General features: G+C 36.8%; 8 protein-coding genes across 14 annotated transcripts in view; 4 read left to right on the top strand and 4 right to left on the bottom strand.

Annotated features, from left to right (window-relative positions):
- Positions 1 to 21,720: 21,720 nt before the first annotated feature.
- Positions 21,721 to 423,572, bottom strand: LOC131432208 (neuropeptide SIFamide receptor-like). The gene is made up of 8 exons (XM_058598342.1): positions 422,564 to 423,572; positions 378,015 to 378,285; positions 257,817 to 257,916; positions 37,408 to 37,690; positions 37,012 to 37,346; positions 25,783 to 26,048; positions 25,109 to 25,435; positions 21,721 to 24,799 (listed from the first exon to the last, which is right to left on the bottom strand). Exons 1-8 carry the CDS (start codon positions 422,705 to 422,707, stop codon positions 24,555 to 24,557), a joined length of 1,971 nt encoding a protein of 656 aa, XP_058454325.1. The 5' UTR covers positions 422,708 to 423,572; the 3' UTR covers positions 21,721 to 24,554.
- Positions 77,367 to 78,387, bottom strand: LOC131432209 (larval/pupal cuticle protein H1C-like). Its single transcript, XM_058598343.1, has 3 exons — positions 78,244 to 78,387; positions 77,936 to 78,054; positions 77,367 to 77,856 (listed from the first exon to the last, which is right to left on the bottom strand). Exons 1-3 carry the CDS (start codon positions 78,253 to 78,255, stop codon positions 77,625 to 77,627), a joined length of 363 nt encoding a protein of 120 aa, XP_058454326.1. The 5' UTR covers positions 78,256 to 78,387; the 3' UTR covers positions 77,367 to 77,624.
- Positions 83,948 to 88,626, top strand: LOC131432211 (uncharacterized). 2 transcript variants are annotated; one of them, XM_058598345.1, is made up of 3 exons: positions 83,948 to 84,092; positions 88,178 to 88,272; positions 88,348 to 88,626. In XM_058598345.1, exons 1-3 carry the CDS (start codon positions 84,081 to 84,083, stop codon positions 88,502 to 88,504), a joined length of 264 nt encoding a protein of 87 aa, XP_058454328.1. In that variant the 5' UTR covers positions 83,948 to 84,080; the 3' UTR covers positions 88,505 to 88,626. The 2 variants fall into 2 exon arrangements, with proteins under 2 accessions (XP_058454328.1, XP_058454327.1); XM_058598344.1 differs by lacking the exon at positions 83,948 to 84,092 and adding an exon at positions 84,154 to 84,539.
- Positions 423,573 to 451,027: 27,455 nt separating the features above from the next.
- On the top strand, positions 451,028 to 470,681 carry LOC131428497 (probable fatty acid-binding protein). Its single transcript, XM_058592480.1, has 2 exons — positions 451,028 to 451,227; positions 469,714 to 470,681. The coding sequence occupies exons 1-2, from the start codon at positions 451,155 to 451,157 to the stop codon at positions 470,037 to 470,039; spliced, it is 399 nt and encodes a 132-aa protein (XP_058448463.1). The 5' UTR covers positions 451,028 to 451,154; the 3' UTR covers positions 470,040 to 470,681.
- A 9,067-nt stretch (positions 470,682 to 479,748) lies between these two features.
- LOC131428113 (putative tricarboxylate transport protein, mitochondrial) lies at positions 479,749 to 498,824 on the top strand. 2 transcript variants are annotated; one of them, XM_058591782.1, is made up of 4 exons: positions 479,749 to 480,035; positions 496,879 to 497,125; positions 497,188 to 497,314; positions 497,373 to 498,824. In XM_058591782.1, the coding sequence occupies exons 2-4, from the start codon at positions 496,918 to 496,920 to the stop codon at positions 497,998 to 498,000; spliced, it is 963 nt and encodes a 320-aa protein (XP_058447765.1). In that variant the 5' UTR covers positions 479,749 to 480,035; positions 496,879 to 496,917; the 3' UTR covers positions 498,001 to 498,824. The 2 variants fall into 2 exon arrangements, with proteins under 2 accessions (XP_058447765.1, XP_058447766.1); XM_058591783.1 differs by lacking the exon at positions 479,749 to 480,035 and adding an exon at positions 489,659 to 489,882.
- A 12,953-nt stretch (positions 498,825 to 511,777) lies between these two features.
- Positions 511,778 to 545,207, bottom strand: LOC131427286 (putative mediator of RNA polymerase II transcription subunit 26). 2 transcript variants are annotated; one of them, XM_058590332.1, is made up of 9 exons: positions 545,107 to 545,207; positions 537,277 to 537,651; positions 535,443 to 537,206; positions 526,267 to 528,558; positions 526,078 to 526,203; positions 525,888 to 526,009; positions 513,082 to 513,178; positions 512,853 to 513,025; positions 511,778 to 512,784 (listed from the first exon to the last, which is right to left on the bottom strand). In XM_058590332.1, exons 2-9 carry the CDS (start codon positions 537,532 to 537,534, stop codon positions 512,607 to 512,609), a joined length of 5,010 nt encoding a protein of 1,669 aa, XP_058446315.1. In that variant the 5' UTR covers positions 537,535 to 537,651; positions 545,107 to 545,207; the 3' UTR covers positions 511,778 to 512,606. The 2 variants fall into 2 exon arrangements, with proteins under 2 accessions (XP_058446315.1, XP_058446313.1); XM_058590330.1 differs by lacking the exon at positions 545,107 to 545,207 and adding an exon at positions 541,971 to 542,720.
- Positions 545,208 to 550,804: 5,597 nt separating this feature from the next.
- On the bottom strand, positions 550,805 to 564,240 carry LOC131428942 (tetraspanin-33-like). Its single transcript, XM_058593001.1, has 4 exons — positions 564,173 to 564,240; positions 564,020 to 564,054; positions 562,883 to 563,948; positions 550,805 to 551,834 (listed from the first exon to the last, which is right to left on the bottom strand). The coding sequence occupies exon 3, from the start codon at positions 563,771 to 563,773 to the stop codon at positions 562,937 to 562,939; it is 837 nt and encodes a 278-aa protein (XP_058448984.1). The 5' UTR covers positions 563,774 to 563,948; positions 564,020 to 564,054; positions 564,173 to 564,240; the 3' UTR covers positions 550,805 to 551,834; positions 562,883 to 562,936.
- Positions 564,241 to 569,905: 5,665 nt separating this feature from the next.
- Positions 569,906 to 576,716, top strand: part of LOC131430324 (mediator of RNA polymerase II transcription subunit 31) — a 7,992-nt gene continuing 1,181 nt past the window's right edge. The window contains exons 1-4 of one of the 4 annotated variants that reach the window (XM_058595204.1): positions 569,906 to 570,101; positions 570,640 to 570,769; positions 570,834 to 570,940; positions 571,210 to 571,299. In XM_058595204.1, the coding sequence (XP_058451187.1) occupies positions 570,910 to 570,940; positions 571,210 to 571,299 (121 nt within the window). In that variant the 5' untranslated portion in view covers positions 569,906 to 570,101; positions 570,640 to 570,769; positions 570,834 to 570,909. Of the gene's footprint in view, positions 570,102 to 570,639; positions 570,941 to 571,209; positions 571,300 to 576,716 lie in introns of all 4 variants that reach the window. The other 3 variants (XM_058595205.1, XM_058595203.1, XM_058595206.1) reach the window with 3 other exon arrangements.

The following is a 576,716-nucleotide window of genomic DNA, read 5'->3' on the forward strand; positions in this document are numbered from 1 at the left end:
GTAGCGTGTTCCCTTCGTCATAATGCAGTGAACTGGGTAGCAAATGAGTGAGCTGATGAGCTGCGGTTCTTTTGAAAAGAGCTGTGAACTGTCAGCTCACTTCAATGATTCGATTCACTGGAACAGCTCAGGAGCGAATTGCCCATCTCTAATTCAAAGTCTCCAACCCGGTTTTAGAAAACCGTTGCTCCAGCTTGAACATCTGTTTACTGTGATGGGAGCAAACATTGCTTGTTTTTATTGATTATGAAGTGACCAACTAGTTCCACTCGTATGCACATTAGACTGTGACAATGACAAACAATGAATTTTTGTCAAACTCACATAAACTACAAGGTGAGATGAAAAAACTGCAACCAACTTCAGACTGCTGTCATTTCTAAACCGCTCGTCCCACAGCTGTCAGATTTATTCTAGTGACAGCTCATTATATTATTTACAAGCGCACAAAAGCATTTTGGTGGGAATTTTTCAGAAAAAAAGTTATTTGTGATGGAATTCAAGTGTGATAGTGTGATTGCTTTGCATTTGGCTGGAAAACCACAAGTGGCTATCGTTAGAGCCCTCCAGCATTTAAAAGTGAATAAATCTTTTGTGTCTCGTACCATCGCTCGTTACCGTGATACTGGTAGCGTAGCCCGACGTCAAGGAAGTGGACGAAAAAAAACAGCAACATCGGCAGAAATGGTTCGAAAAGTGAAGAAGCGAATTGAACGAAATCCGCGTCGCAGTGGCCGAAAAATGGCTCGTGAGCTGAACATATCGCAATATGCCATTCGGCAAATATTGAAAAATGAGCTTGGACTAAAGCCATTGAAGTTCCAAAAAGTGCAAGATCTTACTGATGCGCAAAAAAAAGTTAGACTCGAAAAAGCTAAAGAGTTGCTTCGCTTGGCCGAAAGTGGTGAACTGCCGAATTTGGTTTTCTCCGATGAGAAACCATTCGTTATCCAGCAGTTTGTAAACAAACAAAATGATCGTGTTTACTTGCCAGAGAGGTCAGCTGAAAATTTGCAACTTCGGTTGGCCACCAGAACTCAAAAGCCGGCCATGGTGATGGTGTGGGCCGCCATAACAGCCGATGGTCGCTCGCCGCTCGTATTCATCGACCGTGGGGTCAAAATAAATGCGCAAATCTATCGCGAAAATATTTTGGAGGGAGTTCTGAAGCCCTGGGCACGCAAACATTTCGGCCGCAGACCTTGGACATTCCAACAGGACTCAGCACCATCGCACTCAGCACGCGCCACCCAAGAATGGTTAAGAAATGAGGTTCCTCGCTTCATTTCCACCGCACAATGGCCACCAAAATCTCCGGATGCCAATCCGTTGGACTATTGTGCCTGGGGTATTTTGGAAAGCAAGGTTGGCACTAAAAAATACCAAAGTGTCGATCATCTCAAGCAAGCGCTTCGCCGAGAATGGGACAAAATACCGCAGAGCCACTTTCGGGCAGCGTGTGATGGTTTCATTGGCCGTTTGAAGGCCATAGTTCGTGCCAAAGGTGGCCAATTCGAACAAATCTAAACCGATTCTCAAATTTGATGTTATTTCCGACATTTTTTGCTTTCATTCAATAAAATTAAAAAAAAAATGAAAAAATTATGGCGTTTTACTTTGTTGCAGTTTTTTCATCTCACCTTGTATGACATTCTAATGAGAAACAACGGCATCTGCTTACTTTTGGTTTATAATTTGCTAAACTTATTTCTTTTGCACGGTATTCCGAAAAAGTCAATATTTGTGACAACCCAATACTCATCTTTGCATTGCAATTAGGTAATGGAATAAAGAAGTCGATAAATAAACAAACTAGTTCAGTACAGTTCAATAGAAAACGAGTTTTCTGTGGTGATTCGGTTGTTGGTCATGAGTTAATAATATCGAACTGGTTGCATTGCATGGGAGAATAGATTGACAGATGCTGAACTTCCGTTAAAATAAAGTTGCTTATACACGAAAGACAGAGAGTCCATAGTCAGAACTATTTCAGAGTTTTGCAAATAAGAAATATCAATATTTGTTTCTAAATTTCCCGTTTTAGGCCACAGTCAACATTAATTATCATACAATTAATTATCAAAGACACAAACTACAAATTCAATCGAAGCTTTCAAAACTATCGAACTGATTTCACGTTTCGGCTCGCATGAATTTCGTTTGTGTTTAGGATGGTAACAGTTTTTATTGTATGTATCGGCAGCTACTTCGTTAATAAACTATGTATCCAAATGACGTGTGCTTGTTTGTGTTCGTGTGTCATATGTGTGGTATTTCAATACTGTGTTCAGTCATTATTCGACTGCGGCGATTTACGGGGGTTCATTAAAAAAATTTGCATACTCTGTCACAAGCGTTATGGTATTAAATGTTGTGAGTTTTGTTACATTTAAAAATATCGTTTTTTTTTGTTATTTTGCTGTATAATATACTATGTTTATCGATAATATAGTCACCAAGTATAAAATATGTTTACTTTCTTTTTGTCACTCCCTTCTCACAATGTCTGTGTAGTGTGTATAATATTTTTATTAGTTGAAGTTCAATTATTTTTTCCAGATTATGATTTTTTTTTCTTTTTTTCCAGTATTTTTTATGGATGATTTACTAACATGGTATTTATTTTTTTTCATTTTGTGGTTTCTTTTTTGTCAAGAATATATTTTTGGTAAAATATTTCTTTTTATTCTTATAATGGCCTATTCTTATCACAATTATGAGTTGCTCGTTTCTTTTGTTTCAATTTATTTATTAAAACTAGTTTTGTTTAGGTTACATTAAAATTAATTTCTTTCTTTTATCTATCGTGAAAGATACTTCCATGCTTGTTATTATCTGCTATAAAAATATATGTTCTTCTTTTGCCATGCCCTCTCTTTTGTGAGATTCTTTGTTCATTCTTTTATAAAGATATTGTTTTCTCTTTCTTGAAGGGATTTTTGTGCATAGTGTGCGTTACCTTATGTATTACTTTCGTTTTCGTTTGATTTGTTCAATAAAGATCTTTTGTTTTCGGTCACTGCTGTCGATTGGTCTAACAAACGTGGATGGGCAGGTAGACTTCCGTAAACCAGTGCCATTTTTTGATGTTGCGTGTATCTCTTCGAAATAATAGAGTATCTAACAGTGGTCCATAAGTTTGGGATAAATGAAACATCGAATCGGCATGAAATCCTATGTATGCATTTTGTGTATCAGTTTTTGTGCAACATTATTTGAACGTAGTAAGTCCACCGGAGTGTCTTTTTGTAGCTCTAACCTAAATCTTACCCAGCCAATGTGTAATAGTTTCAACATGGAGTTCGGTTATTGCCTGTTAGCATTTTTTTTTCTTCTGCGGTACCGTCACGGTTGCACCATTGGTAGTTTTCAATTGTGTTATTGGCGAGACAGCTTCTATTTGGATAATTTCCAATAATATTAAACAGTAACATCTGATTCTATCCTCGTTTACACAACATTTAATAACAACTTAAGCAACACACTACGGATGATGAGAGATATTCCTAGAAAATAAATGGATCAAAAACCTATTTTTGTAACATAGTTTGAAACCTATTTTTTCTTGATTCTGTTCTAGATCATAATAGTAAGAAATTCTACTGAAACACTTATTAATATATGACACTTAACGTTTGAAAGCCTAATGATTGCCGGAATAGATGTATGTTGAATACTGACTTTAACTGCTAAAAATACAAAACACTGATTGGGACAGAGCGTCAACAAAATGAGTAATCTTTCAATTAAATAGAATAAATATTAGGAACATTGTTGCGTCATCGAAGGTACCTGTTGTAATGATGCTTTACTCATATTATTCATTCCCTCCTGTGTATTACAGAGGGATTCATCAAAAGTGAAAGCTAGTGCAAATCGATCCAATCGTGTATGAGAAAATAAATTGAACTCCATTTTAATTATTTCGACCACTATTTCCGGTACCCTTGAAACCGAAAACTGCAGACAGGTATAGGGCAATTCTAATTGGAACTACAGATTCAATCCATTTTGAGACCAATTCAACAGGTTTTCTAATTCTAAATTCGATTTGAATGACGGTTGGAAATATTTGACGGGTTCAGTATAACAAAAAACAGTTCGCATGGACTTCAACTAACATGGCGTACATTTTTGAGAAATATTCTTGAGCCCAACATTATATGGGATCATAAGGGTAAAGCCAGAAAGAAAGCGACACGCGACGCGAAGCGAAGCGATGCGAAACTTGACAGATCGCACGAAGTCGCGCGGCAAAGCTCCGTCCATTCGAGTTTAGCAGAAAAATGACAGGTATGTCAGAGTGAGTGCGATGTGATCAGTCAGGAGTCGCTTCGCAACGCATCGAGTTCACTCTGTCATACATGTCATTTTTCTACTGAACTTGAAACTCTACCGCGCGACTCCGTGCGATCTGTCAAGCTTCGCACCGCGTCGCTTGTCGCTCCCACTCTGGCTTCACCCTAAGACTTTTCATTCCGAGCAAATTGAATAACAATATTTGCCACACACTTAGGCATTTGTTGATCACAACAAACTGATTCGAACGGTATATGACACTTATCGCTTAGTACGGGTTCTTCATGAGACCATCTAATTAAATCGTCTGGAATTCGCTTCGGAATCCAGTATGATTTCCAAATAGATTTCAAATCAAAGTAAACAACTCGGAAAGTTGTTTGTTTACACTCCTACAGAGTACAATTGGTGCAAGTATGATCAAAGTAGGCTTTCGGAAATGACGCCAAATGGAACTCGAAAGAAGAACAAAATATTATGCACAAAAACTTGGAAAATCCAGTGCTCAAAACCAACAAGAACCTAGAGATTACAACAATAGACCGAGTAAAACAGATATTTAATTAGCAAATCCTCGTTTCCTTCGAAATAGATGTTGAGAATCTCTAAATGGGATTGATATGCATGCAAACTTTCTTCTCGATGATATTTAAGAAAAAAGCTCGCCCATTGAATATAAATTCTCAAACGGAAGATTTTTGGGTAATGAATTTTCATAGCCGTGATGATGATGAATGATGAATTATGAATGAATAAACTGATTCTTTCTGAAAATGTTGCTTGCTTTGATGCTCTGTATTCGAATGTATTCGAAATTTATTCAGCAACGCCTTGATGGTGGAGCAATATTTTCCATGAAAACAGCAATTATTATTAACATAAATGCTGTGATTAATAATAGTTATGATGATAATGAAAACATTAATCAAAACCTGTTTTAACCTAACTAGTACACTTTGAATAACTGTTTTCGGAGCCGGAATCTGGCGACTATCGCAGGTGCAGTAAGTTTTTATGGCCATTAAATAGCCAGGCATACATGTTCAAAAAGATCTATTATTTAAATTTTGTGAATTCTAAGTTTGTGAAAATCGGTTCAGCCATCTCCGAGAAAAATTAGTGCAAAAAACGTTACATACACACTTACACAGTCATTTTGCGTACTGTACGATCTGAGTCAAATTGTATATGACACTCGGTTCAAAAGTCGGTTATCACAGTGATTGCATAACCTTTCTATATGAGAAAGGCAAAAACCAACTACAAAGCATGTTATGCTGCTGATTAAAAAATATTATTCAATTTAGGTTGAATATCATATGCAGAAGTAACAGGAGCGCAGGACGCTACGCCAATTCAAACGCGCTATTCGCTGTGCCTGCTGTGAGTTCGAGACATGCAAATGCCTGCGCATCTGTTACTTTTATAAATTAAATTCTAAAATAAATAAATGAATGATAAACGCTAAATAGCGTTTTATCAGGTTTAATCTAAATAGTGCATGAGTGCAAATCAAGCAGCTGGAATTAAAACAAAGTTCTTTGTCACTATAATCATTATTTGGTGTGGAATTGTTTTTGAAACTAATTTTTTATTGCGTATTGCTACGGTTTAGTGTAAAATGCAATTATGCGTAGTGTAAAATGTAATTATCAATGTGATTACGATCCAAACGGATTATTCTCATAAAACCTTCATCTAGCATTCATTTTGTAGTGAATTAAGAAAAAAAACGATTGCGAAATCGAACACGGTGTGCATCAAACGGGAACATGCGTTGAAACTAATGGCGTTTTTCATTGAAAACCACCAGTGGCGTGGATTGCTTTGGTTTTGCACTTTCGAGCAGAAGTGTAATTTTTGGATGGTGTTTCATTGCTATTTCTGCTCGAAATTACAAACCAGAGAAATCCACGCCACCAGTGTTTCTTCAATGAAAAACGCCATAAGTAAACCGTGCCGTACCGAAACCATTATTTTTCTCAACTCTTGTGATAAGGAGTGTTAACACTCCTAATACCAAGCCTAAAAAAAAAGTTGGAACGGTAACTTTGAGCTATCATAGCTCAGTTGTTACTTGACCAATTTCGATAAATTTTACAACCTCGAATTTTGTGAAGTTTGTAGATTATTTTAAGTATATCATTATTGACGATCGTTTAGAAAAAACTAATGAAAATCTGATTTTTCCCGTTCCAAGTTTTTTTTCAAGCTCAAAATGTGCCCTATCCGCATTCATGCGGCACCAGCATCGCGAATCGGATATTGAGAACCTCAACTTTACCGAGTCATAACTTTGTTGTTAGTCAACCGATCTTCAAAATTTGTTCACCATTGGAAAGGTACTACTTCCACAAATAAAATGCACTGAAAAAAAAACTAAAAATAGGGTTGTCTACCCAAAGTTATAATGAAAACTGTAGATAGATGACCTAAGAAAAGATGAGACTTTTTACAATGATCGTGAATATCTCGAAATTCAAAGCGATGACATATATATTTTTACACATCATTCGATTGTTAGTGATACCAGCTACAATTTTCGCTGAACTACCATTCCTGCACAATCAAAAGAAAACATTGAGAAATCGATGAATTTATAAATATATATGAATTTTTCATTCTTTTTTTCACATGTTTGTATATAACTCAAAAATTAAAGCGATGACATGTACATTTTCTTGATTCAAAATATTGGAATCATTACCAGAAACAATGTATTGTTGACCAAAATTATATATCCGTTCAAAGAAGCTTAAGAAATTTTGTACAAATACAGAGAATTTCTAGTATTGGGAAAATTTTTCCAAAAAAAATCAAATCAAAACTTTCAAATGTTATGACATATATTTTTTTATTATTTTAGTTGAAAATTTATTATAAACAAAATTTACCAAAAAAAAATTTAACTTGGATTTCACGGAAAATTTTAAAAATTTTAGTAAATAACCTAAAACTCTAAAAAAAGCTATATTTTTGTATTGGACAAACGATCTAAACAATTTTTATGCACAACCCAAACGCAATTGATAACTACTAAAATTCTGATTTTGTTGTAGGTTTGCCGTAGAATCTCAAAAAATAGGTAAAATATCGGAAATTTTAAAATTTCCGAGTTAATTTGTTATGCACAGTGGTCCGGATTCACAATTTAGGGGGACAAAAACATTTGTGGCTTAACCTTATTCTTTAGAGCTATGATGTCCTCAAAACAAATGATCAGTGATGATAAGCCATATGTCGATGTACATGGTATTAGGGTGGCTCTTATTATTAAGGTGATCCAAAACTTATTTCCCGGATGTTTTGAGATAGAGGACTGCATTCTTCGGCAAAATTGTAGATAAACTTATATCGAGCAGCTTTGCTGAGGACACCATAGTTGTATCTGAAGCGGTTTTTATGTTACAGCTATTTTTAAAGAGCAACTTGGGGTGTTCCTCAAAAAATCAGATTTTTCGCTCTAGCATTTATATTTTTCTCTTTTCGTATTTTAGGTATCTTTGAACATCTTTTAGAGTTTGTTAAAAAAAAAATTTTATGGCTGGCGCATTCAGGTAGCGTTTTCTGAACCAAAGTTATTAGCAAAACTAGTTCAAAAACAGGTTATTTTTAAACCGCTATATCTAACATTGAGGCAAACGAAAAAAAAATCCGTTTCTTGTATTTGACAGAAAATATTTTCGAGCATGTTTATAAAATAGGCGGAGGAGATATTTTTAAAAATTTTTTGGGTTTTTTCATTGAAAAATATTCGTATCATGTAAGTCATTTATTAGCTATATATGAAAATAAGGTATTTTTGTCTTCTAAAGTGTTAAATTAATTCAAGTGCATATTCGGGAAGAAATCGTTCTGCATTCTTCGGGGAATGCAGAATGGTGTCGCTTTTGTAAAATCTCTAAGGCCTCTCGGTGGTTGAAGGTTTTATCAACCGTGCATTTTGGCACCTGCAGATCGTTCAGCATCCTTTCGGGGATGCAGGACGATTTATTTCTTTATGTTTTGTGCTGTTTTCCCACCACAATCAATTCCCATTTCCCTTCCATGTTCCTTTTATCCTTCCCTTCACGAATCTCCAAATAACTAGGGGAACATGCCACTTGAGCCAATTAGCTCTGATAACATAGGTGCAGGGTTTCATTCAGTAAAATGCATTCAAACGAAGAGGTTGTTTTTCGAGACGAAGACAACTGTAAGCTGCAAATAGATTGGTTGGTTGGTGCTAATCGCAAAGGCTGCTGCAAAGCCAATATTCGGGGCGATTCCAGTTTCATAAGTGCCTGAAATAGTGGAACTCACTTCACTGAGAAAGATGGCCTAACCTATTTGAGAACTATTTTATTTTGTAGGTTACACTAGCTAGTGCATGATTTCATGTTTTTCAAAAATCAAACTGTTTGAAGAATACATTTTTTATATGAGAATAAGAGAGATACCTATGAGAAAGGCATCATTACACAAAAACATGAAAACAAGTTTTACTTAATTTCGTGTGATTTTTTGTGCTAAATTCGGAATTCTACTTTTTCTGAATTGTTTACTAAAAGAAAATTAAAATAATTTTCGAATTCTATACATTCCGAAATAATTCTAAGTTTGTGATATTTAAATTTCAATATTCTATCGATTATAATTGATGTCGTTTAGGAAGCGGAAAATTTAAGATATATGTTTTTGTTCTTAATTGCTTGGAAAACAAAAATCAAGCAATTTCTTTTTTAAAATTGTTGTTGGTTTCTTTGGCCATGGGTTAGTATATGGAATTCATATAAATTTACGTTCTATTTCTTTTTGTACAAAGCCATTGAAATAATTTAAAATTTTTGTGTTGTCACAAAATTTATTTTATTAATAAAAAACAAATTCTACGTCTCTTTGAAACAGATGAAATCAAAACGGATTCCAATATTTTCACTTTGATTTGCAGAAACGTTGGAAAGCAATATATATCAGAAATTGTGAAATTTCCGATCTTCTACCGATTTTTTGAGATTTTACGGATAACCTCAAACAAAAAAACCTAATTTTAGTGGTTATCAATTCCGTTTGGGTTGTGCATAAAAATTGGTTAGATCTTTTGTCCAATACAAAAACATAATTATTTTTAGAGTTTAGGTATATTTACCAAAATTTTTAAGATTTTCAGTGAAATCCAAGTTTCAGTTTTTTTGTAAATTTTGTTCATAATAAATTTCCAACTAAAATAATAAAAAAATATATGTCATAAAATTTCAAAGTTTTGATTTGTTTCTTTTTCGGCAAAATTTTCCCTATAATACAGGGTGATTTTTTAAGAGCTTGAGAACTTTTTTAAACAATAAAACGCATAAAATTTGCAAAATCTCATCGGTTCTTTATTTTAAACGTTAGATTGGTACATGACATTTACTTTTTGAAGATAATTTCATTTAAATGTTGACCGCGGCTGCGTCTTAGGTGGTCCATTCGGAAAGTCCAATTTTGGGCAACTTTTTCGAGCATTTCGGCCGGAATAGCCCGAATTTCTTCGGAAATGTTGTCTTCCAAAGCTGGAATAGTTACTGGCTTATTTCTGTAGACTTTAGACTTGACGTAGCCCCACAAAAAATAGTCTAAAGGCGTCAAATCGCATGATCTTGGTGGCCAACTTACCGGTCCATTTCTTGAGATGAATTGTTCTCCGAAGTTTTCCCTCAAAATGGCCATAGAATCGCGAGCTGTGTGGCATGTAGCGCCATCTTGTTGAAACCACATGTCAACCAAGTTCAGTTCTTCCATTTTTGGCAACAAAAAGTTTGTTAGCATCGAACGATAGCGATCGCCATTCACTGTAACGTTGCGTCCAACAGCATCTTTGAAAAAATACGGTCCAATGATTCCACCAGCGTACAAACCACACCAAACAGTGCATTTTTCGGGATGCATGGGCAGTTCTTGAACGGCTTCTGGTTGCTCTTCACTCCAAATGCGGCAATTTTGCTTATTTACGTAGCCATTCAACCAGAATTATGTAGACCATAAATCGGGCGTAAAGCGCGAAACACATTTCGAACCGAACACTGATTTTGGTAATAAAATTCAATGATTTGCAAGCGTTGCTCGTTAGTAAGTCTATTCATGATGAAATGTCAGAGCATACTGAGCAAATAATAATGCATGAAAATCATAACCTCAAAAAATCTGAGCAAATACTAATGCATGAAAATCCTAACCTCAAAAAAATCACCTGTTAGAAATTCTCTGTATTTGTACCAAATTTCTTTAGATTCTTTGAACGGATATATAATTTTGATCACCAATACATTGTTTCTGGCAATGATTCCAATATTTTGAATCAAGAAAATGTACATGTCATCGCTTTAATTTTTGAGTTATATACAAACATGTGAAAAAAAGAATGAAAAATTCATATATATTTATAAATTTATCGATTTCTCAATGTTTTCTTCTGATTGTGCAGGAATGGTAGTTGAGCGAAAATTGTAGCTGGTATCACTAGCAATCGAATGATGTGTAAAAATATATAGATTATCGCTTTGAATTTCGAGATATTTACGACCATTGTAAAAAGTCTCATCTTTTCTTAGGTCATCTATCTACAGTTCACCCTATTTTTAGTTTTTTCAGTGCATTTTATTTGTGGATGTAGTACCTTTCCAATGGTGAATAAATTTTGAAGATCGGTTGACTAACAACAAAGTTATGACTTAGTAAAGTTGAAGTATTCAATATTTTCTATGCGTCGTTTATGCCAAAGGAAAGAAAATAGGAAAGCAGATAGGGCATATTGGGCGCGGGAAAAATCCAATTTTCATTGGTTTTCCTTTACCAATCGTCTGCTACAAAGTTTTGGAATCAATCTACGAACTTCACAAAATTCGAGGGTGTAAAATTTATTGAGATTCGTTGAAAAACAGCTGAGCTATGACAGCTCAAAGTTACCGTTCCAACTTTTTTTGAGGCTTGGTAGTTGGAGTGTTAAATCTAGCACGAATCAAATCGGTGTCGAACTGAAGTGTAGTGGAAATTCAGCATCGAAATACATCAGAAACTTAGCTTTCTATTATTTCTTTAGCGATATTTCTGTAGGCGAAAACTCGTAATCAAATTTCACTGATACAAAAACTCACTTGTGGACTTCGAGGTTCATAGTTTTGTGTATGCATGTTTCATGAATGAAAATCTCGGAAGTGATTTTTCAGTCACTGAATTTTTTTAAGAAAATCTTTTGAACTAATTTTTTCACGAGTTATAATGAAATGAATTTTTTCTGATCATGATTTTCTTAACACTGAAATACAATATGAATGTTTTCTTCTGAGTTGGCATCATATTCATAGCTTAATAAGATATAAACACGAAGATCTGATACAATGTTGGGAGCATGCAGTTACGCTCTGTTTATCGAGTAGTGATCGCCAAATCTCTAGAGAATGCAAAAGTTCTTCCAAAATTCCACTAAGTTAAAACTGTCAAAACCTTCACCATACGGACAAAATTCCGATTCTAGAAATGCGTAAAAAGAGTCATGATTTGGGTAAAAGAGCGGATTTTCATGTTACGATTATCAGTGTTGGCATTATCACTTTCAAAAAATCAAAAATCAGCTATCATCAGCGATAATAATCGTTGGTGATTATCGTTTACTCCTGTTATATTCTTTAAATTCACACATGGTTATGAAAGACTATTATCACAATTATCAGCCATGCAAGGATTTCCATTAGCAGATGAAGATATTCAGATGTCGGTATACACGGGCAAAATTCCGATTCAAGAAATTAGCAAAACGAGTCATGATTTGGGGAAAGTAGTATATTTTCAAGTTATGATAATACACCATGATTAAAAGTTCTCGGATCATGATCCATTTGGACTGATTTCGTTGCAATTTAGCGTAACGCATTTGACGTTGTTGGGTATAACTTCAGGCGTGTTTCTGCTGCGATGGTAATCTTTGCAACATAAATTCAGGCGTTATGTTTAAAAATATGAAGATTTCAAATATGAATTAAATGGAATGGTGTGAAAGTGTGTGGCGTATTGTGTATACGATTTCAACTAATGTCTCAAATCATTCAGTAATAGCCGTTCAACCGAGAAGGTTGTGTATAGAAGCGTACAGTTTAATAACGCTGGTTGGTTTACACGCGTTAAATACGACAACGGTTGAACTACAGGTAGAAACCTGTTGGCAGCAGCCGTTAAAACGTATAGTCGTGCTGCATAAGAGAGCCCTAGTGCTGGGCCAAGCTGGTGAAGGAAACAACAAAGGGCGTTTCCCAAACTCTACCCAGGCCGCAATATACAGCCACAAGTGCTGAGCAGGAGAGTGCAAAGGCACATCGAAGAGGAAGAGTGCAAAGGCACATAGAAGCAGGAGAGTGCAAAGGCACACCGGTGCGAAGGCACTTCGGTGCAGAAGCATATCGGTGCGGAGCACTAGGAAGAAGGAGACAAGACAACTCGGTCTTTCCACTGCCATACAACACGCAGGTATACACCGGTGACCTGCGCTGGTTACAGCTGGCGAAGACGAAAGCAAATCGGAATTCGAGTGGTGCTGGATGTCAGGTAGCAGTAGCATCACATCATATTCTATCGCTACAGTGAGCTTCAGCATTGTATCAACGTCCAGATACATCCAACAAGAACATCTAGAGCAACGAGGATCTACACGGCAGTGCAACGGAGATAGACAACAATTTCAAGGTAGAAGTTTTTTCTTTTCCTTTTGATTGAGTACTGTGTAGTGTTGGTTTCAAATTTTATTTTAAAGTTTAGTTAAAAATTTTAATGTAATGGATGAATCCATGGACGTAAATCCTAGCATGAATCCGATACCCCCACGAACGAAAAAATATCAGGAGAGCTCTTCTGGGCCTTGGGTAGTCTTTTTTAGACGTATATCAAAGCCATTAAACATTTTTCAAATTAATAAAGGTTTGACATCACGATACTCTTCAATCAAAGAGATCATAAAAGTAAATAACGATAAAATTCGTGTTGTGGTAAATAATTTGAAACACGCGAATGATATTGTCTCTTCGGAACATTTCAATAAAGAGTATAAAGTTTACATACCCTCCAAAGATGTCGAAATTGACGGTGTTGTTACCGAAGCGAGTCTTTCGGTAGATGATTTACTCAAGCATGGTGTTGGTCGTTTCAAGAACTCTATGCTTGAGGGTGTGAAAATACTGGAGTGCAAACAACTGTACTCAGTAGTTCATGAAGAGGAAAAAAAAGTTTATCGCCCATCAGACTCGTTTCGAGTGACATTTGCCGGGTCTGCGTTGCCGTCCCATGTCTATGTCGATAAAATTCGCCTCCCTGTTCGGCTTTTTGTTCCAAATGTAATGAATTGTACGAACTGCAAAAAATTCGGCCACACAGCTACTTACTGTAGTAATAAACCAAAATGTATTAAGTGTGAAGGGCCTCATAAAGATAATGATTGCAACAAGGAAATTGAAAAATGTATTTATTGTGGGAATAGTCCTCATGATGATATTTCAGTATGCACTGCATTTAAAGTGCACAAAGACAAAATTAAGCTTTCTTTAAAAGCACGGTCTAAGCGCACATATGCAGAAATGCTTAAAACGGTCATTGATGTCCCCCCTTTGGAAACCGAAAACGGGTTTTCAAATCTAGAGGAACCAGAGGACTCTGACTCTGACGAAAATAGTGAAGGTAATTCGTTTATCACTACCCAAGGGTCAGTTAAGAGAAAGAAGTCTTCCTCCAAATTACCAAAAAAGACACCTAAAATTTCATCTTCAAAAAAAGATCCCCGTGTTAAACAAAAAAAGTCAAAACCAAAGACTGTGCCTCCTGGTTTGTCAAATTCACAAACCAATCCAGGATCTAGTACAGAAAAAGATAATAATCCAGTGGGCTCCATTTCACAGCCACCAACAGGATTACTGAAGTTTTCGGAAATTGTTGAATGGATTTTCTCAGCATTCAATATATCTGAACCCTTAAAGACTCTCATAATGGCATTCCTTCCAATAGCTAGAACCTTTTTGAAGCAGTTATCAGCTCAATGGCCAATTGTCTCAGGTTTTGTATCTTTTGATGGATAATTTATCACCCGTCGCAAATGATACAATCACTGTCCTGCAGTGGAATTGTCGAAGCATCATGCCAAAACTTGATTCATTTAAAATATTATTGCATAGTCAAAAATGTGATGTATTTGCTTTATGCGAAACATGGCTTACTTCAAACATAGCTTTAAATTTTAATGATTTTAACATTATACGTCTCGATAGAGACTCTCCGTATGGTGGAGTGCTTTTGGGAATTAAGAAATGCTATTCCTTTTATAGATTAAACATCCCTTCAACTTCTAGTATAGAAGTTGTTGCTTGCCAAATAAACATTAAAGGCAAAGATATTTGCATAGCTTCGGTTTATATTCCTCCAAAAGCACAAGTTGGACAGCAACAGCTTAATGAAATGGTTGAAGCCCTTCCTGCACCACGATTGATTTTGGGGGATTTAAATTCGCACGGTATTATGTGGGGTTCCGTTTACAATGATAGCAGATCATCTTTAATACAAAACATTTGTGACAATTTTAGCATGACGGTATTAAATATGGGTAGCATGACACGGATCCCAAGACCTCCGGCACGTCCAAGTGCATTAGATCTATCTCTTTGCTCAACATCAATTCGACTAGATTGCACCTGGAAAATACTGCCTGATTTACACGGTAGCGATCATTTACCAATCATCATCTCAATTAGCAGTAGCAATTGCATTGCTACTTCCGCTAGTATTCCATATGATTTGACAAAAAATATCGACTGGATTAAATACCAAAGTAGTATCTCTAGTATTTTGAATTCAATGGAAGAGCTCCCTCCACTTGAAGAATATGACTTCCTCATTTGTTCGATTCTGGAGGCAGCAGAACAATCCCAAACTAAACGCTTTCCTGGGCCAACGACTAACAGAAGGCCTCCCAACCCCTGGTGGGACAAAGAGTGCTCAGAGGCTAAACTCGCAAAACAAAATGCTTGCAAGACGTTTCTAAAACGGGGAGGAGGAACTCCTCAGAATTTTGAAAAACTTATGGTTTTAGAAACCAAGTACAAGAGCATACTTCGAGCCAAAAAATGTAGCTATTGGAGACATTTTGTCGAAGGTTTGTCAAGAGATACCTCAATGAGCACTCTTTGGAACACGGCCAGACGAATGAGGAATCGTACCGTGGGCAATGAGAGTGATGAATACTCGAACCGATGGATATTTGACTTTGCTAGGAAAGTTTGCCCAGATTCTGTTCCTACGCAGAGCATTATACGGGAATCTCCTCCAAATAATGGTTTTATTAATAACCCATTTTCAATGATGGAATTTTCTATAGCACTCTTGTCTTGTAACAATAACGCTCCAGGGTTGGACAGAATTAAATTCAACTTGGTGAAGAATCTGCCCAACCTCGCAAAAAGACGTTTGTTGGAATTGTTCAACAAGTTTCTTGAGCAAAATATTGTTCCACCTGACTGGAGACAAGTGAAAGTTATCGCCATTCAAAAACCGGGGAAACCAGCTTCCAATCACAACTCATATAGACCCATTGCGATGTTGTCCTGCATCAGAAAATTGTTCGAAAAAATTATTCTACGACGTCTCGACACTTGGGTCGAGACGAACGGTTTGTTGTCAGATACTCAGTTTGGCTTCCGTAGAAATAAAGGGACGAATGATTGCCTTGCATTACTTTCGTCTGACATCCAAATTGCCTTCGCTCAAAAGCAACAAATGGCATCTGTATTTTTAGACATTAAAGGAGCATTTGATTCAGTTTCCATTGATGTTCTTTCAGACAAGCTTCACCAAAATGGACTCCCAGCGGTTATAAATAATTATTTGCACAACCTTTTGTCAGAGAAACACATGCATTTTTCACATGGCGATTTGGCAACACTCAGAAATAGTTACATGGGTCTCCCGCAAGGCTCATGCCTCAGTCCGCTCCTCTATAATTTTTACGTAAATGACATTGACAGCTGTCTAGTAACCCCATGTACACTAAGACAATTGGCAGATGATGGCGTGGTTTCAGTTACTGGACCCAAAGCTATTGATCTGCATAAACCATTGCAAGATACCTTAGATAACTTGTCCGATTGGGCTGTTCATCTTGGTATCGAATTCTCTGCGGAGAAAACAGAGTTAGTCGTCTTTTCAAGAAAGCATGATCCCGCGCAGCTTCAGCTCCATATGATGGGAAGAATGATCCAACAGGTTTTAACTTTTAAATACCTCGGGGTGTGGTTCGATTCCAAATGCACGTGGGGAGGACACATTAGGTATCTGATAACGAAATGCCAACAAAGAGTAAATTTTCTTCGAACAATAACAGGATCTTGGTGGGGTGTTCATCCGGAAGATCTAATAAAATTGTATCAGACAACGATACTTTCAGTGATGGAATATGGATGCGTTTGCTTTCGTTCCGCTGCAAACTCTCATATTATCAAACTGGAGCGAATTCAGTATCGTTGTTTGCGAATTGCTTTAGGGTGCATGCATTCGACACATACAATGAGTCTTGAAGTTCTGGCGGGAGTTCTTCCATTAAAAAATCGATTTTGGGAGCTTTCATCACGCCTGCTAATAAGATGTGAGGTGCTGAATCCCATGGTAATTAATAATTTCGAACAACTAGTCGAGCTTCGATCTCAAACAAAATTCATGACAGTATATTTTAACCATATGTCACAGGAAATCAACCCTTCAAGATATATTCCTATCCGTGTCAGCCTCCTAAATGTCCCTGACTCAACTTTATTTTTCGATACATCCATGCAGCGCGAAGTGCGTGGAATCCCGGATCATCTACGTTCGACGGAAATCCCAAAAATATTTTCAAGTAAGTTCAGGCATATTGACTCTGAGAAAATGTTTTACACGGACGGATCGCGAATTGAAGAAGCGACAGGGTTTGGTATGTTCAACAATAATGTTTCGGCCTCATTTAGGCTTCAAGAACCTGCATCTGTTTATATAGCAGAGCTAGCAGCAGTTCAATATAGTTTGAGTGTAATCGTCACATTAATTCCAAACCATTATTTCCTCTTCACAGATAGTCTGAGTGCAATTGAAGCCATTCGCTCAAACATGACTGGCAAGACTGAACCGTTTTTCCTGGGCAAAATAAAACAGTGCCTGAACGACATATTGAACAATAATTATCTAATCACTATAGTCTGGGTCCCGGCTCATTGCTCCATTCCTGGCAATGAAAGAGCCGATATTTTAGCCAAACGTGGTGCTATTGAGGGTGAAATTTATGAGAGACCAATTGCTTTCAACGAATTCTATAGCTCGTCTCGCCAAAGAACACTTGCCAGCTGGCAAGCTTCTTGGGATAAAGATGATCTGGGTCGGTGGATGCACTCAATTATTCCGAAAATATCGACAAAGGCATGGTTCAGGGGACTGGATGTGAGTAGAGATTTCATTCGTGTGATGTCTAGACTCATGTCCAATCACTACACGTTAGATGCACATCTCCTTCGAATTGGGCTCTCCGAGACTAATCATTGTGCTTGTGGCGAAGGTTATCGAGATATTGATCATGTCGTTTGGACATGCGTGGAGTATCGTGATGTCAGATCTCAACTAATAAATTCTTTGCGTACCCAAGGTAGTCTATCCAATATCCCAGTTCGAGACATTCTTGCTTGTCGTGACCTTTCATACATGAAACTTATTTATCATTTCATAAAGAAAACTGGAGTTTCAATTTAATAAAGGCCCCTTTCAAGACTTAGTTCTGATCCCAGCTGCGTCCATGAGTTCAACCAATAGCTAAATTAGAATAAAAATAATGTAATGACTCGAAACTCGAAACAGTTTATGAAATTATTAACAAAATGTCTGAAAATAACAGCTTATTTTATAATTTATAGAAGTTAATCGTTTGGTTCAAATAATATTTCCGAGTAGATTTCATAATTAATGACGAGTTACCTAAGATGATATTTAAGTAATAAGAGAATATGTTTTAATAAATGCAAAACGTTGTGACTATGTTAGAATTAAATTAGGATAAAAATATTATGTAAAAGTGATGCTACGGCGAAGAAAAACTTATGTAAACTGCCTTAAGAAATAAACGTATTTATGAAAAAAAAAATGTCTCAAATAATGTACATTTGAATAGCAAAACAGTGAAAAGCACAACGAATTCTTTTTTAATCTGAAGCATCAACAATTTAAATATGTTTTTGAACAACCACGATACATGATATAACGTGTTTACTTGCGTTCATTGCTCCAGATTTGATTTTTTGTTTCAGAATTTGGGAAACATAAACGAACTGCATGAAAATTCACGTGTGAATCTAACTTCTTAAAAAGATACTCTATGTTGAATGCTTGCAAATACCGCGGATCGATTTTTCCTTTTTTGTTTTTAAAACATCGTTTGCAAAATCGTCTTATTTGAAATATTTAGGTGAATCAATACAACTTGTGTTCTTATATCTATGAAACAAATTAATCAAACTGGTTCAACAACAAAAATCTAATTTTCGTTAGATGGTGCTCCTAATTTACAGTCGAAATTATTTTTCGGTTTACGTTATCTCTCGGAATATAATTTTAACAACAACAGTCACATCGAATATGTAAGAATACATTCAGATATATTCATATCAAATGTAAAACTTATTATGTAAATTTTCGGTTCATTATCTTTATGTTGTCAATTGTCTGTCTGCCGGTGGGTAAACTAACACAATTATAAAATGAATATGCCTCAGGATCAAGTAAAAGTTCTCAGTAGTTCATGCTTTTCAATGTCTGCTTTTTGTCTTACCATAATTCTATTAAACAATCCATCATATCACTTGAGGCAGAGGGTTGAAAGTGATATCCGGATAGAAAATTGGAGTTACGAGCTTTAAAAGAAATACATTCCTCAAGTAACACACTTTCGGACCATGATTAATTTTCATGGGAGAAGACCTTTTGCTTATGGTTTCATGAGAAGTTAAAATGATTGGTTTCATGATTTTCTATTCATGATAGCAGTAACGAACTTCTTTCCGTGTAGTACATTACGCAATAGTAATATGCAATGCAAATACAGCGAAAAAATGAATAATAATGATTATAAAGACAAAAGCCGTTGTTTTAATTCCAGAATAAATTTACTTTTATGGTCAAATTAGATTAAACGCAATTAAAAGCTGTTTAGAGTTGATTTGATTCATAGAAGTAACTGGAGTGAAGGGTTTAGCGCAGCGCTTGAACCAGCCCTCTGATGAGAAGCTATGTTGGCTACGATAGCACTTGGTTGAACACGTGTTTGTGTTCGCTCCTGCGCTCCTGTTACTCATCTGGATGATATGCTATTAAATAGTGTTAAAATTTTTGAAACTGCTGCATGAAACTTGCTTTGAGATGTCACTATAATTGTTTTTAATCACTGCATGACATATAAAAAATTAGTTTGAAATTGATTTCCAATACATCACCCTCCAAATTAAATATCACCATTTTCAGTGCAAATCGCTGCAGGACTGATAATCGTGAGAATGATTTTGAATGATTATCGTTTCATTATCACGTGTGAGTTTATCGGATGTCGCTGTAGTGATATTGACATTTTGTCCATACTCTCTTCGAGTGATTATAATCAACGTTGATTTTGAGGATAATGATAATTAATCGATAAAATCGGGCATGATTTTTTTCAGCGGTGATATTTGATATTTTCGCAACACTGATGATAATACACCATGATTTAAAATTTCTGGATCACGAACCATTCGGATCAATTTTGCTGAAATTTAGACGTAACGTACCTTACACTGATGGGTATAACCTAAGGCGTTATGTTTTGAAATATGAAGATTTCAAATATGAATTAAATGATATACTGTGTGATGATCATATTTTTTAGGAAATTCCTTTTGAATTTTTTGACATTGACTAATGTCTCAAATGCTAACATAATGAGAAGCACCTCGCGAATTTCTTTTGAAGATTTTTTTCAATTTATTTAATTCGAATCATTTTAATTTTGAATTGAAATATTGTGGTTTTGAAGAACGACAATGCTTAAAATAACGTATTCTTCAAGCAGTTTTGCTTTAATTGGTCCAAGTTTGATTTGAGAATTCACTTAAACGAAAAGCGCGAAAAAACGCGCGAATAAATGTCAAACTTCATATCGAAATCTTGCACATTCTTTTGTTACAAACTGCGGAATGATTTTTCTTTTTTTCAAATCGCTCTTATTTAAAATATTTAGGTGGATCAATAGAGCCAAAATGTTGAAACAGGATCATTTTCCTAGCTTTCGTTGCATGGCGTTCCAAAATTCTAGTCGCATTTATTTTTCGATTTACAGAAAATTCAAATATCAGTGTTGGTGATTGCCGAAAATTTGACAGAAGCTGCTCAATATTTATCTAAATTGTATACATCGAAATCCGGTAGAAGATGCTACAAGAACTCGAGTCTCTCAATGCATGAACCACGAGAGAATTTTTCTGCATTTCTTCGCTCCACTTCATACTCTGAGTATTTCACGGCTCTTAAAAAAATTACAGTCTGATAATGAACGGTGCTGTGTGGAATTTACCAAGAGAGAATCGCAAGTTGACAATTATCGCAGAAAATCGAATCGATGATTCGACTTGATGATTCTCATACTAGGTTGCAATATTTCAAAACCCTTGTGTGGAGCATTCACAGACATTTTCATAGACACAACTTATACAAAGGTTATATGCACATAGTTAGAATAAGCAGCAATAGTAAAATGATTCTATCGCAATTATCCACTGTCCATACAGAATCGGATCGCGAAACGAGAAAAAGCGACCGTTTGTTGCTTCAGAGAGAATCTCCACAGCTGCGTGCTAACCTTTGATTCTAAGACAGGTCATCGCGAGAAATTCGCTCTCGCACTGGTGTCTATTTTTTGTTAAATGAATTATGCCGGTTTTTTGTTGCTGCGATGATATCCGTCTCTCTTTGATGGCACTGATTGAATCGTGTGAAGAGTTGCTAGTGAGCGTTCTTTGATACGATAAAAGCCATCCTTGGTAAATATATATTTTACATTCAGATATATTCATACAAAACGTAACGTTGATGTTGGTCAAATAAAAGGTGTTGCTGTATTTAGTCCGTTCATTGTCTTTTATGGCACAATTTGCAAATATTAGCTAAACATTTTAAGTAGTTTTTGTTTTTTCCTGTCTGCTCCTCATTAACCTATTAAGCATTCCATAACATCACTTGTGACAGAAGGTTCAAAGTGATATCCAGGAATAAAATTGGAATTACGAGTTTTTAATGAAATACATTTCTCAAGTAACGAATTTCCAGACCATGATTTGATAAAAAATCATGAATCATGAGAATTTAAATCATGAGAATTTAAAATGATTGGTTTCACCATAGAAAACAGACTCACATATGAACTGTGTGTAAAATTTGCCTAATCTGCATGGCGAACACTTGCAGATGTCACCACGACCGACACGAGGTGCCACCACGATATGGGTGCTGCTTTCACATGAGACAAAATTTTGAGTGCAACATTCACTTCACGCTAGATTTGTGTTTTGCTGTTGGTTAAAATGAAAGTTAAGGGCTGAGGCCAGTGTGTTTTAGGGTGATTCAGTCGGCTATTTTCACGCTTCAAATCTGATTTTCTCAGAAACGGCGAAGGATATAAAAAAACCCAACTGACAATCTCTTAGAAAATTAGTTTAGATTATTCTATGAAAATTTCAGAATGATTCATTGACTTTCTGAAGGAAGAATATCATAGCTGAAAACGCCATCTTTCAACGTGTTCATTGAATATCTCGCCCTCAAAAGCATGAATCAAAAATCTATCCCGATAATGTCTAGATAATTTAATTTAGATGCGATTTGTGCATAAAAACATAGGTGTTTTCGCGATAAAAATGAAGTGAATGTTATTTTTGTGAAGGTAAACCGATTTCTACGCAAGCGCCATTCCAGTTTCCTGGTAACGTAACGAAACATGAGAGGGAAATAAAATCGGCTCATCAAGGCTGCCAAACAAGCGGTAGCTTTATTGGATGCAGACACGTTTTATGCAAACTTGTAACCGAAAATATCAAAACTTTCTTGGCCACCCGGCCACATCGAGAGTCATTTTGCACATTTTCGAGAGAGCATGGAAAGAAATGTAATACGCACAGTGAGCCACGTGGTTTAACGCGACCTACTATTTTCGGTTAAAAGTTTGATTACATCACATAAAATCCAATACAGCTACCGCGTGTTTGGCAGCCTTTATAAGCCGATTTTATTTCTCTCTCATGTTTTGTTACGTTACCAGGAAACAAGAGTAGAAAAAATGGCGCGTCTATAGAAATCGACTTACCTTCACAAAAATAATAATCACTTCATTTTTATCGCGACAACATATATGTTTTTATGCACATCTAAATTAAATTATATAGACATTGTCAGGATAGATTTTTGATCCATGCTTTTGAAGGCGAGATATTCAATGAACAAGCTGAAAGACGGCGTTTTCAGCTATGCAATTCTTCCTTCAGAATAAAGACTTTTTCGACCGCTAATGTCAATGAATCATTCTGAAATTCTCACAGAATAATATAACTAATTTTCTAAGAGATTGTCAGTTGGGTTTTTGATATTCGTCACCATTTCTGAGAAAATCAGAAGTGAAGCGTGAAAATTGCCCTCTAAAAGGCCCTAAAACACACTGGCCTCAGCCCTTAAAGTTTGTTTTTGTTTTATTCCGATCGAATTCTCGTGTGATTTATGCAACACGGAAAAAAAGTTGTCTTTACCACTTATGGAAATCGTTTGATAAGTGTTAAAATTGTTGTGTTGTTGTAGTTGTATTTCAATAACAGGCAGGAGGATTTTGTTATCGTTCCGGAACGTAGTGGAATGTTTTGAAAGAAAATTTAACACGATCCTGTATATTTGTTATCTTTGGTTCATGATTTTTAAATCATGACAGCAGTAACGGATTTCTTTCCGTGCTTCATGCTTTGCCGTAGTAAACACATGCTGACTAGACTCTTCAATTGATTATTTTAAATTTATAAACAGTCTTTTTAATCTTGTGTAAATAATAAAATAATATTAAAGGTACTATAGTTTTTTTAATGTTGACGCCCTTCCCCTCGGTCTAACTTAGCTACATTTAAAGTAACAACAATAAACATAAAAAAAACGAATGAACACCAAAAAGTTCCGTAAAAAGAATTTCCGCCCGTTCAGTGGAAACCTCAGTAGTAAAGAACTGAATATTACGACTTTCATCGAAACTTGATCCTACGTTCCGTCATATCTTGTAAAGCTTATGTTACCTTAGCATTATAGAAAAGCTCATTCTCACTAGCTTTGGAAATTTGTTATCAACTTGCTAATACCGATGATCGGTTCATTTTCATTCATACTCTGTCCTAACGATGTATGTGTTTTGTTATTACTATACGGTTTGTGTTTTCTCTGCTCGATAGGTTATTTAGGTATATGTGCCGTGTCCTGTACGGATCTGCTGATGTTTGTTTGTTATCTTCAGAAATAGTTTCACACTCAAAACACAAATCAATTCGATATTGACTGACATATACTTATTCCTACACCGACCGGAGAGTAAACTCTTCCGTCTGTGCGATCGAATCGTGCTGCATGGGCGCTCACAAAAACGCTCCAAATTGCATTCGACGGTTGTTTCTTCTGCTCTTGCACCTGCTAGTGGGTAAAGTGGCATTTCTGCTTCGCTTGCTGAGATGTCTTGTATCCGTTTCTTGGGTGATGGTGAAAGTTTTTGTGTGTAGAAAGGGGATCAGTTGTTGGGAACTGAGATCCAATCGGCATGAGAATGATAGGGTTGGGTTGTCAAATGAACAAGTGCGCGCCGGTGCGGTGAGCGGTGGGAGTTTTTTTTATCAACTGTAGGATGGGATGATATATTTTTAGCAGGACAATATCCGCTTGAAAGCAACATTGCTCGCTTTCCGTATGATGAGGTTGGATGAGAATGCCTGAACCTGTCGGTAGCTACGAAGCGCAACGAAGCGTGGTTTTTTTTTGCGGGTTTCCACAGGAACATTGAGATGTATCCTTCGTCGTGTTTGGTTTTTGTTTTCACACACAACTAAAATGAGCGTTGTTTTTTAGGGTTCTTCTTCTACGGTAGCTAGGCAGCCGGATCCGGTGTCCTCTCAAAACGACCCAGGATGAAGGTCGGCCAAGCTTAGTAAAACCTATCCTTCGAAAAATCCAATATTTTTCCTTATCGGAGAAGCCGAACTGCACTGTGAGTCGGTTTTTTTCAGGATCGACGATATGTACGGGCCCTCGCCGTTGCCGTTGCTTCGGTGCATCGTTGTGACGGAGTCCTGCTTTGTCAGACTGCCACCACGCTTCTGGTCGGCGAACGAGATTACGGAATGCTGTTTGACCAGCTGGTGCCGTTTGTTTGGGGGTGCGGCCGCCGAACTCTCGTACACTACAATAAGCAAGAACAATAGAGGTTGCCGTTGGTTAATGGTCGGTACCAGCAGCGACGTGCGACGCTGTCTGTTGCACTGTGGGTGGTTTTGGTGGTGGTGGTGGTAGTTGTGGTAGTGGTTGAGGTGGTTGAGGTACAAATGATGATGGTGAACAGTTAGACAACAACTATGAGCTCCGAAAAGCGGCCACCTAGTGGTAGGATTTTCTAGTGCTATTATTGGTGGTGGTTGTGCGATAGGAAATGTCGTGCTTTTTCGTGCGGGAGACGTGCTTGGACACCAACTATAGGAAAGCTTCTTCTTACCTGACTTGTTGGGCTCATTGAATGAGAAAATAGAGTCTTGTTTTACGAGTTTGTGTCTTTTGTGTTCAATGATCGAAAGGACACTGTCCTGGCTAGACAGCGAGGATGAGTACTTTTTGTTGGCACTCGTATTTTCTATGTACGATATTTGCGTGTCCTGTTTGCACAGGATGCCTTTGCGCGGTTCAATGTACGAAATCTGACTGTCCTGGCGGGAGATCGAGTCCGAGGCCGAGTTCTGCTTGGAAAGTAAGTCCCGCGAACCGTTACTGTCCTGCTTCAAGAGCATCTGTCGGGAATTGTCGCTATCTTGTCGATACAGTATTGCTAGATGATGAGAGTGGTTTAGTTTTGATTCATGAATTAGGTGGTGGTGGTGGTGGAGGTTGTGGTGGTGTTGGCAGGATGATGGCGAACCAGACAGCGACAGACAGAGAAAGAGAAAAAAATAAAAAAAAAAAAACAAATAAGATAGACAGTTCATTACAACTCACTTTTGCGAGCGGTAGTAGGTTATACTCTAAAACACGTCACTAGCAAGTATATTTATACTGTGAAATAAAACCAATCTATGTAGAAAGCTCTCGAACGAACGAATGTGTGTACACGTGAGCCCTACTCTGGAAGTTAGTTAAATGCATAGTTTTAGAATCTCCTTGGGAGTTTCATAGTACCGGATCGGGAGGCGATGCTATCCTGTTTCAGCAGTGTTTGGCGCGAGATGCTACTGTCCTGCTTGAGCAGCATGTGCCGCGAAAGGTTGCTGTCCTGTTTCGAGATCGCGTTGTGCTTCCGTCCGCCCTTTTCTTCGTAGATGTACGAAACGGCATCCGTAGACTTGATCGACGGACTGTACGGTGGACGTTTGGTGCTGTTGTGGTAGTGCGACGATTTCCTGGTGCTGGTCGAGGACGAGGCGATGGCCACTGTTTCGTAGTATCTATGTTGGTCGAGAAAAAAATATTATTTATTTATAGGTTTCAGTGAGTACAATTCAAATAAAATGTAAGTTCAATGCCATGTATCAACAGGAAAACTTTGATAACAAACTTAAAGAAAATTTGTAATTTTTTTACGAATTTTTTAAAAAAAATGTTCATTAAATTTGAAGTGTGAAGGAGACCGGGGTAATTCGATTTCTTTCCAAGGTAGGCTAAAGATAGTAATGCAAATCCGACATATTTGAAAAAATCAGCTGTTTTTCAAAGTAGGACGAATCTTACAAAAGTAAACAAATCGAGTTTTTCTCACCTACCAATAAATGCTTCAAAATGCAACAATTTTGCCTAAAAATTCGGATTCTATAAAAATCTCAATCTTAGTAATACAAAGAACTATAAAGGGCGAAACTGTCATTCCATTTGTTTACGTAAGTTTCGCCCTTCGTGTTCCATGTCAATAAATAGGGCGATACTTCAATTGTTAGTAAGGAAGGGCGAAACTATTTATTTTCTTTATTTTAGATAGTTCACGAACCTTTTAATACTGGGAATAGTAAATGAGACGACAAAATTACCCGCAGTTTTATCTTAGTTGCGAAAACCAACCAATTTCACGAAAAATGCGCAAGGGCGTAACTTCATAATTCACACAGGAAGCATAAAAGTAAACAAATCTAAAAAAGGCGAAACTCTTTTTATGTTCATTTATTCAGTAGATATAGAAGGAAAGTGGTAAAATTTGCATGCCTTTTAAAAATAAACCTACAGTTCATCAACTAATCAAAAAGTGATCTGAGAATATACGTTAATTTCCAAATAGGATTTGAAACCATAGTCGAAACATTTATCGTTGTTTTTCTCCATTTGCTGTCAATGTTAGATTCGCCCTTCTTTGAAAAACAGCTGAAATAAGGAGTGTATCGAAAATAAGCTATCCACATACATTTCTGTTGTACGCATGTATTTGTGATGGTTTTTTATGCCCAGATCACAGCATGCTGTGCGTTTGGCTGTCAGCTTACGTTTGTTTACTTGTTTGAGCGGTTGAAATTCTGTGTTTTCAAAGTGTCGCGTATTGAAATGGAAGTGAAAATCAAGGTTCTGGGTGCATGGCTAAGTGGGAAGGGTAGTACTATGCGAAAATTGGCGAAGCGGTTTGGAATTCATCATGCCAGTGTTAAAACCATCCTTAAGGGCTGAGGCCAATGTGTATTAGGGCGTTTTAAAGGGCTATTTTCACGCTTCAAATCTGATTTTCACAGAAACGGTGACGAATATCAAAAAACCCAACTGACAATATCTTAGAAAATTAGTTTAGATTATTCTGTGAAAATTTCAGAATGTCTACCGCTAGTTTGGCAGCCTTTTTGAGCCGATTTTATTTCTCTCTAATGTTTAGTTACGTTACCAGGGAACTAAAATAGCGCCGCCATAGAAATCGACTTACCTTCACAAAAATAACTTTCACTTCATTTTTATTGCGACATATTTTTTTTGCACTAATCGCATCTAAGTTAAATTATCTAGACATTGTCAGGATAGATTTTTGATCCATGCTTTTGAAGGCGAGATAATCAATGAGCAAGTGGAAAGACTGCGTTTTCAGCTATGTAATTCTTCCTTCAGAAAAAAGACTTTCCCGACCGCTAAAGTCAATAGAATCATTATGAAATTTTCACAAAATAATCTTAACTAATTTTCTAAGAGGTTTTCAGTTGGGTTTTTGGATATTCGTCACCGTTTCTGAGAAAATCAGATTTGAAGCGTGAACTAGTCCTGTAAAACGCCCTAAAACACACTGGCCTCAGCCCTTAGTAAGTTTGGTGAACACTATTCTTTGAATGAGCTACCAGGAAGAGGCAGAAAACCCGGTTCTTCCAACCTGAAACTGGACCAGCAAGTGGTATCTCTAATCATGAAGAACAAATCAATGTCAATACGTGATTTGGCCAAAAAAGCAGGAACGATTGTCGGAATGATCCAGCGTAACAAGAGGCGAAATAACCTGAAAACCTACAAGAAGCAGAAAATCTCGAAACAAAGTGTAGAACAGAAGAGGCGAGCAGCAACAAGGGTCCGGAAATTGTATTTATTGCCTTTATATAAGAAGTATAGTGCACCTCGACTGTTTTGGCCGGATTTAGCGTCGACTCAATATGCCAAAACCACTCTCAATTGGCTTGCGGAAAAGGCTATAAATTTCGTTGAGAAAAATATCTATCCACCAAATTGCCCTCATCTTCGGCCCATCGAACGTTACTGGGCAATCGTGAAGAGAGTCTTCAAGAAGACTGGTAAGGCAGCTGGGAACTTTCAGGAGCTCAAAACAATTTGGGCTGAAGCGTCCAAAAAATGCGATGCGACACTTGTCCGGAACTTGATGAAGAGCGTTCGATCAAAAGTCCGAAAATTCGTGAAGGAATAACTTAAATTTCATTCGGTTTTCATAATGCTCAAGTTTAACCTCGTACAAGATCAACTTTTGGTTTGAATAAAATATCGTTTTTTATCATAATTAGAAAGGAAAATTTGTGTATAGATTATTTTCGATACACTCCTTATAACACATGCCTTAAATAAATTGAATGTCTCCAAAGGACCTGATTAGATTGCACCTATATTTATGAAGAATTTAGCATTGGACCTCACAACCCCTCTGATCTGTATTTTTAATAATTCGCTTTAATCTGGAATTTTCCCAAATATATGGTAAAACTCTTTCCTTAGGCTAGTGGCGTATCCTAGCGCGGGGGGTGGTAAATTCCCTTGGTACGCCACTGAAGGGCTGGGAAAATCACCGAAAATCCAAAATCATTTGTGATTGACGGACCTGCATCCTGCCCAGGATTTCGTTTCTGGAGGGGCCAACAAATAGGAAATAACGCATGTAACTGATGATTCTTTATGTGTCTAGTTCTGGGTGTGCCTTTTAGTATCTTTTGATTTTTTTTAAAGTGAGGGCAAGTAATTAGCAATTTAAGTATATGCTCATATATTTTGGAGTGGACAGTGAGAAATTGAAGCAAGATGTTCTTCGTGTCAAATGATCGATTTCTTACATTCCCTTTATCATATAGTCCCATTGTTCGGATTCGACTTCTGGTTTTGGAAATACTGAGTGAAAATATTAAAACCTTCAATTGCAAGGGTGTGCTCGTATAAGTGACGATGTAAAAAAAGCAAATACTTTCAAACTATTCAGTAAGCTCTTCTAATTTGCAAAATTTGTTGATTATTTGTCGAGCTCGTGTTGATGGTAGAGTCGATTTTAGCAATTTCATATCCAATTTAATTTTAACGAGTCAACTTCCGGGTCTGGATCAGCGATGCCAGACTAGCAGATTTCTAAAAAAAAACCTGAAGACATATTTAATTTTAGTTGCAGACCGTTTTGGAGACTTTTGAAAATCACGTTTATCGTAGATGTTCGTGAAAATGTACAAACTTTTGAAATTGCCGCAGTCGTTTTGTTTTGTTCGCTAAACCAATTCCGTGCCTCATTCTTTATAGAAAACTGTTCATGAATGTATTTTAAATTTTTATCTTGCATCTCTGGTTTGGATATACATATATTTTCACTATGAAACATTAGTTTCCTGTTTGTTGGTGTCTTCATAAAAGTTGTTTGAATCAAATGGCGTTTGAATCAAATTTTGTTCTAAGTTTTTTTTGTGAAACGTTCTATGGAAAAGTTGTTTCCAACAGAGTTGGTGAACTAATTATTGCGCACAATTTTGCTGAACCAAGCATTTTCATATGAGCTACCAGTAAAAAGTTATGATTGTTTTTTCATCAAAAACTACAAGGATCAGCCCCATGGGGTTGTTCGAGCCATTGATGTGAACAAGGCTACCAAAATTTCTAATGATCTACAATCAAAAAGTTCGATCAATCTCTTCGCCAAGCTTGTGTTCAAGTTTTTTATGCAAGCAGTTTTTTCAGTGTTAAGTTTCTCTACCATTCTGCGATTTCGGTTGAAGCGATAAACTATTTCTCATTATCAATCGAGTTCATCTAATATAAATTAGAAATTAATCTTAAGCATTCAAAATTTATCCAGGGGTAGTTGTCAATTTCTCATGGGGAAACGACATAACATGGAATTCCGAGCTTGCATGACACAAGATCAGAGCATACCAATTAAGGGCTGACGCAAGTGTGTTTTAGGGCGTTTTAAAGGGTTATTTTCACGCTTCAAATCTGATTTTCTCAGAAACGGTGACGAATATCAAAAAACCCAACAGACAATCTCTTAGAAAATTAGTTTAGATTATTCTGCGAAAATTTCAGAATGACTGTTTGACTATAGCGGTCGGAAAAGTCTTTTTTTCTGAAGGAAGAATTGCATAGCTGAAAACGACAACTTTCAACTTGTTCATTGCATATCTCGCCTTCAAAAGCATGGATCAAAAATCTATCCAGACAATGTCTAGATAATTTAGTTTAGATGCGATTAGTGCATAAAAACATATATGTTGTCGCGATAAAAATTAAGTGAATGTTATTTTTGTAATGGTAAGTCCATTTCTATGGCGGCACCATTTTTTTCTGCTCTTGTATCCTGGTAACGTAACGAAACATGAGAGAGAAATAAAATCGGCTCAGCAAGGCTGCCAAACAAGCGGTAGCTTTATTGGATTTTATGTTATGTAGTCAAACTTATAACCGAAAATATCAAAACTTTCTTGGCCACCTGGCCACATCGAGAGTCTTTTTACACATTTACGAGAGAGCATGGAGAGAAATGTAATACGCACAACGAGCCACACGGTTTTACGCTGACTGGCCTCAGCCCTTAAAGCTTCAAATCGTTTTCTGGCACGTTTTTGTCTTGCTGTCTAGCAACAACCTACCTCTAGCATGCTACGAGTAGGACTGAAACTTTAGCTTTAATTTCGCTTCTATTTATAGATTCGCGTGCTTCCAACAGCTTCGCTTTTGCATCGATTGACCAATCAGAGCGATGCTTTCTCTTTGATACATCGCTTACTCCTTCAAAACCGTCGTCTATGGCAGGGAAATCCGGTATACCAAAGATTTTTAGCAGCCAAATAGGACACTGCTCGCTACTAATCAAAATTTCAATCATATATAATAGAAAATACGTGGCTTGATACATTCAAATCGAAACGTAGAAATATTTCCTATCAAATGATGAAATAATATTAATAATTGATACAAAATAGACTGAGCTGTAAGTGTTTAAAACCTGACCACATTTCTACGTGTAGTTTTCCTAGAGTTTCTGATTTACACCACTATATAGAAAATAAAGATGTGTTCCACATCAAAACTAGTCAACCGTCAAATATCAAAATTCATTAGATGCCTGATCGATGAAAATGTATCCTATGCGGTTCCCGAAAGGTCATAATATAAATAAAAATTCAAGACAAAATTGGAAGGGTGTTGTTATTTTAACTCATTTAAATTAGTCTTAAAAATACCTTCAAAAAATCAAAAACATTGCATAACTCTTAAGCGCCTTAACGTATCAACATATTTCCTTTAGCAACATAAAAGTATCAAATTAGTCCTGCAAGTATTCCATATTTTGTCCATTCGAGAAATGAGACACACCAAAACTACAGCCAAAAATAGATTTTTTGCTGAATAATATTAACAAAGTTATTACCAAAATAACTGATTCAAGTACAGCGTTCAGAACTCCAAAATGAAGCTTACACTATGCTCTTGTGTACCTGCGCATTTTCTTGAAAACCCGATTTTTCCTATTCTCATTCGCTCTAATAATGCACACTTATACTTGCTGTCAACGGTGTAGTCCACGAAAATTATACTATGACAACCCTAAAGAACCGTCTTTAGAACCATTCCGTCCAATTTCAGTCTGTTGTTGGTTAATCATTCTGTTCTCTGGCGTATAATAATGGATCTAAGCTTCGTCAACAATAACCAACCGACACCAATTTGCATCAGCATATGCGAACATGCTTCCGAAGTGTGCTCGCGTTCCTCTTTTTATTTCTGAGTGTGCAAGTGCGACAGGATATCTGTTTTATTCGCGGAATCCTGCTAAAACTATGATATGCTTGCTCAGTATTAATCCTTATGGTACTTTCTGATCATCCAGCACCATTTCCTTTAATTTTGACATTGATTTTTTTAATCGAAATGGAAGGCATGCGCTGCGGGCTTCTCTCGAAACCACTATTTCACGGTGTAGTATGCAGGAGCACTAGCCACGTAATCTTTATTCAAATTGTGACTCCCAAAAATATTTTTTTAGAGCGAAAACCTTTTTCCCGTTCTCACATAGAAAGGGTATGTAATCACTGTAAAAACTGAATTTTGAGGCGAAATCCGGAGCTCTGAATTCCACATACAATTCGAATAAATTCATTATTATTATATCGTTTATTTACCCCCGGTTTTAACCTAATTATGGTCGTTCACTGGGCTATCGAGATTTCGCAATCTTAAATTTTATAACAAATTTAAATTTATTTTAAAGGTCTTGTGGCCAGATATATACCGATCCAGCATTTTATCTGGCCCCAACTACCGTTGACGGAATCACAGGATCATTACTGTTCAAACGTGAAAATTTGTGCACTAACTTTTCTCGGAGATGGCGGAACTTTTCCGGGTCTGAATTTACAAGGTGATAAGCACAAAACAAAATCGATTGCCAATAGAAGCGGGTTATTTCAAACTAGTTGGTAGAAACTTCTGATTAACTGATCTCGTTAGTTATTGGCTAAAAAACGATAACAGAGATACCGATTCCGGAAATAATGATTAAAAGTCCCAAAATGAAAATTATTTTACTTCGATTTTTTGAAGACTGTTCGACCGGTTTTCATAAACTTAGATTCAAGTGAAACAAATTTATCATCCCATAGATTACTAAGAAAATTTATATGAATCCGACTTCCGGTTTTGGAATTATAAAATTTTTTCGATGTGTAGTACTATTAGTAGATGGCCAAACTAAGTGGTTTTTGCTATACCGGTTCTCAGATTCCGGTTCCAGAAGTACCAGAACTAGTGGTCCAATGAATATATAAATAGTATGTAACAAACCATCCGATGAAAGTGTCCGTTATCGGGAGGGGCCAGGGCCCCCTGGACCCCCCTTTTGGGTACGTGTCTGGGTATTTAACTATTGAAAGCTGATGCCTTAAAAAAGTTGAACAAAAGTTTGATAATTTCAGTCAATTTATATGAGCTTGGGTGCACCAATCGCTAGAAATTGAGTAGAATCGATTTAGAAAAAATCATAGCCACTTTACTGGGAGTATGACAGAACACATGAATGAATTTCAATACCGTTCTGGTGAAGTAATATCTTCAATGGAAACGGCAAATAATATTAACATATATGTTGTCATTAAAAATAATTGTAATGATAAGAAAAACATGTTCAATCACAAAGCATGTTTTGCTGCAGAATAATTTACCCTATTTAGCTTGAATATCATACCCAGAAGAAACACTAGCACTGGATTTTTCTACACCAATTTAAATGCGCCATTCAAATGCTGCGACTGTTGTTCTAAGAAAATTGGAGTAACTTTCGGTTTGCAGCACACGGACACTTTTTCAGTACTTTCGGAACCAGGAACAATGATCCGGTATACCAAAAAATCAACGTATTTGGTTATCAACTACATTTGTGTAGAAGATCACTCGGTTGGGAGGAAACTCAGACGAGTGAAACCGCTGATGGTATTTCTTCTAAATCATATCCCGAAATAGCCAAAACTTCTAAACTATTTTCCGTTGTGGTTGGTGAAGCTGTCGTGTGATGTGGCATATCGTTGTCGCTGGGTGCTTGTTGCTGTGCATTTTAAACAGAGTTTATATGAATATAATCGATATAAGTCGCTAGTATTCATTGTAGTATTCACAGTGATTGCACACTGCTTGGGCGCAAAGCGTTTTTGGCTATGGAGAACCCAGACTAATTTATAAAACCCGTTTTAATCCACCTAGTGGTGTAATGTTGCCTTTCTTATATTACTTTTATTTTCAAAAACATCATTAGAAGATTCTGTGAAGAATTTTTTTTTCAATCTTGAAAAAATTAAGAAACTTTCTTTGGGTGTAAACTAACATTAATTTTTCTTTATTTTACATCGTTGCACTAAATGATTAAACAAACTTTGAACTATAGTCCTGGAACCAAAAGTCGGATACGGTTGAAATTAAACAGCAACCTATGAGATTATACGAACTTTTATTTGAGCCTGTTTGTTGAAATCGATCAAATCATCTCTGAGAAAATTGAGTGAGTCTCGCTTTAAACTTTTTGACTACTGTTTCCGGTACTTCTGGAACCGGAAACTTGAACCAGTATAGCCGAAGTCGGTTCGTTTAGTAAGTAACTAATAAAGCCTACAAATTGAATCAGTTTTAAGTCAAATCTAGAAGAATTTTACCCTTTTTAACATAGTCGCTCTAAATGACGGTGTAAAATTCAATAGCAGCATATGGGACTATGAGATTTTTTATTTTATGAGTGATATTATTTGACACATACTCACACATACACGCACAAATACATACATTGCTAAGTTTGATGAACTGTGTCGAATGATATAGAACACTTACCCCTCTGAGCCAATTTTCACTAGTCAATTTTTCAAAAGATTGCATAAACTTTCTATATGAGAAAGGCGATAAGTGTACTTTTATAGAAAAGCATCGTTATCATGATGTTGTAATAACACTAAAAAGTAGGTACAAAATGGATCAAAGATTTACAAATTTACATTTTTGTCACCTGAAAAACATAAATTTCAATATGGCAGCCCTGCACGTTATACAAGATTGAACAAAGCACGCTGCGAACGGAGCAAAGCTCCACGTATCGACGATTACCAGTTTTGCATCGTCATTTTGAATGACGATTTGAATGTTTTGACACTCATTGCCCTATAATTTCGGAACCGGAAGCCAGATCGGGATGAAATTGCACAGCATATTTAAAGACGATGAAAGCTTTAATTTAAATCACGATTCATGAAAATCGGCTTAACCGTTGCTGAAAAATTAAAGTGAGTTCCGTTTTCAGAGCTTTTCTTTACTATTATCGGTGCTTTTGGAAGCGGAAACCGAGGACTAGTAGTCCCAAAGTAGTTTTATATATTCGCTTGCTAACAAGATCTGTCAACTAGATGAATTTAGCAGTAAGTTTTATAAAATGTGCACCTCGTTTCGCTATCGCTTGTGAAAAAATACTCATGAAATTCAAAATTTTCACTAATTGCACTGTAATACCGGCGCCGGAAGTCGGATCTGAATCAACTTTTCGGGATCTTTTTTAAGAATTTAAAGACCTTTTTTGCTTCTTAATTTTTGAAAATCGGCTAAGAAATTTCCGAGAAAATTTAGTGAATCTAGGTTTGTAAAAATCGGTTTAGCCATCTCTGAGAAACGTGTGTGACTATTTTTTCACTTTTTTAGTGTCGGAAGTCGGATCCAAATGTAACTCAGGAACTTTGCATGGGACTTTAAGACCTTGCATTTGAATTTAAGTTTGTGAAAATCAGCCATCTCTGTGAAAATTGAGTGACATTATTTGTCACATACACACATACATTTTGTGATCTCGACGAACTGAGTCGAATGGTATATGACACTTGGCATTGTATAGTCTTTCTATATGAGAAAGGAAAAAGGCGTATTCTCATGAAATATCTATTTTCTAGTAGCTCTCTATGAACTTTTTCATTGTGCGTAGCTTGAAGAATAATATTTCATTGCTCAGACACATTTGCTCCTATAAAACATCGTTTTCAAAAATCGTCAAAAAGCGTTTTTCGGGAAACTTTTTTATATATCACTTCTCCAACTTCCTTAAATATTCATTAAATTCCTTGTGAAAAAAAATCTTATGGTGGAATGACTAAGAATTTTGTAAAATATTTTCATTTTTTTAAATTTGGAAGATTTGATTTCAGTATATATAACTTTTTTCTAAAGTTCAATTGATTGTACATATATTTTTTTGAAAGTTCAATAGTATTTCTGTATAGGTCATAGATCTTGAGTTATAATTGTTCAAAAATATTGCTGCCTTAAACACATACACCCTTTTCAAGAATTAGTGTTGGATGAAAAAATCTCTAGACCAGTGAAAAATACTTTATTTGCCTTACTGATCACATATGCAAAGTTTCATGTAAATCAAAGGGGGTCGTTCCAACAGCTAATCGATTCCGCTTGAAATTGCTCACTAATTTTAACACATGTCTTGTATAATTTTTGCTTCATACTATGTTATTACAAAATTCTCAATAGTATAAGATAAACACATCCTACAAACTCTGGTATCAATTAGAATCACAGAGGTTTTTAAAATGGGTACCACGTTTTCTCACTGCTAATAAATAAAAACAACGTAACGCTAGTTGACAAGAGTATTTGGTCACATTTAAGCGTTATAAAACGGGTTTTTGTGTTGATGCGTTACGGTTGGATGAAACATGGATCCATTATTATACGCCTGTGTTGAATCGACAGTCAGTCTATTGAGCAACAGCTGGTTAAAACGTTCGAAGACTTAAGCATCGATAGACAAGGTAGTGGACTCTTTATTTTAGAACACGAACTATTGGATCGTTTAAGAGACAAATCATGATAAATTGGGCAGAAACGAAGAAGAAAAAATAATAGATCTACTGGGCTTCTGTTTCCATGTCGTAAAAGGCGAAATCTGCTACAGTTTCATTTTTCCTTAAGTTGTCAGTGTTTTTTTTAAAGTTGCACATCTGGCTGTACTTGTGAAGTATATATACCAAGCAAGCATACTTTAGGTAGATCAATTGAAATCTGTGACGATGCTGCCAACATTTGTCCGAGTTCGAGTAGTAACAAAATCGAAGCGAATAGATATACTTTCGTCTTATCGTTTGAACTCATGAATTAAATATTGATCATCTTCACTAATGGTTTTAATAAATTAAATATACAACATTTCTCAGTTTTACATACCTCAATCGGCCGCAACATTTTCTCGATCGAATGATGGCGGCGAATCCCTTTCGATACTTTTTGTTGAAGAACGCATACAGGATCGGATTGATGCACGAGTTGGACGCACCTAGCCACTGTGCGATTGGAGTCGCAATCTGCAGTAGCTCCTCTTCGCTGCTCTCCAAAGCGCCGCCCAATTTGATCCGAGCAAAAATCACGTACAGTGGCAGCCAGGATAATACAAATAGAATAACAACTACAACAAGCATCTTAACAACTTTGATCTTAGACTTTTGCTGCATCCGATCCATCTGAGCATCCTTGGAGTCCCCGGGGATGGATCGTCTCCAGACCTGTGAATGGAGTAGAATTCAGTTTCAAGAAAAGTCCGGATTCATCAAACGGTTGACTTACTTTGATCCAGATCAGTATATAACAAATGGTAATCAATGTCATCGGCAGCAGATAGCATGCCACTAGGTTCGCTAGCAGAAAGTACAGGGCACCGTCGGTTCCCGGCGGCCAAACTTCGACGCACAGTTGAATTTCCGGTGCCTCCGGAAAGATGGGTACCAACTCGAAGAACAACGCCCACGGAATGGTCGAGGTGAGCGCGATTATCCAGATGCACACGATCATGAAACGAGCTCGTCGTTTTGTGATCTGCAGCTTCAGTGGCCACCAGATGGCGAGGAATCTGAAATTAGATAGTAAAAAAGGAATTTTTATGAATAAATTTCGTAGGCGAAAATGTTTGTTTTGAATTGTAATTTGAAGCATCAATTCTGAGATATAAAGTTTCATACTTTACCGACTGAGCAAGCCGGCCGACACTAAAAGTCTCAGAGAGTCGATCAATAGAAAGTTCCGGTTCCGTATTCCGGAGGATTGATAATTAATTGGAAGAAGTTGAAGTCAGCCACAGAAAACCAGGATACCGTTCATTACGTACCGTTAAGTAATTTGACCTTGGTGACGAAATGCCCCCAAAACACTGAGGATCTGGTAAGGGATTTGTCTTTATGAGCTCAAAAACGTAACTTTCATCACCAATAAAACGACTGACTCACAGTATGATTTTTTGCTGAAATGTGAACTACCCTAATGCTTAGCCAAATTTGTCAAACCGACATAACAGTTCGTCCGGAAAATTTATACTCATAAGTGGTGACACAAACATGTAACATTGAATGTATTTTAATTCTTGGTCTCCAAGTGTAGAAATAGCTGGCAAATCAAAGAAAATAAAAATCAAAGTTTTCGCCTTCTCGACCAAATTTAATCTGTATTGATTTCAAGTATCTTAGACCTCTATCACATAACAATAGATTCTTGATAAAGGATCAAAAGCGCTTCGAGACACTTGTGTTTCTTCGAAACATTTGTGCTGACTTCAGTCTATTGTCGGGTAATTATTTTGTTCTCTGGCGTATAATAATGGATTGAGCCAAACATGTACCCGGCAAAGTAATCCTTGGGAGCTTTTTTTATTGCTCGCCCAAGTCAGCTTTCCGGAGATGGAGTTCAGCGTTTTTTTGTCACTAAACTAAAGATGGGGGCGGTAAATTTCTTATTTTGCCCCGAGCGCTAAATTTCCTCGGTACGCCACTGGGTGTAATATACAGGATCAACAGCCCCATAATATTTCTCAAGCTTTGTTTTTGTTTCTGATTTCGGGAGGAGCCAGGGCCTCTCGGTCTCCATCTGGGCACGTGGTTGTTGGTAACATTTAAAATATTAAAAAAAACCATTTAAAATATTGAAAAGAAAAGAAAAAATTATTCCTTCATGGGTAGAATAGAACAATTGATTCACTTAAATAATATTTTCTGCTCATTTTTCTTTGAAATTAGATACAAGTTTTTGTTTCGATAAACTATGTCATCGTACTAATTTTGATCATTATATTCCATATCGTTGTAGGATCATTTCTAATTATTTTATAATCTTGACATTTCCAGTAGATTTTTCAAATAAGTGACTCTTCAATATGTTGAAATTTGGATGCCTAAACTTTTGTAACACTTTTTAGCACATATAACATACAAAAAGTAACGGATGTAATGCCTCGTAACGCTTGTACATTTTAAAAATGCAACACATGTAACGTTTTGTGAGATCTAAGGCTTAAAAGTAAGGTATGCAATGCTTCGTAACACCTAAAATTTATTTAAAGTTACGAATTTATTGCTTCGTAATGCAGAGCAAATTACAAAAAACGCCTATAACTTACAATAAGTAACGCTGCGTAACGCCTATAACTAACAAAAGGTAACGTAACGCTTCGTAACGCCATAACTCACAAGAAAATAACACATATAACACCTATAATTTACAACAAAGTAACGCCTAAAACTTCCTATAAAGTAATGCATGTAACGCTTCGTAACGGCATACCACACAAAAAAGTAACGCATTTAACGCTTTGTAACGCTTTTGCTTCACAAAAAGTAACGTATGTAACGATTCATAACGCCTACAACATACAAAAAAGTAACGAATGTAACACTTCGTAACGCCTATGGTTCACAAAAAAGTAATACATGTAGCGTTTCGTAAGGTCTATGATTCACAAAAAAGGAACGTATGTAACGCTTCGTAACGCCTATAACTCAGGAAAAAGTAATGCTTCGTAACTCCTCTAACTTACAAACAAGCATCGCACGTAACGCTTCGTAACGCATATAACTAACTAAAAAGTAACGCATGTAACGCATCGTAACATCTAAAGCTTTAAAAAAGTAACGCATGTAACACTTCGTAACACCATTAATTTACAAAAAAGTAACGCATATAACGCTTCGCAATGCCTATAACTTACTAAATAGTAACGCATGTAACACTTCACAACGACTGTAACTTACAAAAAGTAACGCATGTAACGCTTCGTAATGCCTATAACTCCGTAACGCCCATAACTTACAATAAAGAAACTTTGTAATGCTCCGTAACGCCTATAACTTGCCAAAAAGTAGCGCATGTAACGCTTCGTAACGCCTATAACATACTAAATAGTAACGCATGTAACGCTTCATAATGCCTATAACTTACAAAAAGTAACGCATGTAACGCTTCGTAACGCCTATAACTTACTAAATAGTAACACATGTAACGCTTCGTAACGCCTATGATAAACAAAAGAAAACCGCATGTAACGCTTCGTAACCTCTGTAACCTATAACTTCGTAACGCCCATAACTGACATTAAAGAAACGCTATGTAACGCTCCGTAACGCCTATAACTTACCAAAAAGTGGTGCATGTAGCGCCTCGTAACGCCTATAACTTACTAAAAAGTAACGCATGTAACGCCTATATTTTTCAAAAAATTAACGCATGTAACGCTTCGTAACGCCCATAACTTACAAAAAAGAAACCCTTTGTAACGCTCCGTAACGTCTATCATTTACTAAATAGTAACGCATGTAACGCTTCATAACGCCTATAACTTACAAAAAGTAACGCATGTAACGCTTCGTAATGGCTATAACTTCGTAACGCCTATAACTTACTAAAAAGTAACTCATTTAATGCCTATAATTTACAAAACAGTAACGCATGTAACGCTTCCTAACGCCCATAACTTATAGAAAAAAGACGCTTTGTAACGCTTCGTAGCGCTTATAACTTACTAAAAAGTAGCGCATGTAACGCTTCCTAAAGTCATAGCTTACAAAAAAGTAACGCATGTAATGCTTCGTAACACCATTGACTTACAAAAAAGTAACGCATGTAACGCTTCGTAGCGCCTATAACTTACTAAATAGTAACACATGTAATGCTTCGTAACGCCTATGATAAACAAAAAATAACGCATGTAACGCTTCGTAACCTCTGTAACCTGCAAAATAGCAACGTTTGTAACGCTTCATAACGCCTATAACTAACAAAAAAGTAACGCATGTAACGCTTCGTAGCGCCTATTACTCACAAAAAAGTAATACATGTAATGCTTAGTAACACTTATAACTTACAAAAGAGCGTCGTATATATCACTTCGTAACATCTATAACTATAAAGTAACGCATCGTAACTCGTTTACCGCAAGAATCTAACCCTTATAAAGGTTTTTAACATTCATAATTTCCACAAATATCTCATATGATTTGTAACCCCTAATTTATCGTGAGCAACGCTTTCTAGCTTCTTTAACTTAACGTAACGCTTCCATCTCACGTTAATTTCGAGAGAAACGCTTCACTCTGAATAAAGTTCATATTTGACATATACTGCCCATACTCGCATATCAGTCCCATATCGATTTTCGCCAATATTGAGTTAGCTTCAGGAATGCAATTTGCCCTCAATATACTCTCAGAAATTGCAATAAAAGTTTATGGTTTGTTCAGAAAAATGTGAAAAAAATATCAACTTATGTCTGTCCCATATGCAAAGTACCCGCATATCAGTCCCATTCAGTGCAAATATCAATAATTTCATTTGTAGTAATACTGGAATAGCAAAGGTGTAGTACTGATTTTTCATGTAATAATACCACGATTTAGCATTAGGTAGCACAATAAATCAAAAAATTCGAAAATAAAATTTTAATCGTCTTTTTCTCGACATGACGATTTTCCATATGGGACTGATATGCAAGTATGGGCAGTATACCGGTGATTTATTTTCATTTCCAATAATACGTATTCGAATCAGAATGAACACTTTAACAAACCACCGCTACCTGTCAAATTATGCACATTCAAGGAATTTTGTGAGGGTTAGGTCATGTTCGTGCAAAGTCTAATTAGGTTTTGAACGATGACGACACAAATGAACTGTCGGTGAATAGAATCATTTTTGACAGCTATCGGTGGTTTGTTTTTACTAGAATGACAAGGAACAAAATGAAATATTACAAGAATAACATGGAACAGCATGGGATGATACGGAAAGAACATGTAAACAAACCACTGATAGTTGTCAAACACGAACTTGTGATGGTCCATTCCTGGCGTCGTCTTGTGAAAAATAGTTTACATATCTTAAACGATTCTCAGATACGCATCCGAATATTGGAACAGTATAAAAATCAAATCAAAATGGAATTACATTTTTCCGGAAAAAGGCTCATTTATTTTTCTTTGAACTTCGCTTCCCGGCTTTCTTCTTCTCTGCATCCTTCTTATTCGTCGCGGCTTTCTTCTTTTTCTTCGACATTCCACAGCAGGTTGCCTGATGCGATTCCGCATCGTCGGGATTGGTCGGTTTCGGTGGTGGACAGTCACTTGCACAACCACCTCCGCAACCTCCAGCGGCTGCACCACCACATACCGAATGTTTGAAGTGGTCACAATGTTGCAATGGACATTTAGGGTCCCCCGGAGGACCCCTGAACAGCCGATCAGATGCGGCCATCCGCATCATCATATCGGCGGAACTGTCCGCTGACTTTTGCTTTCGACCACAGCATCCTTCCACCAGTTCCGTCAATCGCTCCTGGTCTGGATGGGCCAGCATTTCCCCGATGGCCTTATCGAAGTCTATCGAATGTTTGCCGCGTCGTAGGAGAGGTGAATTTATGGATTGTGCATTTTCCGTTGAAGGGAAAGTGTATGATGTGATAGTGCTGATGGAGTCAGAGGAACTTGGAGTTGATTTATTTCGTATTGTATCCTCGGTCAGCGGAGCTGGTATTGAGGAAGGGATTCTTTGATGCACAGAAGGTAAACGACTGAATGATTGAGCACTAATGCACTTATCACAAAGTCGAACATCAACAGCTGAAATTTTGGGCTCCGAACAGTTACAGTAAATGTTGACAGACTTCAGTTCTTCAAAAGAAGGATCGTACATCTGAACTGGATCGTCGATGTTCAGCTTTTGCTTTAGATCAGTAATAGTTTGAACGATCCGGTACTTGCTCGGGTACGGTGTGTTCTGATAATATTTTTTACAAATACGATTGATGTTGGTGTCAGAGAAATCCCTGGAGGTCACGATTTCTTGTGTCAATCGGTATAAAAATCGAGACATTTCTCGATCTTCTACAATACTAAGGCTAGAGTAAGGATGTGCTTATTTTACGGATGTTATTTCACAACTCACCGATCATAAAGGGTACCCGGTTTGCTTCCGGAGAAACTTGACGATTTATTCTCATCTAAAATTTGTTTGCTGCAATTTTCACATTGAGCCATGACTTATTTTGTTCGATATTAGTGTTTATAGAAATAACATGTCTAGTAGCATTTATCAATGATGTCTTTGATCAACAATTCGAACAGTCCATTCAAACCACAGATTACGGATCTATGTTAAGGAAAAAATTCATCTGACAAAACAAATCTTTTTTTTATCATCAAGATCATCACTCTCATTCTTGTCTACATCCGTATCGAACATTCGTACGTACGAAAACTGTCGATCGTATCTTTTCGAAAAAGTCATTCAAGTTTACACTCGAATCATATATTATTATTTTTTATGTCAAATATCTTAGAACTGCCTGAAACGTAGAGATAACACCAGATCTCGACGTTCGATATCGGAAATCTTAAAATTCAAAGTTCCAGAGAGTTGAAATTTTTCAAAAAAAAAATTCAAGATGACTCATGATCTCGACGTTCGGCGAGGAAGTGCAAGAAAGTCGAAATTAATCAATACACAAGCATAGGAAAATTCAACCGCTTAGTGAATCTGGAGGAGGAAATCGCTATCTGAATGCGCCAACCAATCAAAAATTGGGTTTAACAAACTCTAAAAGATGGTCAAAGATACCTAATACGAAAAGTAGAAAATAAAAATGCTAGAGCGAAAAATCTGATTTTTTAAGGAACACCCTAAGTTGCTCTTTAAAAAAAGCTGTAACACTGAAACCGTTGCAGATATCAGGTGTACAATTTTGCTTCCGCCGTTTCCGATAGGTGGCTGTACCGGCTGAGGCTGGTCAAAGTACATAGATGATAGTGCCTTTAAAGTGAGTGTGTACAGTGCCTAACGAATTGTCATCGCCGTTTCAGTGACAGTTGTTCTTTTTTTTTTTTTATTTAAAAGGTATTTTTATTCAGGCCTATTTGCGTACAAGCTTTACGTGGCCGAATTAGCCGATTTTTTAAATAATGCATTTTTTGAAGTGGATCTCGTAGTCACTCTTTTTCTAGGAGGAGAGGAGCTTCCATTTCCCTCCTGCGAGGGTTGAGGGGCACTTTGTTCGTGACTCGTCTCGTCATCCATTGCCGCATCGGTGGTTTTGTTGTTGATTTCCGTCTTCTTTTCGTTTTTCTTGTTGTTCGCAGTTTTGAGCTCGTTGCTAGTTGCTGTAGATGCGCCTTGTTGTACATTGGTTGCAGTTGCTGGTTGGTTTGATGGTGAAACAGGAGTACTGCGCTCACTAGAACGGTTGACCTTGTCTTTGGTTGAAGATGTCCTTTTCGCAGTTTCGGTGCAAGGTTTACCGTAGTGTGCAGGTTGTTCACAAAACTGGCATGTAACCAGCTGATTTTCATAGGTAATCAGCGTTTTACACGGATGTGTCCCACCTTGACCACAAATAATGTAAGATGGAATTGCCTTACGTAGATGCATACGTACCACTCGTACGCCATTCCGGATACCGGAGAAAAAAATCCGCCATACTTCCCTTTCGATGGAAAGGACTTCACCGTACTGCGACATATTCTCCCGAACGTACTGATCGGTGACCTTCGGGGGGAGGTCATGCACGCGTACTTCGATGGCATTGTCCACCATGTGCACAGGGATTATATATTTAATGTTATCACACTCAACACTGTGCACCTCGTTGTTAACCGAAGCGAATGCAATTGCATCGCTTTCACGTTTAAACATAATGTACACACAGTTAGACGCCTTGTTGAATTGAATCTCAGTTACATTATTAGCGTCTAGATGCATTCGTTCTTTAAGTAAGATTTCAATTTCATTTGCTGCTGGTCTAACTTTGCAACGCTTGAAATCTATACAAATTGAATTTGGTCTTGTAGGCCAAGATTCCGGCTTTGTTAAATCGTATTTGACCATTCCGTACACTCTATTGTTCACTGTACTGTATTGTCTTTGTTTCTGTTGTTTCGACCGTATATGATTTGCGACCGTAAATGATTTTCGACTGCGTCGTGTGAGATGCGAGCACGAACTGACAGTTGTTCTTGTTTTCGTATTATTCACGCTCGAAAATGTCTGTTTATGTGCCCAATTCTCGCCATTTGCGGGAAGTTTTATTTTTCTGTTACAATTCGAAAAAATGCACCTAAAGCGCATCGAATGCTCTCAGAAACTCACGGTGATGCTGCTCTGAGTAAAACAACGTGTCGGGAGTGGTTTCAACGTTTGAAAAATGGTGATTTCGATGTCGAAGACAAACGTGGTGGTGGAAGAGGAAAAACCTTCAAAGATGAACAACTAGAAGCATTGCTTGAAAATTCGTGCCAAATCCAAGAAGAGCTTGCCGAATCGTTGGGAGTGAGCCAGCAAGCCATTTCAAAACGTCTCAAGGCCCTGGGCATGATTAAGAAAGAAGGAAACTGAGTGCCGTACGAGTTGAAACCGAGGGACATCGAGCGCCGTCTATTTGTATGTGAGCAACTGCTTCAAAGACAAAATCGTAAGGGGTTTTTACATCGAATCGAAGCCGGTGATAAAAAGTGGGTTCGATACGATAATCCTAGACGCAGAAAATCGTGGGGAAAGCCCGGGCATGCTACATCGTCGAAGGCAAACCGAATATTCACGGCGCCAAGGTTATGAGTTGTATTTGGTGGAATCAGCTCGGTTTGATTTACTACGAGCTCTTCAAACCATCACAGGAGATCGCTACCGAACGCAACTGATGCGCAGTGGTGGTAAAGCATCGCTTCCGAACACGCAAAACGTGTTCGTTCCGAACCAAAAAGGGAACCACCATCGCGAGTATAAATTTTCCGATACCATCGTTCGAGCAAGCATCGCCGAACCAAGAAGCGATGCTGATGGTGAAAGAACCGATGCTTTAGTTTGTGAGCCTATCGTTACTAGTATGTTCATGAACATCCGATTCGAGTACTATAGGCTGTTGCTTCGGATGAACCGAACTTTGTCAGCTGCGGCTGGACGTTTCAGTGTTTGGGTAGCTTAGCAGAGCATGGTAACTTTGTACATTCCCAGCGAGCGTAGGCTGACTCAATATGATAAATTGAAAATGTTTTAACATTTGCAAATTGGATATTGAATAAATTGGTGAGTCAATAGCAATTAAAATGGAGTAATTTTGGGCATTTTCATCGAGCGTAGGGTGCCTGTATATGGAAAATTGATTTTTTTTACTAATCTCATTTCGATGCTCTATTGATTGGTGAATCAATAGCAGTTCGAATTGGTTAATTTTTTACATTTTCAGCGAGCGTAGGGTGGCGCAGTATGAAAATTTGAAAATATTTTGACTTTTACTAATATGATGTTTTATTAAATATTGAATCAAAAGCAATTAAAATTCAACAATTTTGGACATTTTCAGCGACCGTAGGGTGGTTCCATTTGAAAAATTGACAAAAATTAAATCTTAGACTAATGGTCTGTTGATTCTGGAAATAATAGCAATTCGAATTGGATAATTTTTTACATTTTTATCGAGCGTAGGGTGGCGCAATATGAAAATTTGAATACATTTTGACTTTTGCTGATTTCATTTTCCATTTAAAAGTGAATCAAGAGCATTTAAAATTTGATAATTTTGGACATTTTCGACGACCAAATGGGTGGTGCTATTTGGAAAATTCTAAAATTTGTAACTAATGTCGATTCAATGTTCTATTAATAGGTGAATCAATAGCAGTTCCAATAGGATTTCCAATTTCCAGCGATCGTAGTGTGGTCCTATTTGAAAAAATGTTAGTATTTGAATTTGCAGATTCGATGCTTTATTGATTGGTGAATGAACTAAATTCGAATAGGATAATTTTGGACATGTTCAGTGGGCGTAGAGTGACTTAAAATAAAAATATGGTAATATTTTACCTTTTTCTAATTCAATGTTTAATTGATAGCACTTGGAATATTAGAATTTCAAGTATTTTGTTCGGTGGTAACGCAGCTTTATATGAGAAATTACGATTTTTTTGCCAAATCGGATGTTGTATTGATTAATATATCAATAGTAGTGGTGGTGAACCATCGGATTTAAACATGAAAATCGTCGAAGTGCCTGTGATTTTGACTGTAATTTTTAACGCGCTATTGCTTTGCTCATTAACTGAAATAGAATTTAGTTTTGATGCTGTAGGTAGGCATTTCATCGAACTATAAATAATAAAACTACGCATCGAATAGAGCTCAACTGACCTTCACCGATGGTCTGCCAACTGAATGGTTTGGTACATATTGTTCCGCCGAACAGCAGCGAACTTTACCATAAACCGAATGAACAGCTTTTGCATATTTTCGCTAGGAAAATATTTCTAAACAAATATGTACAAAGCATTGGTGTTCGGGTCCCGCTTTACCACTGGCATGGAATTGTAAATAATTTAAAAATTACAATTTTCTATATTAAGCCACCCCGCGCTCGCTGAGAATATCCAAAATTAACAAACGTCGCTCGCTCGCTAAAAACGTCCAAAATCATCCAATTCTACCTGCTACCAATGCTTCCTGCTATATTAATCCTCCCTACGATCGCTGAAAATGTTCAACATCATCTTATTTGAACTACTACTGATTCATCAATGAATAGAGCATCGAATTAACATTAGTCAAAAACTTTATATTTATACAGGTAGAACCATCATATGGTCCCTGAATATGTCAAAAATGAACAATTTGTAATGGTTATTAATTCACTATTAAATGAAACATTTTATCAACAAAAGTCAAAATATTTACAAGTTGCGCCTTCACTCACCGGAAATGCCCTAAATTATTTAATTCGAACTGTTATTGATACAACAACCAACAAACCATCGAATTGGTATTATTCAAAAATTTTTCGAATAGAAAAACCCTACGGAGGCAGAGAATTTCCAAAGATTTTTGACTATTTAATAAATCATCGAATTAGTAAAAAAATCCAAATTTTTAAATTGCGCCACTTTACGCTCTCTGGAAATGTCTAAAATTATCCAAGGTGATCTGCTATTGATTCAACAATCAATAGAACATCAAGTTTAGATACGCTTGTTGAAAATACCTGAAATTACTCAATTTTCTTTGCTATTGACTCACCAGTTTATTAAACAACTAATTTGCAAGAGTAAAAAAAATCCTTTTAATATTGAGCTACTCTACGTTTGCTAAAAATTCCCAAATTTTAGTCAAAAAGTTTACAAATTTTTGAACCACCTAGCTGGAAATGTTCCAAATTATTCAATTCTTATTGTTATTGATTCTATAAATAAAAACCATAAAATTTGCAAAAGATCCAAAACTTACTATTTTCCACATCGAGCCACCCTACGCACACTGATAATGTCCAAAATAATACCATTTGAATTGCTATTGAGCCATTTATCGATCGAGCAAAACAATTTTTTTTTTGTGCTGATCATGTGTGTATTGATAATTTCAAAACCAGGATGCGAGAACTGATATCAACAAACCATCGTATCGAACGCAGTTTACTCGGCCCTCGCCGATGGTCCGCCAACCGAACGGTTCGGAACAGATTGCTTCGTCGAACACCGAGCACAGAACACCTTCGCATTAACCGAGGGAATAGTTTTCGAACCTATCGCATGCTTACGCTCGGTGAACATTTTTGAGTAAATTTGCAGAAGCATCGACGTTCGGTTCGCAATTTACCACCACTGCTGATGCGCCTTAGTCGCGCGATAAAAGAAAAGCGGACACAATATCAAGAGCGTCATGACAAAGTCATCCTCCAACACGACAATGCTGGGCCTCAAGTCGCAAAAGTGGTCAAAAAGTACCTGGAAACACTGAAATGGGAAGTCTTGCCCCACCCACCGTATTCCCCAAGTGTCTCCCCTTCTGACTTCCACCTATTCCGTTCGATGGCACACGGCCTGACAGATCAACATTTTCAATCCTTCGAAGAGTTGGAAAAATGGATTGCTTCATGGATAACGTCAAAAGAGGACTCCTTTTTCGAGCCGGGATCCGGAAATTACCGAAAAGATGAGAGAAAGTTGTCGCTAGCGATGAACAATACATTGAATAATACATCTGTAAGCACTTTTTGGCAATAAAGCTTTGAATTTTGAAAAAAAAACGGCGGAAGCAAAGTTGTACACCTGATACTACAATTGCTGAAGACACAAAGCTGCTCGATATAAGTTTATCTGCAATTTTGCTGAAGGATGCAGTCCTCTATCTCAACACATTCGAAAAATAAGTTTTGGATCACCTTAATAATAAGAGCCACCCTAATACCATGTACATCAAAATATGGCTTATCTTTCACTGATAAGTTGTTTTGAAGACTTCATAGCTCTAATTTATAAGGTTAAACCACAAATGTTTTTGTCCCCCTAAATTGTGGATCCGGACCACTGTACAATGCAATATAACTTGGAAATTTTAAAATTTCCGAGTTATATTGCATTGTAAATATTGTTCATCAATACATTGTTTCTGGTGATGATTCCGTTATTTTGGAGCAGAAAAATGTACATGTCAACGCTTAAATTTTTGAGTTCTATACAAACATGTGAAAAAAATTAAAAATTCATATAATTCATATATATTTGATTTTTTGAGGATTTATTTTGATAGTGCTGGAATGGTAGTTGGGCAAAAATTATAGCTGGTATCACTAGCAATCTATTTATTTATTTATTTTCGTCAAGCAAATGTAGACTACAGGGTCCGGCACTCGAAGTGTAACCAATTAAAAAGGCCATAAATTCAGTTTGGAAAATTACTTTTACCTAATTCAAAGTACAAAATGTGTAAAAATAATACAAAATTCAGAATCGATTCACTTTTGCTCGATATGACCACCTTTTGCCTTGACTTGATGACTTGAGAGAGCGAAGGTGTTGCTTCGTTTGGCCGAAAGCGGTCAATTTCCGAACATTGTATTTTCTGACGAGAAAATTTTTCCAATTGAGCAATTCGTAAACTCTCAAAACGATAGGGTTTACTTGACCGACCGTTCATACGAGAATTTGAGTCATCGATTGGCCACCAGGAGGCAGCACCCGCAACAGATAATGGTTTGGGCCGCTGTAACCGCAGATGGGCGCTCTCCAATCGTTTTCATCGAGCCTGGCGTCAAGGTAAATGCGACATATTATCGGGAAAGTATTCTGGAGGTTGCTTTGAAGCCGTGGGCAGACAAACATCTCGGTGGCACACCATGGACGTTTCAGCAGGACTCGGCACAGTCTCACAAAGCTCGAGTGAACCAAGAATGGCTGAAAAACAACGTTCCGAACTTCATCACGTCCACACAATGGCTCTCGAATTCACCAGATACGAATCCAATGGATTATTCTCTTTGGGCCATTTTGGAGAGCAAAGTTATTGTCCGCGAGTGGGCCAAAATACCTGCAAGTCACATTCGGCCAAACGAAGCAACTCCTTCGCTCTCTCAAGTCATCAAGTCAAGGCAAAAGGTGGTCATATCGAGCAAAAGTGAATTGATTCTGAATTTTGTATTATTTTTACATATTTTGTACTTTGAATTAAATAAAAGTAATTTTCCAAACTGAATTTATGGCCTTTTTAATTGGTTACACTTCGAGTGCCGGACCCTGTACATATAAATGGTTTACAATGTTTACTTAGATACTACGCATTATTTCTACGACTAAGCTGGAATTTCATTTCATTTTTGGACATACCAAGGTCAAGATGTTCGCAATATTGATTGTAGTGGCGCATTATACGATTGATTGGGCTATATTTTGCATAATTTGTTCTAGTGTTTCTTTCTAAAAATAATTTCCTGGTTCGTAATTGACGGCTAGGTGTATGAAAATTTAGTTGCGATAATAAAGAAGGTGATTGAATGCGTTGACAAATAATGTCGCTGATAAAATAAAACATTGCAAGGTCGCGGCGTTCTTTAAGTGTTTGAATATGATGAGCATGCAGCGTGCTTCATATGATGGTAGAGGAAATGCTGTCCAGTTTAATTTACGAAGTGCATATAAAAGAAATTGTTTTTGAATAGATTCGATGCGTTCTTCGTGAATAATATTGTATGGATCCCATACTAGGCTGCAATATCTCAAAATAGGTCTGACATAATAATGTATAATAATTTAATTGTGTATGGGTCCTGAAAGTTATGACTGAAGCGTTTAATAAAGCCCAGCATGCTAATTACTTTATTGATTATGGTATTGTAGTTTTCCAAAAAAGTGAGCTTGGAGTCTAAGATTACGCCTTAATCTCTTACAATTTTACATTTTTCTACAAGTTGATTTCCTAGATGTATGTTTGTAGATATAGTTTCATTTTTCCTACTGAAAGTTATTGAGTTACATTTTTTTACATTGAGTTGGAGTAGACTTTTGCAGCACCAAATGTGGAATAGATTGATTTCGTTCTGAAATATTACAGCGTCGTTGATATTTTTTATTTCCATGAAGAGTTTCATGTCGTCTGCATATATAAGCACTTTCAGATTTTTGAGTATGAAGGAAATGTCGTTTATATGTAAAATGAAAAGGAGAGGCCCTAAGTGAGAACCCTAAGGACGCCAGAAGTTACATTAATTGGTTCAGACAGAATGTTTTGGAAGCGGACTACCTGTACACGATTCGTTAAGTATGATTTGAGCCATTCCAGAAGAGTATGTTTTATGCCATATTTTAGTAGTTTGTGTAGAAGTAAAGGTATGTCAACACGGTCGAAGGCTTTGCTAAAGTCAGTGTAAAGAGTTTCTACGTAGTTGCCGGCATCCATTGCATTCAGAGTGAATGTCATAAATTCTAAGAGATTTGTTGTAGTTGAGCGGCATTTAAAAATGCCATGTTGTTTGTTTGTTATTACATTTTTAAATTTATGAAAAAGTTTTTCGTTTACAATTTTTTCAAATAATTTTGGAATGTATGAGATAATGGCTATTCCACGGTAGTTCCGAATGTTAGATTTTGCACCAGATTTAAATATTGGTACAAGAAAGGAAGATTTCCATGCTTTAGGAAAAGTACATTTATTGAGTGATAAGTTAAAAAGTAGTTGTACTGGTAGTGTTATCAAATAGCTTAAGTCGCAAAGAAATCGTTCCGATTCTGTTAACTTTATTTAGATGAATCCAGCCAAATCGCAGTTACAAATTCCTAATTGTATAAATGAAGTTTTAGATAGGATCCAGTTTTAGATATAGTTTTAAATAACTTACGTTTGGTGATTTCTTTAATAACGTAACTTAGCTAACATTAATGCTCAGAACAAGAACAGCGTGAACAGATCTAAAATGAGCGGCATTTGTGATTAACCTCAAATTAACACGAGTTTGTTTCTCACCTATTGCTAATAGATTTTGTGAACGGTGATTGCTAAATATACCTCGTCGTGTTCACACCTATTTCCTATTTCAATACAAATTCAATGTATAAAGTATTTAATTCAGACTATATAAATGACCTTACTGTAATAACTGAAGAATTTATAAATGTATAACCGAACTTCACTATCTTGATCGAAGAAATGAAATGATGGTGATGACGGATGAGCTTAATTTCCATTTGACGTTTCTGTTTGTGTCGAGCAAACACTGAAAAAATTATGGGGCTCGCTGATCGGCGTGGCGCGCTTAACAGGTAGTGTAAGTTCTTCAGCAATATTTTTTAAAAATATTGGTGGTATACTGTCATCGAATGATGTATAAAAATATATAGGTCATCGCTTTGAATTTCGATATATTTACGATCATTGTAAGACAGTCTCACATTTTCTGAGGTCATCTATAAACAGTTTTCATTATAACTTCGGTTAGAGAACCCTATTTTTCGGTTTTTTCAGTGCATTTTATTTCTGGAAGTAGTACCTTTCCAATGGTGAACAAATTTCCAAAATCGGTTTACTAACAACAAGGTTATGACTCGTTAATATATATAAAATATATAAAAAATAGGTATAGAATTCGCTCAAACTTTCGAAAATTTTTCCGAGACCCGGAGGGCCGAATGACATATACCAATCGATTCAGCTCGACGAACTGAGCAAATGTCTGTGTGTGTATGTGTGTGTGTCTGTATGTGTGTTGTCAACTAAGAGGTCGAGATCTCAGAGATGGCTGGACCGATTTTGATCAAACTAGTCGCAAATGAAAGGTCTCCCCGTCACCCAAAACGCTATTGAATGGTTTTGAGATCGGATGTTTACTTTTTGAGTTATTCGAAGTTTTATGTCAAAATTTTCAGTTTTTTGACAGTATCTGTCACAATTGACCTTGAAAACAGAATGTGTTTTCAGACTTAGATTCCGCACGATAATACCTATTCAACAAGCCATAGATTGTTAAAATCCGTCCATTTTTAACGGATATATCGAAATTTTTGTGTAAACGACTTTTCCCTCTATTCCAGCAGTAGAAGTTCTGAGCGCTGTATGACAAAGAAATGCTTGAGAGCAACGGAAAACACGATTTTTTATTCTATTACATACAATTGTTTCTAAGTACCAAAAAGACTGTGTACAGCATCCTTTTTCATGACAATTTGCCTCGGACCGATTTTAGCACGGCTCGTTTTTGGCAACATAATCGTTCGAATATGACATATATAAACCAGATGATGACAGATTTTTTTTAATTATATTGTTTTAAACTACTTACAGCAATAAATGCTAGAAGAACATAACATCAATATACCATTCGAATCAGTTCGTCGAGATCAGCAAATGCGTGTGTGACAAATAATTTCACTCAATTTTCTCTGAAAATTTCTTTTCTACAAATTCAGATTCATACGAAAATTCGTATGCTCCCAAACAAAGTTCCTGAATTATGTTTGGTTCCGACCTCTGGTTCCGGAACTACAGGATGATATATGAAACGAAATCGAAATTGTGTAACTCATTCTTCTCGTAGATGGCTGAACCGATATAAGATTCAAATGAAATCTAAGAATCATCTAAGATGCAAATGAAAAGTTTCAAGATTCTTCAAAACATCTTGCTCTTCAGTCAAATCCAACTTCCGGTTTCGGGGATACAGGGTGATTAGTATAAAAATGTCTATTCCACATAAATTAATCAGGTTTATCGGGTTAGCAGATTTGGATAGTCGATAAAAAAATTAACTTTTTTCAGTTTTAGTGGTATTCAGTTGTCGATTCAGAAGGCACTTAAAAATTTAATTCGTGCTATGATTTCTCAAAGATGTCTTCACTGATTTTCAAATATTTTGAAACAAATGTAAACTATACAGCTTCGGCCATACCGATTTTAGAATTCCGGTTCCAGTATAAAATCGTTACTCAAAGCTCAATCGTTTTCTCAAAAAAGCCAAATCGAATTTCAGAAACAAAAGTTCAAATGAAAATAAATCCAATTTTATCCAATTCTGACTTCCGATTCTGGAATTGTAGGATGATGAATTTTTAAAATTCAAAGCGATATAGAAGATGACAATCCCGAAAAGCTTTAAAGTTGGACTCAAAAATATTGCAACTTATTTGTCATATGGCCATACGAATCGGTTTGGGTTATGCTGGTTCCTGAATACCGGCTCTGGAAGTACCTTAAATTACCGTAAACTCTAGAGTGGAACTTACATATCATGGCATGTTTAATCGATTATCACACTTCTAGATTTAAATTCGATTGTATTTGCAGTTTCGACATTACAGAGTAATGAGTGATTACAATCTCAAATTGTCGCTTAAAACGACGGTCATTAAAATAATGTAATGAAAACTTAAACACCGAAGAATATTAATGCAAAAAACACATGCGGATTGATAAAAAAAGGTATCATCTCACTGCTAGGTGGATAAATCACGTTTTTAATATCCGATTCGCGATGCAGGTGTCGCACAAATGCTTATAGGGCATATTTTGAGCTTGAAAAAAAATTGGAACGGGAAACATAAGATTTTCATTAGTTTTTCCTAATCGATCGTCAATAATGATATACTTAAAATAATCTACAACTTTCACAAAATGCGAGGGGTGTAAAATCGATCGAAATTGGTCAAGTAACAACTGATCTATGATAGCTAAAAGTTTCCGTTCCAACTTTTTTAGGCTTGGTATCAGGAGTGTTAAAGAGTAGGCTCTCAGAATTACGCTTTTAAACGCTACTAACTAGCTGATTTGAAGATGGATTTATATTATTTCTCGATGCATATTAGATTAGGTTATATCGTTCGTCAAACAAATCAGAGTAGCTTAAATATCGCTTCGAATAACGTACAGCTTCAGTGATTCTAATTTATTTTTTGACGTTAATCTGTATTGAATCGAAATATACCCGGAAAATACAGTACAAGAAAATGATTAGTCATGTACTACTTATTTCCATTGGGTAAATGAAGTTTATCAAAAAGTAGATATTGGTGTTAATTAGATTGTAGATTTATGATAAGGAAAACCGGGTAGAAATATTTGTGTGTGTGTGTGGTCATCGAATATCGATTCTTATTTGAATTTAAGCTAAGATTCTCCTGAATCTGCAATGGTTGGATTGCTGTTTGTTACGGTCACCAGCGCTTTGGTTCAGCACCTGCTGGATATGTGACACCCAAACTCGAGGAACGTGAGGAACTCATATGAAATTTTCGACTCATAGCTCGGTACTGCTACTGTGGCGGAGAAAAACACCAAATGCATTGCCGTACGTTATTTTCCGTCTGTCCACCTGACTGACCTGATGAGAGATTCGACGGTCGTCGTGGCCGTAAAAGTTTGGTTTTGCTATTCCGAGCGCTCTGCTGACAAAATTCCTTTGTTCGATCATGCACAAACTGACATGAAGCCGACTGTGAAATTTATGATAGTCGAAACTATCTCGTTTCCCCGTGAGTGCACGGAATGTTTCTTTCGAGTGGTGATAGGAACGGTGAGGATAGAATCGTTGTCCCTGTCTGCGGGTTTATTCACAGTTCCGTCAGAAACGGTTCATCGGTTTTCACTTTAAAGACTACGATGCACCAATATATTTAATTTTCTACCTTTGAAAATACCTCCGGAAAATTGGTCAAAAACGAATTTCATTTCATTTATAGCAAAACTGTTACCCGATTGCGAGATTATCATATGACATCGCATCCAAAGGCTCATCTTTTACCATATGCAGTTATTTTTTTCTTTTTCAAGAACAGGATGCAGAGTTCGTTATTCTCTGAGATGCTCAGAGGTCACCCAGGGAAGCATACTGAAGTGGATATTCGTTCAAACGAAGCGAATGATGAAAGGTATGAACTTGTCACTTCAGTCCTATCTTGTATTTTTACAAATATGGTAAACTGTTAGAAATGCTACTTGTTAGAAATTTAGTCTATCATCATTTAATATGGGTTTTGCTTTGTATTCAAATAATCAATACAACTTGTGTCATTGAGTTGAGCAAAACTGTTTAGGATAACAACCGTTTCCTACCAAAAACTGTACCCTCAAAACTTTGGTCTAACGATGGGGCGGAAACCCTTACTGTCCGGTCGTCGTCACATGTTCAAACGTGCTACGAGTAATTTACGTATCATCCCGGGGTCGGAAGATTGCAAGTAACAAGTGCATAATCCATTCATAAAAATACGCCAAGCATGCACTTCACGCCGACAATAGGGGCATACTCTCTCGCATACGGTATCGGGATGATATGCGAAGCTTGCTGGAACACGAGATGAGATGACGATGACGAGTGGCGGAAAAAAAGTATGTTCAATGGTACTTCCTACGACCGTAGCTCCACCTAGCCCATCCAGTTTGTATTTCCGTTTTCAACAAAGTTGCGATAAAATAAAACTTTCTCACCCTTATGCCGCCAGTGACGGTTGCGTTAGTGTTAGTTAGTAAGGTAAACTTGAAAAAATGGAAACGAATAATGCATGTGTGCGTGTTCGCTTGCAAGTGCATTCTGACGAACCAATCAGAATATTCAGTTGTGTCATATTTCGATTGTTTGTATTATCCATCGATTTGCGTAGAAAAAAATCACGCTTGGAGTTCTGAGTTTTTGATTCCGGAGAACCACTGGAACAAAAATTCGTTATCTGGAACTTTACAGCTTGCACGAACGAATAATACATGGGCTGAACAGTCTCGGGCCTAACAAAGCGAACACGATTTTTTTGGTTCAAAATTAACTTGATTCACCAACGTAATCTCCATCAAGAGCAACGCAATCATTTCAGTGCCGCTCTAACATTTCAGTACCACTTTTATAGAACGATTTATCAGTTTCAACGATAAATTTTATGCTTCAAATTCGATCATTGATTTACTTTCAGCAGACTGTTTAACTTCCAGCTGTTTGATACCGATGATGATATTCATGCATTAGCAATAAAACGCTTTTTGACATGAATTTAATTTATAAAAGTAACAGGAGCAAAGGGTTTCAAACACACAGAACGCGCTACGATTGAATGGCGCGTTTGAATTGCCGTCGCAAAATTGCAATTCCCAGCGGTTGATGCACCCAAGCTCATATAAATTGACTAAAATTATCAGTGCATAACTTTAGTTCAACCGTTTGAAGCCATCATCTTCCAATACTCATTTTAGGTAAAATTAATAATTTCGCTAATTTACTCGCCCCCCGGGCACTTTTGCTGATTTAAAACGTTTTTCTTTATCAATCATTTCCGATCAAATCAGAAGTATTTTTTTAGAATTTAGATCTTTACTGATCTCGACTTGACATGATCATGATCATACAAAAATCAAAATCATTTAGAGATCAGATCAGTTCTGATTTCGTAATGATAATTTATTCCTTGGTTAAGATCACTTGAAATCAGCAGTGATCGGTAGTTTTTCCAGCCCTAATGATATTACATGTCAATATAAAATACTGTTTGTATTTTAGCAACGATATTTATTTCATGGATCTCAACATACCGAACTTATTTCAAATAGATTAGACGTGTATCAATAAGTATATTTTGATTATTTTCGCAAATCAATAACATTGTTCGAGTCGATTCAACTATTTGCAATGTCTGAAACAAATAAAACCGATTTATTTTTCAAATAACGGAATTTTGTTTCAATAATAACACCAGTTATTTCAACTAAAATATTTGTTGAAATTGAAAGGTATGTGTCCTCACTAATTGACAGCATTTTTTTTTCAAACAGTTAAATTAGTTGTTTCTGCTAATCGAAATGACAGTTTAGTCAAAACAACAATCGATTAGTTGTACCAAATTTTAGCCAATCGAATTCAGAAAATCAACTAATATTCTTGTTGAAATGGGATCGCGGGTGGTTCCGTGTAGTATTTCCTTTCTCAAGATAGTCGATAAAGACTGGCCCAGAAAATATGGACGCAACCAAAAACCGTTGCCATTTTGCAATGGTTCAGAATCTGTCAACTTTTATGGCTGCGTCCTGTTGTTTACACTCTTCTCTAACCACTTGTGCAGTTTGCAGTTGTTTATTCGTTTTTATTAGTTTGTTTCGAAATGCGTGGACTTTCAGCAGAACAACGTCGAAAAATTGTGTGCAAATGGTGCACAGAACGCGGACTGTCACTGAGAAAGATAGCAAAAATGGAAGGAGTAAATGGAAAAGCCGTGCGAAATGCAATCAGGAAGTTCGGTGAGGATAACACCTTTGAGGATAAACCGAAAACGGGTCGAGAAAAAGGTCCTGCTAACCCTCAGTTGGATAAACGTATACTGAAGGCGTTCGAGCAAAAGAAGGAGGTTTCAGTTCGGGATGTAGCAAAAAAGTGGGCACTTCGAAGTCAAATGTTCTTCGTGCTAAAGAACGTTTGAATCTTCGAACCTATAAGAAGCAGAAACAACCTAAACGTAGTCTGAATACAATACGATTCTTGCTAGAAATTTGAACTGCATAATCATTGACGACGAAACCTACGTGAAACTTGATTACAAATCCTTGCCGGGACCACAATATTATACGGTGCGAGAAGGGCAAGTGTTAAACCGAGACATCGATTGAAGTCGGAAAAATTTGGTGGGAAAGCTAAGATCTGGCAAGAAGTTTGTAGCTGCGGTAAGATTTCGAAATCCTTCATCACCACAAGGATCCTGTTGTCTTCTGGCCAGATCTTGCTTCTTGCCACTACTCGAAATCAACGGTAGAATGGTATACTAAGAAAAAGGTCACTTTCGTCCCAAAAGACATGAATCCAAACATGAATCAACCAAACTGCCCACAACTTCGACCAATTGAGGAATTTTGGACATTAACGAAGGCACATCTTAGGAAAAATATCTCGGCAGCCGAAACCATTCAACAGTTCGAAAAAGATTGAAAAAAAGTGTCAAAACTTGTCGCCAAGAAGTCTGTACGGAATTTAATGAGGAACGTTCGCCAGCTAGTCTACAATGGCTAAGTAGCAAATGTTGAGAATAATATTCTGTTGTTGTAGTCTAATATTATCAGTATATCGAATTAAATTTGAATATCTAACACTTGTGAATTATTTACAGCGAAATCAAAGTGCGTCCATACTTTCTGGGACAGTCTTTAAATATTACACTACGCACATCCCAAAATACCGAGGCCATAATCTTTCCAGCCAATTGTTGTGCTTTCGAGCACTTTGGACGATGTTCACCATTTGCTGTCCACTCGTTTTGATTCCGGAGTGAAGTGATAATCTATGTTTCATCCATTGTCACATATCGACGCAACATATCAACATGTTTTCTGGTGTTATCGCCTCATTTGGACGTCCACTGCGTTCTGCATCATCGGTGTCTCTGCGACCACGTTTGAAGTCAGCAAACCAACGTTTTATTGTTGTTTTTGATACAGAAACTCCATAACACTTTTCAAGCCATTGCATAGTGGGAAAACATCTATGAAAACCCGCAAAGAATTCTGTAACTCATGAACTAATTGAGATAGGTCAACAAACTAAAGCGTTTCTTATGTAAAAATGTCCAAGGAATTCAATGGAGTGGTTTACAATGGCTGCACGAATCGCATTCCTGCTTGTTTTACCCCAAATGTACAGCAGTTTTGGGGTTTCCTACAACATTCGCTCTGTAACTTGAAAATAAGTCGAGTGCGGTATTCTGGAATAGCCTACTTTCATATAAAAAAGTCTAAAGAATCGATTAGAAGAACCCACACTGGCCGCATGAAACGTTTTGGTGGCTATTTTACCCTGATTCCTCCATTTTATGAGATCCTTACTGTGAATCGTTCTTAAATCTTGGCAAAACTTCTTGCAAGTTTGCTAAATCTACACACCAAAAAAATCGGAATAACACAGGTGACTTAATTCCTAATACGATGTAATTCATAAAGACCTAATTCGTCAAATGACGGAAAATTTCATTTGTATTGACCTAATGTTAGATTAGCTTGAATTTTACTGGTTTCGACTGTAACTTGCGTTCTGCTAGCAGGTGCGACTGTATGAATTTAAATGCATCTTTTACCAACCAAACAGATGTATGCTTCTGTGGCTCAGTCGATTAACAGACGTACATGCGATCCACTGATTCTCGGTTCAAGTTGCGGCGGTTGCTATCAGTATTCTTTTTTTTATTTCAACGAATTTCATGTCATGGAGTTTTAGACATAATATTAAATGTTCTTCCGCGTGAATTTGCGTGAACTGCGACGCTCCATTTATGTGCATCTGATAAGATGTAAAATCACAGGGTTTTTTTTAAAGTGTGTAGCTTATCTTAGGTAAACAAGTCTGGAGAACGGAATGGAAGAACCTACATTGGCCGCACGAAACGTTTTGATGACTATTTTACCCCATTTCCTCCATTTTATGGTTTTAAATCATGGTATAACTTATTGAAAGTTTACTAAATCAAGCTTATCTTATTTAAAAAAGTCCGCAGAATCGAATGCCAGAACTTATACTGGTCGCACGAAATACTTTGGTGGCTATTTAAATCCAATTCCTTCAATATGTGAAATTTTCATCTAAATCACCCTTAAGTCTTAAGCGAACCACGTTGAAAGCATACGAAAACTTTCTTATATTATTTCTTTATATAATAATAATAATATTATTCTGGAGAATCGAATTCGTGCGGCCAGTGTAGGTTCTGCCATTCGATTCTACAGACTTGTTTACATAAGATAAGCTAGATTTACTAAACTTCCAATAAGTTTTACCGAGATTTAAGGACGATATACAATAAGATATCATGAAATAGAGGAATTGGGGTAAAATAGTCACCAGAACGTTTTGTGTGGCCAGTGTAGGTTCTTCCATTCTATTCTCCAGACATTTTTACATAATAGAAGATAGTTTTCGAAGGCTTTTAACGTGGGGTAATCTAGATGAATATTTCATATATTGGTGGAATTGGGGTGAAATAGCCACCAAAACGTTCCGTGCAGCCAGTGTACACTCTTCCATTCGATTCTCCAGGCATTTTTACATAAAATCAAGCTATTTCAGTAGACCGCACTCGATTTCTTTTCAAGTTACAGAACAAATACTACAGAAAGCCCAAAACTGCTTGGCATTTGGGGTAAAACGAGCAGGATGGTGATTCGTGCGGCCATCAAAAGCCATTCCATTGAATTTCTTGGATTTTTTACATAAGAAACACTCTTGTTTGTTGCCTTTTTCCATGGTGCCCGATTTCTTTGCAGATTTCCTGTTTTTTTCCACTGTGCGTTGCTTCGCTTGAACGGTATGTTTTCCCATCAAGAAGCAGTGTGAAATTAAAACACGAAATTGTTTTGGTCCATTGTTCCGAAAATAACAAAAATAGCGTCACTCTTAGCACAATAACTCACAAACCAATGAAACGAATATCTTGAAATTTTGAAAGTTTTTTTTGCCTATTTTTAATAAAAAAATTTATTCAGGCCTTTTTGCGTACAAGCTTTACGTGGCCAATTGGCTTGCATTTTGTTTTTTTTGCTATTGGATCGAGGGTCACTTTGTCCGTGGCTTATCTCATCACCCATTGCTTCGTCGTCGGTTTTGTGTGTGATTTCCGTTTTCTTTTCGTTTCCCTTGTTGATCGTAGTCTTGGACTCGTTGCTGTAGATGCGTCTTGTTGTACATTGGTTGCAGTTGCTAGTTTGTTGGAAGGTAAGTTGGTAACTGCAGCTGGTGTATTTTGTTTTATAGGGGATACTGATGGTTTCATTGAAGGGGATGCTTCATTGTTGTTGTTGGCTGTCACAGGTGTACTGGGGTTGCTTGGGGTTGGTGTGAAGGAAGCACCGTTGTCCTTTGGTGTAGTTGTCTCCTTGTCCTGTTTATCACATGGCCTACCATAGTGAACAGCTTTTTGGCAATATTGACATGTGGCCATCTGATTGTCATAGGTAACAAGTGATTTGCACGGGATTCTTGTATCCTGACCGAAAGTCACATAAGAAGGTATAGGGCCTCTTCAAGCGCATGCGTAACAAACGTACGCCATTTATAATACCGGGGTAAAAGTTCTTCCACTTTTCTTTTTCGATAGAGAGAATCTCTCCGTATTGGGAGATAGTTTCGCGAATGTAAGGATCGATGACGCTTGAGGAAAGATCACGCACTTCTATATCACTATCTTCCATATATACTGGAATGTTGTACTTAATGTTTTCGTGCTCCACGTAGTGCACATTGTTATTGACTTTTGCGAATTGAATTGCATCTAACTCTGGAAAAAAAACTGGATGTAAACAACATTATTTGTCTTATTGCATTGAAGTAAATGTACACGTTTAATGTCAAGATGCATTTGCTGCTTACTATACTGGTACTTGTCTTACAAACCAGTGTTCGAGCCCCGACCTGAAAGGATTCGTAGTGTCAGTTGAATCGGAGCACCAGCCAATGTATTGGTTCTGTACGCTCTGAATCGGTTGCGAAGTTTTGTTGAAACAGAAGGTCAAATTTCCCTACAGGAATTGAAATTGATCATATAATATAGTTTTAATTTATTTTTTTTGGTTCATTTTGAAATTATTGAGAAAAAAATCAATTTTTTTTTCAGTGTATATTTTTTTTCCGAATTACAACGAGATCCGTAAACTGTTTTAGCTGTAAATTCTTCATTTTTCAAAAGGCACGGATGGGATAGCCATCAATCTGTAGGTTTTAATAAACTTATGGTTTGCCATACTGAAGCCATGTGCAAAGTTTTATCCAAATCGGAGAAGATCGAGTCTGATGATCTGCTAAGCATTTCTGGAATTGTTTATCTGTAGAAACTATAACTATTGGAATCTGATGAACAGCTCAAACTATATAATTTGAGTATTAGTTCTACGGAAAGAATTCAAAAGTAATCGAGAAATTTACTCGAGGCTATGTGAGAACTTTCGTGTATTTGAATATATCGTGTCGATTTCCAATTTCAATTTTTCCTGTTTTGATTTTCCGCTTTGGTTGAACGTTATAAACATGTCCTCAGGGCTAGAGCGATGCATCATAAAATATAAAAAAGTTAAAAAAAGCTGAAGCAACATGAAGTATTCCGGCAGTTCACCTACCCAACGCAGTGTCGTGTTTCTCTCCAGAGGAATAAAAAACTGCTAAACTTGTTTCCCGTACCGAGTGGAAAGTGTAATTTGCGGTAAGGTTCTGTACCTGACTGCTACAACTACCGCCCCAGAACCGCATCAATTCGGAAGACCAAGTTGCAAGTTCGTTCAGCTGAAGTTGAGTAGAAAACTGTGCCAATTTGAAGGCGAGAAGGTATAAATTCACTTTTCTTGAACTTTAACCGACGGCCTGGAACAAAATAACCCGCCATGCCGTGCCAGGCCAGGACGGAGAGAAAGTCACATCGGAGGCAGTCGGTGTTTCCTGTATCCAGCAAAAGTGTTCAAAAGCGGCATATTTCTACCACACACGCTAACAACATAGGGTATCGGTACCTATGTTTGAGTCAGCGTTTTCCTCAATGCATGAGCATATTGTTTCTGAGAGCCGTGACCGAGATAATGGTCAATCGCGTAGTACCTCAACTAATGAGATGAATACAGATACAACTGCCCTACGCCCATACGTTTCCTATACACAAAAAGCTGAACCAAGAGGAAAAACGTTCACAGGAATGCGCCACAGTTTGCCTGCTATTTTGGGCAACCGCAGTAGAAAAATAAGTTTTCCGTTCAAGCATTTTCTGCTTCCCATATGCGTTACCGAAAACATGCCCGAGGTTCCAGTCATCAGCGATGGTCACGGAGCAGACGAACGAACACAGATGAAACAGTCCGGTGGAGATTCTGGTGCTGGTGTGACAATTCAACGGCTGATGTCGAGTCTCAACGTAATAGAACTACCCTACCAGGATCCAGCGCAGACTGTGACGGCGCGGCGGTGCCCGGATGAGGGTCCATGAGTGCGAGTAACAGGGTAATTCCGCTCGGGAATCACTGCTTTTATGTGGCCACATCACCCGTACAAATATGCCCGAAAGCTCGAAGGGATGTGGTCTAATGGCTTGTTATGAACTCGATTTTTAATAAACTGCAAGTGTTTGTCCCCCCTGTGGTAAGTCGCAGTCTGTGATGAGTTCCGTCTGAAATTGTTCGTGAAATTATGCGATGGGAGGGAAAATGTATGGTGATTCACTTTGCTCTGCTGAAAATCGATGGGATTGACAAAAGAACTTACGATGTTAGTCGCAACAGATTGAAGATGGCTGTTGGTTAGAATTCAGTTCTTCATTTTCACTACTATCCTCGGCAAGCATTATTTTTTTCGTGAAGTAACGATGGTTAGTACGAAAAGCGAGTACTTTCGAATCGAGGTGTCATAAAAAAGGCGGGTGGGTAATGCCACAGACATAACTGTAAGAGGTGAATACGAATAAAACCGACATACTTCTTTCACACTTCCGAATATCGATTGATTGTGAAAATTTTGCAACTTTCACTTCTTCGCTTCCAGAATTGTAACTGTGCATCTATACTAAAGTGTCATATCCTCCCACACAAATAACTCTGAGCAAATGAGAGTAAAAAATATAACAAACAATGGGCCGTATGAATAAAACGTAGCATGCTTGAATTTCGGTAGTTAATGCTACATGTGGATCACGTTCCTGTCAAAAGCAGAGACTTTACTACACAACAACGTTCGAACATGTAGTATTTACTACAATTTTTCGGTAGGTAGCTCCAGAGGTTGCTACTCGTGTGTTTGCTGATAAAGTGAAGTAGAAAAATTGAAACCAAACCAAACGTGCTTTACTCTGTGGACTATGTTTTTGAGAAGATACTACAAACAAGAGACTTCACTACATTTTATTCATACGACCCAATGTTATGCTTATGACAGACATGTGATATCGGAATCACTGTACACCGTGAAATCACATGTCTGTCACCCTAAATCACGGTGGGATCATGCGAGCATCATGATACAACGGTGATTTCCGTACTACGGTCATTTATCGTTGTACTGTACAAAATTACATCACTGTTTACTGCTACCAGCGCCATTGACGAGCGATGGTATTTCCTTCTTCAGAAATTACGAAAACCATATTTCCTTCTTCAGAGTATCAAATAATAAACAACCTTTGTTTTATTTTGAAAAAAAAAATCTCTGTAAAATGCTAACCAGTAGTATAAAACTTGTACACTTTATCAACGTTGTAGCTTATTTTGAAAAAGCAGTCAAACCAAGAAATGTTCATTAAATACAAATGAGGAAAACAATATATTCATATTTGTACATAAAATCAGCACTATTGAGTTATTGTTTTCTATTCAATAACATGTAAATTTATTGTTGAAATGAATTTAGAACATATTGATTCATATTTTGAATGCACATGTGGTAATAATAAACGATTAATATACACAACATAAATAAACCAATTGTGTAGTCACAACTTTAAACTCCTCAAAATCCTAATAAAGCCATTATGAGATTATATTCCAGCCTAGTAGACCTTTTTTCATAAGCGTTATGAAGTAAAACGAAGCATCAAACCTATGTCAAATCTATTTCGGAATGATTTCAAATTCAAGAAGTTTTTAAAATCAGCTTTATGATAAACGTAATCCTTTTTATGAAAATTTCGTAATGAATAAAATGTTTCGTTGAATGCATTTTTTTAATATGTGTGTGCCATGCCGTTTTTATTGGTTACATAATAAGAATATCTTAGATTTATTTACTATTTTGAGGCTCAATGTTAAAAATTTATGTGCTCTTATTTTTATTGTGAATATGCGGGTAGAAAAGGAATTATTACTGAACAGCAACAAACAAAATTCGGTGATTAATCACCTATTCGGTACAAATCAGCTTCGTTGCATAAAAAATAGTGCTAGTGTTCCGAAAATTAGTTCTGAAAGCCTTTTATATTTCCTCCATTTTCAATTTTTATTTGGTTTTACGGTAGAACATCAAAATTATGGACATCAAATTTTCCTTAATGTCTAGTTGTCTATATTTTTATCAAACTAGTTGACTTGAACAACAATACAGTTTAGTCATTCATCTTAGTGAACCCGACTTTTGTGATACGCACTGTAGGTGTGCTTTAGTTGCAAAACCAAGTTGCACAAGGGGTAATATATAACTAGGAGAGTAACTATGATGAACTTAACTTTTCGTTCAATATCTTTAAAAAGTGATGTCAGGTCTGTTCATTTTTTTCGCGAGATAAAAACCGGATATAAATTATCTCATTGTTTTTCTGTTTTCATTGCATATGTAATGCTGTATTTCTGAAACGTTTATGATAATATTCTCATGTCGGCAAGTTCTGCGTTAATTTTAAGCAGATAAATCTAGTACAACTTATATGCAAGTTTCGAATTGTGTTTCTAAAAATGAAGAAATCTGCACACACTGACCTAATATTTCTTTAGGAAAGCCAAGACTATGCAGACTCGGCAGCAAAATAGTTTTTACTGCGAGGTTTTCAATTCGGCTTACAATTTTATGCCTTGCGGAGAGTATAATTTCACTATTTTTTTCTTCACAAGAGATAAACAACCATTTCGGCATATATTGAGTCGGATACAATTATGACAGTCATTAGGAAAATTTTTGATAAGTTGAACAATTGTTTTAGTTACTTCGTTTTTACATGACAATGTGAAAATTTTTGCAGAGCTTCTATAACTGCTAGTGCAACGTGGGCAAGTTGGTGATTTGATGCAGAATTGTTTTAGATGTACCTTCAATTATTCTGTAGTGATTTTTTCGGTAGTATTGTAAAACTTAACAGTGATAAGTTGCACAAACGATTTTAATATATTTGAAAATCTTTCTGAACTTATCTAACATAAAAAACAATTCTAAAACAATTGTAGAACCTCTTGAAATTTCAATAAGTTACATTTGCTACTTGGGTAATAGACAGTATATTAAAAACGAAAATAAAAATGGTTTCAATGAGTGATTCATTTAATATAAAGCAACAACAACATTAACTTTAAGATATACCGTCATAATATAATATATTATTTATATTAAATATTACATATTTTTTATATATCTACATACCTAATTTTCATTTAAAAAATCAGAATGTATATCCATAAGGAATATTTTATTGTCATTCCAAATCATTAATTTTGCTTAAGTTGAAATAACTAATCGTAATATATAAAACTACTAAAACCGATTTGTTTTTCAATTCACATAACTGTTAAATCAAAACCAAGGTCGATTGTTGTAACTAAAATCTTTATTGAAATTGAAAGGTGTGTGTCTTGACTAACTGACAGCATCTTATTTTCACAAAAAAATTGTTATTTCAACCATCGTTTCTGTTGATCGAAAAACAAAAATGACAGTTTAGAAAAAACAACAATCGATTAGTTGTACCAAATTTTAACCAATCAAATTCAGAAAAAACAACTAATATTTTGGTTGTTTCACGATCGCTAGGGGTTCCGTGTAGTTAGAATAAGCGGCAGTAGTAAAATGATTTTATCGCAATTATCCACGCTCATACATAATCGGATCGTGAAACGAGAATAAGCGACTGTTGGTCACTTCAGAGAGAATCTCCACAGCAGCGAGCTAACCTTTAATTCTCAGGCAGGTCATCGCGAGAAATTCGCTCTCGCACTGGTGTCTATTTTTTGTTAAATGAATTATGCCGGTTTGATGGCACTGATCAAATCGTGTGAAAAGTTGCTAGTGAGCGTTCTTTGATACGATACAAGCCATCCAGTTGTTTTTCTTTGTAGATTTACATACCCACACGGAGAACCCGCAGATCACAAAATTACAATACTGCAATTGTTGTTTCACGCCCTGGTTGTTTCAACTAAAATGTTGTTGATTTAACTAACATATCTGTTGATTTTGACACAACCATTCAGGTAACCGAAATTGTTGTATTCAAATGCTGTCACTTGGCGGAGAACGAAGACAGCAAAAGGCAGAACAAAAAACCTCTTCATTTCATCAGAAGCGTTTCATATTGAAAATTTTCAATGCATGGAAAGACCGAAATCAACATTTTGGCGAAAAAATAAGTTGATTTTCTTATTTTAGTTAGTTATTTTTTGAGACAACTAAAAATATCTTACTTTTGCTAATTTAGATTTTTTATTTCCCTTAATAGTAATAAAATATTTGTTGAAATGGCTATTTTTACCTATTTTTATATATATAAAAAAAGGTATAGAATTCGCTCAAACTTTCGAAAATTTTTCCGAGGCCCGGAGGGCCGAATGACATATACCAATCGATTCAGCTCGACGAACTGAGCAAATGTCTGTGTGTGTGTGTGTCCGTATGTGTGTTGTCAACTAAGAGGTCGAGATCTCAGAGATGGCTGGACCGATTTTGATCAAACTAGTCGCAAATGAAAGGTCTCCCCGTCACCCAAAACGCTATTGAATGGTTTTGAGATCGGATGTTTACTTTTTGAGTTATACAAAGTTTTATGTCAAAATTTTCAGTTTTTTGATAGTATCTGTCACAATTGACCTTGAAAACAGAATATGTTTTCAGACTTAGATTCCGCACGGTAATACCTATTCAACAAGCCATAGATTGTTAAAATCCGTCCATTTTTAACGGAGATATCGAAATTTTTCTGTAAGCGACTTTTCCCCCTATTCCAGCAGTAGGAGTTTTGAGCGCTGTATGACAAAGAAATGCTTGGGAGCAACGGAAAACACGATTTTTTATACTGTTACATACAATTGTTTCTAAGAGCCAAAAGGATTGTGTACAGCATTCTTTTTCATGACATTTAGCCTCGGACCGATTTTGGCACGGCTCGTTTTTGGCAACATAATCGTTCGAATATGACATATATAAACCAGATGATGGCAGAATTTTTTTTAATTATTTTGTTTTAAACTACTTACAGCAATAAATGCTGGAACAACATAACATCCATATACCATTCGAATCAGTTCGTCGAGATCAGCAAATGCGTGTGTGACAAATAACTTCAATTAATTTTCTCGGAAAATTTCTTTTCTACAACTTCAGATTCATACGAAAAGTCGTATGCTCCCAAACAAAGTTCCTGCATTATGTTTGGTTCCGACCTCTGGTTTCGGAACTACAGGATGGTATGTGAAACGAAATCAAAATTGTGTAACTCATTTTTCTTGAAGATGGCTGAACCGATCTAAGATGCAAATGAAATCTAAGAATCATCTAAGATTCAAATGAAAAGTTTCAAAGTTCTATAAAACATCTTGCTTTTCAGTCAGATCCAACTTCCGGTTTCGGGGATTGTATAAAAATGTCTATTCCACATAATTTAATCAGGTTTATCGGGTTAGCAGATTTGGATAGTCGATAAAAAAAATTAACTTTTTTCAGTTTTAGTGGTATTCAGTTGTCGATCAGAAGGCACCTAAAAATTTAATTCGTGCTATGATCTCTCAAAGATGTCTTAACTGATTTTCAAATGTTTTGAAACAAATGTAAAGTGTACAGCTACTCAGGTGAATTTATCTGACTTCGGCCATACCGCTTTTAGAATTCCGGTTCCAGTATAAAATCGTTTCTCAAAGCTCAATCGTTTTCTCAAAAAAAAGCCTAATCAAATTTCAGAAACAAAAATTTTAATTAAAACAAACTTATATACAAAAATTAATTATTTTATCCAATTATGACTTCCGGTTCTCGAATTACATGATGATGAATTTTTAAAATTCAAACCGATATAGAAGATGACAATCCCGAAAAGCTTCAAAGTTGAACTCAAAACTGTTGTAATTTATTCGTCATATGGCCATACGAATCGGTTTGGATTATGCTGGTTCCTGAATACCGGCTCTGGAAGTACCTTAAATTACCGTAAACTCTAGAGTGGAACTTACATATCATGGCATGTTTAATCGATTATCACACTTCTAGATTCAAATTCGATCCGATTTGCAGTTTCGACATTACAGAGTAATGAGTGATTAAAATCTCAAATTGTCGCTTAAAACGAGGGTCATTAAAATAATGTCATGAAAACTTAAACACCGAAGAATATTCATGCAAAAAACACATGCGGATTGATAAAAATAGGTATCATCTCACTGCTAGGTGGATTAAACACGTTTTTTAGTTGAATTCACCAATTCAACGTGCTGTCATTTCTTAGCTAAGGCACACTTCATTTCCATTCAACTAATTTTTTAGTTGAATTAGAGAGATAAATCGTTGTTTTCAACCAACATAAATGGTTGAATTGGCTTCTGCAATTTGAAGCTATGTGGCGCACTGTCACCGAAAAAACGTTAACATCGTAATGACTACTAGCCACTAGATGGCACACTACTACCGAAAAATATTTCAGTCGCGGTAGTCTTTTCTATATTGGCGGGTATAAATACGATGTTGTATTGGAGAAAAAGGCATAAGCGAAACATAAACTTCTTTTTGAAAATTTTTCGTCTAAATCGCTGCTTTCTTCATTCGACTTCGCGAAATCGACTCTCTCACTGAAAACTTTGAGCACTCGGAAAACAAAAACCGAATATAAGTAATACACCGGACGGCGTAGCCCGGAAGGTTGGAAGATACAAAAAACATCGTTTGACATATACAATTAGAGTGCAACATTCGAAACTCTCTTCACTGTTCCGCGTAAAAACATTATTTCGCACAATCGCTTTAAATGCGCACACATTCTGAATAAATACACTTTTCACTAAGAGTTTACGTCATTTTTACAAATCGAATCAGAAATTTTTATATGGATATATCGTAACACAAGGGAAACACATCAAAACAATTTGCAAGCAGTTTCAACAAGACTGTCCTTTTTAATGGATTGTTTTGCTTTGACACTTCTCATGGGTTTTTGACTAATAAACTTGTTAATTAAACCAATTTCATTTTTGTGTTATTTGTGCTGTCCTTCAGTAATGATGGTGATAGATAAATAGAAACAAATTTTCTGATTTTAATAACAAATTAGTTGTCAATGAGAATTTCGTGTTGGATTGAAATATTGCTAGTTTTTGTCCAGGATATTCGCCAACTAAACAAATTCTCTAAAAATAAGAGTTTTTTCCAGCAAAGTAAATTCTCAATTCTAATTAATTTCATAGTTATTTTGGAAATTTTGTTGTTAAAATCAACTAATTCAAAAACAGTAATACGAATTAGGCGCAGAGCTAATTTCGGTCGTTCCGTGTGGTAAATGAACGTCATTTATGTTATTTACGTAGTGGTCGTTTTACGTAAGTGAAAGTATGCAGAAGAATAAAACAGTTAATTGTAAAACAAGTTTTCCATGTGTTAAATAGATATTCCTACAGTATAAATGTTTTAATTTTATCTGAGAGTAATGTGTTCTAGAACAGTTCAGGTCAATGTTATTAAAACCGCTTAACGCTTAAAAATTTGGTGCTAAAGTGAAGTGGTACTATTTGTATTTTCTTGAAACTGTAGCATTAGGTTTACCAGCGAGCCATTCTGCAAGTCAAGGAAAATTTCCTAATTCCCTGTGACCATTTTTCTGGTGAGTTCCCTTTTGATAATTGTAATCTTTTGGTTCATTTCCATATCCTTTGTGAGTTTAGTGATAAAGATATAAGCAGTTAATTAGGTAAAATTTCGTTGTTCAAGCAGAGAACGATTAGTTGCCCCCCGAAGAGGGTAACAGTAAAAAATATTTATTGCAGTTGGCGGCTTAAGTTCAAATAACTGAATGATTGGTTGAAACAACTGCGACATTTTTTTGCTTTCATGCATACAAGTAACTTTGCTGGGATTGTGTCTTTGCTCAATTGCACGAGTGACATCTCATTGAAACGTTTAATTGTTCGCTCAGGGTGTTTGGCATTGCTCAACTGAAACGTTTCATTACTTGTTGGGTGTCGTTACTAAGCTGCCAGCACGATAAATAAAAAATGACAGATTAGTTAAAACAACAGTCGATTAGTTGTACCAAATTTTAACCAATCAAAATCAGAAAAACAACTAATATTTTAGTTGTTTTGCGATCGCTGGCTTTTCCGTGCAGTGGAGGAATACTTCGTATTTTTATTAGTAAATACCAACACGATCTGTGGAAATTATTCGATGATTACAACTGTTGAGTATTTTTTGTCTTCATTTATTCACATACACCAGAACCTACAGTCTGTTTCATAAGAGCGTGGTCACGATTACTAGCGATCGGTAAAGTGGAATGGTGTGATTATTATTTTTTTTAACACAAAGTCCAGTAGTGTCCTTCATGCAATGCAAGAAGAAATCAGATGACTAATGATTAGAATTCGATCTCAGCATTTCTCCAAAATAAGTACCGCGTACTCGAATGGTCCCAAAATGACCCAAGCTGTCGCGGCGAAATACATGCAAAAGTCGAAACAGTTTGTGAGTAAGTGGGTGAATCGTTTTAAACGGTGAAAAATGTCGACAACTTTCCAAATCACGGCTCTGTCGATGTATTGTCGGAAAAAGACGAAAAAGATTAATTATGACCTGTTTTTGAAGTATCCGACATTAACTTTACGCGAAGGGGCTTCAAAATTAACCCAAAAAGCTTTAAATATATCGTACGGAACACTGACTACACAATTTGAAGCAGTTGTTCGTCGAGTTAACAAAATTTGGAGGTCGTTTTAAGAAGAACAAGCGCAAAATCTCGCTCAAAGTATACCTCGAAAGTGTCAAGCCAATATTAATGCTGAAAGGGGATTGGACTTGCTATTAATGTATTTGAATGTAAGGTTTTGATCTAATAAAACAATAGAGCAATGCCAGAAATGCTTAGCAGATCATCAGACTCGACCTTCTCCGATTTGGATGAAACTTTGCACATGGCTTCAGTATGGCAAACCATAAGTTTTAAACCGATGGAGAAGTCAATCCGACTCACGACTGATTTTTAAAATGGGGCGTATGTATTTTTGCATTTCCCAGAATTGTCTTTTTCAAATCGTTGTAACTCGGAAACCGTTAATTGTACAAAAATGGCGTTCAGGAAGAAGTTGTAGGCACCCTTATATACATTAAAGCGATAAAAAACAACATGTTTTGTCGGTTACGTCACTTATACCATTATATCTCCGGAACCAAAAGTCACAGCCATTTGATTTCCGAACTTGATGAATGGCCCGACAGTAGCTTTCAAACGATCCTAAGTTTGTTAAATCGGTTCAGCCATCTCTGAGAAAATTGAACGGTAAAAATATCTTCGAAAAGTTCACACACACAGACATTTTCCGATCTCGTCGAACTGAGTCGAATGGTATATAACACTATGGGTCTCCAAGGCTTCGTTCGAAAGTCGGTTTTTCCATCAATTCTAATACCTTTCTATAGAGAAAGGCAAAACCTTACGGAAAGCTACACTGAAAAAAAATTTATTTAAAAATTTCAAATCGATTTACAAAAAAAAACTTGTTTACTTTGATCAAATTTGGCCCCGAGATAGGTGATTATGTTGCCTACTGACCGTTCATTCATGGCAAGATGAGCAAGTGAGACAACATTTAGATTTTACAAAACTTTTTGTACTTTCTTTTGGGTCCCATAAAAATTATGAAAATTTTTAGCTCGATATCTTTTCGCGCCTGAGTTTTGAAGTTTGTATGGGATTTAGTATGAGGAAATTTACTTTTTACCAAAATAAAAAATCTGCTGGAGATCATCTTATAGACTCTAAAAATCAGCGCGTGTTTTTTGTATGTAGGAAATTTAACGAGTGATAAAATCATCTAAGACCGCAAAAACATCCGACATTTATTGAAAAAGTTATTAAAGGAAAACCGATACAAAGTCCGGACAATGGTTCATTCCTTAACCACTACTGCTAGTGGTCGATATATTTTATTATTTGATTTTAATCATCGGTAATATTTTACTGTTTGATATTTTCGCAACACCGATTAAAAGTGAGAATATCATTCTCAGAAAATCAAACGATTTTCATTGATGACTAGCTGAATTACCCGGCGTTGCTCGGAAATGTTTCGTGAAGGGAAGGCCGAAAAAATTCTCGAAGTTGTCCTGCTTAGTGAAATACTCTTGTAGTGAAACATAACTTAGACGGAAACCCGGTCGAACAATACTCCGTTCATGTTTAGATTGCGAATGATCAGTGCCCCATCTAAGATCTCAAAATAATCATAATTTTCATGGCATTCACGACAAATTGGGTCAGTTTTATATTTGAACCCTTTTGTTAGGAACATTTAAAACACCTTTCTCTCTATAAATACCTTCTTAGCAACCTCCGGGTTTCATATGTATCACAATTTTCGTCACAATCGATCTATAATACCTTTGGCTTCCATGGATATAATCACTCGCTACTCCCTCCTCTTTCTAAAAATTTTATGACATCATGAATTGTTCAAAATTTTCCATCTGATAATGATTATTTTATAACGAAAGGTTGTTTAACATCATAACTACATTCGTACTACAGAATAACATTTCATATAATTTATTTTACCAAGGCTTTACCCATTCTGGCCGTTCATCGGGGAGGAAAACCTATAGAATAACGATTCAGTTAATACAAATGTTGTTGTAAACTTATTTTCATCACCTTGAGTCGATAGTTTTCTCAACTTACATAATAAAATTCACAATTTACATAAATGATTCTATGATTTCGTCAATTCAGATCAATGTTGAGAATACTTATTCCCCCTCCATCTTGTGTATATTTTTGTGAACATTACTTAGTTGCTAGAAATATACTGTACTTGTAAAGAAATACCAATATTTCGTAAAACCCGATCAATTTTCCCTTACACTTTCCATGTTCGGGGCACTTACTCCACTCTCTCACCCTCAAAATAACCTTATAGTCCATTTTGATTCAACTTCCGTTCAGTAGTTCCGGAGTTGCGCCGTTACAAACATTATATCTCCTTTTTAGAGGGACGTACTACGTCCACCCCACACGAATACTCTAAGTTGCGCAAAAAGTATCGATTTTCGTCAAATTAAATAAATTTTTTCATGACCCCTGTTAAGGATAGTTGCTACGCTCTCTCCCCCAACTATCTCTGAAGAGCAAAAAGCAGTTATACCAAGTGTGATAGTAATCCATTCAGTAGTGTCGGAGCTATGCCGTTACATCCCCCTTTTTTATTGCACTTGCTACATTCACTCCCCATATCTTTTTTAATGCACTTGCTACATTCACTCCCCATATCTATCATATCTTTGGTATGGAGAATGTTTGCATGATCTTAAGAAATTATCGATTCTTGTCAAATTTTATGAATTTTTTTTCTTGGCCCCTCCTGTTAATGATACTTGCTGCGCTTCCTCCCCTATGAAAATACCTTTATTACTATTTCTGAAGAGCAAGAAATAACTGTACCAAATTTTATAGCAATTCGTGCAATAGTTCCGGAGTTATGCCGTTATAAACATTGCATTCCTTTTTTAGAGGCACTTACTACACCCTCTCCTAACAGAATATCCTTATAATCTTATCTAAGTTGTGAAAAAAGTGTCTTCAAAAAGTACCGATTCTCTTTAAATTAGATAATGTTTTTAATGACCACCTTTGTTAAGGACACTTGCTACGCTCCCTCTCCCCATGGAAATATTCTTATAACCATATCTGAAGAGCAAGATATACATGTACCAGGTTTAATAGCAATCCGTTAAGTAGTTTTGAAGTTATGCCATTACAAACATTACACTCCCCTTTTTAAAGGCACTTGCTGCATCCATCCCCCATTAAATTATATCTACGGTATGCAAAATGTTTCTAAGATCTTCAAAAAATATCGGTTTTCATCAAGTTATATGAATTTTGTCATGACCCCTCCTTGGTTATGACACTTGCTACGCTCCCTCCCCCATAGAAATACGCTTATGACCATCCCTGAATAGCAAGAAGTACATGTGCCAAGTTTGATAGTAATCCGTTCAGTAATTTCGGAGTTATGCCATTACAAACATTACACCCCCCTTTTTAAAAGCACTTGCTACATTCACCCCCCATATAATCATATCTAATATATGCAAAATGTTTCTATGGTTTTAAAAAAGTATCGATTCTCGTCAAATTAGACAAATTTTTTCATGAGCTCCTCCTGTTAAGAACACTTACTACGCTCCCTCCCCCAATAGAAATACGCTTATGACCATCTCAGACGAGCAAGAAGTATCTGTGCCAAGTTTGGTGGCAATCCGTTCAGTAGTTTCTGAATTATGCCGTTTTAAACATTACACCCCCCTATTTAAAGGCACTTGCTACATCCACCCCCCATATAGTCATATCTAAGGTATGCAAAATGGTTCTACGGTCTTCAAAACGTATCGATTCTTGTCAAGTTATATGAATTTTTCCTTGACCCCCCCTTGTTTATGACACTTGCTACGCTCCCTATCATATAAATATACTCCCTAAACCATCTCTGAAATACAAGAAGTACCTGTGCCAAGTTTGGTGGCAATCCGTTCAGTAGTTCCGAAGTTATCGCGTTACAAACATACAAACTTACATCCATTTTTATATATATAGATTATGAGAATGATAAACACCAACAATTATTATTGGTGATGATAGATGAATTTTGATTTTTTGGGAATGATAATACTAACACTGCTCAGGAATAGTTTAACCGATTTTACCAAATTTAGGCTCGAATTGATGGATTTAAGATCCCATAGGTTACCAGGAAATTCTAAAAGAATCTGACCTTCGGTTCCGGAATTATAGAGTGAAAAATTAAAAAATTTAAAATATGTAAAAAATCTGTAAAACTGGTCCAATGTATGGGTCTTGTTGGTTTATGACCATGCAAATTTACTGGACTATTCCTACGCCGGAAATAGAAGTCTAAATATCTGAGCTGAAACTTGCATCAGTTTCTCAATTTAACGGCAATTGTCTCGTTATCAGTAACTTTCCAGGAAAAAGTTGACCTGCAAACTAAGGATAACAGTGTGATAAATTAAGCCTCTACTTATCAGCTACCACAGAAAAATAAAGAATTTCGGTTTGTTCTAGACTTTACCAATAAAATATACCAAGTTTGTTTAACTTTTTGAACAAAGTTACATGTATTTTGATTTATTGCAATTGCTTCGATCTTATCTATCGCATTGTTTCACTAGACTCAATCTGTTCTTGAAATTGTGTGTTTGTGTGTAAAAAAACGGGCACAGTACTGGTTTCATTTATGTACAATTCTAATCGCAGTTTTGGATGAAGAGTATTCGATGCTAGTCTTTGTATGTTGCACGTCGCAAGCGCAGACTTTTTGATGGATGCCCCCGTTCGGAAGGGAGTTTAGTGGAGGAGGACCGGGCTGTGGACGACGCTCTTGACGACTGGGACTGGGTGCACGGAGTGGACCACTGGGGAGGAAACGATGGTCTTGGTCACAATTGGGGCATGGTGCACAACGGGGACAGCCTTGATGACCGGGGCGGCGTGGACAATTGGGGCATGGTGGACAGCAACGACTGGGGAGTGGTGGGCCACGACGGCCTTGACTACTGGGGCGTGGTGCACAACGTGCCTGTTATGGAGGAAAAAAACGGCGATGTAAGGAAGTTAGAAAACTGTTCCTGAACTTTCGTCGACTAATTGTAACTCACGATGAGGAATGGCTCACGGCAACGGGGGCAGCATGGACGGCATGAACCACTGGACTAGCAACCACAAGTCCTGGGGCTGGGGCAGCGACGGCGGCGGCGATCAGGCAGGAGAAAACGAACTGTAACGAAGATTCAAACTTTTATCAGTGACCGTTTCGAAACTCCGGCGTCTAGATTCTTCCATATTTTCAAAAGTCCATGCGTGACACGATAATCATCACTTCGAAACACACACACACACACACGCACATAGATACACTTTTGAAAACAAAAAATTTCTTTTGCTACTACTTTGAATTGATACGCACCAGCTTGAACATTTTGGCAGTTGAAGTTTTGTGAACCTAACAGGTTGACTTAGAAAAAGTTTGATAAATCGAACACTTGCGGTGTACAACAATTGACTGATGTTCTGTGCCTAGGCTGACTAGCTTTTATAGTGAAAATCGTCTAGACCGAGCCCGTGATCGTTAAGGAATTGCGCCAGTCTCTCGTTCTCTCACCTGGGCTCACAGCTTCTCAGACTACGGTGGAGGTCCTCGAAAGGTAGAAAAAAAAAAACACTACAAAACTTCAACCAAACCCGCATCCCCGCAATGTCGTGCACTTGTGACACATTAGTAGAAGAGAAACAGAAACGCGACGCCCCGCGCACTGAAAACGAGAGTGAACGAAACCGTGAATTTCGAGATCAGGTTTCCTGAGAGCGCACCTACGGGCCCGCGAGCTTGTTTTTGTTAGCATATTCTTGGACAGGTAATGAACGTGATCACCATGCTCGCGCGGGTCAACCGCCGCCGTCGTCGTCGATCATCTCTCTTTCGTCAACCAGTCCAGTTCAGAGCCGCCGTTGAGGTCAGATGTGGGGTGTTTCGACGATTGCGTCCTCGTCGGCTCTCATCCAGTAGTGGGTCGGTCGGTTGACGCGGGGGCAAAAACATATCTCGGACCTGTCTTCAGCGAAAAAAAAAGCAAATCTACTTATCTACGAGCTTCTTGTCTCGTGGTTCTGGTGGAATTATAATCACGTGTGTCAGAATGGACCGGAATCGACCGTCGAGAGACCCCGAGTGGCAGTGGCGGGGGAAATGTTTTCGTTCCGTCTCGGGGAACATGTACGATGCTGGGCTCTATAGAGGTCTGCAACATATCACAGTTGACGGTTTGGATTCTTGTTCAGCATGTGCAGCGCTGAGCAGCACACAACTTGACTGGATTGGTTTGAACCTATTTCATCTACGAATCTATGACCGCGTTCAGGGGAATATCTAATGTCGGTGTTTTTTCACTTCAGTTTCTTGACAGGTATAACCAGTGCTGTTAAATTGGGATTGTTAAGGTGTGAATAGCATTGTTTCTGTTGCAAATGTTTCCGTGTTCTGCCTTCGGAAGTGTTTCTGGTGGTTCCTGGTGAATGATCTTCGTGATGCTGAAGTGGATCTCCAATGGTTTCGAAGGCATGTGCTTCAAATTTAGCATGTTGCAAAACCGTCACGATTGGATTAACGATCATTAACGCGAATTATAATTTAGATAGCACAGAGTAATACGGAATCGAAAATAAAGAGATGATTGTTAGGATGGTTGATAATTTGAATGTTTTAAAGCTTTAAGTTTCTATTATTTGAAGAAAAACAAATACTTTAGAAATTTCTTTGCAATAATTAAAAATTGTGCTTTTCAATAAGATTAGCATCATCATCATTAAAACCAATAAAGTATGTGAAAGGCTCGGTTCATAATCTGTTATATTTTTACTGTTGCAGTGAAGAAAAGCTTGGCGATAGAGACGCGTCAAGCTTAAAACACACTGCAAACTGTGGTTTGAATCGATGAAAAAGAAAGCGTAATTCACTTGCAGCTTGACCACCGAAAATAATAATACCTCTAGGTCCCATATAAAATAATCGCTATGTTTTGGTTCACCGTTTGATCTAGCCTCTACCAGGGCCGGTGAAAAATGTTAAGCCCAGGTGGATAGTTTTTCGATTTTTTAACAATATTTTTTTTTATTCAATAATATAATATATTTTTAGGCACACTGCTTAAATATTTTGTTTCATTATTAATTTGCATGAAACGTGTAAATTAGAAGTTTGAAGTGTTTTCGATATTTTGTTTTAAAACGAAATTGCACATTTAAGGATTAAATACGCCACGGAACTACTTTGGGGTTATTCGAACTGTTGACATAGGACTCCGCAACTAGATTCAAAATCACTGCCATTATTTGTTTCGAGTATTAGGGCAGTGGCCTTGTCTTGTTCCGAATAAACTTATTTGTGTGTGCGAATTTTCGAAATTAATTCTTTGAGAATTTTAGTTACTCTGACCGTTAAGTTCGTTGGGGCTGATGATGGAAGGTGCTGAATTCGCGCATGTCATCCTGCCGATTTTCGATCAAAATATGTCTCGTGCGAAGCGAACGGCGCATAAAACAAATCCATAAACAGTCCAGTCGCTGATGTGCATAACACATTGCTCAAAAAGTCCCAAGACTGACACAAATGTAAAACTTACCTCATTTTTAGAAAGAACTAACTTTCAGATGTCAAATTTTCACCTTGATCTCACCGTGGCGTTACTTGTTCACTTATGAAAAAATGGAAATAACAAGTTCTGTATGCTGATAAAGCAACGGTTTGATAGGTGTTACCCGCACTCGGATCCATTGAAAATAAAGTTTTGTGTGTATTCTGATTTCAAACGGGACCAAATGATGCAGTCGTCAGAAAAAGTCAAGCAAGTTTTGATATTCGCGACGAATGATCGCAAAATTGAAGTTCGTAAAATTAAATATGCTGAAATGGCTAGGACATTAACTGGAAGCGTTTTTATGATCTTACGCGATAATCTGGGCATATAAAAGGTTTTTTCCAATCGAACAAAAGCAACAACGCTTTAACGATCCAGAGAGCTGTTTGGCACTGTTAAGTCGCAATAAAAATGATTTCTTTATTTTGTATGAAACAGTGAACGAAACTTGGATCCACCATTTTTTCCGGAGTCATATTAGCATTCATACGGAGAAAGTCGTCCGAAAATGTAACAGATAGCTGGAACAATCATGGCGTCAGTTTTCAGATACTCGAGGTATAATAAACATTGACTATATTGAACAAGAAAGCACCATCTAAAGTGATTATTACATTGAATTATTGATGCGTTTGTTATGCGATATCGAAAAAAACATTTTTAACCAAGACAATGCTCCGTGCCACAAGTCAATGAAAATAATGGCCAAATTGAACGGATTAGTCTTCGTTCTGTTTCCTCACACACCATATTCTCAATAACCTAGCCCCCAGCGACTACTTGTGCTACGAAGGCCTGACGGGTGGCCCGCATGCTGGTCATCGACTGGAGCGGTCTTCCGTGGGCGGTGATGGTGATGTTACGGAAGAGTAACGTACTCATTGAAGAGCAGAAATCTCATGAAAACCGGGGAAATCCTGATAAAATGTTTTGGGAAACAAAAAAAAATTAGACCTGGTTCGTTACACATTGAAGTTTGAATCACCAATTATCTAAAATATATAGATTTATCTACTCGAATCGTTGCGTAAAAATATATCCAAGCAGTATGTGTAATGATATCGAAAATCAGTTGAAAAATAGTTGAGATGTAAATGTTCAAACCACCGTTTGTACAGTTTTATTTCCTGTATTTTGAACTTGCACCTCGGTATAGCAAACAAGGACGTAGCCCTACTTCAAAACATTTTGAGTAATTTTATTTTTTTATCGGTACTTTCCAATACACGAGTGATTCACTGATCAGATGCTTAAGCTCGTCTCCTCTGGTTGGAAAAAAGTAAAAGTTAAGTTACTAAAAGATTTCTGCTTACTCAAATGATCCTTGTCACATCTTATCTTTCTGCTGTACCTTATGGTCAAAAAAGAACCGGAATTTTCATTTTAAAATTCCCGCGCTTGTCCAATCGGTAAACTTTTATTCTCTCAACGTTGGCAACACTTTCATAAACATTCTGTCAAATTTTGACGCATATCGTACGATTAGTTTTTGTTTGGCGTCTATACAAAGAAGTTGAAAAATTTTCGTGTGGCGATTTTTATAATGGATGAAAATTTAGAACAACGTGCGTGCATCAAATTTTGTGTTGCAAATGGATTTAAGTGTTCCAAAACGTTGAAAATGTTAGAAAAGTGTTATATACCATTTGACTCAGTTCGACGAGATCGGAAAATGTGTGTGCGTGCACTTTTCGAAGATATTTTTACCGCTCAATTTTCTCAGAGATGGTTGAACCGATTTAAACAAACTTAGGCTCGTTTGAAAGCTACTGTCGGGCTTTTGATCAAGTTCGAAGATCAAATGACTGCGACTTCTGGTTACAGAGATATGTTGGTATAAGTGACGTAACCGACAAAACACTTTACGATTTTTTTACAGTCGGTGTTGAACAGTCGTTCGCACCGCACACGTATAGCTCTTAGCTCCTGAAAAATTTTTCTGACTACCTAGAGTTTCATTGATTCAAGGCTTCAGTCTTTTTCAAGGCTACCTGAATCACTAACAGTCTTTTTAAAGACTAACAATTAGTCAGCCTTTCTCAAGGCTATACAAAGAGTGATATTAGAGTGACTAAGAAATTAATTAGGCTAGCTATTCAAAGAACTATAATTCGAACTAATCAGTCTACCACTAAAAAGTGGTAAAACAGACTACCACAAAAACAGTCTTTATCAAGACTTTTCCAAACTAGGAGTATAATCGAAGACTAATTTAGCCTAGTTAATTTAATTTAAAATTTCATTCATTTCAAAAATGCCTGCGTCCAACCGGAAAGGCAACAAGCCTAAGGCTAAAAATAATTCAATACGGAATTAATCACAATCCGTTATTCAACATTTTTCTAATAACTTATAGAATCTGAATGTAAAAATAAAAGACAACGGACGGATTTCCCTTCCGTTGATTCTATGCCGTCTAACAATATTTACGAGATCCTTCCTGAATCCGATTGTAGCGACATAGAAGAAAATTCTTCAAAAATTCCTAAAATGGACGCTTGTCGCTTGTTATTGATCATTTAATAAAAAGTTATGAGTTAGTGGATATTTGTACATTTCCACTCATTCGGTCAATCACGAAGTGCAACTACGGGCGATCTACTTCAGCTCAGCTCAGTTCAGAAATGAGTTCTCTATCACGCTATTTATGTAAATTATACATTTAGTCTCACTTCTAAGGGGATTAATGACAACTTTAATTATATCAAGAAAAGGGGACAATTCCAAACGAAATTTTTTCTGAAGGCATTTAGGCTCCAAAATCAACCTTCAGAAGCGCAAACAAAAAACGTGGTTTGGAGTAATTGGGACCACTTCTAAGTCGAAAATTCTGATTTCAAGGTCAATTGTGACAGATATTGTTAAAAAATTTTTGCGTGCCTGTGATCGAGTTAAGTCTAAAAATTTCACTCTTTAGATACCTTTAAAATTTACAATTCACTTCCACGTCACTAAACTTTCACTTAGTATAACACGTAACATATAATTGACATGCTGTTTGACAAATTTAAAAAATTAAGTTACGAAGTTCACTGTTTCTATTTGAACCGCTCGACGGAAAAGTATAGTAAAGAGATAATCTTATGTCAGGTCTCAGCTACTCGTGCAATGAAATCGAAAAAAAATAGTCCACTTATGTTTATCAATAACAATCAAAATAAATCGCTTGAATCGAAACAAAACAAGAACTGAAGGTTGCCGGGAACTCCGGCCTCCGATTCGATCGATTCAGTCCACCTGCCGAGACCCATACACATGTGCATTAATTCCATTTAGTATTTCTTGCTGATCATTCTGCCCATTATCGAGCGGGTCTTAGAACGATACCTATCAGTAGAAACGTGATGATGAGCTTCGCTTTGCAGAGCGATTATTGATTTTGGATCCTCGGCAATGTTGTAATTGGAACAATTACCCATACTACTGCTGCCATTGCATTGCAATCCAAATCGGGTAGCCAGGAGGGATTCCGCAGTTTGTTTCCATATAAATAATGGAAGAATAGTTCTAGGCAGAATCACAGTTCAATCAGCAGCAACCAGTTCCAGTCTCGTGATAGATCATTCTCAGTTACACGGTTCCACAGTTTCTCCAACCAAAAGCCTGCAAAATGTTCAAGCTGGTGTGTATTTAGTTTTATTTATTTTATTTCGTTCGCATTCTAAGTTCTATTCCTCAAAGCATAACGAATCGGTTGGGTAGGATTTGCGTGCAGCGGTAAAACAAAATATACCTACAGCGTCGTGGAACGTGTTTAATGTGTAGTGCCATAAAATGGAGCAATCAGTGTCCCATATATAAAATATATAAAATGAGTGGTGCAGTGCCACCGCACCTTACCGCACCATAAACAGTAATTAGTGCTTAAGGCAGCTCAACAACGAAACAACCGGGGCCCCGGTTCCTCCCCGCTTTCGTGTGGTGACCGACCATCTGTGGCCCCGGTAGAACGCGGAGGTTCCTAAACTTGCCCGGCTCCGGCCGATCTGGATACTGGTATTGTCAAGTGCAAATGAGAATTTTTTTTCTCATTCGTAAGTGTTTTTCAAGTACAACCGTTGGCAGTGAGGTTCGCTTTGTCCATTTATCTCTACTTCTATATATATTTGATATGGCATAGATGGAGTCGGGATTTAGGAGTTACTGTAATTGAGTGACAAAGTGCTGTTTTCGATGGCTTGCGACTGGGGTTAATCACTAACGGTAGCGCGGGTTTCATTTAATCGTAATTTGTATAAAATTCGTATCAAGTGGTGTCGGACTCGGAGGTTTTCTATATCATTCCGTCGGACGTTAATTATCACACCCGTGACACTTGCATTCCAGTTTCATGAAAATAATTATTAGGTTTTTTTTCTCTGTTCATGTGAGGGTTGATGCTTTAATAAAAGGAAGAGAAAGTGAAACAACGAAGGGCTTGCGTTTGCCCCTTGGACGTTGCTAGCAATTGTCTAGAATTGGCATACCGGAATCAATCGTCTCAATTTTTGTTATTTTTGAAACAAATTCTCGAAGAAGTAAACGAGTAGTGAAATATTAAATTTGTAATGAAAAAGTTCGACTTAAACAGTGATCTTCAATCTCTGGAAATGCTATGCCATTGAGCTACCCTGGGATGCGAGTATCAAGAGAGTCAGTTTCATTTCACAGAATTTGGTGCTGTAAAATGAATATCTTAGCGATCGTCAAAGCAAGTCGTTTTTTTTTTCATGATAAAAAGTTGTGTTAAATGACAACGGTAACATGTATCACACAGGAAATATTCAAATTATTCAGAATAAAATAAATACCCCCTATAATCACCACGTATATGGTGTGCATCAGTACAACATCAATTCAAATTGAACTGTCATTGTCAGAGGCAAAATTTACACAACTGATGTAACACGGAATAATTTGATCTGTTAAGTGACCATGGTAATTCAATTCGAACTGATAATGCACTGATGAGCCGAAGGCGAAAAGTGATGAACATGAAAACACGTGGGATTTGCACAATCAGATTATTTTGTAATCAGAACACTTCTCATTGCTAATATAAAGCAGATGTAGCGTTCTGTAAGTTGTGCATGCTTGCCATCTGTAAGTTGTGCTTGCTTGCCACAGATTTAAGTCATTCTAGTTGTTTGACGTATTAGATTTTCATGGTTTGCGTTATATATGAAAATATGGAACATGAGAAAATCAGAACTTTTTGTTGTGCAGTTTATGGTTTTACAAAAAAAAATTGGTAGCCAAAAGAAGAGAAAAAAGATAAACCAAATATTCAAGCGTCGCAAACAACATTGGAATTAAATCATAATAATGATGAGCGGTGTAATGATTTTTTTTCTTGGCATTACATTCTTTTTGTGGAACTTGGCCTTTCTGTTTCAACACAGACTTTGCAGCCGATTCTTAGTGTACAGAATCATTGCATGGCTAGTACTATGGATCCTACTGACACTAAGAACCCTTCCAGGTCGGGGCTCGAACATACGACAACTAGCTTGTAAGGCCAGCGTCCTATGCATTGAACCGCCAACCCGAGACTTTGACGAGCGGTGTAATGATGCTTAACTCATTAGCATTTTACGATAAAGGAGTTTTTGATCGGTATTTCCAGAACCGGATACCGGGACGAGTATAACCGAAGTCAATTTGAATGATCATAAACTAGACCAAAAATTTCAAACAGTTTTGTTCGTATTTTTGCATCGTCACCTTAAAAGATTTAAATTATTTTAGCTTGAGAAACTATTTTTTTGCAGTGGCCTACTTGCAACGTATGTGTGGTTGGTAAGGAACACAATTACCAAGTTTGGAATAAATTTCGAAAACAATTTTTTTTATATTTTAAAAATCTTCTTCTGGCATGCGACTCTATTGGGAATATTCTTATTTGAAATTTTGACAAATCGGCATTACAATATTTCGGCTATAGGCATTTTGAAAAAAAGTTTGACCCTTTTCAAGGTATAGTACAGATCAATTTCGGAAAAACAGCGTAGTGACTTTTTTAAATCGTTTATTTATACCCGACTTTAACCTGCTTGCGGTCGTTCGCCGGGTTCGTACAAAACGTGACTTTATGTAATAAAGTCTATTTGTTCAGAAAATTTTGTTCGAATCTTAGACTATGCTGCCAACTTCGAATACGATTTGGTGCGAAATTCGTCCACAGTATCTTTGCTGTCAATTGTCTCGATTCGAAATATCCCATTCAACTGTTATTTTAGTTTTTTAAAATTCATGTTATTTTTAGAAAATTTTTCGTAGATGTATTCAAACAAAAAAGTTTTACTCAAACTTGCGGCCTTTGGAAGAAACATTAATTTCGGGTTCGCGTTGGGTACGGCTAAAAGTTTTTTTTTTATTTTCGACCCGTAGGTCACCCTACCACCTCTACTTGATATCACACATTTGACAGCAGTTGGAGTCCGAGCTGGGCTGGGTTTTGGTTCATGCGAAAACGACATGGCCATTTTATTGATTCATACTAGCGGAAATCGTGTGACCAGTGTTCCAATCATTGCAGTTGGCCGATTTCTATAATAGGCAAAATAACTTCGTTATCGTTCCGGATCGAAGTGGAACGTTTACAAAGATTGCAGTGAACAGTTGGTTTGGAGACAGAAATGAGGTCTTTATTTTCAACGTATAATAAATTTAAAATTTACATTGTTTGAACAATTTGAACAATTTTGTTCGAGCTTATTAGTTTACATGCGGTTTGAACCGTTTTTAGGTCATTCGCAGGAAACTTGTATATTTGTTTTTGGTGATTTCACCAAAAAACCATAAAATTACTAGAATTTACACATTTTGTTTAGTATTTCTTTACAAATAAATTTATTAGCTGAGATCTGACATCACGATACTCTACGCATGTCCAAACGACATGATCAATATCGCGATAGCCTTCGCCACAAGCACAATAATTAGTCTCGGAAAGTCCAATTCGAAGGAGATGTGCATCTAACGTGTAGTGATTGGACATGAGTCTGGACATCACACGAATGAAATCTCTACTCACATCCAGTCCCCTGAACCATGCCTTTGTCGATATTTTAGAAATAATTGAGTGCATGCACCGTCCCAGATCATCTTTATCCCAAGAAGCTTGCCAGCTGGCACTTACTTGAAAATATTTTTGGGATTTCCAACGAGCGTAGGTGTTTCGGGATTCCACGCACTTCGGGTTGCATGGATGTGTCGAAAAATAAAGTTGAGTCAGGGACATTTAGGAGGCTGACCCGGATAGGAATATATCTTGAAGGCTTGATTTCCTTTGACATATGGTTAAAATATACTTTAATGAATCTTGTTTGAGATTGAAGCTCAACTAGCCTTTCGAAGTTATTAATAACCAGGGGATTCAGGACTTCACATCTTATTAGCAGTTGATTAGCAGATATTGAATTCGCTCTAATTTTATAATATGAGAGTTTGCAGCGGCACGGAAGCAAACGCATCCATATTCCAAAATCACAGATTCCAAACGTGGTTGATGCAACATAAGATAATAATACCAAAGTAGTTACCAACTAGAGTACTTCCTTACTTTTGTTATTAACTTGATTCCAAAACATTTCAGTGTACATTTCAAGCTTGTTCTAAATGTGGTATTGAGAGGCTCAATGGAGCATTGTGATACAGATAATGGGATCTCATATCATTTCTCTCTTTCCAAAGTGTTCACAAATTTCTTTTTCTTTCTACTTCCAGATCATTGTCGCCTGTCTGGTGATCGCCGCTGCCGTAGCTCTTCCAGCTCCAGCTCCCGGATATGTTGTAGCAGCACCCATTGCCGTTAGCCACGCGTAAGTCCCAACACAATCACGGCAGCATTTTTTGGTCAATTTCCAGTAACTATTGTCATTCGACTATTTTTACAGACACACCCACGTGGTACACGCGCCGATCGTGAAAACCGTGTACTCTCCTGTCGTGAAGTATCATGCCGTTCCGGTGATCAAGACGGTGCCAGTGATCAAAACTGTTCCGATCTACAAAAGTGTCATAGCTAGCCCAGTTTATCTACATCATCACTAAACGACGAGGTTTAGCCGTCATTGGCCGTAGGTTAATAGGTTTTATTTATTGTCACTGCCGAGGCTTAAGTGCTGAATAAAAAAATCAAACAGTTTTTGAATATAAAATTATTTAAAACTAAATATTTTACTGATTTTTGCCTTTCTCATATCAAAAGGTTAGGCAATCGCTGTGAAAACCGACTTTTGAACGGAAGCCTGGAGGGCCAAGCGTCATATACCATTCGACTCAGTTCGTCGAGATCACAAAATGTCTGTGTGTGTATGTATGTATGTATGTCTGTATGTATGCATGTGTGTATATGACTAATAATGTCACTAGAGATGGCTGAACCGATTTTCACAAATTCAGATTCAAATGAGAGGTCTTAAGGTCCCATACAGAATTCCTGAGTTCCTGAATTTTATCTGGATCCGACTTCCGGTTCATGAGTTATAGGGAGAGGTGCGTTAAATATTTGTGCACCGTCACCTAAACCGGCAAAACAAAATACGCAAAAAAAACTTAAAACTGGTCTCAAAACTACACATATCGATAGCTATTATCAGTAGGCAACTAAACAAACCGTTTCCGGCTATCCTGGTTCCCGGTCTCCGGTTCCGGAAGCACCAGAAATAGTGGTCATATATTCCAAAATGGACCTCACTCACTTTTCTCAGCGATGATTTGACTAATTTCCACAAATATGAAAGATTCAAATGAAAGGTCTCATGGTCCCATATCTAATTCCTGAATTTCATTTGGATCCGACTGTCGGTTCTAGAGTTAGCGGGTAAAGTGTGTTAAATATTGTACACCGTAGGTCTTATGGTCCTACCAAAAATTACTGCATATTTTCGGATGCAACAAAAATTTAAATAGTAAACCCAGTTCGTGTGTGTGTGTGTGTGTGTGTGTGTGTGTGTGTGTGTGTGTGTGTGTGTGTGTGTGTGTGTGTGTGTGTGTGTGTGTGTGTGTGTGTGTGTGTGTGTGTGTGTGTGTGTGTGTGTGTGTGTGTGTGTGTGTGTGTGTGTGTGTGTGTGCGTGTGTGTGTGTGTGATTCAAATGAGAGGTCCTACAGTCTTCTGAAAACTTCCTATTCCGGAACTAAAGCGTCCTAAGTAAAACATTAACAAATTTTATGGGTATTTTTTAACGAACGATGGTCAAAAACATGTACAAATCCCATAAAACTATCTGATAAATTCTTTTAGTTTGCAGAGATTGTTAGTTTGTGAGCATCAAAACTTAATTCGGTACTATTGGCCCCCTTTTTTCCTGTTCCGAAAGCACCGAAAGTGGTGAAGAAATACTTCAAAAACAGAATTCACTTCGATTTCTCTGCGATGCTATAACAGCCGGTAGTGCAGTAATACCACTGTACAGTGCTCAGTGGTCTGAAAGGGGAAATTAGCGTGACGAAAATATTTTCACTATTAATATTAGTTTTTTGTAGTTGGTGTTTTCACAAAAATTGTTTGTAATCAAATGGCGCTCCGTTTGATGGAAAAAGTTACTAGGGTGGTCTTTATTTAGATTGAAATCTGAAATCTAACTTTCTTAATTGAAATCAAAAACCGTTTTGTTGTACAGTAAAGATGTAGAAAATTTTATTTTGAGCAACTTCGTTGAAAAAGCACCTCTCTAGCTCTTCATTCGATCGAGTTACATTGATTATCCCGAGTAAAAGTAGGGTGGCTCCCAAAAAATCACTTTTTTGTTCTAACTTTTTTGTGAAACGTTCTATCGAAAAGTTGTCTTTAGAAGAGTTGTTGAACTAATCATTGTGCACAATTTGGTCCAACCAAGCTTTTTCATATGAGCTATCCGTAAAAAGTTATGATTGTTTTTTCATCAAAAACTAGTCAAGCTTCAAATATCAATATTCATTAGATGCCAGATCGATAAAAATGTATCCTATACGGTTCCTGAAAGGTTATAGTATAAGTAAAAAATTAAAAGAAATTTAGAAGGGTGTTATTTTTTTAACTTATTTAAATTCGTTTTAAAAATACTTTCAAAAAAAAACTCAAAAACATTGCATAGCTCTTAAACGCCTTAACGTATCAACATACTTTCTTCAATAGTAGTATCAAATTAGTTATACAAATATTCCATACATTGTCCGTTCGAGAAAAAAAAACTACAGCCGAAAATAGATTGCAGAACAATTTTAATTCATTTATTACCAACATAACTACTTCAATTGAGTTTGAGCAGCTGTGGATTAGATATACTGTGTAATATGGTTATTCAGAATTAGTTGGCCTTGATAAATTTTTGAATATAAATTTTCATGGTCTCGACAACCATTCCAAAAAGCTGGTGCAAGTTAGTAAAATTCAAATATTTTTATCCACATCGTGCCAAGACGCCTATGACACTGGCCCTTCTTTCTCGTCCACTTGTGTACCGAATAGCCTGTAAAAGCCGAAAAACGACGCACAATGAGTTTTAATTCGAATAAATACATTCTACTCATTTTAACAAACTAATGATTTTCTTGGGTTTTAGAAAGTGCTTTGTCTTACAAAAATCTAATTTAAATAAGTTAAAAAATAACACCCCTCCAATTTTCTCTTAAATTTTTACTTATATTATGTTCTTTCAGGATACATTTTCATCGATCTGGTATCTAATGAATATTGATATTTGAAGCTTGACTAGTTTTTGATGAAAAAACAATCATAACTTTTTACTGGTAGCTCATAATAAAAAGTATGGTTGGGCCAAATTGTGCGCAATAATTAGTTCAACAACTCTTCTAAAGACAACTTTCCGATAGAACGTTTCACAAAAAAAGTGATAACAAAAAAAGTAATTTTTTTGGGAGCCACCCTACTTTTACTCGGGAAAATTGATGTAACTCGATCAAATGAAGAGCTAGAGAGGTGGTTTTTTCAACAAAGTGGCTCGCAATAAAATTTTCTACAGCTTCATTGTACAACAAAATCATTTTTGAGTTGAGTTAAGAAAGTTATATTTCAGATTTGAATCTAAACGAGGACCACCCTAGTTACTTTTTTATCAAAAGGAGTGCACCGGACCTGGTGTAGTGATGTCAATAATATAATAATAATAGTAATGATAATAATAATAATAATAATAATAATAATAATAATAATAATAATAATAATAATAATTATAATAATAATAATAATTATAATAATAATAATAATAATAATAATAATAATAATAATAATAATATTAATAGTAATAATAATAATAATAATAATAATAATAATAATAATAATAATAATAATAATAATAATCCTACTACATGCTTTATGCTGCTGATTCATGCTGTTTAGATTGACTTCCATATGCAGAAGGAATAGAAATGCAGCCTCGTTTGTTAAATTTTGTTTAATTGGTTTAATAAAAATAGAGCATGAGATAGTAAGTCTAGGTTTAACTAAGTTCAAAACTGTTTTAACTTGGAGGTCATATTTGTTGCTGGCAAACGAACCAACTTCGGCTTCGGTTTCGGAAGAATTAGGAGTGATGATCAAAAATTGAAAACAGGATCTCACTCACTTTTCTTCAAGATTGCCAAATCGATTTTCACAAACTTATAGGTTCAAAGGAAAAGTTTCATACGAAATTCCTAAATTTGTTGTGGATACTATTTCCGGTTCCGGCACTACAGGGTAAACTGGATTTGTAGAGTTTCTAACTTAATCTAACAAGTCCGAACAAATTTTTCTTTTTCTATTTAATGAACAGTTGTTATAGCGAATTTCACAGTAATATATATGATGTTATGAATAATACGAGAAAGGTATCATTACACCACTAGGTGGATTAAAACAGGCTTTCCGAAACAAATTACGCGACTGTGCTTAGTGTGGCCATGAATCTTGAATAGAAATGTTTCAAACATCGTAATAGCTAATAACTTTTTTCGAACAGGAAATCCTATGAAATACAACCAATGCCGTCATAAACATTCCCATGTAGCTTTCTAATTATGTTCCTACACCGGTCGTGTCACAATATCTGAAATCTCATAGCACTGAACTACACATAGAAGGCAATCCGGACAGCATTCGTTATCATGGTGAAACAATCCTCTTACCATAAATGCAGTGCATAGTTCACTTTTGCATAACTGCTCATCGGAAGCGCAGCCGTTCGCATACGGACGGGCAAGGAAGTTCCGGATATGTTCGGAAAGGTGCATCGTCGGTTCGTGCGGAATAAGGAAGCCAATTACAAAACCAGCACAACCCCATCCATGGCAGCAGACGAGGAGAGCTCAACAATCGCTGTGAAAAGACGCCGTCATCGTTTCGTTTTCGTAGTGGAAATTCGATTCAGAAGATGCGGTTCAATTGAGATTGATGGCAGATCGCGGGAATCTCGAGTCGTCAATTGCTTACCGCGAGCTCGAGTTACTCAAGGTCCAGTTAGGCTTCAGATTCAAGATCATGTGTGTGTGAGTGTATGTGGATCCGCACCGAGTTCTTTTAAATACTATATGGTATATCATGTTCCACGCTGCTTGCTGATTAATTGTGTCATTATTTTAATGAGATGTAGCTTTGCTACGTCGTTGCACTTCCACTAGAACCAGTGTCAACAGTCAGAGGATGTCAGACCGGTAGGATGTTCAAATGGTCACAGCAAAACCGGAGCTTCTAGTTATTTTTTTCCCTCCTTCGCTCGAACGAAAACGTACCGTCAGTACCTCAAAAACCATCACAAGAAGAATTGAGCATCTCAAAATGAACCTTTTTAATTTATGGCGCCCTTTTCAAGAAGAGCACTCCTTTAGACACATTGACTGCGCGCATCCGAAGAACAGCTCTCTGGCTCTGGCTGCTGCTGCTGCTGCTGCGACTAGTACCAAGAGTATTATTTTGTTACAACTGCCATCCCGCCCGTTTCTCCAACCCTTCCAACCATTTTACAATTCACACGTGGGTAACTGGGCCTGGGATTACATGTCTGTCTGCTTACCTATATTTGCAGTGTGCTCATATAATTTTACTTTGATCTGTGACTCTGGCTGAGAGATGGAAACGAATGTGTCTCGAGCATGTAGCTTTGCATCAGGACAAGGCAAAAGGTACACGTTTGGTACGAGTACGAATAGCCTCGCAGCGTTTCCATGTTGCTGTTGTTATTATTGTTGTTGTTGTTGTTGTTGATGTGTTGCGTAATAATTTGATAGGGCACACATGCCTGACTCCACGCGTGGTGGCACTTCAATTGCACAGAGGGCAGATCAAGGAATGAAGGTTCAAGGTTACCGTGGTGGTGCTGGATCACATCAAGATGCACTTTAAACGCGTTGCTCCGCGGCCGAATGCTGGGATGGAGAAGTTGTAAAGTTTTGCGTAAGTGACACTGGGTCAAAAATGACCACTTTTTGTCTTTGGAAAAATATTATTTTCACTCGAAAGCTACAACCTTCAGTTACAAAACGCATTTGGTTTGAATTATGCATCGCGAAATCGAAACCCACAATCGACCCACAAAACAATCAGAGATGACCAAATATTGCTCGGGCCATTTACTGTTCGAATAGCCACATTTGCCCCGGTCTCCCCTTATGCATTGCATGATTCGATTGTTAAATTGAGATTGATCATCCGAATTGCTTAGCCAACTGAAAATTAGTATTGGAAATACATAGAATATTTAGGAATATCATAACCTTATATAAATGCTAAGAATTACGGTATAACACATGAGCTGAAGTCACCTTTTTCCAGTTAATACTGACCTTTAAAAGACAGCTGATAAAATTTAATGATATTCTATTCATTAGTTGATTTCATTGATTTATTAGGCTAAGAGTTACGCTACTTTTGTTATTTTCAGAACAATGGATCAAAAACAATTTCGTATTTTAATTTTACACTGCTTCTTGATGGGAAAAAGGCAGGTGGGTAATGTCACAGACATAACTGGAGGACGTGAATACGAATAAAACTGACATGTTTCTTTCTCACTTAGATAAAGATAATTATTCGTATTAGATTGTGTGAATTTTGCAATTTTCATTGCTTCGTTTCCAGAATTTTAACGATATACTACAGTATGACTAATTGATGGCAAGCATATTCTACCATACAATTTAATAACATGGAACAAATGCAGTTTTTTTTGTAGAGAACTAAAATTCAAGACCTAAACTCGAAATCTGGAGCATGTTCCGAATTCAGGTGAAAATTTTAGGTTTGCAATCTCGATCAAAAAATCAGGTCATAAATTTAGTTCTAGAATTATGGAACTGAAATCATTTTCAGAATTTTCCGAATTGCGTTCTATAATTGATTTCTAAATCTGAGTATCAAACCTTAATAAAGGAACTAAATTCAGTTCCAAAATCTAGCTCCAGAAGCTATTTTCCTAATTTAGTTCCAGCTTGTAGATTCTGAATTCTGGAAATGAATACTGAAACTGAATTTAGGAATTAAATTCTGAAACTGAATACAGAAATTAAATTTTAGTTTTAAAATCAGTTCTAAAATTCAGAGGTTTGGATGATATCCTAAAACAGATTTCTGAATTCGAGTCCCGAAATAAGAAACTAAATTCAGTTCCAAAATATAGTCAAGAAACCAGTTCCAAAATCCAGAGTTAGGATTCAGTTCCAGAGTCATAGTTTTAAATTCTGAATCTGTAATATGGAACTAAATTTTAAAATTGAAGTATGAAACTAAATTCAGAACTTAAAATTAGGTTCAGAATTCAGGTGGACCAGAATCCAGGTTCTGAGTTCAGTTCTACAATTTAACCAAACATTCAGTTCTCTGCTACTGCTGGTTAACTGCTAGCCACGATGTTCGAAGGCGAAAGAGAGCATGACCTGAGCGTTTATCCCATGTCATGCAGGAGATTTGTTGTTACTGATATTGGTGAAAGAACCTCACCACGATATCCAGTTGCGTCTAGCGCACTAGAAAAAATAAACGATTTTCGGTCAAGGTTTACCTATTATACTCATCTAGTAGAACATCGGAATTGATATGTGCCTGACTACCGCAAAACCGTCGTCCGAGTGCGAAAAAGGCAAACAATCGTGATGAGCTTTCCTCAATGTTTTCAAAGGTTTTTGAGTTATTTATGGTTGTTTTACATTGTTGAAAATTTAATCACAAATTCCTGATTATATTTCCGATAGCATGAAGAAAAAATTAGGTTCGTGGGTTGAGTATAACAAGAGAAATTCACGATCAAAAACTTATCACTATCCCAGAGGGTAAATTTAGAAAAAGCGCCTCATAGTAAAGTAAGTCGTATTCACGACAAAAATTAATGTTCAAGCAAAGCAATGGCCTGAAAAGTGATATGGAGACTCGGCTTCATCAGAACCAACAATAAAACGTTAGTTTGCTGACTTCAAACGTGGTCGTGGAGACACCGATGATGCAGAACGCAGTGGACGTTCAAATCAGGCGGTAGCACCAGAAAATATTAAGGATCAGTTATGATCAGTTTTTCACCAATGTTTGATGGAAAATTGCTCATGCTTCACGAATGTAGCTTGAATTGACCTAATAAAATAGTTAGCGACATTGCTTCAATGCATTTGTATTAGATCGCGCTACACAAAATGAACAAAACTAAATATTTTCTGTTAAGAAGTATTTTCCCGGAAAAAATAACAGCTTTACGACAACCTTTAATTTAAGGTTTTAGATTAGGATTTTCGCTATTCTTGAATTGCAATGCTAGGCAGAATGAACTGATTTGTTTATTTTTCAACCATATGGAAGATTTATTGATTAAAATCAGGAAAAAAAAGCGCAGAATTTGTTTTAAAGACTGTCCCAGAAAGCATGGATGCAACCAAAAACCGCTGGCATTTCGCAAAGGTTCAGAATCTGTCAATTTTTATGGCTGCGTCCTGTTGTCTACACTCTTCTCTAACCACTTGTGCAGTTGTTTATTCGTTTTCATTAGTTTGTTTCGAAATGCGTGGACTTTCAGCAGAACAACGTCGAAAAATTGTGTACAAATGGTGCACAGAACGCGGACTGTCACTGAGAAAGATAGCAAAAATGGAAGGAGTAAGTGAAAAAGCCGTGCGAAATGCAATCACCTTTGAGGATAAACCGAAAACGGGTCGAAAAAAAGGTCCTGCTAACCCTCAGCTGGATAAACGTATACTGAAGGCGTTCGAGTAAAAAAGGAGGTTTTAGTTCGGGATGTGGCCAAAATAGTGGGCACCTCGAAGACAAATGTTCTTCGTGCTAAAGAACGTTTGAATCTTCGAACCTATAACAAGCAGAAACAACCTAAACGTAGTCCGAAACAAGAAGCATCGATCAGGCCGAGGGTTCGAAAGCTGTACAATACGATTCTTGCTGGACATTTGAACTGCATAATCATGGACGACGAAACCTACGTGAAACTCGATTAGAAATCCTTGCCGGGACCACAATATTATACGGTGCGAGAAGGGCAAGTGATAAACCAGTCCGAGACATCGATTGAAGTCGAAAAATTTGGTAAGAAAGCTATGGTCTGGCAAACAGTTTGTAGCTGCGGTAAGATTTCGAAACCCTTCATCACCACTGCTTCAATGAACAGCGAAATATACACCAAGAAATGTTTACAAAAACGACTTCTATCCATAATTCGAAGCCACAAGGATTCTGTTGTCTTCTGGCAAGATCTTGCTTCTTGCTACTACTCGGAATCAACAGTAGAATGCACTATGGTCCGAAACGGGAAATTAGGGTGACAAAAATATTTTCACTATTAAATATTAGTTTTTTTTCAGTTGGTGTCTTCACAAAAGTTATTTGTAATCAAATGGCGCTCCTTTTGATGAAAAATGTTACTAGGGTGGTCCTCATTTAGATCGAAATCTGAAATCTAACTTTCTTAATTGAACTCAAAAATGATTTTGTTGTACAATAAAGTTGTAGGAAATATTATTTTGAGCAACTTTGCTGATAAAAGCACCTCTCTAGCTTTTCATTTGATCGAGTTACATCAATTTTCCCGAATAAAAGTAGGGTGGCTCCTGAAAACTCAAATTTTTTGTTCTAACTTTTTTGTGAAATGTTCTACGGAAAAGTTGTCTTCAGAAGAGTTGTACTAATCATTGCGCACAATTTTGCTCAACCAAGCTTTTCATACGAGCTACCAGTAAAAAGTTATGATTATTTTTTCATCAAAAACTAGTCAAGCTTCAAATATCGATATTCATTAGATGGCAGATCGATAAAAATGTATCCTATGCGGTTCCTGAAAGGTCATAATATAAGTAAAAATTTAAGAGAAAATTGGAAGGGTGTTATTTTTTTTTAACTTATTTAAATTAGTTTTAAAAATACTTTCAAAAAACTCAAAAACATTACATAGCTCTTAAACGCCTTAACGTATCAACATACTTCCTTCGACAAAATGATAGTATCAAATTAGTTCTACGAGTGTTCCATACATTGTCCATTCGAGAAATGAGACACTGAAGAACTACAGCTGAACATATGAAGAACTACAGCTAAACAATGGCAACACTACACATGAATTGAACTTTGAATCGCTCCCAGATCCACCGTATTCGCCAGATTTGGCTCCCATCAACTGGGCTGTTCGCAGATCTGAAAAAAAGGTTTGCCGTAAAGAAATTGTGCACGAATGAAGAGGTTATCGCTGAACCTGAGGCCTAAGATAAATCATTTTACAAAAGTGGTATTGAAATGTTAGAGTGGCGCTGGAATGATTGCGTTACTCTTGATGGAGATTACGTTGATGAATAAAGTTTATTTTGAACCAAAAAATCGTGGCCCGGGGACTCTTCAACCCATGTGTTATGCGTTATAACAAATATATTTGATACTAGCTGAATTACCCGGCATTGCTCGGAAATGTTTCGCGAAGGTAAGGTCACAAAAAAATTCTACAAATTGTCCTGCCCATTACTCTGGGCGTGGTGAAACACAACATAGACGGTAACCGGATTTAACAATACTCCGTACATGTTCAGATAGAGCACGGCCAGTGTCCCATCTCAGATCTCAGAATAGTCATAATTTTCACGGTATTCTAGACAATTCGCGACAGTTTTATGTTTGATCCCTTTTGTTAGGAGCATTTAAACACCCTCGCGAAACGACCGAAATTAGCTCTGTGCCTAATTCGTATTACTGTTTTTTGAATTAGTTGATTTTAACAACAAAATAACTATTAAATTAGTTAAAATTGACAATTTACTTTGCTGAAAAAAATTCTAATTTTTAGAGAATGTGTTTAGTTAGCGAATATCCTGGACACAAACCAGCAATATTTCAATCCAACACGAAATTGGCAGTGGGAACTAATTTTGTGATTAAATTTAGAAAATTTGACTCCTATCTATCTGTCACCGTCACTGCTGAAAGACAGCACAAAGAAAACAACAATGAAATTGGTTTTAACAACAAGTTGTTTAGCCAAAAACTCACTAGAAGTGTCAAAGCAAAAAAATCCATTAAAAATAAGATAGTCATGTTGAAACTGATTGCAAATTGTTTTGATGTTTTTCGCATGTATATCAATATTTAAATTGCGTGAACTCTTAGTGGAAAGTGGAAACTTTATTCAGAATTTGTGCGCATTTGATTCGATTGTGCGTAATCATGTTTTTACGTGGAACAGTGAAGCGAGTTTCGACTTCGTTGTACTCTAATTGTATATGTCAAACGAAGTTCATTGTATCTTCCAATCTAAAATGCAACTGGTGTAGTCTTAGTAGATGAAGGCTTTTTCGGAACAGAAAGAAAGGTAGGTTTATATTTGTTCAAAACATAATTTTGGTCCAAGAAAATAAGATCCTTCACAATTTGTGTAGAATACTTGTAGTAGGCGGTTGCTCTTCTCTGTGGCGTCTTGTTATTTCATGGTGTGTTTCACTCGGTCTATGCCGTCCGGAGTACTACTTGTATTCGGTTTTTGCTTTCCGAGTGCCCAAAGTTTCCAGTGAAAGAGTCGATTTCGCGGAGTCGAATGTAGGAAACAGTGATTTTGAAGAAAAAATGTATGAAAAAGAAGTTTTTGCTTCGTTTGTGTCTTTTTTCGTAAATACAAAACGGGAGGTCGCTATGAAATTCTTTTCGGTAGTAGCGCGTCATCTGGTGGCTAGTGTTAACGATAGTATTTCTAAAAGCCTCAAATTTTGTCTTCAAATGAATCTAACGTTGATTTTTTCAACCTTTTTTATCTGATTTCATTGAAATCACAAATCATATTTTTCAGATGATTTAGTCTACTTTTGTAGAACTGAAATAATTTCAATCGCTTTATTTCATTCTGTCTTGGACCTTAACAGTGAAGTTTGTAAAAGCGAAATATTTTATGAGGAAAAATTGATAAAAAGCATTGGAAGCTACTTCAAAATTTGTCACGCATATTGTCAACAAAAGTTACTATTGTATAACAATAAAACATAAATTCAAGTTCAGATAGAGTTTTTCCTGTTTTTAAATGTTTTTAAACGAAAAAAGGAGAGACTTCAATATTTTCGCCTTAAAATGTAGTAGACGGGCTACAAAAAATGGTGCCCAACCGTGCCTTATAGAATGATTGGGAATAATTTTTCACTTGTCGAGAGAGAAATGGTGATGTGCACATAGTTTGTTAGAAATTCTAAAATTCGATAAAATACTTCATACATGCATTCAATTAACAATTTCATTATATTTTACTATTTTTGTCGCTGGCTTATCATTCACCTGCGAACAGCTTAGTACCTCAGCAGTATCGTACGGCCTCTATTTAACGGCAGCCAGACACGACGATAACTGGTTAGAGGGGTAGGCCTCGATCGGGGCCAGTCAGATGACCTGACTACCGTCCGACACAAACACTCACCGGAGAACCAAGTTGCAACATTTCACGAGCGGTCTCTGGTCTGGTGGCGAACGACAAATCGGCGGCAGAAGGTGAAGATCACCGGACAGCTCAATAAACCGAAATGCTGAACCAGACATTGCACTTAAACTTGAAAGCTGTAGGTAGGAGCTACCCTGTCCGCGGTAGGGCTTCCACAAGGAACGAGAAAACTTTACCAAAAGGAGACGGAAAAAAAACAACCGCCCCGGGGCACGCTGGCGTTTAGTATCAAATTAATCAGATGCCACATTTCAATATAGGTATATACTGCTTGGCGCGAAGCGAGATTTTGTGAAGCCACGGGCAGATTGCGAGTGACCTTTCTGTTGCTCGGAATGCCATCTTCGCCGCCGGATCAACTGCCGGTCAGCGTTAAAAAGGAAATATGATCAATGTTTGCAACATTTCTTTTCAAGGTCGATGCGTTGCGTTGCACACAGCAGAGTCTCGTTATCTGATTTTGATTTTTCAAGTGTATCGAATGAAAGTCTTAGATTTCCTGAATATAAATCATGAGAGCGATTCAACATTTTAACATTTGTTTTCTGTTGGAAGGATGGCTAGCAAATCTGGCGAACTTATCTTACCCAGAATTCATTTTTGGTCAAAATACCTGCGAGCATTCATGACAAAAAATTGGTGCAATAAGAATAACAGTTCGGCTGAAAAGTTCGTATCGTTTCTATGAGAGGGCGCCACTAGAATTAAATCCATACCATTTTCAGTTAGTACCAACCTTCAAAAGATACGTGTATAAATTTGACAGCTGTCTGATTATTAGTTTGTGAGATATTGCATTTTGAGTGAAGCTACTTTTGTTATTGTGAAAAAAATGGAAAAAAAGGAATTTCGTGTGTGAAGTGGGAATTTCGGAGTGAAGTGATGGAGCCATGTATCGTCCATTGTTATATATCGAGGAAAAAAATCGGTTTTATTTCGATATAACAGCTCCAAACACTGCTCAGAATCATCAATTCGTTGTTGTTTTTGATCGATTGTGAGCTCACGCGGCACCCATTTTGCACAAAGCTTTCTCATATCCAAATATTCGTGAATAATATGTCCAACAAGTTCCTTTGATACCTCTAGGGTGTGAGCTATCTCGATCAACTTCACTTTACGGTCATTGAAAATCATTTTGTGGATTTTTTCACGTTTTCATCGGTAACAGCCTCTTTTGGATGTCCGCTGCGTTCATCGTCTTCGGTGCTCATGTGACCAGTACGAAATTTTGCAAACCACTTACGAATTGTTGCTTCGCCCGGTGCAGAGTCTGGATAACACTCATCAAGCCATTTTTTGGTATCGGTGGCACTTTTTTTCATCAAAAAGTAGTGTTTCATCAACACACGAAATTCCTTTTTTTCCATTTTTTCACAATAACAAAAGTAACTACACTCAGAATACAATATCTCACAAACTAATAATCAGACAGCTGTCAAATTTACGCACGTATCTTTTGAAGGTTGGTACTAAATGAAAATGGTATGGATTTAATTCTAGTGGCGCCCTCTCATAGAAACGATACGAACTTTTCAGCCGATCTGTTATGTGTAAGCTTTTTACTAAAAGACAAATCATGTTATTTCTTAATTTCAATGCAGAATAAAGACTAATAATCACTCATGTTTCCCTTTGCAACTTCTTCGACAACTCTCCTTGGTCAGTTTATTCGGAATTTTCATTTTTCAGATCTTTGTATCACTACTTCTATGTATTGGAGCAGTTTCAAAACCGCTGACGTTTATTCATTTTTTAAATGAAGGCTTAAGGAAGGGGGGGGGGGGGTTTCCTACAGGAATAAATCTGTGGAAGTTATGGGCCTTTATCTTCTCTTATCTCATACTGCGGAGAGGCAAGAACTCGGCGCACAGACCCAAAAGTTCTGATTCGATTGACTGAAAAGCTTGATAAAACATTTTTGGACATTTTTATTATAACAAAATACAAAGTAAGTGATTTTTCGAAAGTGGTAGATCCTGCCCGCCCCCTAGAAAAATTACCTGTTTCCTTCGGTATTATAAACAATAAACATTAAACGCGTTTTTTTCGAAAACACTTTCTAATTGTCCGTGTCCATCGTCAGGGCCGGTGGAACATGTTAAGCCCGGGTGGGTAATTTTTCGTACCGGGAGGAACGACCCACTATTTTCACGTATACCTTAATTCTAATGGAATATTTATTTATTTCTTAAAAAAGCAAGATAGATTCTTTTCAATATTTTGTTTCGATATAACTGCATGGGATGCATAAATTCGAAATTTGAAACGTTTTCGATTTTTTGTTTCAAAACAAAATTGCGCATTTAAGCGTTAAATACGACATAAAACTACTACGGGGTTGTTCGAATTGTTGACGTAGGACTACTCAACTAGTGTAAAAATTACTGCTAATATTTGTTTTGAATATTGAGGCAGCAGTCTTTTGTGTTCGGTATAAACTAATTTATGTGTGAATTTTCGCGATTAACTTTTTGAGAATTTTGGTTACCCTGATTGTTTAACAGTTCGGCTGAAAAGTTCGTATCGTTTAATAGAAACACACATTTTTTTGCCAAAATTCGTTTTTATTATTCAACATAATTGCCATCAGAAGCGATACAGCGATTATAGCGATCTTCCAACTTTTCGATACCATTTTTGTAGTACGATTTGTCCTTTGCCTCAAAATAGGCCTAAGTTTCAGCGATTACCTCTTCATTGCTTCTAAATTTTTTACCAGCGAGCATTCTCTTGAGGTCTGAGAACAGGAAAAAGTCACTGGGGCCAAATCTGGAGAATACGGTGGATGAGGGAGCAATTCGAAGCCAAATTCGTTCAATTTCAGCATGGTTTTCATCGACTTGTGACACGGTGCATTGTCTTGATGAAACAAAACTTTTTTCTTCTTCAAATGAGGCCGTTTTTTTGAAATTTCGTCTTTCAAACGCTCTAATAACGCTATATAATAGTCACTGTTGATGGTTTTTCCCTTTTCAAGGTAGTCGATGAAAATTATACCATGCGAATCCCAAAATACAGAGGCCATAACCTTACCGGCCGATTGTTGAGTCTTTCCACGCTTTGGGTTCGGTTCATCGCGTGCAGTCCACTCAGCTGACTGTCGATTGGACTCCGGAGTAAAGTGATGGAGCCATGTTTCGTCCAATGTTATATATCGACGGAAAAAATCGGTATTATTTCTATATAATAGCTCCAAACACTGCTCAGAATCATCAATTCGTTGTTGTTTTTGATCGATTGTGAGTTCACGCGGCACCCATTTTGCACAAAGCTTTCTCATATCCAAATATTCGTGAATAATATGTCCAACATGTTCCTTTGATATCTTTAGGGTGTCAGCTATCTCGATCAACTTCACGTTACGGTCATTGAAAATCATTTTGTGGATTTTTTTCACGTTTTCATCGGTAACAGCCTCTTTTGGACGTCCACTGCGTTCATCATCTTCGGTGCTCATATGACCAGTACGAAATTTTGCAAACCACTTACGAATAGTTGCTTCGCCCGGTGCAGAGTCTGGATAACACTCATCAAGCCATTTTTTGGTATCGGCGGCACTTTTTTTCATCAAAAAGTAGTGTTTCATCAACACACGAAATTCCTTTTTTTCCATTTTTTTCACAATAACAAAAGTAGCTTCACTCAAAATGAAATATCTCACAAACTAATAATCAGACAGCTGTCAAATTTATACACGTATCCTTCGAAGGTTGGTACTAACTGAAAATAGTATGGATTTAATTCTAGTGGCGCCCTCTCATAGAAACGATACGAACTTTTCAGCCGATCTGTTAGTTTGTTGGGGTTTATGATGGAAGGTGCTGAACTCGTTCATCCAGTAGTCGTCCTGCAATATCCTCAAATATGAGGAAACGGCCGAATTTCGAACAAAATGTGTCTCGTGCGAATCGAATGGTGCACAAAATAAATCCACAAACGGTCCAGCCACTGATGTGCATACCACTTTAGTCAAAAGGTCCCGGAACTGATACAAATCTTTGTATAAGCATAGTATCGAAAAGTTAGAAAAGTGCCACAACGGTTGTATTGCATTTGAAGGTGAGTATGCTGAGGAATGAAAAAGATTCTTACACAAGGAATGTTGTTTCCTTGTTAGTTCCTGGACTTTTTGAACGATGTGTGTTATTCTCTACGGCAGTATCGAACCGCACAGAGTGCAAATCGATTCGATACTAAATCTTGTTTTGTATGAGCCATTTACTTAAATGCGAACGCACTCATTCAAGAGTAAAAATCTTACAGAAAACGCGAATTTATGTATACGAAACTGTCGTATCTGTTGGAGGGAATCATGACAATGGTTTGAAAAACTAATTGACGATTCTATCATTAATTATCCATGTTCATCCGCCCATTTCTTAGATTCGGCATAAACTATCAGATCGTTTACTCGCGCGTGCTGAACCATTTTTTGAGCTTTGGGAACAGATAAAAGTTCGAGAAAGCTAAATTGGACGAATAAGAAAAGGTGCCCTCGTTGATTTTGGCCATGTCTACGATGCTTTTGTGGGTCGGCAAATTGTGTTGTAACAATGCAATTATATGCCTTTATATGTGGCCGTTTCGTAATGATTTCGGCATTCAATAGCTCCAGAAATGCTCATTAAGTCACCAAGTCACTAGTTTTTCCTATTTCTGCCCTGTAATAAGATTGAACTTTAAAAAGAGGGTGTGTTCTAATGTTTGACTCAGTGCATAATATTATTCTCGGTCGCAAATTTATGACACAAAACACAAGGTCCATGTGATATGCTATCGAATATCAATTAATGATGTAGATGTACAAAACCAGACCGCTGTTTGTACGGTTTTATTTGCTGTGTTTTGAATGTGCACCCCAGTATAGAAAATAAAAACGTAGTCCTACGTCAAAAGTTTTATTTTATTTTGGTGATGATAGTGCGAAAAGGTGCGATGTGAAGGTTCCTCTTAGCAAACAGAAATGTTTAAGTAACTTAACTTTTACTTTCTTTCAGAAGAGTGGAAAGTGCCAACTTCTGGTAACTTTACCGGTTCGGATAGTAAATGATAAAAGAACTTTATCGGTGCTTTTCGGCATACCTGAGACTCGACTGCTTTGTATTGATGATTTGTTTATGCTGGACTCCTATGGTAGAAGGTAAAAGTTAGTTACTAAAAGATTTCTGCTTGCTGAAGTCGCCCTTGTCACGTCTCACCTCTCTGTTGTATATTAACATTGTTTATCGATCAAAATTTCAGGTGGGTAATTACCCACCTTTGGAATTTTCGGGTGGGTAGTACTACCCACCGTACCCACTTCTTTCATTGACTGGATTGACGTGAATACGAAACTGTACCCTTATAAAACCCGATATTGACTCCGGCGGACGTATTCGTATTCACACCAATCCAATTAGGTCTCTGACATTACCCACCCGTCTTCATTTCAATGCATACTACCTGCAGCAGGATGATGCAATCGCTCTTGTTTGAAGCGAAACTGGCTCTGCGAACGTCCCTCAGCAGGAACAGTTCGCTTTCACATCTCATCCAAGTCAGTCGATAAAACAAAACCGCTTACGTTCGGGACGGAAGAAACCAAGTACAGTATTGTGTAGTGAACAATAGAGCGATATCGAAATGAGTGAACCAAACGAACAAAAGCTACCACTGACACGAAAGGATACAATTGTTGTTGACTTCAGGCAGTGCAAAATTATCTAAACACTCAGCTCAATCGGCCACGTAAAGCTTGTACGCAAATAGACCTGAATAAAAAAAACGTCCCTCAACCGAATTGCTTACAGTGCCGATTGATTCCATACTGAACCAGTTTTGATTAAGAGCTTCCTTTTTTCGGGATTTTGGATTTGCATATTTCAGTGAAAGAAACTATCAAAATGCTGTACGGGTTTAATTATTGACATTCAGAAAGGCCAAGCTGTGGGATTCTCTTCGACATTAAGGGCTGAGGACAGTACGTTAAAGACGTAGGGAAACGGTGATGAATATCAAAAAACTCACCTGACAATGTCAACAATTTAGTTGAGAATATTCTGTGAAATTTTCAGGATGATTAATCGAGGTTATCGCTCGTGTTGTATTCTTTTCTTACTGAAGAACTGATGAAAATTTTAACGCTTGGAATGACATACCTCTACCGCCCACTGTCTCCAGGCCTTAAACATTGTTCGGAGCATTTTCCTCGAACGCGAAGCGAATTTCGTTTGGAGTGAATTTCGCATCGCGAAAAGTGTACAGAGCTAATCGAATTATTCTTTATTTGCACTTAACTAATGATTTTGACAAATGGGCTGAGTTTGCAAAATATTTTCCATCGTTGTCCAACTTTTCGTTGTACTTTTCTCCAATGCAAACGGCCAGCAGCATGATGACGCAATCGATCTTCTTTGAAGGAGAACTGTTTCTGCGAACGTCCCGCAATTGATTCAATACTGAACTGAATTCTTAATTCTGGAACTGGAACTGAGCTCTGGACCTGAACCAACCGGAATGATGCCCTTTCTTTACTTCTTAATCAGTCAACTGCGCATATCTAGTGTTAACCTTTTATCCCAGGAACGAGAAAGGCGTCAACAGTTTTCTTCCTTGATACTCGTTGAATTATTTGACTATGACAACTGAAAATGTTATCATGAATTGATGACCATATTTCCGATTGCATGTAGCAAAAATTATGTTGATACATTAGATACAACAAGAGATATTCACGATCAAAAACTTATCACTCTTTCAGAGGGTAAATTTTGAAAAGGCACCTCATTGCAAAGTAAGTCGTACTAAGAATTATCCACAACGGATTCTGAATGAATCTTGAAAAAAAGTAAGGTAGATCCTTTTTGAGGGTTTTGACCACTATTTCCAATACTTCCGAAATCTAAATCCAAGGACCGGAATAGCCGAAATTGGTTCGTGTTGTCAGCAACAAACTTAGCCTACAAATTGGACCAATGTCGAACCTAGACTTTTATCTCTTTCACTTCGTCGCTTTAGGTGGCGATATAAAATTTTTAACGGTCAACCCAGTAAGTGCGATCCAGATGAAATTCAGGAATTGTATTATGGATTGTCAGACCATGTTTTTAAACCTAAGTTCATGAAAATCGTTAAACCATATCTGAGAAAATAGTCACAGTTTCGTTCAAATACTATTTTATTATAATTCTTAAACTTTGTATGGAATCATAATACCTCTAATTTGAATCTAAGTTTGTAAAAATCGATCACGCTACGTCTGAGGAAAGTGAGTAATCAGCTTAGGTGTTGGTTATCGTTTTCTTTATAACGTGTACGAAATTGAACAAAGCCTGCTGTGTGCATTGTTTCTGAAGGCGAGTTGTGTTTTCTTCTTCCGTGCCGGTGCGCACTAGTTTTGTATCGTCATTTTATATGGCGGTTTAAAAGCTTATACACTCATCGTCCTGTGATTGCGGAACCGGAAGTCAGCTCTGGATGAAATTTTACAGTAGCTTTTGAGGCAATTTGAGCTTCAAATTAAATCAAGATTTGTGAAAATCGACTCAAGCTTTGCTGAGGAATCGCAGTGAGTTCTACTTTTGGAGTTTTTCTTCACTATTTTCGGTGTTTGCGGAAAAGAAATTTTTCGCTTATCGTACTCTAGCTCCGAAACCGTTAGTCGAATTCGGATAAAATGTTCTAGAAAATGTTAAATAATTTTAAAACCGTTTGAATTTCAGTATCTGAAAATCGGATGAGTATATGGCATTCGGCTCTCCGGTCCTCGATTGAACAGTCTGTTTTCATAGTGATTGCATAACCTTATTTTTTTTTCATCCATTAGGCCCTACCCCCCTTCAGGGCTGAGGCCAGTAGGTCGCGTAAAACCATTTGGCTCGCTGTGCGTATTACATTTCTCTTCATACTCTCTCGCAAATGTGCAAAATGACTCTCGATGTGGCCGGGTTGCCAAGAAAATTTTGATATTTTTGGTTACAAGTTTGACTACATCACATAAAATCCAATAAAGCTACCGCTTGTTTGGCAGCCTTGCTGAGCCGATTTTATTTCTCTGTTGTTTCGTTACGTTACCAGGGAACTAAAATGGCGCCGCCATAGAAATCGACTTACGTTCACAAAAATAACTTTCACTTCATTTTTATCGCGACAACATATATGTTTTTATGCGCTAATGGCATCAAAATTAAATTGTCTAGATATTGTCAGGATAGATTTTTGATCCATGCTTTTGAAGGCGAGATATTCAATGAACAAGTTGAAAGACGACGTTTTCAGTTATGCAATTCTTCCTTCAGAAAAAAGACTTTCCCGACCGCTAAAGTCAATGAATCATTCTGTAATTTTCACAGAATTATCTAAACTAATTTTCTAAGAGATTGTCAGTTGTATTTTTAGTATTAGTCACCGTATCTGAGAAAATTTGACGCGTGAAAATAGCCCTCTAAAACGTCCTAAAACACACTGGCCTCAGCCCTTAATCGGAACCAGAAGTCGTATCAGGGTAAAATTCAGTAATCACTTATGGAACCATCAGAATGTTTATTTGATAAATCGAAGCGAGAGTTTATTTCCGATACTTTCAGAAGCAATCCAGTCAGAGCGAGTGCGATGTGGTAAAAGTGCATCTAATCTAAATGCTTCGCCTTCGCGTGCGAGCTAGTTGCATTTGTTCTAAGCAAACCTGTCAGAGTGAACGTGATGCGAAAACAGTACATCGCATTGAATCGCTTAGCTTCGCTCCGCATCAACCTTAGGTTGCTGTCAGAGTGAAAGCGTCAAGACATGCGTGCGAGTAAACTATATTTGATCAAAGCAAACCTGTCAAAGTGAAAGCGATGCGTTATCATGACATCGCATTGAATCGCTCCGCTTTCCGCGCTCACTCTGACATCAACCTAAGGTTGCTGTCAGAGTGAATGCGATTTGCGAAGCGAGGCGAAGCGTTTTGATGCGATGCACTGTTGTCGCATCGCGTTCACTGTGACATGTTTGCTTTGATTGAATGAAACAAACTCGCACGCGCGTCATGACGCTTCGCGCTACGACCTCACTCTGAAAGCACCCTGAAAGCAAGATTGCTGTCCGAGTGAAAGCGTTATGCGAAGCGTCAAGACGCGTGTGCGAATTCGCTACACTGAAAATCACCAATTTTTTAGGAGAAATCACTCATTGTCGAGCCCTTCTATAAGCTACCCAAAATTAGGTCGTAATCTACTCAAACTTTGACTTGATCGTAAAAATGGGTAGTGTACTTTGTTATGGCATAACACCTTGACTAAACTTACATTTACCTAAATTTTGAGTACCTAATCACATGTACAAGTTTTACCACAAAAATGCAGATAATTGTCGGTTTTCTATTTCAAAATGCACGAACGATAAATTTTCATTGAGTATTATTCACGTGCGAGATATTTTATGATTCACGTTTGTTTTAAAAAACAAATGGGAAAACTGTTTATTTTGAATTTATGTATGATGTGTTTTGTAAACATCAAGTCAAATCGAATCATAAAAGGAAGTAATTGTAATAAGTAATACAATCGATATTTGTGCTGCTTTTATTATTGCATTTATAGTATGATCAATGCAAGACTTTATATAATAGTTATATGATCGTTTTTGAAAAACAGAGTAGCTTTCGATTCTTTTTACAGTACAGAGTTTTTTTTGTCACTTCTCTCTAAGGGGCACGATCGTTCAAAACATTAGAAAACATTAAAGTCATCCCTTTTTTCATTGTTTAAAAACACAATATTTCAGTGGAAAATAATAGCTAAACTTTTATTTAGGTTTTATTGTTATGAAATAGTAACTTTTAATTACCATATAAGTACAAATTTTTGCTCATAAATCTTTTCACTGTTATGAACTTTACTGTTTTGGTTTAAGGCAGAATGATGATTTTTAATTAACCATGAGTCAACATACTTCATAGGGTGAAAGATTGGCCTATTGATCTTGAAATCGAATAGCGATGAAACTTTGTTTTAGTACAAGTCATTATTAAATTCATCTGCGAAAATCCTCTCTTGCATTCTCTCGTTGTTACTGCTATGTTATGGACAGTACGGATGAGAAGAGTTTAATTCAAATAAAAGGTCTTACAGTCCCATACGGAGTTCCTGAATTTCATCCGGATCCGACTTCCGGTTCCTGAATTATAAGATTATGAGTGTTTTAACCAGTCAAATAAGCGACTTAACGAATTTCTTCTTAAATTCTGGTTTTGTAAGTTGTTGGATGATGGGTGTTAAAAATCCCAACTACCATATGGTTGGTGATGCCAAAAGCAGGGACAACATCATCAATTTTGATATCAACATTTTTTCCGATTTGTTGGTCTGGATAATTGGTGACCAAACTCATTTACGAATTGATAAATATGATCAGCTTAAAAATGCTCAGATGAATCACTGTGATATCCCATAAAAAAGGCCTGCGTATAACTATTATCGTAGAATATTTGTGGCTATTATTTTCGTACGTTTAACAATTGATTTTCCAAGCCCATGAAAGTTTGTAAAATATTAGTATTTAAACGAAACTCAAGAAGTTTAATGTTTAATTTTTCTGAATTCACTATGCTTCACACAGTAATCAATTGAAACAAAAGCAAATTGTTACAAAAGTTGGAAATTCAGCTGAAGTAAATCGGAAACGTTGCAAAGAAATAAAAATAACGATAAACAACTCCTCGTTCTTCGAAAATTAACGATAGCAAATCACAAAAAGTTGGGGATCCATTGACATAAATTACGAATTAATTAATCGCTTGTTCACATTCCGTTTTCATCAATACTTCGACCACTACTCTGTCCGCAAACAGGTGGACCCACTCTTCGTCACTCCGCCACGAAAAGAGCAGGAATGATCGCATCACGGAATGATCCCTCAAGATGCGTTATTTGCGGATCGCGTATTTCAATCTTATGGGGCTGTCCTTGCACTGAGTGCAACGAGGAATGGAGCTTGTCTTGATTGGCAATACATCAGTAGGTTCGATGTGACATATTTGCGAAGATCGTTTTTCACCGCTATTACGCCTGCCGATCGCCGACGTTCAAACTAGAGCATTAATTTTGATATAAGGTCGCAGGATGGTTTATGGCTTGTTCTTTAGATTTATTGTTATTGTAATAAAGAATAGTGGTCAATCGAACCACTGTGCTTCGACCAAGGTCTTCGTGATCTGATCTGGGGTCAGAAAAACAACTTGATGTAATAAGCGTTCAGGAAGTTGTCACCAGCACTCACAGCAGCTGAATCTGATTATCTGTCTTCGCTCAAATCTATATTAGATTGAAATCAAGTCACGAACCTGGTGGGCAAAACCAGCCGGGTACTAAATATTTACCGTTCGATCAGCCTTGATGATTTATTGTTGGCCAGCAGTAAATTGATATACAACTGAACTGGACAAACTGCGGATCGATCGATCGATCGGAGATGATGCAATAATGGAATTCGTACAGTCACTCAAATTAAGTTATCTAACACTTCCGTAATGATCGTTTGCTAATGGGATCGATTTACGACAGTAACAGTTAACCAATCAACGGTCGGTTATAATTAGAAGGCGATTTAGCTGTATTCAATTCTTTCATCGATATACAAAGCTGGCTCAGACTACTCAGTTCTTTTGACTGAAACAATATAAATCTTAGCACTCAATTTATTAAGTAGTAAATAGAAAGAAAATGAGTGGAAATTTACTCAATTTTGAGCAACATTCGATCCATTCATACGAATAGCAGTTTGTCGAATTGGCACATTGACGTTGAAATAAAATGTAGAGGCGCAGCTGGATGATACTTCAAGTAAGAGCTGTCAAATCGGTAGTAAAATGTTTTCAACAATGTATGATAAGTACTGGCCAATTAATTTGAAAAATCATTGTAGAGTTAAAGGAAAAAAAATTGTTTTGAGGTGGTAATGTTGATCTTAATTCATCGTGCGAAAACAAAAGGATAAATACAATTTTTCAAATGCTCGGAATTAGCAAATACAGTCCTTGGCCATATTATTAGACCCATGCTGAAAAAATACTTTTTCTCTGAAATACGGTTGTTACGTCCTATGATGGAAAATTTATTAAAAAACCGCGGTGCACCTTGTCACCGTTTAAAATATTTATCAATGCATTTAGAAAAAAATTCTCTGTTCATGACTGATGTTCGGAACTTGTAGAAAAAAAATCTGTTTGTATCTGCAGTATACCTTTAACAGATCAAAGCTATAAACGTTCAAATTTATTGATATTAATAACTGTAGGGTAATTTAGTATTTTGAGACTTAAATTTGTTTGTTTCTTCTTTTTAATTTAAGGCCATCGTCCAAGTACCATGCGCGCGGGTGGTTTAAGGAAATTTTCAATGGAAATTTTGAAAAATTTGAGAAAACCAAAAACATACAGACCTTTGAAATACTTTTATCTATCTACAGGGTGAAAATGACTGGAAAATTCGGAGGATTTTCCGAGTCTTATCAAAATAGCTCTGAAAAATGAGTGTTTTTGTGATCTTTCACAATTATCTGGAAAAATAATGCGATGACATATTTTTTTTTCAAATAAACCTTACAATGGATACAAAGATTACATTCGGACACATTTTTGAAAACCTTTTCACGCTTTTCATAGAAAATCCACGAATTTCAAAAATTTCCACGAAATCGGTTATATTAAATTCGTCGAGTTTCCATGAAAAGCGTGAAAAGGTTTTTCAAAAATGTTTCCGAATGTGATCCTTGTTGCCAGCATAAGGTTTTATGAAAAAAAAATTCATTCCATCGAACTATTTTTTCAAATAATTGTGAAAAATGACAAAAAAAGCTGTAGATATGTAAAAATATTTCAAAGGTCTGTATGTTTTTGGTTTTGTAAAATTTTTCAAAATTTCCATCGAAAATTTCCTAAAACCACCCGCGCGCATGGTACTTGGACGATGGCCTTAACCTTCTTGTCACCTCTTCAGCGCAATTATTCAACTTGATTCGAATTAAACTACGAAAAAGTGTTTTCCATCTACAATGATATGTATTTTATAACCTTTCCTATTGAGGAATCCAATATAGAAAACATATTTAACAATAAACTTTAAACTCACAGTTTCCAAAGATATAAATTCCTTTGTCGTGCAAAGTCACGAGAAACCTCATGTACCAGTCGCTTCCAATCCACGTTATGGTCCAAGAAACTATCTTTAACTATCTCTTGAAACTAATATGTTCTCCTTCTATCTACGATTTATTTTTCATTATTTCTTCTATTTGACATTTGCTGTTAATTTACATCGTTTCACTTCTTACTTTGCCCTCCTCACTTTGTTTGTTGTCATGCCCTATCCGCACTATCATACCTCACTCATGAGGGACATCTCTGCATCTGTTTCAGTTTATAAGCACAATTCTTCAACTAAGCATGATCTGGTTCGTGTACACAATGTAATCTGGAAAAATAACGAAATGATAAAGAAAAAGATTGAGAAAACAATAAGCCGCGTAGTAGAGCCAAATACTAATAATAATACCCCTAAGTCCCATACAAACGAACCGCCAATGTTTGGTTTACAGCCTGAACAAGTAAGCCTAGCAAATTACTCCCTTTTATTGCGATAGTTTGAAAATGTGGAAGAAGATCGTTTCTGGCAACGCTTTATGTTAGTTGCTACGGTGCAAATCAAACTTGTTTGTTTATGTTTATCGTTGCTGTATTAAACTGCAACAATCAGTCTAAATATCACCGGCACTAGCACAAAAGATGAAAAATGAACACAAACACCCACCAATCTACAAATATCAACACAGCTAGTAGTATATTCATTGTGGCTTAACCATTCTAGATTATTGTTTAACTTACATTTCGCTTGTGATCTTGATTATCAGATAAAAACTGTTTGTTTATTCATTTTTCGCTATATAAACAGTAACTATAGTGAACTTGTTCTTACCCTTCAGTGTTGCTAGTTTTATAGAGAACTCGTTAAAGTACATTGTCACTCTGACAGTGTATCATGACAGTGTACCGCACGATGCAAAATGTGTCCTTGAAAATTTGTCGAAGTATTCCGTATTATAATTTGTATTTGGTAGAGCATCCGTGTTGGCTGCTACAGTTGGCCATCAGAGCTAATAAAAGTAATTTTCATTGACTCAGAATAGATGAAAATGACGAGAAATAAATATCACTCTCAGCTGCGGTTGCAAATTTTGAGAATGAAATCTATGTCCAGTCAACGATCAAAGCGGTGTGGTAGTTTTTAAATTGAGTTCTTTTCTTCGTTTAATCTTTCAGTTTTTTATATCGTTTATTTTACCCCGCATTTAACCTTCTCGGTCGTTCACAGGAAACCTTTCAATCAATTTCAGTTTTCTAAGAAAATCATATACTGAACAGTAACGATATTCAACCGAAGCTTAGAGGATCGATAATGATAGAAAACGATACACAATGATTTTTTCCCGTTGATTCTCGCAGTAGTTTTGCTTTCCAGTGAGATGCTAGAGTGTAATAAGTTTGATTTGTCACATTTTGGACTCTTTTTATAGCCAAGCTTTACAAATTTTCAATACATCGAAGAACGAATGAGAATTGAAATTCGACTAAACCTTTAATGCGGATGATATGTTGGGTTTGTCTTGTCGTCGAGAAACGAGTGACGTTGGCATTGAAACTCTCTTCTTATGAAGTGGTTCCTCTCTCTTTGTTTGTTTTGAATGCCATCACCCACGAATGAGACAGTAAAAATACGAAGATGAGGCAGTTGGATTGTATTCTCTCATTGTAAATACGTTCTCTGGTGGTCATTCAAAACTCTGAATTTAGTGAAATAACGTTCATTTTATTGATTTCTTTTCAATTGATGCTTTAATTTTCTGCAAATAATAATAGCCTTAGAATGAACTGATATGAACCATTAACAGCAAACACGGCTGCTGTACGATGAGACGTTTTGTCAATGGTTCAGAATTCGTGAAATCGTCCAGAATTTTTTTTTCATTTTTTTGTTCAAGTGTTGATGGTTTAAAAGTCCTGGTATTACATTCCTGTAGTGGATTTTGACCTTCTGTTTCAACAGACTTCGCAACCGATTCAGAGTGTACAGAACCATTGCATGGCTGGTGCTACGATTCTACTGACACTACGAATCCTTCCAGGTCGGGGCTCGAACATACGACAACTGGTTTGTAAGACCAGCGCCCTATGCATTGAACCGCCAACCCGAGACGAATTGATGATTTGGTACTATTTAATCATTGAAATGTCTTGTGCAAGTAAAACATTTTTTTTTCATTGTTGTAATTGAATGATTTGTTTTCTTAAATTTGGTCAGCATTCAACGGAGAAAACAGATTGGAAAAACGACATGCAAATACAACTATGTAATGAAAACCGGGAAAAGCTACCGCAGGGACGGGACTTGAACCCTTAGCTAGCTCCTATTCGGTGAAATCTTTTCGCCAACTAAACTACCTTGCATTTGAAACACATGAAGAAACAGCCTAATTGACTAAAAGAACCGAACATGCTTCGCGTAGTATGAATTTTATCTTCACTTTATAAAAGTCTTGTCATTCTTCAACAAATCAGCATATTTGAATGAAACTTTCACGGATCATAGAAAATCCATGAAAACCATAGCCTTAAATTACAATAAAAAACAATTTTGAAAATAATTGATTTTTGTTCAATGTTATACATCTTTGACAAATCGGGAAAAATATCATAAAACAATAAAAGCTTGTACTTAATTTATGTAAGGTTTGAACCAAATTTTTATCACATAAACATATTTGGTTACATTTGTACATAACTCTTGTTCGCGACGAAATATAGACACCCCTAAATACGTATATCTCTGGACGTGAAATATTGTACAGATTGATAAACGTATGCTTGTTCATTGCGCAAAAAAAATTGTTTGGATTTCAGAAAGAGCAAATGCGAAAAGCAATTGGTTGCGGCCGCAATGAAAATCTGGATCTGACAGTAAGAAAACTGATAAAAAAGCTTGTTCTCAACGTTCTCAAATCTTTCAAAATACTATTTATAACAGTCAGAAAGGCTAGTAGCGAAACAAAAACGGATCTTAGGAACCAACAAATGGACGCGAAGGTAAAGCAAATGTAGAAAAATAAAAATACCTCAAATTTTCGTGCTTACTTTTAACCACCGGTAAGGCATGAAATCGTTCAAGGTGAAAACTGAACCGAACCGCAAAGATAAACAGAATGTGACGGCTTAAACCCAGGCTCGCTAGTTGTATCGCAAATATTTGACGAATTTGTCCTGCGTGATAATGGACGTTTCCGGAAATGTCTTTTCATATTGTCATACAACGGAATGGCGTAGAGGAGCATTCAGCACGAAGAAAAAGTCAAGTTTCCCAAAAAATATTTGATTTGGCATGCAATACGCAGCCGTGGTCGAACGAGTCGAAGCTTCATCACTACCGGAACGATGAACAAGGAAGTATATCGTGAATGATGCTTAAAGAAGTGACAGATACCATTTCCACGCAGCCATGACGCTCCTGGCATTTTGCATAATGCGTTGCGACCCATCGAGCGGTATTGAGCTCTCGTGAAGTAAGAACTACAAACAACATGCTACAACTATAGAAAAAATTCGAAAATTTTGGACAAAAGCACGGTTGCAAAGATCCTAATGGCTGAAGTAAAGTTCTTAGTTTCTTCATGCAGTCTAGTGAAGTAACTGTAATTAGTTTTAAAATTACTAATAATGCACAATTAAATGAATTAAAAACGTGCGTCTTTGATGTAACTAACAGCAGATTTAGTCTTTTCCAAATTTAATACGTCCCGATTATTTCACGAACACGCCTTAGTTTAAAGTTTTAGCTTATTTATGAATGAGAAAACTGAAACCTTGATTATTCGATATCAATTGATTCTACTTCAGTCCTTTTCTCAAAATTTGTGCAAACTCTTAGAAAAAATGAAACCTACATTTGACGTAAATTCTAGCTAGACATAATTTCCTGGATGATGACCGAGAATTACATCTTTTAGCATTTAAACATAAATATTGTGTCTGTTTCGATGTCAACTTCAGCTAATCTAGTTGTGAAGTTAATTATATGAATCATTTTTACTTGCTTTTTAGATGTAAATTTAAGTGAATTGCGACGCTCCTTTTATGTGCACCTATAGAGACGTAAATTTACACGATTTTTTCTTAGGGTTCATCTCTATAGATGCACATAAAAGGAGAGTCGCGATTCACTTACATTCACAATTCAAAGCATGTAAAAATAAGTCATATCTTACACTTCACAGACCATATAGCTGGAGCTTACATCGATACAGACGCGAAATTTATTTTTAATAGATGTAATATTGAGTCATCCCCGCAGAAACTGCTACATGCTTACGTAATTTACGTTAAACGTAAATTTCGTTTCTTCTAAGAGTGTATAGAATATCAAACAAGAAATCTTGATATGTGGTTTTTAATTCATTCAAAATATACATTTTAGATTCGAAAAATCATACGAATTAAGCGTGGACAAATGAAACTATTTAATATTATACCAATAATTATTTTCGATGCATATTCGGCAAATCATTCCAGAAATACACACATTGTGAGAAGTCGCCATTACAAGTGATTAATTATCAATTCTATTCAGGATTTATCTTTTGCCATTAGGGATTCATTTGATTCTGCGATTTTTGTTGTAGGAAAAATATTAACATTTTCATAAGAGGGTGTAAAGTAGAATCAATTTTGATTGGCGTTCCTTGCTTGATTTTTATCTTCTTCCGTCCTATAAACAAAAACTCTTCCTAACTAATTTGTTCGAGTATAAAGAAGCATAAACTGCAAATTGAAACAATTTCGTAACAATTTATAAAAAAATTCCTATTTTGTATCGTCACTCTGAATAACGGTTTGAAATTCAGGAAACCGATAGTCGCATACGGATAAAATTTAATAGCAGTCTATGAGAACCATGAGGACTTTAATTTGAGGCTAAGTTGGTTTGAGACTAAGTTGGAGGCTAAGTTTGTTTGCATCGTCGCTCTGAATTTCAGTTCAAAATTTTAAACACCCTTTACCCTGTAATTCAGATAAGATTCTAATACAATTTATGGGACTATAAGATACCCTCTCGGAGAAGTCGAAATGAATTCCATTTTGAAGTATTCGACCATCGTTTACGTTACTTCCGGAACACGGGATTAAGATCCAGTATAGCTGAAGTCAAGGTTTTTGATCATCAACTAAAAAGAACTACCAAGCGGGCACATTTCATGTTTAGTTGAATGTATTTTGCTCGATTTTCAGAGTCACACGCTTTTGGAATTGACATTTTTATTTTTATTAGCATGTAATTCATGTATCGGAATCGTTCGAATATGACATATGTATTTCGAGTTCGAATCAATTTCTAAATTACATTGATTCAAACGGTTTACAGTAATAATTGCTAGAAGAATATAACATTTTACGATATGAATCAGTTCGTCGAGATCAACAAATGTGTGTGTGACAAATAATTTCTCTCAATTTTCTTGGAGAATAAGAAAAGTCCAGTGCTCTCATACAAGGTTCCTAGTTTTAATTTGGATCTAGCTTCTGGTTCCGGAACATAGCACAGTGATTCAAAGAAGCTCAATGTTACGCTTTTAATTGATAACTCATTAAAAAAGGTGGTTTTCGAGGTACAGTATATTCAGCAAAGTGGCTTAGAATTATAGGTGCCAGCTTTTGAAAATTTTATTTATGTAAAAAAAAAGTGAGATAAAAATAATATTTTAGATCATGGTCAGATAGAGAGATAATATTTTAGATCATGGTCAACATAGGGGCTAAGCAGGCCCGTACCCAGAATTTCGTTTCGGGAGGGGCCCACAAATAAGAAATATCGCATCTAACTAAAAATTCTTTATGTGTCTAGTTCTAGGTGTGCCTTTAGTATCTTTTAATTTTTCTTTGGAGAGTAAGTGCAAGTAATTAGCAATTTAAATTAATACTCACAAATTTTTGATTGAACAATGAGACTTTGAAGCAAGAGGCTCTATGTGTCAAATGGAAGAGCTCGATTTTTTACACATCCGTTTTCATATAGCCCCATAGTTCGGATTCGACTTCTCGTTTAGGAAAAACTGAGTGAAGAGTATTAAAACCTTCAACTTCAAGGGTGTGCTCTTATAAGTGCGACGCAAAAAAAGAACAAATATTTTGAAATTATTTAGCAGCTCTTCTAGTTTGCAAAATTTGTTGATTATTTGTCGAACAGAGGAACAAGCCGATTTTTACAAATTTATATGAAGTGCCTTATAATCTCACGGGAGCGGGTGATATCGCCGAATGCCATTTTGCCGAAAGTTGTTTCGCCGAAAGGGTCATATCTCCTGCATGTCATGTCTCCTATATAACTGATGTGGCGCAGCCACATAACCGAAGGCCGCCACATAACCGAAGTGCCGCCGAGCCGACGCCAGCAGAGTCGGCCGCCGAGCCGACGCCAGCAGAGTCGGCCACCGACCCGCCGTCGGAAGCGTCGGCCTCTTGCATACAAACCTGTAACTGCCTCGTTTGCCGGTCTACTCAAAACTAGGTTTCTTTGCTTTAGTTAGGTCCGAACGAGCGATAGCGAGGTCGGACAGTACATGAACCAAAACGATGTGGCGTAGCCGCATTAGTATTTTTTCATTTTCACTTAATAAACGGAAAATACCAGCTAATAGTCAACAAGTTTTATTGGGAACTACTTTCTGAGGTTCATGAATCAATCTTTATTCAAGAGTACAACAATCAATCACTATTCAAGAAGTACAATGGTAGGTTAAAAAACGGGCGTTAACGCTATCATCTTTTGTTTGGCTTTAATTTAAATCAATTCAAATTACGATTTCAAGACGATTTCAGGATTCGGCGAAATGACCCTTTCGGCGAAATGGCTTTCGGCGAAGTGACCCATTCGGCGAAATGTCATTCGGCGAAATAACCCTTTCGGCGAAATGACTTTCAGCGAAACGGCTTTCGGCAAAATGGCTTTCGGCGAAATGACCCTGATCCTAATCTCACATGATCCTATTTAATTTCATCTTCCAGGTCTGGATGCCAGGCCTGCAGATTTGTTTGTAAATCAGCAGATTTTTAAAATAAGCTGTAGACATGTTTTAGTTGCCAACTTTTCTGTAGATTTTTGATAATCACTTTTTCGTAGATGTTCGTAAAAATTTACAGACTTTTGAAATTGCCGCGGACTTTTATTTTTGTTCGCTAAACAAATTCCGTGCATCATTCTTTATAGAAAACTTAAAGTTTGCAGACATTTTTTCGAGTTTACAGACTTTTTCAACCCTTCGAGAATATATATGAAATTTTTACCTTACATCTTTGGTTTTGAAATACAGGGTGAAGCGTATTAAAAATTAGGAGTGACGATGCAACAACAGAAAAATCTTCTTAGTAGCGGTCGAAAGCTCCAAAACGAAATTCCCATAAATTTCTCAGAGACGACTAGGATGATTTGCACAAATGTAAGAATTGATTCAAATGAAACGTTTTATCTGGAATCCGGCTTCCGGTTTCGGAACAGGTTTCGGATGTAGCGGTCAGAACTCAAAAATGAAGCACACACTATGCTCTTGTGCATTGTCTTGAAAACCGATTTTGAATCGTTCCAATAATGCACACTTATACTTGCTGTAGATGGTGTTTTTCTTTTTTCGAGGTAGTCCATGAAAATTATACTGTGACAGACCCAAAGAACCGATTTCATAACCATTCCGTCCAATTTCAGTCTATTGTCGGTTAATTATTCTGTTCTTTGGCGTTTAATAATGGATCCAGCCTTCGGCAACAGTTACCAACCGACACCAATTTGCATCAGCATAAGCGAACACGCTTCTGCAGTGTGCTCGCGTTCCTCTTTTTAATCTTGAGTATGCAAGTGCGGCGTCCAGCGGTAGAACATCTTTTTAATTCGCGGATTCTTGCTGAAACTAGGATACGTTTGCTTAGTGCTAATCCTTATGGCACTTTCTGGTCATATAGTACCATTTCCTTAAATTTTGACAATGATTTTTGTAATCACAATGAAAGGCCTGTCACTACGGGTTTCTCTCGAAACCACTATTTCACGGTGTAGTCCTGCACTAGCTCCGTAATATTTATTCAACTTGTGCCTCCCAAAAAAAAATTGAATAACTTTTAAACAGACTTAAATTTAGTTGAAGGGTCTTGTGGCCAGCTATGACGTTCCAGAATTTTATCTAACTCCGACTTCCGGTTCCGAAATTACAAGATTATTAGCGTTCAAAAATGAGAATATGTGAAATAACTTTTCTGGGAGATGGCGAAACCAATGTTCACAAACTTATTATCAAATGAAAAGGCTTAAGATCCAGCAGAAAAATTCTGAATTTCATTTAGATCTGACTTCCGGGTCTGAAAATACAGGGTGATAAGCACAAAAAATTCGATTGCAAAACTAAGCAGACTATTTAAAACTATTCTAATTAGCAGATCTTGTTAGTTAATGGCTAAAAAACTCATTTCATTGTCTGATTCCGGAAATAGTGATTAAAAATCCCAAAGAGGAAATTACTTCCGACTACCGGTTTCGGAATTATACAACTTTTCCAATATGTAGATCTTATAAGTTGATGGCCAAACTAAGTGGTTTTTGCTATACCAGTTCTCAGATTCCGGTTCCAGAAGAACCGGAAGTAGTGGTCAAATGAATGTATAAATAGTATGTATCAAAACAACCGATGAAAGTGTCTGATTTCGGGAGGGGCCAGGGCCCCTTGAGCCCCCCTCTGGGTACGTGCCTGGGGCTAAGTAACTTCGACAAAATTGTGCAGAAAGTTATTCAAAACAAATTTGCAGAGGTACTATTCTCGTAACTTGAGTGTAATTCATGATATAATGTGTTTCCGAAAAAGGGTGTCCTAAAAACAGTTTTTGTAAGAGCATAAAGTTGGAGAATAATCACACCACTGTGCAACGGGGTGATATTTGCAACGAAATTTAAATAATGTCACTCGTTTTCCTCGTAGATGGCTGAACCCTTTTCCTTCATCTAAGATTCAAATAAAAGGTCGTCCATGAAAACTTTTTGTATTTTAATAAGACCCGACTTCCGGTTCAGAGGGTGATTTGTGGAAACATGACTATAAGAGAGATTCGTGTAAAAATGTCAATTTTAATAGTCGATGACCAAACAAACTTATTTCTGTTTGACCGGTATTCGGTTTTCGATCCCGGAAGGTCCCCAACCTTTCATTTGGAATGTACTATGATTTCTCAAAGATGGCTACATTGATTATCAAGAATTTCGAATCACATGAAATGGTTAACTTGGGTGAATTCAACCCTTTTTTCATTTGCACCGAAGTGCAACGTCTTTACTGTCGTGACGAACGTAAACGAGTTTCGACTTAAACTGGCCGATTCGGGTGATGGTCATTTAGGGGTCTGCCTAGCGGTTTATGTTGAACTGCTAGGTTACGTAACAGTTCAACATAAACTGTTATGTACTGACGAGTCGTAGACGAAACATAAAGTATATTTCGTCATGACGAACCGATTTAGGTTATGCTGGTTCCTGAATACCGGTTCCAAAAATATCGGGAATAATGACTAAAAACTCTGAAGTGGAACTCACTTCGACATCTGATGGAATGCTTAGTCGATTGTCACCTCGATCTGGAAGGATTCATAGTGTAAATAGGATCGTAGTACGAGCCAGCCAATGATTCTGTACGCTAAGAATCGGCTGCGAAGCCTGTTGAAGCAGAAAGGCCAAATTCCATAAAAGGACTGTATTGCCAGGACTTTGCTTTTAAATTAGTGCATCTTCCATCATCATATTTTTTTGCATATGAATTGTTTAATTTTGAATGTCATTATTCTTGTTAACAACTCAATTGAAAATTTCGCCGTAATTACTACAATCTGAACCCAATGGCCTTATCAGAATTTTGATTGAAATATAAATGGATGGCAGCTTAAACATTCATCTCTGTTCCTTGTAACGGTGAAGGAACACTCTTTTTGGTATGTATTCTTAGTGGTTAGTAGGATCTAAGCACTTGCCATGTGACTGCCCTAGAACAAGAAGAATCGACTGTGAAATCAGTCTGTTTCCGCGTATTGGAGTAGAGTGCCGCTGAACCTGACTAATTTCACATTACCATTAGTAATTGAAATGTGTCGGTTGGTTCACATGATTAAATGCTTTAACTACTGAAACAGCGAACTGTGAATAAAATGTAATTCGGCTCCGATGCCACCGGTGGACTTGTCTATCTCTTCGTGAGAGCCGAACGCCTTCAGCGAGCGTCAAGCGAAGAAAGAAGCAATCTTTCTTCATTGTTATCGTGATTGGAAAATATTGGAAAATTTATTTTCCACCAGCGGCTGATCGAGAAGCTACCGAAATGGACGCACCAGCAGACGTTGGGCTCTGTCAGGCGAAACGCTGCTGTGACAGAAACCGGTAGCACCATGTTTGATTGGTTAGAATATTGGAATTCTATGTGCTTTTATGCATTGTTCGCCACAACAAAAGCGACCGGACGTTTCCGCACGACAGATCATTGAAACTGCACCACGTCACCACGAAATGTCGGGTAACGGTTCGGGAAGTGCAGTTTGGTGCAAGGTGCGTGAAAAGTGATTTTCCGTCCAACTTGACTGAGTAAACAAAAGTTATGACATGGTTCGAAGCAGAAACATTCACGAAAGTATTGCAACTGGGAGAAAAAAAAGTGCGTCCATTGTTCTCACAAGATTTGATTTATTGTAGATGCATTACCTTAAAATTTCATATCGTTCGATGAAAAACGTTTCAATTTTAGTCAATCCGTTTGTTTAAAATCAGTTTTGAAACTACACGTTGCCAAAAAATACATTATGTGAAAAAAATTTCGTTCAACAGTGTAAAGGTAGTCGAAGTAATGACGATGAAATCAATGGATGTGTTTATTCTTCAATTATATTAAAGATGGATGCAGTTTACCATATTTTGATATCTTGCATTGCACTCCCGTTGTTGGGTTTCATGACAATAACGGCCGAAAGTTGTGATAAAAAAAAATAGAAACCGTGTCTGATTTTATGTTTTGACCATTTCTCCAAGTGAACTAATTTGGTTCAATACAATGCTACTTTGATGATTTAACACTCCTAATACCAAGCCTCAAAAAGTTACGCGAAGCACCAAGCCTAAAAAAATTGGAACGGTAACTTTGAGCTTTATAAACTTTTTAGGTTGATATTATAATTCGCATTTAGTTTCTTTAAGAAGGATGATTTTTTGTTGATATCCTTTTGGCAACACTGTTTTTGACAGATCACGTGTGAATCGTGTCTTGTGTCATTGTCAAACTTATTTAGTTTAGTCTATAATTTAACCATGAATCGTCGTTTGGTCTATAATTCAGTCATAAATGGGCGCTTTCAAAGTTGAAGGAAGATCGAAGAATTGTGGTCAGCGACGAAGCTCATTTCTGGTTGAATGGATACGTCAACAAGCAAAATTGCCGTACTGGAGTGAACACCAGCCAGAAGCATTGCAAGAGCTACCAAGGCAACTAAAAAAGTCACTGTTTGTTGTAGATTATGAATTTCTTCCAAAACCCGTAAAACTCCGGACAGCCGACTGTCAGGAGGTTCACTATCAGTTCATACATTTAAATTGTTGAGTTCTGTTTTTTTTCAATAGATAGCCGTAATACTGGTAAGATATTATTTATCATCATCATCAATCGTACAACAGATACGAAGTAATGTCGATATCTACTCCCTGACCAAAATAAAATACTGAGAAAATAAAATAAAGTAAGCACTAGCGGATGGGTTTGTTGCAAACCAATTTTAGATTTTCTACTTGAATCACACGATTGGCTTGTAAATTTTCACACATTACATATAAATCTTATAACATAAATCTTATAACATAAATCTTATATCACCGACAATGATATAGAGATGGCGCTTCGATCTGTTGACATAGTTTAATTTGGGGCGATAAATTCGCAGTATCCGTCGCTCGTTTTAGTTTCGCGAATCAGTATTATTCAATAAATAACAGTTTTCACTAATCAACACACTATTGCCACAGCTGCACTATCAGTGAAGCTACACTGTTTCGACCAATTACTTTACTATAAGTTGTATGACACACATTAAAATTTGACTTTTTTGATAGCAACACTTAGTACTCCCAGTGATGCCAACTCTCCTCCCTCGAAAATATCGCTACTAAGTTTTATCCCATATACACACAACCTCAAAACCAACTTGATAAGAGTGCAAAAATTGAGTATTGATTCTCGTGAAGTAGTAATAAGAATAGTAATAATTATAATAATATCATAAAGCAAAATCGAAGAAACTAATATTTTTATCGCAACATAAAACGCGACCAAAATGTTGCCATAATGGTTTGTATCTATTTCCTATTATCTATTAAGAATGCTAAAAAAAAGATATTCCTTTTAATAATTCTTTGTGTTTGTTGATTTTCTCCCCAGATTCAGGATACTGCGCCAAGGCAAACCAAAAAATTGGATTGTATTTACAACGATCCAACCAAGAATTTACATATCTAATGCATGGTTATAGCTTAAACTTTTGAACTTTTCAGCAGCGAAGAATCCAGCGTTCGTTGTTTATCCCCCTCCCCACCCCACATCTTTGTAAAGTGGCCGTGCCATGCGAAGCTCGTAAACTCCCGGATAGTGTAACGAATCATGAAACACGATTTCCACTTCGATTATCGGGAAATAAACAGACCCTGGTATCAGTTTCGTCATGGCGCTGATTGAATGAAGATTGCCCGATAGAATATATGCATTATTTGATTCGTTCGATGGGTACCGATCTGCATCCATGCGAACCAGCATGTGGATGTGGTTATGCAGGTTAGTTTGAACATATGTGGCATTGAAACCGGTTGGTTGTTCGCGGTGCAGCTTCGAACCAACTGTGCTTTGACTGAACAGCACTGACTGACAATGATGACGGTGATGACGGTGTGATGGGCGACGAAGTTCAAATGCACTGACCTCGGTTTAACTAGCCAGCCAACTATCGGCGGTCGGTTGATTGGGACTCTATTCTATGGATATTCAACAGAACACAATCGAACCTGTCCGACGAGATCCGTCAGCAGATGACTCACCTGAAAAGAGAAAGACAATGGACACCTGTTAGAAGATTTTAATTAGTTGTTAGGAAATATATACGTCCGCAATGTACAACACAATTGTAGGACACATTCGAACAGTTGTTTTGTGATTATGTTTAGGATCTTCATTGATCAAGTGTATCTTGTTCTCTTTGCCGTTCGCCTTCGTCTCATCGGTACGTAAAGACACACACATTTTTGTTTATGGATGATTTCCTACGAACTTTTAGGGAGTGATGTGTTGGTTATACTTTAACAACATTACTTCAATAAATTTTTTCTCCATATTTAAATACCTGCGCCTTATCCTTGACATCGATCATTCTATTTTGAGCAATGTCTGAGACAACTTGTTCCAATTATTTCAACCACTCTTTCGTCAAATTCAATGCATGAATCAACGTCTTGACGGTTTTGACCTTGATGGTGTGAAGATGGTCTCAATACAACTTACGCCGGCATTCTTCACACCATCAAGGCATCGAAGTGTGGAAGAAAGAAAAGCACAAAAACAGCCGAATTGGAGACATCAATCATGCCCACCACGTAATTGTACCCACAAACCAATAAACTAATAATTGTCAGATTCACTGCATACACCAAACTCTGTGGCGATAGTGCTATCCGATGAAAAGTTCTTCAACGAACTTAGTTTATTTTATATATGTTACCGTAAATAGACAACAGACTTCCCACCGTTGGAAATCAACGAGACTGACAATAACGATTAGACCAAATTTCCCTTGAAAAAGGCCATCAAAAACGGCCGAAACGTCGGGCAATTTTATAAACAAATCGTTTGCCTATATCCATTTGACTGAGAAAGCCGCATTTTTCCGATAAAACTCCAAAACAGTCGATATATACAAACTTGAGAACGCATTTACTTTTGTAAATAAGACCGTTTTTTCTGAAGGTAAAATACCTAACCTAAAAAGTAATAAATTTGTCATATCTATAAGCAACGTCTTGGCTAAGTAGAGCCTTTTCTTCTTTTGGACGGTTGGCGGAAATGGTCATCCGAAGTTTGAAGTCGTGGAACTCTAGTACTGGCCTTTGTTTGAAGCTACTATTTGATAAAGGCTAAAAGAAAATTATTACACCCAAAAAGGTCTGTAATTCGTGATTCAATAAGTTTAGGAATTCGTGATTCAATAAGTTTAGTGGTAGATTGATCGAAATTCCGGGCCATTCGGATGATTCCTTAGTATACCACTTCAAAACTCTCATTAGGTAATGACAGTTGGCCAAATCGAGATAAAATATTAGTTCCGTTTTCAGGCCACAGGGACAAATCGCTTGCAAAATCATGGCCCTCTTCGCGAATTTGTCAACAAACACGTACTTGAATCTTTCCGACACATCCAGGCCCGTACCCAGGATTTCGTTTCGGGAGGGGCCCAAAAATAAGAAATAATGCGTCGAAGTGATGGTTCTTGTGCCTTTAGTATTTTTGTTTTATTTTTTATTGAAGAGTGAGTGAAAGTATGTAGCATTTTAAGTAAATACGTACTCACATATTTCGGATTGGATAATGAGAGATTTAAGCAAAAATTTCTATGTGTGAAAAGGAAGGGATCGATTGTTACATTTCTTCTAGTCCTAGTCCCATAGTTCGGATTCGACTTCTAGTTCCGGGAAAGCTGAGTGATGAATATTAAAACCTTCAATTTCAATGGTGTGTTCTTATTAGGCAAGATGTAAGAAGGAACAAATATTTCGAAACTATTAAGTAAGCTCTTCTAGTTTTGCAAAATTTGTTGGTTATTTGTCGAACTGATGGTCAAGCCGATTTTAACAAATTTATATTCAAATGAAGTGCCTTATAATCCCGCGTGATCCTATTTAATTTCATCGAGTCAACTTCCGTGTCTGGATCAGAGATGCCTGTAGATTTGTTTGTAAATCAGCAGATTTATAAAATAAGCTGTGGACATGTTTCAGTTGCAGACTTTTTTTGTAGACTTTTGAAAATCACGTTTTTAGTAGACGTTTGTAAAATTTTACCAATTTTTTAAATTGCCGCGATCTTTTTTTTTGTTCGCTATACCAATTCCATGCTTCATTCTTTGAAGGAAATTTGGAGTTCGCGGACTTTTTTTCGAGTTTAAATTTTTGAATATATTTGAGATTTTCAGGGGAATATATGCATGAATATATTAGAAATTTTACTGGGTGATGAGAATAAAATTTAAATTCCTAATAGGGAGTGATGATGTAACAAACGAAAAATTTTCTTAGTAGCATTCAAAAACTCAAAAACGGAACTCACATAAATTTCTCAGAGCTCCAATAATTCTCTCTTATACTTATATTACCGAAATCGATAATGTCCTGTTCTCTGGCGTATAATAATGGAGTAAGTCAACAGTAACCAACCGACACCATCATCATCAGCATAGGCGAACATGCTTCTGAAGTGTGCTCGCGTTCATCTTTTTTATCATGAGTATGCAAGTGCAACATCCAGCGGCAGGACATCTTTTTCATTCGCAGAATCTTGCTAAGACTATAATATGTTTGCTTAGTACTAATCTTCATCGCACTTTCTGATCATCCAGTACCATTTCCTTTAATTTTGACATTGATTGTAATCACTGTGAAACGCGACTTTTGAGCCTCGAAAATAAATTCGATTGCAAAAAGAAGCGGGCTATTTAAAACTGGTTGGTAAAATCTTCTAATTAGCACATCTTGTTAGTTGATAACCAAAAAACTCATTTCTGTTCCTGATTCCGAAAAAAAAAGTTAAAAATCCCAAAATGGAAATTACTTTACTTCAATTTCGGGGGGGGCCCGGGCCCCTTCGGCCCCCCCTCTGGGTACGTGCCTGGACACATCCCTTCTCCGTACAGTCGCGATGTAAAACTTTTCGCCGGGATGGCAGGCGCATATACAGAAAAAAATTCTGGGGGTGTCTCAGAACATGTTCAACAATTTTCATACGTATGGAAATATATACATTATTATATTATTTATTTTGTAACTGACCTAAATATTGGAAGAGAAGAGTTTTCATAATATGAAAGTGTTTTCACTTTCGGAGGCAGTTAAAACCCCTAAAACACCTCCGTGTATACACGCCTCATGCCAGGTCATCGGTGCTGATCGGAATCATTTTGATGAACAAAAAAAAAAAAACGGTCTCGCTACTTCCAAACGCTCTGTCCAATATTCATTTTCTCTCAGTTTTCCTTAGCAAATTCAAGATGTCAGTCTGTGATCGGTTTCAGAAATCTATGAAAATCTGTGTCATTTTTTAAATCTGTGCAGAAAATTATACATTTAAATATGCATTTTTCAGAAAGAACAAAAATCTGTATTGAAAATCTGTATACCAAAATAATAACACAATGTAAGAAAATAATCATTCAAAAAAAGAATTTAAGAAACCAGAACTTTGCTTCGTCTGACTTTTATAATGTTGTAGTTGGAAATACATTTGAAGTGATTTTTGCATTGGAGAGTCATGGAAAAAGTAAACATGGAATAATCATCTTTAGCAGGAAGGCAGTGTTTGCCATTTGAAAAATTTTGCCAGCACCACAAGAGACGTGCTAGCGGCACTAATATGATTAACGTCAAACGTCGGTTTTAAGAAAAAATTTAAATATTTAATTTAGTAAATATAAAACATTTCCAGAATGAGGGATACGTTTTTTTTATTTGCCTTTTTAAGGACCTCTTCTGATTCCGGAAAAGTAATAAAGCTTTTTTGGTGCATATATTTTAGAGTATCGTAGTATTGTTTTTGCCTTTCTCATTTAGAAACGTTATGAAATTACTGGTCGGCTTTTTAACCGAGGCCCGGATGGCCGAATGTCATATACCATTCGACTCAGCTCTACGAACTGAGCAAATACATGTGTGTGTGTGTCTTTATGTATGTAACAAAAATGTAGACTCGATTTTCTCGGAGATGGCTTAACCGATTTTCACAGGCTGCTATTGATTTTTACCCGGTCTCTTCCGGTAGACTTCCGGTTCGGGAGTAACGGGGTAAAATGTGTGAAAACAATGATTAAAAAGCTCACTCGATTTTCTTCAACTAAGATTTAATTTAAAGGCCTTGTAGTCCCATAAATTGCTATTGAATTTCATCTGGATCCGACTTCCGGTTCGGAATTTACGGATTAAAATGTGCAAAATGAACTAAAAACGTGCAATCGATTTTCTCAGAGACCGCTCATTCTATTTTCACTAGCATAGGTTTAAATGAAAGGTCTTACAACCCCATCTAATTCTTTATCGTTTATCGAATTATCGTTCAACAAAATAAATTAAAATGTTTTGCATGATAAAAAGCATCGTTCGAACAACATTTTGTGATTTTTTCGTGGTAAAACGAAGTCGGTGACGAGGTATTTTTGAGAACATTTCTTGAAAAGAACGCAGACTAATCAGAAGTGAACAAATTAACGCAGCAAAGTTAGAGTAGAAGTTTTTCTAGACCCCAACGTTTCAGTTTGAATTATTTTCAATCTTTAAAATTTTTGGTGGTTGTTCAAAAAGAAAACTTCGATTTTTGACGAAAACATCCGCTATTTTGTAGCTGTTAAACCTCTCCAAAGTAACAAATAACGAAAAAGAAATCGTTGGGGTCTGGTTTTTTCTGTGTAAAAAGTGTGTGCAAAATTTTAAAACAATTGGTGCATTACTTTTTGAATGGGGATGAACACGGACTTTCAAAACCTGCTTTCAAGAAAAACACATTTTTTGTCTATAAAATCAATCGACAAAATTTATTACTCCAGGAAGCCCGTAAGGTCTGACATTTTCAAAAAATCATATTGTTACCTTTATAATTTATTATAATGAAACATTTCAAGAGTGTTTTTTCAAGTTTTGAAGTCAATCGAAGTAGAAATCTTTGGCCTTTGCGCCGAGATCTTGCTTCTTCTAAGAATGAAATATCCGAAGATAAAGGTCCATAACTTCCAGAGTTTTGTTCCAATAGGTATGAAAATTTCACAGAATACTCTTGTAATGTTTTACTATAAGAAAATATAAGAAAAATAAAAAATGATTTTTAAAAAGTTTTGGACCCTACCCGCCCTTAAACATATTGTCAATCTATACGGCGATTTGAAAACTTTGACACTCATCGCCCTGTAACTGCGGAATCGGAAGTCGGATCCAGCTTCAAATCTATATTGGTGAAAATCGGTTCAAGTTGTTTTTGACCATCATTTATGAAAAAATACTAATGAAATTAGTAATTTTCCACTTATCACGCTTTTAGTTCCGGAACCGGAAATCGGATCCGGGTAAAATGTTCTAGCAATTATCCGAAAACTTTAAGACCTTTCATATAAATCTTAGTTTGTGAAAATCGGTCGAGCCGTTTCAAAGAAAATTGAGTGAACACTTTTCCTCTAATTTTCACATATTACCGTGTAACTCCGGAACCAGAAGTCGGATTCAAATGAAATTCAATAGCAGGCTATGGGACCATGAGACTTTCATTTGAATTTTAGTTTGTGAAAATCGGTTAAGCCATCTCTGAAAAAAGTGAGTGCATATTTTTTCCATTTTTTTGTACATATCATCCTATATCTCCGGAACCGGAAGTCCTATCCAAACAAAATTCAAAATTTTTGTATTTGATTATAAGACCTTTCATTTGGATCTAATATTATGAAAACCGGTTCAGCCATTTCTAAGAAATTGGAGTGATTTCCGGTTTGGAGTACACGATCTCACTCGCTTTTCTTAGCGATGATTTGATCGATTTTCACGAACTTAGATTTAAATATAAGGTCATGTGGTCCTAGTTGAAATTCCTGAATTTTATCCGGATTCGACTTCTGGTTCCGGAATTATAGGGTGCAGTGTTTTTAAAATTTTCTACCATCACTTCAAAGTGGCGAAACAAAAAACGTTAAAAAAATTCTAAGTCAACATCAAAGCTGCTCCAATCGGTAGTCATTATCAGTAGACGGTCAAACAAAGTGATTCCGGTTATTCCTTCAAAAATCGAAGAAAATAATTTGGAAGAATACCACAGTATGATTGATATGAGAAAGGCATCATTACACCACTAGGTGGATTAAAACAGGTTTTTTTGAACTGTTTAATTCCCTACACTTCCGTTCCCGAGTTACAACGATTTGAAGAAAGTGCATACAAAAATAAATCTCCTAATTTCAAATTTTGGTGGATTCTGGTGATGTCTTACCCGTTACGGTTGTCTATTATAAATACACAACGCGAAAGTTTAAAAGTATGAAAGGGTGACGGTACTTCCGGTTATCCGGATGTGACGGTGAAGCCCCTCGTAACAGCATAACTCATAGAAACGTGGTTTTTGAGGTACGAAATCTTCAGCAAAGTTGCTCAGAATGATAGACGCCATCTTTTTGCAAATTTTATTTATGTGATTAATCCCCCTGAAAGTGAAATAAAAATATTATTTTGACTCAGGCCAACATAGGGGTGAAGTTTACTTCAAAAAAGTTGTTCAGAAAGTCATTTCAAACAAATTTGTTGAAGGCACTATTCCCGTAACTTGAGTGTAATTCATGACATAATGTATTTTCTGAAAAAGCTGGCCTAAAACCAGTTTTTGTAAGAAAACATATATACACTGAAGTCCTTTTTATGCGAGTTTACGTACCGCATAAAAAACCGCATAACTCTGAAAATTCGCATAAAATAACCGCATAAAAAAAGACCTCAGTGTATTTTCAATTTATATGAGTATTTCATGTTCTACAAAGTTTTTTATCATTAAAAATTACACAACTTTCTCAAACATACTATGCTGCTATCATTTCAGTTTGATGGAATAAAGCCATTTTTCAGTTTTTTTTGCAAAATTCCAACTTGTCTATCATCAAAACGCACAGAAAGGTGCAGATAAGACTACTTACATATTAAATTACTTCAAAAGAGCTTTCATACCGTGGTTGAATTACTCGTCTGCAAGCGAGATATGCCCTTTTCAAATATCCTTGTTCTTGACATTTGCAATGTTAAGGTTCTTTGTATGTCAGATTAGATTTCAGTATATATTCGTTACCATGGTAACTCTCACAATAAATGATTTGAGACGTTGAAATCTACAAATAGAAAAGTTTAGTAATCATTACAGACGGTTTTTGAAAGTAATTGTCAGATGTTTTTTGAAAGTGAGATAAGAAGCCACGACTTTGAAAAAAGGCAATCATCATGTCAAATAACGTTATGTCATTTTTTGGTAATTTTCTATGCAAAAGCTCTGCGGATAAATATATTCTATTCAATAATTGAAGTAGAGATCGATAAATGCTTGTTATATTGTACTGTTCATAATGATCAAGATGTTGATTTTATACAGATGTCGTGACAAAAATGTTACTAAAATATTCAATTTATAGACTTTAATGTGCAAAAAAAATCATATGTTGTGGCAAGTACCATGGTAACGAATATATACTGAAATCTGATCTGACATACAACGAACCTTAACATTGCAAATGTCAAGAACAAGGATATTTGTAAAGGACATATCTCGCCTGAAGACGATCGCAGACGAGCAACCACGGTATGAAAGCTCTTTTGAAGTAGTTTAATATGTAAGTAGTCTTATCTGCACCTTTCTGCGCGTTTTGATGATAGACATGTTGGAACTTTAAAAAAAACTGAAAAATGGCGTTATTCCAACAAACTGAAATGGTAGCAGCATAGTATGTTTGAGAAAGTTGTGTAGTTTTTAATGATGGAAAACTTTGTAGAACATGAAAAACTCATATAAATTGAAAATATATATGTTTTCTTACAAAAACTGATTTTAGGACAGTTTTTTCAGAAAATACATTATATCATAAATTACACTCAAGTTACGGGAATAGTGCCTTCAGCAAATTTGTTTAAAATGACTTTCTAAACAACTTTTCCGAAGTAATTTAACCCCTGTGTTGGCCCTGAGCCAAAATAATATTTTTATCTCACTTTTAGGGGGATTAATCACATAAATAAAATTTGCCAAAAGATGGCGTCTATCATTCTGAGCAACTTTGCTGAAGAATTGGTACCTCGAAACCACGTTTTTAATGAGTTATCAATTAAGAGCGTGAAATTGGGCTTTTGAACCACTGTGCACTAGCGGACTACTGTCAAACACGAAAATAGAAAAAGTTAGAAAAGTGAGCAAAGTGGATGTGATGTAATGTTCAAAGTTATGTTCGAAATTTTATTATTACTCTCATATAAATTTAGATTCGCGTTAAGAGTAGCTAAAACAGTTCTGGAAATTTGCCTAAACTTTATTAGTTATTTGAGATGTAAGTACCTTTATCAAAACTTAGTTGAGGTTAACCCACATGGTTCGCTCTTATAACCATACAGAATCGCGGAAATTGAACGACGTTATAAATCCCTGCATTGTATTTGAGTGGGTGTGCTCACCCAGGTTATCTACTGCTAATTGAACTTGATTTACCGAATAAATTTAACTGTTTTACAGTTGAAGCTTTCCAGCAATAAACGTATATATTGACACAAAATAAAACAGAATTTCAGTTCATTTGAAAGATGACTGGGTTGACAGTTTCATGCATAAGGCGCTTGTTTTACAAGCCAATTGTCGTATGTTCGAGTCCCGACCTGGAAAAATTATAAGAGTCAGTAGGACCGTAGCCCCAGTCATGCAATAGTTCTGTACATTATAAATCGGCTCAAAAGGAATGATCAGAATGTAACGATCAATGCTGTTTACTACACAATGTGAAACAACATGTTATTTCCAACCATGCTAGTTTCATGAAAAAAAGAACATTGTGCAAGCTCAATTGGTCCTCAAGTAGAATTGATGAAATGTATTAATTTGATTGTAGACAATGGCAAGAGGATAGTTTTTCGAATGCTTGTTTTGTAAGTTTCAATCTCTAAAATTTTGGCAAAAAAAAAACACAGTATGATTATAGAATTCGGGTTGTATGAAAAACCAAAATGTGCTGCAAAACTCATTCGGTTTCGAGTATTTGAAGGATTTTCCATGATTTAGGGCAGCGCTGATACACCAACTCAACATGAATGATGATGAAATATAAATGCAATGTGTCACCATCAATCAAAAGTGTTTTTTCCCTCTATCACTTGGAAGACGGTTTGCATGTATTCAAGTGTACTGGCACTCTGGCGACTTTCATCGTCTGCGCTGCATCCAGAGCAGACGGCAGAAAGAACTTCCGGAAAGTAGCATAATTGTTTCCTCACCCACAACGCCGTCAGTTAGTCGAAGTTGCAAGGGATGCAGCATGAAACGGAAACGAAAGATCTGCTGCTTCTTAGAAAACGGTCGAAGGACACGATTCAAGATGCTGCTAATGAAGTAATCCGAAATAATTAGACATCTAATTACAAAATGGAACGGAAAGTCAGAGCGCTTACGGTTTACGGTGGATTTATGGTATCTGGTGATGTTTTACAGATAGTAGTAATATTAGTGCAACTGTGTGAGTTTCCATACACATTGTAGATTTACCATACTGCAGAAAAATTGAACATTTGTAATTTTGTGTCATTTTGAAGCATTTCAAAATAGTTATTTCATCATATTCAAGAGGTAAATCTAAAGCTAAAAGGATTTGGATTTTGTTTCTCCATAACTCCATCTATGGATCTTTAACTTGACTTCAAGTTTAAATAACAGTTATAAGTGTTGTATAGTAGCGGAGACCGGAGCGAAAATCGCCACGGGATGGAAATGACCACTTGCAATAATTCGAACACTAATGTTCACATCCCATCAACTATGCCCTCTATACGTGGGCTCGACCATTAGCTACGATTAGCTTATGTTCATTTGACATGCCGTCCACTCATTTGAGTCTCAGTAGTCCCGATTTTTACCAACAGTAAAATTTTCTTATTCCTGAGGTTGTAGAATATATTCCCTGGAACAAATCATTGAAGCTAATTAAGATGCGCTGAATCGGATGGTACTAGTGGTTTTATGATAAAATAATTCTTGCTTGTGTTATGACCACGCAAAATCGAAACGAAGGAGTGGGGAGAACATCACTTTTTGTGAGGCGAAAATTATAACTAGACTCGGTCTGAGTAATCAATTTATTATTGTTTTTTTACAAAATCTAGCTGATTTTATGAAACTCAGCCTAATTTTCGAGTACTTACCAACAAAATAATCCAAAAATCTCTAAATCTCGGGCATATTCGGTATTCATAAATTTCCGATATTACCGTTTCTTCAACACATTTGGACAGATGCTGAGTTTACTAGGACGAATTACGCAATAATCAGCCTAACAAAGTTTTCATTGAGTTTTGAACAAAGCTTTCAATCGAACTTAGGTTGCTGTCAAAGTGAAAGCGTCACGCGAAGCGTCTGGACGCGCGTGTGAGCTAGTTACATTTGATCAAAGCAAACCTGTCAGAGTGAATGCGATGCGAAAACAGTACATCGCATTGAATCGCTTCGCTTCGGTCCGCGTTCCCCGCTCACTCTGACCTTAGTGTTCAAGTGGCAACATTTTCAAATGCTAGAATTGCTTCCCTGAGCCAGACAGTGAATAAGATTATGAGTGAAACTTATTACTTACTTTTATTTTTTATTTATTTTTTTTCTGAAAATTTTCCATATTCTTTTAATGAATCAGTAATTTTAAGATGAAATGATATTTTACATGTACGAAACAGTTTTGCGATAACGATAAGGCCAAACAACTTCTTTACACACAATATTTGGTCCTGTCTCGATTGTTTCCTGCGTCAAAATGTGACTGGCCATTTTCGACCCACCCATTTTGAGATTTTCGATTTCGAGATTGGTGTACTCCGAGCCAGATTACGCCCGTATAAGTGAGGATATGTATCTCAAATCAAATGCTGAAGGTTATAGCTTCCGAACAGTATATAACATTCCAAGTGAAAATACTATTTTCCACACCATTTTTTGCGCAAGATCAAAAGCGACCATTTTCGACCCGGTTTCTACTAAATAATTTTTTCAAAGATTTGTAATAGCGAATGGCTAAAATATTCCAACTTCACAAAGCTCGATTAATTTAGTACCGGAAAGTAAGAAATATAGCGGGTTTTTTTTAAAGAAATTGAGCATTTCCAATGAAGGATTCTTAGTGTATTTTCAGAAAAATAGTGAAATATCAATAACTTTTTAACTTGGTGTTATCATGAAATGATTTTCCCTTGAAATTGTTCTCCGGTTACACTGGAACCAAACAAGGGAACCTAACACGGTATCGTAGAGAGGAAGAATGTAGGTTTGTTTCGTCTAGTAGTTTTCCATCATGGAGCACTGGAGTTTCGCTCATCGCGCTTTTATTTATAACTCGCTTTTTGACAAATCGGTAGTATGTTCTAACAATTCATGAGCTTAAAAAAACAACCTTCGCCAAATAAAGTGAAGCTGTGAATGAAAAATTTCGTCGTGAATACGGCTTACTTTACTATGGGGTGCCTTTTGACAATTGACTTTTTGAGAGATTGATAAGTTCTCTTGTGTGAATATTTCTTGTTGCATCTAACGTATCAACAAAGTTTTTGCTACATGCCATCGGAAATATGATCGTAATTTTATGATAGAATTTTCAGTTGTATGACATAATTCCAAATTATTCAAAATTAAACTTTTCTGAAATGTTTGGTATCATCGAGTTTCAAAGAGGAAAACACATGACGCGTGTTTGCCTTTCTCGTATTTTGAAAGTTCATTGCTCAGTGATCTGTAGATGTATTTATATAATCTGACTACCAATAGATTCGAATTTTTCAACTTTAACGTAGATTGCAACAACATTGAAGTGTTTCAATAGTACATTGGTGTAAAAGATGAACATTCCACGTTTTTCAATCATTTTCTGAGTAACGGTTGTCCAAGCAACATCGAGGACCTCACGGTTTTAGAATGAAGCGAGTGCCGAACAGCAGTGCCGAATTGTGACAAAAAAGTCGCAGTCGCAGCGAGCACACACCGAAAGCCTGTCAATGAAAGTCGTCAGTCGTCATGGGAGCGCTGCTCAGTTAAGTTGTCCGGGATTTGAGTCGGGATTCATTGTGAGTTTCAAATGCACCTACTGACTCCGCCTGAAATGGATTCTTTCATCTTCTTTGGAATGCAATTGAAAAACACAATGAATTACGAGTCAAATTTCGGACGAGATCTTGTTAGTTGTGACAATTCAAGGCACTTTTCAACCCCACAGGTCATTATATAAAATTCATTTTTCTTGCATTTCCAACCAAAAGCATCAGATTCTTGAAAATGGAAGTTAGCGCCGTCACTAACACTTTCAATTACGACGGGCATCGCTTTCACGCATAATACTAGTATGGGTGTCGTTTTGAAATATGCCGTTCAAAACAGGGTTGCCACATACACAGATTAATCTGTATATACCTTCATAAAAGTTTCTTTTCAGAATCACCATTTATTCATTATTAAGAACTAGAAAAATTACTTATTAATCTTAACTTATCTGCACTTTAGTGTAGGTGCACCGTTTTAAATTCTAGTAGTGAAAAGGGGGAATAAGTACACAATTCACACAATTGTTCAACTAACTGGTATTTGGAAGTATGAAGGAAGCATGCCAATTTGATTCGTTTTCACGACATCCAGTTATGTCTCTGACACTACCGACCCGCCTTTTTCCGGACTGTCCGGACACCAGAGAATGTTAAACAAGTTCGATTCACACCTGTGTCAGAGACATAACTGGTGGACTGATTGATTATGTGAATTGTACAACTTTTACTGCTTCGCTTCTAGAATTTTAACGAAGCAATTATATTGAAGTATGACTGGAACTGAATTCGGAACATGGGACTAGATCCGAATTCAGTTGCAAAACTAAGGGTCGGAATCTAGATCAAGAATACAGTTCATTAATTTAGTTTTATAATTCTGGAACTGAACTCATTTTCACAATTCTGGATAAAAATTTAATTCTAGAACTGAATACTTTACTTGAATTCCGAACCTGACTTTAAGCAATGACTCCAGTTCCAAAATCTCGTTCCTGTTCACACTGTTGAAATTTTAATCACAAATTTCTGATCATAGCTTGTAGGAAAAATTTTGTAGTGCGGGGTAAATTTTAAAAAGGCGCCCTATAGTAAAGTAAGTCGTATTCACGACAAGAAAAATTACGAATCCAATTCGGGCTGTAAAAGGTAGGGTACTTGTTGACATATAAAACTGGATGAAACACAACCCATATCCATATTGCTGGTCAACGAAATAAATGGGTCAAATAATACGCATAAGTGATTGAAACATTATTGGGTGATTTTAGGAAGCGAGAAAACGAGTTTTTGCCTTCCTCATATAGAAAGGTTATGCAATCACGGTGAAAACCAACTTTTGAACCGAGGCCCGAGGGTCGAGTGTCATATACCATTCGACTCAGTTCGTCGAGTACGCAAAATGTCTGTGTGTGTATGTGTGTATGTAACGTTTTTTTTGCACTAACTTTTCTCGGAGATGACTGAACCGATTTTTACAAACTTAGATTTAAATGAATGGTCTTGTGGTCCCATACCAAATTCCTGAATATTATTTGGATCCGACTTCTTCTTCTTGTGTTCTAACTTTTCTCATAGATGGCGCCACCCATTTTTACAAACTTAGGTTCAAATGAAAGGTCCTGTGGTCCCATATGTAATTCCTGAATTTCATCCGAATCCGACCTCTGGAATTTTATACCATCACTGAAAAGGGCGAAAAACTGCAAAAAGTTTTCTAAATCGACCTCAAATCTTCTCCAATTAATAGTATTTATCAGTAGACAAACCGATTTCGGTTATTCTTTCAAGAATCAAAGAAAATTATTTTGAAGAATACCACAGTATTATATATGATAGTATGATCCATATGAGAAAGGCTTTATCACACCACTAGGTGGATTAAAACATGTTTTTCTACTTTTTTCTAAGCAATCCGAAAATATATCATATCTGTTTTCTGCATCATTTAAAAATGAGTAAATATCTACCCATTCTCCGTTGGTTCCCTCATATAAAACTGGGTAGTAATCCACCCAATTTTTGTCATATATTTTTCTTACCCGATATTGAAAAAAGGATATCTACCGATTTAATGACTTCTGCCTGTTTTGAGTCGAATAATCCATGGGTACTTTATTTTAACAAATGTTGACCTACACACTTAGAAAAAGTTACTCAAAAATGAGTAAGATCTCACTCATCTGCAGAAAAAGTGAAACAACTCTGATTGAGGGTAACTCCTAAGTTTCTCAAATTTGAGTTCTTTCACTGGAAATTATGTTTGTGTAATATCTACTCATTTACTGAGTAATACTTTGTTTGTACATAAAACAAAAATTAAGTAATAAGCACTCGAATTTGGAGCGAAATTTTATTTCAAATTGATTAACAATTGTCTAGCATTTACGCTAAATCCTTATCTCGTAATTCCCTCGCCGTTTCAGCATTAATTTCATCAAATATTTTTTGCATCGATAGTTGCAGTCATAGAAATTTCCACAAAACTACCAACAAAGTTAACAAAACATACGCAATTTGAGCTATAGAAAACGGGGAAAATCCTAAAATGGTTCAATGCGTAAAACTTAAATTTTGAGTAAAAATAACTCATAATAAATACGGGAACTACTCAAATTATGACGTTTCCATGTATCATTTGAAAATGAGTAACTAGTACTTAAAATCTGAGTAACTTGTTCTAAGCGTGTAGATTTTAGTACAACATGGCCTCACATGAGATTTATCAGGAACCATTTTTCGAGTCTTTCAAGCTTCTTCTTGACATTTATCTGGTTGAGGTCCTTTTCGACTAAATCTATCTGTGTCTTTACTATAGCGGAAGCTTGTAAAACTTGGCCACACCTTTACAAATTTTTTGTATACTGTGATGAACCCCTGACCCTGATGGTCAACCTCTATACATGCTATTGGATTATATTCATATTCAATTTCCGGAACAGGAATTGAAGCATGAAAAGATCTTCGATCGAATTTCTTGAGACTGATCCCTAAATTCTCCAAGCTTACAAATCCATCATGGAGAGCTATTTTTTCAGATAATAAATGAAATCTTAGCACAGCTAAAGCTAAATAAACACCGATAAATAGAATAATTCAGGTTTCATTGATGTTATCAATCAGTTTAAACCATGTTCACCGATCGCTATGCAGCTAGCAAGTTTCTTTGCTGATTTGATTCGTGGTTGCTCTATTCTGCATTCATGACTGGCATTAAGCGTAGGAAGAACCAATAAAAGCCACAATCGGAACTGCTGGAGACGAAGAGTGAAATTCATTCGGAAAATCTCACTTCAATGAAATCCGCACTCGGAATACACACGTAGCTTAATCACAGATAATCCTACTATGGGAAATTAAAAAGTGTTCTTCCCTTCTTCGCTCATTCGGAGGCATCAGCGTGCTGTGAATTCACAACTAGTGAGTTGGAACCGATTTTCCAATAGCATTCAGTGAGTTGCGTGTTATCATTTGACCTTGACTGGACACTCAGCTGTGGTGTCGGTCCGTCGTTCCATCATCGTAAATTCTGCCCGTTATATTATTAAATACTAAATCACTGCATTCCGATAGCCGCAATTATGAGGTAGGATAGGACCAAGACGCAGTCTATCCAAGATTTCCAGGCTATTAGATGTGTATAGCTCAGTATGTACATCCCTCATTGCAAGATGCGGCTTGGCCGGAACACAAGAAGAAAAAAAAGAATATCCGTCCTGTCGCTTGCACAGACACCCACGTGCCGACTAACGGCGGTGACGGTAAACAGTGTGATCTTGAAATTTTCTCGAATCACGACACGAACAATTTGCTCCGATATCTGCAGAATCCGGATATAACGTTTTTTTCCGTCTGACGGTTTGCGGGCTTTCACAGCCTGTTCGAGGAATACGGATAGTATTTATGGTTTTTAGAGTTGTGGTAAATTTCTTGTTTCATGCAATTACATTAAATTACAAACGAGCCGACAAATCACATGAATTGTTTTCCGTCTTGCTCATACTGGCCCTTATTACCGTTCTCACTTCCACTTTCACATTCACTTCACTTACATGTCACTTCACTTGATTTTCACTATTACTAGTATCACGCATAGTGAAGTGATCACTGTACTGGAAAAAAAACTATTTTTTTCGATAAAGTGTTGGTGGCATGATGATCATAATGACATCAAGTTCATCCAAGTAATTACTTTTGTCTCTGAAGCGGCTTCCGTACGGAGGACCTAAATTCACTTCACTCGATTTTTACCGTGAAGTGATACCGATAATAAGAGTCACAATCACTTCACTTGGTTTTCACCGTGTAGTGATACCTGTAATAAGGGCCACTTTATTAGGTTTAGAAACACCGCCCTTGTTTGGTTCTCAAGCTGAATTGATCGACCAATCTATCAGCATGGGAAAGATTTATTCATAACATAATTGAAACTGGTTAATGGGCCATTGGTCGCTTAGTTAAGAGAAATTGGCAGAATAATAATTTAGATAAATCAGCTTGTTTTAAGAATCACAAAGATTTAAGGTAATATTAAGATTTTTTTTTTTTTTTTATAAATACGTTTATTTCTTAAGGCAGTTTACATAAGTTTTTCTTCGCCGTAGCATCACTTTTACATAATATTCTTATCCTAATTTAATTCTAACATAGTCACAACGTTTTGAATTTATTAAAACATATTCTCTTATAGCTTAAATATCATCTTAGGTAACTCGTCATTAATTATGAAATCTACTCGGAAATATTATTTGAACCAAACGATTAACTTCTATAAATTATAAAATAAGCTGTTATTTTCAGACATTTTATTGATAATTTCATAAACTGTTTCGAGTTTGTTTGTATCATTACATAATTTTTATTCTAATTTAGCTATTGGTTGAACTCATGGACGCAGCTGGGATCAGAACTAAGTCTTAAAAGGGGCCTTTATTAAATTGAAACTCCAATTTTCTTTATGAAATGATAAATAAGTTTCATGTATGAAAGGTCACGACAAGCAAGAATGTCTCGAACTGGGATATTGGATAGTCTACCTTGGGTACGCAAAGAATTTATTAGTTGAGATCTGACATCACGATACTCCACGCATGTCCAAACGACATGATCAATATCCCGATAACCTTCTCCGCAAGCACAATGATTAGTCTCGGAGAGCCCAGTTCGAAGGAGATGTGCATCTAACGTGTAGTGATTGGACATGAGTCTGGACATCACACGAATGAAATCCCTACTCACATCCAGTCCCCTGAACCATGCCTTTGTCGATATTTTCGGAATAATTGAGTGCATCCACCGACCCAGATCATCTCTATCCCAAGATGCTTGCCAGCTGGCAAGTGTTCTTTGGCGAGACGAGCTATAGAATTCGTTGAAAGCAATCGGTCGCTCATAAATTTCACCCTCAATAGCACCACGTTTGGCTAAAATATCGGCTCTTTCATTGCCAGGAATGGAGCAATGAGCCGGGAGCCAGACTATAGTGATTAGATAATTATTGTTCAATATGTCGTTCAGGCACTGTTTTATTTTGCCCAGGAAAAACGGTTCATTTTTGCCAGCAGCGTTTGAGCGAATGGCTTCAATTGCACTCAGACTATCTGTGAAGAGGAAATAATGGTTTGGAGATAATGTGACGATTACACTCAAACTATAATGAACTGCTGCTAGCTCTGCTATATAAACAGATGCAGGTTCTTGAAGCCTAAATGAGGCCGAAACATTATTGTTGAACATACCAAACCCTGTCGCTTCTTCAATTCGCGATCCGTCCGTGTAAAACATTTTCTCAGAGTCAATATGCCTGAACTTACTTGAAAATATTTTTGGGATTTCCGTCGAGCGTAGATGATCCGGGATTCCACGCACTTCACGCTGCATGGATGTATCAAAAAATAAAGTTGAGTCAGGGGCACTTAGGATGCTGACACGGATAGGAATATATCTTGAAGGGTTGATTTCCTGTGACATATGGTTAAAATATACTGTCATAAATTTTGTTTGAGATCGAAGCTCGACTAGTCGTTCGAAATTATTAATTACCATGGGATTCAGCACCTCACATCTTATTAGCAGGCGTGATGAAAGCTCCCAAAATCGATCTTTTAATGGAAGAACTCCCGCCAGAACTTCAAGACTCATTGTATGTGTCGAGTGCATGCAGCCTAAGGCAATTCGCAAACAACGGTACTGAATTCGCTCAAGTTTGATAAAATGAGAGTTTGCAGCGGAACGAAAACAAACGCATCCATATTCCATCACTGAAAGTATCGTTGTTTGATACAATTTTATTAGATCTTGCGGATGAGAACCCCACCAAGATCCTGTTATTGTTCGAAGAAAATTTACTCTTTGTTGGCATTTCGTTATCAGATACCTAATGTGTCCTCCCCACGTGCATTTGGAATCGAACCACACCCCGAGGTATTTAAAAGTTAAAACCTGTTGGATCATTCTTCCCATCATATGGAGCTGAAGCTGCGCGGGGTCATGCTTTCTTGAAAAGACGACTAACTCTGTTTTCTCCGCAGAGAATTCGATACCAAGATGAACAGCCCAAACGGACAAGTTATCTAAGGTATCTTGCAATGGTTTATGCAGATCAATAGCTTTGGGCCCAGTAACTGAAACCACGCCATCATCTGCCAATTGTCTTAGTGTACATGGGGTTACTAGACAGCTGTCAATGTCATTCACGTAAAAATTATAGAGGAGCGGACTGAGGCATGAGCCTTGCGGGAGACCCATGTAGCTAATTCTGAATGTTGCCAAATCGCCATGTGAAAAATACATGCACTTCTCTGACAAAAGGTTGTGCAAATAATTATTTATAACCGCTGGAAGTCCATGTTGGTGGAGCTTGTCTGAAAGAACATCAATGGAAACTGAATCAAATGCTCCTTTAATGTCTAAAAATACAGATGCCATTTGTTGCTTTTGAGCGGAGGCAATTTGGATGTCAGACGAAAGTAATGCAAGGCAATCATTCGTCCCTTTATTTCTACGGAAGCCAAACTGAGTATCTGACAACAAACCGTTCGTCTCGACCCAAGTGTCGAGACGTCGCAGAATAATTTTTTCGAACAATTTTCTGATGCAGGACAACATCGCAATGGGTCTATATGAGTTGTGATTGGAAGCTGGTTTCCCCGGCTTTTGAATGGCGATAACTTTCACTTGTCTCCAGTCAGGTGGAACAATATTTCGCTCAAGAAACTTGTTGAACAATTCCAACAAACGTCTTTTTGCGAGGTCGGGCAGATTCTTCACCAAGTTGAATTTAATTCTGTCCAACCCAGGGGCGTTATTGTTACAAGACAAGAGTGCTATAGAAAATTCCATCATTGAAAATGGGTTATTAATAAAACCATTATTTGGAGGAGATTCACGTATAATGCTCTGCGTAGGAACAGAATCTGGGCAAACTTTCCTAGCAAAGTCAAATATCCATCGGTTCGAGTATTCATCACTCTCATTGCCCACGTTACGATTCCTCATTCGTCTGGCCGTATTCCAAAGAGTGCTCATTGAGGTTTCTCTTGACATACCTTCGACAAAATGTCTCCAATAGCTACATTTTTTGGCTCGAAGTATGCTCTTGTACTTGGTTTCTAAAACCATAAGTTTTTCAAAATTCTGAGGAGTTCCTCCTCCCCGTTTTAGAAACGTCTTGCAAGCATTTTGTTTTGCGAGTTTAGCCTCTGAGCACTCTTTGTCCCACCAGGGGTTGGGAGGCCTTCTGTTAGTCGTTGGCCCAGGAAAGCGTTTAGTTTGGGATTGTTCTGCGGCCTCCAGAATCGAACAAACGAGGAAGTCATATTCTTCAAGTGGAGGGAGCTCTTCCATTGAATTCAAAATACTAGAGATTCTACTTTGGTATTTAATCCAGTCGATATTTTTTGTCAAATCATATGGAATACTAGCTGAATTAGCAATACATTTGTTACAGCTAATTGAGATGATGATTGGTAAATGATCGCTACCGTGTAAATCAGGCAATATTTTCCAGGTGCAATCTAGTCGAATTGATGTTGAGCAAAGAGATAGATCTAATGCACTTGGGCGTGCAGGAGGTCTTGGGATCCGTGTCATGCTACCCATATTTAATACCGTCATGCTAAAATTGTCACAAATGTTTTGTATTAAAGATGATCTGCTATCATTGTAAACGGAACCCCACATCATTCCGTGCGAATTTAAATCCCCCAGAATCAATCGTGGAGCAGGAAGGGCTTCAACCATTTCATTAAGCTGTCGCTGTCCAACTTGTGCTTTTGGAGGAATATAAACCGAAGCTATGCAAATATCTTTGCCTTTAATGTTTATTTGGCAAGCAACAACTTCTATACTAGAAGTTGAAGGGATGTTTAATCTATAAAAGGAACAGCATTTCTTCATTCCCAAAAGCACTCCACCATAGGGAGAATCTCTATCGAGACGTATAATGTTAAAATCATTAAAATTTAAGGCTATGTTTGAAGTAAGCCATGTTTCGCATAAAGCAAATACATCACATTTTTGACTATGCAATAAAATTTTAAATGAATCAAGCGGCGGGTGATAAATTATCCATCAAAAGATACAAAACCTGAGACAATTGGCCATTGAGCTGATAACTGCTTCAAAAAATTTCTAGCTATTGGAAGGAATGCCATTATAAGTAATATTAAGATATTTCAAAATGTATTAAGGATCAAGAGTAAACCAAGTTAACTTGTGTTGGTAATTTGTGTATTACGTACATTTTATTTGGTACGTATGCCACAGATCTGTGTATTCAGTGGTATGCAGTGCAACGAGTTTCTTAGAGTGGATTGCATGATTGAGTTTCAAACAATCTTTTTTCACAATAATTTATTCTCAAATGAATGTTAGGCCTGACATCTTGGATGAAATATCAGTTTTGATCAATTTTTCACCAACGTTTGATGGAAAATTGCTTACATTTTATGAATGTAGATTTTTTTTTTATTCAATAACATGTATTAAGGCACACTGTGTTAAGCTATAAGATGCCGAGGGCATTTTTATACTACTTAAAATTAGAGAAAATTAGTATCTTCACTTTCATGATCATATTTTCCAACTAGTCATCGGTGGAGGCTGATCGGTTGGTGACGTTGGTGCCTGGTGACGATGGTATGCATCGATGGTGGTTACATTCTTCGTGTGGGTCCGCGGGAAACACCCCCGGGCAACAAGAACCCGGCGGGTGGCCCGCATGTTGATCGTCAACTCGGTCCTCCGGGGTGGTGAATTTTGCGGAAAAGAAGGAGTGATACAGAGAGAAATAAATGTTGTTGAAAAAAGGGGTTAGAAAGCGAAATTACTTAGGTCAGCGAAAAGATCTAATTAGTTCACGTCGAGATAGTGAAGAGACGAAAGAAGGGGGAGCAAAAAAAAATTAGTGTCAGCACAAGATCTTGTTAGTTCCGAAGAAGATGGTGAACAGATGTTGGATAAGGAGTTGCGAGCGGATGTTAGAATCGAAGTTGAATTGAAATATCATCGGAGGATAGCAGAATGTAGATTTTAATTCCCTTATAAAAAAGTCAGCAACACTGATTCAATGCATTTGTATTAGATTGCGCTACACAAAACAAGGGGCTGTCCATAAAAGACGTCACGCTTTTTTGACGATTTTTGACTCCCCATCCCCCCTTTGTCACAAATTGTCACAGAAGCAAAGACCCCTCACCGCCCCTATGTCACATGTCATGAATACAAAATAAATAAAATTCATCTCAATACATTCTCAATATGTATGACAAATCATACAAATATGAGGGAAAAATCGATTTATTACATGCTGTCATTAGATTAAAAAATATCCCTAAAACTACAAAATCATCGGAATTATTTTATTAATAACAATTACATAAATTAACAAAAGTATTTGGTTGGAATTGATAAAACATTTAAATCATCTGTTTTATTCCTCCTAGGGGTACACAGATATATTATTGATTTAGGTAAAGAATAATATGTCCTTAGTGTAGCACACAGGGCTGAGAAAATAAAGACCAAAACCTCATCAAAACGAGATCACTGCCGGAGAATCTTTTCATGATCAGTTTATCAGTGAATTTTAAATCACATCGATCAATATCGGTACTGATCTTCCGTCACACAATGGGTAGTGATTTTGAGCTAAAATGATTCTTGATTTATGTAAGTTCAATCATTGGATGATTCGATAAGCTTTGATGTTGGTGGAGGAAAATCACATATGATCAAGATAAGACATGACATGATCTACGTCTGAAATCGTTGATCTCCCGCTCTTTTTCAAATGGAGTACAATTGAAGGCGGGATCTGCCAAAGTCATTACATTATCTTAATATACTATCCTAGTTTTAAGTTATTTGTTAATTAAAATTAGAAAAAGCCCTTGGCATCTTAGAGCTTAAGCAGTGTGCCTTAATAAATTATATAATTGAAAAAAAATGGAGTACAATTGAATAAACTGCATCAGAATCAGATAAGAGAAATTATTATGATATACTATTATCAATGCTAGAAAATCAAATTACTGAAAAAATTGTCAATGCATAACTTAAGTTAAACCGTTTGAAGGCATCTTTTTCTTTTTTACTCATATTAGGCAAAATTTATTAATTTCGCTAATTTACTCGCTCCTCTGTGCACTTTTGCTAATCACAACAGAAATGATTTCCTGCATCATTCATTTCCGAATTTACAAGAAGAAGCTTTTACATCCACAAATACACATTTTCCTATATAATGTAAACGTTTATTGTGGAGATTTTTTCAGGAAATAGTGCAAAGCAGTAATATAATTAGGTATTTCAAAAATGCGCTCATTGAAAATATTGGACGTCACCTTCCAAAAACCTCCCCCCCTTCCACCTGTCACAAAAGGTCACGTTTTATGAAACACCTCCCCTCACCCTTGCGGCGTGACGTCTTTTATGGACGGGCCCTAAACAAAAGTAAATATTGTATGTTACAAAAGCAGTTTCCCGGAAAATTAAAGTTTTACGACAACATTCCATATCCATTGCCTTTCGCGTGTTCAATTAAAGGTTCCTATTTTGCGGGTTTACTTATAGAAGGTACGTAAATCTTTTTATCGCAATAATTTCTGCAAGAGAAAATCCATATAGGAATGTGTTTGTTGCTAATCAAATGTATTAGTGGAAGTAAGCTGAAACTGAAATATTTTTTTTCGAGCAGTTTAATGGAAAGCGGAAGAGTTTTAGACTAAGACTTTCGCTTTTCTTGAATTGCAATTTTAAGCAGAATGATTCGATTGGTTTATATTTCAACCATATGGAAGATTTATTGATTAAAATCAGGAAAATAAGCGCCGGAATTTGTTTTTACGCACACATTGTTAGCATTACTCATACGCTTGCAAAGAGTCTTGCTCCTTAATATATTTTCTTCGATAATTTGGGTATTTTATTGGAATAAGACTGAGAAACATAAAGGGTACAGCCACTCTAGATTTTACATAAAATATATATCATTTATGAGTACATTACGCTGTATTTTTTTCAGATTTATAAAAAAATGTGGACGGGTAAAATATCAGACTATAAAACAATAAATCTTTCGAAAAACCATGCGTCTCCACCAAATCCGATGGAGGCGTATGATATTTAGTTCTATATTTAGTTATTTCATATGTCCTTAGAAATAAATACCATGCGTTTCCAAAATATGAGTTCAAGGCTTGAGTATTGACACAATTACTAAGCTGAGCTGAGCTGAAGTAGATCACCCGTAGTTGCACTTCGTGATTGACCGAATAAGTGAAAATGTACAATGAACCACGAAAATGAGGCTTGGGAGAAGCATATCATTTTCACTGTACATACCCACTCACTCCTAACTTTTTATGAAATGATCAATAATTGCTACTGAGGGAAAGGAAGGAATGTTAGTCCGATACTCGTTGTTTCTAGAGACCGCGGGTACCACTGTATCTCCACGAGCATCAAGAGATAGGAGATTTGTTAGTAGGGAGGGAAAAAGATCCGGATATGTTTTGATAAACAATATGATCTCAACAAAACCTAATTTTCGATACTCAGGAGAAATATAATAAGTAAGAAAAATATAAAATATCTCCGAAGGAACGATCTCACCAGTATCCCTTTTCTCCTGCTCGCTCTGCTGTCAGCAACGCGAGAAGAAACACGACCACTGAAAAAATCAAATAAAAACACTCGCGAATGGGTTCGCTGCAGACCAACCCTAGACCTTCAGTCTAAATGACACGATCGACTTGTAAACTTTCACATATTCCATAAAAATCCGACAATACCGACAATAACATGCAGACGGCGCTTCGATCGGTTAACAGGTTAACATCGTTGTATTTTGGGGCGGCAAATTCACAGTATCCGCCGCTTGAGCATCTTTAATTTCGCGGATCAATATTATTCAATAAATAGCATAGTAGTACGAGACTACTAAACACACACTTGCTACACCTGCACTATCACTCAAAATAACTATTGAACCTAATTTTTCACTATACGTATCAAACAACACATTAAAATTTTACTTTTTTGAGAGCAGCACCAGGACACCGCATCGCACTCCCAGTGATGCCAACTCTCCTCTGTCGCTTGAGTATAGACGCAATTACTAAAGGTAAAATAATTTCATTCCTAAAATTTTTTAGACATACCCATACGTCTGTCTCGATTTTTTTTATTAATGATGTAGGGAAACAGTTCGTTTTAACGCATTAGTGAACATGTTGGTAGCGGACGTTTGTATTTCATAAGGAAGGACCAGTGAGAGAAACATGAATCAGAACTAATGAATTTGCAAATATTTAGGTTTTAATATGCGGTTTAAAGTTTTTATTTATGATTTGATAAGACATTTTGAATTTATTGTACATTTATTGTATTCAAATGAAATAAATTGAAGTCAATTTTAGTCTCACATTTTTGCTACTTTTAGTAAAAGTTGTAAAGAACATTAAAATTAAAGTTCTTTTGTAGAGAAAAGTATTCCGATTCACGGAAAGACCGAAATCAGCATTTTGGCGAAAAAATTAGTTGATTTTCTGATTTTAGTTAGTTATTTTTTGAGACAACTAAAAAATCTTACTTTTGCTAATTTAGACTTTTTAATTCTAATTCCCTTAATAATAATAAAATATTTGTTGAAATGGCTATTTTTTTAGTTGAATTCACCAATTAAACGTGCTGTTATTTCTTAGCTAAGGCTCACTTCATTTCCATTCAACTAATTTTTTAGTTGAATTAGAGAAATAAAACGTTGTTTTCAACCAACATGAATGGTTGAATTGGTTTCTGCAATTTGCAGCTATATGGCGCTCTGTCTCCAAAAAAACGTTAATACCGTAATGACTACTAGCCACTAGATGGCACACTACTACCGAGAAAAATTTCAGTCGCGGTAGTCTTTTCTATATTGGCAGGTATAAATATGATGTTGTATTGGAGAAAAAGACATAAGCGAAACATAAACTTCTTTTTGAACATTTTCCTTCTAAATCGCTGCTTTCTTCATTCGACTTCGCGAAATCGACACTCTCACTGAAAACATTGAGCACTCGGAAAACAGAAACCGAATACAAGTAGTACACCGGACGGCGTAGCCCGGAAGGTTGGAAGATACAAAAAACATCATTTGACATATCATTGAAGGAATCCAGGCAAAGTGTAATAAATATATTAAATGTTTATATCCTCTTATAAACAGAAATTCTACGCTCTGTCCAAAAAAAAATTGTTAATTTATAAACAAATTTTCAGACCAGCCATGCTTTATGCAATACCAATTTGGTCAAGTTGTTGTTCCACCAGGAAGAAAACGCTTCCAAGGATTCAGAATAAAATTCTGATGCAATCTTCAATTGAATCGATTCGCTCTCTGTATTAGTTAGTAAGTTAGTATATAAGTTCCTTTTCCCCATTACACAATACAAGTAGGTTTAGAATTTTCCCTACACAAAAATCTCAGAATTGCGGAAGCAAATGATGTCTTCATGGTAATAACCAAATCATATATATATATATATATATATATATATATATATATATATATATATATATATATATATATATATATATATATATATATATATATATATATATATATATATATATATATATATATATATATATAACAGGGCTGAAAAGTCACCACTTGTGGCTGAACACCCAATTTAATTCTTAATAATTTAATTTTAACTCATATTACAACAAATAGTTATTTAAAAAAAAATCATTTGACATATACAATTAGAGTGCAACATTCGAAACTCACTTCCCTGTTCCGCGTAAAAACATTATAAACGGCATTGTCGCTTCAAATACGCACAAATTCTGAATAAATACACTTTCCACTAAGAGTTTACGTCATTTTTACATATCGGTTTAGAAATTTATATGTGGATATATCCTAACACATGCGAAAAACATAAAAACAATTTGCAAACAGTTTCAACAGGGCAGTCCTTTGAAGTTTTTTAATGAATTGTTTTGCTTTGACACTTCTTATGAGTTTTTGGCTAATAAACTTGTTAATAAAACCAATTTCATTTTTGTTTTCTTTGTGCTGTCCTTCAGTAATGATGGTGATAGATAAATAGAAACATATTTTCTGATTTTAATAACAAAATTAGTTGTCAATGAGGATTGCGTTTTGGAATGAAATATTGCTGGTTTGTGTCCAGGATATTCGCCAACTAAACTCATTCTCTAAAAAGAAGAGTTTTTTCAGCAAAGTAAATTCTCAATTTTAACTAATTTTATAGTTATTTTGTTGTTGAAATCAACTAATTCAAAAACAGTAATACGAATTAGGCGCAGAGCTAATTTCGGTCGTTCCGTGCAGACATGCAAAATCAAGAAAAACTCGAAAACAAGTGAATTTCTCAAAAAACTTCTTGTATACAAATGTTGGTATACCAAGAAGAATTGACGGTCTTACGATCTTCTAAAGCAACGGTAGTGATAACGACAAAACAAGGCACTATTTTCTTTGAAGTGCTTCGAGCACGAACAGCTTTTGTTGGAACACCCCTACAGTCGACTGCTTTTTAGTTTCGGGCTCCTACGCGTAAATCCATGTTTTGTCACTTGTGTAGATGCTGTACACCGAATTTGAAGCACCACGATTGAATTTGAAAGTTTCAAAATGGTCTATTTTTGAGCTAATTTTGTCAAATACTTCAGTTCAAAGAATGCTATCTAGATGCATCATTCACGAAAAAAATATTTCAATTAGCTCTTAAAAATGTTCAAAGTAACAAGAGAGATCCCACAACAGCATTTTCAGAAAAAATGTTTGATATAAGTTGTCCTTGTGTTTGGCCAAGAAAGCAAACCTGTATCTCAACACTCAGGCTCATTCGACACTGATCATTTGCCCTAAAGACATCTCTAAAGTATAAGGCTAGATCATAAACAGTGTTGTCCCCCTAAACGGAGTATCCGGATCATTGTACAGTGGAATTTGTAGCTTTTCTTAAATCTAATTTTTGCTCTCTCTGTAGGTTCGCAGATTTACTCTTTTAGGGTTTGCTCTTTGGTAGATTCGTTTTACGAAATCACTTAAAATGAAAACCCCTTCACAAAAATTACCTCAGCATTGTATCGTTCGCAGTGCGAGTTTCGTTTCAAACAAGAGCGATTGCGTCATCAATCTGCTGATCGGTTACATTGGAGCAAAATGCCCCGAGAAGTTAACAACGATCGTGAAAAATTCCATAAATCAGCCCTTTTAACCCATTATGTCCTAGCGTATGACATATCATACGCAGAAATATCTATTTTTCAAAAAATGTTCACTGGAGAGCTGCACTACCTAAAAGCTTCACGATAACAAAAATAGATAAACTACACTACGCAACTTCTTTGGGTGTTAAATCTGCTGTTTGTTTTTCATAATTTAATTGTACTTTGATCCTTGACCTTTGACCTACTAACGACTAGAAATGGTAGTGCAAAAGTAAATTATATATTGCTTTGTATTTTTTTGGTCAAATTATGCGCTAATACTTATATTTTGTGACAAAACATTAGCAGAGGCTCTAATAAGATTATATCTAAAAGAAAAATCCCAAATAATATGTAAAATAATGTAAAATATGATGTTAACATTTGTGTGCATGATATATCATACGGTGGCATAATTTCGTTTACGAAAGGTTTTTAACAGTATTTTCGCGTTTCCTATAAACTTCAACACATAATATGATGGAACTGATGATATTAGTTCATTTGATTCAAATTTTAAAACCCCGGGTTATAATGAGTTAAGGGCTATAAATGTTCACTAAAGTAATATGAGAATCACTTATCTGTTGAAATATGTAAATTAGAAGTGAAGTATTAAGTTTAGTGATAGTTTACAGTCAGTGGCGTACCGAGGAAATTTGGCGCCCGGGGCAAAATAAGAGTTTTGCCGCCCCCATCGTTGGATTAGTGAGCAAAAAACAAAAATCCGGAAATCCGCAAAGATCTTCGACTCGTCCCAAAGATGACTTTGCCGCCTCTACGCTACTGTTTACAGTATCATAGACTTCAATTAGTAAATTTTCGCAAACTTTTCTCGTTTATTTTTAATTGAATATTTTGTGTTTCGGTTTGAATGCCTTTGTTGACTTCAGGGTCTGTAGTTCAGTTTCAGAACCCAAGACCAGATGCCCCGGTTCGAGATCCGGATCTAAAATTCAGTTCCTCATCCAGAATTTAAGGCCAGATTCGTGTTGCAGAGTTTTGGAAAGGAAACCAAAGTTTTGGAAAGGAAACCAAACATGGCTCTGAGCCTGAGTTTTAGAACCGAAATCTGAAATTGAGATCAGAATCTTGATTCTAGACCATTACTTTGGAACTAAATTTCGGAAAGGCATTCTGGACTAGAATCCGAATATTGAGACTGTATCTTGGTACTGGATCAGAGTTCACTCCCAAATTGCTATCTCGAGTTCAGTTTCAGTTCTGGAACTTAAGACCGAAATACAGGACCAGAATTTAGATCCAAATGCAGTTATATTTCCAGTGTTCGATTGTAAAACATTTGCCAGAATCCAGGTTCTGAATTCAGAATTTGATCACAAAACTCAATTCTTTTGCGCATTCTGGATTCTAGCACTGAATTTTAGAGATAAACACAGGATCCGAATTTGAAAACTGAATCCTGGACCGTAATTCCGAAGCTTAAATTTAGCTGTACACCTGAATCCATAAATCTGTACTAGAATTCAGGTTCAGAATTCAGTGTTGAACCAGAATCGTATACTCGGGTTCAGTTCCAGAGCACAGGTTCAGTGATCGGCTCAGCCAAGGGTTTCCAACAGCTTGGATTACTTACCAGTCTCGAAATGGATTACTTCAATTACTCACATTATTACCCTGATTATTTCTGGATTACTCGATTACTTTTAAAATCTCATTACTCTGGATTACTCGATATTACTCGGGATTACTTCTTGTCTATGGTAATATTTCTTCAGGATTACTGAATTACTTTCACTATACAATATTTCAAAAGAGGATTACGTCAATATTTAATTTTTCTAATGCGACCTAAACACGAAGTTTAACTTGTTCGCATTGTCCGATTGTTTCCATTTTGTTTGTACGAGTACGTACAATGTTTGTCTATGTATATGTGTAACGTTTGACTTTTCTCGGAGATGGTCGATTTTCACCAACTTAGATTCAATGTAAATGTCTACTGGTCCCATACAAAGTTCCTGAAGTGTTGTCCGGCTTTCGATTCCGGAGGCATCGGAAACAGTGGTCAAAATATTAAAACTGAACACACTTTCTCAGCCATAGCTTGAGTTACTTTTACATATTTAGGTTTAAATGTAAGTTCATATTTCTTTATTTCTTCCGAATAAGAGCTCCGGCAGCGGGATTACAAGGTGTCAAAATGAGTGTCAAAATGTTCAAAATAATGCCATTTTCGCTTGATGCCAAACCTAACCCAGTTTCCACTCTAACTAACTGTCAAACCGTTTGTTTGAAGCCAGTTTTGAACCTAGGTTCAACGCTGTTGAACTGAAAATCGAGTCAGTTTCGAACCTGGTTTTTATATAAGGTTTGCTTGAACCCTCGTTGCTAAGTGCGAAATCGACACAGTTTCATGAAAAGTGTTTTTGGGTCAGTTTCAGTTTTCTCAAGCGAAAACGACATAAAATATTAAATGCACCTGTACGAACATGTGCTCGTACTGATAAAGAAAACACAACACATGCACATAGAAGGCCGAGTTGGATTTCGTGCACGCGGTAAAGAAAACGAAAACCTAAGCTCGGATTTGAAACAACAACCGAGTTCATTGTCATCGAGCCCACATGTGCACGTGGTTCCAACGGTGTGGCAGAACCAGATGCACATAGGAATGTTTGCTACCGGTGTGTAATTTTGAATGAAAGAATGAAATGATTTCAATGGATTGAAATTTATTTGAAATGGCATGTATCGGAATTTCTTGCTTCGAGATGCAGAGGAATTGTGGATAAGCACATCTCCCGTAGTTTTTCACAAAATAACTTTTTTTCTAGAACATTTACAGCATCTCTGGTTATCAACACTGCACTGATCTCACTGTAAGCTTTCAAATGTCAAGTTAAAAAACTCACTTCATATTCTCAGAAACAACTGAATTTTCACAAACTTGCTTCGAGATGCAGAGGAATTGTGGATAAGCACATCTCCCGTAGTTTTTCACAAAATAACTTTTTTTCTAGAACATTTACAGCATCTCTGGTTATCAACACTGCACTGATCTCACTGTAAGCTTTCAAATGTCAAGTTAAAAAACTCACTTCATATTCTCAGAAACAACTGAATTTTCACAAACTTTTCCCCAAATGAAAAGTCTATTACTCCCTTAATCTGCTACTGAATTTTGTCGGGACTTGACTTCCGGTTCTGGATCGACAGGGTTAGACGTAATTGAAACTTCATGTCGGCAATTAGAGCGCAACTGCAAAACCAGAAAAAAATCCTCTAATTTCGACTCAAATCTGTTCACAAATTGAACAGGTTATACTAGTTTCTGCCCAAATAAACTATATTGTTTTGATTCGAGATTCAATGATTCAACGATTGAAGAGTCCCTTAGTAATATTTTTTTTTGCGAAAATATGAAGCATACCAAAAAGTTATAATTTAACCAGTAGGTAAATTAAAATAGGATTATTCTAAATCGATCCACAATTCGAAAGTTTAGTACTGAATGGCCATTTCGCCGAATCCTGAAATCGTCTTAAAATCGCAATCGGAATTGATTTAAAATAAAGACAAATATAAGATGATATCGTAAACGACCGTTTTCTTGACCTACAATTGTACTTCTTGAGTGAAAATTGATTTTGTACTCTTGAATAAAGATTGATTCATGAACCTCAAAACGGAGTTCCCAAGAAAACTTGTTGACTATTAGCTACTAAGCAACAAAGCAATTACATAGGTGCATCTACCAGGCAAATGTATGTGGTATTTTCCGTTTATTAAGTGAAAATGAAAACATATCTAATTCGGCTACGCCACATCGTTAAACCAAAGAAACCTAAGACTTTGTGCCGCCGAGCTATATTGGCTTCGGTTATGTGGCTGCGCCACATCATTTATACAGGAGACATAACATAGAGGAGACATGACCCTTTCGGTGAAACGACTTTCGACGAAATGGTATTCGGCGAAACGACTTTCGGTGAAATGACTTTCGGCGAAATGACCCGCTCCCATTTACGGAAAGTTCTAATTTTCTGTTTTAATGGAAAGAAAAGTGCAGCTGAAGCGCATCAAATGCTTGTGGACGTTTATGGTGATAATGCTGCAACTAATAAATTATTTAGGGAAACGATGGTTCCGACGTTTCAAGAATGGAGATTTCAGCGTTGAAGAAAGGCCTCACTCTGGACAAACAAAAAAAATCGAATACAAACAGTTTGAGCCATTACTCTAGGAAGATCCGAATCAAATGCAAGAGAAGTTTGCAGAATCAGTGGAAGTGACTAAACAAGCACTATCTGTGCGATTAAAATCCATGTAAATGATTAAAAAAAGAAGACAATTTAGTGCCCTATGAACTGATACCGGTAGACGTTCGGCCTCATGTCGCAAAAGTAGTGAAAAGAATATTTGGAAACGCACAAGTGGGATATTTTGTGGCACCCGCCGTACCCAAGTAACATTTTTAATTTTAATAAATACTTGTAACTGTCTTCAATGCTGCATAATAAATCTTGCATTAAAACTTTAAACTCCACGAAAGCCTACTGAAAACCTCTATAAGAGCATGTTCCTGCCAAGTGGACCATTCTTTATAAGGTTTATAAAGCAAAGTGAAGAATCAGCATAAACCTGCGTTAAAACTCCAAATTCAAGAAAATTTTGAAACCAGCTTTACGATCAACATTAAATTTATTCGGATGGAATGAATTCCGCTATTAATAAACTTTCGTTTTGATCATATTTTTCTTGAGTATGTGTTTGTCATGTCTGCTTTGAATGCAATCAGTAAGAATTTATTAAATTTTATTTACGAGCTTGAGGCTTTTTCCGAACGTAGAAATTTCATGCGCTTTTATTTTTATCGTGAATGTATGAATAAAAATATGAATCATAACTAATCGCCTTGAAATAAATGCGGTTTTTGCGAGAGTCTCCATAATTTATGAACATTATTTTCTGTGATTCATCGTCATTTTTGTATAAATCTATTTCGTGGCGTTAAAACTTGTGCATACGACCTGAAAAAGAATCATGAAAGTCCATCATATTTCCTTCTTTTTTGCATTTCGAAGTTTATTTGATGTCAATAAAAGCTACGGCAAAAACATCATAATGGCGGCCATGAAATTTCCTTTAATGCAAATTACACTTAACGTAAGATGCAATAAATCAAATAGGCCACAACAAATATGTCATAAATGTACTTCAGAACCCTCAAAATTGCTCTGAGTGAAACTGCCACCCAATGAACACGCACACACACAAGACTAGATTTATGAAAGAATTTAACTGATAATAATGTTTTAAAGAAAATGTTTGAAAGCAATATTAAGAGGGTTTGCATGGTTTTATTCTAGTGCAAATTGTTTTATTTTCAGCCAAGTTGTTAGTCTAGGTAAAGGGTTTTAAAGAAGCTTTAAAAACTATGATATTACTTCTCGAAAGAGACACTTATTATAGTTGTCATAAAACAGGTAGTGATTGAAAAAGCAATTACAAAACTCCTATAAATTATAATCAAAACCATAAGGCATTCGAATTGTTACTTGGGTATTCTCCTGACATTGCTTTTTCTGATTACGACGGATGCAGCACGAACTGGCAGTTGGACTGCGACGGACGATACTTTGAATAATCATTAAATTCTTTTTAATTTTAAATAAATACATTTTTGACCCCAGAAAAAATGTACCAAATTAATTTGTACTCCCAATACATTCTGAGATAACGCGCTTTCGGTGTACTTTCCACAAAAGAATTTGAATCGAGCGATGCCGAAGGCCAATCAAGTGTCACAATGCATTTACCCCGTTTTCATTCAGTACAGTACGGCTCCTGTGTTTGGGATCATTATTTTCTTGCAAAATCCAGGTCTCGCTCCTTGTGATTAAATGTGTTTCGGCAGTTGATAATAGAGCTATAATTCTTATAGATTTCAACCATTTTGGTCATTTGACGTGATGTGATGTGATGTGATGTGAAGTGAAGGACTTGCCAGTGGATGCGGGTAGACTTACAGTAGCCCCGATATGACTCATCCATTCATCTTCTTACTATAGCTGTTACCGAAAAGCGAACAAAACGGGTTGGGCGGATACGTAAGTAGAGTTACTTACTCGTATTCCGCGGGAATAAAAGATGCTCTTCCAACCATAATATCCAGTGCATGGATGAAGCATATCGCTATACATGCTTGAACCCGCCTGATGGTTTGTTTGAGAAGGGCGCGTCAGACTCATTTCAAACCTTCAGAAGGAAACAAGTTTCCTTCAAGTGACTTGGGCTGGCTATCCACAATTCCTCGTCCAGTCATCAATTCGTCCGATGCCCTGATGCTCCCTACCCTTTACGCCCCCGTGCAAAATGTTTTATATTGATAAATACAATGAAACAGTGTAATGAAATTAATATAACATGAAAAGATATAATAGATTACAAAATAATACAATATAACATAATATAATATAATATAATATATTTTAATTTAATATAATATAATACAATGTCATACAATATAATATAATATATCATAAAACAATATGTACAATAACATTTAGTGTAGAGTGTCAGTTATGCTCTTTTATCTTCGCAATACTGCAGGAAGTAGAATATTTCTCTTCTAATAACAATAATAATATCCACATCTATAAAAATAATATATGTTATTATTATTGATGACAAATTAATAATAATAACAATAAATATAATAATGAAAATAATAATAAAAAACAGTATGATATAGTACAATGAAATATACAATAAATAATATAATGAATAAAATGATATGTTGCGATATGCTATGATATTATATTACTTGAATCTATATGTCATTTCTAATCCTCTCATTCTACCATCAACGCATTCCCTCGATCAATTGTCACCACAGACACACGTGTAGGCATGAAACAGGAACCAGTGAGGACCAAGCTCACCTTGTGACGACCTTGATAGTTAGTTAAAAGATTACTTTAAAAATGATAACTTATAAGGAAAACAAATTTATATTTTGCGCAGAGGTACGTAGTACTACTCATAATAAACCCTATAACATAATATAATATAATATAATATAATATAATATAATAAAACATAATGCAATACAATATAACATAATATAGTAGAATACAATATAATATAATATAATATAATATAATATAATATAATATAATATAATATAAAACAATATAATATGCTATAATGCAATGCAGTATAATACCATAATAACATAAAATAGTGTAAGACGATGATATATGAAACAATATGCTATGATATAATATAACAGTTAATGTCGCAGTGTAAGTTACGCTCTTCTAATAATAAAAATAATACTAATAATACATGATGTAATAAACGACAGAATTATATGTTATAATATACTATGATAAACATTGCACTTTAGGATGGGCTTCAACCTACAAGCCATTTCGCACCCTTCCATTCTGCTACTAACGCAGAAGGCGATAGCACCCAGTCGACGCCGTTCTATTGACCAAATGTCATCATAGACGCTCGGGGAGGCATGAGATAGGGACTTGTGAGGACTTAGTTATCTCACCATTTGACGACCTTCAACCATTTTGGTCATTTGACGTAATGACAAACCAGGATTACAAGCCAGTTGTCTTATAGCCCGTTGTCGTATGTTCGAGCCCTGACCTGGAAGGATTTTTAGTGTCAGTAGGATCGTAGCACCAGCCATGGAATGATTCTGTACGCTAAGAATCGCCTGCGAAGTCTGTTGAAACAGGAAGCCAGATTTTACAAAAGGAATGTAATGCCAAGACTTTGCTTACAAGTCAGGATTGCGAGAAAACAAAGGCACGATTCGTTTTTCGCTCATTTTTTCTAACGAACCACGATTTGGAAAGTCGTCGACGTCACAAAAACGGTATTGTATGTAACTGGTTCAGATTAGAAGAGAACGAGTTGATACGCTCAATCGTACAAAACACTTGGGTCTTCTGTAAAACTATCAGATATGGTTTCAATAGAAAACTACTCACAAACTTCTAAAAACGATACTTTGAATCAAAACGAAAAAATACGTTCTGATTATTTGATGATTACTTTATGATTACTGGATTATTTCGAGATATTTTCTGATTACTTGGATAACTGTGAGAAAAAATGGGATTACTCAGATTACTTAGAATTAGCAATGATTTCTATTGGATTCCTAATGTAATCCACCGATTACTGGATTACTCGCAAAAAATCGGAGTAATACGGGATTAAGTCTCATCACGATTGTCTTTTGGAAACCCTTGGGCTCAACAAACAGTTTTAGAATTCAGTTCCCGAGCTCCGGTTAAGAGTCCAGCTCCAGAAACTAGCATCAAAATTAGGTTTCAGAATTCAGTTCTAACATTCGGTTCCGAAATTTGGTTCCTGATTCAGGTTCTTTTACATCAAAGAAACTGAATCATCCATTTTATTCGTATTCACGTCATCCGGTTATGTCTCATGACATTACCCATCCGCCTTTTTTCCAGTGATTTTTTGGATGCCCCCGATCCTAACAAGATTCTATGAAACCAAACAATTCCATAATGTACATTTAATAAAATTCCATACACTGAAGCATGCTGGATTATTTTGTATAAGTATAAATAAAAAACCCTTTTTAATCCACCTAGTGGTGTGATAATGCATTTCTTTTCTTCAAAACAGTCTCATAAAAACATTTTTTATCTTTTTATTAAATAATTTGTGACACTAATTTGGGCTCATTTTTGACACCAATTGATTCAGATCAGAAAGTCAATCTTTTCAAAATAAAAAATTTTTTTCTGAGATTGACGTTTTACGCAATTTTAAGATTTTTGTCATCAAAAAAAAAAATTCGATTTCGGAAATTTCATGTACTCCGCCCTATGATAATTTTTCAAGTTCGAGCTTTTTCAAACCTTAACCGCCGGGTAGCACCCCTTACGTATGTCCGATTTAGCTCAAATTTTGCATGGGAACTTATGTCGAGGTACTTATACTTTTGAACAATAGCGCTTAACGAAACTAGAGGTGATCCTAAAAAATTGGCACCACGTGTTTTGTCGGTTACGTCACTTATAGAATCATATCTCCGGAACCAAAAGTCACAGCCACAGCTTATATCTTGCTAAAGAGAAAGGCAAAATTCAATTTCATCATGCAAAATACTTTTTTACGTGATCACCATATCATAAAACACGTAAAAAAGTTCGCAAATTAAGTTCGCGTAAATTGAGGTTTAAGTATACTGTCAAATGGCTGATGCTAACATACCAGTATCAAATGGCTGATGGATACGGTTGTCTCATTTGAGGCAGCCATATTATGCATGCAAGGAGCCGTAATGTAGAACAGAGAAATTGTGAAAGAATATCTTACAAAACATATTATAAACAGAGAAAGATCCTTCGTAAATTGTTACGTAATTCTATGTTCAGTCATTGTTGCAATTTAATGTGAGTAAGAAAAAACAACAGTCCAGCTGTTATATTGAAACGAAGAAAATACACATTCTTTATCACGTAACCATTGAAGGGGAAAACTATTTCCACAACATTGAACGAAATATCTTCAACATGACACCCACTTGGAGCTGCTATACGGTGAGCGTACTTGACGACAGGACGTACAGGACAATTGTCAGGAACGTCTTCTCCTAACCTTTCTCGGACCCCGAACGATACGATTTTTGGTGTTTTCTAGAAAGTGAGCAACCATCACACTGCCATTTAACAATAATAAATTCAGATTGAAATTTTATCCGTCCTTGGCTCGGCCATCTCGCCTGAGTCAGTTGACAGTCGAAGTTTTTTTTTTGATGCCCGGCTCTGTCCCTTCATCGAGGTCTAAAGATAGGACAGCAGAGCCGGACTGAATTGCAGTTCTCTACATTCACGAAGTACGAAGCGGTGAACAGGAATGGTGAACAGAATTGCATTTTCGTAACGTGTGACATTGTAAATTGATCCACCATTTATTCTACGTTTATGTGGCACGAAAATAGAACGACCAGAAATCCTTTAACAAAAATAAAATATGGTTGAGTTCCGTAAGTAGATAAAATGATTTCAATGTCATCAGTTCCGACGTCATTTATTGCAGCTGATTGCGAACTTACTCTTGCAATTTGTTTTCAGTTCGTTTTTCGATTTGGAGAAATCAACAAGGAAATGCGACGAGTGACAGGAAACTTCAATTAATATACCAACCGACCAGGTGCGCAAGTTATTGCAGTTTTAGTTCCGGCGTTTGTGTGCCTGATTTCACACTCGAACGATGTGCTTACTGATGGGTATTGTTTCTGTTTATAAGCACAAAGAAAACATCCCATCGAAAACCAGCAATTGTTCCTATACAGCAATCTTCGGAGATACAAGGAACATACAATCAACTCACCATTTCCACGCCATTTCCACACGGGCTTCCGGTATGTACAATCTAGCCGAGGGGTGCCGGGAAGCATAATTTCTCATGTACTTTCCAGTAGTTTCGCATCCCCATGGTAGCTCTTGTAGCAGATTTCTTTCTGAAGATCGTTGTCGTTGTTTTGTTCTCGGCACATGCAACCCGCGTCGGTGCGCTCTGGTAAAGATGCAATCATGGAATCACTTTATCATGCCTGTCATGTACCACACGGTTGCCATCCTGCCATTGAATACCGATGGAACAGGACATGTTTCGGTTGGGGACGAACGGGGCAGACAAGCGGCAGACGATGGAAAAGCGGGGTGTGGTGGATGTTCCACGGGTGAGTATTGTTGCACGAAATACCACTTCCGGAAATTTTTCTTTGTTCTTTTCTATCTCCAGTAGGCGCTGCTGGTTGGGCAATGAGAGACAATTGGTCCAAGTGTTTTCAATTGTTGTAAAATAATAGGAGGAGTTCACTTGACGCAAGGGGGCAGCACAAGTGGGTGCCTCTGCAATGGGTTCGTCGCAGTAATTCAGCAAAATTGATGTTGATGGGTTTGACTACCGGTTGTGCGTTGGTGGATTTCATTGTAAAGACTGTCCCAGAAAGTATGGACGCACTTTGATTTCGCTGCGAATAATTCACAAGTGTTAGATATTCAAATTTTATTCGATATACTGATAATATTAGACTACAACAACAGAATATTATTCTCAACATTTGCTACTTAGCCATTGTAGACTAGCTGGCGCACCTTCTTGCGAACGTTCCTCATTGAATTCCGTACAGACTTCTTGGCGACAAGTTTTGACACTTTTTTCCAATCTTTTTCGAACTGTTGAATGGTTTCGGCCGCCGAGACATGTTTCCTAAGATGTGCCTTCGTTAATGCCCAAAATTCCTCAATTGGTCGAAGTTGTGGGCAATTTGATGGATTCATGTCTTTTGGGACGAAAGTGACATTTTTGGTAGTATACCATTCTACCTTTGATTTCGAGTAGTGGCAAGAAGCAAGATCTGGCCAGAAGACAACCGGATCCTTGTGGCTTCGAATCATGGGTAGAAGTCGTTTTTGTAAACATTCCTTGATGTATATTTCGCTGTTCATTGAAGCAGTGGTGATGAAGGGTTTCGAACTGTGGTCTGGCACGCAGCTACAAATTGCGTGCCAGACCACAGTTTTCTTATCAAATTTTTCGACTTCAATCGATGTCTCGGACTTGTTTAACACTTGCTCTTCTCGCACCGTATAATATTATGGTCCCGGCAAGGATTTGTAATCGAGTTTCACGTAGGTTTCATTGTCCATGATTATGCAGTTCAAATTTCCAGCAAAAATCGTATTGTACAGCTTTCGAACCCTCGGCCTGATCGATGCTTCTTGTTCCGGACTACGTTTTGGTTGTTTCTGCTTCTTATAGGTTCGAAGATTCAAACGTTCTTTAGCACGATGAACATTTCCTTCTTTTGCTCGAACGCCTTCAGTATACGTTTATCCAACTAAGGGTTAGCAGGACCTTTTCTTCGACCCGTTTTCGGTTTATACTCAAAGGTGTTATCCTTACCGAACTTCCTGATTGCATTTCGCACGGCTTTTTCACTTACTCCCTCCATTTTTGCTATCTTTCTCAGTGACAGTCCGCGTTCTGTGCACCATTTGTACACCATTTTTAGACGTTGTTCTGCTGAAAGTCCACGCATTTCGAAACAAACTAATAAAAATGAATAAACAACTGCACAAGTGGTTAGATAATAAACAACAGGACGCAGCCATAAAAATTGACAGATTCTGAACCATTGCGAAATGACAGCGGTTTTTGGTTGCGTCCATACTTTCTGGGACAGTCTTTAGGTTCAGTGCGACGAGAATGACGTACCGTCGCACAGTGGTTCGAATCAATAAAAACGTGGACATAAATCAGTAGCTACCAAACCGTTCTTTCAATGCATATAGTTGGTTTTAAGAAATTTTTCACAAATATATACCGCATAATTTGATTCTATCCCTAATTGTTCATGGCCTACCTTGACAAAAAATATAACCATAACTTTTCTTTCTGAAGAGATAGAAATTTTTTTTCTTATGCAAAGTTTTAGAACTATTTAAAATAATTTACTTTGTCAAATATACCAAAAGTCTAGATCGCACCGTTTCGGATATACAAAGCGTTTTTATGGCAACCCTCTAATAATCAGTTTTTTATTCATAACTTGTTTCGAGTTATTTTTTTATGCATATTTTGTTTGGAATAATTAAAGAAAATAAAAAATTCCATATTTTTGTTCAAGGTAGTGCATAGGTTTGTGGTTTCCTGGCAAAGTTATACAATATTTTACCTTTTTTTACCTATGATAAAACCTTACACCGTAGCGAAATGTGCAACTTTATGCAGCTGATTTTTACAAAATTTATAGGAAAAGATATGCTTAATACTATAAAAAACCTCTAAGTGGAACTCGCTGAAACTTTTTTTTAAACCTTTTCAAAGTTAGTTTTAGTTATTGAATTATGGCAACCTCCTTAAAACTAGTTTTCTAATCATAACTTGTTTCAAGTTATTTTTTTACATATTTTGTTTGGAATAATTGTAGAAAATATAAAACCTCATAACTTTGTAGAAGGTAATGCATAGGTTTATTGTTTGCTGATAAAGCTATACATCATTTTACCTAATTTTACCTAGGAAACCTTGTACTGAAGCAAAATATGCAACTTAATGCAGCAAACTTTTACAATACTTATAGGAAAATATATCCCTAATTCAATTTATTTTCCAATGAGAATATCCTGAGTATTATTCGTGTGGCCCATTTTCACTATGGCCATGCTGAAATCATGAACGGTTAAGAAACGGAGGGTGTCACGCGTCTGCTATTTCTGTAACTCACTTTTGCAGTGAGCGTAGAGATGGGCAATTCGCTCCTGAGCTATTCCAGTGAATCGAATCTTTAAAGTGAGCTGATAGCTCACAGCTCTTTTGGAAATAACCGCAGCTCACCAGTTCACCGCACTGGTAAGCAGGGATGCCAGGTTCACAGATTGATCTGTGGCTTCACAGATTTTCAACCTTCTGCACAGATTTAAAAAATGGCACAGAATTTCATAGATTTCTGAAAATGGTCACATTTTTACAAAGATTCTGAAATCAATCACAGATTTTTAAAATTGATCACAATTTAGCACCAAAAATTACAGAGCGATAGGAAATAGTGAGACTTTTTTTGCTTACTAAAATGATTCCGATCAGCTATTATGGAAACGGGGAAACGTGCACAGATTTTGCACAGACAGGTTTTTGGCTTGATCACAGATTTTTGAAAAAATGACCTGGCATCCCTGCTGGTAAGGTGGAAACAAGCTACGAGCTGAACGGATCTTCGGCTCTTGAAGAGCGAGTTATAAATGAGAAGAATTGTGTGCATGAGCTTTTGTTCGTTCTTCCAAATGTGTATCTTTCCTTCTTTAACAGATTGAATGAGACAATTTTTATTTATTAAGAAGATATTTTTGTTCAGGCCTATTTGCGTACAAGCTTTACGTGGCCGAATTAGCCGAATTTTTAAATAAAGAATTTTTTAAAGTGTATCTCGTTGTCACTCTTTTTCTAGGAGGAGAAGAGCTTCCATTTCCCTCCTGCGAGGGTTGAGCGGCACTTTGTTCGTGGCTCGTCTCGTCCTCAATTGCCGCATCGGTGGATTTGTTATTGATTTCCGTCTTCTTTTCGTTTTCCTTGTTGTTCGCAGTCTTGAGCTCGTTGCTAGTTGCTGTAGAAGCGCCTTGTTGTACATTGGTTGCAGTTGTTGGTTGGTTTGATGGTAAAACAGGAGTACTACGCTCACTAGTTTTTGTTGTTGAACGGTTGACCTTGTCTTTGGTTGAAGATGTTATTTTCGCAGTTTAAGTGCAAGGTTTACCGTTGTGTACAGGTTGTTCACAAAACTGACATGTAACCAGCTGATTTTCATAGGTAATCAGCGTTTTACACGAATGTATCCCACCTTGACCACAAATGATGTAAGATGGAATTGTCGTACGTACTGGTATACGTACCACCCGCACGCTATTCCGGATACCGGGGAAAAAATTCCGCAATACTTCCCTTTCATATTTTCCCGAACGAACTTATCGCTGGCATGCTGGGGAAGATAATGCACGCGTACTTCTAAGGCTTTGTCTACCATGCACGCAGGGATTTTGTGTTTAATATTGGTACACTCAACGCTGGGCACCTCGTTGTTAACGGAAGCGAATGCAATTGCATCTCTTTCACGTTTAAACATAATGTACACACAGTTAGACGCGTTGTTGAATTGAATCTCACTTACATTATTAGCGTCTAGATGCATTCGTTCTTTAAGTAAGATTTCATTTTCATTTGCTGCTGGTCTAACTTCGCAACGCTTGAAATCTATACAAATTGAATTCGGTCTTGCAGGCCAAGATTCAGGCTTTGTTAAATCGTATTTGACCATTCCGTACACTCTATTGTTCACTGTACTGTATTGTCTTTGTTTCTGTTGTTTCGACCGCAAACGATTTTCGACTGTGTTGGGTGAGATGCGAGCACGAACTGAATGAGACATTTGATGAGAAATTGTTAATAAGGAATCTTACCTCTCACTCAGTAGGCTAAGGTACATTCAGAGATGCCACTTTTGCAGATATTCTCATATGTGATATAACAACAATCCGTAGACAAGTTAGTTCGGATAGCATTGCACTGTGGTTTAAAACGGGAAATTAGCGTGACAAAAATATTTTCACTATTAAATATTAGGTTTTTGTAGTTGGTGTCTTCACAAAAGTTGTTTTTTATCAAATGGCGCATTTCTCGAACGGACAATGTATAGAATATTTGTAGAACTAATTCGATCCTATTATTTTGTTCAAGAAAGTATGTTGATACGTTAAGGCGTTTAAGAGTTATGCAATGTTTTTGATTTTTTGAGGGTATTTTCAAAACTAATTTAAATAAGATAAAAAAATAACACCCTTCCAATTTTCTCATAAATTTTTACTTATATTATGACCTTTCAGGCACCGCATAGGATACATTTTTATCGATCTGGCATCTAATGAATATTGATATTTGAAGCTTGACTAGTTTTTGATGAATAAACAATCATAACTTTTTACTGGTAGCTCATATGAAAAAGCTTGGTTGAGCCAAATTGTGCGCAATGATTAGTTCAATAACTCTTTTAGAGACAACTTTTCGATAGAACGTTTCACAATAAAGTTAGAACAAAAAAAGTGATATTTTGGGGACCACCCTGCTTTTACTCGGAAAAATTGATGTAACTCGATCAAATGAAGAGCTCGAGAGGTGCTTTTTTCAACAAAGTTGCTCGCAATAAAATTTTCTACAACTTTATTGTACAACAAAGTCATTTTTGAGTTCAATTAAGAAAGTTAGATTTCAGATTTCAATCTAAATGAGGACCACCCTAGTAATTTTTTTCATCAAAAGGAGCGCCATTTGATTACAAACAACTTTTGTGAAGATACCAACTACAAAAAACTAATATTTAATAGTGAAAATATTTTTGTCACGCTAATTTTCCGTTTCGGACCATAGTGCACTGTATTGTCTTTGTTTCTTTTGCTTCGACCGCAAACGATTTTCGACTGTGTTGGGTGAGATGCGGGCACGAACTGAATGAGACATTTGATGAGAAATTGTTAGTAAGGAATCTTACCTCTCTCTCAATGGGCTAAGGTACATTCAGGGATGCCACTTTTGCAGATATTCTCAAATATGACATAACAATAATCCGTAGACAAGTTAGTTCGGATAGCATTGTTCTTTGTGCATCAATGATTTCGATCATGCATATGAAAGAAAAACGGAGTAAGAAAAACGGCGCAAACCTTCAGTTCAATCTAAATGAGCTGATGAGCTGATACGAACCGATCAGCTCCCTTTAGTGAGCTGATCGGTTCGGAGCTGCTCACCGGTATGAGCTGCTTCGCACATCTCTACGTGAGCGTCTCACGCTCACGTAGCGTCTTAAAAAATGTGTTGCTTATTAATACGTTTAAAAATGAAATCTCTTCGTAAAGGTTTGTACTTTTACAATAATTTTTCATATTTTGTTAGGAAAACATTTTTCCTTTTTTTAAATATGTGTTGAACTTTTAATAGTTTTTCGGATTTTCAATATTTAAAACTAACTTTGAAAAGGCCTAAAAAAATAGCATCGAGTTTCACTTAGATTTTTTCTAATATTGTTAAATGTGTGAAAGTGAACAAAATAAAAATCACAACAATTTTCTTAAGTTGCGCGAGCAAGCATGAGCTTGTTTATGCGTGTTTGCGTGCACTTTGTAGTAGATACTTAGGTAATAGAGGTAGATTCTACGTAGATAAAATAAAAAAAACCTGTTTTTAAAATGAAGTGAATATATCTCAAAAAATATTTTTTTACATTATTTATATATTCACCAAAAAAACTTCAAATGTTTTTTTTTCTTCAAAATGAGATAGGATGAGATTTTTTTTGAAAAAAAAAATTATTTTTAGTCGAAATTGGTACTACCCCCTTAACAAAAATCAAGTTGCCACTTTCAAAAGAAGCATGATATAATCTTGTGAAACTTCTTCAAAGACACTTTAGCTCCTAAAAATCAGTGAAAGTCGGTACAAACTTTTGACCGTCTTTTTCAGTTTTGGACCACTGTGCGACGGCCAAATATAAAAAAAAAAACGCTTCTTAGTCCACCTAGTGCACAGTGGTTCAAAAGCGCAATTTCACGCTCTTAATTGATAACCGATAGGAACATGGTTTTTAGGTACAGTATCTTCAGCAAAGTTGATAATGCCTTTCTCTTTCTTCAAAACAATCTCATAATTTTTTTTTATTTGTTATCTTTTTATTAAATAATTTGTGACACTAATTTGGACTCATTTTTGACACCAATTGATTCAAATTGATTCGAGTAGTTCACAAAAGCATGCTTCAGTGTTTATGTCACATAGTAGGCATCATTTTTCCAAACTAGTGCTTGACATTTGTGTTGCCTATTTGTATGAGAAGAGTGATGCTAATCTAAAAAACCCTTCTTAGTCCACTTAGTGGAATTTTCGTATATCTTTAAAAATCACCATAGAGAGTACATGAAATTTTCGAAGTCGAAAAAAAATTTTTGATGCCAAAAGGCTTAGAATTGCATAAAACGTCGAGATTTGGTGTCACCTCGAAAATTTTTTTTTTGAAAAAATCGACTTTTTGGGATTTAGAAAAAATATCTAAGTCCCAGAAAGTTGATTTTTTCAAAAAAAAAAAATTTTTTTTGAGATGACACTAATTCTCGACGTTTCATGCAGTTTTGAGACTTTGGCATCAAAACAAATTTTCGATTTTGGAAATTTCAAGTACTCCCCCCTATGGTACTTTTTCAAGATCGAAAATTGTCAAACCCTTCACCACCGGGCAGCACACCTAACGCATGTCCGATTTAGCTCAAATTTTGCATGAGGGCTTTTTTCAAGGTGCTTAAACTTTTGAGCACTAGAGCTTTATGAAAATAGAGGTGATCCCGAAATTTTGGCACCCTTATATATATAAAAGCGGTAAAAATCAACGTGGTTTGTCGGTTACGTCACTTATACCATTATATCTCCGGAACCAAAAGCCACAGCAATTTGGTCTTCGAACTTGATCAATACTCCGATAGTAGTTTTCAAACGAGCCTAAGTTTGTTAAAATCGGTTGAGCCATCTCCAAGAATTTTGCGCGGTGAAAACACAACGCGTTTTTTCAGTTACGTCATTTATACCATCATATCTCCGGAACAAAAAGTCACAGCCATTTGATCTTTGAACTTGATCAATGACCTAAGAATAGCTTTCAAACGGGCCTAGAATTGTTTAAAATCGGTTTAGCCATCTCCGAGAAACTTGCGCGGTAAAAAAGCAACACGTTTTGTCGGTTATTTCACTTATACCATCATATCTTTGGAACCAGAAGTCGTAGCCGTTTAATCTTCGAACTTGATCAATGGCCCAACACTAGCTTTCAAACGAGCCTAAGCTTGTTGAAATCGGTTAAGCCATCTCTGATTCCGATCTCGTCGAGCTGAGTCGGTTGGTATATAGCACTATGGGTCTCCGAGGCTCCGTTTGATAGTCGGGTTTTTTCAGCAATTCTAATACTTTTCTATAGAGAAAGACAAAACAGTCGCTGGGTTATTCTTGTATTCTGTTTAGAATTGGTATTGCTTCGCGAGTATCCTATCCTATAATTTCCATCGAAAAAGACGTAATACCTGTCCCAAAATGCATGAATTTTGTGCTGGCTGTCGGTTTTTTTTTCATAAACCGATAATTGAAACAATTATTTACAAAACGTATCATTTCATCCCATCTCGCAGAATACCGTGGCAGGAAAAGCTATTCGTCGCAAAATGGATTGGTCATTCACACAAGAACTTGTTCACCCGACTGAGTGCAACCGGAGCAAGAAGTAGTGTACGTACGTGTGACTATTTGTAGTGTGGCAATGACCATTTGTCGATTGAAGGGGTGTCCATTTCACTGTTCATTTCCATTGATTGAATGCGCCGGGGATGCGGAGAAAATGATCCCCCACCCACCACGTTGATCCCTGCTGGCTTCACTTCACAGGGTGCGTCCCAGGGTTGAGTCCCAATGCCATGTCACCACACACGAACTAACACGTAGGACCGAATGTGAATGTGATGTAGGTATTTGCTCTGGAGGAAATTGCCACAAAATAGCCCCCAATCACACGTCATGTAAAACATCTATGATGACATGCAGGCGTGCATCTATCCGGGAATTGGTTTGCCCTTCGAATCCGTCGGCACGTGTGTGAATATAAGAGAGAATGTTGGTTTCCGACGTCGCACAATCAACGCGGTTGAGGGTGTGAAACCAAGGAATTTCCGCTAGCAGGCTAATTGGGGGAAACAATTAAATATGGCAGGTCCTCTCTGTTCGCTGAAATGATCACCTGTTTGTCGATGGATACGATAGGGTAGTAGATATGCATCGTTGCCACCCCGTCCTAGATAATTTATGCTTGAAGTGTACACTGGAACGTGTTTTGCATAACAGGTGATCAATAATTCATGACGTTTGCAGGACACAGTTGAACAAAGACGGTCTTTAAGTACGTATGAAGTGCGTGTTGAAAAAAACAAATCACTTTCTGGTAAGCAATACGGTGGTTTTATCTATTCTATCTCACAACATAAATACAAATGAGACCATTTTGTGATTATGGTCGAAAAAAATACCATTTACCCTCATTCCTATTTCGTTCAGTGAAGTACTGGATTATTACTGATTAGTACGTGTCTTGTAGTGAACATTGAAAACAGGAATGAACAAACAGCAGAAAAAAAAATCAAGATTAAATTTCACAATTCAATGGCCTGTCAAGCACTCTTCTGTGGCCGATACAATGCAAGTCGGAAATGTGGAAAAGGATAAACGATGTTTACTATCCCTTCCGAGTTGGCAAACTCCAGAAACAGCATTCCACGAAGAATGGTACGACACCATATCACATAGCACGATTTCTTGTCGTCAGTTTTGCTATCGAGTGAAAATTTATGTTTCACTTCTTGTTCGGTAGCTTTTCGATGTATCACACGAACCTATCGTTCGACATTTCTTCCGTCCGAGAGAAAAACACTAGGACTGTGCTATTCCCAACCAGACCAGGGTCATACATGAAACTGTCTTGTCTTATCAATCAATGGAAGCAACATTCGTTTTTCCACAACAAAGATCAATTGAACGTTTGATTTAAAACGATAATCTTTGAACCGGACATTCATACAAAGTACTTGAATGATCTTGAAGAAACTGAAATCTTTCTTCCACTGAGCTTTTATATCACTAAAAAAGCGGATAGAATTAACATCTCGATTTTGTGTTTCGATCGAAGATGGGCAAAAAAGCTCAACACAATTAAAACAATGTGTATTCGATTTTTAGAAACCGTCAGATCATTTTCCATAAACTCAGATTCAAATGAAATGTCTAACTGTGCCACCGCCTGCTGTTTAATTCTATCTGGATCTGATTTCTGGTTGCAGAATAATGGGGTTCATTGTGGCGAAAAAAAAAATTCATTCGTTTTGGCCTTTCTCATAAAGAAAGACTTTGCAATCGACTTTTGAACGGAGGGCTGAACCTATTTTCACAAACTCAGATTAAAATGAAAGGTCTTGTGGTCCCATAGACCACTATTGAATTTTATTCCGATCCGACTCCCAGTTCTGGAGTTACAAGGCAATATGTGCAAATGTATGAGAAAATGCGCACTCACTATTACCGAAAATTTCTTAACCGATTTTTACAAGCTAAGATGCAAATAAAAGGTCTTGAAGTTCTTTAGAAAGTCTCAGAAAAGTTAACCCAGATCCGACTTTCTGTTCCAGAATTACAGCGCGGGGTGCACTGGTTTATAAAACTTATTGGTCAATTCATCTAGTTCCCAAGTAGCAATTACAACATGTTAAAATTGGTTTGTTTTACGATTGCTACAGAACGGTTATTTTTGTTGGATATGTTACACAAGTTATTTCATGTGTTTTTGTAATAAATGTGAATATCATTCATATTACTGCTTGTGAAACCAACTAAAAAACCTGAAAGGATTATGTTTTAACTCGGTTCAATTAGCTGACTGTACACTATTTTCAGTTTCTTATCTGGCTTTCTCATAACAAATATTACTGCTTTGAAACATATCTTTTCCAATTTCACAATCATTGCGAGAAGAGTTGAGAAATACGATACAAGAACAGTGCTTGCTACTTGGGTTGGTAGACCTTTTTAATAAGTGCATATATAAATCTACTTTGGGACTACTAGTACTGGGTTTCTCTTTCCGAACGCACCGGTAATAGTGAGGAAAAGCTAGAAAAACGGAACTCACTTCGATTTCTCAGCAAAGGAGAAACCGATTTTCACGATTCATGATCTAAACTAAAGCTCTCATTGCCTTTAACTATACAGTGCAATTTCATCCAGATCCGACTTCCGGTTCCGAAATTATTGCGATGAGTGTCAAAACATTTAAATCGTCATTCAAAATGACGATGCAAAACTGGTACGCGTCGGTACGTGCGATACGGAAGAAGAAAACATTATTGGCTTTGCTCCGTTCGCAGCGTGCTTTGTTCAATTTCGTATAGCGTGCATTGAAGTCTATATTTTTCAAGTGAAAAATATGGAAACTTGTAAATCTTTTATTCAATTTGTACCTACTTGTTAGTATTATCATAAAAACACGATAACGATGCTTTTCTATAAAAGTACTTTTATTGCATTTCTTATATAGAAAATCTATACAATCACTTGAAAATGGACTAGTGGAAATTGGCCCAGAAGGCTAAGTGTTCTATATTATTCGACACTGTTCATCGAGCTGAGTAATGTATGTGTGTGGTCGAGTATGTGTCAAATAATGTCACTCATAAAATAAAAAATCTCATAGTCCCATATGTTGCTATTGAATTTCCTCATGCTTTCAAAATTGCACACCATCATTTAGAGCGACGATGCAAAAAAGGGTAAAATTCTTCTAGATTTGGCTTAAAACTGATTCAATTTGTAGGCTATATTAGTTACTTACTAAACGACCCGACTTCGACTATACTGGGTCCCAGTTTCCGGTTCCCGAAGTACCGGAAATAGTGGTCAAAAACTCTAAAACGAGATTCACTAAATTTTCTCAGAGATGATTTTTTTTTTTTTTTATAAAAATTTTTTTATTCAGGCCAATTTGCGTACAAGCTTTACGTGGCCGAATGAGCCATGTTTTTATTAGATAAAATAATTTTTTTACCGTTGGATCTCGTTGTCACCCTTTTTCTAGGGGGAGAGGAGCTTCCATTTTTATCTTGCGATGAGTGAGGGGCACTTTGTTCGTGGCTCGTCTCGTCCTCCATTGCCGCATCGGTTGTATCGTTGTTGGTTTCCGTTTTTTCTTCGTTTTCCTTGTAATTCGCATTCTTGGGTTGGTTGTTAGTTGCTGTAGACGCGCCTTGTTGTGCATTAATTGCAGTTGTTGGTGGGTTTGATGGTACAACAGGAGTACTGCGCTCACTAGTTTCCGTTTTTGGGCGGTTGTCCTTATTTTTGTTTGAAGATGTCCTTTTTGCAGTTTCAGTGCAAGGTTTGCCGTAGTGTGCAGGTTGTTCACAAAACTGACATGTAACCAGTTGATTTTCATACGTAATCAGCGTTTTACACGGATGTATCCCGTCTTGATCACAAATGATGTAAGATGGAATTGCTTTACGTAGTTGCATACGTACTACTCGCACGCCATTCCGGATACCCGGAAAAAAATTCCGCCATACTTCCCTTTCGATGGAAAGAACTTCACCGTACTGCGACATACATTCCCGAACATACCCCTCGCTGGTCTGCGGGGGAAGGTCATGCACGCGTACTTCTATGGCATTGTCCACCATGTACACAGGGATTTTATATTTAACATTGTCATGATCAATACTGTGCACCCCGTTATTAACCGAAGCAAATGCAATTGCATCTTTTTCACGTTTGAACATAATGTACACACAGTTAGACGCCTTGTTGAATTGAATCTCACTTACATCAGTAACGTTTAGATGCATTCGTTCTTTAAGTAGGATTTCAATTTCATTTGCTGCTGGTCTAACTTTGCAGCGCTTGAAATCAATACAAATTGAATTTGGCCTTGTAGGCCAAGTTTCAGGCTTTGTTAAATCGTATTTGCCCATTTCGTACACTCTATTGTTCACTACACTGTATTGTCTTTGTTTCTATCGTCTCGACCGTAAGCAATTGTCGACTGAGTCTGATGAGATGCCAGCACGAACTGAATCAGAGATGATTTGATCAACTTCCACAAACGTGGGCTCAAATGAACGTTCCTTTAGTCTCGTCGGTTGCTGAGGTTCATTTGGGTCCGACTTCCGGTTCCAGAACTATAGGGTAAAGTGTGTTTAACCATTTAGTGCGACAATGCAAAATAAAGAAAAATTCTCATTAACTTGACATAACTATTTACAAATTGAAAAGTTTATGTTAGTTTTTACCAAAAAAAATTTCTTTTTCTATTCAATATGGAAATAAAAGAAAAACCTCTGTAGAATCTTCTAGTGGTATTTTAGGAAATATAAGTAATATGAGAAAGGCATCATTGCACCACTAGGTGGATTAAAAAATGTTTTTCATATACCACTAGACCAAGCAGGTGCATACCAAGAAAAAAAATTTAAGGGGGTTGCAGAACATGATGAGCAATTTCCATACGCATTGTAGAAAACTTTAATATGACGACTTTCACGCCAAATCATGTTCGCAGTTGGCAGAATTTGTACTCAATTGTCACATGGCATACTTTCTTTTTCCAAAATTAATCTAGACTGTTTTTTGAAAAGGGTTAAACTTTTTCAATCACCTTTTTTTTTGAAATCGTTGGCGAAAATGACAAAGCTTACAAAAAAAAATATACTAGTAATTATCACAAAATTAGGTTATTTTTCTAATAAAAATAAAGAAAAACTTCTATATCGAATTGATTAAAAAAAATTAAAATCAATTTACAAAGAACAAAACCATTTTTTATGTTATTAAAAATTTTTACAGTGTCTTTTTATCAAAAACTAAACTATATTGAAAGTCATTATCATCCAAGAATTCAATTAATCACATTTTGAGAGAAGATTTCACAGAATACTGGTTACCCGATATATTTTATTCAATAATCTAATTTTGAAGGCACACTGCTTAAGCTCTAAGATGCCGAGCAAGGTTGCCCGATATTTGCAAAAAGTATCAGTAATGGACGAGAAAAAGTTTTAGTTAGAAACTCTTTTTTTTTTAAACTGCCCGCTTTACAATACATGGACGGTTAAAAGGGAACATAATAACCTTCCTTGGGACAAAGTTTTGTTGAATTCGAAAGTGGTGTTTTTGGTTGTAAATTGACTGGAAATTTTAAAATCGATTTATTTTCAGTGTAGGCTACGAATAGACGAATTTTGTGCAAAATCGTATTCGAAGTTATCAGCATATAGACTTCATACTTATAAAAAAATATTTAGAGTTTGGGCACTACTTACTCATTTTCAAATGATGCATGGATGATTTTCGAATAACTGACTCAGTTCGGTTTCACATCTCATCCAAGTCAGTCGATAAACAATAATAAAAAGTAATAAAAGAATACAATTATTGTTGACTTCATGCAGTGCAAAATTCGACCTTCGATACGAGAACTTGAAGGTTTGCTTAATGAGCAAATGAATTTTGACATTAAACGTGTACATTTACTTCAATGCAATAAGACAAATAATGTTGTTTACATCCAGTTTTATAAAGAGTTGGATGCAATTTAATTCGCAAAAGACAATAACAATGTGCACTATGAGGAGCACGAAAACATTAAGTACCACATTCCAGTATATATGGATGATGGTGCTATAGAAGTGCGTGTGCATGATCTTCCCTAATGCTTCATCGATCCTTATATTCTCAAATCTGTGTCCCAATACGGAGAGATTATCTCTATCGGAAAAGAAAAGTGGAAGACCTTTTTCCCCGGTATTTGTAAATGCCGTACGTTTGTTACGTATGCGCTTGAAGAGGCCTATACCTTCTTATTTGACTTTCGGTCAGGATACAAGAATGCTGTGCAAATCACTTGTTACCTATGACAATCAGATGGCCACAGTCAATATTGCCAAAAATAATACAAACTTAGATTCCAATGAAAGGTCTCATAGCCTCATACTAAGTTCCTGAATGTCATTTGGATACGACTTCCGGTTGCGGAACTACATCGTGATATGCACCAAAATTGTGAAAATAATGTCACTCACTTTTCTCGGAGATGGCTGAACCGATTTCCACAAACTTCCCATTTTCATTCGGCTTAAATCCCTGCTTCCGGAGGTAGGGTGCTTAGTGTAAAAATGGCAGGTCCAAGAATTTTTTTTTTCATAAGCTACCTCTTTATATTTGCTAGTTAATTTCTCTAGTTTGCCGATCATGAGAGTTTGTAACCAAATAAACCAACCATGGATAATCCCAAAGAAGATCTGCTGAATTTAATTTCTAAACTTTTTTAAATTGTAGTGTTTCGGGGAATTTCTGCTGTAATATACAGAAGAAAAAGAAAATGAGAAAGGCATCATTACACTACTAGGTGGATTAAAACAGGTTTTTGTTAGTGGGATCAATGAGTTGCAATTGATGGTGTGCACATTAATTCAATTATTCCTTGGCTCATACAAACTGTACCGTTTTGTTTTGAAATCAGTAAGAAATACAATTCACCGGAAATGTAATTTGGCGTTGTCAGAAACCCAATGAATCGTTCCAGCCGGTTTTAATTAAATCGCAACTCACGGCCAATGATGTCGACCTTGCCGCTGCAAGGGTATAACAATAAACATGCTTAATTTCGTAACTATCGTCATTTCGGAATAGCAGCACTATAAAGCGGAAAATAATTCGCCTCTCGTATAAATATACGCTTTTCAAGGTTCGCGAAATAATGGAAATACCCGCCGCGGATTCTGACACAGGACATGATAGAAATGTAATTGCATTTACTCGTAACTCCGATCTACCGCAAAACGCGTTTTTCAATTTCACTATACGAGCATGCTACGATGTGGCATAGCAGGCTTGGGGTAGCATTCAGAAGCGTCATCCATCCAACGAAAATACACGGTGTTCGTTTGTACGTTCAGAAACGGTTCCGAGTGCGGAAATTGTATTGCGAGTTGAAAATTCTTCCAAAATTTTACTAATTCATTTTCTTCCACACAATGTTGTTAAGGTGCAATTAACAACTGAGGAGATTCGCTCGAAAAATAGAATTGGTTTATGAACAGTGCTAACTTTTCGTCTTCTTGGCGGTTTATGTTGATCTGTCAAGTCACATTCTAACGGATTGATGAGCCGAAGATGAAGCAAAGTGCAAATATTTATTTGCTTTAGTACAGATCGGTTGATTGTATAAAAGATGTATCATGAAATATTCGGAGTGCATTGCCATAGCTGATCCGTCTCGCCAACGTCACATGTTATTGTAGCCCGCGTCTTGGCCCGCGACATTCCTTTTTGTGGAATTTGGTCTTTCTGTTTCAGCAGACTTCGCAGCCGATTCTTAGCGTACAGAATCATTGCATGGTAAGTGCTACGATCCTACTGACACAATGAATCCTTCCAGCTCGGGGCTCGAACATATGACAACTGACTCGAACAGATGACGATACAAAAAACTTCAAAATTGAACTTAAAATTATTGCTATTTATTCGTCTAAGCCATTTGAGAGTGGTTTTAGCATAGTGAGCAGGGCTTGTATTGTGAATCCTCAAACGAACGAAGCAACAAAAAACATCTGCTGTGATCACATTGCTTGACATAGCTGAATGAGAGACCTATATTAGAGAGAAACTGGATGCGTGAGAGTATATGCTACTGAGCAGACCAATTCCCCTTGTCTGTGCTCTCAGTCTCAGTTAACACGTGAACTAAGCAATCCATGACAATGTAATGAAATGAAGGGTTCGCTCTCGTTAGTATTGTACGAGAAAGAAGACCTTGCTTCACGACGTGCTACAAGACGCGAAGCAAATTCATATAGGCAATGTTTATGGTTTATTTTTAAAGTGTAGGTTTACAGAAATCATTTTTAACAACTTTATGTTAAAAATGATTTCTGTAAACCATTCCGTTCCAAGACCAAATTTGATCACATTTCAAACATATTATAAACATTTTATAGCAGAAATTTTGCATTTGAGCCCATTTTCAAAACGATCAGTTTGTTTGCTGGCAGTTTACACTGTGTATATATCCTAGAAACACTAAAAGCAATGTTCTTTAAATTAATATTCATCGGAACTAAAAGTTATGAATCTAGTTTCCTCATAGGCATCTACAATATGAGAACCATTCATCAAATGCTATCCTCATGAAGCATAGGTCTCAGCAAGCGGGCATATTCATGAACTAATGAACGAACGAAGCAGCTCCAAATACAAATTAACAGATCGGCTGAAAAATTCGTATCGTTTCTATGAGAGGGCGCCACTAGAATTAAATCCATACCATTTTCAGTTAGTACCAACCTTCAAAAGATACGTGTATAAATTTGACAGCTGTCTGATTATTAGTTTGTGAGATATTGCATTTTGAGTGAAGCTACTTTTGTTATTGTGAAAAAAATGGAAAAAAAAGAATTTCGAGTGTTGATGAAACACTACTTTTTGATGAAAGTGCCGCCGATACCAAAAAATGACTTGATGAGTGTTATCCACCGGGCGAAGCAACAATTCGTAAGTGGTTTGCAAAATTTCGTTCTGGTCATATGAGCACCGAAGACGATGAACGCAGTGAACGTCCAAAAGAGGCTGTTACCGATGAAAACGTGAAAAAAATCCACAAAATGATTTTCAATGACCGTAAAGTGAAGTTGATCGAGATAGCTGACACCCTAAAGATATCAAAGGAACGTGTTGGACATATTATTCACGAATATTTGGATATGAGAAAGCTTTGTGCAAAATGGGTGCCGCGTGAGCTCACAATCAAGACAATGCACCGTGTCACAAGTCGATGAAAACCATGCTGAAATTGAACGAATTGGGCTTCGAATTGCTCCCTCATCCACCGTATTCTCCAGATTTGGCCCCCAGTGACTTTTTCCTGTTCTCAGACCTCAAGAGAATGCTCGTTGGTAAAAAATTTAGAAGCAATGAAGAGGTAATCGCTGAAACTGAGGCCTATTTTGAGGCAAAGGACAAATCGTACTACAAAAATGGTATCGAAAAGTTGGAAGATCGCTATAATCGCTGTATCGCCTCTGATGGCAATTATGTTGAATAATAAAAACGAATTTTGGCAAAAGAATGTGTGTTTCTATTAAACGATACGAACTTTTCAGCCGAACTGTTATAATACGGAATACTTCGACAAATTTTCACGGACACATTTTGCATCGTGCGGTACACTGTCATGATACACTGTCAGTGTGACAATGTACTTTAACGAGTTTTCTATAAAACTAGCAACACTGAAGGATAAGAAAAAGTTTACCATAGTTACTGTTTATTATAGTGAAAAATAAATAAACAAACAATTTTTATCTGATAATCAAGATCACAAGCGAAATGTAAGTTAAACAATAATCTTGAATGATTAAGCCACCATGAATGTATTGATATTTTTGTAGATTCGTGGGTGTTTGTGTTCATTTTTCATCTTTTGTGCTAGTGCCGGTGATATTTAGACTGATTGTTGCAGTTTAATACAGCAACGATAAACATAAATAAACAAGTTTGTTCTGCACCGTAGCAACTAGCATAAAGCGTTGCCAGAAACGATCTCCTTCCACATTTTCAAACTATCGCAATGAAAGGGAGTAATTTGCTAGGCTTACTTGTTCAGGCTGTGAACCAAACATTGGCGGTTCGTTTGAATGGGACTTAGGCGTATCATTGTTTGTATTTGGCAGCTCTCCTTGCTTGGGTTGCGCTGTGAATTCTTCCTGACATACGAATGTGTGTGAATAGCACAGATGGTGAAACACTTTTGTTCATATTCGTTGCTTCAATTTGCAAGCCCTGATAGTGAGCCGACGCTAAATCCGGCCAGAACGGTGGAGGTGTCCTATGATTTTTATATAAAGGCAGCAATCTCTTCTGGAGACACTCAGATCGATAGATTTCAGCATTTATAGTTCCGGTAGTGTAAAAAATGGTTGACTTCAAACCACAGGAACATATCGCTTGCCATACCAGTTCCTTACGACCAAATTTCTCCACTTGAATCGACCTGTCCGCATCGCTCACATCCTCCCCAACGACGACAGTGAAGTATTGTGGACCTGGAAGGGTTTTTGAATCCTCCTTCACATAAATCTCATCGTCCATCAAAACGCATGCATCCGGACACTGCAGAAAACGCGAATATAATTTCCGGGCCCTTGTTGCTGCTCGCTTCTTCTGTTCAATACTTTGTTTCGAGATGTTCTGCTTCTTGTAGGTCTTCAGGTGATTTCGCTTCTTGATACGCTGGATCATTCTGACACTCGTTCCTGCTTTTTTGGCCACATCACGTATTGACATTGATTTGTTCTTCATGATTAGAGATACCACTTTCTGGACCAGTTTCGGGCTGGAAGCACCGGGTTTTCTACCTCTTCCTGGTAGCTCATCCGAAGAACAGTGTTCCCCAAACCTATTAATGATGATTTTAACGCTGGCATGATGAATTCCAAACCACTTCGCCAATTTTCGCATAGTAATACCCTTCTCACTTAGCCATGTGTCCAGAACCATAATTTTCACTTCCTTTTCAATACGCGACATTTTGAAAACGCAGAATTTCAACCGCACAAACAAGTAAACAGACGAAAGCTGACAGCCAAACGCACAGCATGCTGTGATCTGAGCATAAAAAACCATCACAAATACATGCGTACAACACAAGTGTATGTGGATAGCTTATTTTCAATACACTCCTTATGAAATTCGATTAGGCCTTTTTTGAAAAAAGAAAAACGATTGAGCTTTGTGAAACGAATCGATGTTGGAACCGGAGATCTAAAATCTGTGGAACCGAAGTTAGTTAAATTCACCTAAGGAACTGTATAGTTTACAATTGATTTAAAAATTTTGAAAATCAATGCTGACATCTTTGAGAAATCGTATTTCGTATTAAATTTTTGAGTAACTTCCGAATTGAAAACTGAAAACCGCTAAAACTGAAATAAGTTTGTTTGGTTATCGACTATACAAATGTCAAACCTGATAAATCTGCTTAATTTATGTGAAATGGTCATTTTTATACTAATCTCCTAAACTGGAAATCGGATCTAACTAAACGCAAGATGTTTTTATAGGATCTTAAGACCTTTCATTTGAATCTTAGTTAGTTCTTAGATTAACATTATTTTAAATTCGTTTCACATATCATCCTGTAGTTCCGGAACCAGAAGTCGGATCCAAATGAAATTCAGGAACCTTGTTTGGGAGTATAGAACTTTTCATATGAATCTTGAAGAAAACGGTTGAGCCATCTTCGAGAAAATTGAGCAATTTGAAATTATTTGTCACTCACGCATTTGCTGATCTCGACGAACTGATTCGAATGGTATATGTTCTTCCAGCATTTATTGCTGTAAGTAGTTTAAATCAATATAATTATGGAATTGCTAGCAACTCGAAAATGCTGCCATCATCTGGTTTACATATATACATATATCGAACGATTATGTTGCCAAAAACGAACCGTGCTAAAATCGGTCCGAGGCAAAATGTCATGAAAAAGGATGCTATACACTATACATAAATTTCTACTGCTGGAATAGGGGGAAAAGTCGTTTACACAAAAATATAGATATCTTCGTTAAAAATGAACGGATTTTAGCAATCGATGGCTTGTTCGATAGCTATTACTGTGCGGAATCTAAGTCCAAAAACATATTCTGTTTTCAAGGTCAATTGTGATAGATATTGTCAAAAAATTTTGACATAAAACTTCGTATAACGCAAAAAGGAAACACGCGGTCTTGAAACCATTCAATAGCGTTCTGGGTGACGGGGAGAGCTTTCATTTGCGACTAGTCCAAAATCGGTCCAGTCATCTCTGAGATCTCGACCTCTTTGTTGACAACACACATACAGACACACGCACATACACACACAGACATTTGCTCAGTTCGTATTATTGTATTATGCAAAACGTTTAAATTTATTTTGTTGAACGATAGTTCTAAAAAAAATCGCAAAAAATATGTTTTGTTTTCATTATTTACAACCAAACCCCCCCGCTTTCCTTTAAGTTCCATGAACAATAGAGTACTTATTATATAAAAGAGCAAAAAACTTGACTTTTCTTTCAAATTTTTCCGCCTTCCCCACCTTTTGAATCTCACTCCCTTCCTTGACCTTCCCCTCCCTTTTTAACCCTTCCTTGAACCCTCCTTTGAGACCCCCCCCCCCCCTTCCCTTCCCGTTTTATGATTCCTGCGCACGGGCCTGCACATGTTTAAGGCGAGAAAGTCTCGAAACAATACGTGGTCAACAGATCATTACTGTGTGTGACATTAAAAGGTTGTACTAGACGGAAAACCAAAACTGAATGCTTTTAACCACGTTAAAATTCCACGTGCTCAATTCCAAATACCACGTAAAAATTATTAGTAACTGAACTTAGCTGATCTAAATCTGGATAACCCTGAAAACGTTCAATGCGTGAAATATTCCGGCTGTGGGGGCAGAACAAAAACGGATCCCAGGATCCACCAGAAGAACGCGAAAGTGAAGCAAATATTACTGTCGAGACCAACGCTTTCTCTACGGTAAGGTAAGAAGTTGTTTAAGTTAAAAAGTGTATCGAACCGTAATGATAAACAGAATGTGATGGCTAAAACCTGGGCTCGCATGTTGTATTGCGAACATTTGACGAAGATTTACTGCGTGATAATGGACAATGAAACTTTTGATACTGTCGGATAATGGACAATGAAATTTTTTATACGGAACGGCGTAGAGGAGTATTTCAAGACGTCGAAAAAGACCAAGTTTCCCATAAAATATTTGACTTGGCAGGCAATACGCAGCTGTTTTCAAGCAAGCCAAAGCTTCACTACTACTGGAACGATAAACAAGAAAACATACCATGAATAATGCCTGAAGAAGAGATTGTTACCATTCCATTTCCTATTTTTGGCATCTTGTCCCTACACCGAAGATGTTTGGGAATGATATGAAGCGAATAGAGTCAATGTTGTACCGACCAATCGAGCGGTATTGGGCTCTCGTGAAGAGAGAACTCTCTCAATATAGACAACAAGCTATAACTATAGAAAAATTTAGAAAATTTTGGACAGAAAAACAAGTGAATCGATTCCAGAGAAATCTGCACTAATGCACGGAGAACCCGCAGATAAAAAAATTACAATATTGCAATTGTTGTTTCACGCCCTGGTTGTTTCAACTAAAATGTTGTTGAATTAACTAACATAGCAGTTGATTTTGACATAACCTTTCAGGTAACCGAAATTGTTGTATTCAAATGCTGTCACTTGGCGGAGAACGAAGACAGCAAAACGCAGAACAAAAAACCTCTTCATTTCTCCAGAAGCGTTTCAGCGAAAAATTCCAATGGTAAATGAACGTCATTTATGTTAGTTACGTAGTGGTCGTTTTATGTAAGTGAAAGTATGCAGAAGAATATAACAGTTAATTGTAAAACTAGTTTTCCATGTGTTAAACACGGAACGACCGAAATTAGCTCTGCGCCTAATTCGTATTACTGTTTTTGAATTAGTTGATTTTAACAACAAAATTTCCAAAATAACTATAAAATTAGTTAAAATTGAGAATTTACCTTGCTTAAAAAACTCTTATTTTTAGAGAATGTGTTTAGTTGGTGAATATCCTGGACACAAACCAGCAATATTTCAATCCAACACGAAATTCTCATTGACAACAAATTTTGTTATTAAAATCAGAAAATTTGTTTCTATTTATCTATCACCATCATTACTGAAGGACAGCACAAAGAAAACAAAACTGAAATGGGTATTATTAACAAGTTTATTAGCCAAAAACTCATGAGAAGTGTCAAAGCAAAACAATCCATTAAAAAGCTAAAAAGGACAGTCTTATTGAAACTGCTTGAAAATTGTTTTGATGTTTTTCGCATGTGTTCGATATATCTTTATTTAAATTTCTAAACCGATATGTAAAAATGTCGTAAACTGGTGGAAATCGTATTTATTCAGAATTTGTGCGCACTTGAAGCGATTTTTTTTTTCAGATATATTTTATTAAGGCACAATCTGTTAAAGTTTATGATGCCAAGGGCTTGTCCCTGTGGGTCCTCAGGAAACACTCTTGAAGATCCGGCGTGTGTCCCTCATCGATGGGAGTGGTTCTTCGTGGCGGTGATGATGGAAACATGGGAAAAATTCTCGTGACATGGAAACATTTCAAAGGTTGCCGTATTCTTTTGTGGGTCCGCGGTAAACACCCCCGGGTTACGAGAACCCGGCGGGTGGCCCGCATGTTGACTGGGGCGGCTTTCCGTGTGCGTTTATAATGATGTTGCCGAAGAGAATGAAAAAAAAAAAAAACAAAAACATGGGGAAGTAAATGTTGTGGAAAACGGAGTGGAAAAAAGGGTATGGGAACGAATGACTAAAAACGACAAAGATCTAATTAGTTTACATCGAGATGGTGAAGAGACGGGGGAAGGGATATGCGAAAAAGTTAGTGACAGCAAGAAGATCTTGTTAGTTTCGATAGAGATGGTAGACAGGCAGGGGATCGGGAGAATCGAGCGGATGTTAGTGCCGAACCTGTAGGTGAAGATTATTCTTAACCTCGCCAAGGAAAGGAGAACTTTCTATGCCAGATGCAACGGATCACACTTGTATATTTATGTGTTTAAGGTACTTGTATATGAGCATCATATATGAAATATCCCGATTTGCCAACACATCTCGAACAGGTACATCAGGTGGTCTACCTCGGGCCCTGAGGGAGTCCTTCAATAAAAACCTGGCGTCGCGATACTCTACGCACGACCACACGACATGCTCGATGTCCTGATAACCGTCGCCACAGGTGCAGAGCCCGTTCTCCACGATCCCGATACGCCGGAGATGTGCGTTGAATGTATAGTGATTTGACATGAGTCGTGACATAACGCGAATGAAATAACGACTCACGTTCATCCCCTTGAACCAAGGTTTCGTCGATACCTTAGGGATAATGGAGTGTAGCCATCGTCCCAGTTCGTCATTGCTCCATGAAGTTTGCCAACTTTCGAGAGTTTTCTGACGAGAGATACTGAAAAATTCATTGAAGCAGATTGGTCTTTCATAAATATCACCTTCTAATGCGCCCACTTTAGCCAATGAGTCTGCCTTTTCATTGCCCGGAATGGAACAATGCGAAGGGACCCAGACTAACGATATTAAATAAGACCGTTCAGATAAAGTACTCAAATGTTCCCGTATTTTCCCCAGGAAATATGGGGGATACTTTCCTGGCTTCATTGCCCGGAGAGCTTCTATTGAGCTTAGACTGTCCGTGACAATGAAGTAATGGTCTTTGGGCAACGTTTCAATGATCTCGAGGGTGTACTGAATAGCAGCTAATTCTGCGACGTAAACTGAAGCCGGATCACTGAGTTTGTAAGAAGCGGTGATGTTTTGATTGAAGATGCCGAAGCCTGTGGACTCGTTGATGTTTGATCCGTCAGTGTAAAACACCTTTTCACAGTTGACTGTTCTAAATTTATTATAAAAAATATTTGGGGCCACTTGAGGGCGCACGTGAGCCGGAATTCCACGAGTTTCTTCTCTCATGGATGTGTCGAAAAACACAGTAGAATCAGAAGTATCCAAGAAATGAGCACGGTTGGAAACAAACGAAGAAGGATTAATATTCTGAGCCATGTAATCAAAATACAAGGACATAAAACGGGTTTGAGAATTGAGCTCAACTAACCTCTCGAAATTTTCAATCACCAGAGGATTCAAAATGTCGCATCGAATGAGTAAACGATATGAGAGATCCCAGAACCGGTTTTTCAATGGGAGAACACCCGCCAGCACTTCGAGGCTCATCGTATGAGTCGATTGCATGCAACCCAAGGCAATACGCAAACAACGATACTGAATTCTTTCCAGCATGATGAAATGAGTGTTCGCCGCGGATCGGAAGCAAAAGCATCCGTATTCCATCACGGACAATATCGTTGTTTGGTACAGCCTGATCAGGTCTCCTGGATGGGCACCCCACCACGACCCGGTTATTGTACGAAGAAAGTTGATTCTTTGTTGGCATTTTCTTTTCAGATACCTAATGTGACATCCCCAGGTGCCTTTGGAGTCGAACCAGACCCCGAGATATTTAAATGTGAAGACCTGAGCTATGGTTTCACCCCCTAGTTGAAGCTGTAATTGTGCTGGTTCTCGCTTTCTCGAAAATACAACCAGCTCAGTTTTCTCCGTAGAGAATTCGATACCCATTTGAAGAGCCCATGTGGATAAGTTGACAAGAGTATCTTGTAACGGCCCTTGCAGATCGCCAGCTTTGGGTCCTATAATAGACACAACGCTGTCGTCGGCAAGTTGTCTTAGCGTGCAAGATGTGTTGATACATTTATCGATGTCGTTTACGTAAAAATTGTATAGAAGGGGGCTTAAGCATGAGCCCTGAGGAAGACCCATGTAACTGAATCGTATTGTCGACAAATCACCATGCGCGAAATACATGTGTTTCTCAGACAATAGATTATGTAAAAAGTTGTTCAAAACTGGCGAAAGACCATGCTGATGCAGCTTCTCAGATAGGATATTTATAGAAACTGAGTCAAAAGCCCCCTTAATGTCAAGGAAAACTGACGCCATTTGTTCTTTACGAGCAAATGCCATTTGAATTTCTGTTGAGAGCAACGCAAGACAATCGTTCGTTCCTTTGCCCCTGCGGAAACCAAATTGTGTATCTGAAAGTAAGCCATTAGTTTCGACCCAATTGTCTAGACGGAAGAGAATCATTTTTTCGAACAATTTCCGGATACAGGAAAGCATAGCAATCGGCCGATACGAATTGTGATCGGAGGCTGATTTTCCTGGTTTTTGAATGGCGATCACTTTCACTTGTCTCCAGTCATGTGGAACAATGTTGTCCTCAAGGAACTTATTGAATAAACTCAGCAAGCGCCTTTTGGCGGGGTCTGGCAGATTTTTCAACAAGTTGAATTTTATTCTGTCTAATCCCGGGGCTTTATTGTTACATGACAAGAGTGCAAGTGAGAGCTCTACCATCGAAAACGGTGTTTCGTTTGTATTTGGTGTCGCGGCGCGGGTGATCTTCTGTTCCGGAACAGAGTCTGGGCATACTTTTTTAGCGAAATCGAATATCCAGCGGTTGGAATATTCTTCGCTTTCATTCGTGGTGTTATGATTGCGCATTCGTCGGGCTGTGTTCCAAAGAGTACTCATAGATGTTTCTTTCGTTAAGCCGTCTATAAACCGACGCCAGTAACCGCGTTTCTTAGCTCTAATCAAGTTTTTAATTTTAACGTCTAACGCCGCGTAATTCCGGTAATTATCAGGTGTTCCATTTTTTCTGAATATTTTGTACGCGGAGGCTCTCTCCGCGTTTAAATTTGTGCACTCTTTGTCCCACCACGGGTTGGGAGGACGGATGTTAGTTTTCGCGCCGGGTACACGTTTCGTCTGAGCTTGAGTCGCGGTGTCGAGAATCAAGCCAGCCAAAAACGTGTACTCTTCCTCCGGAGGAAGTTGTTGAGTTCTTTCAAGTTTCTCAGATATCGAGGTCGCATAGCTATTCCAATCAATATTTCGTGTGAGGTCATACGAAACATTGATTGTCTTCGATGGTTTTGAGCCGCTGGTGATTGATATTACGATCGGTAGATGATCGCTACCGTGGGGATCAGGAATTACCTCCCACGTGCAATCCAACCGTAGCGATGTCGAGCAAAGGGATAAATCCAGCGCACTTGGTCTTGCTGGTGGTGCAGGAATCCGTGTCATTTCTCCCGTATTCAAGATTGTCATATTGAAGTTGTCGCAGATATCATGGATCATAGTTGATCTGTTATCATCGTGAAGACAGCCCCATCCCGTACCGTGTGAGTTAAAGTCTCCTAAAACCAACGTCGGTGCAGGAAGGAGCTCTACGATATCACTGAGCCACCGATGCCCAACCGAGGCTCTTGGGGGAATGTAGATGGAAGCAATGCAAAGGTCCTTACCTTTGATTGTAACATGACATGCGACAACTTCAATACCTGGTATCGAGGGGAGGTTAATGCGATAGAAAGAATAGCACTTTTTGATCCCCAAAAGTACTCCTCCATAGGGATTATCTCGATCCAGACGAATAATGTTAAAATCGTGAAAGTTTAAGGGTATTTCAGAAGTTAGCCAAGTTTCGCACAATGCAAATGCGTCACATTTCAGATTGTTTACTAGAAATTTAAATGAATCTATTTTTGGGATAATACTTCTGCAATTCCACTGTAAAACAGTGATTAGATCCGTGACCTCGGTGGATGATTTAGCCATCGAAAGATACAATCGCTGAAAGAAGGGGCCAATTTGCAGTCAACTGCTTCAAATATGTTTTTACTGTTGGCATGAAAGCAATTAAAATGCTTCTAAGAGGGTCTGAAATATTGAAAGTTGTAAAAATCCAGTCCACAACATCAGAGAACTTTATAAGTCCAGCACCTAGTTGGTTCTCTGGTGGATTTTCAGGGACGCTTGGGGATTTTTTCTTTCCCTGGAAGCGGTGGGAATTCCATCTCGGAATTGAGTTTTCCGAGACCAGGAGCTTTTTGCTTCGGTGATTTTTCCCGATTCCCGTTAGCTGTAACTTTTCGAAGCCCTTCGGAAGACACCTTCGAACCCTTACTAGGTAGCTTATGAGAAGATTTATTCATTCTTTTCCTACAGCTATGAGGGACCGCTGAAGATGGACCTTCCAAAGGGTCGTCAGAATCGCTCTCGTCAGTTGACAAGCAGGCATATGGATTCGTTGCCTGTTTAGGAGGGGTGGCACTCTTAACCATCTCGGCAAAGGAACGCTTGGAGTGTTCCTTCAGGGAACGCTTCATCCGATCTCCTCGCAGTTTGTAAGCGGGACAGTCAGAGAGGTCATGCGGACCCTCCTTACAGTAGAGACACTTTTCAGCATCCTTACCGCAAGAGCCGTCCGCATGAGCTTCCCCACAATTAGCACAACGTGGCTTATTGCTGCAATGAGTAGCTGTATGCCCCAGTTGTTTGCAATTAGTACAGTTCATTACTCGGGGTACGAATAGGCGAACAGGCAAACGAACCCGGTCCAAGAGGATGTAGTTGGGCAAAGCAGAACCGGCGAAGGTCACACGATAAGAGTCTGATTGGGGATAGGACTTTGTTCCATCCCCGGCGATCGATACTGAATGCAATCGCTTGCAATCCAGTATCTTGACATTCTTAAGTGAGGGGTCTTTAAAACAACCCGCCCCGTACTTAAGAATATCCTCGCAAGTCAAACTCGAATCGGTGACCACACCGTCGATTTCGACTTCACGAGCTGGCACGTAGACGCGGTACTCCAGCGTAAAAGGATCCTTTTGAACAAGCTCATTAGCCTGTTTTGAGCTGGTAAACAGGACCCTGAGCTTGTCTGGCCGTATTCTATCTATACTTTTTATGGTATTATATCGCGAATTCAGGTCCCGCGATATTTTTAAAATATTCAGTTTTTTTTCCTTTGATTTGGTCCGGAAATAGACCGCGTAAGGCCCGGCCGGTAGTGCGAGCCCATCAGGATAGCTCTTTATGCGGGACTTTTTACTGACAAGGGAAGTCTCCATTTGAACATCGGGAGGGGGGGGGGCAGGATTTAAAATAGGCATAGCGGAACTACTTCCGCGCAAAAACAAATGATTCGTAAAGGTACTTAACTAAGATCCAACGGGGAACACCAAGCTGGACTTCGTCGATCGGCGTATCGCCGCTTTGATGGTGTGCAAAAAACCTCCGAGAGGAAAAGGCACACTTATTTATAATCCTCACACAAGGGCCGCTTGTTTATAATCCTCACACTTGGCCTTGATCGGCGAAACAATAATCGGCTAACGGTACCGTTTCGATCGACCGCTCGCAATAAGGCACTGTTCTATTATATAATGCGAAAAAAAAAAACCTCTCAGAGGAAAAAGCACTATTGTCTATCACACAATATCGTCCGACCACTTTATCACACACACACACAACTGGTTTTCAATGCTTTCGCAGTAAATCCAAATCACGTCCGTTCGCTCGGAAGGTTGAAACGGCAATGATTTTCAAACATTTGAGTGAAGAAAATACTTCTTGCAGTTCAGAGCGTTTTCATTCTCGGAATTTCCTTATCGAAATAAGGAATGCAAGAATACGTCGTTTTCCATTGCCGTTTCTAGATCCGGTTTTGAAAACATGAATCAACGTCAATCATCGATGTTTTGTGGTTTCAATTATGCTTAGTGAAAAGCCCAACATAAGGATAAATAATTCAATTTTAACTCCAACCCGTTCAAAAGGAAACGGTTTTGATTCACTATTTTGCGCATTCAAAAGAAAGAAGAATAACTTTGTATATGAAAATAACGAAGAAAAGTTTCTTCAACTCAAATTTTGAGTTGAACTTACTCAAGTTTTGAACAAAATATTTTTTTCTTATTTTGAGTAATAATTACTCAAGTTCTGACAAGTTCGTACCTTAACTCAAAAATGAGTAGATAGGTGGTAACTCAAGTTTAGAGTACTTGCACTTTTTATGAATTTTAGTGATGTGTCACTCAATTTTGAGTTATGTTCAATGAGGGTGTCACTCACCACTGAAAAAGGCTGGGCCAAAGAAAGAGCATTCGATTGTAGAGTATAGATACGTCGGTGCAAATATTAGCGTCATTACAAGTTTACAGTCAATAAGGCGAGGCTAACGAAACCAAACAGTACAACGAAATGATTATGCTGTTGCCAATTTGTTTATTTCAATGGAATATCAATCAGTTCATTGAAATCAATATTGGCTTAGTGTGTTTTCCTTACAGGCGAATCTTCTGCAATAACCAGTTGAAAAATTAAATTTCTGTATTCGTCATCCGAGAACGATGAATATTCCTCCTGGATGTTCGTTGATTTCAAAACTAAGAAATCATAATTTTAAAGCTATTTATTATTATGTTATACCGCTCAGGCACATTCCTATCCCTACACGGAAAAGCCAGCGATCGCCAAACAACTAAAATATTAGTTGTTTTTCTGATTTTGATTGGTTAAAATTTGGTACAACTAATCGACTGTTGTTTTAACTAATCTGTCATTTTTGATTTATCGTGCTGGCAGCTTAGCAACGACACCCAACAAAAACACATACCACAAACAAGTAATGAAACGTTTCAGTTGAGCAATGCCAAACACCCTGAGCGAACAATGAAACGTTTCAATGAGATGTCACTCGTGCAATTGAGCAAAGACACAATCCCAGCAAAGTCACTTGTATGCATGAAAGCAAAAAATGTCTCAGTTGTTTCAACCAATTATTCAGTTATTTGAACTTAAAACGCCAATTGCAATAAATATTTTTTACTGTTACCCTCTTCGGCTGGCAGCTAATCGTTCACTGCTTGAACAACGAAATTTTACCTAATTAACTGCTTATATCTTTATCACTAAACTCACAAAGGATATAGAAATGAACCAAAAGATTACAATTCTCAAAAGGGAACTCACCAGAAAAATGGTCACAGGGAATTAGGAAATTTTTCTTTCACTTGCAGAATGGCTCGCTGGTAAACCTAATGCTACAGATACACTTTCAAGAAAATACAAATAGTGCCACTTCACTTCAGCAGCAAATTTTTGAGCGTTAAGCGGTTTTAATAACATTGACATGAACTGTCCTAGAATACATTACTCTCGAATGAAATTAAAAATAATTATACTGTAAGAATATCTATTTAACACATGGAAAACTTGTTTTACAATTAACTGTTATATTCTTCTGCATACTTTCACTTACATAAAACGACCACTACGTAACTAACATAGATGACGTTCATTTACCATTGAAAGTTTTCAATACGAAACGTTTCTGGTGAAATGAAGAGGTTTTTTGTTTTGCGTTTTGCTGTCTTCGTTCTCCACCAAGTGACAGCATTTGAATACAACAATTTCGATTACCTGAATGGTTATGTCAAAATCAACAGATATGTTAGTTAAATCAACAACATTTTAGTTGAAACAACCAGGACGTGAAACAACAATTGCAATATTGAAATTTTGTGATCTGCGGGTTCTCCGTGTACATTATGAACTTTGTATTGTGGCCCTTATTACCGTTCTCACTTCCACTTTCACTTCACTTACATATCACTTCACTTGATTTTCCCTATTACCAGTATCACGCATATTGAAGTGATCACTGTAGTGGAAAAAACTCACTTTTCAACGAAATGTTGGTGGCGTGATGTTCATAATGACATCAAGTTCATCCAAATAATTACTTTTGTCTCTGAAGCGACTTCCGTACTAAGGACCTAAATTCACTTCACTCGATTTTCACCGTGAAGTGATACCGGTAATAAGGGCCTGTATGTATGATCATCTGACCTTCGTTTAAAATTCATAGGAAAGGCCAACGTAAACCATACATTGTATATTGAATATGCTTCTAGAAAACAATAAAAGTGACATTATTGTCTTTCTTGATTATTATTTTCGTCAGCAGCAGTATTTCTAATGTATCTAAAACTGGGAAGCTGCATCTTAACCACAATGGATACTGCTTGCCATCATTCATTGCAGTCATACGTCTCTAGTAGTGAACGTTATGAATGCGAATTTATTAGAAAACAGAATCTGCGTCTTTGTACTTTATAAAATTGCTTTCACCACCAGACCCCGTTTAGGTTTATTCGGTGCATTTAATACAACTCAAAAACTTCTCGTAGCACTGCAATTTCCTTTCGGAAATGTTAGTGCCCATGGAATCCAACATGAAACTCAAACAGTCGCCCTTCCGCGTTTGCGTTGACAGTGTATCTATCCAAGGATCTCATTTTCCGCAATTACACTTTCTCCACTCTGTGAGACTTATCCTATTGACGGGTAACCGCAGCTGCAACCGAAAGCAATTCGCAAAACGCTCAATTTCTGTTATATGGAGAGGGGGTGAAAGGGCAAGTTGACGACGCTGATATAAAGAGTGATGCCAATGCAATATAAATTATTCCACAAGGATTCACCGTACCGTCGTCGGTTGTGTGAACTGCACCAGACCTAAAGGATTGTCTCGGAATGGTACTTCTTAGTTTGTGGCGTCTAAGAGTGTAATATTCTTCGAAATATGGACGAGTAATAGCAGGTTCAATTGATTTGAACATTTTCATTATTATCGGCGTGTTCGATTTCTACTAATTTTAGATTTTCGAGGGACAATATTCGTTTGCCTCCGGCTTTTGTAACTATTCGAAGGGGAAGATGCAGTTTTTCCATGATGAAAATCGGTCAATTTGTAATTGTAAAATTAAAGTTATATACTCCATCGTCACGTTAATTTTGTAGGTGAGACCGGGGCTACACAAACGATACAATTTATAACTACACACTTCGAAAAAAAAACTTGTGATTTTACATTTTATTAGATGCACATAAATGGAGCGTCGCTGTTCACGCAAATTTATGTGAAAATACATTTAATATTGTGTCTGGTCGTCAAATGGTGAGATAACTAAGTCCTCACATGTCCCTATCTCATGCCTCCCCGAGCGTCTATGATGACATTTGGTCAATAGAACGGCGTCGACTGGGTGCTATCGCCTTCTGCGTTAGTAGCAGAATGAGAGGGTGCGAAATGGCTTGTAGGTTGAGGCCCATCCTAAAGTGCAGTGTTTATCATAGTATATTGCAACATATAATTCTGTTGTTTATTACATCATGTATTATTATTATTGTTTTTATTATTATTATTATTATTATTATTAGAAGAGCGTAACTTACACTGCGACATTAACTGTTGTGTTGTATCATAGCGTGTTGTTTCATACAGGGTGATTTTTTAAGAGCTTGAGAACTTTTTTAAACAATAAAACGCATAAAATTCGCAAAATCTCATCGGTTCTTTATTTTAAACGTTAGATTGGTACATGACATTTACTTTTTGAAGATAATTTCATTTAAATGTTGACCGCGGCTGCGTCTTAGGTGGTCCATTCGGAAAATCCGCTTTTTTATCGACAAATTTTGTTCAGCGATGAGGCTCATTTCTGGTTGAATGGCTACGTAAATAAGCAAAATTGCCGCATTTGGAGTGAAGAGCAACCAGAAGCCGTTCAAGAACTGCCCATGCATCCCGAAAAATGCACTGTTTGGTGTGGTTTGTACGCTGGTGGAATCATTGGACCGTATTTTTTCAAAGATGCTGTTGGACGCAACGTTACAGTGAATGGCGATCGCTATCGTTCGATGCTAACAAACTTTTTGTTGCCAAAAATGGAAGAACTGAACTTGGTTGACATGTGGTTTCAACAAGATGGCGCTACATGCCACACAGCTCGCGATTCTATGGCCATTTTGAGGGAAAACTTCGGAGAACAATTCATCTCAAGAAATGAACCGGTAAGTTGGCCACCAAGATCATGCGATTTGACGCCTTTAGACTATTTTTTGTGGGGCTACGTCAAGTCTAAAGTCTACAGAAATAAGCCAGTAACTATTCCAGCTTTGGAAGACAACATTTCCGAAGAAATTCGGGCTATTCCGGCCGAAATGCTCGAAAAAGTTGCCCAAAATTGGACTTTCCGAATGGACCACCTAAGACGCAGCCGCGGTCAACATTTAAATGAAATTATCTTCAAAAAGTAAATGTCATGTACCAATCTAACGTTTAAAATAAAGAACCGATGAGATTTTGCAAATTTTATGCGTTTTATTGTTTAAAAAAGTTCTCAAGCTCTTAAAAAATCACCCTGTATATTGTCGTCTTACATTATTTTATGTTATTATATACTATGTTGTATAGTATTATACTGCATTGCATTATATCATATTGTATTGTATTATATTATATTATATTTTTTTTATATTATATTATACTATATTGAATTCTATTATATTATGTTATATTGTATTGCATTATGTTGTATTATATCATATTATAGGGTTTATTATGAGTAGTACTACGTACCTCTGCACAAAATATAAATTTGTTTTCCTTATAAGTTATCATTTATAAAGTAATCTTTTAACTAACTATCAAGGTCGTCACAAGGTGAGCTTGGTCCTCACTGGTTCCTGTTTCATGCCTACACGCGTGTCTGGTGACGTTTGGTCGAGGGAATGCGTTGATGGCAGAATGAGAGGATGAGAAATGACATATAAATTCAAGTAATATAATATCATAGCATATCGCAAGATATCATTTTATTCATTCTATTATTTAGTATATATTTCATTTTACTATATCATACTGTTTTTTATTATTATTTTCATTATTATATTTATTGTTATTATTATTATTAATTTGTCATCAATAATAACATATATTATTTTCATAGATGTGGATATTATTATTGTTATTAAAAGAGAAATATTCTACTTCCTGTAGTATTTCGAAGATAGAAGAGCATAACTGACACTCTACACTAACTTTTATTTTATATATTGTTTTATAATATATTATATTATATTGTATGACATTGTATTATATTATATTATATTAAAATATATTATATTATATTATGTTATATTATATTATTTTGTAATCTATTATATCATTTTATGTTATATTAATTTCATTACACTATGTTTTATTGTATTTATCAATATAAAACATTTTGCACGGGGGCGTAAAGGGGAGGGAGCATCAGGGCATCGGACGAATTGATGACTGGACGAGGGATTGTGAATAGCCAGCCCAAGTCACTTGAAGGAAACTTATTTCCTTCTGAAGGTTTGAAATGAGTCTGACGCGCCCTTCTCAAACAAACCATCAGGCGGGTTCAAGCATGTATAGCGATATGCTTCATCCATGCACTGGATATTATGGTTGGAAGAGCATCTTTTATTCCCACGGAATACGAGTAAGTGACTCTACTTACGTATCCGCCCAACCCTTTTTGTTCGCTTTTCGGTAACAGCTATAGTAAGAAGGTGAATGGATGAGTCATATCGGGGCTACTGTAAGCCTACCCGCATCCACTGGCAAGTCCTTGAACTGATGGTGGCTTCACTTCACATCACATCACACATCACATCAAATACATTTAATATTGTGTCTAAAATTCCATGACATAAAATTCATTGAAAAAAAAATGATAACGAATGTCGCGACTTGAACCGAGAATCATGCGATCACAAAATACGTCTGTTAATCGACTGAGTCACAGCAGCACACATCTGCTTGGCTGGTGAAAGGTGCATTTGAATGCATACAGTCTCACCTCCTAGCAGATTGTAAGTTACAGCTCAAACCAGTAAAGTTCATGTTAATATAACATTAAGCCATTACAAATGAAATTTTCCGTCATTTAACAAATTAGGTCTTTATGAATTACGTCGTATGAGGGATTAAGTCCCCTGCAATTTTTTTTTGTGTGTGCTTAACTTTTCAAATGACGCAATATTCCACCCGTACAGAATTTGACTGGCTGCGAATGTAATTTATCCTCGGCCGCTGTATGGATTTTTATCTATCATTTATTCATCAAGCAGAGGTGGGCTTCTGTGGTTCAGTCGATTAACTGACGTGCTTTGTGATCTAATGTTTCTCGGTTCAAGTCGCGCTGTTGATATCGATCTTTGTGTTTTTGTTTCATTCGATTTCAAGTAATGTAATTTTCAAATCACACAATTTCACAAGTGTCGTTTATGTGCATCTAATAAGAAGTGTGAATGTTTCGATCCATAGATTAATTTTGTGAACGCATCTTTAAGTGACATGTAGACGTCATTTAGCTGGATGATGCTGAGTCAATCGTGTTTGAAGTCAAAACGTGCACGTTGTTTACTGATTTTTCAAGTATATTTGATTTCTGTGCAGCGTAACGACGGTTTGTGTACACACTAAGAAAAATTTACATCTTTATAGATGGAGCGCCGCGATTCACTTACATTCACAATTCTAAGCATGTACAGTTGAGTCATATCAGTAACTTCACAGTTGATGTAGCTTAAGCTTACATCGATACAGACGCAAAGTTTATTTTTACATGTTAGGAGATGTAATATTGTGTCATCGCCGACGAAATTACGGCATGCTTGAATTTACGTCAAGCGTAAATTTAATTTTTTCTAAGAGTGTAGTACTTTTAAAAGTTCATACCGCGAAGAATTCAGAGATGATTGTGTGTTTACAGCTACCCGGGAAATAATATTATTATTGCGTCCCGAAAATAAATTGTCTGTCCGAACTCATAATTTTCGTCTTGAAATTCTTAACGGATTCATGAAACATACCTAAATATTGATATTTATATTTCTATTATATTTTGTATCACCTAGTAAAACTAGATTTACCATAAATTTAAGCGAAACGTGCATTATATGTACCGAAACAATCAAATATTCTTCAATGAAGACTCTAAAGTCGAGTCAGGGCCATTTCGCCGAATACCTTGTTTTCTTAGAATCATAATTGGAATTGATTTAAAATAAAGACAAACAAAATATGATAGCGGTAACGTCCGTTTTGTTGATTTACAATTGTACTTCTAAAATATCGTATATTCAAAATAACGGATGAAATCATTTCCGGTGTTTAATCCAGAAAGACTATTCTGTTGAACAAACATTGATTCATGATCCTTAGAACAACTTGTTAACATTATAAGGTAATAAGCATAAAAGAATCTAATAAGTATATAGGAGAGTGTTCGGTTACCGGCACCCTTTTCTTTTAAGCTTATAACTTCTGACTAAGTGCACATTATGCGGACATATACACATCAATGGAAAGCTGAAGTCCCTAGCTAACATCTGAATAAGAAACCAAGTTGATTCAACCGACTGATAAAAAATTATTATCGATTTATTAAAGTGATAATTTTTTTCCATTTCAAAAAAGCTATTCGTTTACCGCACCCCAAGAAATTTCGCTAAAAATGGAAAAATATAAAGACTGCAATTATTCGAAAAAAAAACGGAATGTTTTCTTTTCGGAGGCGTTTTGGACCAAAGTCTTCATTGTCTAATGATAACTTCGCATTGGCTCTCTTGGCCTATGATTTGGTGTTGATTTGGCCGATCTTCCGCCGGCTTCGCGGGATTGAATACGTTGCTGCAGTCTAATTTATTGGCTTCGTATCCACTAAGCAACGTTTAATGGCATTAAACAGTGCATTAAAGTTCATTTATCTTGACTTGGACGATTTGTTTGAAGTCGCAATGGCTAACAGAACAAGAGAACCAAAGTTTTTAGTCAAATTGTCCACGTGTTAGTTCAGTTAGCAAAAAGAAAAGATCGAGCCAATTTTCAAAAGTCTGTAAGTTCTGACGAATGTGTGCAAATCGAAGTTTCAAAAGTTTGTAAAAAGTCTTTAGACGAAAAAAGGTTTACATGTTAACTAAGAAATTTGATAATTTTCGCGATTTGTCGAAAAAAATGGGGTGCCGCTAACCGAAACCGGCAGACATTTTGAAAATGATGAAAAAAAACTTTGGTTGCAAAAATTTTGATAGCATCTGTTATTAAATCACGAAATAGATCGATTTCACCTCATAAATATTCAATCCACTTACCTTTCCGATTGATGCTCTTCAATTTATGATACTATAGAAAAAGCCAGAAAAAACTTTTGTTTTGAATTTCAAGCAATTAAAATTTGTTTTAGCGCATAAAATAGTACAAGCGTCTGTTTGCTTTGGTATTCGATATAAAAAGAACATGCTGCTATTACACACACATGACATTTGTCGGAATGACGCTATCTGCTTTCTGTCAAAAGTTACGGTGGGGTGCCGGCAACCGAACATCTTCCCCTATCTACCAAGCAAATGTTTGCGGTATTTCCCGTTGATTGAAGGCAAATGAATAAATATCGACTGCGGCTTCGCCACATCATTTTCGTTCGTGTGCTGTCCGATCTCGCTATCGCTCAAACTAAACAAAATAAACCTAGCTTTGAGTACACCGTGCAAACAAGACGGTTACAGGTTTGTATTCGATAGGCCGTCGTTTCCGACGACGGATCGCCGGCTAACTCAGCTGGCGTAGCCTATCCTAGCTTCGGTTATGTGGCTGCATCACATCAATTATCCAGGAGACACAAAAAAAACAAAAAAAAAATAATGTGATGTATTAGAAATTCCCCTCTCGACGAAATGACCCTTTCGGCAAACCGAAATGATCTATTCGGCAAAATGTCACACGGCAAAACGACTATGGGCGAAATGTATCGCTCTCCTAATGTCAGTTTCTGCACTGAAAGCTTTTGGCAAACATAAGAATAAATCTTTTAGATTTACTTAAATTATTGGAGTTTTCACTGACCATTGTTCTACAGAGTTTTGAAAGAAAGTACAAGCGCTACGGGAAATCTGGATAATTTCGGAGTGCGATGAAACATGCAGTATGAAATGTATGCAACTTACAATTTCCGAACCTCTGTAAAACAAGTATTCATGATAATTGACTGTTAAACTGTGAAGACTTTGTTGACAGTTGACAGTTGAATTTTTTGTTGGAGTTACATTCACCGAATCATTCGTTTGAATTAACAGCGTTTACAAAACTGTTAATTAGCTTTCGACTGATCGATGAGTTATTGATTACCGAACGCTTGATTACAATGCAATTATGAAACTGAGCACGGTAATCTGTTCAAAATCCTGCAAAAAATAGCCCAATTCAATAACATTTTCTAAATAAGTACAAAATTTTCAAATGTACTTCAAGCACAATGAAAAAAAGGTTCTACGTCATACTTTTCGGAAAGCCATCGCACATTATTGTAAAAGAGGATTTTGTAATATCGAATTCATTTTGTTTACTAATTCTATAAAAAAATCACGAAGACATTACCGACGCGTGTCGCGGGGGAGGGGTTCGATGAAAGGCGGCGAGTGTACATGATGACTGAAAGATTGAAAGATAGAAATGGCGTCTAATCCTCGTTGTTCGATTTAGATCCTTTACTGCATATTTTTCAAAAACATAAGTAAATGAGCCGCAGCTTCGCATCGAAAGATCCAATCCACATTAAACTCGCGAGCAGCAGGTTGCCGACCCTTGGTCTCAGGCGCGTATACAAGGGTAGGTTTCAAGGTTTCAGACCCCTTCCGAAACATAAAATAATAATTATGTTATGAAAACTCTTTTTTATAAATATGACGAGTTTAACGTCAACTCGATTTGTTGTTCCAAAAAGTCTTTTTGCATACTTTGTTTTTTTTTTTAATTTATCCAGACTGTCTTTTGAAAAGAGCTAAACATTTTTAACCAGAGTTTACCAACCATCGCTCACCGAAAGCGACTCTTTTCGACGACCAGCATGCCGGGTTTCATGACCCGGGGGTGTTTCCCGCGGACCCACACGGACAGGAGGATTCGACTACCATCGATATGTGCCAATGTCGCCTGGATAAGTTCCTGCCCACCAATCATTGCCGACCACATCAACTAGAATAGAGTAACAATGCGACGTTACCACAGTAAAATAATTTCCTGTCTTTGTAATAGAAATAGAAAAGTTTGTTCGGACTTAATCTAACCAACTTTTCAAATGTTTACCCTGTAGTTCCAGAACCGGAAGTAACATAGTATCTCCCGATACCGGATTCAGATGACCGGAATAGCCAAAGTTGGTTCGTTTGCCAGCAACAAATATGACCTAAAAATTGGAACAGTTTTGAACCTAGTTAAACCTAGACTTACTAGTTCATGCTCTATTTCAATTAAATCAATTAAACGAAATCTAACAAACGAAGCGAATCTGCGTTTCTGTTACTTCTGCATATGTAAGTCAAGCTAAACAGCATGAATCAGCAGCATAAAACATGTAGTAGAATTATTACTTTTATTATTATTATTATTATTGACATCACTACACCACCGGCACGGTATTACTGCACTACTGTATGTGAAAATTTCATATTTTATCAAATAAATTTGAATTCATTGACATTCGTTTATTCTTTCGGTAGTACTGATGATAAAATAGCTATAATATTTATCAATCGCAGCACCGTCTTTGACTAATATTACACACCAGTAGCAGACATCCGTAACCGTTTCGCATTATTCATAGTGTGTATGAAATAGAACAAAGCACGCATCGTTTGTTTTGTGTTTTCTTCTTCTTTCGGTATTGAACATTTTGTCAATCTATATATGGCGATTTGAAAACTTTGATACTCATCGCCCTGTAACTGCGGAACCGGAAATCGGATCCGGATGGAATTTCACAGTAGCTTTGAAGACAATATGAGCTTTAATTCAAATCAAGATTTGTGAAAATCGGTTCACGCATCACAGAGAAATCGGAAGGGGGTTCTATTTTTTAGGTTTTCTGCACCTCTTTCTGTGCTTCCGGAACAGGAAAAGGGAGGACCAGTAGTGCCGAATTAAGCTTTTATACCCACAAACTAACATTCTCTGCAAACTGGAAGAATTTATCAGACAGTTTTATGAAATTGGTCATTTTTTACTTATCACGATTTAGTTCCGGAACCGGAAGTCGGATCCGAATAAAATATTCTAGAAATTTTTAGGAAACTATAAATCCTTTCATTTGAATCTTAGTTTGTGATAATCGGTTGAGCTGTTTCAGAGAAAATTGGATGCACACTTTTTCTCTAATTTTCACAAATTACCATGTAAATCCGGAACCGGAAGTCAGATCCAAATGAAATTCAATAGCACGCTATGGGACTATAAGATCTTTTATTTGAACCTAAGTTTGTGAAAATCGCTTCAGTCATCTATGAAAAAAGTGAGTGCATATATATATATATATATATATATATATATATATATATATATATATATATATATATATATATATATATATATATATATATATATATATATATATATATATATATATTTTTTTTTTTGGTGCATATAATTTTATATCTCCGGAACCGGAAGTCGGATCAAGATGAAATTTAATAGCAGGCTATGGGACCATGAGACCTTTCATTTGAATTACTGTACTGTACTAGTGAGAGATGAAAAAACAATATTTTTACTGCGAATCCGGAAATGCTTTTGACAAACTATTGATTGTGGCCTTTTCAAAATCTGTGAGTGTTATGAAGTGCAATTACGAAAAGTGAGAGTAATTACAAACAACAATTTAAAATTTAGGAATAAACACTTCTCATCATTTTGCTACTATATTCAATTATAGACTTTTAACGCCGCATACTTTGCCTTACTTGCGCAGGATTAAACATCCTGGCGATTAATTTGGCTTAACAGTTTATGTTCAGTGGATATATGCCATTCAACACACCCAGAATTAGTCCCTTTTGACTTTATGGTGTATTCGACCTTATGGTTATTCGACTATTTGCTACATTCGACCTTTCGTTATATTCGACGTTTTGTTATTTCGACTTTTTGTCGTATTCGACCATTTGACGCATTGTTCTTTCGACCATTTGGTGTTTCGACCTTTTGGTGTTTCGACCTTTTGTTCATCGACGTTTTGTCATTCGATATTTTAGTATATATTCAGATCTGTGAAAATCGGTTCAGCCATCTCCGAGAAAAGTGAGTGCATATTTTTGTTACACACACACACACACACACAGAGAGAGAGAGAGAGATTTTCTCAGTTCGTCGCGCTGAGTCGAATGGTATATGACATTCGGCCCTGCGGGCCTCGGTTAAAAAGTCGGTTTTTTACAGTGATTGTATAGCCTTTCTATATGAGAAAAACAAAATGTAGCCTTTTCTTACGAAGAAAGTTTGAAAGAACGTAAACATTTTAACGAACCTACTTTGTAACAAGAGGTTTTTCTTAATATGGAAATATATGAAGTCACAATATTCGTATACTGTATTTTTGAAGAGGCGACAGCGTTTGGTATGTTCAACAATAATGTTTCGGTCTCGTTCAGACTTCAAGAACCTGCATCTATTTATGTAGATAGTCTGAGTGCAATTGAAGCCATTCGCTCAAACATGACTGGCAAGAATGAATCGTTTTTCTTGGGAAAAACGAACGACAAATTGAATAATAATTATCAAATCACTATAAAAAATATAAGTAGGCGTGAACCGCTAAGTAGGCGTAAAGCTATTATAAGCTGCTAAATTGAAATAGCAGTTCAATTTGAACTGCAAATGCACTGATGAATCGAAGACGAAGCGTGGAGAAAATGATCGGAATTGTGTGCATTTCCCTCCTGGTTACTCTATAACCAAAAACACTTCAATGTTCATTAACGGCAGCATTATAACAACTCGATACTCATTACTCTCCGGTTCCTGTGATAATCATTATTGGCTCATCATCGAACTCAGTACCTAGCACCAGCACAGAAACCCAATCAGGTGAATAATCTTTTTATAAATCCATTAAACCTGATGAAGCGTGAACCACTGAACAAGTTCATCGCCAATATTACGATGGGCTGACTGGATGATTATGTTCTAGCACGACCTTTACTCCTCATCGAATCCATGCACACTCTCTCCACTCCTCTCCATCCTTCCGATCAAAACCGACCTCTCTCTCTCTCCCAGTCAAGCAGCACTTTTAGTTTGAGCTCTTTTGGCGTAGGCATAATTGGAAAATAAATTGATGGAAAATAGTAATAGTAATCATAATCATGCTATATGCGGTTAGCATTGAGCTCCATTCGTTGTGGTTCGGCTGTAGCGGTTCAAATAATTCTCACCGTAAGCTCATACGCCCTGAAGAGGAACTGCCAAACTAAGAATGAGGTGAGTTCTGGTAAGTAGTACACCATAATTTGGTGGATTGGAATATTAAGCGAGAGAGGTTAAAAGTTCAACCGAAAAAATCACGGTAGCGCTGTCAGTCTTTCCTCTTCCTCTCCTATCCGGCCGAATCAGTTCGGCAGCGGGTTTTTCCACTGGTGGGCCGTGGCCGCCGGTATTTTGTAACCAAATATAATTTTCCTACCGAGTTAACTAATTAGTGTAATATACTTTTTCCACAACAGCAGATTTTTTAATTATTATCGGATCGCCGTGTTGCGCTGCATGCGGTGAGTGTAATGTTTTCGATACCTTTCCAATGGCCAGACAGATTTACGCACGATTCCGTTAGACAATTTGCTGGGATAAAGTAATGCGTGCGAATGAACGAACCACGATTGCAGCTAATGGGCATATCGATTAGACTCGACTTGTTCCAGTTTAATTTCCGCCCTAGTCGTCAAGCAGGTTTCGAGTTTAAAACCATTCTACTGCCGATATCAGCATTTATAATTAACCTTTGAACATAGCGAAACATCAAATGTTTCAACGATCGCCTACAAGCATGTAATTTAAGCTTCATTTCGTTTTACACAACAGAATCTCGGTTGAGGGAAGATAAAGGTAGCCAAACTGCCAATCAAACTTTTTTGCTTTGAAAGTATAAAAAAAGGTTATGTCTGATATATAAGTACTACCTGGCAGACCCTGTCAGCTTGGAGCGAAATCAATCTTCAGCTCAGCAACGCCATCGTACGGCATCACATTCAACATAGTATGTCAATCGTATGGGTGCACAATGTTGCTATTTTGGCGCGCACGAATTTGACATTTCCCTTACTTCTATGTACGAGATTCGATGTGGACTCGCCTGAGGGCGCCATGCTCGCAAAAAAGGATGTTGCCAATGATTTGTTCAGAAAATGTGAGAGCTGGATATCTTGTTAATATGATGTCTTTGTAGCTGGTCAAAATACAGGGTTATGTAAAGGAACCTGACACATGTTGTTCTCCGTCATGGAGAACTAGAGTGTTTTTATTTAGAACTCGTTTTTGAAAAATCACTCGTACGATACAACTATTCGTGAGATTGAAAAACTTTTTAAATTAAAGATTTTTGGCTTTAATTTAGGACGTTTTTTAAAAGCCATTTCCGGAAACACTCAGAATACAGAGTCTAAATTCTGATCCTAGAATTTGGTACCGAATTCTTAACTCGAACCTAAATTTTAAAATTTACTCTGAATTTGATTTTGGAGCCTGGGTTCTGGAATTTAATACTGAACTTGAATTGTGGAACGGCATTTTGTAGTTGAATTTTGAAACTGAACTCAGGAACGTAGTTTTGATGCATTCGAATTCTAAACGAAATTGAATTTGAATTCGGAAACTTCTGGATCAAAACTTCTGAATTGGATTTTGGAACGTTTTTCGGCGTGGAATCGGAATCTGGTTTCTGGAACTGAATTTTGAATTTTTATTTTTATTCCTAATTTAGGAACTGAATTCTGTACTTAAATTCTGAAGAAGAGTTCTGAAACTGAATTCTAGAACTCAATTTTGAAGCTTAAATTTGGACCTAGGTTCTGGAGCCGAATCCTAAACCTGAGTTTCTTACTTTATTTTTGCCTTTCTCATATAGAAAGGCTATACAATCACTGCAAAAACGGACTTTTGAACCGAGGCCCGGAGGGTCGAATGTCATATACCATACGACTCAGCTCGACGAACTGAGCAAATGTATGTGTTTGTGTGACAAATATTGTCACTCACTTTTCTTGGAGATGGCTTAACCGTTTTTCACAAACTTAGATTCAAATGAAAGGTCTCACGGTCCCATACAAAGTTCCTGAATTTCATTTGGATCCGACTCCCGGTTCCGGAGCTACAGGGTGATATGTACAAAAATTGTGAAAAAAATGTCATTCACTTTTCTCCGAGATGGCTGAACCGATTTTCACAAACTTAGATTCAAATGAAAGGTCTCATGATCCCATACAAAGTTCCTAAATTTCAATAGCGTCCGACTTCCGGTTCCGGAATTACAGGGTGATATGCACCAAAAAGGGGGAAATAATGCATTAAAAATGTGAAAAAAATGTCACTCACTTTTCCTGGAGATGGCTTAACCGATTTTCACAAACTTAGATTCAAATGAAAGGTCTCACGGTCCCATACAAAGTTCCTGAATTTCATTTGGATCCGACTCCCGGTTCCGGAGCTACAAAGTGATATGCACCAAAAAATGTGAAAATAATGTCAACCTTTTTATTCGGAGATGGCTGAACCGATTTTCACAAACTTAGATTCAAATGAAAGGTCTCATGGTCTCATACATAGTTCCTAAATTTCATTTGAATCCGACTTCCGGTTCCGGAATTACAGGGTGAACCAAATATGAATTACAGGGTGCACCAAATATGTGAAAATAGTGTCATTCACTTTTCTCGGAGATGGCAGAACCGATTTTCACAAACTTAGGTTCAAATGAATGGTCCTGTGGTCCCATACGTAATTCCGTAATTCCGACTTCTGGATCCGGAAATATTAGGTAAAGTGTGTAAAAAATTCTATATCATCATTGGAAAGGGCAAAAACCGTGCAAAATTTTCCAAATCGACCTCAAATCTTCCCCAATTGATAGTTTTTATCAGTAGACGGTCAAACAAACCGACTTTGGTTATTTTTTTTTTAATCGTAGACAATTATTTTGAAGAATACCACAGTATTATGTCGTATTATAGTGTATTATAGTATGATTGATATAAGAAAGGCATCATTACACCACTAGGTGGATTTAAACAGGTTTTTTTTAAACTGAATTCGGAACCAGTATTCAGAAACTGATTTCTTGAACTGAATTTTGAAATCGAATTTTGAATTTGGATTCTGCAGCTGAATTTTAGAATCAAATACTGAAATTTCATTGTGAAATTGAATTCTGAACTTGAATTCTAGCCCTAAATACTGGAGTGAAATTCTGACCTTGAGCGAATTCAGAATTGGTTTTCTGCTCATAAAATTCGAACTTCAGTTCCACACCTGGATTCTGAAACTGAGTTCTGATTCAGAATTTTAAAACTCGATTCTGAAATTACTTTTTAAGCTGAGCACTGGACCTGGGCTCTGGGTTCTGGGAATTCTGAACCTGAATTCCGGTACTGGAATAGTGTAACTGTATTTTATAACTGAACCCTGGATCTGATTTTTCGAGCGGAATTCTGATTCTATTTTGGATGGATTTTGATTCTGGATTATAGAACTGGGCAAATTTCACAACAAAAAATAGGTTTAGCGTATAAATCTTTCCACGATACGGTGAAAAGTTGCTCTACATTGTTTTATAGTAGTGGCATGAAGCCAAATTGTTCAAAAATTCCAAAATTAATATGATTTATTTCGATCGTACTGTCTCAAAGGGTAAACGCGTGATACTGCGAAGCTGTGGGCGAAAAATTTTGTAAAAACATGTTCTGTGACCAAAATAAAACCTCCGGTCCACGTCCGGACTGTCCGGACACCAAATAATGTTGAACAAGTTCGAGGTTCGTTTATGTGTTCGGGTAAGAAACATGTAGCCACTCTTCAAATTTTTCGTCGTTCTTTCCATTGTATAATCAAGGAAGATTTGTCCTTTCATGCATATAAGATCGTTATCACTCAACAGTTGAATTCGGCGGATTATGCAGCTCATTTATTGTTTCGTGAACACGTTATTGTAAATACTAGGCAGTGGTGAGATTTCTCTAAGCGACATAATGATAAGCGACGAAGTCCGCTTCCACCTGGATGGAGTTATGCCGAGACGGATCCGTTACAGGTTGTGGAGAAGCCCCTCCATTGATTTAAAATGCTCTTAAAACTCACAAATAGTTGTAACATACGGCTGATTATTCAAAAACGAGTTATAAATGCGGTGAGCGACACTCCAGTGTTCCATGATGGTAAATTACTAAACGAAAATAAACCTTCGTTCTTCCACTTTCCGATACCGTGTTCGGTTTTCCTCTCCTTTGCTTGGTTCCAGTGCACAGTGGTCCGAAACGAAAATTTAGCGAAACAAAAATATTTTCGCAATCAAAAGTTAGTACCTATAGTAGAATTCAATGTGTAAAAAAATTTTATTTTATCATAAATATTCCACTAAACACTCCGACCCTGTTAATTAGTGAGTTTTCTGTAGTTGGTGGCTTCACAAAAGCTGTTTGCAATAAACTGACGCATCTTTTGATGTAAAAAGTAATTAGGATGGTACAAATTTGGTTTGAAATCAAGAATCTAACTTTTTGTGGATGCCACGGCGAAGAAAAACTCATGTATATTGCCTATGAAATAAACGTATTCATGAAAAAAAAAAGAATTCCTAATTGAATTCCTAATTGAATTTAAAAATTAATGCACTTTACAGCGAAGTTGTAGTAAATTTTATGTTGAGAAACTTTGCTCAACAAACCATTTTTCTAGCTCTTCATTTGATCAAGTTGCATCAATTGTTCGAAGTAAAAGTAGAGTGGCTCTTAAAAAATCACTTCTTTCATTTTAACTTTTTTTTTCGAGAAAATTGTCTTCCAAATAATTGTCGGACAATTTTGCTTAACTAAGTTTTTTCAATATAAACTACCATCAAAAAGTTATAATTGGTTATGTATGTATGTATGTATGTGTGAAGCCACCATCAGTTCAAGGCATTACCAGTGGATGCAGGTAGACTTACAGTAGATCCGAATTTGATTATCAGATAACTTTCATATTACTGCTGTTAAGAAGGCCAAAATGGGCTTTGAGGACCGGCGCCTTCCAGCAATAACATCCGGCCATATAATAAAAGAATTCGCTGTACCAGCTTAAACCTACCTGATGGTTTGTTTGTTAGAAGGGTGCGTCTTACTCATTTCAGACCTTCTGGGGAAAACACACAGCTTTCCCCTGTGAATCGGGTTGACATTTCACTCCTTCATCCAGTCATTCACTTGTAAGATACCCTGATGCATTCCCATCCCTCTTCCCTTACAATGTACTTGAGCATAGTATTATATAATGTAACATAATACACATAATATAATTTCCGGCAGTATAATACAATAAAACACAATATAGTATAAAACGGTGCAAAATCGTATGGTACAGTGTATTATAGTCTAATATAATTTTTTATGATGAATATAATAGTATCATAATGTTATGTGACATAATATAGTAAAATATACCATAATATATTATAATATAGTTTGGTCACTATGCGACACTGAATATAATAAAATGCCGTGTGGAATCCGGCGGAAAAAAATGAACCAAGAATAGATTCACTGGGTTCCTGCTTCCATGTCGTAAAAGGCGACAATTGCAGGAGTTTCTTTTTCCTTTCAGTTATCAGATATTTTCAATGTTTTACTTCTGATTACTCTATTTTACTAAATCATCTCTTTATTCAACCTATCAATTTCCGTCTAGCTTCGGAGAAAAGTTTTATTAGGAATGATTTCTTCTTCCATGTTATTGATTGTCTTTCAGGATTATAAAATGAATGATAAAATTCAACCATTGCGCAAATCCGTTTATATTACAAAGTTAATAACAGAGATAACATATATCGGTATTTTGAATACATAGTAAAAAACGTGATTAATCCACCTAGCAGTGAGATGATACCTTTTTTTATCAATACGCATGTGTTTTTTGCATGGATATTCTTAGGTGTTTTAGTTCTCATGACATTATTTTAATTATCGTCGTTAAAAACGGCAAATTGAGATTTTAATCACTCATTACCCTGTAATGCCGAAACTGCAAAACATATCGAATTTCAATCTTAGCGTGTGACAATCGATTGAACATTCCATGAGATGTCGAAGTAAGTTCCACTTTAGAGTTTTTCGTCATTATTTATGGTACTTCCAGAGCCGGTATTCAGGAATTAGCATAGCCCAAAATGATTCGAATGGCCATAAATTATTACGCCAAACAATTTACATGAAATTTATAAACTCATCATCTGTAATTCCAGAATCGGATAAAATTCACCAATTTTGTATGGAACCTTAAGTCCTGTATTATTTGTTTTTGAAGTTCGATTTGGTCTTTTTTGAGAAAATGATTGAGCTTTGAGAATCGATTCGATACTGGAACCGGAATTCTAAAATCGGTGTAGCCGAAATTCACCTGAGGAGTGTGTGGACATCTTTGAGAAATTGTAGTGCGAATTATAATTTGGGGGTACATTCCGAATCCAAAAACGAATACCGCTCAAACTGAAATAAATTTATTTGGTAATCGACTATCCAAATCTGCAAACCCGATAAGCCTGATTAAATTATGTGAAATGAACATTTTTATACTAATCACCCTGCATTTTCTAAACCAGAAGTCGGATCTGACTAAAAAGTAAGAGGTTTTATAGGATTTTAAGACCTCTCATTAGAATCATAGATGATTCTTAGATTTCATTTGAATCTTAGATCGGTTCAGCCATCTACGAGAAAAATTAATTGAATTATTTTAATTTCGTTTCACATATCATCCTGTGGTTCCGCAATCAGAAGTCGGATCCAAACGTAATTCAGGAACCTTGTTTGGGAGTATACGACTTTTCATATGAATCTGAGTTTGTAGAAAACCGAGAAAATTGAGTGAAATTATTTGTCACACACGCATTTGCTGATCTCGACGAACTGAGTCGTATGGTATATGGAAGTCATGTTCTTCCAGCATTTATTGCTGTAAATAGTTTAAATCAATATAATTATGGAATTACTTCCAACTCGATAATGCTGGTATCATCTGGTTTACATATGCCATATTCGAAAGATTATGTTGCCAAAAATGAGCCGTGCTAAAATTGGTCCGAGGCAAATTGTCATAAAAAAGGATGCTGTACACAGTCTTTTTGCTACTTAGAAACAATTATATGTAACAGTATAAAAAATCGTGTTTCATGTTGCTCCCAAGCATTGCTTTTTCATACAGCGCTCAAAATTCCTTCTACTGGAATAAGGCTTACACAAAAATATCGATATCTCCGTAAAAAATGGACGGATTTTAACAATCAGGAATCAGGAATCAGAACAAATTGGCTCAAATGGCACGTTCCCCTTGATATTTGGAGATTTGTGCCTTGCCATCAATTTGTTTTTAGCATCATTTTCCCGATATATAAGAGGGAAGGATTGAAAGGAAATGGTAAGGGTTGGACTAGGAGGATGGGAAAAATTGACGACACAAAAACACATAAAAGCAGAAGTAAATTCTGCACCCCTAAGGGATGCCGAACAATCTGCTGAGGATCACATTTAGTGGAAGCAGAAGTAAATTCTGAACCTCTACGAGGTCCCGAACAGTCCGCTGTTAATAAAACCTCCAACTCCCGAGAGGATTTGAAGATCTTACAAAAGCGACACCATTCTGCACTCCCGGAAGAATGCAGAACGATTCGCAGTATGTACGAGCAGAAGTAAATTCGGCACCCCCTAAAAGATGCCAAACAATCTGCTAAACCCAATTTAAGGTAAATACAGAAGGGATTCATTCACTCCAGGAAGAACGATGAACCCTTCTGACTATAGCTCCTTACCACATTGGGTAAGAAACGAGAGAATATCCTTCAATTTTAGCTCCGCATACACAGACTCAACCATGTAAGGAGAACCAAAAACCCGGATACGTAGCTGCGTCAATGCGGGACAGTTACATATCAGATGATATGAAGTACCATAATCGCATTCACACAAATCACACGAATAATACTCAGCACGTTGAATAGTAGCCATGTGATAATTGAGTTTGCAATGTCCAGTCAGAGCTCTGACCAGAATACTGCAATGATGCTTGGAGAAATGCAGTAGACACTTTGACATTTTCAGATTTAAATCTGGTAGAAATGCTTTTGTCTGAGCGCAAGTTTGCAAGCTGCGCCAGTAGCTGGCATGTTTGGATACAGCCCAAGAACGAATCTTGTGCTTTATCCAACTAGTTGAAAGTGGTAAAGCTGGTTCAGGACCAACGAAATCATTCGTTGCACCAGCTCTAGCCAACTCATCAGCCCATTCATTTCCAGTAATACCAGAATGGCCGGGTACCCATAAGAAGTAAACAGCATTTGAAATGCTGAGGTCTTCAATTTGAGTTCGACATGCGATCACTAGATTCGACCGTGAGTCATTCGAACTGAGTGCTTTTAAGGCTGCCTGACTGTCGGAACAAAAATAAATTCGCTTACCACAGATCCTCTGCTGAAGTGCCGATTGTACTCCACACAGAATCGCGTAGATTTCTGCTTGAAACACAGTACTGTATCTACCAAGTGAATGAGACTGCTCCAGCCTCATTTCACGACAGTAGACACCAGCACCAGCACGACCATTCAACAGAGAACCGTCCGTATAACAAACTATGTGTTCATCAAGTTGTCGTTCCAGACAACCAGACAACCATTCCTCACGAAAAGGATAGCTCACATTGAATGTTTTGAAAGGAAAACTGCATGTGAGAGTTAGGTCACTAGGAGCGAGTAAATACTCATCCCACGTAACCATTTGAGACCACAAGCGAGTGTGGCTGGTAGCATAATCTAATGGGTTACTGTTCCAAAGCCCTGTAACCTTAAGACGGTATGCACAAGATAATGCTTCTTGTTTTAGGAACACATGTAGTGGTTTAATGCACAGTAGCGCCTCTAGAGCAGCAGTAGGAGTTGTCGTGAATGCTCCTGTCATCGCCATTAGGACCATCCTTTGGAGATGATTTAGCTTTGACTGAACTGTCGCGACTTCTCCTTTCTGCCACCATACAAGACATCCATATGCTAAAATTGGTCTAACAATAGTTGTGTAGATCCAATTAATATATCTGGGTTTGAGTCCCCATGATTTTCCAAAAGCTCGTCTACATTGGCCGAAAGCCATGCAAGCTCTTTTAATTCTGAAGTCAATGTGAGCAGACCAATTCAGTTTTGAGTCAAGAATAACCCCGACGTATTTAACTTGTTCGACCACAGTGACCTCTGAACCAAAGAACTGCAACGGACGAGCTCCTGTGATTATCCTACGATGAGTGAAAAGCACCATTGATGTTTTGCCCGGATTTACAGATAATCCAACCTGACAACACCATTGTTCAACAGATCGCAGGGCTTGCTGCATTAAATCAAAGAGAGTGTTAATGCTTATACCGGTCATCAATATATGATAATCGTCGGCAAAACCATAAGTCGGAAATCCAAGGTTATTAAGTTTCCTTAACAAACCATCAGCGACAAGGTTCCATAAAAGTGGGGATAGTACACCACCTTGAGGACACCCACAGACACTTAGCTTTCTAATCTCTGCTTGCCGAAGCGATGAACAAAGAAGTCGATTGCTAAGCATTGCGTGTATCCAATTTGTGATACTTGAAGGTATGCCATGACCACGGGCTGCTTCCAGAATTGAATTGAAAGACACGTTATCAAAGGCACCTTCAATATCTAGGAAAACTCCCAAGCAAGATTGCTTTTGTGAGAAAGCTTTTTCAATGTTGTACACAACATCATGTAACAGGGTTGTAGTGGACTTTCCACGCTGGTAAGCATGTTGCATTCCATGTAGCGGATGCAGGCCCAAACTAACATCTCTGATATAGTGATCGACTATGCGTTCCACTGTTTTAAGAAGAAATGAGCTTAGACTGATAGGCCTGAAACTCTTCGCTTCCTCATAAGTGCCGCGGCCGCCTTTGGGAATAAATTTGACAATTATTTCCTGCCAGGCTCTTGGAATATATCCTGTCGCAAGACTAAAAGTAAGTATTTTCTTCAAAACATGTTTGAAATGTTCATACCCTTTCTGCAGTAACACTGGGAAAACTCCATCCTTTCCAGGAGACTTGTACGGAGCAAAACTCTCAACTGCCCATTTGACCGATTCAATCGTCACAACGCTTCGAGCAAGGGCCCAAGAATCGTAACTACCTGAAAAAGTCTCGGGAAGAGCTGTCGGTGATGGATCCATACATCCTGGAAAGTGAGTGTTAAAAAGATAGTGAAGTACATCACCTTCATCAGACAAGTGTTCACCATCTGAAGTTCTTAAGAAACTGACATTAAAGTCCTTAGACTTCGAAAGTAACTTATTTAATCTGCTAGCCTCGTTGAGACTAGAGACATTTGTGCAGAGGCTTTTCCAACCACTTCGCTCAGACGATCGAAGAGCATTTTTGTAAGCCCTTCGAGCCAACACGAATGCCTCCGACCCATTTCTGCGACGGTGGTTCCAAGCTCTTCTGCATAGTTTCCTTAGTCTAGCAAGTTCAGCATTCCACCAAGGAGTTCCTCTAGTAGCTCGCACAATACGAAGTGGACAAGCCTCTTCATATGCTGCAACTATGAGTGAGTTTGTCTCGTCGACAACATTTTCCAAATCAATTGGGGTTTCAATTGTTGGTTGGTACCCGTAAAATCTAGTCGCCAAGCCCTCTTCATAGAGGTCCCAGTTTGTAGATTTGGGATTACGATATGTGATAATATCAAATTTAACGTTTGAATGATCAAAGAATATGTACTTATGATCAGACAACGAAGGTTCGAGCTCATCGGAGACGAGCCAATTCACCAACTCATGCGCAATTCTATCAGAGCAGAGAGTTACGTCCAAAACCTCCTCTCTGCCAGATCTCGCAAAAGTTGGACGGTTTCCTGCATTGACTATGTGCAGGTTTGTACTGCTCACAAATTCCATCATATCAGAGCCTCTCGAATTTATATCTGTGCTGCCCCAAATGATATGGTGAGCATTTATGTCACTGCCGATTACAAGCGGTAAATCACTTTTGCAGCAGTAAAAAATGGACGGATTTTAACAATCTATGGCTTGTTGGATAGGTATTACCGAGCGAAATCTAAGTCTGGAAACATACTCTGTTTTCAAGGTCAAATGTGACAGATACTGTAAAAAAAAAAATAATATATATAAAAAAAAGGTATAGAATTCGCTCAAACTTTCGAAAAATTTTCCGAGGCCCAGAGGGCCGAATGACATATACCAATCGATTCAGCTCGACGAACTGAGCAAATGTCTGTGTGTGTGTGTGTGTGTGTATGTGTGTGTGTCTGTATGTGTGTTGTCAACTAAGAGGTCGAGATCTCAGAGATGGCTGGACCGATTTTGATCAAACTAGTCGCAAATGAAAGGTCTCCCCGTCACCCAGAACGCTATTGAATGGTTTTGAGATAGGATGTTTACTTTTTGAGTTATACGAAGTTTTATGTCAAAATTTTCAGTTTTTTGACAGTATCTGTCACATTTGACCTTGAAAACAGAATATGTTTCCAGACTTAGATTTCGCTTGGTATTACCTATCCAACAAGCCATAGATTGTTAAAATCCGTCCATTTTTAACGGAGATATCGATATTTTTGTGTAAGCCTTATTCCAGTAGAAGGAATTTTGAGCGCTGTATGAAAAAGCAATGCTTGGGAGCAACATGAAACACGATTTTTTATACTGTTACATATAATTGTTTCTAAGTACCAAAAAGACTGTGTACAGCATCCTTTTTTATGACAATTTGCCTCGGACCAATTTTAGCACGGTTCATTTTTGGCAACATAATCTATCGAATATGGCATATGTAAACCAGATGATACCAGCATTATCGAGTTGGAAGTAATTCCATAATTATATTGATTTAAACTATTTACAGCAATAAATGCTGGAAGAACATGACTTCCATATACCATACGACTCAGTTCGTCGAGATCAGCAAATGCGTGTGTGACAAATAATTTCACTCAATTTTCTCGAAGATGACTCAACCGTTTTCTACAAACTCAGATTCATATTAAAAGTCGTCCTAAACAAGGTTCCTGAATTATGTTTGGATTCGATTTCTGGTTCCGGAACTACAGGATGAAATGTGAAGCGAAATTAAAATTGTGTAACCCATTTTTTTCGTAGATGGCTGAACCGTGCCATTTGAGCCAATTTGTTCTGAACCGATCTAAGATTCAAATGAAATCTAAAAATCATTTAAGATTCAAATAAAAAGTTATAAGGTTCTATAAAATATTTTGCTTTTCAGTCAGATCCGACTTCCGGTTTAGGAGATAGAGGGTGATTAGTATAAAAATGTCCATTTCACATAAATTAATCAGGTTTATCGGGTTTGCAGATTTGGATAGTCGATTACCAAATAAATTTATTTCAGTTTGAGCGGTATTCGTTTTTGGATTCGGAATGTACCCCCAAATTTTAATTCGCACTACAATTTCTCAAAGATGTCTACACACTGCTCAGGTGAATTTAACTGATTTCGGCTACACCGATTTTAGAATTCCGGTTCCAGTATCAAATCGATTCTCAAAGCTCAATCATTTTCTCAAAAAAGACCAAATCAAACTTCAAAAACAAATATTACAGGATTTAAGGTCCCATACAAAATTGGTGAATTTTATCCGATTCTGGAATTACAGATGATGAGTTTATAAATTTCATGTAAATTGTTTGGCGTAATAATTTATGGCCATTCGAATCATTTTGGGCTATGCTAATTCCTGAATACCGGCTCTGGAAGTACCATAAATAATGACGAAAAACTCTAAAGTGGAACTTACTTCGACATCTCATGAAATGTTCAATCGATTGTCGCACGCTAAGATTGAAATTCGATATGTTTTGCAGTTTCGGCATTTCAGGGTAATGAGTGATTAAAATCTCAATTTGCCGTTTAATACGACGATAATTAAAATAATGTCATGAGAACTAAAACACCTAAGAATATCCATGCAAAAACACATGCGTATTGATAAAAAAAGGTATCATCTCACTGCTAGGTGGATTAATCACGTTTTTTTTCAAACAATCAGATTCGCTGATTAGTTATGTCCAGAAAAAAACCAACTTTCGATTAGTTTCAAATTACTTCAACGAACCTCGTCATATCCGTCAATATGTAATCTGATCGAAAATTATCTCGAAGTAAGCCTGAAGTGATTAGAGGCTTACAATGTTTCTATTTTAATGCCGTTAATTGACTGAATCCAATTTAATGCTTAGTGATTGGCTTCTTGGAATCGATTAAAAGTTTCTGCAAAGGTAGCAAGCGATAACTGGTTCGGAATTTGTTTACGCTGTTCATAAACATTACTTCTTGACCAACTAATTCTTCCCCTGATGGAGAAACTTTGTGTATTTTTTTTGCTGCGATTTTCAATGTTCTCACGCTTAATCCTTTTTTATGTTTAATCCCTTTGGCAGCATCAAACTCTATATGACATACGAAACATATTTAATATCCAGCGGCTGTTGCTAGCGCTGTTTTGTTTTTGCAATTTTCCTTTCAAATCTATCATGAAGAGAAAATTGAGCTGCTGGTAGTTTTATATGAGAGATGGATAGTAGAACTAAACCGGAAACAAACGTATCATAAAGAAACCGTTTTAGTTTTTATTTTCGAACAGTTCTGTTGTCAAATTTGAAAACGGTAACAAATGATGTCGTTACGAATTTCTTCATGAAAGATTATTACCAGCAATGAAATTCACACCGAAAACAAAATGCTGCCCATCCTGTTGCTGATGATCATTCTTTCGTTACATTCATCAGCCAATACGAGCATGACAGTCGCCGCTACATTCATTCAGCGCTCGGTCATGACTGTCACATGTGACATTCATCTGTGCGATACGTGCGACATACATGTGTGACTACCCGGAGGTAAAAAATCAATAATTTTTTCAGAGCATTTCGACTGAACAACAATCACAATCAACAAGATATTTTAATAGAGCGGTGTAAAATTTTCATTGATTGTTGACGAATATTTAAAATTCAGGAATGGCAAAGGGTGCCTGACTGACAAATAAGGATGTTTAAAGAAGAATTTCCTTAAAAAATGCTCAAAATATGGTATTAAATACCCTACTAAAGCTCGCACAAAAGTTCCTCTGAAGTTAATAGGTCAAATTAGACATAGAACTATAATTAATCAACTGTCTTGCGCCCAAAATAAAACAAATCCTGGATGTTCCGGTGACACCCCGTCAAATTGCTCAGATTTTAAATGAATCACCGGGCCTTAAACGAAAGAATCTGCAAGGCAAACTAAAGTTTATTCGCATTAATTATTAATAACAAACAATCACAAAGTATGTTATGCAGCTGATTAAAAAATATTAGCCGATTCAGCTTGAATATCATTTGCAGAAGCAACAGGAGCGCAGACTATCACTACGCCAACTCAATCGCGCGATGCAAACACTGCGCCTGCTGTGTGTTTGAGATATATACTATGTTATTTCTATAAATCAAATACATACAAAAAAGCGTTTTATTGTGTTTAATCTAAATAGTGAAGCTTAGTAAACAAGCTGAAATTAAAACAGTATTTCGTCGCTACAATTACTATTTAGAATGGGGAAAAAATATTGTTGTTTATATTGAACACCCTACGTGAATCGAAAATATCGCAGTCGTTATTTCTCAGGTGCGATTCAGTAGCGAATGTGCTCAGTAGAGATCTCTCCCATTCCATTATCACTTTAGCGATATTTCTGTGGGTGAAAATTCGTCGTCAAGTTGCGCTGACACAGAAAATCACTTGTGAACTTCAGTAATTCAGTATTTGTAGATGATTGTTCCATGAAGGAAAATCTCGGAAGTAATTTGCTGAGTTTTTTCATGAACTGATTTTTTCACGAGTAATAATTAAATGAACTTTTTCTTATAACGATTTTCCCAACACTGCCAGTGATATTCCTGAAAATACACTGAGGTCTTATTTATGCGGGGAAAACGTACTGCGTAAAAAAACGCGCAAAAAAAAAAACGACGTAACTTTGGAGATCCGCTAAAAAAAAACCGCAAATTAAAGAAATTTTTTTATGCCGTATGTCTTAGAAATACATGAAACTTCCAACAAATTTTTTTTTAAAAACCTCTTCTTGACTTAAGGAATTTGAGACTGCGTAACTTCAGAAATCCGCGTAAAAAAAACCGGAAAACTTATGAGATTTTTTGTTGACGCCAAATATCTTAGAAATGCGTGAAAAGTCCAGCCACAAATGGCAACCAAGAAACAGCCTACCCTCCCTCTCCACCTTCCGTTATTTTGCCTTGCTCTTCATGTAAACAAACCATTTTTTCTTAGAGTATGGGTAAATATGTTGCGTTGAATGCATCAAAAATGGTTTAATTTTTTATTAGTCTTACATTGATATCGTTAAAATTACGGATCAAAACTACTATCGTACACACCATCTAAAACTATAATATTTATTAAAATAACGATAACATTTCTCTTATTTCCATTTCAAACATTGCTTCTCCTTCAAGTTATCCGCAATTCTGATGTCTTATGTACCGTCGCAATGGAATAAATAAATAAACAGTTCACTACGCTAATTCAAACGCGCGATGTAAACACTGCGCCTGTTGTGTGCCTGAGATATGTACAATGTTGCACTCCTGTTACTTCTATGAATCAAATAAATACAAGAAAGCGTTTTATTATGTTTAATCTAAATAGTGAAGCTTAGTGAACAAGCTGAAATCAGACCTCGTCATATCCGTCGAATCACTTTGGTATCGATGGGAAACGTAGTGGAAATTCAGCATCGAAACATTATCGAAGACTACTCTCTCTCTTCCGATTATTTATTAAGCGATATTTCTATGGGTGAATCATCGAGTTACGCTAACAGAAGAAAAAAAAACACTTGTGAACTTTGAGGTTCGGAGCTTTGTGGATTAATGAAGGAAAATCACGGAGGTGATTTTTACAGTTGCTGAGATTTTTTTTTATGAACTGTTTTTTTCATGAGTAATAATTAAATGAGTCTGATCACTATTTTCCCAACACTGATATTTCTGAAAATACACTGAGGTCTTTTTTACGCGGGGAATACCTACCGCGTAATAATACGCGCAAAAAAACGACGTAACTTTGGAGATCCGCGTAAAAAACCGTAAATTAAAGAAATTATTTTGCCGAATGTTAATTAATACATGAAACTTCCAAACAAATTTTTTTTGAAAAAATTGACTTCGGGACATAGAGACTTTAAGACCGCGTAACTTCAGAAATCAGCGTAAAAAAACCGCAAAACTAAATGAATATTCTATGACGTAGAACTACGTCTTTCTTTACTATGATCATCTGGTTTGTATTTTCAAAATTTCGAAATTACTCCAGATTTGATTTCTTAATAACTTTTTCCCTGTTTAAGTAATTTCTCTAAATCTTTCACGAAACCAATGGAAGAAGGTGTAAGATTTTTGATAATACCACTTTCATTACGAAAGCATTGTTTAAATAGTGAAAAAAATAGCTCCAAAAACGGAGCTCAAAATCAACCGAATCTGGTGCTTCAGTCAATGGCAAATATGAGGTTCCGTTCCTCAAGCCTAAACGCAGACAAAGAAAAACTAGTTCTTCTGTGAACATTTCTCCTGTTGGACTTTCTCAGTGTGAATTTCGCTTCAAACAAAAGCGGATGCGTCATCCAGTTGCTGGTCGTTTGCATTGGAGAAAAAATGGACAAAGATGGGGAACATTATTTAAAATACGATGGGAACATTATACAAGCCGTTCTAATGGCTCTAAATGTTATCTAAAGAACTATTAAGATTTCCTCTTCGCAAATCGGAAGTAAAAATCATCAGTTTAATGCGAATCTTGAATAATAAGGTGAGCGTTGTGCACTTTTCGCAGTGTGAAATTCGCACCATACCAGCGTTAATAAAGATAGCATTTGGCTGCATTGCGTTAGAGAAAAATGTTCCGAATACACACACACACGAGAGTTGCACAATTGTGAATGCCAGAAATGAGCCCCGTACAGTATTTTGATAGTTTCTTTTACTCAAATATTGAGATGTATGAAATATTGAAATATATGAGCGATTAAACGACTTGTATTACGATTATATTTATGTAATGATTTCTTATAAGTAAAGATTCAAACTAACAAATGACTTGGAATGGCATCCTACTTTCTAAAATACAAACGTAATCATCCTTTACAAAATAAACTTTCTCAGAACTCCAAAAGTAACGAAAAAAACTTATTTAGAAAACTGTCTTAAGCTACCTCCCTAATTCCTAGAATACAAACGCAATCTTCCGAAACCAAATGATTTTTTTCTGAACTACAAAATCTTAAACTGTCAAACAGTCAAATCAGGTAATATCCATACACACCTTGATTGCAGTCCTACGTCAATCTCGTACCTATGTCTCTTATATTACCTACTCTAAAATCCTTTTTTATGCCCAATGTCTTAGAATTGCATGAAACGTCCAGATTTGGTGTATTCTCAACAAAAAATCGACTTTGGAACTTGTAAAAATTTTGAGATATCCGAAATCGGGAAATTTTGTTTGATGCCAACTGTCTTAGAAAAATTATTTTTTGGAATAAAACGACCAAGACATAGGGCATTTGAGACCGCGTAATTTCGGGAATTCGCGTAGAAAAAAATCGGAAAACTAATGAAATTTTTTGTTTATGCCAAATATCTTAGAAATGCATGAAAAGTCCAGCCACAAATGGCAACCAAGAAACAGCTTACCCTTCCTCTCCACCTTCAGTTATTTTGCCTTGCTCTTCATGTAAACAAACCATGAAATACATTTTTTCTAAGAGTATGGGTAAATAAGTTGCGTGGAATCGCTACTGCAATTTGAGGACATAATTATTCGTCGTATTGATAAATGATTTGATTTTATGATTTGTGCAAACAATTTTCGGACCTTCATAGGAAGTTTGAAAGAATGTTAATATTTTTCACTCACCTCAAGATTTCAACTGCTTTTTATAGCTCTGTGGCATAAGTAAGCTTTATGAAACACTTTTAGGTTGTTCTTCACCGGTAAACTTATCCTCTGATCTGAACATTTTATTATAAAACCTTTGAATAACTCATAGTACTGGTTTTGAATTTTTTCATAAGTCCACGATAAAAGGTTTGCCGGCGTGCTTTAGTATTGGTAATACCACCCATTTATATTGGCAGTGATGCCATACACAATTAGAAAAATATCTGGAGTGCACTAGAAATGGTTTAATTTTCTATTAGTCTCACATTGATATCGTTAAAATTACCTATCAAAACCACTTTCATACGGCATCATTTAAAACTATAATATTTTTTAAAATAAAGATAACATTTCCATTATTTCTATTTCAAACATTGCTTCCCTTCCAAGTTATCTGAAACTTTGTTGTCTTAGTTACCGTCGCAATGGAATGCTTAAAATAAACAAACAGTTCAAGTATTGCAATCTTTTCAAAATGCCTCGACCGTCCAAAAAAAGGAAAGCAGCGCTCATTCCCGAAAATCAAAAGAAAAATATATGCAATACGTTGATAGAGTGTGTTTCGGGTAGCGAGTATGTGCGGGACTCATCAGTTAAAGCAGTGGAAGAACTGCCAAACTGTACTGGATCCAACAATTTGGTATCAATAGGTACACGCACATTCTGATAAAAACTACACTATAGAAGCACAAGCATCTTTACATACGTGTAAAGCAAAAATATGCTTAATGTTGTTTGAAAATTCCAGTAATCAAACTGATTACATTTTTACTAATGCTGTGAAATATGATATTTATTTTGACAAAATTATACTTGATTAAATCATGATTTTTTTTCGAAAATAATGTTTGAATAAATATTTAAAAATATTTAAAAATTAATAAATAATTACGAAAAAATAAAAAAAAAACAGCATACAAGTGTTACTATACCTAATCCATCAATATTACAGCTTCCTTTTTACTTTGTAGTGTAAGGAAAATGTCAACAATCCAGCGAAGGCAAACAGTAGACTACACAATCATTATATTCTTTTGGTCGCATGATTGCAATTTGTTAACTCCAGAATGAGCATGAAGATGAGATATGTCCCCTCTGTTATGATAGGTGATTTAAATAGTTTCAATATTTACATTTTGTTCTTGCAACTGTATTCCTTTCAGTACACAAATGTTATTACTTTACCCCTCTCTACTCACGAATATTATTACGATATGGAAAAGTATTGTTTCACCAATACTTTTACATTTATTTTCCCTGGCTTCAATCCACGGTTACCTTTATTAGGTACAACACCAGATCTTGACGTTTCATACATTCCTAAGACATAACAAGAAAACCGAATAACTGTGAAAATTCGCGTAAAAACGCATAGGAAAAAACCGCGTAAAAAATACCTCAGTGTATAAGTAAAATGAGAAAGGCATCACTACACCATTAGGTGGACAAAAACAGGGTTTGCCTTTCTCATATAGAAAGGCTATGCAATCGCTGTGAAAACTGACCTTAAAACCGAGGTCCGGAGGAATTAGTACCATTCGACTCAGTTCGTCTAGATCACAATAAGGCATGTGTGTGTATGACAAATAATGTAACTCATTTTTCTCAGAGACGGCTGAACCGATTTTCACCAACTCAGATTCAAATGAAAGGTCTTATGGTCTCATACCATTTTTTTTTTGTATTTCATTTGGATCCGACTTCCAGTTCCGGAATTACAAGGAAATATGTGCAAATTTATGAAAAAAATGCGCACTGAACTTTCTCGGAAATTTCTCACCGATTTTTATAAACTAAGATACAAATAAAACGTCTTGAAATTCTTTAAAAGTTCACCAAAAAACTCCAGATCTAGAATTTCAGAGCATTTATTCACAAGCGATGGCGAAACGAGGTGTACATTTTTATAAAATTAAATTCATTTAATTGGCAGATCTTGTTAGTTAGTGAATATATAAACTACTTTAGGACTACTAGTCCCCGGTTTCCGCTTCCGAAAGCACAGATAATAGTGAAGAAATGATTCAATAACGGAACTCACTTGGATTTCTCAGCGACGACTTAAGCGATTTTCACAAATCATAATTCAAATTAAAGCTCTCATTGTCTTAAATGATACTGAACAATTTCATCCAGATCCGACTTTCGGCTCCAAAATTATAGGGCGATGAGTGTCCAAATATTCAAATCCTCATTCAAAATGATGCAAAACTGGTACGCGGCGGTAGTTGCGGTTTTGCTCTGTTCGCAGCGTGCTATGTTCAATTTTGTATAGCGTGCAGGGTTGCAAATCTATATTTTTCAGGTGAAAAATATGTAAATTTGTAAATCTTTCATTCAATTTGTACCTACTTGTTAGTTTGATCACAAAATCATGATAAAGATACTTTTCTATGAAAGTACACTTATTGCCTTTCTCATATAAAAAGTTTATGCAATCACTTGGAAAGTTGACTAGTAAAAATTAACCCGGAAGACTAAGTGTGTATGTATGTGTGTGAGTATGTGTCAAATAATGTCACTCATAAAATGAAAAATCTCATAGTCCCATAGGTTACTATTGAATTTCACCATAGGGTAAAGTGTGTTCAAAACTGCACACCATCATTTAGAGCGACGATGCAAAAAAGGGTAAAATTTTTCTAAATTTGGCTCAAAACTGATTTAATTTGCAGGCTATAGACTGTCCCAGAAAGCATGGACGCAACCAAAAACCGCTGCCATTTCGCAATGGTTCAGAATCTGTCAATTTTTATGGCTGCGTCCTGTTGTTTACACTCTTCTCTAATCACTAGTGCAGTTGTTTATTTGTTTTCATTAGTTTGTTTCGAAATGCGTGGACTTTCAGCAGAACAACGTCGAAAAATTGTGTACACATGGTGCACAGAACGATGCACTGAGAAAGATAGCAAAAATGGAAGGAGTAAGTGAAAAAGCCGTGCGAAATTCAATCAGGAAGTTCGGTGAGGATAACACCTTTAAGGATAAACCGAAAACGGGTCGACAAAAGATCCTGCTAGCCCTTAGTTGGATAAACGTATACCTACGTGAAACTCGATTACAAATCCTTCCCGGGAACACAATATTATACGGTGCGAGAAGGGCAAGTGTTACACCAGTCCGAAGCATCGATTGAAGTCGAAAAATTTGGTAAGAAAGCTATGGTCTGGCAAGTAATTTGTAGCTGCAGTAAGATTTTGAAACCCTTCATCACCACTGCTTCAATGAACAGCGAAATATACATCAAGGAATGTTTACAAAAACGACTTCTACCCATGATTCGAAGTCACAAGGATCCTGTTGTCTTCTAGCAAGATTTTGCTTCTTGCCACTTCTCGAGATCAACGGTAGAATGGTATACTACCAAAAATGTCACTTTCGTCCCAAAAGACATGAATCCACCAAATTGCCCACAACTTCGACCAATTGAGGAATTTTGGGCATTAACGAAGGCACATCTTATGAAACATGTCTCGGCAGCCGAAACCATTCAACAGTTCGAAAAAGATTGGAAAAAAGTGTCAAAACTTGTCGCCAAGAAGTCTGTACGGAATTAAATGAGGAACGTTCGCAAGAAGGTGCGCCCGCTAGTCTACAATGGCTAAGTAGCAAATGTTGAGAATAATATTCTGTTGTTGTAGTCTAATATTATTAGTATATCGAATAAAATTTGAATATCTAACACTTGTGAATTATTTACAGCGAAATCAAAGTGCGTTCATACTTTCTGGGACAGTCTTTATATTAGTTAGTAAATTCTTATTATTTTAACATATCTATTTAGAAATTGAGAACGGTTATGTTAGTTCAAAACCAAAGAAAGTTCATTTTATTCAAGATTGAAAATAAATTTTTTTGACAGAACTCGGGTTACCCAAAACAATTGCATTCAATAAAATATTTAAAAGTGCCAAACATTTAAAACCAGAGACAGAATATCTTATGGCGTTTTTCACTTTTTGCACTTTCGAGCAGTAATGGCAATGCAACACCCTCAGAATATTACATTTCTGCTCGAAAGTGCAAAATCCAAGCAATCTACGCCACCAGTGTTTTTCAATGAAAAACGGCATTAGATTCAGTCCAGTATGTATCTAATACCGTTTTCGTTTATTGATCAGAGCAGCCCGAAAGCTGACCCAGAGTCGCCCAAACAACGTTTGATATGTTTGTTTTGGCAACCTGAGGTCGCTATAGATCGGACTCCAATCGCGTAGTTTCGCTCTGAAAATTTTCTCGGGTCGCACCACGCATCCAGCCGAGTTTGTTTATTTTTTCTTTTTTTCATGAGTTGTTGTTTAGGGCGCGTACCACGTGTTCGTTTTACTCGGAGTCAGAGTAGCCCGCGTCTAGGTTCAAAAACGAAAACGGTATAAGCAAATTAATATCAGTTTCCAGTTTGTCTGTTTCTTTATCTCATTTCGACAAAAACTTCAATAGAAACCGAAACATTCAAACACTCAAAGGTACCGTCTTTCGTACTTTGACACATTATTGAACATTTGGCATCATACAAAAGTTAATCCGGTGTGTCCATCGAATACGTTTCTAACAATCGGAAAGACCCTGTAGCTACCCTGTACGGCACATTGCATCTGGGCCCTTCTCCTATACATGCTTATTATGGTTAGCCCTTACCACAAACGGTTGCTCTTGAAATGCTGCTTTGAGATGGTGAGATCTTGTTTCTTTTTTTTTGACACGTTGTTTGTCTTGACCCATATCTCTTTTCGAAACTATTAGTGAGTTACTGCGCCACAATCGATCAAAGAAATCAGCCAGCTCTTCTTGTTGGAAACTTGATCAGTGCGCGGATCGCCGATGGTCAAAAAGGGTCTGAACGAACAAAGGGTGCAGCGATGGTAGATGCGTGAATTTGAACTTCATCACGAAGTGCTGCCGCGCTAGTGACCATGAAGGGCATGTTAGAGGTGATTAATGAATTCGATTGTTGGCGGGGCCCAATACGAAATCAAAAATGTTTTGATTATTTTATAATAAAGTCATTAGTTTCCTCATCAAAACTAACAAATGAGCACAATCCCATGGAAACACCAACCATTGTTGAAACAGTAGTGCGGAAGCTAGCAGCATAAATAGCTCTATTTTTCTACGAAACTTGAACTGTCCACTGCAACTATGTCCTTCTAGCACAGTTGGTCTGAACATAATCAATTATAATCACCAACTTAGTCCGGTTGTCCAGCGTCGGGACCAGACCGTTGTATTGTTGATAATTTCAAATGAGATTTTGTTCCCAAAAAGTGCTAACTAGTTCGCAACTCGGTTGCACTTGAAGATATGTAACTATGTGTGAGCACTACATTGCAAACGACGGCCAAAGAACGGCAAAAATGACACTCACAGTAGGCCAGCATGCAAAGCATACCGGAGTCTGTTGAAAACAAGTGTTTTCACTTCATACTACTAGCTGTGTTTTATGAATCAAAACTTGGAACCCCACCAATATTTCATATACTACGTCAGCCATTGTTGCGAATCTACCCTCCAAGAATATCGATAAAGAGTACAAAGTTAGTCAACCACAATCCGATGAAAATGATTTATGGCCCAGACAGTACTAATGAGTGTTGGGATCCAGTGACAACAATTTCGTTTTGCTGTATGCAATACACTGGGTAACCGTTCTTGTTTCCAGTTTCTCCATCTACTTTTTATTAAAATCATTAGTTAAAATAAGATCAGAATTCCACATTTTTCTAAAAATGTTTTAGTGGTATTTTTTCTCATAACCGAAGCTATTGAAAACTAAAATGCAATCTATTAATTGGAGATCGATTAATAAACGAAATATCATGACAATTTGATTAACGAGATGAATTTAGGTTCAATCACCCTGACGGGAAACAATTTCCAATGGTAGTGTACGGAGAAATTACTCTTGTCCGAGTTTGTGTCCATGTGTGTATGTGTGTACGAGATTATGTTGTTTGTAAACCTCCGCAAGTGTTTTCCTGACGTGTTGCAAGCAAAGTTCTGAAGTGGAAACTTCAACGCTAGCCGACATCCGACCGGGGGTAAAATTCTAATTGCAAATTATATAACTTTTTGCGGTTCAGGAATTAGCTTTTCCTTGCATTTGTAGCTCAATCGTCGGATGCATTATGTACCGGGTTTTCTCTTGTTGTTGTTGAATGGTGGAATCAGTTTTGACAGCAGAGATGCCAGGTTCGCAAAGATTAATCTTCGTTGAAAGGTATAGAGTTGCTAATACGAATGCATCCCCCGCCCGACAGCATTTTCAAACAGGTACCAACAGGGTTGCGTTATCAAAAAATGTAATTAATCACGATAAACTAAACAACGATTGTAAAAACTACGTTGATGGCATTGAAACTGTAGAGGATGTCAACTCATGCCTGCATAATATTGTAATAAAATATAATTCCATATTGAAAAATTGCACCACTTTAATAAAAATCAAAAACGATTACTTAAAGCGATCTCGTCGAGATCCTAACAATAATCACTTAATGGATTTATTAAAGCAAAGAAATTATATTTTGAAAGGCTATTGAATAATACGCCACACTTAAAGGTTTGGAAAATTATTAATCTGCTACTGGTAAAATCGTAAAATAAATCAAATATATCTTTGAATGTAAACGGAAACTGTTGAACTGATGAAAATCACTTTGTAAAGCTTTTTACGAACACTTAACTACAGTTGACTTGAAATTACCCCGACTGGGCCTTGTCCACTGCAACACATAGACCCAGTAGCAATCTCACTTTTTCTGCATCCTTCTTCTGTGAACGAGGTCATACTTCTCATTAGTGAGCTGCAAATAAATAAAAGCCCTTGTCCTGACCATATTCCAGCGAAGATTATCAAAAATAATGCCTTATCCTTTGCTCGAATCCTATACGAATTCTTTAACATAATGATTCAGACAGGTATTTATCCAAAATGTCTCGAAGTCGCGAATGTCATCACAATTTTCAAATTAGGTGATTCTACAAAACCCGATTATTATCGTCCAATAGCGACTGAAATTTTACTGAAATTTACTGATAAGTCGTATTAGTAACTATCTAAATAGACATATAATACTTTATAGCATGTAATACGGATTTCGAAGCGGGAGCAGTACAACTATTGCTATAACTGAGATCGTAGACAAAATTTTAAAGGAAACTGACTCAGGAATATGTAGGTGCATTACTTTTAGATCTGAAAAAGGCATTCGATGCAATGCAATCACGATATTCTCCTTCAGAAATTAGAAATGTGCGGACTTAGTGGAGTTGCTAAGTTCATTAAAACAAGTAAGCATTGGTGTGCCACAAGAAAGTAATATTGGACCTTTGCTTTTTCTACTGTACATCAATGACATAAGTAAAATTCATCTTTCTGGTACTCCGAGATTGTTCGCGGATGATACGGCTTTGTTTTATCCAAATGTCAAACCAAACTCTATCATATGGCACATGGACAGAGATCTACAGGTTCTACAAACACATTTTTCGAAACATTTGCTTTTTCTGAACTTACAAAAAACTAAATCATGCCAACATTCACTCTCGCTTGAACAACTTGATAATCGTTTGGGGCAGAGCCTGTAAATCAAAACTAAAAACCCTTCTCAATCCACCATGCCTTTTCTCTTTCTTCAAAACAGTCTCATAAAAACATGTTTCATCTTTTGAATAAATAATTTCTGACACTAATTTGGGCTCATTTTTGACACCAATTAATTCAGATTGATTCGAGCAGTTCACAAAAGCATTCTTCAGTGTTTATATCACATAGTAGGCATCATTTTTCCAAACTAGTGCTTGACATTTGTGTTGCCTATTTGTATGAGAAGAGTGATGCTAATCTGAAAAACCCTTCTTAATCCATTCTTGAAAAATCACCAAAGGGAGGGGAAGGGGGGTTGAGAGGGGCTGTCATCTCTAAAGAAATTTTTTAAGTCCTAGAAAGTCGATTTAAAAAAAAATTTTTTTTGAGATTACACCAAATCATGAAGTTTCATGGAATTTCAAGATTTCGGAAATTTCATGCTTTTTCAATATCGAAAATTTTCAAACTTAAACCGCTGGGCAGCACCCCTTACCCATGTCCTCAAATTTTGCATGAGGACTTTTTCCAAGATGCTTAAACTTCTGATCGATAGCGCTTTACGAAATTAGAGGTGATCCCAAAATATTGGCACCCTTATATACATTAGAGCGGTAAAAAAGAACGTATTTTGTCGGTTACGTCACTTATACCATTATATCTCCGGAACCAAAAATCACAGCCATTGGATCTTCGAACTTGATCAATGGCCTAACAATAGCTTTCAAACGGGCCTAGACTTGTTCAAATCGGTTCAGCTATCTCCGAGAAACTTGCGCGGTAATCTCCGAGAAACTACACGTTTTGTCGGTTACATCATTTATACCATCATATCTCCTGAGCAGGGTTTGGATGAATGAAGCAGTGAAGATGAGTACACATGCTTCACGGTGTATGATATTCATGAATATACCTGCTTTATGAACCATGTCGCTTTTGAAGAAACGTGAGCCTTGTTACTTCATTGGAACAACTGTTCATGCACGGGAATGGAAGAGAGCGAAACATGTTTACGCATACCATTGTTTCTCCTTCTCTCGGGAAGAGAGAATATCTCAACCCACAATTCATAGCAAGCTACAAGCCTCACTAGACTTGGCAGTGCTAAGGATTGAATATTCAGTTTTCGCCAAAACACTGATGACTGGTTTCCAACTATCGAATGCTTCTGCACGTTCAATGGATATAATGAACCAACGAACAAAGAAAAAACGAAACTTGAACCAGATGAGAATGAGTTCATGTGCCTGTATTCCAATAAAACTTCTCATTTAAGCCATGTAGTGGTGATTTAGTTATGTGGCTGTGTATGCGGTCTAGAAGTAACATTATCGTTTGAATTTATTGATAGTTATAGTTATTTCGTGGAGAAGATTGATTGTTGCATAGTTTTTCTGTTTGAAAAAGACGAATTATGTCTAAACGAAAATGCAATCCTGCCGCTCCTTCATTGAAAATGAAGATACTCGGAGTAGTGAAGGAGATTAACGGCAAATTTGTTTGCGATGCTGAGCCAGAATGCCGATACAGCCAAACGTCGCTAAATCCGCATAATTTTGCACGTCATATTGGAGTTCTTCACCCAGATGTGTTTAATTTGTTAAAACTAGGTGATCCAATATCTGAGGAGGAAGTCGTGAAAAGAAAATTGAAATCATCGGCAACATCAGAATTTTCGAAAAGCGGGGATCATGCTATGGTTAAAATATCAAAAACACGTGTTCTAGGTGGTATTGTTAAATTAGTGACGAAACACCACCAAGCTTTCAACATACTGAATTGGGAAGGGCTACGTGATCTCATAGATCCCCAATTAGCGCCATTCGGCGTAAAATTGAACAACAAAAACATTGCCGAATATGTAGGCCACGTGCGATCAGAAGTGGATAAAATCATTAGCAAGGAAGTAAAGCACCAAATGATTTCGATCAAGTTTGATACCACAACTAAAAACTACAAAAGTGTGCTTGGAGTGAACGTGCAATTTTTCAAGGGAACACAACTTGTTAAACGCACTCTTGGTAAGTATTAATGTTCTAATGAAGTGCGTAAACATTCGATATTCCAAAGCATTTTTTTCGTAACCTATTTTAATAAAATATATAGTCTTGTAATGTAAGTTTTGGTATGTTTTTGTAATATTTTTTTCGAATTGTATTCTCATAATTATTTGTCCGTGATTCAACATCATTTTGAAAAAATTTTTCGTCAATAAACAAAAGTTATCTGTTTGTATTTTGTATTACTAGTCTTAATTATTTTATTAATTATGAAGTTCGTTTTAAAAAGCTTACTCTAAATAAAAGCTTTGCTTTGAAAGATGAACAGATTTTTAAATCAGTGTTGTAAATGACTCAGATTATCAGATTATTGTTCAAACATAAATGAGTCATGTTGATTTGTGTACATCTAGTACAGAGTAGCAGTGTACCGCTTTATGTTAAATGTTTATTTATAGGGATGATCGAATTACATGAAAAACATACGGCAAAAAATTTGAAAATTAAGATAGAAGAAATATATCGTAAATTTGAAATCGAACCATGGCAAATTTATACTGGTACTGTGGATAATGCTCGCAATGTTTGTGCAACAGTTAAAGAACTTCAAGAATCACAGCGTGAAGAAAAAAAGGTATGGATGGAAGAATATGCCGAATGTTTGGAACAAGAAAATATGTCTGATGAAGAAATCACCAAGAACATCGAAATGTACAATGAATTATTAGGTGATCATGAGATGCTTTGTATTAGATGCGGAGCTCACACGTTGAATTTAGTTGAGGGCGATATTACAAACGGATTGAATAATGAGGAAACAAGTCGAATTATTTCAAATATAATTCACATTGTAAAAGCTTATCGTAAAGTTGACTACAGAGAAGCATTTAATCTAAACCAACAAAAATTTCCACCGATTCCAAATGCTACCCGATGGAACGTTCATTATGTATTGATGCAAACATTGGCATCTGGTCGTCCATTTTTTGATCGCTTGGCGGTAAATGTTCTAAAGCTTGGTAAGTTCGTTAAGCTTAAAAACCATATAAATTAGCTCATTCAGAACTCATTCTTAGATCTTTCACAATACTGGGATTTCATCAACGAGTATTGTGATGCTTTCAAAGCCATGTACGAAGCAACTATACGGGTTCAAAAGTTGTTCTGTCCGCTAAGTCAGTTTTATTTAGAATGGCTGATGATTCATGGCCATGTTGCAGCACTTCCCGGTAACAACCGGTTCAAAGACGGCATTCAACAGTCTATGAAGCGCAGAGAGATGACTATTTTCAAAAACGACGCATACCGTTCGGCTATTTATATGGATCCCAGATTTGTATACAATGGATCCAAAATGTTTACCCCAAATGAGCGTGAAAATATCATAGTGAGTATTTTAAATATAATTTATTTTTAACAAGAAATAGTATATTATCAGTTAAAATTAGTTTTTGGCTGTTGAAAAATGCAAAGCTAGCCGCGCAAACTTTTTCTGGTTAGCGTGATGGATAAGTCCCTTCACGCAGCCTACCTGGGTTCGATTGCTAACCCCGCACATAGGGTCTTCTGACTTCTGACCCGAAGAGGTTCTGGATATACTAGAATCAATTATTATGAAAGAATCTATTCGTCTGTTTTTTGGCAAGTAGTTATACAACTTACACTTTTGGACTATAAATTTTAGCTATGTTTATTGTTATTGAATGGTAAATGGTTTTTTATTTCTAAGCATTTGAATTAACGATAAATCAAAAACTAGGAACCTCGTTTCCTTGAAATAAATCATATGTTTCTGTTTTGATCATTTGCAGGCATACTTAACATCATTATGGAAGAAAATTAATTCTTCAAAATTGAAACCAGAGTTTGTGAAAGAAAATGAATTGAACCGAATAGAGCCCAAACCATCATCATCACTTGCGTTTAACATGGATCAATATATTAGTTCTATGTTTGGAGAAGAATCCTCATCAACCGAGATCGCCGCAGATTCGATTGAGCAGGCATTGAAAGACTTGCAGTAGAAAATATCTTGCAAGTGCGGTTGAACGAGGAGTTAATCACACAAGCCATTGGCTCCGCTTTCGCTCCCAACACTACAAACTTAAATCCACCGTTATACCAATAAAACTTGTTTTAATCCACCTAGTGGTGTAATGATGCCTTTCTTATATCTATCATACCATAATATATAATACTGTGGTATTGTTCAAAAAAATTTTCTTCGATTCTTTGAAGAATAACCGAAATCGGTTTGTTTGACCGTCTACTGATGAAATTATCGATGGGAGAAGATTTGAGGTCGATTTAGAGATTTTTTTGCACATTTCACCTCATAACTCAGGAACCGGAAATCAGATCAAAATGAGATTCAGGAATTTAGTATTGGATCTAAAGAGCTTTGATTTGAATCTAAGTTTGTGAAAATCGGTTTAGCCATCTCCGAAAAAAGTTGGTGCACATATTTTAACAGTTTTTTGAACATTTTACCCCATAATTCCGGAACCGGAAGTCAGATCCAAATAGTATTCAGGAATTTTGTATGAGACTACAAGACCTTTCATTTGAATCTAAGTTTGTGAAAATCGGTTCAGCCATCTCCGATTTAGTGCAAAAAAACGTTACATACACACATACGCATATACACACATACACACACAGATATTTTGTGTACTCGACGAACTGAGTCGAATGGTATATGACCCTCGGCCCTCCGGGCCTCGGTTCAAAAGTTGGTTTTCACAGTAATGGGATAATTTTTCTGTATGAGAAAAGCAAAAACATAATTTGTTTTTTCATAATTTTGAAAAAAAAAACGATACCTTAAACATGTACGCATGCTTCAGTCATCTGCAAAGTTGAACTACAATTCACAACCATAGGAAACCAACCATCGTTGAAAAACGTAAAAGCAGTTCTCTGTTAACTTTAATTTATTTTCTAAAAATCAATATTCTTTTGACAACAATGTAATAAATGAATTAATATTTATTCTACGAATTTTCACACAACAAAAAACAGTGTCTATTTTCCAGTAGTGAATTTCTCCTGAAATAGGAAATCCATTTAGATACAAACACATGAACTCATCCGCATCTGGTAGAAATTTCGTCCCTTCTTTGTTCGTTGGTCCCTTATATCCATTGAATACCGCTGCCCGGGTGAATGTCTGAACAATTGCTTAACACTTCCCAAGTAACACCCCCAATATAAACAAACACTTGTAGCAGTCTTCAGTGTTGCATGCAAATCAATACTTGGTTGAATCTTATTCAATTATATCTGAATCGTATTAATCGTATTAAATTTCCGTGATTTAAATAAAATAAAATGTCAACACTTTTTGCACGATGTATATCTTCCTCAAATATTTTCAATAATTACCTAAAACATTCTTGAAGACCCCAATTCAATCGGAAAACCCTTTTATGAGATACAGTTTTTTTGAAAATTTTTATGGAATTTTCACTTAGGTCCTTGTCAAACATATGGCTAGCATTCAAACAACAAACACAGATTGTTCTGAAGAATGAAGAAAACTTATGAAACATTTGAGCCAAACTAAAAGTGATAATATTAAATTTAAAAAAAAAACTTCCGGTGAAATCGCTTAGTAAATAAATAAACTACGAACCTTAGATATAACCGAAAATTAAGTCAAATTTTTTCCCACTCAATACCGATAGATTTCCTAATTAGCCGATTCAAACTTTCCTTTTTTTCACTTGTTTCATAAATCCCAGCGCATTAATCATCCAAACAGCAGGCCTTCCGAATGCTCATGCGTGCAAAAATGCGACAGCGAGAGCGCACCGAAAATGTGTGTGTCGCATATTTATCCTGTGAGCGTGAGCACCGACTCAAAGAGCAAACCAAAAGCAAGTAAGAGACGCGTAGCGGGCACATAGAAACGGGAAGTGCTGCTTGAAATTTCAGAGCATCGCATTTTCTTCTGCGCGCGACTCGTGCGCTTTGGTCTCAAGAGACAGCGCACGAGATTTTTTATGAGCGCAGCTTGTGTGCTATGTGAGCCACAGTAAAAGCTGCTGTTATTATTATTTGTTCGTGCCTAGAGCGGTTCGTGCGACTTGTGTCCTATCCTAAAGGAAGAGATGAAGAGGATGAAAATAACGTACAAACCACTCGTAGATCGCATGAAGCGAGCGCGCCGCGCTATCTCATGCGACGAAAGCGCTTGAGCCTCGCTCTTGGCAGAATGCGATGAGACTTTACAACGAAGCGTGCATCAGTTTCTGGTACGGTACGTAAATGTGCCAAAGAGTTCTCTTGAGAGCGGCAAAAGTACGTCGCATGCGCGTGGTTGTCTTATGAGAATGAGAATTTATTTGTCTCAGCGCAAAATAAAGAGCGCGCGTGCATAAGGCCTGCCAAACAGTCAGGATTAGTGAAATCAATGAGACTTCGTTTGAATTAAAGCCGTATTGCTGTGCAATCACAGGAGTGTGAACGAATGGTAGCATTGATCAAATAAGCTGAAAAAAGTGTGCACTGATTCATAGCAAAATGCTTATCTGACGTAAACATGTCCCCACTACAGCAAAACCTTTATTCATATAAACGCGCTACCGGTTGCAGTGCGGCACTGCGCGCAAAATCAATTCTCTACAAACGAATGTGCAGAAACATCCGACAGCCAACAACCAGTCATCATTGTTTTGGCGATAACTGAATGTATAATCTTCATCACTTTCTAGCCCCGTGAAGAAGTTAGCTTACCATGAATCATTTTGTGAGAGGAACGACGTTCACACCACGAGAGGAGAAAATTATATTCACGGCATCTATGCTTCATGAAGACTCTAACACCAGCACACTGTACCATATGTGTATATGTGGAATATATTTGCTTCCACTAGCGTTTTGTTTGTGTGGTTCTTTTTGGCTGGAAAGGCGTCCTCTTTGTGAGCGGTGGAATTGTTCGCTCACAATGCAGTGGAAACTATATATTCATTCACCAGTGAATGAATATTCCAAACCCTGCTCCTGAGCCAAAAGATCTTTGAAATTGATCAATGGCTCAACAGTAGCTTTCAAACGAGCCTAAGTTTGTTAAAATCGGTTCAGCCATCTCTGAGAAAATTGAGCGGTAAAAATATCTTCGAAACACAGAGAGAGACATTTTCCGATCTCGTCGAACTGAGTCGAATGGTATATAACACTATGGGTCTCCGAGGCTCTGTTCGAAAGTCGGTTTCTCCAGCAATTCTAATACCTTTCTATAGAGAAAGGTTAAACGTTTTTTTAACACAAAAAATTTTAAATAACGCGATGTTATATTTACGCAAAATTTAATTCACGCACCACCGATTTTGCGCATAAATTGAGGGTCCAGAGAACTCATATCCATATCCATACTCTAAATTTGACATATTGTTGCAGTTTACTAACTTGAGTTATCGCAACTCAATTCATGCTCTGTACAGCAATACAGATTTGTTCTCTTAAAATACCGATTATTCATTTTTCATACAGATGAATACCCATTATTGGTTTTGTACTGAATTTAATTGTTTTGAAAATGACGCAAGGTGATATTGGCATTTTCGTTAGCTTTACATTGGATTTGACAGATCGTTTGCTCGATTGAGACAAAGCTGCCATTTCTAACGAACAGCTGTCGTCACACTCTAAAGCGGTAAGTCCACAAACTTTTTTTGGTCGAATGCCCATTTTAAATATATTATTCGAGCTACTGCCCACCAAGTAGAAAAAAAATGTTAAAATTATGCGACAATCAACATTTTTGCAGGCTAGCAAAGCCTTGGTATTACATTCCTGTAGTGGAATTTGACCTTCTGTTTCAACAGACTTCGCAGCCAATTCAGAGTGTACAGAACAATTGCATGGCTGGTGCTACGATTCTACTGACACTACGAATCCTTTCAGGTCGGGGCTCGAACATACGACAACTAGTTTTTTTACAGCTAACTCGAAACGATACAAATAATAATTTGCTTTACAATCCCAACGCGGTAGAAATTAATTGTAATTCAAGATCCTATCGTTCAACCATTGAGTAAACAAAACAAAAACAAAAACCTCACATATCATTGCTCAACCGGAGATATAAAGGAAGATCGACTGGTAGAGGAATGAAGTTTTTGAGTGCGAAATTAAATCAACTAAAATGTGAACTTAACTTTCTTTTCTAGCGGGAAGTCTTCCGAGTTGTGTATTATAGCATCCACAGTAGTTCAGTTGGCAGAACGATTTTCTCAGATTGGAGAAGGTTGCGGACGGATTTGTAACTGTCTTCGAAAGCGCCAGTTTTTGGATTTCATTATTTTCATTTTATCAGTCATAATTTCAGACTGTCTTTTCGTTGGGCAATGGAAAAGAGTTCTGCATTAGGCGTGTTTTCTTGTGGCGTATGTGGACAGCACTATGATTTTTTAGGAGCTCGCTCAAAAGTAACTGTTCGAGTCATTTCTAGTTCGAGTTTTTCTTCCCAAGTAGCAAACATTGTTCTAGTACTGAATGTATTAACTCTTCTCGCAACGATTATGCGATTGAAAAAACGCACTTTTCTTGTATGATGTGCAACAACATATGCAGAGTGGAAACCGGAATTGAAACTGCTCAAATGATCTTGCCGTACAGTCAGTTGAAAAACCAGATGTGGAACTTAATCCATTCAAGTTTTTGGGTTGGTTTCACAAACAGTAATATGAATGAATTTTATATCCCTTACAAAAACGCGTTGAATCAATTGTCTAACATATCTAACAAAAATAACCGATCTGAAGCAATTGTGAAACATGCCAATTATAACAAGTTTTAATTGCTACTTGGGTTGTTGTGTGAGAGACAAAAATAAAGTAATAATGAAGCGATATCTAGAACTGGATTCTGGTCCTGAACATTGGATTAGAATATTGAACTATCGAACAAGGTTTTTGGATCAGAATACTGAATCTGAACCTGGATTCTTGAAAGAATCATCATTCTTCATCCGAATATGAATTCTGAAAATGAAGCAGAATTCAGTACTTATATTCGGAACATGGATCTGGATTCTAGACCTGGAGTTAGATTGTGAATCTGAACTCCTGACAGAGACCTTAACCTAAAGCTTACTTCAGATAGAATTGAAACAAAGACAATTGCCTGTATTTCAGTTATTTATTATTGTATTCAAGATATTTTTTATACAAATGTAGCGTTTTCTTCATAGTTTTAAGAAAAAATACGGATAAAATTATTCGTCACGGTTTCGAAGGAATTCTCGATTTTTTCCTGTAACACGGCTCATTAGGCGGCGCACACCTTCTTCCTCCATCGTTTTAGCTATCTTATTCCACCAGGTCGTCATCTGATTGATGTCTTTGACAACCTTTCCCTTTGCCTTGAGTCTCCTCTTCATGATTGCCCAGTATTTCTCAATAGGGCGGAACTGGGGGTAGTTGGGTGGGTTAAGGTTTTTCGGAACAAACTGGACCCCTTTCTCTGCGTACCATTCTTGAAAGATTTTGCTGTAATGACAGCTTGCCAAATCTGGCCAAAACATTACGGGATGGTCGTGGGATCGAATGAAGGGCAAAATTCGCTTTTGGATACACTCTTTTTGATATAGTTCCGATGTCATTGTCTTATTTGTAACGAAAACTTTCGTTTCTTTGTCACAACTGCAAATGCCCTGCCAAATCATAAATTTTCTTGCAAATTTGTCGGGAAAAATAAATTTAAATTTGGCTGAAACATCCCCCAGAGCCGTTGCCAAGTAAAATTTTTGACTTGGGATTTGCCCGAAGTCAGCCTTGACATAGCCCAAGTAGCAATTAAAACTTGTGAAAATTGGCATGTTTCACAATAGCTACAGAACATTCATGTCATATATGTTTGACAAATAATTTTTCAAGTTTTTGTAACAAATGTGAAAATCATTTATATTACAGCTTGTGAAACCAAATCAGAAACCTAAAAGGATTAAGTTCCACATCGGTTTATTTAACTGATTCTACAATAAGTTCATTTGAGCAGTTTCATTTTCGGTTTCTACTTAACAAATATTACTACTATAAAACATATCAAACAAGAAACTTGTTGCACATTATATAAGCAAACTGCGCTTTTCAATCACACAATCGTTGCGAGAAGAGTGAAGAAATACAATGCTAGAACAATGTTTGCTACTTGGGAGGTTTCATCGTCCATCAGAAGACACCCGTCGAACTTGGTCAGCACCTGGTCATATAGTTTCCGAGAACGAATTTTGACCACGCTATTCTGTTTTACGGTCCGATTTAGCTGTATGCTAGCTCGATACGACTTGTTTCCTTCCTGGAGTCGAGTTTTCCTCACGGTACTATGGGCAGCACCGAATTTTCTGGCCAAATCACGGTCCGACAGATTAGGAATCAAAATCTTGCCACGCAGTTTCCGGTTGACAGTTCCACTCCAACGATTGGCTTGAGGCTTCCGAATCGTCGTCAATGTTTCCTTATACCGTTTGATAACGCGCCATACGGTATTTCTGGGCAATTTCAGCTTTTTAGCTAGCCTAGATGCAGACCACAATGGATTTTCCAAATAACTGTGCACAATTTTTTCCCTTCTTTCGGCTTCCATGTTGATTGTTTACAAAGTACAGTCTATTTGCGGAATTGTCAAAAATCATACGTGAAGCTGACAAAATTCCCGAACTTCCAAATCCGTCCACAAGGAGCGCCACAATGTGAGCAAAATTTTTGTTCCAATTCTAAATGAAGCAAGCTTTATATTCAGGACCTGGATTCTGCGCCAGAATTTCGAGTCTCCGAAACTAAACTTTGAACCTATTTTGCACTTGAACTGTGAGCCTGAATTGGATTCTGGACCTGAGTTCTCTTGGATTCCCCAATTCTAAACTTGAAACTAAATTATTGACAGAGATTCTAAACCTAGACCAGGATTCTGAACCAGGACCCTGGTGTTGGATATCCGACAAGGTTTCTGAATCTGAATACTGAATCTGGACTTTTTTTGAATCAGAATTCTGACAGAGATTCTAAGCCTGAGGCTGAAATCTACCCTTGGATACTAAGCATGGATTTGGATTCTAGACCTGAACCTGATTTCTAAGCTTGAACTCTCGATGGTGGTTTCGGGTCAAAATCTGGAGCAGGATTCAGGATTCCAAACAAGATTTTTACTCAAAAAAATTGACAGAGATATTAGGAATGCACCAGAATCGTAAACCTGGAACTTAATCCTGATTTTGGATTCAGAAACATAACTCTGGAAATGGATTCTGAGCCAAAATTTTGAAGCATGATTGAAGACCTGGTTTCTAGATCTGAGTTCTGAATCTGCATTCTGGCCTTAGATCCTGATTCTGTATTCTGAAACTGATACAAAGTTCTTCATTTGGATTCTGAATCTGGATTCTGGAATTTAATTTTCAGCCTGGACTTGGACTTTCGTTCTGGGCCACAATTCTGACCCCGGATCAGCTCCTGACAGAGTTTTTGAACCTAAAACTAGATCCTGAACCTTGACTCTTCACCTGAATTTTGGACTTGAATTCTGGACCTAGTTTCAGAACATAGGCCTGACTTTTTGAGTGAATGACAGGAATACAAAGGTTTTCGTGTGTTTTGAACATAAGTTCTGACCCCAGGATTCTGGGTCTGAATTCCTGACAGAAATTTTGAATCTAAACCTAAACTCTGAATCAGGAAGCAGGATTCTGGACCTGAATTCCGTGGGTCTGATTCTTTTTCTGTATTTTGTATGAATTGAATTTGGAATATAGACATGATATGAATTTCTAATAAAGCATTGAAACTATTTACACTCATTTTTACTTATTTGAGCAATTCTTGGTGGTAACAGCACATCATTTTTGCAACTGATAGATTGGAATGGAATTGTTTTTCGTAATGATAAAATGATAACCCACATGTCTATAAAAATTTGTAATGAATACTTTTTACTCAGGACCTTTCTCAGAAAGATTTGCGACTCACTTAACAGTTCTGAGTTTACTACCCACTAAAAATAAGCTAACACCCACTAGTGGGCTGTAGGGACCAGAATCACTGCTTTAAAGAAATAACAGACTGTAAATAGAATGACTTTCTTTCATTTTTATCTTGCTTTGAAGATTTACGCAATTTTATTTGATAATTGAAGTATAATGATGGTGACAACAATTTCCCCTTCTTTCCTTCAATAAGCTTTTTATGTCGTCGTTTTTATTATCCTCTAGAATTTTATTTCAAATTGTTATGTTAATTGCAATGCCCACACATCATCTAGCACCATTATGTATCATTATGCCAAAACTGTCTACACCAGCTATGTTTTTCTACACTCCGACCCATGATGCTCAAGCATGAATGAATTTGCAAAACTGAGAGCACAATTCATCACACGTGTAAATTACCAACCACAGCCTCCATATTGATCCGACATCCTAATACACAACTACCGGACTCTACGAACATGGAGCGGCTGCCCCTGCGGACAGAATGTGACTTGCCGTGAACTTCGCGTGCCGCTTGACAGTCAATGTCAAGTTCACTTTGCGTTTATGCGCATATTGCATACATCCAATAACATCAGCTACAACAACAAAAACAACAACAACAGCAGCAACTGATCAGTTGATTTATAGGCATAAGCATATTTGGCAGAGGCTCTTCAAGCATTCACCTGTTTGCTAGAGCTGGCATATCGCGCCTTGTGTCGTGCCGTGTCGTGCCGCCGAGCTTGCATGGCACCACACATAGTGATGATGAACGCACAGTTTGCGCCTCACGCGGACGTCTGACGGAGCCGTTGTTTGTCAGCTATTTTGCGTCTGTTATCTATTCAATTTGACGGAGTCGAAACGTTTTACGTGATGGATGGTGTGGCTTTTTACCGGAAGTCTTTTAGATGAAATCTGTTCTGGAATGAAAACGGCTTACTGAGATGATAAAGTGTGTAAATGGATTCGAAATGATTGAAAGCCTACTACGTGAGAAAATATTACAAGTGGTTTTGGGCATCGACATTTTTATGGCAGGAATGACAGCAAGTAGATGGCGCCTCCCACGGAATATGGCACTGAAATGGATTACATTTTGTTACAGAAACCGTTTAATGATGTTTAGTTTTCGTTTCGTCGCATACCGGGAAACGTCGTTATTGGCGAATTACTTGATCAAGGGGGCTTTAACAGCCCTACATGCATCAAATGTTTTACCGTTCAAGAAGCTCAAAAGTTTAAGGTCTAAACATTGGGAAAAAGAGCAAAAGAGTACTTTTTCTGAAATAAACATTAAGAAATCAATTTATCAGTAATTTCAAATAGAAAATACTGCAGATGTAGGGTATTGTCATGATCACCGGTAATGATTTCTTTTGATCTTAATAAGGGAGTGCTAAGTGTTTTTGATAACAACTGTATGTTATAACCCGTGACTGGAGTAAACATAAAGTGCAGAGCATTGTTCTGCAATTGTAACTATTGGAATATTCTAAAAATGGTTAATTTATATGAAATGTAATTAAGACTACATTGAATATTTTGTCGTGAATACTACTTACTTTACTATGGGGAGCCTTTTCAAAATTTACCCTCTGAGAGAGTGATAAGTTTTTGATCGTGAATATCTCTTGTTGTATCTAACGAATCAACATAATTTTTGCTACATGCCATCGGAAATATGATCACAATTTTATGATAAAATTTTCAGTTGTGTGACATAATCTCAAATAGTTCAAAATTGAACTTTTCTGAAATGTTTGGTATAAACGAGTATCAAAGAGGATAATTCATAAGGCGCGTTTACCTTTCTCGTATTTTGAAAGCTCATAGCTCAGTGATCTGTGGCACAAAATACATCTGCTCGCATTGGCGATAGAATCCAAACTGATTCAATTTTTGTTAGGAGCTTTCTTTTACGTGATTTCGTTTGTAGCTTTTTCACTAATGGGCGGTCCTAACGGCTATAAAAATAGCCGCATACAGGATTTCAATGTCGATTATTTCATTTCGGATTTGCATAATTTATTGAAAGAAACTATCAATATGCTGTAGGGATTCGTTTCTAGCAGAAGGACCAAATTGAGGAACTTACTACGATTTTCACCACTTTTCGGAACATTTTTCTCGAACGATTTGTTGTACAGCAGCAGATATTTTGTTCTCTTCCTCAGAACGCGTTCTGATTGGCTGGTGTTGACATGGGTCAAATGGGATAGGTTTTTCAATAGTGTACTATTGAAATACTTCAATGCTTTTGCTATACACGTTTAAGTTGAAAAATTTCGATTCTAATGGTAGTTAGATTATATAAATCCTTTCACAGATCACTGAGCTATGAGCTTTCAAAATACGAGAAAGGCAAACGCGCCTTATGAATTATCCTCTTTGATACTCGTTTATACCAAACATTTCAGAAAAGTTTAATTTTGATCTATTTGAGATTATGTCACACAACCGAAAATTTTATCATAAAATTGTGATCTTATTTCCGATGGCATGTAGCAAAAATTATGTTGATTCGTTAGATACAACAAGAGATATTCACGATCAAAAACTTATCACTCTCTCAGAGGGTAAATTTTGAAAAGGCACCCCATAGTAAAGTAAGTCGTATTCACGACAAAAGCAACGGTGGAAAGCATTACACCAAATCAGCCGTTCTAATGGCTCTAAAAGTTTTCTGAAGAACCATTAGGATTTGTTGTTCGCAAATCGAAAGGAAATATCATCAGTTTAGTACAAATCTAGAACAGTTTATTTAGATTTTTGCACTTTTCGCTGTGTGAAATTCACAGTATTCGAGATCAAGTGAAGGCTTCTTTGTTTTTGCGAAAAATGTGGAAAAGGGGAATGCTTGCATAATTCATACAATTGATTAACTAATTGATATTCGGAAGTGTTAAGGAACATGTCAGTTGTTTTCGTATGCACGACAACCAGTTATGTCTCTGACATTACCCTCCCGCCTTTTTTATCTTTCCCTCTGTTCGGGCAACATTGGCCGAGTGGCTTTTCAAATCCACAACAAGGATTCACAAAATAAAGAAGATGCATTTCTAACTGAAAAAAGAGGCCAGGTGTCTGGTCATGTCCTAGATCAAAACTGGCATGAACAATGTCATCTTTCGTTTTCTTTATTTGAATCAATACAATATATGATATATATTATGACATTTCAGCGATTCGGCAAAATGGAATTTGACAAAATGAGCCGTTTTTACTTTCTCAGGTAGAATAAACAGCTCTTGAAATTAATTTTATTCCACTTGAAGAAACAAATTCTACGTTTGGTTGAGACCTGGACCCTTCTGATTATTACAACTTTTCATCAATGAAAAGAGGGGCCCACAGTTTGGAAAACAGTTTTAAACTTTCGAGGATGTACGAACATTGTTCGATGAATGAGTAACAATGAAATATGAAGATTTCGTTAATTTCACATAATGTTTGTGTAAAGTATATTTCGTCATCACCTGAATATTCGATTATTTCTTATGAAAAAAACGACATTCTAAACTTTTGCACATGTTACACATACTTAGAAATTTGGAAACATTTTCCGATCCCGTCGAGCTGAGTTGAATGATGTATGACACTAAGGGTCTTCGATCAAAACTCGAGTTTTTCAGTAATTTTGAATCCTATCAATAAAGAAAGGCAAAATGACAGGGAACAGGAAATTTCCTTTTGTTGGGATAGTGATGTTATTTAAATTGTCAAGTGCACTACCTAACAATCCAGCGATACTTGTTGCACTATCAGTCAGAATATGAAATTGATGTTATGCCAAAGGGCAGATCACTCTAGATTCTGGACTAACTCAGACAAATAAACTCATCTAGTCCGAAATAATCTCACCTAATCCCGCGCGGTTCGTCTTGAACTTTTTTAATATCCGTTAAACTTCTCTAAACCTGATTATTCTGCGTAATACCTAGTAAACGTTTTTAGTCCCATGCAATCTCTCCTAAACTTTTCTAACTCAGCTAAATCTTGTGAAAGTATAGACAAAGCTTAGAGTAATTTGCCCCTTGCGTCATGCTTATGTTGCATGGAGTTCGGTACTCAGCGCAGCTTTTGAAAGTTCGATTGTTTATTGATTACAACCAGGGATGCCAGATGATTTTTTTTTCAAAATCTGTGATCAAGCCATAAAACTGTCTGTGCAAAATCTATGCACGTTTCCCGTTACACAATAGCTGATCGGAATCTTTTTGGTGAGCAAAATAAACAAGGTCTCGCTACTTTCAACCGCTCTGCCGGATATTCCCTAACAAATTGAAGACTTTTAGGGGCTCATTACCAGTCTGTGATCGATTTTAGAAATCTGTGAAAATCTGTGCAGAAAATTGAAAATCTGTGAAACACAAATTAATCTGTGAACCTGGCATCTCTGATTACAATGCGGAAGCGCATTTGGTTGCATCTGTCGGCAGTTCAATGTAAATGCTCGCCGCTACGAGTCGCATGAATCTAATTGATATGACAATTTGGTGTGCTAATGACAAGTTACCAGGCGCGTACTCAGAAATTTTTTTTGGAAGAAGTTTCAGAACATGATGATTAATTTCCATACGCATGGAAATATGTTTATAATCACTTGAAACTTTTTTGGATAAATTCGTTAGTTGAAAATTATTCATTTTTTAATTGACTTTAATATGACGACTTTTGCGCCAAATCATATTCGCAAGTTGGCAAAATTTGTTCAGACTCGAATGTAACTTTCTGGGCATGTAGACTTTGTCCTAAAATGTCACAGTTCGTAAAAAAAGTTACCGTTATATGTAATTCACTTCATAAAACAGTTGTTAAATGAATGTGGATAAACCCAATCATTTGGATATTTCTGGAACGGATGTGAAAAGTAGGTCCAAGAATATAAAGTTTCGAGTCGTTTCGAAATTCAAGATGGCTTCCGGTTTATGATATTCCTTAAATTCCCAAAGTCAAATGCTATCATTATTTGCGCTCGTGTGGTGCACAAAACTAATCAAATTAATCACTAGACTGCACTAGACCGATGATTTTCACCACCGATTTGCCAAGAAGTAATCCTAGTAGTTCTTTAGATAACATTTAGAGCCATTAAAACGGCTGATTTTGTATAATGTTCCCCATCGTAGTCCACTTTTCGTGTTATTTTGCAGCAATGCAAATGACCAGCAGCTGGATGACACAATCGCTCTTGTTTGAAGCGAAACTAACACTGCGAACGTCCAACATCAGATATGCTTACAGAAGAACTAGTTGTTATTTTTCTGCGTTCAGGCTTGAGAAACGGAACCTCATATTCGCCATTGACAGGAGCACTATTTAAATAATGTCGGGTGTAGTTCCATTTTCGTGGCGTCGCACAGTGGTTTGAATCGACAAAAACGTGAACTTAATTCTCTAGCTGAGTAAAAATTTCTGAAGTGGCCCCCCCATTTTTCACGAAGTAACCGATTTTACAATAAGTGTTATTGTTTTGTAGTATTAGTATATACGAACATGTTCGTGAAATATTTCGTCGATATTCGAATTTTTTATACTATATTTAGTTACATTAACATTTATATACCTTTTCATTGTAATGCTTCCTGAAACTCAAGTTCTCTTTCGAATTATACGAAACTTTGCAAATGGATAAACAACTATTTTTGGCATAGAATGAAGAAAAAATTGCTTAAAAATGTTCAATTTTACTAAACTTTCTACTTAAATTTTCCAAAGAAATCGATATTAAAGTACCTTCTTCACGCGATTTTTGTCTCTGTTAAATGCTAAAATGTTGCATATGTTATTGGTTTTCATAATCAACAAAAAAATTTTTGTGCTCAAATAGGGTTTTTGAAATATTTGATATTTTGTATACGCGCGCTGTATGCAAAGTGCACCGCGCGAGCGAATCGGTATGGTGCGGCAGGGTTCGGTAGGGTGCGATGTCGTCGGTGTGATTGAAGCGAGCTGCGACAGGTTTGGACAAGTAGGCATAGAGAAGGATTTTTTGCCTTTCTTCTCTCAATTTTTTTAAATTGTAGTATTTCGATGAATTTTTGCTATAATATATAAGAGAAAATGAATAATATGAAAAGGGCATCATTACAGTACTAGGTACATTTAAACAGGTTTCTCCATTAAATGTACGTCAGGTAATTTATTGATCACATATTATTTTACATTTTTTTTTCATTTTTTCGTGTGGTTTGGATGCGAAAATAGTCAAGGAAAACACAAAAGTTTGTGATCATTCCGGAAAAAAGATTAACGGTACAAGTTCAGTGCATTTACTGCACTTCACGAGAAAGATTATAAAATTAGGACCGAGTGGAATTCTTTCGCAGCCTCACATGGGAAAAAAGTTATCTTTGAAGGAACCGTGAAAAGACACGCGTATAAAGTAAATTTGCATCAAATTAAAACCAATCGAATTCCAACTGCGCATAATCTATTCAATTGAGTAAAGGATTCATTCAAAAATATAAACTTTGATTTTTGCATGATAAACGAACCAGACATTCAGGATAGACAACAGCAACATCGATTTAAAAACGTAATGACGATTAAAACTACACGCGAATGTAAGATTTTTTTCCGACAACGAAGAATTTGTAGTAAATGTTCTGTTCAAACCACCAGAAAATATAGAATAATCTAGAGTCGAACTTATGAAATAAGATGTAATTAATAAATTACCTGGCGTACATTTAATGGAGAAACCTGTTTAAATGTACCTAGCACTGTAATGATGCCCTTTTCATATTATTCATTTTCTCTTATATATTATGGCAAAAATTCATCGAAATACTACAATTTAAAAAAGTTGAGATGAGAAAGGCAAAAAATCATTTTCTATGCTTACTTGTCCAAACCTGTCGCAGCTCGCTTCAATCACACCGACGACATCGCACCCTACCGAACCCTGCCGCACCATACCGATTCGCTCGCGCGGTGCACTTTGCATACAGCGCGCGTATACAAAATATCAAATATTTCAAAAACCCTATTTGAGCACAAAAATTTTTTTGTTGATTATGAAAACCAATAACATATGCAACATTTTAGCATTTAACAGAGACAAAAATCGCGTGAAGAAGGTACTTTAATATCGATTTCTTTGGAAAATTTAAGTAGAAAGTTTAGTAAAATTGAACATTTTTAAGCAATTTTTTCTTCATTCTATGCCAAAAATAGTTGTTTATCCATTTGCAAAGTTTCGTATAATTCGAAAGAGAACTTGAGTTTCAGGAAGCATTACAATGAAAAGGTATATAAATGTTAATGTAACTAAAAATAGTATAAAAAATTCGAATATCGACGAAATATTTCACGAACATGTTCGTAGATACTAATACTACAAAACAATAACACTTATTGTAAAATCGGTTACCTCGTGAAAAATGGGGGGGCCACTTCAGAAATTTTTACTCAGCTGCTACACCTTTGATTCGATATATATATATATATATATATATATATATATATATATATATATATATATATATATATATATATATATATATATATATATATATATATATATATATATATATATATATATATATATATATATATATATATATATATATATATATATATATATATAGTTCCTTTGGAGAACTCATTCACAAAAATATACCTCGTGATTTGATCACAATATAAAATGTGCAAAGCCTACTACGATAAAAGTTCATTTCAACAACTTTATTCCCCTAAGAGATAGAAAAATAATGTCTTCTACAAAGTTTTAGAACTTCTAACGAGAAAAAACTTTGTCGAAGAAGCTAAAGGTCTAACGCATACAGTTTCGGATATATGAAGCATTTTCTTTTGAAACCACTTAAAATCAATTTTTGGTACATAACTTTTTTCGCACTTACTTTCAGTGTCTACTATGTTGTAGACAATTACTAAAAACGTAAAATTACACATTTTTGTTGAAGACTGTGCACGGTTTGGCTTTTTCCCTAAAAAGTTGTTTAACATTTAAACTTTTATATACACTAACTTCAACTACTAATAGGAAGCAGGGTTGCAGACCAAATGGTATATACATATACTTTTTGGAAAGTTTAAACCAAGTAATATAAAGTTACGAAGTGTGTAGCGTGGCCTTTTCAAATTGAGTGAATGAGAGAACAAAATATAGAGTGCTTTTTTGACCATTTTCTTAGGAAAAACGTACATTGATAAAATTGTTTATCTTCATATCACGCGTTATTTGTGATATCGACTGAGTTACCTTTAGGTAAAAACTTTTGCAAGAAATTGCAGTCCAGGTAAAGAAATAGAGCATTCGTTTTAACACTTTTTTTTACCAAAACGACTATTTTTAGTTTATTGAAAAGAGCTCTGCAGGAAATGCTAAAACATTGGAACCGTTCGTTAGTGTAGCTTTGGTGCAATGGTGTAATGATTGAATATAATTTCATGATGCATTCTTGTATGCAATTGATCAAACTAAAGAAGCATGTTAACGTGCTCATTAAATTTCGACAAGTTTTACTTATACTTTTAATAGAATATTCCTTATCCGTTCATTTAATTCCAATCCAATTCATTTAAAGGATGATATCTTACACCATTACTAGTACGCCCAAAAACATCGTTTAAATTTAAGTCTTCTGAGATTAATTTTTATGTGTTGAAATGTGCAAGTGGAGCCTGCTTGATAGGCTGAATCCATTTTGTAAAATCATGTCGTTCTACGAAATACGTTCTAATGAATTAAGCCATACACTGAAAAAAATAATGAAATTCACACGATTTCTAAATAAATAGTACTATGAAATTGACATCAGTTGAATAAAACATTCGATTCAAAACCATCCTCGATGTAAAACTAAATTGGAATACACCCAAACCTCCGTTTACGAGCACTTTTTTTACGTTACCTCTTTTTACGTAACCGTTTTTACGAACCAAATCCCAAATAACGTAAACTTTTTTTACGAACCAACTTCGTAAAAAGAGGTTTTTGCATCCAATGAAAACAATTTCCGGCTCCATGGAAATTACTACAATATGGGTATTTTCGGGACGGAATTGATGAGTGTATACCGGAAAATTATGTTTGAAAACGCTTCAAAAATCAAAATGGTGAGTTTAGTTATATCGGTATTCTTTGACGATCATTACGATATGATTATATATCGCTTGAAAAAAGTTATGCTTCTGACAAAGGTGTTTCCTGCTAATCATTATTGTTTGAATATTGTACTATATTTTCGAAATGACCAGAACAAGTAGACGTCTGAACAGCTATAATAATTTTATATTGTTAGTTATATTGTATGCTTTCAAAATTTTATTGAACAACGGGAAGTCTCATTCTAATATTTGGAAGCAACCACAAACATTAAAATTTGGTTTCAAATCAATGACCGTGTTCTCCAATTTTCAGTGTTACACTTATAATTTCAGTTGTTTTAGTGTACGTGATAAATTAAAAAAAAATACTGTTACTCTCATCACGACACATTTGTTTTTATTTAAACTTGTCAAAATCTCACGTCAACTGGCCCGTCGGAATATGATTTAACATTTTGTAAGCCATTGAGAAAAAGGGATATTATTTGGCTCAAGTGGTAAGAGTCAGTTAGACAACCACATGACACTGAATTTCTAACATTTATGAGCAATTTCAGAAATAAATAGCAGATAAACTGGCAGGATCGACTTTCTCCTAATCGGATGAAACAATGTAACCTCTTCAGTATTGCAATCTCTTCTTCCTGATAAAGGAACCTTTTCGATTCAATATTAATTTTTAGAATGTCGAAATTTGAAACCGTAACTAACCACTTCAAACATCGTTTTCCGTCATCTACTCATCAATCCTTTTCCGAAAATACCCACATTGTAAAGGTTTTTAAGGAATATCGACAAACCGGAAGTTGCCATCTTGGATTTTGAACCGACCCCAAACATCATTTTGTTTCACCCACTTATCACATCCGTTCCGAAAATGGCCATGTGATTGGGAGTTTCCACATTCATTACAGAAAACATTTTTTACGAAAAATTCCAAATAACGTAAACTTTTTTTACGAACCAAATCCCAAATAACGTAAACTTTTTTTACGAACTACCTCCATTTACGAGCCCCCGTTTAGTTCGTAAATGGAGGTTTCGGTGTACATTAATTTCAATGAATATGACCGTTTATTTATATTGACCCTTAGTTTTACTTTTAATGTATATTTAAAAATGAAGCACAGTGAAGTAACTTTATATTAAATTTCTGCTCCAAATATGCACTGTTGGTGTTGGTGGTGAGAGCAGCGCCTGCATATTATTTTTAAGAACGCAAAAGAGTTGGTTGATAATACAAATGCTGGAATGAATGAATTGGATTGGAATTAAATGAACGGATAAGGACATTACACCATTGCACCAAAGCTACACTAACGAACGGTTCCAATGTTTTAACATTTCCTGCAAAGCTCTTTTTAATAAACCAAAAATAGTCGTTTTGGTAAAAAAAAAGTGTTAAAACGAATGCTCTATTTTTTTACCTGGACTGCAATTTCTTGCAAAAGTTTTTACCTAAAGGTAACTCAGTCGATATCACAAATAACGCGTGATATGAAGATAAACAATTTTATCAATGTACGTTTTTCCTAAGAAAATGGTCAAAAAAGCACTCTATATTTTGTTCTCTCATTCACTCAATTTGAAAAGGCCACGCTACACACTTCGTAACTTTATATTACTTGGTTTAAACTTTCCAAAAAGTATATGTATATACCATTTGGTCTGCAACCCTGCTTCCTATTAGTAGTTAAAGTTAGTGTATATAAAAGTTTAGATGTTAAACAACTTTTTAGGGAAAAAGCCAAACCGTGCACAGTCTTCAACAAAAATGTGTAATTTTACGTTTTTAGTAATTGTCTACAACATAGTAGACACTGAAAGTAATTGCGAAAAAAGTTATGTACAAAAAACTGATTTTAAGTGGTTTCAAAAGAAAATGCTTCATATATCCGAAACTGTATGCTTTAGACCTTTAGCTTCTTCGACAAAGTTTTTTCTCGTTAGAAGTTCTAAAACTTTGTAGAAGACATTATTTTTCTATCTCTTAGGGCAATAAAGTTGTTGAAATGAACTTTTATCGTAGTAGGCTTTGAACATTTTTTACTGTGATTAAATCACGAGGTATATTTTTGTGAATGAGTTCTCCAAAGGAACTATATATATCGGATCAAAGGTTTAGCAGCTAGAGAATTAAGTTCACGTTTTTGTCGATTCAAACCACTGTGCGTCGATGGAGGCCTGCGCACACCAGAGATGGCATTTCACTAGAGTGATACACCAGGGCGTAGGTTTCAATTATACACTGCGGATACATGTGCTCCGCTCCACACAAAGAGGAAAGCGCACTTCTTCTCCACGGAACGACCGAAATTAGCTCTGCGCCTAATTCGTATTACTGTTTTTGAATTAGTTGATTTTAACAACAAAATTTCCAAAATAACTATAAAATTAGTTAAAATTTAGAATTTACTGTGCTGAAAAAAACTCTTATTTTTAGAGAATGTGTTTAGTTGGCGAATATTTTGGACACAAACCAGCAATATTTCAATCCAACACGAAATTCTCATTGACAACTAATTTCGTTATTAAAATCAGAAACTTTGATTCTATTTATCTATCACCGTCATTACTGAAGGACAGCAGTGTCAAAGCAAAACAATCAATTAAAAAGCTAAAAGGGACAGTCTTGTTGAAACTGCTCGCAAATTGTTTAGATGTTTTTCACATGTGTTACGATTATATAAATTATATTATATAAATTTCTAAACCGATATGTAAAAATGACGTAAACTGTTAGTGGAAAGTATATTTATTCAGAATTTGTGCGCAGTTGAAGCGATTGTGGGTAATAATGTTTTTACGCGAAACAGTGAAGTGAGTTTCGAATGTTGCACTCTAATTGTACACGTCAAATGATGTTTTTTGTATCTTCTCATTCCGGGCTACGCCGTCCGGTGTACTACTTGTATTCGGTTTTTGTTTTCCGAGTGCTCAAAGTTTTCAGTGAGTCGATTTCGCGAAGTCGAATGAAGAAAACAGCGATTTAGAAGTAAAATTTTTCAAAAAGAAGTTTATGTTTCGCTTATGTCTTTTTCTCCAATACAACATCGTATTTATACCTGCAAATATAGAAAAGATAACCGCGACTGAAATTTTTTTCGGTAGTAGTGTGCCATCTAGTGGCTAGTAGTCATTATGGTGTTAACGAGCGCCATATAGCTGCTAATTGCAGAAACCAATTCAACCATTTATGTTGGTTGAAAACAACGTTTTATTTCTCTAATTCAACTAAAAAATTAGTTGAATGGATATGAAGCGTGCCTTAGCTAAGAAATGACAGCACGTTTAATTGGTGAATTCAACTAAAAAAAAATAGCCATTTCAACAAATATTTTATTATTATTAAGAGAATTAGAATTAAAAAATCTAAATTAGCAAAAGTAAGATTTTTTTAGTTGTCTCAAAAAATAACTAACTAAAATCAGAAAATCAACTAATTTTTTCGCCAAAATGCTAATTTCGGTCTTTCCGTGTCAGTATCCAGACAGACAGACTTTGAGTGCGTGCTTGTGTTGAAAGGAGCTGGTGCGAGAGAATAACATTCTCTTCGCACGAATCACTCTCACGTGCTCTCGCCTAAATACACCCAAGTGATCACTGGCGCGTGATGTTGTACGAACACTTCTGTGAACTTCAGTTAATAGAGAGTAGATCTGGCCTTGCTATGCAAAATTTGCAATGAAAACTGAAAATATAACGGCAAATTGTTTTATTTTGCTGATTTTGCGTGCCCCACGCTTCTTCTACGCAAACCATACACCTATACTGCAGTTGTGAGTTTCTTATCGATTTATATTTTGAATACCTAACAGTCAAAGTTTCTGTTTAACATCGCCCACACAAAAGCCCATATCCTTATTTCACGTAGGGAAAATAAACAACCGGAATTGCGATTCGAACTGCCAGTTGGCTCGAGCCGTACCTCAAACCTCCCAGGCCACTAAATAGTTCACGATTCAATCCTATATTTGCACAAATATATCTCTCGTTACGTGGTTCATGTGAACAGTCACGTTCCATGTGTGTATCGAATTCAAAGCCCCATTATCTAGTTATATAAACTATGATGGGAATGTTGGCCTCACATCTTCAGGGGCGGCGTACGTTTCGAAATGAGGCGCCTTTGCGGCTTGATTGGGTGCATATTGTAATCCTGGAATCCCCAACAAATTGCCGCACGGCACAGCCTCCATCTCCATCCAGTTTCACTAGCAGTGCTAGCATGCACCGTACGCATCGTAAGATGCTAGCACTGGAACTGCATTCCAACGACAATGAAATCCTCACAGTCCTGGCATTGTTAGTTCGCATAATAAGGGAATCATTATTGCTAGTGTTTAGTACTTCCGCGAGTACTCACCTATCCAGCGATACCGCTATCAGGCTGTAGACAGACGCCGCCACCGAGACTCCCTGGATGTAAGGTACGGTTTTGCACATCAACCAGCCGAGCATCCACGCTGAAAATGGAAAGACAGAAACAAGCGAAAGAATTGATTAGATTCTGGGCGAACGTGAAGAGTTGTGTCAATTTGCTTGCGCGGCTGCTTTTGCAGGAGAAAAATCTCGGAAAATTTTTCAGCTTTGCTATTTAATTCAATTTCTCCAGGCACGTTCTACGACGATGGCTTACTGGATGGTGGGCAAACAACGCTGCCCAGTTTCTCTACTCTATAAAGCTGGTTTTATTTGTGATGGAAAAACTATCGGCTTTCGCACAGCCCCCCGGAGTCAGTGCCGTACCGGGGCGATGGATGGATTGTGAACTTGGCAATCAAACTGCTTTCGTGAAGCGTTTCGGTCCCGGAAAAATTGAAAACTGTTAATTCTGACAATTTCGAGCATTTATCTTCAGATTGTTTTATAGGTTTTGGTGGTAGTGTTTGTTCCGCACATTTGCGAGAAAATGCATAGCTATTGTCAAATGTTATATTCTAATGAAAGCATTTATGACTGCAATTAATTTTATTTCAATTAATAACATTATTAAAACGTAATGTTCTGGATTTAACATCTTTAGTAAAGTTAATGAAAAAATAGATGTCATCTATTTGCTTCATGTAAACAATCTCTCTAAAAGTAATAAGAAAATTGTTCTTATTTTGAATGATTTAAACCTTCCGTTACAATGCCTAAAATTATCTTTCGAAAAAATTTTGAATTGTTTCATTTCATTGGAGATCTCAAATATGTCAGATTTCTGCCAAAATAGTTGAAAATCTTTTCCAATTGATACTGGAATTGTTCCGTAATTTCTTCTACTTGCAAAAGCACAACCGTTGTATTCAACTACGTTTTCTCCCAAACTGTCCTCAAGCGAGAATTGAGGACATCAAGAAGTTGGCCGTCCTGTTGGATCATATCGATTACATCATCTGAACGGCTTCTAAGGCACTTGGTTTAATTTTTCGTGTTACAACATTTACCACAAGGAATTGAAAAGTCAATTCCTTTTGAAAATAGAAAACCTTTAGATGTTTGATCATGTCGGACGAGTTCTAGTTTTCATCAAGCTATGGAAAAAGACGCATCCATGCATAAAAGCAACGGTGAAATTGAATGAATTGTGACACGGATTGGTCCACCATCCCCCGTATTCTCCAGACCTGGCCCTCAGCAACTATTGTCTATTTCCAAACCTGAAAAGGTGCCTCCAGAGAAAGAAATTTTCATCGAATACTGAGATCATTGCAGAAACTCAAGTCTATGTTAAAGGCCTTGATAAACCTTTTTACCTTTTTATGTATAAAAAATAGGTATAGAATTCGCTCAAACTTTAGAAAATTTTCCGAGGCTCGGAGGATCGTGTGTCATATACCAATCGATTCAGCTCAAAGAACTGAGCAAATGTCCGTGTGTGTATGTGTGTGGGTCTGTATGTGTGTTGTCAACAAAGAGGTCGAGATCTCAGAGATGGCTGGACCGATTTTGATCAAACTACTAGCAAAAGAAAGTTCTCCCCGTCACCCAGAACGCTATTGAATGGTTTTGAGATCGGATGTTTACTTTTTGAGTTATACGAAGTTTTATGTCAAAATTTTAACAGTATCTGTCATACTTGATCTGGAAAACAGATTATGTTTTTGAGACTTAGTTTCCGCACGGTAATAGCTATTCAACAAGCCATAGATTGTTAAAATCCGTCCAGTTTCAACGGAGATATCGACATTTTTGTGTAAGCGACTTTTCCCCCTTTCCAGCAGTAACAGTTTTGTGCATTGCAGAGGTGGAAATAAGCCCATTTTGCGCACAAAACTGTGAATCAAGATTTCCGATTGTGAATCAAAAAACTAAATACCGTAAAATAAAAAATTGGGCAACAAAACTGTATATTACACAGTGTAGTAGAAGACCTTATGCATACGATCTCTTTTTATTGTGCTGAGACAAATTTGTTCTCATTCTCAGAAGTCAACCATGCCATTAACAATCAAAGTCTTGGCATTATATTCCTTTTGTGGAATTTGGCCTTTCTGTTTCAACATACTTCGCAGCCGAATCTTACTGTACAGAATCATTACATGGCTCCTACTGACACCAAGAATCCTTCCAGGTCGAGGTTCGAATTTAATAATGTGGTTTTCAAAAGCGGGGAAATGTATCTGTAACCATACAGTCATTCTAAAGCTATTCTACATGTTTCTTGGAAATCCTGGTGCGATCTTGCTCTACACCACCTTAAAATTTATTTAAAATATTTTGCTTGGTCATACATAAAAACCATTCAAATATGATCAAGAATTAAATACAGTAATCACGTTAGCAATTTTAATTATATTAAACTACTTTTCAAACCTGATCATATCGATAATAGGAGTAATTTTGCACACTTTTAATGAATTTAGATTTTTTGAAAATATTTTAATGAACATAATAATAGACATAATAGACAATTAGATTAAAATAAAAGGTTCGCCACCAATATCTAGTTTAAAAAAATATTTTAGCTCTCAAACAACTTGTTGGTTAAATAGTGGATTGCAAGCGCATACATTTAATTAATACAGCAAACGTAATGAATCTAAAATTATAGTGGTCTATAATGAACACAATAAGGTTATAAATCTTCATAACCGTGGTCTCCCACATACATTTCAAATTACCTTTTATGTCGAATATATAAACAAAATCAGGAATATATTAAAAAAAAATATGCGAGTTTGATTATTATGCTCATTTGATAGAACGTTTTGTTGAGAATGTACGGATAGTTTAGGTATATTTTTTCAAATTTTTGCATCTAATTAAAAAGCGATACCCATATGTAGAAGATACTGCAGTTGAATTCTGGAACTTTCCAGATAGTGAAACTGTTAACTTCTAAAATGCTCCTAAATTCAGGGCTGGAAAAATCAAGTTCGAAAAATAATCAAATCATTATCACTAGTGAAGATTATTGCTCGTTATCTAATCCTCTTAAGATCAGTTTATCAGTGATCTTTTTTTTTATTCAATATTATATTATAATTTTTAGGCACACTGCTTAAGCTCTAAGATGCCAAGGGTATTTACTAATCTTAATTATGACTAACTTAAAACTAGAATAGTACCATTATGTAATGTAGTATCGGGGTAGCGGGTTCTCGACAATTCAGCTTTCAGCTGGCGATCGGCAGTGGCCGATGAATAGAATATTGCCTGAGGGTCTTCCATATAGCGTTAGCGAATATCCTTGTTGGCCGCATCCTTCGGTCCGTGTGGGTCCGCGGGTTCAGTGATCTTTGAATCACATCGATAAAAATCAATACTGATCTTCCGTCACACAAAATCGGTAGTGGTTTTGAGCTACTATTATCACTGATTTCTGTAAGATCAAACCACTGGACGATTCGATCAGAAAATCACATATGACCAAGATCAGACATGAGTGCCGATAATCGTTGATCGCAATGAGGGGTGTGAAAATTAGTGACAACAGTAATCTAACAGGAATTAACTACCGCGTGTCAATGAGACTTTTAAAGTCTTGGAAAATTTCCAATTTTCTATCTTTGGGAAGTTTAGTGATGGGTGATAAGAAATACTAAAGGAGCATGTACATCAATAATTTTTGGCAATTTATATTCTTGAGGGTGCTCAAATTGGGGAAAGTTGTCAATTTTTAACTTTTAGGAATGCTCCTTTATCACCACAGTTGGGAAAAATACCGGTTTCGTTACGGCACGGTTTACGAAGTTTCAACACATGATCTCGTTTGATACAAACCGTGTAAGATTTCGCAACCTGTTGTTTAATTCGCATTGAAATAAACACTAGATGAAGGAAAATGAATGCTAGATGATGGTTTTATGAAAATAATCAGTTTAGATCGTAATCACATTGATAATGTTAGTTTAGCAGTTTTCACTGCGCAATAGCAATACGGAATGCAAAAGTAGTACAAAAATATACCACACCAAATATTGATTATAGCGACAAAAGACTTTGTTTTACTTCCAGCTGGTTGATGCTGATGATGATATTCGTGTACTGTTTAGATTAAACCCAATAAAACGCTATTTGACAAGAACATGGTTTATAAAAGTAACAGGAGCGCAGCATTTGGCGCAGCGTTCGAATTGGGCCTTTGAATTGGCGTAGAAAAATCCTGCACTTCTGTTACTTCTGTGTATGATATTAAAGATAAATGGGGTATCATTAATCAGCTGCATAGCACGCTTTGTGCTTGGGCATGTTTTTCTTATCATTATAATTGTTATTCATCGCAGTATGTATGTTAATATTATTAGTTGTTCTCATTGATGATATTACTCCACCACGACTGTGAAAAACTGTGAATCAAAATATTTGCTTATTTCCACCTCTGGTGCATTGTATGACAAAGCGATGCTTGGGAGCAACGTGAAACACGAATTTTTATACATACAATTGTTTCTAAGTACCAAAAACACTGTGTACAGCATCCTTTTTCATGACATTTAACTTCGGACCGATTTTAGCACGGTTCATTTTTGGCATCATAGTCGTTCGAATATGACATATTTAAACCAGATGATAGCAGTATTTTCGGAAGGGCTCAGCCGTGTTCTACAAACTCAGATTCATATGAAAAGTCTTGCTCCTAAACAAGGTTCCTAAATTATGTTTGGACCCGACTTCTGGTTTCGGAGCTACAGGATGATATGTAAAACCAAATTAAAATAGTGTAACTCGTAGATGGCTGAACCGATCTAAGATTCAAATGAAATCTAAGAACCATAAAAGATTAAAATGAAAGGTCTTAAGATTCTACAAAACATCTCGCTCGCTTTTGAGTCTGATCCATCTTCCGGTTTAGGGGATACAGGGTGATTAGTTTGAAATGTCTATTTCACTTAAATTAATCAGGTTTATCGGGTTTGCAGATTTGGATAGTCGATAATCAAATAAATTTATTTCAGTTTTAGTAGCGTTCAGTTTTAGATTCGGATTCAATTCGCCATACGATTTCTCAAAGATGTCTACACTGATTTTTAAACATTTTGAAACAAATGTAAACTAAGCTACTCAGGTGAATTTATCTGACTTCGGCTACACCGGTTCCAGTATCGAATCGTTTCTTAAAGCTCAATCGTTTTCTCAAAAAAAGCCAAATCGACAAAGACAAAATTCATTAATTGTATCCAATTATGACTTCCGATTCTCGAATTACATGATGATGAATTTTTAAAATTCAAACCGATTTAGAAGATGACAATCCCGAAAAGCTTCAAAGTTGGACTCAAAACTGTTGTAATTTATTCGTCATATGGCCATACGAATCGGTTTGGGTTATGCTGGTTCCTGAATACCGGCTCTGGAAGTACCTTAAATTACCGTAAACTCTAAAGATGAACTTACATATCATGGCATGTTTAATCGATTATCACACTTTTAGATTCAAATTCGACCCGATTTGCAGTTTCGACATTACAGAGTAATGAGTGATTAAAAGATCAAATTGTCGCTTAAAACGACGGTCATTAAAATAATGTCATAAGAACTAAAACACCGAAGAATAATCATTCAAAAAAACACATGCGGATTAATAAAAAAAGGTATCATCTCACTGCTAGGTGGATTAGGCACGCTTTTTTTTAAACTCAACGTACATCAAAATGTTGGAGCATCGATGGGTCAAGTGTATGGCTTTATATGGAGATTATCCTGAAGAATAAAAGAGTTTTCACGGTAAAAATCCGGTACTTTTCATTCCATGTAGTATTTTCTTCTATATGCTAGGTTTAGTTATGGGATTAGTTTCAATTTCCAATATTTAATATTTACTTATTGAAGCTAACGACAATTGTATCGGTAATCGTATTTGTATTTGTAATCGTAGATAAGGAGATTTTATGCCTGCTGAAGAGGAAGATAGTGGATTTCAGCTCAACCAGGCGTTTCACGTCTAAATAAATAAATATTGAGCTTAGGTATCTGCCGCAATATAATAAAAATATCAATGTCAAGCAAATTTTCACCAGACACTGTATCGATAAGTAGTTAGAAACATGCAAACATTTATTACTCTGAAATGGCTTAATTTTTTGCAGCGTGTTTTGCGGTGACATGGTGATTGGTTTCGGTACGGTTTATCGTTTCAATGATGAGTCGAATTGATCCGGAAACGTGAAAGAAAATTCTGCACACTTGGTGCTCAGAAAGTGGTGTCACGTACAACGAAATTGCAAAACGGGTGAAAGTGCACCACACCAGTGTCAAAAATATTATCGAGAAGTTCGGTAAGACCCTTTCCATGAAGGAATTTCCCGGATCCGGTAGGAAAACGGGTCCCAGCCAGCCCGGTCGGGACTTAAAAGTGGTTGAGTACATCAGGAAAAATCCATCGCCAAGCAGTTCAACACCAGCATCGGGATGATTCAACGGATCAAAGTTCGGAACTCCCTGAAAACGTACAAGAAACAGAAGGTGCCGAAAAAGTCCCTGGTACAGCAAGTTCAGGCCAAAACAAGAGCGCGAAAACTGTATAACCGGATTCTACAGAATAAAGACGGATGCATCCTGATCGATGACGAAACCTACGCCATGGAAGACTCTCGAGCGATTCCCAGACCGCAATATTATACGAAATCGGTGTACCAGGACCTGGAAGACGCTGGCACCACGGTGGCGATGGAAAAATTTGGTGATGGTCTGGCAAGCAATTTGTACCTGTGGTTTGCGGTCGTCGATTTTCTTCACGAAGGGCACAATTAACGCCAAGGTGTACGAGGTAGAATGTTTGAAGAAGAGAATGCTGCCATTGTACAGAAAACATAAGGCTCCTCCTCTCTTCTGGCCGGATTTGGCTTCAGCCCACTACGCCAACTCCGTTCTACAGTAGTTGTCAAAAAATAATGTACAATTCGTGGAAAAGGACATCCGAACCCACCGAACTGCCCGGATCTTCGGCCAATTGAAAGGTATTGGGCAATTGTCAAGCGGCACTTTCAGAAGGAAGGTACAGTGTCCCAAAACATGCAGGAGTTCAAAAAAAAAACTGAACAGATGCCAACAGGAAAGTCACAAAAGTAACTGTGCAGAATTTAATGAAGAATGTCAAGTCCAAAGTGCGAGCGTTTCACAGAAACTAGGATAATCAGTGAAATGCATAAAAATGTAATTTTTCTACAATATATCGAAAACTGATGTCAAAATATGTTTTTTTCGCTTTTTTATTCAATAATCAATGTTGCTAACTACTTTTCGATACACTCCGTATTACCGTTACTCAAATTGAATCCAAGATATAAGGTATTTCCAGGCATGTTTTAAACATCATGACAACATCATGACATTTCGATAAGTCAGAAGCAAAGTAACAGTCATTTAAGTGAAGTTACCAATTTCGTGTTTAAATGTGTCATTGCTTCTTGATGAAAAAAATACTGTATAAGCTAAGAAATGAATTCAAAAGTATTATCCGAATTCTGAACTGAATTTTAAAATTGAGCTCCGGATCTAAATTTCATTCACGATTCATCGAAATGAACTAGAACTGAATAAGAGACCTCAATTCAAAACCTAAATACTGAAACTGAACTCAGGACATGAATTTTAAAACTGAATTCTGAACTACTTTCAAATCATAGACTCTCGAATTAAATTTCAAAAATTGATTCTAGGCGTGGATTCTTGAGCTGAATTTTTGAATCGGAATTCTGGAACTGGATTCTGTAATTGAGTTCCTTTCTTGAATTCTAGCATTGGATTCTGAAAATGAGCTCTAGAAGTAAATCTTGGATTCTAAAATAGAATAGAGGAATTGAATTCCAAAACTGGGATCAGAAAATGGATTTCTAGAATTGAATTTCGGAACTCGATTTTGGACCTGGATTTTGAAAAGGAGTTTCAGATTCTGGAGCGAAATTCCAAAGCTTGATTCTTGATCTTTTTTATGGATCTGGATTCTTGAACTGAAATCTGTACCTAGATTCTAAAACTGATTTCTGGAACTGCAACACATTCTTGAACCTGCACTCCGAACTTGGATTTTGAAACTGAATTCTAGGAATAGAATTTTGAACCTGAAGACTGGAACAGTATTCTGGAACTGGAAAATGGATCTGGAATCTGGATTCTTTAACTGATTTCTAAGTCTGGATTTTGAAACTGAAATCTAAAAAGCCGGATTCCTAACCTACGATTTTGAAACTTTAATTCGCAACAGAATTCTAGAAAAGAACTTAACTCAAAATAGTCATTAACACACAGAATATAACCGCAACGAAATGAGGACTGGTCCTAAAAACTTTTTTAACAAACAAAAACTTAACTGAAAAGCATTTTCCATCTCAATTGCACCTCGTCGGACATGTAGGAAAATGTAGTTTAATGCTGGAACTGTAACTGAACCTGAATAAAGACTGTACCAGAAAGTATGGACGCACTTTGATTTCGCTGTAAATAATTCACAAGTGTTAGATATTCAAATTTTATTCGATATACTGATAATATTGGACTACAACAACAGAATATTATTCTCAACATTCGGAACTTAGCCATTGTAGACTAGCTGGCGCTCCTTCTTGTGAACGTTCCTCATTAAATTCCGTACAGACTTTTTGGCGACAAGTTTTGACACTTTTTCCAGTCTTTTTCGAACTGTTGAATGATTTCGGCTGCCGAGACATGTTTCATAAGATGTGCCTTCGTCAATGCCCAAAATTCCTCAATTGGTTGAAGTTGTGGGCAATTTGGTAGATTCATGTCTTTTGGGACGAAAGTGACATTTTTGATAGTATACCAATCTACCGTTGATTTGGAGTAGTGGCAAGAAGCAAGATCTTGCCAGTTGTGGCTTCGAATCATGGGTAGACGGCGTTTTTGTAAACATTCCTTGATATATATTTCGCTGTTCATTGAAGCAGTGGTAATGAAGGGATTCGAAATCTTACCGCAGCTACAAATTGCTTGTCAGACCATAGCTTTCCTGTTAAATTTTTCGACTTCAATCGATGTCTCGGACTTGTTTAACACTTGCCCTTCTCGCACCGTATAATATTGTGGTCCCGGCAAGGATTTGTAATCGAGTTTCACGTAGGTTTCGTCGTCCATGATTATGCAGTTCAAATTTCCAGCAAGAATCGTATTGTACAGCTTTCGAACGCTCGGCCTGATCGATGCTTCTTGTTTCGTACTACGTTTTGGTTGTTTCTGCTTCTTATAGGTTCGAAGATTCAAACGTTCTTTAGCACGAAGAACATTTGACTTCGAAGCGCCCATTTTTTTTATGCATCCCGAACTGAAACCTCCTTTTTTTGCTCAAACGCCTTCAGTATACGTTTATCCAACTGAGGGTTAGTAGAACCTTTCTATCGATCCGTTTTCGGTTTATCCTCAAAGGTTTTATCCTTGCCGAACTTCCTGATTGCATTTCGCACCGCTTTTTCACTTACTCCTTCCATTTTTGCTATCTTTCTCAGTGACAGTCCGCGTTCTGTGCACCATTTAAAATGTGCATGTGCATGTGCACGCATTTCGAAACAAACTAATGAAAACGAATAAACAACTGCACAAGTGGTTAGAGAAGAATGTAAACAACAGGAAGCAGCCACGAAAATTGACAGATTCTGAACCATTGCGAAATGGCAGCGGTTTTTGGTTGCGTCCATACTTTCTGGGACAGTCTTTATTGGCATTGAATTTTGAGCCAGAAGTTTGAAACTGAATTCGGTACCTGAATACTTGGCCTGGATTTTGAAGCTGAATTCTGAACGCGTTTTCTTTTTTAAAAGGTGGGAAATTCGAGTTCAAAAGATTAGAAAGGCACAACAATTTGGAAGAAAAGTGCGTCATCCACAATATTGGCACTGTAAAACAAATTCTGAGAACGAAGTATTTGCACTTCTATATAATAAGTATTCTATTGTTCATAAAATTTAATGTTGAAAAATTTTCCATGAGAGGGGTTAAAACAACCCAATCAAATTTCGAAGTGATCGCTGTACCAAATAACTCCTTTATCAATACCAAGTTTTCATTATTTTCTTTTTTCAACCTCTTCAGACGAACGAACAAAACCAGTGCAAACGTTGTGAGCTCATCAGTATGAGAACAATAAAAGAACGAAGAGAATTTTCTAATGAAAAATACAGAGAATTTGAGATGCGGGAGGATTCAGCGAGGCCAGAAAAAGTAGAAGGTTGCCTAATTGGTTCCAGAACGCTTGATAATGGACCATCAGGATTGTTAATATATACTTTAAGTAGCCTTAATGAACCTGTGTCTCGTTTCTGCTACGCACTCTTATTGTTACAAGCCATAACAGTGCTATTAATTTCCTACATTAGTGGTGGCTTATGCTCGTCGTCTGAACATGAAGAACCAATAAAGTTAAAACAGAATTAATCTAAATATCGTAATTAATTCATGAACCCAAAGTCTCATAGCAGGAAAGTACACAAACCGCAGGTCATAATCGATCGAACCAAGCTCGATTGAAAAATACCAAAACTCCGACGTCAACAACGGGGCTTAGAAGCATTTTGTTATGATTCACTGCTCGGGTTAGTGGCATACTGAAGCTGCAATCGCACTGCTCGTAGGAAGAAAATATCTGAGGCGTATCACAAGAAGCTGTTGATGAGGCTAACACGGATGGAGACTATTATTCACATGTCCTGGGTTTCTCCGCAGGACGTAAACCGAGAATGCACTAACGATAGTGAAGCACGTACTTTCTGGAAAGTAACGGGATGATGACGATGATGCCGATGATGATGATGATGTTGATGGCAGGGACGATAATCGTAATTGCAATTATACCTGCGTACTTGAGTTATTGCTTACTGGCATCAACAAATTGAATAATTATGTAATGACGGGTGTATAGACCATGGTTGTTTTCTAGAATGTATTGAACGACTGGTGAAAATATAGTTGTATTTGTTGCGTTGATTGATGATAAATGTCGTATTAGTGGTTTAAACCGATACCGGTTATTCATCACGTCACGTAGTTAGAGATACGATAATGTCTGTCCATCGTGTAAAATCAATACTTGGTAATATTACAAGCTTTTCGATCGAAGATGACGTCGAAGGAAGAGCAAGCGCAAAAAGCAATGAAAATCCGGATCTTTCAGTAAGGACCTAGCCAATAACTTGCAAAAATCTTGGTTCCTGCAAGCACTGGGAACGGAGGATCTCAGGAACTACCAGACGGACGCAAAGGTGAAGCAAATATTGCAGAAGAGACCAAATCTTTAGGTACGTAGGTGGCTAGAAAAATGAAAATGCTTCCAACATTCGTGTATACTTCCAAGTACCGGCAAGGTACGAAGTCGTTCAAGGGAAAAAATGTACCGAATATCGTAATGATGAATGACGTGTGACGACTAAAACCCCGGTGCGCAAGTTGTATTGCAAATGTTTGACGAAATTTTCCTACTTAATAAAGGACGATGAAACTTAGTTTCCCAAAAAATATTTGGTTTGGCAGGCAGTATGCAGCTGTGGTCGAGTAAACAGAAGCTTCATCGCTACCGGAACGGTAAACTAGGAAATATACCGTGAAGAATGCCTACTCGGAGTTGCGACCTATCTAGCGTTATTGGACTCTCTTAAGTGCTGGGGCCAGTGTGTTTTAGGGCGTTTTAGAGGGCTATTTTCACGCTTCAAATCTGATTTCCTCAGAAACGGTAACGAATATCGAAAAACGCAACTGACAATCTCTTAGAAAATGAGTTTAGATTATTCCGTGATAATTTTAGAATGATTCATTGACTTTAACGGTCGGAAAAGTCTTTCTTCTGATGGAAGAATTGCATAGCTGAAAACGCCGTCTTTCAACTTGTTAATTGAATATCTCGCCTTCAAAAGCAACGTAACGTAACGTAACGAAACATGAGAGAGAAATAAAATCGGCTCAGCAAGGCTGCCAAACAAGCGGTAGCTTTATTGGATTTTATGTGGTGTAGTCAAACTTGTAACCGAAAATATCCAAACTTTCTTGGCCACCCAGCCACATCGAGAGTCATTTTGCACATTTGCGAGAGAGCATGGAGGGAAATGTAATACGCAGAGCGAGCCACGTGGTTATGTGCGACCTACTGGCCTCAGCCCTTAACCCTTTCACGACCATAAGATGTGCAGGACGAAATATGTCAGTACAAGACAATATTTTAGCTATTGGGTGTGTAAATTAGTAGAATATCACCAGAAAAACATAGCAGCGTGCATAAGTTTCCTATAATTTTATGGGAAAAATTTTTCCCTATGATTCTTAGAAATAAATAGAAGAAGAGTTGGGTTTATTATATAGTAATTCAATTTATTGCTTTAATTGCTTTAATTATCAGAGTAGTGAAATAAATAGTTAGTTACGGCATTCTACGAAACGATTTCATGTACTTGTGCACATAACACATTTATTATGTGTTCTATTTTCTATACATCATTTTACACAAACTTTTTTAGTGCAATAAAGATTGATAGTTCTTTTTACTTATTTGTTCAGAAACACATTTGTCCCCTTGGAAATAAGTTTTCTTTAACAGTAAAAAAAACATCGATTTAATAGTAATTGAAGAATCTATAAGGATTTTTATAAAAAGGAAACATATTGCCCTTGAGCGTTAAGGGGTTAATGGAAAAAAAAACCTTTTTTAATCCACCTTGTTGTATAATGATGTCTTTCTCATATTACTTATATTTCCACAAATATCACAATCTTGAATAAAATAAGAAACTTTCCTTTGGTATGAACTAACATAACCTTTTAAATTTGTAAACACTTATGTCAAGTTAATAAGAATTTTTGTTTATTTCGCATCGTCGCACCAAATTATTAAACACACTTTACCCTATGGATCTGGAACCGGAAGTCGGATCAGGATGAAACTAAACAGCCTATGAAACTAAAGGAACTTTTATTCAAACCAGTTTGTGAAAATCGATCAAATCATCTCTGAGAAAATTGAGTGAGTCTCGTTTTAGAGTTTTAGACCACTATTTCCGGTACTTCTGAAACCGGAAACTTGGAACCACTATAGCCGAAGTCGGTTCGTTTAGTAAGTAAATAATGTAGCCTACAAATTGAATCAAATCTAGAAGAATTTTACTCTTTTTTGCATCGTCGCTCTAAATGACGGTATGCAATTTTAAACACACGTTATCCTATGAAAGCGTGATGAAATTCAATAGAAACCTATATGGGCTATGAGATTTTTTATTTCACGAATTGACATTTACTCACACACACAAACACATACATTGCTCAACTGGGTACAAATTGAATAAAAGATTTACAAATTCACATATTTTTCACCTGAAATATATAGATTTGAATGTAAGGATGCCTGCACGCTATACGAAATTGAGCAAAGCACGCTGCGAACGGAGCAAAGCCGCACGTACCGACGCGTACTAGTTTTGAATCGTCATTTTGAATGACGATTTAAATGTTTTGACACTAATCGCTCTATAACTACGGAACCAAAAGTCGGATCTGGATAAAATTGCATAGTATATTTTAAGACAATGAGAGCTTTAATTTTGATTCGTGTAAATCGGGTTATCCGTTGCTGAAAAATAGAAAAGAAATAAGGAAAAGTTCAAATATTTTATTACCGGAACTTTACTTAGACTGTTGTGAATAATTCTACAAATTTTAAATATTCAATTATAAATCCGACCCAGTGCACAAAGTGCGACGCCCTGATAAGATATAATTTATCAGTGAACATTGGCTTCCAGTATGATAAATGTATATGTTTGATACACTTTTATCATAGCATAAGTTTTTTTTCTGTTCAAGCATATTTGACGAATTATGGCGGTTTTTTCATCAATAATTTCATGGAAACGGGTATAGAGTAAAGGGAAAGACGGTCGACGCACATTGGGTCAGAAAAAACGTCTGGTCCGAAAGGCGTACACACTTAAAACTTAATTTTGATCACGGCAAAGCGATATTTTACTGAAATTTCGGCCAAGATAGCTTTCTCCATTCTCGGTTTATTATTTCCGATTTCTCTGCAATTCAAAATTTTATACTGATATTCGGTTTTGTAAATTACCGTGTTTACAAGCGACTGGTCGTTTTGCCGAAATCAGCAAATTAATGATATCAACTTATCGGAATCTCGGTAAATAACTTTTAGACAACCAAAATTCGATGATTCATCAAAATAGCCGTTTTGGTTCAGTGTAAAACTCAGTGATGTAAATAAGTTTGTTTTAATGGTTGGATTTTAAGATTAATTGATAAATTATAATCAAAAGTTTTATGACTAATCTATTTACTCATGTTTTATCATCTAAATCAAATCTATATGTGAACTGAAAATTTCAAATTTCATCCGAGATTGTTAAGAGTATAGGACAATTTGAAATCATATGTTTGATGGCAACACGTGAATAATCGTTTTTCTTACCCATATTTGAAACGTTTTGCCATCTGCATTCTTTCAAACTCAAGTAAATTGAAAAATTCGTCAAAAAATTTTCTAAATACATGGGATATGGCAAAACAATCACCATAACGCTATCTCGTAGTGACCACGCTGATTGGATTGTTCAATAAATCAATGATAACGAGTTTTAACTGGAATGTTTATTTCATATTTCAAATTTTATTTTGATTAATTGCTTAAAATCTCGGCATTCGCTCACTACAGGGATGCCAGGTTCACAGATTGATCTATGTTTCACAGATTTTAAATTTTTTGCACAGATTTTAAAAATGACACAGATTTTAAAAGATTTCTAAAAATAATCACAGATATCCACAGATTTTGGAATAAATCACAGATTTTCACAGATTTTTTAAATCGAGCACAGTTTAGCACCAAAAAGTACAGAGCGGTTGAGGAAAAAGGTATAGAGCTCAGCAAAGCTTTGGCGAAATTCAGGAAAAAACAAAGTGTGTATGGTTTGTAAATTCTGCAATTGAAACAATAACAATTAAAACAATAAATAGCAATCGATCAACGCTGTGAAAGTAATTATTTTACTTCACATTATAAAAAGTACCACTACCACTAAGTGACGAGACATATGTAAAGAATTTTTCAACTTGAGCTGTTTCAAATTCAAGTTTCAGTTCCCAAATCGCATAAATCGGAATGTTAATCAGTTTCTATGAGATTCGAGTCCTGCCTCTACTGATTCTTGAAATTACTTTTTCGTTAAGTGGAGATCCATCAAATGAAGCAAATGAAGTTATATCGTAGCTGCCACGTAAATCATTGGCATAAAAATTTCAAACTGATTCAAGTATATAACTAAAACGAATCCAATGCTGAAGGTATCAAATACTCCCAGTGGTCGTGGACCGTGGTTATGGTGTGTGGTTGATGAAACAGAATTTAAAAAAAACTGCAATAGGCCATTCATCATTTCCCAAGGTCAACCTAGGGAGGCAGAATTCGCACCAAGTTGTACTCGACACCTCCGGTTGCATCGTTGCTTATTCTACCCGAACCCTTTGGTTGTGACGACCGGTAATGTGTGTTTTCAAACGTCAAAGAATGTCGTCGTCAACGTTACCGTTGACAAGCAGCTAATGCATGGTGGAACAAATTCTCGAAATACGTGTTCAAGACAAGCTCGCTTCCACTGCACGAGTGTTTGCGGGTATGAGCCTACATTTAGCCTACGTTCACGAATGGTAGCAAAGCGTTACGGAGCAGTTTGTCAAAAGACTACACGTAGGCGATATTATTCGACATGCTTTTGTGTGCCACTATGATAGGTAGCGAATCAAGTGACAGAAGGATGAATGCATTATATTTTCCTGATAATGCTACTATTTAGGAAAGGTGAAATGTTCAGTCTTAGTGAAATGCGATTAGCGGTTACATTTTACTAATGAACTCAATGATTCAACAAAAGTCTATGGAAATGGGTCCATGTTATTCACGTCGACAGCAAAATGAGTATTATGAAAATTTATCGATTGATCGTAGGATCTTTTTACCTTTCTCTATAGAAAGGTAATACAATTACTGGAAAAAACGACTTTCGAATGGAGCCTCGGAGACCCGTAGTGTTATATACCATTTGATTAAGCTCGACGAGATCGAAAAATGTCCGTGTCTATGTGCAAGGCTTTTAACGATTTTTTTTTCAATTTTCTCGAATATGGCTGACCGATTTTGAGAAATTTAGGCGCTTTTAAAAGTTACTACTGAGCCAACGATCAAGTTCGAAGATCGAAAGGCTGTGACTTCTGGTTACGGAGATGTGATGGTATAAATGACGTAACCGATAAAACGTTGTTGTTGTTTTACCGCTCAATTTTCTCAGAGATGGCTGAACCGATTTCAACAAATTTGGATTTGTTTTAATGCTACTATTGTCGTTTTTCATTGAAAACACTCATGGAGTGTTTTGCTCGATTCGTGCACTTTTCGTGCAGTCGGGCAATCAAAACAGGTGCACTGTGTTTCATTGATTTGCACCGCACGAAAAAAATGCACTTTCGGGGCAATTCGCGGGCAACTATTTTGCACCCGTTTTCTGAAACTTTTGGTTCTGGTTTAGATTTCAGCTCTGGAACTCAGGTTCAGAATCCAGTTCCAGAATTCGGGTTTTAGAATCTAGGTTCCAGATTTCATTCCCAGAACCTAGGTTCAGATTCAAGATGCAGAATTCAGGTTCATAATCCACGTCCAAAATTCATTTCCAGAATCCTAGTACTGGGCGAAAATCTAGAATTCATGTCCAAAATTTAGTTCTATTGTTCAGATCCAGAACCCAGGTCCCGAATGCTGGTCCAGATTCCAGGTTAAAAATCCAGGTCGAGAAATCAGATGCAAAATCCAGGTTCTGAACCAAAGTTCAGTAGTCAAATCCAGAACTCCGGATTCTAGAACCAAAATCCAAGTTCAAAATCCAGGTCCAAATGTTCAGAATTCAGGTCCAAATGTTTTTTTTTACAAAATCCGATTCCAGAACAGATTTAGAATTCATGTCAAGAGTTCAGATACAGAATCCAGTTATGTAATTCTGTTCTAGAATCCAGGTTCCGAAACCAGATCCAGATTTATTTTTAAGATCTATAATTGAAGTTCAGAAACCAGAATTCTGGTCCAAAACAATTTCCAGAATCCAGGTCTATACACTTAAAACCGATTTTCGAGCTCAGCATATTGAAATATCGAATTAGATCGGCAACAAGACTGATTCTTCAGTAATTTACATGCTCTTTTCCGATATTCGTGAAAGTAATATACTGATATCTCGGTAAAGCGCATTCTTTTGCAGAAGTTTCGTATAATACTATGCAAAGCTTGTCAGTAAATAACAAATATACCGAAATCAGCAAATCCATTTGCCGAGATTTCGAACAGTGAGTTAGATTTTACTGAAACTCTGTGAGGCAATTAACATTAATAAAATATCCTCTTTCTTCCACCTTAGCTTTTATGATTTTTATTTTATATAAAAAGAAGAGCAATTCCTTCTTCGTTCAATTACTGATGACTCGGCAATTCATGATCGCTTTTGCCGAAAATCAAAATTTCTACTGGCTAGTTCGGCAATAATTGACAGTTCACAAATTTAGGATTGCCGAGATTCTCAGTATTTATACATTTTGCCGAGACGATCACCGAGCACTCGGCTGTACAAATTTCGGCTTTTTTGCCGAGATTCAGCAATAAAATTTAAGTGTGCAGTATCAAGGTTCAGGATCGAGTTCTACTCCAAAGTTTAGTTAAGAATAAAGGCCCAGAAAGCAGGTCCAAAGTGTACGTGTAGAATTTACATCCAGATTTAATGTTCAGAATTGAGATCCAGAATTCATTTCCAAAATCCAAGTGCAGAGTCCAATTTCATATTTCATGTACGACATCCAGTTCCATTCCAGTGTTGGGGCGGCTCGAAACAGCGTCTGTTCTCCCGGCCCGTGATCGGGCTGGAGAGTCTGCACGCGGTAACAAACGACAACGGCCAACGATGCGTGAACTTTGCAGCCTGATAGTTCGAAGCACCTTCTTCTCCCGCAAAAATATCCACAAAGCCACCTGGAGATCATCTGATCAACATACGGAAAATCAAATCGACCACGTTCTCATCGACGGATGATTCTTCTCCGATGTCATCAATGTCCGCACTTACCGCAGTGCCAACATTGATTCGGACCACTACCTTGTTGCAGTTTGTATGCGCTCAAAATTATCGACGGTGCACAACACTCGTCGCACAGGAACGCCGGGATTCAATCTCGAGCAGCTACGTAGCGTCCGTACTGCAGAGGAATACGCGCAACAACTGGAGCAAGGGCTACCAACGGAAGAGCAGCTTGGCGCAGCGACTCTTGAAGACGGCTGGAGGAATATAAGATCCGCCGTGAGTACCACTGCTGCAACCGTTCTAGGTACGAGGTTATCGAATCAAGGAAATGACTGGTTTGACGGCGAATGTCAGCAGTTGGTCGAAGAGAAGAATGCAGCAAGGGCGAGGATGCTTCAACACCGCACTAGAGGGAACGAGGAACGATACAGACAGGCACGAAACAGACATAACACGGTTTTCCGGAAGAAAAAGCGCCACCAGGAAGACCAAGATCGCGAAGCGATGGAACAGCTGTACCGCGCACATGACACACGGAAGTTCTATGAGAAGGTGAACCGCTCACGTAGAGGCTTCACGCCACAGGCCGAAATGTGCAGAGATACCAGTGGTAACCTTCTCACGAACGAACGTGAGGTGATCGACAGGTGGAAGCAGTACTATGACGAGTATCTGAATGGCGAAGCACAGGATACAGAGAACGACACAGGAATCAATCTGGATGCACGCTCAGTCGACGACAGGTTCCCAGCACCTGATCTGACGGAGATAAGTGAGGAGATCGGCAAGCTGAGGAACAGCAAAGCCGCGGGCAATGACCAGTTACCAGGCGAGCTGCTCAAACACCAATAGCTAAGGAATTCGTAGGGCCGTACCAAGCGGGATTTACTGGAGCCCGCGCCACTACGGATCACATATTCGCGATAAGACAAGTACTCCAGAAGTGTCGTGAATACAACGTACCCACGCATCACCTATTCATTGACTTCAAAGCGGCATACGACACAATCGATCGAGAACAGCTATGGCAGAACATGCAAGATATACGGTTTCCCGGATAAACTGACGCGATTGGTCAAAGCAACGATGGATAAAGTGATGTGCTACGTCCGAGTATCTGGGACGCTCTCGAGTCTCTTCGAATCTCGGAGAGGGCTACGTCAAGGTGATGGACTTTCTTGTATCTTGTTCAATATTGCCTTGGAAGGTGTGATTCGAAGAGCGAGGATCGACACGAGAGGCACGATCTTCCGAAATTCCGTACATCTTTTTGGCTTCGCTGACGATATTAATATTGTGACACGTAACCTTGAGAAGATGACGGAAACCTACATCGGACTGAAAGCTGAAGCTAGGCGTATCGGACTGGCCATAAATGCGTCGAAAACAAAATACATGAGAGGAAGAGGCTCTAGAGAAGAAACACTACGCCTCCCAGCACGAATATTGATAGACGATATCGATATCGATATCGAGGTGGTTAACGAGTTTGTGTATTTGGGCTCACTGGTGACCGCCGAAAATGACACCAGCAGAGAAATACAGAGACGTATTTTGGCAGGGAATCGAGCGTACTTTGGACTCAGAAAAACCCTTCGATCGAAAAAAGTACGCCACCGCACGAAATGGACCATCTACAAAACGCTTATTAGACCGGTTGTTCTCTATGGCCACGAGACCTGGACTATGTTGGCAGAGAACCAACGCGCCCTCAGTGTTTTCGAAAGAAAGGTACTGAGGACCATCTATGGCGGAGTGCAGATGGAAGACGGAACGTGGAGACGGTGTATGAATCACGAATTGCAACAGCTGCTAGGAGAACCACCCATCGTACGGACAGCTAAAATCGGACGTCTACGATGGGATGGGCATGTCTTAAGGATGTCGGACGACAGCCCATTGAAAATGGTTCTTGAATCTAATCCGACTGGTACAAGAAGAAGAGGAGCGCAGCGAGCAAGTTGGATCGATCAAGTGGAGGGTGATCTCAGAAGCATCCGTGCCTTGAGTGGCTGGCGACGAGCAACCATGGACCGAGTTATGTGGAGACGTATTCCTGATACAGCAAAGGACACCCCAGGACTATAGCTGTTAGGTAAGGTAAGGTAAATCCAGTTCCAGAATTCAGGTTCAAAATACATTTCAAGAATCCAGATAATAGTGCAGAATCTCAAATTCGTGTCCAAAATTCAGCTCCTGAGTTAATGTCCAGAATCCAGTTCTATAATTGTTAGCACGGATGAACCGCCAGCGCATTGGCCCTTTACGAATGATCGTATAGGCGACGACGTTAGCCGCTGTCAGCTAGGGAGAATGGCGGATGATAATAAAAAGAACCAGTAACACCACCTGAGGAAGAAGCAGTTATTCAAGCCAGAAAGGTGATGCTAAATTAATAGTTTTTTCTCATATTACTTGAATTCCTTCTACAATTAGTAGTTTTAAGAAGTACAATTTGTTGTTTCAACGCTATACTGTTGAAGTTTCTAAGCGATACTATCGCTGCCTCTATGCGTGTAAGTTATTTGGAATTGAATTTAATGCGTTGAATTATGAACAACAAACTATTTTGAATAGACCACGAATTAAACTAATAGCAGTTGTAATTATTCGCTTCAAACGTTCCATGAATTGAAATTTCCGACATTGATTTAAAATTTGGAAGAACACTAAATTGTAAGTTGCTATCATACTTCATCATAACCTTATACTAATAGAAACCATTCCAGCTTGAGCTGACTGAATAAAGACATTGTCTGCTGTGAGAAAGTGTTTGAATTATTATTTCCAATAACAATAATACCTTTCCAAAACCCAAGTCTCAAATACAGGTCCAGAAATCAGATGCAGAATTCAAGTCCTTAATTAAAGCTCAGAACTAAAGTCCAGAATTCATTCCCAGAACCAGAATACAGCTCCAGCATACAAATTTTTTAACTCAGATACAGAGCCAAATTCTATGATTCTAGTGCAGAATCTAAAATTCAGGTCTAAAATTCATTTCCAGAATCAAAATTCAGAGTTTAGGTCCAGAATTCTGTTTCGATGTACAGTTCAGGTCCAGAATTCAAGCCCAAAATCCAATTCCAGAATCCAGGAGTAAGTAGAGAGTTCAATAGTAGGGCTCAGGTTCATAATTCATTTCCAGAATTCATTTCCAAAATCCAAGTCATGAATCCAACTTTAGAATTCGTGTCCAAAATCCAGTTCCAGAATTCAGGTTAAGAATTCAGTTCAATAAAACCGGTCCTGAATCCAGATCCAGAATTTATTTCTAGATCCAGAATTCATGTATAGAATCCAGAATTCAGGTCCAAAATCTATTTCCAGAATCCAGCCAAGCATGGTATAACAACTTAGGAAAAACAACTCACCAAAAGTAAAATAACTAGAGCGAAAATTAAACAATTATACATTGTTAATTCATTTTTTTCACAAAACTACTTTCATGTCAATGTGTGGTTTAAAGTATATCTATGACACATGTGTTGTGGGTTATATAATTTATTACTTTTTTGGTTAGGTGCAATTAATTAAGGAAAATTTCATATCAGAAATTTTGATGTTCTACCGTTGCATTTATTAACATCAAATAATTTTCAGAATATTACAAAAAAGGGAATACGATTGACTTTTATGTTTCACTTTCAGAGCTCTTACACTAGTTTTGACGCAATGTAGCTGATTTATACTAAAATGACGATAAATAAAAAAAAACAACTAAAAAAAATCCACCTAGTGGTGTGATAATGCCTTTCTCTTGTTTCATAACAGTCTCATGAAAATATATTTCATACTTTTATTAAATAATTTCGGATACTAATTTTGACACTAAAAGGCTTAGAATTGCATGAAACGTCGAGATTTAGTGTCATCTCGAAAAAAGATTTTTTTGAAAAAATCGACTTTTTGGGACTTAGAAAAAATATCAAAATTCCCCAGAAAGTTGATTTTTTTCAAAAAAATTTTATTTTGAGATGACACTAAATTTTGATGTTTTATGCAGTTTTAAGAGTTTTAGCATCAAAAAAAATTTTCGATTTTGGAAATTTCATGTACTACCCCCTATGGTGCTTTTTCAAGATCGAAAATTGTCAAACCTTTACCACCGAGCAGCACCCCTTACACTTGTCCGATTTAGCTCAAATTTTGCATGAAGGTTTTTTTAGAGGTGCTTGAACTTTTGAGCACTAGAGCTTAACGAAAATAGAGGTGATCCCAGAATTTTGGCACCCTTATATACATAAGAGCGGTAAAAATAAACGCTTTTTGTCGGTTACGTCACTTATACAATCATATCTCCGGAACCAAAAGTCACAGCCATTTGATCTTCGAACTTGATCAATGGCTCGACAGTAGCTTTCAAACGAGCCCAAGTTTGTTCAAATCGGTTCAGCCATCTCTGAGAAAATTGAGCGCGTTCAAATATCTTTGAAAAGTGCGCACACACACACACACACATTTTCCGATCTCGACGAACTGAGTCGAATGGTATATAACACTATGGGTCTCCGAGGCTCCGTTCGAAAGTCGGTTTTTCCAGCAATTCTAATACCTATCTATAGAGAAAGGCAAAAATCACTATTTATAATACTTAATTTTGCCTTTCTCTATAGAAAGGTATTAGAATTGCTGGGAAAACCGACTATCGAACGGAGCCTCGGAGACCCATAGTGTTATATACCATTTGACTCAGTTCGTCGAGATAGGAAAATGTCTGTGTGTGTGATTTGAACAAACTTGGGCTCGTTTGAAAGCTACTGTCGGGCCATTGATCAAGTTCGAAGATCAAATGGCTGTGACTTTTGGTTCCGGAGATATGATTGTATAAGTGACGTAACCGACAAAAAGCGTTTATTTTTACCGCTCTTATGTATATAAGGGTGCCAAAATTCTGGGATCACCTCTATTTTCGTTAAGCTCTAGTGCTCAAAAGTTCAAGCACCTCTAAAAAAACCTTCATGCAAAATTTGAGCTAAATCGGACATGCGTAAGGGGTGCTGCCCGGTGGTAAAGGTTTGACAATTTTCGATCTTGAAAAAGCACCATAGGGGGGAGTACATGAAATTTCCAAAATCGATAATTTTTTTTTGATGCCAAAACTCTTAAAACTGCATAAAACATCGAAATTTAGTGTCATCTCAAAAAAAAAATTTTTTTGAAAATATCAACTTTCTGGGAAAAATTTTCCCGAAAAGTCCACTTTTTCAAAAAAAATTTTTCGAGATGACACTAAATCTCGACGTTTCATGCAATTCTAAGCCTTTTGGCATCAAAAAGTTTTTTTCGATTTCGAAAATTTCATGTACTCCCCCCTATGGTGATTTTTCAAGATATATGAAAATTCCACTAAGTGGACTAAGAAGGCTTTTTTAGATTAGCATCACTGTCCTCATACAAATAGGCAACGCAAATGTCAAGCACTAGATTGGAAAAATGATGCCTACTATGTGATATAAACACTGAAGCATGCTTTTGTGAACTGCTCGAATCAATCTGAATCAATTGGTGTCAAAATTAGTGTCCAAAATTATTCAATGAAGGTATGAAATATATTTTCATGAGACTGTTATGAAAGAAGAGAAAGGCATTATCACACCACTAGGTGGATTAAGAAGGGTTTTTATCTATGCATTCACAATAAAAATGTATAAAATGTATTTTTTTAATTCTGAAAAATCCTCAAAGTCGTAAAAAGTCTTATATATTATTACTATGGAATTTTAATGTTGATCGTAAAACAGGTTTTGAAACTTTCTTCAATTTTGAACCATTTCGAAATAGATCCAACGCAGGTAAGTACTGGTTCTTCATTTTGCTTTATATTTTAAGCCTTATGAAGAACTGTCCACTTTTTTTATTTAATAGTATATTTCTATTGAAGCACACTGTCTTAGCTCTAAGATCCCGAGAGTATTTCTTAACTGTACTTAAGACTAGGATAATTTCATAAATTGTAATGTCAGATTGTCGTATGCTGATAACCGCAACTCTGAGGGATCCAGTCTCTTGTTTTAGTCGGCAGTGGCTGATGGGATGAATCTTACATAACGATTGTCCAGATGACGTGGGTACTTTGTCGATGGTGACCGTATTCTTTTGTTCCTGTGGGAACTGTCCACTTGGCTGCAATATGATCTTAAAATGGTTTCCAGACGGCTTTTGTGGTGTTTATAGTTTCGATGCGGGGGTTATGATGTAAAACTCAGAAGAGCTACAAGTATTTACTAAAACTGAAAATGTTACCTGAGATAACCTTACAGAAAAATGAAATAATGTATGTTCATCTTCATGGTGTTTGTTGAAAAATTGGAGGGGGCGATTATGCTTGAGTTCGTCTCGGGCGCCAGAAATGTTCACTACGGCTCTGGTTCATCTACCAGATTTCAAGTACAAATGGCTGTTTACTCCGATGCTTGAAGAAGATAGAGGAAAATCGATTCGGCAATCTCTTCACATCCTTTTTAAACTTTAAACAGCATTCAACAGTGGTAAATCAGACCAGATATTGTTTTCTTCAAAATAACCAGAAGCAAGAACCAATTGCTAGGATAATGCCAACATTTGTTATTGATGATTTTTTTTTCTTCCAACGATTTATTGTGATCATTGATATTAATGTGGATGTTGGTGCATTCCGAGAACAGCACAATCGTTCGATTTCAAACCTGACAAGTCCATAAATCAATCCAGAATAAGTATAAATGATTTATTTGAAACAAAAAAGCGATTGATTAGGAAGCATTCTGGCATCCAACCGTTTACGGTTCGCTGTTTTCGGTTGCTCCAATGTGGCCGGACCGTGAAGGTTGAAAAATCTTCCAGAAACCACATTCTGCGTTACGACCGCATACATCAAAAGTACCTTTCCTCCTCCCGTGTGACGATGATGATGATGATGCTGATAATGAGGCCATGACCCAAAAAAAATCTCGTGGGAATTGCTATTTATTAGGCCAGCGTCTGGTGATTTATAGGACACTTTAGACGGGAGATTCTCCGTTGCATTCGACTTGGCACGAATAATACCCTGTTTGGCCTCGCACCGTTTCGAGATCCTGCCTACACTGTAAGGGTGAGATGGATTGAAGTGTGCCAGGGCACCCTTTTCGATAAGAGAATCCCTGTTCCGGTTTCTGTTCCATTCGCCCGCCGGTGTAAAGAGGCGAACACTTTCCAGCGAAATGCGGGAACGGTCGGCGTTTCACTCGGCTTCCGGACGATCTTTTCAATTTCCTTTTTATTTTCCGATCAATATACACTTATGAACGTGTAGTGCATGTGCTAGAATTTGCTTTTCTTTTTACACAGCATATGTGGTTTGTTGTGTTTTTTTTCTGTTCACTCTCTACAATAGTAGAACCGGTTGGGTGAGGACACTGCTTGACATAAATTCCAATATCTCGGTCCACAGACGAATGGAATATCACCAATATGAGATGTGCAGGAGAAAAAAATCATTGAACATGCCCGACCATCTCTGGATCCGGTACCCGTACACACGTTAGTTGGTCTGAAGTTTAACGTGACATGTTTTCTATTTTCTTCTAAATGTTTAGTTGACTACACGATTGAAAACGGGAGCCAATAAAATAAGCTTTAAGAAGAACGGAGCAGGTGGATGAATAAATACGTATCAGTCCTTTCAGTATTTCAATAACATACTGTTGTAAAATTGAATTAAAATGGACCTATGTTTTCACGAATCAATCACAGCATGCCATCATGATGTCATCCGTTTGATTTCTCTCGCACGGCCAACGGTTTCTATCGTTGCTTCCCGCTAGGCCTTTTCGCTACCTGGGCAGCCATGGCCACCAGCCGGCCACCAAAATTGATTCAGTGACGGCTGTCAAATCCAATTTGGCAAAACATAATCGCCTGTATCTTAGTTAGCCGAGCGTTTTCATCTTCTCACCTTCGCTGAAAATGTCAAAGATTTCGATTTGGAAAATCCTGGTGGATACGGATGTATCGTTTGAGGTGTATGTTTGGCAGCGGTGAGGCAGTCGGTCACCAGAATGACTGCCAGCCATATTTTGCCCGCTGGCAGCGTTTAGTCAGCCGTTTGGCAGCCTATGGGTTACTCCTCGAATTTCATTTAGTCAGGGTTACCAGATATGCGGACTTTTCTGTATTTTATTGATTTTCAAGTACATTGGTAAAATTTACTGAATTTCATACGGATTTTACTAAAACTACTGGTTTTATACAGATTTTAAAGAAAGTTTGGGATTTTCACCAATATCAATAATATTATAGAAAGTTTTTCCTACTTTATCATACATCCTCATTGATCATAACTCAAAACTATGTGACACTTCACTCAATTGCATAAAAAAATGCACGTAGCCTGCACTTGAGTTAGCATCTATCTACTCATTTTTTGAGTTAAAGGAAAAAGTTTTCAAGGTTTGAGTATTTTTATTCAAAATAAGAAAGAAATATTTTGTTCCAAATTTGAATGAGTTTATTTCAAAGTTTGCGTTCCTTGCACTCAAAATGAAGAAATTCTTTTTTGTTTATGTTTATATTCATGGAATCTCTGCTTAAAATCATTATTCTTTCTTTTGAATGGCGAGCGCAAAAAGAGATCCAAAACCGTTTCATTTTGACCGGTTTGGAGTCTAAATTGAACGATTTTAATACCCTTATGTTGGACTTCTCTTTTAGCATAATTGTAACTACAAATTCTTAAATTCGATAAGAATATTCCGAGAATGAAAACGCACCTAACTGCAATAAGTAGTTTTTCCTCGAATGTTTGAAAGCTCATCGCTTACTCTAATGTATGATTAAATGCGAGAAAATTCATGGCTAGAGTGAATTCTACTCGAATCTAGACTCAAATTTTGGCATATTGTTCCAGTTTATGAGTTTAAGTAATCTCAACTTAAACTATGAGTTATGTTTGGTAATTCTGTACTGTACATTGGCCTTATTTGCAATCAGTTGCTCTCTCCTCTCGATATATATTTCATTTATGATAATTTTTTATAACCTCATTTTTCATTTAAAATGATGAAACTTCTTTTTTCAACCAGGATGCTTTCTCCTGGATGTATTTAGGCTCTTCAATGAGTGCAATAATGATAGAGATAATTTATTCTGGAGTACATTACATTTTTTTCATATTAAATAATACAAATTCCTTCAAAAATAAAAAAATCGCTCTTATATAAATTTTGCAATATTTGATATAAAAAAATACAATCGATTTAATATAAATTATGCGGATATATACTGATTTATTTTCCTCTATACCACCAATCCGATAGTAGATGAAATACAGAAATTTATCGCGCACGATCTGGCATCGCTGCGCTGGCTGCGCTAGAGCAAGTCGATGGCAAAACCTAGGACAGGACCTAACAATTGTTAATCCACTTCTAGAGCCAGTTTCGGAGCAGCTCGTGGTTGATTGAAATTGACATAAGCAATTACAAGTTGTTGAAATTATTATTGCTAAAATGATGATAAACAAAATATGCAATATCAATATCAATATCAGTATAGGAAAGGGAAGATTGGCTTTCAAACGCAAAACTCAAATCAACTCCGCGCCTTCTATGTTTCACTTTATGGACCAAGAAAACCATGATGTTAGCAAATTAGCACATATAGCAGTATAGGAATCGAGTATCATATGCGGAAATAGTTACTAACATAGTATTTTTTCCTTGAACAAACCTACAGAATGGGTAAAACTTTTGCATTCATTCAACTTTGCATAAAAAGTAAACTTTTAATTTCTTGAATACTAAACTTTATTTGAATATTGATGCTAAGTGAGGTTATGTCATCAATTTTCGAAATTCGAAAATTCGAAATTAAACGAAATTAAAGGTTTAAACAACTACTCTGGTGAAAAAAAACTATCAGACCAATTATTTCAGAGCGGTGTCAACAAGTGAAGTCAATATTATAAATCTGTAGTTCATTCTGAAAGCAAACAACTTAGATTTTTCTTAAGCGGAATATTAAAAATATTGGTTGAAATTCTAATTGACAGAAATCAATGTTTTTCCCTAATTACAACAGAATATTCTTTGATTATTCGAATGTCAACTACAGATAAATAAAAATTCACTGGAGAATAAACATTCCTATGTATTTTGACATCTTCATTCGAAAGCATCATCGTTTGTACAACATCACCATCTACATGTTGAACTGTCGTTAGAATGAATGAGAATTCATAACGAATGAGATTCATAACGTTAGTATTTCGATTTGCAAAATGTTTATTAATAATTTTAGTTGGTTTGAAGCAAAAAAAAGTAAGAAAAGTCGCCATGACTAAGTTTACTTTTGCGATGACTGTGTGGAAATATATATTGGAGAAGTCGAATGAATAATGTCACAACGATTTCACAGAAATTAGTTGTTTGTTTTCGAAGAAGGACGAATCTTACAAAAGTAAATAAGTAAGTTTCTCTCTCATACCAATCTTAGTAGTACAAAGAAATTTGTAGGGCGAAATCGTCATTCCATTTGTTTACGTAAATTCCGCCCTCCAAGTTCCATACTAACAAACAGGGCAATACTTCAATTGGTAGAAGGAAGGGCGTAACTATTTTTTTGCTTTATTGTAAATGGTTTCCGAACCTTTTACTTCTGGAAATAGTAATGAGACAATAAAATTACCCGCAAATTTGTCTTAGTCCCAAAAACCAGCCAATTTCACGAAAAATGCGCAAGGGCGTATCTTAAGGTGGTAATGCTAATTCAATCATTATTGTTAGTGATTACTCTTACACTAGAGATATAAATCATGAGTAATTATGAATGATCAACATGAGGTTATATGTATATGTATTGACTAACTTGCTAACCATGTATATGCCTGAGTTTAGTAGCAAGCATGGATTCTTCTTCAAAAGAACGATTGAAGACAAGAGAACATTCAAGTATTTTCGAAATCTTTGCCAGTCATTCATCAGGCCCTTCCTGTCAATGAGATAGAATTTACGTAAAAGTATTCACCATTAACAATCGATTTTGAAAGCAAAATCAAGCGTTGATTCATTGTATTCATAATAATTGAAAAACCAATGAACTCCAATAAGTTTTCCATACTGACTGGCTCGAAGCTGACCCTCGATGTTTATCACTTTGTTTGTATATCAGGATAATGAACGATAATACTTGGCTTGTATTCATTTCATTCAGTAGCTTGTCAATGTTGAAGTTTTAGTTTTGCTATAAAAGTTGCTACAATCTAAAATAATACCTGTTTTACGATATTACACAGCCAAGCATTATTGTTTCAGCAACATCAATGCATTGAACTCAACAGAGTTGTTTGTATATCAGGATAATGAACGATAATACTTGGCTTGTATTCATTTCATTCAGTAGCTTGTCAATGTTGAAGTTTTAGTTTTGCTATAAAAGTTGCTACAATCTAAAATAATACCTGTTTTACGATATTACACAGCCAAGCATTATTGCTTCAGCAACATCAATGCATTGAACTCAACAGAGTTGGACATTATTAGCATTATGAATGACAGCTAATTAAAAAATAAACTATTTCTTACAATACCCATTTTATTGTATTCAACTCATTTTTATTTCAACACAAAACCCAATACTGCATAAATTCGCGTAGATATTTGATATGTAATTTTTGCTCACGATATAATGCTACCGTGCCCACCGTGCATTCCTCACACCACCTCAATACGAAACAGCAGCGCGCAAGCAATGAAAAAAATGCAGTAAAGTTTATGTAAACTTTTTCAATTTTCGATTGTTTTAGCTAAAATTTCATAATTTTGAGTTGCATTTTCAGATTCTTTGTGAAATTCTGCTATAAACACTACTTTTCAGTTCTAAAATCATCCCCGTGGGACGGAACAGTGACCGTTTATACATTTCAAAAACCAATTACGGCTCGGCAAAGCAAAATTTCAAAATTCTAAGAATACTTAGTTATGATAAATTTGATTTCGAAAACCTAAGTGTTTTTGGTTTTTCGAAAATCGGTCTAGTTTTTGAATAATTGATCAAAAACGCGATGCACGCATTCCGCTACATTTCATCTTAATCATTCACACAGAGAAGCATAAAAGTAAACAAATCGAAAAAGGGCGAAACTCTTTTTATGTTGATTTATTCGGTGGATATAGAAGGAAAGTGGTAAAACTTGCATGCCTTTTGAAGATAAACTAACAACTAATCTAATCGTAAATTGATCCGAGAATATACGGTAATTTCTAAATTCAATTTGAAACCAAAGTTGAAACATTCATCGATGTTTTTCTCCATTTGCTGTCAATGTTAGATTCGCCTTTCTCTGAAAAAAAGGCGGGTGGGTAATGTCAGAGACATAACTGGATGAATACGAAAACAACTGACATGTTTCTTAACACTTCCGAATATCAATTAGTTGATCAATTGTATGAATTTTGCAAGCATTCCCCTTTTTCACATTTTTCGCAAAAACAAAGAAGGCTTCACTTGATCTAGATTACTGTGAATTTCACACTGCGAAAAGTGCAAAAATCAAATCAAACAGTTCTAGATTTGCACTAAACTGAGGATAACTACCTTCGATTTGCGAACAACAAGTCCTAATAGTTCTTTAGAAAACTGTTAGAGCCATTAGAACGGCTGATTTTGTGTAATGTTCTCCACCGTTGTTTTTTCACCGATGCAAATGACTGGCAGCTGTGACGTAATCGCTCTTGTCGAAAGCGAAACTAACTTTGCAAACGACACAAAACACATCTGCTCGCAGTGGCGATAGAATCCAAACTAATTCAATTTTTGTTAGGAGCTTTCATTTTACGTGATTTCGTTTGTAGCTTTTTCACTAATGGGCGGTCCTAACTGCCATAAAAATAGCCTCATTCAGATTCAGTTGATTATTTCATTTCGGATTTGCATAATTTATTGAAATCAACTATCAATATGCTGTAGGGATTCGTTTCTAGCATTCAGAAGGACCAAATTGAGGAACTCACTACGATTTTCACCACTTTTCGGAACATTTTTCTCGAACGATTTGTTGTACAGCAGCAGATATTTTGTTCTCTTACTCAGAACGCGTTCTGATTGGCTGGTGTTGACATGGGTCCATTGAGACAGGTTTTTCAATAGTGTACTGTTGAAATACTTCTATGCTGTTTAAGTTGAAAAATTTCGATTCTATTGGTAGTTAGATTATATAAATCCTTTCACAGATCACTGAGCTATGAGCTTTAAAAATACGAGAAAGTCAAACGCGCCTTATGAATTATCCCCTTTGATACTCGTTTATACCAAACATTTCAGAAAAGTTTTATTTTGAATTATTTAAGATTATGTCACAAAACTGAAAATTTTATCATAAAATTGTGATCATATTTCCAATGGCATGTAGTAGAAATTATGTTGATTCGTTAGATAGAACAAAAGATATTCACGATCAAAAACTTATCACTCTCTCAGAGGGTAAATTTTGAAAAGGCACCCCATAGTAAAGTAAGTCGTATTCACGACAAAACAGCTGAAATAACGGAAGGACGTTAATACGAAAAATATAATAAACATATTCTAAAATACAATTAAAGAAAGCGTAACAAAAGCGTAGTAAAACAATACAACAAAAAATGTTTTTTTGTAGATCTACGGGTCCGCCATCGAACCTTTTTTTTTGAACTGGCGATTATTTCGACATTGGTAACCTTAATGTCACTTCTGATTTCACAGAAAGTTTAGTTTTATCCTTCCGTTGAACGAAAATGCTTGTGTATACGCTTGAGGAACGCGTGAAAATAGTGCATTTTTACTTTGAAAATCAGACGAAGAAGACGTCGATTTTTTCCAAAAAATCATCTTCTCGGATGAGGCACATGTTCATCTCGGCGGGTATGTTAATAAGCAAAATTGTCGCATCTGGGGGACGGAAAACCCGCCCGTTAGCATGGAGAAGCCGATGCATCCTCAGAGAGTGACGGTTTGCTGCGGATTTTGGTCTAGCGGTATCATTGGGCCATTTTTCTTCGAAAATGAGGCAGGAGCCGCCGCCACGGTCAATGGCGAGCGGTACCGCGCCATTGGTTCTTCCCGTTACTTGAAAAGGAACACTTGGACACCATTTGGTTCCAACAAGACTGCGCTCCGTGCCACACAGCCAACGCTACGATCGATCTTCTGCGCACAGTCTTCGAAGATCGAATTATCAGTCGAAATTCGGATGTCGTTTGGCCGCCTCGGGGCTGTTATTTGACGCCGTTAGACTATTATCTTTGGGGGGCTGTCAAAGATAAGTGTTATGCTGACAAGCCAGAGACAATTCAAGCCTTGAAGGACAACATTCGTTGAGTCATAGCCAGGGCCGGTGAAAGAGGTGGGTACGGTGGGTAGCATTACCCACCCGAAAATTCCAAAGGTGGGTAACTACCCACCTGAAAATTCGAACAAAAAACAATTGAAATATTAGTATTATTCATAATAGTAAGAATATTTTTATTGTAATTCGGAATAATAAATAAAATCAAAATTATAGAATGCTAGTTCTCAAGGTAGAGCAAGGATGTGAAGATATACCGCAGAAAGGTGAGACGTGACCAGGGTCATTTCAGCAAACAGAAATCTTTTAGTAACTTAACTTTCCCCTTCCAGCAAAAGAGCCGAGCTAAAGCATCTCATCAATGCGAATCACTCGGATCTCTGAGATACCAGAAAATACCGATAAAGGTCTTTTACTCTTTACATTTCGATCCGGCAAAAGAAGAATGCAGTAGTAAGTAGAAAGTAACAACTTTTGGTAGCTTTGCCGGAATAGTAAATAGTAGAAGACCTTTATCGGAATTTTGCGGCTGATGTTTAAGGTCGACTCCTCTTGTAAAAAGTGAAAGTAAAGTTACTAAAAGATTTCTGCATGATGAAATGAAACTTGTCACATCTCACCTTCTATATTTTCACATGAAGAAAATCACTCAAAATCTTTTGACGTAGGACTACGTTTTTTTTTATTCAATAATATAATATAATTTTAAGGCACACTGCTTAAGCTCTAAGATACCAAGGGTATTTTCTAATCGTAATTAACCACTGACTTAACACTAGAATAATATCATTAGGAAATGTCACATCGGGGTCGCGGATTCTCGAAAACTCAACTTTCAGGTGGCGATCAGCAGTGGCCGGTGAATTTAATATAGCATGAGAGTCTTTCAGATGGCGTTGGTAAATATCTATGTTGGCCGCATCATTCGGTCCGTGTGGATCTGCGGGAAACATCCCCAGGCTACGAAGACCCGGCGGGTGACCCGCATACTGGTTTTCTACTGGAGCAGTCTTCCTTGGGCGGTGATGATGATGTTACGGAAGAGAATGAAAAAGAAAGTAAATATTGTGGAAACGGGGTAAAAAGGGGAGGTGGGAAAAGCATGTCTAAATACGACAGAGATCTAATTAGTTGCCATCGAAATGGCGAAGAGATCTTGTTAGTTCCAATAAAGATGGTGGACTGGGACGGGGATCGAGAGAATCGGACGGATGAATACGTTTTTGTTTTCTATACCGGTTTGCAAACTCAAAATACTGAGAACCGTACAAACAATGTTCAGGTTGACACGAACTGCACTAAAAATATTTCTACACTTCGATTAGAGTAGATTAATCTATGTCTATTTCAGTCATATTTCAGATAATTGGAGATCGAAACTTTAGTTAGTAACGAAAATCTTTGTCATGGATTCTTTTAACAAATACGACAGTTTCGTATACATACAAGTTCACGGTTTCCATTGAATTTCTGCGTTTCAATGAGTGTGTTCGCTTTTAAGAAAACAACTCACACAAACCAAGATTCTGTATCGAATAAACTTGAACTCTGTGTGGTTCAGAAAAGTTGCTAACACATCGTTCAAACAGTCCAGGAACTTACCAGAAAAATATAATTTCATGTGCAGGCATATTTTTTATTCATCAACATTATCATCTTCAAATAATTTTTCAATACCATCCTTATAGAATGATTTGTCACTGGTCTAAACATCGGCTTCCTTTGCGGCGATGACTGTCTTATGCGAGCCAAATTTTTTCCCCGGCGTGTCTTCTTCTGATCCGCAAAGGACAAGCAATCGCTGGGGACTAGGTAATTGTGAACAAGGTGGATGAGGAAACAGATCGTAACTCAATTCGTTTCATTTTTTCATTGTTTTCATTGACTTATGGCACGGCTTTTCCAGTCTGAATGCTGGTATGACTCCAGATAAAAATAGTGGATCCATGTTTCGTTCACTGTTTCATACCAACGCATTCCATTTTTTTGCGGTTAATTATGAGCGGGCGTGTTCGAGATCCATTTGGAAATGATTTTTTTATGCGCAGATTTTCGTACAAGATCGTAAAAGAACTTCCAGTTCATGTGCTAACGATCTCAGCATATCTAATCTCACGAACTTTGATTTTGCGCTCATACATCACGTTTATCAAAACTTGCTTAATTTTTTTTCCGTTTGACTGCTTCATTTAGCCACGTTCAAAATCAAAATACCACAAACCTTCATTTCTAATGGGTCCTAGTGGGGAAAACACTTCTCAAGCTATAGCTGGGCTTGCGCTTTTTTTCCCTTAAAAAGTAATGTTTTAGCAACACACGGAATTCGTTATTTCAATTTTGCATAAATGAATTAGTAACGTCACTTATATGTCGATAGCTTCAGTGCTCGTGGTGCTATTGATGTTAAATGTTCTTTGAAGGTTGGTACTTTGAATTGAAAACAATAATTGGTAGTGATTTCGAAACCAAGTTAAACCTTAGATGCGAAATTTTGTTTTAAAACTTAGTACCGAAAACTCTTCAAACTTCTTCTCCACGCGTTTCATGAAAAGTTTTATAGAATCAATATTTTATTTAAAAAAAAAACGACTAGAGTGCAGAGTGATAAATATAGGGATAAATATCTTTTCCATTAGAATAGAGAAATACTTCAAAATAGTAGGTCGTTCTCCGCAGTATGAAAAATTACCCACCTGGGTTTAACATGTTTCACCGGCCCTGGTCATATCTGAAATAAAGCTGCATACAATCGAAAATGTACTGATTAGCTGGACCGACCGTATGGCGTACTGCAAGACCAGCCGAGACAGCCATTTGAATGAAATTATATTCCACAATTAACCGGAAGGATTGTACTTTAATATGATAAAAAAGGTTCTGAAATCAGATGAACCGTTTGTGTTTTATTGCATGTTAAAAAAAACGTGTTTAATCCACCTAGCAGTGAGATGATACCTTTTTTTATCAATCCGCATGTGTTTTTTGCATGAATATTTTTCGGTGTTTAAGTTTTCATGACATTATTTTAATGACCGTCGTTTTAAGCGACAATTTGATCTTTTAATCACTCATTACTCTGTAATGTCGAAACTGCAAATCGGGTCGAATTTGAATCTAAAAATATGATAATCGATTAAACATGCCATGATATGTAAGTTCATCTTTAGAGTTTACGGTAATTTAAGGTACTTCCAGAGCCGGTATTCAGGAATCAGCATAACCCAAACCGATTCGTATGGCCATATGACGAATAAATTACAACAGTTTTGAGTCCAACTTTGAAGCTTTTCGGGATTGTCATCTTCTAAATCGGTTTGAATTTTAAAAATTCATCATCATGTATTTCGAGAATCGGAAGTCATAATTGGATAAAATTAATTAAACGATTTTATACTGGAACCGGAATTCTAAAATCGGTATGGCCGAAGTCAGATAAATTCACCTGAGTAGCAGTTTCAAAATATATGAAAATCAGTGAAGACATCTTTGAGAAATCATAGCACGAATTAAATTTTTGAGTGCCTTCTGAATCGAAAACTGAATACCACTAAAATTGAAAAAAGTTAATTTTTTTAACGACTATCCAAATCTGATAGCACGATAAACCTGATTAATTTATGTGGAATAGACATTTTTATACCAATCACCCTGTGTCCCCGAAACCGGAAGTTGGATCTGACTGAAGAGCAAGATGTTTTATAGAATCTTGAAACTTTTCATTTGAATCTTAGATGATTCTTAGATTTTATTTGAATCTTAGATCGGGTCAGTCATTTACGAGAAGACACAATTTTGATTTCGTTTCACATATCATCCTGTTGTTCCGGAACCAGAGGTCGGAACCAAACATATTTCAGGAACTTTGTTTGGGAGCATACGACTTTTCGTATGAATCTGAAGTTGTATAAAAGAAATTTTCCGAGAAAATTGAGTAAAATTATTTGTCACACACGCATTTGCTGATCTCGACGAACTGATTTGAATGGTATATGGATGTTATGTTCTTCCAGCATTCATTGCTGTAAGTAGTTAAAACAATATAATTTAAACAATATAATTTTGCCATCATCTGGTTTACATATGTCATATTCGAACGTTTATGTTGCCAAAAACGAGCCGTGCTAAAATCGGTCCGAGGCTAAATGTCATGAAAAAGGATGCTGTACACAGTCTTTTTGGTACTTAGAAACAATTGTATGTAACAGTATAAAAAATCGTGTTTTCCGTTGTTCCCAAGCATTTCTTTGTCATACGGCGCTCAAAACTCCTACTGCTGGAATAGGGGGAAAAGTCGTTTACACAAAAATTTCGATATCTCCGTTAAAAATGGACGGATTTTAACAATCTATGGCTTGTTGGATAGGTATTACCGTGCGGAATCTAAGTCTGAAAACATATTCTGTTTTCAAGGTCAATTGTGACAGATACTGTCAAAAAACTGAAAATTTTGACATAAAACTTCGTATAACTCAAAAAGTAAACATCCGATTTCAAAACCATTCAATAGCGTTTTGGGTGACGGGGAGACCTTTCATTTGCGACTAGTTTGATCAAAATCGGTCCAGCCATCTCTGAGATATCGACCTCTTAGTTGACAACACACATACAGACACACACACAGACATTTGCTCAGTTCGTCGAGCTGAATCGATTGATTCGGCCCTCCGGACCTCGGAAAATTTTTCGAAAGTTTGAGCGAATTCTATACCTATTTTTTATATAAAAGGTGATTTTTTTGAGGTTAGGATTTTCATGCATTAGTATTTGCTCAGATTTTTTGAGGTTATGATTTTCATGCATTATTATTTGCTCAGTATGCTCTGACATTTCATCATGAATAGACTTACTAACGAGCAACGCTTGCAAATCATTGAATGGGCCCTGGAAAAGTTGGCAGAAAATCCGCTTTTTTATCGACAAATTTTGTTCAGCGATGAGGCTCATTTCTGGTTGAATGGCTACGTAAATAAGCAAAATTGCCGCATTTGGAGTGAAGAGCAACCAGAAGCCGTTCAAGAACTGCCCATGCATCCCGAAAAATGCACTGTTTGGTGTGGTTTGTACGCTGGTGGAATCATTGGACCGTATTTTTTCAAAGATGCTGTTGGACGCAACGTTACAGTGAATGGCGATCGCTATCGTTCGATGCTAACAAACTTTTTGTTGCCAAAAATGGAAGAACTGAACTTGGTTGACATGTGGTTTCAACAAGATGGCGCTACATGCCACACAGCTCGCGATTCTATGGCCATTTTGAGGGAAAACTTCGGAGAACAATTCATCTCAAGAAATGGACCGGTAAGTTGGCCACCAAGATCATGCGATTTGACGCCTTTAGACTATTTTTTGTGGGGCTACGTCAAGTCTAAAGTCTACAGAAATAAGCCAGTAACTATTCCAGCTTTGGAAGACAACATTTCCGAAGAAATTCGGGCTATTCCGGCCGAAATGCTCGAAAAAGTTGCCCAAAATTGGACTTTCCGAATGGACCACCTAAGACGCAGCCGCGGTCAACATTTAAATGAAATTATCTTCAAAAAGTAAATGTCATGTACCAATCTAACGTTTAAAATAAAGAACCGATGAGATTTTGCAAATTTTATGCGTTTTATTGTTTAAAAAAGTTCTCAAGCTCTTAAAAAATCACCCTGTATATAAAAAAAGGTAAAAAGTTACATGGCGGACCATGTACATACTCAGTGGAACAAACACTTTGTGGAATTTATCCGAAGCTAACAACTTTTGAGTACTTTTTACTATATTTTATGAACCAGGATTCAGGAACTGGAAATAATTGCCGAGATTTTGCGATAGAAGTGTGTCTATCACAGCTCAGGGTGGCGCATATGATAAACGCGTATGTACGGGTTGCATAATAACGCAGGTTCGAGCCCTGTTTCTGAGCGTATATTTTATCCAACAAATCATCTTTTATGTGAGTTTATCATTTATATGGCTTCTCCAATAACTTCGTGGTCCCGTTCTATAACCTTATCTCAAAATTCAATCATATTATGTAACACTACGCAACACAATTAAACAAAGTAATGCTCGTCAAAGTTCTGCTGATCTTCAACAAATTGAGAATTGCATACTGAATATGGAATTCCTGTTATCAAAAATTCACACTCTGCCGCTCATAAATTAACAGGTCCACTCCACTAACCTTGATACTACATCTGACCTTAACCTGGTAAGTTTTTCCCGATCTCCTCGGGTACATAGCCCCCCTCGAAACCAGGCACTTCACATGTGTATGTAAATGCAAACAACCAACCCTGATGGACGGTAATCAGGTGCTTTTCCACTCGGAGTAACACAGGACGGCTAAAAGGCTCTGCTAGGTTTCCCGCATCGATCAGCAAGTTCAGTAAATACAAGCACAGCACAGCATAGAGTTGTCGGATCGTCCCAAACGAGCCTAGTATATAATATCAAACTGCTACCCGATTTATCCCGAAAACCGGCGAGGCCTTGGTGAAAAAAAATTCCGGCATAACTGCACTAAACGAGCACCGTGGGGGTGGTGGGCGGTTGGTTGGAGGAGGGGGAGGTGAAAAGTGAAGGGTATCGAATGGAATTTATCCAGGTAGAGAACTTGGGAGGCTTGAAATTCCTCTTGACTCTTGATGCCGGTGATGGCACGAGCGGGTTGTGTGGCACATAGAATCAGAACATGGTCTTTAGCAGCTCCGGAAATTGCAATTAAAGTGCACTACTGAAAAACCATTCCACCAGGGTTGAAATGTGAGGCTCAGAATTAAGGCTTCAGCAGCACAAAACGAAGGTCACACTGGCAACCGAAAACGAAAAAAAAAATGTCATGTCCTATAAACGGATTCGACCCTGACCGGACCGAATGCACCTGCCGCTCGAGCTCGGTGCACTGTTAACCAGGTCAAACACCCCGTATGCATCCATCACCTGCAACAGCCTTCACCTCTTCGCGTTAACATCAGCAACAACAACAACAACAACTGATGAACCGAGAGCAACATTGACGATCGTTGCAATTGCAAGTACACCGAGAGTGAGAGAGAAAAAGAAAGAGAGCGGGAAACGAAGAAAACTCGGAAGTGCATTTTCGAACATGTTCGGAACTCATCGCTCCGAGCTCGTGTTTTCTCCGATATTTTCCCCTTTCACGTGCTTCCGAATGGCAGCGGAAGCATGCTTCACTCTCAAACACACTCTCCGTGACCCAGTAGCAGAGGAAAACGTCGCTCCCGCTAGCTTCTCCGTGGGAAAAAAACACCCCATCGTCGACCGTTTCCCGACCGACAAGTGCTAAATTTATGGGTTCAAACTTTGCTCCAGTCGCAGTCACCGTCATCCGAGCCTTGCCAGACATAACATGCGAGACTCCAGGTGAAGGAAGCGAACTGAGCGCGGATTAGCAGTAGTGCAGGCAGTGCTGGGTGGCGAGAGCGGATGAGGCACAGGACATACAGTCATCAGGAAATGTAGCGAGTGGCTTATATACCGTTTGGACTGGTTTGGACGCTTGCAATCACGTCCGTCGTTCGCTTTGGTTTGGAATGGTTTTTATTGTTGCTTTTGTTTTCTTCTTCTCAACCATTTTCAAACGACCGTTTTCCCGACCTACGAAGAATGATGTTTTTTTGAGATAAATAAAAAGGAAAACCAGAAGGACTTTGACTGTGATTCATGCATCGGAATGGGAAGTGAACGCAGAAAATTGTTGTGCTTCGGTTGAGAAATGAGCACACGAGAATTGGTTGCAGACTTTTTATTTATTTGTTTTTTTTTTTCTAGCAAGAACTTTTTAATTTCTGTTCTGTTCATTGCCTCCAACAAAACATCTGCCCTCAGAAGCAATCTAAACTTTATAACTTTGATGGATACGATTTCGATCATGTCGTGATTGATTTTTAAGTACTGATACGGGGTCAAATGTAAGTTCGTTGGGAAATTGATTGCTTTTTCGATAAGTTGATCAACGGTTGCAATCACAAACCGCTACAAGAAGTAGAAATAGAACAGTCAGAAATTATTGCAAGGAAAACAATCAGGGTGAAAAATATTTTTGATTTATTTCATTTCTTTTTAATAATAATAATAATAATAATACGCTAAACGTTTTTGCCTTTCTCTATAGAAAGGTATTAGAATTTCTGGAAAACTTGACTATTGAACGGAGCCTCGGAGACCCATATATCAATCGACTCAGTTTGACGAGATTGGAAAATGTTTTTAACTGTAATTTGGAACGAAAAAAACTCGATTATAAAAAAATATTTTGTAAACATTTCTAAAAGGATAAAGTACCAACTTTTAAAAGACATTTCGTGGAATTTCATGACATTTCGTTTATCCAGATAAAAGGTGGGTGGGTAATGTCAGGCTCTAAACGAATCGACGTAAACACGAATAAAATTTGCCCACATGCGCTATCCAAAAATAATAAACATTTACTCTAGAGTTGTTCCACAAAAATGGAATAAAATTTGGAGCGAATTTTATTCCATTTATTTAGAACCTATGATCGTAACCTCTACAATTAATATAATTTCGGTAATGTTTGAATTACTGTATTTTTAATGTCAACGGAATCGGTCGTGTCTTGTACGAAAACATTGTTTTAATAGTCTAAAACGATTAAGATCATCGCTTCAGTTCGCTTTCACATCTCATCCAAGTCAGTCGCTAAAACAAAACCGTTTACGTTCGGGACGGAAGACACCAAGTGCAGTATTGTGTAGTGAACAATAGAACGATCTCGAAATGAGCGAACCAAACCAACAAAAGCTACCGCCGACACGAAAGAATACAACTGTTGTTGACTTCAGGTAGTGCAAAATTCGACCTTCGATACGAGAACTTGAAGGTTTGCTTAAGGAGCAAATGCATCTTGACATTAAACGTGTGCATTTACTTCAATGGAATAAGACAAATAATGTTGTTTACATCCAGTTTTATAAAGAGTTGGATGCAATTCAATTCGCAAAAGATAATAACAATGTGCACTATGTGGAGCACGAAAACATCAAGTACAACATTCCAGTATATATGGATGATAGTGCTATAGAAGTGCGTGTGCATGATCTTCCCTTACGCGTCCTCGATCCTTATATTCGCAAAACTATGTCGCAGTACAGAAAGATTCTCTCCATCGAAAAAGAAAATTGGAATCTCTGGTATTCTAAATGGCGTACGTTTGTTACGCATGCGCTTGAAGAGGCCTATACCTTCTTATGTGATTTTCGGTCTGGATACAAGAATTCCGTGAAAATCACTTGTTACCAATGACAATCAGATGGCCACATGTCAATATTGCCAAAAGGCTGTTCACTATGGTAAGCCATGTGAAAAACTGAACAATAAGACGTCTGAACAAAAGGACAACAGCGATATCTCCACACCAACCCCAAAAGACAGCCATCAACAGCTATGAAGCTTGCTCTTCAGCGAAACCAGTTGTTCCATATGCAGAACAAGGTATGCCAGCTACAGCTAACAACGCACGCAACCTCCAGACAAATATAAGCAATAACGATCGTTCCGCCAACAACAGTGACACCGAACCAATGGACGGGAGCGTGAATAGCGAACCACTGCTCCCCCTTCATTCGCTGGATAGCAATGGAAACGCCTCTCCGCCGAGAAAGATGATGACAACGAGATCCAGCAATAAAAAAAATTTCTTTTACGTTAAGCCGAAGAACGATGGGCCGAAATAGAAGTTTTATGAATAAAAAAAATTCGATCTTGAAAAAGCACCAGGGGGAGGGAGTACATGAAATTTTCGAAATCGAAAAAAAAATTGATGCCAAAAGTCTTAGAATTGCATGAAATGTCGAAATTTAGTGTCATATCGAAATTTTTTTTTTGAAAATATCGACTTTCTGGGACTTATCAAAATATCAAAATCTACCATGAGATCATCATTTTTGCGTTTCTCTATCGAAAATTATTATAATTGCTGGAAAAACCGACTATCAAACGGAGCCTCGGAGACCCATAGTGATATATACCAATCGACTCAGCTCGACGAGATCGGAAAACGTCTGTGTGTGGATGTATGTATGTGTGTGTATGTATTAGCACCATTTAACGAATTTTTATAACGCGCAATTTTCTCAGAGTTGGCTTAACCAATTTCAACAAGCTTAGGCTCGTTTGAAAGCTAATATTGGAGAATTGATAATGTTCGAAGATTTAATGACTGCGACTTCTGATTCGAGAGATATGAAGGTATAAGTGACGTAACCGACAAAACGCGTTGTTTTTTTTATCGCGCATGTTTCTCGGAGATGGCTGCACCGATTTTAACAAGCTTAGGTCCGTTTGAAAGCTATTATTAACCATTGATCAAGTTCGGATATCAAATGGCAGTGACATTTGGTTCCGGCGATGTGATAATATAAGCGACGTAACTGACAAAACAAGTTGTTTTTTACCGCTCTAATGTATATAAGGGTGTCTATATTTTAGGATAATCTCTAATTTCGTAAATCCCAAAGCAAAATCAAATATGGGTAAGGCGTGCTACCCGGCGGTGAAGGTTTGAAAATTTTCGGTCTTGAAAAATAACCAATTTTGATAAAAAACGTCTTAAAATTGCATGAGATTTAGAGTAATCTGTATGGATTAAGCAAGGTTTTTTAATAATGTACCTTGACTTTAATGTTTAAGTCTTTGGTAGTTAGATTCTATAAATCTTTATACAGTTCACAGAGCTATATGCATTCCTAATTATGACTGAAAATGTAACATAGGAATGAAATATCACTTACTAACACAAAACCGTCATCGCGGGTACGTGAAAGGCAAACATGTGTCATCAGTTTACCGCTTTGATACTCGTTGATACCACAAATTTAAGAAAGTTTCAGACTTATTCGATGACTGACAAATAGTTTCTAATCTAATGTAACTAGATATCAGAGTTGTTCAGCAGAGTTGTGTTTTCGAACATTTTTTCAAAAAGTTGATTGTGAATAGACAAATTGGAATTTTATTCTTTGGGAGGCGCACCTATAGTAATTAAGCGATATGAGCTTTCAGAAACCGCATAAGAAAACTTTTTATCGAACTTTGAATCTGTTGAGTATTGATATTAGAATGTTGACTAGTTTTTGATGAATAAACAATCATAACTTTTTAATAGTAGCTTATATTAAAAAACTACAAGGATCAGCCCCATGGGGTTGTTCGAGCCGTTGATGTGGAACAAGGCAACCAAAATGTCTAATGATCTACAATCAAATAGTTCAATCAATCGTCACACTTGAATTCGCAAATGCACGAGAGACTGCTCAGATTGATCTTTATTAGGAACCAAAACCAAACACGCGAACCCAGAATATAGACTCTATTTGTCGTGATTCGTGTTTGTTTTGTAGCCGACGAAATTACATCAATAGCCCAAATGTATGCAATTATATGTTTGTACACTCTAGTGATACTGATATCGATATTTAAGCTTTTTTTCGCCAAGCTTGTGTTCATGTTTTGTATGCAAGCAGTTATTTTTATAGCGTTTCCCTACCATTATTACCATTCTGCGATTTCGGTTGAAGCGATAAACTTTTCTCATTATCAATCGAGTTCATCTTATATAAATTGGAAGTTAATCTTATGCACTCCAAATTTACCCTGCGGTAGTTGTCAATTTCTCAGGCGAAACGGCATAACATGGAATTTCATCCGAACTTGCATGACACAATTAAAGCTTCAAATTCTTTTATGGCACTTTTTGTCTTACTGTCTAGCAACAACCTACCTCTAGCAAGCTACGCGTGGCACTGAAACGTTAGCTATATCTTCGCTTCTATTTATAGATTCGCGTGCTTCCAACAGCTTCGCTTTTGCATCGATTGGTGATTGGTCAATCAGAGTGATGCTTTTCCTTTGATATATCGCTCACTCCTTCAAAAGCGTCGTCTATGGCAGGGAAATCCAGTATGCCGGAGATTTTTTGCTGACAAAATAGGACACTGCTAGCTTTTAATCAACATTTCAATGATATACAATAAAAAATACATGTCTATGAACATTCAAATCAATACGTAGAAATATTTCCAATAAAATGGTGACATGATATTAATAATTGATACAAAATTGACTGAGCTGTAATTGTTCAAAACCTGACCACATTTCTACGTGTATTTTTCTTGAGTTTCTAATTTGCACCCCTATATAGAAAACAAAAATGTGTTCCACATTAAAACTTAGTTGAGCGAAATTATGCGCAAATATTAGAATATTAGCTTGACTAATTTTGTGAAAATCGGCTCAACCATCTCCAATTAAACTCGAGTGCACATTTTCGTTATATACACACACAAACATTTTTCGTACTCGACGAACTGATTCGAACGGTATACGATGGTTCAAAAGACGGGTTTCCCAGTGATTGCATAGCTATTCTATATGAGAAAGGCAAAAACAGATAAACAATCGTTGACAAGAGGAAGATGACGCCTCATTGAAAATTTAAGTAAATATTATTTATTTCACCAATATTAAAATTTTCCAGCCTACTTGTTTTTATTGTCTAGAGTATTCCGGGACATGTGTATGAATTACATAGGCGCATAAGGTAACGGCTCCCTATATCATCTCATTTGTAGGGACCAGATTTAGCCACTAAAATCATTATATTTATTTCATTTTTCTGCTTAATTCGCCTGGCTCCACATTCGGAATTGATTCACATTTGTTGGAAATCAAACTAGTATTCGAAGACCCGCTAAAATCTCTTCTGATATGTTCAGTTATATGATTTTTAATAATCCTATAAATTAGCAATGGTGACGGAAATCAAAATAAAATATTGAACTATTACACTCTCAGGTTCAAAATGTCAAAATTCTTCTTATAAAGGGCCTAATACCAACTATGAGACAACACGCGATATTTTTAAAATCAGTTTTGAATCATTTCTACGTTTATAAATTTTTGGGTCGTTTTCTGTATCTTTCGTTTTAAATTTAAAATTTTACTGTAAAGTTAATTTGGAAAACTTAAAAAAAAAAGAAAAAGGAATTGTTACTATTTAAGCATTACCCCTTCCAAAAACAAAATTCAGAGCCAGAGATGCCATTTATGCAGATTTATCTGTATTGTATAGATTTTAGCGTTCGCATACTGATTTAAATAAAAGTACAGATTTCCTAAATGTAATACAGATTTGCACAGGTTCATGAAAAGTAAAAAGTGAAAAATTAGACTTTTCACTCTGAGTATTCATTAGTATTTGATTGCAGCGATTCTATAAAAGTTTATTAATCAACGGACAAATCACATGTTAGAATGGAAATCTTTTGTGCAGATATTTGATGATGAACAAACATTTATATTAAAATTTAAAACCAATTTGAACTAGTGAATGCGGCAATGACTTACGGAGACATGAAGAATTATCTTTTAACATCATTTTATTAAAGAAATTTCATTTTATTAGATTTGCAACAATGGTTATATCATTAGTATTTAACACGCTTCTTCTGGTAATATTCGAAACCGAAACAGTTTTATTGAAATACCAGCTGATTTACCCGGCGTTGCTCGTAAATGTTTCGTGAAGGTAGGGCCGAAAAAAATTCTAGAAATTATTCTTCCTATTGATACTCTGATTGAACAATACTCCGTTCATGTTCAGATTGCGAATGATCAGTGTCCCATCTCAGATCTCACCTTTCTCTCTATAAATGCCTTCTTAGTAACCTTCGAGTTTCATATGTATATGTGCTTGTAACGTACTTGAATTATTATGTATGTTTGCTTGTAACATATTTCCGTACATTCTCGTCACATTCGATCTACAATACATTTGAATTCCATGGCTATAAACACTTGCTACTCCCTTCTCTTTATGAATAATTTTATGACATAATTATTTTCACGTAATTGCTCAAAGCTTTTCATCTGATAATGATTTTTCTATAACGAAAGGCTGTTCAACATCACAACTACATTCGTACTATAGAATAACTTATTTATATAATTTATTTTATTTATAATTTATTTTTCCATCACCTTGAGCCGACAGTTTTCTCAACTTACATAAAAAATGACCCTTGATTGTATGATTTCGTCAATTCCGATCAATGTTGAGAATACTTATTCCCCCTCCCTCTTGTGAATATTTTTGTGAACCTCACTTTGTTGCTAGAAATATGCTGTACTCGTAAAGAAGTACCAATTTTTCGTAAAACCCGATAAATTTTCCCTTTCACTTTCCATGTTCGGGGTACTTGCTACATTCCCTCATCCTCATAATAACTTTATAATTTATTTTGATTAAACTTCTTTTTTGTCAGTCAACTTACTACAGATCTCCTCTTTGGTACATGTGCCAAACTTGACGGCGATTCGTTCAGTTGTTTCGTAGTTATGCTGAGATTTAAATACACTCGCGTTCATAAGTAGATAAAGATTAGTTTAAAATTATTGAAATAAGATTACGTTGCATTCAAATTAACAACAGCGATACTATCTACTATGACCTTGAAATTCTTGCCACACTCTTGTTCGTGCAATAGTTCCGGAATTATACCGTTACAAACATTCCACTCCCATTTTTAGAGTCACTTACTACACCTTCTCCCCACCGAATATACTTATAATCATAGTTTCGCAAAAAGTATCAATGGTCTTCAAAAAGTATCGATTTTCGTCAAATAGGATAATTTTTTAATTGACTACCTTTGTTAAGGACACTTGCTACGCTCCCTCCTCACATGAAAATATTCTTATAACCATCTCTGAAGAGCAAGAAAGACATGTGGAAAGTTTAAAAGCAATCCGTTAAGTAGTTTCGGAGTTCTGCCATTACAAACATTACACCCCCCTTCCTAAAGGCACTTGCTACATCCATCCCCCATTAAATCATATTTACGGTATGCAAAATGTTTCTAAGGTTTTTGAAAATACCTATTTTCGTTAAGTTATATGAATTTTTTTCATGGCCCCTCCTTGTTAATGACACTTGCTACGCATATGACCTCTCTCTGAAGAGCAAGAAGTACATGTGCCAAGGTTGATAGCAATCCGTTCAGTAATTCCGGAGTTATGCCATTACGAACATCCCACCCCCTCTTCAAAAGACACTTGCTACATCCACTTCCCATATAATAATATCTAATATATGCAAAATGTTTCTATGGTCTTAAAAAAGTATCGATTCTCGTCAAATTAGACAAATTTTTTCATGATTCCCCCTGTTAAGGACACTTACTACGCTCCCTCCCCCATAAAAATACCCTTATGACCTTCTCAGAAGATCAAAAAATATCTTTGCCAAGTTTGGTGGCAATCCGGTCAGTAGTTTCGGAGTTATGCCGTTTTAAACATTACACCCCTCTTTTTAAAGGGAACTTTCTACATCCACCCCCCGTATAATCATATCGAAGGTATGCAAAATGTTTCTATGGTCTTCAAAACGTATCGATTCTCGTCAAGTTTTATGAATTTTTCCATAACCCTTCCTTGTTTATAACACTTGCTACGCTCCCTCCACTATAAAAATACTCCTTAAACCATCTCTGAAAAGCAAGAAGTACCTGTGCCAAGTTTGGTGGCAATCCGTTCAGTAGTTCCGAAGTTATCGCGTTACAAACATACAAACTTACATCCATTTTTATATATAGAATAAGAAGATAAATATCAATAATATAATTAAACTAACATAATGTCACGGATACCAAAACAACACTTGTTGGTGATAATTTGAAGAAGGAATACAATTTTTTTTGTTGCATTATGAGAAAACTTGGCAACTTTGCGAAACCAAATGTGATGAAAACAAAGCGCAATCATTTTATTGCTCGTCGGGTTATTTTTGAAGTTTTTAATCGTTAATTAAACAAGTGGCAAGTGAATATTATTAATTGTATGAAATAGTGATCATGTTTTGAGAAGAGTCGATTAGCAGATATTCAGAAACAAAAATATTGATTCTAAAGTTATTTTATCGTTATTGCAAAAAAATGAAACAATACACAATAAAAATATCCTAAACAAAATAGTTAATTTAAAAATTGCTTTTTTTTAATTCGAAAATCTTTTCAAATCTAACCATTCGTTTAAAGACACTACTGAAATTACTGAATCGTTCGGTAGTATTTTGACAGCTCAACAAAATCGTCATTACCGAACTCTTAATAACAATTTATTTAATGAATACTACTGTTGAAAATTTTGTGAAAGTTACCGAATGCAGCAAAACTTTCTTTATGTGTAGATTAGAAAATTTCCTACGTGTCTTGCTTCGCAATTTTTAGTGACGGAATAAAAGTTTTTACACTATTCACTCTGAAATCAGGGATGCCAGGTTCACAGATTAATCTGTGTTTCACAGATTTACAATTTTCTGCACAGATTTTAAAAATGACACAGATTTCTGAAAATGATCACAGATTTTCACAGATTCTGGAATAAATCACAGATTTTCACAGATTTTTTAAATCGAGCACAGTTTAGCACCAAACAAAAAGTACAGAGCGGTAGAGGTAAAAGGTACAGAGCGTGTTGGTATTGAAACCTTTTTGTATTTTGCTCACCACATTGATTTCGATCTGCTATTATGGTACGGGAAACGGACACAGATTTTCACAGACAGGTTTTTGGCTTGATCACAGATTTTTGAAAAAATTACCTAGCATCCCTGCCTGAAATTCCAGAACGGAGAGTTGGCATCACTGGGAGTGCGATGCGGTGTCCTGGTGCTGCTCTCAAAAAAACATAATTTCGATGTGTTGTTAGATACGTATAGTTAAAAATTAGGTTGAAATAGTTATTTTGAATGATAGTTCAGGTGTAGCAAGTGTGTGTTGAGTAGTGAGAGTGCTATTTATTGAATAATATTGATCCGCGAAACTAAAGATGCTCAAGTGGCGGATACTGTGAATTTGCCGCCTCAAAATTCAACGATGTTAACCTGTTAACCGATCGAAGCGCCGTCTGCATGTCATTGTCGGTGTTGTCGGATTTTTATGGAATGTGTGAAAGTTTACAATTCGATCATGTCATTCAGACTGAAGGTCTAGCGTTGGTCTGCAGCGAACCCATTCGCGAGTGTTTTTATTTGATTTTTTCAGTGGTCGTGTTTCTTCTCGCGTTGCTGACAGCAGAGCGAGCAGGAGAAAAGGGATACTGGTGAGATCGTTCCTTCGGAGATATTTTATATTTTTCTTACTTATTATATTTCTCCTGAGTATCGAAAATTAGGTTTTGTTGAGATCATATTGTTTACCAAAACATATCCGGATCTTTTTCCCTCCCTACTAACAAATCTCCTATCTCTTGATGCTCGTGGAGATACAGTGGTACCCGCGGTCTCTAGAAACAACGAGTATCGGACTAACATTCCTTCCTTTCCCTCAGTAGCACAGCCTTTGGTCGTAGCCAGCGTCGTTATTGATCATTTAATAACAAGTTAGGAGTGAGTGAGTATGTACAGTGAAAATGATTTACTTCTCCCAAGCTTAATTTTCTTGGTTCATTGTACATTTCCACTCATTCGGTCAATCACGAAGTGCAACTACGGGCGATCTACTTCAGCTCAGCTCTCCACCCTGAAATTTCGGAACCGGAAGTCGGATCAGAATGAAATTCAGGAGTTTTATATGGGACCATAAGTCCTTTTATTCGATCCTAACATTCAGCCATCTCTAAGAAAATCGGATAGAAGCAACCGAAGTTCCAATATTGTTCCGGTGAGAAACATCGCAAGAAAACACCAGAGGAACGACATGGCTGCCTTGTGGAATTCCCAGAAAAATTATCAGCTTCTGAGACATCCTATCATTGATCTGGTAGTAAAGCTGGAATCAAGGCTCAGTCTTTCAAATTGACGATCATCACAATTATTTTCAAATTAGAACTGCAGAGATATCGTAGGTTTGTGCCTTTTCATTGATTCTGTGTGGAACCTCATGGTGATGGTCATGGAAGACACAGAAAAGTTCAAGAATTATTTTAGTAAACAGTGTTTTATTAACTGCAACAATCATTTACCGTACTATAATTTCCAAAGCACAAACCATTCAACTGAAGGAGAGAAATTTATTGACATTTCTTCTCAAACTCATCCGACAGGTCAATTTCTTTTACCCAGCGGCATTAACTTCAAAGCTCCAACGTCAAATCAACACAACACAGCCGTGTAGATTATAAATGTTTTCCAATCTTATTTTCCCGAGTCAATAGAAGGAAAAAATCTTCCCCCCTACATGTCCTTCAAGCAGTCGCGCGTTGCAATAGGTAGGTTTGGTATTTCGCCCACCCTGCGGGACCTTATTTATGCTGAAACGGGAACAGCTTTTACTCATTCTCCCGAAAAGTAGCTGGGAAATTCACATCAAGGTTCTTCCCGAATTCTGAATGCCTTCGTTTATCCTTGCGAAGCTCTGAAAAGGACATTACAGGGCCTTTCCCACTGCCATTATACCTACATCACCAGTAGTGTATATACGAAAACATGTATGAAGGACTCAGCGGAGCGCAATATATAGCAATACTACTCTATCGTGTTTCTTCCGCCCGTAAAACCCGAGGCAGCCACCACATTCCAGGTTCCACAGTAGGCCGGCTAATCCAGGAGGCGTGCGAAGGTCATCACAACGAAAATATGGGCGAACTTTAGCCATAATTGTCTGGAGTGTGGAAGGGCTTCCCTCGCGTTCGGTTCCCACGGTTCACATTAAGCTTGTCGTTTATTATTCACAACGAGAGAAAAATCTTATTTTCTTTCGTCCTGATTACTGCCGGTGGGTAATTCCGACTACCGGCCTGGCTTAAATGTTAGTTTGTTTGCGTGCAGTTTGTGTTCCTTCGCGGCACAACGTCGTTATTCGTAGGTCGAAATTATGACCGAATCTCTTCGTAGCGCCTCAAACGTTTACTAATTATGCACGAAGGCAAACTTGTTAAGCAGAAAGCCACCCCGTGGAAATATTGAACCACCCTAAGAAGACAGCTTGATGGAGATTCGTTCGTGATATGTACGTTGTGTTTGTACATGTGGCGTACTTTTTGCAATTTTCCTGTGCTCCTGCGCTGCCTACATTCAGGCTTATATCTAAAGAATGAAAAACACAAAAATCACTGCACTTCGGAACAGGGATGAATAATGTGTTTGGCGTAACAAAGCAAAATGTATCATCCGCGTTTGCCATTTTCGGTTGCTTCAATTATTAAAGCCTTTTTAATGGGCTGCAAAGTGGTACTAATTCCTTGATTTGATGGCGAATTTGACAAGCAAAACACGGTCGAACGACCAGGCTCCCATCCAGCATTATGTCATAGTAGGTACTTTGTGTAATTACGGAAACCTAGCAATCTGATGTCCCTCGTCCTTGCAGTCAAACGTAAGTCTATCAATTGCTCAGTCATCCAAATTTACCACATGGATGCTCCCGAATGTCTAAAGGAGGGCACAGCGAAAAAAAATATATTACCAAATGTCACGAGCAATCTTCGAATCATGATCCGTTTATCGAATCCGCAACAGATTGGCCCCAGAAAGCGTACGCCGAAAGCAAGAAAAGACATAACTTCTCTGACAGTGTATTCCCGACACACAAAAAAAAGGTCCTCGCCGCAGTGCGTTTTTCCACGTCTGCCGGAGTGTGCGTGTGTATCGTCGGGACTTCCGTCGTGGAAGCACAGGAATGAATGGAATTGTGCTAGGTTGGGGGATGGCTGGGTGGGTGGTCGTAGAGGCAAACCAAACCCAAAACGCTGGCTCCATTTTCGGCTGTTAGCTATGTTTTTTTCCCCGAACCGAGTGCCTATGTACGGGCGGAACATGACCTATTTATTTCGTTTCGCTTGACTCAGATGATTATTTTTTTTCATTCTTTCTTTCGTAGGTTCGAATTTCTCCTCTCCTCAAGAAGGATTAACGAAGGAAGGGTAACAGTGATGACGGATACGAAATATGGGAAAATCATAAGGGCAGTAAGAAGGAAATCACTGGGAAACTGGCTGCGATGATTATTGTTAGATAGATATGAGAAGCAAAAGATAAAAAAAAAGAAAAAAAAGCTGGGATCCGTGAGAACAACCCAAAAAAGGCCTATCGTGGCCGGAAAGGTTATGTACGGGAAGAAAGCGGAACGAGGAGAGCGAAAATGACAAGGATTGTTGGAAAATTGTTGATACAAGTGGAATGGTCGGATATTAATTCTATCGGATGATTGTTTCTTCCCTTTCTGCTAAGGATAGATTTTCCCGAACGGATTAAGATGGATGGTTATCCTTTGTTTTGATGGGAATTTTCTCAGTATTTTGGATTAGGCAACATCAAGTGATGTGCGACTAATGAAGTAATAATCGAGTCCAGATGAACGGATATTGGACAAAGGGTGTTGTTATGGGTTAAGGGAAACTTGTCATCTTGAAGCAATGAAGTCCACCGTTATTGTGGAACTTCGTTAGGTTCATTATTATTCCATAATGAATTCTTGAGAAATTTATTGCATGATTCGGCTGATAGGCTGTAGTATATTTTCAATGATCCATTATTATCACTAGTTTTTGTTTGTTCATACGATACGGTTCATTGCTTCCGCTCATCTGAGCTTTGGGTAGGTTAAAGATTTGAAGATGAATGAAAAACTACGCGAAAAACTGCGCGTTTCGTCTTAAGGAGTGTATCGAAAAGTAGTTAGCAACATTGATTATTGAATAAAAAAGCGAAAAAAAACATATTGTGACATCAGTTTTCGAGATATTGTAGAAAAATTACATTTTTATGCATTTCACTGATTATATTTAAGAAATCCTAGTTTCTGTGAAACGCTCGTACTTTGGACTTGACATTCTTCATTAAATTCTGCACAGTTACTTTTGTGACTTTCCTGGTGGCAGTTGTCCAGTTTTTTTTTTTGAACTCCTGCATGTTTTGGGACACTGTACCTTCCTCAACCACTTTTAAGTCCCGACCGGGCTGGCCTACCGGATCGGGGCAAATCCTTCATGGAAAGGGTCTTACCGAACTTCTCGATAATATTTTTGACACTGGTGTGGTGCACTTTCACCCGTTTTGCAATTTCGTTGTACGTGACACCACTTTCTGAGCACCAAGTGTGCAGAATTTTCTTTCGCGTTTCCGGATCAATTCGACTCATCATTGAAACGATAAACCGAACCGAAACCAATCGATTGCGCAGCTGTCATTGACATGTAAACAAACATGTCACCGCAAAACACACTGCAAAAAATTAAGCCATTTCAGAGTAATAACTGTTTGAATGTTGCTAAATACTTATCGATACGCCCCTTAGACACTTCAGCGCATAACAGTCTATGTTATGCTAAGTGGCATAACAGATCAACACAAACTGTTGTACACTGACAACTCGAAGACGAAACGTGAAGAAAAGTTACGATAATCGATAGTCGAACATTCAATTAATAAAAACCAATTTATAATTTTCCTTCTTCTCTAACATACTGTCAACTTCTGCTACCACCAGGATTCCGTAAACAAAACTTCAGTTGCTACTCCGTTATTGATCAGAATCCATTAAGCTTTCAAAATGTTTTCCTGAAACAACTTGTTTGGGAATAGCTCGTAGTTAGTTTTACATTGTGTAAACTGCATTGATCCCTGCGTACTGATCAGTACCGACGCCGGCCACGTCTGAATTCAGATCTACTTGGGAAAGAAGGATTGTTAGTTCAATGCATGTTGCAACTAGAAACCAAGGAATTCTCTACATTTCCACATAAATCACATGCATGCTCTGGGTAGCCGGCTACCGAGACGACTTTGCAATTTTATGGCGTTTTGTATTAACATGTGCTTTCTACTAAATTAAGAAATTCCTTCCGAAGCTCGTAAAATTCTGAACAGCCGGCTGTCAGGAGATTGACTATCGAATCGTACATTTTATTCATTGTGTTTGTGTCGCGATACGAATTAACGCCGATATCTACTTTCTAACCAAAATAATAAAACACCAAATGGATCCCTTCTCGCAGTCTAAACTATATTTACATACGTCCTAGTTAAACACGGTCACAAGAACGTCCTAAACTTGGCGTTTAATCCGAAGAAAAATAGATTCATTGATCAAACGTTTCCCGAATAATCGCCGGAGTTTAGTCTAGCCCGATTTGTTTATTTGGAGCAGGGAAAAGCCCGGTGGAGTTAGTTTCTGTCAAACTTGCTCTCCAACAGACATAAAACCTCTTCATTTTTTGCATCAACAGATTAAATCCATCCAAATGTTACATTTCACTTAAACAAAGTATTTTCTGAACTAAATAAAACTAAAACCAATTAGATAGTAACCCTAGGAACAATTTCTTGACAACGTTTCGTGATAGATTAAAGTCGAATGAATCGGAACAGTGGTTGAATTTTCGGCACATGCTGGCAAAAGGCTCGTTAGCTCATAATTAGTTCTAGCGTAGGGGATCCTAAGATAGAAAAAAAACACTATGGGTCTCCGAGGCTCCGTTCGAAAGTCGGTTTTTCCAGCAATTCTAATACCTTTCTATAGAGAAAGGCAAAACAAAGCATGCCGTATTATCTGTAATGACAGGATATTACATTCATTAAAATGTTAAATTAATGTCGTTTTCGTTTGAAAACAATATTAATTCAAGTTTCGAACCTAGTTTTAATGTTGTTGAACTGAAAATCGAGTCAGTTTCGAGCCTAATTCGGGTTTGCTCACATCCCTGTTGCTAAGTGTGAACCCTAACCCTGGGACAGTTCAGTTTTCTTAAGTATAAACGACATTAAGGTCTGAGGCCGGTGTGTTTTAGGGTGATTTAGAAGGCTATTTTCACGCTTCAAATCTGATTTTCTCAGAAACGGTGACGAATATCAAAAAATCCAACTGACATTCTCTTAGAAAATTAGTTTAGATTATTCTGTGAAAATTTCAGAATGAATCATTGACTTTAGCGGTCGGGAAAATCTTTTTTTCTGAAGGAAGAATTGCATAGCTGAAAACACCGCCTTTCAACTTGTTCATTGAATATCTCGCCTTCAATAGCATGGATCAAAAATCTATCCTGACAATGTCCAGATAATTTAGTTTAGATGCGATTAGTGCATAAAATCATAGGTGTTGTCGCTATAAAAATGAAGTGAAAGTTATTTTTGTGAAGGTAAGTCGATTTCTATAGCGGCACTAATTTTTCTGCTCCAGTTTCCTAGTAATGTAACGAGAGAAATAAAATCGGCTCAGCTAGGCTGCCAAACAAGCGGTAGCTTTTTTTGATGCAGACACATTTTATGCAATCTTGTAACCGAAATTATCTAAAAACCCGGCCCATCGAGAGTCATTTTGTACATATGCGAGAGAGCAATGTAATACGCAGAGCGAGACACGGGGTTATACGCGACCTTCTGGTCTCAGCCCATATGGCTATGTCGAGGTAAAAATGTAGTGTGTAGAAGCGATAAAAAGTTTCGGTCTGTTATGGAAAAAGCATTCGAAATTCAGTTTTCATTTAGAGGCAGCGACACAGTGAAAATGGTAACAATATCAGTACAAAATAAGCTTCACTAACCAGAGCTAGCGGATACCGAATAAAAAATATTTTAGAAAACCAATACGATTTGTTGTTACAAAACCTTCCACAATTTTGCTTTGGTCATTGAAAAATATTTTAATGTATTGTTATATACTATTCAATTAATTGTGAACATGCTTTTTACAATAGAATGTATAGGTAGTTGAGTATCGTAACTATTCAAATCATAAAATTTTCTCATACATGTTTTCTTGGAAAACAATCCAATGTTCAGTTTGCATATTGTTTGAAACATCACGTGTACAATAAATTCAATTGTGAATCGTTAAAACAATATATTGAATCGTTGGAAATGAAAAAAAAAATCTTGTTAGGATACAATAAAATGTATTGCAACCCACACGGAACGACCGAAATCAGCATTTTCGCGAAAAATTTAGTTGATTTGCTGATTTTAGTTAGTTATTTTTTGAGACAACTAAAAAAATCTTACTTTTGCTGATTTAGATTTTTTATTCTCATTTCCTTAATAATAATAAAATATTTGTTGAAATGACTATTTTTTTTAGTTGAATTCACAAATTAAACGTGCTGTCATTTCTTAGCTAAGGCACATTTCATTTCCATTCAACTAATTTTTTAGTTGAATTAAAGAAATATAATGTTGTTTTCAACCAATATGAATGGTTGAATTGGCTTCTGCAATCTGCAGCTATATGGCGCCCTGTCACCGAAACGGTAACACCGTAATGACTACTAGCCACTAGATGGCACACTACTGCCGAAAAAATTTCAGACGTGGTTGTCTTTTCTATATTGGCAGGTATAAATACGATGTTGTATTGGAGAAAAAGACATAAACGAAACGTAAACATCGTTTTGAATTTTTTTCTTCTTAATCACTGTTTTTTTCATTCTCACTGAAAACTTTGAGTACTCGGAAAACAAAAACCGAATACAAATAGTACACCGGACGGCGCAGCTCGGAAGGTTTGAAGATACAAAAAAAAACCTCATCACAATTAGAGTGAAACAATCGAAATTCACTTCACTGTTCCGCGTAAAAACATTATTACGCACAATCGCTTCAAGTGCGCACAAATTCTGAATAAATACGATTTCCACTAACAGCTTACGACATTTTTACATATCGGTTTAGAAATTTAAATAAAGTTATATCGAACACATGCGAAAAACATCAAAACAATTTTCAAGCAGTTTCAATAAGACTGTCCTTTTTAGCTTTTTAATGGATTGTTTTGCTTTGACACTTCTCATGAGTTTTCTGCTAATAAACTTGTTAATAATACCCATTTCAGTTTTGGTTTCTTTGTGCTGTCCTTCAGTAATGATGGTGATAGATAAATAGAAACAAATTTTCTGATTTTAATAACAAAATTAGTTGTCAATGAGAATTTCGTGTTGGATTGAAATATTGCTGGTTTGTGTCCAGGATATTCACCAACTAAACACATTCTCTAAAAATAAGAGTTTTTTCAGCAAAATAAATTCTCAATTTTAACTAATTTTATAGTTATTTTGGAAATTTTGTTGTTAAAATCAACTAATTCAAAAACAGTAATACGAATTAGGCGCAGAGCTAATTTCGGTCGTTCCGTGCATAGATCTAATTGTGAATCAATTGTTTATGCTGTAAAATCATTGATTTATTTTTTTACGGGATTTGCTGGGTACGTTAACCAACACGTTGCAGGTATCGAGTATTGACCTGAAACAGTTCGACAAAATATAGCAAAAACGGTATTCAAGGCTATCATTATATAACAACAAAAGGGTCGAATTATATGCATGAAAAGAGAATTCTGCCACCTGTATGGGACGAAAGCCGTTTTCTTACTCTGGAATGACGGCAAATTTCTACTAAAACCACTGGCCATCAGTGGAATGTTTCTCATACTTCCGAAGCCTAACGAGAAGGAAAAATTTCGGATGCTAAATAAATGCCTTTGAAATAAAGGGTGATTTTTTAAGAGCTTGAGAACTTTTTTAAACAATAAAACGCATAAAATTTGCAAAATCTCATCGGTTCTTTATTTTAAACGTTAGATTGGTACATGACATTTACTTTTTGAAGATAATTTCATTTAAATGTTGACCGCGGCTGCGTCTTAGGTGGTCCATTCGGAAAGTCCAATTTTGGGCAACTTTTTCGAGCATTTCGGCCGGAATAGCCCGAATTTCTTCGGAAATGTTGTCTTCCAAAGCTGGAATAGTTACTGGCTTATTTCTGTAGACTTTAGACTTGACGTAGCCCCACAAAAAATAGTCTAAAGGCGTCAAATCGCATGATCTTGGTGGCCAACTTACCGGTCCATTTCTTGAGATGAATTGTTCTCCGAAGTTTTCCCTCAAAATGGCCATAGAATCGCGAGCTGTGTGGCATGTAGCGCCATCTTGTTGAAACCACATGTCTACCAAGTTCAGTTCTTCCATTTTTGGCAACAAAAAGTTTGTTAGCATCGAACGATAGCGATCGCCATTCACTGTAACGTTGCGTCCAACAGCATCTTTGAAAAAATACGGTCCAATGATTCCACCAGCGTACAAACCACACCAAACAGTGCATTTTTCGGGATGCATGGGCAGTTCTTGAACGGCTTCTGGTTGCTCTTCACTCCAAATGCGGCAATTTTGCTTATTTACGTAGCCATTCAACCAGAAATGAGCCTCATCGCTGAACAAAATTTGTCGATAAAAAAGCGGATTTTCCGAATGGACCACCTAAGACGCAGCCGCGGTCAACATTTAAATTAAATTATCTTCAAAAAGTAAATGTCATGTACCAATCTAACGTTTAAAATAAAGAACCGATGAGATTTTGCAAATTTTATGCGTTTTATTGTTTAAAAAAGTTCTCAAGCTCTTAAAAAATCACCCTTTAGATGGATACGCATAACAAGCTCGAAAACGAAGCTAATTTTCGCGCAGCAGGTGGACCCGCTGTGCGGAAAAGATCGCTGGGGAACCGGGTTTATCGATTCATCCTAACTCATCCTGGCATGTTGCGCAAATGCACCTAGTTGGTTTTTTATTATTTTCCTTCACGAATTGCCTTCGACTCATCGCTGTAAAGCAAAGCAAAATTAAACTGCCGCAGTTATTTAATAGTTCAACGGGAACCACTAAGCTGATGAAATTTTTTTTTTACTTGATGATTGTATCGAGGCAAAATGTATTTGCTGATGTCTTTGACGAAACCGTAACTCCAAGTAACTAAAATCGTGCGTATGAAATTTGAATTGAATAAGCAAAACCGCTTGAAACTGAGACAACCCCATTTCACGAGAAACATGAGTTTGTAGATGGATGTTACTCAAAGCATACATTATTGATTATTCCATAGCACTTGAGAAGTATTAAGCCCCTGTTTGGTAATGTGCATAATTACATCTCAGTCTTGTTAAAATACTGCCACAAGAACAGACAAGCAATTTATGCAAGCCACACTTAGAAAAGATTGCCGCAGAATGTACTAGAACCGTGGCATGTGATGCACCATCCGAACGACGGGAACCATACGGCGGCCATCGCTCATGGAAACTTCCGTAAAGTCTGTTCTATTATTTTCCGACCGTTCCGCATCTAGTTGTCTCTCTCTCTCTCTCTCTCTATCTCTGTTCCAAGAATTTCTGCAACCATGTGGAATAACTAACAAGCAGGTGAAAATTTATGCAGTGCCATTTCCGGGTTGCTCGTCCCAATCATTGCTGCTAGACTGATCATCAAGATTCTGTCCAACTGTTACCGCGGGCTCTCTTGTCTGTGGCGGTCTATCATCTTCCGCCTAGCCTAGCAGGAGGGACGTGATAAATGAACACTTTGGAATAAATTTTCCACAGAAACTTTTATAAATCATTATTATTATCATCATCATCATCTTCGTCATCATTCGTCGTCACGCTGTGTATCTAAACCAGAATGTTACACTCAGTTCCAACATACGCCAGCGAAAGTGATGCGAATTCTAGAAATTGAATAATGAGCAACTAATACTGTTCTGTATAAGAAAGGCAGTGACACCTATATCCAACCCAGGCAATGCAATTTACTACTAATGCATTTCGATGAAATCGTTTTTTTTTGTCGTGAATACGACTTACTTTACTATGAGGTGCCTTTTCAAAATTTACCCTCTGAGAGAGTGATAAGTTTTTGAACGTGAATATCTCTTGTTGTATTTAACGAATCAACATAATTTTTGCTACACGCCATCAGAAATATGATCACAATTTTATGATAAAATTATCAGTTGTGTGACATAATCTCAAATAATTCAAAATTAAACTTTTCTGAAATGTTTGGTATAAACGAATATCAAAGAGGAAAATTCATAAGGCGCGTTTGCCATTCTCGTATTTTTAAAGCTCATAGCTCAGTGATCTGTGAAGGGATTTATAATCTAACTACCAATAGAATCGAAATTTTTCAACTTAAACGTGTATAGCAACAGCATAGAAGTATTTCCACAGTACACTATTGAAAAACCTGTCTCAATGGACCCATGTCAACACCAGCCAATCAGAACGCGAACAAAATATCTGCTGCTGTACAACAAATTGTTCGAGAAAAATGCTCCGAACAGTTCCGAATATCGTAGTGAGCTCCACAATTTGGTCCTTCTGAAAGGCAGGAATGAATCCCGTACAGCATCCTGATAGTTTCTTTCGATGAATTATGCAAATCAAAAATGAAGTAATCGACATTAAAATTCTATATGGTGCTATTTTTATAGCCGTTAGGACCGCCCATTAGTGAAAAAGCTACAAACGAAATCACGTAAAAAGAAACCTCTTAACAAAAATTGGATCAGTTTGGATTCTATCGCCACTGCGAGCAGATGTATTGTGTGTTGGTTGCAAAGCTAGTTTCGCTTCCGACAAAAGCGATTACGTCACAGCTGCCAGTCATTTGCATTGATGAAAAAACAACGGTGGAGAGCATTACACAAAATCGGCCGTTCTAATGGCTCAAAAGTTTTCTAAAGAACTTTTAGGATTTGTTGTTCGCAAATCGAAGGTAAATATCCCCAGTTTAGTGCAAATCTAGAACAGCTTGGTTAGATTTGTGCACTTTTTGCTGTATGAAATTCACAGTAATCGGGATCAAGTGAAGCCTTCTTTGTTTTTGCGAAAAATATTCCAGAGTTTAATCAAAGATAAATAATAAAGACATGTATGTGCTTATAAATATTTTTGAAAAATGTGGTTCGTTCCCGGTACCTTCTGAAATGACCGCACTCACCGCTGGGTGGAGCGCGAGATTAATTGAATTGTTATCATTTCAACCAAAGTGTGCCATAAAATCTCAATATATACAAATGAGCTACCGAATCGAAAGGGTTCTCACGGTTTGACATTTGCATTATGAATGTATGATGGGAACTCAGCAGTGAAACCAATTTTTCACAATTGGTGCCAGTTTCACGGAGGACCGTAGATGTGCGCCAAAAAAAGATCGTGACTGTCATGTCTGGAAATTCGTTTGTGGTTTAATGTCGTAGAGAATTACGCAATTTGACTCTTCTGAATGCTAGAAACGAATCCCTATAGCATATTGATAGTTTCGTTCAATAAATTAGGCCTATTGTATCATTGATCAACCCAGCGAATTAATGTTTTCTTTATTGGAAGATTATAATCGGTTGTAAACGCTACACCAACACCAACCATATCAGTATCACAAACGAATTTCCAGACATGACAGTCGCGATCTTTTTTGGCACGTATCTACGGTCCTCCGTGAAACTGGCTCCAATGGTGATAAATTGGTTGCACTGCTGAGTTCCCATCATCGCATTCATAATGCAAATGTCAAACCGTGAGAACCCTTTCGATACGTTAGCTCATTTGTACACGCAGAGAAATGGAGCATGTTTAAAACTAGGACAGGACCAGACAACTGGCTTCTTTTCCAGAAAAATATTTCTCTTCTTATTCCGGTTGCTCCCTGCTGTAAATAATAAATGCCTCGGGATCACTGTTGCCAGTAGAGATAATTATTCATTCTGAAAATTTTCTCCCCTTATAACATGCAATTATTTATCATTTGAAAACACTTAGACAAATGTTATATCGGTCAAAAATATAGCTCTGGATTCATTTTGATCAGATGTTTGTTTTTAAGAAAACGTTTAGTTGAAACAGCTTAATAAAATTTTTCTAAAACTCAATTTTGGGTAATTAATTTTTGCAGCTTTATTAACTAAAGTATTCAACATATTCTATTTGAGAAAAATAATAACATACAGAAGTATCCAAAGATTCGGTGCTATTCTCAACCAACATAATCAATATTCTCGTCCATATCACACTTCGTGATTTCAGGCTTTCTCTTTGTATCATCCAGTGATTGTTAAATGTACTCGTATGCTTTCCACATTGACAGGACTTAAAAACAAATTGAACTTAAATCCTATTGATATTAATATTTTTGAAAAGATGACCCGAAAAATAAAATATCCAATATCAAGCTACATTGTTACCGACGATACTGACAACACTTTCTCTACCACCCTGCAGTAATATTGATTTCAACAACTTGTACTTGTTTATGTCAATTACTACCAATCACGAGCTGGTCCGAAATTGGTCCTAAAAGTGGATTAACAATTGTCAGGTCCTGTCCTAGGTTTAAAATAACAAAACAGTTAGTAGAATTTTTAATATGATTTATGTTCATTTCAAGCAAGAATATGATTATTTTGAACCAATTTCTCCCTTAAATATAAAAAATGTTCACGGTTTGATTTGAATCTAAATTTTGGTTTAACCAAACGAAAAATTTATTTGCTCCCAATGAATTTTGTTGTTGAAATAAATTAACTATTTATTACATGTCAACCAAAGTTGAATTGACGTTATCGAAATATCCGTGTTGACTCAATCCTGCTGTATCTTTATTTCAAGAAAAAAATAGGTTCAATTTATCTATGATCTTATTTGTGTACTGACATAACTAAGTTTACTGTTCAAATGAACCATAATAGTTTTATTTCAAATAAACAAGAGCATTTTTCCCGCGAGAATAATCCAGAGCATTTTTTTATCTCCCGCGGAGGAAGTTTTTTACAAGTTTAAAAAAAACGTTTTTCTGCTTCTTTAATTAACTAAGGGATTTTCAATAATTCAAGCGTATGTATCGATAATTGGAAAGATTTTGAAAATTGCATAACATTACATAACAGTTTTTGCAATGACTGAGCGGAAATATATATTGGAGAAGCCAAGTGAAAGAAAAACTAACAGAAAAGATGAATTTTTGGAAAAAGATACGCTCAGAGACAGGACTCGAACCTGCTTCTCCAATATATATTTCCGCTCAGTCATTGCAAAAACTGAACATAGTCATGGCGGCTTTACGTCAAACTAAAAATTAATAAATCGTTAAAAACAATTGCGGTTTGATTTTCCGTAACAATCTGCTTCTGGTAGGAAAGGGCAGACAATCAATACAACCTTCATAGGGGTCTGTCGCTGACGATGTCCAGCCAGCGACTGGCACCATTAAAGAGGTGACAAGCGATTATAAATACACTCTCCTACTCAATGCTTGATCGGAGAAATATGTATAAAGCGAGAGGATTAGTGTTTGATGGACAGAGAAGATGTTTGGATGTAAGGTATCGGTCGGGTGACGGCCAGGATGTAGACCATGTGCGATGTACGTTGCTACTATGTCTGTTTCGAGTTTTTAGAGTGGCTAAAACAAGATCAGAGTGGCGAAATGGTAGCGCGTATGCACGGAATGCATAAGAACGCAGGTTCGAGTCCTGTCTCTGAGCGTATCTTTTTCCAAAAATTCATCTTTTCTGTTAGTTTTTCTTTCACTTGGCTTCTCCAATATATATTTCCGCTCAGTCATTGCAAAAACTGAACATAGTCATGGCGGCTTTACGTCAAACTAAAAATTAATAAATCATTACATAACACATTTTCTTTGCAAAAAATATTTCATGCAGGATTTCTATTTTGACTGATGGAGCACCGAATCGTTGGATGCTATAAAAATTAAAAAATCAGGGCTTGGTAGTAAGGTATGGAAATAATTCGATCGTCTAGCGACAAAACGGCTCACAATCTTGAAAAAAATGCAAAATTCAAAATAATTGTATATTAAGAAATTGAAAACAAATAAAAGTAGTATCAAAAATTACTTCGTTAAATTAGTATGAAAGAAATTATTCTATTCTTGAAATCAAACAAAAATGTATGGTTTCAACAATCGAAAGCGTTAGTTGAAATAACTAATTTTTGAGGAAATTTATTTCAACTAAAAGGTTTTGTCAATTTAAAGCGTTACAATTATTGACTTTAACTAGAGTTCGTTTCATTTAAAACTATATTTTAAGTTGAATTTACTGTGAAATTGTTTGTCAAGAGATTGACAGGAACGCGCAAGTAAAATATTTGTTATTTTTATCAAACTGTTTATTGAAACAAACTAATCCACCGAGAAATATAAACCATCATGTTTTGTAGTTTCAATTAGCAATATTTACAATATCAAACCAGATTTTCTTTTGTCACTATATCAACAAAAATATTCGTAGGGTGAAACCCAAATTTGGTTATTTTTACAATTTTTTACTCTGCGTTTATATATTGAGATTTCATGGCACACTTTGGTCGAAATGATAACAATGCAATTAATCTCGCGCTCCACCAAGCGGTGAGTGCGGTCATTTTAGAAGGTACCGGGAACGGACCAGATTCTTTTTAAATATTTGTAAGCACATACATGTCTTTATTATTTATCTTTGTCAGTATCGCACCCACGTACAACAGTTCAGCCTGGAATTAGATGACGGAAGTCAGCGGCATCCATCGGAATTCGAATTCAACTCATCACTCTCCATCACAAACGCTTTCATAAAAGGTTCTTTTCAGAGCCGCCATTATTTTATTATTAAGAACTATACTGGTTATTTCATAAAATTTGTGTTTCAGAATGTTTAATGTAACTAATCTGTACTTTAGTTTAGGTGCATCGTTTCAAATTCTTCATACAATTTCATACAATTGATCAACTAATTGATATTCGGAAGTGTTAAGGAACGTGTCAGTTGTTTTCGTAATCACGACATTCAGTTATGTCTCTGACATTACCCACCCGCATTTTTTCATTCTAGATGATCAATTGTCAATGAACATCACAAAAAATCAAAATAAAACGTCAGATATCACATATGGAATGTAAAAGTAAGTCTCCTGCGTTTTACAAAAGATGACGTTCAAGTAAAAAAAGTGAAAGCTAAGCAGGCTCACATATGAACTGTGTGTAAAGTTTGCTCAATCAGCGTGGTGAACACTTGCAGATGTCACCACGATCGACACGAGGGGCCACCACGATTTGGGTGGCGCTTTCACATGAGTCACTATTTTGGGTGCAACATTCACTTCACGCTAGATTTTTGTTTTGCTGTTGGTTAAATGACAAGTTTATTCTTGTTTTATTCTGATCGAATCCTCGTGTGATTTATGCGACATGGAAATAAAGTTGTCCTAAACACTTAGGGAAATCGTGTGATAAGTGTTAAAATTATTGTAGTTGGAATATTTTTATAACAGGCAGAAGAATTTTCTTATAGTTCCGGAACGTTTTGAAGGATCGCGGCGAACAGTCGACTAGGTGTCAGTAGTGTTTCCAACATATTATAAATTTTAAATTACTACAAGATTTTGCTCTGTTATCTGTGGCAACAATGAATCATATTTGTAGGTTTTTGTGTATCATCGTGTTCGCGCATTTTTATCGCCACCGTATATTTTTTGAATGCATTCATGGCAAATTTCGAGCCTAATAATGTTTATTATGTTTGAAAATGTGGTTTAACTCTGGCTCTTAGTTATTTAAAGAAAGGAATGCATTGGTGAGTTGACGGGCCGTAAATGGTTGAAACGACTCGAAAGTGGTGATTTAAATGGTTAAACATAAGTATGGCTGCCACCTGCACGGGCCTCGCCCGACAGTTTTGGAGCTAGAAGTAGCTACCAATCTGCCGGACTTACAAAAACAAAATCTGCTGGGCGCCTAGTATGACCGACGACTTTAAAAAATTCTTATCGGTAAAGTTATTATTAACTTAGCTTAATTATCAATCAATATCCAACGGGAAAAAGATTGAAATCAGCTAGATTATGAAATCCGATAGCGAATAAATTCCTTCTATTTTACTATCCTTGGATGTGGGGCGTGTAGGGTCTAACTCTTTTGATCGTTTAATCATTTAATTTGACGTAGGACTACGTCTTTCTTTACTATGTTTACTCATCTCCAAAATTTCACGACACGAAAGAGTAACGAAATACTCCAGATTTCAATAACTTTCTCTCTGTTTGAACAGTTTCTCTAATTCTTTCACGTAACGAATCGAAGAAGGTGTAAGATTGTTATTAATACCATGTTTATTATGTATACATTGTTAAAATAATGAAAAAATAGGTCCAAACACGAAACATCAAAATCAACCGAGCCTAGAAATACACCCTGTTGCACGTTTGCTAGTTCCAGTCTATGAAAATCCATGAACGGAGACACATCGAGTGCGCCGGCTGCCACCTACGCCAACGGCGAATATGAGGTTCCGTTCCTCAAGCCTAAACGCAGAAAAAACAACAACTAGTTCTTCTGTTAGCATATCTTCTGTTCGACATTCGCAGTGTGAGTTTCGCTTCAAACAAGAGTGATTGCCTCATCCAGTTTCTGGTCGTTTGCATTGGGGAAAAAGAAAACGAAAAGTAGAAAACGATGGGAAACATACAAAATCAGCCGTTCTAATGGCTCTAAATGTTATCTAAAGAACTATGAAGATTGCTTCTTTGCAAATCGATGGTCAGTTTAGTGCAAATCCAGAATAATTTGATTAACTTCGTGCACTTTTTGCTGTACGAAATTCGTTCGAGAAAAGTGTTCCGAACAGTATTTAATATCGTAGAGAATTCGAAAATTTGACTCTTCTGAATACCAGAAATGAATCTCGTGCAGCATTTTGATAATTTCTTTCAATGAAGTGTGCATCAGAAAACTCTCGAAAGTTCGCAAACTTCATGGAGCAATGGCGAACTGGGACGATGGCTACATTCCATTATCCCTAGGGTATCGACGAAACCTTGGTTCAGGGGGATGAACGTGAGTCGCGATTTCATTCGTGTTATGTCGCGGCTCATGTCAAATCACTACACTTTCAACTCACACCTCCGGCGTATTGGGATCGTGGAGAGCGAGCTCTGCACCTGTGGCGACGGTTATCAGGGGATCGGGCATGTCGTGTGGTCGTGCGTAGAGTATCGTGACGCCAGGTCGGAGCTTCTGGAATCCCTTAGGGCCCGAGGTAGACCGCCTGAGGTTCCGGTTCGGGATGTGTTGGCGAGTCGGGATAGTTCCTATATGCTTCTCATTTACCAATACCTTAAACACATTAATATACAAGTGTGATCCGTTGTATTTGGCATAGAAAATTTTCCTTACTCTTTTCGAGACTAAGAATACTCTTCACCTATAGGTTCGACTCTAACATCCACCCGATTCTCCCAATCCCCCGTCTGTCTACCATCTTTATCGATACTAACAAGATCTTTTTGCTGTTACTAACTTTTCGCTCCCCTTTCCACAGTCTCTTCACCATCTCGATGTCAACTAACAAAATATTTGTAGTTATTAGTTATTCCGTTCCCATACCCCTCTTCAACAATCCGTTTTCCACAACAATTACTTCTCTTTTTTTTTTCATACCATTCGGCAACATCACCATCATTGCCACGGAAAGCCGCTCCAGTCGATGATTAACATGCGGGCCACCCGCCAGGTCTTCGCAGCCTGGGGGTGTTTTCCGCGGACCCACTGAAGGATGCAACAATTTTTGATACATTTTCACGTCCCCTGGCTGATTCCAAGAACGGAGGACCGCCTATTTGTGAAAAAGCTACAAACGAAATAACGTAAAAAGAAAGCTTTTAGCCAAAATTGGTTTAGTTTAGAATTATTCGACAGGACGTACAGACGTATTGCGGTTCTTTCGCAAAGCCGGTTTTGCTTCAAACAAGAACGACTGTGTCATACAGCTTCTGGTTGTGAAAAGTGAAAAATGATGGAGAAAATTATACAAAAGCAGCCGTTCTAATGGCTCCAAATGTTATCTAAAGAACTATTAATATTACTTTCCTCGAAGGTAAAAATCATCAGTTTAGTGCAAATAAGGAATTATTTGATAGGTTGCTGGACGAATCTCACACCAAACGAATGCAAATAAAGTCAGCAAACGGCATATCAATATCATAGAAAAGACCACCTTCTGAAAGCCTGAAATGAATTCCGCGATAACATCATTTAGCTACTGGTGGATAATCCGAAATGAAGTAATCAACCTGAAAATTCTATATGTTGTTATTTTTGTAGCCGTTAGAACCGCTCTTTTGAACATTGAATGTTCATTGTTCGCTCCGTTCGCAGTGCGGCTTTCGCTTCAAACAACATATACATACACATATACAGTTCTAAGGGTTGTGATAGTGTTATAAGCCGCAATCACGGTCAAATCATTTAGTTCCAAACGAAAATTCTGTCTCTATATAGAATCAAGACAAGAGTCAATCGGGTTTCCTTATATACATTGATTTGGTTTTATTAACTCGAGAATAAGTGTCGTCACTAATCCATACGACGTCCAACTTCATGGGGGCCACGACTGGGTGCGGAATGTTAGCGCTTTAGGGAAGGGCGCACAAGCATGTAGCAGATTTACTTTGTACGCCGTTCGTCAAACCAGAGGCAAACGATTTGTTCGGAATTTTGCTCGTGGAAATAATTGTCAACTGTGTTGAAGGTTAGAGAACCTTCGGTTCTTTTCAGAAATCAAAGCATTTTATAAAAATCTAAAGAGATTTTACTTGAAATGGATAATTTATTAGTAGAACAATATACCATAATAAATTTTCCTTTTTAAAGTAACCTGCAGTCCTACGTCAATCTCGCGGTTATGTCTCTAACATTACCTACAACAAGTATTTTTCTTTATATTTTTTCATATTTTTACAGATCAAGAATATTATGAGAAATTTTCAAGCCTATCGGAACAAAACTCATCAAGTTATGGGCCTTTATCTTTGCTCTTCATACTGCGAAAAAGTAAGAGCTCGGCGCACATTCCCTAGATTTCTGCTTCGATTGACTTCAAAACTTGACAAAACATTTTTGAAATGTTTCATCATAACAAATTATCAAATTTTTTTCAAATTGTGCACACACTTTCTACATATAAAAAATCAGACCCCAACGTTTTCCTTTATGTTGTCTGTTACTTTGGAAAGGTTTTACAGCTACAAAACGGCGGATTTTTTTCGTGCAAAATCGTAGTTTTCACTTTGAACCACCACCAAAAATTCAAAAAAAATAAAAAAAAAATCAAACAGAAACGTTGGGGTCAAGAAAAACTTCTACTCTAACTAAGCTGATTTGATTTGTTCACTTCTGATTAATCTGCGCTGAGATACAGTGGACACCGCAAATCATGACTTTTTTATTTCTCAATATTTTTCCACAAAAACGTTACAAAATGTTGTTCGAATGATGCTTTTTATCATGCAAAACTTTTGAATTTATGTTGTTGAACGATAGTTCTGAAAAAAAAAATCACAAAAATGATGATATTTTTCATCATTTATACCCTACGATTTTTTTCTGAAAAACTTGAAAGTAAGATGGTTTAAAGGTAATTTGATTTTAATCATCTTTCGTTCACATGAAAAATTAAATCCCACCGATCAATAGCCACAACTTCAGCCTCAGAATTAGATCACTCATTAACTGAAACATTGTTGTTGAGCAAAGAACCAGATCACCTAGACAAAACAGTGCGTATATCCCTCGCATCGTTATGTTTTCCGTAGTTATATCCATAGTTTGATATAAACTCCAAACAATGCAAGAAAAATAAGTTAAAACTAGTACTCAGATACGTCTCTAGCCAGAACACAATTCATGTATAATTTGCAATTCCGGGAAACCAAATCGCTACCGAGCGAGGAATGCATCCGAGGTGGTAACCCTATCTTGATGGCAGACTGTTTTTTTTTTCAAGACCAACATGAGGTTGGTAACTTTACTACACAAAGATCCATATCAGACACAAAAAAAACTTGCTGAGAATGGTGTATAGTGCCCCCGTGGCTAAGATGAAAGCGCTTCACTGCGGTGTTAGTTAGGGGGATAGGGTTTTATATGTCACTATACGACATTGATCTATACGAAACTTCTGTCATCGTATTATTTTAGCTTCATACGATAATCAAGTGATTTTAAGGGTTAAAAAGTGTGAACTACATTCGGTGTCCAACATTATTAAGGAAATTGAAAAAGATCTTTCAGATCATTGTGTGTGAATACTATTTACACTCTGAAAAATAAAATGTTTATTTTTCTGACTCATGAGCTACAATTTAATATCACATAGTTTGCTCCTCACTGTATTTGTTATGCCCTTAAATGATTTTGCATGTGAAACAACAAAAATTTACTAACAAATCAGGAGTTCCACAAGTCAGTAATATGGGTCCCCCTATGTTCGCACAATTTTCAACAACAATGCCGCCTTCCTGCTTAGTTATGAAGGCAAGCGGATTTATGCTGACGATTAGAAACTGTACATAGTAATTCGTAATTATGAGAACTCCATCTATCTTCGAAAACGGCTGGATGAATTTGTAGCATGATGTCGACGAAACCATCTTGTGATCAGCATTGCCAAACTTCAAGTAATTACATTTCACCGAATACATCATCCAATAATCTTCGATTACCAAATTACCAAAACACTTACTAGAGTTGATCATGTTAAGGATCTTGGTGTTGTATTGGATGCAAAACTTATCTTAATTCAGTATCGTTCTGCTTTAATATCTAGAACAACGAAATAACTTGTACTCAAAGCAAAAATCGGCCGAGATTTCAAGGATCAACATTTGCTTGAAGGCGTTATACTGTTCCTTAGTTGCTGGAAAGCGCCAGTTTGGTATGGAGTCCACATCGACTCGTTTGGAAGTTGCGAATCGAGCGTGTTCAAAAGAGATTTATTCAGCTTGTACTAAGAGTTCTCGCAAGGCGAAATTCCTTGAAACTGTCACCGTTGCCTCTTAGAAAGTTTTGTTTGATAGTTTATCGCCAAAATGCCGCGTTACGTAGCCAAACATGATCAATTAGAAACTCGATGATTTATCTATATTTACATTAAAACTAGAAAAACTAGAAAAACTAGAAAAACTAGAAAAACTAGAAAAACTAGAAAAACTAGAAAAACTAGAAAAACTAGAAAAACTAGAAAAACTAGAAAAACTAGAAAAACTAGAAAAACTAGAAAAACTAGAAAAACTAGAAAAACTAGAAAAACTAGAAAAACTAGAAAAACTAGAAAACTAGAAAAACTAGAAAACTAGAAAAACTAGAAAATCTAGAAAAACTAGAAAAACTAAAAAATCTAGAAAAACAAGAAAAACTAGAAAATCTAGAACAACTAGAAAAACTAGAAAAACTAGAAAAACTAGAAAAACTAGAAAAACTAGAAAAACTAGAAAAATTAGAAAAATTAGAATAACTAGAAAAACTAAAAAAACTAAAAAACTAGAAAAACTAGAAAAACTAGAAAAACTAGAAAAACTAGAAAAACTAGAAAAACTAAAAAAAACTTGAAAAACTAGAAAAACTAAAAAAAAATAGAAAAACTAGAAGAACTAGAAAAACTAGATAAACTAGGAAAACTAGAATAACTAGACAAACTGAAAAAACTAGAAAAACTAAAAAAAAACTAGAGAACTAGACAAAAAAAATTCTCGAAAATATCTTTTTTAGCTCCTGTCAAAACATCAAACGACTGCAAAGACTCAGACACTCATTAGGCTAATTGACTATTGAGGAAAGCAGCTCAGATTTTTCCTAAAACTTTTCACAAACGCCACTCTGAATTGAATGAAGAAAAAATCACACTCGTTTCCCTGCTTCCATTGCTCTTGCTTGCTCTTCGTAGAGGGAATGATTCCAGGGGTACGGAGGACCCATTCATTCAGTTAAATTTACACACAGGACGTAAAAGTATGGAAGATGTATGTCAGTGATCCGGGATTCTTGTCACGTATTTGCAGTTCACTTACCTTTACAGAGGAAGGAAGAGCACTTTCCTTGGACTTTCATTCCGAGTGTTTGGTTCAGTTCAGCTTTTTTTTCTATATCCTATCGCTTGGCTTTTCCTCGGTACGGGGTTACTTCGTACGTGACTATTTGGATCAGTACATTCATACACAATTGGACAACAAACTACTTTTATGTTCGTATCCGATTGTGCGACAGGAACGTGCGAGAGAAGCGTACCAAGTTTGATCGTCGTATATATGGTATAATATATAGCTGGAGGTGAACACTTATTTCGGTGCAATCTATTGGAAGTTTTAGAATGTGGTGCACCCTAGATGTTTTTGAAGTATGGAAATATGGAATCATTCTAGTTTTTGAAGTATGATCCTTATTCTCGTCGTAATTAAATTTACTCGAGTTTTATCATGAATGTTTTTATTTTTTATTATGTTCATAAAGTCGCCATGAATTTTGTTCAATTTTTATTAGCCGTAGTAGAACAGGATTGATGAAAAAATGACCGAAATAAAACTTTGCAACAAAAATTGTCTTGAAGAGAGGACTCGAGTCAAAAAGCTTCCTTAAACCGCAATGGAAGAGTTTGCGTCGTTAAATCTTCTTTGTCAATACCGGGATTATCTGAATCCATCGTGTCATATTTGTCATCAACTGCATTGAAACGTCAGGCTGAAATCTCATATATTTAAACTATCAAGTTATTATCGTTGCTATGTGAAAATGTTTAAGCTTGATGAAAAATAAATAAAATGAAATAGTGCCCATTGTTCGCAAACCATAAAAATAATCATAGGCAATTATTGACAACATATCCAAAAATTAACAGAATTGGCCGAGTGGTTCAAAAGTTATGATTTTTAAAAAAATGTATTTTTTGAAGAAAATCGAAAATAATTGATTTTTTTTATCCACCCTAACAAGAAAATGGTCATTCTGATGACAAAATGAAAAAAATTCGGGTCTAATATTTTTCGATGGAGAACGATTCTTAGAAATATTATTTCTAAGAAATTCTGAGAGATCGTATACCAGTTTCTCATGGAATTGCTATGCGAAATGTAACACCTTCTGCAAGTAGCGCAATTTGATTTTCAAACAAAAGAATCATAAATCATGAAACTCACTGCAGGAAAAATTAGTACAATTTTTTTTTGCAAACGCGAAAATCACTGAAACTGATATCACATGGCAAAGAATCAGTAAAAAGTCCACTAGCGAAAATTCTCCTCGATAATATTTTAGAAAAAAGTTCGCACATTGAATGATTGAATTCGGTGATAAACAAAGACTGAACCTTTCTAAAAATAGTCAGTGCGTGAAGGGTGGTTGATTAGTGAATCAATAGTGGTGATGTCTCCGAGATTTATTCGGCAATACCGTGATGGTAGAGTAATATCATCAATAGAAGCAGCAAGTGCTGTGATTAATAATATTTATATTGATGAGAAATTCATTTAGAAAGGTATCACATAGCATGTTATGCAACTGGTTAAAAAATATTAGCCAATTTGGATTTGATATCATACGCAGAAGTAACAGGAGCACAGATTATCGTTACGCCAATTCAAACAACGCGCTGTTCAAACGCTGCGCCTGCTGTGTGCTTGAGACATGCACAATGTTGCACTTCTATTACTTCTATAAATCAAATATATTCAAAAATGGTTTTATTGGATTCAATCTAACTAGTACAGTGTAATTAACCAGCTGGAATTTAAACAGTCTTTCGTCGCTATAAACACTGTTCGGATTTTTTCTTAGATGCGATTCAGTAGATAATTTTTATTGAAATACAGCATCGAAATATCATCGGAGACTCATCTCCCTTCCGAATATCTCTTTAGTGCTATTTCTGTTAATGAAAATTTGTCATACAGATTCGCTGACACAAAACATCACTTGTGAACTATGAGATTCAGAGTTTTGTGGATGATAATGATTTCATGAGAAGATTAGAAAATCGGTTTCAGGATTTTCAACATGACTAAGAGAACGGATGGCCGGGTTGACGGTTCAATACATAGGGCGGTTCAATGCATGGGGCGCTTACAAGCCAGCTGTCGTATGTTCGAGCCCCGACCTGAAATATTTCTTAATGTAAGTAGGATAGCCATGCAATGATTCTGTACGCAATGAAAATCTGCTGCGAAGTCCTTTGAAACCGACATATTTTGTTTCAATTTCTTCGCGTTTCGCCTTCGGTTCATCAGTGCTTTAACAGGTCAGATTGGTTAGGCGGAGATGACAGTTTAATTTGACCTGCTTTAAGCACTGATGAGCCTCCAGCTGATCCATAAGAGATGCCCAACAACACAGCAATCTCTCTAATCGGTACAGAAGGATTTTGCAACACGATTTGCTTCGCCGATTCAATGTTTTCTTCAGTAACAGATGTTGTTGGGCGGCCAGGGATCTCATCATGATCCAAGCTTGTACGACCACCTTTGAAGCGTTTATACCACTCGTATGCCTGTGTTTTTCCTAGACACGATTCACCAAAGGCCTTTTCTAACATTTTCAACGTTCCGGAACACTTAAATCCATTTGCAACACAAAATTTGATGTAAAACGCATAGGACACAAGTGCCAGTAGAGATATTATTTACGCGCCTATTTGTTTGATTGTTCACCGTGATACTTTTTCATACAAATTAATGAGTTCAGTTTTTTATACAATACACGATCACGAGCCATTATGCAACATTACTTAATAACAGACATCAAACATAGCAAACAAATCAACGGTTGCGCTTGTCGTGAGCAGCAGACTTTAGCTTTAAATATTATTATAAATACTTCTTAAACGCACTTGATATATTAGTAACTGAAGGTTCTTACTTCCAAAAATGACAAGAATAAAATTTTTGACACCATTTAATTCTAGAAAAATAAAAATTTTATTCTAGTGAAATTAGCTGATAAATTAATTCCTAAAATTAGCTTTAGAATCCTAGATAGTGCTTCGCAATTATTTGCCTATTTTTTAAATTTGAATCTGTAGATAAAGAGTGCCCCAGAAAGTATGGATGCACTTTGATTTCGCTGTAAATTTTTCACAAGTGTTAGATATTCAAATTTTATTCGATATACTGATAATATTAGACTACAATAACAGAATATTATTCTCAACATTTGCTACTTAGCCATTGTAGACTAGCTGGCGCACCTTCTTGCGAACGTTCCTCATTGAATTCCGTACATACTTCTTGGCGACAAGTTTTGACATTTTTTTCCAATCTTTTTCGAACTGTTGGATGGTTTCGGCTGCCGAGACATGTTTCCTAGATGTGCCTTTGTTAATGCTCAAAATTCCTCAATTGGTCGAAGTAGTGGGCAATTTAGTGGATTCATGTCTTTTGGGACGAAAGTGACATTTTTGGTAGTATACCATTCTACCCTTGATTTCGAGTAGTGATAAGAAGCAAGATCTTGCCAGAAGACAACAGGATCCTTGTGGCTTCGAATCATGGGTAGAAGTCGTTTTTGTAAACATTCCTGGATGTATATTTCGCTGTTCATTGAAGCAGTGGTGATGAAGGGTGTTGAAATCTTACCGCAGCTACAAATTGATTGCCAGACCATAGCTTTCTTACCTAATTTTTCGACTTCAATCGATGTCTCGGACTGGTTTAACACTTGCCTTTCTCGCACCATATAATATTGTGGTCCCGGCAAGGATTTGTAATCGAAGTTTAAACAACAGGACGTAACCATAAAAATTGACAGATTCTGAACCGTTGCGAAATGGCAGCGGTTTTTGGTTGCGTCCATTCTTTCTGGGACAGTCTTTATATCCGAAACGGTGCGATCTAGACTTTTGGTATATTCGACAAAGTAAATTATTTTCAATAGTTCTAAAACTTTGTAGAAGAAAAAAATTTTCTTTTTTTTTCAGAAAAAAGCTGTTTATATATTTTTTTGTCAAAGTAGGCCATGAACAATTAGTGATAGAATCAAATTACGCGGTATATATTTGTAAAAAAATTCCTGAAAGCAACTATATGCATTTAAAGAACTGTTTGGCAGCGACTGATTTATGTCCATGTTTTTATTGATTCGAAGCGGATTTATTTTGTGCGTGCACAGTGAATAAATCCGCTAATGATCTACCTTTTTTAATAAAAGCATGCATTACCGTAGACAATTTACATACATATTGATCATTAAGCCTAATATTATTACAATAATGTTACAATAATTTGTATTCAATAAAACCTGTTTCAAACCACCTAGTGGTGTTATGATGCCTTTCTCATGTTATTCATTTTCTCCTACATATTATTGCCGAAATTTCCCGAAATGCTGGAACTTAAAACAGTTTAGAAAAGAGTTTTGAAGATTTCTGTTGCGCATATAAATTTAAGTTATTAAAAATCTAACAAGAAGTGAAGTGAACTCATTTTTATCACATTTGATTACCGGTACTTCTGGAACCGAAAGCTGGATATTGAGATAGTGATATTCGATTTATTTTATTTTCATGACGATTTGAATTTTGTAAAAAAATTGATCAGCAGTCGAACTTGGGTAAAATTCGGCAAATGATTTACGGGACTATCAACGGTTTATTTGGTTACAGACTCTCATGATCTGCAAACTAGAGAAAGAGGTAGCTTATGAACATTGACATTTTCATACAAAACACCCAACCTCCGGAACCAGGGTTTTAATCCGAATGAAAAATGGGATATGGATTATGACATCTTGAGACCTTCCATCTCCGAGAAAAGTGAGTGACTTTGTTTTCACATTTCCCATGCATATCACCCTGTAATTCCGAAACCGAAAGTCGGATTTAAATGAAATTCTGGAGCTTTGTATGGGACCATATGACCTTTCATTTGAATTTAAGTTTGTGAAAATCGGCTCAACCATCTCCGAGAAAATTGAGTGACAATATTTATCACACACAGACATTTGCTCAGTTCGTCGAGCTGAATCGAATGGTATATGACATTCGGCCCTCCGGGCTTCGGTTTTTGCAGTGATAGCATAGCCTTCCTATACGAGAAAGGCAAAACTTATCCAAACTAGTTACCTTTAATATCATATTGGTATTTCGGTATACCTACTCAAAAACACTGTTTTTAGCAAATTCGGTGCTAAAAACTTCCAATCATGATCCATTTGTTGTCGCGCAATACCACATAGAGTGCAAATCGATTTATGACTAATTTTGTTAGGGCGAAAAGGCTCTATTTGAATATTAGCGTCTAAGTTCGGTGGAATGCAAAGTGAACTTATAAACTTCCAAATGTTGTTTTCTCTGAAGTTATGATAATACCTTAAAATAGCGAAAATTAGAACATGTCGTTATTAACTAACAGTTTCGATTACTAACTATCTATAATGTATAGTTTTATCTATGTTATTATCGATGTGTAGAATTTTTTTCCTAGCATTAGGTGTAATGCTATCAAAAATCTATTTGAAATTGGATGAGTAGTAGATGTTGAAAATATGACCACTGTTCGCACGGTTTAAATTTCCACACCTTAAAAAAAAGAAGTCGAATCCTAGCTACCTTTGATTTTGCTAGCGTTATTAAGAATACGAATGAAATACGATAAAAATAAACCGATACGTCGTTTTTCAGAATAAGGGCGGTAGTTTTACGTCCAAAGTTGATGTATAGAAATGCACAAAAGTCTTTAGTAAGCAACATTAATGGTTCATCTAAATATTGTATCTTTATGTGATATATTTAAATTTTAAATGTCTTGAATTTATATATCTGAAAGACATCGGAAAACAGAAACTTCGTTTCAAACCAGTACTCTCCTCTTATGTTGTGTAGAAATCATCATAATGAGATATTGATTTATTTCCTGTTCTAAGGAAACGAAAAGTGATTCGTCTTGCAGAATACACCCAGTTCAATATCATTATAGATAACAATCGACTTTGAGCCCGATTTCGCCCGATTCAAGATAACTTAATTAATGTTCATTCAAACCGTTCCGTCGGTCACAACTGTTTCGATTTATGAGTTGTGAATTGTTTCTTCCCGCACCAAGAAAACATCAGAACGATTCTACAAATCGAGCTGTTCCCTTTTCACGGTACCAATTTGCGTCTCCTGACAGTCTGCCGGAAAAACTAATTTGCCTAACCTTCAGATACAGTAACCACATAAGCTATATTTTATCGATCAGGCTTTTCCTTCCTTCTAACGTTGGTGGTGGTGGTGGGGGTGGTAGTGGTTCGGGAAAAGAAGTACAGTTTAGATACGGAAGCAGAAGCATTTCTCCGCCGGTGCACGAGTAAAAGTTCTAAATACTATTTTCCTTGCTTCAGCTGGTGCAACTTGAATGCATGGAACGGGACGGACTGAGGGCTGCAGTAAAATGTTCCACCTTGCATTGCGTGCTGGAGCACTGTTTTCCCACACTCAGCTTTTCACGTGACGGCCCTGACCAGGTAAGGCAGTATATAGTTTATTGACCGATCGACCTAGTTTAAAGCTGCTTTCTCTCGCTCTCTCACTCGCTCGGCTCGTAGCTTACCAGGGAATGACGATTCCCATTCTCGCTCTCAATCCCGTTCGGGTTGCCGCGATTTGCCGAAGGCGGGTGTCTCGTGTCATTTCCGGTTACCACGCGGATAGAGCTTCCCATCGTAACCGTAGTAGGCACTGACTACACTGCTTGCTGCTCACGAGAAAATTGCATACTCCTCGCGATGAGATACGATCCTGCGATATAACGTACGGTCGGAGTCGTTCCGATGTGCCAATTCGTTGGAAACCTACCATTGAATTGGACTTCCGCGCACAACAGCAAACAGCTTCCAATGTTACCTGTTTATTTCAAACATCGATTAATTTACTTACCTAGCAGAAATAAATTATGCTCAGCTGAGCAAGCAAGAAACGCGGCATCGAAAATTTCGACGGGCAACTTTATATATTTACCGGGAAATTTATGATACCCACGGAAGCCACGCCAAGTGGGCCAAACACTTGATGAAACTCCGTTACGTATCGTAAATTTTGAATTGTCTCCATGCTTCAAGAGATCAATGTGAACAGACTTCACCGAACGAAATTGACCGACTGAGATTGTGCGAGCAAAGAGGGAAGAAAAGCGAAATTGATTTTATAGTCAAACTTTATGCCGGAACAGCAAGATTAAAAATATAAATCCTATTATTATTGAGCTCGTAGATTGATTGCGGAAAGTTGGTTGTAAGTTGCTGTTTACAAATTCTTATTATTTTTTTCTGAAACGTTTGACAATGCAGGTAATTGATAAAATCGACAAAGGAAGCCAACGGCACTGTCCCTGATTTAAAAGCTTCCGTTCCGCTTCGGATATGCGGTGAAATCAGTTCTTTTGCGGTTTTTTAGGTTAAGGTTTTGCGAGATGCCACAAATGAACTCGTGATGAAAAAAGTTCCTAATCTATTAGGGCATATTCAGTAGTGTTCTAGTTCTAGATGCATAATTTATGTCAGTTTAAAAAAAATTAAATCTGAATTTTATAACCAGAAAAACTGGCAGCCCCAGCAATGTTCAAATATACAATAAATAGAACGGCATCGTAGACCAGTTTTAAATTTGACAGAAGAACTGGTCGAATAATAAAAATTAGAACGGCTTGCTGGGGATACGTTTGTTCCAGTTTCTGCTCTATTATGAATCTTCCATATAGAACTTCTAGCCGCTTCTAGCTGCTGAATTTGCTCTTAGGGCATATTCAGTAGTGTTCTAGTTCTAGATGCATAATTTATGTCAGTTACAAAATTTAAATCTAACATTTATAACTAAAAAACCTGGCAGCCCTAGCAGTGTTTTACTGAAAATTAGTGAGAAAAGTTATGGTCATACCCCAGCAATCGAAAGAAAAAGTAAACAAAGAAAACCTGTCACTTGCAGAAGCAGCCTTTTTAAAAAATCGCCAGATATTTTGTTTACTCTAATTTATACGATTCAATTAATGTTTGTGTTTTCTGGTAATGGCACAGTGAATCGTCAAACAAAATCGTTCGATTCATTCAGGGGATTTGTGACAGCCAACAGTAAGATAGTCAAATTTTTACAATGTAGGTATAGAATATAAAATTGAATCGGATAACTTCAATGCAATAAACTATAGTTAGCAAATTGTTTTAGCCTTTAAATCCAAATGATGATATTTTAAAAACATGTTTCCATAAATTGTATATGAAAAAGTATTCTACATGAGAATTAAGTGCAAAATCAACTAAAATTTTAGTATTTCAGTAGGGTAAGGGCTCCCTATTTCATCTCATTTGTAAGGACGTTACCTTAAAAACCTGATTTAGCTATCCAAATCACTACGATTTTTTCATATTTCTGCTTAATTTGACTTGCTCCACATTGGGAATTGATTCACGTTCCTTGGAAATTAAAATAATAATTAAAAAATCAGCTAAAAGCACTTCTGATATGTTCACTACTGTGCTCCTAATTTCATCTCAAAGGTATTTGTATTCATCCTATCGTTGATCCTTTATTCATCCCATAAATTAGCAATGGCGACAGCAATCAAAACCAAAATATTGCACTATTACACTCTCAGATTCAAAATATCAGAATTTTCCTGAAAAAGGTCCTAATGCCAACTATGACACAATACACGATATTAAAAAAACAGTTTGGAATCATTTCGATGTTTAAAATTTTTTGGATCGTTTTTATTACCTTTCGTTTCAAATTTAAAATTTTACTCTGCAGTTAATTTGGAGAACTTAAAAAAACAAAAAAAGAATTAGGCATTAGCCCTTCTAAAAACAAAATGTAGAACCAGAGATGTCATTCATACATATTTATCTGTATTGCATAGATTTTTGCGTTCGCGTTCGTTAAATCAGATTACAGATTTTCTAATACAGATTTGTAAAGGTTCATAAAAAGTGAGAAGTAAAACGTTAACGCTCTCTGAGTATCTATTAGTATTTGATTATAGTACTTCTTTGAAAGTTTATTAATCAACGAACAAATCACATGTTAAAATGGAAATCTTTTGTGCAAATGTTTGATGATGAACACTGATAAACATTTATATTAAAATTTAAAACCAAGTTGAATTTGATTTGAATTTGAATTGGATTCATTTTATTAGTGAAAACAGATAGAGCAGATACATATTTTCTATGAAAATATCTGGCATCTCTGTGCACAGCCGATGAAACACACACATTTCTCGGTTGATTTTTCATTAGGGCGTATAAGCAAGTGACAGTTTCTCTTTAATCACTATCTCTTTCGATTATTGTGATGTGATTAAAAAGATTTTCTATGATATCACTATTCTGTCGAAAGTTTCGGGTATCATTTCATGCAAAGAGTTGAGTGATAAACGTGGAAACCGCTTGGTAATTAATGCAAGAGAAAGTAAACAAAGAGAAACTGTCACTTGCTTATACGCCCTTTTGAAAAATTAACCGAGATTTAACAGTGTTATGGTGACGTATAGCGGAAAGAAACCAGTGCTACTAGATTTGCCACAATGGTTATTTGATTAGTATTTAACACGCTCTATTTAGTAATATTAGAATCCGAAACAGTTTTATTTATATATAAATATCAATGATATAATTAAACTAATGTCATGGATACCAAAAAATACTTGTTGATGATAATTTGAAGAAGAAAAAATATTTTTTTTATTTAACATTCTGAGAAAACTTGGCAACCTTGCGATGCAAAATGAGATGAAAACAAAGCGCAATCAAGTGAATTAAGTGCAAATTTTCATCTCATATTTTTCATTGCTTTTATTGCTTATCAGATAATTTCAGAAGTCTTTAACCGTTAAACAAACAAGTGGAAAGTGAACATTACTAACTATGAAGTCATCCAACATTGAATAGTGGTGTAATTATGTGAAATAGTGATCATGTTTTAAGACGAATCGATTAGTAAATATTCAGAAACATGATGAATTGTAAAACTTCAGACGAAAGTGGTTCCTAAATCAAAAAGTGAGTATATTTTAAATGAAAAAAGCGATCGTTGAAGGTTTTTAACTATTTTTTTCAATTGGAAAGTGTGGCAAAACCTAGAATAAATGTTTTAAAACGTTCCACAGTTTTGTTCAGGTACGTTTAAAGATATGATTAATGTTCAAAGTTATGCGGTGAAGGAATGAGATGGAAATTGGAGCTGAGATGAAATAGGGAGCTCTTACCCTATTTCAAATGTAACTCGATTTGAAGTTTTGGAAGATGGAAGGAAAGTGTATTATCTATATGTTTCAATGCGATTTCATTAGAATAAGATTTGAAATGATTTACATTTGCAATTTAAGTGTCAAATCAAATGCGCAAAATGAAATGTGAAATACTTTAGTCTAACGTGTCGATTTTTATCACTGTATTCTTTTTTCATGCATTATAATAGAGATGCCAGATATTTTCAAAGAAAATCTGTATTTGTCTATATTCACTAATTAAATTAAATTTCAACGATAAAAAGATGTTAAAAGATGTTATTCCAACAGAATATGGCTTTAGAATGGTAGATTCACGAGCAATAATTTTTCCCATCTTCGTAGTTCATTGCCGCGCCCACAAGAATATACAACGACAAAATTCAATAGAGCTTCTTTCATAACAATCAAATAGCAATTCTAATTTGTGTTTTGGCCTTTGATTAGCAAACTTTTATCTCGACACTACAACCAAAAACTAACAGATAGCTCAGACGGAAATGCTTATTATTTTCTTTCTTACTTTTTGTGAAATCTGCATTAAATTTACAAAATCTATTTAAAATCTGAGTTCTGTGTGTTCATTTTAACACCTATTAATATCACACTTAAATTTCATCAACCAAACAGTAGATGTATCCAAAATGAATTACACCTAATAATCAATTTTCTTGACAATTGCAATTCAATAGTCAAAATAACACGTTTGAATTGATGAAAATGCTTTTATTTCAATATGTATAACACTAAATTGTCATGTAGTATACATCTTCATATTGAAATGTCATCAATTAGATATTGAGTTTCAGATAAAATAATAAACATAATTTAATCCATAAGAATAATTAATTCAGTTTTTGCTATGACTGAGTAGAACCATATATTGAAGAAGCCAAATGAATGAGAAACTCACAGAAAAGATGTTTTTTTTGAAAATGATACGCTCAGGACTCGAGTCTGTGCATACTTCAAAAAAAAAATATTCGGAAAACCATGCGTTTCCATCAAATTGCCATCATCCGATGAAGACGCATGGTATTTAGATCTAAAATCATATATCACATGCCCTTACAACTAAATACCATGCGTTTCCATCTACAACTTGTGGTCAGGGCTTGAGTATTGACGTAATTAATAATGATAAAAGAATTTTATTCCCTATGTTATTTACACTCGCACGCCTGGTTCGATTTACCAAGCAATGATGTAGGGAATGCATTAGTGAACATGTGTGCCAGTGGACGGTTGTAATTCGTTTCTAACTTCAACATCTTGCGGGGTACTCTGGAGGTTTCGAGGTTAGCTATTAGCAATCCTAAGAAATACTATAAACCAGATAGAAATCGAGTCGAAGCGCCTGCAGCAAGTCCCGAAGACCCAAAAAAGAACGTATTCATTTGCATTTTCTATACAAACAATATGTTCTTTTAAACTTAATATTTTAAGTTTTTTGCTATTTACTGAAGAGGATCTCTTTATTAAACAGTTTCGGAAAATCGTATTATTTTATTGCTTTAATCGAAATATGTATTAACTAAGAATGAATGGGAAACTGAGCTATGTATGAAAATTCAAACGCTTTCGCAAATATAGTTAATCGAATTTACTTGCACTTAGTGATGTTTTTCTGATGTTTCGAGGAGTACTTTTCTCACGTATCAGCTCAAGCCCGTTTATTATGTATCTAGAAGTCGTCTCCATACAGCTTAGACTATGGCCACTCTTTGCCTCCATTTGATCGATCCACCTTGCTCGCTATGCTTCTCTTTTTCTTGAGCCTTCCGAATCAGTTTTTGCAATGACTGAGCGGAAATATATATTGGAGAAGCTAAGTGAAAGAAAAACTAACAGAAAAGTTGAATTTTTGGAAAAAGATACGCTCAGAGACAGGACTCGAACCTGCGTTCTTATGCATTCCGTGCATACGCGCTACCATTTCGCCACTCTGATCTTGTTTTAGCCACTCACCTTCATCTTTTCTGTTAGTTTTTCTTTCACTTGGCTTCTCCAATATATATTTCCGCTCAGTCATTGCAAAAACTGAACTTAGTCATGGCGGCTTTACGTCAAACTAAAAAATTAATAAATCGTTAAAAACAATTGCGGTTTGATTTTCCGTAACAATCTGCTTCTGGTAGGAAAGGGCAGACAATCAATACAACCTTCATAGGGGTCTGTCGCTGACGATGTCCAGCCAGCGACTGGCACCATTAAAGAGGTGACAAGCGATTATAAATACACTCTCCTACTCAATGCTTGATCGGAGAAATATGTATAAAGCGAGAGGATTAGTGTTTGATGGACAGAGAAGATGTTTGGATGTAAGGTATCGGTCGGGTGACGGCCAGGATGTAGACCATGTGCGATGTACGTTGCTACTATGTCTGTTTCGAGTTTTTAGAGTGGCTAAAACAAGATCAGAGTGGCGAAATGGTAGCGCTTATGCACGGAATGCATAAGAACGCAGGTTCGAGTCCTGTCTCTGAGCGTATCTTTTTCCAAAAATTCATCTTTTCTGTTAGTTTTTCTTTCACTTGGCTTCTCCAATATATATTTCCGCTCAGTCATTGCAAAAACTGAACTTAGTCATGGCGGCTTTACGTCAAACTAAAAAATTAATAAATCCTTCCGAATCACATTCAAGAACCATTTTAAAATGTTTGCTGTCTGTTATTCTGTTATTCTTCTGTTATTTGGATCTCCAAGCAGCTGTTGAAAACCGTGGTTTATACGCCGTTGATTAATTTCTTATGGTGATGTAATACTTTTCTTGTACCCTTATCCGCGGTCATAAATGAATGAATACACAAACTCATAAAACACCACGATATCGTCACCACGCACCTTTATTCGAGTGGGAAGGTATTATATTTTAAAGCCTTTCCCTCTCATACATTTTGTTTCGACGGATTTGCTGTCAGTCCGATCCCAGTTTGATTAATCCGTCTTTATGAGCTTAAGCCGTTTGACTTTAACTGTCTTGTTGAGCAATTTCAGGTAACTTTGCAATTCATCTAGAAATACTTTTTTTCTGCAAAATAACTATAATTTAATTGTCCTTTAGAATTTCTACTAAATATAGTTATTATTTGATTTGAATACAATAAATGTAAAATGACTTATTAGTTCATAAACAAAAACTTTAAACCGTATATTAAAACCTTAATATTTCGATAGTTCCACGACAAAAGCGCCTAACTGCAAATGAGAGCCTCTCTTTGTTTACTTTCTCTTTTGATTATTACGAAGCCATTACTGCAAATTATCTAAAGTTTCCAATATAAATCCATAGCTTGTAGTTTTACCTTGAAAGTTTTGCGAAGAGTAAAGCGTCATATATAAAATCATTTCGGTAAATCGTGAAAGAAAAAGTAAACAAAGAGAAACTGTCATTTACAGTTAGGCCCTTTTATCGTGGGACGGTCGATTTGTCAATTCATTAGTTCTGATTCATGTTTCTCTCACCGGTCCTTCCTTATGAAAATTTTTTCTCAAGCCCTGAGCTCAAGTTGTAGATGGAAACGTATGGTATTTAGTTCTATATGATTTAGATTTAGATATATGATTTTAGAACTAAATACCTTGCGTCTCCAGGTCGTCAAATGGTGAGATAACTAAGTCCTCACAAGTTCCTATCTCATGCCTCCCCGTGTGTCTATGATGACATTTGGTCAATAGAACGGCGTCGACTGGGTGCTATCGTCTTCTGCGTTAGTAGCAGAATGAGAGGGTGCGAATTGACTCATAAGTTAAAGTCCATCCTAAAGTGCAATGTTTATCATAGTATATTACAACATTTGATTCTGTTGTTTATTACATCATGTATTATTATTATTATTAATAATAATATTATTATTATTATTATTATTATTATTATTATTATTATTATTATTATTATTATTATTATTATTATTATTATTATTATTATTATTAATATTATTATTATTATTATTAATATTATTATTATTATTATTATTATTATTATTATTATTATTATTATTATTATTATTATTATTAATATTATTATTATTATTATTAATATTATTATTATTATTATTATTATTATTATTGATATTATTATTATTGTTATTATTATTATTATTAGAAGAGCGTAACTTACACTGCCACATTAACTGTTATATTGTATCATAGCATATTATTTCATATATTATCGTCTTACATGTTTTTTTGTCTTTTATGTTATTATATAATATGTTGTATGGTATTATACTGCATTGCATTATATCATATTATATTGTGTTATATTATATTATAGGGTTTATTATGAGTAGTACTACGTACCTCTGCGCAAAATATAAATTTGTTTTCCTTATAAGTTATCATTTTTAAAGTAATCTTTTAACTAAATATCAAGGTCGTCACAAGGTGAGCTTGGTCCTCACTGGTTCCTGTTTCATGCTTACACGTGTGTCTGTGGTGGCAATTGGTCGATGGAATGCGTTGATGGCAGAATGAGAGGATGAGAAATGACATATAAATTCATGTAATATAATACCATAGCATATCATTGTTCTTAGAAGAGAAATATTCTACTTCCTGCAGTATTACGAAGATAGAAGAGCATAACTGACACTCTACATTAACTGTTATTTTATATCATGTTTTATAATATATTATATTATATTGTATGACATTGTATTATATTATATTAAATTAAAATATATTATATTATATTATGTTATATTATATTATTTTGTAATCTATTATATCATCGTTATATTAATTTCATTACACTATGTTTAATTGTATTTATCAATATAAAATATTTATTACGGGGACGTAAAGGGGAGGGAGCATCAGGGCATCGGACGAATTGATGACTGGACGAGGGATTGTGGATAGCCAGCCCAAGTCACTTGAAGGAAACTTGTTTCCTTCTGAAGGTTTGAAATGAGTCTGACGCGCCCTTCTCAAACAAACCATCAGGCGGGTTCAAGCATGTATAGCGATATGCTTCATCCATGCACTGGATATTATGGTTGGAAGAGCATCTTTTATTCCCGCGGAATACGAGTAAGTGACTCTATTTACGTATCCGCCCAACCCTTTTTGTTCGCTTTTCGGTAACAGCTATAGTAAGAAGGTGAATGGATGAGTCATATCGGGGCTACTGTAAGTCTACCCGCATCCACTGGCAAGTCCTTGAACTGATGGTGGCTTCACTTCACATCACATCACATCACACAAATACCTTGCGTCTCCATCGAATGATGACAATTTGATGGGGACGCATGGTTTTGCGAATGATTTATTTAAAAAAAAATATATTTTTTTCATTATTACCGTCCACATCATGTACACTAGGACAATTGGCAGATGATGGCGTAGTTTCAGTTACTGGCCCCAAAGCTATTGATCTGCAAAAACCATTGCAAGAAACCTTAGATAAATTCTTCTTTTGTTCATCTGGGTATCGAATTCTCTGCGGAGAAAACAAAGCTGGTCGTCTTCTCAAGAAAGCATGATCCCGCGCAACTTCAGCTTCATATGATGGAAAGAATGATCCAACAGGCTTTGACTTTCAAATACCTTGGGGTGTGATTTGATTCCAAATGCACGTGGGGGAGACACATAAGGTTTCTGATAACAAAATGCCAACAAAGAGTAAATTTTCTTCGAACAATAACAGGATCTTGGTGGGGTGCTCATCCGAAAGATCTAATAAAATTGCATCAGACAACGATACTTTCAGTGATGGAATGTGGATGCGTTTGCTTTCGATCCGCTGCAAACTCTCATATTATCAAATTAGAGCGAATTCAATATCGTTGTTTGCGAATTGCTTTAGGGGCTGTCCATGAAAGACGTCACGTCGCAAGGGGGAGGGGGGTGTTTCATAAAACGTGACCTTTTGTGACAGGGGGAAGGGGGGAGGTTTTTGAAATGTGACGTCCAATATTTTCAATGAGCGCATTTTTGAAATAACTAATTATATTACTGCTTTGCCCTATTTCTTGAAAAAATCTCCACAATAAACGTTTACATTCTATAGGAAAACGTGTATTTGTTGATGTAAAAGCTTCTTCTTGTAAATTCGGAAATGAATGATGCGGGAAATCATTTCTGTTTTGATCAGCAAAAGTGCACGGAAGAGCGAGTAAATTAGCGAAATTATAAATGTTGCCTAATATGAGTAAAATGAAAATGATGCCCTCGAACGGTTTAATTAAGTTATGCACTGACAATTTTTTCAGTAATTTGATTTTCTAGCATTGATAATAGTATATCATAAGAATTTCTCTTATCTGATTCTGATGCAGTTCATTCAATTGTACTCCATTTGAAAAAGGGCGGGAGATCAACGAGATTTTGTAGTTTCAGGGATATCTTCTAATCTAATAACAGCATGTAATAAATCGATTTTCCCTCATATTTGTATGGTTTGTCATACATATTGAGAATGTATTTAGATGAATTTTATTTATTTTGAATTCGTGACATGTGACATAGGGGGGGGGTGGGGGGTCTTTGCTTCTTCTTGTCTTTGCTTTGTGACAAAGGGGGGATGGGGAGTCAAAAATCGTCAAAAAAAAAGCGTGACGTCTTTTATGGACAGTCCCTTAGGCTGCATGCATTCGACACGTACCATGAGTCTTGAAGTTCTGGCGGGAGTTCTTCCATTGAAAGATCGTTTTTGGGAGCTTTCATCGCGACTGCTAATAAGATGTGAGGTACTGAATCCCCTGGTTATTAATAACTTCGAAAGGCTAGTTGAGTTTCAATATCAAACAAGATTCATGACCGTATATTTTAACCATATGTCACAGGAAATCAACCCTTCAAGATATATTCCTATCCGTGTCAGCCTCCTAAATGTCCCTGACTCAACTTTATTTTTCGATACATCCATGCAGCGCGAAGTGCGTGGAATCCCGGATCATCTACGTTCGACGGAAATCCCAAAAATATTTTCAAGTAAGTTCAGGCATATTGACTCTGAGAAAATGTTTTACACGGACGGATCGCGAATTGAAGAAGCGACAGGGTTTGGTATGTTCAACAATAATGTTTCGGCTTCATTTAGGCTTCAAGAACCTGCATCTGTTTATATAGCAGAGCTAGCAGCAGTTCATTATAGTTTGAGTATAATCGTCACATTATCTCCATACCATTATTTTCTTTTCACAGATAGTCTGAGTGCAATTGAAACCATTCGCTCAAACGCTGCTGGCAAAAATGAACCGTTTTTCTTAGGCAAAATAAAACAGTGCCTGAACGTCATATTGAATAATAATTATCAAACCACAATAGTTTGGGTTCCGGCTCATTGCTCCATTCCAGGCAATGAAAGAGCCGATATTTTAGCCAAACGTGGTGCTATTGATGGTGAAATTTATGAGAGACCGATTGCCTTCAACGAATTCTATAGCGCGTCTCGCCAAAGAACACTTGCCAGTTGGCAAGCTTCTTGGGAAAAAGATGGACCCAGGTGCACTCAATTATTCCTAAAATATCGACAAAGGCATGGTTCAGGGGACTGGATGTGAGTAGGGATTTCATTCGTGTGATATCCAGACTCATGTCCAATCACTACACGTTAGATGCACATCTCCTTCGAAATGGACTTTCCGAGAGTAATCATTGTGCTTGTGGCGAAGGTTACCGCGATATTGACCATGTCGTTTGGACTTGCGTGGAGTATCGTGATGTCAGATCTCAACTAATAAATTTCTTGCGTACCCAAGCTAGACTATCCAATGTCCTAGTTCGCGACATTCTTGCTTGTCGTGACCTTACATACATTAAACTTCTTTATTATTTAATTAAGTCCATTGGAGTTATAAGATCATTTACAAAATAAATGTATATCATTTAATGTAATTTTTATTAGCAAATCCCTTTATAAAAACAGTGTTTAGATTACCAACATACTAATATGATATTCGAAATGTATTAGGTTTAAAGTACTATGTATTGTGGATGCCACGGCGAAGAAAAACTTATGTATATTGCCTATAAAATAAACGTATTTATGGAAAAAATGCCCGCCCACATTTTTTAAAAATCTGAAAAAAATACTGCGTAATGTACTCATAAATTATATATTTTTGATGTAAAATCTAGAGTGGTACCAAAATTGTAAGTGCAATTGAAAAAAATTGAAAACTTTGAACATTTTTTTTTTTGAAAAACTCTGAAAAATTTCTAAAATATTCCTCATTTTTTCAATTTTTTTTGCTAGAAAGGATTTTGTAAAATTTAAATAAAATGAAAATCAGAAGAACCACCCTAACTCCACCAATGGCAGTTGAAGCGGCGAAAATGAATAAAATGAAACGATTATTAGTTCAGAATAATTAAATTCACAATTTCGTTCCGACAATCGACAAAAAATCCTTGCCGTCTATGAACTCAATAGTGTTGTTCGACGATCCACAATTCCGTTGCCTGAAAACACAAACACATCTTATGAGTCACATAAATAAAAAAAAAACAGCACGTAGTAGCTTTAACAAAAGGTTGCATTAGCAAGCAAGTTTATTACCTTTTCCTGATGTTGTGACGCGATCACGAATATTTTCATTAATTTCCGCAGTGATAACCGATTCTCGATAATTTCAGGTTTTGTTCAATTTTCAAAGATTTGCGAAGAGAACTTGAGTAATTATTTGAGAAGAAAGTAATCAAAACGAAACAGTCACCTGCTAATACGACTTTTTTGGAATTTCTATGAAAGTACTTACTGTTACAATCTTTAAAATACGTCGTTCAGTCAGATTAAAACAATTGAAATTAGTTGCACCAATAAAATTGCTGCCATTTTGTTTGAAAATTTTTATTTATATGTTTGCCACTTAATATTGCGGCAATTGTCAGAAAATATGAAGATTATTGAGGAAACATATAAACATCAATACGGCGACACTTCAAACTGACATGTTGTGATATTGATCTATGTCATAAAGTTAAGATTCAAATGTGATGATACTCGCACGTGTCAAATGACGAAATACTTTATATTTTTATGTGGTAAACTTTTTAAAAACATAAGCCGTAATAAGTGAAAGAGTAAGTAAACAAAGAGAATCTGTCATTTGCACTTGGGACCCTTTCTAATGTTCATCGAGATTTGATTCGGTGGCTCTCGTCCTTCATCTTATCTTTTTTTCTCTCTTGGTTCAGCTCTATCGGTCCATAAAGATGATGAAAATCTTCTTTGTCTTCTCTGTCTTCTAAAAAGTCGTTAACGTCATCGATGCCTGTTGCATTGAACAGTTCGCGGTGTCTTTTTTTCTCGGGACGTAGTTCTTCGGACGGTTTCGAAATTCAGGAATCTAAAATTTAGGAGTTCGTTCACCCAAGTTTGCTGAAAATCGCACTCCTGAACGATGAAGAAATTTAAACTCAATCTTTTAAAGCTTTTATGTTGTACACACTGAATCGAACTAGGTACGAATGGATGAATGAAGAGAAAGATTGCATCAGTGTTGCTGAGTGGTGTAATTGAAAATGATGAAAAAGAGTGAGAATAGCATACATATACCTACATAAAATATATTTTGGTCATGATAAATTGTTGCTCGTTACAGGTTCAGAGTTGGTCCAAAAATGACAATCCACGATGTCAGCCAAAGATTTTTTTTTATAAGGCATTTGCAAAGATTTTTAATTGTTTTACCTTTTTTTATAAACTTAACAAAGAGGTATGGAATCGATAATTTTGGCGATTCTAAGACTGCGAAAGTCGGTTTTTCCACCAATTTTAATACCTTTCTACAGAGCAATGCAAAAATACTGAAAAAATCCTTTTCGAGTCCTACATTGAAAAAAATTGATTTTAAAAATTTAAAATTGATTTACAAAACGAAATAGGTTTTCGTTTAACAAAATAATTAAAACAGGTTTTAATTTTTGAAAGGTACGTGTCGGGTAAAAAAAAACTGGCATTTAATGTTAGTTGAGTTGCCGGTATTCATTCTTGGAATCCGATCTGAAAATGAACCCGACTGGTTCAGAAAACAAAACATTTTGATTGAGTTACATCGGATACGGATAAATATTTTAGTCTCGAATTCCTCGCTTGATTGATTCCAGTGTAACCGGAGAACCAAATGTGTCAGGGTCCTTTGCGCAACCCTGTAAATTACTTCTGCGTAGTTAAAAAAAAATTGTCACTGTTTGTCTATCTCATACCTATTTTTTTTTCTTCAATATCCAATCGGCCATGAGTTCAAACGATATGAGTGTCATGTTGTCAACCGATTATATTACACCATTTTACGATTTTCATGCAATATGTGCAAAAATCAACAGAAAAAGGCAACTCAAAAAAACTCATCGAATCTCCTTTTTTTGCATCACACAAAAGCGGAAAATCGAGCCTCGCTTTACTGCTGGCACAAATCATAAAGTTTATCCACATCTCGGACTCTTCGGCATCAATTGCATCAATTGAATTTTCCGAAAAGCAATCTCAAACTGCAAATAGTGTTCCCTATCGTAAACGAAGCAACAAAAAAAACCGAACGCCGGACAGTGCCTTCGACCGACCATTCCATCTTGGAGCGAAAAACACGCTGTCAGTGTCATTGCCAAGTGATGTCCACTTCATGGGGACAATTCGAACCCGGACAAGGTTATCCTTGCGGGGTAGGAACCGGGATAGCGGGCGATCCGAGCAGACAGCGGAGCGGCGAGAACCAGTTTATAGTGCATTGTGCGGGTTTCTTTCTTAGTGCATTTGACACATGTAGATACGAAGCTGATAAACGCATTCGATGGCGAACCGAAAGAGCGAATTCGTTGGGAAACACTATAAAGCTTCGGTCGGTCCGGTTATATTCAATAGAGATTTAATGTGATTTTTATGGCACCCGGTACTACAGTCGAGTCGTTGTGGTGGCATAACAACTGATGAGTGTGGAACATAAAAAAAAACTACGGAAAATCTGTCATCGTGGTCAGAAAGAACAGATTCCTCTTACACAAGCATCTTAACAAGTACATGCAGTTCGGATGCAGTAACATATATCTACTAATGGTCGGTTTCTTCAACGACCATTAGTTCTGTGGCTGTACGGGGGGAAGTCCGGAAAAGTATTCCGCTACCCCGATCATAAGGAAAGAGAAAACCAATATTATAACTATAGTTTATTCAGTTATCATTGCTTATTTAGCTATCATAATGGATTGTTAAATGTTGCATGAATTGCTGGGAATAGTAAAGTAATGAATAAATTTACAATGATAGCTCGTTTTGTTATTATTTTCTTATTCTGACAGTGAGTAATGTATGAATGTATTAAAGTGCCACTGTCAGCATTTTCTGTCATTTTTAGTAAATTTTAGTGAGAAGTTCATAATATATATAAAAAAACTCGAATTTTGGCAGAATAATGGATTGAATATTGTGAACCCTGTTTAAATGATTTTGGAGGCTCATTAATTTATTCGAAGTATAATCTATATCTATGAAAGAGAATGTAAGTTTGTATGTTTGTAACGCCATAACTCCGGAACTACTTAACGGATTGCCACCAAACTTGGAACAGGTAATTCTTGCGTTTCAGAGATGGTCTTACGGGTATTTTTGTAGGGGAGGGAGTGTCATTAACCGGGAAGAGGGGGTCATATAAATTGACGAACATTGATACGTTCTGAAGACCATAGAAACATTTTGCATACAGAAGATATGATAATATGGGGGTGTAATATGCCGGGAAATTCAAAGAACTAAGGGACGATTATATTGATCTGCTTATGAACGCGAGTGTATGCAAGTTTCAGCACAACTACGAAACAACTAAAGAAATCGTCACCAAGCTTGGCTCTATTCACAGGTTGTCATGAGGCTTATCATGGAGGAAAGCTGTAGTAAGTTCACTAAAAATGGATAGTTCAATATAAAATTTATGTGACGAGAAGCGATGCTTCTTAACAAAAAAAAAAGTATTTTATATTATATCAATCGAAATTATAAGGTCATTTCTGTAGCAAGTGCCCCAAACATGACACAAAACTAACCCAATTTGACGAGGATACCATGAAAATTATGACTATTGTGAGATCTGAGATGGGATACTCGGCCTTATCTTCCCGAAACATTTTCGAGCGACACCGGGTCATTCAGCAAGTATTAAAATATTTATTACCTTCATGCAATCTCCTTAATTTCACAAAATAGCTACACAAAATTTTCCGAATCATCCAACAATGTTTTATATATCTAGATACATGAAAGTCAATGTATGTTTGCATTTATGAATGTTCCATTATATCTACGCTTAAATCGATCGGAATTTACAAAAAACCTTGTTTTAAAGCACCTAGAGGTGCGATAAATCCTTTCTCTTGTTACTCCTATTTTATAAGTGTTACTAACGCGAGAATAATTGAGTCTTGAAAGAAAACATAAAAGTTTATTTGGATATAAACTAGCATCACCTTTTCAATTTGTGAACAGTATTGAACAGATCCGATTTTGTCCGTTTCCCACATTGTCGCTCTTTAACAACTGTTTGATAGTTTAAGCCTCTATCACCTTGTAATTCCGAAACCGAAAGTCGGATACGCATAATGTTCACGAGTATCGTGTAAAATTATAATACCTTTCATTTACACCTAAGTTTATGAAAATTCACCCATTCATCTCTGAGAAATCTTCACTGAGAAAGTCTGCTTTTTTTCCGGTACTTACGGAACCAGAAACTGGGGACCGGTATAACAGTAGGTGATCTGTCTTCAAGATCTAGTAACTAGAGAAATTTATGATCAATTTTCAAGCGAATCGCAGCTCTCTACACGGTCACTTATGATAAGCACCTAATCAAAATGTTTGCACTTATCTTCCTGTGACTCCGTAACCGGAATTTGGATTCAACTAAAATTCTTGAGCATTGTATAGAATCACAAGACCTTTCAAACGAATCCATTCTTATGACAATCGGTTCAGCCAACTCTGAGAGAAAGCACACTCAATTTGTTGGGCACCAACATACAGACTTTGCCGATCTCGACGATCGGATTCGAGTGGTATATGACACTTTGTAAATCAATGCAAAAATCGGAAACGTACTATTTAGTATGAAAAACACTCTTAAATAATTTTAAATGCAAACACAAACTAATGTCTATATCCGAATACTTTTGGGCCGACTGTCGTTCAGGAACGCAGCGTGGATCAGACCCCATAATAAATAAACAAATTGTTCTTCGTTCACAGCGAAATTCGATCAAAACTAAACTCTTTCTTTCGATGCAAATGTTTGTTCGGCTCTCGCAAAATAATGTTTCCTAAACGATTTTAGTAATGTTAAGTCAGTGTTTGGTTTGTACATTCAAATATACATACGAAAACCGATTTTCTAAACTTAATTGTATTCATCCGATATTGACATATTAAAAGTTGTCAATTAATTTAGTGACATGATAAATTTGTACATGCTTTTGGTTGTAAATTTAAGTAAGCTGAGACGTAAATTTACATGATTTTCTCTTGTTGTGTCCATTACAAAGATTTACAAAAAGACCCTTTTCCGAAATGGAATAGATGAAATGGATTCCGGTTAACATATATTCTGTTAAGTCTTTACAAAATGTGTTTTTGGGGGACGGGTCTTACTCCATGCTAGTTCCATGAACATTTGAGATATTTTCTCCCTTTGTATTGTCGAATCACGGTCTGTAATATCAACTTGTCATTAAATTATATGTGTTTTTCTGCTGAAAAAGCTAACCTAATTACTTTTCAAAAGCCGTTATAATTAAGAAACCCGCACAAAATAACTTCGTTTATCTGTGGATTCCAGATCTCTGACAAAACATTCGAAACTACTGCAGTGTACCGAAAATGGGCGACATAGAATAGAATTACAATTTCGTTGAGATGCGATCAACTAGACCTTATTGTGTGGTTATATATTAAATGCACTTGAAAAATTTAATATAGTAATTATGTTTTTACTACATATTTGAGAATCTCATGAATCTACTTGGAATGCATGCACAAAAGTTCATTAATCTTATTTATTTTTTACATACTTTTGCATCACATTTATTGATGAAAAAAAATGAAAGCCTTTGACGTCGATAAACGTTTTTTAATACCCAAGATCAACTCAAAGAAATAATAAGTGACAGTAACCAAACGTTGAATTTCCATAGAAAAACCAAAACCATCCGTTTAAATTATACGAAGGATTAGAAAGTTGTTTGTCGAAGTAAATTTAATATCTGTATCATCTCATTCATATATAACATTTCAAAGTATTTATTTTATGCTCGAGAAATGATTGATTTTGATTTTAGATTAATAATAGTAAACACAGAGCAGATTTTGCAATTCGATTATCAATTACCACGAATAGCGAAACGTCGAACAAAAAGAAATAAAAACATCTAGAAGGAAGGAAAGAGACAAAAAATTAAACAGTTCGAAGCAGCTATGAAAGCGTTCTCATATCTGAATGACGAAGTCATTTAGTAGGGCTTATAATATAATGGCTGTATTTCTACTCACTAACAATCGGATGCCATGGCCTTGCGTTGAAGCTACCGCCTTCCACTTCAAAAGCGCAGGTTCGAAACTGTTTCATCTTTAACATGTTAAATATAATCCATAGCAGTGTGCCTAAAAATTATATTATAATATTGAAAAAAAAATATAATCCATAGCTAATTTTAGCCTTTAAGTATGCAATTAAGCTCTCCCCCTCAATTATTTTTTATGGAAAATTTCATACGCCTAAATGTTGGCTATAAATACATTAAGCTTGTGATTCTATTTTTAGATCAGCACGATTAAATCGTAGTAATCAAAATTGGGTTCAAATAGACATCAAGAAAGAAATTGGGTATAAACTAATATTCTTGTGGTATTGTTTTGGTATCTTAAATAGCACAACTTGTTATCAATCTGGTATAAATGGTGTAAGTTTATGGTATTCAGTTTTGATATTTTAGCTCTTAATTCATCCTTACCAATAACAAATAAAACTATTTAGCTATTCCGAAAAGAATGGCATAATATGGTCTTCGTTTGGTATTCTCTTCTGATCGGGACGCTATTACTTCCCGCTTGGTAATGCATTTACTTCTATTGTCATTTTTTTTTTGCTTTGGGGATGTTCCCATGAGCGGTGTTTGATTTCCAGGTTCTTTTTATTTCAGTGACATTGAATGTGGCAACTTTGAAATGGTTTTTGAGCAAGGTTTTGTTTTTTCTCTCATTGCCACATGCTTTAACATTTGATTTAAAAACGTGTTTAATCCACCTAGCAGTGAGATGATACCTATTTTTATCAATCCGCATGTGTTTTTTGCATGAATATTCTTCGGTGTTTCAGTTTTCATGACTTTATTTTAATGACCGTCGAATTGAGCGGCAATTTGAGATTTTATTCACTCATTACTCTGTAATGTCGAAACTGCAAATCGGATCGAATTTGAATCTAGAAGTGTGATAATCGATTAAACATGCCATGATATGTAAGTTCCACTCTAGAGTTTACGGTAATTTAAGGTACTTCCAGAGCCGGTATTCAGGAACCAGCATAACCCAAACCGATTCGTATGGCCATATGACGAATAAATTACAACAGTTTTGAGTCCAACTTTGAAGCTCAATCCCATCTTCTATATCGGTTTGAATTTTAAAAATTCATCATCATGTAATTCGAGAACCGGAAGTCATAATTGGATAAAATTAATTAATTTTTGTATATAAGTTTGTTTTAATTTGAATTTTTGTTTCTGAAATTTGATTAGGCTTTTTTTGAGAAAACGATTGAGCTTTGAGAAACGATTTTATACTGGAACCGGAATTCTAAAATCGGTATTGCCGAAGTCAGATAAATTCACCTGAGTAGCTGTACAGTTTACATTTGTTTCAAAATATTTGAAAATCAGTTAAGACATCTTTGAGAGATCATAGCACGAATTAAATTTTTAGGTGCCTTCTGATCGACAACTGAATACCACTAAAACAGAAAAAAGTTAATTTTTTTATCGACTATCCAAATCTGCTAACCCGATAAACCTGATTAATTTATGTGGAATAGACATTTTTATACTATCCCCGAAACCGGAAGTTGGATCTGACTGAAAAGCAAGATGTTTTATAGAACCTTGAAACTTTTCATTTGAATCTTAGATCGGTTCAGCCATCTACGAGAAGAATAAGTTACACAATTTTGATTTCGTTTCATATATCATCCTGAAGTTCCGGAACCAGAGGTCGGAACCAAACATAATTCAAGAACTTTGTTTGGGAGCATACGAATTTTCGTATGAATCTGAATTTGTAGAAAAGAAATTTTCCGAGAAAATTGAGTGAAATTATTTGTCACACACGCATTTGCTGATCTCGACTGATTCGAATGGTATATGGATGTTATGTTGTTCCAGCATTTATTGCTGTAAGTAGTTTAAAACAAAATAATTAAAAAAAATTCTGCCATCATCTGGTTTATATATGTCATATTCGAACGATTATGTTGCCAAAAACGAGCCGTGCTAAAATCGGTCCGAGGCTAAATGTCATGAAAAAGGATGCTGTACACAATCCTTTTGGTACTTAGAAACAATTGTATGTAACAGTATAAAAAAACGTGTTTTCCGTTGCTCCCAAGCATTTCTTTGTCATACAGCGCTCCAAACTCCTACTGCTGGAAAAGGGGGAAAAGTCACTTACAGAAAAATTACGATATCTCCGTTAAAAATGGACGGATTTTAACAATCTATGGCTTGTTGGATAGGTATTACCGTGCGGAATCTAAGTCTGAAAATATATTCTGTTTTCAAGGTCAATTGTGACAGATACTGTCAAAAAACTGAAAATTTTGACTTAAAACTTTGTATAACTTAAAAAGTAAACATCCGATCTCAAAAACATTCAATAGCGTTCTGGGTGACGGGGAGACCTTTCATTTGCGACTAGTTTGATCAAAATCGGTTCAGCCATCTCTGAGATCTCGACCTCTTAGTTGACAACACACATACAGACACACACACATACACACACACACACACACACACACACACAGACATTTTCTCAGTTCGTCGAGCTGAATCGATTGGTATATGTCAATCGGCCCTCCGGGCCTCGGAAAAATTTTCTAAAGTTTGAGCGAATTCTATACCTATTTTTTATATATATTAAAATAGGTAAAAATGTACACAATTTTCTATTAGATTCTTAAAAAAATACAAATAACAACTTTGACATTTTTGGCTTCAACTCATATATAGTAAATTCTATGCGTAGTAACAATAATTTGACGCTTCTGTTTTCCACTGACAAATGTGTGTGTGTATTGTGCAACTTTCATTCCTAATGGATCCATCGAGTTCAGTGATCATTTTTCTTCCGTCAAACGGCCTTCCATCAAACTGCCCGTTCCTTCCACGTCCGTGTTCCCGAACCAAAAAGCATCAAACCGGCACGATCATCGCCTGTCTCCGTTCAACAAATCAAATGTATATCCTTTGAGTTTCAATCCATCAGTCGCTCGAATGAATGCATCGAATAGTAAATGTGTTGCGTTGTTCGCACGTTGTCTATATTCGAATTGTGTGAATTTATCGCTAACTGACCGAAGCAAGGATGAGCATATCGGTTATCCAGTTTTCAATGGCACCTAGAGAGGAGGGGTGGGCAGGGGCACTTTGGGCGACGATACGATTCGATGAGGGAAAACTAAAATGGGGATATCAATCAACGTGTACAGGCACAAGTTCATTAATTTCGTGTATCCAACCTCGTGTATTGTATTGTAATGGTCTACCGTGTGGAAACAGAAACAACGAAACAGCTGCCAACACAATGTAACGCGTCATGCTGCAAAATGTAGTGTTCGGTCTCCCAGAAGCGCAGTGGCAGCTCTGCGAACCATGAATGTATTGACTAGGTACACATTACATTGGATAATGATGCTAAAAATTCCTATTTTTTTTTCGAAAATAAAATTTTGTCCGGACCCATTTTATCTCACAGTAACCAAATCGTTCCCTATTCCGTTAAATTCGCCTAATGGATTGTTAACCATTTCATTAGATTCGAAATTTTTGAAAGTCATTGTAGCCATCTTAGAGAAAACGTAGTGCGTTCCACATAAAGTTTTTGGGTACCTTCCGGGATCGAAAACCGAATACCGGTAAAACTGAAATAAGTTTATTTGGTCGTCGACTCTCAAAATCTGTGAACTAGATGAACCTGATGGATTGATGTGAAATTTTTACACTAATCACCCTGTATCTCCTAAACCGGAAGTCGCATCTAATTAAAAAACAAGCAGTTTTTATGAGACCTTAAGACCTTTTATTTGAATATTAGATGGACGAAATCGTTTCAGCCATCTACGAGCAAAATGAGTGACATTATTTTAATTCTGTTGCATATATCATCCTGTAGTACCGGAGCCAGAAGACGGAAATTCAGATTCCTTATATGGGAGCATAGGACTGATCATATGTGTCTAAGTTTGTAGAAACCAGCTAAGCCATCTCCGAGAAAAATTAATTAAATTATTTTATCTCGACGAACTTTTTCGAATGTTACAAAAGTGTAATAAGTTGTGTTCTTCCAGCAATTATTGTTGCAAGTCGCATAAATCAATATATATATATGAAATTGTTCTGAATTCGAAATTACTACCGTCTTTCTAATACAAATGTCATGTTCGAACGATTATGTTGCCAAAAACGAACCGTGCCAAAATCGAAATATTATAAAAAGGGTGCTGTGCATAGTCGGAATCATCGAATTTCAAAACCATTCAATTGCGTTCAGCTCGACAGGAAGATCTTTAATTTGCTACTAGTTTCATCCAAATAGGTCCAGTCATATCTGAGATCTAGATCTTTTGGTTGACAATACACATACAGACACACACGCACGGACATTTGCTCAGTTCGTTGAGCTAAATCGATTGGTGTATGACACTCAGAACTCTGGGCCCCGAAAAATTTTCCTAAAGTTTGAGCGAATACTATACCTATTTTTTTATTTATACAAAAAGGAAACTCCCTTCATTATCTCAGAGACAGCTGAATCGATTTTCACAAACTTTAACTTTTTTTATTATATACATGATTTGGTTATTACCATGAGGACATCATTTGCTTCCGCAATTCTGAGATTTTTGTGTAGGGAAAATTCTAAACCTACTTGTATTGTGTAATGGGGAAAAGGAACTTATATACTAACTTACTAACTAATACAGAGAGCGAATCGATTCAATTGAAGATTGCTTCGATTTTTGTCGGAATTTGCTTATAATATTATGTGACATTACATCTAATGGTTCTATATTTGTGAGTCTGTGTAACTCATTTGTACTAAACCGGGGAGGACGCTTCAAAATCATTTCCAGAATTTTATTCCGAATCCTTTGAAGCGTTTTCTTCCTGGTGGAACAACAACTTGACCAAATTGGTACTGCATAAAGCATGGCTGGTCTGAAAATTTGTTTATAAATCATGAGTACTTATGATTGACTAACATGGGGTTATATGTATGTGTACTGACTAACTTGCTTACCATGTATATACCTGAGTTTAGTAGCAAGCACGGATTCTCCTTCAAAAGGACGATTGAAGACAACGTAATACCAAGACTTTGTTTTGCTTGACGATGTTTGTTCGATTTTTTTTATTATCTAATACAATTATATGGAGATTGTGCCAAATAAATTTTGTTCTGATCCTCTATTCAGTAGAATGATACATTTTCCATGAACTTACCTATTTTTGAACTCTGGTTCTGGTACCAAGTTGTTATATAAATGTTATATTTTTGAATATTCTACATGAACGGTAATACTTGGCCTGTATTCATATCATTCGGCAGTCTATCAAGGTTGAATTTTTAGTTTTGCTAAAATGAATTGCTACAATCTGAAGTAATACCTTTTATATGATATTACAACGCCATGTATTATTGCTTCAGTAAAATCAATGCATTGAATTCAAGAGACTTGGACATTACTAGCATTATAAACGACAGCTACTTAGAAAATAAACGATGTCTTACAATACCCATTTTATTGTATTCAACTCGTTTTTATATCAACACAAAAACCCAATGCTGCATGAATTCGTGTCATTATTTGATATGTAATTTTTATTCACGATATGATGCCCACCGTGAATTTCTCACACCATCGCAATACGAAACAGAAGCGATTGAAAAATGCGGGAAAGTTTATGTAAACTTCTCCAAATTTCGGTTGTTTTGGCTAAAGTTGCATAATTTCGAGTTATATTTTCATATTCTTTGTGAAATTCTGCTACAAATACTGCTTTTCAGTTCAGAAACCATCTCCGTGGAACGGAACAGTAATCGTTTATACATTAAAAAAAATTACCGCTCGGCACAACAAAATTTCAAAATTCTAAGAATACTTAGTTGAGATAAATTTAATTGCAAAAATTCAAGTGTTTTCAGTTTTTCGAAAATTGGTCTAGTTTTTGAATAATTGATCAAAAACGCGACGTGCGCATCTCGCTACATTTCACATTAAGGTCTGAGGACACTGCGTCGCGTGTTGAGTTTTAAATCGACCACGTGGCTCGCTCAATTCCCTTCGCGCATCGTATTTCTCTTGTACTCTCTTGTATATGAGCAAACTGTACCAGGTTGCCAACTGTACCGGTTTGGATTCCAAAAAATTGAATTCCATGGAATTGAAAAAATATTCAACTTTCACGAAGATTGAATGTCTGTGTGTTTGGCAGCCTTGTCGAGCCAATTTTATTTCTCTCTCCTTTTTCAGAATGCTATCAGGAAACCAAAGCGAACAAAATGGCGGATGCATTGAAACTGACTTTGTTTCACAGAAAAATACAAGACTTTATTTTTATCGCGATAACATATATGTTTTTATGTACTAATCGCATCTAAATTAAATTATCTAGACTTTGTCACGGTAGATTTATGATACAAGCCTTCAAAGCCGAGATATTCGATGAATAAGTAGAGGTATGCATTTTCCTTTAAGGGCTGAGGACAGTACCGTAAAGTGGTAGTTTTTTTGCTATTTTCCCGTTTCAAATTAAATTTTCTTGGAAACGGTGAAGAATATAGAAAAACCCACCTGACAATGTCTTCGAAATTTAGTTGAGAATATTCTGTGAAATTTTCAGAATGATTCATTGAGTTTAGCGATCGTGTTGTATTTTTTTCTGACTGAAGAACTGCTGAAAATTGGAACGCTCGGAAATGCATACCTCTACTTGTTCATCGAATATCTCGGCTTTGAAGGCTTGTATCATAAATCTACCAAAGTCTAGATAAAAAATATATGTTATCGCGATAAAAATAAAGTCTTGTATTTTTTTGTGGAACAAAGTCAGTTTCAATGCATCCGCTATTTTTTTCGCTTTGGTTTCCTGATAGCATTCTGAAAAAGAAGAGAGAAATAAAACTGGCTCGGCAAGGCTGCCAAACACACTGATATTCAATTTTTGTGAAAGTTGAATATTTTTTCATTGTTTTTTGGAATTCATGTAATATCCAACCCATACGATAGATTTATGTGATAAAACTTCTCATCAAAATAATAAAATGTATGCTGGCAACCCGGTACAGTTTGCTCATATACGAGAGAGTACAAGAGAAATACAATGCGCAAAGGGAATTGAGCGAGCCACGTGGTCGATTTAAAACTCAACACGCGACCCTCTGTCCTCAGACCTTAAGTGTAAATTTGATCGAGCTTCTGGTGAAACATGATTTTTTCTTTGTTAGTATCTTCCACTCTGCATAACTCAAACTGCGAAATCTCTTCATGTTGAAAGTGATCGAATCGAACAGTTCGGATGCAGCTTTTTACCGATGATTGGAGGGACGACGGTAAATGTGACTGAAATAATCAGATGCGATGAACGCGGACCTTTTTGGTTATACGTTTCTTACAAAAAAAAGCTGACAGTTTTCTTAATATTCTCTTGATGTGAACATAAAAATGAGAATAATATTTTAACTATCTATAATATCTAGTGAAATGCCATTTCACGAACAAACTACCACTCATAGTTGCGTAGTGATTTGCTACTGTACTTTGTGATCATCAATGTTTGTGTGCCACACTACATAGCCGGAGCTAAAATGGTCTCATAAATAAGCCTACCCAGTTCTCAACTTGGCTCGTATTTTTGGCATTAAAAATGCCTTACTCTTCGTTGTACAGGTCCGGGTGTCATTTAAAAAATGCACATGGATAAAAATCTATTGCCGGAACCATGATTTAAAATCATGAAATCACGAATCATGTATCATGAATAATAAGTCATGATTCCACGATCAAAACGATTGATTTCATAATGAATAACACATCATTCTTGAAAATATTCATGATATCAATCATTTTGCCCATGAAATCTCATTAGAAGAAATGGTTCATGATTTCATGATTAAAAAATAGATAGAGGCAATAGATTTTTACCCGTGCAAAATTAGCTGTGTAATCTATTTCTATCATAATTTTGACGCATATAAATCAGTCATTTGTTGATGGATGGATCCATATCATGTAATTACCAATCGATTCGGAAACATTTAACTTACACATATGAGGTAACGTCTTTCAAGTATTTCAATAGTATACCGTTGAAAAATCGGTTCGAATTTACATATGTTTCCACGAGCCAATCAGAGCTTGCCGTAATGATGTCATTCTCGACAGAGCAAACTATCTATAAATATTAGCACCGATACACATTTTGCTTAGTCAACGCTTATCTGTGAGCGAGGCAAGAGCCTGGTTCGCTGGATGGTCACTTTTTTACGATGTGTGGATACCATTTTCCGTCTTTTGCACGCCCTATTCTACCAAAAAAAAAACACTATTTTTGTCTTCATCTTTATCTTTCTTTGATAGTATTATAAGTGAAATTCGACAAAAATATATACAATCTTCGATTGAATCGATTCGCTGTTTATGAAATCAACAAGTTTGTACGTTAAATCGTTTCCTTCGTTTTGGTTTATATCTTGGGGTTGTACTTATCTAAAATCGATCTTTTAAGTAACATATACGATGATTTCCAGGTAAAGAATATTTTTCAAAAACCTTTTCTTATAAAAATTCCATCGGCTCATCATTGCTTGAAGCAGTTCAAATTGAACTGTTATCTCCACCTAGCAGCAGGCGCAAAATTTGCACTATTTATGCATCACTTTAATAATATCGCACAGATAAAATATTATTTCTGACGTCTCAAGCGCAATCAAGTTGCACAAACAGTGCAAACTTTGCGTCTGCTTAGCGGTTTAAATTGAACTGCTAGGCGGAAATGAAAGTCCAATTTGAAGTGCTCTAGCACTGATGAGCCGAAGACGAAACACGAAAAAATAGATTCTCCAATGTTAACAGAAAAAGGAAAATAAAAGAAGGGAAATCAAACAAAAAATGAAAACAAAGATAAGCAAAAACAAAGCTCGTACATTTCGAAATAATTATAATAGGATAACACTTTAAGTGAGCTGTTCAGTATATACAATGTCGTGGAAACGATTAGGTAAATAATAGGTAAACCTATAAGTATTATATACTTTAACTCGGTTAACTGTGTAATTAAATTCTAAACAAATTAAACAGAACAATTTTTTTTCATGGTCACATAACTTGCTTAGATTGATTCCTATACCTTACACTCGCCTAAATTATCAACTCCGCGAAACCTACGGAAGAAAGTGATGAGTCGTCGTCCTTCCGTAGAGTAGGTAAAGCATCTACATTTCCTCTCCTCCTTATCCTTTATGCTTCCCTGTGAACGATGGAGATGGGAACGGCCGGCAAAGGTGGCTATCATGCTGATGAGTGGTTCTGTTTGAGTTGGAATACTATTGGTTCCCAAATACTTTTTCCCAAGTAGTTCTTATTAGTCAGACAAAAAAAACATGATGATATCGGTGAACAATCCGCTAAGATCATCGTCACAACGCAATCATGAGCACGTGTTTCCAATCGTGTTGAAGAAATCAGAACGCCGATGCAGACACAAATGTGTTTTGCCGGAGTTTGGTTTGGTTGTTGAATAAAATCGGAGAATTTACCAAAAGCAATTATCTGGCTTAACTTTTTGTATCGCCATTCGAAAAAAGTCCATTTTTTTAATGCAATCGTTACATGCTGTGATTACAAATGATTATGGTGATAATAGTATCAAAAATAAAAATCCGATTACAAAGAATGCTTTATGATGCTATTTGAAAAATAATACTGCAATTTCATTTACAGCAGTAACAGGAGCACAGGTTTTTGTTTATTTTGCTTATCAGCCAGCTCTAATTCAAACAAAGTCTTCGCCCTTATAATCACCATTTAAATGGAATAGTTTTTTCACAGAACTTATTATATGTTGATCGAAATTCGTAACCGTCATCAAATTTACGATACAGATAAGTACGAAGTTTTCAAAGCAGAATTTTAATACCTGTTTGAACTTGTAGGCCTGGCTATTGAAGGGCCACAAAAACTTTTTACGACTGGTTGCGGCTCTGAAAATAGATTGCCAAAACCTCCATCGGAACTTGATCATTGATATCTCAGTAATGTTCCGTGGTTTGATTATGGATAGAAACTTTATGAATTTGATCAAATAAAACTATCAAATAGTGGAAAATGAAACAAACAGCAGTGTTTTCTGTTTCGAAATGCGAATTAGGTGAAGTGTTTCTTAAACAAAACTCTTCCATTTTCAGAAAACAGCTTGGGCAAAATATCTCTGTTCCAGTTTCCGTGCTCTGACACATCCATTTCTGAGATATTTTTTTAAAACTATTTTAGGAATTTTTGAATCCCATACTTGGCAAACCTTCACAGGCTTTGCATTATACTTTGCTAACTTAGAATACAAAATCTTCAGTTTTGCAATATTTATAGAATTGTTCGTTTGAGAAATGGTAGCAATTTTTATTTCATAACAGGTTATCATACGATAATAACCGTAATATAAACCGTAAGTTTTCTTTTTCATATTCGCCCGTTTCCAATCAAATTTTATTTGAAACGGTGATGGACAGGCGCGTTTCCAGGAAAATTTTCAGACCATGTTCATCAAGCTCTATTCGTTTGGAAATATGTATAACTTGAAAAATTGTTGATTAGAAGCGTGTTGAAAATTATTCATTTTTTAATTGAATTAAATATTCAGGAATTTCCACGAAAGAAATTAGTATCAACTGAGAAAATCAAGAGCTACGTTTTACCCCATCTTACCCTATCTGCAAAGGGAAGAAATTGTGAACACTGCTTCATTAAACTAGGAACTCCCACGTAGTGTTTGGCTGATCATTTGATTAAATAGCACAAACCATTGTATGATGCCAATTGTCCTTTTATAACAGGCGGGATCATTAGATTCCGGGCGCCAGGGCCCGGTCCCATGCCGTCAACTTTATCAACTTTGCTAGCTACGTCACTCTGCCCACGTGAGTTTCCGATGAAGCTGTGTTTGTACTGGAAAATATCTCAAATGTGAATTGTGAGCAATTCGAAATTGACATCCGTTTTTCCGGTTCCCATCGCGTGTCCTCGCTCCCTTTCTCCATTGGGTCGGCGGTTGTCATGACACGCTTTGCGGCGCAACTTTCGCAATTTTGATAAAAGTTCTCCAGTCACAATAGCGACAGTGACTTTTGACAATGCATTAAAAAGTGATACAGCTTCCTGCTGCACTTTACAGATGGCGTTCGTTATTTGTTTTTTGAATGTCGGATTTGCGAATGGTGTGTTCTCGGCACACAAAAAAATAGGTAGAGATTTAACGAGCGCATTTTTTATGGTGGCAAACGTGTCCGACATTATACAATTTTTGTCATTTTCGTGTAGATTTTGTCAGCGGGGGTGCTTTCAAAGTTATTAATTAAAAGCGCTGAGGAATGAAAAAAATCTCCATGTTAGATTGTTTATCGGTTTGTTGTCATAAATACGTTACGTTTCATCGAACACAAGTTTAATGCATTCGCATATATTTTTAAAGGCTGAAACATACGTTCATACGTCTGCTAGAATACATGCAGCCTGAGGTAATACGTAAAAAAAACGATAGTGGATTCGTTCTTCGACTAACTTGGTTTTATTTGTAGAGAATTCAATACCCAATTGAACAGCCCGAACGGACAAGTTATCTAAGGCAATATTTACCAACCTCTTGGTATCGTGAATCCCTTTTGTAACCATTATAGTCCACCGGGGAACCAAAAATGTTTGAATCGTTTCGTAATACGGAAATATAATTTAAATCTATTGCGAATCGTGGCGTGGCGTAACCAGTCCAGAAAAGGTATGTAAGACTTGCCAGCTTGAAAATTCATATTGACTCATGGGATTGACGAATTTTTTCTTGAATTTTGCCAACATTCGTTAACCTGTAACTCCAGAATCGGCAGTCAGATTCAAAGTAATATTCAGTGACAAATGACATTCAGACTGTAGACTTTTTCAGTAAAGCTGATTTCTACGACGTGAATTCAATAGACGCTAGAAACCACCTCCTTGTAAAAAACAATCAATTTATATAAAATATTTACAGCGGCTCATGTACAAGGATTTCCACGCTTGCTAGGTTGCGTGTTTTCTTTACCAATAATACCCTGTGTTAATCAAACGTTCCGGGTGTTGGGACACTTTGTACCATATTCTCACTTGAAAATCATACATACATTTCTTGTAGTGAAAGCTCGGTACTGCATTGGTCACAAACACCGTCTTATAACCATGGAATGTTTCCACTATAATTAGCCTAACGAGAACATAATTTTGATGATGATCATTTCCGGGCATAGTGTTTTTGTTTGGTAATTTTGAAGGTTTCTAAGTTTCACGAGAATCTACCTTCCGGTAAAAAAATGAGAAACAATGCCAATATTCTTAACGAATTTGGAATTACTTTGTTTTATGCATTGCGTTTTGCTCTTTACTTCCTGTCTGTCGGAGCCGGACAATGGAAATCATTCTCGCTTAAGAGGTTTCAAATCTTCACATCCAAAAATCGAAGTCATTTAAAATACGGTAATCTGGACAGGAGTGCAAAACACGGAAATGTTTTTTTTTAATGCAAAAATCGATGATTTTTTTTTGTGAAACTTTGAATGTAAAAACTGAATGAAAACTATATCGGTTCTTCCGAAACGAAAGTATTTATCCTGCTGTCGAAGTTGTTTTGCCAACTTCCGCTGCGAAGCACGGTTTGCTTATTTGCTACGGACGGCCAGTTCCATGCTAAGTTTCCTACTATACATAAGAAAAACTTATGTTAAAAACTTGTTGGCATGGGAATATCGACGAATTAAGAAATTTTAAAATACATTAACTTACCAAAATAATTCACTTGCTTGCAAAAATAAATCATTTGTGAGTACATTACGCTGTAATTTTTTATATTTTTAAAAATTGTGGACGGGTATAATATCAGACTTTAAAATATATATCATTCGATAAACCATGCGTCCCCATCAAATTGGCATCATCCGATGGAGACGCATGTTATTTAGTTATAAAATTATATATCACATGCCCTTAGAACTAAATACCATGCGTTGCCATCTACAACTTGAGTTCAGGGCTTAAGAAAGAATTTTTATAAGGAAGGACCAGTGAGAGAAACATGAATCAGAACTAATGAATTGACAAATACTTAGGTTTTATTATACGACTTAAAGTTTTTATTCATGAACTGATAAGTCATTTTACATTTATTGTATTCAAATCAAATAATAACTATATTTAGTAAAAAATCTTAAGGACAATTAAATTATAGTTCTTTTGTAGAAAAAATATTCCTAGATACCAAGCGCGAAATCAAAGAAAATTCGAAACCAAGCGAAATCTAAAAAACTATCAGTTTTAAGGTAAAATGTTCGTCGACGTTCTGTATCAACAAGACAGCTAAAGTCAAACGGCTTAAGCTCATGAAGACGGATTAATCAAACTGGGATCGGACTGACAGTAAATCCGTCGAAACAAAATGTATGAGAGGAAAAGGCTTGAATAAATAATATATTACCGCGGATAAGGATACAAGAAAAGTATTACGTCACCATAAGAAATTAATCAACGGCGTATAAACCACTGGAATTGAACGATCGGCAGGGTATGTCATCAGGATAACAGACGGCAAACATTTGAAAATGGTTCTTGAATGTGATTCGGAAGGCTCAAGAAAAAGAGAAGCATAGCGAGCAAGGTGGATCGATCAAATTGAGGCAAAGAGTGGCCATAGTCTGAGCTGCATGGAGACGACTTCTAGATACATAATAAACGGGCTTGAGCTGATACGTGAGAAAAGTACTCCATGAAACACCAGAAAAACACCACTAAGTGCAAGTAAATTCGATTAACTATATTTGCGAAGCCGTTTGAAATTCAATTTTTACACATAGCTTAGTTTCTCATTCATTCTTAGTTAATACATATTTCGATTGAAGCAATAAAACAATACGATTTTCCGAAACTGTTTAATAAAGGGGTCCTCTTCAGGAAATAGCAAAAAACTTAAAATATTAAGTTTAAAAGAACATGTTGTTTGTATAGAAAATCGACCATGCGAATTAAAACGTTCTTTTTGGGTCTTCGGGACTTGCTGCAGTCGCTTCGACTTGATTTCCATCTGGTTTATAGTATTACTTAGGACTGCTAATAGCTAACCTCGAAACCTCCAGAGTACTCCGCAAGATGTTGAAGTTAGAAACGAATTACAACCGTCCACCGGCAAACATGTTCACTAATGCATTCCCTACATCATTGCTTGGTATATCGACCTAGTCGTGCGGGCGTATGTAAATAACATAAGGAATAAAGTTCTTTTATCATTATCATTTACGTCAATACTCAAGCCCTGAGCTCAAGTTGTGGATGGAAACGCATGGTATTTAGTTCTAAGGGCATGTGATATATGATTTTAGAAATAAATACCATGCGTCTCCATCGGATGATGACAATTTGATGGAGACGCGTGGTTTTTCGAATGTCTTATTTTTTTAAAGTCTGATATTATACCTGTCCACATTTTTAAAAAATCTGAATAAATTACAGCGTAATATACTCATAAACGATTTATTTTCGATGTAAAATCTAAAGTGGTACCAAAATTGTAAAAGCGATTGAAAAAAATTTGAAAATTTTTGAATTTTTTTTGCCACATTTTGAAAAATTCTGAAAAAAATTCCCATAGTTCCTAAAATGTTCCTGATTTTTTAAAATTTTTTTGCTAAAGAGGTTTTTGAAAAATGTCAGAATCAGAAGAACCACCCTAACTCCACCAATATAATATTTAAAGGGTTAAAATATTGGAAAAATCATCTCCAATATAAACCCTTTAAAATAGCGTATATCAATCTTTTTTTAAGGGGCAGTTTTTATATGAAAACCCGGCTACACCCTTTTATTGACATTATTAGCTTTCTAATGAGCGGTTGAAGATTGGCATTGTTGAAAGGAGAAATTAATTTATTTTGAGCTTTGGGAACTGAAAGATTTCTAGCTTCGATAATGATTATCAATTGCTGTGTCGATGTCCGCCGAATTTTCTAAAATAGTTTCATAATCCACATGATTTTCAATGTGAGATCTGTAATCCAACCAATTAGCTCTATGATAGATGAATATTAAACTAATTGGATTAATTATAGCTTCGTTGGAAAGTTTGAATGTTACTGGAAGATGATCTGAGTCAAAGTCAGCATGTGTAATCGGTTCACTACAAATGTGACTTTGATCTGTTAGAACCAGATCAATTGTAGACGCGTTTTTCACGGAAGAGAAACAAGTCGGATTACTGGGATGAAAGACTGTGAAGTAACCAGCTGAGAGTTGATTATGAAGAATTTTTCCATTACTGTTATTTTGCCTACAATTCCACTGGACATACTTAGCATTTAAGTCCCCTATTACGAAAAATTTCGGTCGATATCTTGTGAGTTTTTGCAAATCGCCTTTAAAGAAATTTAATTGATCGCCGGTGCATTGGAATGGCAAATATGCTCCAGCGATGAAATAAATTTTCAACTTCGATTCCCAAGCTTTCAATAACTTTAGTATTGAAAGAAGGTAAAATTCGATGTTTAATTTGCCGTTGGACAAAAATGGCAACTCCACTACCTATTCCAGTAAACCTGTCAAATCGATGAACCACATAATGTGGATTACTTTTCAATTTGACATTTGGTTTAAGAAAAGCTTCTGTCACAATGGCAATATGAATTTTGTGAACTTTGAGAAAATTATAAAATTCATCTTCACTCGATTTTAAAGATCAAGCATTTCAATTTAAAATATTCAAATAACTATTTAACATCACTGTTAAATTTTAAATTCTTTATAATATTGTTTGCAAATTGCCATCCAATTTGAAAAGTGATGAAGTCGAATTCATGATGATGATCATTTGAAAAAGTTGATCTTGTAGGTAGATCATTTTATTTTCTACACTAGTGTAACTGCCATTAGAAGAAGATGACTTGGCCGATCTACCTATTAATAAATTGTTTTCGTTAGAAGATGAACTGGAAGGTGTTCCTGTGTTTTGATTGTGTACATTAGAAGTATTAAGTGGCAGTTGTCAACCTGTGACCCCAGCGTAACTGTCATTAGAAAAAGATGATGACGAGGTCGACCTACCTGACAATAAATTGTTTTCGTTAGAAGACGAAATGGGAGGCGTACCAATTTTGTGTTTTAAATTCGAAGAAATAAGTGCCTTATAAGAATTAGGCGTGGCATTTGTAACGTTGTTTTCGATTTTCAGGTATGTTCTGTAAATTTAAGGTCGTTGATTTAACTTGTTGTCTAAGCGAACGAGCGTTTAAATTTTTTACCTGACAGGACATTTCAAATAATTGAAATTATGATTTCCATTGCAATTTTAACAAAAAAATTGATCAGTGGTTTCATTCATTGGACAAACGTTATTCGAATGCAATCAACCACAATTCAAGCACCGTATATCCATATGACAATTTTTGGTTCCATGGCCGAAGTCTTAGCAACGACGACATTGCGTTAAGTTTGCAATACGATTATGCCGTTTATAATGTTCCCGATGAATTTTAATGTGGGAAATGAAACGTACTTTTTCTAAAGTTTTCAATTTGTTTACATCACTTCGATTGAAGTGTATTAGGTAAAGTTCATGGGAAATTCCAGAGCGTGGTTTAGAAATACCATTCGCTCTTTTTTCATAAGTATTATTTGAGAAGGGACAAAACCAAGCAATTCTTTTTGTACATTTTTAATTTCATCAGTACTATGATTATTTGATAAACCTTTCGATGCAGCCTTGAAGGGATTGTCTGATTTTATGTGATATGAATAAAATTAATGAAGTTTCTCGGACAAATATCGACTAAAACGTTCGTAATCTTCCAATCCATCAACCAAGACTCGTCCGATTTGAAATGAGACTTTTACTTCCGGGAGAAAAGTAGAAAGCTCAGTAGGGGAGTGCTTTGAAGTCGGAAATCATCACCGTCTCTGGTGGCATAGATTGTTTTTTCTTCCCAGAACGACAAGCGTCCATTTTGGGAATTTTTGAAAAAATTTCTTGTATGTCGCTACAATCCGATTCGGGAAGAATATCTAAAATATTGTTAGACGGCATAGAATGGAAGGAAAGTCCGTCCGTTGTCTTTTATTTTTACATTCCGATTCTATATGATCGTATATGTTATTATAAAAATGTTTCGTGTTGAATTATTTGAATTATTTTTAACCTTAGGCTTATTGCCTTCCCGTTTGAACGCAGGCATTTTTGAAAAATATAAATTAACTAGGCTAAATTAGTCTTCGATTAGACTCCTAGTTTGGATAAGTCTTGAAAAAGACTGAGTTTGTGGTAGTCTTAATAAAGACTGATTAGTTTGAAGAATAATTATTTGAAAGGCTGATTAATGTCTTAGTCTTGAAAAAGACTGATTATATTAGAATATCATTCTTTGTATAGCCTTGAGAAAGGCTGACTAATTGTTAGTCTTTAAAAAGACTGTTAGTTATTCAGGTAGCCTTGAAAAAGACTGAAGCCTTGAATCAATGAAACTCTAGGTAGCCAGAAAAAATTCTGTTCAACACCGACTGATCGCTTTTTGTTTGATTTTAGTTTAACAATAGCATAGAATACACAAACACAAAACAAAACAATCACCGTTTCAAGACCGTTTTTTTGCCGGTTGGCCAAACGTTCAACTAGTACCATAAAAATAATCTCTTTCATATATTAATATTCTATTATGATACCAAGGCATGAGTAGTTTACTACAGCACGTATTATTTTCAGAGTCTCCTCGTATGTATTGTTTAAAATCTGCTTCATAACTCGTTACCTCAACTGCGGCGTGCAGGTGTCTCATCATTTAATACCCCACTGGAGATTTCGTCGAATATTTACGAACATGAACACAATCTCCCCCGGCACTGTATGTGAGTCTGAATGCATGGGAAGTACAAATCTTTCATGTAACATTCCTACACTATTCCCACGGGGATCAATGCTAGCAATTCACTCGTGAAGCCATGAATTGGAGCCACCGACATGTTTTCACTGTCGCACATCGAAATTATCCACTGGGAAAAGTCTACCATGAAACGGATTGATTCAAAGCTATTCCGTTTTCAGGAATCCATTAGCGTCGGTGAAAATTCAGAAGAGCTCTTATTAAAAAAGCAAAAATATATTTCACAGACCTTCGTGAAATCCGGTTGCACAATGTGCGTTTAACTACCATAAATTAACAAAATCGATTATTTTTCATATTTAATTATGTCTAACAGAAGTTCGAGATGATTCGAAATTTACTTGTGACAAAAATAAAAGGACACGACCGAACACGATTGCATTAAAAATGAAATAATTCTAATGTTCCCATAGTAAATACAAAAATAAAGATGAACTGTGACAAATTACAAACTTACTCTACTTTAAGCGACTGATAAAATTAACAATTAGATTCTTTCAGAACAACAGATTCTATTCCATTTTGATACCTACCACAATTTTTTACATTTTAAAGTTTTTGAAAATTTTTCTTTTAAATGAAAGTCATTTTTGATAATTTCAAAGTTATTTAAAGGGTAACGGGGCCTTTTATGCAGCCCGCCTGGGTTCGATTCCCAACCCCGCACATAGGGTCCGGAAGTTTTTCCGACACGAAGAGGTGAATGACCTTACGGTTAAAACCTCTACAATCGAAAAAAGAACAAAAAAAACGTTACTCAAAAGATCAATTTTGGATACGAATAACCTCAAGATATACCTGAACAAATGAAACGATTTTATATCATAATGATAATTTTCAAGAATGAAAAAAACATACCAACTGGTTAATTTTATAAGCAGCGATTCAAGAGAAGATTTTATATATTTTGTTCGGAAAATTTTGAATCAGTAACCGTGTAACTAAAGTGTCTGAAAATACTATGGCAGTATTACATGGAAGAAAATATGCACAGATCTAAAAAGTCTTGTGATTTTACATCGTATAAAATGCACATAAATGGAGCGTCGTATTTCACACAAATTTATATTCAAGAACATGTGAAATTGTGTGAGTTGAACATTTTATGGCTTGAAATCGAATGAAATGAAATACAAAAGATCGTTAGCAACAGCGCGATTTGAACTGAGAAACATTAGATCATAAAGTACGTCAGATAATTGACTGAGCCACAGAAGCCGATACCGATCTACCTGATGAATAAATGATATAAATCCATACAGCGGCAATTGACAATAACACTAGGATCCTGTAAAATTCTGTACGAATGGAATATTGCGTCAGTTTACACGTTAAGTACTCATAAATTGTATCGTTTGTAGAATTATGTCACCTGTAAAATTCATAATTTTTTTCTGTGTGTGACACAATCCGTACAACATATTTTGTTACTTTCATTGGTTTTTACTTTTCCATATTTGGAATCAATGCATACCAAATTACTTGATTTTGTTAATATTATTAATACATGAACGAACATTGTCAAAGTTACAATGCATGTAGTGATAAGACGCCTGTTGTCCTATTCAAATGATACATGTAAAATCGCAGATCAGCTTATCTTGAGTTTATCTTTAATACCATGTGATTTTGCATCTAATAATTCTATATATGTGAGTCCGTGCAATTTTTTTTTACTAAGATCCGAATCTTTTGAAGCGCTTTATTCTTGGTGTGACAACAACTTGTTCAAATTGATTGTGTGTAACGATTTGCATTGTTTTTGTTACACTTAGGTTGTTCGCAACACTGTTTTATTACGTACACAGAAAGAAAAGATGAAACTTACACGACACACAGATAAAAATATTTTGTAAATTTACATTTATTTTCATGCACATATTTGGAGCAGGTAATTGAATGGAAAGTTACATTACAAAACTAAGCGATTTGTAAATATACAGCCTTGTTCAATGAAAAAGTAAATGCATTTCAATGTAATTTTACATCAATCATGGTTTTAAATCAGATTTTCGTTTCAACCGACGTCTGTTTAATAGTACTATTGGTTTACATGTCGTGTAAGTTTCATCTTTTCTTTCTGTGCATATAAACCAATTGTAATGTGACTGTCCATTCAATTATCTGCTCCAAATATGTGCATGCAAATAAATGTGAATTCACAAAATATTTTTATCTGTGTATGGATTGATCTGTTTTAGATCTACGACCAAACCATGTCAATCACAACGCTGAGATCTACACAGAAAGAAATAATGAAATTTATACGAGATGTAAATCAATAGTAATATAGACATGGGTATTCCATATAGACATGGGTTGAATCGAAATTTTGATTGAACACCTTCATCGATGCAAAACTAAATTGAATTGCATTGAATTTTCAATGAATATAACTGTATCTTTAAATTAACGCTCATTTTGCGATAAAATTGTATTGAAACGTACAGAATTGTAAAGTAATTTTATGTTTAATTACCTGCTCCAAATATGTGCATGAAAATAGATGTAAATTCACAAAATATTTTTATCTGTGTAGTTCTATTTTTCGAGCACAAATCTGAAACAGATTTAAAACTGCTCGACGATTTTGTTTCAAATTATTGAAAATTCAAAACACGAATAGAACACTGTTTTAAATTTCTAACGTGATCTAATTTGCCAAATGACGGAAGATTTTATTTGTAATGACTTAATGTTAGATGAGCTTGAATTTTACTGGTTTCGACTGTAACTTGCGTTCTGCTAGCAGGTGCGACTGTATGAATTTAAAGGCACCTTTTACCAGCCAAGCGAATGTATGCTTCTGTGGCTCAGTCGATTAACAGACGTACATGCGATGCAATGATTCTCGGTTCAAGTCGCGGCGGTGGCTATCAGTATTATTTTTTTAAATCAACGAATTTCATGTCATGGAGTTTTAGACACAATATTAAATATTCTTCCACGTGAATTTGCGTGAACTGCGACGCTCCATTTATGTGTATCTAATAAGATGTGAAATCACAGGGATTTTTTTAAGTGTGTACACACGACCCGTTGAAAAATTAAAAAATTTTTAGGCGCACGATATTGAAGCTTTCGAATCAAGTTAAATGAGGAAAATCCATCAACAAATCACCGAGATACAAGCGCTTCAAATTAGGTCCGAAAAGTCTATGGCCGATAATTCTAAATTGGCCTCCTACACTCCAAAAAAATTGATTTTTACAGGTGACTTAATCCCTCATACGATGTAATTCATAAAGACCTAATTTGTCAAATGACTGAAGATTTTATTTGTAATGACTTAATGTTCGATGAGCTTGAATTTTACTGGTTTCGATTGTAACTTGCGTTCTGCTAGCAGGTGCGACTGTATTAATTTAAATGCACCTGGCTCAGTTGATTAACAGACGTACTTGCGATCCAATGATTCTCGGTTCAAGTCGTATATCGTCTATCGTCTATCAGTATTCTTTTTTTTTTATTTAAATGAATTTCATGTGATGGAGTCATAGACACAATATTAAATGTTCTTCGACGTAAATTTGCGTGAGCTGCGACACTCCATTTATGTGCATCTAATAAGATGTAAAATCACAGGATTTTTTAGGTGTGTAGTTACCGGAGAATCAAAATAAACAGCTAACTGGTATTTAATATACTCAAGTGAAAACGGCATCGCACACATACAAAAAGACATCCACTCACAACTCAAACACCTTACTCACTGGCAGCCAGGAATTAATTAACGCAGAAATGTATTCGAGCATATTTTTATAGATTACCTTTTGTGCGATAGTTCATACTGCGCAAATCGGACGAGAGGATGACATCATTGGCAAGCTGTAGTTGGTTCGTGAAAACATAGTTCAATTCAAACCGTCTTTTCAATAGCATACTATTGAAATACTGAATCGACATTGACACCCGGCCCCATATAGTGAAGAGTAAGGCATTTTTAATACCAAAACAGCAATGCTATTTGCAACAAAACCTGATAAATTTAGCCATCTGATTCCAACACCCACAAAAGATTCCTTCGGTACAACTTACGAGGTTTCTATCGCATAGCAGTCCGACATAGTGTTACAATTGTTCAATTATGCATTTCCAGAAACATACTACTGTAGGCAAAAAATAGACTTTTTGATTATATTTCGCGCGGAAACTTTATTCGTCGATTTTTTTTAGTTTGGTATGACTGATAGTGACAGCTGTACCAAGTGTCACGTCAAAATATTCATTGATGTTTAGTATGCGTCTGTCTTCCTGAAGTATTAAAAGTGCTATCGGCGATTTTTACAATGAGAGAAATTGTTTAACAAATAAGATCCTTTAAATTTAATGTGCGGAATCAACGTTGAGAATGTTGAAAAAAGTCCTTCGTTGATAATTGCATGTCTCGAGCAAGTGTTTTTGATTGGTACAAATTGTTCAAAGACGCAGAGTTCGAAAAATTCTTGTGATTTTACATCTTATCAGATGCACATAAATGGAGCGACTTATGTCACACAAATTTATATTCAAGAACATGTAAAATTGTATGATTTAAAATTAAATGGCCTTAAAATGAAAAGAATAAAAATCAAAAGATCGACATCAACAACGCGACTTGAACCGAAAAACATTAGATCACAAAGCACATCAGTTAGTCTACTGAGCCACAGAAGCACATATCTGCTTGGGTGGTAAATCGTGCATCACACAGTCTCACTTGCTAGCCGAGTGCAAATTACACTCGGAGCCAGTAAATTTCTGTACGAATGGAATATTGTTTCATTTGAGAAGATCAGTAGTTATGAATTGTATCGTTCGAAGAATTATGTCACCTGTAAAATTCATAATTTCTTCCTGTGGGGTCGAGAACGCGTTGACAAAAAAATCAAGGTGTGATGTGGTGCACTCCTAATACCTTCCGACCGGTCAAACTGTCAACATCGTATACTATTTGAGTATTATGTGTCATTTGCTCTAAGCTATTCGTAAAAAGAGGCCAGAATTATGGGCCGACAACTCTTGGTTTTTGCACCACGATAATGCACCGTCGCATACTGCCTTTTTTCGTCAAAAATTCAACCAATATCGTTTCGCAACCACCGTATTCGCCTGATTTAGCTCCGTGTAACTTCTGGCTATTCAACAAACTCAAACGACCACTGCGGGAAAACCGTTTTGAGTCAATTGAAGACTTCAAACGTGAATCGCAAAGCGCATTGAAGGCTATTTCGGAAATTGATTTTAACAACTGTTTCGAAGATTAGGAAAAACGTTGGCACAAGTGTATTGGACGCAATAGATTTAGAAGAATTTTGAAATTATGAACCTAGTCTTACTATTTTTTGCTCACAGTAGTATGTTTGATGTGTGAAAGTAAGAAGTAGTTACTGGGTGCTAAAACGAGGCTGTACGGCGAATGTCTGATCAATTCAATGTTTACAATGTTTATAATGTTCTGTGCTTTATTCTAATACTGTGCCTTAGTTCTAAATTGCTGTCTTATCCAGGAAGATTACTCGCAAATCTGTGGAAGAAACCTACACTAGATTTTAGTGAGCAAAATCGTAAGAAACTTCCCAAACTATACTAAAAACACAAGTCGACTACTTACGCACAAAGATGTTGCTCATCAGTGTTGCCGGCAAACAAAACACTATCACAAGCACATCAGCCACGGCCAGGTTCACGATGAAAAAGTTAGTCACGGTACGCATTCGCGGTGCTCGGAAAACAACAGCAATGACGAAACTGTTCCCAACCAGTCCCACGATAAACACTACAAAGTATGCAACACAGTACACTGCTGTCATTGTGGACGAGTGTCGATAGAAAAGTTCGTACTCCTCGTACGGCCCGGTGTCATTCATCGCTGTTTCCTGGGTCTGGAAAGATAAAAAATCGAAATATCGAGATCAGTATTAATGTCGGTACAGTAGATAGTATTTGATTATTTTATTTGTGTTATAGAAATTTTAAACTTGTGACGAATTACTTACAAAAACTTTTCGAACATTACTGTGAAATTGATAATCGAACCCAGGTCGGCTTCGAAGACTACATTCAAGTATTCATTATCTGTCTTTTTGTAAAATCGACAATACACTAGAAATAACTATTAGAACTCGTGTGCTACCTTTTTAACTATCCCACCGAACCCAACCATCTTCTATAGGCAAAAGTGTCAAAAATACAAATAGTAGTATTTCTGAAAGGACTTGTTTTACCACCAAGCTGTGTTTGAACGACCCTTCACTAACCGAATGTCAACGAAATAGTATGCACAGGGAAAACTTGTTCTCTGATTTCCCAAAAGCAGTAGTTCTGCCTAACTTCTGTATAATTCACGATCAAGGTCACAATGCGCGACTGGGAGAGCTACGGAAGTATGGCATCTTCAAATTGTATACATCGTCTTCTATTGTGCGAAAAAAAGGGGTGAAATAGTCCCATACATTTCAGTGACTAGCTACTGCTGATGCTGCTGCTGTTGCTACTATTGTACACCAGAATGCACCCGTTTCTACTGTAGCTCTGGTTGAATGATGCGCCCGTCAAGAATCCTCGACCCTGGTTCCATTTCCGCACGGTGGGACGGATTTGAAAAAAAAACAGAGTGTCATGAGAATTCGGGACAAAAATGTTGTGTAATGCTAACGCTTTTGAAATACCATGTGGAAGATGATTAACTTTTATGTTTTCAAAGAAAAAAGTTTAAAAGAAAATTGTAGAGAGTATTTGGTGAGTCCCATAATTTGATTTAATTTTTTTCATGTTTTCATTATTCTAATGAAGTTTTGCGTAAACTCATTAAACTTTACTTTCATAATTAGGTTCTCTTGGTTTATTGATCTCCATATTGTACAAAAATTCTAGAATGCTTACTAATATTTCATTCAACAACACGACGCACCGAAACCAGAAGACGGATCCTGATAAAATTCAATCGCAGTCTCTGGAATAGACACACAAAACACATGCACACTAATGTACTTATACTAAATCTCCTGTATTACATAGGCATCGAGACTCATTCGTTCATTTTGTAAATCTTCAATCTCGATAAGTGTAAAACAATTCCACAACACTAGAAATCAATGGAACTAACTTCGGTTCGGATACCAGTTTCTGTGCAGTTTATTTTTTTTCATGTCGATATTGTTTCATTGCTCACAACGTTTACAACAGTTTATTGTTCTCTATTACTCAAGTAACCACGACTCATTTTATCCCAAAATAATTCTGACATGAAAAATTCACGTAAAAAAATTAATAAACGCAACAGAGTTTTAGAGTAACAGAGGTATTTTGGTCCACTTTAGGATCGATTTTATTTTGGCCCACTTTGTAAAAATATCCACCAAATGTTGTAATATCTTTGAAAGAATCCTTCCGCAATAGGTACTCTAATGTGATTAGCTTCAAACTGATGCGACATGGGCTACTTAAGATCGATTAAATCCATAAAGTTTGTTAGGTGGGCCAAAAAATGTGAATTCGACAAAATACCTCTGTTACCCTACATATTTTTAAAATGCTATTATAAAGTTGAAAAGGGCGATAACTAAACTCTTATAGGATCTGACAGGTGAAGCAGAAATTGTGCATTATTAATGTAGTTAAAGGGTATTTTTTTGCTGGTACCTTTTTGGCAACACTGTCTTTGACAGATCACGCGTGAATAGTGTCTTGTTGTCGTAAAACTGGGTCAGTTTGGTCTATAATTTAATCATAAATGGTCGTTTGATTTATAATTTAATCATGAATGGGCGCTGACAAAGTTGGAGGAAGATCCACTTTTTTTTATCGAAAAATTGTGTTCAGCGACGAAGCACATTTCTGGTTGAATGGATACGTCATCAAGCAAAACTGTCGCATATGAAGTGAAGAATAGCCAGAAACAAATCCTTTACCTCCTAAAAAATCACCCTTTATAATGCTAATATCTGCATTATCGATGGTAAAAATTTCAGCGTTATATTATAAATGTCAAGATGCAATAAAAGTGCTTATATGTTACAACTGTAGCATGTCAAATTCAGACTAACTTTAAATTACAGAACTAATCTATTTTTTATTAGCACTGAGGCATTGATTTAATGTAGCAATTCAATTTCATTACACGGCCAAAAGTTGTTGTAGAATAATGCTTCATTACATTTTGATTGCAAATTTAATGCACATTGCCAAAAAGTATATCGCATTAAAGTACAGTACAGAGTCCAGGTCCATAATTTTAGCTCCATAATCCAGGATCAGAACTCACTTTCAGGTCTAGAGTTCTGTACGAGAACTCTTGAACTGGACTTCAGAACTGAATTTTAGACCACAGTTCTTAACCTGAATTCTGAGCTTGTGCTCTGAAGTGATTTCTGTGCCTGAATTGTGGAACAGTGCCGTGTGTACTGCATAATTTTTTTCTTTTTTCGATTCTAGCACGGGTCGTTTTTGGCAACATATTCGTTCGTATCTGTCCTATGTGTTCGGAAGATAGCGGTAATTCAAAACAAATCCATATTTATATTGATTTGAACTGCCAACAACAATAATTGCTGGAAGAACATAATTTACTACACCCATATACCATTCCAATCAGTTCGTCGAGATCAGCAAATGTATGTGTGACAAATAATTACACTCAATTTTCTCGGAGATAACTTGACCGATTTATAAAAACATAGATTCATATGAAAAGTCCTATGCTCCCATACAAGGTTCCTGAATTTTATTTGGATTCGACTTCTGGTTCCAGAACTACATATGTGTAATGAAATTATGAAATGTTCTTCAACTAAAATTCAAATAAAACGTCTTGAATTCCCATAAAAATTACTTGTTTTTTATTCAGATTTGACTTCCGGTTCCGGAGATAAAGAGTGATTAGTGACAAAATGTCCATTTCAAATAAATTAGTCGGGTTTATCGGGTTTGCAGATTTTTATGGTCGATGACCAAATAAACTTATTTCAGTTATACCGGTCAGGGTTAATAAAAGTAATTTTCATTGATTCAAAATAGACGAAAATAACGAGAAATAAATGTCACTCTCAACTCTGTTTGCAAGTTATGAAAACAAGATTCATGTCCAGTCAAAGACAAAAGTGGAACAACAGTTTCAAAATTGTGCTCTTTCTTTCATTTACCCTTTCAGTCATTTTCGGTTATCAGTGAAAATAGTATACTGTGCAGCGTCGATATCGAAAAATTTTAAATAGTTTGTTGCCAAGTTAATAGACGAATGACGGTTCAAATTTTTAAGCACATCTCATTCTGTTGTTTCGGAACGGAAGTGAGATCCGAACAAAGGTCAAACGAAGGCTATTTTTATGGACGTTGACCCTTTAATTTGAGTCTAAGTTAGTGAAAACTGACTCATCTGTTTCCGAAAAAACGAAGAGCGTTCCGTTTTTGAGTTTTAAACTACTATTTCCGGTACTTCCGTAACCAGGAGCTGGAAACCAGCATAGCTGAAATCGGATCGTTTGGCCTGTAGCTAACATAACCTTTCAATTGAAACAGTTTTGAATCAGATTTAGAATTTATTCGTTTTTTGCATTATCGTAATTTCATGTACACTACTCTGTGTTTCCGGAACCTGAAGTCGGATCTGGAAAAAAATCTACATTCACTTATGGAAACATAATACTTTCCATTTGAATCTGAGTTTGCGAAGATCAGTTTAGCCGCTTCTGAGATTTTGGAGTGATTTGCGGTTTGAAGCACACGAGCATTTTTCCGGTACTTCCGGAACCAGGAACGATGAAACTAACCATACCTACCTAATTGAAGAAGTATTTTATTTGAATGTCTTTGGCTTGATTTTTCCGTATCATGAATAAATCACGCTCCTGAAATTGAAATGAAACCTTTTTTTCGATGTACCATCAATTTACAAAATCAAATGATACGATTCACACTTAATAACTAACATAACTTACTCTAAACGCTTATTAAAATGTAGTATGAAACAAGATTACCAAGTGCTCGATCACTGTAATTTGGTTTATTACAGACGGTAGAGGGCGCTCGAAAATGTTTTTCTTAGAACCAACCGAAATAAGTTTAAATTGAAGCAGTTACAGCACTTATTAAAAACTCAACACATGCTACTGAAGGGTTCATTTCATCATAATTTGTACGCGATGTAGAAAATCGAAAAAAGTTATACCAACGAGGGTTTCTGAGAGGAATTTCGATATTAAGAAGACGAAGTACACGCTCGTTCAATGCTACTCTATAGTGAGTAAAATTAGATTTACTCACTTTCGAGTAAAGACGGTATTTGTCAAATTCTGAGTAACATTTATGTACATTTAGCAAAAGCGTAAATGAGCAACTTAAATTTATAATTATCAAATTATTTATGAAGTTACAATCAATCAACAGACACAATATGGTCCTAATGATAATTCCTAATAATATTGAAACACGATCAAACATATTTATAATTTCCATCGAACAACTTCAAACTTACCTTCGACGGAGCAGAACTACTTCAAACTTACTTCTGATAGAACGGAATCTGCCCTCACAATTACGGTGAAAAGATCGGGGACGTGGTCCGACACTAACAAGAAGCTCTTCAAATATTCGTCAACACGATTTCCACAACTTTCTCGCACAACGTTCAAAGTATGGTGAGAAAAAATTGTTGTCAATGCAGAAACAGAGTAGAAGTTGCTCAGTTTTCTAAATCAATATAATCAACTTTTTGACATCTGAGTACAAATCGCTTACTTGAGAGTAAAGTTGAATGAGCGTGTATGTCAGCGCTGTCAATGTGAGACAACAACAGGTCAGAAACGAATGATGCCTTAGAAACATCTCGAAGAAGGGATAGTGTCTCGAAACCGATAAGCTCCCAACAGTCTTCATATTTCGCGATACGATGAAGTAAGGATCACTCCACGGTAGATGGCGTAACGCGCAGCGTACAAATTTGCGTTGAGTAGATTCTATACGTTGAACACCATTCTGGTAAAAAGGTGTCCACAAAACCGCTGTATATTCCAACGTAAACCGAACTAAGGTGCAGTACAGTGTTTTCAAACAATGTACATTGGTGAACTGTTTAGTAACTCTGAACAAAAATCCTAAATTTTTCGATACCTTAGATGTGATTAAAGCAAATCAAAGTCTTGGCATTACATTCCTTTTGTGGAATTTGGCCTTTCTGTTTCAACAGACTTCGCAGTCGATTCTTAGCGTACAGAATCATTGCATGGCTAGTACTACGATCCTACGAACACTATGAATCCTTCCAGGTCGGGGTTCGAACATACGACAACTGGCTTGTAAGGCCAGCGCCGTATGCGTTGAACCGCCAACCCGGGTGGTGATGAAAGCAATATGATTCTTAAAAGTGAGCTTCGAATCGAGAATAACACCTAGATCACTCACAGTTGTTTCTCTTTTGGTTGGAGTTTGAATTAAACTGTAATCAAAATTTATGATCGATCGCTTTCGAGCAAAAGTAATCACTGAACATTGAATGCCTCAAACATTCCAAATCATCCTGTTACCCAAGTAGCACACGTTATTACACTTTAACGACAGTAACTTATATGACACAAATTCATGGAACATGTAGTTAGAAGACTTTGCAACTTGCGTTATAACTGCTATGTAACCTGAAAAGCGTAAGAGGCGGAGCTTGTGCGACTTACCAAGGGTTGCCAAATAACTTCTCAGTAACGAATATTTGATTCAACGCGCACATCAGTTACAATGAAACAGAAACATAAGCTCATGTCAAGTTACAATTTGTTGATGTTTTTCCCATTCAACATATGCGACCAAAAATTGGCATCCGACAATCAGAGCTAAAATATAGAATTCAATCCTTTTTAAGCTCACTATATCTACTCTTAGTGTTATTTGATATTTATGGTGAAGTTGATCATTGTACTTATTGAAAACGTGCGCGCCTTCGATATTTTAGGTTTCGGAACATCGACATACAAATATTATTCATGTTTTTATACCCGTCATATTAAATTTACAGCTAAAATATCGAAATGTTTTCAGATAGAACTTTTTTGTGAATCATATTAGTTTTTCATACACCAAAGTTAAAACAGTTGACCAATCGCAATAATAAAAAAATTGCATTTTTATTCAAATTTAATCCCTGGTCATAATGGTAGCCATTGGCATAAGTTTTTCCATGCATACACTGCCGCGACAAAGCGTAGAAATATTCTCTCTGGTAGAGAGAATGTACTTCCCAAATCGAAACAAGTTTGCGTCGCACTAGTCCCGGAAAAAAATTTTGCGTATAAGCGGAGATTTGACTATAGCCAATATTTTTTAAACTGAAGGAATTTTATACTTGTTCTACTTATTGATTTAATATTATTGTTTGGGATAATGTACGGAAGCTTTCAACCGACACTGTAATTGTATTTCTTTGTTGCATCACAACGAATACGGTAACCGATATGAAATCATTACTTAACTTTGTCTTATAGTGTGTCACTTTTTCATTGTCACATTTTGTTACGGTGACCAGTTGGCGACTAAAAACAGTCAATGCGAGCACGTCGTAAGAGTTAGATTACCGAAAAGTTACTTTGGTACTTATTGTAACTTAGTGTGATAAGATGTCAATTCGTAACATTATTTTGACTCCATTGTCACCATCATAATACGACTTGTTTCGTCGTGTTTGTCACGCGACCATAATGCAGCTTCTGTTTTGTTTTATTTTTTATGAACAAGTTACATGTGCTGATTGGGTATTGAAACACCAGTTTCTGAACGTTTCAAGTTGAGCTTGCAGAAACGTAGCATCCGAGAGGTTTCTAACTATGTAGAATAAATTATAATCGTCAGCATACGACAGCTTGAAACATGGAATCTACTAGCAAATGATCCCGCATCCTCTAAAATATATTCTCAGCTCGATGTTAGGCCAATATTTTTTCCATCCACATTAGAGTTACTGTCATTGAAAAAGAAGCTAAAACAGAACGCATCACAGAACCACACAGAAAAACTTTGCAACAGCCAATCGTTGCCCTTTATTCTTTCAACTTGTCCCACTGTGCGGGGAGAGCATTTCAATTCGTTTCCTCTTTCACTACGGGCTTTTTTACGAGTGTTTTATTTCTTAAATTGAATTACGACAAACTTTGTTTCAAGAACCCTAGTTTTTACCACGAGTAAAACCGAGATGATCTGACGATTGAGCTGCTAGTATTATGTGTCTTTTTCAATGCGATGTATGTTCCAAAGTTTACTATTCAAATCGTCATTGCGTTTTCGGAATAACCCTTCTCATCGTACCCAAGAGTAGGAAACAATCTACATTTGAATTCTTGTGCAGTCATGGCAGCAAAGGCAGTGCATCGAGGAAAAAGAATACTGGCAACTATTTCCCTCTGCAAATGTGAATCGTCTTTATAGCTTCCGCCTACTGCTGAGAATACTGTTGAAAGCTGAATATAAACGAGCCGGTATTTTCTTATTCAAAGACTTATGAGTTGCCGTTCAAGGTTCAGAACGAATCGACTTCCACTGAAGGGTTCTCACGAGTGTAATATGGAAGCAAACAAAACAAATTAATGTGTGTTAAAATACGAGGCGGCTCCATCGACTCGTCACATTATGCAAGAATCTGTTCAAGTTATGTATATTTTAGCTGCTTAAGTGCAAATCCAAATTCGGCGAAAATTTATGTGTAATCATTTTCACCTACATTAGAGGTTAGAGGTTCACGCAATGTTTTCTTCAAACTTTTCGAGAAAATCGAAGTTGCAGAGGCACCAGAAACTTGAATAAATTCATGACAATTTCAGAAAGACAAATAGGTATAATTCAGTCAGTTTTGCTGAATACAATTACAGAACCATATGCAAGGGTGTTCGGAAGAAAAGTTGATGTCAAAAGGTTTATCCTTCTGCTATGAATCAGGTGCAGGTGCAATTTTCCCAAGAACCCACGAAGAATTGCAGCTGGTTTGGTTGGTTGGTTGGTTGGTCGGTTGGTGCAGAGACACACGAGGCAGGAGTCGTTCGAAAATCGGTCACGACCATGACCTAGTTGTGTGGCGCCGGAGCCAGGCCTAACCAAACCACACGAAGGACTCGAGGTGAATCGGGTCGAGTGTGGAAAGTTGTACCTATCAACCATTTTTCTTGCTTGCTGTGGTACAACCGGACGGCTTCACCTACGCCCCCAACCATCCCGGCGGAGGCACGGTAACATTCTTTGGTTGGTGAAAAGAAATGCACTCACCACCGTTTTTCCGTTCCACAGGAATGCAACAAAAAGCACTGATTACTGAAAAAACTTTATTGTTGAACTGTGTGCAAGAAAATAGCGGTAATTTCATTAGAAAACAGAAAGTTTCGCGCCGGACTAGAATTTCTTGAATTCTCCGGCACCGAAAGAAGGTCAGCCCCGGATTCGTGATGAAATTAATAACGCCTTTCTCGATCTACAATTTCGAGCCTCGAGGACGCAACACTAACTCATAATTCAATTTCCCTATTCCATGCAGAAGGATCATTTGCATTTGTGGTTCCGGTCTTGGCCTGTCATCAATCCAATAGTGCCTAGGCGTGACATGACATCTCTTTGTCCTGCTTCGAAAGTGGATTCATGGAGTGTGATGATTTACATTTTTCGATTTACAATTCTACAATGCACTGGCCAACTGGATTTCGTTCCGGGCTTTGATTTTACCTTGCTGACTCGACACTCGGCACGTCCGATCATTTTTTTGTAAGATTGAAGTTGTTTTGCTAGATTATCAGAAATCAGAAGAAATTGGCTGAAATAGCACGTTTTTCTCATTATTTTGAGATTGGGAGACAGTTAGACAGTTAAATTTTTGCAGGAATATCATTAACAATTGCAATTGTGAGATTCACCACTGGGTATCGCTGAGTCTCTACGGAATAGGAACTATATTAGCAGCAATGGGAGAAGATCCGGATATGCCTCGGTAAACCATACGATCTCGACAGGAAACACAGCGCACGAATAAAATCTAAGCAGCACGGAGATCTTCCTTCTCATTCAAATAATATACTTTGAGTATTGTCTGAGGCCCTTAGATTTATTCCACAATACAACGTTGCAAGGTTAGATATTATTTCTCAGCCAAAAAAGGCGGGTGGGTAATGTCACAGACATAACTGGAGGACGTGAATACGAATAAAATGAATAAATGACATATTCCACAATAAAGATCATTATTGAACTGATTTTTTTAAGATCAGTTCATCAGTGATCCTTAAATCACATCCATCAAAATCGGTAGTGATTTTGAGCTTAAATGATTCTTGATTCATGTAAGATCAATCAATGGATGATTCGATCAGCTTTGACCATTGTGGAAGAAAATCACTTATGATCGAGATCAGGCATGAGTGCCGATTGATTTACGTCTAAAATGGTTAATTAGTGAACAACAGTAATCCTACAGAGATTTTTATAACTAGGGATAACGCGAGTTAAGTTTTCACTAATCTAAATGTCTTTTTAAAAAAGCACAACCGCTCGTTTCACTTGCAAAAATTAAACTGACTTTATTCTTTAATTCAATTATATCTACAGCTCATAATGTCAAATTGCACTTTTTAGTGGACGTGACTTTTCTCCGTTCCCATAGATCGATGTCTTCAGGTGCGAAATGTTCCGTCAGCGTTCTTGTCTGTCCCGTCAGGCTGGCGCCGATGCTAACGTGTTCGTCAGCAATTCTCGCTGTCCTCGTTCGGGTAGCTCCGTTGCTAACTCGTCCCTCCTTAGAGATGAGGTTCCGTACGAATCACATCCTTAAGTGTCAATGATCTAAGTTTGGGTTGTATGTCTCTCTCTGGCTCCTGGTTTGATGTGGTCTCTGTTACTTGCTGTATTTTAAAAACGGTTGATCTGCAGGAGAAAATTTTGAATAAAACCATGATGACTATTATCATACATGGGAGAGAAATGATTCCCCCAAAAACAGGCCAAACTGGCCATTGAATACTGGTTTGATTTAATCGGATGTAATCCATCTCTCTTCTGGCCTCCATGTGTAAATTGAGTAAGTGTTCTAAACTTAGGTTGGCTATGGTGAATTGTTTGTGTATTGTGAGGCCTTCCAGGGGAAGCTGAATTGGTTTACTAACTATGTCCTGCATTCGGTTAGAGTAACTGATATTATTAATGTTTACTTCGCAATCCTGGAAAGTTATTAGAAATGTGCCGCTTAGAGTACGGTTGATGATTCCACAATTTGATGTGAATGAGATATTCTTGTTAGAGTTTAAGATGATATTTTCATCATTTATAACGATGATTTCGTGTTCAGTCGGGTTCATTGTATAATTACAGTCTGCTTGTTGACCAGAGAGTAGGCTGGGAATGCATCTGGAATTGTCGATTACAGTTTCGGCTAATTTTTATATATCAGGTTTTAATGAATTAACGATGAAATTGCCAGTTTCGTGACTTAGGTAGTTTCTTTTCATCAGATGTATTTGCTTGTGGTTAGCTATGACAGGAAAGATGTGAACTTTGTTAAATATCCTTTTATCCAAGATGGGAGCTTTTATGATGAGAGCTAATTCCTTGCCATTCGTGGCAATCGTGGTGTCTGCATAACTGAGTGCATCCAAGACATTATGAACTGTGACATTTTGGTTGATTATATTTTGATACAAAATGTTTACTTCTTCCTGACTAAGAATTTTTTCATTTAGGTTTCCGGTTCTAGCTAATGATATGCTATCTGCGATTTGTTCTAGTTTTTCTGACAAATATCTTAAATTGAGGAAAATATTAATGGAATATATTTCTGTTGATTTTGTGTTTGAAAGCTCTATTGCTTCTTTGGTTTTGTATACTAGTTCTTTCATCTGTAAGTTTAAGGCTCGGTTTATTCTAACTTGTTGATTGTTACTGGAAATAAGGTCGTTGATGGAAGAATTTATTATCTTTAAGTCATTGGCGTCGGGACTACCTGCTATAAACTTCCAAACTGTTCCTAGACTGTCCCAGCGTCTTTGTCTTCTAGAAGGTGCTAAATTGTGTAAGGTTTGATAAATTTGTTCGAATTTCTGAATTGTGAGCTCTGTAAACTGGTTAGATTTTAATTCATCAAATTGTATCCTGAGATTTTCTACATGTGTTCTTAAGGCCGTAACATTGAAGTGGTGTACATAATAATGGGCTGAAATTTGTATCCTAGCTGTTCCTGAATGAAATAGAACTATAGGGAGATGATCTATTCTTTTGATTTCCAATTTTTCGCCTGCTAATATCTCCAATAGTATGAATACCCTGTAAAGAGGAAAGATAAACCTGGTCAGATCTTTCTAATCTTTATATCATTTTTATGAACTTTTCTTCCATCATCCATAGTTACTGTACTTTTATTTACTTCTTTAATTCTATTTTGCTTGAACCTTTTTTTGTGTTTTAGTCGTTGTCTAGCGTTTTCGTATACGTCCTGGTTACCGTCTATTTCTGTGTGTTTTCTGATCTTATTATGGAAGTCCAAATCCTTTTTTTGTTTTTCTGTAATGTTTTTGAAAACATTTTCTATTATCGTGGGTGTGCGAGGAGAAGGTAGTATGACTTCGTAAGGAGTGTGTTTTGTGGAACTATGGATGGAGGAATTGTATTTATGGAGTGCTAAGGAGAGAAGGTCGGTGACTGATTTTTCAGGATTTTCGTGTTTAGTTATTCGATATAGTTCCAAAATGGTAGAGTGGAAACGTTCCACAATGCCGTTCATTTCACTTCGCCCTGTTGCTGTGACGTAAGGTTTAATATGATGAGCATTGTAAAAGTTTACCAAGTCTCCTGTTGCAAAGGATTTTTCTCCGTCCATAACTAAAATTTCTGGAGGATTATACTTCAGAAGAATTTCTTTCACAGCTGGGACAATATCAATGGCGGCTCTGGAGGGTATGGATTTTATTTGAGCGAATTTGGAAAATTTATCTACGTATGTAAGAAAATGACCGCTTTCAAGGAATAGGATATCGATGTGAGCTATTTTGAAAGGAGCGTTTGGAATTGGAGTTGCCTGGATTGGGTATTTTATTGGTCTTCTGTCATATTTGTTTTCATTACAGATCTGACAGTTAACAATAAAATCCCGTAATTTTTGTTTTAATCTGGGGAAGTAGAATCTTTTTAGAATTTGAAGTTTATTCTCTTCGACGTTCCTGTGAGCCCTTTGATGCTCTTTTCGGATGACAGCCCATTGACTGTCTTCTTCCTGGATGTCTTCGAGTTGTGTTTGTGCGAAGCGGATTTTCAATAATCTCTGGTGTCCGAAATGTTTCCTATATACCTCCTGTACTTTACCCATAATTTCTTCTGTTGTTAACAGCCCGCTAACTTTACTAGGATTAAAATGGTTTTTCAGTATCTGCAAAATAGATTGATCATTAATATCATTTATATGGACAGTAATTCTTGTGTACGATTCGAATGGTCGTTCTGTCGTTACTTTGTCGGGTCCTTTCTTGATGATCACCTGGTGGCGAAATGAGTTAATTGGAGCTTCGGTTGATACTATGAAGAAATCGTCGCTCGTATCGGCGGAATGCTGTGTTCCCGTCATGGAGCATACGATCCTACTTAAGGCATCTGCTACAACGTTCGCCTTTCCTGGCTTGTACACGATTTCATAATCGTGCTCTTCTAAATACGCCTTCCATCTCTTCAGTTTGGCGTTCGTATTTTTAGGGGAAAGGGCAAACGTGAGTGGCTGATGGTCTGTCAGGATTTTAAATTTTGCGCCATATAGGTAGTTTCTGAATGCTTGTAAAGACCAATGAATAGCAAGCATTTCTTTTTCGGGTACCGAGTATCTCTCTTCAGTCTGTGTCAGTGTGCGAGAGGCAAAATGTATTGGCTTATCTTTGCCAATCTCACCTTGAGATAAGACTGCACCGATGGCAAAATCGGATGCGTCCGTTGTTAGAAGGAATGGTTTTTTGTAGTCTGGGTAAATTAGAATGTCGGACGAGGATAGTAACAATTTCAACCTCTCGAAGCAACGTTTTTCATTTTCGTTCAAAGAAATTTTACGATTCAATGCGGGATTGCTCTCCCCCCGTAGAAGGTTTGTAAGAGGTTTTGCAATTTTTGCAAAGTCTTTTACAAATCTTCGGTAGTAGCTCATCATTCCAAGGAAAGAGCGGAGTTCTTTGAGATTTCTAGGTTCAGGGTAGTTATTTATCACCTCGATTTTTTTGATGTTAGGTTTAATTCCTTCTGTGCCAATAATAAATCCTAGAAATTCAATTTCAGAATGTAAAAACTCACATTTATCTAATTGAATTTTTAGATTTGCGTTATTTAGTGTTTCTAGAATTGTTTTCAAATTTATCAAATGTTCGTCTAGTGATTTTCCAAATACGATGACATCATCGATGTACACATAGCATATTTTTCCTATGTGGTCTCTTAAGACATCATCAATTGCTCGCTGGAAGATTGCGGGAGCATTCTTCAAGCCGAATGGCATCCGGGTAAATTCGTACTTTCCATTATTGATTGAAAAAGCTGTTTTTTCGATATCTTTTCCTCTCATTTTTATCTGATGAAATCCAGATGCTAGATCGAGTGTCGTAAAATATTTTTGGCCTTTTAGTTGATCTAAAACATAACTGATTTCTGGCATTGGATATTTGTCAGCAATGGTTTTCTCATTGACCTTCCGATAGTCAATAACCATTCTGAACTTTTTTTCACCCGACGCATCGGTTTTTTTTTGGTACGACCCAAACCGGTGCTGTCCAGGCGGATCGCGATGGTCGAATTATACCATCATCTAAAAGTTTGTTGATTTGCTTCTTGACCTCATCTGCATAAGCAGCAGGGTAAGGATATATTTTTTGATGTACTGGAATGTCATCTGCAGTGTTAATGATGCATTCAACATTTGTTGAACAAGTTAATTTTTCGTTGGGTTTGTGAAAAACTTCTTTCGTAGTTTCGAGAATCTGATTTAATTTGACATGTTCTTCTTCGGAGAGATGCTTTGTACGGAAAATGTTATTTGTCGAGTTTTCTGGTTGAACGTATTCTTGCAATGGGACGACGAGTTTCTCATTGCCAGAATACAAAGTCAATGTCTTGTTGCTAAAGTCAATGGTCGCGTTTAAAGCGGTTAATATTTCGGTTCCAATGATTCCACAGAAATATGAATAAAATTTATGTAACAAAAATTTAGCGACATGATTTATTTTAGGGTAAAAGAAATTGATGTCGATTGCTGAAGTAGCGTTGAAGGTGCCATTAGCACAAGTTATATTAGCGGCATCAAAGTTGTATGGCCTTGAAGCTTTGTATGACCATGCCAGTTTTGGGTCAATTAAATTGATGTTTGCTCCCGTGTCTACTAGAAAAGGGAAGCATCCATTTGTCGTCTTCAAGTTGATGTACGGCAATATCGGCCTCACCAACTTGGATTCCACTCTAAAAAATTCGTTGTATTAGATGTCGTGGGTTCGGGTTCGTCAAAATTGTTTTGATGTTGTTCGGCCGGTGTGTTACTATTTTCATTGTTCGGTGGAGTCGGTGGTTGAAAATCTTGATTATCATTATGATTGTAATATTGATCGAACGTATGATAATAATCATGTTCGTGATCGTCGAAGAAATCACCTTGGACATATTCAAATGAATTTTCCACGGGGTGTGCCTGTCTCTTGAAGGGAGGTATTTGGTACGACGGCGGATGTGGACGTTTTAAGTCCATCTGCGGTCGGTTTCCGTAGTTCATATTGCGAGATCGTAAACTTTGGTCGACCTCCATTGGTTCTGGTCTTTGGAATGTATTGGGATGATATTGTTGCCTATTCGGAGGAAACTGTTGTCGGTTTTGGGCAAATGGGTTCGGTGAGAATGGTTGGCGATTTTGGGAAAATGTGTTCGGAGAGAACTGTTGCCGACTTGAAATGAAGGGATTTGTCTGGAAGCCTCTTGTATATGGCATTAAAGGAGGAGGAAGATTTCTCGGAGGTGGCCGAGGTGGAAGTTTCGGTACCTCAAAGTCTCTTGGTTTAGGATGTGGGGTGTTATGTTCGTTTCGGTAAGGTGCTGATCTTGAATCCATGTTGAAATAGTCAAGACAGAATTGGTATGCTTGACTTAGTGTAGTGGGGTTAAAAGTTTTTAATAAATGGCAAAGCGGTTTCTCTAAGCCACGAATGAAAGCGTCTACAGCTTTTTCCCTGAAATAGTCAATGTGGGAGTTGACGTGCAGGCAATACTTTTCTTCGGTTTGAATTTGAGCGATGAGCGAAGATAACAACTCATTCACTCTAGAGTAGTAACTACTCAAGCTCTCGGTTGCTGATTTTTTTATCGAAGTGAGTTCATAATCGAGCGTTTTTAGGTCACGCTTATCTCTATAGTAAAGTATTAGTGTATTTTTAATCTCCCCCCAGTCATAAGTAATGTTGTTAGAGTTTAAAACATCAGCGGCCTCGCCTCTAATCTTCCTTCTAATTGATCTTTCAATTAACTGTGTTTGAGAGACAGTCGCTCCGGCCTCTCGGTACATGTCAAAAATTCCTTCAACATCTGTCAGCCAGGATAACAATTCAACCGGCCTTCCGTCGAAAGGTTGGAGATCCTTTACAAAATCAGGTAATCTCCCAAGCTCAATGAATTGTTGCATGGTCAATTCTGGAGCTAAAGCTGGCATTGGGTTCGCCATTGTTTGTAAATTTATTTTTCAATTGGCTAAAAACGATTCAATGTCTACTTGGAATATTTTCACTGATCAGGAAAAATCAGTCACTTTAATTAACACTTATCTTTTTGATTCGCTATTTATTGAATAAAAAAATATTTATTATGACTTACATAAAGGACCGTGTCCTGGGTGCGGCCAACATTTGGTCCGTTGGTCTTTCTTGTTGGCTGTCCTCGGGGCGGGGGAATCGGTGAGCAGGCACGTTTGGGTTGCTCCGTTTTACGTCACGTTACTCCGGTCCAGCGGTGCCGATCGGTCCAGCGACACAGTGTCTCACCACTCGCTTCGTGATCTATAGTTCCGGTTCCTTTAACCGGTTTGTGACCTGGCTCTTATAACCAGCACTTAGCACTAATCAATTTTGAAGAATTTTGTCACTAAGTTTTTTTCTTAAAGGATTTTTTCCACTACACGATCACTTATTCTATTCCCGTCCACGAGGATCTCGCCGGAGCCTCCAGTTAAGTTTTCACTAATCTAAATGTCTTTTTAAAAAAGCACAACCGCTCGTTTCACTTGCAAAAATTAAACTGACTTTATTCTTTAATTCAATTATATCTACAGCTCATAATGTCAAATTGCACTTTTTAGTGGACGTGACTTTTCTCCGTTCCCATAGATCGATGTCTTCAGGTGCGAAATGTTCCGTCAGCGTTCTTGTCTGTCCCGTCAGGCTGGCGCCGATGCTAACGTGTTCGTCCGGTTTCATTACGGTACGTTTCACGTATTTTCAACATATGCCCTTGTTTGATGCACCCCAAAATGAGTGAAAAAATATTTCACACATGGTGATTATAGCGACAAAAGATTTAATTTTATTTCAAGCTGGTTGATTGTGATGATGATGTTCATGCAGTATTTTGATTAAATCCAATAAAACGCTTTTTTACTTGAATTTAATTTATAGAAGTAACAGGAGCGCAGGGTTTGGCAGTTTCAACGACACAACAGGCGCAGCATTTGCATGGTGCGTTTGAGTTGGTGTAGCAAAATCCTGCACTTCTGTGTATGATATTCAAGCTAAATAGGACACGGAACGACCGAAATCAGCTCTGCGTCTAATTCGTATTACTGTTTTTGAATTAGTTGATTTTAACAACTAAATTTCCAAAATAACTATGAAATTAGTTAAAATTGAGAATTTACTTCGCTGAAAAAACTCTTATTTTTAGAAAATGTGTTTAGTTGACGAATATCCTGGACACAAACCAGCAACCACTTCAATCCAACACGAAATTCTCATTGACAACTAATTTTGTTATTAACACTCAAACGCTCGGGTAGGGAATTTCAACGAATTTATTTTTTCAAAAAATCATAACTCTTGACACCGTTGATCAATTTCGATGCGTCCAGTGTAAAAAAAAAAAACAGATTTTCTTCTAGTCCATGCTGGCTCATATGGAACCGCATCGGTCCAAAAACACCGGAGTTATTCCAGATCGCGTTGGAGTATGTCTGTTCTGCCTTTAGAAGTTTTGGATACATAAATTTTATATAAGTATGGGATTAGTACGGAAATTGTATAAAATGTGAAGGACTTACTAGAACTCATAAAATGCAATGTCCAATTCCGGTAAATCCGGATTGTGGTCCCATAGAATTGTGCTTGAAATTTGACATGGCATTTCATCTAAGGACTTCTCAAGTTGTTGGGAGGCTTTCAAAACTAATTTGGGAACTCCTGTTCAGTATTTGTTACCTGATCTGCAGATTTTGATGTAAATTCAAAGTACTTTCCGCTTAGAGCTGTTTGGTCAACTACTTTTTGCCATCTTCATAACATACTTTTAACGGCAAAACAGACATACCCCAACGTGATCTGGAATAATTTCGTTGTTTTGGACCGCTGCGGCTACGTATGAGCATAAATCAAATAAACATAGATTTCCCAGTGTAATAGTAATGTAGTTGAGCAACCCGTGACACCAAAAGCACCGTCTGGTGGAGAATGGGTGCGTAAATGCTCCTAAAATGCATGCAAAAAGTTGCCTGCGCATTTAACACAACCACAGTAGCTAATGGAAAAAAGTACACCCGTTTGTCACTAGAGGTTCTGTTAGTGTCACCGTACAGTGAGAGATCTATGTTTATTTGATTTATGGTATGAGTCAGCATGGACTAGAAGAAAATCTGTTTTTTTTTACACTGGACGCATCGAAATTGATCAACGGTTTCAAGAGTTATGATTTTTTGAAAAAATAAATTCGTTGAAAATCCCTACCCGAGCGTTTGAGTGTTAAATCAGAAAATTTGTTTCTATTTATCTATCACCATCATTGTTGAAGGACAGCACAAAAAAAACAAAAATGAAATTGGTTTTATTAACAAGTTTATTAGCTAAAACTCACGAGAAGTGTCAAAGCTAAACAATCCATTTAAAAGCTAAAAAGGACAGTCTTGTGGAAACTGCTTGAAAATTGTTTTGATGTTTTTCGCATGTGTTACGATATATCCATATATAAATTTCTAAACCGATATGTAAAAATGACGTAAACTCTTAGTGGAAAGTGTATTTATTCAGAATTTGTGCGCATTTGAAGCGATTGTGCGTAATAATGTCTTTACGTGGAACAGTTAAGTGAGTTTCGAATGTTGCACTCTAATTGTATATGTCAAATGATGTTTTTTGTATCTCCCAACCTTCCGGGCTACGCCGTTCGGTGTACTTGTATTCGGTTTTTGTGCTCAAAATTTTCAGTGAGAGAGTCGATTTCGCAAAGTCGAATGAAGAAAACAGAGATTTAGAAGAAAAATTTTCGAAAAGAAGTTTATGTTTCGTTTATTGATAAGTGTCCAAACCCGTCAAACCGTATTTTCAAACGCACCGGTACGTACATGCGGTGGTACGGAAGAAACACAACACCACCGAAATATTTAAAACAGAAATTGTACACCTTCCCGACAATGCCTAAGACAACTCTTATTTTTTATTTCATTTTTTTCAAATGAAAAAACAGTTAATAGGTCAAAACAAATAAACACTTTAACAATTTCCCTGGAAGTACACTAAAAATTTTTATGTTGACTGCGAAACTGGAACAATGCTAAAACAGAGTTGATTTCTTACTTCCTCGAACTATTAAGGTTCTAATTACGGTCCTAGGCAAACAGTTGTTGTCCGTTACTGCTTGATGAATCTTCAAAAAAATCATTAGTTTATTTAGGTAAATGTGCCAAATAAACTATAGTTTTACATATGAATTTCCTCTCAACGATAGAGAAGAAAATTTACATTTTCCTGCAATGGTCGTTTTGCTAGGATTTTAAATTACCGTGAATTAATTTTTAAAACTCAACAAAAACTGGGATCTCCTTAGCCAAGGAGCATTATCACGACAGCGATTGAACGGCTGCCAGACGTTAGAAAAAAAATTTTATTTCATCAAGACGAAGCACCGTGTCACAAGTCAATCAAAACAATGGCAAAGCTATATGAATTTTACTTCGAATTGCTCCCACATCCATCGTATTCGCCAGATTTGGCTCCCAACGACTACTGGATGTTCGCAGACCTGAACGATATGCTCGCTGATAAGAAATTTCGCACGAATGAAGAGGTTATCGCTGAAACGGAAGGCTATTTTGAGGCAAAAAATAAATTGTTCTACAAAAGTGGTTGAAATGTTAGAACGGCGCTGAAATAATTGCGTTGCTTTTGATGTAACTAGATTACGTTGATGAATAAAGTTAATTTTGAATCCAAAAATCGTGTTCTCTTTGTTAGGCCCGGGACTTTTCAGGCCATGTGTTTATTTTTTTCCCTGAGAGTTTCAAAAATAAATGACTTAAAATGAATTCTTAGAGACCATTTTTGTCTGTTGCATTTATGTCGAGTACAGTCTTTATGTTATGCATCTTCAACGATTCGGAGAATTTCGAAATAGTAAGTCATACCAATCTCGAGGAATCTCGGATATTTTTCACCGCTCGATGCACGGATGAACATGTTTTGCTTGAGCATTCTAAGCAGTCCATCTGAAATTTTCAATTTTCAAAATCCATACCACATGCATTCCAGTAGACGTGCTTCCAGTTCGGTGGCATCATTGAAGATGAGACTAGAAAAATGACTTGCCTTGCCAAGCCACAGCTTCAAGAAACGAAAAAAAAAACATGCAATCCGTCTTGATCATTTGCCAGCATGATTTCTGCATCGGCAGCCTGCGCTTTCCGTATGGCGCTATCAAGTCCTGAGTCCTGAGTTATGCCGGCAGAGAGCGCAATGTTGTAACATTAGGAGGCCTGCTGTGGAACCACGTGCGACGACGGGATGCCGAATATCGTATTCATACTGGCTGTCCGAAGAGCGAACGATGCAGCAAAATGTTTAGTCATGATTTGGAATAGATAGCGTTTCGCCCCAGGCATGCAGCATTTTTCGGGATGAATCTTTTCCAGGAAGGATGCCAAGACCGCATGCAAATATCGCCGAACGGGAGGATGTAGGAGGTGTTCGGAAGTAGCAAATTAAGGTAGGAGAAATAGCGATGTGGTTCTGTGTGCACAACAGCATCCTAGCTCCTGGGAATTTCGCCTATGTTATATCAATGCTTATTAGTTTTCTTATGCAACGGATGTTTGTTAGGGTAGCTCACTATTTTGGAGTTTCTTTTCAAACATTTTTATTCTTTTGGACAAGCCAAGATGAAAAATATCTATATCGAATCATCTTCATCTAAAAAATCTACACTGAATAAAAAGTGAAACATCACTCAAAAAAATCATGTCACTGACACACAGATGGCACTATCATTGTCTAATCCATATGACGTTTACCAACCTTCAAAAGACAACAAAGACAATCATTTTTACCTATTTTTTGAGAAGAAATCACTCAATGTCTAGAACTTCTATAAGCTACCCAAAATTATGTCGTTATCTACTCAAACTTTGACTTGATCGTAAAAAATGGGTAGCTTGCTTTGTTATGGCATAACACTTTGGGTAAACTTACATTTACCTAAATTTTGAGGTCATCACTCATTACCTAAAATTGGGAAGATGCACCGATGGATTGATGAGTTGATTTTGGGTAGGTTTTGACCCGAAATTAGGTAGCAGCTGGTAAGAGTGTATGTGTGAAATTACATGACATTTTGATTAGTCAGAAGTTTTTATTTCGTAATTTTCAAAACAATGGATACAAAACAATTTTGTGACTTAATTTATCACGGCATCTTGATGAAAAACAATACTGTACAAGCTCAGCAATGACTTCAGAATTGATTTGCTGAATTTAAACGTAATCGTACAGACACCATTGATGGTGAACGTCGTCCAGTTGAAGAGGTTACTTCAGGAAACATACAAAAAGTCCACAAATTAGTTATATCTAATCGTGATGCTGGATAGCTGAGGCCGTAAAGATGGCAGAAAGCAGTGTGCTTACATTTGTGCATAAGCAATATACCACAAGAAAGCTTTTTCAAAGTGGGTGCCCTGTTTACTGACAATGGATGATTCAGAATAGTGTTTTGCCATGTTTACAAGTAATAAATCTGACTTCTTTGCGTCGATAAGTGACAATGGATGAAACATGGATCCATCACTTCACTCCGGAATCAAAACGATCATCATCTGAGTGAACAGCAATCGGTAAAACACGTCCGAAGCGTCCAAAGGCACAACCGTTAGCTGGGAAGGTTGTGGCTTATGTATTTTAGAATGCACATGGTATGATCTTCATAGACTGTCTTGAGAATGAAAAAGACAATACTCGATTGTAAGATTTTCACTTAGAAAAAACAGCTGATATGGAAAGTTATTTGGATTCGATTGCTTTTAAAATAAAATGATCACAAGAGAATAATAATTGCAATACAGAGAGCGTAGAAAAATCGAGCAGGGTTATTTTCGACAGTGGGCTAAGAAAAAGAAACTGCACCTCTATCAGATTTTAATCAAAAATGGTTATCGATTGGAGTAGTTTTGAGCCAGTGTATATTTTTTTTACGTATTTTGTTTCTCCTCTTTAGGTGATGGTATAAAATTTTTAACCAAATGAAGGTCAGAAGTTTTGTATTGGACCATAATATCGTTCATTTGGGTCTAAGTTTGTACAAATCGGTCACGCCATCTCTGAGAAAAGATAGTAAGTAATTTGAAATTGGAGTTTTTACACTAAGCACCCTGTAATTCCAGAACCAAAAGTAGGATCAAGATGAAATTCAGGAATTTTCTGAAAAACTTTTGAATTCAACTTTGTGAAAATCGGTTCAGTAATCTTCGAGAAAAGATATAAGTACTTATATTTTCATATTTTGCACATTTTACCCCATAATTCCGGAACCGGAAGTCAGATCCCAAAAAAAATCTGATTTTTTCATGGAACCACAAGACTTTTTATTTGACTCTGAGTCTATGGAAATTGAGTCTACCATCTCCGAGAAAAATTGGTGCAATGATATTCACATTTTTTTTGCACATTTTACCCCATAACTCCGGAACATGAAGTCGTATTCAAACAAAACTCAAAAATTTCGTATGGGACCACAAGACCTTTCATTTGAGTCTAATACCGTTTTTATTTATTGATCAGAGCAGCCCGAGAGTTGACCCAGAGTCGCCCAAACAATTTGTGATATATTTGGTTTAGCAACCTGGGGTCGCTCTAGATCGGACTACAATCGCGTAGTTTCGCTCTGAAAGTTTTCTCGGGACGCACCTCGCATCCATGCGAGTTTGTTTATTTTTTCTTTTTTTATGAGTTGTTGTTTAGGGCGCGTACCACGTGTTCGTTTTACTCGGATTAAGAGTAGCCCGCGTGTAGGTTCGGTATAATTTGAATGAAAATCGGTTCAATTTTCTCCGAGAAAAGTTAGTGTAAAAATGTTATATACGAACATACACACACAGATATTTTACGTACTCGACGAACTGAGTCGAATGGTATAAGACACTGGGCCCTCCGGGCCTCGGCTTAAAAGTTGGGTTGCACAGTGATTGCATAACCTTTCTATATGAGAAATGCAAAACATGCCCCTGAAATTTTTTTACCTATCAGTCTGTAATTCCGGAACCGGAAGTCATATCCGGATGAAATTTGGTAGATTTATATGGAGTTGTAAGACCTTTCATTTAAATCTAAGCTTGTGAAAATTGGATGCGCGGTCTCTGAAAAAAACCCGATTGCACGGTTTTGGTTCATTTTTTCCATTTTACGCCGTAGCTTCCAAAACGGAAGTCGGACCCAGATGAAATTCAATAGCATCCTATGGGACTATGAGGTCTTTTATTTGAATCTCAGCTGAAGAAAATCGGTTGAGCGGTCTTTAAGAATATCGCGTGCACTTTTTCTTCATTTTTATGAACATTTTACGCCGTTACTCTCCAACCGGAAATCCGATCTGGGTAAAATTTAATAGCCAACTATGGGATCAAGAGACTTATGATTTGAATCTAAGTTTGTGAAACTCGATCCAGCTATCTCCGAGAAAATCGAGTGCACATTTTCATTACATACACACAGACATTTGCTTTGTTCGTCGAGTTGAGTCGAACGGTATATAACATTCGGCCCTCAGGGCCTCGGTTAAAAGTCAGTTTTCACAATGATTGCATAGCCTTTATATATGAGAAAGATAAAAACACTTGCTCGCGGCTTGCAATTATCACCGAAGGCCTATTGCAACATTCTGACCGTTTCGGCACCAGAAATTTGATTCCGCACACAAAATTTAATGGAACTCCTTTGTTGAATAATTTTACTCGTTGTAAAAATCGCCGATTGCACTTCTAGTCTTTTTCCCCGCGGTAGTATTCCAGGTTTTGCTCCAGGTACTGAATCCTAGATTTACTATATTACTGATTTTGGTCAAGATTCTAGCCTTGCATCATATTGCTGATCCAGATGTTGCTTCTGGTGGATCCAGCTCCATCAGATTAAATCGAAATTATTTCACCCTAATCCTAACCAAATCCAGATGGTTCTCTGCAAATTTGATTCGAACCGGAAGGTACTTCTGGGTAAGCATAAAAACTGTCCGGGGTCTTAAATCGAAGAATTGCTTCTCAACAAGCCATCTCTGAACTGTCCTTAAGGAACCCAAATCATCTCTGATCTTCCTGGTCGACTTGGACGGACACCTCTCGAAGTCTTCTGTTGCACAATCTGTCAAAATATGAACGTAGTCTTGCAATTATGACACCAGGTTTGCGCATTCAACTTTTCGATGTTTAGTTACTATACGGCAAAATATACAACGTCACCTGTCAAGTAAATATGGATGCTCGCCGCTAGGTGTTCAAATTAGCTGTTACTTCGATAGTGTTTTTTCATCTGCTATTAGTTCTATTATTTTTTCCGATCCTTTACCTGTTGGGTTTTTTCCACCCATCTGACACCGGTATGTGAGCACCAGCCATTTGAAAGTATACCGATTACGTTGAGCCCCTCGCGTTTCGAGCCCCAAACACTGTGATGTTTTGATACTCATCGCGACTATCAAACTGTGAAAATTATCTCCACTTAATGTCCCAATACACTGTCTGCTGTGTTTTAGGTAAACCGACAAGTTATTGTGAGAGAGTCGACCCGAAATTCACTAATTTTCGTGCACTAAACAAGGTAAACGCATTACTGTTTGTTTGTTTACGTTGCAATCAGATAATTTTGAAATTCCGATTTTGATCTCATCAAGATGGCGTCGTGACAGGGTGTCGGTTTTTTCAAATAAAACAGGCAGGCCGTTTATGTAATCGCAAATGACATCGTTTGAAAACTTCCAACCGACCAAATTGTCCCACTTACTTTTTTTGCTTTACATACATACGAATGCTTTCGAAAAAGTGAGACGCATTCACGTCATTCTCTTCCTGTCCAGCAATCTCAATGATCATTGGTAGCGAAAATAAAATAATTTGTTTTCGACCGTTGTGACCATTCAAGAAGTGAAAAGTTCCTATTTTGTGTCGAATTTTCATTTTCCAAAGCGTTCGACGGAATTCGCCGGAACGCCGCGTCACTGTTCGAAGAGCTTCATGCACTTGAATGAATGCATACCGATACCGATATAAACCGCTGTGGATCGCTAGCGAGACTTCCAATTGGCCCCAGGTTATGTACATCGATTTTCAATTTGAATATGTCTTCCATGAACTGGACCGACCATGTGACCATGTGATGAGAATTGAATTGCCACTGGGTTCGAAAGGCGATACGAGAAAGCGACGGAGTTGACCGTCGTAAAATCAAATGGTGTTTAATTGGATAAAAATAGTAAAGCGACCTATTCATTCCCCGACCGTGTGGTAGGTCCTACGATAAGGGAATCCATGTGTGTGGGTTATTCGGACCGGACGGGACGAGAGCATGTAGCGTAATGGAACTATGGAAATTGAAACTAAATTAGGTTACCCGAAATAGCGTCGGGAAACATCCGTTCTCAGATGAAAGTCATTGAGCGATAGAAGATAATTCCTATCGGATAACATTTTGCAGCATCCTTTATGCATATGGCTTAATGTCATACATAAATTAATATATGTATTTTGATTGAGCGAGAACTTATGTACAGAACGAAACTAATCTAATATTATATTTGGAGATACGAACTGAATTACCGCCGGGTTTCGATCCGTGGGGAAAATGTTAAGATATTATAGCTGAATTTTCATGTAGTTTAAACAGATCGAGCTAAGTAAGTTCAGCTGAATTTATGTGTATATATTTATAGGGTTACTGAAAATCTCAAATCAAAACATTATTCATACAGAGATGAATAATTTCCAGCGGAACTTGTGATACTAGATGAGACTACTAGGATAAAAATCCATTGCCGGTACCTTGCTTAAAAATCGTGAAACATGTCTTCTCATGTCTAATTAAGTCATGAATAATAAGGCTTGATTGGCATGTTTCATGATTTCATGATTTTGTATCATGGCACCAGCAATGGATTTCTATCTGTGCAGTTACTTTTAAGTAGTTAGTCGACAATCGAGTGCAGTAACCTAGAAAAGGACGGCACGTTTGAAAAATCTAATACTTCGTTACATTCAAACTAAGCTGACTGGGATCACTTAGATTTCTCTAACTTTCTATGCTGAATTTACTTGGAGATTGCTAAACCGATCACAACAATCTTACGCTCGTTGAGAAGCTATACTATTATGCCATTGATCGAAATCTTAATGATAACTAAACTTTCTTACTCAGAGTATGTGAATTTACCAAAAAGGAACAACTATGACATTGGTTGTTGTATTCTCTTCTCTCATTTGCTCCACGTCATTTAATTGAGGATGCGAAACAGTAAAAGTTCCAATTAACATGAATGATTATCGATATTCGGAAATGTGGGAGAAGCATGTCAACGTCATTCGTATTCACGCCCTCCAGTTATGTCTCTGTCATTACCCACTCGCTAGTTTTTTTTATTTATGTTTTCATTTGATTTCCTAATTTAATATTGAAAAAGTAATAATATTCTCTCAACTAATATTGAAAAAGTATTGAACTTTTTTTTCAGTGCACATTATTTTAAACTGTCTAATCGGTTTCCTATAACCTCTTCTAGAACAGCAATTCAGGTTCAGGGTGGGCCATTTAAAGTGGTAGCATTTGTTTCGGAATAAACCATTTTTTTCACTTGAAAACTTTACTTGGTTCTACTAAAGATCCTACTGATAAATTGAAAAAAATCTGGGGTATACAAAAATTCATGTCCTCATTGTGATAAATTATACATTGGACAAACAAAGAAAACATTAGATACCCGTTTCAAGGAACACATAGCGGAAATAGGGAAAATATGCAAGGATTTGGAAAAGGAATTATCACACCATTTTAAGTCGAAAGTAGCAGAGCACGCCTTTTCCGAAAACCATGAATTCACTACCAATGACATAAAAATCTTAAAACAAATTTCCAAGCCGTAGAGATTAGATACGACGGAAAGTTTAGAAATTCCCAAACATAATTCCACTTTATTACTAAACAAAGACCAAGGAAACAGGTAACTTCGAGCTGTCATAGCTGTGTTCAAATATTGAGTTTTTTCATTGAAAGAAAAACTCTATCATGTAAGGCATTTATAAGCTTTATATAAAAATAAGGTATTTTTGTCTTCTAGAGTGTTAAAACTAATTCAGGTACGTATCCGGGAAGATGAAGTTCGCTCACGTTGGTTGTTACTCTATTTGATAATGCTATTACAGAGGTTATCTGACTTTAAAAGCAATCGTTTGAATACCTCCTCCAGATTCACTAAACGATTGAATTTTCCTATACTTGTGTATTGATTGATTTCGACTTTCTTGAGCTTCCTCACCGAACGTCGAGATCATGAGTCATCTCAATTTTTATTTTATTTTTTTGAAAAAAATTGACTCTCTGGGAATTAGAATTTTATGATTTCCGAAATCGAACGTAGAGATTTGGTGTTATCTCGACGTTTCGGGCAATTCTAAGATATTTGGCATAAACAATAAATTTCCGATTTCGGTGAATTTTTTTCAAAGAAACAAAACTTGTTTTTTATGACACTGGATCTTAACGTTTCAGCCAATTTTTAGATATTTGGAATTGAAAAAAAATTGACGATTTCGGAAACAGCCCCTATGATAATAATGAAAAATTATCAAACTTTCATCATTATCTTTACTTTTCGTCTCAGACTCGTCAGTGCATAGCAGTTTATGTTGATCTGTTATGCCACCTACAGTTCAACATAAGCCGCCAAAGTTGAAACGAAACGTAAACACAATGAAATGCCCTATCACAAACAAGGTTAATTCCTAAATAACTTCCAATGCCGGCCGGCACCACTCACCAACCTACCGCTTTACGAAATTATAGATGATGCCAAAATATTGGCACCCTACTGTTAAATTAAAATGGTAGTAGTAATGATCCAATCACACAAAATATTTTATGTTTTTGGTTAAAAAGTATTACTCTTTATAGTACTAATTTCATATACAAAAGTAACATAAGTGCAGGGTTTCATTCCGTGAAAAGCATTCAAACGGAGAGGTTGTTTTTCGAGACGAAGACAACTGTAAGCTGCAGGTAGATAACATGTTGGTGCTAACCGCAAAGGCTGCTGCAAAGCCAATATTCGGGGCGATTCCAGTTTCAGAAGTACCTAGAACAGTGGAACTCACTTCACTAAAAAAGATGGCCTAGCCGATCTGAGAACTGTTTCATTCTGTAGGTTACACTACTTCATGCACTAGCTTTTATGTTTTTCAAAAATCAAACAAAATTGTTTGAAGAATACCATTCCTTTTTTATATGAGAATAAGAGAGATATGAGAAAGGCATCATTACACTACTAGGTGGATAAAAACAGGTTTTACTTAATTTCGTGAAATTTTTTGTGCTTAATTCGTAATTCTACTTTTTCTTAATTGTAAAACAAGTATGATCCAGGGATCTCATCATGATTCAAGCTTGTACGACCACCTTTGAAGCGTTTATACCACTCGTATGCCTGTGTTTTTCCTAGACACGATTCACCAAAGGCCTTTTCTAACATTTTCAACGTTTCGGAACACTTAAATTCATTTGCAACACAAAATTTGATGCACGCACGTTGTTCTAAATTTTCATCCATTATAAAATATATATATATATATATATATATATATATATATATATATATATATATATATATATATATATATATATATATATATATATATATATATATATATATATATATGCGTCAAAATTTGACAGAATGTGTATAAAAGTGTTGCTAACGTTGAGAGAATAAAAGTTTACCGATTGGACAAGCGCGGAAATTTTAAAATGAAAATTCCGGTTCTTTTTTTTATCATAAGGTATGATAGATTTTCGAGTGGAATTTACTAATTAGAAATTCAAATAATTTTCGAATTCTGTACATTCCGAAATAATTTGTACATTCCGAAATAGTTTGTGAAATATAAATTTTAATATTCTATCCATTATAATTCATGTAGTTTAGAAAAGCGGAAAATTTAAGGTATATGTTTTTGTTCTTAATTGCTTGTAAAAAAAAACCAAGCAATGTATTATTTTTAAATTGTAGTTGCCATGAATTAGTATAAAAGGCAATTCTTTTGCCATGAATTAGTATAAAAAAAATATTTTTACGTTCTATTCCTTATTGTATAATGCCATTGAAATTATTTAATTTTTTGTGTTATCACAAAACTTATTTTATTAGAAATATTCAAATTCTACGTCTCTATGAAATAGATGAAATCAACACAGATTGCAATTTTGAAATTTCCAATCTTCTACCGATTTTTTTTTAAATTCTACGGAAAACCTGAAACAAAACCAGAATTTTAGTTGTTATCAATTGCGTTTGGGTTGTGCATAAAAATTGTTTAGATCTTTTGTAAAAAATATAATTTTTACCTTTTTTTTATAAATATAAAAAATAGGTATAGAATTCGCTCAAACTTTAGAAAAATTTTCCGATGCCCGGAGGGCCGAATTCCATATACCAATCGATTCAGCTCGACGAACTGAGCAAATGTCCGTGTGTGTATGTGTGTGTGTCTGTATGTGTGTGTGTTATCAACTAAGAGGTCGAGATCTCAGAGATGGCTGGACCGATTTTGATCAAACTAGTCGCAAATGAAAGGTCTCTCCGTCACCCAGAACGCTATTGAATGGTTTTGAGATCGGAGGTTTACTTTTTGAGTTATACGAAGTTTTATGCCAATTTTTTTTTTGTTTTTTGACGGTATCTATCACAATTGACCTTAAAAACAGAAAATTTCGATTCTAATTTTGAATTACATTCCGCACAGTAATACCTACCCAACAAGCCATAGATTGTTAAAATCCGTCCATTTTTAACGGAGATATCGATATTTTCGTGTAAGCGACTTTTCCCCTTATTCCAGTAGTAGGAATTTTGAGCGCTATATGAAAATGCAATGCTTCAGAGCAACGTGAAACACGTTTTTTTACTGTTACATACGATTGTTTCTAAGTACCACTAAGACTGTGTACAATATCCTCGTATCCTGTGACAGTTTGCCTCGGACCGATTTTAGCACGGTTCGTTTTTGGCAACATAATCGTTCGTTTGGCAGCATTTTCGAGTTAAAAACAATTGCATAATTATATTGATTTAAACTATTGACAGTAATGAATGCTGGAAGAACATGACACCAATATACCATTCGAATCAGTTCGTCGAGATCAGCAATAATTTCACTCAATTTTCTTGGAGATGACTCAACCATTTTCTACAAACTCAGATTCATACGAGAAGTGCTTCCAAACAAAGTTCCTGAATTACGTCTGGATTCGACTTCTGGTTCCTGAGCTACAGGATGGTATGTCTAACGAAATTAAAATAGTGTAACTCATTTTTCTCATAGATGGCTGAACCGATCTAAGATTCAAATGAAATCTAAGAACCAACTGATTTTCGAACATTTTGAATCAAATGTTAACTATACAACTCCTCAGGTGAATTTAACTGACTTCGGCTACACTGATTTTGAATTCCGGTTGCAGTATCCAATCGTTTTCTCAAAAAAATTGAATTTCAAAAACAAAAATTTAAATTAAAGGATTTATGGTCCCATGCAAAATTAATGAATTTTATCCGATTCTGATTTCCGATTCTGGAATTACAGGGTGATGAGTTTTTAAAATTCAAGCCGATATAGAAGATGACAATTCTAAAAGCTTCAAAGTTGGACTGAAAACTATTGCAATTTCGTCATATTAATTTTTTGGCCATTCGAATCGTTTTGGGTTATGCTGGTTTCTGAATACCGGCTCTGGAAGTACCGTAAATAACCGTAAACTATAAACTGAAACTTTCTTCGACATCTCATGGAATGTTCAATCGATTGTCACACGTTTAGATTCAAATTCGATCCGATTTGCAGCTTCGATATTACAGGGTATTGAGTGATTAAAATCACAAATTGCCGCTTACAACGACGGTCATTAAAATAATGTCATGAGAACTAAAACACCGATGAATATTCATGCAAAAAACTCATGCGGATTGATAAAAAAAGATATCATCTCACTGCTAGGTGGATTAAACACGTTTTTTTGTAAATTTTGTTCATAATAAATTTCCAACTCAAATAATGAAAAAAGTCATACAATTTAAAAGTTTTGATTTAATTTGGTTTGGTAAAATTTTACCAATAACATAAATTCTTTGTATTTGAATGAAATTTCGTGAGATTTTTTTGAACGGATATATAATTTTGTTCATCAATACATTGTTTCTGGTAATGATTCCAATATTTTGGAGCAGAAAAATGTATATGTCATCGCTTTAATTTTTGAGTTGTATAAAAACATGTGAAAACATGAAAAATTCATATATATATTTACAAATTCATCGATTTTTTAAAGTTTTCTTTTGATAGTGCAGGAATGGTAGTTGTAAAAAGTCTCACCTTTTCTGGGGTCTATCTACAGTTTTCATTATAACTTTGGGTAGACAACCCTATTTTTTTGGTTTTTTCAGTGCATTTTATTTCTGGAAGTAGTACCTTTCAAACAGTGAACAAATTTCAAAAATCGGTATACTAACAACAAAGTTATGACTCGGTAAAGTTGAAATTCTCAATATCCTATTCGCGATGTAGGTGCCGCACAAATGCAGATAGGGCATATTTCGAGCTTGAAAAAAAAAACTTGGAACGGGACAAATCAGATTTTCATTAGTTTTTCCTAGCCGGTCGTCAATAATGATATACTTAAAATAATCTACAAACTTCACAAAATTCGAGGGTGTAAAATAAATCGAAATTGGTCAAGTAACAACTGAGCTATGACAGCTCAAAGTTACCGTTCCAACTTTTTTTGAGGCTTGGTGCTCCGCGTAACTTTTTTAGGCTTGTTATTAGGAGTGTTAAGTTACTACCTACACACAGGGAACAAACAAACATAGAAAACAGTTAACCTCTCCCTAGCCTAAACAATTATTTTTCGAGGTATTTTCTACCTGTTGTTATGAATCTACCTACTTCCGTTCCATATAAAAGGAATAAATTGCCAACTGATACTGATGAGTTGACATTCAACCGTTGAAGCTATCAATTTGATATTACGCAATATGATTGCTGTTTGTCAATTTTGTAGAATAAAGCATGTTCAAAAGCTTTTAAAAGAAAGTTCTAAGAATCAATACTTGAGGCATCATTCACAAACAGAATTCTCATTTCACTATCTCATAGATTCCAAAGTTTAAAACAATAAACAGAAAGAATTCCGCACCACCTACTCTCCGATATTAGAGCGACTTAGACTTCGGAATTTGAATGATTGATTCAGCTGTCCATTGTTGACTATTGAAAAACCCCTCCAATCCCCATTTCCATGAATCAATCCAATTCAATTCTTTCAATGGGTCACGGCAAATCACAAGGCTCTGCTTTTTTCTTACCGAAGAGCCTAAGCCGGCCTAAATTCAACCCGTCTTGACCGTACAACACCCAAACCCCTTGCACAGTTCTACTGTTCTGGCCAATCGATTCACGTGTCCAGGTCAGTGCTGCGAGTCGAATAGTTCAATATAATCAACTCGAACGTTTTTCCACTGTAGTCAAGAGGTCGATGGCAGTCTTCAATTGAGGGTGGACGATTCTGACTGAAACTGGAAACGCATGCAAATGGCACGCGAAGCCACGGCCGGAAAGCCTGTATTGCCATGCCGTTGCCACCGTTGCCCGTCATAGACAAACCGAAACTAGGCCAGGCTCGAACACTCTTATTAAATGCAACTATAGCGCAAAGTTCGCTCTCATCCTGCACTGTAGAATATACTTTTATGCTCTCTAATACTCGCAAAGATTTGATCGACTGAGGGGGGGGGGGCGGGGGGGGGGGGGCTGGGGGGTGGAAATACAGTGAGTGGTCATAAGGAAGCGGAAACAGAAGCTTCAGATCCTTTGGCCTGCTGCCCCACACCAGCTGACTACATGGCTATAGCAGCTCACTCCAATCAAACATTTGTCCATTCAGGACGCACATGCATTGAAAAAAAAACCGAAACGGTACACATTCATCAAGAACACCTTTGCAATCTCTCACAAAAGATAATAAAACAGTGTTGTCAGAGCAAACAGCGGCTTTATTTTTGCTATAGCCAGCTTTGTACTACGATGATGGATCGTTTTACCGGATGTGCTCCATTATTTTAAACAAGATCGTTCAAAAAATCAATCCAGTTTAATTCTTATAAACATCAATAGCGTTTTCTACGGGTAATTAAATAATTGGGTCCGTGAAAAACTGTCGAACCGATGATATATTTATCATAATTTGATCCAACTATAGAAAACTTCAACTTCAAAATTTTCGACTCCGAGAAGCACTGGTCATCGCAGAATGCAAACATTTAGTGGTTTTTGTGTTATTTTATTTAACTTTTCTTCGTATTTTGCCTTCGGCTCATCAGTTCTTCATCAATTCAAATCAAACTGCCATTGCAACCTAACATTTGAATACGTCCGAGACATTAAAAAGAATATTGCACCTCGGTACGACATCCTTGAGGTATTACATAAATGTTATGAACTTTGCATTTGCTGGTGGCTATTTGAACTGCTAAAGCTCTGATGAGCCGAAGACGAAACGTGAAGAAAATTGTTTGCCACTGTCAAACGTCGTGTCTGTCTGTTTGTTAAAACTGATTGAAGTAGCAATGAACTTTTTATCTGTTCAATTGTATCTTGTACTAATTTTTTCTTCAGACTCATGTTGCGATACTTCTGCTATCGTATTATTTCAACTTGATCTCATTTTTTGCCTTTCTCTTAAAAAATGTTATGCAATCACTGTGAAAACCGACTTTTGAGCCAAGGCCTAAACGACCGAGTGTCATATACCATTCAGCTCAGTTCGTCGAGATTAGAAAATCTCGATTTGTGTCTGTATGTGTGTATGCAAGTAACAAAAATATGCACTCCTTTTTTTCTCGGTGACGGATGATCCGATTCTGTCGAACTTAGATTCAAATGAAAGGTTCTGTAGTACCACAAGCTGCTCTTGAATAACAGAAAAATTCCGAATGTGGCTCAAAACAGTTTCATTTTTTAGCTTATATAAGCTGGTGGCTAAACGAACCGAATTCGGCTATATCGGCTCCCAATTCCGGAAGTACCGGATATAAAGTTCGCAACCCAAAATACTACATTTTTTCAGGAATGAAACTCAAATGAAACATCGTATGGTCCCGAAGCCTGCTATTATTTTTTCTGGATCCGACTACCGGTTTCGGAACTACAGGATGAAGTGTGTTTGAATTAACCAACCGTCATTTAGAGTGACAATGCAAAACACGAAAAAAAATTCTAAATGAGGTTCAAAACAGCTTCAATTTGTAGGCTCTGTTAGTTACTAGCCAAACGTACCGGTTTCGGCTAAACCGATTTTCAGTTCCCGGTTCCGAAATTATTTCATATTTCTGCTTAAGGACTGAGGTGTTTTAGGGCGTTTTAAAGGGCTATTTTCACGCTTCAAATCTGATTTTCTCAGAAACGGTGACGAATATCAGAAAATCCAACTGACAATCTCTTAGAAAATCAGTTTAGATTATTCTGTGAAAATTTCAGAATGATTGTTTGACTTTAGCGGTCGGGAAAGTCTTTTTTTTTTAAGAAAGAATTGAATAGCTGAAAAAGGAAACTTTCAACTTGTTCATTGAATATCTCGCCTTCAAAAGCATGGATCAAAAATCTATCCTGACAATGTTTAGATAACTTAATTTTGATGCGATTAGTGCATAAAAACCAGAGATGGCATTTCACCACAGTGATAAACGCTAGAGTCAGATTTCTGCCACACCGAGGATGAAAAAAACGAAGCACCGCACAAAGAGGAAAGCGCACTTCTTCTCAGTGTCGAATAGACAGCATTTGAGTGTGTGCTTGTGGTTAAAGCAGCTGGCGCGAGTGAAACACATTCTCTTCGCATGAATCGCTCACACGCGCTCTCGTCTAAATACACCCAAGTGACCACTGGCGCGTGATTGTGAGCGAACACTTCTGTGAACTTCAATTAATAGAGAGTAGATCTGGCCTTGCTATGAAAAATTTGCAAGGAAAACCGAAAATTTTACGATAAATTGTTTTATTTTGCTGATTTTGCGTGTCCACGCTTCATCTAAGAAAACCATACAGCAGAGTGCTCACCGGCGTGTGCACCTCTGTGAAAGTATCTGCATCCACCTCAGAGAATTTATTAGCTAATGCTCTAGCACTTTGGTGCGATTCAGTGGAAGAGGTAAAAGGAAATAAACAAACGCACTCTTGATGCGTGCACACTTACACAACAGTGGTGTATAAATGTGAAAGAAAAGAGCTCTCGTTGAAGTTGTCAGTGCGAGGGGAGAAATTTTGCTTGCTCTTCGTCACACAGAGGAGATAGACATCTCTGATAAAAACATATATGTTGTCGCGATGAAAATGAAGTGTGAGTTATTTTTGTGGAGGTAAGTCGATTTCTATGTCGGCGCCATTTTAGTTCCCTGGTAACGTAACGAAACATGAGAGAGAAATAAAATCGGCTCAAAAAGGCTGCCAAACAAGCAGCAGCTTTCTTGGATTCTTGTAATGTTGGCGAGAAATGTAATACACACAGCGAGCCACGTGGTTTTACGCGACCTACTGGCCTCAGCCCTTAAGTTGCCTCGATGCACATTGAAATTAAACTTATATTCAAAAAATCTTTTTTCATCCACCTAGTGGTGTAATGATGCCTTTCTCATATTACTTATAATTCCAAAAATATTACTAGAAGATTCTGTCAAGAAATTTTTTATTCAATCTTGAATAAAATAAGAAACTTTCTTTGGGTATAAACTAACATAACCATTTCAATTTGCAAATATTTATGTCAAGTTAATAAGAATATTTCTTAGTTTTGCAACGTCGCACTAAATGGTTAAACACACTTTATCCTATTCTTCTGGAATCGGAAGTCGGATTCGGATGAAATTAAACAGCCAGCTATGAGACTATAGGCAAGGATGGCTTTTATCGTATCAAAGAATGCTCACTCTTCACTCTTCACACGATTGAATCAGTGCCATCAAAGAGAGACTAATATCATCGCAACAACAAACACCCGGCTCATTTAACATAGAATAGAAACCAGTGCGAGAGCGAATTTTTTTCGATGACATTTCTGAGAATCAAAGGTTAGCACGCTGCTGTGGGGCTCCTCTCTGAAGCAACAAACGGTCGCTTATTCTCGTTTCGCGATCCGATTCTGTATGGGCAGTGGATAATTGCGATAGAATCATTTCATTATTGCCGCTTATTCTAACTATGTGCATACAACCTTTGTATAAGTTGTGTCTATGAAAATGTATGTGAATGCTCCACACAAGGGTTTTGAAATATTGCAACCTAGTATGAGAAACATCAAGTTGAACCATCGATTCGATTTTCTGCGATAATTGTCAACTTGCGATCCTCTCTTGGGAAATTCCACAAAGCAACGATCATTATCAGACTGTATTTTTTTTCAAGGGCCGTGAAATACTCAGAGTATAAAGTGGAGCGAAGAAATGTAGAAAAATTCTCTCGCGGTTCATGCATTGAATGACTCGAGTTCTTGTAGCATCTTCTAACGGATTGAAAATGTTGTATACAATATAGCGAGCAATATAGCAACTTCTGTCAAATTTTCGGTAATCACCAACACTGACTATAGGAACTTTTATTTGAGCCTGTTTGTGGAAATCGATCAAATCATCTCTGAGAAAATTGAGTGTCTCTCGTTTTAAACTTTTCGACCACTATTTCTGGTACATCTGGAACCGGGAACTTGGAACCAGTATAGCCGACGACGGTTCGTTGAGTAGTAGTAGTAACTAATATACCCTACAAATTGAATCATTTCTAAGCCAAATCTAGAAGAATTTTACACTTTTTTGCATCGTCGCTCTAAATGACGGTGTGAAATTCAATAGCAACCTATGGAACTATGAGACTTTTTATTTTATGAGTGACATTATTTGACACATACGCACACACATACACGCACAGACACATACACTGCTCAGCTTGATGAACTGTGTCGAATAATAAAAAATACTTAGCCCTCAGGGCCAATTTTCGCTAGTCAATTTTTCAAGTGATTGCATAGAAAAGCATCGTTATCATAATCTTTTAATGATTCGTTAAAATCGGCTCAGCCGTTGCTGAGAAATCGAAGTTAGTTCCTTTTTTGGCAATTTTCTTCACTATTATCGGTGCTTTCGAAAGAGGAAACCGAGAACAAGTAGTCCCAAAGTAGTTTTATATATTCACTAACTAACAAGATCTACCAACTAGATGAATTTGGCAGTAAGTTTTATAAAAATGTGCACCTCGTTTTGCTATCGCTTGTGAAAAAATACTCATGAAATTGGAACTTTTCACTAATCGTTCACTTATCAGAACCGGAAGTCGGATCTGGATGAATTTTTCGGGGACTTTTTAAAGAATTTCAAGAACCTTTATTTGCTGCGTAGTTTGTGAAAATCGGTTAGGAAATTTCCGAGAAAATTATTTTAATAAGTTTGCACATGTTTCCTAGTAATTCCGGAACCGAAAGTCGTATCCAAATGAAATAATTTGACACACACTCACTCACACACACACACACACACACACACACATACATATACACACACACACACACACACACACACACACACACACACATACACACACACACACACACACACACACACACACACACACACACACACACACACACACACACACACACACACACACACACACACACACACACACACACACACACACACACACACACACACACACACACACACACACACACACACACACACACACACACACACACACACACACACACACACACACACACACACACACACACACACACACACACACACCCGACAAGTACCCTGAGAGCAGGCACGTACCCATAGAGGGGGGGTCCAAGGGGCCCTTTCCCCTCCCAAAATCGGACACTTTCATCGATTGGTTTGATAAATTCTTTATACATTCATTTGACCACTACTTCCGGGAACCGGAATTTGAGATCCAGTATAACAAAAACCAGTTAGTTTGGTCAAACAAATAAGATCTACATATTGGAAAAGTTTTGTAATTCCAAAACCGGAAGTCGGATCTATATAAAAATTTACATAGAAATCACTGGTATGATCAAATCTTTCACTTGAATCTAGTTTCAGAAAACCGGTCGAACAGTCTTCGAAAATTCGAAGCTAAGTAACTTCAATTTTAATTATTATTTTTACGTTTCGTCTTTGACTCATCAGTGCAGAGCAGTTCAAATTGAACTGCTTAGTGCTAAACTCGGCAGTTCAATTTGAACCGCTAAGCATTTGAACGAAATGCAATGTCTTCTCTGACGTCTGCTTTACGTCTGCTTAGCGGTTCAAATTGAAATGCCGAGTTTAGCACTAAGCAGTTCAATTTGAACTGCTCTGCACTGATGAGTCAAAGACGAAACGTAAAAATAATAAAAACGGTTATGTGCCCTAGCACAAAATTTGGCTAACCCCTAAATGATTCAATTTTAAGATTTTCCATAACTATTTCCGGAATTTAGTACAGAAATGAGTTTTATGGCCATAAACTAACAACACAGAAAGAAATTATGAATTTTACAAGTAACTTAATTCTACAAACGATACAATTCATAACTACTTAACTTGTCAAATGACGCAAAATTGCATTCGCACAGAATTTTGTAGACTTCGAGTGTAATTTGCACTCGGCAACCAAGTGCCGCTGTTTGAATTTATATGCATCAATTATTCATTAGGCAGATATGTGCTTCTGTGGCTCAGTCGATTAACTGGCGTGCTTTGTGATCTAATGTTTCACGGTTCAAGTCGCGCTGTTGCTATTGATCTTTTGTTTTTTTTATTCCATTCGATTCAAGCCATGTAATTTTCTAATCTCAAAATTTTACATATTCTTGAATATAAATTTATGTGAAATATGACGCTTCATTTATGTGCATCTTATAAGATGTAAAACCCCAAGAATTTTTCGAATTGTGAAGATCTACTAACTAGAAGTTTCTGCTAATCAGTTTTAAATAACTCGTTTTTTGTGCAATCGAATTTTTTGTGCTTCTCACCCTGTAACTTCAGACCCAAATTTAAATGAAATTCAGGATTTTTCTATTGGATCTTAAGCCCTTTCATTTGATATTAAGTTTGTGAATATCGGTTTGTGCAGATATTTTCCCTTTTGAACACTAAAAACCGGAAGTCGGAGCAAGATAAAATTCTGGAATGTCATACCTGACCACAAGACCTTCCAAATAAATTTAATTTTGATTTAAAGTTGGTCTATCTCGACGCACTTATTCGATTTGAATGTGGAATTCAACCCTCCGGAAATCGGCTCAAAAGTCGGTTTTCACAGTGATTACCTACACTTTCTATACAAGAAAGGCTAAAAGGTCTTCATTTTTGAAAATTTGTTTTGGGTTTTTCATAGTTTTAGCAAAATTCTGCGAATGAAAAAGATGTCCTGCCGCTGGATGCCGTACTAGCTTACTCAGGAATAAAAAGAGGAACGCCAGCACACTTCGGAAGCATGTTCGCCTATGCTGATGCAAATTGGTATTGGTCTGAAATTGGGTGAAATAGTTATGAAGACTGTTTTTTTGGGTTTGTCGAAAAAATCGGTACTTCCGGAACCTGTTCCTAAACCGGAAGCCGGATTCGATTGAAAAGCATAGAAGTCTTTGAAACCAAAAAATATTTCGTTTGAATCCATTCTCACATTTGTGCAAATTGATAAATCTATGTGAATTCCGTTTTGAAGTTTTTGACCACTAGCAAGAATATTTTTCTTTTGTTGCATCGCCACTCCCAATGACAATGAATTTAAATTTTTAATATTCATTACCCTGTTAGATATACAACGTGATGAGTATTAAAAATTTAAATTCATCATTGCACAGTGTTCCAAAAGCGCAATTACACGCTCTTAATTGATAACTGATAGGAACGTGGTTTTTGAGGTAGAATATCTTCAGCAAAGTTACTCAGAATGATAGACGTCATCTTTTGGTAAATTTTATTTATGTGATTGATCCCCCTAAAAGTGAGATAAAAATATTATTTTAGTTCAGGGCCAACATAGGGGCTAAGTTTCTTCGACAAAGTTGTTCAGAAAATTATTTCAAACAAATTTACTGAAGATACTATTCCCGTAACTTAAGTGTAATTTATGATATAATGTATTTTCTGAAAAGAGTGTCCTAAAACCAGTTTTTGTATGAAAACACATATATTTCCAATATATATGAGTTTTTCAAGTTCTACAAAGTTTTTCATCATTAAAAACTACACAACTTTCTCAAACATACTATGCTGCTATCATTTCAGAAATAGAGCCATTTTTCATGTTTTTTATTACAAAATTTCAACTTGTCGATCATCAAAAGGCGCAGAAAGGTGCAGATGAGACTACTTACATATAAAACTACTTGATAAAAGCTTTCATACCGTGGTTGAATTACTCGTCTGCGATCGTCTGCAGGCGAGATATGTTCTTTTCAAATATTCTTGTCCTTGGCATTTGCAATGATAAGGTTCACCACATGTCATATCAGATTTCAGTATATATTCATTACTATTGTACTTGCCACAAAATATGATTTATTTTGCACATCGAAGTCTATAAATTGAATAGTTTGGTAACGGTTTTGTCACGACTTTAAAAAAAGCAATCATTAAATCGAATTAAGTTACGTCATTTTTTGGTAGAGAAAAGTATGATCAAAACTCATGTTTTAGTTATTTGTATTTATTTTATGATAGCTGACAATGTTCTTAACCAGCTAAAAGACTCTTAGCATCGTCCGACAGATTCTTCTTGGACTGTTTTGACCATTCACGAATATTTGTAACCAAAGGATCCGATGAAATTAATAACCAATACATGGGATCCCGATTCGAAAGTGATCTGTATTGCTTGGGTGTATAATACTCTCGAAATCTGTATGAAAGAAACTTCTTAATCATTGTGAACAGTACAATATAGCAAATACAATTGATGAATGGAGGATATTTGTCCGCAGAGATTTTCTATAGAAAAACTTACCAAAAAATGACAACGTAATTCGACGTAATTCAAAGTCGTGGCTTCTTATCTCACATTCAAAAAACGTCTGTAATGATTACTAAACTTTTCTATTTGTAGACTTCGATGTGCAAAAAAAACATATTTTGTGGCAAGTACCATAGTAATGAATATATACTGAAATCTGATATGACATGAAGTGAACCTTATCATTGCAAATGTCAAGGACAAGAATATTTGAAAAGAACATATCTCGCCTGCAGACGATCGCAGACGAGTAATTCAACCACGGTATGAAAGCTTTTATCAAGTAGTTTTATATGTAAGTAGTCTCATCTGCACCTTTCTGCGCCTTTTGATGATCGACAAGTTGAAATTTTGTAATAAAAAACATGAAAAATGGCTCTATTTCTGAAATGATAGCAGCATAGTATGTTTGAGAAAGTTGTGTAGTTTTTAATGATGAAAAACTTTGTAGAACTTGAAAAACTCATATAAATTGAAAATATATGTGTTTTCATACAAAAACTGGTTTTAGGACACTCTTTTCAGAAAATACATTATATCATAAATTACACTTAAGTTACGGGAATAGTATCTTTAGCAAATTTGTTTGAAATAACTTTCTGAACAACTTTGTCGAAGTAACTTAGCCCCTATGTTGGCCTTGAACTAAAATAATATTTTTATCTCACTTTTAGGGGGATCAATCACATAAATAAAATTTGCCAAACGATGGCGTCTATCATTCTGAGTAACTTTGCTGAAAATATTCTACCTCAAAAACCACGTTGCTATCAGTTATCAATTAAGAGCGTGAAATTGCGCTTTTGAACCACTGTGCAATGGTAGTGGATATTCTAGGTAAATATTTCAAATATATTTATAAAGGTGTTGACAAAGTTTGTAGACTCGAAAAAATAAGTCTTCGGACTTTTTTTCCATAAAAAAATTATGCACGGAATTGATTCAGCGAACAGAAAAAAAGAACCGCGGCAATTTCAAAAGTCTGTAAATTATTACGAACGTCAACGAAAAACGTAATTTTCAAAAGTCTACAACTAAAACAAGTTCGCAGCTTATTTTAGAAATCTTCAGATTTACAAACAAATCTGTAGGTCTGGCATCGCTGATCAAGACGCGGAAGTTGATTCGTTGAAATTAAATACCATCGTGTAGGATTATAAGGCACTTGATCTGAATATAAATTTGTTAAAATTGGTTCGACCATCTGTTCGACAAATATGAGTGTATCGAAAATAAACTATCCACATACATTTGTGTTGTATGCATGTTTTGGTGATGGTTTTTATGCTCAGATCACAGCATGCTGTGCGTTTGGCTGTCAGCTTTCGTTTGTTTACTTGTTTATGCGGTTGAAATTCTGCGTTTTCAAAATGTCGCGCATTGAAAAGGAAGTGAAAATTAAGGTTCTGGACACATGGATAAGTGAGAAGGGTATTACTATGCAAAAATTGGCGAAACGGTTTGAAATTCATCATGCCAGTGTTAAAACCATCATTAATAAGTTTGGGGAACACTATTGATTCGTTGAGCTACCAGGAAGATACAGAAAACCCGGTTCTTCCAACCCGAAACAGGACCAGAAAGTGGTATCTCTAATCATGAAGAACAAATCAATGTCAATACGTGACTTCACCAAAAAAGCAGGAATGAGTGTCGGAATGATCCAGCGTATCAAGAGACAAAATCACCTGAAGACCTACAAGAAGTAGAAAATCTTGAAACAAAGTGTAGAACAGAAGAAGCGAGCAGCAACAAGGGCCCGGAAATTGTACCAATTTGCAGTGTCCGGATGCATGCGTTTTGATGGACGATGAGACTTATGTAAAGGAAGACTCAAAACTCCTTCTAGATCCACAATACTGTACTGTCGTTGTTGGGGAGGATGTGAGCGATGCGGACAGGTAGATTCAAGTGGAGAAATTCGGTCGAAAGGTACTGGTATGGCAAGCGATATGTTCCTGTGGTTTGAAATCAACCATTTTTTACACTACCGGAACTATAAATGCTGAAATCTATCGATCTGAGTGTCTCCAGAAAAGATTGCTGCCTTTATACAAGAAGCATAGTACACCTCCACTGTTTTGGCCGGATTTAGCGTCGGCTCACTATGCCAAAACCACTCTCAATTGGCTTGCGGAAAAGGGTATAAATTTCGTTGAGAAAAATATCAATCCACCAAATTGCCCTCAGCTTCGACCCATCGAACGTTACTGGGCAATCGTGAAGAAGGTCTTCAAGAAGACTGGTAACATGCAGGAGTTCAAAAACATTTGAGCTGTTGCGATGCAACACTTGTCCGGAACTTGATGAGAAGCGTTCGATCAAAAGTTCGAAAATTCGTGAAGCAATAACTTACATTTCATCCGGATTTCATTATGCTCAAGTTTAACCTCGTACAATAAAAGATCAATTTTTAGTTTGAATAAAACATCGTTTTTTATCATAATTTGAAAGAAAAATTTGTGGGTAGCTTATTTTCGATACACTCCTTAATAAACAAATTTTGCAAATTGCAAGAGCTTACTTAATAGTATTAAAATATTTGCTTCGTTTTACATCGTCACTTATAACAACACTACAAGGGTGTGCAAGTTTTAATATTCTTCACTCAGTTTTTTCCAAAACCAGAAGTAAACACGTCAACCATCAATTAGATGCGTTATTTCTTATTTATGGGCCCCTCCCGAAACGAAATCCTGGGTACGGGCCTGTTTGAGAGCATATGTTTTCAAAAAACCAAAGATGATCTGACTTCGAAGAAACAGTGTGTGAAAATATCCCAAGATGTCAGCACTTGCATAGCTTTGAAAACCTTAGGAGTCGTGTCAAGGGCAAGGTGCGGTGGTGCAATCATGCAAAGGAATACAAAACCTAATCAAAATGTGGCTGTTGGGTCTCTGGAATGTTGAACAAAATCCGAGCTAAAATTAAGTTTGGGTGATCATTGTTCGAAATCGTTTTGGATCAATACCGAATATAGATAATAATTGCTAAAAAAAAGTTCTCAAAATAACTAGCTCAAATGCTTCGAAACACTCCGGAAAAACGGTCTCAGAATCATCATAACTGCATATGAGTTACCACTATAATTTCTCGAATTCTGCGAAGCTTCCTCAGCGAGTGATGCTAACTCATTCTATAATGAAACTATTCTCCGTTTGAAACCGGCAAAGATTAGCAATATGTTGTTGTTGTTTTCAACTGACGAATTATTGATTGATCTTCCAGCCCGTTCTTATGTAAGTTCTCTGAACCCCACGAATCTGCCAACACTGAACGCAATATTTCACTGCGGGGTTTGTCGAGAACCGACGTTTCCTCTATTGAATAATACCGATGTTTATCGAAATTTTTTTCACAATCATTCCATAACGAACAACCGCTCGGCTTACCTGGTAGTTATCCAAGTCACTGGTAAAAGCGGCCGCATTCGAGTTTTCCCTTCGGAACTCGCCAAAGTCCAGGGTTGCTCCCGGGGGCATCTTCTGGAGCTTCAGGGCCAGGCCCATGGTGAAAACTTCACTACCCAAATCCATGGCGAATCCGGATTGCAACGATTTTTTCTTCTATATTGCAATGACCTATATTTGCAGTCCACTGACTTCCAAGCACCTACAAACACACACACACACACTCGCACAGACGCGCGCGGGGTCACTACTCTGTAGCCATTTGATTGCGAGTTGGTTCTAATTCTGCTTCCCTTTTTTGCTCAAACAAACAAACAACAATACACACGGGGGATCGTTTCTGGAGTTACGATTACGGTAGAACTTCAAACATGAACACGATTAACTTATTTTAATATTCTTCTCAAGAGACTTCAGTTATTTTAGACACACTGACACGTGAGAAACACGTACACAAAAAACTACAACTAAACTCGTATTCATTATATTTCTGCACTGGACATCAAGTGACCCATTTTTGCACCAAATTTTGTCGTATAAACTTCTTCGTTTGCCTTAAAAACTACCAATTTTTCGTTACTTCCTACAAATTCGGTTGAGTGTGGGGATTTTTTTTCTGATTTTATCCGCTTAGCAGCATAATGATGATGATGATGATGACGATGATGATTCACTAGATTTTGATAAGCTTTTTTATTTGTGTGACTTAGCTAATACTCAGCTTGACTGTAGGCTGTCAGTATTATTTTACAACAATTTTATGACTTTTCGTTACTAGATGCGGACTGCAGACTTGACTTATTAATTACAATGCTCTGCTAGATATTCCCAAAAATACTTTCAATTTTTTTTTTTGTTAATTTTGTTTTTCGTATGTATTTAAACTTGCTTTTGCTGCTTATGAGATGGTTGTAAAAAAGAAGAATAGTCAACCAACCAAATTCACTTGGCTGTGGCTGCTTTATTGTTACTGCTGTTGTGCTTCATTCCGATAACGTTACCAAACTAAAATAAAACCTGAATTTGTGTGGAAAATTAAACCGTCTGCAAGAACTTTTCCCGCTCTCGGCACACTTCCGTGTGTGAGCGGCGCCCACTCTCAGCCAGACCAGTCGCCACCCCGGCAGTTGCCACCCGCCCAAACCGAGCAACAAATCCCGGAAAACACAGCTCGTACTCTCGATTTTCCTTGTAACGCAACGCGAACGAAAATGTGGGGCCTACTCCTGGTAGCGGAGGGTTTTTCGCTATCCCGACTGCACGCCACCCCGTAATGGGCGATCGTTAGGCGGTATTCGTCAGCCCGTCAAAACGACAGGCATAAATAACGGTCGCATGTCTTCGGGATTTTTATGCTTCCGGAACACACACACTGACTAGTCCGCTCCAACACTCTCTATCGCTCTCTACTGATCAGTGTTTTTGCATCTTGCATCTCTCTGTTGTCTCCTGGTATGTTGCATCCTCCGACCGGATAGTGGCCGATGGCCTCTGGACGGAATCCGGAAGAAGGGTTCAAAAACCTACAACTGCGCGCGCATTTTCGAACATCGAAACAACGTGCGAACGAAGGATGCACTCGCTCTCTCTCTCTCTCTCGATCTCCGATCTCAGCACGAACAGAACCGATATCGGAGTAAATATTCGGCATTAGAGTGAAATATATTAATCTTCGTTGACAGCTGGAATTGATTTGAATAAATTATTCAGACAAATCCTTCGATAGTAACCGTTTGCAGCAGCTCGGCAGGAAAAAACAGTAACAATAACTCAACACCTCGGATGCTAAAAATTAATAATTCAATAAAACTGCAAAAAATAAAAGTTCTTCAGCCTAGTGTGTATATTTTGAACGATTGTTTGATTGAATGGTCGATCCATCATATCCGTTTTTTTTTAACTTTTTCATCAAACACAAACGTAACACGTATCAACTGACGTCCACGAAGACACTGCTTTACAAGCCACAGCAAAATAGTAACCAATAACATAGTAACCCTAGTATTCGAATTGTAAATTGTAAATTCACATTTCACTGCATTTGAGCACGTGTATCAACTTTCGGTTGCACATATCCAACAAAGGCGGGGCTCTGTCTTGAAATTGACTACCGCCAGTCGGTGTTGAACAGTCGTTCGCACCTTAGCTCTTGGCTCCTGGTAATTTTTTCTGGCTACCTAGAGTTTCATTGATTCAAGGCTTCAGTCTTTTTCGAGACTACCTGAATCACTAACAGTCTTTTTAAAGTCAATTAGTCAGCTTTTCTCAAGGCTATACAAAGAGTGATATTTGAGTGATTTAAAGTGACTAAGAAATTAATCAGCCTTTTTTTAAGGCTAGCTATTCAAAGAACTATTCTTCGACCTAATCAGTCTTTATCAAACTTTTTCAAACTAGGAGTCTTATCGAAGACTAATTTAGCCTAGTTAATTTAATTTAAAACTTCATTCATTTAAAAAATTCCTGCGTCCAACCGGAAAGGCAACAAGCCTAAGGCTAAAAATAATTCAATACGGGATAAATCACAATCCGTCATTCAACATTTTTCTAATAACATTCACGATCTTATAGAATCTGAATGTAAAAATAAAAGACTACGGACGGATTTCCCTTCCGTTGATCCAATGCCGTCTAACAATATTTACGAGATTCTTCCTGAATCCGGTTGTAGCGACATAGAAGAAAATTCTTCAAAAATTCCCAAAATGGACGCTTGTCGTTCTGGGAAGAAACAACAATCTATTCCGCCAGTGACGGTGATGATTTCCGACTTCAAAGCATTCCGTACTGAGCTTTCTACTTTTCTCCCGGAAGTAAAATTCTCATTTCGAATCGGACGAAGAGGAGAATGTCGAGTCTTGGTTGATGGATTGGAAGATTACGAACGTCTTATCCGATATTTGTCCGAGAAACTTCATAAATTTTATTCATATGATATAAAACCGGACAGACCCTTCAAGGCTGTCTTGGAAGGTTTATCAAATAATCAAAGTACTGATGAAATTAAAGATGAAATAAAAGAATTGCTTGGTTTTGCCACTTCCCAAGTAATACTTATGAAAAAAAAGAAGAGCGAATGGTACTTCTAAACCACGCTCTGGAATTTCCCATGAACTTTACCTAATACACTTCAATCGAAGTGACGTAAACAATTTGAAAACTTTAGAAAAAGTACGTTTCATTTCCCAAATTAAAATTCATTGGGAACATTATAAACGGCATAATCGTATTGCAAACTTAATGCAATGTCGTCGTTGCCAAGGCTTCGGCCATGGAACCAAAAATTGTCATATGGATATACGCTTCGGTTAGACAACAAGTCAAATCAGCGACCTTAAATTTACAGAACATACCTGAAAATCAAAAAACCGTTACAAATGCCACGCCTAATTCTTCTAAGGCATTTAAAACAGAAAACGAATTTAAAACAAAAAACCAGGTACGCCTGCCAATTCGTCTTCTAACGAAAACAATTTATTGACAGGTAGATCGACCTCGTCATCATCTTCTTCTAATGTCAGTTATGCTAGTATAACAGGTAGAAATCTAACACTTAATTCTTCTAATGTAAATAATCAAAACACAGGACCATCTTGAAGTTCATCTTCTAACAAAAACAATTTATTAATAGGTAGATGGCCATACCATCTTCTTCTAATGGCCAAATATTGAATGACTAAGGGTTTACAGCGTTAGGTACTGAATCCATTGATATTGATATCTGTTATTTAATATTCTAGTACCAAAAATCTCTATTTGGAGCCCCCTGGTAGTGGACGCAACTAGTCTCAGCGGAAAACAATAAACAAATATACACTGGCAATAATAATACTAGAAATACAAATTTAATTTTGATACAAGGTCCGCTGAGATTCTATTTATTCATGCTTTGATGTGCAATTTATTATTAACATAAAGTGGAGTCCCAGTAGAAAAGATTTCCTTTTAAGGGATCCACAATTTAATGACTACGCTATGTTGGAAAGAAAGTACAAATAAATAAATTTAGTCTAGCCGCAAATGTGGCACGGTTGTGTATTCCTTGTATATCAGGTGGAAGTGCATTATATTTAGTTGGACAAAAAAGAAGATCCGTCTTTAACCAAGGCTTGTACCTGGAGTTCAATAACGAAATATGATATAACAACTGATTTTGATGCTAAACTGATAATGTATAATTTCTTGATTTCTTCGATGAAATATCAAGAAAAATCAAGTAACGCTATAACAGCACAGAAACATCAAGACAAGATATGATGGTAAAATTTGTTAATATATTGATCATTGTTTGTTATTTACATCTACCCTGGTATCCATGTCACCATACTAAATGTCTTTGACTCAATCTTATTTTCTGATATTTCCATGCTGACTTTCACTGATTAGGCCAGTTTGAAATAGCAAAACAATTAGTGGAACGGATAAAATCGGAAAACTCGTAGAAATAAACTATCCCTAAGAAATGAAAAATCTCTCGATTTGTTGCTAAAAGAAATAATATTTACAGTATCGAACCCGGTTTTCTGCTGCTACTATTTTTATAAAATCAATGTGATAGTTTAGTTAGTTTGACAATTTTTTTTCTCTGTGTGTACAAGTGCGAGCGACGTTTATTGTTGTCATGGGCAGAGATGCCAGATTTACAGATTAGTTTATGTTCACAGATTTTCAATATGCTGCACGAATTTAAAAACTGAAACAGATTTCCAATAACGTTCACAGAATGGCAACCCAACTAACCAAAAGTTCGAATAAAAGGGACTGATTTGTCTTAAGCAGCTTACGAAGTTCATGAATAGCATTCTAAGCAGCTCATTTTTAAGTAATTTTCCACACTTCAAAGTTCACGCGACGCAACTGAACAAACTTCTAAGCTAATTGTTCAGTTTCTAATCAGCGCGAAAGCTCACCTGGAACTTGTTCTGTACTTTCAAGTTGAAAGTGGATGTTTTAAGTATTTGCGGAACTTCTGGCTGCTCGAGAATAAGTCTCTAAAAGTCTTCAATGTTCTAGAGAATACAGAATAACAATGTTGTTCCTGAAGCTGAAGTCGGATCGGTATAAATTCAAAAGCATTCTATGGGACTATAAGACCTTTCTTTTGAATCCGAGTTTGTAAGTAACAAAAATATGCACACACTGTTCTCGGAGACGACCGAACCAAATTTCATCAACTCAAATTCATGTGAAAGGTCTTATAGTCCCATAACCTGCTATTGACTTTCATTTGGATCCGACTTCCGGTTCCGAAGTTATAGGGTAATATGAGAAAATCAAGTATAATATATGTTCACAATTTTCTCAGAAATGGCTTGACCGATTTTCACAAACTAAGATTCCAACGAAAGGTTTATACATCTATCCGAATTTGGCTTCCGGTTTCGAAACTAGAGTGCGAAAAGTGGAAAGTTTTCAATTTCATGAGTATTTTTTCGTAAATGATGACAAACACAAGTACAAATCCCATAAAACTGACTGATAATTGCTTCTAGCTTGCATATAAACTTGATTTGGCTCTATTAGTTTCTCAATTAAAGGTCTTATGATCCCATACGAAGCTTTAGAATTTCATCTGAACACAACTTTCGGAAGCATCTCAAATAGTGCTTAAATACTCCAAAATGAAACATAGACCATTTTCTCAGAGATGGTTGGCCAATTTTGGTGAACTTAGGCTTATGTAGTAGGTCTTATAATCCCAAATAAAATTCCTGAATTTCATCTGAAAGTTCAATTTGAACTGCTAAGCAGACGCAAAGTCCACACTTTTTATGTGACCTTTTATAGGTAATATATGTTGCTGGTGATACGAACCAACTCTTTGGTTACTACGTTCCTCGAAATTAGGGTTCGGAAGTATTGGAAATAGTGGTCAAAAACTGCGAAACTTCGGTTCCGGAACTATAGGGTGTTTTGACTCGTAGATTTCGTTAAAATTACGCTCGAACAAACTTTTCTGTTTCTATTTAATGAACAGTTGATTGAAATATACAGCTAAATAAAAGTTTTTGTTGTCATTCTACACAAATAGTTATGAAGTGAAAGTGAAAATTTTTGAATCGTTAACAGAAGAGAAAGTAAACTGAGAGAATCTGTCATTGTCTTTGAAGCCCATTTGAAATTTCACGATGTTTACTGTTCAGTATGATTTAAGACCAAGCTCAGAGATATCAGATAAAATTTTCCAATGTTTACTGATAAAACAGAATAATGCGAAAAAAAATTTATTCTTGTCAAATTGTCCCACTTATGCATTGTGAATCAGATGCAATAACCGATTTAAATTTTAAAATTACGACTTATTAGAATTGTTTGAAAAATTGTAAAGAGGTCAATTTTCAAGTTCAAAAGTATTATTGCTAATACTACCGGTTTAACAAAATGTTACCAAATAAGCGAAATACGCATTAAAGCAGCACGCTTTTGTAAATTACTTGAAATAATAGAAAAATGTTGGCATCAAAGAGACAATGAGACTGGTGTTGTTGAAAAGAGAAAGACATTGTCACAGTCAATTTGCAATTCATTTAGAGAAAGTACTCAGTCTTATTGCATTTTTGAGTAATAGGTTGGAGGGTGATGTCAGAGACTTAACTGGATGACGTGAATACGACGTGAATATCGATAATCACACGAACTAACTGATTGACTGTGAATTTTGCAAACTTCCAATGCGTCACACATGAGAACAAAAAATTACGAGATTGTGTAGAGGACAAGACTGATTAAATCAAAAATGCAATGTTGAAATTCATTCATAAATGGATAAATCCTCCACAAATCGTGTTTAACCATCCAAGATTGCAAAATTCAAGTTGAGAATTAATGTGATAATGTCACATCTTCCAAAATAACTTATTCATCAAACCCGTCTCGAAAATTAAAATCGTATAACGATTTGAAAGAATATTCACAAACCGAGTTTAAAAATTGAAAAATATAAATTATTGATATTCATTCTCCAAGCTTGGACAAAAAGTATCTAAAATACCTTCAAAACTTCGAGAGAGAAACGGCATTATTCGCTTACATATGCACTTCACAAGCTAAATATTTTTAGTGATCATCATACAGGCCAGTTGGAATCAGCTAGGAAAAATTGTCATCATGCTGAAGGTTTTGATCTGTAACAAAGAATGAACAATTTCGCAATAGGCAAAAAAAATCAATTGCAAGAGCATTTTGGTTATGAATGAATGACTAAATTGACCGTCCATAACAACATGCACAAATATGTCTCTCTCATATTAGTCAATTGAAAATACTCATGGTTTATAACCATCCATGGTATATGGTACCGGTCGTGAGGCGCTAGGATTTAGAATTGTTCGATGTACGCTTACCAAACCCAGTCTTGTGGTATGTCTACCACAGCTCAGGGTGGCGAAAATGGTAAACGTGTATGCACGGAATGCATAAGATCGCAGGTTCGAGACCTGTCTCTGAGTGTATCTTTTTCATAACTTTCTCAATAATTTGACTTCTAAAATATATGTTTCCACTCAGTCATTGCTAAAACTAAACTTAGTTATGGCGGCTTTACGTCAAACCAACGAAAAATTAGTAAAATTAATCCATAGTTAGTGTCAGTTTTACTAGAGATCAAAAACATTTTCCGAAGGCCACTGCATTTATCCACTGAACATATTCCATATCTCTATGTGTCGGTTTTGTACAATACGCTTTGTGCGATGATTCGTTCAATTCATGCGGTTGAAATTTTACGCGCCTCATTTTGACACTGAATTTCACCTCAATGCTTGTTCATACTAAATATTTTAGAAAAGTTCAATTTTGAGTTATTTGTGGTTATCTCGTACTACTAAAATTTAATAAAGAAACGAAAGATGTCCTTCAAATAATTTTAAATGAAATAAAATTATTAAATTAAGAAATATCGGAAAAACAAGCGATATCAGTATTCTGGAGTGTTGAAAAACCAAGTGCAAAAAAACGAGACGCGCTATAAAACAATTGTATTCTCTAACAAAGCGAATAGTATATTTCAAGAAACTCTCCAATTGCAACTTTTATATCATCGATAGCAACTGAAAAAAACCACGCGGGAAAACGATACTAATGCAAACCTGCTTACCCACGTGTTACCGTTTGCAGTTTTATAATTCACGTGCTTATTGCTGCAAACATTTTCCCCTACTTTCGAAGCACATTGCCCTCTCTCATTTTCTCTCTCTCTCTCTCTGTGTTGCACTCTCTTATTTGTCATCATATCAGAATTTTCTCTCCGAACATTATTCTGATTAATATCTCTTTTATTGCTCTCAGGCTGCACTCGTGACAGGAGGCTCGCACGGCTCGACTTATATAAACTACGTGTCCTTCTCAGTTTCCCGACCTATGTGTATACATGTTGCACTTTTGTCCTACTTATACAGAGACATGACTCGTCGTCTACTTTTGGCCTCGTAAATTTTGCTCAAGAAAATATTAGGATTCTAGTTGTGTGTACCGCATGGGAACCGAAAAAGCCATAGCACCCAGACGGAAAATTAAATACCCACATCCATGTTTACATATTATGAAACTTCGCCCGCAACAATGACCTCGTGCTGCTGGGAAAATCGTGGCAGTTTCAATAGATCGATCAACAAATCAATCTATATCCGATCACTTTGTATATTATTGCAAATGTTTCATATTATTTATACCTACTAACGGGACGTGACATTCATAAATTAAGCAATTTATTCCAGTTTTGGAAGTTCTTATCAATGTAACTTTGCATGATAACTGGTTTTACAAATGAATAAAAATAGATTCCAGTATTAAATGTTTTATCTACTTGGGTTATCAAGAGATTAGGTATCAAATTTCGTAATCGTGCGCAACCTCAAACTGCTCAACAAATATCGTGATGTAATAATAAAGGGTGTTCACACGAAAATCTGGGTTACTAAAAAAAAGCATTCTAAGACAATTTTCAATTTGTTTTGTTAGTACATTATTTGAAAGTATGATTGTTCTACTGATCACCACTTCAGTTTCAGAGCTTTTCTCTTACTGTTTTTGCTGAAACACGGAATATTATTTTTCTGCCAGCCACTTGTACATAAATTCTGCTACCGTTGACACCAAATTGTCATAACGTTTCCCTTCACAAATGAAGAAATGTATCTCATTTGGACGAAATTGTGAACAGTTTAGTAGATTACAATTCAATCTGTGGTGCTATACATGAACGGTATCAAATGGTATGTCCGAAAATTGTAAAATGAAGCTCTTACGAAATACGAAAGATGCATCCTTATGGACGGCGAAACGTGCGTAATAATGGGTTGGGAGCTGGTTCCCGGACGAAAAATGGTCAAAGTGATCTCCTCAGCAAGTTCGAATTTTTTTTACCGATGAATAAACAACAAACTATGATCTGGCAAAGTATTTCCAACCGCGGACAAAAACCCAGTCTTACGTGACATACAAGACTCTGGAAAACTATTGAAACCTGTTTTTATCCACCTAGTTATATCATGATAGCTTTCTCATATTACTCATATTTTCATAAATATCACATCTTCCAAAAACAGTTTTTTTTGGGATTATCTAACATAAACTTTTCAATTTGTAAACAGATGTAAGATAAGTTTAGGATTTTTTTTCCGTTTCTTGCATCGTCGCTCTAAGTGACGGTTTAAAATTTTTTGTGCACTGCATTCCATAGTTCCGGAATCAGAATCAAAGTCCGCACAAAATTTAATATTAGCTTATAAGACCAGGAGACTTTTCATTTGAGTCTCGGTTTAGCCGTCTCTGATAAAATTAAGTGAGTTACGTTTTTGATTTTACTACTATTTCCGGTTTCCGGTTTCGGGGAAACTTGAAACCGATGAAGTCAGAATCCGTTGGTTTTATCAGCAACTAACATAACCTACATTGAATTTGTTGAAACTGTTTTAAACCAAATTTAGAAGAATTTGTTTATTTTGTGAATATAAATTATATCCGGAACCGAAAAAATCATCCGTTTTTTGGCCAGCAAACAACACTACCTACCAGTTGTGAAGATTAGTTCACCTTTTAGCATCGTCGCTCTAAATAACGATTTTCAATTTCAAACATACTCCACCCTGCAGGTCCGGAACCGGCAGTCGGATCTAGTCGAAAATCATAAGCAATTTATGGCTGAGCCTGAGGTATGTGGAAATCGCTTTTGTCATCTCTGTCATCCATTATTTGACACGTACACACACACAGACATTGCTCCACACCACAAACTGAGTCGAATGGTATATGACACTTCACCTTAGGGGCTGTCCATAAAAGACGTCACGCCGCAAGGGGGAGGGGGGTGTTTCATAAAACGTGACCTTTTGTGACAGGGGGGAGGGGGGGTGGTTTTTGGAATGTGACGTCCAATATTTTCAATGAGCGCATTTTTGAAATACCTAATTATATTACTGCTTTGCCCTATTTCCTGAAAAAATCTCCACAATAAACGTTTACATTCTATAGGAAAACGTGTATTTGTTGATGTGAAAGCTTCTTCTTGTAAATTCGGAAATGAGTGATGTAGGAAATCATTTCTGTTGTGATTAGCAAAAGTGCACGGAGGAGCGAGTAAATTAGCGAAATTAACAAATTTTGCCTAATATGAGTAAAAAAGAAAAAGATGCCTTCAAACGGTGTAACTTAAGTTATGCACTGACAATTTTTTCAGTAATTTGATTTTCTAGCATTGATAATAGTATATCATAAGAATTTCTCTTATCTGATTCTGATGCAGTTTATTCAATTGTACTCCATTTGAAAAAGGGCAGGAGATCAACGATTTTAGACGTAGATCATGTCATGTCTTATCTTGATCATATGTGATTTTCCTCCACCAACATCAAAGCTTATCGAATCATCCAATGATTGAACTTACATAAATCAAGAATCAATTTAGCTCAAAATCACTACCCATTGTGTGACGGAATATCAGTACCGATATTGATCGATGTGATTTAAAATTCGCTGATCAACTGATAATGAAGAGATTCTCCGGTAGTGATCTCGTTTTGATGAGGTTTTGGTATTTATTTTCTTAGCCCTGTATGCTACACTAAGGAAATATTATTCTTTACCTAAAACAATAATATATCTGTGTACCCCTAGGAGGAATAAAACAGTTGATTTAAATGTTTCATCAATTCCAACCAAATACTTTTGTTATCTTATATAATTGATATTAATAAAATAATTCCGATGATTTTGTAGTTTTAGGGATATTTTTCAATCTAATGACAGCATGTAATAAATCGATTTTTCCCTCATATTTGTATGGTTTGTCATACATATTGAGAATGTATTGAGATGAATTTTATTTATTTTGAATTCGTGACATGTGACATGGTGGGGGGGTCTTTGCTTCTGTGACAATTTGTGACAAAGGGGGGATGGGGAGTCAAAAATCGTCAAAAAAACGTGACGTCTTTTATGGACAGCCTCTTATACAAACACACTGATTGTCATTTCAATCAAACCATCTCCTACACATCTTCTTCGAAGTCCATCAATACATTAGACCGAATTTTCGGAAATAACGACGCCCCCTATAAACGTTTGTTTGACGAATAAATAAATTACAAGAATAACACTCAACTTCAATCTAATCATAACATTTTTTTGCATTCGCAACAGAATGCGATGGAAGTTCTGGTCTACTGTCAGAATTTCAGTGGCATGAGAAGCACAGCAAAAATGAAGGAAATTCAACAAATTATTCTATCAGTTTCTCAGTAGTTATTCTTGAAAATGAAAGTTGTTTGGACGAAAACGTGAAACGCAAATACATTTTTGTAAATAACTAAAACAACCAAATTCATATTTTGATTATCTTTTCACAATCTGTACAGAATACTTCTGTGTGAATGTGTCACCAAATCCATTCTGGAAAAAGTAACCATTTCACATAGAAAACGAGGATAGCAAACACTAGTTTTCTCGCTCTATACTCATTTTCCGCTCGAGCACTGGGTAGGAGAGTATATTTATGAACAGAGAAGATGTTTGGATATATGGTACCGGTCGTGAGGCGGCTAGGATTTAGATCATGTGCTGTTGTAGAACTGTGTCTACCACAGCTCAAGGTGACGGAAATGGTAAACGCAGGTTCAAGTCCTGTCTCTGAGCGTATCTTTTTCCAAAAAATCATCTTTTCTGTGAGTTTCTCATTCATTTGGCTTCTTCAATATAGATTTCCACTCAGTCCTTGCAAAACTGATCTAAAGGTACTTGTATATGTAAACGACATGAAACTATTGACATATATTTAGGATTCCAATCAGTAAAGAAATATAAAATTTTAGACTCAAAACTTACCTAGTCATTTTAAGTTATGCTTGCTCAGTTTCAAGTGCCAAGTAGTCTAGCTATTTCATTGTCTTCACTGTTGGTAGTGAGCAAGTTCGAATGAATAGAATTATAAATGGAGTTAAGTATTAAAATGAGGACTGAAGGAGGAAACTATTAATTTATATGCATTCTGTAATTGACATTTCAGCTATCTGGTTTGTCATTCATCTATTATCTCGAACCAATTCGAATGTTTGCATGGACCTCATTTGAAAGCCGCTCTCACACTATCGAAAGAGATATTTTGTTATTCCAAGAGATCAACTGACGGTGATTAAACTAAGCTTTGATTCGAAGAGAATTGATTGAAAAACCGAATACTGCCCGTTCGGTACGTCAGCGAACGTTGTGTGTGTCAGAGTGTGAAGCTTACTGCAGTAGAGAGATCGTCAGTGTGTTTCACATTCGGTTACAATTGAATTGAATGAAGTTTTACTGCACGGATTATAATATAATTGTCAAAAAAGTAAAATGTATGTAAGACTTAATTAATTATTATACAACTTATATCAGGCCCATTTAGAAATACTACAGCATAGTATGGAACCCATGTACTTCCGTACACGAAGAACGCATCGAATCTGTCCTAAAAACAATTTCTACGGTATGCGCTTCGTAGACTCAACTAGCGCGTTGTATGCTTATCAACTCAAAAATGCACGAAGAACGCTGCAAAGATACAATGCTTTACTTTATCATCAACATTATTTCTTAACGAATACAGTCTGAATCATAGTTTTCACAACTTAAATTTTTATGCTCCGAGTTGCCATATTTAAAGTCATCAAATATTCTCGTTTAATACAACGCAAACTACCAAAAAACGAAATATATCCAGGAAACAGAAAAACGAAAAATTCTACTTGTCTACGTTTGTTTGACGAATAAATAAATGAATAAATAAATGAATTTACTCCATCATTCCATGCGAATAGAGACCAATAGCAATCTACGATACCGTAGGACCTTTTATTTGAACCTAAATCTGTGAAAATCAGAAATAAATGACGATTTGAAATTCCGAAATCGCTTTACCCAGTAATTCCCGAACCGAAAGTCGTATCTGGATGAAATTCAGTAGCAGTCTATGAGACCATAAGACCTTTCAGTCTAATATAAGTTTGTGAGAATCGGTTAAGGCATCTTACGAAACAAGTTTTTGATATTGATTTTTACGTATCACCCTGTAATTCCGGAACCGAAAGTCGAAACCAAAAAAAAAACAATAGTGTTCTTTGAGTTTATAAAACTTTTCAATTGAATTCAAGTTTATTAAAGTCGGTTCAGCAATTTCCGATAAAATATAGTGACATAATTTGTCACGTTCACATACAGACGCAATCAATATATCACACAAAGAACATTGCTCAAATTAACGACCAACATTAATTGAAATCAATAATAATATTATTGAATTTAGCAATGCCTCGATTGAATTTAACATTTCTCATATAGAAAGGCTATGCAATCGCTGTGGAAACCGTCTTTACAATCGAGGCTCGGAGGGCCAAGTGTCATATATCATTCGACTCAGTTCGTCGATATCACAAAATGTCTGTGTGTGTATGTATGTGTGCATGTGACAAATAATGTCACTCAATTTCTTCAAAGATGGCTGAACCGATTTTCACAAACTCAAATTCAAATGAAAGGTTTTATGGTCCCATAGACTGTTAAACAAGAAAAAAATAGTCTCACACGTTTCTGAGAGAGAGAGGTTCCATACAGTTTTCTTGAATTTCATTTGGATCCGACTTCCGGTTCCGGAATTACAAGGAAATATGTGCAAATTTGTGAAAAAATGCGCAATCAATTTTCTCGGAAATTTCACAACCGATTTTCACAATCTAAGGAGCAAATAAAAGGGTATAAATTCTTTAAAAATATGCCATCAATTTTCTCGGAAATTTCACAACTGATTTTCACAAACTAAGGAGCAAATAAAAGGGTTTAAATTCTTCAAAAATATGCCATCAATTTTCTCGGAAATTTCTCTACCAATTTTCACAAACTAAGCAGCAAATAAAAGGCTTTAAAATTCTATAAAAAATAAACTTTCGGTTCCTGTACTACAGTGTGATTAGTAAGAATTGTCAATTTCGTGAGTAATTTTTCACAAGCGATGGCGAAACGAGGTTCACATTTTTATAAAACTTACTGCTAAATTCATCTAGTTGGCAGATCTTGTTGGTTAGTGAATATATAAAACTACTTTGGGACTATTAGTCCCTTTTTTTCGCTTCCGAAAGCACTGATAATAGTGAAGAAAAGCTCCAAAAATGAAACTTACTTCGATTTCTCAGCAACGATTAAACCGATTTTCACGAATCATTAATCAAATTAAAGCTCTCATCTTAAAATATACTGTGCAATTTCATCCAGATCCGACTTCCGATTCCGAAATTATAGGGCGATGAGTGTTCAAATCGTCATTCAAAATGACGATGCAAAACTGTTTCGCGCCCCATAGATTGCTATTGAATTTCATCATGTTTTCATGCGGTGTTTAAAATTGCACACCGTCATTTAGAGCGACATTGCAAAATGTGTAAAATTCTTCTAGATTTGACTCAAAACTGATTCAATTTGCAGGCTATATTAGTTACTTACAAAACGAATCGACTCCGGCAATACCGGTTCCCAGTTTCCGATTCCAGAAGTAATACTGATCAAAAACTCTAAAATGAGACTCACTCAATTTTCTCAGAACTCATTTGATCGATTCCACGAACTAAGGCTCAAATGTAAGTTACTATAGTCTCATAGGTTCTGTTTGTTTTCATCCGGGTCCGACTTCCAGTTACAGAATTATAGGGTAAAGTGTGTTTAATCATTCAGTGCGAAGATACAAAATTAAGCAACATTCTTATTGACTTTACATAACTGTTTACAAATTGAAAAGGTTATGTTAGTTTATACCCAAAGAAAGTTTCTTATTTCATTCAAGATTGAAAGAAAAATTCTGGACAGAATCTTCTAGTGATATTTTTGGAAATATAAGTAATATGAGGAAGGCATCATCACACCACTACGTGGATTTAGAAAGGTTTTTTTGCATATTTACTATATACATATACACTTTTAATATTTCTCATATAGAAAAGCTATGCAATCACTGTGAAAACCGACTTTTGAACTAAGCCAAGCTTAGTTCCTATTGAATTTTACCCGCATTGATCTTCCGGTTCGGGAGTAACGAGGTAAAATGTGCAGATAAAATGAAGAAAAAGTGCAGTCGGTTTTCTCAGAGGCCGCTTAACCGATTTTCTTCAACTTTGATTCTTTCATTTGAATCTTATAATGACTTAGGTTCCTATTAAATTTTATCTGGATCCGACTTTCAGTTCCGGAGTTACGGGGTAAAATGTTAAATATGAACTAAAAAAGTGCGTTCGATTTTCTCGGAGACCGTTCATCCAACTTTCACAAGCTTAACATAGGTTCGAATGAAAGATCTTACAATCCCATAGAATTCTACAAAATTTCATCGGGATACGACTTCCGGCTCCGGAGTTACAGGCTGATAAATAATAAACATTTTATTTTCTGGAGCATGTTTTTATACATGACACAGAAAAATCAAGCCAAATACAATCAAATAGCCGTATAATTCTTAAATTAAGCAGGTATGGTACGTTGATTTTAAGTATACCAAATCATCGCTCCTGATTCCGAAAGTACAAGCAAATTGCTCATGAGCTCTAAACTGAAAACCACTCAAAATTCTCAAAAACAAATTCAAATGATAAGTATTATGTTTCCATTTGAAGATGTAGAATTTTATCCATATCTGGACTCCGGTTCCGGAAATACGGATTAGTGTGTATGAAATTGTAACCTGATAATGAGAGCGATAATGCAAAAAACGTACAAATTCTTCATAATTCAGCCCAAAGCTGTTTCAATTTATAGGTTATGCTGGTTGCAGATCAAACAACCCGATTTCAGCTATATTGATTCCCAGCTCCCGGTTCCGGAAATACCGGAAATAATGATCGAAAACTCCTAAACAGAACTCAATTCTGTTTAGGAGTTTTCGATCATTATTTCCGGTACTTCCGGAACCGGGAGCTGTTAAGACAGTTGAGTAGTTTCTCTCTAACGTAGACCTAAGTAAAATGATCTACGTCTATAAAAATAGACTACTTTTAACTTTCGTTCGGATCTGACTTCCAATTCAAAACAGCAGCAGTGAATATTTTAAACCTTTATTTAGAACGAAAAATCGAAACAACGAACAATTCCCACAAACTTGGGTAAAAACATTTGAAAATTGAAAAGGTTATGCTAATGTATGCCGCAACAAACTTTTTTTATTTCCATTCAATACTCAAAGGAAAGCTTTTTGACGAATCCCTTAGTAATATTATTATGAAAATATGAGTTATAAGAGAAAGACATCATTACACCACTAGGTGGATTAAAATAAGGTTTTTTCTTTTGGTACCTCAGGCACTTTGGTGCAAAAAATGTGTATCAAAATAGCATAAACTTTACGTCTGCTTAACGATTTATGTTATACATAAACTGCTAACGCGTCTAACGAGTCGAAGACGAAACTTAAAAATAAGATAGCGTGATTGATTACTATTTTTTCGTCTAAAAGCTGATTTTGGTCATTCCGCACATGACAAAAAATATCTTTGAGATCTGAATTCTACAAGATATTTTATTGGTTTGAAATGCAGAAAAGTTTAAAGTTATTTCTGCTAATACAAACAAGGTGTCATGTAACTGTTTTAACATAGTTTCAATTTAGGCATATAAATTTCAACAAACTTCACTTTAACTTCTATTTTCATCTGAAACTATGTGAACTTACAAAGTTGCCCCTAAAAATGACAGTTCAATTCAATCATGAAATGACTGCACAAATTCTATTCGTGCTATTATCAAAAATTTTGCAGCAGTTTCTACGCCAGTTTATCTTCGATATGCCAGACACAAAGTGATAACAGCACAGCTTAGAGCACCATCGGAAACCGGTCTTATTCCCAACTCAAGATATCCGTGGTGAACATTGATTAAGAAGTTAATCTTGCTGATTAGCGTTGCGTAATCTTCGACTAGCATTACGTATCGAAAATACGATAACGTGTAGAACGCCAGCAAAGTTGTCAATTTGCGAGCAAATTTATCCCCCGTGGAAAAATTGAATCCTCTAAAAACAAACGTTACCCGCAAGTTCAATATTATCAATGTTGTAGCATAAATTTTACCCGAAAATTTCATTTCATCTAACGGAAATTATAAATTAAACATGCTTGATAATAATACCTAGTAACCTGAAATTTTAAAGATATTTATTAAGAAAGACTTGCTCCATTTATATTCCAAAAATAAATTCTTATTTATATTCCAATGTATCAAAACTATATAAATTATTTTTCGGAGTAGTTTGGATGAGGTGGTTGAATAACAACGCTTTAAATAAAATTAGATATTTATGGATATTCTTTTTCTAATTTGAAACGAAAATTTCACGCATTTGTATTTCAGTCTGCTCCGTTGTTTCATCATGAATGCTAAGTTGTGCTTACATTTCAACATGAACTGCTAAAGACTGTCCCAGAAAGTATGGACGCAACCAAAAACCTTAGCCATTTCGCAATGGTTCAGAATCTGTCAATTTTTATGGCTGCGTCCTGTTGTTTACACTCTTCTCTAACCACTTGTGCAGTTGTTTATTCGTTTTCATTAGTTTGTTTCGAAATGCGTGGACTTTCAGCAGAACAACGTCGAAAAATAGTGTACAAATGGTGCACAGAACGCGGACTGTCACTGAGAAAGATAGCAAAAATGGAAGGAGTAAGTGAAAAAGCCGTGCGAAATGCAATCAGGAAGTTCGGTGAGGATAACACCTTTGAGGATAAACCGAAAACGGATCGATAAAAAGGTCCTACTAACCCTCAATTGGATAAACGTATACTGAAGGCGTTCGATCAAAAGAAGGAGGTATCAGTTCGGGATGTGGCCAAAAAAGTGGGCACTTCAAAGTCAAATGTTCTTCGTGCTAAAGAACGTTTGAATCTTCGAACCTATAAGAAGGGTTGCCTTCTGGCGAGATCTTGCTTCTTGCCACTACTCGAAATCAAGGGTAGAATGGTATACTACCAAAAATGTCACTTTCGTCCCAAAAGACATGAATCCATCAAATTGCCCACAACTTCGACCAATTGAGGAATTTTGGGCATTAAGGAAAGCAGATCTTAGGAAACATGTCTCGGCAGCCGAAACCATTCAACAGTTCGAAAAAGATTGGAAAAAAGTGTCAAAACTTGTCGCCAAGAAGTCTGTACGGAATTTAATGAGGAACGTTCGCAAGAAGGTGCGCCAGCTAGTCTACAATGGCTAAGTAGCAAATGTAGAGAATAGTATTCTGTTGTCGGAGTCTAATATTATCAGTATATCGAATAAAATTTAAATATTTAACACTTGTGAATTATTTACAGCGAAATCAAAGTGCGTCCATACTTTCTGGGACAGTCTTTAGGCACTGATGATCTAAGAAATAAATGAATATAGAACATGGTATCACTCGATAGTGTAAATAATACCAACGCACGTTTCTAAGATTACTTAGGTTATCTTAGTGCTGCAATCTCTAAAACACAATGATTTTGCAACTGTTTATAACAAGAAAAACCGAGATTCTACACTAATGTCGTTTTCGCTTGATACCAAACCTAACCCAGTTTCCACCCTAACTGCTGTCAAACCGTTTGTTTGAAGCTAGTTTCGAACCTAGTTTTAACGTTGTTGAACTGAAAATCGAGTCAGTTTCGAACCTGGTTGTTATATCAGGTTTGCTCAAACCGCCGTTGCTAAGCGCGAAAACAACACAGTTTCGTGAAAAGTGTTTGTTTGATGAAACTACCCTGGGTCAGTTTCAGTGTTCTCAAGCGAAAACGACATAAGCAAATACTTGTTTCAAACCAACGAAAGAATTTGTCAGTATTTATATTATGTTAGCCACACGCAAAAAAAGCTCTTATTGTTTAAAACGACAACGCCATTAGTTGCCCATCAAACGAAAAAAGGTAAAACTATAAATCTGCATAACTGTGAAAATTCGCTAAAAGCGCATAAAATACCGCCTAGAAAAAGACCTCAGTGTATGCTTGTTTTCAACTAGAATGGTTTTACGGTTGTTCCAAACAAACGAAGGTTGTTTAAAAAATTAAAAACATTGATTGAATCAAACCTGAACTGTTACTGTCACTATATCAACAAAAAATGATTAAAAATTACTTACAATTTGTTTATTTTTACATTATTATTTTCTGCGTGTAGAAAAGTGGAATCCAGTAATTATTGAACCTATCAATCTTTAGCCAATCCATCCAGTATTTATGCGAATATTCTCTTTGATTCATCACTCGATACTTACATTAGTATAAATTATAGAATGTAGATATAATCGCGTTTTTTATATTTTGATTTTCACTCAACATGTCATGTTTTTGAGATTAGAAGATCAAGTTAGCGTCCATATTCTCCTTTACATTTTAGACATCAAAAGATTAGGTTAGCATTCATATTCTCCCCTCAAACCAAATTAAATTTAGTCTGACTCCATTCATCCTGTTATGTCTTCACGCATGGTCACACTCAATTATGCCAGGTCATTTTTTTAATCTGAGATCGAACCAAAAATCTGTGTACACTTCCCATAACATCATTGCAGATCTCAATCGTTTTGGTGATAAAAAACGGTCTCGTCATTTTCAAAAGTCCTAAAGCAAAAGTATTTTCACTGTGTTTTCCCTAACAATTTGAAAACTGTTAGGGGCTCACTGGTAGTCTATGTTCGATTTCAGAAATCTGTGCACCTGGCAACTCTGGTCAAATTGCATCAATCTTTGGTTTTCAATGATGGTTACAAACTACTTCGCACTCTTCATCAAAGTTTAACCGGAATAAGTAAAATTTTACAAGAAGAAAATCTTAGACGATGTCAAAAAAAATTGACTTTCAGTTTGTAATGTCCTTTTTGAGCCTGCACATGCAATGACGACCCAGTCGAAAGTGTTAGTTGCTTATATGCCCATTTGAAAAATTCACCCAGAATTCAAAACAATAGCTGATATTATAAACATATACTTTTATTGATATCCCAATGTAATAACCTGTCGAAAAACCCAACAAATATTAAGCGCGTAGCTCCAAATACTTTTTTTCGACTATAGAGGTTTTAACTTTAAGGTCTTTTGCCTCTTTTTGTCAGAGAAATTTTCTGACTCTTTGTCCGGGGTTGGGAATCAAACCCAAGTGGACTGAGAGATAGACATCGACTAACCCTTCCCGCTATTCCCGGTCCACTACGTATTTTGGTTCGAAGACGTGAGTAATAAAGAAGGGAATCTGGAATCAATATTTTCTATTTCTCACACGGTCCAGAAACCTAAAAGAAAAAAAAACCTTTACGATAAACAGAATTTAATTTGAATTGTTTAACACGGAAAACTCACAGATCGTGGAATTACAATATTTCAATTGTTATTCTTTGCTCTGGTTGTTCTCAACTCAACTCCATATCTGTGACATTCACAAAACCAAATGGGTTAGCAAAATGTTTGTATTCGTGTTTTATATCTGTTTTATGGTAAAATGCTGAAAAGACAAAAAAACGCAAAACAGAAATCTTCTTCAATGCATCAAAAATATTTCCAGATTAAATTGCTACATGGCAGTGTTCACAAGTTCTTATCTAATATCTCCCCGGGTGTGTCTATGATGACATTTGGATAAAAAGAACGACGTCGAATAGGCACTATCACTTTCTGCGTTCATTGCAGAATGAGAGGGTGAGAAATGGTTTGTTGTATATAATAACTTGTTTTAAATGAAAAAAATATTTCAAAATTTTCAACTATTTCGCTTTGACGTCTTAATACACTGAAGTCTTTTTTATGTGAGTTTACGTACCGCATGAAAAAAACGGCATAACTCTGAAAATTCGCATAAAAAAACCGCAGAAAGGAAACCGCATAACTCTGAAAATTCGCATAAAAAACAACCGCATAACTCTGAAACTTCACATAATAAAACCGCATAACTCTGAAAATTCTCATAAAAAAGTCGCATAAAAAACGCATAAAAAAGACCGCATAAAAAAGACCTCAGTGTACTGCTAAAGTGTATTTGAATCTTTTAATGTGGTTTCAAATTAGCTTAAATTTATCCAGATCTTTTGTAAACTTGATTTCACCATATGCATCTTTCTTAGTAGTAATGATAAATTAACATCATCCATATCATCCTTAAGAGGAGGTAGGGTCAAACCACTTTTTTTTGTTTTCCAATTTTATGAAGAGCTATAGCTCTGAAAAATAAATTAAAATGTTTTGCTTAATACAAAGAATCATTCGAACAACATTTTGTCATTTTTCTGTGGCAAAAATATTGAGTTTAGTCGGCGAAGAAGTATTTTCGAGAACGTGTTCAAGAAAACATGATTTACGGAGTCCACTGTATTTCAGCGACTAATCATCAGAAATGAAAAAAAATATTTTTCACTTTCGAAAAATCGTATTGTTTCATTATATTTGGTTATAATAAAACATTTCGAGAATGTTTTGTCAAATTTTCAAATCAATCGAAACAGAACTCTTGGGCCTGTGCGCCGAGCTCTTGCCTCTTCGCAGTATGAGATAAACGAAGGTAAAAGCCCATAACTTCCAGAGTTTTGTTCCGATAGGCTTAAAAATTTCGCAGAAGATTCTTGAAATGTTTTGCTCTAAAAAAACAAAGAAAAAAAAATGTCCATACCCTCCCGTTAAATAATGACACCATAAAAGCGTGATTTTCGAGGTAAATACCTTCAACAAAGTTACTCAGAATGATGGGTGCCATCTTTTGAAGATTCGAATTATATTAATAACATAAACCTCCTTGAATTGAGATACAAATATGATTTTTGCTCAAGGTGAATAAAGAAGCTAAGTATCTTCAACCAAATTGTGTAAAATCAATTCAAACAAATTAAAAAAACAGAGCTTTTAGTAGTTGTTTATTATTCAAAACTACATAATTTTTCCTAATATACCATGCCTCCATCAATTCAATTTAATATACGATACATATCGCGTGTGTCTACACTGCAAGCATCACATTTGAACGCCACCAAGAGCAATAGCACTGTACCTGGGGTCAGGTACAGGCAGCACACCAAGTTCAGTGGTGACCACAACGACGGCAGAGCAACGGAGATAGCAGAAAACGATACCAAAGACTGCCAATTGGAAATCGTTGGATAAGCTTCACGTCGTTCTTCACGACAGAGGAACAGAGACAACAGCAACAAGGTAGATTTAATTTAATTTATTTTTTTGATTTCTCTTATAACTGAAATTTTACTATACATAAATTTTCATTTTGATAAGATAAGATCTTAAATACTCCAAGGGCTAAACATTATCCAGAGGGTACCACTGAGCCATGGATAGTCTATTTTCGACTCAAAGAAAATGTATTAAATTTGATGCGAATTACAAAGGAATTGATATCACATGTTTCTGAAGGTGCAGAAATCTCTAAAGTTAATAGTGATAAAATTCGAGTTGTTGTTAACGATTTGAAACAGGCGAACGAAATTGTAACCTGTAAATTATTTGCTGTTGAATATAGAGTTTACATTCCATCGAAGGAGGTGGAAATTGACGGTGTTGTCACAGAAGCAAGTCTGACAGCCGATGATTTACTTAAAATGGAATTGGTCGTTTTAAAAACTTCATGCTTGAGGGAGTTAAGATACTCGAGTGCATCTATTGTCGATGGTATTAAGTCTAGTCGTCCCTCAGATTCGTTTCGCGTAACATTTGCCGGATCTGCGTTGCCTAGCCATGTCTATATCGATAAAATTCGTCTTCCTGTTCGGCTTTTCGTACCGCATGTTATGGATTGCACGAACTGTTAAAAAATCGGACCTACAGCTACTTATTGTAGTAATAAATCCAAAATTATAAAATGTCGAGAGCCTCATAAGGATAATCTTTGCGATAAAAATATTGAAAAATGTGTTTATTGTGGGGATAGTCCTCATGATCTCTTAGTATGCGCTGCATTTAAGTTGCGTAAAGATAAAATTAAGCTTTCTTTAAAAGCACGGTCTAAGCGCACATAGGTAGAAATGCGTAAAACAATTATTGATGTCCCCCCCACTCGAAACAGAGAACGGTTTTTTTTCAAATCCAGAGCCATAGGAATCTGACTCTGATGAAAATAGTCACACGTCACACTTCAAGGTTCTGTTAAGAGGAAGAAGTAACATCAACCCCCCCCCCCCCCCCCCCCTCAGCAAAATAACAGAAAAGACACCTAAAATTACCCTAATTAAAATTGAATTAATTAAAAAGATCCCCCCAATCCAAGAACTAGCACAAGAAAAGACAATAACCCAGTGGGCTCCGTTTCACAGCCACCATCAGGATTACTGAAGTTTTCAGAAATTTTAGAATGGATTTTCGCAGCATTCAATATTTCTGAACCTCTAAAGACCATCATAACGCCATTCTTTTCAATGGCTAGAATTTTTTTGAAACCGTTATCAGCTCAATGGCCAGTTCTCTCAGGTTTTGTATCATTTGATGGATAATTTGTCATCCGCCGCAAATGATTCAATCACTGTCCTGCAGTAGAATTGTCGAAGTATCATGTCAAAACTTGATTCATTTAAAGTTTTGTTGCATAGTCAAAAATGTGATGTATTTGCTTTGTGCGAAACATGGCTTACATCAAACATAGCCTTAAATTTTAATGACTTTAACATTATACGTCTCGGTAGAGACTCCCCGTATGGTGGAGTGCTTTTAGGAATTAAGAAATGTTATTCCTTTTATAGATTAAACATTCCTTCGACTTCTAGTATAGAAGTTGTTGCTTGTCAAATAAACATTAAAGGAAAGGACATTTGCATTGCTTCGGTTTATATTCCTCCAAGAGCTCAAGTTGGACAACGACAGCTTAATGAAATTGTCGAAGCCCTTCCTGCTCCACGATTGATTCTGGGAGATTTCAATTCGCACGGAATGATGTGGGGTTCCGTTTACAATGATAACAGATCATCATTAATATATAATATTTGCGACAATTTTAGCATGACGGTATTAAATATAGGTAGCATGACACGGATTCCAAGACCTCCTGCCCGTCCAAGTGCATTTGATTTATCTCTTTGCTTGACTTCAATTCGACTAGATTGCACCTGGAAAGTATTTCCTGATTAACACGGTAGCGATCATTTACCAATCATCATCTCAATTAGCAATAACAAAGGCATTGCTAATTCAGTTAATATCCCATATGATTTGACAAAAAATATTGACTGGATTAAATACCAAAGTAATATTTCAAGCGTCTTAACTTCAATGGAAGAGCTGCCCCACTTGAAGAATATGACTTCCTCATTTGTTCGATTCTGGAGGCCGCAGAACAAGCCCAAACCAAACGATTTATTGGTCAATCGTCTACCAGAAGGCCTCCAAACCCTTGGTGGGACAAAGAGTGCTCAGATGTTAAGCACGCGAAACAAAGGAACAGGTGAAAAATAGGGAAAAATTCTTGACTTTAGAAACCAAGTACAAGAGCATACTTCGGGCCAAGAAACATTTTGTCGAAGGTTTCTCAAGGGAAACCTCAATGAGCACTCTTTGGAATACGGCCAGACGAATGAGGAATCGTAACGTAGGAAATGAGAGTGAGGAATACTCGAACCGATGGATATTTGATTTTGCGAGGAAAGTTTGTCCAGATTCTGTTCTTACGCATAGCATTATTAGGGAGTCTTCAAATAATGGTTCTATTGATAGCCCCTTTTCAATGATGGAATTTTCCATAGCACTCATGTCTTGTAACAATAACGCTCCTGGGTTGGACAGAATTAAATTCAACTTGGTGAAGAATCTGCCCGACCTCGCAAAAAGACGTTTGTTGGAATTGTTCAACAAGTTTCTTGAGCAAAATATTGTTCCACCTGACTGGAGGCAAGTGAAAGTTATCGCCATTCAAAAGCCGAGGAAACCAGCTTCCAATCACAACTCATATGGACCCATTGCGATGTTGTCCTGCATCAGAAAATTGTTCGAAAAAATTATTCTACGACGTCTCGACACTTGGGTCGAGACGAACGGTTTGTTGTCAAAAACTCAGTTTGACTTCCGTAGAAATAAAGGGACGAATGATTGCCTTGCATTACTTTCGTCTGACATCCAAATTGCCTTCGCTCAAAAGCAACAAATGGCCTCTGTATTTTTAGACATTAAAGGAGCATTTGATTCAGTTCCCATTGATGTTCTTTCAGACAAGCTCCACCAACATGGACTCCCAGCGGTTATAAATAATTATTTGCACAACCTTTTGTCAGAGAAGTGCATGTATTTTTCACATGGCGATTTGGCAACATTCAGAATTAGCTACATGGGTCTCCTGCAAGGCTCATGCCTCAGTCCGCTCCTCTATAATTTTTACGTGAATGACATTGACAGCTGTCTAGTATGAGATGATAGCGTGGTTTCAGTTACTGGACCCAAAGCTATTGATCTGCAAAAACCATTGCAAGTTACCTAAGATAACTTGTCCGTTTGGGCTGTTCATCTGGGTATCGAATTCTCTGTGGAGAAAACGGAGCTGGTCTTTTTTTCAAGAAAGCATGATTCCGCGCAACTTCAGCTCCATATGATGGGAAGAATGATCCAACAGGTTTTGACTTTCAAATACCTCGGGGTGTGGTTTGATTCCAAATGCACGTGGGGAGGACACATTAGGTATCAGATAACAAAATGACAACAAAGAGTAAATTTTCTTCGAACAATAACAGGATATTGGTGGGGTGCTCATCCGGAAGATCTAATAAAATTGTATTAGACAACGATACTTTCAGTGATGGAATATGAATGCGTTTGCTTTCGTTCCGCTGCAATCTCTCATGTTATCAAACTGGAGCGAATTCAGTATCGTTGTTTGCGAATTGCTTTAGGCTGCATGCATTCGACACATACAATGAGTCTTGAAGTTCTGGCGGGAGTTCTTTCATTGAAGGATCGTTTTTGGGAGCTTTCATCGCGACTGCTAATAAGATGTGAGGTACTGAATCCCCTGGTTATTAATAACTTCGAAAGGCTTGTTGAGCTTCAATCTCAAACAAGATTCATGACAGTATATTTTAACCATTTGTCACAGGAAATCGACTCTTCAAGATATATTCCTATCCGTGACAGCCTCCTAAATTTCCCGGACTCAACTTTATTTTTCGACACATCCATGCAGCGCGAAGTGCGTGGAATCCCGGAACACCTACGCTTGATGGAAATCCCAAAAATATTTACAAATAAGTTCAGACGTATTGACTCTAAGAAAATATTTTACTCGGACGGATTACGAATTGAAGAGGCTACTGGATTTGGTATGTTCAACAATAATGTTTCGGCTTCATCTAGGCTTCAAGAACCTGCATCTGTTTATATAGCAGAGTTAGCAGCAATTCATTATAGTTTGAGTGTAATCATCACCATTATTTTCTCAAACGCTGCTGGCAAAGGCAAAAATGAACCGTTTTTCTTGGGCAAAATAAAACAGTGCCTGAACGTCATATTGAATAATAATTATCAAATCACAATAGTTTGGGTCCAGGCTCATTGCTCCATTCCAGGCAATGAAAGAGCCGATAGTTTAGCCAAACGTGGTGCTATTGAAGGTGAAATTTATGAGAGACCGATTGCTTTCAACGAATTCTATTGTGGCTTGTGGCGAAGGTAATCGCGATATTGATCATGTTGTTTGGACATGCGTGGAGTATCGTGATGTCAGATCTCAACTAATAAATTCCTTGCGTACCCAAGGTAGACTATTCAATGTCCCAGTTCGCGACATTCTTGCTTGTCGTGACCTTCCTTACACGAAACTTCATTATCATTGCATCAAATCCATTGGACTTCCAATTTAAATTATATTTTATTTTAGACTCCTTTCTCTTCCATGATTTCAACCAATAGCCAGCTATACTACATTGAATAAAAGTGATGAACTAATACAAACAAACCTCAAATAGTAATAAGATCATGTACAAAATAAATGTATTTTATTTCATGTAATTTATAATAACAAATCGCTTGATAAAACAATGTTTAGATTAACCAACGAATACCAACATACTAATATGATATTCGGCGAAGAAAAACTCATGTATATTGCCTATGAAATAAACGTATTTATAAAAAAATGCATATTATAAATATTATTATTGTTGCTATTTTTATTTTAAAAAAATGCATATCAAATAAATATTATTATTGCTGCTATTTTCTCATGCAGACTTTGTCATAATTTTTCAAACTAAATAATATCAACTTCTACCATTGACATGTTATGTTTTAGTAATAAAATTTGTTATTTGTTTGTAAACCACTTCTACCGGGGTAAGAAGCAATATCGTAGAAAAATAGCTCAAAACATGTTCAATACTGCTATCATGGGGAGCACCCTTAAGGTCCTTAAGGTCGAGCAACCAAACAGAGACAGCAGATCTCACTCTTACTAATAGTTTTCTTATATGAGATGACTATTGGAGCTGAGATAAATAAGGGTAGCGTTACTCTACTACGCTAATTTTCACAGCACAGATAACTCTCTTATGGCAATAACACCACTGTAGCGTTTCATTACCCGTTTGTGACGTAAAAATCAGAAATTCGGAAAATCGCTCAAATTTTTGTTGTTTTGCGAAAGTTGGTTTTTCCGTGCATAGTTAGTTTAAAAAGAAACATTGAACCTTCCGACAATATTTTGAGAAAAAATCGGTGAAAATACCCGGTATTTGCTCATTATCACATATCTCTTCCGCATGCATACATAATATTTTAAAGATAAATAAGTGCTTGATAACAAAGTTTCAAATATTCATACAACCCATCTAACTTTTATGAAACATAAATTAACCTATTTTGCTGGCAGCTCTGCGCTCTCCCGAAGCTGTATAATGACACAGCGTGCCATAATCCCGGCGAACGTCATCTGTGGAGCGTTTACGTGTGTCTGTTCTCGGCTCATGTGTCCCATAATAGCCGAACGGATGCCGGTATAAAACGAAACCGAGCGACTACTGAATCGTGTATTCCAGTGTAAACAGTGGTGCGCTATAGTCCTGCTGGTGGTGAACTTTTTTAGTCGTTGCACTCATAGTTTTCATATTGTACCTTGACCATCATCTAAAACAATATAATTAACAATGGCAACCTGGGCAGGAAAGAAGTACAAGATGGAGAAATCGGAAGGATTCGATGATTACATGAAGGCCCTCGGTAAGTACACAAAGATGAGTACTATAATTTCTAGATGATTCAAGTGTGTGCATGCAACGTGTAGAGAAAACTTTTAAAGCAGTTAAGTGCTGTGATAGTGTCTGGGTTGAAAGAATTGATTAAATTTCCAGTGTGGTAGTCGGTATGACTTTGAAAATGTGTGAAGTGAACTTGCTTGCTGTTCAATTTCTCGATGACCCGTTTGCCACCGGATTTGAACTCTAGCGATATTAGTGTGCTAACCCCCAATGAATCAGAACTGCCAAACTCGTATCGTACGATAGCATTCCGTTGCGTTTGCGCCAAATGCCGGCCGGTTTTTCTTTCGCAATTAACCCTCGTTTTCTACCTTCGTGTCTTCTTCCGCTGCATACCGCTCCGCAATCTTCCACTCGCCGTCTGATTGTGGTAATCTACCGCACAACCGCCGCAAAGTTCTGAGGCTGGAACTAAAAAGAACCAGCTAAAATCGAATGCTTGCTTCATCGGTGGCGTGCATTGAAATTGTCTCCGCACTACGCCATCGGAAAATCGAAGAGCAACTTTTAATTTTATCACCGCGTAGATTTGTCGTCAGCGACTGTCTATTTTTTCCTCCAAGAGGTCAGTTTGCTAACTGCCATCCGTTGGTGTTAACAGAATACATGTCGCAGTAGGAAAAAAAACAGTACGTCGAACTGAAACCTGTGATAATTCTACCGGTTTGCAAGTTGTTCGCATCACACGTAGAAGGCGATGCTCGCGTGTTCCGTTCCATTGCCTTCCATCGCACTGCAGTTGCTACCTATCGGTCGACGGTTGTTGAGGGAACCGCGGATGGAAAGGTACGGTAGAAGTGCTGAAAGCATCATCGTTTTGGTGAGATGTTTTTCTTCCTTCGAGGGGTTCAAAGTTCCAATAAAAAAATAGAACAAAAACTGTCCGTCTTCGGTTCGGTTTTCTCTAACCCATACGAGCGCATTTTGCTATCACTTGCAACAACGGATAGGAACAATTGAATAAATAATACCTTTTGATAACTCTGTTGTTTCGTTAGATTTCAAAATGCAATATGAAATTTTTAATTGTTTTCAGAGCAAATTTTATTATTGGCTTATTATTGATTATTTCATGACGCCGTCATCTTGACTCATTATCAAGGCAACCGCAGCAAGGAGTTGTCAAACATGTGCACTAGGGTGGGACAAATTTTTCGTGTTCCTTTTGAGTCCCATAAGAACCATGCCAAATTTAAGCTCGATCGGTGAAACTATCTTTTCGCGCTCGAGGTCTAGAGTTTTTATGGGATTCAGTATAGGAAAATAAACTATCAACTCTGAAAATCAGTGCATATGTCATTTTCGTTAGAAATTTAACGAGGAAGAAATCCTTCGAAGACTGTAAAACAATCCGTCTTTTGTAGAAAAAGTTATTGAAGGTAAACCGACACAAGGCCCGAACAATCCACTGCTTCCAGAGGTCGTAATATTATTTGACTGTCCTTTATTATGCTATATCAGTTGATCTGAGTTGTTTGATGTCTTCACAATAGCTATTTAGCTCCGAATGAAGATTTTTTTAAAGTGATAACCCATGTCTCAAAACTTACCGTAAAGACAGAAAGTCTTGTAAATTATTTTTTTGCATAAAGCATCGTCCATATCTTCTAAACTATATGAAATAGAAAATTCAAGTATTAAGCAAAGTTATTGGATTTGAGAAACATTGTCAAAGACACCAAAATCCAATTTCTTTAATTTAAAAAGTTAGACTCTTTTGTGTCTTTATAGCGCGTTTTGGAACAAGACTTGTCACTTAAAATAAAATCTTCATACTAAGTTGAGTAACTTGTGTGAGGACAGGAAACAACTGAGATCAACCGTTATAGCATAATAAAAGAAAGTAAAATCTTATTACCACTACTAGAAGCAGTGATGCTAGATATACTAAGAAATGAACAATTGTTCGGGCCTTATGTCGGTTTTCCTTTAGTAACATTTTTCTACAAATGTCGGATTGTTTTGCGGTCTTCGAAGGTTTTCCTTCTCGATAATTTTCCAAAGAAAATAACACATGCACGGATTTTTAGAGTTCATAGGTTGATCTCCAACCGTTATTTTTTTTCTGTAAAACGTCAATTTTCCCATACTAAATCCCATAAAAACTTCAAACCTCTAGCGCGAAAATATAGTTTCTCCGATCGAACTAAAAATTTTCATGGTGCTTATGCGGGGTCCCATAAGTTTGGAACACGAAAAGTTTGGTGGAGCTAAATTCAATATTATGTCCCACCCTAATGTGCATTAAAATTCATCTGTGTCATTATTAGAGCCCCTCACACGAAATAATATTCAGTATGATTAATCCTCCGTCAATGCGTCAATTCCATTTGAGTTCACACTGTCATTTTCCAGAACACTATCAATATTATTAGCAGCCCTGACACGAGTCAACATTATTGTCAATCCACTATATTGTCAATACCGTCAATCCAATTGGCATGGAAACTTGTGTAAGCATTTTTCGAGAAAATCGACCGCTTAGAGCATTATTTATTCTGAATAACTAATTATTGAAGCATTTAGAGATAAGTTCATTACCATTTCATAACTGACGTTCAAGTACATTAGTAAAATTTAATTAATTTTATACGGATTCTGCGAATTTCGTACCGCTTTTTAAGAAAGTCAGGTTTTTCCAGCAATATAGGTAAGATTACAGACGATTTTTTCTGCTTTATCATATGATGATAGAGTAACATGATCAATCGGCTCGACAATCGGACCGATTCCTGCTGACTAATTTCACTGGGTTAAATCATTGAACCTGCGCAAGTTGAACTCAGTTGAACTAATTAACTATTCAGAACGCACCCAAAGGTTGTAGTACATGTACAATTTTTGTGCATTCTACACATTCAAAACACTCATTCGCCTTGTTTGCCAATAGTTATTCTCTCCTCTCGAGTTGCTCTCTCCTCTTTTTCTGTGAAAAATGAGGGAACAAATTACACCAAATTACATTTCATTCAAAGAATTATCCTTTTTCGAGTGTAATAATTTCGTAATAAATAAAATTATTCGTTTATTTTCCTCTACCACCTTACCGATATTGAATGGTGTACGTAAATTCAGTGCGCACAATCTGGCATCGCTGTCATTGCACATATTAAACGGATCAGGGTCATTTCGCCGAAAGCCGTTTCGCCGAACGCCATTTCGCCGAAAGGGTTATTTCGCCGAATGGGTCACTTCGCCGAATGCCATTTCGCCGAAAGCCATTTGGCCGAATGGGTCATTTCGGCGAATACTGAAATCGTCTTAAAATCGTAATTAGAATTGATTTGAAATAAAGACAAATGAAAGATGATAGCGTTAACGCCCATTTTGTTGACCTACAATTGTACTTCTTGAATATAAATTGATTCTTGTACTCTTGAATAAATATTGATTCATGAGCCTCAGAACGGAGTTCTCAAGAAAACTTGTCGACTATTAGCTACTAAGCATCAAAGCAATTGCATAGGTGTATCTACCAGGCAAATGTATGTGGTATTTTCCGTTTATTAAGTGAAAATCTAATGCGGCTACGCCACATCGTTTTGGTTCATGTGCTGTCCGACCTCGCTACCGCTCGTTCGAACCTAACTAAAGCAAAGAAACCTAGTTTTGAGTAGACCGGGCAAACGAGGCGGTTACAGGTTTGTATGCAAGAGGCCACCGCTTCCGACGGCGGGTCGGCGGCCGACTTAGCTGGCGTTATATGGCTGCGCCACATCAGTTATAAAGGAGACAAAACATACAGGAGACACGACCCTTTCGGTAAAATGACCCTTTCGGCAAAATGACACTTTCGGCGAAATGGCATTCGGTGAAACGACTTTCGACGAAATGGCTTTCTGCGAAATGACTCGCTAAACACTGAACTATTAAACAGTTACCTCTATGAAGAGAAAGTATTATCAATACTCTTTTTTTTATTCAATAATATAATATAACACACTGCTTAAGCTCTAAGATGCCAAGGGTATTTACTAATCTTAATTATCGTCTAACTTAAAATTAGAATAGTATCATTATATAATGTAGTATCGGGGTCGCGGATTCTCGAGAATCCAACTTTTAGCTGGCGATCGGTAGTGGGCGTTGAATTGAATTTAGGATGAGATGATTCCAGATGGCGTTGGTAATTTTCTATGTTGGCCGCATTCTTCGGTCCGTGTGGGTCCTGAATTTCGTATTATGAAACATTTTCGTCAGACTGAGAGTTGAATGACCGAACGTCAACTTACGAAGTAAAATCCCACTTAAACTTACGAGGTTGAGAACCTTTTAAATATTATTATAATAAAATCTTTTCTTTTAAAGCATATGGGTTTAAAATTATTTTGTTGATTCCGATTGTTAATGAAAATTTGCAACAATTTATTTATTTTAATTATTGAATTTTAAACGCTCACAGAATTTCTCTTTCTAAAGCCATTAAATCTTAGCATAATATTATTTCAACGTTATTTTTTTATAATAACTTCAATTTAATAGTGCATATAGATGTATAGAGATTTTTTAAATTTAAGGCCATTCAGATTTTCTTTGAAAATATCTGACATTCCGGTTTTGAACTAACAATAATATTGTGAAAATATTCAGTATTGACAAGTTTTTTATCAGTCTCTGGAAGTCTGGAAACAGACTTCTAAACTGACACACTGAGGATGAGTGCAAATAGCATTCGAAATACTAGTATCTACGAAATAGTTAAAATTATTCATAACGGATTTTAAGGGAACTTTCATTTTTTTCAAAAACGGTTTAACAACACGGAACGACCGAAATTAGCTCTGCGCCTAATTCGTATTACTGTTTTTGAATTAGTTGATTTTAACAACAAAATTTCCAAAATAACTATAAAATTAGTTAAAATTTAGAATTTACTGTGCTGAAAAAAACTCTTATTTTTAGAGAATGTGTTTAGTTGGCGAATATTCTGGACACAAACCAGCAATATTTCAATCCAACACGAAATTCTCATTGACAACTAATTTCGTTATTAAAATCAGAAACTTTGATTCTATTTATCTATCACCGTCATTACTGAAGGACAGCAGTGTCAAAGCAAAACAATCCATTAAAAAGCTAAAAGGGACAGTCTTGTTGAAACTGCTCGCAAATTGTTTAGATGTTTTTCGCATGTGTTACGATATATCCCTATATAAATTTCTAAACCGATATGTAAAAATGACATAAACTGTTAGTGGAAAGTGTATTTATTCAGAATTTGTGCGCAGTTGAATCGATTGTGGGTAATAATGTTTTTCGCGAAACAGTGAAGTAAGTTTCGAATATTGCACTCTCATTGTACACGTCAAATGTATCTTCTCATTCCGGGCTACGCCGTCCGGTGTACTACTTGTATTCGGTTTTTGTTTTCCGAGTGCTCAAAGTTTTCAGTGAGAGAGTCGATTTCGCGAAGTCGAATGAAGAAAACAGCGATTTAGAAGTAAAATTTTTCAAAAAGAAGTTTATGTTTCGCTTATGTCCAATACAACATCGTATTTATACCTGCAAATATAGAAAAGATAACCGCGACTGAAATTTTTTTCGGTAGTAGTGTGCCATCTAGTGGCTAGTAGTCATTACGGTGTTAACGAGCGCCATATAGCTGCTAATTGCAGAAACCAATTCAACCATTTATGTTGGTTGAAAACAACGTTTTATTTCTCTAATTCAACTAAAAAATTAGTTGAATGGATTTGAAGCGTGCCTTAGCTAAGAAATGACAGCACGTTTAATTGGTGAATTCAACTAAAAAAAATAGCCATTTCAACAAATATTTTATTATTATTAAGAGAATTAGAATTAAAAAATCTAAATTAGCAAAAGTAAGATTTTTTTAGTTGTCTCAAAAAATAACTAACTAAAATCAGAAAATCAACTAATTTTTTCGCCAAAATGCTAATTTCGGTCTTTCCGCACGGAACGACCGAAATTAGCTCTGCGCCTAATTCGTATTACTGTTTTTGAATTAGTTGATTTTAACAACAAAATTTCCAAAATAACTATAAAATTAGTTAAAATTGAGAATTTATTTGCTGAAAAAAACTCTTATTTTTAGAGAATGTGTTTAGTTGGCGAATATTCTGGACACAGACCAGCAATATCTCAATCCAACACGAAATTCTCATTGACAACTAATTTTGTTTTTAAAATCAGAAAATTTGTTTCTATTTATCTATCACCAGTTTATTAGCCACAAAATTCATGAGAAGTGTCAAAACAAAACAATCCAATAAAAAGCTAAAAGGGACAGTCTTGTTGAAACTGCTTGCAAATTGTTTAGATGTTTTACGCATGTGTTACGATATATCCATATATAAATTTCTAAACCGGTATGTAAAAATGACGTAAACTGTTAGTGGAAAGTGTATTTATTCAGAATTTGTGCGCATTTGAAGCGATTGTGCGTAATAATGTTTTTACGCGGAACAGTGAATTGAGTTTCGAATGTTGCACTCTAATTGTACATGTCAAATGATGTTTTTTTGTATCTTCCAACCTTCCGGGCCACGCCGTTAGATGTACTACTTGTATTCGGTTTTTATTTTCCGAGTGCTCAAAGTTTTCAGTGAGAGAGTCGATTTCGCGAAGTCGAATGAAGAAAACAGCGATTTAGAAGAAAAATGTTCAAAAAGAAGTTTATGTTTCGCTTATGTCTTTTTCTCCAATACAACATCGTATTTATACCTGCCAATATAGAAAAGACAACCGCGACTGAAATTTTTTTCGGTAGTAGTGTGCCATCTAGTGGCTAGTAGTCATTACGGTGCGTTATTTCGGCGACAGAGCGCCATATAGCTGCAAATTGCAGAAACCAATTCAACCATTTATGTTGGTTGAAAACAACGTTTCATTTCTCTAATTCAACTAAAAAATTAGTTGAATGGATATGAAGTGTGCCTTAGCTAAGAAATGACAATTGGTGAATTCAACTAAAAAAATAGCCATTTCAATAAATATTTTATTATTATCAAGGAAATTAGAATTGAAAAATCTAAATTAGCAAAAGTAAGATTTTTTTAGTTGTTTCAAAAATTAACTAACTAAAATCAGAAAATCAACTATTTTTTTCGCCAAAATGCTGATATCGGTCTTTCCGTGTGGCTAATAATTGTATGTACTAAAAGAGTCACCATATGCTTGTAGGTCATGCAGATTGAATTTACTTTCTGTTATCTTTTCCCTAAATTCGATACTTTAAAGGTTTAAACAATTAGTTTTTTATAAATACTAAGAATTTTAAGTCTAGGTAGGTCTTTGGACTAGTAAGTTAACAGTATTTTTCGAAAATGATATCTTGAATTTATTCCAAAAAAATCATCTTTTCTGTGAGTTTTTCACCGTGGACAAAAGGATTACAAATTTTGAAACTTATTCATTAACCGGCCGCAAGTTTCAAATCGTCTAATACGCTTTCGCCTCATAGCTCTGATTCGTGTGCTCTTCAGCATCAAACGCTCTCTTTTGACCCTTACTAAGAGTGCAATCAAAGTGAGTTTCTCGCTGAGCAAAGTGAAACGATTCAATGTGAGTGCTGTTATCTCGTCCAAATAAATCTGGCAGGTTTATTTTTAACAAATTAAATTCAACCAGAGACCAGCACTGCGTTTTGACGCTAGCACTCTGGCAGTGACCTGAGGCATATTAACTAGCTTTGAGTAGTTCGGATTGTCAAGCTATAAAATATCACTACCTTTTAAACGCACACAATTAAGAAATCCTACGGAGTTCGGTAATATATAAATTGCCGAAAGAAATCGATAATACAAAAAACTCCTATTCGACTTGAATTATCTGGAAATCTGAAAACATATTTACAAATATAAAAAATATATTTATATTATTCGGTAATTCAATATTTTTATTGAAATATTCGATAGCTCTAGAAGCATAATTTACGACAGTTTTAAAATTTAAATTTGAAATTTTCAACAAAAAACTAACAACCACAGCAGCATTCTACTCATGCTGCAAATAGAGATAAAAGAACTGCTTGATAGTTCTATTGAGAGAACTAATGCTTCTGAACCGTTCGTTCGTTCTTCTGATATTTTATGTTTCTGTATGAGAATATGAAAACAACTCATAAACGTTTTGATTGTATTTTTTCTTCACGTTTCGCTACGTTGTATAACAGTTTATGTTGACCTGTCATGCCACCTGGCAGTTAATCATAAATCACTAAGCAGATGAAAGGCTGAAACTTTTCTTGAGTTGCCTTTTTTAAATACATCAAAATCCATCGCCTTTACTAACGTTCTGAAAGTAATTATAATTAAAATTTCAGTTTTGCAATGACTAATGAAAAGATGATTTTTTGAAAAAAAAAAAAGATACACTCCGAGGCAGGACGTACAAAGATACGAAAATGTTGTTAATTTTCATCAATTTTCATGCACATTTAATGGAATTTAATGGGAAGTTACTGTGTATGTTAAATCCAAAAAATCATCTTTTCTGAGAGTTTTTCATTAATTTAACCTTTGCAATTTTTTCTTCCATTCAGTCATTGCAAAACTTAATTATGGCGACTTTATGTCAAACCAACTAAAAATTAATAAACCATTGAATTTTGCTGTTAGCAAATTTACTGACTAAAATAATTTTTTTTATTAATACTAATAAAAGTGAAATATTTTGAGTATTTTTACAAAGACCGAAAATTTTCCAACATATTCCTGAAAATTGTGACCAGTGCGGTAAAATTTCATTTTCAATCGAATAATATAAGATGAAAATGAAATTCATGGCCGCTTCACTTGACTTTTGCTGCCATTTTCAAGTGAAGCTCCCGGAATTCATCGTCAGTTGATTAATCGTACCTAGTCATTTGAAGTTTTGTTTGCTCAGTTTCGAGTGACAAGTAGTCTACCTGCTTCAACGCCTTCGCTCTTGGTAGTAAGCAAATTCGAACGAATAGAATTACAAATGGAGTAAAGCATTAAAAATGAAAACTAAAAGAGGAAACAATTAATTTATGTGTATTCTGTGATTGATATTTCAGCTAACTGGTTTGTCTTTTATCTATTATCTTGAACCTATTCGAATGTTTACATGAACCTCATTTGAAGGCCGCTCTCACACTATTGAAAGAGATATTTTGACATTTCAAGAGATCAACTGACGGTGGTTAAACTGAGCCTCGATTGAAGAGAAACGAGTGATGAATTGAATGCTGCCCGTTCGGGCCGTCAGCAAACATTGTGTGTGTCAGAGAGTGAAGTTTACTGCATTAGAGAGATCGTCAATGTGTTCCACATTCAGTTTCAATTGAATTGAATGAAGTTTTACAGCACTGATTGTGTTCATTCCTAAATATGCAGTTAACTTATGTACTCTCTAATACAACTCAATCATATCCATTTCTCTTGAATGAAGTAGAGAATTATCAATATTTCTACACAAATAATTAGGCAGTTAACATGAAAATTGAATTTACAGGAAAGAAAGTGAACAAAGAGAATTCGTCATTTGCATTTAAGCACATTTTAAATGTTCACGTCGAGTTCGAAACTGAAGAAAAAGAACTACTATGATGATTTACCGAATTTCGGTAGTTTACAAACTCAGCTATTACAACTAGTTTGATATATTAGATTACAATATTCGATTGGCATTTTTTTATTTCTATTTTAATATAGTAATTAGTCACACATCAAAGTGTGTATGGATTTCGTCCCATGGGACCTTGCAATCCAAGATTCACTAGCCTATACTAACCTGTCACTTAACATTTTACAATAAAAATGTCGAATTCTAGAAATAGTACCAGCCTTTCTCATATTACTTATATTTTTTAAAACAAACTTGAAAAAAATTAAAAACTTTCTTTAGGTATAAACTATCATAACCATAACTTTCATAACTTTCTTTAGGTATAAACTATCATATCATCATTTGTGAACAGTTATGTCCAGTTAATATAGATTTAAATATGGAAACCATGCACGCTAGACAAAATTGAACAAAGCACGTTGTGTGTTAGGCGGTATCGTTGTGTTCTTCCGTGTACCGGTTTTGCATCGTCATTTTGAATGATAGCTTGAAAGTTTTGACACTCAGCGTCCTATAATTTTGGAACCGGAAGTCGGATCTAGATGCACAGTATCTTTTAAGACACTGAGAGCTTTGTTTGAATCAAGATTTGTGAAACTCGTTTCAACCGTTGCTGAGGAATCGAAGTGCGTTCCGCTATTGGGTTTTTTCACTATTACCGGTGCGTTCGGAAGCGGAGACCGGGGACTAGTAGTCCCAAAGTAGATTTATATGTCCACAAACCAACAAGGTCTGCCAATTAGATGAATTTACTAGTAAGTTTTATAAAAATTTGCCCCTCGTTTCGAAATCGCTTGTGAAAAAATATTCATAAAAATGAAAATTTTTCACTTATCGCGCTGTAATTCCGGAACCGAAAGTCGGATCTAGATTAACTTTTCGAGGACTTTTTGAAGAATTTCTAGATCCTTTATTTGCACCTTAGTTTGTACAAATCGACGTAAAAATTGACGAGAAAATTGAGTGCATCTTTTCTCATAGATTTGCACATATTACATTTGCATATTAGCATTTTGCGAACTGTTATACCAGCTAGCTTTACCGGTTTTATTAACTGACTGTACAATATGTTCATTTGAACAGTTTCATATCCAGTTTCTCTTCACAAATATTACTGCTGTGAAATATATCAAACAAGAAACTTGTTGCAAATAATACAAGCAAAGTGCGCTTTTCCAATCACACAATCGTTGTGGGAATAATTAGGAAATACAATACAAGAACAATGTTTGCTACTTAGGATGGAAGCTTGAACCGCGAGTTGAACCAATAGATTAATCAGTGGACGACCGTATAGACAGTAATGAGTCCATCAGAAAAGCAATCGCATCGGTCCTACCACTTCGTTTTAACAATTGTATACTGTACGCACAGATAGGCGAATGAGTACTGAATCAAATCAACTTCCAAACAGCCTTTAATATTCGAACATGCCTTGTAGTAGTCTAGTGCGGTATTAAGGAGAGTTACGGTTTTATTATTGGAGGCAAACCTAAAGAATATTTGGTGTTGAAATTTGACAGACCATTGTTATAGTATGTCCCGGTCCCCGAGCGGGAAGAATTCAATACATCTATACGATCAAAAAAATACTTTTCAGAGTGGTTTGAGGACCGATTTAAAACTGATATACCGATAAAGGTTGCCAGCAATTCTGAACGATCATCGATAAAAAAAATTTCACATTATATTAAGACTTTTCATTGCTACAATTCAATAAATCTTGACCCTTTCTTCAGGTTCAATAATAAAAAACGATCTCCAGTTGCAACTCCCATGCTCTTCTGTCACATACAGCAATTGAATATCACCCGACTGATTGTTTTCTGAAGAATGTGTTGAACTCGCTTCACAACCTAGTCTGGACCAGTCTCAGGATCGAAACAGTTCCTAACAGCCAATTAGCGCACCCATTGCCCCTAACTTCACGCCCAGATTTACTGTTAAAGTTCAGCGCGGCGAAAGGATCATCCAGAACGCGTCCAAGATTTATATAGAGGTTAATTTGATTAGCGCGCGGGAGTTCGCCGTTCTTGCAGACTTCGGTGCCACGCTTAATTGAATCAAGAACCCATTATAATCCACATCAGAGGAACTGTGAACACGACCGCCAGACCATTTTTTTCTTTCTCTCCTTTCAACAGTACGAGCCAGTATGCCGCGGAACGAAGAACAGAATTTGATTAATTTATTACAATTGATCAATTGTGTCACGGCCTGGGAAGTACTTGTCAGCTGGCGGACTTTGGCGGTGCTTCTTCGATCGGGCGAAGCTGGCGAATTGACAAGTACAAATACGCACTCACTCACACACACCATATGCGAACGTGCTGATTAGCAGACAACCGCAAAAGAAACTACCGGTTTGCCCTGTCTGAGACCTCTCAGACGGGGTCTTTATTGCGGATTTCCGCCTCTTTCTAGTATTAATTTTCCTCGGACACTCGGTCTATTAGCGTACTCTAACCACATGTCACGACGCACCGCCAGCCACCAGTGACGACGGAAAGTGGTACCCTGTCTGTATACCGCCATCGAGCGATATTAATTATAATTACATAATTGACGAAACCTCGTCACCCGATAACGAATTACTGTTCCGTGATCTATGTGCGACCATATAGGAAAGTCAACAAATTATTGATAAACCCATCGTAATCGGCTACCGGTCACTGTGCACTACCGGCTCTGTCTCCCGCCGGATCGTTATCAGAACTTGACACATTCGGGTGGTGCAGCAAATCGTTCCCCGAGATAACGTGTGCCTACTGATTTCAGTTACCTAACATTGATAAAATGTATGCTCTGTAGACTTCGAATTCGCTAGCGGTGAACATCTTATCAATTTTCTTTTCCTCGGATTAGATTATAGCTAATGAAACATAAACATGGTTTCAGACTTTGACTTGTTATCGTTTTCCTGGAGATTTGTTTCTAAACCTACGACTTAGCTACGACGTCTCTACGGAATAAAACGATCCGATGCTATGGTCTTTGCGGAAATGTTTTGGTTTTAGGTTAGCTAGCGCATACAGTGCTTGTCCTGATTCCGAAGAAAAATAAAATTGACTCGATTAATCACTGTTCGCGAGTTAGTCTAGTTCAGTGAAGTTTCCCTTGAGAAGAATGTTGAATCTTTGGGGAATTAAGCCCAATCTTTGGAGGAGCGAGTCGTTGATTTACTTTTTTTCTCACTCACTGTCAATTAATTTGACGTATCAGGAATTTCAAGAAATTTTACAAATTCGCGGATCTGTAGATGAAATCTATATAAATCCAATGTTTTCTACGGAATTCAACGGATTTAACTGTCAACCAAATTAATGATTGAAATAATCTAATATATATCTTCTTTAAATTTTAACTCTAGTTTGAACTCTATTAAACACCCCCATAGAAATCCGTTTTCATTTTCCTGCACTTGAACTTGTCTTTAACGGATCACTTCTTCTTTTCACGACAAAATCATCGGTTGTTAACATATTCCTAATTGCTTGTTTATTTGTGTATTTGTTTATTTGTTTGCTTGTTGCATCAGAGAATAAAAGTCGCAATGAATAGAAGGTCAAGATATAAAATCGAGGATTGTGACACTTTCTGAACAAACTTACGCGATGATTTCCCAAAATCGAATAAATTTTCAACTAGGGAAAAAGTTCGAACACACGCTGCAATAGATTCGTTGGCTCCAAACGATGTCCGATGGAACCTTCGTTGTAGCAAACCTGTTGATCGTAGAGTTCGTTGTGAAACCCGGAAGTCGATGAGAGACAGGATCTTTGAGGAGTCGATTTCGCCTTTGATCATCTTCGCCACAAACGCAGTTTGTTGAATCTTCCTTCGTCGTTCCAGGATGTCAAGATCTAACAGGCGACATCGATCTGGGTACGGTGGCAGATCCAAGGGATTTTGCCACGGAAGATCTCTTAGCGCAAGCCTTTTCTGAACACGCTCAATCCGTAAGTTCCAAACGAGTTGATATGGACTCCATACCAAACTGGCATTTTCCAGCAATTGGCCGCAATAAGGAACAGTATAACGCCTTCAAACATTGTGGATCCTTGAAATCTCTGCTGATTTTCCATATTACTGCCTTGTGGAACTCCTGATTTATTCGTAAACGGGGATGAAACTGAGGTTCCCAATTGTACACGTAGAACTCTACCACACAAATAGGAACTCAACCATTCAACGAACTTGTGTGATGCACCAAGTCGCATCAGTTTACATAATAGAATTCGGTGGTCTATACGATCAAATTACGTTTTTAGATCGGTGTACACTGCATCAATTTATACTCTTTCCTCCATCCGCGAAAAGCAGGTCGAGGTAATTTGTACTAACGAATCGTCCTGGCATAAATCCATGCTGATCGGTTGATATATAACTTTTTGTACGAGAAAGAACAACAGAGCTGACAACTATTTCGAACAGCTTGGAAGCAGCAGATAGGCTAGTAATACCACGATAATTTCTCACGTCCTTTCGATCACCGTTTTTTTTAGTTTGGAAACATGAACGACTGCTTCCATATCGTTGAAAATATACCATGCTTGAATGATTTGTTGAAAACATAACATAATGGTTCGAGCAGAGCAGTTGCACAGCGAGTATAAACGACAGATGGAATTCCATCAGGTCCAGCCGAGTACGAGCTCTTCAGTTTCTTTGCTGCAGCACTAATCGTTTCGGGAGTAATTATAAATGTACGCAAATCCACCAAGTTTTCAGGAACATATGATGCGGCGACTTCAGCTTCGATGTCGGAGGCCACTTTTTTAGTAAACACGGAAGCGAAGAATTTAGCAAACAACTCACAAGAGTCCGAGGTTGATGCAGACGTCACGTCGTCAAAACAAACGTTCTGAGGAATGATTGAACATTTTCGCTTCGAATTCACAGTTCCAAAAATTCCTGGGGTTCCTACGAAGGTCCGTTTGAACTCGCATGACGTTGGATTAAGATCGTATTTTATTCACTAGATGCCGTTAAGGATTCTCTACTGAAGTTTTTTTTAGAAAAGATCGATCAAACAGCGACGCGTTTAGAGCATATTCAGCAGCTCGATATTTTTCTATGGAACATGGATATTAGGACTTCTAAAACCGATGTTATATACCAATCGACTTCTGGATCGCGAAATATTTGTATGTGTATGTATGTATGTATAACACAAATGTGCAAATGGGCAAAACTCTGCAAAAAACTTCTTTCACACTTCCAAATCATTCGTATTAGTAGATTGTGTGAAAATTTTATTGATTCGCTTCCAGAACTGTTACGGTGCATCTTTTTTAAACTACGACTTAAAAATAGCATACAATACATACAATTGAATAACACGTAAAAATACAGTTTTTTCGTAAATTTACATAGTGGACGTTAAGGAGCAAGACTCTTTGCAAGCGTATAAGTAATGTCAACAAAGTGTGCGTAAAAACAAATTCCGACGCTTCTTTTCCTGATTTTCATCAATAAATCTTCCATACGGTTGAAAAACAAACCAATCAGTTCATTCTGCTTAAAATTGCAATTCAAGACAAGCGAAAATCGTAGTCTAAAATTCTTCCGTTTTCCTTAAAACTGTATGAGAAAAATTATTTCAGTTTCAGCTTACATCCACTAACACATTTGATTATCAACAAGCACATTCCTATATGGATTTCCTCTTGCAGAAATTATTGCGATATAAAGATTTACGTACCTTCTATAAGTAAACCCGCAAAATAAAAACCTTTAATTTAACACACGAAAGGCAATGGATATGGAGTGTTGTCGTAAAACTATTCATTTCTCAGGGAAACTGCTTTTTAACAGAAAACATTTTATTTTGTTTATTTTGTGTAGCGCAATCTAATATAAATGCATTGAAGCAGTGTTGCTAACTTTTTTATTAGGGAATTAAAATCTACATTCATAAAATGTAAGCAATTTTCCATCAAACGTTGGTGAAAAAGTGATCAAAACTGATATTTCATCCAAGATGTCAGACTTAACATTCATTCGAGAATAAATTATTGTTAAAAAATATTGTTTGAAACTCAATCGTGCAATCCACTTTGATCAACTCGGTGCACTGCATATATGAATACACAGATCTATGGCATACGTACCAAATAAAATGTACGTAATACACAATTTACCAACACAAGTTAACTTTGTTTACTCTTGATCCTTAAATGAGCCATGCCATTTTATAAGTGATGTATTTTTATTCAGTTTGGCTCCTTACAATTTTTTGGACAAGTTTTTGAAAACAATACCAATTATGTGGCCACCTTTATTCGCAATTCAAATTGACTCCTTTTGTTTGCGTTTGCCATTACCTTTTCGAGCAACTCGGGTGTTATAGCGTCGATTTTAGCACGAATGTTTGCCATGAGCTCGTCAATAATCTGAGACCAGTTGGCGTAAAACTTGCTTTTCAGATAACCCTACTAAAAGGTTGTAAGATTTAAAAATTACTTGAAATTCAATGAATTTAAAAACCAAAAAAAGCATAGCGACTACGACTTGAACTGAGAATCATTGGATCACGAATATCGTCCGTATTAAGCCCCAGAAGTACATATCTGCTTGTCAGGTAAATGGTGCATATAAATACATCCAATCGAACTTGCCAACCGAATGCAAATTACAGTCGGAGCTTGTAAAATGTATTCAAATCTGACATGAATGAAGCCACTACGAATGGAATTTCCCGTCATTTGACAAGTTAGTTTTTTTAATTGCATCGTATATGGGATTAGGTCACGTGTACAATTCATAATTCTCGGTTAATTTTTCAAAAGGGCGTGTAAGCAAGTGACAGTTTCTCTTTGTTTACTTTCTCTTCTATTAATTACCAAGCGGGTTCCACGTTTATCACTCAACTCTTTGCATGAAATGATACTCGGCTGTGGGAGTCTCGGTATTTTTTTGCCAAAATTTGGCATTAAAATTTAAGTGTGTAAGTAAGTTTGAAATGATAATTTATTTCTAATAACCATAAAATAAATATTCATTAAACAGTCCACGGATGGATAATAGCTTTAGAAACGCATTTCTTATTTAACCCTTGATTAGGGCATATGTGCCAAAAGTAAAAATAAAGTTTCAGGAAAAACTTCACTTTTGAAGCTACATCCGGAATCGTTATTCGTCTATAACTTTATTCTGTAAGTGAATAATTAATTTAAATAATAATAGATTGCACTCTTCGTTTATCAACACCAAGCTGGTATAGTTTGATTATTTAACCCTCAGGGTACGGACTGGGTTACCGTAACCCGAGCGAAATTTGAAAGAAGCGCCATACGAAGAGAAGTCGGCGAGGGGGGTCCGGACCAGGGGGGGAAAAACTTATAGGTACACACTATTAGAGGCCCAAGCGGCAGAGTCAGTCTCCGCTTTGTGTCCGAGCTAGACACATATAAACATTGTGCTCGGGTGTGGTACACCCAGTCCGTATCGAACGTTACAAAATCCAAAATTTTCAAAAAAATTAAGTTTTAATATTCGTCTGTTTGCCGCTGAGGAATAAAAAGGTAAGTAAGAATACGTACTCTTCACTTAATTTTGTAGATTCTAACCTCAAAATAACGCGTTGTACATGGTGTAAGCGAAGTATTGTAGTAGATCTCAATCACTTGAACGTACGTCTTATATCGAAATCTTTGCTGCTCGTAGTGAATTATAACTCATTAAATTTTGTTTCTTGTAATTTTTTGTTAAAGAACACGCATTAAAAACATGGCAACGCGTCGAATCACTCGAAGCGTTGCTGCTTTGGAGGAGTTGTACAAGGAAAACGAGGAGGACAGCGTTACAGAGAATGACAGTGACACCGACGACGCCGTAGGTGCGGAAGAGGAAAGTTCTCACGATTCTGAAACAGACGCAGAATCTGAAGGAGAGCCATTGTCAGGCGAAGAAGAAGCAGCTGCTCCGAGAGGCGCCCCGCCGCGCAAACGCGGCCGCCCTTCATACCTGCATGCTAAGAGCGTCATAAGGCGATGTGTAAAGAGCACGTAGCGAAACTGTGCTGCGAGTGCGGCAATATTATGTAACATGACTTGTGTAACTTTTTAATAATAAATATTCGCCTTTAACAATTATGTTTGGTATTTATTTATATGATACTACTCAACAATATCTGAGAAACAATTTTTTTACGCTCAAAGTAATTAATTTTAACCTTTATCATCATAAATCAACGAAACAACGTTTTTTCGCTAACTCGAAAAAACGCGTATTTTCATTTTTCAAAAAAAATATAGTTTTTGGAATAAATCAAAAAACCGTTATGGACATTTGTAAGAACTACTGTTTTACCTTTCAAATGCGAGTTATACAATGTTAATTTTTTTTTTCAAAAAGTTACAGCATTTTGAAAAAAAACGTTTTTTTCAAAAAAAATTCAAGACCCGTTAACATTTTTCATTATGATTTTTTTTCAATCAGTTAAATGATTAATCTGACAACTCTATTATATTTTTGAGTCAATTTCACACAAAATAAAAAAAAAATTATTCAAATTGACAAAGTACAGCTCGATATACACCCAATCAAAGTCGCCGGGTTAGGCTAACCCTGTCCGTACTGAACGTAACTTTTTTATAGTCCGTACCCTGAGGGTTAATGTGGAACAAAATATAGGGCATCTCACCAGGAAATCAAATAAATAAATGTAAACATTAGGTTATCAATGATAACAGATCATCTGAATATAAATAAATCAGCTCGAAAGTTCTGGAATTATTCATATCACACCACAAAGAAGCGCTTACCGGCGAATGTTTGAATACAAAACAATTGTTTTCGTTGTTGCACACAATCAGTTCTTATCAGCTGTTTTGAAACTCTGTCCACAATCTTTACTAACTTTCTGCTTTTGTTTTCCCTATCACTTTCTCAGGTGTCGGCATGGTGCTCCGCAAGCTCGGTAACAGTGTCACACCGACGGTCGAACTGATCAAGGAAGGAGACGAATACACCTTCAACACGCTGTCCACCTTCAAGAACACCACCATCAAGTTCAAGCTGGGCGAAGAGTTCGAGGAGGAAACCGTTGATGGTCGCAAGGTGAAATCGGTGTGCACCTTCGAGGGCGACAATAAACTTATCCACGAGCAGAAGGGTGAAAAACCGACGACCATCGTACGTGAGTTCACCGGTAACGATTTGACTGCCACCATGACCGCTGGAAGTGCCAAGTGCGTCCGATACTACAAAGCCATCTAAGCGCGACCAGCCGCCGTCGTCCAACATCTTCTTCTTCTTCTTCTTCTTCCGCATCTAAGACGTGACTATGGTCACGCCAAATCTTCCATACTAAACATCACACATTCACGCTGGACGAATCCTAGTCATCATCATCATCATCAGCATAATTGCTCTTCTTCCGACGTACGACATGGAACCTATCATCCTAAGGACGTCTAAGTACTAACGGGCCGACGCGCACACCATGTTGCAAAAAAACGAAAATTCTTACGAACGCAAGCCTTCTTGACCATACGTTTGTATCAATTGTAGGATAGGTACAAAACCATCTTCGTTTTTTTTTTGGGCAATTTTGTTTATTATTTTACATTCTATTATTCTATTTGTTGAAGTGAATTGAAATATCAAATTCTAGATATTATTACTGTGAAGAATGATCGACCAGAAAGAGTTCAAAATACATTATGAAGTATAATCGTATCGGTTCTGGTTTCTTGTTTTATTTCGTATTCGTCATTATGTTCCTTATATTCTCAAATACCTTACTGATGTCGCCTTAATCGAAAGTTCCAATTTTTACCTAAATGGACTACAAGCTGCCATCATGTACAAATCTACCGAGAGCTTTGTGTTCAGCATAAATAGGAATGAAACAAATAATATTATTTTGGTTTAACTCAAAGAAAGAAATGTCAAAAATAATGAGAATAATGTGATAAGTTAGGCGACGGATATAGTATGATGGGTGAGTCGATGCCTTTCACGCAGCCTACCTGGGTTCAATTCTCAACCTTACCTGTGGTGTGGTACGATCGGTGGTTTTCCAAGCACCTTTTGCAATTCGTGATTCGTACGCCGTTTCCGACTGCCATCTGCATTCTGCCATAGATGGTTCGCAATATCCTGCTTTCGAAAGTCACGTTGATCCTCTGCCAGCATAGTTCCGGTCTCGTGATCATAGAGAACAACAGGTCTAACGAGCATTTTGTAGATGGTCAATTTCATTTGGTGACGCACTTTTTTCGATCGACATTTTTTAGGTCTAAAGTATGCATGATTCCCTGCATAAATATGTCTCTGTTTTTCTCTGCTGGTATCATTGCCGATGGTCACCATCTCCATATCGTCACCGTCTATCAATATTCACGGTATTCCCTTAGCTCCGGCTTTCGGTTCGTTGTATGTTTCCATCATCATCTCAAAGCTACCTGTCCAATGATTGAGGTGCTGCGTAGTGTCATTATATTCGCGACACTTCAGAAGTACTCGTCGGATCGCGAGTATGCACAGAAAGAAAAGATGAAACTTACACGACATGTAAACCGATAGTACTATGAAATAGACATCAGTTGAAACGAAAATCTGATTTAAAACCATGATTGATGTAAATTACATTAAAATTCATTTAGTTTTTCATTGAACAAGACTGTATATTTACAAACCGCTTCGTTTTGTAATGTAAATTTCCATTCAATTACCTGCTCCAAATATGTGCATGAAAATAAATGTAAAATCACAAAATATTTTTATCTGTGTGTGATCCGTAGAGACATAGGTGCCACCCAACCCCACTTGGTACGTCCCTACGAATCCCTCATTTATTGATTACAGTCGACGACAGAGGATTTTGGAGAGTACGTTACAGGCGTACCTCCAAGAAGTCGAGAAGAATCGCAATTACCGTGCAATTACTCTGCTGAACGCCGCCTACAAGGTACACACCTATACACTTAACACCAATTATCGAGCTGGGTATAGTGAAATGCCGAAACAGATCGGCAATACACAATTTTGCTGATCGCACAGTAAGCAATATTATGTTTGCCGAGATTCATTTAGTTAATTTACTAATATTTCAGTAAAGTGCATTTTTCTACCGAGATTTGGCAAAATCTTGTGCTGAACTGCACCAGTGATTAACAATTATCCCGAAATCACTTACCTTACCTAACAGCTATAGGCCTGGGGTGTCCTTTGCTGTATCAAGCATACGTCTCCACAAAACTCGGTCCATGGCTGCTCGTCGCCAGCCACTCAAGGCACGGATGCTTCTGAGATCACCCTCCACTTGATCGATCCACCTTGCTCGCTGCGCTCCTCTTCTTCTTGTACCAGTCGGATTAGATTCAAGAACCATTTTTACTGGGCTGTCATCCGACATTCTTATAACATGCCCAGCCCACCGTAGACGTCCGATTTTAGCTGTCCGTACGATGGGTGATTCTCCTAGCAGCTGCTGCAATTTGTGATTCATACGCCATCTCCACGTTCCGTCTTCCATCTGCACTCCGCCATAGATGGTCCTCAGTACCTTTCTTTCGAAAACACTGAGGGCGCGTTGGTCCTCTGCCAGCATAGTCCAGGTCTCGTGGCCATAGAGAACAACCGGTCTAATTAGCGTTTTGTAGATGGTCAATTTCATGCGGTGGTGTACTTTTCTCGATCGGAGGGTTTTACTGAGTCCAAAGTACGCACGATTCCCTGCCAAAATACGTCTATGAATTTCTCTGCTGATGTCATTATCGGCGGTCACCACTGAGCCCAAATACACGAACTCGTCAACCACCCCGATATCGTCACCGTCTATCAATATTCGTGATGGGAGGCGTAGTGTTTCTTCTCTAGAGCCTCTTCCTCTCATGTATTTTGTTTTCGACGCATTTATGGCCAGTCCGATACGCCTAGCTTCAGCTTTCAGTCCGATGTAGGTTTCTATCATCTTCTCAAGGTTACGTGTCACCTTATCAATATCGTCAGCGAAGCCAAAAAGTTGTACGGACTTTCGGAAGATCGTGCCACTCGTGTCGATCCTCGCTCTTCGAATCACACCTTCCAGGGCAATATTGAACAAGATACAAGAAAGTCCATCACCTTGACGTAGCCCTCTCCGAGATTCGAAGAGACTCGAGAGCGTCCCAGATACTCGGACGTAGCACATCACTCTATCCATCGTTGCTTTGACCAATCGCGTCAATTTATCCGGGAAACCGTATTCGTGCATTTTCTGCAATAGCTGTTCTCGATCGATTGTGTCGTATGCCGCTTTGAAGTCAATGAATAGGTGATGCGTGGGTACGTTGTATTCACGACACTTCTGGAGTACTTGTCTTATCGCGAATATGTGATCCGTAGTGGCGCGGGCTCCAGTAAATCCCGCTTGGTACGGCCCTACGAATTCCTTAGCTATTGGTGATAGACGACGGCAAAGGATTTGGGAGAGTACCTTGTAGGCGGCGAAATCAGCAAATGCGTTTGTCGAAATTTCGAAACATGTATTAGCTTTTGCCGCACAAATTATGATACGCTTTAATGAAAGGGAGAGGATTTCGAATATAGTGACAAATTTGGACAGGGGGGAGGGTGAATTAGCGAAACGTTTCCTCGCGGAAGTTTTATTTTGACTCCTAAAGTATGTGTTTTTAATTCGATCTTTTGGCTTTTCTATATTAGTGGGGCGAGGAAACAATCAGAAAAAAATTATTAATAATATAAATTTATTATCACACTACAGATTCACAACGACGCATAAATCCGCAATATTTCAATAATGCAATATTTTAATTTATAATGTGCGGGATGAATCATGTACACTTTAAATCAGTTATTTCCAAACTGGTCCCTACAGCCCTCTAGTGGGCATTAGCTCAGTGGTTAGTGAACTCAAAATTGTTATCAGGTGGGCAATGAGTCGCAAATAGTGGTCTTCGATAATAAAAAAATCCTTCTGAGAAAGGCCCTGAGTAAAATGTATTCATGACACGTTTATATAGACATGTCGATAATATACCATTGCGAAAAACAATTCCATTCCAATATAGGGTAAGGGCTCCCTATTTCATCTCATTTGTAAGGACGTCGCCTCAAAACCCCGATTTAGCCACTAAAATCACTATAACTATTTCATATTACTGCTTCATTTGCCTTGCTCCACGTTAGGAATTGATTCACATTTCTTGAAAATTTAAGTAATATTCATCAAAACACTTATGATGTGTTCACTACTCTGCTCCTAATTTCATCTCAATGGATTTTTATCCATCCTATCGTTGGGCCTTTTTTCATCCTATAAATTAGCAATGGCGACAGCAATCAAAACAAAATATTCCACTATTACACTCTCAGGTTCAAAATGTCAGAGTTCTTCTTAAAAACGGCCTAATGCCAACTATGAAACAACACACGATATTTTTAGAACCAGTTTGAAATCATTTCAATGTTTAAAAATTTTTCGGTCGTTTCCGTTACCTTTCGCTTTAAATTTAAAATTTTATTGTAAAGTTAATTTGGTGAACTTTAAATAAGAACAAAAAAGGAATTGTTACTATTTAGGCATTAGCCCTTCTTTAAACAAAATGCAGAGCCAGAGATGCCATTTATACAGATTTATCTGTATTGTATAGATTTTTGTGTTCGCATACTGATTTAAATCAAAGTACAGATTTTATACAGATTTCCTAAATTTAATACAGATTTTTCCAGGTTCATAAAAAGTAAGAAGTAAAAAATTAGACTTTTCTCTCTATTAGTATTTGTTTGCAAAGATTCTATAAAAGTTTATTAATCAACGGACAATTTACATGTTAAAGTGGAAATCTTTGGCGCAGATAATTGATTATGATCACTGACAAACATTTATATTAAAATTTTGAAACAATTTTAAGTGATTTATACATATATATTTTTATTAATAAAAAATATTCTCGTTGAGTATTCTAGTAAATGGGGCAATGACTTACAGAGATATAAAGAACTATCTTTTAACATCATTTTGTTAATGAAAACAGATAGAGCAGATATAGACTTTCTATGCAAAGTAATACACATTTTTTTTATGAAAATATCTGGCATCTCTGTGCACAACCGATGAAACTCACACACTTCACAGCAGAGATGCCAGATATTTTCATTGAAAATCTGTATTGATTCGTATAAAATATCTGTATTTATCTGTATTCGCTAATAAAATGAAATTTCTACAATACAATTATGTTAAAAGGTGTTATTCCAATTGATTATGGTTATAGAGTGGTAGATTAAATTTCATATCTTATATTATATTCATGGACGAAATTTTATAGTTTTTTTTTCTCATAAACAACAATTGAATTATGGTGCCATATACTTGTCTAATTTGAAAATGTTCACTTCATAAGTTGAGATGGCTTTCCAAAACCCAATATACAACGTCAAGTCAGGTAATACAACTGTGAGTCTGGAAATAATGTTTCATGATGCCAAGACTTGTCTAACTTTTAAGTTCAATTAAGTTACAAATATTAATATAAATGGATTACAGTGTTCTTCATTAAATATCTGCACAAAAAAATATATATTTAAAAAGTGATTTGTGCGTTGATTCCTAAACGTTTATCTCGTCATTGCAATCAAATACTAACAGATTTAATTTTTTCTTTAATACTTTTGGTGAAATCTGTATAAATCTGTATTAACATTTAGAAATCTGTAAGAAATCTGTACTCTGTATTAAATCTGTATGCGCATGTAAAAATCTGTAGAATACAGATAAATCTGTATAAATGGCATCTCTGCTTCACAGCGTTATGTTGACGTATAGCGGAATGAAACCAGTGCTACTAGATTGCCACAATGGTTATTTCAATAGTATTTAACAAGCTCTTTCAGGTAATATTCGAAGTCGAAACAGTTTTATTGAAATATTAATATCAATAATATAATTAAACTAATGTCACGGATATCAAAAAACACACTTTTTGATGATCATTTGAAGAAGAAAAACAATTTTTGTTTTGTAACATTATGAGATAACTTGGCAACTTTGCGAAACCAAATGAGATGAAAACAAAGCACAATCAGGTGAACTAAGTGAAAAACACAGTTATGGAGACTTTTATTGCTTGTCGGGTATTTTTTTGAAGTTTTTGATCGTTAATTAGTGGCAAGTGGCAAGTGAACATTACAAATTATGAAGTCATCCAGCATTCAATAGTAATGTAATTGTGCGAAATAGTGATCATGTTTTGAGACGAATCGATTAGTAGATATTCAGAAACATGACGAACTGGAAATTTTGAGACGAAAATGTGTCCTAAATTGAAAAGTGAATTTATTATAAATGAAAAAACGATCACCGAAGAATTTAAAACCATTTCTTTCAATGGGAAAGTGTGACAAACTATTGGTTGCAAAAATGATGTAATTAGAGCAACATTCAATTCTTGTGAGATTTGTGAGAAAGAAAACGAAAGTAAGAAGATGAAGTGCTGTTACGACCAAAGCAAAGCCTTGATATTACATTTCTGTAGTGGAATTTGACCTTCTGTTTCAATAGACTTCGCAGCCGAATCAGAGTGTACAGAGTTCCTTCCAGGTCGGGGCTCGAACATACGACAACTGGTTTGTAAGACCAGCACCCGCTGTTGCGACCAAGATTTGGTCAAATAAGAATGACTGTTAATAGTTTCAATGTTTCAATAGAAATTCATATCATGTCTATATTTCAAATTCAATTCATACAAAATACTGAAAAAAAAATCAGATCCAGATTCAGAAACCAGATGGTCAGAATGATTTTCAGAATTTGAGTCCAAAATCTTGTTCAGAATCCTGAGGTCAGATCCAGAATTCCGATTCATGTTCGGAATTCAGGTCCAGAATCATGCTTCCCAGTTCAAAATTTGATTTAGGTTCAGATCCAAAATTTCTGTCAGGAATTCAGACCCAGAATCTAGGCCGGGGATCAGAACTTATGTTCAAAACACACGAAAACCAATGTATTCCCGTCAGGAGTTCAGGTCTATAACCTTGTCCAAAATGTAGGCCTAGAATTCGGATCCCGATTTTCACTCAAGAAGCCAGGCCCATGTTCTGAAACTAGATTCAGAATTCAGGTGAAGAGTCAATGTTCTAGTTTCAGGTTCAAAAACTCTGTCAAGAGCTTATCCGAGGTCAGAATTCTGGCCCAGAACCAAAGTCCAAGTCTAGGTTCAAAATTAAATTCCAGAGTCCACATGCAGAATTCAGGTTCACGTAAAAAATCTCTGTCAATAATTTTGGTTCACAATTTGAGTCCAATTTCATAATTTATATCCATAGATCCAGAATTGAGGTCCAGCATCCCGTCCCAGAATTCAGATCCAAACTAAGAATTCCGGTCCAGAATCGAAGTCCCGATTTTAGGTTCAGAATTCAGATCCTGCACTCAGATCGCAAATTCATGTTCAAAGGTTAGATCAAATTACTCAATTCGGGGTCAGGTTATGAGTCCCAATAATAGTACGGAATCCTAGTTTGCAATTCAGATCTTGGCTTAGAATCCATGTACAGAATCAGGGTCCAAAATCCAAATAAAGAATTCTGTATTAGGTTCAGAATACCGAATCACAATCAAAAACTTTATTCCTTTAGGGTCTCGAATTAACAATTAATTTCTACCGCGTTGGGATTGGGAAGCAAATTATTTTTTGTATCATTTCTGTCTATTTTATATTTAAATCTCGAGTTAACTGCAAAAATGTTGATTGTCGCATAATTTTAATAATTTTTTTCTACTTGGAGGGCAGTAGAACGTAATATATTTAAAATGGGCATTCGGCAAAAAAATTGAGAACCATTGGTTTAAATTGTCAATCCATTTGTTTTATAAAAATAATCTACAAAAAAATAAATAACAACTTATTCCCAATAACCAGTCACGTACCCAGAGGGGGGGGCCCGAGGGGCCCTGGCCCCTCCCGAAATCAAAAACATATAATTATTTAGAATGTCTCAGACATGTGTTACAGAAATAACAAGACAGTAAACGTAATGAAATGTAATACAATATCAGTTCCAGTGGAAAAATTAAAAGTGTATGTTAAAACAGCCGTAAAAGGCACACCGAGAATTAGATACATAAGTAATCTTCAGTAATGGGTTCCTCCCGAAATGAAATCCTGGGTACGGGCCTGCCAATAACCGTTCAATTTATAATAACTGACATGCATTGTAAACTTTGTATCGAAATGTTACAATTTTTAAACCTATATATTTTTTCTTCAATCTCTAGACAGTCGTGAAGGCCGATTATGTTAGTGTAACAATTTTCTTGCTGACGAATATTCGAAAAAGAGACAAACGATGCGAACAAACTGAGCTTACCACTAAAGCTTAAAATATGCATTAGATTACTAAATTCTAAAATTTAGTTAGTAAATATAGAAACGCGTATCAATTGAGCTCACAAACAAAATATTAAAATAAAAGCTGTAGCACATTTTAGATTAGACTATTATTAATAGCTTAAGGGAATAGAAAAAAAAATCGTTCGAAGTAACAGTGTTCTGCTAACTGAAAGTAAGGAAAGAGAAACTCCGGAAATTGACTGAAGCTCTATTAACCCCACTGGTTTCCAATTACCTACTACGGAAGTTCCGGAAGTAGTAACCCAAAGAGTTAGAAGTGGAATCGATCGATTCCTCAAAAATATTTCATGAATTGAAAAGCTGTATTGTTCTCGTAGATGACTAACCAAAGTGCAATTGGTTGGATTTATTTTTGATACCCAAAATTGAGGTTGATTCACATTCATTTTCTCTCGGACTCAATACATGAATTTCAGTTCAAGAACCTACCTATATTCTACTATGAATTCCATAGCAATAGAAAAATTTTTGTTAAATACTTCAGAGTTGTCCTGTACATAGTCCGATTCACTCTCCGTCGTCGTCCATGGTGATATCCTTTTTAAATTTGATACATTCGCGATCTTTGAAAAAGTAAACAAAAGAAAATATTATTGGTATAAATACATACCAAAAATATGCGGATATACTCACTATTATTGAATTTCTTTACTACAAATAATAATTTATGGCTCTCATTTTTTTTCGAAGGAACATACTACATTACAGAAGAACGAAAGAACGGTCAACAGCATCTACTCAATTTTTGCACTTTCATCAGACGTCATATCGATACATTTGATAGAGTTTTACCGATTTTTGGATAAAACATCATATGTTAAATTTTTCAAATACAATCTAACGAACAAACGAAACCATAAGCATGATAAGTAATTAAATTTTATGAAACCATGGTTTCTACATTTCCTTTACGAATTCTCAGTGCATTACAATTCTAATTAGATTGTTGATGAAACTTTACCCGTTCAACTTATTCTTCAACGCTGCAACGCAAGTGGTAAAGAAACTTCAACTGAGTAATTGATCAAAAGATATTCCTGAAAACTCAATTGACCACTTGTAGCGATATATTATTTGTATAAGAAATTGAAAGCAACTTACTTCAAACTTACTTCAAGAAAAATAGATAAGATTTTTAAAAGCCGCTTTTGTGGGAAAAAATCCTTTCGTTTCATTTCGTAAGCTTTGGCTACTCCCCTTCGGTCGGTTAACATTATTCTTCAGCAAGCATGAAGCCATTGCACACATACTACGCTACAACATCATCCGATGTGAGGCGATGCTCGTTTCTTTATGCTGTAACCATACGCGCCTCTCTTAGATTTGAGGGTGGCTCAAGATAACAGTGAAAAGGTTCTGAAACTTTTAGATGTTTAGATTTATACAAATAAAAAGGAAATCTCTTTTTAAGAAAATTCAACAATTTTCGAAATGGCTCCCTCACTTAGGATGATGATGCGACGGGATAGTGTTTCTTTAAATACAATCACTACCCCGCAATTCCAAGCATCTTGGAAGGGGCTTCGTTTTTCATGACGTGATAGTCACTTCGGGGTGGAAGTGGTAGCATTCAAACCTCAGATCTGCGGAGCACAGAGCAGTAGGCGTATTCGTGAAACATGGAACGGAGGCGAAATACTCGCCAGGTTTGGACTGCTAACATCAAAATAGATGTTGTGTAACCTTTGATTTTGAAGTTTTCTGGTACAAAAAAGTGTGTTTGAAACGTGTTTACAAGTTGTGCCGTGCGAATTTGTTTCGAAACCAGAACTGTAGCACACTCGTGAAGTGGGAAGAATAACATAAAAAACCAGCTGCAAAGTTCTCGACCTATCCCATCGATTTCTTAAAGGTGCGTACTTAAAATTGTTTAATCGGACAAATTTTCTCTATTGCCGAAAGAAAAGGATACCATAAAACTAAAAGTTGCTAATCAATCGATAACCACATTGCTTATCGAAAACATAAAAAATCCTCCAGACATAAACATATAGCCGTGTTTTGGTTTGGAAACCTTACAACAGTTACAGTCGGATACAAAAAGCTTACGCACACTATGGAAGCATATTGTAAATAATGAAGTGATATGCATGGTGGGTTCAACAATATTTCGTCTCTAGTAAAAATCTAAATCAAATTCCTTCAGATGGAAGACAGCAATTCTTACACTGCTTCATTACGAGATGGACAGTTTGTATAGGAATCTAAAGTAGAGTAATACAGTACCGTTACGGCATTTAAAAAGAATAATTTCAGTAATGTGAATCTCTTCAGATAACAAAAAAAAAATAGTCCAGATTTTGAACTCTTGTATCATAGCTCAAAAAATAAGAAGTAAACGAATTTCCAAAGTTGGTTGTGGAGGCCAAAAATTTCAATTTTCTTAATCTGACAGATAATTTACGTTTACCGAGGATATCGGTTTCGTGCGCGTGGCACATTACCGACATTTTCGTCGCGTGCGTGGAAAATCGGTATTTATTTATACACATCAGTTGTTGCCGATATGTTCTGCCATCACGTGAACACAAACACGTGTGCAAACAGAATTGGCTGTAATTGACCTTTTAAATATCCGGCTTTACTGATGAAAATCGAAAGTAGTTTGAATGAATCGCAAACCTGTTGATTAGGTGCCCCGAAATAGCTATCAGGTAGAAACAGTTCATTCAACAATCGAACCGAAACGACGCACCTAGCATAAGGAGTTCTGAATTAATTTATATTCCAGATGAAATGAAAAGAAATTTTTGAAACCTGTATGGAACAATCGACGACACGATCGGTTGATGAAAAAAGCAATACGAAGCATCCATGCTTTTCGAAGAATCCATAAGCTCAACTTGCAATTACTAAAGCTAAATATAGCGAGTTCAAATAGTCAGAATGTCATGCATTCCATACCTAAAGTCTTTGCAGCAATAACTACTTAAATACCGGAATCGAGGTAATTTTCGAGTTCGATTTGAAGGAAAATTGTAATTAGCAGCTGTTGCTTAAAAAGTAATTCCCCCTCGGCCAGAGCAGCCTATAAATGGAAAAAAACAAATTACCGTGATAAATAGCAATCGATAATTTTGCCAAAATCAGTATGTCAAAGATATCAACTTACTTGAATCTTGCCAAACACCTCTTGGAAAACCAAAGATCGGCAAATCGTCAAAGTTCCAAGCTGAAGATGTGCAGTTTTTGCAATGGAATGTGTAAGATGTCAGTGACTTTGCGAGTATATGGTAGTTATTTATGTGCACTTGGTAAACAGGTCATCTTTAAGAAATAGAAGTGAGCAACGTTGTGTTGGAGTTTTTGATCACCGGAAATAGTACTGCCGAAACGGGAAAGCGCTATAGCCAAAGCCAGATTGTTTGATCATCAATTAACAATTGATTAACATATTGAAACATTAACAATCATAGTTTTCATAACGATCAATAGTATTCGCCCAGAAGTCGACGGAATATTACACGGAACGACCGAAATCAGCATTTTCGCGAAAAATTTAGTTGATTTGCTGATTTTAGTTAGTTATTTTTTGAGACAACTAAAAAAATCTTACTTTTGCTGATTTAGATTTTTTATTCTCATTCCCTTAATAATAATAAAATATTTGTTGAAATGACTATTTTTTTTAGTTGAATTCACAAATTAAACGTACTGTCATTTCTTAGCTAAGGCACACTTCATATCCAGTCAACTAATTTTTTAGTTGAATTAAAGAAATATAATGTTGTTTTCAACCAATATGAATGGTTGAATTGGCTTCTGCAATCTGCAGCTATATGGCGCCCAGTCACCGAAACGGTAACACCTTAATGACTACTAGCCACTAGATGGCACACTACTGCCGAAAAAAATTCAGACGCGGTTGTCTTTTCTATATTGGCAGGTATAAATACGATGTTGTGTTGGAGAAAAAGACATAAACGAAACGTAAACATCTTTTTGAATTTTTTTTCTTCTAAATCACTGTTTCTTCATTCTCACTGAAAACTTTGAGCACTCGGAAAACAAAAACCGAATACAAATAGTACACCGGACGGCACAGCTCGGAAGGTTTGAAGATACAAAAAACCTTCATCACAATTAGAGTGAAACATTCGAAATTCACATCACTGTTCCGCGTAAAAACATTATTACGCACAATCGCTTCAAGTGCGCACAAATTCTGAATAAATACACTTTCCACTAACAGTTTACGTCATTTTTACATATCGGTTTAGAAAATTATATAGGGATATATCGTAACACATGCGAAAAACATCTAAACAATTTGCGAGCAGTTTCAACAAGACTGTCCCTTTTAGCTTTTTAATGGATTGTTTTGCTTTGACACTGCTGTCCTTCAGTAATGACGGTGATAGATAAATAGAATCAAAGTTTCTGATTTTAATAACGAAATTAGTTGTCAATGAGAATTTCGTGTTGGATTGAAATATTGCTGGTTTGTGTCCAGAATATTCGCCAACTAAACACATTCTCTAAAAATAAGAGTTTTTTTCAGCACAGTAAATTCTACATTTTAACTAATTTTATAGTTATTTTGGAAATTTTGTTGTTAGAATCAACTAATTCAAAAACAGTAATACGAATTAGGCGCAGAGCTAATTTCGGTCGTTCCGTGTAGCAAACGAAAGAATTTAGAATTCGATTTCAAAATAAGACACTTTTTGCCTTTCTCATGCAGAGAGACTATGCAATCACTGTGAAAACCGATTTTTGAACCGACGAGATCCGCAAATCCGTGTAACACGACCTTTCGACGCAGTTCGTCGAGATAGCAAAATATCTATGTGTGTACATTCGTGTGTGTAACATTTTTGTGCACTTTCTTTTCTCAAAGATGGCGGGGCCGATTACAACGAACATAGAATCAAATAAAAGGACATATGACCACATACCAAATTCCTGAAATTTACCCGGATCCGAATTCTTGTTCCGGAATTACTGCACTAGATTTTCTCTTAAATGACTGGACCGATTTCTACACCGATTCAAATAGAAGGGCCTAGGACACCATAACAATTTTCTTTATTTCACTTAAATCCGACTTTAGGTACAGGGTGCCAAAAATTCTATTTTAGAAGTGTTTTGTATTAATGGCCTTGCGAAAAGTAGCGAATTCTTAAAAACATATTAGCAAAATGTTCTAATTTTCAGATCTTGTTAGTGGATGGCCAAACTAACTCAGGTTATGCCGGTCCCCAGAATCCGGATCCGAAAGTACTGCAAATAATAGTCAAAAATTCTTTGAAAGTGTAATTTCTCAGAATCAAGAGAATCTTTCAAACATAGACTCAAATAACAGGTTATATGGGCTAATAGTTTGTTATGAAACTCTATCGTAATCCGACTACCGGTTCCGGTGAAAAGTGTTAAAAATATCAAACTGTCATTAAGAGGACGTAAAACGTAAACGTGCTGCAAAACGTAAGTAGTGTTAGAAACTGTTCCGATAAATTGTTCTTGCTATTTGGTGGTCTGGCAAATCGGCTTTAGATATATTGCTCCCGATTCCGGAAGGCTAGAACTAGGCTAGAAACTTGAATAAAAACAAAAAAGTTTGTTTGGAAATAAACTAACATCATCTTCTCAATTTGTAAACAGTTATGAGTCAAATTTGGGAGATCGTTTTTACTTTTTTTGCATTGCTCTAAATTACGGGTCGTAATTTCATACACACTTTCTCCGTGTATTTCACGAACCAGAAGCCGGATCTGGATTGAAGTCTATATCAACTTATGGGAACATAATACTTTTCATTTGAATCAAAGTTAATAGAAATCGGTCTTGCCGTTTCAGAGAAACAGTGATTTCCGTCAATAGTTGCACTATTTATGTATTATTTAATTCCATATACAAAATAGAAATAGTGATTTCCGGATGAGAGTGAATGATAACTTTTTCCGGTACTTTTGGAACCAGAAACAAAAATCCGGCATACCCAAAATCAATGTATTCGGTCATCACATAATCAGACCTGACCAATTGTAGAATTATACTGCAAATTGTATCTGGCTCGATTTTTCCGATAATTTATCAGCCAAAAATTTCGGAACCATCGTAAGCTTTTGAAAAGCGGGCAAGAGGTCTCTGAGAAAATCGACTGCATTTATTTTTTTAAGTTTTTGCGCTTTTTACTCCAAAAACCGGAAGTTAGATTCGAATAATATACAATAACAGGCTATGGAACCAAGAGATCTTTCATTTGAATCTAAGTTTGTGACAATCGGTTCAGCCATATCCAAGAAAATCTAGTGCACATACACACATACATTTATCGATTTTGGCTGAGTAGAATGGTATATGACACACGACACACCGGGCCTTAAAAGGTTATAAAGTCTCATAGGATGACACTAAATTATGAACGAATCCGACATCCGGTTTCGGAATTATAAGGTAAAGATTTTAACAATTGCTTTAAATTTAAACAATAACTATACATTTTAGATCATGAAAGTCGATGACCAAATAAACTCACTTATACCGGTACCCGGGTTTCGGTGCCGGGAATACTGGCAATAATGAACAAAAACTTTAAATCGGAACGCACTCAGATTTATCAAAAATTTTGTATCGAATACTAAGTACCGTAAGTTGTAATGTAAAACTGTAAAACGAAACTCACTTCGTTATACCAGAGACTGCAAAGCCTATTTTCATAACCGTCATGGAAAATGACGAACTTTCGTAAAAAAATCTTCTATGTTGGGCTCAAAGCTGTTCCAATTTTTAGGTCATATTAGTTGATGGCCATACAAGCCGCTTTCTAATTCTAATCGGTCCCGGAAATACCGGAAACAATTATTAAAAACTCCAAAACAGAACTCCCTTCCATTCGAATGGAATCGAATGGTCTTTTGACTCCACACCAAATTCCTCAATTTTTTTATACGACTTCCTGTTTCCGGAATTACAGAGAATGATTGATAAAATATTAAATAATGAATAATATGAGTAAGGCATCGTTACACTACTAGATGGATTGAAAAAGGTTTTTATATCTTTTTTAAATGAGATTCGGAAAATTGTCACGAAGAATTTAGCAACAACTTTCATAATCCCGCAACCAAAACACACCACACAGTTTCGCACGGAAAGACCGAAATTAGCATTTTGGCGAAAAAACTAGTTGATTTTCTGAATTTAGTTAGTTATTTTTTGAGACAACTAAAAAAATCTTACTTTTGCTAATTTAGATTTTTTAATTCTAATTCTCTTAATAATAATAAAATATTTGTTGAAATGGCTATTTTTTTAGTTGAATTCACCAATTAAACGTGCTGTCATTTCTTAGCTAAGGCACGCTTCATATCCATTCAACTAATTTTTTAGTTGAATTAGAGAAATAAAACGTTGTAGCTCTGCGCCTAATTCGTATTACTGTTTTTGAATTAGTTGATTTTAACAACAAAATTTCCAAAATAACTATAAAATTAGTTAAAATTTAGAATTTACTGTGCTGAAAAAAACTCTTATTTTTAGAGAAAGTGTTTAGTTGGCGAATATTCTGGACACAAACCAGCAATATTTCAATCCAACACGAAATTCTCATTGACAACTAATTTCGTTATTAAAATCAGAAACTTTGATTCTATTTATCTATCACCGTCATTACTGAAGGACAGCAGTGTCAAAGCAAAACAATCCATTAAAAAGCTAAAAGGGACAGTCTTGTTGAAACTGCTCGCAAATTGTTTAGATGTTTTTCGCATGTGTTACGATATATCCATATATAAATTTCTAAACCGATATGTAAAAATGACGTAAACTGTTAGTGGAAAGTGTATTTATTCAGAATTTGTGCGCATTTGAAGCGATTGTGGGTAATAGTGTTTTTACGCGGAACAGTGAAGTGAGTTTCGAATGTTGCACTCTAATTGTACACGTCAAATGATGTTTTTTTGTATCTTTTAACATTCCGGCTACGCCGTCCAACGTACTACTTGTATTCGGTTTTTGTTTTCCGAGTGCTCAAAGTTTTCAGTGAGAGAGTCGATTTCGCGAAGAAAACAGCGATTTAGAAGTAAAATTTCCAAAAAGAAGTTTATGTTTCGCTTATGTCTTTTTCTCCAATACAACATCGTATCTATACCTGCAAATATATGTAGAAAAGATAACCGCGACTGAAATTTTTTTCGGTACTAGTGTGCCATCTAGTGGCTAGTAGTCGTTACGGTGTTAACGAGCGCCATATAGCTGCTAATTGCAGAAACCAATTTAACCATTTATGTTGGTTGAAAACAACGTTTTATTTCTCTAATTCAACTAAAAAATTAGTTGAATGGATATGAAGCGTGCCTTAGCTAAGAAATGACAGCACGTTTAATTGGTGAATTCAACTAAAAAAATAGCCATTTCAACAAATATTTTATTATTATTAAGAGAATTAGAATTAAAAAATCTAAATTAGCAAAAGTAAGATTTTTTTAGTTGTCTCAAAAAATAACTAACTAAATTCAGAAAATCAACTAGTTTTTTCGCCAAAATGCTAATTTCGGTCTTTCCGTGTACATCATTTTCAATCCGGTAGAAGATGCTACAAGAACTCGAGTCTCTCAACGCATGAACCGCTAGAGAATTTTTCTACATTTCTTCGCTCCACTTCATACTCTGAGTATTTCACGGCCCTTAAAAAAATTACAGTCTGATAATGATTGGTGCAGTGAGGAATTTACCAAGAGAGAATCGCAAGTTGACAATTATCGCAGAAAATCGAATCGATGATTCGACTTGATGATTCTCATACTACACGCAGAGAATTTTTTTTTAAATAGAACCAAAATTGGGTTTCACGCAACGATTTATTTTGTTAAAATAGTGACAAAAGAAAATCTGGTTTGATATAGAAAATATTGCTGCTTGAAACTACAAAACATGATAATCAATTTTACTCAGTGTGTTAGCTTGTTTCAAACGACATTTTGATAAGAACAACAAATATTTCACTTGTGCGTTCCTGTCAATGTCTTGACAAACAATTTCACAGTGAATTCAATTTGAAAAATTTGTTATGAATGAACGAACTTTAGATAAAGTTAGGAATTGTTGCGCTTTGAATTCACAAACTATTTAGTTGAAATAAATTACCTTAAATTTAGTCATTTCAACAAACGCTTTTCTTTGTTGAAATCATACATTTTTGTTTGTTTTTAAAAATAAAATGATTTCTTTCAAACTAATTTACAGGGTTATATTTTATACTACTTTTATTTCGATTTATATTGGTTCAAAAATTTCTAGAAAACTTTATCTTTAATTTAGAATATTTTTAAGACTTTTGATCGTTTCGTCATTCCGTTGCTACACGATCGTATTATTTACATGCCGCAGTAAAGCCATGTTTTTTATTTTTATAGTATCCGGTGCTCGGTGCTCCATCAGTCCGGTCAAAACAGCGAACCTGCATCAAATATTTTTTGTAAAAAAAATGTGTCATGTATATTATTATATGCAAATTTTTAAAATATACTTAATCATCAATACATACACTTGAATTGTTGGAAACCTCCTAGGAAATGAAAGAAGCAAACTTCTTTCGCGGGAGACAAAAATGCAGTGGTTTATACGCGCGAGAAAAAACATGTTCTGGTTTATATGAAATAAAACTAACACGGTTCATTTAAACAGTAAACTTAGTTGTATTATTACACAAATAATATCATAGATAAATAGAACCAAGTTTTTTCTTGATGTTAAGGTATAGCAGGATTGAGTCAACGAGAACATTGCCGATAACATTAACTCAACTTTGGTTGACATGTAAAAAATTGTTAGTTTATTTCAACAATAAACTCAGCGGGAACAAATATATTTTTGGTTTGGTTGGACCAAAATTTTGATTCAAATAAAACAAAGATCATTGTTTTTGTTGAAGGGAGAAATTGGTTTGTAACAATCATATTCTAGCTTGAAATGAATATAAATCAAATTTTAAAAACTACTAACTGTTTTGTTATTTTAAACATGCTCAATTTCTCTGCGTGTAGGTTGCAACATTTCAAAACCTTTGTGTGGAGCATTCACATACATTTTCATAGACACAACTTATACAAAGGTTATATGCACATAGTTAGAATAAGCGGCAATAGTAAAATGATTCTATCGCAATTATCCCCTGCCCATACAGAATCGGATCGCGAAACGAGAATAAGCGACCGTTTGTTGCTTCAGAGAGAATCCCCACAGCAGCGAGATAACCTTCGATTCTCAGACAGGTCATCGAGAGAAATTCGCTCTCGCACTGGTGTCGATTCTACGTTAAATGAACCATGCCGGTTTTTTGTTGCTGCGATGATATCCGTCTCTCTTTGATGACACTGATTAAATCGTGTGAAGAGTAGCTAGCGATCGTTCTTTAATACGATAAAAGCCATCCTTGTGGTGCACACAATCTGAGACTACCAGAAAGAACGTAATTACCAAATTTCGGTATACATTCACTCTTTTAGACGTCAATCCATCGACGAGAAATAGAAGAGTGCGTGCAGAAGTAAAAATATCGGTCTATGGGCTGGTGGAATAATCGGTCCTTATTTCTTTAAAATGAGAAAGGACGACTCGTGGAAATCGTGACAGAACCATGATCAATGGATTTGTGTTGCCAAATCTACAATATATGGATGTAAACGAAATGTGGCCGAAACTATTGACTTATTGGAAGAACATTTCAACGACAACATTATTTCGAGAAATTGACCGGTGACGACACTCAATTATTTGTTGTGGGGATACACGAAGTCATTAGTTTATGTGGATAAACCAGCAACGATTGATGCTTTGGAAACCAATATTCAACAAGTCATTGCTGAAATACACCCTCAAATGCTTGAACTAATGGTTGAACAAATTTGGCATGTGCTTTAGAAATCTTGAACATTCCTACAAGATCTTACCGATCATACGCTGCATTCTAACTCGGTTACGTTCGGCACACGCAAACCTTTCTAACCGCAAACGACTTATTGCAGACTCACTTTTACAACTGTTATCTCCAGTATATATTCGCGAATCATGTCATCATCCAGCTGTGCCCCACGACCACATCCATTCGTGCGCTGTAGGAAAAACACGTGCTCAACATTCCACCAAGAATACGCGAAGGAACATTGCGCCATCACTGCCCAACACAGTGAGTGTGAGTGAAGTTTTGAGAGGTCAAAGTTTGGGTGAATTTGGTCATTTCCGTATAGCAAAGAAAATGACGATCACTTGCAGATTACTCGAAACAAGAGCATTGGGCAGCGAATTGATTTCATTCCCACCCCCACGACTCATTGTGTGCCAATACTAACCTCCGGTCATCGCAAATTTCGTTTGAGCTTGATGGTATGGCAAGCAGACTACGAAAACGATTTATACTGTTTTATTAATTCGATGTGATACGTACGTACGAGTGGCGTCAGACCAGCAAGCGAAAGTAAGACAGCGGCGCGCACCAACCAAAACACGACGTGTTCGGCCGATTCATCGGCGTGTGGCCATCGACCAGTCATTCATAGGCTGCTCCATAAGTCGGACGTGACTTCAGTGCGGTCGGTAGTTTAGTGTCTGAGCCATCAGGCCATCAGGTTATTCGGTCGGTCTGAACCGTCGTACCTCGCCATCGTAGCCATCAACTTGCCTCCTTCCCTTCGTAATCTAACCCACCCCCCGGAGAGGTGAACAACATTTTGGCCAGCAGGCAGGTTCCTCTTCGCGTAAGTGACTCGACGAATTTACCCGCTGCTCACCTGCACTGGTGCAATTAGGCTCGACTCCGATTAGTGTAAGAGTTAGTGCACGGCTGTAATGTGACGTCTTTTCGCCACAATGTTTGTTAGTTTATGATGTTTCGTGAGACAGAGAGAGAGTGGGGAAAATCGCTTGGAGGTCACTAAACAGTTTGTTATTATTATTACTATACGATACGAATCGGTATCACCGAAGCAGAGCGGGTGTTACATAACAGCTTGACTGACAGTGCCCCTGAAGTGTACCGTAAGCCGGTAGATCACCCTGCAGCGGATCTTATCGTTGTTATTGATAATGTTGCACAAGTGGTTTCCAGAATACGGTCTGTTGCTAAGCAACCATTAGAATCACAGTTCGCGGAAAATCAACTGGGTTCAAGTATCTAATCAAAGTTCAAATCCAGAGCACCCTGTTCGCTTAGAGTGGCGCTTTTGCTGATGATTGGTTCCATTGGCTGCGGTTTGACTTGTCGTACTTTCAAACTGTGAGCGTTTGCTAGGTGCCCTTCATAACTTTTCCGATAAGGCATTATGCATTAGTTGTAAATGTAAACAGCGACGGTTCAAGTGCAGCCCTAGTAGACAAGTGGATTAGGAATGCTTTTTTCTTTGACTTTGTATGTACGGGTCATAGATTGATATTAGAACGAAAGGTCAATTTGTATTGTAGGAAAGTGTATGAACAAGATTAAACACATTCTAGATTAAACTAAGCTTACTGAGATAGCTAAACGAACTGGAGGTATTCAACTTTTAGAAGCACCCTTTTGACGTGAATACGTCGTACTTTACCATGGGGCGTCTTCTCCAAATTTACCATTTCGGAGAGTTATAAGTTTTTAATCGTAAATATCTCTTATTGTATCTACACAGCAAAAAATTATGAAATTTACACGTGACGCAAATCTACATATGAAACAATTCATAGAACGTAATCCGTGAAACGACTGAATTTTACAAGAATGATATAAATGTACGCCCGTATTTCAAGCAAACGTAGAAATTTGCATGTTTTAGCACTTAAAAGTATGTCAAAACTAACTTAATATAAATTATATATATTTCGGTCTCAGAAATCGTAAATTTACACGATTTTTTCTAGGTGTGTAACGTATCAACACAACTTTCGCTACGTGCCATTGGAAATATGATCAGAAATTTATAATGAAATTTTCAGTACTGCCTCCTTTGGCAGCATAGGAACTGCATTTCATCTGTTTGCGTTCAACCGTATCTCGCTGATAACAGCTTGTCACCTCTTCTTGAGATGCTACATTTTTGGTTCATGATTCCGGTCGTGATTGAAATGACGCTCTTCTAGCCATTGGAACAGATGGCTCGCCACACAAGATATTTGTTTGCGAACTTCGACAGCTCAAAGTGTTTGAAAATCTATCTTCCAGTAACTATAGAACATTCCTGTTTCTAAAATCCCAATGTAGATTTCATCATCCTGTGCCCTGCTATCAAACAGCATTAGTTTTTTACGACATCCGAACAGCGAAAAGTGCACAAATCTAAACAGTTCTAGATTTGCACTAAACTGAGGTTTTTTTAGCTTCGATTTGCGAAGAAGGAATCCTAATAGTTCTTTAGAAAACTTTTAGAGTCATTAAAACGGCTGATTTTGTGTGATTACCCCCACCGTTGTCCTCTTTTCGTTGTTTTTTCACCAATGCAAACAACAAGCGGTTGTGACGTAATCGCTCTTATCGGGAGCGAAACTAGCTTTGCAAACGACACACAATGCATCTGCTCGCAGTGGCGATAGAATCCAAACTTATCAAATTGTTAAGAGGTTTCTTTTTACGTGATTTCGTTTGTAGCTTTTCAACTAATGAGCGGTCCTAACGGCTATAAAAATAGCCGCATACAGAATTTGAATGTCGTTTATTTCATTTTGGATTTGCATTTCTTTGAAAGAAACTATCAGGATGCTGTACGGGATTCATTCCTGCCTTTCAGAAGGACCCAATTGTGGAACTCACTACGATATTAAGCACTCTTCGGAACATTTTTCTCGAACGATTTGTTGTACAGCAGCAGATATTTTGTTCTATTCCTCAGAACGCGTTCTGATTGGCTGGTGTTGACATGGGTCAAATGAGACAGGTTTTTCAATTGTGTACTATTGAAATACTTTAATGCTTTGCTATACACGTTTAAGTTGAAAAATTTCGATTCTATTGGTAGTTAGTTTATATAAATCCTTTCACAGATCACTGAGCTATGAACTTTCAAAATACGAGAAAGGCGCCTTATGAATTATCCTCTTTGATACTCGGTTATACCAAACATTTCAGAAAAGTTTAAAATTGTGTTCATATTTCCGATGGCATGTAGCAAAAATTATGTTGATTCGTTAGATACAACAAGAGATATTCACGATCAAAAACTTATCACTCTCTCAGAGGGCAAATTTTGACAAGGCCCCTCATAGTAAAGTAAGTCGTATTCACGACAAAAATACTTAGTTTTGGTCACATATCCCTAAGCTATAGTTTGCATGGGAACACTCCCAATATTCAGCTTTAATGCATTACCCTACGGAAAATAAAACAATATCGAAATACGAAACCTGGTGACACAGTTTCTCGAAGACAGTTATTAATTCACAACCTTCTTCGAAAGAAATCGTTCTGTCAACTGAATTACTCTGGATATTGTGAAACACAGATCAGAAGACTTTTCTGTAAAGAAGAGCTTGATATATAATCTTCCTCAATGTTTGCTCGACACTATCTTCCATAAACTTGTTATCTTAACCTTGTAGGATTGGAAAGAAACTAAACCCTCCCGTGGTTTCCCTCTATTTTGCATTTCAATCCCAATCGACCAAAAAATTTTGGGAATTACTGGTTTACACTATTTATGTAACGACTTTTAAAATATTGCACCGATGTGTAATATCCTTTCTGATGGCTAGAACAAAAACGAGGGACATAGGGATAAGTTACGTAAATGTCAAAACTCATTACCGCTTAATTTTTTGGTATATGGATTATTTCTGATAGTGATCTATGATCACATTCAAACGTATTATTATTGTTGATACGCTTGGTTTAAAAATGTTGCCGAATATGTGACATAAATGCTAAAGCATGCTTTTCAAAATGGCAAAATGTATGTACGGGTATCAAACAAGAAAGGATTTACACAATTTTTTTATGTAATTCGCCCGAAAAAAAAGGCATCTAGTTGCACGCTATATATTCGATGATTGTTTGGCGCGTAGCGAGTTGTGGAATAATTACCCGGTGAAGAGCAAAATATGAATACTAGATTATAAATAAAATCGTTTGGCGTGCAACGAACTGTTTTGTGAGGAAATTATACGGAACCTACTTGATCCATGTGCTCCACTATTTTGAAACCACATGCTTAATTGTTGATGGGCACCAAATAAACAGCATACTTGTTTCCTAATGGCATTTTCGTTTTTAACGGTGCCACTATACCGGTGTAGGGAAGAAAAGGATGCCTTGATTATACACAATTGGAGCGAATATAGTCCCTGCTACACTACACCGGTGCAGCGCTAAACCAGACCCTGTCAGCTTGGAGCGAAATCAATCTTCAGTTCAGCAACGCCATCGCAAGGCAGCACATTCAACGTATTATGTCAAATGTATGGATGCGCAGTGCTGCTATTTTGGCGCGCCCAGAATTTGACATTTCTCTCCCATACTTCCTTGTACGAGATTCGATGCGAACTCGCCTGAGGGCGCCATACTCGCAAAAAAGAATGTTGCCAATAATTTTTTTCGGGAAATGTGAGAGCTGGATATCTTGTTAATATGATGTCTTTGGCTAAACGCTAAACAAAATTTTTCAGTGTATAAATTGTGTTCAATACCGTCTTTTCAAGTTATAGAATATGAGTCTAGGGAGGGACGCTGTTCTTCGGAAGAGCTAGTATATTATACAGAATGTAATGAAAGTGATCAAACATTTCTCGGAATCCGTTCAACACTTCATTGTTTGTATTGTAACTCATCTCACTATTTGGTGAACTACGCACATTTATGTAAAAATAATTACTTTCGAGACAATCGCTATGTCTAAGTTCAGATTATATTGGCATGATTTTGATCTACTTAACCTCAAACCTAGGACAAGATTTACATGATGATTATGACTTCGCGAACCATTGAGAAAAACTTCTAAGACGCATTCGACTTTTTGCGGATGGAAGCTGGCACGATTTTCTGGTCCAGATTTTGGTTCACAGAGCCTGATTTGCGACCTGATTTTCCTTGTTCTGAAAAGTGTCTGTGCACAAGCTCATTGCACTTTTCCGAGGAAATGCTTCGCATTCTGTTGAAAACTCTCAGTTTTTTTCTGACTGTGATGTAAACAATAAAACACATTTCAACAGCTGATCGTTAAAACGTCATCAGAAAACAGCAAAGGGGCATAAATCCGATATCAGAACTAATTGGCTCAAGTTACATGTTCCCCTTATTATTTGGGAGATTTGATTTAACCAACCGAAGTTTTTAATTGTTTTATATTACGCACTCTAAAAAAAATGAAAATTACACATGACGTAAAACGAAACATACCGTATTTTAGGGATTGAAGAATTGATATCACATCGATTACCATTTAAATGTGAGCTTTCTGTCTTTTTTGATGACAAATTCAATTAAATCAGCTGTTGATTTACTGAACTGATGTATTTTTACATCTTTTGGAATGCAAATTTTGATCAATTGCGACGCTTTTTTTATGTGCATGACTTTTAAGGTAACTTGGCTCCGCTCGTTGGAAAGCTACTCTGGTTCCGGAGATATAATGGTATAAATGGCGTAAACGACAAAACTCATTACAGCTCAATTTTATCGGATAACCAATTAACTCTGAATGGGACCAATGATCAAGTTCAAATGCATTATTTCCAATACATTTGGTTGAAGATATGTTGCCGAATGTTTCACGTGTGTGTCACTATTTCAGCGCGTTGTTTCGGTGTGAAGCGATCCATGGCAAAAATTCTACTGAGTTAACATTTCCAAAACATATCTGATGCAATCGCTGGTTGGTCAGTTTATTTGGTACATTTTTTGAAATAAATTAAAGTATTATTCTACCAGTAGTGGAGAAAACTGCTAAGATTGTAAGTATGACCTCAACGATACCCATCAAATCCTGTGCAACATCTGCGCCTGCTTTCTTACACACTTCGATCCACTCTTTCAAATCCTTGTCGTTTTGGAAGACTCCCAATTTTCCGAATTTTTCTCTTCATAATCGCCCAGAAATTTTATATTAGGCAAAATTATAACGATTTTGGCAGATTTCCCTTATTCGACAAAAGAACAACATCGTTGATTTCGTATATGGAATCGTACCGGATTCGGGTAATGGCGCAATGCCAGATCCCACCAAAATAGAGTGTCACCTTCGTGGGACCAAAGAAAGGGCAGCAGGTGCTTCCTGTGACATTCTTCTTTCTACATTTGACCGGTTGAATTGATGGTGCCGTACATTATGTGCGGCTTGCTGGACTTACTGAACTAAAAGATCTCCTGCCGCACAAGCTACTTCTTGATAATACGGTCGATCTTCGAAACATCTAGCCGGAACTTATTTGGAAATAAACTTCAGGCCAGAGATCTGCTTGACGTCTCCGTTAATGTTCGTCTCGTAGTACATTACGATGCAATTCGGTTTCATCAATCGCGGGATTTGGCCACCGTGTTCTGTTTTAACTTGAAGACAAGGAAGTCTCCTTCCTTGTGTTCATTTCCTTGGGGTTCGTTTTTCTTCTCTTTTCTTCCGATGCCAAATCCGTGTTGGCTCTATGGGATCTCTGTGAACGATTCTACTACATAGGACTCGCTCGAATGCACGATTTTCAACTGTTAAGGACTGTGGAACTGGCCTGAATTTTCCACTACCAAACCCACATTTTTTTGCACAAGCACTTCTTGTTTGGAAGCCATTTCGATAATGACGATATTTTTCACATGTAAATATTACACTCTAAACTGGTTTTACCCAAAGTTTCATCTTTTTGTACCTACGCAATAAAAAGTATTACACAGAAGAAAATTTAACACTGTTTCCGAATACAGTCTTTACTCAGACTACTAATCACACAATAGGATTATGTACAAAAAACATATGAATTGAAACCTAGTATGATTACTGTAGAGATTGCATTTCTGCTCTAGTAATTTAGCATTCCCAAGGTAGCAGGAAGCCAATGAAGCAATTAATTCTTGCTTTAAATAGTGTCGTCGGATGTCAACCGGTCTGCCTGTTTACGGAATCGTGTGCATTTTAACCACTTGGATAAATGGGCCGTAGTCTTAGTATTAGCCTTATGTCGTTTTCGCTTGAAAAAACTGAAACTGACCCAGGGTAGTTTCATCAAGCAAACACTTTTCACGAAACTGTGTTGGTTTTGCACTTGAGCAAACCTGATATAAAAACCAGGTTCGAAACTGACTCGATTTTCAGTTCAACATCGTTAAAACTAGGTTCGAAACTGGCTTCAAACAAACGGTTTGACAGCAGTTAGAGTGGAAACTGGGTTAGGTTTGGCATCAAGCGAAAACGACATTAGTAGAAAACCGCCAGCGGTTACTTAGATTGTACATTAAAAGAAGATCACATTAACGATGTTCGAATGGAATGAAAATAGTTAAATATTTTGTATGGAAAGCTATATACTGAAAATAACGCAAACACTCGTAATTAACTACTACCATACAGCCTTTGCAGGGTTTCTTTTATTTTGCTGTATGACTGTAGAGTTAATAATAAATCATACTCACCAGTATGCTTCCTAATGCATTCCCCCAATGAAAGCATTGCACAACGATGCAGCTAAGATTGGATCACATTTTTCAATCAAACTAATCCTTGATTTTCCTTTATTTAAAAAATAGATTGTAAAAAGATTAAACTATGAGTTAATAGCTTACTAACCCGCTTTTTTCCACCACTTATCAGTCCTTATAAGCCCAGCTTAAACCCACGCACTCCGCCAGGATGGACCGACACTTTCCCAACAGTAGACACAGCTTCCGGAATCCGTTTGGCCAGCGACCATGGATGGAACAAAATGGAGCGGCTGCTGCAGCTGGTGGTGGTACCGGACTCAAAGGAATCGTAGCCGGCGGAATAACCGGTGGTATCGAAATTTGCATCACTTTCCCGACAGAATACGTAAAAACGCAACTTCAGTTGGATGAAAAAGGTGAGCGTCTGGAGTCATTGATAATCTCTATCGGCATTGATTGTTTTTATTGGTACTTTTAGGTGCCACCAAGCAGTACAACGGAATCGTGGACTGCGTAAAGAAAACGGTGAAGAACAACGGTTTCTTCGGTCTGTACCGTGGTTTGAGTGTACTGCTCTACGGATCGATACCCAAATCGGCGGTCAGGTAGGAGAACCCTCTGTAGCCCTAATAACCAAAGTGAATCACTTGCCATTTCGAACAGGTTCGGCGCCTTCGAGACTTCCAAAGGACAGCTGATGGAGCCTAATGGTCAGTTGAGTACCTCGGGGAAGCTGTTGGCCGGTCTAGGAGCAGGAGTGGCGGAGGCCATTCTCGCAGTCACGCCTATGGAAACCGTGAAAGTAAAGTTCATCAACGACCAACGAAGTGCTAATCCAAAATTCAAAGGTTTCTTCCACGGAGTTGGCATGATCGTACGACAGGAAGGTATGTCCGGTGTGTACAAGGGACTTACGGCGACCATCATGAAGCAAGGCTCGAACCAAGCGATTCGATTCTATGTGATGGAATCGCTTAAGGAACTCTACAAGGGTGATGATCCAAAGAAACCCGTACCGAAGATGATGGTTGGTGCATTTGGTGCTGTTGCGGGAGCCGCATCCGTATTTGGCAACACCCCAATCGATGTGGTGAAGACTCGTATGCAGGGTCTCGAGGCATCCAAGTACAAGAACACCGTCGACTGTGCCATTAAGATTTGGAAGAACGAAGGCCCGCTAGCATTCTACAAGGGTACCGTTCCACGGTTGAGTCGTGTCTGCCTGGATGTGGCCATCACATTTATGATATACGACTCGTTTATGGAGCTGTTCAACAAATTCTGGCGCTAATTTAAATGGTTTCGAACTATCACAGTTTGCCAATTTATGCGCAACATCTTATCATGCCATCTAAATGTCAACAAGGCATCGCAACAACGTGAACAATTTACGATAAGACTTGTAAACCCGAAAGCGCATCACAACTATTGTTGTCAGGGTAACATTAGCAACGTAGGAAAACCTTTATCCATGTAGGACGCAAAGTCTGTGTGCAGGCATTTTTAGAAGAGGCAAGCTCAATCTACCTGTAATAGTCGAACTCAACCGTACACATATACAACCCGCAAGGTACGCTTATGAAACCAATCGAAAAGTCCTGACGGATATCCGTGGAACGGAATAAACAAAGTTTGTTGAAGTTTATCAAAAAGGCACCGCTTTGTAATGTAATTTGTTAGAAGCACAAAACTCAAAACTAGGAAGTACGCTTTGCGGCACCGAGAGCTTAGGGTTGAGTGTATCGAAAATTCCGAACCATAACATTGCCAATTTACTTTCATTTACTTTTTTCTGTACTCTAACTTTCCGTTGCGTAAAACTTACTCATTCCATGTTTTGTGACTATTTATCGTACTTAGACTATTCATTCGAATCAAAAGTGCACCCGAGGAGAAGTGGTGCACTTAAAACTTTTACTTTTACATTCTGGACAGGCACACTAATATTATAACGTTACATTTTATGGTTTTAGTTACTGCTTTGTGCTATAATTTAGCGAATTTCCATGCAGTTTTCTTTTTCAACAATTGGAGAAACGAAAAGAGTCAAACCTATTTATTGTTCGATGTGTAATATATTAATATGAATGTACTAATAAAAGTATGAAAACAAATTCACGCAGTATTTTTTGGGGGTAAAGGTTCGTATGTAGTAATTATACCATAATCTTAGTTGAGTGGTTAAATAGGGTTGCCACGGTAGCTTCACGGGCCTAGAAGATACCGTTGAATCTTGAAGATTCATACACAGAAATCAGATATACAGGCTCACATATGAACTGTGTGTAAAATTTTCTCAATCTGCATAACGAACACTTGCAGATGTCACCACGATCAACACGAGGAGCCACCACGATTTGGGTGGTGCTTTCACATGAGCCACAATTTTAGGTGCAACATTCACTTCACGCTAGATTTTTGTTTTTCTGTTGATTAAAATGATAAGTATGTTTTTGTTTTATTCCGATCGAATTCTCCTGTGATTTATACGACACGGAAAAAAGATGCCTTTAACACTTTGGGAAATCGTGTGACAAGTGTTAAAATTGCTGTAGTTAAAATATTTCTATAACAGGCAGGAGGATTTTGTTATCGTTCCGAAACGTAGTGGAATGTTTTGAAAGATCGCGGCAAATAGTCGAGTAAGTGGCAGTAATGTTTCCAGCATATAGCAAATTTGAAATTTACACAGGATTTCGAAAAATTTGGTTCGAACATGTATATCTGTTAACTGTGATTAAGGGGCGGGTAGGGTCTAACACTTTTTAAAAATCATTTATTATTTTCTTTATATTTCCTTATAGTAAAACATTTCAAGAATATACTGTGAAATTTTCAAATCTATTGGAACGAAACTCTGGAAGTTATATTCATGGCTAATGATGTCACAAAATCCATAAAAAGCCATTCCAACAATGTTGTAGTCCAAAACGGGAAATTAGCGAAACAAACATTTATTTTCTTTATTAAGTATTATTTTTCGGTGGTTGGTGTCTCACAGAAGTTGTTTGTAATCAAATGACGTTTCTTTTGTTGTGAAAGGTTATTAGAATAGTCCATGATTCGAGTGAAATCTGGGAACCAACTTTCTTAATCGAACTTAAAATTTATTGCAGCTTACTGCAAAGGTGTAGGAAAATTTATTAACTTTGCTGAAAAGCCACTTTCCCAGCTCTTCAGTTGGTCGAGTTATATTAATTATTTGAAGTAAAAATAGATTGTCTATTTGAAAATCGCTTTTTTTGTTTTAACTTTTTTTGTGAGCTGCTCTACGAGAAAGTTGTCCTCGGAAGAGCTGTCAAGCTAATTATTATGCAACTTATAAACTAAAATTCATAATATAAGCTACCACTAAAAAGTTACGATTGTTTTTTTATCAGAAGCTAGTCATTTCAAATAAATCTTTATAAAAATATGTGGCGCTGAAAAGTGTCTTGGACGATGGTATCTTTCTTTAGGCAAAACCAGTGATGGCATTCCACTAGAGTGATACACGCTGGTGTAAGATTTATGTCTACACCGGCGATGCAGCAAGCGAACAGCACACAAAAAGAAAGGCACACTTCTCCTCAGTGTCGAATAGATAGACTTAGAGTGTGTGTGATTGTGTTCAAAGAAGCTGTTGCTAGTGAACCAAATTCTCTTCGCATTAATCGCTCTTATGCGCTCTAGCCTAAATACACCCAAGTGATCACTTGTGCGTTCTCGTGAGAGAACACTTCTGTGATTTGTTTTATTTTTTTTTTTATTTTAACGATAAATTACTGAACATGCGCTTCTCTTATGCGAACCGTACACCAGAATGCTCACCGGCATGTACACTTCGGTGGAAATATCTGCGTCCACTTCAGAGAATTTGAGAGCACTGTACTAGCACTTTGGTGGGATCCAGTGCTAGAGACAGAAGATAATAAACACGCGCTCTCATGCTGCGTGCATACTCTATATAACGATGGTGTATATGTGTTAAAGAGAAGAGCTTTCATTGATGACTTGCTTTTCGCCGCATAAAGGAGATGGACATCTCTATGCATAACTGAGATGGCTCTTGGAGTGTACACTCGGTAAAATCATCCGAAATTTTGGCTCAAAATTGATTCCAGGCAGAATCGGCAGATGTATTCGATTCGGAATTTATTTGAAACTGACAATGAATTCCGAATCAAATTCCGAACAACTTAACTGCGCAGCGGTATTCTCAAACACAGCGCTTTGACTACTGCCCACCGAACTACTATATACGAAACGGGTCATCGCAATTCGGTTAGGTTAACGATTTGAACCGTTCGATGCAATGCTTGAAATTATCTTTCGCCGACGATTTTAAATTGTTCCATCTTATTAAAGATCACGAAGATGCCAGATTCCTACAAAAACAGTTGGATATTTTCTCCAAATGGTGCGACCTCAATAGAATGGTATTAAACCCATCTAAGTGTTCCGTGATCTCTTTTACTCGCAAACGCACAACCGTAGTATTTAACTATACTATTTCCGGAACTATCCTCAAGCGAGAATCGACTGTAAAGGACCTGGAAGTCCTTTTGGACTCTAAACTTAGTTTCAAACATCACGTCGAGTATATTATCTCTAAGGCTTCCAAGACACTTGGTTTTATTTTTCGAGTCACAAAGAACTTTAAAAGCATATATTGCTTAAAAGCACTATATTGCGCACTGGTTCGTTCTATCCTAGAATACGCTTCTGTCGTCTGGGCCCCCTATTATCAACTGGACATCAATCGCATCGAAGCTATTCAGCGTAAATTTCTTCGCTTTGCTCTTCGTAGTCTTCCTTGGAGAGATCCCAACAACCTCCCAAGCTATCAGGAACGCTTTAAACTGATCGATCTACACCTGTTATCTGTTCGCCGAGATCTCTCCAGGGCAATATTCGTGTCAGATCTGTTGCAATCTCAAATTGATTGCCCGAATTGTTAGGCAAACTAAATTTAAATATTCATTCTCGAAATCTTCTATCTCATCAATTCCTGAGAATTCAAACCGCTCGCACTAATTATGGCTATAATGAACCTTTCTCCAGTATGTGTCGTCTATTCAATCGATGTGCTCGTGTATTTGATTTTACCCTGTCATGCAATACCATAAAACAATTTTTTTTAAACACAATCTCCTTCCAACTCCAATACTTAAATTCTAGATTTAGCTTTAGGGTGATTTAGTATCTAATCCACAAGTTTAGTTTAGTGCTTCCTTAGTAAGTCTGCTTCCATTCTCTATCAATTATGCAACCAAGAATAATATTCACCATTAGGTTTGTTTCTAACATCCGCTCGACTCTCTCGATTCCCCGGCTGTCCACCATCTTCTTCGGAACTAACTATCTTTATGATGTTACTAATACTTTTTGCATCCCCCCCTCTTCATCTTTTCACCATCTTTTGAGACAATTAACTTGATCTTTTGCCGCTTTCTACTTCTTTCGAAACGCCCCCCCTCCCCCTTCCACCCCTTCGAACCCCTTCGTAATTCCATTTATTACAATATTCACTTCTCTCTTTTTCTCTCCTTTTTTCCTGCATTGCCGCTCTCCGAGGGCCACTCTCTTTGATGTCCAGCATGCCGAACACCCGCCGAGTGTTTGTGACTTGGGGGTTTTCCCGCGGACCCTCACGGGCAGCAGGATGAGGCCCTCAACATCACCGTCCAGTCACTCTTGACCCTCGCCGGGAGTAATTTTACTTTAAGCGCCTAGTATTAAGCAGTATATCTGTTGGATCTTTGTAATCTGTTGATATAAAAAGATGAGGAGGTTTTATGCCTGCTGGAGAGAGAGATTGTAAATTTCAGCTCCAGCGGGCTTTTCCCTGCTCCCAAATAAATAAATAAATTATCAAATAAATAAATAAATTACCTGTGTCCAGGATCAAAGTTATTTGTAAGCATTAACAAAACACGTGGGAACATGTTTTGACGTGACCAGTGACGAGTATAATAGGTAAACCATGATCGGAACTCGATCATTTCCCGGGTAGCAGAGATTTGCAAACCAATAATAAATTTTATTATTAAAACCAAACATTTCAATGATAGAAATTAACATTATTTAGTTCAAAATAAGAGTTAAAATATCAAAAATCATAACAAAGTCTGCATGAGAAAATAGCAACAAACTTATAAAAAATCAGTCATTGAAATATCAAAACAAGAACAAAATATTTATATAAGACGAATTTTTCGGTTATTTAACACATGGATCAATTGATCCCGAGACTGAAGCAGAGATGGCGCTCGTAGTAAACCAGTAACCACGTCTTTCTAGAGTACTAACCTTTCAGGAATCAGGAATCAGAACAAATTGGCTCAAATGGCACGTTCCCCTTGATATTTGGAGATTTGTGCCTTGCCATCAATTTGTTTTTAGCATCATTTTCCCGATATATAAGAGGGAAGGATTGAAAGGAAATGGTAAGGGTTGGACTAGGAGGATGGGAAAAATTGACGACACAAAAACACATAAAAGCAGAAGTAAATTCTGCACCCCTAAGGGATGCCGAACAATCTGCTGAGGATCACATTTAGTGGAAGCAGAAGTAAATTCTGAACCTCTACGAGGTCCCGAACAGTCTGCTGTTAATAAAACCTCCAACCCCCGAGAGGATTTTGAGATCTTACAAAAGCGACACCATTCTGCACTCCCGGAAGAATGCAGAACGATTCGCAGTATGTACGAGCAGAAGTAAATTCGGCACCCCCTAAAGGATGCCAAACAATCTGCTAAACCCTATTTAAGGTGAATACAGAAGGAATTCATTCACTCCAGGAAGAAAGATGAACCCTTCTGACTATAGCTCCTTACCACATTGGGTGAGAAACGAGAGAATATCCTTCAATTTTAGCTCCGCATACACAGACTCAACCATGTATGGAGAACCAAAAACCCGGATACGTAGCTGCTTCAATGCGGGACAGTTACATATCAGATGATATGAAGTACCATAATCGCATTCACACAAATCACACGAATAATACTCAGCACGTTGAATAGTAGCCATGTGATAATTGAGTTTGCAATGTCCAGTCAGAGCTCTGACCAGAATACTGCAATGTTGCTTGGAGAAATGCAGTAGACACTTTGACATTTTCAGATTTAAATCTGGTAGAAATGCTTTTGTTTGCGCGCAAGTTTGCAAGCTGCGCCAGTAGCTGGCATGTTTGGATGCAGCCCAAGAACGAATCTTGTGCTTTATCCAACTAGTTGAAAGTGGTAAAGCTGGTTCAGGACCAACGAAATCATTCGTTGCACCAGCTCTAGCCAACTCATCAGCCGGGTACCCATAAGAAGTAAACAGCATTTGAAATGCTGAGGTCTTCAATTTGAGTTCGACATGCGATCACTAGATTCGACCGTGAGTCATTCGAACTGAGTGCTTTTAAGGCTGCCTGACTGTCGGAACAAAAATAAATTCGTTTACCACAGATCCTCTGCTGAAGTGCCGATTGTACTCCACACAGAATCGCGTAGATTTCTGCCTGGAACACAGTACAGTATCTACCAAGTGAATGAGACTGCTCCAGCCTCATTTACGACAGTAGACACCAGCACCAGCACGACCATGCAACAGAGAACCGTCCGTATAACAAACTATGTGTTCATCAAGTTGTCCTTCCAGACAACCATTCCTCACGAAGAGGAGAGCTCACATGGAATGTTTTGAAAGGAAAACTGCATGTGAGAGTTAGGTCACTAGGAGCGAGTAAATACTCATCCCATGTAACCATTTGAGACCACAAGCGAGTGTGGCTGGTAGCATAATCTAATGGGTTACTGTTCCAAAGCCCTGTAACCTTAAGACGGTATGCACAAGATAATGCTTCTTGTTTTAGGAACACATGTAGTGGTTTAATGCACAGTAGCGCCTCTAGAGCAGCAGTAGGAGTTGTCGTGAATGCTCCTGTCATCGCCATTAGGACCATCCTTTGGAGATGATTTAGCTTTGACTGAACTGTCGCGACTTCTCCTTTCTGCCACAATACAAGACAACCATATGCTAAAATTGGTCTAACAATAGTTGTGTAGATCCAATGAATATATCTGGGTTTGAGTCCCCATGATTTTCCAAAAGCTCGTCTGCATTGGCCGAAAGCCATACAAGCTCTCTTAATCCTGAAGTCAATGTGAGCAGACCAATTCAGTTTTGAGTCAAGAATAACCCCGACGTATTTAACTTGATCGACCACAGTGACCTCTGAACCGAAGAACTGTAACGGACGAGCTCCTGTGATTATCCTACGATGAGTGAAAAGCACCATTGATGTTTTGCCCGGATTTACAGACAATCCAACCTGACAACACCATTGTTCAACAGATCGCAGGGCTTGCTGCATTAAATCAAAGAGAGTGTTAATGCTTATACCGGTCATCAATATATGATAATCGTCGGCAAAACCATAAGTCGGAAATCCAAGGTTATTAAGTTTCCTTAACAAACCATCAGCGACTAGGTTCCATAAAAGTGGGGATAGTACACCACCTTGAGGACACCCACAGACACTCAGCTTTCTAATCTCTGCTTGCCGAAGCGATGAACAAAGAAGTCGATTGCTAAGCATTGCGTGTATCCAATTTGTGATACTTGAAGGTATACCATGACCACGGGCTGCTTCCAGAATTGAATTGAAAGACACGTTATCAAAGGCACCTTCAATATCTAGGAAAACTCCCAAGCAAGATTGCTTTTGTGAGAAAGCTTTTTCAATGTTGTACACAACATCATGTAACAGGGTTGTAGTGGGCTTTCCACGCTGTTAAGCATGTTGCATTCCATGTAGCGTATGCACGCCCAGACTAACATTCCTGATATAGTGATCGACTATGCGTTCCACTGTTTTAAGAAGAAATGAGCTAAGACTGATAGGCCTGAAACTCTTCGCTTCCTCATAAGTGTCGCGACCGCCTTTGGGAATAAATTTGACAATTATTTCCTGCCAGGCTCTTGGAATATATCCTGTCGCAAGACTAAAAGTAAGTATTTTCTTCGAAACATGTTTGAAATGTTCATACCCTTTCTGCAGTAACACTGGGAAAACTCCATCCTTTCCAGGAGATTTGTACGGAGCAAAACTCTCAACTGCCCATTTGACCGATTCAATCGTCACAACGCTTCGAGCAAGGGCCCAAGAATCGTAACTACCTGAAAAAGTCTCGGGAAGAGCTGTACTAACCTTTGCTTGAAACGGGTCAAATTTTTAAGTCTATCCGACCAGAAACAGCTGAGTTATCGAGGTTGGAGTGAAGTCGTTTTGTAGTTTGTTTAAAAAATGAAAAAAACCGAGTTTCGTGTTTTGATAAAACATTGTTTTTTAATGGGTAAAAACACCGTGCAAGCGAAACAATGGATTGAAAAATGTTATCCGGACTCTTGTCCATCAAAAGCAACGATTTGTCGGTGGTTCGCCGAGTTTAAACGTGGTCGTACCGACACAAATGACGCGGAACGCTCGGGTAGACCTGTGGAAGCCGTTACACCGGAAAATGTGAGTGAAGTGAGAAAAATTATAATGAAAGATCGTAAAGTGAAGCTCCGTGAGATTGCTGAGATGACACAGATATCATATGGAAGTGTATTTACTATCCTTCAATTGAGCATGGAAAAGGTTTTTTCCAAGCGGGTGCCGCGATTGCTTTCGATGGAACAAAAACAGCAACGAGTCGATGATTCAGAAAGCAGTTTATCGCTATTTACTCGCAACAAAAAATATTTTTTGCGTCGTTACGTGACCATGGACGAAACATGAATACATCACTACACTCCAGAGTCGAAGCGGCAGTCATCTGAGTGGCGTACAGCTGGCGAAAGCCGTCCGAAAACGCAGCAGTCAGCTGGCAAAGTCATGGCGTCAGTTTTTTGGGATACGCATGGCGTGATTTTTATTGACTACCTCGAAAAAGGTAAATCGATTAACAGTGATTATTATATTGACTTACTTGTGCGTTTGAAGGAGGAAATCGCAAAAAAAACGACCGCACATGCAGAGAAAAAAAAATCCTTTTTCATCAAGACAATGCACCCTGCCACAAGTCGATGAAAACAATGGCGAAATTGAACTCGCCAGATTTAGCCCCCAGTGACTACTGGCTCTTTGCTGATCTTAAAAAAATGCTCCAGGGAAAAAGATTTGGCTCAAATGAGGAGGTCATCGTTGAAACTGAAGCTTATTTTGAAGCAAAAGTTAAATTTTTTATAAACATGGTATTGAAAAATTGGAAAAAACGTTGGAACCATTTTATCACCCTAAAAGGTGATTATGTTGATGAATTAAAAAAAAATTGCAAAAAAATGTTGTTTCCATTGTTAGTCTCGGGACTTATTGATCCATGTGTTAATATTCTAGTATTCAGAATAGAATAATATCATACGCATTTATCTTATATAATTCTGATACAGTTTATTCAATATTCAATTTAGTTGAAGATAGCACTTCTGGAACAATTGAACTTAATGAGATTGGAATAATTCATCAAAAAACGAAATAAGATATAATAACTGATTTTGGTGCTGAGCAAATTTTATACAATTCCTTGATTTTTTGGATGAAATGTCAAAAATCGCTATGACAGCACAAAAACATCAAGTCAAGCTATGATGATAAAATTCGTTATTATTTTGATCTTTGTTTGTTATTTACATCTACCCGGGAATTGTGATTCTCAATTCTTGTGCTTTACACGGAACTGGAGGTCGTGGTGACCTTCCAGCAACAGCATCAAAAACATACCATCTGTGTGGTGTGAAGCCTCATTTAGAATGGATTCTAGAACTGAATTCAGAACCTGGATTCTGGTTCACCTTAATTCTAAACATAATTCAAGGTTTGGAATCTAGTGTCCGAATACAGGTTCATAAATCTCAGATACTTGAGCTGAGTCCTAATTCTAGATTCTGGAATAAGATTTTTGGAACTGGTATCGTGACTAGATTTGGAGCTGAATTTAGTGCCTTGATTCAAGTTCGAAATTCGTATCCAGAATTCTGATTCAGGAATTCAACGTAAGAAAAAAATTTTAACTATGAATTCTAGTTTTAGATTCTGGAACAAAATTTTCAATCTGAACTCCGAACCAAAATTTTTGAACTGACATCTGAACCAGAATTTAATTTCTGTATTCAGTTTACGAATTTACTTTCTGAATTCAGTTCCGAAATTTAATTCACAAACTCAGACTCAAAATTCAAAGCCTGCAAGTTAAAATTTAATATGGTTCTTAGGTTCTGGAGCTGAACTCAGCTTTTTAATTCAGGTTCGGAACTAAATTTTTCATTATCTTGCAAGTCCGGAACCGAAATAGGATCGAAATGAAAAATTCCAGAATTTTGTATGAAACCATAAAACCATCCATTTGAATCGAAGTGTGTGAAAATCGGTTAAGATTTCTAAAGATGTCAAAGTGAGTTGCTTTTAGAAGATTTTGATCATTATTTGCGGTATTTCCGGTACGGTAGCATAACATAAAATGGTTCATATGGTCATCAACTAGCATGATGTACAAATTGGAACAGTTTTGAACCGAACTTAGTTTTTTTATGGTCATTTTTTATAACGGTTTGAAATTTAGGAACCCTGTAATTTCAAAACCGGAAGGCGGAAATTCAGCAATTTCGTATGGGATTGTAATTTGAGTTTATGAATACAGTGAGCTCCATTTTGGAGGCTTTTACCACGATTTCCGGTAATCCGACGTAATTGAAATCGGTTAAGATTAAACATCAATTTATGGGATTGCAGGACCTTTCACTTGATCATCCTAAGGTTACGAAACTCGGTGTAGCCATCTTTGAGAAGTCGAAGTGCGTTACAATTCAGGGGTGGAATCATGTAAGGTGATAAGTGACTATCACCTCCTGGTGATAAAGAGGTGATCACCAGAATGTTTGGAATCACCGAAGGTGATCACTTTTACTATCACCATCACCGGTGATTGAGCCAACTTCACTCCATTTATCACCTGTCAAGAAACGTCAATTTTTCAGGAGTAAAATATGAATGTGGCGTATACCGTTGATATTAGGAGGAGTAACATATGAAAGTGGCGTATACCCATATAATATTTAAAAATCTAAATTTTTATTCCTACAGTTTTCAATCCTTTTCATTAATTCGAGTTATGTTTATCAATGATGATTTGTATGGATCGAAGAGTAACGTTGAAAAAAATTACCTCGCGAGTATGGCAAACTGCGCACAAACAAATAAAAAACTCACTTGTTGGTTTAATTTAGTGCCGATTTTTATTTTTCAATGGAAATCAATGCCACAGTCAGTTCTTTGGGATAAATTTGCTAGCTTTGAAATGACACGAATTGTTAGATCTTCTCGATGTTTCACAACGGATGGCATTCCTCTCGAATGAAATTTTACCCACCGGTACTACGAATATCCACTATGATTAGCAGCAACTAATTGTCCAAAAATATTGCTTTATTTAGTTCAACTCACAAGAAGAAAATTAAGAACGCAGCTTAATTTTTTTACTCGTTCAACTGAACGAGACTGGGGTGGAATCATGTAAGGTGATTATCACCAAGTGATTATCACTTTTGAAAATTTGGAATCATGTAAGGTGATAATCACCAAGTTCTGTCACCACTGTTGAAAGGCTAACATCACTATCAAATGTTGGCATTACGTAAGGTGACAGTCACCACGATTTAATCACCTTCATGTCAAAATGGAGGTGATAGCAATTTAGTTATCACTTTTAGTAGTGATTTGATTTTTTAAGAAGTGGCTTTATAAATTATTGTCCGTTAGGTGAATTTTAAGCCACTGATATAACATAACCTACCAAAATTGGTCGGAGAGGATAATTTTTTAATAAAATTCGTAGATTTTGTGTCAAAATTAAATACTAAAATGAAAAGTAACTTAGTTTGTATTGTTTGAAGAATTCATAATATTTATCAATTAAATCAATTCATTTATGTTGTAATTATTATTTGAATGAATATCGATGGGGTATTCGTAGAGTCAAAGATAAGTTACTTTCCTGAAAAGTGATAAGCTTATGAATGTAGACTTCCCTTGTTGCACATAACGTAACAACATGAAAAATCTATGCTAACATTTTCAGTAGAATTAGATGTTCGTGACTTAGTGAGCGACATATCAGTCTCGTTCAATTGAACGAGTAAAAAAGATTAAACTGCGTTCTTAATTTTCTTCTTGTGAGTTGAACTAAATAAGGCAATATTTTTGGACAATTATTTGCTAATCATAGTGGATATTCGTAGTACCGGTGGGTAATGTTTCCAAAATGGAACTAGCATTCGAAAGCTCTGTGAAATGCCATAATCGTAAAGTGAATGAAAACTATACACAAAATTATTTAACGGATCTTTCTCATTCGAGAGGAATGCCATCCGTTGTGAAACATCAAGAAGATCCAACAATTCATGTCATTTCAAAGCTAGCAAATTTATCCCAAAGAACTGACTGTGACATTGATTTCCATTGACAAATAAAAATCGACACTAAATTAAACCAACAAATGAATTTTTTATTTGTTTGTGCGCAGTTTGCCATACTCGCGAGGCAACTTCGATCCATACAAATCATCATTGATAAACATGACTCGAACTAATGAAAGGGATTGAAAACTATAGGAATAAAAATGTAGATTTTAAAATATTATATGGGTATACGCCACTTTCATATGTTACTCCTCCTAATATCAACGGTATACGCCACATTCATATTTAACTCCTGAAAAATTGACGTTTCTTGACAGGTGATAAATGGAGTGAAGTTGGCTCAATCACCGGTGATGGTGATAGTAAAAGTGTACACCTTCGGTGATTCCAAACAATCTGGTGATCACCTCTTTATCACCAGGAGGTGATAGTCACTTATCACCTTACATGATTCCACCCCTGATTTATCGCACACTAAGTCTCGGCCATCTAATTCTACTGAAAATGTTAGCATAGATTTTTTATGTTGTTACGTTATGTGCAACAGGAGATGTCTACATTCATAAACTTATCACTTTTCCAGAAAGCAATTTATCTTTGACTCTACGAATACCCCAATGCTATTTCTTCAAATGATAATTACAACATAAATGAATTGATTTAATTGATAAATACTACCGTTCATTCTATGAATTCTTTAAACAATACAAACTAAGTTACTTTTCATTTTGGTATTTAATTTTGACACAATATCAGTACCATCTTTATTTAAAAAAATTATCCTCTCCGACCAATATTGGTAGATTATGTTTGTATCAGTGGCTTAAAAACGGACAATAATTTATAAAGCCACTTCTCAAGAAATCAAATCACTACTGAAAGTGATAACTAAATTGCTATCACCTCCATTTTGACATGAAGGTGATTAAATCGTGGTGACTATCACCTTACGTAATGCCAACGTTTGATAGTGATGTTAGCCTTTCAGCAGTGGTGACAGAACTTGGTGATTATCACCTTACATGATTCCAAATTTTCAAAAGTGATAATCACTTGGTGATAATCACCTTACATGATTCCACCCCAGAGTTTGTAATCACTATTTCCGGTACTTCCGATACCGAAAACCGGGTACCGGTATAACTAAAATAAGTTCAATTGCCCATCGACTATCAATCGATGCGAGAAACGTATTAGCCGAAGAAATTCGCCTCATTCGTGAAAACATACACTTGAAATTGATATTTTTACACTAATCACACAGTATCTCCGGAATTGGAAGCTTGATCAGAGTATTCATGAATCTTAAGACCTTTCATTTTCGAGAAAAGTGAGGGACATTATTTACATATTTTGGTGCATATCACCCTGCGATTCCGAAACCGTAAGTCGGATCTAGATGAAATTCAGGAACTTGGTGTGGGACCAACCATTTCATTTACTTGTATCGACGAATTGACGGACTTCGGTTCAGAAGTCGATTTTTAAAAACTTCATTTTTCTTCCATATAGGACATTAAAGACGGATATGTACTCCCGACTGAAACGAATTCGCCATGAGTATGGCCAGGGTACATTTGCAAATTTTATCTCCATGCATGTCAAGACATTTCTTTCATATTAAAAAAAACTAGGCTGTAGGTGCGTTCCAAATTATGGCTACTACTGTCTTATATTTATATCCCACTAGTATGCTAGTACATTCTTTAACGTATTTAACCTTATAAGGAAGTATAGTTTGCAACGTACATCCGTTCTTTTTCCATTGTTTGATAACTGCAATAAGTCACACTTTTCACACGGCTCAACAAAAGGAAGTTTGTTTGTCTACAATTATTTAAACGAAAACCTGTGCTTTTATCTATTTTTAAAGATAAATCAAATTGAATTGTATCATCTGGTTTTCCGGATCTAGATCTCTTTGGATTCAACAAATTAGCAATGAATTTGTCTTTTCTTAATTATGATGGTTATAAAATTACAAAATTAGTTTTTGTATGTACATTCCTACATTTCACATACACCGATGCTTCAAAATATACAATTGTACCCCGTTGTATAAATGTATCAGTACTTCTAGACTGCGTAGTATTTTAAATAGCAAGTAAAGTTTCCCTTTTTTAGTAGCTCAGAATAAATATACCTCTAACAGGGACAGCACATAATTGCTGCACTATCGTAGTATTTCCTTTTGTTTTGTTTCGACATAGTAGCTCACTGACTCTATTCTGGGGTCATTTTCAATAGTTTTCTCTCTCTCTCTCTCTCTTTCTATCTATTAAAGATTAGTGCATTCCATATGCGATATATAAATAGGTATTTTAATTCATCTTTCAACTGTCACAATATGCTATTTTCACTTAGATTCTTAGTTCCCAAATCTTTCTTTCAAAAAGAAACTCTTAACGTATCGGTATCGGATCGGGTTAGTATGGTCCGATTCTGGTTGATGCAACAATCACGCCTCAACGGCGCTTCAGTAGATTCGACAGCGTTCGAATGTGCTTAACCAACTCAGACTCCATGTTAAAGACTTCGCCATCAATCAATTCCTTGAGCACACTGAGCTTCGGCATGTGATCGATGTCCTTGATGTTTAACAGTTTTTGGAACACTTCACTCCAGACATGTTTTTTAAGATATCTGCGAATAGAACGTGGGTGTGTGTGAGCCGGACGCATTTCGGCCAACAAGTGAATGTAAGTTCCTACCTTGGCAGTTTCTGTTTAATTTCCCAGCCCGAGTCGGCTTTTTTCGTTAGTTGCATGTATTCACCGAACAACATCACGTGAATCGTTCCGGCTACACAGAACAAATCAGTCTGGAATGACCACGGGCGTCCTTCTTGCATCTCGACGCAAGTGAATCCATCCGTTTGTATCACCTAGGAGGGAGCATAGGTTTAAGTCACTATAGCAGCACAGAAATAGTAAATATTACCTTCTTAAATTGTCGCTTCTTTTCGAAGAAATTCATATCAATAGCACAGCCAAAATCTATTAGACGGAGTGTCGGTATGTCGGATTCCACTGTTGGACTAGAAAATAAAACAAAGAAAGGATTGTTAATAAATACAACCAAGATTAGTGTACAAAAATACTCTACTACTACTGAAACCTGTTCTACCATAAATCATTCTCTTATTCGAATTTTCAGTAAAATTGAAGAAAATGACATCAATATTGTGGAGCGTCGAAAGTGACTTAATCAATCGGTTCCTTCCAGACCCTCCACCATTTTACAAAAAAATACTTTGATATTTTCTTCGAATGGCATTAACAAATGGGAATTTGTAATATTCCCTTTGTAATATTGCCTTTGTGTATTGCATCTTGATAGTTTTCTTCGTTGAAATATGCAAATCCGAAATAAAATAGTCAAAATTGTGTATGTTACTATTTTTCTATGCGATAGGATGGCCTATTTGCCAAGAAGATGCAAACGAAATCACGCAAACAGAAAACTCTTCACAAAAATTTCTTCAGTTCTGAATCAATCCGCACTATTATTAGTTCTGCTGCGACACTTTCGAAGTGTGAGTCTAGCAGCGATCAACGGAAAATTTTCGATAAATCGACCCATCTAAGGGCTATGAATGTTTACTACAAGGCTATTAGTAATATCTGTTAGAATAAGCAAATCGGAAGTGAAAATAATCATATTAATGCATCGCTCGAAACGCGAACTTCGCACTAAACGAGTGCAAATAAAGCAAACATTTAGCTGCTTTGCGTTCGAAAATATTTCCACAATTTAATACTTTCAAAAACCAGAAATGAATTCCGTATTGCATTATCATAGTTTCTTTCGTTGAAATATCGGAAGTGAAAATTTTCATTTTAGTGCACCGTCACTAACCCATTCGATGCCGACGGACAACGCTCACACGCATTGTAAAAATAAAAGTATTGATGTGGAACACATCTTCATACTAATACAGGTGTCATTTCGATAATGCCGTACGAAAAGGAAAAAATATACTCGGTTCCTGCACTCCAAATCTTCTCTGGTAGCTTATAATGAAACATTAAAAATAATCATAAACCATCGAGATTCCTGGAAAAGGTCGTAACTAATATCGATAAAATCTTTGAAAATGTCTTCGAAGAGGGCTAAAACAGGGATGCCAAGTATTAAAAATTAAAATCTGTGTATTTCGAAAATTAAGACTGATGAAACCTGGAACCATATACAGAGGTGAAATTCAATTTCACGTAAGCAACACTATAATTCAATATGTCTCCATTGACGTATTAGACGAACATTAGAAAATACCCTGCGTTCTTCGAATTTTAATTTAGTAGATGCTCATGAATGGACGACCAGTATTTGTCGTTCGCGCCGTAGTTATTGTCGTGCTTTATAAGGGCACAGTTCCAGTTTTAACGAGACTATGTTATTTGTTTTCACGTCAATTTTGTTATGTCTCGAACATTACCCACTCGTCTTTTTTTACCATATTTAAAACCACATAGTGATTATAGCGACAAAAGACCTTGTTTTACCTCCAACTAATTGAAGCTGATGATAATGTTCATGCCCTATTCTGAGTAAACCCAATAAAACGCTATTTGACATGAATATGATTTATAGAAGTAACAGGAGCGCAGGGTTTGGCAGATTCAAAGATACAGCGTGCGCAGCGTTTAAATGGCGCGTTTGAATTAGCATAGCGATAACCTGCGCTCCTGTTACTGCTGCGTCTAACATTCAAGCTAAATAGGGTAAATTAATCAGCTGCATAACATACTTTGTGATGGAACATGTTTTTCTTATCATTATAATTATTATTGATCACAGCATATATGTTAATATTATTTGCTGTTTTGTATTGCTGAATAAATTTCAAATACATTACGAAGCATGCAATTCCGATGTGACCGACCAAATAAACTCATTGAAATTCTTTCATTCTTTCTGTCATATTTCCAGTAAAGTGGCTATGAGTTTGCTCAAAAGGCTGTATCGAGTGCAATCAACATCGAACACTGATAACAGACTTTCGTATCGGTATCATGGTTCTGAGACTTGGAAATTTTATATGAGATCACCGAGCCGATTTTAATAAACCTAGGCGCGTTTGGAGGGTACTATTGGGACATTGATCAAAATCGAAGATCAAATGGCAGTCACTTCTGGTTCAGGAGATAATATGATAGTTTAAGAGACGTAACCGATAAAACGTTTTTAGCCTTTCTCATATAGAGAATCAATTTACATAAGCCTAAATTCAAATGAAAGATCTTATACAAACCATCGAGCTTCATTCAGTAAAAACCATTCAAGCGAAGAGGTTGTGTTTCGATTGTACTGGCTCGTGAGTTAACGGCTGCTACCGAGACAATTCTAAGCTTCAGGTAGTTAAACTGCCCATAGCAAACGCAATATTCGGGGCGTTTCCCGACTGGAAAGCTAGCAACGAAGGCCATCCCGTTCATACGCACAGAGGTGTAGAGACACAGAGGTGCGAGAGCATAGAAGTGACGAGTCACAGAGGTGCCATCGCATAAAGGTGCGAAGACGAAGGGGTGCAAAGGCACAGAGGTGCTAAAGCAACCCAGTGCTGATCTACCAGGTACCAGAATTTGTACGCTGCGTAGGATCAAAAGAGACGGCATATATCGCGAGGTGCTACACTGCAAGCATCGCATTTGATCGCCACCAAGAGCAAAAGCACTGTACCTGGGGTCAGGTACAGCAAGTGCAGTGGTGTTCACAACGACGGCAGAGCAACTGAGATAGCAGTAAACGACAGAAGACTGCCAATTGGAAACAGCAAAAGACTGCCAATTGGAAATCGTTGGAAGAGCTTCACGTCGTTCTTCACGATAAAGGAACAGAGACATCAGCTACAAGGTAGATTTAATTTAATTTATTTTTTATTTCTTATATCTGAAATTTTACTAAACATAAGTTTTTATTTTGGTATTATTAATTTACAAAAAAAAATTTAATGTAATGGATGATCTCATGGAAGATCATCCGAATCCGATTCCGGATACTAGTAAAAGTTTAAATACTCCGAGGGCTAAACATTATCCACAGGGTACCACTGGGCCATGGATAGTCTATCTTCGAAAAAAAGAAAAGATTTTAAACTTGATGCAAATTACAAAGGATTTGACATCACATTTCTCTGAAGTTAAAGAAATCTGTAAGGTTAATAGAGATAAAATTCGAGTTGTAGTTAACGACTTGAAACAGGCAAACGATATTGTAACCTGTAAATTATTTGCTATTGAATATCGAGTTTACATTCCATCGAAGGAGGTAGAAATTGACGGTGTTGTGACTGAAGCAAGTCTGACAGCAGATGATTTACTTAAAAATGGAGTTGGCCGTTTTAAAAACTCCATGCTTGAGGGAGTTAAGATACTCGAGTGCAAACAATTGTACTCAGCATCTATTGTCGATGGAAAAAAGTCTTATCGTCCCTCAGATTCGTTTCGCGTAACATTTGCCGGATCTGCATTGCCTAGCCATGTCTATATCAATAAAATTCGTCTTCCTGTTCGGCTTTTCGTACCGCATGTTATGAATTGCACGAACTGTAAAAAATTCGGACATACAGCTACTTACTGTAGTAATAAGTCCAAATGTATCAAATGTCAAGGGCCTCATAAGGATAATCTTTGCGATAAAGATGTTGAAAAATGTGTTTATTGTGGGGAAAGCCCTCATGATGATCTTTCAGTGTGCGCTGCATTTAAGCTGCGTAAAGACAAAATGAAGCTTTCTTTAAAAGCACGGTCTAAGCGCACATATGCAGAAATGCTCAAAACGGTCATACATGTCTCCCCTTTGGAAACCGAAAACGGTTTTTCAAATCTTGCGGAGCCAGAGGAATCTGACTCTGACGGAAATAGTGAAGATACCTCGTTTGTCACTCCTCAAGGGTCTGTTAAGAGGAGATTAACAAACCACAAAATACCAAAAAAGACACCTAAAATTATACCTTCAAAAAAAGATCCCCGTGTTAAAGCTAAAAAGCCAAATTTAAAACCAAAAACTGTGCCTCCTGGTTTGTCAAATTCACAAACCAATCCAGGAACTAGCTCAAGAAAAGACAATAATCCAGTGGGCTCCATTTCACATTCACCAACAGGATTACTGAAATTTTCGGAAATTGTAGAATGGATTTTCGCTGCATTCAATATTTCTGAACCTCTAAAGACCATCATAACAGCATTCTTACCAATAGCTAGAACTTTTTTGAAACAGTTATCAGCTCAATGGCCAGCTCTTTCAGGTTTTGTATCATTTGATGGATAATTTATCATTCGCCGCAAATGATTCAATCACTGTCCTGCAGTGGAATTGTCGAAGCATCATGCCAAAACTTGATTCATTTAAAGTTTTGTTGCATAGTCAAAAATGTGATGTATTTGCTTTGTGCGAAACATGGCTTACATCAAACATAGCCTTAAATTTTAATGACTTTAACATTATACGTCTCGACAGAGACTCCCCGTATGGTGGAGTGCTTTTAGGAATTAAGAAATGTTATTCCTTTTATAGATTAAACATTCCTTCGACTTCTAGTATAGAAGTTGTTGCTTGTCAAATAAACATTAAAGGAAAGGACATTTGCATTGCTTCGGTATATATTCCTCCAAGAGCTCAAGTTGGACAACGACAGCTTAATGAAATTGTCGAAGCCCTTCCTGCTCCACGTTTGATTTTAGGAGATTTCAATTCGCACGGAATGATGTGGGGTTCCGTTTACAATGATAGCAGATCATCTCTAATATATAATATTTGCGACAATTTTAGCATGACGGTACTAAATATGGGTAGCATGACACGGATCCCAAGACCTCCTGCACGTCCAAGTGCATTAGATTTATCTCTTTGTTCGACTTCAATTCGACTAGATTGCACCTGGAAAGTATTTCCTGATTTACATGGTAGCGATCATTTACCAATCATCATCTCAATTAGCAGTAACAAAGGCATTGCTAATTCAGTTAATATTCCATATGATTTGACAAAAAATATTGACTGGATTAAATACCAAAGTAATATTTCAAGTGTCTTAACTTCAATGGAAGAGCTTCCCCCACTTGAAGAATATGACTTCCTCGTTTGTTCGATTCTGGAGGCCGCAGAACAAGCCCAAACCAAACGATTTCTTGGTCCATCGTCTAACAGAAGACCTCCAAATCCTTGGTGGGACAAAGAGTGCTCAGATGCTAAACACGCGAAACAAAATGCTTTCAAGACGTTTTTAAAACGAGGAGGAGGAACTCCTCAGAATTTTGAAAAATTCTTGGTTTTAGAAACCAAGTACAAGAACATACTTCGGGTTAAGAAATGCAGCTATTGGAGACATTTTGTGGAAGGTTTGTCAAGAGAAACCTCAATGAGCACTCTTTGGAATACGGCCAGACGAATGAGGAATCGTAACGTAGGAAATGAGAGTGAGGAGTACTCGAATCGATGGATATTTGATTTTGCGAGGAAAGTTTGTCCAGATTCCGTTCCTACGCATAGCATTGTTAGGGAGTCTTCTTCAAATGATGATTCCATTGATAGCCCCTTTTCAATGATGGAATTTTCCATAGCACTCATGTCTTGTAACAATAACGCTCCTGGATTGGACAGAATTAAATTCAACTTGGTGAAGAATCTGCCCGACCTCGCAAAAAGACGTTTGTTGGAATTGTTCAACAAGTTTCTTGAGCAAAATATTGTTCCACCTGACTGGAGACAAGTGAAAGTTATCGCCATTCAAAAGCCGGGGAAACCAGCTTCCAATCACAACTCATATAGACCCATTGCGATGTTGTCCTGCATCAGAAAATTGTTCGAAAAAATTATTCTACGACGTCTCGACACTTGGGTCGAGACGAACGGTTTGTTGTCAGATACTCAGTTTGGCTTCCGTAGAAATAAAGGGACGAATGATTGCCTTGCATTACTTTCGTCTGACATCCAAATTGCCTTCGCTCAAAAGCAACAAATGGCATCTGTATTTTTAGACATTAAAGGAGCATTTGATTCAGTTTCCATTGATGTTCTTTCAGACAAGCTCCACCAACATGGACTCCCAGCGGTTATAAATAATTATTTGCACAACCTTTTGTCAGAGAAACGCATGCATTTTTCACATGGCGATTTGGCAACAATCAGAATTAGCTACATGGGTCTCCCGCAAGGCTCATGCCTCAGTCCGCTCCTCTATAATTTTTACGTGAATGACATTGACAGCTGTCTAGTAACCCCATGTACACTAAGACAATTGGCAGATGATGGCGTGGTTTCAGTTACTGGATCCAAAGCTATTGATCTGCAAAAACCATTGCAAGATACCTTAGATAAATTGTCCGTTTGGGCTGTTCATCTTGGTATCGAATTCTCTGCGGAGAAAACAGAGCTGGTCGTCTTTTCAAAAAAGCATGATCCCGCGCAACTTCAGCTTCATATGATGGGAAGAATAATCGAACAGGTTTTGACTTTCAAATACCTCGGGGTGTGGTTTGATTCCAAATGCACGTGGGGAGGACACATTAGGTATCTGATAACGAAATGCCAACAAAGAGTAAATTTTCTTCGAACAATAACAGGGTCTTGGTGGGGTGCTCATCCGCAAGATCTAATAAAATTGTATCAGACAACGATACTTTCAGTGATGGAATATGGATGCGTTTGTTTTCGTTCCGCTGCAAATTCTCATATTATCAAACTTGAGCGAATTCAGTACCGTTGTTTGCGAATTGCTTTAGGCTGCATGCATTCGACACATACAATGAGTCTTGAAGTTCTGGCGGGAGTTCTTCCATTAAAAGATCGATTTTGGGAGCTTTCATCACGCCTGCTAATAAGATGTGATGTGCTGAATCCCATGGTAATTAATAATTTCGAACGACTAGTCGAGCTTCGATCTCAAACAAAATTCATGACAGTATATTTTAACCATATGTCACAGGAAATCAACCCTTCAAGATATATTCCTATCCGTGTCAGCCTCCTAAATGTACCTGACTCAACTTTATTTTTCGACACATCCATGCAGCGCGAAGTGCGTGGAATCCCGGACCACCTACGCTCTATGGAAATCCCAAAAATATTTTCAAGTAAGTTCAGGCATATTAACTCTGAGAAAATGTTTTACACGGACGGATCGCGAATGGAAGAAGCGACAGGGTTTGGTATGTTCAACAATAATGTTTCGGCCTCATTCAAGCTTCAAGAACCTGCATCTGTTTATATAGCAGAGTTAGCAGCAGTTCATTATAGCTTGAATGTAATCGTCACATTATCTCCAAACCATTATTTCCTCTTCACAGATAGTCTGAGTGCAATTGAAGCCATTCGCTCAAACGCTGCTGGCAAAAATGAACCGTTTTTCTTGGGTAAAATAAAACAGTGTCTGAACGACATATTGAATAATAATTATCTAATCACAATAGTTTGGGTTCCGGCTCATTGCTCCATTCCAGGCAATGAAAGAGCCGATATTTTAGCCAAACGTGGTGCTATTGAGGGTGAAATTTATGAGAGACCGATTGCTTTCAACGAATTCTATAGCGCGTCTCGCCAAAGAACACTTGCCAGCTGGCAAGCTTCTTGGGATAAAGATGATCTGGGTCGGTGGATGCACTCAATTATTCCTAAAATATCGACAAAGGCATGGTTCAGGGGACTGGATGTGAGTAGAGATTTCATTCGTGTGATGTCCAGACTCATGTCCAATCACTACACGTTAGATGCACATCTCCTTCGAATTGGACTTTCCGAGACTAATCATTGTGCTTGCGGCGAAGGTTACCGCGATATTGACCATGTTGTTTGGACATGCGTGGAGTTTCGTGATGTCAGATCTCAACTAATAAATTCCTTGCGTACCCAAGGTAGACTATCCAATGTCCCAGTTCGCGACATTCTTGCTTGTCGTGACCTTCCATACATGAAACTTCTTTATCATTTCATTAAATCCATTGGAGTTCCAATTTAAATTTTATTTTATGTTAAACTGTTTTCTCTTCCATGAGTTCAACCAATAGCCAACTATAGGATATTGAATATAAGTGGTGAACTGATACAAACAATCCTGAAATAGTTATAAGATCATGTACAAACTAAATGTATTTTATTTAATGTAATTAAAATAGCAACTCGCTTGATAAAAACAGTGTTTAGATTAACTAATGAGTACCAACATACTAATATGATATTCGAAATGTATTAGGTTTAAACTACTATGTATTGTGGATGCCACGGCGAAGAAAAACTTATGTATATTGCCTATGAAATAAACGTATTTATGAAAAAAAAAAAACCATCGAGCTTAAACGAATTTCATCAGGATATGACTTCCGGTTCCAGAATTACAGATTGATAAACATATTTCCATTTCAAGAGCATTCTGGTTGAAGAGGTTGAATATAACGCGATTGTGTGATGCTCATTTCACTTGAATTGGATTACCAGGTTTGAGACAAATTAACGGAAGTTTGCGAGATACGCTTTGCCAATTTACTATGGACCAATCCAACACAGTGACCGTCATACGAGAACCGCTGCCGTTTACTGCATATCGAACCTCTGCTTTTGACCTTTGTTCGAATCCGACTTCCGGTTCCAGAGTAATGGGATGAAGTGTGTTTAAAACTTAAGGAACAACTTTACTTTCAGAACCGGAACTCGGATTCGGATAAAATTCAACCACATTCAACGAAATATGAAATAGTTACTTAAATCGAAATTTGGTCGGTAAGTAAGTTTGTTTGGTTATAAACCAATAAGAGTTGCACTGCCATATCAGTTCCATATGGACTTTTGGATTAGCTCGACGGATAACGTCTAAATATTCATTATCTACAAAACACTAATTAGACTAGAGAAGATCTAGCTTATTTGGAAGAGGATCAACGCCCTTAGTGTTTTCGGAAAATACGTGCAGTGAACCGCTAACGACGGAGCACAGAAAAAAGCATTTAAGATATGACCGTGTGGTGAAATTATTTCAAACCAACTCCACTTGACTCTTCCCTGTCCCTTCACCATCTCGATGGCAACTAATTAGATCTCTGTCGTTTTCATACATTTTTTCCCACATCTTTTTATCCCGTTTCCACTTTTTTTCATTCTCTTCCGTAACATCACCATCACCTCCCACGGAAGACCGCTCCAGTCGAAAACCAGCATGCGGGCCACCCGCCGGGCTTTCGTAGCCTGGGGGTGTTTTCCGCGGACCCACACGGATCGAAGGATGCGGCCAGCATAGATATTTACCAACGCCATCTGGAAAATTCGTGCAATATTCAATTCATCGACCACTGCCGATCGCCAGCTGAAAGGTGGATTTTCGAGAACCTGAGATGACACATTCTAGTTTTAAGTTAGTCGTTAATTAAGATTAGAAAATAACCTAGGCCTTAGAGCTTAAGCAGTGTGCCTAAAAAAATATTGTAATATTGAATAAAAAAACTCCACTTGATTCCTCTTCCCAACCCGGGTCGATATACAGGGTTGTTACGAAAAATTTCAAAATCAAAACGCGCGAAATCCGAGCGAAATCGAAAACTAAAACGCGCGAAATTCGCGCAAAGTTGAAAGCTAAAACGCAGCTAAAAAAAGCATAACACTACTATTTTCAATGCAGATGATACCTTTCGCAGAACTTGAAAATTCACTAGGGTATAATTCAAAAATCTGCATAAGTTTGTCATGTAAACACAATAAATAAAACCATACAGAACACGTTACTTTGAGAAACCTCATGAAAATGATTTCATTTTTATTCTCCATCTTTTTCGATGTCCTTAGTTAATTTATACTTTCAGATGTACGCAAATAGTTGCAGTAAAAATAAAATTGCTTACAATTGCGATTTTGAAAGAAGTTAAACAGATTCCAGCGAAGACAATTTTTTTTTGCTTCAACATCTTCTTGCTTGGCAAGTTTTTTTCTTCTAGGTAAGAAGAATTTTAAAGTAGACCACATCAGGATGATCTGATTTTTTTTATTTTAAGTTTCAATTATTTATCGCCTTCTGTTCAGCTTTGCTCTCCAGCAGGCATACAACGTCCTCATCTTTTGCATCAACAGATTACAATCATGCAAATGATACATTTCCTTAAATCTAGTGCTTCTATAGTCACTAAATCTAACGAGATAATAATATAAGGAACGATTTTGAGTCGCTTCAATGCGTTGGATTACCTTTAAGGCGACCAGATAACAGCAGCATATTTAAGAGTTGAGCGAACTAAAGTGAAATACAGAGCTTTCAAGCAATGCACATCAGAGAATATTTTAGTAACGCGTAAAACAAATCAGAATAGCTTAGAGGCTTTGGTGATAGTAAACTCGATGCGCTCCTTAAAGTTTAACTCGGAATCCAGAAGAACACCCAGGTCCTTAACAGACGATGTGCGTTCGAGAACAGCCTTTTTGCGACTAAAAGAGATGGCGGAGCATTTAGTGGCATTTGGAACTATTTTGTTGATATTACACCAATTAGTTAAATTCCAACTGTTCTTGTAGGAACTCTGAGTCAGCTACAGATGTGATTATATGAAATTATTTAAAGTCAAGAACAAACGATAGTTTCATACACTTGATCGAAAAATTTAGATCGTTGACATACAATAATATTATAAACGGTCCAAGGTGACTTCCATGAGGAGCTCCAGAGGTAACAGCAAATGATGGGATTGTACAGTCTTATATTTTCACCAGAGCTAATAAAAGTCATTTTCATTGACTGGAAAACAGACGAAAATGACAAGAAATTACTGTCACTCTCAGCATCGCTTGCGAACTATGAGCAGAGATGTCTATCTTCTCTGTGTGACGAAGAGCAAGCAAAATTTCTCCCCTCGCACTGACAACTTCAACGAGAGCTCTTCTCTTTCACATTTATACACCACTGTTGTGTAAAGTGTGCACGCATCATGAGTGCGTTTGTTTATTTCCTTTTACCTCTTCCACTGAATCGCACCAAAGTGCTAGAGCATTAGCTAATAAATTCTCTGAGGTTGATGCAGATACTTTCACAGAGGTGTACACGCCGGTGAGCACTCTGCTGTATGGTTTTCGTAGATGAAGCGTGGACACGCAAAATCAGCAAAATAAAACAATTTATCGTAAAATTTTCGGTTTTCCTTGCAAATTTTTCATAGCAAGGCCAGATCTACTCTCTATTAATTGAAGTTCACAGAAGTGTTCGCTCACCATCACGCGCCAGTGGTCACTTGGGTGTATTTAGACGAGAGCGCATGCGAGCGATTCATGCGAAGAGAATGTGTTTCACTCGCGCCAGTTGCTTTAACCACAAGCACACACTCAAATGCTGTCTATTCGACACTGAGAAGAAGTGCGCATTCCTCTTTGTGCGGTGCTTCGTTTTTTGCATCCTCGGTGTGGCAAAAATCTGACTCTAGCGTGTATAACTCTGGTGAAATGCCATCTCTGACTATGAGAACGAAATCCATGTCCAGTCAATGACATAAGCGGGACAGTAGTTTCAAAATTGTGTTTTTTCGTTCATTTGCCCTTTCAGTCATTTGCAGTTTTCAGTGAAAATCCCATAGTATGCAGTGTCGATATTCAACCAAAACTGTGAGAATTGAAAACGACAGAAAAAGGTTTCACAATAAATTTTAACTGTTGTTGCTCGAATTTGTAGTAGTTTTGGTTTCCAAAGAAGTTCTGGGATGTAATTACTTCGATTTGCCATATTTTAGTCACTTTTTATAGCCAAGCGTCACATATTTTCAATGCATCGATTTTACGAATGAGACAGTAAAACATTGAAAATGAGACTGTTGGAATGGTTTCTTTCATTGAGAATGCGTGAAAATTTTAAGCTCTAATTTTCACTATCATTTCATGACTAGTTAGATATGATCGAAGCCAATTCAAAAAAGATCCGTTAAATCCCAGTCTACTTAACTTGGAGATCGTTATGTGATGAATGATTTTGTCGAACGCAGCAGCGAAATCGGGGTATATAGAATCCACTTGTAGTCGTACTTGTAAAGAAGATATGATGAAAGAAGTGTAGGTTACTTAATCTGTGAAATTTGAACTCTTTAACTTGAATCCATGCTGAGTCTCAGACATGTAGTCAGAGCATCTATGTATTATAAAATCCAGAACTATAATTTAAAAATTTTGTCCTCTGAAGAGAACACTTTCTAGAACCGCCTTCTCGTAAATTTTGGTTTTATCAAGGTATTCGGCCAGCTCGACCAATTGCTGAAACATTTTCGGTTTCTTAAAACTCACAAGCTTCAAAAATGTATAAACTTTTTTTTCGAATAAATGATTCACAAATGTGAAATGTTTCTTGAGTTTCTTGAGATCGCCATCAAAATCTGAGCAGAAACCGCGCTGGAAATCGCATCAAAATCTGAGCAGAAAACTGCGCTCGAAAATCGCGAAATCCGCGCAACCGTAACAACCCTAGATATATCAAAAGGCAAGGAAGCATGAAGCATGAAAGAATGTTGGACAGAACGTTTTGGGCTACGCTGAGCGAAGCTCAAATAATGTAGAGACCCTACTTGAGGTTTTGTCGGATTTGATAATAATAGTAGTTCTTAAAATGCATAAAAACGAATATCTTGTTTCATGGTCCCGTGTACAGAGCTGAAATTTACGTCTGCTTAGCAGTTTATGTTAAATGGTCAAGTCACAACATGAGCAGTTAATATGAAATTCTAACGCACGGAACACGAAATAAAAAATACAATTGTTTCGCAGCTATAACACATTAACGATCTCAAATTACTTACATTTGCATCAGTAGAAAATTATCCGGCTTGATATCAGCATGAATGATGTTGCACGTATGCAGATGTTCAACAATCGCCAGAATCTGACTGCTGAAATGCATAACCAGCGATTCATGCATGACCTAAAATAAATAAAATAAAAACCCTTCTTTACACGACGCAGCTCTAATACTCGGTAGAAGAGGCTTACCTTCGTCGTAGCGGTTCGAATTTTATTGTTAATGTCTAACAGCGAACCATACTGCGAAAATTCGGACACCAGAACGCTAGCGTTCGGTGCAATCACAGCTGAGCAGATATCCATAAAACCAGGTAACTGAAAGTAATGGGACATTTTAACGAATTCTCCGTCGAACACAATCTTCCAACGGTTACTTACGATAGCATGATGTTTTATGCGCTTCTTCACCTCGGTACATATATACAATTCCCACGTGTTGGCCGGTTTTTGGTATTTGATAGCGACCACGGCACCGGTATGAGTGTTCACCGCTCGGAACACCGAACCGTACGAACCCCGACCAACCTCCTTCTCGATGCTGTAGGTTGTACCTCCCAGGCTGGCCATTTGTGATTTGATTAGTTTGGGTAGATTATTGTTCACCACCTTGTAGCCACTGCTGTTCTCCCGGCTGGGAAAATCAACCTTCGTAAGGAACGCTTTACACAGCTCACTGCTGAACGGATCCAGGAACGGTTTAGTCAAATGAGTATCGATAATGGCCAACGCTTTCTCTTTCCTTCGTCGGCGGCCTTCTTCGTCGTGCTCGGTTTGGAAATAGCTATTTTCCACCATCGTCGAGCTCATGGAGTCTTCATTCTGTCCCAGCGAAAGATTTGATTCGTGTTTCTTCAGAAACCGGAACGATCCTACCGGGGTTGACGTTTTGGAAATCCCACTTGAAGTCTGAGTATTCCGCATCGGTGTAGAGCATGAACTACCTCCGAAATTGAAAGCACCGTTGCTGTTATCACCAGCGAAGGAAATGTTGCTAAACGACGTGTTGAATTCCGAGTTGGATTGATAGGAAGAATCATTCTCTTCCTCTTCTTCCTCCAACTCATCATCGTCATCATCATCATCATCGTCGGCGTCATCGTCGTCATCATCGTCGTACTCATCTTCGCCCGAGTCCGAATAGTCACGCTCAAAATCGGCGTCCTCGTCTTCTTCATCCTCATCGACAACGTAGCGGCGAGCTTTCGATTTGGTTTGGTTTCTCGATCGACCAATACCCGGCGAAGAACTATATGACTCGTCGTCTTCTGCTTCCGACAATGAATTCTGTCGCGAGCTAACATCGTTACCTCGCCTAGCCGGAACGACTGTCGCATCCGAGTCGTATTTGGAAGATGATTTAGTTTTGTTGGTCGATCTGCTGCTCTTTTTGTCCGTTGCTTTGGATTTTGGCTGCGGTGCTGCCAGAATTGGTCGAGATACCACCGGACTAGGAATGGTTGCAGTGGAAGGCACTTTTTTGGACTTTTTCGAGGAATCGTTTCTAGTTGCGTTAGAGCTGGAAGCCGCCGAAACCGGCGGTTTCGGTTGATTGCGATTGGCCGTCGGTGTGTTCACTGGACTAGGGGCTGTACATGACGATTTTTCTTTCTTGAACTTGATGGTGATGGTTTTGCTTTTACTTGTCCCGTTCTCGGTGGACGTGGAGAAGCGAATCGTGGACGCTTCGATCTGTTCTTCAAAGTCATCACAATTGTTAAAGGAATCACCCCTGGCTCCCGTTGTACGTTGTACTTGCGATGCTGGTGCTGATGCTGATGATGCCGGTGCCGGAGGTCGAAGATGCGCTGGATGCTGCTGTGCAGGCAATGGTTGTACTTTCGGTGGTGGTGGTAATGCCGGCGGTGCTACTGGCCGTTGAATCTGTTGTTGGCTAACGGGAGGATCCACCGGATTCACCACTTGCTGTACCGATGCTTGGGACAGTACAGGGACAGGAGCAGAAGACCTTTGTGTAGGCCTAACCGGAGGACTACTGTGCTGTATTGTTCGATTTGTTGGAGGATTAGCCATCGGTTGTTGCGGAACGATTGCAGGTTTGACGGGTGACGGAGGCGCATAGTTTTGATGCGTTTGCTGCTGCTGAGAGACGAGATGAGGATGCTGCATGGGATGATACTGATGTGGAGACTGCGCTTGGACGGGTGAGTGATGCACCGGTTGACTGTGGTTATAGTTCTGAGGATTGTATCCTGCGTAGTGACTATTGTTGTATGGTGAGTGTTGCTGATATGGCGAATGTTGGGGTTGTGGTTGTTGTTGTTGTTGTTGTATTGGTGATTGCTGATGCCCTGGAACAGGTGTTGTTTGGTATGGGCTTGGTTGTTGTGGATAAGGATGGCGATAGTGTGGGTAGTTATTTTGTATCTGTGGATGTTGCACGAGATGAGTTGGTGGATGCTGAACCGGTTGAACGGGATGGACTGGTGGATGCTGCACAGGTTGAACAGATGATGGTGGTTGTGGTTGTTTTGTCTGTTGTACGGGCGGATGATGGACTTGCTGATGATTATGGTGATAGTAATGATTCGCTGTTTGCGCTGGGGAAACAGTAGGTACTGGGGTTACGGTTTCCGGTTGCGGAGGAACAGCGTGCGGGAACTGATGAGCAGGTTGATTTGGAGGCTGTTGCTGATAAATATCATGTTGATACTGGAAGAAAAAAAGTTACATAGGTGCAATTAATTCAATTCGTCAAGCATCTATTTGTTTGGAAGACACTGTTTGGTGTGGATTATGGGCCGGTGGCATCATCGGACCGAACTTTTTCAAAGGCGACGATGGGCGGAACGTTACTGTGACTGCCCAAAATGGAAGAATTGGATATGCCTGACATGTGGTTTCAACAAGACGGGGCCACATCCCACACGGCACGCGAAACAATTACCAAATTGAGAGTTTATCTCGTTTTGGACCCTTCAATTGGCCGCCTAGATCGTGTGATTCAACACCTTTGGACGATTGAAGCACTTGAAGTCAATATTGAAGCATTTATTCGAGAAAAACCGGTCGATATGTTGAAGAGTGTACCAAAATTGGACCTTGCGCAGCCGTGGCCAACATTTGCTTAAAATCATCTTCAAACATCAAGAGGCGCTGGCCCCTCCCGAAATAAAAACCAGAAACAAACAAAAACATCAACACGAAGCGAACAGTTCCAAAAATAAATAAAAATGGAGGCTAAATCCGGGGCACAATAAATGACAAAAATAAAAAAGACACTAAATGAAATGGATGACCGGAAAGAGAAAATGCACGAGCTTACCATTATGGGGCAAGATTCTACAGATGAGAAAGTTATCCCGCCGCTGGATCCCGCACATACTTTTTTAGGACTGAAAAGACGAACGCAAGTGCACTTCGAGTACTTGTTTGGCTGGATCCATTATTATACGCTAGAGCACTGGTTGGTAAACGACTGGACAATGCGCAATTCAGGCCCCAATGTGGTTCATAGCCTCTTGTCCAGTAACTCCTATCCCTACCTCCCCGCGGTGCCGGCTGGGGTGCGAGTAACCATAGGAAAGATCGGGTAACCAACCCCGGTGGAACCTTGGTCGTATGCTGACAGGGAAGTGGGAGCTTGCTTTCTCTTTACAGAGAGCAAGCCTACCAGAGCGTCTGTTCCCCATGTTGGGGCGGCTCGAAACAGCGTCTGTTCTCCAGGTTAGGAGCAGCTGATTACCGTCCTTGTGTCAGTATGGGACTCTAAACAGTGCTAACACGATGGTTCTCTTGGCAAAGACCTACGCGACGAAATAAGGACTACGATTGGAAGCTTGGCACATGGAACTGCAAATCGCTTGGCTTCCCAGGATACGACCGAATGCTGCATGATGAGCTTCAAATCCGCGGGTTCGATGTCTTAACACTGCAGGAACTTTGTTGGATGGAACAGAAGGTGTGGAAAAGTGGGCATCGAGCGGCCACCTTCTACAAGAGCTGTGGCACAACCAACGTTCTAGGAACGGGATTTGTAGTGTTGGGCAAGATGCGCCAGCGAGTGATTGGGTGGCAGCCAATCAATGATAGGATGTGCGTATTGAAGATCAAGGGTCGTTTCTTCAATTACAGCATCATCAATGTGCACTACCCACATGAGACAAGACCCGATGACGAGAAGGAAGCGTTTTACGAGCAGCTGGAACGAACATACATCGGCGACATGAATGCTCAGGTAGGCCGGGAGGCAATGTACAGGCCTGTGATCGGGCTGGAAAGCCTGAACGCGGCAACAAACGACAACGGCCAACGATGCGTAAACTTTGCAGCCTCTCGAATGGTAGTTCGAAACACTTTCTTCCCCCGCAAAGATATCCACAAAACCATCTGGAGATCACCTGAACAACATACGGAAAATCAAATCGACCACGTTCTCATCGATGGGCGATTCTTCTCCGACGTCATCAATTTCCGCACCTACCGCAGTGCCAACATTGATTCTGACCACTACCTTGTCGCGGCTTGTATGCGCTCAAAACTATCGACGGTGCACAACACTCGTCGCACAGGAACACCGGGACTCGATCTCGAGCAGCTACGTAGCGTTCGTACTGCAGAGGAATACGCGCAACAACTAGAGCAAGTGCTACCAACGGAAGACCAGCTTGCAGACTGCTGGAGGAATATAAGGTCCGCCGTGAGTAGCACTGCTGCAACCGTTCTAGGTACGAGGTTATCAAATCGAGGAAATGATTGGTTTGACAGCGAATGCCAGCAGTTCGTCGAAGAGAAGAATGCAGCAAGGGCGAGGATGCTGCAACACCGCACTAGAGCGAACGAGGAACGATACAGACAGGCACGGAACAGACAGAACACGGTTTTCGGAGGAAAAAGCGCTACCACGAAGACCAAGATCCCGAAGCGATGGAACAGCTGTACCACGCAAATGATACACGGAAATTCTATGAGAAGGTGAACCGCTCACGTAGAGGCTACACGCCACAGGCCGAAATGTGCAGAGATACCAGTGGTAACCTTCTCACGAACGAACGTGAGGTGATCGACAGGTGGAAGCAGTACTATGACGAGTATCTGAATGGCGAAGCACAGGATACAGAGAACGACACAGGAATCAATCTGGGTGCACGCTCAACCGACGACAGGTTCCCAGCACTTGATCTGACGGAGATAAATGAGGAGATCGGCAAGCTGAGGAACAGCAAAGCCGCGGGCAATGACCAGTTACCAGGCGAGCTGCTCAAACATGGAGGAGCGGCACTGGCTAGAGCGCTGCACTGGATGATTTCTTAGATTTGGGAGGAGGAGATTCTACCGCAGGAATGGATGGATGGAGTGGTATGTCCCGTCTACAAAAAGCGCGATAATATAGATTGTTGCAATTACCGCGCAATCACATTGCTGAACGCCACCTACAAGGTACTCTCCCAAATCATTTGCCGTCGTCTATCACCAATAGCTAAGGAATTCGTAGGGTTGTATCAAGCGGGATTTACTGGAGCCCGCGCCACTACGGATCACATATTCGCGATAAGACAAGTACTCCAGAAGTGTCGTGAATACAACGTACCCACGCATCACTTATTCATTGACTTCAAAGCGGCATACGAAACAATCGATCGAGAACAGATATGGCAGATCATGCACGAATACGGTGTCCCGGATAAACTGACGCGATTGGTCAAAGCAACGATGGATAGAGTAGTGTGCTACGTCCGAGTATCTGGGACGCTCTCGAGTCCCTTCGAATCTCGGAGAGGGCTACGTCAAGGTGATGGACTTTCTTGTATCTTGCTCAATATTGCCGTGGAAGGTGTGATTCGAAGAGCGAGGATCGGCACGAGTGGCACGGTCTTCCGAAAGTCCGTACAACTTTTTGGCTTCGCTGACGATATTGATATTAGCCCTTATTCTGAATAACGACGTATTGAATTTTCGATCGAATGTGGTTCGATCGAATCATAGCTACCTTTGATTTTGCTAGCGTTATTGGGAATACGAATGAAATACGAGCGTAAAAACGACACGACATTATTCAGAATAAGGGCGTACGCCTTCCACCACGAATATTCGCCCTTATTCTGAATAACGTCGTATCGTTTTTTCCTTCGTATTTTATTTGTATTCCAAATAACGCTAGCAAAATCAAAGGTAGCTATGATTCGATCGAACCACATTCGATCGAAAAATCAATACGTCGTTATTCAGAATAAGGGCGATTGATAGACGGTGACGAAATCGAGGTGGTTGACGAGTTCGTGTATTTGGGCTCACTGATGACCGCCGATAATGACACCAGCAGAGAAATTCATAGACGTATTTTGGCAGCGAATCGTGCGTACTTTGGACTCAGAAAAACCCTTCGATCGAGAAAAGTACGCCAACGCACGAAATTGACCATCTACAAAACGCTCATTAGACCGGTTGTTCTCTATGGCCACGAGACCGGGACTATGTTGGCAGAGGACCAACGCGCCCTCAGTATTTTCGAAAGAAAGGTACTGAGGACCATCTATGGCGGAGGGCAAATGGAAGACGGAACGTGGAGACGGCGTATGAATCACGAATTGCAACAGCTGCTAGGAGAACCACCTATCGTACGGACAGCTAAAATCGGACGTCTACGATGTCGGACGACAGCCCAGTGAAAATGGTTCTTGAATCTAATCCGACTGGTACAAGAAGAAGAGGAGCGCAGCGAGCAAGCTGGATCGATCAAGTTGAGGGTGATCTCAGAAGCATCCGTGCCTTGAGTGGCTGGCGACGAGCAGCCATGGACCGAGTTATGTGGAGACGTATGCTTCATACAGCAAAGGACACCCCAGGCCTATAGCTGTTAGGTAAGGTAAGTAAGCACTTAATGTTCATCTGTCTAATAACTCGTTGAACTGCATCAATATTGACGAAGACTCAATACGGACGGCAATTGTAGGAATGAAAGCTTCAAATTCTCCAGGCCCTGACGGAATACCGGCAGTTATTCTTAAAAAGTGCTCGCGTGGAGTAATCGCTCCCCTCTGCAAATTATTTCGAATGTCTCTCGCTACATAAGCTTTCCCCAATTTATGGAAAGCTTCCTTTATGTTCCCAGTCCACAAGAAAGGCGATAAAAAGGATATAAACAACTACCGCGGTATCACTTCCTGTTGACGCCTTTTTGGGGGCCAAGGAGGTGAACTTTAACAACGGTAAAGGACGATAATAATTTCCTCGATCAACAACCAAGTGTCATCGTCATAGCAACGAAAACAGAGAAACTCTTGCTGAATCTTGCTATATATTATGTTAACGCTTCGAGGTCTAATTTAATACTAAAGTTTTTACATGCTATGTAGGCTGTTTTTATAGGTTGTTTTTTCTTATTGTTTCTAAGACGGATCGCTGTTTATGTTGATACTATGGTTACTGATTATAATTAATTTCCAGAGCGAACGATTTCTTCGCGAACACTTCCCTCAGCGCCAGAGATGTCCATCTCCTCTGTGTAACGAAGAGCAAGCAAAATTTCTCCTCTCGCACTGACAACTTCAACGAGAGCTCTCCTCTTTCACATATATACACCACTGTTGTATAAAGTGTGCACGCATCATGAGTGCGTTTGTTTATTTCCTTTTACCTCCTCCATTGAATCGCACCTAAGTGCTAGAGCATTAGCTAATAAATTCTCTGAGGTGGATGCAGATACTTTCACAGAGGTGTACACGCTGGTGAGCACTCTGCTGTATGGTTTGCGTAGAAGAAGCGTGGACACGCAAAATCAGCAAAATAAAACAATTTATCGTAAAATTTTCGGTTTTCCTTGCAAATTTTTCATAGCAAGGCCAGATCTACTCTCTATTAATTGAAGTTCACAGAAGTGTTCGCTCACCATCACGCGCCAGTGGTCAATTGGGTGTATTTAGACGAGAGCGCGTGAGAGCGATTCATGCGAAGAGAATGTGTTTCACTCGCGCCAGCTGCTTTAACCACAAGCACGCACTCAAATGCTGTCTATTCGACACTGAAAAGAAGTGCGCTTTCCTCTTTGTGCGATGCTTCGTTTTTTACATCCTCGGTGTAGACAAGAATCTGACGCCAATCGAAAAGGTTAAACTGACACCAATTTTCAATCACTGCAAGCAATATATCGTCGATACTCAACACGGTTTCATGCCTAACCGCTCAACAACCACAAACTTACTATCGTTTTTGTCTAATGTGATTGCTGCAATGTCTAACGGTTTACAAACGGACGTTATCTATACAGATCTTTCCTCCGCTTTCGATATAATCAACCACGACATCGCGGTTGCTAAATTGGACAGACTTGGATTCAGTTCGAACATTCTTCGTTGGTTGCAGTCGTATCTTAGGAATCGTCGTTTAGCAGTTAAAATTGACGATCATACTTCCGGAGAGTTCCTCGCATCATCCGGAATACCACAGGGAAGTCATGTCGGACCGTTAATATTTTTACTGTACTTCAATGATGTCAATTTTGCCTTGGAAAGTCCTCGCTTATCGTTTGCCGATGATGTCAAGATCTATCACATCATCCGCAACTTAGAAGACGCCGCCTTTCTCCAGCGGCATTTGTTAATCTTCGCAGATTGGTGTAAAGTTAACCGTATGATTGTAAATCCAGACAAGTGCTCGGCCATTACGTTCACGGGGAGAAAAATGCCATTGCATGTCGAATACTTTCTGGATGGATCCTTGATTGGAAGATCGACTAGCGTTAAGGATCTTGGCGTCCATCTCGATGAACAACTTACATTCAAGCATCACATCAGTTACATTGTAGCTCAGTAGCTTAGGATTCTTAATAAGAATGACTAAACACTTTACAGACATACACTGTCTAAAATCTCTTTACTGCTCGCTTGTTCGTTCAACTCTCGGATGTGGCTCGGCAGTTTGAAACCCGTGCTACCTGAACGTTGCTCATAGAATTGAGGGAATACAGCGCAGATTTGTTCGCTTCGCTCTTCGCCGATTGCCGTGGTCCGATGAAAGCGCGGGTTATTAATCGGTCTCGACACATTACAACGAGAATTATCACGCGCTTTGATAATAGCAGATATATTCAACTGTAGGATCGACTGTCCCGTTTTGCTCAACGAAGTTAATATTAATGTGCGACCCAGAGCTCTCCGCAACAGTGCTTTTCTTCGACTTCCTATACGACGTACCAACTATGGCGCAAACGGTTCTATTATTGGTTTACAGAGATCGTTCAACCGTGTTTTATCTGGGTATGATTTTAATGTGTCACGAAGTACAAATTTTCTTAATATTATTAGGAATTATTATGAGGACCGAATTGTGTCTGTTGATTGGTAATAAATAAATAAATAAATCTGTAGTCGGCATAAATGTTTTCAGCTGCAAATAAAACATTCGACGTACGAATCGAATAGCTCAATCAACTTTATATAGAACTATGCCAAATGAAAACAGTACGTCACTTTTGTTATTTGCCAAATGGGCGCAAAGCCCAGCATAAGTTACAACAAAAGAATTTATGCCAAACAAATTCATGCCTAACGAATCTATAGCAAATAATATTTAAGGACCATTGAAATGCTATTCCTTACCTGATTCGGTGCCTGGTAACCCTTTGTAACCATGTGGTGCTGTGGATGTCCATATATGACAGGCTGCTGTTGAACCTGTTGCTGCTGTTGTTGCTGTTGCTGTTGCTGTTGAGCTTGCTGTTGTTGATATTGCAATTGCATCTGTCTTTGTTTTTCGAGTACGATTTGACGCTGCTTTTCGAGCTCCAATTGTTGCTGTTTGGCTTTCTTTTCTTCCTCGAGCTCCTCCCTCCTGCGGAACCACTTTCGAGCTCTAATCTCCTCCATCGAAAATTCCATCGTCGGTTTACCGGTGTGCAAATCGGGATAAACGACACCCTTCGGGTAGCAACATTTGCGATTGGGATCGTACGGTTCCTCCAGACAAAGCGGCACATCCCACCGTTCATGGTTGGAACGGGCATCCCGGGCAAAGTTGGCCGGCAGTCGAATGGCAGCCGGATCAAGCTCTACCTTTTCCACGGTCGGCTGTTCTATCGTGTAGCCGGTAAGATCGGCATCATCGTAGACATAACTCAACGAGGACGATATGACATACGCGGAATTGTTCAGATTACATTCGATAGTGCTGTCGTTGGCGAGAGAATAGTTTTCAATAATGACCGATTTGTGAACGGGCTGTTCCGGTCGCGTTTGCTGTGGTGGAACCAGACTTTGCGTTTGTGGTGGTGGGGGTGACTGCACAGAAGCAGGTGGTGGTGCAACCGGCGTTTGAGGTTGAACTGAAACACATGGCTGTGTGGCAGCAGGTGGAGCGTGCACAATGACTTGCGATTGAATGCGAGCGGTTGGCTGCGATGGTGATTGTACTGTTTGGTGAAGTTGCGGTTGTTGAGACTGTTGTGTTACCACCGGAGCATGATGCAGAACAGTGTGGTGAGTTTGGGTATGATGCTGAATTTGTGAAGGATGTTGACTTGGTCGAAGCGTAGGCTGCGCTAGATGGTGTTGTGGTTGATGTTGCGAATGCACCGATTGCGGGATGTGTGTTTGCGTTTGTGGTGGAACGGTCGGCTGGTGCTGGTAAATGGCTTGATTGCTACTTTGGTAATAGGAATTTTGTTTATCCTGTTGGTAGTACTGTTCGGCAGTCATTGAGGAACTCGCAGATATAACGGTCGGTGCAGCCATTGGTTGCTGCGGGGATTGTTGTTGCGGCGGTTGTTGCTGCTGTTGCAGTTGCTGTTGTGGTTGCTGATAGTATGCTGCATGTTGATAGGTTTGCTGTTGCAGTGGTGACTGATGTGTTTGCTGCATTTGATGTTGGTGTTGTTGTTGTGATACTTGTGCAGAAGTTTGAGCTTGTGTTTGCTGTGGTGGTTGCCGATGTAGTTGCTGCACTTGTGACTGCTGTTGCTGTTGCTGCTGCTGCTGCTGTTGTGTTTGAGGTTGTTGCTGTTGCCCGTGTGATGGTGGATAGTAATCTACCGTATCTGTTTTCATCTTTTTCTGTGGAGGGCTGAGCGATGTTATTTGCTGTCTCTGTTCGACAAGTGTGTTGGCAGAACGCTTTTTCGATGAAGCGTCATTGTACAGCATTCTCTGCGCTATTGACAGTCGAAACTTATTCTGAGCCTCTTGTAGCTCTTCCATAGGTTGTGCTTTCACCTGTATACCGAGATTATAGATAGACTCCGCCTGTTTGAAAGCACTCGCAGCATCATAGTAGTGTGCCCAACCGATGTAGAAACAAGCACACTGCGTACCAACATTCTTTTTGTAAAGAAACTGATACAGATTCAAAGGATTGGCTTGCATATCGATCTAAAAATAAGAACAAAACAACAAATTAAACAACAAACCATAGACAGTAAGGGGTCTGCCAAATACTTACAAACTTCATCCATAGTTTAACCATCCGGACGTCCTGCTTGTAGGCTTCAAAATTCTCGAAATTGGACAGACACTGTTCGAGAATTTTCCTAAAGCCACCCTCCTTATCGAAAACCTTGTGCTGCTCCAGCCAACAGATGAAGTTGAACCAAATATCCAGCGGATCGGAACCGGTATAGGCTCGGATAGCATCCTCCCAAGCCCGTCGGTCCGATTCGTACCGCTGTCGTTGGGCCTCCGGTATTTGGTGGGCGTTCATTGTGATGTACCAAGAAGTTGGTTTACAGTAAGCACCGGAACGAACCGTGGGTGGCGGGTGTCGACCTTACAATTCCCTTCCCGAAGTGATATTTACAACACGTTTGACATTGGTATCCTAGGTGATAAAAATTTATAGGAAGAAAATTATCAAAGGTATTCAATATTTTGGACGCACTCGAGGTTCAAAGAAGCCTCTAGTAAAAATAGATATTTGAGATCAGTGCTTTTGACTACGCTAATGACGTTGACATTGTGGCACGTAATTTTAGGATGACAACGGACAGTCAAAGCTAGACGAATCGGACAGGCTATAAATATGGCTAGTCGATATCAAAACCGCTTACATCCAAGACCACAGAAACAGAGAATATTATAGTTCAGTGAACAATAAGTAAAACAAGTTATCTTCTTCTTCTTCCTTTTGGTTAGCGACTTGAGATAACGCCGATTGATGGCATAGCAACATCTCACTGGCCCGTATGAATAAAATGTAGTAAAGTCTGTTGTTTGTAGTATCTTCTAAAAAACAAAGTCCACAGAGTATAACGCGGTTTGGTAACAAGTTCGAACATGTAGTTAATGCTTCTTCCGAATTTAAGCATTCAGTGCATACCGTATCGACACAGAGCCGGAAAAGCTGGCATAAGCATGCACAAAGCAAGAAACGTACTTACATCTGTACAAATGCCACTTTTTTAATTTCTGTACTTCACTTTATCAGCAAACACACGAATAGCAACCTCTAGAGCTACCTACCGAAAACTTGTAGTAAATACTACAGTTTGTACCATGTTTTGACAGGAACGTGATCCACACGTAGCATTTACTACCGAAATTCAAGCATGCTACGTTTTATTCATACGGCCTACTGTTTTTGCTATTCTCATTACAAATCCTATACAACGAGCTGCCTTTGCTACAATAGTTGATTTGCTGCCTGAAAGACAATAGCTCGTCCAAAATTACACCAAGATCCTCAACACGTGTGGTTCTGTTGATCACTTTTTCACCAAGGCAGTAGTTTTTTTGCGTGTGAACGTGATAATTGAGCATTTGCCATTGTTCAAAGCCATTCGATTTACCTAACAACCTAAACAACATACAGAAAAAATAAGGAGAAAACGGCATCCTCGTTGCTTCGAACTATTTGGAATAGCTTGAAATCATCAGCCAAAGAAAGATTCGCGTCGTTGAAGTACAGGAGGCAGATCAGGGGTTGAGGATGGCTGCCTTGCCTGTCGGCGAGGATCAATGGGCCGTACTATTACTTCTCAGTGTGATAGTACGTCGAGTTTGACTCGACAATTGCTTTATTTCGCTTTGCAAGCAGTTGATTGCCTCAGTGAGTGACACTTATCATCAACCGCTTTTGAAAACTAAAAAAAATGCGAATTATCGAACAAAGCGCCACAATTATCACACATGCAGTGAAGATTTTTGCGTTGCGATATAAAATAGCTCGAGAGGGCTCGTGGAAACGTTAGAACAGGTCATATGGAACTTACGTCCACAATAGCCGCGACGGATTTTTTAAATGCGACATGTTTACAATTTCATTGCGTTGATGAGCAAATGAATGAAATGAAATTTTCAAAAACGCTTAAGATATCGATCTATTTTTATATCTTGATGAGGTTCTAAAAGCTAAGCATCTCTCGTGAAATAACCAGAAAAATGATCAGAATGTACGAGTTTTTCTTATTGAACTCTCCACTACAATATTATTTGCAAATAACTCAACTAGTTCATCTTCTATAAGAAATCCTTCTACAATTGATCAGGTTCTAGCAGATTAATGTAGGGGAGAGTGTTCGGTTACCGGCACCCCTTTATTTTGAGCTTATAACTTTTGACTGAGTGCACGTTATGCGGGCATATATACATCAATGAAAAGCTAAAATCCCTAGCTAAAAAGTGATTAGGAAACTAAATTGATACATTTGATTGAAAAAACTTTACTATAAATTTAGTCATGTAATAATTTTGGCCATTTCAAAAAAGGTGCTCGGTTACCGGCACTCAGAGATGCCCATCTCCTTTGTGTGACGAAGAGCAAGCAAAATTTCTCCCCTCGCACTGACAAATTCAACGAGAGCTCTTCTCTTTCACATATATACACCACTGTTGTATAAAGTGTGCACGCATCATGAGTGCGTTTGTTTATTTCCTTTTGCCTCCTCCACTGAATCGCACCAAAGTGCTAGAGCAGAGCTAATAAATTCTCTGAGGTGGATGCAGATACTTTCACAGAGGTGTACACGCCGGTGAGCACTCTGGTGTATATTTTGCGTAGAAGAAGCGTGGGACACGCAAAATCAGCCAAATAAAACAATTTATCGTTAAATTTTCGGTTTTCATTGCAAATTTTTCATAGCAAGGCCAGATCTACTCTCTAATAATTGAATTTCACAGAAGTGTTCGCTCACCATCACGCGCCAGTGATCACTTGGGTGTATTTAGGCGAGAGCACGGGAGAGCGATTCGTGCGAAGAGAATATTATTCTCTCGCACCAGCTTCTTTCAACACAAGCACGCACTCAAAGTCTGTCTGTTAGATTCACTGAACAAATCAAACCATATTCTAAAAAAAATCTACGGTTCTTTTCAGTTCTCAAACCAGTTCCAGCTTTCAAATAAGGAAATTAAATACTCCCTGCAAACGGTGGATAAAGTCAAAGTCCACAACTTTTTCAATTTTGTGAGTCCTGTTGAATTTAATATCTCCCACAAATATGAACAAAAATCAAATATTGTCTCAAGATGACATTATTGAGATAAAATATAATGAAATTAGGGCATTTCAATAGCCAACTTAAAAACATGAGAATTTGCCTATCAGGTGTACAACTTTGCTTCCGCCGTTTTCCGATAGATGGCTGTACCGGCTGAGGCTGGTCAAAATACATAGATGATAATGCCTTTAAAGTGAGTGTGTACATTGCCTAACGAATTGTCATCGCCGTTTCAGTGACAGTTGTTCTTGTTTTCGTATTATTCACGCTCGAAAATGTCTGTTTATGTGCCCAATTCTTGCCATTTGCGGAAAGTTTTACTTTTCTGTTACAATTCGAAAAAAATTGCAACTGAAGCGCATCGAATGCTCTCAGAAAATTACGGTGATGCTGCTCTGAGTAAAAGAACATGTCGAGAATGGTTTCAACGTTTTAAAAATGGTGATTTCGATGTCGAAGACAAACATGGTGGTGGAAGAGAAGAAACCTTCAAATATGAACAACTAGAAGCATTGCTTGATGAAGAGCTCTTAAAACCGGGTAAAACATTCACAGGAGAACGCTAGCGAACTCAACTGATGTGCCTTAGTCGCCCGCTAAAAGAAAAGCGGCCACAATATCAAGAGCGATATGACAAAGTCATCCTCCAACACGACAATGCTCGGCCTCACATCGCAAAAGTGGTCAAAAAATACCTGGAAACGCTGAAATAGAAAGTCTTGCCCCACCCGTATTCTCCAGATGTCGCCCCTTCTAACTTCCACTTATTCCGTTCGATGGCACACGGCCTGACAGATCAACATTTTCAATCCATCGAAGAGTTGGAAAAATGGATTGCTTCATGGATAGCGTCAAAAGAGGACTCCTTTTTTCGAGCCGGCGGAAGCAAAGTTGTACACCTGATATTTTGCAAGTTTCGAACTTAACAAGAATACATTATGAGGATTCTATATTCTCCGAAAACCATTTCCAAGAAACCATACTTGCGGAAATTTTGTTTGCATAATGAACCATTTCCCAGAGAAGTATTTACCAGAATGTAATATATTCCAGAACATTAAATCCCATAATATACTGGCTCACAGGGAAGCGTTCTCCAGAATATAAAACATTTTTTAATCCACCTAATGGTGTAATGATGCCTTTCTCATATTACTTATATTTCCAAAAATAGCACTAGAAGATTCTGTCAAGAATTTTGTTTTTCAATCTTGAATAAAATAAGAAACTTTCTTTGGGTATGAACTAACATAACCTTTCCAATTTGTAGACAGTTATGTCAAGGAAATGAGATTTACCCTATAGATTTGGAACCGGAAGTCGGAGCCAGATGAAATTAAACAGCAACCTATGAGACTAGAGGAATTTTATTGAGCCAAAGTTTGTGTAAATCGGTCAAATCATCTTGCAGAAATCTGCAAGACGTTTGAATGAGTGACAAGAACATTGAATGAGTTTCTTTTTTGAGTTTTGACCAATATTTCGGGAATCGGGAACTGTGAACCGGTATAGCCGAAATCGGTCCATTTAATACGTAACCAAATCTAGAAGAATTTTACCGTTTTTTTGCACCGTCGCTCGAAATGACGGTGTGCAATTTTAAACACACTTTACCCTATGAAATCATGATGAAATTCAATAGCAACATATGGGATTATGAATATTTTTATCTTATGAGTGACATTATTTGACACATACTCACATGCAGAGCTCAGCTCGATGAACTGTATCGAATGATATAGAACACTTAGCATTCCGGGCCAATTTTAACTAGTCAATTTTTCAAGTGATTGTATAAACTTTTTATATGAGAAAGACTTTAAATTTTTGAATAATATGCACCTCGTTTCGCCATCGCTTGTGAAAAAATACTCCTGAAATTGAAAATTTTCACTAATCGCACTGTAATACCGGAACCGGAAGTCAGATCTGGATCAACTTTTCGAGGACTTTTTAAAGAATTTCAAGTCCTTTTATTTGCTTCTTAGTTTATGACAATCGGTTAAGAAATTTCCGAGAAAATAAGTGCGCATATTTTTATAAATTCGCCCTGTAATTCTGGAGCCGGAAGTCGGATCTGAATGAAATGTGAATCTGAGTTTGTGAAAATCAGTTGTCATCTCTGAGAAAATTGAGCGACATTATTTTTCACACACACACACATACACACAGTCGTTTGTGATCTCGACGAACTGAACAGAATAGTAAATTACACGCGTCCCTCCGGCCTCGGTTGTAAAGTCGGTTTTCATTGTGATTGCATATCCATTCTATATGAGAAAGGCAAAAGGCCGAAGCTTTATCCCCAGAAATTACTAATGCCTAGAAAAATAAACTTTGCAATCCTCTGGTAGAAGGTAAAAGTTTAGATACGAGAAGCCTTCTGCTTACTTAAATGACCCTTGTCACGTCTCACTTTTCCGCACTTTATTCTTCACATCCATGCTCTTCCTTGAGTACTATGGCTCTATGATTTCATATTCTTTCTCCTCTTATAATCTCTAGTTAGTTTGATATCGTTAAAATACCGAAAAAAGTAAAAATTACTGACTGACCAGAAGTCATAAATAAAAAAGTAAAAAGTAAAAAAAAAAATTGATGGGATTCCATCACACACAGCGATGAATGGAGCGCTGTCCGTGCGCCGCTTGCACCCTGGGACGCATAGCCATACGCTACAACTCCAGGCACTCAAGCAATAGTTTCGGACAAATCTTCCATTCCGGTGTTATAACTAACTGTATAGAGATGAGAAAATATCAACACAATGAAACACATTGTGTGAGAAACCGTCGTGGGCAGAATGTGACAACTTCTCGTAACTTTACTTTTGCCGGTTCGGACAGTAAATGGCAAACGACCTTTGCCTTTACTTTCTGACATATCAGAGACTCGGATGACTCGTATCTTTAAGATGCCTAAGTTCGACTACTCTGGTAGAAGGTAAAAGTTTAGATACGAGAAGCCTTCTGCTTACTTAAATGACCCTTGTCACGTCTCACTTTTCCGTACTTTATTCTTCACATCCTTGCTCTTCCTTGAGTACTATGGCTCTATGATTTCATATTCTTTCTCCTCTTATAATCTCTAGTTAGTTTGATATCGTTAAAATACCGAAAAAAATTTGGAATGTAAGAATGTACCGTAACCAAGGAAACCATACATTCGAAGGATAGATCCCGACTGTCTTTGGTATTGCGTACGATCATTTAGCATAAAGATTGCTTTCGATTAGTCATTGGAAGACTCGGACTACGTCACCTTGTCTTCGCAATGAAATCAAATGTTTGGTAACAAAGTATTGCGGCTTCGCAACTGGGATTCTGATTCAACTAAGGCATTTGGCATAACAGATCAACATGCTGCTTAATAGAATTTGTTCTAATATACTTCGATTTTGAAAGGTTTAATGCGACTACGCCTCATCGCTTTTAATGACCTGCTGTCCCACCTCACTGCCGTTCGTTCGAACTTAACTGAGGGATAGCTCCTATCTTTATTTCCCAGTAGGTGAAATATTTCTAATCGAAACATAACTAACTGAGCTGTAAGTGTTTGAATCCTGATCCCTTTTATATATGTGAAATTCTTTGAATCCCTAATTGGCACTCCCATATAGAAAATAAAAATTTGTTCCACAACAAATATATGGTTATATATCAAATATTAAAATAATATACGAAAAATTCTGCCTCATACGATATACGCCTGATAGTCCACCATTCGACAACCATTGTGGTGATATGTTGCGCGTAAGAAAATTCGTGTTCAGCTATTGACTAACGAACAATTTAAACAATAAATAGTCAATATTAAAGTTAATAACTGCCATCAAAATTTACAGTGGAGAAATGTGCTTAGAAGCGACAATTCCTATTTCTAAATGAGACGACGATCAAACAATATTTTAATCTGATCAAGCAGCCTGACCACTACCTACGAAACTATTTTGTGCATACAAATATAATTTAACTTTAAAAGGTATGATCTAATTGAATTTTCATCTACCTGTATCCTATTTAAGGTTGGTGGGAAAACGACATGAAAAATTATATATCCGACGTTAAACAGTCAACAGGTGGGCATAGGTTAAGAAAAACATTTAGAATCTTTGTTAGTCCTTTTCTGGATCTTAAATATGATGTTATTATAGTAATACTTGTAATTAAATTACTATCCGAAAAAAAACTATTACACCATTTAAGAAAATTTTGATGGCGGATATGAAAAATTAAAAATTATTCTTAATCATCAGTAATTCACAACCAGAACATAACATAGCTTCCGTCATTCGCAGAAGTTTCGTAAGCCATATTCCCGACGTCACACGCCCGTTTATTTGTCAACAGTCGGGCGGTTCGGCGAGAACGGTTCCGCCAGTCTACCCACCTTAAAGGAAAATCCAAATCAAAACAAAAACAACCGATTCAGCTGCCTGCAGAATTTTCTTACAAACAAAAATATAGGTACGAGAACATCGACTTTCGTGATGCAAGGCGCACGCAACAGAGCGAACCGTCAGCAGCTGAAGCCCTCGCTGGGCGGCACGAAACCTCTGTATATCAGATCGCACAAGGAAACGAGACGACGAATGCAGAGGGGTAGGGGGCACCAGGTGAGGAAAGCGCATCGTTCATCTTTTCGTCTACTGCTGGCTGTCGCAAGAGCTATTTTTTCAGAATTTTCAACGCAACTTTTCACCCCTAAAATTCACAGGAAACAAGCAACTGTTGGGCACTTTTTGTTCCACAAACATTCGGCAACACTTTGGGCGTAATTTAAACACGAAAATATTCCGAAAACTTACTAATAATTCAAAAAATTTCAAAACAACTCACTTTTCACTTGCAGAGTATGCCGCTAGAGCGAGACAGGTTTGACAGGAAAGGTTGCACTCTTCTTCATTCTAGTTGGTCGTCGTCGCGTCAGCTGTCAAACCGGACGCCGACTAAGTTTCACGGAATATTCGTTAGGTGGCGCCAATTGAAGAGTGACAATTGTAAGGTTCCTCAACTAGGGACCCCACATTATCAGTTCGGAATGAATTCCGAATCAAATCGAAATGGGCGAAAAATTTCCATCCAGAATGCCATGTGGAATTCAGTATGAAATCCGAATCAATGTGGAATCCAGTCTAACAACCGATTCCGAATGAATTTTGCCTCCAATCAATTGAAAAATCTACTGGAATCGGGTGAGAAGATGCGGACTGAACTGTAAATTTGTTTTCTTTTCAATTTCGCACGTTTTCTTGCTGATTTTCAGTTCATTTCATATAAAGAAATATATAACTGAATATATTAATTTCAATATTGAAATTTTCGGATATACAGAACTAGTTAATAACCAGTTCTTTTAGAAATCCAGCATAAACTGTTGAAATTTACTGGAAATTAACAAAAAGGCCTACCTGTAGCTGGAGAGTAATGAAATGGCGTAAGTGGCATAACTTTTACACACTATAGTTTCGAAATCGTCAAACGAAGCTCCCGTGTTGGCCTCCCGTTGACTTATAATTTGACGTTGATTGGACCAACGAAAGACTACCGTTGAACATTTTTGCCTTTCTCATATAGAAAGGTTATGCAATCACTTGAAAAACCGACTAGTAAAAATTGGCCCGGAGGAGGGGGGGTGTCATATACCATTCGACTCAGTTCATCAAGCGGAGCAATGTCTGTGTGTGTGTCTGTGTATTAATCATTTCTTATTCATTGTGTGTGTGTATGCGTCAAATAATCTCACTAGGTTTTCTCGGAGATGGCTGAACCAATTTTGACAAACTTAGATTCAAATGAAAGGTCTTACGGTACCATATGGTATTCCTGAATTTAGTCCGGATCAGACTTCCGGTTTCGGAGTTATAGAGAACTTAAACCTGCGAAACAAAAACCTTAAAAAATTTCTAAACTGGTCTCAAAACTACACAAATCGATAGCCAGTATCAGTAGGCAACTAAACAAACCGATTCCGGCTATCCTGGTTCCCGGAAATAGTGGTCATATATTCCAAATGGATCTCACTCTCTTTTCTCAGTGATGGTTTGACCGATTTCCACAAACTTATATTCAAATGAATCCCATACGGAACTCTTAAATTTCATCCTGATCCGACTTCCGGTTCCGGAGTTATAGGGTAAAGCGTGTTCAATATTGTACGCCGTCACTTAAAGCGGCTAAACAAAAACCGTAAATAATTTTCTAAACTGAACTCAAAACCGTTATTCCCAATTTTAGGGTCAAACGAAAGGTCTTATGGTCCTACCAAAAATTACTGTATATTTTCGGATACAAAAAAAAATAAAATCGTGGTTTAGAGTACGATGGCAAAATCGTAAAAAACCTTCAAAATTTGAATAAAAACTAGTAGATTTTGTACGTCATGTTAGTTTGTGGTCAACCGACTTCGATTATACCGGTTCTCGGATTCCGGTGCTGGAAGTACATATACTAGCGAATCCACTTCGTTTTCTAATGGATGGCCTAACCGATCAGAGAACTGTTTCATTCTCTATGCTATACTAGTTAATACACAAACAATCCCTTGGTTTCTTCCAAAAATCGAAGAGAAACATTTTGAATAGAATACCACAGTATTATATATGAGAAAGGCATCATTACATCGCTAGGTGGATTAAAACAGGTTTTTCTAAGGGGGGTTGGTCAAGGCGGGTTTGTTGGATGAGTTGAGGAAAATTGAAAGTAAATGCAACATGTGGATCACGTTCCTGTCAAAATCAGAGACTTTACTACATAACAACATTCGAACATGCATAACATGAAATCAGCATAACTACATGTTCGAACTTGTTTTTTTATTTATACCAAACCGCGTTATACTCTGTGGACTTTGTTTTTGAGAAGATACTACAAGCAACAAACTTTACTACATTTTATTCATACGTTTCATTTTTATTACTCGGGTTTCTTCCAGCAGAATTTCGCTAGGCCCGGCAGCACGGCAAGTAGCTGTATAGGCCCGACACCAGAGATGCCAGATCTGCAGCTTTGTCTGTAAATCTGCAGATTTCGCTCATAGAGCTGCAGACATTTGTTTGTTGTGCAGACTTTTGAAAATCAAGACTTTCGTCAAAATTTACAGCCTTTTTTACAGACCTTTTTTGCTCGCCAAGTCAGTTTACTTTATAGAAAAATTGCTGCCAGCAAGACATTCTCGATAACTGCAGATTTTTTTTCGGATATACAGACTTTTGCAGCCATGTCTGAAGATATTTGAAATTTTAACATGGCTTCTCTGCCTGACACTGCCACCCACTTGTACGCGGCGGGCAGATTTCCCCCCAGACGGCTGGCTATGTCTGCCAGCCATTTTTGCCGTAATTCTGCCAGGATTCCGGCAAAAGTCTGGCAACAAAGCAACAACCGTTTCCGGCAGAGAATTTTGCCTAGCGGTTATTAACGGTTTTTTTTCTGTCAGATTCTTGCCATACAATATTGGCAGAACCGTTTTGAATCGGTTCTACATTTTTAGCGTCTTGGTTTCATTTTTTTTATTAAAAAGTCATTTGAAAGGCAATAAATTATTGCCCATCATAATAATAATTATGAATAATATTATTGCCAATAACAGTGCTTTCTCACTACCAAACATACCAATATTTCAATCTCATTTAACTCGTCTCAAGATTCGTTTTTTGTATGCACATGCGAGATTGACGAATATCAAATGAAATCGAATAAAAAAAAAGAAGGAAGAGAGAAATAAACAAGACACATACGGCGAGATAATGACGCAATTTCGCCTGTACAATTTTAACAGCTGCCGGAATGCAGCCAGCCTTCTAAAGGGTTGCCAGAATTCCTCACAAGCGGGCAGGCGAGGCCCGTGCAGATGGTAACCCTAGAGATCGTGTACTTGGGCTCACTTGTGACAGCCGGGAATGATACCACCCTCTCAGCAGGCCATTCAATTTTGTTGGTCTTTGTGCGCTTGTTGAACGACATATTGCACGAAATATTCGTTCAATTTGCTGGAACGGTTTGTTGTTTTTTTTTCTTGCAAAAATAGTGTGAAAATTAAGTGTTACCTTTACATAGAAAGAAAATTTGTTGTTATTCTACGTGAAGTAGAAGTATTGTGCCGGTATGTATTGTTAGTTTAAACAAATAAGTGGAAAAAACTTCAGAAATTCTGCAGTAAAACTAGTCCAACGGGGCTCCAACTCCTCATGTTAAAAATGGCCCAACAATGGACCTCTGTCTGCCGGTTTTGTTGGACGAAAAAAATGGCATTCGGTTACACGGTCTGTTTCAAAATCGGCAAACAAAGGTCCCGTTTTGGCCTCCCGTTGAACGATTGATTGGACTTTCATTTTACCAATGATCCAACGTAGTGGACCAATGAAGGACCACCGTTGAACGTTTTTTCTAAGAGGGCAGCTAGAGGTGTGCAAAACAGCTCATTTTGGTGAACAGCTCCGAACCGATCAGCTCACCAAAGTGAATCGATTCGATGTATCAGCTCATCAGCTCTTTTAGTTTGAACCTAAGATGTTCGAATTGAAGGTTCATTTTGTGCACCGTTTTTCTTATGCACCGGTTTTCTTTCATATGCATGATCGAAATTGAATCATTGATTTGCAATGATGCAATGAATGCAATGCGAATTAATTTATCTTTAATCGATGTCGACTAAATTGAATCTCTTCAAGAGCCGAAGATCCGACCAGCTCGTAGCGTGTTCCCTTCGTCATAATGCGGTGAACTGGGTAACAAATGAGTGAGCTGATGAGCTGCGGTTCTTTTGAAAAGAGTTGTGAGCTGTCAGGTCACTTCGATGATTCGATTCACTGGAACAGCTCAGGAGCGAATTGCCTATTGCCCCGTTTACACTTCTGCTGGCTGCCAGCATGCTGGTGTCAGTGTGCTGCCCTCTTAGGAAAAAACGTCCAACTGTGGTCCAATGATCCAAAGTATAAGACCAACGAAGGACCGCCGTTGAACGTTTTTTTCCTAAGAGGACAGTACACTGACACCAGCATGCTGGCAGCCAGCAGAAGTGTAAACGGGGCATATCTCTTATACCAGCGAAGAAATTCAGAGACGCATCTTGTCAGAAAATCGTGCTTACTTTGGACTTCGCAGAACGTTTCGATCGAGCAAAATTCGCCGGCCAAGGTCGACGGACTTGTTGCTAGAATGTCGGAGAACAACCCAGTTAAAATGATCCTCTACAATGATCCGACCGGTATAAGAAGGGGCGCGCAACGGGCAAGATGAATCGATCAAGTTCAGGACGACCTGCGGACCCTTCGCAGCTGCCAAGGCTGGCGGCGAAGACCCGTGAATCGAGTTAAATGTAGACGTCTCCTGTATACAGCAGAGACCTGTATGGTCTACGACTGAAAGAGTAATGTAGCGTTTACACTTCTGCTGGCTGCCAGTGTACTGCCCTCTTGAAAAAAAAAACGTTCAACGGTGGTCCTTCGTTGGCAAATGAATAAACAACGAATGGTCCTTCGTTGGTCTAATACGTTGGATCATTGAACCACAGTTGAACGTTTTTTCCTAAGAGGGCAGTACACTGGCAGCCAGCAGAAGTGTAAACGCGGCATACGTATAAGTAGAGTGCCTATAACCAGAGTGACGACATCTCATCCGTAATTCAAAACATTCCATTAGCTTTACATTGAATTGACAGGTCGTTTGCTCGTTTGGAACTGGGAGCTGTCATTCCAAACGAACAGCTGACGCCACTCTGATTATAGTCACTCTAGGTATAAGTATCTCAAGTTGTACAAAATGCAATAACATATTTTTTTCCATGCCATCATAAATATGATCAACAATTTAGGATTAAATTTCTAACAGTTAGAGATAACATAAGAAAAGGTTTTTTATAAGTTTTGGAAATAATGAGGATAATACATCACGGTTGCTGACAGTGATGTCCAAGCTCAGCACACTAGCTGCTCTATACCTGCAGTGTGTGCCTATTAAACTCGTGTGCTGTGCTTTTCAAGCCAGACTCATGAGCGTGTGCTATATGTGTAGTCCACCTACTGACAAGAGACAATACAAGAGCGGACACTGTGTGCTTAAAAATTATATTATATGTATTATTGAATAAAAAAACGGACACTCAACTCAGCTCGTGAGCTAGCACATGAGTCAGCTCACGAGCTAGCTCCTCATTCCAGCTCATGAGCCAGCAGATGAGCCAGCATCGCGAGCTGGTTCTTCGAAGCATACGACTCCCGATCTAGTAGCAACACGGCACACGAGCGTGTGCTTCAGACTTCGTGTGCGTATTTTTGAAAAGGTACAGCACACGGACTATATGAGAGCTGGCTCGTGTGCTGGGCCATCACTGGTTGCTGACCTTTCTCATACCCGAAACGACGGTTTTGAGGTAGTCACTAGAAATGGTCGGAATTTGTCCCAATTTCTTCCGGTGCTTTACAAGCAACTGGACGTCGTGGTGAAGATCTTCCACCAACATTAGACTTTATACAAAACGTAAAATAAATCAATGCGATATTTAGCCTAAGTCGATCGAAAAAAAGAAGCATAGATATGTGTTTCAGAACAGTCAGGATATATTAGCAGTGATAAACGGTTTCGTTTTCTGTGGAATTAATCATGCATTTTTTATGACACCATTGTTTTCTTTATTGATATCGTTATTGGCTTGTTCGTAACTCTATTAGCTATCTTTGAGCTTTACAAATAATGACATATTTACTACTTCTATTAATTCTTGTCCATTTATGTATTTTTTTGTTTGTTTTCTTTTTGCACATTAAACAGAGAAACTGCTGCGTTCAGCCGTTTGCTTGGTGGTCATTATTGGATTTCGTTTCAATGATTCACGAAACAGTGAGTGGTTCGGGGAAAGAGCATTGCATAGTTCTCTATGTTAAAATCCTAAATCTATAACTGAAAAGTACGTTTCAAAAAAGTGAGATTTATGGATAGATTTACAATTTCTTAACGTGTGCAAAATTTGCAACGATAAGAGATGGTAATACTAAAAATGGAGTAGTAAGCTTGACTAATCGTTCACCCAGTCTATGTTCTGTGGATCGAAGATCAAAAGTCTCGTAAAAAAATTTCATTCGAAGGGAAATACTATTTGTTGATTGGAGGGGCGGTGTGGGGGACTTTTACGAATACCGACCGGAAGCAGCGGTACAATAATTCAGTCATTTTATGCTAATCTTAGAGCGCGTCATTTTTTTTTTCTTCTGTTTTTGCATTGGAACAACATCGTATCTTAAAAGTATGCATCGTATATCTTCTTCTCAAAAAAATGCATCGGTTGAGCCAGTCGCTCGAGATAATAACAAGTATGGGTTGTCGTGAAATGTGAATATCTTGTCGGTACATATTCGCCAGTTTAAGTAAAGTGAACGTTAAACTATAGTTGGATGTGCAGGGAACACTTATTGCTAACTTTTGCTTCTTCGAATACCAATAAAGATTTCCAGCTGCGTGGTGAACGGATCACGCCTTTCTCCGCGCTACGATCGAATATGTGACGAGAGTATATTCCATCGAACATCTCTTTTCTATTAGTGGAATATAAATCGGTAGTCATTTCAGTCCTGCGAAAGAGAGAAAAATGAACTATATTAATTTTACAAAATATTATTCTGCCAATTTTACTAGTTTGATGAAAGGTAACAATGTATGGATCTCAGAATTAGATATTTTTATCGTCACTGCTAACTAGAAATAGTCGGCTTTCGGGTATTTTGTACGCGAACCCGACGGGTATTGGCCCCTCCCGAAATCAGAAACAGAAACGAAAAAAAAGTTTGGGAAATATTTTGAGGCTGTTGATCCTGTAGATTATATCGTGAGATAGAGGTTTTGAGAGTTACGTAATGGTCAAAACTCTATTGCCGATGAAGCACACAGCGGATGTCGTGATATCGATCGATTAATCGAGTGTTAACTGAATAATAACCCAAATAATCCAGCAATATTTAATAATTTAGTTCGAAACCAATATTCGATTATAGAGCTAATCGAATAATTCGAAAAATCCCATAAAAACAGTCGAATGATTAATCGAATAATCGATGAATATCACAGATGACCGATTTAAAATTATGCTCGATTATTGAATAATCGAGTAATTAGACTTCCCTACATGATGTGCGGCAGACCCTAAGCAGAACAGAGTCAAAACCACATAAAATGGAGGATGTAACCGTGTTAAAAAAAGACAATAATTATACATAAAATAGTAATTCAGTTTTTGAGGCCTATCTGAGTCAACGCATGAGTAAAGGAACCATGAATTTTTCTTGTTCCGATTATAGAGGTTTTAACCTTAAGGTCATTCACCTCTTCGGGCTAGAAAAACTTTCTGACCCTATATGCGTGGCTAAGAATCGAACCCTGGCGGGTTGCATGAAAGGCATCGACTTACCCTGTCCCCAATATGGAAAAATGTTCCATTTGGCAAAGCGTTTCATTCGATATTGTCGTGAGATGGAAAGCGTTACGTTGAATTTAAAAAGCTAGAAAGCGTTGCATACGATAATTTTGTTATATTGAGGGTTACAAAACATGAGTTATTTTGAGGAAATTATGAATGTTAAAACCGTTATAAGGGTAAGATTATTGCGGTAAACGAGTAACGATGCGTTACTTTTTAAGAAGTTTTAGGTGTTACGAAATGTTATATATGTCGCTATTTTGTAGGTTATAAACGTTACGAAGCGTTACATGCGTTGCTTTAAATTATAGGCGTTACGAAGCGTTACATGCGTTACTTTTTTGTAAATTATTGCCTTTACGAAACGTTACATGCGTTACTTTAACTTATAAACGTTACGAAACGGTACATGTGCTACTTTTTAGTAAGTTATAGGTGTTACGAAGCAATACATGCGTAACTTCATTGTAAATTATAGGCATTACGAAGCGTTACATGCTCTACTTTTTAGTAAGTTAAAGGCGTTACAGAGCGTTACGAAGCGGTACTTAATCTAAATTATATGGGTTACTTAAGTTAAAGTTAAGTTATAGGTAAGGATGGCTTTTATCGTATCAAAGAACGCTCACCAGCAACTCTTCACACGATTGAATCAGTGCCAGCAAAGAGAGATGGATATCATCGCAACAACAAAAACTCGGCATGGCTCATTTAACATAGAATAGACACCAGTGCGATAGCGAATTTTTCTCGATGACATTTCTGAGAATCAAAGGTTAGCACGCTGCTGTGGAGATCCTCTCTGAAGCAACAAACGGTCGCTTATTCTCGTTTCGCGATCCGATTCTATACAGGCAGTTGATAATTGCGATAGAATCATTTTACTATTGCCGCATATTCTAACTATGTGCATATAACCTTTGTATAAGTTGTGTCTATCAAAATGTCTTTGAATGCTCCACACAAGGGTTTGGAAATATTGCAACCTAGTATGAGAATCATCAAGTTGAATCATCGATTCGATTTTCTGCGATAATTGTCAACTTGCGATTCTCTCTTGGGAAATTCCACACAGCAACGATCATTATTAGACTGTAAATTTTTTAAGGGCCGTGAAATACTCAGAGTATGAAGTGGAGCGAAGAAATGTAGTAAAATTCTCTCACGGTTCATGCATTGAGAGACTCGAGTTCTTGTAGCATCTTCTACCGGATTGAATACTTTTAAATTATAAACGTTACAAATGCATTATTTTCTTGTAAGTTATAGGTGTTACGGAGTGTTGCATGCTTTACTTTTTTGTAAATTATGTGTTACGAAACGTTACTTTTTAGTAAGTTGAAGGCGTTACGGAGCGTTTCGAAGCAGTACTTTTTCTAAATTATAGGCGTTACGCAGCGTTACTTTTATAAGTTATAGGTGTTACGAAGCGTCACATAAGTTACTTTTTTATAAGTTATAGGCGTTACGAAGCGTTACTTTTTTAGAAGTTATAGGTGTTAGATGCATTATTTTCTTATAAGCTACGTAAGCGTTACGGAGTGTTGCATGCTTTACTTTTTTTGTAAGTTATAGGCATTACGAAGCGTTACATGCGTTACTTTTTAGTAAGTTACAGGCGTTACGAAGCGGTCCCTCTTGAAATCAGAAACAGAAACAGAAAATAAGCTTAAGAAAATTATGGGGCTGGTGATCCTATAGATTTACACCGTGAGAAAGAGGTTTTGAGAATTACGTGATAGTCAAAACTCTACTACCAATAAAGCACACAGCGGCACTTTTACGAATAGCTTGGGGATAGCGCCTATACAAGTTATTCCACGGTAGTTGTTTATATCTCTTTTGACACCCTTCTTGTAGACCGGAAACATAAATGAAGCTTTCCATAAGTTGGGGAATATTCCCGTAGCTAGTGCCATATTAAATAAACGGCAAAGGGGGGAGCAAACCCGATCAGGTTCATAACTGACTTGAATTAGTCATTAGGGAGTTTGGTACATCTTGGGTACCGGTCTGTGCAAAAGTGCACATGACTAATTTTAATATTTTTTTCTGCGTTTCGCATTCAGCCCATCTTATGTTGATCCGTGAGGTGGCATTAGCAGTTCAACATAATCCGTTAATGCAGTAATGAGCTGAATGGGCAACGTAAAAAAAATCACTTGAATTGCAGCTCAATAACGATGAAACTTGGTTCGAAACGGTTTGATAGCAGTTAGCGTGGAAACTGGGTTAGGTTTAGCATTAGGTTTTACACGAACATGACATAACCTCACCAAATTAACAGAATGAACTTTTTTGGTTTGTTTACAGTTTAAAAGTTCATCAGAGCTTCATCGTTTGAATTTAAAAATTGCAAGTCGCCTCACACTAAACAGATTTATACAAATATCGCTCCTTGATGCTGGAAACGCAGACAGGACAATCTTTTTAGTTCTTTTCACTGTGAAACACGTTTTTAACAGGCACTTTTTCGTCATTTTTCAATTTTTAATTTGCAGTCGCAAAACAATTAGGTTTTGCACGAACATGACATAACCTCACAAAAATGAACAGAATGAACTTTTTTTGACAGTCGACGTGTACTTGTTTACAGTTTAAAAATTCATCAGAAGTTCATCGGTCGAATGTAAAAATTGCAAGTCGCCTCACACTCAACAGATTCATACATATATCGCTCCTAGATGCTGGAAACACATACAGGGCAATCTTTTTAGTTATTTTCACTGTGGAATACGTTTTCAACAGACACTTTTTCGTCATTTTTTCAATTTTTAACTTGCAGTCGCAAAACAAAACAAGTACACGGCAACTGTCAAAGATGAACTTGATTCATCGGCAATTCATTTATGTCGTCATCGTGCAAAACCTAATTAGGGTTTGCACGATGGCGACACAAATGAACTGCCGATGAATCAAGTTCATCTTTGACAGTTACCGTGTACTTGTTTTGTTTTGCGACTGCAAGTTAAAAATTGAAAAAAGAACGAAAAAGTGCCTGTTAAAAACGTATTGCACAGTGAAAATAACTAAAAAGATTGCTCTGTATGTGTTTCCAGCATCAAGGAGCGATATATGTATGAATCTGTTGACTGTGAGGCGACTTGCAATTTTTACATTCGAACGATGAACTTCTGATGAACTGTAAACAAGTACACGTCGACTGTCAAAAAAAGTTCATTCTGTTCTTTTTTGTGAGGTTATGTCATGTTCGTGCAAAACTTAATTAGGTTTTGCACGAACATGACATAACCTCACAAAAATGAACAGAATGAACTTTTTTTGACAGTCGACGTGTACTTGTTTACAGTTTAAAAGTTCATCAGAAGTTCATCGTTCGAATGTAAAAATTGCAAGTCGCCTCACACTCAACAGTTTCATACATATATCGCTCCTTGATGCTGGAAACACATTCAGGGCAATCTTTTTAGTTATTTTCACAATGGAATACGTTGTTAACAGGCACTTTTTCGTCATTCTTTCAATTTTTGACTTGCACTCGCAAAACAAAACAAGTACACGGTAGGGATGTCCGATACCGAGTCGATACTTTGAAGTATCGATACTTTCTTTCGAGAATCGGGTATTTTTGGTATCGATATCACATCAGAGCGATAATGTTAGTATCGATACTTTAGGTCTCGATACTTACAGTATCGCAACAGATTGAAGTCAATTCCCATTACTACGGAATATTTTAAGGTCATTATAGAGGCTTTAACCTTAAGGTCATCAAACCCAGGTGGGCTGAGTAAAAGGCATCGACTAACCCATCACGCTATACCCGTCACCGATGGAACATTTTTTGACGTGAATACGTCTTACTTTACTATGGGGCGCCTTTTCAAAATTTACCTTCTGAAAGAGTGGTTTTTATCGTGAATATTTCTGGTTTTATTCAACGTATCATCATAATTTTTTTACACGTCATCAGAGATTTCAGCAATTTGTGATAAAATTTCCAGTAATATAACCACAAATAACTCGAAATTGAAATTTCATATTTGGTAAGTGAAAAAGGTAATAATTTGATGCTTCTTCTATTCTATCCTGCGTAGTTGTTTCATTCAGTTCAGATCGGAATCCAGGTCAAGAATCCAATTCTAGTGTTCAGTTCTGAAATTTGGTTTCAAAATCCCAGACCAGATTTTATTTTTCATTTTTATAATCCAGATCTAATATTCAGTTCCTCGTCCGGTTTCCAGTACCAGAATTGAAATCCAGAACTCTGGAACTTGGACCGAATTTAAGAATTTTATTCTAAGTCTGGTTGCTGGATCCGAAATCTGGAACATAGATCAGGATCTTGGTTCTAGACCTAGACCCTGGAGCTAAAATTTGGAAAAGAAATTTTTTGACTTGAATATGAATTTTGAAATAGAATTCTGGATTTGAAATTGAGCTTCAGACCAGAATACAATTGCAAAACTCCTATCCAGAATTTGGACTTATAATTTAAGTTCAGAATTCGGAAATTGAGCTCTGAACCTCAAGTTCTGGAACTGCAGCCCGAAAATCTGGATTAAAATCAGATCTAAAACTCAGCTTTATTTCCAGAATTCTTTTCTAAAATGCTTTCCAGAACCAGGTTTCAGTTAGAGAATGCTGGCCTAGAATTAGAATACAAAACTCACTTTTACAATTCTAGCAGTGTAACTGAATTCAGAGACTAGATTCTGAAGATTTCTGAACTATATTCCGGATCTGGATTATACAACTCAGCTTCGAAGCTAAATTCTGGATCCGATTTTGAAAATTGAATCCTGGATTGAACTATCAAAGAATCCTGGTCTCGAATTCAGTTACAGATCTCAGGTTCAGTGATCAGTTCAACAATCTAGATTCAGAACTCAATTCTTGGACTTAGTTTCAGAATTCAGTTCCAGAGTTTATGTGAAATGTGAAATCATCATGGCTCCAACACAAAGTGGCGTGCGGATAATCCTTGACATGGACCAAAAGTCGCGAATTCATTCATTTATTTTATTTTGAAGTGATTGCTGTGCAAGTATCAATTGATACTTACAGGTATCGATACTTTATTGTCTTTTGATACCTTGTATCGATTCTCAAAATTTCGGTATCCCGATACCCTAGGTATCGATACTTTGCCTTCCGAGTACCATCCCTAGTACACGGCAACTGTCAAAGATGAACTTGATTCATCGGCAGTTCATTTGTGTCGCCATCGTGCAAAACCTAATTAGGTTTTGCACGAACATGTCATAACCTCACAAAATGAGCAGGATGAACTTATTTTGACAGTCGACGTGTACTTGTTTACAGTTTAAAAGTTCATCAGAAGTTCATCGTTCGAATGTAAAAATTGCAAGTCGCCTCACACTCAACAGATTCATGCATATATCGCTTCTTGATGCTGGAAACACATAGATTTCGTTATTTTCATTGTGGATTCCGTTTTTAACAGGCACTTTTACATCATTTTTCAGTTTCAACTTGCAGTCGCAAAACAAAACAAGTACACGGCAACTGTCAAAGATGAACTTGATTCAACGGCAGTTCATTTGTGTCGTCATCGTGCAAAACCTAATTAGGTTTTTTATCGTGACGACACAAATGAACAAGTATTCATCCTTGACAGTTCAGCGGTACTGTTTACAAACAAGCTTGAACAAAAATCGAAGAACACATCTAAAACAATCATCTTTACACTTTGCAACTAGTCACTTTTATTTAATAAATATTAAAAACGAACCGTATTCAATCGTGAACAAATGTTTTAAAACTTTATTTAGGCGATACGGACCGTAAATGGTCTGATCCAATTTGTCAATAAATAAACAAAAGAAATTTCTGTTTACAAACAGTACTGCTGGACTGTCAAAAAGTGTTCATCCGATTGAGGTTAGCAGTGACGGTAAAAAACCTTATTAGATTTTTTATCGTGACGTCACAAATGAACAAGAATTCATCTTTGACAGTTCAGCGGTACTGTTTACAAACAAATTTAAACAAAATCGAGGAACACATCTCAAACAATCATCTTTACACTTCACAACTAGCTAGTTTTATTTAATAAATCTCTGAAACGAATCGTTAACAATGTTTTGGAACTATATTTAGGCGATATGGACCGTGAATGTTCTCATCCGTTTGTCAACAGACAAACAAACAAAAAAGTCTGTTTACAAACAGTACCGCTGAATTGTCAAAATGTGTTCATCCGATTGAGGTTAGCAGTGACGGTAAAAAACCTAATTAGGTTTTGCACGAACATGACATAACCTCACAAAACTGAACAGAATGAACTTTTTTTGACAGTCGACGTGTACTTGTTTACAGTTTAAAAGTTCATCAGAAGTTCATCGTTCGAATGTAAAAATTGCAAGTCGCCTCACACTCAACAGATTCATACATTTATCGCTCCTTGATGCTGGAAACACATACAGGGCAATCTTTTTAGTTGTTTTCACTGTGTAATACGTTTTTAACAGGCACTTTTTATTCATTTTTTTCAATTTTTAACTTGCAGTCGCAAAACAAAACAAGTACACGGCAACTGTCAAAGATGAACTTGATTCATCGGCAGTTCATTTGTGTCGTCATCGTGCAAAACCTAATTAGGTTTTGCACGATGACCACTCGAATGAACTACCAATGAACTGCCGATGAATCAAGTTCACCTTTTGACAGCTATCAGTGGTTTGTTTTGATTTTCAGATGAAGATTCAAAGTTCGGAAATGATCAAAAAGTGTTTGTTGAAATCTTGTTCCTCGGCAAAAGGGACTAAAAAAATTGCTCTGTTTGCGTTTCCACTACCAAGCTGAAATTTCTTTATGAATAGGTTAAATGAAAAAAGGAGAGAGAAGTGGATTGAAGCCCTCAGACTGAGTGCAGGTTTCCGTTCGCTCTGTCAGCGGGGGACAATCCGTGTGCGTATGCGGATAGTTTGTGATTTTACTTGCTTTCAACTGCATCCATATCGCTAAATTTGATGATCCTTCGTTTCATGTAAGGCAGCGTGCAAAATTCGAAATAAAACGATGAACTTATCCACTGTAAACAAACCACTGATAGCTGTCAAAATTAATTCATTTTGTTCATTTTTGTGAGGTTATGTCATGTTCGTGCAAAACCTAATTAGGTTTTGCACGATGACCACTCGAATGAACTACCAATGAACTGTCGATGAATCAAGTTCACCTTTTGACAGCTATCAGTGGTTTGTTTACATATCTATTACACGTATTCAAATGAGAATGAACGCAATGAACACATAAACAAACCACTGATAGCTGTCAAAATTGATTCATTTTGTTCATTTTTGTGAGGTTATTTTATGTTCGTGCAAAACCTAATTGCGAATCGCCTCACACTCAACAGATTCATACATATATCGCTCCTTGATGCTGGAAACACATACAGGACAATCTTTTTTAGTTATTTTCACTGTGGAATACGTTTTTAACAGGCACTTTTTCATCATTTTTCAATTTTTAACTTGCAGTCGCAAAACAAAACAAGTACACGGCAACTGTCAAAGATGAACTTGATTCATCGGCAGTTCATTTGTGTCGTCATCTTGCAAAACCTAATTAGGTTTTGCACGATGACCACTCGAATGAACTACCAATGAACTGCCGATGAATCAAGTTCACCTTTTGACAGCTATCAGTGGTTTGTTTTGATTTTCAGATGAAGATTCAAAGTTCGGAAATGATCAAAAAGTGTTTGTTGAAATCTTGTTCCTCGGCAAAAGGGACTAAAAAAATTGCTCTGTTTGCGTTTCCACTACCAAGCTGAAATTTCTTTATGAATAGGTTAAATGAAAAAAGGAGAGAGAAGTGGATTGAAGCCCTCAGACTGAGTGCAGGTTTCCGTTCGCTCTGTCAGCGGGGGACAATCCGTGTGCGTATGCGGATAGTTTGTGATTTTACTTGCTTTCAACTGCATCCATATCGCTAAATTTGATGATCCTTCGTTTCATGTAAGGCAGCGTGCAAAATTCGAAATAAAACGATGAACTTATCCACTGTAAACAAACCACTGATAGCTGTCAAAATTAATTCATTTTGTTCATTTTTGTGAGGTTATGTCATGTTCGTGCAAAACCTAATTAGGTTTTGCACGATGACCACTCGAATGAACTACCAATGAACTGTCGATGAATCAAGTTCACCTTTTGACAGCTATCAGTGGTTTGTTTACATATCTATTACACGTATTCAAATGAGAATGAACGCAATGAACACATAAACAAACCACTGATAGCTGTCAAAATTGATTCATTTTGTTCATTTTTGTGAGGTTATTTTATGTTCGTGCAAAACCTAATTGCGAATCGCCTCACACTCAACAGATTCATACATATATCGCTCCTTGATGCTGGAAACACATACAGGACAATCTTTTTTAGTTATTTTCACTGTGGAATACGTTTTTAACAGGCACTTTTTCATCATTTTTCAATTTTTAACTTGCAGTCGCAAAACAAAACAAGTACACGGCAACTGTCAAAGATGAACTTGATTCATCGGCAGTTCATTTGTGTCGTCATCGTGCAAAACCTAATTAGGTTTTGCACGATGACGACACAAATGAACTGCCGATGAATCAAGTTCATCTTTGACAGTTGCCGTGTACTTGTTTTGTTTTGCGACTGCAAGTTAAAAATTGAAAAAATGACGAAAAAGTGCCTGTTAAAAGCGTATTCCACAATGAAAATAACTAAAAAGATTACGCTGTATGTGTTTCCAGCATCAAGGAGCGATTTATGTATGAATCTGTTGAGTGTGAGGCGACTTGCAATTTTTACATTCGAACGATGAACTTCTGATGAACTTTTAAACTGTAAACAAGTACACGTCGACTGTCAAAAAAAGTTCATTCTGTTCATTTTTGTGAGGTTATGTCATGTTCGTGCAAAACCTAATTAGGTTTTGCACGATGACCACTCGAATGAACTACCAATGAACTGTCGATGAATCAAGTTCACCTTTTGACAGCTATCAGTGGTTTGTTTACATATCTATTACACGTATTCAAATGAGAATGAACGCAATGAACACATAAACAAACCACTGATAGCTGTCAAAATTGATTCATTTTGTTCATTTTTGTGAGGTTATGTTATGTTCGTGCAAAACCTAATTAGATTTTTTATCGTGACATCACAAATGAACAAGCATTCATCCTTTATAGTTCAGCGGTACTGTTTACCAACAAGCTTGAACAAATCGAGGAACACATCTTAAAAAATCATTTTTACACTTCACAACTAGCCACTTTCATTTAAAAAAAACTAAAACGAACCCTATCGAATCGTTAACAAATGTTTTGAAACTCTATTTATGCGATATGGACCGTGGACGGTCGCATCCGTTTGTCAACAGACAAATGAAGGAAAAAAAGTCTGTTTACAAACAGTACCGCTGAGCTGTCAAAATGTGTTCATCCGATTGAGGTTATCAGTGACGGTAAAAAAAACCTAGTTAGGCAAAACCGATATTAATAAAATTTAATTATTAAATCGACGTAAACATTTCAATGAGGCCTAAAAACAATTGACATATTCTCTTTGGTTTTTGTGGCATTATGATATCGATTGTTCCACGACAATAGGGCCTAACTGCAATTCAGAGCCTCTCTTTGTTTACTTTCTTTTCTAATATTTATATGAGAACGTGCATTACTCACAAAATTCTAATTACGATACAATTATTAGGATCTCAAAAATCGAAGTTATTTGACAACAATGGGAAATCGACTAAAGTTGAAATAGTTTTTGCAAATATGTTTCTTTTGAATATGTTTTTAATTCACTGATTTGTTCTCAGATTCAAAACAACTATTGCCTATTTTAATGATCGTATATTTGACAAAACCATACTATTCGTACTTTCAAACCATGTAAAAACTCAACCCAAGCTTGAGCTCAATTACATAGAGCATGAATTGCTAGATCGATAAAGCTGTTCAGTCGAGTTAAACAAGTTTACCCACGTTCTGTTATTACCACAAGCCAGACATTTTCACACACAGATTAGTCACCATTCAAAGCAAGTCACCATCGCCGGCACCAACAACAGAATTGCTCTGAAACATTTTTTTTTTTGCAATTTCCTTATAGCGCCCGTTGAACGTTGGCTCTGTTGGTTGTGCAATGTTTTCATCACACCAAACGATTCGCGTTTCCACGAGCGGCAATTAACCATTTAATGATATGAAAACGAAAAACCACTCACCATTCATTGTGTCCGCGCTTAAACAGCTCGTCCGCCACCCCAGCCCACGTAAGCTCACGACGACCAGCGACTTTTCTGCAGATCGATCTGACCTTCCAACGTTTTGGCCAGGTAGATCACAAACAACTGGCTGAGTGCAGCGCCCAATGCAATGCCAGCGATCAGATAGAGATTCCGCTCGGCCCAAACACGCACGATCTCGATGCATCCGCTGGTCCAAATTTTTTTACTGGCCGCAGCAACCGACTGCTGCTGGATGTGATAGCCGCACATGATGTTGACCAATCCCGAGGAGATGTCGGTTGCATTGATGCAACAACTGTACGGAACACCACACTTCTCCACACTCGGCGACGAGCAATTGAAGTACTCATTCTTGCCCCAGTCCAGATAACCATCGTTACTGAGTCCACAGCAGTGGAATTCCTGCTGGGCAAAATCAATCAAATTTTGCAAATCCGGATCGTCGCGGTAGGTGGTAATGATCTTATCCGTAAACGATTCCTCCAGCACAATGTTCATCTTGTGGGGAAACACAAATCCTACAATAGCCACAGCCATTTCACACAGGAAGAACATCAGCAAACACAATGAATAGAACTTCAATAAACAGGTATTCTCCCGAAGAGCTCCCAAGCATCCTGCAAAGCTAACGACGAACACGATTCCACCCGCAATTATCATGACCAGAGAAATATTCAAGACAATGTCGTAAAACGTTTCCAACTTGATGAGTCCCGTGGCCTGCCATTTGTCCACGAACGCATAGAAACCGATGCCAATCAGTAATCCTCCGAACAGCCAAAAAATGAAATTAAGCAAAAATATCATGTATTTGACGCACGAACTCACATACGTGAAGTTCTGCGTTGGGTAGCGGTACGGAGGCATTCCGAAACGAGCAATCGTGTCTCCGACCTAGTGTGCCCGTTTACCCAGAAAAATATTGTCGCCCGTATCGCCTCCAGAACACTTCTGGAATTTGCGTTCACGTCAAACTTTGTACGCTTTTATAACGAAATAATGTCTTCGCCACTTCAGTTGTCCTTGTACTGTGCGTTACTATCTGCAAAAAAAGAGGAAGGATGTCTTTGTTTATTCTGATCTCTCTAATTTGAAGGAAATCTTATGGCTTACCAAACAATAGTAGTTCTAAGCAGCATCAAGAACTGCTGCAAGTCAGAAGTGAACGTGAAACATTCGATTAGCTACTTTACTAAGGTATTATCTCCCAGCTTTGTGCTGGAAATTGCACAAAACACTTTCTAAAAACAAGATTTTTTCAACTACCTTCTATATGAGGAACGAACAAGCAATAAGTGAAAACTTCTCAGCTTCTTTGATTAGTTGTAGGCAGTGCTGACGAATTTGTGCAATTTTGTCGGATGTAAATATATCAATGTTATTTGAACATTTCCCAAATTTTTAGAAGTTACACATCGGTTGATCAATATTATTCATACACTACAAATTTTACATTATTAAAACAGAAGTAATTAGGCTTCGTTTTCTTAATTCTTTTAAGAAGGCTTTCGAATTTTTTATAATTATTAAAATTTTGCTAAATCTCTATAAAAACATATTTCTTGGCAACCATATCTCAACATTGACAATGTTTTGCGATGTTATTTCGATGATTATGATCAGAGATGCCAGACACATCAAAAGTAAATTTGTTTACACTACACTGAAAAAAACATAAAAACTTAAGCAGATTTACATGTAAAATTTCCATTTTCTTATGTAAGCAGACTCTGCAATTTTGCAGACTTTTTACAGGTTTTTGAAACTTTTATTCACAATTGTCAATTTTACAGACTTTTAAAATTGCATTGAGCTTCTTGTTTGTTTTTTCTCGTCAAACTTATAAAATTGAACACTTGCATTGAAGGATTTCTAGTATGCAGACTTGAAAATTTTACCTGGCACCTCAGCCGGGAGTTGGGCAGTCGTTTTATGCCCCGTTTACACTTCTGCTGGCAGCCAGCATGCTGGTGTCAGTGTACTGCCCTCTTAGGAAAAAAACGTTCAACGGTGGTCTTCGTTGGTCTAATACTTTGGATAATTGGATCACAGTTGAACGTTTTTTCCTAAGAGGGCAGTACACTGACACCAGCATGCTGGCAGCCAGCAGAAGTGTAAACGGGGCATTAACCACTTCACTGTCTGTTTTACTGTAGTTTACAGAATTTTTATGTCAAGCTTTAGAACGAATAGAGAAATAAATCGTCTGGCGGATTAAATGTGGATTAAAGGATTTAAAAGGCAATATACTCTAGCGACAAGAAATATGTGTTTGTTCACTAAAAGCATCAACAAGTATGTATCCGTCGAAAACGACCGAATTTTTAGAGTAGACGATTCACTATTTTTTATAGTAGTTTATTTATATAGTTAATGGTCCTTTTTACTGGTATCGTTACACGGTGAAAACCAAGTGAAGTGATTGGGATCCTTATTATCGGTATCATTTCACAGTGAAAATCAAGTGAAGTGAATGGAGACCTTTATTACAGAAGACAGAATGCAGAGAAAAAAGTAATTATTTGGATGAGCTTAATGTTGTTATGAACACCACGTCATCAACATATTGTTGGAAAAAAGATATTCTTCCACTACAGTGATCGCTACTCAGTGCGTTACTGGTAGTAGGCAAAATGAAGTGAAGTGATATATAAGTGACGGGAAAAAGTGAAAGTGGAAGTGAGAAAGGTAATTAGGGCCAATACTAATAATGTTACGAGTGAATCACGAGGTTTTGAATACGAAAACTTAGATTGATACAAAGTATCATTGTATAATTATTCTGGTAAAAACATCATTGTCATTTAACGGTCTTATTAAAAAAATATTTTCCTGGTTTGTGGTTTGTGGCTATCTTTGCGGCATTTTGTCGCTATCTTGTCGCATCGCAATCTTTGTTAACCGCCAGTGAAAATTACAATATTTAAACTTCAATTCAATGCGCTTTCTCATTTGACTTAGACCACAGAAAACGGATATACAGGTTCGAATATGGGCTATGTATAAACTTTGTTCAATCAGCGTGACGAATAATAGCAGATGTAACCGCGATAGATACTATTTTGGTTTCGCTCTCACATGAGATACTCTTCTTCTTCTTGTTTCGATTATAGAGGTTTTAACCTTAAGGTCATTCGCCTCTTCGGGCCAGAAAAACTTTCTGACCCTATGTGCGGGGTTGGGAATCGAACCCAGGTGAGCTGCGTGAAAAGCATCGACTTACCCATCACACTATACCCGTTCCCAGATACTATACTATTACTATTTTGGGTAGTACATTCACTTCAAGCTAGATTTTTGTTTTGCTGTTTGTTACAATCATTTTTTTTGTTTCATTCCGATTGAATTCACGTGTGATTCAATTACAAACGTCAGGGAAATAAAATTGTCTCTTACATTTATGGAAATGGTGTGAGAAGAGTTCAAATCGCTGTAGTTGGAATATTTCTATAATAGACAGGAGAACTTTGTTATCGTTCTGGAAGATCGAGTAGGTGGCAGTAGTGAGTTCTTTGTTTCCAAAGTATAACAAATTAAAAACTCACACAGGTTTTCAAAAATATTTACTCGAGCGTCTATATCTGCTATCTGAGCTTAGACACAAGTTTAGTTTCTTTTTCATGCAACTTAGATATGTTTTCCTATTGGATGCAATATGTTTTGCATATGTGGAAAACACTTGTTCTTCAATTGCAAAAAGACGGTAGAATAATGAAATAACTGGATGACGTGAATACAAATAAAATGTTTTTTTTTCACAGATCTGAATAGCGAACCATACACGATCATTAAAAGTGTCATTACTAAAAAATAACATCATTTTAATTAACGTGTAAGGTGCAGTAATGACGAGTTCTCCATGCAAATTTGAAATATCATTAGTTAGTCATCATTAAAAATGACAAAAATAATTCTCGTGTAACGCCACTAATATAGATAATCGCACGTACTAATTGATTGATTGTGTGAATTTCGCAAACAATTAAATCAAAGTTGTAATATTCAAATTCATTCACAAATAGAAAAGTTCACAACAAATTGTTTTTAGCGTGTAGGATTCCTAAATTAAAGTTAAGAATGACACTAATTTCAATCACTTACTTGTCGCACCCGTGTCAAAAATACAAATTGTATAGAGATTAGAAAGAATATCCTAAACCTGAATTTAGTAATTCAAAAATATAAATTATTGATCGCCAAGCGCGAACAAAAAGTCTCTATCATTTCTTCAAAAGTCATGAGATATGGTAAAATATTATTCACTTATGTACTGATGTGATATGCACTTCACAAACTAGATATGTTTAGTGAACAACTTACAAGCCAGTTGTAATTCCACATAAAAATATTTATTTTTATTCATTGCGATATATTTTCACGCCGATGGTACGATTGTCAACAGAAAAGTTTGGTTCATTGGTTTGATTTCGCTGTCAGATGCTGTGTTTAAGCAGAGTTAAAATTTGCTAAAGCTCTCCCTTCGGCGTAAGACCGCTTAGTTCAAAGTCGAGGTTGAATAAAACTCAAATGGTAGATAAGTGGTGTAATCTATAAATTATAAAACATCAAACTATAACTGCTATAATACATTTATGGAAGATGGTTCAGATGAAGTTCTTTAAAATTATTCAGAACAGCCGCAAACATGGGCGATCTGACATTGAGTTTCACTACTAAAGGTGTACTTCAGCGAGGATAATGATTGCAAGTTTATCAGTCAAAATCTAAGGGAAAAAAATTTAAGCTTGTAAACTTATTTATACATTGTTTACAACAATGATGATCATTTCCATATGGTTTTATTAGTCGCGTACATCATGAAATACCACTTGAAGGACCGTACAGATGCGCAAACTTAACCAAATACGCGATGTTATGATGAAAAATAGCTTTTTATCACGTTTTGATTGTTTCCTCTAGCGTTAAAAATAACCTCAACTGAACCGAAACCAATTCCGGATCTAGATATTGGTCACCATATCATCTTATTAAATCAAACATTATTACACGATACAAAAATAACTAAATCGAACATTTTTAGTTATTCGGGTCCTTTCAGTAGAGACCCTTTTAGAAAAAAAAAACGTTCAACGGTGATTGGTTCTGAAGGGGATGGCAGTATTGAATTTATCCTGATTTCGAATAAGAAGCTAGTCTTGCATCGAAAAATTCACTTCAAAGGACTCCTATAACGTCGAAATTATTCAAAATGCATTTTATTCTTTATTATTTCAAACAAGAGACGACATATCCACATGCATCTACTTGTTAACGGCACACATCTGAGCTAAGAGAAATGATTGATAGTTTAGTAACAGAGTATAATTTGTCTAATTCAATATTTCTATGTACGAACATATCTCTTTGCAAATTAAACCACAGACTAACAGACATGACAGTATGAGTAAATTCTTATAAAAATAATTTTTCGTGATGCACTAGTTCCACCTATATTGTACTGCGCGAACTATTTACTATCTGTACACCCCTTGTGTTATGTACAAGTTTTTTTACTAGTTGGTTTCCCCTCGTTTGTCAACACCGATCAGCTGCTTGCAGGGATGCCTGATTTCATCAACATATACGAGAATGAATCGACACAATAAATTATTGGATTATTATCTACATTTAACTTTTTCGCGAAGATAACCATTTATTTGACTCAACGTTGTTCATCAAGACAATTTTTTATTGTGTTGGTAGTTTTCACCCGAAATTAAGTGGCGGCACACCAGAAGCAAGTAAATATTGTAACAAAACGGGTTCGATTTTGTATTCCGTTGGAGGATGAGAAGTAGGCACAATTATGTATATAGTTTTGGCAATATGTATTAAATCTGTATCCTGCATGAAATTCGCATGGACGTAAACAAATCAATACATTACAGGTAATTCTGTATGAATGGCAACTCTGTTGGTAAATGAAAAAATAAACACAGTCTAGATGACAGACAGGATGTTTTTGATAGGGTAACGTGGCGCCATCATGACACATGTGAGTACTGTCCCAAATAAAGGAATATTCGAAATGACCGTTAAAATGATTGAAGAATCTAATTTGAGTGTCCTGTCTGTTAGTCTGTGATTAAACGTTCAATAAATCCGACAGACAGAGGTTCATTGTTGAACTAGTTTTACAGGAGAATTTTGGAAGTTTTTATCCATTTTTTTAAATGTGCACTACATACATGTAGAATACTTCCATTTCATCAGACCCTGCCAGCTTTTAGCGAAATCTTCAGTTCAACAACGCCATCGCACGGCATCACATTTAACATATCATGTCAATTGTATGGGTGAGCAGTGCTGCTATTTTAGCGCGCACGAATTTGACAGTTCTCTCCCCTACTTCTATGTACGAGATTCGATGCGGCCTCGCCTGAGGACGCCATGCTCGCAAAAAAGGATGTTGCCAATGATTTGTTCGGGAAATGCGAGAGCTGGATATCTTGTTAATGTGATGTCTTTGATTTCATGTAGAATAACAACAAATTTTCTTTCTATGTGAAGATAAAACCCAATTCCAACACTATTTTTGTATAGGTAAAAACAACAACAAACCGTTCCTGCAAACTGAACGATTATTTCGAGCAGTAGTTCAATAAACGCTCTACGACCAACAAAATATAATCGCTTGTTGAGTGGGAAAGAACAAAACTATATCGTTTCGAGTAAATTTTATTTTGCTCAACTGTATGACATAGAATAAGCGTGTTAAGTGCGCTTATCGAACATATTCGATGTTTTCTGTTCGTGTGCAGAGCTGCCATACTTAGTTGGGTTAAAAATTAAAAAAAAAATTATCACCTGTGATGCACAGAGAAGATGAAAATCAGTTAATATCAGAAAGATATCTAAAAAATCAATCAGTATTTCGGACTATTTAGGACTGTAGAAATTTGAGTTTTTTTGTCAATATATGGAAAAATCCGTGATCTGTGATGCAGAACCTGTGGGTAGAAAAATCTGGGAATATAGCAGCCCTGTTACTGAATGCATGCAGGCAGTGTGCGATCTGTCAAAATTCGCAGAAAAACCTTCGACGCGTCAAAATCAAAAGTTTTTGCTGAAGTGCGGGTGTAGTGAAAATTGTAGTTTTTCGTGCGACGTATTCAACCAAATTCTCGGCCCCTCCGAATCCGGTGGAGTGTACCTCACACATTTCGCCAACAGCCTATGATGAATCCATATGGTTGTGAGTAGATTTCGTATTGTTGGAAAGGTTTACAGCTGAATGTCGCTGTGTACCGTTGCAAATGGATTCGTTCGATATTTCTTCTAGCTGTTAGGAACTCGGGAGCACCGTAGTGTTAATTTTGAATACATACTTTTTTTTTAGAAAAGTTCCTACTATACACCTCTGGACAGGTTCCTATTTTCATTGTTTCTTTATGGAAGTGGTATTTATCGGTAGATTATGCATCCTTTCCTGATTTATTTTGAATTGTGTACTGGTTTTTGTTTGTTACTTGTTCTTAGAAAAGAAAAAAAAGGAAATACTATGTACTTTGTTAAAATTGTCCTGTTGTGTTTGTATATAATCGGAAATCCATGCAAGTAGCTTATATTCATTGTTAAGTATATTCTAATTATTCAATGTTTGACGTTCAAGGGTATGAAGCCAAAAATCTATAAGTATTAAAATTAATATTCCAAGCTCTTCTTTATGTGCCTTTATCCTTATGTTGTAAATAATCACGTAACATCCTTTTGCATTCATTTATCTGCTTTAGTTCCCTAGCGCTCGAACAAGATCGAAGAAAGATTGATGTGTTATTCTTAGTGCCTACCAGAGCTCGGGACTGGCCTCTCCTCTTGGTTGGTTTGTTTTGCTACTTTCTGCATCTGGGATACGTTCTTTCCGTAAGCGCACATATAATCCTCTGTGAAATTCCATTAAGTTTTAATTATTCCTGACCGGAACGAGGCTTGCACTACTACAGAAAGCTTCCGGCGTCCTATCTCGATAACGAATCCTAGGAATTCGAAACTAGAACACAATTATGGCTAATAAGATGGTCGGGAAGGGTAAATGTAAGTACTACACATTTTATACTATCTTTACAATATATTCATACTTGAACTTGCAATATTGGAGTGATTTCAAGGCTCCCATGTTTAAAGACGAAAAGGTAGTAGGTATGCAAATATTAGCAAATTGGTATGATACAAATATGTATAGTTTTCGGTCTACAATTAGTTTATCTGCACATTCCTTTTTTTTAAAAGATTAAAATGGAGTGGGTTATGACAATACATTTTCTGCTGTAGTGTATATTGATTGTTTATTTTATTATTTCCAGTACCCGTAGAATCTGAAGATGCCCAAAAACTACGCTTCCAAGTCGAACTCGAATTTGTACAGTGTTTGGCGAATCCCAACTACCTGCATTGTAAGTACCTAATAGGATAATGCATGCCTTGCAATACAATTTGCATTTGGATATCAGATTGTTTTCACGTAGAGAAATAAAAAAAAACAGTGCTGTAAATGATCCCTTGTCGCTTTCTGTCTGGTTTCACGCTTACTTTTTATCGATTGTTGAATTTTAGTTGGTTTGACGTAAAGTCACCATAACTAAGTTTAGTTTTTGCAATGACTGAGTGGAAACATGTATTGGAGAAGCCAAACGAATGAGAAACTAACAGAAAAGATGATTTTTTTTGGAAAAAGATGCGATCAGAGACAGGACTTGAACCTGTGTTTTTCTGCAATCATCGTGCATACGCATTACCATTTCGTCACCCTAAAGCTGTGATAGACACGGCTCTATCACACGACTGGGTCTGGCAAGCGTACATCGAACATGGTGATATCGGTCGTGAAGCGGCTAGCAATAACCATAGGGTCAGTCGCCTTTTCCGGTCAGAAAAAGTTTCTGACTCTATGGCGGGTTGGGAATCGAACCCGGTTGGGCTACCTGAAAGGCATCGACTAACACATGTGGGTACTTCCATTTGCTGTCCCAAAACACCCCCAGTTATGTTATATCTTAGGTAAACCGACAAGTGATTTTGAGAGAATCAAATAAAAAATATAAATAGAACGAAATATGATTGCATTACTGATTGTTTATTTACTTTGCAATCCTCTAATTTTTGACGTTCTGCTTTTTGTTTCATCGTGACTCACTCATTTTCTTGTATATATCAGGTGTACAACTTTGCTTCCACCGTTTTTTCAAAGTTAAAAGCTTCATTGCGAAAAAGTGCTTACAGATGTATTATTCAAAGTATTGTCCGTCGCTAGCGACAACTTTCCGGAAATTTTCGGATCTTTTTGGATCCCGGCTCGAAAAAAGGATTCCTTTTTTGACGCTATCCACGAAGCAATCCATTTTTCCAACTCTTCGAAGGATTGAAAATGTTGATCTGCCAGGCCGTGTGCCATCGAACGGAATAGATGGAAGTCAGAAGGGGCAACATCTGGGGAATACGGCGAGTGGGGCAAGACTTCCCATTTCAGCGTTTCAAGGTTCTTTTTGACCACTTTTGCGACGTAAGGCCGAGCATTGTCGTGTTGAAGGATGACCTTGTCATGTCGCTCTTGATATTATGGCCACTTTTCTTTTAGCGCGCGACTAAGGCGCATCAGTTTCGTTCGTTAGCGATCTCCTGTGAAGGTTTCACCCGGTTTTAAGGTAGCGCTTAGCCGTGGTCAAGTCGAAGCGAGACAACTCACTGCTTCCTCTTGCTTTGTCGCCGAAATTTCACTCTAAATTGCAAATTTCTCCAATACTAACCCGATTCACGAAAAATCAAAAACATACAATTGTAGGTAAATGATTTTACTATGCATTTGGCGAAAAATATTAGTTAGAAAGCTTTTCTTTCGCGAGATTTCGTGCGAGTTTTGTTAAACCTTTTGTTTTCTTTTTTCCATTTCTCGCTATAAACAACTCGCATATGTAGGGATGTGCTACGTTTTCAACAAAGCTTCAAAGCTAGTAGCGATGAAAATCATTACTGATTTCTGGTTCTACTGAAACATGAATAGAAATTATTTTACAAAGTAGTAACACTTACTTACATTTTCTACTCATCTATATTCAACGTTTACGCAGAGAGAACGGACAACGAAAACAAAAGAAATGTTGTTAGCGTCTACCGCATGTGGCATTTTTCACACCCCAATGCATGCGTTGACATTGTGTGCGTGCGAAAGAATAAGGAAAAACTCATTTATTTTTAAAACTCGCACGAAATCTTTCGATAAAAACGTTTATCAGGCACAGTTTATATACGAATCGATAGAAAAATTAATTATCTAGAATCGTATGTTCTTGGAATTTCCGTTTTCTTTACCGTTTTCTCACAATTTTGGGTAAAGTGCGTGAAACCCCGGGATAGGCAGCGAACTCCCGTGACCACGGCGAAGCACTACCTTAAGAGCTCGTAGTAAATCACACCGAGCTGATCCCACCAAAATACATATCAACACCTTAGCGCCGTGAATATTCGGTTTTGCCTTCGACGAAGTAGCATGCCTGGGCTTTCCCCATGATTTTCTGCGTTTAGGATTATCATATCGAACCACCGGTTACGATTCGATGTAAAAACCCCTTACGATTTTGTCTTCGAAGCAGTTGCTCACATACAAATAGACGGCGGAGCTCGATGTCCCTCGGTTTCAACTCGTACGGCACCCAGTTTCCTTCTTTCTGAATCATACCCAGGGCCTTGAGACGTTTTGAAATGGCTTCCCAACGATTCGGCAAGCTCTTCTTGGGTTTGGTACGAATCTTCATCAAGCAATGCTTCTAGTTGTTCATCTTTGAAAGTTTTTTCTCTTCCACCACCATGTTTGTCTTCGACATCGAAATCACCATTTTTAAAACGTTGAAACCACTCTCGACACCTTCTTTCACTCAGAGCAGCATCACCGTAAGTTTCTGAGAGCATTCGATGCGCTTCAGCTGCATTTTTTGCCTTTCTCATATAGAAAGGTTATGCAATTACTTTGAAAATCGACTTTTGAACCGAGGCCCGGAGGGCCGAGTGTCATATACTATTCGACTCAGTTCGTCGAGTACGCAAAATGTCTGTGTATGTGCGTATGTGTGTATGTAACGTTTTTTTGCACTAACTTTTCTCGGACCGATTTTCACTGGCTGAACCGATTTTCACAAACTTAGATTCAAATGAAAGGTCTTGAGGTCCCATAAAAAATTCCTGAATATTATTTAGATCCGACTTCCGGTTCGGGAGTTATGGGGTAAAAATGTGCAAAAATAAGAAAATATATGTTCTAACTTTTCTCATAGATGGCGCGACCGATTTTCACAAACTTAGGATCAAATGAAAGGTCCTGTGATCCCATACGTAATTCCTGAATTTCATGCGTGAAGAATACCACAGTATTTTATATGATAGTATGATTGATATGAGAAAGGCATCATTACTCCACTAGGTGGATTAAAACAGGTTTTCGAATTGTAACAGAAAAGTAAAACTTCCCGCGAATGGCGAGAATTGGGCACATAAACAGACATTTTCGAGCGTGAATAATACGAAAACAAGAACAACTGTCACTGAAACACGATGGCAATTCGTTAAGCACTGTACACACTCACTTTAAAGGCATTATCATCTATTTATTTTGACCAGCCTCAGCCGGTACAGCCACCTATCGGAAAACGGCGGAAGCAAAGTTGTACACCTAATAGTAGATTTTTGAGAAAATAACATGGCAACTCTGGGTATATTTATCCTCTAACGCTTGACAAGCATAACACTCTAAACATCCATAATACATAAAAAGTACGCAAAATGTCTGTGTGTGCACAAGTTTTTGAGAATCGGTTCAGCTATCTCTAAGAAAAGTTCTTAGAGATAGCTGAACCGATTCTCAAAAACTTAGATTCAAATGAAAGGTATAAATGGCTTATACAAAGTTCCTGAATTTCATTTTGATCAGACTGCCGGTTCCGGAATTAATGAGTGATTAGTGTAAAAATTAGTGTAAGGGTGATTAGTAATTTCAAATTGTTTCTTCACTTTGCTCAGAAATGGCGTGGCCGATTTTACCAAAATTTGCTGATTTTACCAAATCAAATGAAAGGTCTCATGGTCCTATACAAAACTCCAAAGTTTCATCCGGATGCGACTTCCGGTTTCGGAATTATAGGGTAAAGTGTGTTCAAAATTTGATACCCTCACTTAAAGTGGCGAAACAAAAAACATGAAAAAATGCTAAGCTGACCTCGTGACTATTTCACTCGGTAGCAAATAAAATAAACCGATTATGGTTATCCTGACTCCTGGTTTCCGAATCCGAAAACGTCGGAAATAATGGTCATATATTCCAAAATGGGTCTCACTTACTTTTCTCAGCGATGGATTGACCGATTTCCACAAATGAATATAGTTTCAAATGAAAGGTCTTGTGGTTCCATATTGTATTCCTGAATTTCATCCGGATCCGACATCCGGTTGCAGAATTACAGGGTGAAGATTATTAAAATATTTATACCATTACTAAAAGCGGTAAGCTATCACGTATCCAGAGGGGGGGGGGGGGGCGAGGGGCCCTGGCCCTTCCGAAATCAAAAACAGTTATATAATTATTTAGAAGGTTTCAGACATGTGTTACAGAAATAACAGGACAGTAAACGTAAAGAAATGTAATACAATAACAGTTCCAGTGGAAAAGTTTGAAGTGTCTGTTAAAAACAACCCGTCTTCTGGCCCCTCCCGAAACGAAATCCTGTGTACGGGCCTGGCGGTGAGTAAAACACGTAAACTAATTTCTAAACTTGCCTCATAACTATTCCAATTGATAGTCATTGTCAGTGGACGGCCAAACAAATTGATGTCGACTTTTATGATTCCCGGTTTTCATCATTTCGTTTTCTCAGAAAATAACTTACCGATCTTAGAACTGTGTTACTTTGTAGATTATAATAGTTGATGGATAAACCTTTTTGTTTTTCAAGAATCAAACTAAATTATTTTGCGAAAATCCACACATCCATGAGACTATGAGAGATATGAGAAAGACATCATTACACCACTAGGTGGATTAAAACAGGTTTTTTCTTCTAATTTTTGCATACACGCAGAAAAATTAAGTTTAAATTTAATCACATTGCGCTTTGAATTCAATGATATTTTATTTTGAATCAGCGCCTTTTTTTATTTCCCTTTAATTCAAATACATTTGATATTTTCTTCAAAGCAAATAATTAAAAATAAATTTAAATATATTTTATTACAATCTGGATCTAATTTCGTTTCACTTGAAATCAAATACAAATGTCATTTGATTCAAAGCAAATATGGTAACAGAGCTATTTTGACCCACCTAACAAACTTAATCGATGTTAAATAACCTATGTTGCATCAATTTGAAGCTAATCACATTAAATTACCTATTGCGGAAGGGGCTTTCAAAGATATTACAACATTTGGTGGATATAGTGGGCCAAAGTAAAATCAATCCTAGAGTGTGCCAAAATACCTTTGTTACCCTAACTTTTGTTTCTACAATCAGGCTTTCGTGCGATCATGTGTAAATTCAATGATGTGTAAATTCAATGATTGGATTTTATGTGATGTAGTCAAATTTGTAACCGAAAATATCAAAACTTTCTTGGCCACCCGGCCACATCGAGAGTTATTTTGCACATTTGCGAGAGAGCGTGGAGAGAAATGTAATACGCACAGCAAGCCACGTGGTTTTACGCGATATACTGGCCTCAGTCCTTAAGTAGACATCAGTTGAATCGAAAACTCAATTTAAAACCACTATGATGTAACTTTTTGTTCAATTTTCTGCTCGAAATATGTGCATGAAAAATGATGTAAATTC

This window comes from Malaya genurostris, chromosome 2 (genome assembly GCF_030247185.1).
Source record: "Malaya genurostris strain Urasoe2022 chromosome 2, Malgen_1.1, whole genome shotgun sequence".
NCBI lineage: Eukaryota > Metazoa > Arthropoda > Insecta > Diptera > Culicidae > Malaya > Malaya genurostris.

Coding starts and splice junctions, on each gene's coding strand:
- LOC131428497 (XM_058592480.1), top strand. CDS start 451,155: ATGGCAACCTGGGCAGGAAAGAAGTACAAGATGGAGAAATCGGAAGGA. Junction 451,228..469,713: donor TGATTACATGAAGGCCCTCG/GTAAGTACACAA, acceptor TCACTTTCTCAG/GTGTCGGCATGGTGCTCCGC.
- LOC131428113 (XM_058591782.1), top strand. CDS start 496,918: ATGGACCGACACTTTCCCAACAGTAGACACAGCTTCCGGAATCCGTTT. Junction 497,126..497,187: donor ACTTCAGTTGGATGAAAAAG/GTGAGCGTCTGG, acceptor TGGTACTTTTAG/GTGCCACCAAGCAGTACAAC. Junction 497,315..497,372: donor ATACCCAAATCGGCGGTCAG/GTAGGAGAACCC, acceptor CATTTCGAACAG/GTTCGGCGCCTTCGAGACTT.
- LOC131427286 (XM_058590332.1), bottom strand. CDS start 537,534: ATGAACGCCCACCAAATACCGGAGGCCCAACGACAGCGGTACGAATCG. Junction 537,207..537,276: donor TTAAACTATGGATGAAGTTT/GTAAGTATTTGG, acceptor TCTTATTTTTAG/ATCGATATGCAAGCCAATCC. Junction 528,559..535,442: donor GTTACCAGGCACCGAATCAG/GTAAGGAATAGC, acceptor TTTTTCTTCCAG/TATCAACATGATATTTATCA.
- LOC131432211 (XM_058598344.1), top strand. CDS start 84,483: ATGAGAATTTTTTTTCTCATTCGTAAGTGTTTTTCAAGTACAACCGTT. Junction 84,540..88,177: donor GTACAACCGTTGGCAGTGAG/GTTCGCTTTGTC, acceptor TTCTACTTCCAG/ATCATTGTCGCCTGTCTGGT. Junction 88,273..88,347: donor CCCATTGCCGTTAGCCACGC/GTAAGTCCCAAC, acceptor CTATTTTTACAG/ACACACCCACGTGGTACACG.
- LOC131428942 (XM_058593001.1), bottom strand. CDS start 563,773: ATGCCTCCGTACCGCTACCCAACGCAGAACTTCACGTATGTGAGTTCG.
- LOC131432208 (XM_058598342.1), bottom strand. CDS start 422,707: ATGGATTTGGGTAGTGAAGTTTTCACCATGGGCCTGGCCCTGAAGCTC. Junction 37,691..257,816: donor ATAGCGGTATCGCTGGATAG/GTGAGTACTCGC, acceptor ATCTAATTTCAG/ATTCCTCGCCATCTGGTGGC. Junction 25,436..25,782: donor TAGCATCGCCTCCCGATCCG/GTACTATGAAAC, acceptor CTCATCATCTAG/CAATACTGTATCGACAAGAT.
- LOC131432209 (XM_058598343.1), bottom strand. Junction 77,857..77,935: donor GCCGTGAGCCATTCCTCATC/GTGAGTTACAAT, acceptor CCTCCATAACAG/GCACGTTGTGCACCACGCCC.